Source organism: Vipera berus, assembly GCF_964194415.1.
Source record: "Vipera berus genome assembly, chromosome: 6".
In the NCBI taxonomy this organism is placed as follows: Eukaryota; Metazoa; Chordata; class Lepidosauria; order Squamata; family Viperidae; genus Vipera; species Vipera berus.
The window spans coordinates 81,712,969-82,170,468 of record NC_138208.1 but is presented as its reverse complement, the minus strand read 5'-3'; the positions used below and the strand labels follow the sequence as shown (position 1 = coordinate 82,170,468).

At 42.8% G+C, this 457,500-nt stretch overlaps 4 protein-coding genes and 2 long non-coding RNA genes across 8 annotated transcripts; 3 read left to right on the top strand and 3 right to left on the bottom strand.

Moving 5' to 3' along the window:
- Positions 1-11,622: 11,622 nt before the first annotated feature.
- On the top strand, positions 11,623-42,448 carry LOC308670400 (solute carrier organic anion transporter family member 1A2-like; the record flags this gene model as incomplete). The annotated part of the gene is made up of 15 exons (XM_081331899.1): positions 11,623-11,658; positions 17,015-17,128; positions 21,463-21,604; positions 22,330-22,462; positions 25,233-25,342; positions 25,535-25,681; positions 26,649-26,747; positions 28,078-28,311; positions 30,905-31,069; positions 31,213-31,408; positions 33,468-33,633; positions 36,242-36,426; positions 38,261-38,325; positions 40,223-40,340; positions 42,202-42,448. The coding sequence occupies 15 exons, from the start codon at positions 11,623-11,625 to the stop codon at positions 42,446-42,448; spliced, it is 2,157 nt and encodes a 718-aa protein (XP_081188025.1).
- Positions 42,449-61,767: 19,319 nt separating this feature from the next.
- Positions 61,768-91,174, top strand: LOC308669701 (solute carrier organic anion transporter family member 1C1-like; the record flags this gene model as incomplete). The annotated part of the gene is given in 15 exon segments (XM_081330572.1): positions 61,768-61,788; positions 61,792-61,878; positions 63,435-63,576; positions 64,230-64,362; positions 67,826-67,947; positions 70,530-70,676; positions 72,071-72,169; positions 73,567-73,809; positions 75,290-75,454; positions 77,534-77,729; positions 84,899-85,061; positions 86,369-86,544; positions 88,713-88,777; positions 89,723-89,840; positions 90,841-91,174. Coding segments are annotated over 15 exon segments (2,097 nt in total). The 3' UTR covers positions 91,061-91,174.
- A 1,070-nt stretch (positions 91,175-92,244) lies between these two features.
- Positions 92,245-118,543, bottom strand: LOC308669708 (solute carrier organic anion transporter family member 1B3-like). The gene is made up of 14 exons (XM_081330580.1): positions 118,028-118,543; positions 115,409-115,550; positions 114,417-114,549; positions 112,377-112,483; positions 110,191-110,340; positions 107,774-107,872; positions 105,423-105,665; positions 103,812-103,976; positions 102,782-102,977; positions 101,160-101,322; positions 100,384-100,568; positions 98,432-98,496; positions 95,981-96,098; positions 92,245-95,377 (listed from the first exon to the last, which is right to left on the bottom strand). The coding sequence occupies exons 1-14, from the start codon at positions 118,253-118,255 to the stop codon at positions 95,161-95,163; spliced, it is 2,211 nt and encodes a 736-aa protein (XP_081186706.1). The 5' UTR covers positions 118,256-118,543; the 3' UTR covers positions 92,245-95,160.
- Positions 118,544-139,554: 21,011 nt separating this feature from the next.
- PDE3A (phosphodiesterase 3A) lies at positions 139,555-442,193 on the bottom strand. Of its 2 annotated transcripts, XM_081330553.1 has the most exons (15): positions 440,454-442,193; positions 197,507-197,767; positions 194,471-194,625; positions 187,775-187,890; positions 185,564-185,783; positions 177,242-177,327; positions 176,904-177,073; positions 167,623-167,760; positions 160,220-160,331; positions 159,426-159,539; positions 158,300-158,499; positions 155,727-155,930; positions 151,031-151,186; positions 149,404-149,641; positions 139,555-145,759 (listed from the first exon to the last, which is right to left on the bottom strand). In XM_081330553.1, the coding sequence occupies exons 1-15, from the start codon at positions 441,525-441,527 to the stop codon at positions 145,521-145,523; spliced, it is 3,483 nt and encodes a 1,160-aa protein (XP_081186679.1). In that variant the 5' UTR covers positions 441,528-442,193; the 3' UTR covers positions 139,555-145,520. The 2 variants fall into 2 exon arrangements, with proteins under 2 accessions (XP_081186679.1, XP_081186680.1); XM_081330554.1 differs by lacking the exon at positions 155,727-155,930.
- Positions 395,412-409,045, bottom strand: LOC308669709. Of its 2 annotated transcripts, XR_014026830.1 has the most exons (4): positions 408,610-409,045; positions 399,629-399,699; positions 395,635-395,709; positions 395,511-395,547 (listed from the first exon to the last, which is right to left on the bottom strand). It is a non-coding gene; the product is annotated as an uncharacterized lncRNA (long non-coding RNA). The 2 variants fall into 2 exon arrangements; XR_014026829.1 differs by having other exon boundaries at positions 395,412-395,709.
- Positions 418,272-419,669, top strand: LOC308669710. The gene is made up of 2 exons (XR_014026831.1): positions 418,272-419,444; positions 419,515-419,669. It is a non-coding gene; the product is annotated as an uncharacterized lncRNA (long non-coding RNA).
- Positions 442,194-457,500: the final 15,307 nt, after the last annotated feature.

Genomic DNA, 457,500 nt, shown 5'->3' with positions numbered 1-457,500 from the left:
GTGCCTCATTTTGACTGCAATCCTAACTTCCTGTCCCTTTGTGAACCAAGAAAAAGTTGATCATTTCAGGCAGTGTACACATAAAAACTGGACCCATTAAACCCATGTTAACAACACTTAATTGCCCTGTTCACATATCATGCTGTGCTCCACTGAATAAACCATGTTCTGGCTTAATGTGACAGTCAGCTTTACACAACATGTTAAGAAAATGGCAACAGCATACTTACCATGTTTAACTTAGTTTTGCATACTGGGCAAAGGTAAGCTAAAAAGCAGACTTTGTCTTCTTCTTCCATGTCTAGATCAGACTTTAAACTGCCAGAATGAAGCCACTTTCCTGGCTTTGTCGTTGGCCAAAAAATAAGTCATTATTGCTACAGATAGTCTTTGACTTACAACAGCTAGTTTAATGATTGTTCAGAGTTACAATGGCACTTAAAGCACCCTTTGAGTGGTTCAGCAGTATGGATGGATTTCCAGAAAACATTGCAGACTGCAGGAATCATTTGTGCTTCAGTTTGAGATGCAGACAACACAGACTCCTCCCCAACAGCCTGTGCCTGTCTCCAACAGTGAAGGGAAACAAGGCAGACAACATCCTGCAGCCAAGAAGGCTCCCCACCCATTTGTATCCTGCAGGTGACCCAGAAGTCACAGGTAAACCTCCAAATGGCCTCAACGACTCTCTGAAAGAATGCAAATGACCAGCTCTCTGCAAGGAGTATACCGTATTTTTCGGACCATAAGACGCACCTGACCATAAGACGCACCCAGTTTTTAGAGCAGGAAAACAAGAAAAAAAATATTCTGAACCAAATAGTACCGGTATACTAGGAAGGAAGGAGGGGAGAGAAAGAGAGAAGGAAGGAAGGAAGGAGGGAGGGAGGAAGGAAGGAAGGGAGAAAGAAAGAAAGAAAGAAAGAAAGAAAGAAAGAAAGAAAGAAAGAAAGAAAGAAAGAAAGAAAGAAAGAAAGAAAGAAAGAAAGAAAGAAAGAAAAAGAAAAAGAAAGGAGAGAGAGAAGGAAGGAAGGAAGGAAGGAAGGAAGGAAGGAAGGAAGGAAGGAAGGAAGGAAGGAAGGAAGAAGGAAAAGGAAGAAAGAAAGGAGGGAGGATGGAGGGAGCAAGGGAGTGAGAGAGAAGGAAGGAAGGAAGGGAGAAGGAAGGAAGAGAGAAGGAAGGAAGAAAGAGAAGGAAGGAAGAAAGAAAGGAGGGAGGGAGGGAGGAAGAAAGAGAGAGAGAAAGAAAGAAAGGTAGGTACCGGTAGTTTCTTTTCCCTGAATAGGTTTTCTAAGATGCCGAAGCAATTTCAAACAATTAGCAGTATTATCTTGCAAATGGGAAATCACTTCCAATAAACTTCGCAGAGAAACCTGCAGGGACAACTCCTCACGGCTTTGCCTATGAGGTTTAGTTTAGCAAAAACTTTCTTTAGCAGCCAGGTAAAAGAAAGAAAATGTGCGCGCGCAGGGAGGGGGAGGCAGTCAGAAGGCATGGCAGGCACGTCCGTATTTCCTCCCCTGCCGACCAATCACAGGGGCGGTGCGGAGAATTCCACGTCTTCATTCAATCACGTCTCTCCAATGGAGCTGATGGACTGCGCTGACTGAACGGGAGACAAGTGTTTTCGCTTACCTTCGGACCATAAGACGCACCTCGTTTTTCCACCCACTTTTGGGAGGGGAAAAGTGCGTCTTATGGTCCGAAAAATACGGTAAATCCTTCCATTCCACACCATCCAGTCAGAGCTGAAGAAGCTTCTTGGATGAGAAGCGAAACGTCTTCAAAGAAAAACAAGAAGAGTCCAGTTGCCTCTTGAAAAAAAACAAACACCTCTGGGATAAAAGCCAGAAAAGGGAAAAGTCGCAAAAAAGGGGATCACATGACCACAGGACAATGCAGCTGTCATAAATAAATCAATTCATGCCAGTTGCCAGGCATATAAATTTTGATCCCATGACCGTGGGGATGCTGCAGTGATCCCATGGGTGAGAAGTGGTCATAAGTCACTTTTTTGCAGTGCCGTTGTAACTTCAAACAGTCATTAAATGAATAGTTGCAAGCCGAGAACTACCGGCCCTCTCTTTCAGCCCAGCCTACCTCACAGCGCTGTTGTTGTGGGGTGACAAGGAGAGAACAAGGCTATACATGACCTGCTTTGACACTTGAACGAAGGACAGGCTACAGTTCAAATCAAATGAAGAAATAAATAGTGAGACACACATTCAAAGATTGGGGAAGTTCAACACAAATGTTTGTTCATGCATACTTTAACATGATTTAATTAATCATTTGCAGATGGAGGCGTCATTCGGACAAGACAGATGCATTTTCCTAAGTTGGGGCATTGGTAATTGAAATGCAAGAGACAGAAGCATGAGAGCTGCATATGGCCATTAATTTTCAACCCGTCATGAAATAAAAACTTCAAAGGCAAAAGACAGTGTTCTACATTTTTGCAACCATCATCACTCTATCAGTAAGTAAACTACAGCAGCAACTTTTGCAATGCTATTTGACTTTTTCTGAATGTTTGCTTGTTTAATTAATTTATTTTTTTTACAAAGCAAAATGACAAATTAAAAACCATCCAAAATGCTCAAGTGATTTAAAATGTCTTATTTCTCTTGATACACCAACTGGACAATATAATTTAAAAATTGAATAATTATGAAGTTAATGTTACATAATTTTAATATTCCTTCCTTCCTTCCTTCCTTCCTTCCTTCCTTCCTTCCTTCCTTCCTTCCTTCCTTCCTTCCTTCCTTTCTTTCTTTCTTTCTTTCTTTCTTTCTTTCTTTCTTTCTTTCTTTCTTTCTTTCTTTCTTTCTTTCTTTCTTTCTTTTTCTTCTAGGTGTTCCTTTGTGGTTTTTTAAAAGTTACTTTGTAATTAAGTTGTAATTTGTTTTTAATTTTATTTTATTCTCAAGAGTTTTAAAAACTTTTTCCCTATTGGTTTCTTTTTCTCCTTAGATAGGTTAATGGGGGACTTTTTTTGCTTTTACTCAAATAAGCTAGTCGTATTTCCTTTTATACAGTTAAATGTAGGTGTACAGTTACATAGTTTTTATATAATACTGCAAATTCATAAGCAACGTCTTTTCAAAAATGTCTTCCGTAAATGCTTTTTAAAACCTAGCTTCAGAATAAGGAATAATAGAAGACTGTATGTATTATTTTAAGCTGATGCTTGTATTCTGTCTTCCAACTTCTCAAAAATTCTCTTTGTTACAAAAAAGATTTATTGGTTTTCTACCTTAGTGGGCTTGAGAATTCCTTTAAAATTTCTCTCGGTAATGTTTTTGAATTTCATTTATGGTGGAAATGCAACTTTTTCTACTGTCTATGGAGATTTTCAATTATCCAGGTCATGGTTCTCCCAAAGGTGCTTTAGAATAAATAATAATAATAATAATAATAATAATAATAATAATAATAATAATAATAATAATAATAATAATGATGATGATGATGATGATGATGATGATGATGATGATGATGATGATGATGATGATGATGATGGAAGGGACCTTGGAGGTCATCTAGTCCAACCCCCTGCTCAGGCAGGAAACCCTATACCATTTTGGACAAATGGCTGTCCAGTCTCTTCTTAAAAACTTCCAGTGTTGGAGCATTCACAGCTTCTGGAGGCAGGTTGTTCCACTGGTTAATTGTTCTAACTGTCAGGAAGTTTCTCCTTAGTTCTAGGTTGCTTCTCTCCTTGATTAGTTTCCATCCATTGCTTCTTGTCCTGCCTTCCGGGGCTTTGGAAAATAGCTTGACTCCCTCCTCTTTGTGGCAGCTCCTGAGATATTGGAAGACTGCTATCATGCCACCTCTAGTCCTTCTCTTTATTAAACTGGACATACCCAATTCCAGCAACCGTTCCCTATATGTTTTAGCCTGCAGTCCCCTAATCATCTTTGTTGCTCTTCTCTGTACCCTTTCTAGAGTCTCAACATCTTTTTTACATTGTGGTGACCAAAACTGGATGCAGTATTCCAAGTGTGCCCTTACCAAGGCATTGTAAAGTGGTATTAATACTTCACGTGATCTTGATTCTATCCCTCTGTTAATGCAGCCTAGCACTGTGTTGGCTTTTTTGGCAGCTGCAGCACACGGCTGGCTCCTATTTAAGTGATTGTCCACTAGGACTCTGAGATCCCCCTCACAGTTACTACTATTGAGCAAGGTACCACCTATACTATACCTGTACATTTGAGACAACTCCTGCTCTCCTTTTCTATTGTATATCCTTCCTTTAGTTTGAAGCCTCTCCAAGCTGCCCAACATTATCCAGGAAGCTTCACAGGAAGATTTTTCTCCTGGTGATTGGTTTTGGGGTGAGGGAGACATACAAGGCTACAGGGAAGATTGTGCATTGAAAGACCACTTCATGAAACAGCAGGGCTGAACAAATCTCGAAAGGGATCTTGCCTCCAGTGAATCTGGTTTGCCCAAGATTTCTGGAACTGAAACGAAATGTTTGTGGTGCTTGCTTTGAAGCCTTCCTTGTAAATCTAATACAGGTAGTCCTCGTTTAGCAACTGCCTCATTCAGTGATCCTTCACAGTTAGGAGAGTGATGAAAAAAGTATCTTTATGACCAATCCTTACATTTATGACCTTTGCAGGCCTGGAAAGCAGACAAAGCTGAAATAAGATCATAAGCACAGATGTGGCTTCAGGTAGCGACTGTTTCACTTAACAACCAATTTGCTGCTCCCAGTTGTGACTGCTAAACGAGGACTCCCTGTAAGCCAGAGAAAGCTCAGGTGCATAGGAGTCAACCGCAGATGATTTGAAATCAGGCAGTGTCTTCTGAGGACTAAATAAATGAGTAACATGCAGAAGTCTTTCCCAACTAGTGGAATTGCCAAATGAAGCAAGGGTGAGGCAGAGCATTCTAGAAAGATGGGAGTGACGGATGTAAAAAAAAGGAGTGGGGCTTTGATTGCATGACTGTGGCCGACACCTTGAATTCTTGGACCCTCCATCCTGAAGACTCCTTTGCAAGGAGGCAAACTGTTTCATCTGGCTGCTAGAGGAGGCCAATTTTGTTGCCTCTGGGGTGTTCCCAGTGGTTAATCTACAGGTAGTCCTTCACTTAACCAGAATTGGGACTCGCTGCTAAGCGAGGCAGTTGTTTGAAGTGACTCGTTTTATGACCATGTTATGAGCTTTTTGCCACAGCTGTTCAGCAAATCACTGCAAAGCCCATGACCGTTGGGTGGACTTGCCCCTTTGACTTGGACTCTGCTCGTCGGATGCCAGCTGAGGAAGTCACAAAAGGGGATCCCAGGGCCCAGGTTGCCGAAATCATTGTAGATACATGCTGGTGGCCAAGTGCCCCAATTTTGATCATGTGACCACGGAGTTTCTGCGGTGGTTGTAAGTGTGAAGACCTGTCATACGTCACTCTTTTTTCCCAGGACCTTTGTGACTTTGGATGGTGGCTAAATGAAGGGCTGTATGTAACTCAAAGGCTGCCTGCAGCTTCTTGAAAGTGCTCAGTTAAAAAAAAAAACAAGCCCCACCCCTTTGAGTCATGTGTGTGACATCATTCTACAGGTAGGAAAAGGGCAATGCTGCTGTCATGGTTCCAACAGATGCAATTCTCCAAAGAACCTCGAGGCATTGTTTACCTTAAGGAGTCTTTAATCAAAGGAGCATAGCTTCCGCACATACATGGTCAAGCCGAAATCTGGATTTCCCCTCCACTAAGCACACAGTATCAAAGCGCAGTTCCTCCCTCTAATTAATCGTCATAAATCACATTCTCCAATTAGTTTGAATTGTCAGCTTTCCCTCCTGTCGAACAACCTGCCAAATTCTTATCTTCTCTTATTTCAAAACAGCCTTGAGAGACGTTCTTCCTATTCCCCCCAGTATCAACGAATTCTCACTCTTAATAGTAACGCACAAGTTAATTTAATTTAATTTAATTTAATTTATTAATATTTCTATACCGCCCTTCTCCCGAAGGACTCAGGGCAGTGTACAGGGCAAGAATAAAACACAGAGTTACAAAAATTAAAAGGTAATTAAATACATGCCCATAAAAACAGTTGGTACATTAATAAAAACCCCAATAAAATGATAGTAAAAACCCCACCAATCCCCCCTCAGGTCAGGCCGGCTTGTTCGAACAGGTATGTTTTCAGATCGCGGCGAAAGGAGCGAAGATCGGGCGCCGTCCGGAGCTCAAACGGTAACTGGTTCCATAGCTCCGGGGCGCCCACAGAGAAAGATCTCCCCCTGGGGGCCACCAATCTACATTCTCTGACCGGTGGCACCCTGAGGAGACCCTCTCTGTGGGAACGCACAGGGTGGAGGGAAGTTGACGCCGGCAGCAGGTGTTCCCTAAGGTACTCCGGACCCCTGCCATGTAGGGCTTTAAACACCATTACTAGTACCTTGAATCTCACCCGGAAGACAACTGGCAACCAATGCAGCTCACGGAGCAGAGGTGTGACATGGGAGTATCGGGAAACTCCCAACACAACTCTCGCGGCTGCATTCTGTGCCAGTTGGAGCTTCCGGGTGGTCCTCAAGGGCAGCCCCATGTAGAGAGCGTTGCAGTAGTCTAGTCGAGAGGTCACGAGCGCGTGAGTGACCGTGCATAGATCACCCCGGCTTAGATAGGGCCGCAACTGGCGCACCAGGCAAACCTGGGTGAAAGCCCCCCTAGTCACAGCTCCTATGTGGTCTTCCAGGGTGAGCCGTGAATCTAGGAGGACTCCCAAGTTGCGAGCCCTATCTACGGGGGGGTAATAATTCGCCCCCCATAGCGAGAGGTGGAATGTCCGAATAAACCTGGGATGAAGGTATGCAAAGCCACTCGGTCTTGTCGGGGTTGAGTTGAAGTCTGTTCCTCCCCATCCAGACCCGAACTGCCTCCAGGCAACGGGACATCACGGTGAGGGCATCACTGGGGTGGTTTGGGGTCGAAAAGAAAAGCTGGGTATCATCAGCATACTGATGATACCCAACTCCAAAACCACGAATGATCTCACCCAGCGGTTTCATATAGATGTTGAACAGGAGAGGCGAGAGGACCGACCCCTGAGGAACTCCACAAATGAGAGACCTCGCGGTCGACCTCTGCCCTCCTGCCAACACCGACTGCGAGCGTCCCTGGAGATAGGAGGAGAACCACTGTAAAACCGTGCCTCCCACTCCCAATCCCCTGAGGCGCCGCAGCAAGATACCATGGTCGATGGTATCGAAAGCCGCTGAGAGGTCTAATAGGACCAGAACAGAGGAATGCCCCCTGTCCAGAGCCCTCCAGAGATCATTCACCAGCGCGACCAATGCCGTCTCCGTGCTGTACCCGGGCCTGAAACCCGATTGGTACGGGTCTAGATAATCCGCTTCATCCAGGACCAGAGGGAGCTGATGTGCCACCACACTCTCAACAACCTTCGCAAGAAAGCGAAGGTTGGAGACAGGACGAAAGTTGTTCAATACAGCTGGGTCCAAGGCAGGCTTCTTGAGGAGAGGCCTCACCACCGCCTCTTTCAAGACGGCGGGGAAGCTGCCCTCACTCAAAGAAGTCGATATAACTGCCTGGAACCAGCTGCGTGTCCTCTCCCGGGCTGCATAGACCAGACAGGAAGGGCACGGGTCCAATAAACATGTGGTGGTGCTCAGCCTCCCCATGATCCTGTCCACTTCCTCCGGAGTCACAGAATCAAACTCCTCCCAGGTGATATCGACAAGACCGCCCGTGTCCTGCTCAACAGACTCTGCCCAGTCAGAGTCCAGACCGGTCAGAATCCGAGCGATTTTGTCCGACAGATGCTGGTTAAACTCCTCGGCACGACCCTGCAAGGGTTCCTCCCTCACCTCCTGATTCAGGAGGGAGAGAGTCACCCTAAACAGGGCGGCCGGGCGATTATCTGCGGACGCGATAAGGGTAGCGAAGTGGTTAGACCTCGCCTCCCTTATCGCAGCGAGATAAGACCTAGTATAGGTTCTTAGTCGCAATCGGTCAGATTCGGATCGGCTGGATCTCCAACCGCTCTCTAGGCCCCGTCTCCAACACTTCATCTCCCAGAGCTCCGCGGAGAACCATGGAGCTCGACGGGATCTGCACCGGGTCAGGGGCCGCAGGGGTACAACTCGGTCAAGAGCCTTAAAGAAGCAAAGCTGCCTCTCCACATGTTGTCAAAGCAAGCACATCTGATGGTTGCAGCGTTGACAGCTGCTTTAGTCAGACCGACTCTTTGCCACCTGCCCTCTCAGAGGCAGCACTGGAGAACTCCTTCCTTTCTCTTAGGAATGGATGTGAATGGGTTAGAGAAGTAGAGAAAGATGACGGAGCAAACCGCCATAATGGATTGCAGGGTTATTTATAATGGGCATCACAGGTCTAGAGTATTTCTTGGCTAGAGGGCTGCAAATCTAACTCTGGATAAATGGATTCCCAATGAAGGATGGTATTCCCAGAAAACCTACGGACAGGAAATAGCCTTCCATTCCAAACAATCTGGATTTCAAATTCAGATCAGCGGTACCTGCGAGCTGGGCCTCTGCATATATCTGTGCCATCTTGTATTCTGTTAGTTGTTGATGCACAAAAGGACAAACATCAAGGACAACAGGAGGCGACATGGGCACCATTTCTACCTCCCAAGCCTATACAAAGCAATTTGGAGATGACCCGTGACTCTGCTCACTTCAGCACACCTTGAAGACGCCATGGAGAATGGCATGGACCAGTTCTTTTTTGCTCTCTAGCTGGCCACAGGAAGATGCAAAAAAGGCCATCCAGGCAGCTGGGCAACTCTAAATCCCGAAGCAACAAAAATATCTTCACTCCCCATGCAAGGCAAGCCATGATAGTTACTGGTTCTTCCCCCTGTAGCCTACATTTTCGGTATATGACAGGGGTAGGCAACCTCGGCTCTTTTATGACTCATGGACTTCAACTCCCAGAATTCCTCAGTCAGCATGGCTGACTCAGGAATTCTGGGAGTTGAAGTCCATGAGTCATAAAAGAGCCGAGGTTGCCTACCCCTGGTATATGAGAACATTTGCTTAATAATTGGGAAGGAGGAGCTTGAGAGGTTGCTATGAGGGGAGGCTTCTGGGCTGCTGATTTGCCATTCTTCTTTTAAAGCCTATCGTGAGAACAAAATGTTAACATGCCTACATTTTTGCAACCAGCTGCTTTCCTAATAGTTACAGTTACTAATGTGGTGCCAGGAAGGGAAGGATACATTAGAAACCAACCGATAGACAGACATTAAAGATTTGGATGTGGAAATTCTGCGGAACAAGGATTCAGGAGAAAGTAAAAGCTGTCTTGAAGTGCATAAGATACAACAGCATTTAAACAGAAATAAAGTAACTTTATTCCCCCCCCCTGCTGCCGCCACCTCCAGCCATTGATTGGATAGGTCTGGAGCTGCTTGCAAGCTGCTTGAGCGCCCTCTAGTCCCTGGACCAGGCAAATGAAAGGAAATGTAATACATAACTATTTCAGTGCCTCTTGCGCATTTTGGCTGGATGCTGTGGGAACTGTAATCTAAAAGGTGCTGGGTTAATCTACTGAAAGGGTTTGTCTTTCACGGAGGAAAACAAATAGCACCAGAATTTGCAGAGACAAGGCTGATCACACCCTCTTCGATAAAAACAGAGGCTGCCGGTTCCGATTCTTGCCACAATGGCGTCAAATGACCTTGGTGGAGCAGTGGGCTAATGCCTTCTTAAGTAACACCAGCTTCCTGCAATTAGTGCAGGTTCTCATCCCACCAGGCTCAAGGTTGACTCAGCCTTCCATCCTTCCGAGGTAGGTAAAATGAGGACCCAGATTGTTGGGGGCAATAAGCTGACTTTGTAATAATGCCGCTTGGGGAGGGGGCAAAAGCCCTAATAAGCAGGCATATACATAGAATGAAGGCTATTGCTAAGCACATTGGTTTGTGCTTAAATTGTAAGCCGCCCTGAGTCTTCGGAGAAGGGCGGGATATAAATGGGATAAAAAAAAATGAAAGGAAATGTAGTACATAACTATTTCAGTGCCTCTTGCGCATTTTGGCTGGATGCTGTGGGAACTGTAATCTAAAAGGTGCTGGGTTAATCTACTGAAAGGGTTTGTCTTTCACGGAGGAAAACAAATAGCACCAGAATTTGCAGAGACAAGGCTGATCACGCCCTCTTCGATAAAAAGAGAGGCTGCCGGTTCCGATTCTTGCCGCAATGGTGTCAAATATTCTGTGCGGATTTCCTTTTCCCCTGGATCTTGAGCACTTGATCTTTGGAAAGACCCTTTAATCTTTCTAGGATTTTACTATCCTTGTGGGGAATAGATATTTATCTATTTACCATCTTTTTATCTATTTCCTGCCTTCATTCTTATTATAAAGAGCTCAAGCCAGTGAACATATCCAACACAACGTCCTCCTCCTATTTTCCCCAGAACAACAACTGTGTGAGGTGGGCTGGGCTGAGAAAGAGGGTCTGGCCCAAAGTTCACCCAGCCAACTTTCATGCCTAAAGCAGGGCTAGAACTCGCAGTCTCTTGGTGATTGGCTCAAAGTCACCCAATCAGTTTTCATGCCAAAGGCGGGACTAGAATTCACAGTCTCCTGATGATTGGCCCAAGATTGCCCAACCAGCTTTTGTGGCTAAGGTGGGACATCTCCCCCCCCCCAAAAAAAAGAGATTCCAAAATATTACTCTTTGGTGTTTCTTATGTCTTTGAATCAAGGGGAAGTGCTATAAAACTCCAAAAGGAAGATGAGAGCTGATATTGGCAATTGTTTTGGCCTCTAATGAATCAGCTGCTATTTCTTTATCTGGTAGATTAAAAATAAAAAAAAGTGCAACGAGTTCTAGCAACAAATAACTCTAACAAAGAACAAAGTCACCGAACAGCCAGTTCTAAAGACCTGTCATGCCCCACTTTTCAAAGATCTATTGCATTTTTAAGTTGCTCACATTTTATTCTAAATGAATAATTAGATTAAAAGGCACATCCTGTAGATGTCTACTGAATGTGCAAGTAAAGATTGTAATCTTACATCCATAGCACCCTAGCTGATCAGAGCTGATTTTGGAAGCTTAGTAGCTTTGAGCACCTGTGGAATTCCAGGTTATAGGCTAGATTGGGAAGTTGGACAAACATTTCCGAAGGCAGAAAACTGGGAAGCCATTTCCATATTATTGCCAAGAAAACTACCTAGATGCATACATGAAATCACCGGGAACCAAGTCCAGCTTAATGGAGAACTTTTACTTGTAATGTAGTTAGGGATGCATCCTAAGAGACCGCATACAACTGGGATCTGTATCTCAAAATCCCCTATGAGCAACACATATTTTTCAGAGTCTTTTCTTTTGCTCTTAGTGAACAGGAGAGTAAGTCTTCAGGGGTTAATGGCAATGTTCTTGCCAGACATGAAGGTAATAAAAGACCTGGTGGATTAAAATTGTTTGGGGATTAGAGATTCAGTCCTTAACAGAGAAGGAGGAGAAGAAGAAAGAGAAGAAGGAGGAGAAGGAGGAGAAGGAAAAGAGGAGGAGAAAGAGAAGACGGAGGAGGAGAAGGTGAAGGAGAAAGCAGCACAAATATTACATACTGTATAATCTACATATAATCTAATTTTGGTCCAAAATGGAAACTGACATCAAGACAAATGACAACATCAAGGTGGGTGATATTCCAGCTAATTGACTAAGCCCAGTTTGTTGTGTGAATGTGCCAAAAGGACATTCCAGCACAGTTATGCAGTATGTCTGTGTCTTAGATCCGTTTGTTATTCAGGTTATTCTTTTGGCTCAAGTCAAAGACCTACTGTAGAGCAAAACAAGGGTTTCATAGACAAACAAAAATGTACTTTCCAAGGCTGTTCTCTTCGCTCTCGTTTTCCTTACTGCTGAAAAGTTTTTGTTCAATACGCCAGTCCTGCTTTTTTTCCAGAAGAAATTCCCAAAGTGTATAAAATTTGGGAAGCAGAGCCTCTGATTTGCCTCGAACAGAATCTCCAAGGTATGGCTACGATAGAGGTAGGTCCGTCGTATTCAAGGGAGGAAAGAGGGAAGAAGGTCTTCTAATTATTTTGAGGGGAGTAAATCCATCCGGTAAAAATATTAAAAATGAATACTTACTCAGGCATTTTGAAGGAGGAAGAGAAATGCCGTTTATCAAGCATAAAGCCAGAAACTGAAGTTAGTTTAATTTAAAAAAAAAAGAATCAAAAAGTTAATACGCTTGGTCTTAGGGTAACTTGCAGGCAGGGAAATACATGCTGTCAAATCCCAGATTACAGCATATTCGTTTTTTTCATGGGCTTTCTTTGAATGAATGGGCCAAGTATTTAAAACAATACTACTGTAGGCTGCCACAATTTCACAAGCAGAAATTGTGGGGGGAGGAGGAACCTGCTACTGTTTAATAAATGTGCTATGATGTGTTTTCAAATTGCTTAGTGGACAAGGAAGATTTATGTACAAATGGGCATGGATTCAATTGCAGCTCTGGTGAATTAGATGATGTCCAATTTGAGGAGAATTCTATAAATCTTCCTCTGAATGATTTTTGCCAGGATTGTTTTTATTCAGCAGTGGTGGGAATTAACTGCTTGATTTTTTTTCCTGTTTTTACGCTGCCCTGAGCCTGGATAAATCCTAAATAAATACATAGCTTGATTCACTGATTTGATGCACGGATTTGTGCATTGTATCCTTTCTTTCATTCAAGAAGTGTTCGTAGCAATCTCTCTTCTTATTTTCTGCCGCAACAGCTGTCCTGGGAGGTTGGCTGGGCTGAGAAAACAAGTCTAAAGGGAATTCCATGGGGTGGTGGACTTGAACCCAGGTTCAAGCAGTGAAGGAGTGGGAGAAGGAGGAAGGCAGAGCGCACACTGCTGGACAATGTCATTGACAAACAGAGATGGGGGATAGATTCGTTTTTCCAGTGTTATGATCCAGGTGCAGCCTTTGAGGTTTTCTCCGTAGGAGTAAATGGTTACTGCTTGTATATTAGAAAGAAAGAAGAAGTTGCTACTCCAGATGGGACCATTTACCTAGTCTTTTGCCAATAAACGTACCCATTCAATCCCACTTCTTTCTTTGCCTGATTTGCACTGTTATAACTCTGATCGTGCCCAAAGGTATCGAGTATTTGAATTAAGTTCATACAAGGAGGATCTACAACAAAATTTTGCAGTGCAGGATATGTCCAGGATATCCTATTTTACTCTGACTTACTGTTTTCGGTTGATTTGCACTTTAAGAGATTTTATTTATTTATTTATTTATTTTTGGGACTTATATGCCGCCCTATCTCCCGAAGGACTCAGGGCGGCTAACAACAATACAAAACAACAATACAAAAATTAAAAAAGAATTAAATAACAGCCCCAAAATAAATTAACTACACAGTTAAAAATTAAAACTTATTTAAAAACCCATCTCCAGGATACTGTCACCTTAATGTGATTATTGAGTTTAGCCCTTGGCTTGCAACCATTTGTTTAGTGACTGAAGTTACAATGTCACTGAAAAAAAAGTGGCTTAAGAACACTCCTCACATTTATGACGATTGCAGCATCTCCACAGTCAACGTGATCAAAATTTGGGCATAGGCAACCAGCAGATATTTACGACAGTCACAGTGTCCCGGGGTCATGCGATAGCTATTTGCGACCTTCCCAGCTGGCTTCAGAAAAGAGAAGTCAATGGGGGAGGCTGGACTTGCTTAACAACCGTGTGATTCACTTAACAGCTGCAGTGATTCCATTAACAATTGTGGCCAAAAATAAAAGGGGTTGCAGAATTGCGCACAACCCACTTTGTAATCATTTTGCTTAGCACTGTAAATCTTGGCCCCCAGCTGCAAACATAAGTTAAGCTATTTGGGATCACTCCGATCCCCAACAATTGGAGAGTGGGATTTCCACATATTTCCCCATCCACATATTAACCAGGCTTAACCTTACTTGGTTTCCAATATTCCAATTTATTGCCACCCGCTGAGTCATTCTTTCTATAGGGACAGTTTAGTCCTTCACTTATTACGGTTTGTTTCGTGGCCTTCGAAGTTACAATGGCACTGAAAAAGGTGAACTTACGATTGCTTTTCACCCTTACGACCGTTGCAGCCTCCCCCTCGGTCACGTGTTCAAAATTCAGATGCTTGGCAACTGACTCATATGTTTGGGGGTTGCAGTGTTTGGGGATCAGGTGATCACCTTTTGCAACCTTCTGACAAGCAAAGTCCATGGGGAAACCAGGTTTCCTTAAGGTTGTAAAATGGGGCACAACTCACTTAAGAACTGTCTCGCTTAGCAACAGAAATTGTGGGCCTACTTGTGATTGTGAGTCGAGGACTACTTAAGAACTTGGAGAAGAATGATTGAAGGATGTGCTAATCCTCAAAAAGCGTAACTTCCTGACTCCATATTACTTGTGTTCCTTTCCACTAGATGCAGGGGTAGGCAACCTTGGCTCTTCTATGACTTGTGGACTTCAATTCCCAGAATTCCTGAGCCAGCTATGCTGGGAGTTGAAGTCCACAAGTCATAAAAGAGCCAAGGTTGCCTACCCCTGCACTATAGCGAGATTAGAAAATGCTTCCCTTCCACAAGATTGGACTGGATTTTATGGCACATAGTAAGGCTGGGTCAGGTGTCGTGTAGAACTTCCATGATTCCTGATCTCTTGGTCATAGCCTTGTGCCTTAGCAATTAGGAGTTGTTTTTTGTACAAAAGAAATGGAGAGTAATTCCTTTGTGCCTATCGCTAAGGTCCTTTCATCATCCAGAAAGGTTGTGTCCGACCCATCGCGACCCCATGGACAACGTTCCTCCAGGCCTTCCTGTCCTCTACCATCTTCTGGAGTCCATTTAAGCTCATGCCTACTGCTTCAATGACTCCATCCAGCCACCTCATTCTCTGTCGTCCCCTTCCTCTCTTGCCCTCAACCTTTCCCAGCATGAGGCTCTTCTCCAGTGAGTCCTTCCTTCTCATTAGGTGGCCAAAGTATTTGAGTTTTAGCTTCAGGATCTGGCCTTCTAAAGAGCACTCAGGGCTGATCTCCTCTAGGACTGACCGGTTTGAACGCCTTGCAGTCCAAGGGACTCGCAGGAGTCTTCTCCAGCACCATAGTTCAAAGGCCTCAATTCTTTGGCGCTCAGCCTTTCTTATGGTCCATCTTTCACTGCCATACATTGCAACTGGGAAGACCATAGCCTTGACTATACGCACTTTTGTTGGCAGGGTGATGTCTCTGCTTTTTAGTGTGCTGTCTAGATTTGCCATGGCTTTCCTCCCCAGGAGCAAGCGTCTTTTAATTTCTTGGCTGCAGTCCCCATCTGCGGTGATCTTGGAGCCCAGGAAAATAAAATCTGTCACTACCTCCATTTCTTCCCCATCCATTTGCCAGGAATTGAGAGGGCCAGATGCCATGATCTTCGTTTTCTTAATGTTGAGTTTCAAGCCCACTTTTGCACTCTCCTTCTTCACCCGCATCCAGAAAGGTACTGATCACTTTTTACCTCTTCCTGTATGGAATACAGCACAGTGGATGGATGGAAAAATCAGAAGAGCTGAAAAGGACGGGAGTATCTAATTTCCTTTACAATATAGATCACTCAAAGAAGTAGTGCAAAACTGGAATACGTGGAGAGACCTGGCCCATAGACTCACCAAGAGTTAGACACGACTCATCATCATCATGATCAGATTATAGATCATAGAATAATAGGGTTGGAAGGGACCTTGGAGGTCTTCTAGTCCAACCAACTGCTCGAGTAGGAGACCCCATATCATTCCAGACAAATGACTGTCCAATCTCTTCTTGAAAACTTCCAGTGATGGAGCACTCACAACTTCTGGGGGCAAGCTGTTCCGCTGGTTAATTGCAGTCACTGTCAGAAAATGTCACCCTAGGTTTCTTCTCTCCTTGATTACTTTCCACCTATTACATCTTGTCCTGCACTTAGGCAGTTTGTGGTTGAGGGTATAATCACATATGTAATCTTTAGAACTGCTAAGTTTCTAGTCAGAGCTTTTCAGATGAACACATTGGTCTAGCATTGTTAAAAAGGATGCCTTCGATTAAACATGCGCTGTTTTGTATTTCAGTACTCATCTGATGCTTCAGCATTCTATTTTATTTTATGTTATCTCACTCTTTTATCTTTCATTCCATTTGATCTGCCTCTGTTTTATCTCATGTTACTTCACCTTATGTTATTTTTTTTTTAATTCCATTTATATCCCGCCCTTCTCCGAAGACTCAGGGCGGCTTACAAGCTTAGCAGTAGCCTTCATTCTATGTACAGTATATGCCTGCTTATTAGGGCTTTGACACACACCCCAAGCGGCATTATTACAAAGTCAGCTTAATTGCCCCCAACAATCTGGGTCCTCATTTTACCTACCTCGGAAGGATGGAAGGCTGAGTCAACCTTGAGCCTGGTGGGATGCGAACCTGCACTAATTGCAGGCAGCTGGTGTTACTTAAGGAGGCATTAGCCCACTGCTCCACCAAGGCTCTTTTATTGTATTTTATTATATTTTATTGTATTTTTTGCTGCTGACACCTATTTTTTTTATATGACCAATTGCCTAATCAATAAAGCTATACTGCACTATATTGGAGTAGGAAGAAATGTTGCAGATCTGTTACAGATTGTATCTAACATTAAAGTTTGGTTTCCAAGGACCATGTAGAGCTTGGGTCAGGACCTAAAATTCGATAAATAAAATTACTATCCCTGTTTGCATTTATAATGGGGCTTAAATCAAGAGTTTCTCCATATTTCAGACTTTTCAAAAGGGCTTAAGATCTAGTTCTATCTCTTTTCTGATACTTAGAGTCAACAGTTTCAGTAGAAATTTCATGTACAAAAATGGAAAATTAATGCCTGTATCTTAACACTTCCATTTGCTTCTAGTGGTCTCTTCAGCTTAGCTCCCCCAAATATCTACATCTCTCTCTCTAGTTTTGAAAGCTTGTTTGATCATGACATCCATGTTTGTTTCTCTCTCCCTTCTTCAAGACGGTCAGCAAGGCTGAGGCAAATAGCCACAAAGAGGACATCGTAGCTGGTCCGAAAAGTGACATGAAGGGCCGTAAGAAGTTACTGTCTGCCTGTTCCCTGTCCAAACTGAAGGTATCAGGATCTTACAATTCCCATCTTACAATTTATAAGTCAGTACAGTATAAAACGTATTTGATGTACATGCTTGTACATAGATTGCTTGGGGAAATCCAACTGGCGATATATGTTATTTTGTAGGATCATTCATTCATAACTTTAAAACCCAACTGGAAGGAATGTGAGAACCTTCCATCGTGGAGTGAATTGCATCCACAGAGTGGATTTACAAACACGTTAACTGGGGATTAGATGATTTGTTCTTCAGAGTAGTTCGGTGCCTTTGGGGATGTGGCCAACAGGTAAAGAAATAATATGGTTTATTATCCCATGTGAGGTAAATGTCGTAACGTTGGACTCTTACCCTAAGTTTAGGCTTAGTACTTTGAACCCAGATGTAAAATTGGAAGAGAGTGTTTCAGAGTACGTTGAGTCTAATCTGTTGATTCTCTCAAATTCTTTTACCGCCAGTTGAAATTGAAAACTGAAGGGTTGAAAGAGGCAGTTGCTTTATGCATTAAATAAGGTCAGGGTTTGTGAACTAACAGTTTTTTGCTAGTGCCAATGGACTTTAAACTGGACCTTTATTCTGGAAGCTATGTTAATATATACCTGAATTAAGCAGCCAGCTGAGGGATTCTGGGAGTTGAAGACCACACATCTTAAAGTTGGCAAGGTTGAGAAACATTAGGCAACCTTGGCTCTTTTATGACTCGTGGACTTCAAGTCCATGCTGGCTCAGGAATTCTGGGAATTGAAGTCCACGAGTCATAAAAGAGCCAAGGTTGCCTACCCCTGGTCTAGACCCATACAGCAGAGAAGAGACCCCAGCCGCAGAGTAGATAATTCCACTAATGAAATGGTTAGTAGTAATTACAGACTGCAGAGTTTTAATCAGATTTTTTTTTTCTTTTTCAGTTCGGTCTGAGACTAACTTTAGGAAGCTATGAGTATAAAACATGGAAGAGTGAATATAAATGCTCTTTAGAAAAACAAAAACAAAGCCAGGCTGTTTTGGAAAATAATAACACAATGAAGAAACAAATTTTAGGAATAAACTGTCCTGGATTGTGCTGAGTTTATAGTTTCTTGTCCTACAAATAAACACACACAAACACACACACACACACACACACACACACACACACACTGAATTCTATACATGTCCATTCAGGACCAGGTTAGATTAATGTCAGTGGGATTCCTACAGAGAAAGGGGATCGAATTTGGGAGAACGTTTGTCCTAGATGCAGTGAAAGATGTATTATTTCCTTATTTTGATTTATATGGCTGCCCATCTTGACAAGGCGATTCTAGGCAGTGAACATGGTTAGAAACATCAAGACAACAATTAAAAGGAGAAAGAGAGAAGCATAACAAAAGCAAAAAACATGAGAACAAAAGGGCAAACAAGGCTAACCCATTGACAATAAATTAATAATACTTTGTAGACTTGACTAACCTCCTGATTCCTTGCCTGGAAGAATCTGAACATCTGTTAAAATATAAACAACGTTGGTTTTATGCCAAAAGTTCCACGTGAAAAGTTAAATTGACACTTTCAGACTCTCAGATTTGCAAGATTTGTTTAATGTAGCCTTAAAATAAAGCAGAATTGGTTCACCTAGTCATATTTCCTGTCTGGCCCACCTGGTAAGGCTGATGTCAATCTTGCAAGTGTGGAAGTAGAATTCACCCGCCATCTCTTCCTAGCCTCTTTTGCCCCACCACTAAACAGCTCCAGGCTGTGTTGTCTCTTATCTAATCGTTCCCTTAGGCAGCCTCTCTTTGTGGGGTCTCCCAAGGTCTTTCCCACATACCATTACAGAAAAGGTGTAATGTTGAAAGAGATGGAGTTCATGGTATGGAAATCTTTGCACATGTGTCTATGGCAAGAAAATATAATTTCTATTGGCTCAACGTTTGGCCTATCCAAAAAGTTCCATTTTCAAAATTGTCAAGAATTTTGGGGTGCCAGACTGCCACTCTAACTCTCGGGGGAGAAGAAAAGAATATCCTACTAATTTTGCAGGTGGTTTCCATAGTCTGCAAATCGAACAAATGAGATTAAAGCTAAACTGTCTTAAATTACCCTGGCCTTTTAGAGATTGAATCTGATACCTTTGCAACAGATAGAGCCAGGCCTGTTCTTACAGTTACATAAGGGAGCAGGAATACCACTTGGAAAAGCTAGAAAAAGGGAGCAATTGCATACATACGCTTGTCAAGAAAGGAAACTGGGCCACTGTAGGGGAAAAAGACATCAGTGCCAATACACGTGTATGCAAATAAAGTAGAAATATTCTTAAGCCATTGTTTGCCTCCTGAATAACACCCCCTTGGCCAACTTCACACAATATAAAGTTAACTGTAAACACCAGCAAGATTCATTAGCTTGGTGTGCTTTGTCCAAATAGAATCCAAGCCAAAAAGGTAAATTAATATCTCTTTTATTTATGCCTAAGCAAGAGGAGGCATCTCTCTCAAAGAGAAAGCAAGTTAGAAAATCATTTTATATACATTTCAAACATACTGGATATGGAACGTGTTCTTTCATTGGTTAACATCATTTGACTCATTGCTGATGTTATCCATGTAACATGTAACATTTTATAGCATCCCATAATATTCTTAGCATGATCTTGTTAATGCTCATTGTTATATTCAGGAAGTGAATTTGTGAGGTACTAAAGTTCAAAAACTAATCAAGGAGAGAACCAACCTAGAACTAAGGAGAAATTTCCTGACAGAACAATTAATCAGTGGAACAACTTGTCTCCAAATGTTGTGGGTATAGGGTTTCCTGCCTCAGCAGGAGTTTGGACTAGATGACCTCCTAGCTCCCATCCAACTCTATTATTCTGTTAAAACTATGTATGATCCTTGTCCTTGACAGGTTTGACCCAGTCCTTCTGAGACTAGTTCCTCATGAAGAACTTTGCTTTGTTGCTTCAGGGAATTAGAAACATTAATCAAAGAAACTCCTAGATACTGAAAACATTATTCAAAGATCCCACACCTCCAGGGCCGCATCTTTCTTTTAGATATCTGTGCTAAGTTGCCAATCCAAGTTTTAGCACTTTTTGAGGAAAACAGAAGTCAGGAGGCTCCTCTTGCTTCTGGGGGATGAAATGCTATAATTCATGGGTGTCAAACTCGATTGCATCATGTGACATATCGTGACATATCACGATGTTTTTTGTATTTGCGGAGCCGGGGTGGGTGTGGCCTGTGCGTTGACGCATACGGCCCGTTGGCCGCCAGTTTTGACACCCCTGCTATAATTCAGCTTTTCTTAAGGAGCTCAGGGCCAGAGCACGGATGGGATTGTTCCTCATTTAAGGTTCACAACAACTTTGTGAAAGAGTGCCTGGCCTGCTTTGTTTCTGCTTGGAGGCCATAGCATCATATGGCTGGAAGGGACCTTGGAAGTCCTCTAATCTAATCCCCTGCCCAAGGCAGGAGACCTTACACCAGGAGGCACGCTGGCTAAGGAATTCTGGGAGTTGAAGTCCACAAGTCATAAAAGGGCCAAGTTTGAAGACCCCTGCCTTATACCATCCTTGACAAATGTCCAATCTTTTCTTGAAAACCTCCAGCAATGGAACACCTACAACTATGGGAGTCAAGCTGTCCAACTGATTAATTGTTCTTACTATCAGAAAATTTCTCCTTACTTCTAGGTTGGATCACTTCTTGATAAGTTTCTATCCCTTACTTCTTGTCCTGCCCTCAGATGCTTTGGAGGATAGGTTGACCCCTTCTTCTCTATGAAAGCCCCTCAAGCACTGGAAGACCTTTGGACTTCTTGCTTGAGAAAGATAAAAATGAAGTTTAGATGTTAGGATTTGATAATTAGATTTGTTATGCTTATAGAAATATTGTGAATTTTTATTGCCACCATTAGACATGTATGCTGTATATTCTTTTATGTTTATGCTTAAACTCACAGTAAGAGGTTATTTTGTTATATAAATAATTCTAATGTTATTTTTATTGTCTAATTGATCCATTTTATATTGTTTTTGTTTTTGTTTTTGTACTTTTGTTTAATATAGAGTAAGAGGCTACTTTATTATTTATTTGTGCTGTTAATTTTTTTTCTTTTTTTCTCCCTTTTCATGCCCTTTTCCCCCTAATTTTCTTTTTTTTTCTGTTATTTTGTATTTTATCTCTCCTTGAAACTTCATAAAGTTGATTTTTTTTTTAAAAAAAGAGATAGTTCCCAGCTCAAATCCATTGAGTGGGAAACAGAACTTTATTTTTGTCTCAACCCCATATTTTACCCTCTACGTGCCAGTGAATTTGATGCCTTTAATTCCCTATTGATTGTCCTCGTTTCCTTCTAGATATTTTTGATAATGTTATATTTAGCCTATCTGACCAAGACTATGACTGGGGCGTACGTAAACAGCATGCTGACTCAGATCGAAAGGCGTTTCAACATCCCTGCCTATCTGGTTGGAATTATCAATGGAGCCTTCGAAATGGGTAGGCACATAGATGAACCCGTTGAATGGTTTGTAACAGATAATGTCAGGGAATTGCGCAGCAGCTGTTCAAATGAAGTCAGACAAGCTGACACACACTTGGTAGTTTTATATAAATAAATATGTTTATCCTTTATATTTACTTTGTAGTGTGATATAAATAAATGTGTTTGTCATTTATATTTAGTTTGTAGTTTGATATAAATAAATATGTTTATCCTTTATATTTAGTTTGTAGTTTGATATAAATAAATATGTTTATCCTTTATATTTAGTTTGTAGTTTGACATACAGTAAATAAATATGTTTATCATTTGTATTTATAGCAGACAAGATAGTCAGGTGCACAGGAACATCATGAGGTAAAACTCAACCAGCACACCGAGCATACAGAAGAAAAAGTCGGGAGGGAAACGGAAACTCCCCCTTTACCCCCAGAGCAACCAATCATAGCGCAGATTGCCTCATGCAGGAGCCAGCCTTCTCCAACCAATCAACAACAACCGTGTATTCTTGGCCCAGTGTACAATTTTACTGTTCCAGATTCTAGATTTAGTATCCTAACAAATAAGTACATTTATTTAAATTTTACGTGGCATTTAATATTGGTTATACCAAACATCGGCATGATAAGCCTATTCTAATAGAAGATTATTAGAAAGGAAGAATGAAAACTTAGGAAGGAAGGAATTCCTTTTTCGCACTGAGCCTAGTTGATTTCTACAGGGGATCTGCTGGTGATCGTCTTTGTGAGTTACTTGGGAGCAAAACTTCACAGGCCACGCATGATTGGGCTCGGATGTGCAGCCATGGGCTTGGGCTGTGTTTTCATAGCCCTGCCTCATTTTCTAATGGGGAGGTAAGTTCCTAATCTTATCAAATTCTCATGTGGCTGGTTCTCAACTTACCACCCCAGTTGGAAACAGAATTTTCATTGCTAACAAGGTGGTTGTTGAGGGACCTCTGCCTGATTTTATGGCCTTTTTCCCCCCATGGTTGTTAAGTGAATCCCTGCAGTTGTTAAGTGAATCACACGGTCATTAAGTAAACCCAGCTTCCCCCATTGACTTGGTTGGGAAGGTCACATGACCCTGGGAGGCTGCAACCATTGTAAATACAATGTGACAATGACAAAATGTACATCGTGTCGCCACAGCACCAAATGTAGCCTTCCATACTTGCATCCTGATGTATGTCAGCTGTGTGGTTTGTGTCACGTCATTGAAATGCATGGTTTCTCTTCTCCCCCTCCTTCTCCCACATCCCCAAAACTGATGACCCTCATTCATTCTTGTTTTGGATTGCTAATTTTAATAGTAGTAGTAGTAGTAGTAGTAGTAGTAGTAGTAGTAGTAGTAGTAATGGAGTTGGAAGGAACTTTGGAGGTCATCTAGTCCAACCCCTTGCTCAGCAGAAAACCCTATACCATTTCAGACAAATGGCTGTCCAGTCTCTTCTTAAAAACTTCCAGTGTTGGAGCATTCACCACTTCTGGAGGCAGGTTGTTCCACTGGTTAATTGTTCTAACTGTCAGGAAATTTCTCCTTAGTTCTAGGTTGTTTCTCTCTTTGATTAGTTTCCATCCATTACTTCTTGTCCTACCTTCAGGTGCTTTGGAGAATAGCTTGACACCGTCTTCTTTGTGGCAGCCCCTGAGATATTGGAACGCTGCTATCATGTCCCCCCTCACCCTTCTCTTCATTAAACTAGACAGACCCAATTCCAGCAACTGTTCTTTATATGTTTTAGCCTCCAGTCCCCTGTTCATCTTCATTGCTCTTCTCTGTACTATTTCTAGAGTCTCAACATCTTTTTTACATCATGGTGACCAAAACTGGGTGCAATATTCCAAGGGTGGCCTTACCAAGGCATTGTAAAGTGGTATTAACACTTCATGTGTTCTTGATTCTAGCCCTCTGTTAATGCAGACTAGCACTGGGTTGGCTTTTTTGGCAGCTGCAGCACACTGCTGGCTCATATTTAAGTGATTATACACTAGGACTCCGAGATCCCTCTCACAGTTACTACTATCGAGCAAAGTACCATTTATAGTATACCTGTGCATTTGGGGTTTTTTGCCTAAATGTAGAACCTTTTTTCACCATTGAATTTCATTTTGTTAGGTAGCACCCAATGTTCAAGTCTGTCAAGATCCTTCTGTATCTCAAGCCTACTTTCTGGGGCGTTGGCTATTCCTCCCAGCTTGGTGTTGTCTGCAAATTTGTCTGGCATGATCTGTTTTTCACAAACTCACGTTGGCTTTTGGTAATGACTTTGTTTGCCTCTAGTTGTTCGCTGATTCATTGCTTGACTATCTTTTCCAGAATCTTCCCAGGTATTGAGGTCAGGCTGATAGTCTGTAGTTTCCTGGATCCCTTTTTTCCCCTGTTTTGAAGATGGGAACTACATCAGCTCTTTTCCAGTCCTCTGGTAGTTCCCCAGTGCTCCAGGAAGTTTGAAAGATATAGTTCATTGGTTCTGAGATCACGTCTGCCTGTTCCTTCAGGACCTTGGGGTGTAGTCTATCTGGTCCTGGTGATTTGAACTTGTCTAGGGTAGACAGGTACTCACAATTTTCTTGTGTATCTTGTGCTTCTAAGCTGTTTTTTACAGTACTGTTTTTGATAGGTTGGACTGTTTTTTCCCTTTGTGTAAAAACGGATGCAAAAAGCAAGTAGTTCTGCATTCTCCCTGTTGCTTGTCACCATCTTGCCACTTTCCCCCATTAATAGACCAATCATTTCCTTAACTTTTTTCTTGTTTTATACATGTTGAAAGAAGCTTTTTTTGTTATTTTTTACTTTTGTCGCAAGCCTTTGTTCATTTTGAGCCTTAGCTTTCCTCACTTCATCTTTGCAGGATCGGGCTATTTGCTGATATTCTGCCTTAGTTATGTGCCCCTCTTTCCACTTTTTATACTTGTCCTTTTTATCTTTCAGTTTATCAAATAGTTCTTTATGCAGCCATGCTGGTTTCTTTTGAGAACTGTTATTTTTCTTCTTTGTTGGTATTGTGCTAAACTGGGCTTTTATAATCTCACTTTTCAAAATTTCCCAAGCTTCTTCAGTTGTTTTCCCCTTGAGGATTCTCATCCATGGAATCCTTCCCAAGGTCTCTCTAAGTTTATTGAAATTTGCTCTCTTAAAATCCAAGGCTCTAGTCTGACTATGTTCTATTGCTTGTGCATTTTGTAAACATGGATTTGGAGGAATAAATAATTCAGTAAATATTTCACCTTTGAGAGGATCAGAAAGCCAATCCAAGCAGTAAGTACCAATATTTCCTTTTATAGACAGATTCACATTCATTCCCCCAAAGGCATCCAGTGCAAGTCATGATGATATAATATCATGATGTGCAAAAGATGCAAAATAATGTATTTTGAGTTCTTCATATTTGTTCTCTGTGGTTATCCATGCTCCCTTAAGAAATGTTAGTCACTTGCAGGGCTACTGTTAAAATCAATCTTCACGGATTGTGAATATGTTCCACCGAATTCTGTTTAATAGATGAATGAACAAGTGACATTGTGAATGTATCTACTAAAGCTTGCCCATGGGCTCCCCTACTCACATGGAAAGAATGAACACACCTTAGTGTTATTTTATACCATTTATTTTGATTCACAGGTATCAGTATGAAAACTCTGCTTCCTCTTCTGAAAATGCTTCTTCAAGTATGGCAGTTTGCCTTGCAAATCAAAGTGACATATTCAAACCTGACCCGTTAACTTCAAAAGGTAAAGTTCCCCTTTGGGTCCATTTAGCTCCCTCTGCATTATTTATCCATGGGCATTCACACATAATTTTCCTTGCTGATACACACCTATTTCCTTACTGACCAATGAAAAGCATCAGCAGTTTTACCTCTATGAACATCCTTCTCATGGAGTTCTTGGTTTATTGTTTCTGCTTATCCTTGCCCTTTTTAGAATGTGAGAATCAAGAGGGATCTTTGATGTGGGTGTCTGTACTGATAGGAAACATCATACGAGGAATAGGTGAAACTCCCATCGCACCTTTAGGCATCTCCTATCTAGAAGATTTTGCAAGACCAGAAAATTCTCCATTCTACATAGGTAAGCCTGCAAAAGCCCAAATGTCATCTTTTAAAAAGCCTTTTTTTAAAGGCTTTTCTAACCCAGGAGGAAGACATGTGTACTGCTGAATCACAACTCGCGGCAGTCTCAGCCAACAAAGGATGCTGTGATTTTCCTTTTAGTTACATCAGAAGTAATACATTTCCAGTGCAATCACAGTGCTCAGAGGGAAATACAATTTATTTTATACAGGTAGTCCTTGAGTTATGACGGCAGTTGGAACTGGAATTTCCATTGTTAAGTGATGCAGTCATAAAGTGTGATGTCACATTACTACATCACTTATCGACAACGATCCCAATTGCCATTGTTAAGCAATAATCGTGGTTTCATTAAGCAGGACCTCATGTGATTCCTGAATTTGACTTCCTGCCGCTCCCAATAAGCAAAGACAATGGGGAAGCTGGAAGGAAATCGTAAGTCCTGGTCATGGTGAGACTTTCCTTAGGTGGCTCACAGGTAGGTGGGTGGTGGATGAGTGCTACAGAGTACAGATGGATGGGAGTTGTTGCTGTGGCATTGCCTGACTGTGGATGGTTGCATGGCTAGGTGTCAGCTGTTTGCCACATACCCGGATCATTATCATGTGACCATGAGGATGCGGCAATGGCCATAACTTCAAGTACCAGTCAGCAGTCAATTTTTTTCAACACTGCTGTAACTTTATACAGTCACTAAATGAATGGATGTAACTGAAGGACTACCTGCAATTAAATTAATGTATTTCCAGAATCCAGTATCTTATATATAATCCAATCAGTACTAACCCAGTTAAATATCTACCGCTCCTTCAAGCAGCACACAATTACCTGAGTGCCTGTAGAATCTAGATACTTTGTTAGAACATGGAAAAATGTGTTCTGACATTGCAATGTCAGCTCGGCTGCTTGTGGACATATATGGATTTAACTCTTTTAACATGTTTGAATCTTTTCTACTCCTTTAGGCTGTCTACAAATAGCAACCGTCTTGGGTCCTTTACTTGGTTTAATGATTGGCTCCTATTGTGCCAAGTTGTACGTGGATATTGGATTCATAAACCTGGGTAAGACAATTGGCCAACAAAATCTGTAAGCTTTAATCCCTGGAAAAACAATTCCCTGCATGTCATTCTGAATTTTCTATTTTTGGAGTTTGGGCGTCTTAATACCAGTTGTTAAAGTGACTATTTTCACTTTGCTTTGTCATGAATGGAAATGTAGTGGCCTGATTATTAAGGTCAACATGAATCATCATGGATCCATCACTGACCTTGCACAGTGACATCATGACACTGAAAATGGGTGATTTTGATCTTCCAGGTTGGCTTTCCTGATATTTTGAACCCCAAACTTAATTCTTTCCATGTTGGCTAGAAATGATAAGAGTTGATGTTCCCCCTAAACATTCTGGAGAGCAGCAGGTTATCACACTGGTATATGGAAATGCTACATAACTACATATTTTGTGTGTCTGTCTGTCTGTCTATCTTTATCTATCTATCTATCTATCTATCTATCTATCTATCTATCTATCTATCTATCTATCTATCTATCTATCTATCTATCAGTCTGTCTATCTATCTATCTATCTATCTATCTATCTATCTATCTATCTATCTATCTATCTATCTATCTATCTCTATCTATCTATCTATCTATCTATCTATCTATCTATCTATCTATCTATTTATCCTCCATCTATCCATTCACTCTTCTCTTTCTCTCTCTCCCTCTCTCCTTCCCTCCCTCCTTCTCTCTCTCTCTCCCTCCCTCCCTCTCTCTCTCTCCCCCCATCTCTCTCATAGTACAGAGCCATTGCAGGAGGGAATCAGTATTAACCTATGGCAGCAAAAATCAGTAGCACTTTTTCTGACCAATTTTTGTTAAACGGCATAATTTCTTTGCAAGCTGCCGTTTATTTCATCTGAAGCCATGTTAAGGTTAACCAAGTTAAGTATGGGAAACATAAAGCCAAGTTTCTCATTCTTAGCAACTTCCAGATGTAGGGACATGAACTCCCACAACTTCCCAACCAGTTTGGCCTTTGCTGAGAATTCTGGGAGCTGAAGTTCACACAACTAGAAGTTTCCCAGCGTGGTGCTATCTTCTCCATATTCCACCAGGGGCCACTTCCCCCCACAATGCAGCTGGGAAAGGATGAAGCCTTTCCTCAGTCTAATGCATTTGCAGAGAAACTGTGATCACAAAAATGACTTAAAAGAGAGAAAGAAAGTGGAATGTATGTTTACAAAGTGGGAGCTCTGTGCCGAAGATAAAAATTAATAAAGAATGAAGACATTCTCTCTCTGTTTTCCCTGCCTTCCCTCTCTTTATAAATGCACCCACCCAGCCTCTAAGCCTAATGAATGATTCTTAATCTTCCTTTCTCACCAGAGGAGGTGACCATAAACCTCACGGATGCCCGTTGGGTCGGTGCTTGGTGGCTGGGAGTTCTAGTATGTGCCTTTGTGAATTTCCTTGTTGCAATCCTTTTCTGCTTCTTGCCCAAGACTCTGATAAAAGAAGGGGAAGAAAACAACATCGAAGTAACAGCCAAGAGAAACACATCCCTCTTGCAAGCAGAAAACACAGGCCAGGCAAAAATAAAGTTGCGTGAACTTTACAAGGGTGAGCAAAACACAAAACAAAAGCCAAAACACATTATCCTTAAAATCCCAGACAATAACAAATATACAACCGTGGACCAAGTTTCTTGTTTTTTTAAAAAAATGAAGATGATGGGCTTTTCTTGACTGAAACTCTTTAAATCATTTAATAATAAGTTAAATTTGCCAAGACTTCTATAGCTGGAAGAATTCCAGTCATGGTTTAGGGCAGCGGTAGGCAACCTCGGCTCTTTTATGACTCATGGACTTCAACTCCCAGAATTCCTGAGCCAGCTATGCTGGCTCAGGAATTCTGGGAGTTGAAGTCCATGAGTCATAAAAGAGCCAAGGTTGCCTACCCCTGGTTTAGGGTATGCTGATGAAGATTCTCAGTTGTCCACGTAGAATTGTCTGGAAGTTGAGTCCAGGCAATTGGATTTTTTTTTCTTACTGATTCAGAATGTTTCACTGCTTGAATAAGCAGCAAAACGTTTTGAACCAACAAGAAAAAAAAATCCAGTTGCCAGGACTCAACTACCAGCCATGGTTACGGTAGTTACCTTCAGTGCTAGATAGCTGGTGTGTTTCTGAGACATTTATCGGAAGCCACTCCTAGCCTACAAAACGGTCTCCCAGGTAGAAAAGCTGTCAGTCCAGGAAAAAAAAGTGCCTTTTTTTTTACTTCTCCAGATGAGATGACTTGAAGAGAACCACCTCTACTTTTAGGCTTCTTGCCTCATTTTTTTCCTTTAAAGGTGTTTTTATCATGGGTTGATTGTTTCTGTTGCTAGTCAAGCCATTTTGAGAAGCAGCCTGAACATCTGTTATCAAGCACAGGTAGAGCGGGTCTATGGGGCAACTTTGAGGAGAACTGACTCTCTTCCAGTTCACCTTGCAGTTCCCATCTTCCTTCTCCCACCCCGGTTACTATTTGGACTGATCCATTGTCAAAATGGGGGTCAGCTTGGAGACTTGGTGTGTACAGGGAGAGCATAGCATTAGGAAGCTGGACTCTTGCAGTAACCAAAGCAGAGTGGTCTTGCAGAACAGTGTCCAGTGACCATGAGGAGGAGATGCATGTTCACACCAATCTACAGAAGTCAATGGGTTTGATCTCAACCCCTAGGTCCTCAAAATATGACCACAATGGAGACTGTCCATTAAGGTTGTAACTAATGATGGTTCTAAAGTGGGTCATCACATATAGGTAAAGGTAAAGGTTCCCCCGCACATGCGTGCTAGTCGTTTCCGACTCTAGGGGCCGGTGCTCATCTCCATTTCAAAGCCGAAGAGCCAGCGCTTGTCCGAGGACATCTCCGTGGTCATGTGGCCGGCATGACTAGACGCCAAAGGCGCACGGAACGCTGTTACCTTCCCACCGTAGTGGTCCCTATTTTTCTACTTGCATTTTTACGTGCTTTCGAACTGCTAGGTTGGCAGAAGCTGGGACGAGTAACAGGCGCTCACTCTGTTACGCGGCACTCGGGATTCGACCCGCCAAACTGCCGACCTTCCGATCGACAAGCTCAGCGTCCTAACCCACTGAGCCACCGCGTCCCTTGTCATCACATATAACCAGGCCCAATTTTATGACTTTTTTTTTTTGCAGCTGTTGTTAAGCAGATGTCAGTGGCGTAGCATGGGGGGTGCAGGGGGGGCCGGCCGCACTGGGCGCAACATCTGGGGGGGCGCGCTCGCACTGAGCTGCTCAGGGAGCCCCAAGGGCTGCACAGAGTTGGCTTGGCTCCGCTCTCGAGCTGCTCTTTCTTGCAAAGCGAAATGAGTCTGGCAGGTGAGATGGGCGGCCACATAAACTGAATAAAATAAATAGAAGCGCCCAACTCTCCGCCCAGGCTCAGGCCAACCGCAAGCGCCCCGCAGGCGCCCCGGCAGGCTTGGCCGAGCGAAGACGGACCCGCCGGCCGGCCGGCCTAGCTTCATGCGCATGCGTGGCTTTATTTAGCGGGGCTCACGTGCGAGCTTGAATGCAGCAGCTCTTGCAGGTTGGAGCCCCGCCCAGCCGCCCTCGAGAGGGACCCAGAAGCATCCCGCATTGCGCGCGACTCTTCTTGGAAAGTCTACGCCGCTGCGGGGCGCGTCTTTTTGGCGGTGCCGTGACGCCACCGCCCACCCGCCCCTCTATTTCCGCTTCCGGTTGCCTTGCCCCGGGTGCTGACAACCCACGCTACGCCACTGGCAGATGTTGTGGTCATACAGCAATTGCCACAGTCATTAAGTGCTGCAGTCATTAAAGGAACCCATTGTTTGCTATGGGATGTTTTCACCAAAAACTGGAAGTAAAGATTGTAAATTGTAATCATGTGACCAAAAGATGCTGCAAATGGCTGTAAATGCGGGCTGGTTGCCAAGCACCCAAAATGCAGTCATGTGACCATGGGGGGAACCAGCCTTTGGACCTTCAGAACTGGGCTGTAAGTACCTTTTCGGGGAGTCTGTTGTAACTTCGAGCAGTTGTGAGCGATTGCTTTAACCACTAGACCAAGTTGATCCCTATGTGCACAAGGCAGAGAAAGTGTAGGTCCTCCAAGCAAAACTTCCATTGGAACCAAAGACTGCAAAGCGGCTGAGATCCTTTTCTTTGGTTTGGTTTCCAGATTTTGTTCCCTACCTGAAGAGTCTGCTTCACAATCGGGTTTACATGCTTTTCCTTTGTATTACTGTACTTCAATTCAGTGCTTGGATCGGGATGATTACTTTTATGCCCAAATACTTGGAGCAACAGTATGGAATCTCTGCATCAGACGCCATTTTCTACATAGGTAAACTGAACATATGTACGTGAGAATGCAGGTGGCTGAGTATGAGTGTGGTTGAGTATGAGTGTAAAAACACAGGCATCAACAGAAATGGTGAGAAGATCTTGAGGTATCAAAAACCTGATTTTCACTGTCTCTTATTCTAGGTGTATACAATTTACCAATCATATGTGCTGGGTATTTTTTTGGAGGCCTGATGATGAAGAAGTTCAAGATAAACATATATCAAGCTGCCCACATAGCGTTTTGGAGTTCCTTAATTGAATATCTCATCTATTATTCTGCTTTTGCTATGAACTGCAAGAACTCTTCTGTGGCTGGTTTAAGTGTCTCTTATGAAGGGTATGTACCTGATCCAGCCCTTATTCCAGGTTGCTTCGTAGTAGAAATAGTTATCTGGATTTGGAGTTATCTCTCAATAATAATTTGTTTCGTTCATGAATTTGAAAGGCACAAGGTGTGTCTCCTTCAAGGACTAGGGTGATATGATAGCAGTGTTCCAGCATGTAAGGGGCTGCCACAAAGAAGAGGGGGTCAACCTATTTTCCAAAACACCTGAAGGCAGGACAAGAAGCAATAAGGAACAGTTGCTGGAATTGGGTATGTCCAGTTTAATAAAGAGAAGGACTAGGGGGGACATGATAGCAGTGTTCCAATATCTCAGGGGTTGCCACAAAGAAGAGGGAGTCAAGCTATTCTCCAAAGCGCCCGAAGGCAGGATAAGAAGCAATGGATGGAAACTAATCAAGGAGAGAAGAAACTTAGAACTAAGGAGAAATTTCCTGACAGTGAGAACAATTAATCAGTGGAATGGCTTGCCTCCAGAAGTTGTGGGTGCTCCAACACTGGAGATTTTTAAGAAGAGACTAGACAACCATTTGTCTGAAATGGTATAGGGTTTCCTGCCTGAGCAGAGGTTGAACTGGAAGACCTCCAAGGTCCCTTCCAACTGTTATTCTATTATTCATTTATTCAGTCTGCCAGGTTTTGGCATGGAAATGAAGATGAAGAAGGCCATCACAAAGAATGTTAATGCCAAAAGATCTACAAGATAGAAGAGATTATTTGTAGCTCAGGGTTGAACTATGGTGTCCTTGGTGCTATCTGAGCTTGGTGGTTTTCTTGCAGACGTTTCATTGCCAAAATAGGTAACATCATCAGTGCTGGAAAGGAGTGGGCTTTGCTTCCTTCTAGCATTGATACTGTTATCTAGTTGGGTAATGAAACCTTTTCCAAAAAAGCACACCCCGTTCTGAGAGCACCAAGGACCTCACAGAACTGCAAGAGTGTGTCCCTAATTTGATTGACTGATTATATTTGCCATCACGTTAGGTTGGATCTTCATCCTAATCTTGTATCTTCATTCACTTCCCCAAAGCCTCTATTTTGTACCTGATTCCTATCATAACCTTTGGCATTCTATCAAATACACTGAAGCTCCCTTAATTTTCAAGTTTCCCCTAGGTGTGGCTTAATTAGGGTGAACATATATAGGCTGCAAAACTCTAGATGACCATTAGAGGGTAAGAAAGCAATTACAAATTCATCTAGTTCTTTACCGCCATCTAGTGGCCAGATTAATTTTAAAGGCCCAGATTGCTCACCCAAGGCTTAACTTCTAGGAATAAGAGAATTTAGACCTATTTTTGAGGAGACATCTAGCAGGCAGCTTTGCATTAATCCTGCCCCAAATGCACAAACACAGAATAGAAAGAGCAGCCTCTTATTATTGGTTTACTCTGCTCTGTTTTTCCCACTCGTTATTTGGAAAGAGAGAAACTCTTTACTAGCTAATCTGACTTGTGTCATTCCCAGCTACAATGCTTTTTAGCAGAAATTGATGGGACGTCTACTTAAGTGTTCCTCGTGACATCTCCTATTAAATACATGGAAAGGATTTTATGAGGTGCTATGGTTATCTCCAAACTTTTCCCAGTATTTGAAGACTTCTGCTTGTCTAGTACAGTACACACTTAGTGAAAGAGCTTCTTATTCTTATAGGTTTATTTGTTTATTCTTTGTTTAAGCTGCTCTGTTGCTTGAAAGAAGTTATTGCAAATTGTGTCCAAGCCAACTCATCAAATTGGTCCGATTCAGAAAAATGGACTGATTTGACGTTCTAAGTCAAGCAGTCAATGTGAATTGTTAAACGTAATCCATTCAGTTGAATTTCCCTATTCAAGATGAAAGATAGTCTTCCACAAAGTGGGTCATCCAATCTGATATGAGCACTGGATTTGCTTAATCAATTCATATTATAATTCTCTAAATCTCCATCGAACAGATGTGATGCGGTGACGCTGGCACCGAGCAAAGCCACCGAGCTCCTCGTTTCCAAGAGTTTTTTTTCCTTCCGTTCTATTGCCTGTGTGTTTTGTTCAACTTGGTGTATGTTTTTCAGGATAGATCAGCTGTCCTACACAGATGCATACTTGTACGCTGACTGTAACCGTCACTGCAATTGCTCTACAAAGATGTGGGACCCTGTTTGCGGAGAGAACGGAATTACATATGTTTCATCTTGTCTCGCTGGATGTGGCATAGCCAACGGAACTGGGAAAAACACAGTAAGGCATACCACAGATTTCAAGCAGCCTCAACCAACACAAATGGCTGTAGCTTGGCAGCAATCCCCTTGCTTTGGATACAGTAGGCAAGGTGTTTGATGCAGTTCCTGTAGACCAGGGATGTCCAAACTTGACAACTTTAAGACTTGTGGACTTCAATTCCCAGAATTCCCCAGCCAGTCATGCTGGCTGGGGAATTCTGGGAACTGAAGTCCACAAGTCTTAAAGATGTCAAAGTTGGACACCCCTGCTGTAGACTCTAGCAAGAGCTTGGGTGGACAGCCTTTAGAATATTCTTAACATTCCCTGGTGCAAAGGTCCAGTGAACAGCAGTAACAGAAGACCCTCAGAGAGAGTAGAAGCATCATGTAAGAAGGAAAGAGGAAGGGAACTAAGACAGGGCTTTTCAACCTTTTCACCCATTGTACCACTTTTAGGATATGACAACATCCGAGTACCACCAGTCGCCTAGCAAGGTGTCAAAAAACTTGATGACCCCAAAAAAAGGGAAAAAGTGATGAAGTACAGGTAGTTCTCGACTTACAACAGTTTGCTTACTGACTGTTCGAAGTTACAATGGCACTGAAAAAAGTGCCGCCACAGCCGAGCAAGACACCTGCCTGTCTGCCCAGCGGCACTCTTCCTCCTGTCCGAGGTTTTCATTGTTGTGAGCATTTCTGTTGAGGAATGGCAGCAGGGGTGGGGTGGGGTGTTGTTTGGGTTTTATTCCCCACCCCCTCTGCTGGGTGGTTGCAGCAGGTTTTGGTCACTTCACATGACCCTGGGACACTGTGACCGTCATAAATATGAATCAGTTGCCAAGCATCTGAATGTAAACCACAAGACCCTGGAGATGCTGCAACATTCCAGCTGATCGGCTCTTCTGGGCTCAGCAGAAGCACTGGGATCAGTGCCAAGCTCTAGCTGGAGCCTGGCGCTGATCCTGGTGCTTCTGCTGAGCCCTGACAACCCCAAAGAAGCGCTGATCCTGGTGCTTCCGCTGAGCCCTGACAGCCCTGCAGCTCCAGCCATCTCTCGCTCAGGCTTGTGCGGTGCTGCCACCGGTTCAGCTCATTCCCCTCCCCCGCTACCACTTTTCTAGGATGGTCGCGTACCACCTGCCAGATGCCAATGTACCACAGGTGGTACCCGTACCAGTGGTTGAAAAGCCCTGAACTAAGAAGTACCAGCTGAATAGAATAACCCTTGTGTTGAAGGAGCAGCACTGATTGCTGGTTGACTTCCAGACCCAATTCAAGATGTTGATAGTCATCTCCAAACTTCAGTATGGATTGCGCCCTTGTTACCTTTGGGATAATCTGTTCTTCTCCTATAGGATCTAGTCAGGAAGGGGTACTATTTTTCCCCATCCTGGAAAACTGGTGGGTGAGGGTCCTTTTTAGTTGCCTTTTGAGTAGCAGCTTCTTCACCATGCCATGATTTAAGCCCCAAAGTCATTTTAGCTTTGAGTCTTTTACCCTTTGGAAGAATGGTGGAAATAGTTCTTTGGAGATTTTCTTTTTTTAATCCCATTTATATCCCGCCCTTCTCCGAAGACTCAGGGCGGCTTACAATCTAAGCACAAATCAATGTGCTTAGCAATAGCCTTCATTCTATGTATATGCCTGCTTTATTAGGGCTTTCACCGCCCCCCCCAAGCGGCATTATTACAAAGTCAGCTTAATTGCCCCCAACAATCTGGGTCCTCATTTTACCTACCTCGGAAGGATGGAAGGCTGAGTCAACCTTGAGCCTGGTGGGACTCGAACCTGCACTAATTGCAGGCAGCTGGTATTACTTAAGGAGGCATTAGCCCACTGCTCCACCAAGGCTCCACCAAGATAAAGATCTTTAGTAGATGACTGGGATATATCAGTGGATAGTGGCAAATATTTGTAGCTCGGGTGTAGGATGTGGGTGAAGGTTTCTTCTCATCACAGACCTCCACTTGACACACCCACCCCCGAAGCCCTTATAAACAGAAGAACACCGACAGCCACTAAATTCCACTGAAGAGGTTACCTACGCTGGTAATGAAACGTTCGGAAACCAGCCCACAAGCTCAGAGAACGAATCTTCACCCTCAGATCAGTGGATATTTGTATATACAGGTAGTCCTCGACTTACCATTGTTCATTTAGTGATCATTCAAAGTTACAACAGCACTGCAAATAGCGACTTGGGACCATTTTTCCCATTTACGACTGTTGCAGCGTCCTCGTGGTCACATAATCAGAATTCAGACGCTTGGCAACCTGATCACGTTTATAATGGTTGCAGCATCCCACGTTGGTCACGCCATCCCCTTTTGTGACCTTCTTACAAGCAAAGTCAGTGGGAAAGACCGATTCGCTTAGCAGCTGTGTGACTAAGGTAACAACTGCAGTGACTCGTTTTACAACTGGGGCAAGAAAGGTTGTAAAACGGGGCAAAGCTCAACAGCTATCTTGCTTAGCCACAGAAATTTTGGGCTCACTTGTGGTCATAAGTTGAGGACTGAGTTGTTGCACTCGAGACTATAATGCCACCAACAGTCTCCACTGGAGGTTAAGAGCAAGCCACTCAAGATGCATGCAGCCTTAAATTGTTTCTACTGATATTTTAACAGGTCCTTTCAAACTGCTCCTGCATTTCGGCACCGGGATTTCTATTGGGGAATGGTTCGGCACTGCCAGGACAGTGCCACAGAGGGAAGATGTGTGACACAATGCTGAATTATTTCTTAATTTTATCCTTAATCTGCTGTTTGATTTATTCGTTTGGAGCCATGCCAGGTTACATGGTTCTCATAAGGTAAGAAAAGGGGGAAGGGCAAACCCTGTTTAAAAAATTAAGAGAATTAAGGAGCTATTTCCTGTTAAAAAAAAGGTAAAGGTTCCCCCGCACATGCGTGCTAGTCGTTTCCAACTCTAGGGGCCGGTGCTTATCTCCATTTCAAAGCCGAAGAGCCAGCGCTTGTCCGAGGACGTCTCCGTGGTCATGTGGCCGGCATGACTAGACACCAAAGGCACACAGAACGCTGTTACCTTCCCACCGTAGTGGTCCCTATTTTTCTACTTGCATTTTTACGTGCTTTTGAACTGCTAGGTTGGCAGAAGCTGGGACAGGTAACAGGTGCTCACTCTGTTATGCGGCACTCAGGATTCAACCCGCCAAACTGCCGACCTTCTGATCGACAAGTTCAGCGACCTGAGAACAATTGACCAGTGGAACGACTTGCCTCCAGAAGTTGTGAATGCTCCAACACTGGAAGTTTTTAAGAAGAGATTGGACAGCCATTTGTCCGAAATGGTATAGGATTTCCTGCCTGAGCAGGGGGTTGGACTAGAAGACCTCCAAGGTCCCTTCCAACTCTGTTATTCTTTAGTCTGTATACTGTATTCTGTATTTATTCTATGTTTATTCTGTGTTCTGCTCTGGGTTTGGATTAGAAAAATGAATCTAACTGTTTAGCTGGGTCATGGATCAGAGGGACAGTTTAGAGCAGATTTTGGCAGGTCAGTGAAAGAATCTGCCCACTTAGGAGAAAAATGGTTTATGCAAATGATGGAGATTTTGCACGCTTCGTGTTTGCCACTGGGCTTTTCCGCCCAGGAGCAGAAAAATTGGAAGCAGCCAAAAATTATGCAAGCTCAAGGATGTGTTGTCCATCCTTCCAACCTCTATTATGAGCTGATCAACAAAAAAGTGCAACTGAATTATTTATTTATTTATTTATTTATTTTATTACATTTATATACCGCCCTTTCCCGAAGGACTCAGGGCGGTTTACAGGGTAATTAAAAAACCAAGATACAAAAGTTACAAACAAATTTTAATTGAAGATTTCTGGAATAAAGCTAGTCCCCGATTTACAGCAGTTCGTTTAGAGCAGGGCTTTTCAACAAAAATATGAGCGGTGGTGATGCAGTGGTTAAAATGCAGTATTGCAGGCTAACTCTGTCCACAGAACCAGGGGTTTGATCCTGACCAACTCAGCCTCCCATCTGTTCTGTACCAGCCTACTACTGGCCCTGCAGAAAAGGCAGGGACAACCCCTTTTACAAGAAGGCAAGAGGCTGGAATTAAGCCTGCCAAATTTATTGATACAAAAACAAACAAGACACGAACCAAGAAACAGGAGCTTTTCAAGCGGTTGCCTTCAGCAAACCAGCCCTCCCATGCATTCCCCTTTTATACAGTTTAGGGCGTGGCTTCTCTCTGCCTCCTTCCGAGGTGCCCCATTGCCTTCCTCTGTTTACTCCTGATTGATTGCCTCCTGCATCGGGCATCCTTGAACAGGGCCAGCTGTGGGTCATCTTCATCCACGCTGTCAGGCTCACACAGCTGGGTCTCCGTCGTGACCAGGTGGGAGGGGCCTGGCTGAGGGCTCTCATCAGCAAGCTCTTCAACACCCCTCTCCTCCTCCTCTGAGTCGTCCGACCCAACTGCCGAACCCACAGGCTGACCCTGAATCACAACATCCTTCCGAGGTGGTTAAAATGAGGGCCCAGATTATTGGGGACAATATGCCGACTCTGTAAACCGCTTAGAGAGGGCTGTAAAGCACTGTGAAGCGGTATATACCGGGAAATCTAAGTGATATTGCTATTCTGATTCATTTCTCAAAACTGCTCTTGTTCTCCAGGTCCCTAAAGCCTGAGGAGAAGTCATTTGGTGTTGGTCTCCACTCCCTGTCAGAAAGAGTTTTTGGTAAGAGAGGGTTGTTACTTTAAGCCGCACTCTACAGCTAGAGAATAGGTAAGAGGAAATCATATCCCTTGGGATGCAGTTGTGAAGCAGTCCCGTGAAAGTGTCTTTTGAGATCGCGCTTCAATAGGGTTAGTGAAACAGCCGACTGGGAGAATGAGGAGGGAAAGGAATGGGTATCAGGTCTCCTGCTCAAAGAGGGAGTTGGACTAGAAGACCTCCAAGGTCCCTTCCAACTCTTTGTTTCTGTACTCTGTAAAAGGTAAAAGGTAAAGGTTCCCTCGCACATGCGTGCTAGTCGTTTCCGACTCTAGGGGCTCATCTCCGTTTCAAAGCCGAAGAGCCAGCGCTTGTCCAAGGATGTCTCCGTGGTCATGTGGCCGGCATGACTAGACGCCAAAGGCGCACGGAACGCTGTTACCTTCCCAACGTAGTGGTCCCTATTTTTCTACTTGCATTTTTACGTGCTTTCGAACTGCTAGGTTGGCAGAAGCTGGGACGAGTAACAGGCGCTCACTCTGCTATGCGGCACTCGGGATTCGACCCGCCAAACTGCCGATCTTCTGATCGACAAGCTCAGCATCCTAACCCACTCAGCCACCGCGTCCCCTGTACTCTGTACTTCCTATAAAAAGGTGAAGGTTTCCCTTTCAGTCATGTCCAATTCTAAGGCACAATGCTCATCTCCACTCCTTGGCTGAGGGGGCCAGCGTTGTCTGAAGACTATTTCCGTGGTCATGTGGCCAACATGGCTATGTGCCACAGATGCATTACCTTCTCACCAAAGGGTTACCTATTAATCTACTTGCATTTGCGTGCTTTCGAACTACTAGGTGGGCTGGAGCTGGAGCAAGTAACGGGAGCTCACCCGTTGCACAGAGCTCAGGGTCTCAAACGCAGGCTGTTAATTCTCCAGCTGACAAGCTCAGCATCTTTAACCAAACAAAGCCAAATCACGTCTCACAGTTTAGCTAAACCTAAGGTGTCCGTTAGAAAAGGTAAGATGGACAAAGCTTCTGGTCTTCCGGAAATGTGAGGATTGAATTATTTTACCCAAAAGGACTGGATAGAACTTTGGATTCAAAGGAAAGAAGGGGTTTTTTTTTGGAGCACATGAAAGCATTTAGATAGTATTATGGGCAAACTAAACACATGCCTGCCTGGGATTATGTTATGTGATCCCTGAAAAAGATCAGCTGTTTTGGGGAATAGCGAACAGGTGCTATAGCATCCCACATGCCCTGAAACATTCAAAGTACTGCTAGTCCTGTGTTCAATAGCATTCATTTTATGCTACTGCCATTTGGGATCCATGTCTCCATGTTATTACTACCTTTTCATCCAGCAGGGCTTGCTTCATTCTGAAATGATAGTAGGAAAGCATCATCCTCTTTTATTTCTTTTTTCAGAAATGGATGATAGATAGTACTCAACAAAGATTGCCACCCCATGTACGTTTCTGTCCCTGAACAAAAACGAAAGAGCAAGGATTTCCTTTAAGTTCTCATTATTCTCAGAAAATTTCAAGACAATGCACCTTCTCTCTTCCAAGTTCAGATTCAGGGCATTGAATGTTTTATTTAAGTTCATAACACTTGACATATCTGCTCTGAATTTGTAATCTTTTGATTCGGAGCATTTGCACATCAGTTTTTGACAGAAAGGAACAAGTCAGCTTCTGGCCTGAGGCCACCCAGCTGGCTTTGTGCCTTAGGCAAAACTAGAGCTCGCCGTCTCCTGGTTTTTAGCTCCTTGCCTTAAGGACTAACTGGTTCTTGATGCTAGTAGCTCCCATCTAAAAGGAGAATAGAGTACAAGAAAGCACTTTTATATCACAAACAGCAAACTACTTTGGTAACTGAAAATGACTTTTCTTGTCTTTATGTCATATGCCATGTAGCTGGAATCCCATCACCTATTTATTTTGGAGCTATGATTGACAGCACATGTTTGAAATGGGGAACAAAGACCTGTGGTGGAATAGGGGCATGTCGGATGTATGATAGTGACACATACAGGTACGACTATTTGATTGTTGTCACTGTTGATTCGTATAATCCACCTCTCATCTTTCCCTTTCTTTGTTGAGTCTGTTCTAGTCTGACTGAATCGTTCTGTCAAGTCCCTCCACAGAGGTTCACTACCTAGAAAGCAAGATTCTTGCAGATTCACACTGTAATAAGTAAGGGATTACACTGCAGAATCTTGGAAAGAGCCCATTTGTGCTTTGGTTCTCATTTATGTAAATTTAATAAAAGAAACAAACAAACAATCATGTCATTGAAGGCTTTAAGGCAAGGGGTCCTTGCTGTCTTTGATCTTCTTTCAGATGGAGTACTAATGAGACGTTTGATGCTCATTTGATGTAACAAAAATGTCCGTTTGTTCTCGTTCTGCAATATTTTGGAAACATTCATTTTTCATTCCCAGATTCAGAGAATTCCATTCAATTATTAGTGTGATATCAAGACAAAGCAGTTACTCAATGTCTGGTCTAACACATTATTTAGCTTGCAGTCAACTATTATTCTAGGATGTTTTTCCAAATATTATTACCAAGCAAATTATTCCTATTGAATCATATCATATCGCAACATGACATCATATTAAAAGGAAATTATGGATTTCCTTTCCCTATATAAAGCGCTCTCAATTAGTCAGTCCTTTCAGCCCATCTCTCTAAGCCAGGAGTCATCAAACTTGGCCCTTTTATAACTTGTGGACTTCAACTCCCAGAATTCCTCACCCAGGCATGCTGGCTGAGGAGTTCTGGGAGTTGAAGTCCACAAGGCATAAAAGGACCAAGTTTGAAGTCCCCTGCTCTAACCTATGAGGATAATTTTGAATTTTATATCTGTCGTCTTGGGTAGCTATTCCATGTAGCTTTATACCATTTGAATACTAGGTAAGTATATTATCTCCACCTTCTTACCTAAGTCATCCATAAATATCAAAGTTCAAGGCATAGGATTGCACTTTGCAGTACAGACAGTCCTTGACTTATAACCATTTGTTTAGTGGCCAAAGTTAGAATGGCAGTGAAAAGAGTGACTTATGGCCATTTTTCATCTTATGACAGTTGCAGCCTCCCCACGTTCACATGATCAAAATTGAGATGCTTGACAACTAGCATGCATTTATGATGGTTTCACTTTCCTGGGGTCACGCGATCATCTTTTGTGACACTCTGACAAACAAAATCAATGGGGAAGCCAGATTCACTTAACAACCGTGTTACTGACTTAACAACTACAGTGATTTCCTTAACAGCTGTGGCAAGAAAGATCCCAAGTTGTTGGGAAAAACTCAACAACTGTCATGGGCTCAGTTGTGGTCATAAGTCAAGGACTAAAGGTAAAGGTTCCCCCGCACATGCGTGCTAGTCGTTTCCAACTCTAGGGGCCGGTGCTCATCTCCGTTTCAAAGACGAAGAGCCAGCGCTTGTCCGAGGACGTCTCCGTGGTCATGTGGCCGGCATGACTAGACACCAAAGGCGCACAGAGCGCTGTTACCTTCCCTCCGTAGTGGTCCCTATTTTTCTACTTGCATTTTTACGTGCTTTCGAACTGCTAGGTTGGCAGAAGCTGGGACGAGTAACAGGCGCTCACTCTGTTACACGGCACTCGGGATTCTACCCGCCAAACTGCCAACCTTCTAATCGACAAGCTCAGCGTCCTAACCCACTGAGCCACCGCGTCTACCTGTACCTTATTCCACTTTAGGAGAAATGACAAATACGTGGTAGCACAAAGGAGAAAAAAAAACGCCACTAAAACTGAAAGCTTTTAAATAAAGTGGAATCCGTGGCTTTAAACAGAGCTACTAGATTTAGTGACTGGGGATTGCCTTGTATTAATGCAGTTCAAATTGTCTTCCTAGATTGTTATACCTTGGATTGCCATCAGTTCTCCGAGGGGTGTCCTACATCCCATGTGTGTTTATACTCCTCATTTTAAGGAAACAGACCAAGGATCAGGCAGGGCAGGACCAAGAATTGGAAGCCAAAGAAGAGGAAATTAAAGAAACAGAGCAGAAGGAAATGGCTGCCTTTCAGAAATGTACAGACCCACAGCAAGAGACAGTAGAAACAACGGCGAATGAAAATGTGGACCTCAAAAAAGACTGATGAGAAAAAACCTGTATCCCAAAGCAATGAGATACAGGTATTTGTGTTTCTCATAACAATATCTGAGGAATATACACATTTAATACTCCAGAGTCTGGTACGTTTCTACTGTTAAGGTTGTAAGAAATATATTAAGTTCTAATACTGAATTCTGATCTGCTGGTGTTCTGTTCGTATGTGTGTGATTATTTTTTATTATTATTATTATTATTATTATTATTATTATTATTATTATTATTATTATTATTATTATTATTATTATTATTATTATTTCTGTTATTTCAAAATGTCTTCAAAGGAATGGAAGAAAATATGATGAAGCCTGATGGAGTTTTCCACTATTTTCACATGGGACTTCATTGTACGATCAGTCTCAAAATCCCATAAATGAAGTCTTTTCCCAGACAGGAGCTGATCAGACCCAAAATTCCATAACTTCAAGAAAGTTCCAGCATTTTACTTTCAGAGTCCAGGGAGAGACCTAGCATAGAAAAATGGTTTGACTCAGGTCCTTGTAAGCTAAATGACATATAAAATCCAGATTTCTAAAAAAAAAAGTCTATTGGGGTCCTTGTTGCTCTCTCAGCTTGGTTGTTTTCTTGCAGATGTTTCATTGCCCAACTAGGTAACATCATTTATTTATTTTTATTTAATTAGATTTGTATACCGCCCTTTCCCGAAGGACTCAGGGTGGTTTACAGGGTAATTAAAACAAGAAATACAAAAGTTAAAAATGATTTAAAAAAATTACAACAGTCCCTGAAAAAGTAAAAGCCCCCAATTAAAATTAAAATTCTCAGCCTGGGTCAGAGAGCTCGAAGAGCCAGGTCTTCAGGTCCCGGTGGAATGAACGGAGGTCGGGGGCAGTCCTCAGCTCCATGGGCAGCTGGTTCCAGAGGGCAGGCGCACCCACTGAGAAGGCCCTCCCCCTGGGTGTTACCCACCGGCAATCTTTTACCGGCGGCACCCTAAGAAGACCCTCCCTGTGGGATCGCACTGGACGAAGGGAACTTGATGCCGGCAGCAGGTGTTCCCTCAGATATCCCGGACCCAAGCCATTTAGGGCTTTATAGGTCATTACCAGCACGTTGAATCTCACCCGGAGGGCAACCGGAAGCCAATGCAGCTCGCGGAGTAGAGGTGTTACATGGGAAACCTCCATCACAACTCGTGCAGCTGCATTCTGCACCAGCTGAAGCCTCCGAGTGGTCCTCAAGGGCAGCCCCATGTAGAGAGTGTTGCAGTAGTCTAAACGGGAGGTCACGAGCGCATGAGTGACTGTGCGTAGGGCATCTTGGTCCAGGTAGGGTCGCAATTGGTGCACCAGGCGAACCTGGGCAAAAGCCCCCCTGGTCACGGCTCCTATATGGTCTTCAAAATTGAGCCGGGAGTCAAGGAGGACGCCGGGTCCAGGGCAGGCTTTTTGAGGAGGGGTCTCACCACCGCCTCCTTCAAGGCGGCAGGGAAGACACCCTCCTTCAAAGAAGCAGTTATTACAGCCTGGAACCAGCCTCGTGTCTCCTCCCGGGCCGCATAAACCAGCCAGGAGGGGCACGGATCAAAAAAACAGGTGGTGGTGCTCAGCCTCCCCATGATCCTGTCCACATCATCAGGGGAAACAGGATCGAACTCAGTCCAGATAACATGCTCAAGACCGTCCAATTCCTTCATGTCAGACTCTGCCCAGTCAGAGTCCAGACCGGCCCGGATCTGAGCGATTTTTTCTGCCAGATGATGACTAAACTCCTCGGCTCGTCCCTGCAAGGGATCCTCCCTCACCTCCTGGTTAAGGGGGGAGCGAGTCACCCTAAACAGGGCGGCAGGGGGATTATCTGCGGACGCATTGAGGGCAGCGAAGTAATTAGACCTCGCTGTCCTCATCGCTACAAGATAAGACCTTATAAAGGTTCTTAACTGCAATCGGTCAGATTCGGATCGGCTGGACCTCCAACCGCTCTCTAGACCCCGTCTCTGACGCTTCATCTCCCGGAGCTCCGCAGAGAACCATGGAGCCCAACGGGATCTGCGCCGGGTCAGAGGTCGCAAGGGTACAACACAGTCAAGTGCCCCGGCAGCCGCCCTTTCCCAGGCATCCACCAAGGCATCGACTGGGCTGTGGGTGAGGGCAATGGGTATAGATCCAAGCGCCATCTGGAACCGTTTCGGGTCCATTAGGCGCCAGGGGCGGAACCACCTGGTCGGTTCCGCCGCCCAGCGGTGGGGGGGTGGCGTAACAGAAGACCAGCCGCAGGAGATGATGATCTGACCATGACAGGGGAACAATGGTTGGAGAACCCCCTCCCAGATCATCCCACCACTGTCCAGACAGGAACACCAGGTCGAGAGTGTGACCCCCCACATGAGTCAGGCCCTGAATTACTTGGGTCAGGCCCATGGCCATCATGGAAGCCATGAACTCCCGAGCTAACTCAGACGACCCTCCCAGTGAAGGCAGGTTGAAGTCACCCAGAACTATAAGCCTGGAGAACTCCACCGCCAACCCTGAGAGGGTATCAAGCAGCTCGGGCAGGGCTGTTGCCACACAGCTGGGTGCCCGGTATGTGAGCAACAAGCCCAACTGAGCCCAAGGGCCACATCTCAGGAGGAGGGACTCACTCCCGGCCATTTGGACAATGGTGGTCTCCTGCGGGCATAAAGTCTCCTGGACAACCACCGCCACCCCACCACCCCTTCCCTGAGCCCACGGCTGGTGTAGCACACGGAAACCTGGAGGGCATAACTCGGTCAGAGGAACCCCTCCCTCCGAGCCCAACCAAGTCTCCGTGATGCACGCCAGATCCGCACATTCCATCATCAGTGTTAGACCCCCCCAAGGACCCCACAGAACTGTGTAGCTCAACTGAGCTACAGATCTTTCATCTATTGGCTGTCTAATGTTGCTGAATTCTTCCAAACCATTTGTTATTCCACTATTATACGTTGTCTCTCACACACTCCTCTAAGTATTTATTCCTATACTGAAATTTAAGATAAGGAACACCTCTTTGTGGACTTTTCACTCTACCAGTTTAGCTTTCAAACTCAACGGTGGGATCTAAGAACTGAATTAATTTCAACTAGTTTCTTGGTTTCAAAACTAGAACCTTAAGACTAAGGCATTTGTTTTTCTTTGGATACTGGCAGAGTTACCAACTAGTCTGATGCCTTGGTAAGATCACACTTGTACTATTTCATCCATGATATAAAAACATGTTGAGGCTCTAGAAAGATTATAGAGAAGAGCAACAAAGATGATTAGGGGCAGTGGTGGGATTCAAATATCTGAACAACCGGTTCTCTGTGTGGATGCCATTTCCGGAAGTCCATTCTGGGCCTGGGCAACAAAAAATTAGCTACCAGTTCTGCCGCTGTGGTGAGAACTGGCTGAATCCCACCACTGATTAGGGGGCTAGAAGCTAAAACATATAAAGAATAGTTGCCGGAATCCGGTATGTCTAATTTAATGAAAAGAATTACCAGGGTTGATATGATAGCAGTGTTCCAATATTTAAGGGACTGCCACAAAGAAGAGGGAGTCAAGCTATTCTCCAAAGCACCTGAAGGCAGGACAAGAAACAAAGGATGGAAACTAATCAAGGAGAGAAGCAACCTGCAATTAAGGAGAATCTTCCTAACAGTGAGGACACTTAACCTGTAAAGTCGCGTGCTTCACATAGAGATGGACACAGAGCTGGGGTAAAGATGAGTTTATTCTGAACAGAACGAACTGGGGAAACAGGGAAGCCTGGCGTCTATTTGTACCTGCCCAGGTGGATGGCATCCAATCAGTTTAAACCTGGGCTTCCTGCCAGTGAAGGTGACAATGGGTGTAGATCCTGGCTTCCCACCAGGCTGACCATGCCTGGGGCTGTCAACAGCTTAAGTCATTAGGCTTATCCTGAGTGAGCAGTCATCGCCCGGAGCTGTCCAGCCCCTCTGCTGATCTGCACCATCAGCCTCCTGCTGTGCTGTCCTTTGTGTATGCTGGGAGGCATACACTGCATAACCAGTGGAAGGGCTTGCCTCCAGAAGTTGTGGGTGCTCCAAAACTGGAGGTTTTTAAGAAGAGATTGGATGACCATTTGTTTGAAACGGTATAGTGTTTTTTGCTTGAGGGCAGGGTTGGACTAGAAGACCTCCAAGGTCCCTTCCAACTCTGTTATTCTGTTATTCTGATACAGTGACTAGGGCCTAGTTTATAACCTTGGATATATTTATTGTGGCTTTATTTTACAATTAATACCCTGTGAAACAAGTTTCACTGATGTAGTTGATTAATACATAGGGGCAGAGAATAAGGTCTTTTTTAAAAAAAAAAAAAGAATATTTACCTTATTTTTATACTCCACATGGGCAAAGCCTACCATGCTGGGAATAGAACATTCTAAGAAAGGACATTTCATTCTTCTCCTAAATCACAAGATCTGATAGTGGAATGGCAATTTAATCCTCTGAACTTACATGAACCGAAACTTAGTTCTTTGCTAGAAACTCTAATTTCTCTTAATTTATATAGACGTCTCCCATCAAAAAGGGGTTTTTTCCCCCATCGCCCCTTGGTCTTGCCAAAGGTGATTCAAGAGCAACAAGGGATCTGAATCTCATTATCTCATAATAGTAATGCAATCCACTTCCTCATAAGCAAGAATTAAAAGCCTCTTCAGCATTTCTCTCTCATTACTTGCTTTGTGCCAAGGTACCCTGGGAAACTGGGAAGGATACACTGTGTTAAGTCTCACAGTGCGGGAGAAACAACTCTTTGTTATTTCAACACAGTTTGATCTCTCCCTCACACTCTGTTCCATTTTTCTAAAAGGTTGCCAAGAATTTTTCAGCCCTTGCATGACTCTAACAAAGCCAGGCAATGCTTCAGAGAATCTAAGGCACCAAATGTTTGTTTAGCAGTTGGAAACAATTGGTCTACTGTGGAGAATGTGAACATCTGCTTACCTCCTGCAGCCTAGACTGTCCCCAGTTTTCCCAAAATGTCAGCTTCCATCTTTCCAAGCATTCATACATGTTTCTCCTGCAATTTGCAATGTGCAGTTTGCAGTGTTTGTGTGTTTCTCCTGCAGTCTGCAACTGTGTAAGAGAATTGCTTTACAATGTCATCCTAATTCCCTCACGTATGACATGAAGTTTGCTTGGACTTGGGTTAAAGCAAGCACAACTACACAATCCCTACATAAGGGAGATATCCCTAGGTTTGGGGGGCAAAAACCCCTGTGATTTATGGAGATACAAGTAATAATAATAGTTGTTATTCTTATTAAACTAATAATAATAGTTATTATTCTAATTAATCACAGTTAATTGTTAGCTTAAGCTCAGAAACTCATGTAACCCTGACAACATCAGAAGAAAAAGACTTTTATTTTTGGGTTGAGTGGAGTGAGAAAATGGACTGGCTGAAAAAGAGGAATTGTGAAAGAAGGAAAGATCCCATTGTTTTTATAGAAGATAAATAAAATGTATCTTGGAAGAGAACTGAAAATGGTCCATAACTTTCAGTGGAGAAAGTCAGGATTTTAATCGAGTTGGGGGATTTTTCACACGAGTTTCTATGCCTCTCAAAATCCATCACTCAAAAATGGTGGAAGAAAAACCTAGAGGGACTGAAATCCTGAACAGAAATATTCCTTTCTCATTTCCAAACATTCTCATTCTTCATTTGTTTCTAAATTAATACTGTAGATCAGGGGTGTCAAACTCAATTTCATTGAGGGCCACATCAGCCTTGCGGTTGCCCTCAGGGGGCCGGGTGGGCGTGGCCTACTGGGTGGGCATGGCTAGAGTGCGTGTGGCCTACTGGGTGGGCGTGGCCAGCTCTACATCGTTCGCATCAAGGGTGCCTATGGGGGCCTGGGCAGGAGTGGGACAGATCTGAGGGTCTCTGGCAGAAGGAGGGTCTCTGGGCCAGGGCCAAGGCAGTGGCGGCCGTTCCTTCACTGTTTCCAGGATGGCTTCGTGGGCCACATGAAACCACTTCGCGGGCTGGATCCGGCCCCCGGGCCTTGTGTTTGACATGCCTGCTGTAGATGCTCCTTTAGGTGATGTAGGAAAAGGTAACAAATAATCACTATGGCTACCAGTCCAAGGGGTGTTTCTTTGGTAGCCTGGCTCTCAAACCATCATTTCCCCCCCCCTCGCCCACAGTTTTGGGATGAAGATCAGTTGAAAAGGAGAAAGGATAAATACACTTTTTGGACTGAGTGGGAGCACAGCCCACTTTTTCAGGCAGGTGGCTGATCAAAGAAAGTAAGGGGGAATGAAATCTCTTTAAAGTGGACTTTCTAAAGGCCAAAACCTTTATGGGCTGCTTCTAGAGGCGAAAACTGATCAGCCAGCTGGACTACCATGAATTTCCTAAGGTTGCATCAGGACAACGGTTAAAATGCAGCATCATTTTTGATGCATTGTGGGACGTGGAGGGGGGAAAAAATAGAACTGCAAAAATAAAAAGGAAATTTTGGAGGTTAACAACAGAGTTTATTTCATGCCCCAACTTTTTTTTTTGTTACCTAGATTTACTCAAAAATCTCTGCCTAAGGAGTATATCCAGCCCTCACTGTGTGTGTTGTGTATTTGTGGGGAGGTATTTCTACAAATCTTGGGGGATTTCCTGAGCACAATAATCTCTCCCTCTTCGCCCTCTGTCCAGAAGGCTGCTTGGCCATCCCATCATTGATTTCCAGGTTTAGACATGATGCTGAGCGAGAGAGAGAGAGAGAGAGACGGACTGAAAGTTATTCAGCGAGATTCCATAGCTGATGTGGGAGTCTTCCCCGTTCCTAATCTAGCATGTTAACCAGTACCGAATACTGGTTATTTGTGTTCCCCAGCAACTGAGGATGAGAAATCTCACAAGATATTGCCCGTCTCAGCTGAAATTGGAAGATTTAGAGAGCCACTGTAGTGTAGTGGTTAAGGTACTAGGCTAAAACCTGGTGACTGTGAATTCTAGTTCTGTCTTAGGGACAAACCCAGTTGGTGACGCTAGGCCAATCCCACTCTCTCAACAGGAGGAGGAGGAGGAGGAGGAGGAGGAGGAGGAGGAGAAGGAGGAGGAGGAAGGGAGAAGGCCAGGAGAAGGGTGAGGGGTGAGGGAGAGGGAGAGGAAGGGGGCAAAGATAAAGCACTTCTGAAATCTTATGAAGAAAACTGCAGGGTTTTATCCAGGCGGTTGCCAGGGATCAACACCGACTTGAAGGCACAAATAATAATATGAATTTTAATTATTGGTTTCCTTAAAGCAGCGGCCTCTTTGTGTTCAGGCTCATGCAGAAGCCTGCAAAAAAGTCAGGCTACTTTAATAAATAGCAGAAGGATGCTGTCCTTGCACCCACGTGCAGATAAAAACACTTTTCAGAGTATGCACGACACTAGTGAAAAATCTTTCTTCCTTTCTGGTCCAAATCTTTTAATCTTCAGCTACATCCAATGTTCTGAGCGTGAGAGAAATGTAATCTTCCTGCATTTTGCCCATAACATGCAGGATTTTATTTATTTATTTATTTAAAAGATTTGTATAGTGTTTCCTAATACACACACAGACACAGACACACACACACACACACACACACACACATATTCCCATCATTCTCACTATCTCTGCCTCACCTTCCCGGCCATGCATAATGCATAAACAGAGCAAATGGATTAAGATAAATCTAATCTGTTTGCCTGTTTTGCTTTTTTGCAGAAGATTTTTTTTGAGCCTGCCTTTCTCCCCCTAACAATCTCAGTAGATTAAATCACTAGTCTGTTTGAAAAGGAAAAGTGGATTTATTTTGTTCAAAGTGTAAGTTGCACTGTAAAAAACAACCTGTGTTGCATCATCCATGAGGTGGGGGGGTGTCTTTTCCAAAAGTATGCCCATAAAGAAGGAGAAGGGTCATCTACGAATAAAATCAACTTCTTTAATTCTAACCCTAACCCTTTAAAGAAAGCTTGCTTTAATTTATTTCCTTTTTTCCTGCCCGCTAGTGGCTATTTATGCTGGAATTCAAATGCCCCATTTGCCCAAGAGAAGTGTTTCTCAACTTTGGCAACTTAAAAATGGGTGGCCTTCATACAAGCTGGGAATCCTGAGAGCTGAGATCCACCCGTTTTCAAGTTGCCAAGGTTAAGAAATGAGGGTTTCATATTGGTTGCATACATACAAAATACTTAGATGGAGTTAGCATCTTTGGCTAGCAACTGTTGGAGAAGCACAGGCAGAGGTGGGCTGCTGCTGGTGGGGGTGGTGGGGGGTGGGGGTGGAATTAAACAAGTCATCAGCCTTGAATCATTATGTGTCCACAAATACTCCAAGTCCAGCCCTCTCTTGACCTTTATTTGATGCCAATTTAGTGCTGAACTTTAGTCAACTAGATTCTTGTGTATAGGCTTGGACAATATACCTTCTGAGCTACAATGTATTGGGTGGTCCTGATTCTTTGAGCCTAATGGAAAACTTAAGAATGCTACGGTATGCTTAAGTAAGGGGTGTCAAACTCAATTTCACTGAGGGCCGCATCAGCATTGCGGTTGCCCTCAGGGGGCCGGGTGGGTATGGCCAGGGTGGGCGTGGCCTACTGGGTGGGCGTGGCTAGAGTGCATATGGCCTACTGGGTGGGTGTGGCCAGCTCTACATCGTTCGCATCAAGGGTGCCTATGGGGGCCCAGGCAGGAGTGGGACAGATCTGAGGGTCTCTGGCAGGAGGAGGGTCTCTGGGCCAGGGCCAAGGCAGTGGGGGCCGTTCCCTCACTGTTTCCAGGATGGCTTCGCGGGCCACATGAAACCACTTCGTGGGCCGGATCCGGCCCCCGGGCCTTGTGTTTGACATGTCTGATCTAGCAGTTGCAAGCCTACTGGGAAAAAAAAAACCTACATGGTGTAGCTGGAGGGAGACATCTACAGTACTTCATGGCCCAGCCCTGCCATCATGGTTGACTTACAACCATTCATTTAGTGATCATCCGGAGTTATAATGACACTGGGGGGAAAAAGTGACATGACGATTTTTCCCCTTTATCACAGTTGCAGCATCCCCGTGGTCACATGATCAAAATTCAGACGCTTGGCAACCGATTCATATTTATTCGTATTCCATGGGATCATCTCTTGTGATCTTCTGACAAGCAAAGCCGGGGTTGGGGGGTCACCAGCTTACCCTTATCAACCCTGTTACTAACTTATCAACTGCACTGATGCCCATAACAACTGTGGCAGGAAAGGTCGTAACATGGGGCAAAATTGACTTAACAACTGCTTTGCTTAACCGCAGAAAATTGGGGCTCCATAAGCTGAGGACTATCTGTACTGTTTTGAGCACTAAGCTCATGTTTAAATGCACTCAGCCCAAAACACCAAGCCCAAAAGCGCAGCATAGTTTTGGCATGCATCGGAAGCCTCCTACGGCTGTACTCTCTACCTGTACATACCAATCAACTGCTATGATACCTGCTACAACATTGCGCAATGGAGGTGGATGGGTGGAGGGTGAAAAAAGGTGTTCCTGAAGATACCAAGAGTTTAATTTAACTGAAGGAGGTATTAAAGGTATGGCGTGCAACGTTTCTTGCCAACAGAGTCTTAAAACATACTTAGGTTCAAATGAGTTGGCCAGAGACCAATTCTGGGTGGGCGGGGGTGGGGGGAGGAAAGCAATAGAGAGGTTTTCCAAGAAGTTGGCTTCTGCAAATCAAGTATGCTTCTGAAGCACACAAGAGGTGTTTAATCATTGCTCCGTTCCAAAAGTTTAAATGCAATAATTTAACAGAGGCCAAATAAGTTTCAACGTGATACTTTTCACCCTGATGAATGGGGAAACCAAACAAGGAAGTTCACAGTGCCCTTTTGGAAGGCAGCCCGCACAGTCTTGTATGCTTGCAAACAGACCACGATTGTTACGAGGGGGGGGGGGATCGTTACGATTTGTGGCCCCAGCTTGCCTGGAGGCTACGATTAGCAGAATGTGCTCCTCAAGGTCTCTTGGAGAGTGTGTGGTTGCGATGAAACCCCAGGACCATCAATGTTGATCTTCAAGCTTGGCTGTTGGCTTTAAATTCCCTACAGGACAAGTTGTATCACTTTTAAAAAAAAAACACAACTTTTCATAGTGGAACATTTAATTCTCTGATCCTTCTGGAAAGTGCAGGGAAGAGAGAAAACAAACAAAAGAACGAAAGATACAATAATAAGGTAGTTAAGTTTCAAATTTCCATCCTGTTTTATTTACTTAATGTGTTTCTGTGTTGCAGTTTGCAACAGAGATTAAAACAGCAACAGCAACAAAAAGAACAACAAAAACATCTGTCATCCATCCCAGGTCCTTGGGAAAGACTCTACGGGTGGATAAAAATGCCAGATCCAGTCTAAACATATGTGCAATCAACCATAATAATAACAATAAAAATATAAACAATTTAAAACATGTTGTTGTCTCTCAAATGTTGGATGCTGAAAGGAAATTCCCACAGCTGAGCGTGCCTGTGGGAAGAGATTAACTGGGCTGGCAGTGGAGAAGATGGCTTGTCAGATAACCAAATTCCAGAGTATGATCTTCTATTGAAACTGGCTTAGTAGCAAAGGCAATTGTTTCAGTCATGGAGTAACACGTGTGTGCCAGATATTACAACATTTAGATCAAGGACAAAGATAACCATTTATCTAGAGTATGAAAAATGAAGGTAAGTCACCCTAAAGACTGACTAGTTTTAAGCGAGCCTTTCTCTTAGATGTTTTCTTTAAATCTCACAATCTAGTCTATTGATCTCAGATTTCCTCTTGGTCTCCCATCCCAGTACTAACCCAAGTTCAGCCTTGAGTAGCGGTTTCAAGTTTGGTCCTGTTCAGTCTCTATTTGCTATGACCTAGAAAGCATTACAATAGTCTCAATGTAAACTTACCAACATGGAAGCAACTGTGTTTACACCATTTATATATATAAATGTATATACATATAAATATATATAGAGGTATAAAATAAACTATTCTAGAAGGATAGCATGGTATGCTGCAAAAATCCTCCCAGTCACATTATAATATCTGTGCCTCTTTGCTACCGTTGAATGGTTGATTGTACTATAGCTTAGCAAGAGAGATGGACCAGAAAGTAAGATACTATCAGCTCAGTTATTGTTTAGTCGAAGCTGTGAATATGAATTGATGAGTAGATTCTTTAGTGTTAACCATTACACTATCAATAAAATAAAGCGAGCTACTCACAGGCCATTTTAGATGATAATCGGTGATTATCCAGGTTAACCAGTAACCTCTCTGTTATGGTAAGGGTTTAACCGGGTTTAAAGAAGCTGATTTCTGACCTATAGTGTGAAATATTAAAACGACTATCTTATGTTTGCATCTGAAAACATTCAGATGATGAAGGGAAACATCAAAGCATTTTTAAATACAAGTAGTCCCCGACTTAGGACCACAGTTGAGCCCAAAATTTATGTTGCTAAGGGAGACAGTTGTTCAATGAGCTTTGCCCCGTTTTACAACCTTTCTTGCCACAGCTGTTAAGTGAATCATTGCAGTTGTTAAGTGAGTAACAGTGACTCTGGCTTCCCCATTGGCTTTGCTTGTCAGAAGGTCGCAAAAGGGGATCACTTGACCCCTGTGGACACTGCAACCGTCATAAGTACATGCCAGTTGGCGAGCATCCGAATCTCAGCCACGTGACCCTGGGGATCCTGCAACGATTGTAAGCGTGAAAAAATGGTCCTAAGTTACTTTTTTTCAGTGCCATTGTAACTTCGAACAGTCACTAAACGAATGGTTGCAAGTCAAGGACCACCTGTGCTGAAGAGCGAAGTTTGCAAAGGCCACGGGTATTCCTGGTATCAGATTCCACCAATCAACTTGGTCCCTCTTTCTTCTCAGGCAGCGAAATCGGAATAAAGAATCAGGATCCAGAATGTTTCCATCTAGTGGAAAATGGCTTTTGTAGTCCTGGAGCCAAGCTGTTCTTTGTCATTTCCAAATGCCAGTTTAGACAAATTATTTCATACGCATTGAATAGAGCTTTTCTTGTACTAGGGGTTATCTGAAGTATACTATTGTCTCGAAAAGTTCATGTTCCATGTAGACAAATAGGAAAAGGACAGACCTGCTGTAATTGGAATGCAATTATCGAGATTGGTTTCTTTCCCGGTGGCGTTTGCTGTGGTGTGTTTGCCGAGGGCACTCAAAAGCGGGACTCAAAAGCGGGCCCTTCAAAGCAGATTTTAGATCGGGTAAGTATAAAATTGGAAGAATACTCTGTTATGCAACTTTCAGCCCCCAAGGATGGCCTACAGTCTGAAAGACACATTGAAAGCTGTGGCATCCCAACTTTGTTAGCCAATTTCTGCTAACGATTTTGAGAAAAATTACCTAACTAATTTATCTAAGATGCTAGGGTAACCTGTAGGAGCAAACCACAATAGTTTCTCAGAAGAAATACTGATGTCATTTAGACCACCAATCAGAGAACTAGAAAGGTGACGGTTTCCCCTGTCCAGTCATATTCGACTCTGAGGGGCAATGATCGTCTCCATTTCTTAGCCAAGGAAGCCAGCATTGTCCAAAGACATTTTCTGTGGCCAGCATGACTATATACACGGAAACACTGTTACCTTTCCAATGAAGTGGTACCTATTAATCTACTCACATTTGCATGCTTTCAAACTGCTAGGTGGGCAGGAGCTGGGGCAGGAACAGGAGCTCAACCCGTCGCGTGTCACTTGGGTCTCAAACCGAGGCTGCCAGATTTCCAGCCCCAGCTCAGCGTCTTTAACCACTGAGCCATTGCGTCCCTACAAAATACTCTAGTCTAGAACAATTGGTAAACTCCAGATTGAGAGAAGTTGATAGATTATATAACAGCTTTGCCATATCTTCTATTTAACCTTCTATTATGTAATTATGAACATTACTGATTATTTGTCTTCTTCAGCGTCTTCCTGGAACTTGGAAATAAGTTCTCTATTATTATTTTTCTCCTGGAACTTCAAGAGAGAAAATTGACAGCTTATTTTAATCATCAGTATTCAATCTGGTCTTAAAATGAATTCATACACAAGCTAGATTTTTTTTCTTATTATTTGGAACCTTTAATTGACTTGGAAAGTTAGGAGGATCATATTCATCCTAAAGTGTTAAGCCTAATTCGTGCAACATGAATTAATTTTCTGCCATGAGTCTCTATGCTGTTGTCCATGGGGTCGCGATGGGTCGGACACGACTTCACAATTAACAACAACAACAACAACAATCATTGGATTGTAGAAACTCATTCCTTGATGGTTTTTTAGCATGATGCACATACAGTTTGTTTAGGGCTAACAGATCTGGGCAGATTTCTAAGAGACAACACAGACATGATGGCACATAATTTTTTGAGAAAAACATCTGGATTGCTAAAATCCAAAGGACCAGTAGGTGGTTTGAACCTTCAAACCATCAGTTGAGCTTTCAAACTTTCAGTACCTTTTTTGGCGTCAGGCAGCAGTCACTTTCACTGGTGACCTGAAATGGTCTTTCAAGGGTAGCACTCACTATATGGTGCCACGAGGCAGATATTTTCAATCCAGATCGATTTTTTTCTCAACCTTGGCAGATTCAACTCCAAGATTTTTGGGTGTAGAAGTTCACCCATCTGAAAACTGAGGACAAGCAGATAGACGGTCACCTGTTCTTCACTAAGGCACAATTCTTTCAGGCAATCATTACCACTTGAGTGCAAAAAAAAAAATAATACCCGGCGGAAGAGGTTAATTTTCACTTTTCTAAAGAAGTCAAGGATTTACAAGCAAAAAAAACCCCTGGCCTTGAATGCAACTGCGGGCAAAATGCCCATTTATTAATAATGCAAGCAATCACAGTTCACCTTATAAATCTGCCCTGTTGCTTTGCTCTCCTGGAAAGGATGGAAATAAGTGAAAGGGGAAAAAGAAAAAAAAGCAAGGGGAAATTAATGCCCGGCGCTATTTCTCCACCTTCGGAAAGGAGGCTGATCCTTGAACACGCACATGATTTGGCTGCTTGCCTCAGGGGATTGAAGAGTTCAGACCTGCCAGTCGGAAAAGTAAGTTTTCTCTCTTTTAGTTAGGATCATCTCATCCGCTTTGCTTTGCCTTTCTTAGCTGGTTGGGAAGATGCTTGGTGGGAATCCTTTAACCCTTTAGGGGATCTTCTGCTAGAAATCCCACCCACCTCACCCCCCAAATAATTCTAGAACAAAAGAAGTGGTTTTGAACGAATTGGAACCTTAAAGGCATGTAATGTGATATTTTGGCATTACTAAAGAAAAACAATTTTTTTTTTAGTAAACTAATGAACTGCTGCAAAGTTTCCTATCTTTTTTTTTGTCTTTTAGCTTCTGCATTCTGGCAACTGCAACTTTAGTTAATAATAAATAAGGGGAATGGCTGGCTTAGAGTTGAACCACTGATATTCAAGGGATTTGAGTCTAAATGAAATGTTATTGATTCTGATGGGTAGGTTTAAGTAGCTATTATGATTTATAGCTGGCCTTTCTCCCCACAACTGAAAGTGGCCTGGGTTTCATAATGTAAACAGAGTAGGACCTTCTGCACCATTCCAGGTTGTGGTGGCTTCTTCTTAAAGCTTGGCTGGTCCCTAACAAACCTGAGAAAATCTCGTTTCCCAGATCAAGTTGCTGACTCCTCGTATCAACCTGTTTTTTTAAGGAGGTAAATTCCACCTGTAGCCATATCTGTAACCTGAGGCGACATTGGAGATGCCAAAAAAAGGAGACTTCTTGGTGGTGATTGTGATCCTTCTTGGGAAAGATTGCCTCTTGGCAACAGTGCCAAGTTTAGACAGAGTTGAGATGTTTGTTAAAAAAGAATAATAGGTTTTAACAATACATAAGGAAGTATATATATATATATATATATATATCCGCTGGCTATGGAAATTGCATTAAGCTGCTTGCTACTCATAGGAGATCTGATCCACTGTGTGGATTTACCCCATCTTGTGAAAGTGAGCGTTCTGGAAAAGTGACTGAAACTTGCCAAGTTTACCAAAAAGAGGGCATGGTTCATACTTGTCATCCTGGAAATTGGCTGTGAAGCCATTTTAAAAATGAACTTGGAGACCTCATAGAATTTAGGGATTAAGGGGGCTCAGGGGTTATGTGGAGATCCGGAGCAGGGGGGGAGGGTACAATGACATAAATAGCATCAGGCCATTGTAAGACTATCCTGACCCTTTTCATGGATATAGTGACATCATATATCTGCCCAGAGTTACTCTGTAGTAAGATGGGTGGCCAATACATTTGATGGATGGATGGATGGATGGATGGATGGATGGATGGATGGATAGACAGACAGACAGACAGATACTCAGAGATAGATAAATAGATGAACAGAGAGAGAGAGAGAGAGAGAGAGAGAGACAGACAGACAGACAGACAGACAGATATACAAATATACATACACAATACATACATACATGCCTATATAAGGGACAGAACATATCCAACAGTTTGTTGCTCCTTTTTTCACTTTCACAAAAGTTGCAAGGTCCTGCAGACAACCACAAAAGCTATCTAGACCACTGCCCTCTGCAAGATCTTCAGGGTATGAGATTCCTTTGATGTACAGCTGTTCACTGCTCAAGTTATCCTGTGGGACATTTTCAGGTTGAGAAGTTTGAGTAGCCAGAGAATTATTGAATCGTAGAGGTGGAAAGGACCCTAAGATCAGCAAGTCCAACCCTCAAAGCTTCTGAGCGATGGACATATGAGTAATGGAAAACAGCCTTTTGACACCTCCAGCAACAAGCTCTGAAACACCCTCAAGATAAATCTGAATTTCCTAAGACTTAAGGTAAGGAAACAAGTCCCAAGGTGGAAGAGAATTTTTTAGAAACAGAGGGGTTGGTCTTTAGCTCAGCCTTAATTCTATCTTCTCCAGTGAAGGAGGCCTTATCTGTTTTTGAGGACATCTGCTCCACCTTTGCCAACACTTAACCAAAGCAGCTTTCCTCCCAGGTGTTCTTATGGGAGCAGAAACAGAATAACATGTCTCTGTAACGCAGAAGACTTGGGAGGAGCCCGAAACCTGACAAAAATGTTCTGCCTTTAACTAAGGAGGTCAGATTCTCTAGAAGGTGGATTGTCATCCAGAGATAAAACACAAAGTGGAGGCTGTGTTTAACAACCAAGTTTGGCCCAAACACATTCCATGCCGTTTGCATATTGTTTGATGTTAGCCTGCTAAACACTTGTTAATCTGATGTGGTCATTGGCTCAGGGCGCCGAGATGGAAGGTTGGACCTTTCCATATCCACGTGGAATTTACAGAAGAGATAAACATTGGGATTGTCTGGGTGGAGAGAGAGAGAGAGAGAAAGAGAGAGAGAGAGAGAGAGAGAGAGAGAGAGAGAGAGAGAGAGAGAGAGAGAGAGAGAGAGAGAGAGAGAGAGAGAGAGAGAGAGAGAGAGAGTCATAAAATTAATCCAGGATTATGTAACACAGGGACTTGATGAAAAGGAGGATCTAACTGGGATTTGGGTTACTTTTCATCTTGGGAATCCAATACTGAGGTGTGTTCGTGGACAGCTTCCTTTGCTCACTTTTATGAAAAAAGTAAGTCCCACTGAACTTTGGCTGTTGGATGGTTATAAAAAAGGGGTATGAGAATATTTTTAATGATGACACTACAAAATTATGGAACTCTGATTGAAACAGGAATTCTTGTAGTTCATTCTGTAATGAGGTCAGCATTTTATATAGTTTTTCTTCAGGAGATAGATGTAGGATTGGGCTATCAAGCTGCAAACCTATACATGCATTTTAAAGTTTCCTTCAAATTAAATGTGGCTCTATGTGACTTAAGAGACATGTTCATGGAGTCTTCTTAGCAGCAGTATAGAAATGGTCTCTCACTGTCTTTGCCAGGATAGTTTTTTTCAACTTCCTGGTGTTGCCTTTATCTCTGTGGTTCCTTAGTGGTCTCTCATTAAGGTTGACCCTACTTCGCTTCCAAGGTCAGCCAGGTAATAATCCATGGTATTTGGTGGATAGACAGACAGTTGATGATCCCACGTTCCTAATGCCTTAAACCCTATCCTACTAGGTTTTTGCAGAGTTCAGACTGGGAAGATATACATGTAGGCCGGGAAGATATAAATGCAATTCTCAAGTTTCACCAAGATTGATCTGCTGTCTAAGGTTGCAAAGAGTTCATTAGCATTGTGTATCCTTCCTTCTTTCCTTCCGTCCTTCCTTCCTTCCATCCTTCCTTCATTCTCTCCCTCCTTCCTTCTCTTCCTGCCTCTTTCCCTTCCTTCCTTCCTTCCTTCCTTCCTTCCTTCCTTCCTTCCTTCCTTCCTTCCTTCCTTCCTTCCTTCCTTCCTTCCTTCCTCCCTCCCTCCCTCCTTTCCTTCCTTCTTTCCTTCCATCCTTCCTTCATTCCCTCCCTCCCTCCTTCCCTCCCTTCCTTCCCTCCTTCCTTCCGTCCTCCTTCCATCCTTCCTTCATTCCCTCCCTCCCTCCTTCCCTCCCTCCCTTCCTTCCATCCTCCCTCCCTCCTTTTCTTCCTTCCACCCTCCCTCCCTCCTTTCCTTCCTTCCTTCCTTCCTTCCTTCCTTCCTTCCTTCCTTCCTTCCATCCATCCATCCATCCATCCACCCTTCCTTCCCATTCCACCCCACCTCACCCCACCCTACCCCACTCTTCAGTGTCATCATGGCACATTCCAGTGGCCGGTATGAAAAGATGCTATTTTAATCAACTAGCTCAAGCAATACTCAGCCTGGGGTAGGCAAGCCAAGGACCATAGCTAGCCTTTGAGTTTGTGAGCTGGGGCTTTGCTGCACAAAGTGTGGCCCTATCTCACTTACTTTGAATTAGTGTTGATTTTTAACATAGCTAGTATACTTAATTATTTAGCACCTTCTTCACATTAATAGTTATAAATTAGGAGCAATTTGTTGTGGAAATGGAGAGGGTCACTTTTAAAAACTGCATGCAGCCATGGAAAAGAACTCAGCTATTCATCTGTAATACAGAGATTCTAATTTGCTGTCAATTCATGTACTGTATATAATTTTCTCTGTGTGATTCCTCCTTATTGTTCGGAAACACTGTCTAGTCACCAAATAGAGCTTTCAAGCCAATTGTTTTAGATTAGAAGCCACGAAGTCATCTTCCTGATTTAGTACTGAAAATAAACCTGTTGAAAAATAGGACAATATGCATATTAGTACCTTTTAAAAATAACTTTTTGTCATAAGTAAAATGAAAACATGAAATGATATAGAGTGGAATTAAAAAAAGAAAGATAAAAGAAGAAGTAGAAAAGATAGTGCTGGGGGAAAAAAGCAAAGAGAAAAGAAACAAAATATATATATATAAAGGAGCATCTTCCAATCTTCTTTATAGCAATTACAAACAATTGATTATCTAGCCTCCTGCTTTAAAGTTACAACATGGTTCTGTATGTGGACTAATATCACTTAAGCAAGGCATGTCAAACTGCTGGCCCACAGGCAGGATGCGTCACGCCGAAACCGCGCCGACCCCATTGCCGGCAATAGGGAAAAAGTCCTGATACGTTGCACGATGTCATGTGATGTCACGAGTTTGACATGCCTGACTTAAGCCAGGGGTCTTCAAACATGGCCCTTTTATGACTTGTGGACTTCAACATAGCCTTGGTGGAGCAGTGGGCTAATGCCTCCTTAAGTAACACCAGCTGCCTGCAATTAGTGCAGGTTCGAGTCCCACCAGGCTCAAGGTTGACTCAGCCTTCCATCCTTCCGAGGTAGGTAAAATGAGGACCCAGATTGTTGGGGGCAATTAAGCTGACTTTGTAATAATGCCGCTTGGGGGGGGGGGCGAAAGCCCTAAGGCTATTGCTAAGCACATTGATTTGTGCTTCTTAGATTGTAAGCCGCCCTGAGTCTTCGGAGAAGGGCGGGATATAAATGGGATAAAAAAAACCCTCCCAGAATTCCTCAGCCAGGCACACTGGCTGAGGAATTCTGGAAGTCCACAAGTCATAAAAAGGCCAAGTTTGAAGACCTCTGGCTTAAGCTTAGGAGATGGAAGGCTAAGGATTGAAAAAAGGAACACGTGTTGAAAGCAATGGGGTATTATGGAAAGACAGGGCTTAGGAGAAGACTGGATTTTTATCATGAGATTATAGGACGAACCTTTGAGTTTAGGGTTAGCCCTATAGGCCGGAAATTCCCAATCAAAACGAACAACAGAGCAACAGAATAACAGAGTTGGAAAGATCCAATCTAGAAATTTCACTTATATTTTGACCACCAAATAGAAAAGTCTGTGTTTTCAGTTTAGATCAACACCATGGACGGACAAACAGCCACATAGAAAGCAAAAGAAAATCCATTTGTCCTGGATAAAACCTTTGGATCACATCCTACGAAGATGGCATCCCTCTCTATTTCCAAGTTAAAGGTAATAGCTCTCCTCCTCCAATTTTCTCTTCAATGAATCCCTGTGCTGCATCCCACAAAGGCTGTGCCTCTTTGTATTCTGAAATTAAATGGCTTCCTTTTGCTCTTTTCTCTGCAATAAATCCTCAGGTCGCATCCAGTGAAGACTACGCCCTTTCTGTTTCAAAGCTAAAAGCAATAGCTCTGCCACTTTCTTTGGAGAGTTGAAAAATATTCCTACAATTCACACTTTAAAAAAAAATCACAGGGTAAAATCTACAGTCAGAAATCTGGTAGTAGTTGTTCCAACTAACTAAGCAATGTTATAAGTTCCAAGCTCCTCCCCTACAATCGTGTAATTGAATTTTGGGTGAGCGTCCACGTGTACAGCCTTGTGCAGCATCCATGCAACCTGACTGTGATTTATAACCAGGGCTTTTTTTGTAAAAGAAAAAGGTGCCGAAACTCACACATGTCATACAACCCGCCTTGCCTACCCTACAAGGTTCCATCCAAAAAAAGGTGCCGGAACTCCGTTCTGAGCATTCTATGAGAAAAAAAGCCCTGTTTATAACACATTTTGCTGGAAACAGGCGTGTAAACACCCATTCCGGACAGTGGATTCACTGAACAACTGTGGCCTTTGCTTTCTGAGCACTGCGTTTGCTTTATGACCCCTGAGTTCACTTAATGACTGCCACCAAAAAAAAAAAGGTTGTAAGATCAGGCATAGTCACATGGTGTCCTGCTTAATGGCCATCATGACTTATAAGCATAACTATGGGGTCAGTTGTGGTCGTACGTTGAGGACTATCTGTAATATCAGTCCAACCTATAGGATCGTTCTAGGAAAAGGTCTTTGTAGTTTACCACTTTGGGGAGGAGTGGGGGATGCAAGGCCAGGAAGCCCTTTGTGGTGGGAGGTTTTTTGGAACAGCCTCCTGGTGGAAATTAGGTTGTATCCACCCTAACGATCTTCTGCCAACAACTTAAAGCTCTTTTGTGCTCTTTTCCTTTGAAGATTGATCATGCACCCTGTTTATTTTATTGTTTTATTTTTCCATTTTTAATTTTTACCGTGGGCATTTCGCTTGCCCGCCGGCCTTTGACTGGATAGTAAAAAAGGCTCTATGGCAGACATGTCAAACACAAGGCCCAGGGGCCGGATCCGGCCCGCGAAGTGGTTTCATGTGGCCCGTGAAGCCATCCTGGAAACAGAGAGGGAACGGCCCCCACTGCCTTGGCCCTGGCCCAGAGACCCTCCTCCTGCCAGAGACCCTCAGATCTGTCCCACTCCTGCCCAGGCCCCCATAGGCACCCTTGATGCAAACGATGTAGAGCTGGCCACGGCCACCCAGTAGGCCATACGCACTCTAGCCATGCCCACCCAGTAGGCCACACCCACCCTGGCCATACCCACCCGGCCCCTTGAGGGCAACCGCAATGCTGATACGGCCCTCAATGAAATTGAGTTTGACACCCCTGGTCTATGGCGTTAGAGGTACGAGATACCTCTTGCAACTTTCTAGCAACAGTTCCTTTGCCAACTCACTGTTTAAATCTCTGTTTTCATCTTAGGTATTTCTTGGAGCGCTGGCGTTTTCTTTTTTTGCCAAAGCTTTTGCAGGAAGCTACATGAAGAGCATGATGACTCAGATTGAGCGGAGATTCGAGATCTCATCGTCGGTGGTTGGCTTGATTGATGGAAGCTTTGAGATAGGTAGGTTGACTCATTCTGGGGTGCAGAAGTTACAGGCTGGCCAGAGAAGGTCTTCCTTCTGGCATCCACAAGCAATTCCATCAACAAACACATTGACCTACAACCAGCGTACAAACCCCTCAGAATCCAAATCAACCACACACCAACTCTCAACCAACCCACGCAAGCCCCCTCCCTATACCACCTTCCAATGACCCTGACCGGATGTAACCTCCCCATCACAAGACCCATCACCAGCCTCTCAATGAAGACTCACACCTGTCCCATCACAAGACCCTCACTTAACACACCCACACCTGAAGCCCTTATAAACAGAAGAGCACTGACACAGACATCCCCTAAATCAGGGGCCTTCAAACCTGGCCCTTTTACGACTTGTGGACTTCAACTCCCAGAATTCCTCAGCCAGGCATGCCTGGCTGAGGAATTCTGGAAGTTGAAGTCCACAAGTCGTAAAAGGGCCAGGTTTGAAGGCCTCCTGCCCTAAATACTGAAGGTGTTACCTAGCCTGGTAATGAAACATTCAGAAACCCGCCCACAAGCTAGGAGAACGAATCTTCACCCTCATCCTACACCCGAGCGACAGATATTCGCCACTATCACAGGTCTTCCTTTCCCAGAGAGGGCTGTTTACGTCTCTTCTTCTGATTCAGGAAATTTATTGATCATGGTTCTGGTGAGTTACCTTGGACCAAGAGTTCACCGCCCAAAAGTGATTGGAACAGGTTGTCTAATTATGGCCTTTGGATCCTTTCTGTCAGCGATGCCACACTTTATCATGGGACAGTAAGTACAGTTTGCTTGACTTGCAAAAAACATCTCGTTCTACCTCAAAAGCTATGGTCAGATCGCCTGAGTCAATCTGAGGAGGGAGGGGGGTTTTTAGTTTTTGTTGCTTCTTTCTCTTTTAGGTGAACTGAGGTGTGACTTGTGGTAGGGATCCAGCCCGTTGGGTTGCTTTCCAATTAAAGACAGCCTGTGCTTTGTGTGGTTCCTGGAATAACTCACTTTCTTATTTTGCAAAATTTGGTTCATCAAAAACTAAACAGGGCAGGATTTGGACAAAATGGTAAAATACGCACAAGGCCTAATCAAGGACTAGCCAGCATTAGAACCAGTCAGGTTTCTAGATCTTTAATAAATCTTTAATGGATCTGTTACATTGTGAAGAGAGTTATAATATGTTAGGAGCCAGGAAATAGGTAAATCCAATACTGAAATTAAATGGATGGTATGAATCTAGCCCAGGGGTAAGCAACCTTCGCTCTTTTATGACTCGTGGACTTCAACTCCCAGAATTCCTGAGCCAGCCATGCTGAGGGGAAAGGGAGAGGTTTCCATGCTGAGCCACGCTGGCTCAGGAATTCTGGGAGCTGAAGTCCACCAGTCATAAAAGAGCCAAGGTTGCCTACCCCTGATCTAGCCATACTGAAGCATATCTCATAACTTCAATTGTTCTCCAGTGATCTACAGGTTAAGCCACTAGGTCAGAGAGTGGGAGACCATGAGTTCAAGTCCCCCCTTCACCAAGAAAACCAGCCAGGTTACTTTGGGCCAGTCCCCGCCCCTCACAGGGTTGTTGTGGGGAAAATAATAAAGGAAGGCTATAAATAGATAAATACTTATTCACTACTTTCAGATAAGCTTTGTTCTGCACAGCATAGGCAAGAACTAAGAAATCATAAGCACAAGAAATGAAGGATAGGAATTAAGAGAAATCCTTGTCAGTACATTAAGTAACATGCAAGTTACACCAAGTCACTGAAGCAGTAGGCGTGAGCTTAAATGGACTCCAGAAGATGGTAGAGGACAGGAAGGCCTGGAGGAACATTGTCCATGGGGCCGTGATAGGTCAGACACGACTTCGCAACTAACAACAACAACAAAATGTCTCTATGTCTTTCTACCCTTGGAAACCATTATCTCTTTCCTTATAGGCACATCCTCCTCCTCCTCCTCCTCCTCCTCCTCCTCCTCCTCCTCCTCCTCCTTCTTCTTCCATATCCGTTATCGGACGTTGGCGATCATGTTGGCGATCATGTTTTTATCAGCAGCCGCACGAAAAAGTGCTGCTGAGTTTTGTCCAAACCAGTCCCTTAGATTTTGGCAGCTAGCTCCCCAGTATCAACTGAAGGCAGAGACCACATTGGTTGGAACGGCTTCAGAAGAATAGCACACGGTGTGTTGGCAGCCACTTGAACAGTGTGTGTACAGCGGTGTAGAAAGCAAAGGGAAGACTACTACACTATATATTTCCCAGGAAAATCATGTTGATGGAGGCAAAACCTAACAATGGCCCCGAGTAGGGGGCCTCTTAAATGGGGCAGGGGTGCTAAGAATCTCCCGGTCCGCTAGAAGCACGACAAACCCAAAACTATGAATTGGTACATGGAATCTGAGAAGCCTATAGGAAGCTGGGAAAACACACAACACTATCCAAGAAATGTCCAAAATGGAGTACCTATGATTCTCTAAACTTCTCACCTCTCCCTTTGTGATGATCTCATCAACTCCCCCTAGGCATGAAATTCTTGTTCTGCCCCTTTCCTTAACTCATTCACTCTTCTTTCATATCTTTATTTATTTCTGTTTAATACGAGAGGCTCCCAAGAGCCCATGTGGAGAAGGTAAAAACTGGTTTGAGGTGATCTCAACTCAAACTTGAGACTAGGGTCCCACATCTTGGCTGCCTTTAAATAGATGACTGGATGGATGGATATTACTGAGTAACATTAGATGAAGACTGGAAAAAAACACTTGACCTAGTCTCTGAATTATATAATTTTTTGATTTTATGTAATCCGTTGAATCATAAAGTCTGGTGCCCATGGAAGGTGGCTTGTATGTAAGTCCAACTTCTTTTGAAGATGTGTACAATATACAATACAATATAAGGGACATGGTGGCTCAGTGGGTTAGGACGCTGAGCTTGTCGATCAGATGGTCGGCAGTTTGGCGGGTCGAATCCCGAGTGCTGTGTAGCAGAGTGAGCGTCTGTTACTCGTCCCAGCTTCTGCCAACCTAGCAGTTCGAAAGCACGTAAAAATGCAAGTAGAAAAACAGGGACCACTACGGTGGGAAGGTAACAGCGTTCCGTGCGCCTTTGGCGTCTAGTCATGCCAGCCACATGACCACAGAAATGTCTTCGGACAAGCGCTGGCTCTTCGGCTTTGAAACAGAGATGAGCACCGGCCCCTAGAGTCGGAAACGACTAGCACGCATGTGCGGGGGAACCTTTACCTTTACCTTTACAATATAAGATGTGTAAATGCAAAAGGGTTGGGGGCTTTCACTATAATGCCCAGCCTGCCATTTTGACAAATTTAACTCCCTCCCCTACCTCCATGGATGCTGGTGGTCATGAACTGAGCTGATGAAATGTGTTTCTAGAAGATTCTGACGCAGGCATACACAGACCCATACCTAAGTTTGAAAGTAACCTTGCAACCATTAGATTTTTAAGGTATATTTAACCATTGTGTAAATACAGGTAGTCCTCAATTTATGACCACAGTTGAGCCCCAAATTTATGTTGTTAAGTGAGACATTTGTGAAATGAATCACTGCAGATGATAAGTTGGTAACCTGTTTGTTAAGTGAATCTGGCTTCCCCATTGACTTTGCTTGTCAGATGGTTGCAAAAGGTGATCACACAAACCTGGGACACACCAAAGGTCACAAGTGTAAACCAGTTGCCAAGCATCTGAATTCTGATCACATGACCACAGGGATGCTGCAAAGGTCGTAACTATGCAAAATGGCCATAAGTCACATTTTTCAGTGCTGTTGTAACTTTGAATGGTCACTAAATGAACTGTTGTAAGTCAAGGACTACCTATATATGTAACAATTTTGTAGACAGTGTGCTGAGTGGCTAGAATCAGGAGCAGTCTCTGTGTTAAACCTTCATTCACATACACATCCAAACCACAGAATTTAATTCATTTGTTATTGTTGCTCCTTACAAGGATCCTGAGAAAATAACGTAGGAGGAAGCTCCACATAGTATGTAGAGTAGGACCTAGGGGAACCTCAAAACAAAATACTTTTTATATTAGAAATCTGTTTGGACATGTTACATGAGCACAATAATCATGTTTGATTTTCCTGGGTTTCGCATGCGCACTCAACCCAAACCACGTATCCACACAGTCATCAATCAGACCCATGGAGAGATCATCTTTCTAAAATAATGACACAAGGAAAAGCTTAATTTTCCAGTCCCATAACCCTGGCTTTTGTTCTGCAGTTACAATTACAAAAGTATCGCTGTTTCCTTGGCTAATTCGTCTACAAGTGTTTCAGCCTGTGCCTCAGCATCTCCCCATCACTACACTGTTGCCGGAAGTTCCCATAACACAACTGCAGTTGGTAAGTAAAAAGTTTTCAGTGACCTTGGGCCTGTGTGTGTGTGTGGGGGGGAAACTATAGGCCTTTTATGGCTGGGGAACTATAGGCCTTTTATGACCTGTGGACTTCAACTCCCAGAATTCCTGAACCAGCATGGCTGGCTCAGGAATTCTGGGAGTTGAAGTCCACAAGTCATAAAAGGATGATAGTTCCCCACCTCTGAAAGGGATGAACACTCGTTAAGCATCCACAGTCAAGCCTGGAAAAATTATATCATTCTTTAGATTTGTTATACCATAAATCTACTCTAGCAATCCATACCACGATTTACCAGTTTGATTGGTTTTTTGTTTTTTTTTTGCCTTTATAATCTAAGTAAACTTCCTTGTTTAGACTGGGCTCATTAAAAACTCAAGATATGAAACAAACACTCCTAGGTTTAAGGACATAACCTGGAAAAGCCTCAGAAGCTATATTGGACGTGATAGGTTTCTTGAAATGAAGCAAGCAGGTGAGGTTAATTATTTGTCTCTTGAGAGAAATTAGTGCCACTCTTCCAAAATAGATGAAGCTAAAACATATGAAGAACAGTTGCAGGAATTGGGTATGTCTAGTTCAGGGGTCAGCAACCTGAAACAGTGAAAGAGCCACTTTGAACCGGTTCCCTCACAAAAGGAAAAACTGGGAGCCGCAAAAAATGTGTGTGCATGCGCATACATGCGTGCATGCGCAGAACAGGGTTTGACTGAAGAGTGGAGCCAAGGCGAGATATGCACCTGCCCTGCATATTTGAATTGATTGGTTGAACTTTTTTAATCCCACTTTTAATCCCACATGACAGCACTGTTCCAGTATTTGAGGACTGCCACAAACTAAAGGGGGTCAACCTGTTCTCCAAAACACCTGGGGGCAGAACAAGAAGCAACAGACGGAAACTAATCAAGGAGAGAACCAACCCAGAACTAAGGAGAAATTTCCAGACGGTCAGAACAAATAATCAGTGGAACCACTTGCCTCCAGATGTTCTGGGTGCTCCAACACTGCAGGTTTTAAAGAAGAGATTGGACAACCATTTGTCTGAAATGGTATAGGGTTTCCTGCCTGTGAAGTGGGTTGGACTAGAAGACCTCCAAGGTCCCTTCCAATATTATCATTCTGTTATTCTCCCCCAGAGTTACTTGTGCCCGTTATTGGAGGGGGGGGGGGAGAGAGGAGATGGCACTTACTGAGGACATGTAAGGAAGCAACTCTCCTGTCATCCATCAAACTTATCTCAGGTCTAAGACCTTGCTTTTGCAATGGTTATTACATTTGCTAGAATAGAATAGAATAGAATAGAATAGAATAGAATAGAATAGAATAGAATAGAATAGAATAGAATAGAATAGAATAGAATAGAATAGAATAGAATAGAATAGAATAGAATAGAATAGAATAGAATAGAATAGAATAGTTGGAAGGGACTGTGGAGGTCATCTAGTCCAACCCCCTGCTCAGGCAGGAAACCCTATACCATTTCAGACAAATGGCTGCCCAGTCTCTTCTTAAAAACTTCCAGTGTTGGAGCACTCACAACCTCCGGAGGCAGGTTGTTCCACTGATTAATTGTTCTAACTGTCAGGAAGTTTCTCCTTAGTTCTAGGTTGCTTCTCTCCTTTACTAGTTTCCTTCCATTGCTTCTTCTCCTGCCTTCGGGCGCTTTGGAGAATAGCCTGACTCCCTCTTCTTTGTGGCAGCCATCTTAGAAATTGGAAGACTGCTATCATGTCATTGGCTTGCAAGATTTGGAATTGGTGAAGCTGAATGCTTGCTACAGGTAATCCTTGATTTACAACCATTCATTTAATGGCCTTTTAAAGTTACAACAATACTGAAAAAAAAGTGGCTCACCACCGATTGTCACACTTATGACCATCGTGGCATCCTCACAGTCCTACGGTCAAAGTTCATGCGCTTGGCAACCAGTGTGTATTTACAATGGTTGCAATGTCCCTGGATCATGGGATTAGAGCCTTGGTGGAGCAGTGAGCCTTGGTGGAGCAGTGGGCTAATGCCTCTTTAAGTAACACCAGCTGCCTGCAATTAGTGCAGGTTTGAGTCCCACCAGGCTCAAGATTGATTCAGCCTTCCATCCTTCCGAGGTAGGTAAAATGAGGACCCAGATTGTTGGGGGCAATTAAGCTGACTTTGTAATAATGCCGCTTGGGGTGTGTGTGAAAGCCCTAATAAGCAGGCATATACATAGAATGAAGGCTACTGCTAAGCTTGTAAGCCGCCCTGAGTCTTCGGAGAAGGGCGGGATATAAATGGAATTAAAATAAATAAATAAAATAAATAAATTACCATTTGCAACCTTCCAGGCTGGTTTCCAACATGCAAAGTCCATGGGGGAGGTTGGATTCACTTAACGACCACGTGATTCACTTAGCAACTGCAGTGGTTCACTAAACCACTTAACAACTGCCTTGCTTAGCCATGGAAATTCTGGTCCCAATTGTTTTCATAAGTCAAGGATTTACTTTGGAATGAAAATTGTAATGCTCAGGTAGTATTCTGATCAAGTTGTGGACCTCACAACTTCTTGGGGCTTATTTTGCTTTCAGGATGTGAAAAAATGGCTAGTTCCTATTTGTGGGTCTTTGTGTTTGCTGGGAACCTTCTACGTGGAATTGGGGAAGCACCTATCATGCCTTTGGGGATGTCTTACATTGATGATTTTGCCACAGAAGAAAACTCTGCCTTTTATATAGGTAAGATAAATATGGTCCCTCTTTCTCTCCTGAGTGGAGTATTACAACTGAGGTAGGACCAAAGTTGTAGCTATCGCAGCCCTCAGAAATTCAACTCCCAGAATTCAACCCTGTCCAGTGACTGCATTGACTGGGAATTCTGGGAGACACAATTCCAGCCTAGTTGGAAGGCACCTGGGGAAGGGAGAAAGTGGGGGAGCTCAATTCTTCTCTTTAGCAGGTTCAAACTATTTCATCACAAGGATTCTTCAGCAAGTCTGCATTAAAAAACATCCATAGAAATTCAACAGAGGGTCAGTGAAATAATTCTGAGACACTAACCCCATTTTTCTTGCTGGTACCAAAAATGAGAGAAGGCATTTTGCCAGGTTTTGGAGGGTGGGAGCAGAGGATATCTTGAAAGAAATTTTGGAGAAACAGTCATTAGTCTAGGACAGGGGTAGGCAACCTCGGCTCTTTTATGACTCATGGACTTCAACTCCCAGAACTCCTGAGTCAGCTGCTGACTCAGGAGTTCTGGGAGTTGAAGTCCATGAGTCATAAAAGAGCCGAGGTTGCCTACCCCTGGTCTAGGAGTAGTGGATTAGTTGTGACATATTCCTGCTTTGTTGTAGGCTTACATTAACAAAATCTTGCAAGTCTGAAAGTACATATCCCCCACCATATCTTTTAAAAGCCTGATGAGTTAGGGAGGATCCTTTCTGTCTTTCTTTACCCCTTATATAGCTGTGGGTCCCCCCCTCCCCAATCTTTGTCTCTTTCCCTATATCCCAAGGTCATCCCACATACAATTACCCTCATCCACATTTTTCAAAATGCAGATAAATGTCAGGCGTGAAATACCAGGTACACACACACAGATCTTCCAGATCACCCATTTATTGTTAAAGACTAGGCATTGGAATTTTCTCAGACTAATGTTAAGCATCTGGTTAGAACTAGATAAGGGTCAGTGGTGGTCAAGAGCAGAGGTCCCCAACCCCCAATCCGTGGGCCGGTACCAGGCCACGGCATGCCAGCAACCGCACAAACAAGCAAAGCCCCATCACCTGCCTATTTTTTTTAGCAATAATATAGAAGTAATTTGCTATTGCCATTACTATTGCCACCCCTGAATGGATGGATGGATGGATGGATGGATGGATGGATGGATGGATGGATGGATGGGGGCCGGCTGGAGGGAGGGAGGGAGATATAATAGATCTTCCCAGTCTAGCCTGCAGTTCTGGAATTTTCTGGTACTCTTCAAGTACTAACCAAATTTCACCTCACCTTAGCTTTGTGCGCAGTCAAAGTTGGTTTGATGCTGCCACCTGCTGTAGACCTCATTCCTCATCTGTTTTGAAGTCTGTTCTGCAGGTATTCCTGTACTTAGGTTAACTTATTTTTCATAGGAACTGTGCGGTCTACAGGGATGTTTGGACCATCTCTCGGCTTTCTGCTTGGAGCTTTTTGTGCTAGTTTGTGGGTTGACATTGGAACAGTAAACCCAGGTAAGGAACAAGTATCATCGCCAATGTTGCTTCTCAGCCAGATTTGTCTTTTCGTTTGGTAGACTTTTGCTAGTCAGCCCTCAAAACGTTGATTTAATGAAGTCCCATTTGGCAAACTTCAGATGTATTGGACAACATTATTGTCCAGACATTATTCCAAAGGAACGCAGATCCATTGTTTCTGACATACTCTGGAAAAGGCTATGAAGTATGCATTGACTTTACATTAATTTTATGAGATGGTGCCAATTAGTCCTTTTGTGCCAATTTTATTTCATTACACAAATGATGTCAATTAATGCAAACGGCATGCTTTGGGATTTAACAGACATTTGGGAATAGCTGACATCCTCTCCCCATTTTCCCACAAGTACATTAAACTGAGTTTTTAGGTTTTCTATTTTGTGACATTTAAATAAGTATAGGAAGGAGAAAATGATATAAGAAAAGAGCCACTAATGAATATTTGGACCACATTGTAGAGCAGGGGTTTCCAAACTTGGCAACTTGAAGACTTGTGGACTTCAACTCCCAGAATTCTTCAGCCAGTATTGCTGGCTGAGGAATTCTGGGAGTTAAAATCCACAGGTCTTCAAGTTGCCAAGTTTGGAGACCCCTGTTGTAGATCTTTGAGATCCTTCCCTAATGACTTGATTACAACAAGCTAGACTAGGCTAAAATAAGCTTGTTGCTTCCTTGCAATTTAATATGTTGTGGAAAGCCAGCTATTGCCTTAGCAGTGAGTGTGAATGAGGCTTTTGAATAAAGCCATCATATAGTTGTTTCTTTTACAAATGACTAGTCCACAGAAAGTAAGTGTGGTGTAGTGGTTAAGGCATCAGACTAGAAATAGGGAGATGGTGACTTCTAGCCTCACCTACAAAACCAGTTGGATGACCCTGAGCCAGTCACTCTGTCTCAGCCCTAAAAAGGAAGTAATGGCAAACCACTTCTGAAAAACCTTACCAAGAAAACCACAAGGCCATCGGCAAGAATCAGACACGATTGAATGGAAGAAAAAAACAAACAATCCACAACTTAACCTGGTTACTGGAAGAATCCACTTTCTGGGCTTGCCTAATCAATTGAATGATAACCTAAGCAAGAGGCCAACTTATGCACATGCTGAGGGGCAAAAAAAAAAAGCCAAAATTAAAACTACATAATCTTTGCTTATGATAATGGACTGCCCTCAAATTTAGAGGAGCTGACAGAGTGCTGTGCAAATGGAACTGAATTGTTTGTTGTTAAACCAAGTTTAAGATTAAACATGCCATGTGACCACCACTAATAAAAAGTCCATTATCATAAGTCCTGGTGGACGTAAGGGATATACTTAATAGAAAGTGTAATAAGAACTTTCATATGCAAGGGTTTTTTTTTCTTTTTTCTCTTAGATACACTGACCATCAATTCCAAAGACACACGTTGGGTCGGTGCTTGGTGGCTTGGGATATTGATCTGTGGTGCCACCAGTTTTATGTCATCTCTCCCTTTCTGGTTCCTGCCTTACTCTTTGCCACAACAAGGAGAACAAGTTGTTAATAAGTCAACCGAAGTTTATGTAATCACTCAAGTCAGCCAGAACAAAATGGAAGCTCCCGGCCGCCCAAAGATGAAGGTTTCAGAAGTGGCGAAAGGTGGTTGAATGACCTCTTCACAAGTAGCTAATTCTGAGCTTTGCAACCAGTCCTGAGCCAAACCTGGGTTCTGCAATATTCTACTCAATTTCCAGAGTCACTTCTTAGAGCGGAAACATGTTCAGTTTTTAAATATAGTTTTATTAAAAATTACAATTAAAAGAGAAAAACTAATAGAAACAAATGGAAAGAGGGGAAAAAAGAAAGTCCAGGAAAGAAAAAATAGAAAATTAGAAAAAAAGAACATATGGTAATCAAAAAAAAGAAAAAGAAATTATATGTTTCTTTATATAATGACCTTCATCACAAGTATAAACCATTTTAGTAACATCACCTTCTTCTAAAATACAACAAACAGTATCTTCTTCCCATATCCAGCTCTTATCTATAAACAAATCCTTAAACTCCTGTCATTCAGTCCTAATCAGCAAAATCCATTAAGTATTAGCAGAAATATAGGGACATGGTGGCTCATTGGGTTAGGACGCTGAGCTTGTCGATCAGAAGATCGGCAGTTTGGCAGGTCAAATCCCGAGTGCCGCGTAATAGAGTGAGTGCCTGTTATTCGTCCCAGCTTCTGCCAACCTAGCAGTTCGGAAGCACGTAAAAATGCAAGTAGAAAAATAGGGATCACTAAGGTGGGAAGGTAACAGCGTTCCGTGCGCCTTTGGTGTCTAGTCATGCCGGCCACATGACCACGGAGACGTCCTTGGACAAACGCTGGCTCTTTGGGTTCAATATATCCAATATTAAAACACTTTGCTGCATTCTGTATTAGTAAGTGAAATTTAATGGTCCTTCTCCTTTAATTGTAATTTTTCATTCTTCTGGTCCTTCTAGTGTCTGGCCTAAAATGTCTCATCCTATCTTTTTTTTTTTTTAAAGAGAATTCAAAACAACACCAGAATCAAAGTTCCCAATCACGCTTTTGCTGCAAAAAAAGTTTTTAAGTCCTTAAACCTGTATTAAAGCTCCTTTCTCTAAAGATAGGAGGAAACTCAACTGGTGCTGTAAAACTTGTTGATCCAAAGATTCCTAGTAGCTGAAGAGGTTTACAAGAGATTTCTATAGATGGTTAGAAAAAGAAGCATACAAATAGATCTCATACTTATATGTTTCAAATTTTCAAAGCTGTATATTTTGGAAGGGATCTCTTTCTGATTAGTATTTTGAGAACAAATCTCAAAGGGTCACCTTGGCTCTGTGCTTTTTCTTGCTGGGGCTATAATATCCCATTAGTCCTGTCGGATCAGGTCATCTCAATAAATCTTAACCGTTGTGAGGATTTTATTCCAATCATGTTAATTAACAACTTGTGAAATGACTTGATTATAAAATCCATGATTTTTCCTCCTTGTGAAATCATATATATATTTTTAATTACAATTTTGAACAAAAATAAAAAAAATAGTCTCCGGATGAAATTGACCTGACAGTAAATTTGGTTAGACTTTTATTTTATTTCCTTTTGCTCTTCCAGATTTCTTTCCTACTTTGAAAAAGCTGTTTGGAAACCCCATCTTCCTGGTCTATTTGCTCCTTACAATCTTTCAATACAATTCTATGGTTGGCATAATAACCTTTGAATCCAAGTTTATGGAGCAGCAGTTCAACATCGCCGTTTCAAGAGCCATCTTTCTTATTGGTAGGTGAAGCTTTTCTGTTTGTTATCCATACACCTCCCTCCTCCTATTTTCTCCACAACAACAACAACAATGCTGTGAGGTAGTGATGGACCCAAAGATCCCAGCTGGCTTTCATGGGTAAGGCAGGACTAGAATTCACAGTCTCCTGGTAATTGGCCCAAAGTCACCCAGCCAGTTTTTATGCCCAAGGTGGAACTAGAACTCACCGTCTCCTGGTGTTTGGCCCAAAGTCACCCTGCTGGCTTTCATGGCTAAGGTGGGACAAGAACTCATAGTCTCTCGGTTTCTAATTTGGCGCCTTAGCCACTACACCAAACTAATAGACATTCCATGAGATTAAGCAGGCACACATGTTAGAGACCAAGTGCCCAAAGCCCACCCTGCCCCCTGCCCCGCCCCCACTGTGGCCCGCTCCACCCACACCCTACCCACCTGCAGGGCCACCCACCGCCTCCACAGCCTGATGCAGCAGATCACCCAGGCGGCCCTGCAGTGCCATGGTGGCCATGCCCTCTTCCCATGCCTCCCAGCATCATCTGGATGTGACGGGGTGCGCTGCTCTGCGCAGGCCGTGCCCGGGGATGACTCTCCTCTGGGGGGGGCTGCTGGTGAGGAAGGGGCCGCAGGGGTGGGTGGGGCTGGGGCAACAGTGCACGTTCCCACAGAGAGGGCTCTGAGTGCCACCTCTGGCATGCGTGCCATAGGTTCGCCACCACTGGCATATGGGTTGGGTGGCTTCTATAGACATCCTTTTCGTTGTAACGAGAAAATGAGGCATATTATCATTAAAGGTAGTTCTCGATTTACAACCCCAACTGAGCCCCAAATTTCCCTTGCTAAGCAAGACAGTTGCCAAGTGAGTTTTGACCCATTTTACGACCTTTCCTGCTACAGTTGTTAAGTGAATCACTGCAGTTGTTAAGTTAGCGACACGGTTGTTAAGTGACTCTGGCTTCCCCATGGACATGGCTTGTCAGAAGGTCGCAAAAGGGGATCACGTGACCCCAGGACACGGCAACCGTCATAAATGCCTGCCCGTTGCCCAGCCAATTTTGATCCTGCTACTCTGGGGATGCTGCAGTGGTCGTAGGTGTGAAAAATGTTCATAAGTTAACTCTTTCCGTGCTGTAGTAACTTTGAACACTCACTAAACAAATGGCTGTAAGTTCAGGACTACCGGTACTCCTGGCAGTGGGCTATGGCAGGGCTTTTCAACCTTTTCACCCATTGTACCACTTTTAGGATATGGCAACATCCGAGTACCACCAGTCACCTAGCAAGGTGTCAAAAACTTGATGACCAAAAAAAAAAGGGAAAAAAATGATGAAGTACAGGTAGTCCTCGACTTGCAACAGTTCGCTTAGTGACTGTTTGAAGTTACAATGGCACTGAAAAAGTGCCCCACAAGCCACAGCCGAGCAAGACACCTGCCTGCCCGCCAAGCGGCGCTCTTCCTCCTGTCCGAGGTTTTCATTGATGTGAGCATTTCTGTTGAGGATTGGCAGTGGAGGTGGGGGGAGGGTGTTTGGTTTTTATCCCCCCCCCCCCCCGTCTGCTGGGTGGTTGCAGCAGGTTTTGGTCACTTCACATGACCCTGGGACACTGTGACCATCATAAATATGAATCAGTTGCCAAGCATCTGAATGTAAATCACAAGACCCTGGAGATGCTGCGACATTCCAGCTGATCGGCGCTTCTTCTGGGCTCAGCAGAAGCACCAGGATCAGCGCCGAGCTCCAGCTGAAGCCTGGCACTGATCCTGGCGCTTCCCCTGAGCCCTGACAGCCCTGAAGAAGTGCTGATCCTGGCGCTTCCGCTGAGCCCTGACAGCCCTGCAGTTCTAGCCGTCTCTCGCTCAGGCTTGTGCGGTGCTGCCACCAGTTCAGCTCCTTCCCCTCCCCTGCTACCACTTTTCTAGGATGGTCGTTTACCACCTGCCAGGTGTCAAACTACCACAGGTGGTACCCGTACCACTGGTTGAAAAACCCTGGGTTATGGTAACTGTTATTCTGAAGAAGGAAATGTGTGTTGTGTTCAGTGATGGATGAAGTGAGGTCACAGCTCCCTTTCCTTTGTAGGTGTGATTCTTTTACCTATTACCATTGTGGGGATGTTCCTGGGAGGTTTCATCATCAAGAAGTTCAAACTGTCCATTGGAGCCATGGCGAAGTTTGCCTGCATCACCTTTGTGACAGCCTTCCTGTTAAGCCTGTTTTACTTCGGCGCCAGTTGCCAAGTGCCTGAAGTGGCTGGTTTGACCGTCAACTACTCTGGGTTTGTCGTCTTGTTCATCTTTGGGGGTGATAGGAGGAGGTTGCAGCTAACGCATGTTTTATAATGCATATTTTATAATGGATGCAGTGTATCCCGTATACATTGCTCTCTCTCAGAAGGGGACCAGGCAGAAAAGTTCTACATTCCCCCCCCCCCCCCACACACACACACTTCTCACTTACTTTGATTTCCATCCAAAGTAGCCTTGGGGCATTTCTTTCAAAGGGAATGAGAAGATCCTTGTAATTCTCCTTGCGGGAATGGAAAGTTCTTGTAATGATTTCTTTACAAAAAGATCAAGAGTTTCTGAATAAAAGAAGAATAGAGCTGGAAGGGACCATGGAGATCTTCTAGTCCAGCCCCCTGCTCAAGCAGGAAAAGCTATGCCATTTCAGACGAGTGACGGTCTAGTTACAGTCTCTTCTTAAAAACCTCCAGTGATGGAGCGCCCATGATTTCTGGAGGCAAGCTGTTCCACTGCTTAATTGTCCTCACTGTCAGGAAGTTTCTTCTTAATTCCAGGTTGCTTCTGTCTTTGTTCAGTTTCCAACTATTGTTTCTTCTTCTGCCCTCTGACACTTTGGAAAATAAGATAATAATAATAATAATAATAATAATAATAATAATAATAATAATAATAATAATAATAATAATAATAATAACAACAACAACAACAACAACAACAACAATAACAATAACAATAACAATAATAATAATAATAATAATAATAATAATAATAATAATAATAATAATAATAATAATAATAAAGTTGGAAGGGACCTTGAAGGTCATCTAGTCCAACCCCTGCTCAGGCAGGAAACCCTATACCATTTCAGACAAATGGCTGTCCAGTCTCTTCTTAAAAACTTCCAGTGTTGACCCCCTCTTCTTTGTGGCAGGCCCTCCAATACTGGAATACTGCTATCATGTCATCCCTATTTCTTCTTTTCTTTAGACCAGTCAAACCCAAGTCCTGCAGCCGTTCTTCATATGTTTTTAGTCTTCAGGCCTTTGATCACCTTAGTTCCTCTTCTCTAATTTTTTTCCCCAAAGTCTCCACATCTTTTTTGTAGTATCTCGACTTCTTTTTTGTAGTATTGTGTTGTGTGTGAATGGCCTGTCTTTCATTGTGCTTTCCTCTCCCCAGTGCCCAAAGGCCTATGGGGAAGACAGCCCCAAAGGGCATGATCTACACGTGGGAAGAAAAAGAGCTGAGATTAGGAAAAAGGCATGCAGAAGATTAGATGAAGGAAAGACATGGAATAGATTTTAGATCTCTATCTAGACCAGCGGTAGGCAACCTTGGCTCTTTTATGACTCATGGACTTCAACTCCCAGAATTCCTCAGAGCCAAGGTTGCCTACCCCTGGTCTAGACCTTACTGCCTTACTGCCCATTGTGGCCAGCAGTCACAAGGTACTGAGGAATCAGTACCACTACAGCTACACCTTTGTATAGTGCGGGGGTCTGAGGAATTCTGGGAGGAATTCTGGGAGTTGAATTCTGAGGAATTCTGGGACTTGAAGTCCACAAGTCATAAAAGGGCCAAGTTTGAAGACCCCTTAGGGACGCGGTATCTCAGTGGGTTAGGATGCTGAGCTTGTCGATCAGAAGGTCGGCAGTTTGGCGGGTCAAATCCCGAGTGCCACGTAAGAGTGAGCGCCTGTTACTTGTCCCAGCTTCTGCCAACCTAGCAGTTCGAAAGCACCTAAAAATGCAAGTAGAAAAATAGGGACCACTATGGTGGGAAGGTAACAGCGTTCTGTGCGCCTTTGGCGTCTAGTCATGCCGGCCACATGACCACGGAGACGTCCTCGGACAAGCGCTGGCTCTTCGGCTTTGTAACGGAGATGAGCACCGGCCCCTAGAGTTGGAAACGACTAGCACACATGTGCGGGGGAAACTTTACCTTTACCTATTGTGGTTGTAAGTTGAGGAATGCCTGTAGACCATCTGCCTGGAGCAGAAGGACTATCAAAGGCTTCTTGGTTGGAGCCAAGGACCTGGTTTGGTTGCCCTGTTCCAGGGCCACCTTAGCAGCTTCCCACATCATAAACTGGAGCGTGACCTTACAGGGTGTCCTACAAAAATATTGACCGATGCATTCCATGTAATACATGTTAAAGAGTTGCAGAAAGCTCAGGTTGATGCTGTCTAGTCTTTCTCAAAGCGCTCCTGTTGTAAGAAAGATAATTTTAGAACAGACATTGCCCAATCCAAGGGCATCATGAGAAGAACAATATGCATGTCAAACTCCAGAGGAATGCAGAGATGGCTCTTCGGCTTTGTAACGGAGATGAGCACCGGCCCCTAGAGTTGGAAACGACTAGCACACATGTGCAGGGGAAACTTTACCTTTTTTTACCTTTGAAGACCTCTGCTAGAGTGCCTTCCCAGACGTCCATCCTTCTGAAATCTCTCTAGTTGCCCACACTTTCCAATTTGGAAAAGACCCAGTGGAAATTCTTCCAATTAGGATTTCCCCACCCCCACTCCTATCCAGGAGCTTCAGAGTGACAACCAGATGAGAATCAGAAAACAGCAACCTTTTGAGCAAATGCTCGCCCACATCTCTAACAATAAACTGTATGCAGTCCTTGACTTATAACCGGCCATTTAGCAATGATTCAAAGTTACGACCAAATCAGAAAGGGGCCTTAAAACCAGTTGTCCCCTGTGGTCACGTGACTGTACTTCAGCATTTCTAGTTTGGGGGAAAAGCAGAGTCCATAACAAACTACGGGTTCGCTTAATGACTGTAGTGGTCACTTAACTACCACCACAGAAAAAGATGCTAAAATCTGATTGGTCATGTGACTTACCCATCTTACAACTCTTATCACTTATGATTATAATGGGCAGCTTTGGCTGCATGGTGATAACTCGAGGACTATCTGTAAGCTGAGGGAAGAGGGGTGGGAACCACAGAGAAATTGGAAAGAAACCCTCAATCACCCTGAGAATAAGGTAGAAATTATAAACCTCTTAACAACAACAATAATAATAATACTAATAATAATAATGTTGGAAGGGACCTTGGAGGTCATCTAGCCCACCCCCCTGCTCAGGCAGGAAACCCTATACCGTTTCAGACAAATGGCTGTCCAGTCTCTTCTTAAAAAACTTCCAGTGTTGGATCATTCACAACTTCTGGAGGCAGGTTGTTCCACTGATTAATTGTTCTAACTGTCAGGAAATTTCTCCTTAGTTCTAGGTTACTTCTCTCCTTGACTAGTTTCCATCCTTTGCTTCTTGTCCTGCCTTCAGGGGCTTTGGAGAATAGCTTGACTCCCTCTTCTTTGTGGCAGCCCCTGAGATATTGGAAGACTGCTATCATGTCACCCTTCGCCCTTCTCTTCGTTAAACTAGACATACCCAATTCTAGCAACCGTTTTTTATATGTTTTAGCCTCCAGTCCCCTGATAATCTTTGTTGCTCTTCTCTGTACCCTTTCAAGAGTCTCAAGATATTTTTACATCGTGATGACCAAAACTGGATGCAATATTCCAAGGGTGGCCTTACCAAGGCATAGTAAAGTGGTATTAACACTTCACGTGATCTTGATTCTGTTGTTGTTGTTGTTAGTTGCGAAGTCGTGTCCGACCCATCGCGACCCTATGGACAATGTTCCTCCAGGCCTTCCTGTCCTCTACCATCTTCTGGAGTCCAGTTAAGCTCACGCCTACTGCTTCAGTGACTCCATCCAGCCACCTCATTCTCTGTCGTCCCCTTCTTCTATTGCCCTCAATCTTTCCCAGCATTAGGCTCTTCTCCAGTGAGTCCTTCCTCCTCATTAGGTGGCCAAAGTATTTGAGTTTTAGCTTCAGGATCTGGCCTTCTAAAGAGCAGTCAGGGTTGATCTCCTCTAGGACTGACCGGTTTGATCGCCTTGCAGTCCAAGGGACTCGCAGGAGTCTTCTCCAGCACCAGAGTTCAAAGGCCTCAATTCTTTTGCGCTCAGCCTTTCTTATGGTCCAACTTTCACTGCCATACATTGCAACTGGGAAGACCATAGCCTTGACTATACGCACTTTTGTTGACGGGGTGATGTCTCTGCTTTTTAGTGTGCTGTCTAGATTTGCCATGGCTTTCCTCCCTAGGAGCAAGCGTCTTTTAATTTCTTGACTACAGTCCCCATCTGCAGTGATCTTGGAGCCCAGGAAAATAAAATCTGTCACTACCTCCATTTCTTCCCCATCTATTTGCCAGGAATTAAGAGGGCCGGATGCCATGATCTTAGTTTTCTTAATGTTTAGTTTCAACCCAACTTTTGCACTCTCCTTCTTCACTCGCAACAAGAGACTCTTCAGTTCCTCTTCACTTTCTGCCATTAGAGTGGTATCATCTGCATATCTTAGGTTGTTGATATTTCTTCCAGCAATCTTAATTCCAACTTTTGATTCATCTAGCCCTGCCTTTCTCATGATGTGCTCTGCATATAAGTTAAATAGGCAAGGCGACAGTATACAGCCTTGCCGGACTCCTTTCCCAATATTGAACCAATCAGTGGTTCCGTGTCCAGTTCTCACTGTTGCTTCTTGGCCCGCATATAGGTTTCTCAAGAGACAAATAAGATGTTCTGGTACTCCCATCTCTTTAAGAACTTGCCACAGTTTGTTATGATCCACACAATCAAAGGCTTTAGCATAGTCAATGAAGCAGAAGTAGATGTTTTTCTGGAACTCTCTAGCTTTTTCCATGATCCAGCGTATGTTGGCAATTTGATCTCTAGTTCCTCTGCCTCTTCGAAATCCTGCCTGTACTTCTGGTAGTTCTCGATCCACATACTGCTGGAGTCTAGCTTGTAGGATTTTAAGCATAACTTTACTAGCATGAGAAATGAGTGCAATGGTGCGATAGTTTGAACATTCTTTGGCACTGCCTTTCTTTGGAATTGGAATGTAAACTGATCTTTTCCAATCCTGTGGCCACTGTTGAGTTTTCCAAATTTGCTGGCAAATTGAGTGTAGCACTTTTACTGCATCGTCTTTTAAGATTTTGAATAGCTCAGCTGGAATACTGTCACCTCCACTAGCTTTGTTGTTGCTCAGCTTTTCTAAGGCCCACTTCACTTCACATTCTAGGATGTCTGGCTCGAGGTCAGTGACCACCTCATTGTGATTATCAGGGACGTTAAGCTCATTCTTGTATACAGTAGTTCTTCTGTGTAATTTTGCCATCTCTTCTTAATCTCTTCTGCCTCTGTTAGGTCCTTGCCATTTTGGTCCTTTATCATGCCCATTTTTGCATTGAACGTTCCCTTCATCTCTCCAATTTTCTTGAAAAGATCTCTGGTCCTCCCTATTCTATTGTTTTCTTCTATTTCTTTGCACTGTTCATTTAAGAAGTCATTCTTATCTCTTCTAGCTATTTTCTGGAATTCTGCATTCAATTGGGCGTATCTTTCTTTTTCTCCCTTGCCTTTTGCTTCCCTCCTTTCCTCAGCTATTTGCAAAGCTTCCTCAGACAGCCATTTTGCTTTCTTGCATTTCTTTTTCTTTGGGATGGTTTTGGTTGCTACCTCTTGTACAATGTTGCGAACCTCTGTCCATAGTTCTTCAGGCACCCTGTCTATCAGATCTAATTCCTTAAATCTATTTGTCACCTCTACTGTATATTCAACAGGGATATGATTTAATTCATACCTGACTGGCCTAGTGCTTTTCCCTACTTTCTTCAGTTTAAGCTTAAACTTTGCAACAAGAAGCTCATGGTCTGAGCCACAGTCCGCTCCTGGTCTTGTTTTTATTGACTGTATAGAGCTTCTCCATTTTTGGCTGCAGAGTACATAGTCAATCTGATTTCTGTGTTGACCGTCTGGTGATGTCCATGTGTAGAGCCGTCTCTTGGGTTGTTGGAAAAGGGTGTTTGCTATGACCATCGTATTCTCTTGACAAAATTCTATCAGCCTGTGCCCTGCTCCATTTTGTACTCCAAGGCCAAAGTTGCCTGTTATTCCGGTTATCTTTTGGCTTCCTACTTTAGCATTCCAATCCCCCATGATGATAAGGACATCATTTTTTGGTGTTAGTTCTATAAGGTGCTGTAGGGCTTCATAGAACCGGTCAATTTCATCCTCTTCAGCACCGGTGGTTGGGGCATAGACTTGGACTACTGTGATATTGAATGGTTTGCCTTGGATTCGAACTGAGATCATTCTGTCATTTTGAGGATTGTATCCCAGTATTGCTTTTCCTACTCTTTTATTGACTATGAAGGCTACTCCATTTCTTCTGAGGGATTCTTGCCCGCAGTAGTATACCTGATGGTCATCTGAATTAAATTCACCCATTCCTGTCCATTTTAGTTCGCTGATACCTAAGATGTCGATGTTCAGTCTTGTCATCTCTTGTTTGACCACGTCCAGCTTTCCTTGATTCATGGATCTTACATTCCAGGTTCCTATGGAGAAAAAATCTTTAGATCTTGATTCTATCCCTCTGTTAATGCAGACTAGCACTGTGTTGGCTGTTTTGGCAGCTGCAGCACACGGCTGGCTCATATCTAAGTGATTGTCCAGTAGGACTCCGAGATCCCTCTCGCAGTTGCTACTGTTGAGCAAGGTACCACCTATACTATACTAGTGCATTTGTTTTTTCTTGCCTAAATGTAGAACCTTACATTTTTCACCATTGAATTTCATTTTTGTTAGATAGCGCCCAGTGTTCAAGTCTATCCAGATCCTCCTGTATCTTAAGCCTATCTTCTGGAGTATTGACTATTCCTGCCAGCTTGGTGTCGTCTGCAAATTTGATGAGTTCCCCATCTATCCCCTCATCCAAATCGTTGATGAAGATGTTGAAGAGCACTGGGCCCAGAACAGAGCCCTGGGGCACCCCACTACACACTGGGATTTCCTTGGATTTCCCTGGGATGATTTTCGCATAAAAAAGTACAAAGTAAATTAAAGCACAGCATTAGGAGAGAAAAAATAACATCATGAATCCAACACATTCAAGAGTGTTCTTTCTGGAAGAATTCAGTCTTATTGTTCTGTTTTGGGATCCCTCCTTCTCACATTAGGTTGTTTTCCAAGGTTGTTATCCTTCTGCAACCCGTAGTTCTTCCCTCTTATGCATGGATGGCATTCTGTTGGCTGACAATATAGATATATTTATCTGGATCTTTCCCCCTTTGGATTGCTGATGGCTCCATCATTATTCCTTTAGCATCAAAGAAGTGTCCTTCAAAGAGAAGCCATTATCTCTCTGCAACTCTGACTGCGGCTGTGAAGAGAGCCACTGGGATCCAGTTTGTGGAGACAACGGTATCACCTACATGAGCCCATGTTTAGCTGGCTGCAAAACGTCGGTGGGAAGTGGAAAAGATTTGGTAAATGCAGCCATGTTATAAAACCTATCCCTTCAGTGGAAAGGAAATAAGTTCTCATTTATTTATTTATTTATTTATTTATTTATTTATTTATTTATTTATTTATTTATTTATTTATTTATTTATTTACCTTTTTGGGGAGATGGGCAGCACAAAAGTGTCATAAGTAAACGTATGATAAATGAAAATGTATTCATTGAAAATAAATGAGTTAATTTCCTGAGAAGTGGCAAATCACAGAATATTAGATCTGGGCAAATTTTCAGAGGGGCGCTTTACTTCTATGCAAGATTTTCAAAGTTCCCACTGGTGCTGCTGTCCTTGAACGTTTATTTTATTTATTTATTAAATTTATGTGCTGCTCACCTCATTGCATGTTGAATCTCATGTTGTTGGAGCTAATGGCACAATAGCCTCTTCTGACTTTTCCAGCAACTTCTTGGAAAATCCAGAAGAAGATTCCATATGGGCAGTAAAGGGTAAAACAAGATGGTTGACAAGATAGCAAACCCCACACTCATTCACACTGATGATGTTACTTAGTTGGGTAATGAAATGTGTGCAGGGAAACCAGTAGGCATCAAGGACTCCATGGTTCAATCCTGAGTTTCAAAAGACTAGACTAGACTAGATTAGACTACATTAGACTAGACTAGACTAGATTAGACTGGACTGGACTGGACTGGACTAGACTAGACTAGACTAGACTAGAACAGAACAGAACAGAACAGAACAGAACAGAACAGAACAGAACAGAACAGAACAGAATAGAATAGAATAGAATAGAATAGAATAGAATAGAATAGAATAACGGAGTAGAATAGAATAGAATTACGGAATAGAATAGAATAGAATAGAATAACGGAGTAGAATAGAATAGAATAGAATAGAATAGAATAGAATAGAATAGAATAGAATAGAATAGAATAGAATAGAATAGAATAGAATGGAATGGAATGGAATGGAATGGAATGGAATGGAATGGAATGGAATGGAATGGAATAGGCCACACCCTTTTAGCCCTGATTATATTACCTAGCTGGGTAATGAAACATCCGCCAGAAAACAATTAAGCTCAGAGAGATTGAACAACCTTTTGTCTGAAATGGTATAGGGTTTCCTGTTTGAGCAGGGGGTTGGACTAGAAGATCTCCAGGGTCCCTTCCAACTCAGTTATTCCGTGAGTTTGGAAATGATTAGCATTCCCAGAAACCATTAATTACATCGCTTGCCTACAACCACACAAATAGAGATTTGGAAATGTAGGCCATTCCGAGCATTTACTTCATTTTTCTTCTATCTTGCAGGTATTTCAAAACTGCAGTTGTGTGGGAGTTTCAGGAGCTGGTAATTCTTCTGCAGTTCTGGGTCAATGTCCGAGGGATCATTGTGCAAAAGAATTCCCTTACTTTTTAGTGTTGTTGTCCATAGTTGCTTTTATCTTCACTTTGGGAGGAACGCCTACATATATGCTTATGTTTAGGTGAAGACATTTTCATTCTTTTTTAAAGCTGGGGGGGCAAACTGGGTGTAAAATTGTAGACTTTATCATAAAAATGAATGCTGAAAAAAATATTGTAAAAATCATACCCTTCCATTCATTGCTTCTTCTGCAGATTCCTTCTAAGTGGCAAAAGCAGTTTTAAGATTTCAAACATTGCACTGTATTTTATTTCCTTTTACTGATAGTACAGGGAGTCCTCAACATATCGCCAGTTGCCTAGCAATCATTCTAAGTCAGGGCTTTTCAACCAGTGGTACGGGTACCACCTGTGGTACATTGACACCTGGCAGGTGGTACGTGACCATCCTAGAGAAGTGGTAGCGGGGGAGGGGAATGAGCTGAACCGGTGGCAGCACCGCACAAGCCTGAGCGAGAGACGGCTGGAGCTGCAGGGCTGTCAGGGCTCAGCGGAAGCGCCAGGATCAGTGCCAGGCTACAGCTGGAGCTCGGTGCTGATCCTGGCGCTTCTGCTGAGCCCAGAAGAAGCACTGATCAGCTGGAATCTTGCAGCATCTCCAGGGTCTTGTGATTTGCATTCAGATGCTTGGCAACTGATTCATATTTATGACAGTCACAGTGTCCCAGGGTCATGTGAAGTGACCAAAACCTGCTGCAACCACCCAGCAGATGGGGGGGAATAAAAACCAAACACCCCACTCCCACAGCCAATCCTCAATAGAAATGCTCACAACAATGAAAACCTCGGACAGGAGGAAGAGCACCGCCAGGCAGGCAGGCAGGTGTCTTGCTCGGCTGTGGCTTGGGGGAGCACTTTTTTTAGTACCATTGTAACTTCGAACAGTCACTAAGTGAACTGTTGTAAGTCAAGGACTCTGTACTTCATCACTTTTTTCCTTCTTTTTTTTTTTGATCATCAAGTTTTTGACACCTTGCTAGGCAACTGGTGGTACTCGGATGTTGCCATATCCTAAAAGTGGTACAATGGATGAAAAGGTTGAAAAGCCCTGTTCTAGGTTATGACAGATCCATCTTGGGGCTACTTACAACCTGGATTAAAATTTCCAACAATTTTCCCCCCCATGGTCATGTGACTAAACTGGGCACTCAGCAATAAGGCTGCATTTACCACCATTTTATGATGGTTTTGCCAAAAACTGGCATTTACCTCTGGTTTTCAGTAAAACTGCACCCACAGCAAACAACTACAGTATTTGTTTAATGACTGCAGCATTCGTTTTACGACCATGGTGTTTGCTTTAACGAATGAAGGTAAATGGCAGGTATCCCAGGATGATGTCGCAGGATCCAACATTTGCTTTAAGACCACCGTGGTCTTAACAACAGCCGCAACGAAAGGTCTTAAAATCAGGTTGATCACATGACCAACCTGATTTACAGCGGTCATGACTTATGAGACCAGGCTCCATTTATAGTCATAAGCCAAGGACTATCTACAGTATAATGCATTGTAGAAATAAAGCACGAGCAAACATTTTACAACTGCTATTACAGTTCCCAGTGAAATTTTTACTTGTGGAAATATACTGTTGTTACAAAAGTCAATTTTTCCAAATCAATAGTTGTAATTTCACTTCACTGTGATTTGCCCACACGTATTTATTTAATTTTTAATCCAAAGACTTGAGGATGAGTAACAGCACTGTTTAAAAATTAAAATAATTTTTTATCATTCTATAAAAGGCTACAAAGATTAAAATGACGTTAATAAATAGGACAAGAATAAAACATTTATTTATTTGTACAAGCATTTAAGGATATTTAATTAATGCTGATGGATTTTTTTCCCCAATGGGTGAACTTTAAGTCTGTGCTTAATTTGAGTCAGGACTGAGTTGATGTTGATTACACATCATTCCAGTTGGGTTCAGCTCTGAGCTATACCAGGATATTGTGCTGACTAGCTTGTTTTCAGATTTCATTTATTTCTTTAGTATTATTTTTATTAGGATTTTCCCCTGCTAAAAGACAAATCTAAAGAAAAAGAAATAAAAGAGAATAAAAAAGAAAGAAACAGGGAAAAATGATAGAAAAAGAAACACAAATTTTTAAAAATGTGATTTCCAACCAATATTTACAATCTTATTTTTTTGTCTTCCCTCTAGAATTCATTTATTTCAATGTTCCTCGTCTAAACTCACTTTTGAACTTCTCCTCATCTTTTTCAGATCAGTTTCACCAGATTTGAAATCTTTTGCTGTGGGCATTGAAGCGTTATGTGGAAGAGTCCTTGGTAAATAGATTCCAGATTTCATTTTAGATTTTAAGCAGATAACCTTATTTATTAGCCATGAGATGCTCAATATTTTGGAGAGAAACTGAGTAACATGGTATCCTAAGAGTATCCTCTGTCTTCTAAATGTATTGGATTCAATTCTCTGTCATTTTGAGTGAAGCTGGCCATCTGGATAATGTCAATTTCAGGAGAGCTGTTCTAAAGCTTCTGGTGATGAAAGCATAGCCACCCCACTCCTTTACATTTCTTTTTTTGCTCATGATTGCTTAAATCTAACTCAGTTTAAGCAAAACTTTGGACCAGGGCAGTTTGGCAAATTCTTGAAATGGCTGGGATTGTTTAGTCTAGAGACTGCAAGCTGCCATTGGACAATTTCTTTGCTGCTGTCACTTCCCCTGTCAAGCTCTCTTGATTGACAGAATCCCAAGAGAATCTCAGCCATGCTGAGGGGAAAGGGAGAGGTTTCCAAGCTGAGCCATGCTGGCTCAGGAATTCTGGGAGTTGAAGTCCACGAGTCACAAAAGAGCCAAGATTGCCTACCCCTGACTTAGAACCATAATGGTCAGACTCCATTATGATTGTAGGTTGAGGATTGTGAAACAGTTGAGCCAGACCGTTTATCACAATACAGGAGAACCTCATATTGAAAGTGGAGCGTCAAAATGTGCCTGTGGATGTGATTTGCAGTGACGGGGGGTCAGGGGTCAGAACAGGATGCCTATTCCACATAAGCTATGCATACAGGCCGGAGGTCTCTGCACAGTCTGGAAATATGGCTCCAACTAAAATCCTTGGCACTTCCTACTCCTTGTTTCTTTTTAGGAGTTTAACCCAAGCCATGAAGTTCTCACTGCGCAGACTCTGCCGCTGAGTTTTTGTTCCCCTCAAGCCTTGCTGAGTATGTCACGTCTGTCCTACTTGTCTCTCTTGTCCCTATCTCAGGGGGGCTCCCTTCCCCAATTTACTTTGGAGCTTTGATTGACCAGACCTGCTTGAAATGGGGTGTGAAACCCTGTGGTGGTTCTGGGGCTTGCAGAGTATATGATACCAAAGCATTCAGGTAAGCCTCAAAAGGAAGAAAAGAACCTATGGACTTAAATGGGCTCTGTTGTGTATTCCTCGGGTTGTGTTGGGTCTGGATGAATAAATCTGTTTTCACACCTTAAATAAGGATGAAGACCCTTCACAGAATAGATACATGTTGACAAGTCTTTTATTTGTATTAATATAGCTTTCAGGAAGAGGAAGGAAGGGAGGGAGGGAGGGAGGGAGGGAGGGAGGGAGGGAAGAAGGAAGGAAGGAAGGAAGGAAGGGAGGGAGGGAGGGAGGGAGGGAGGGAGGGAAGGAGGGAGGGAGGAAGGAAGGGAGGGAGGGAGGGAAGAAGGAAGGGAGGGAGGGAGGGAGGGAGGGAGGGAAGAAGGAAGGAAGGAAGGAAGGGAGGGAGGGAGGGAGGGAGGGAGGGAAGAAGGGAGAGAGGGAGGGAGGGAAGAAGGAAGGGAGGGAGGAAGGGAGGGAGGGAGGAAGGAAGGAAGGAAGGAAGGAAAAGCAAAGAGAGTGTGGATAGATGGATAGATGGAAAGTAGGAAGACAGGAAGCCAATATTGGATGGATGGATGGATGGATGGATGGATGGATGGATAGCAGGAAGGCAGGGTCAAGGGCAAGAACATTGCAGGAAAAAATGGACAGGAAAAAAAAAGAATATGAGAGCACAATCAGTAATGGAGGAGGAGAGACTGCAGTGCAGCTCCATAATTTTAGTCTAGGACCTAGGTTCACACCACACACTAAAACCAAACTAAGCAGACCGCACTATGGAACTTAGCCACTGTTAACATTCTAATGTGGACCTCTTCAATTGTGGTTTATTAAATAAACCATTATTGGACAAAACATGACTGCCTGGTATGGGAATACCATAGGCTCTGAATCTTCCGGCTTCTTTTGTAAAATTAAGGACATTATTGATCTCCAAAGGTGAAAATGCTATTCCTCTTCTTCTAGGAAACATTCCTGCTTTGTTCCAACTCAGCTTGTTCTCCCTCTGTTTTTTCTCCTAGACATGTCTACCTTGGGATCATTGCTGCACTAAGATTTGGGAGCTTCTTTCTTTATATCATCCTTTGCACTCTAATCATAAAACATTGCAGGCAAAGCAATCAAATAACGAAGGACATCAAAACTGGAGAAGTACTTGACATTAAGTTGTCCAATATCAGCCCAAAGACAGAAGAGTCCTCTCACAAGGAGATTCAAGTTGCTGGAGACACTTCTTTTTGAAAAGGTTAAGGAACATTATCTTGGATGCTCATGCAGACAATGGCTGCAAATTATGGACTTATCATGAGCAAACTGTGGAGCTCCTAACCCTACTACTCCTTGACCGGGTCAACGTGCTGCCAGTCACTGGAGTTAGACATTGACATTAGCATCAAATGTTCCTTCAGAAAGAAGAATCTGAAACTCAAAGTTCAAGAAGGTCTTAGATCAGGGGTGTCAAACTGCCAGCCCGTGGGCCGGATGCATCATGCTGAAACCGCGCCTACCCCATTGCCGGCAATGGGAAAAAAGTCACAATACATTGCGACACGTCACGTGACGTTGCGAGTTTAACACCCCTGTCTTAGATCCTGGAGAAGATATCTGAGGAGCTCCCATTAATGATCCAACTGAAATAGTGATATGACTCCTGGGTGAAACATGGTGGTCTTGGGAATTCATAAACACTGGGGTTGTTAAAACTGGGCAATGCCATGTCAACTCTGGCACAAAGAAGTGGAAGTTGGAAAAGGAAGATGTGGTTTTGGAACACAAAATGTAAACTCTATGTTGCATCATAATGAAACAACAGAGGAGATAGTTTTCTTGATTTAAACAACTTGTCATCTTCCTCCAGTGCTAAGTTTCCATGAAACTCTTCCCTTCTGAACAATTTTCTTCCCTTTTGGTTTGGGATCACTCTACACCAGGGATGTCCAACTTGGTGACCTGTGCCAAGATCTGTGGACTTCAACTCCCAGAATTCTCCATGCTGGCTAAGGAATTCTGGGAGTTGAAGTCCACAGGTCTTAAAGTTGCTAAGGTGGGGCAACCCTGCTCTACCCAAATTTTGCACAAGTAAAGTTTGCTGGCTAATTTAGTTCCTAGAGATAGTCACTGTGCAAATTGCTGGCTATTGCAGCGTGGAGATGACCAATGTATGTGGTTGCGAAGGTGCCACAACAGGAGATGACACTAAAAGTCATGCCTTTCTCTCAAAAGATAAGGACTGCCACATCTGGCAGATAATCTTGGTTAACTGAACGCTGGTTTACTAAGTTAACCCAATGTTTTGTGTTTGTTTGACTGAACTGTAAACTAAATTTTCCAGATTGGCTAGATTCACATAACAAAATAATCCATAAACTAACTGTTGTGTTTCGGGTTCGAATGAGCAGGAAAGATGCCAGGCATGTGAGTACAGAGTAACAGCAACTTTATTGATAACCATAACTGTACTGAGAGGTTTAGGGTGTACATGTACTCTTTATATACCATCATACAACCAATCAGATTGAACCCACTATTCCCGCTATTTTGGTTCCCGCTTGAACTGTTAGAGCTCAGTACATGTGCTGGAGAACTGTTAGTTCTCAGTATGCAAGTAAATAGGTGTTTTACCAAACCTCAATACATGACACTAACCACAAGACATTTCGGACTAGAGCACTGTGTAAATACAGGCTTGAAAAGACCCATTGTGTTGTTTTTGGTTTCTATCACTTCATTGTTTAGATTTTTTTTATGAGTTTACAGCTGTTTTCACCTTTTTCAGTTAAGTAAGTAAGTTATTATTATTATTATTATTATTATTATTATTATTATTATTATTATTATTATTATTATTATTATTATTATTATTATTATTATTATTATTAGACTTATATACCACCCTTCTCCCGTAGGACTCAGGGCGGTTCACAAGGTTTTTGTAAAAAACAATACAACAATTACAAAAATTAAAAACAATTAAAATAATTACATTAACCTTGAATAAATAAAAATCCCAAGTTGGAGAGACTTCAGCTGTGTTTACACAACACACTGATCCATAGCTTACAAAGCAGTTTGATTCCAGTCTGCCCTACAGAAATGATTGTGTCAATTATAAACCAACCTCCCGTGGTTGGATTTTAATTTGGTTTTCACAAAATAGTTTTCACACAATAGCTTGTGGTTTTCACACAATAGTTTGTGGTTCATATGAACCCTGCCATGGAGAGAAGAAAGATTTTCGGGAAACTATTTGTACCGGAGGGGACGGGGGAATTGAGATTCCAAGATGGCGGTGATTTCAACATCCTTTGCTAATGGGTCTGTGGCAAAAAATAATGAAGAACTTCGCAGAGAGTAATTTTAACCAGCTGATTTTCTGGTTTGACCCTTTTTTCCCCCCTGACATTTTCAGCAGCATTAATGTTGTGTCATTACAGTGATGAGAAATCATACCTTTTTTTAAAAAAAAAGAAAAAGAAAATTAGCTCACACCGTCTAATTGTGCATTGTGGGAATGGCTCTGCATTTTCCTCCTTCCATCAAGAAATACTTTCATTTCCTGATATATTACTGCAACGTGCTAAAAGCCCTCAAAATAGAGTAGCTTTCAAATAAAAGAAGAGTCACCTTTCAAGAATTTTTATTTCTTCCTTGTTAATTGGGGGGTGGGGGTGGGCAGGAATAGGAAGTGCCTCCTTTTTTAGGACAAAAATAATGAAAGGAATGCCCCATGATTTGACAAGATCATTTTGTAGCTTTAAAAAAAATCAGATTTTTTTTACATGTACGATCAAGCTTAGACATGAGTTTCAACTAGTCGCCCTGTTTTGGGGGGGTTGTTGTTTCGGGCTTTTTTTGCAAAGTAGGGCAAGATTGTTGCATTAGATCTAAATGTAGTTTTGAATGCTAGATTAGTTATTGGTTATATAACACAAAAGAAATTTAATCACAGCATGAAATAAATTCTTGGACCAACTTAAGGGTCTTCCTTCCTCCCTCCCTCCCTCCCTCCCTCCCTCCCTCCCTCCCTCCCTCCCTCCCTCCCTCCCTCCTCTTTCTTTCTTTCTTTCTTTCTTTCTTTCTTTCTTTCTTTCTTTCTTTCTTTCTTTCTTTCTTCTTTCTTTCTTTCTTTCTTCTTTTCTTCTTCTCTTCCCTCCCCCTCCCCCCAAAAATGCTTCCAGACATTTTAATTTTTTTTATTTTTAGAGAGGAACCACATAATTGAGGCAGATATCACACTTATCTAGACCAGGGCTTTTCAACCAGTGGTACGGATACCACTTGTGGTACACTGGCACCTGACAGGTGCTACGCGGCCATCCTAAAAAAGTGGTAGCGGGGGAGGGGAATGAGCTGAACCGGTGGTAGCACCGCACAAGCCTGAGCGAGAGACGGCTGGAGCTGCAGGGCTGTCAGGGCTCAGCGGAAGCGCCAGGATCAGCGCCAGGCTCCAGCTGGAACTCGGCACTGATCCTGGCGCTTCTGAGCCCAGAAGCGCTGATCAGCTGGAATGTTGCATCATCCCCAGGGTCTTGTGAGTTACATTCAGATGCTTGGCAACTGATTCATATTTATGATGCTCACAGTGTCCCAGGGTCATGTGAAGTGACCAAAACCTGCTACAACCACCCAGCAGAGGGGGGGGGAAATAAAAACCAAACACCCCCCCACCCCAGCTGCCAATCCTCAACAGAAATGCTCACATCAATGAAAACCTCGGACAGGAGGAAGAGCGCCACCAGGTGGGCAGGCAGCTGTCTTGCTCGGCTGTGGCTTGGGGGGCACTTTTTTCAGTGCCATTGTAACTTCGAACAGTCACTAAGCGAACTGTTGTAAGTCGAGGACTACCTGTACTTCATCACTTTTTTTTTCTTTTCTTTTTTTGGGGGGGTCATCAAGTTTTTGACAACTTGCTAGGCGACTGGTGGTACTCGGATGTTGCCATATCCTAAATGTGGTACAGCGGGTGAAAAGGTTGAAAAGCCCTGATCTAGGAATCTTGCAGGACTTAAGTGTTGGGATTAAATTACCCTTTTGTATCAGTTCCAAAATTCAATGTTTTGTTTTACTTCAGTGCAACCAATAATCAAGTGTCATTTTTTTTATAAGGCCACACATAAGGCCTTTACTTTTCAAAGTTCTGTTTTGCAAAAGGGCGGGAGAAACACATACTTTTTGTGTGTGTGTGTGTGCTTGGAATACCGAAGGAATATGAGGCAACTTTTCCTCTCGAAGATGACCGGAAGCAATGCTGCCATTTTTCAGCAGCTACAGCCAATGGTGGTTACAAGGAACAAGCTGTTACAAGGAACAGCTTGGCAGTTTCTATCACTCATTTTGTTTTGCTAGAGGCAGGTATTCATGTCTGCATCTGGACGACATGGTGGACGTTCGGTATCCTTCAGTTTTATCTCTTCATTCAGAGATAAGCCTTCTTGGCATTCATTTTCAGCTTTCTTGGCCTCTTGTTCTCTAATATTTTTCTTCAGAAGCAGGAAAAAGAGGAAACCCAGCAGAAAAACTGGCATTCTCAAGGCAATTATTAGACCATAGAAAGAATACCTGTGTCAGGAAAAAAATGTCCTTGAAAGTTAGTTATGAATTTTGGTGGCTTCTTGGACTAGTCCCTACTTTTTTTTCTTGGCCGTGTTTTTCAGAAGTGATTGCCCTTACCACCTTCTTCCTAGGGCTGAGAGAGAATGACTGGCTAAGGTCATCCAGCCTAAGGCAGGACTAGAACTCACAGTCTCCCAGTTTCTAGCCTGATGCCTCAATCACTACACCAGGGGTAGGCAACCTTGGCTTTTTTATGACTCGTGGACTTCAACTCCCAGAATTCCCGAGCCAGCCATGCTGAGGGGAAAGGGAGAGGTTTCCATGCTGAGCCATGCTGGCTCAGGAATTCTGGGAGTTGAAGTCCACGAGTCATAAAAGAGCCAAGGTTGCCTACCCCTGCACTACACCAGACTGGTTCTCAAGATAAATTGTTATTTAGTAGTCGATTTGGAAAATCCCCCAGAATTTGCTATCAATATTAATTTCCAGGGAATCATCAGTTGGGAAATTCTATTGTCTTGCTGGAAATCATTTCATCTGAGTGTGGCCACTGCGTTAAGTTAATTTGGAAAGTTTTCTCAGAAGCCATGGGATTGCGGTAGGACTCACCTATATTGTACTGCATCATATATCCTACAAGATCCTTTCTGGCCACAGGGGTTAGTGGCCCACTTCAAGCAAGTCTTGTCAATAAGTGCACCAAAGTAAACTGGGGCTGGAATTCCACCTAGAAGACATCAGACAGGAAATACACATTAGATTGTCACTTCAGAAGCATTTTTCAGCAGTTTTCCTGAGTGGGTTGACAGCAGAAGTAGGGTAACATGTAGCCATTGTCAAGCGCTGGGGAAATCAGGAGATTCAGGCAGTTCAAATGAGTATAAAGATTTATTGCAAGCTTAAGCTCTCTTGAAGAATCTGGCCAACTAACAGTCAAGAGAAATGAGTAGGAGATAAGGAAGGCATTCAAAGTGGGCTGGACTTAGATCACTTGCAGTGGTGCAGAGACTCGTGACTTATGACACGTTTGACCCCTCCCTCGGGCACAGCTTGGTCATCACCTACATCCAAGTGTATATACAGGTTGTCCTCAACTTACAACTATTCATTTAGTGACTGTTCAAAATTACCACAACATTGAACAAAGTGACATGGCTGTTTTTCACACTTATGACCGTTGCAGCATTCCCATGATCACGTGATCAAAATTCAGACATTTGGTAATTGGCTCATATTTATGATGGCTATAGTATCCCAAGGTCATGTGATCACCTTTTACGACCTTCTGACAAGCAATGGGGAGCCAGACTCACGTAATATTTGTGTTGCTAACTTAACAGCTACAGTGATTCATTTTACAGATGCATCAAGAAAGATCATAAAATGGGCCAAAATGCCCTGAACAACTGTCTCATTTTGGGCTCAGTTGTGGTCATAAGTCAAGGACTACCTGTATTTTTGAAGACAAGATTATATATATGGTACACCCACATAAACAGCTCTTTGCAAGAACATCAAGAATTGGTTTACTTCATCAAATCAAAAGTGTTCCAAGTTTACATGTGTAAATTCTGCGAATCATGGACCAATTGTTGGTCCCATAGAATCCACAGAGTTCCCAAACTGTGGTTTTCAGTCTTTTTATCTTGGGTCTTGGAAGCAATTGGCTCAGTGGGTTAGGACGCTGACCTTGTCGATCAGAAGGTCGGCAGTTTGGCGGGTCGAATCCCGAGTGCTGCGTAACAGAGTGAGCGCCTGTTACTTTTCCCAGCTTCTGCCAACCTAGCAGTTGGAAAGCACGTAAAAATGCAAGTAGAAAAATAGGGACCACTACAGTGGGAAGGTAACAGCGCTCCGTGCGCCTTTGGCGTCTAGTCATGCCGGCCACATGACCACGGAGACATCCTCGGACAAGCACTGGCTCTTCGGCTTTGAAACGGAGTTGAGCACTGGCCCCTAGAATTGGAAACGACTAGCACGCATGTGCGGGGGAACCTTTACCTTTACTAAGAAATAAAATATCTTCAATATTTTTTATATCTTAAAATCTTCAGCAGTTTGGCTCTTTTCTTATATGGCAGAACCCAGTTCCCTTCCAAATGCCCACCTCAGTTCTGCAAAGAATACAAAGCAACTCAAATTTGTCCCTAGGGTTGAGGGCAGTTTTAAAAATACAACTCCAATTGCAAATCAAAATCAGTTTTTTTTTGTTTCTGCAAGCCAGATCTCGTTTCCTCACGTCTGCACAATCTGGTTTCTGCAATAGATCATCTTTTACATAAGGAGATTTCACGAGATGGCATTAAGCTTGGGATCATTATACCTTTTTTGAAATTAGTGTCCTAAGTTAGTAATAATGCAAGAAAACAACAGAGATGTTTTCCAAGTATTTCCCTTGCATAAGAGCAAAGGCATTAGCATGTAAACAGGAACACTGAAGGTTTTCCAAAAGTATGAGAAGACTTTTAAGAGGAAAAATAAAAGCATGGTTGTTGAATTGCAAAGAAGTTGAAGTCCAGGATCGTCCTGTGCTTGGCCTACAGAAACAAATATTGTTGTGTGTGGTTTTTTTTGTAAAGCAACTAAACCCAACCCTTGTAAAACCCAAGACACTGGTAAAAAAAAAAGTTCACCTCAACATCCCCCAGTTGTAGCAATTGAGGAAAACCCTTCCCTGATTCTTGCAAATTGTGTACAATTTGTAGAGAAGATTTGTAGAGAAGATTTTTCTGAATATACATTTGGTGCTGAGTCTTGTATCATGGATTATTGATATTGTTCCCACAACTCCAGAAAGGAACAGCTTGTATTTTCATGCCATGTTAGGGATTTTTTCAGAGACATATAGTTCATGGTTGTAATTTGTGAATTGTAGTTGGTAGGAAACTAATGCCGATTAATTTGACTCAAAAATCTCATCTGTTAAGGTATTTCTTATGAACAGAGCATGCCTTTCTTTTATAATTGTATTTGCCTGTACTCTGAATAATATGAGTATCTCAGAGATCCTTGAAGAAAGTGTCCAACAATATTCCATATAATCAGAATGGTCTTTCTTACCCAATGATCTTATCACAAGCATCAGAAGACCGACTGCAACTGCCTTTAGGTCTTGAGGCACAGATCTATCAAATGACAAATCAACCATACTGGTAAACATGCTTCTATAGAGTTCGTCAAAAATCTATAAATGAACTTCATGACTCAGGCATGTCAAAGTCACGACGTCACGTGACGTCACGAGACGTATCGGGACTGTTTTGGCATTGCCGGCGATGGGGTGGGTGTGGCTTCCGGATGATGCATCCGGCCCACAGGCTGGCAGTTTGACATGATGGAGAAGGACCCTTATGTTTTTGTTTTTTTCATTCCTATTGCTGTGCTTGGACTGACACAAAGCAATTACACAAAGCAGTTCATATAGTGGCAGGCACGAGGACATTTAGAGTGCAGTTACTTACTCATGAATGTTGAAAAATTCAGGTTTGATTCGTGGCAACTTCAGTGAAAAAGATGAAATTATGCAATGATCATCTAGCCACTTGTCTCAAATTGTATAGGGTCTCCCATTTGACCAGGAGGTTGGACTAGAAGACCTCCAAGGTCTCTTTCAGCTCCATTCTGATTGATATCAGAAAGTCCTCCCTATCTTCCTGGACAGAGACAGCCAATCAAAGCCAATGATGCTGGACTCAATGGACCAAAGAACCGTTTATATGTATATAAACAGTGGAGCAGTGGGCTAATGCCTCCTTAAGTAACACCAGCTGCCTGCAATTAGTGCAGGTTCGCATCCCACCAGGCTCAAGGTTGACTCAGCCTTCCATCCTTCCGAGGTAGGTAAAATGAGGACCCAGATTGTTGGGGACAATTAAGCTGACTTTGTAATAATGCCGCTTGGGGTGTGTGTGAAAGCCCTAATAAGCAGGCATATACATAGAATGAAGGCTATTGCTAAGCTTGTAAGCCGCCCTGAGTCTTCGGAGAAGGGTGGGATATAAATGGAATTTTAAAAAAAATTCAGTTTGTATAATATGATACTAATTGGGAAATGTGCATCAGAATAGGTGTGACTCCCCCCTCACTCCACACAATCAGAACTGGAGAGAGATTTTGGATCCCCTCCCCAAAAAAAAAATCTTAATTGTCTTAAACAGTTTCTGGTTTCTTGTCTCCCCTTGTAGTGAAAGCAAAGATAAATGAAATTCTATTCATATTAAGGAAGAGTGAAGCTGTGGACATTCAGATGCTGCTGAATTAGCAGCCTCAATCAGCAGGAATGAATGATTATAGAGGATGGAAGTTGTAGTTCTATAACTCAACATTAAGATTTCTCCATATTACATAAATATACCCTACAGGGTTTTATGGGGAAAAAGGAAATTAGACACAAGGAGAAATTATTTTAAGAAATTTTCACCTCTTTGTCTTTTGTAAAAAAAAAAGGGGGGGAAACACAAAAATAGTTGACTTGGATAGACATTGCAACATTTTTTTCCTCCATTGCTATCTCTTCACTAAAAGGCAGAAATTACAACATAATTGTTTGGAAAGATATCACTAAAACAGCCTAAGGAATAGCTGGAGTGCTTAAAAATTCATAGGTTTCTAGGATACATATGGACTGAAGGGGTTTTAGCTTTTTAAATGTTGTTTTAATTGGGCTTAACTAATTTAATGTATTTTAATTCTATATTATTTTTATATTGTATTTTATGCTGCCCTGTAAACCGCCCTGAGTCCTTCGGGAATAGGGCGGTATAGAAATTTAATTAAATAAATAAATATATTTTCATTGAGGTTTACATTTTTGACTTTTTTTTTAAAGTAACTATGCTGCCTTATTGGCTATTTGCTTAACTCAGAAGTCGGAACCGTGGCCCCTTTATGACTTGTGGACTTCAGCTCCCAGAATTCCTGGGCACATGGCTGGCTCAAGAATCCTGGGAGTTGAGGTCCACAAGTCATAAAAGGGCCATCGTTTCCCACCCCTGACTTAACTCATTCCTTACCTGATAAGGAGCATGAACAACGGAACACCAGACAATGCGTGCATAAAGGAGCTTACAGCTTTGATAATGGTGTAAAAAATAAATTTTTTTGAGCACTCATCACTTCTTCGACATTCACCCAACACCGCTGAAGAACTCCTCAACTCAGTATCTGATTTCTCAATGCAGCTACAGTTGTGAAAAACCTATAAGGAAAAGAATATGAAATGAACATCCCAGAAAAAATGGAAAACATTTCCAAATTGCTGGCAAGTGAACACTATATCATGGTGTTGATGCTCTTGATAGGAGTTGAGCTTGGTATGATGACATCTTTATTTTGACCCTGGGTGTTGGAAGGATCTTGATATCTATTGTTGCTCACTGCAGTAGAAACATATTTATTTATTTGTATCTCGCCTTTATTATCTTTACAAATAGCTCAAGGCAGTGAGCATATCCACCACGCCTTCCTCCTCTTATTTTCCTCACAACAACAACCCTGTGAGGTGGGTGGTGCTGAGAAAGAGTGACTGTCCCTAAGTTACCCAGGTGGTTTTCATGGCTAAGGCTGGACTTGAACTCAGTTTCCTGCGTTCCTGCTTTCTGGTGCCTTTGCCACCAGGCCAAACTGGCTCAAACGTTGCGTATGAATTTTAAAATTAAACCTTAGACTTCGTGTATCTCATTTTAAAAAAAATATGAGGAAGCAAAAACCCTCTCATGCGGGTTTTGTGCCTCTCATTTCTTCGCTCCTCTCAGCCCAGAATGGAAAAAGTCAGACTTCTCATCCTTACTGTTTCTTTCTTCCATCTCGTTATGTTTTTGCACCCAGCAAAACAGGCCGATACATATGTGAGTCCGTTATCTCCACAAACAGGATCCCACTGGCTTGTAGCACAGGTACAGTTGGAATTGCAGGATGAAAATAAGGAAAGCTGGTTCTGAACAGCTGTGTCCCTTAAAAAAAAAGAAGAATGGCATACTTAAAAGCTCTCCTGGAATGTCAATATGAAGCATCCAAAATAGGCCAAGAATTATTTTTATTTATCTGTCTGTCTATCTATCTATCTATCTATCTATCTATCTATCTGTCTGTCTGTCTGTCTGTCTGTCTGTCTGTCTGTCTGTCTGTCTGTCTTTCTGTCCATCCGTCAGTCCGTCCATCCATCCATCCATCCATCCATCCATCCATCCATCCATCCATCCATCCATCCTGTCTGCCTGCCTGCCTGCCTGCCTATCTATCTATCTATCTATCTATCTATCTATCTATCTATCTATCTATCTATCTATCTATCTATCTATCTATCTATCTATCTATCTATCTATCTATCTATCTATCTATCTATCTATCTATCATCTATCATCTATCATCTATCATCTATCTATCTATCTATCTATCTATCTATCTATCTATCTATCTATCATCTATCATCTATCATCTATCTATCTATCTATCTATCTATCTATCTATCATCTATCTATCTATCTATCTATCTATCTATCTATCTATCTATCTATCTATCTATCTATCTAATCTATCTATCTATCTATCTATCTATCTGGCTGACCAGCCGTACTCAGCGTGTGGTCCTCAATGGAACCGCATCTACATGGAGGGAAGTGTGTAGTGGGGTGCCCCAGGGCTCTGTTCTGGGCCCAGTGCTCTTCAACATCTTCATCAACGATTTGGATGAGGGGATAGATGGGAAACTCATCAAATTTGCAGACGACACCAAGCTGGCAGGATAACAGACAACACTCCAGAGGATAGGCTTAAAATACAAAAGGATCTTGACAGACTTGAACATTGGGTGCTGCTATCTAACAAAATGAAATTCAGTAGTGAAAAAAGTAAGGTTCTACATTTAGGCAAAAAACCCCAAATGCATAGGCACAGTATAGGTGGTACCTTGCTCAATAGTAGCAACTGTGAGAGGGATCTTGGAGTCCTAGTGGACAAAAAAGGCCAACACAGTGCTAGGCTTCATTAACAGAGGGATAGAATCAAGATCACGTGAAGTGTTAATACCACTTTGCAGCATAAAACATTAAAATCATAACATCTCTGAAACAATGAAAACAAAACTCCCAATCCAGATAAAATTATGATTATAAGATGAGGAGGGAGGGAACAAGATGTGCAGGAAAGGGAGCTGGGATTGCATCTTAATTCATCAACCGCTGGTAAATGCAAAAAATAAAAAAGATGGCTGTCTCAGATGGGACAGTGTAACTGGAATCTATTGATCATAGCTTACAGATATGGTGTAAACTTGTCCTGGTTCTCGATTGTGTATTGATTGTGTATGACAGTCAATGCCATAGACACCTGGATATCTGCTTAGCACATATACACACACCACAAGCTTACAGACCTATGCATACTCACATACTTATCAACATATTGTCCTACCCGTCATAGGTCACTGTCAACCCAGCCACTGGGTGGTTCTCACAACCCAGCATGAGGTACACAAATGTCAAGGCGAATCCGATGAACGACGCTGAGTATCCCAATTTTGTAGCAGCAATGATTCCTAGCTTGCACTTTTTCATGATGAACCCACCCGCAAACATCCCGATGAGGACCACTGGCAAAATGGCAACAGCTGAAATATATATTAAAAAATAAATAAACAAAGAGAAAGTGAAAGCCACCTCCCTCCATTTGCCGTTTGGATGCTCAAGATGAGCAAAAGAAACTTGTGCACGGACATGATGGAAAACAGAGGGAAGAGGATTGCGGTGGTCCTTGACCTACAACCATTCATTTCAAGTTACAACGACATCGAAAAACGTGACTTATGACCGTTTTTCATACTTATGACTGTCGAAGCATCCCCATGGTCAAAATTCAAAGGCCGAGCAACTGGTTCATATTTATGATGGTTGCAGTGTCCTGGGCTCATGGGATCATCTTTTGTGACCTTTTGAGAAGCAAAGTCAGTGGGGAAGCCAGATTCACTTCACAACCAGGTTACTAACTTAACAATGGCAGTGATTAACCAATGCAGCTCAGGTTAACAGAGGTGGTACATGGGCCACCTTCGGGGCCTCCAGGACTGTATGCACTGCTTCGTTCTGTGCCAGCTATCACTTCTGAAAATTCTTCAAGGCTAGCCCCACATAGAACATGTTGCAGTAGTCCAGACATGAGATAACCAGTGCCTGATCATGGGTACTCATGATCCATTAATTACGTACTATTGACAAAATTAAAAATAGAATCCAATTTACATTTTATTTTGATGATTTATTTATTTTTTTGAAAATTGCCTCTCTCATTTATTTCTCAAAGTCCACCACGTTTGGGTGAAAGTATTGTTCGTTAAATTACTTGGCCTATTAGGAAGCTGTGGTACAAGCAGGTGTGTGTGTGTGTGTGTGTGTAAAGAAGAGCAGAAATGAGAACGAGAGGGAGAGAGAGGGAGAGAGAGACTTGCCTGTTATAAAATTAGATCTTGACACTGACAGTCCATATTGCTGTTCCATATATTTTGCCTGGTAGGTGATATATCCAATAAAACTGCTAGCATTCAGCAGTGATGAGCACATTAGTATAATATACATTTTGTTCCCTAAGATTCTCTTTAGGGACTTGAAGAACTCTGGAAAAAAAGGTAGAATATGCCTGTTGGTATATATATGGTATGTATATATATTCACACATACACACACACACACACACACACACACACACACACACAGGCATATGGTGTGTGTATATATATATATATGTTATCTATATCTATATCTATATCTATATCTATATCTATATCTATATCTATATCTATATCTATATCTATATCTATATCTATATCTGCCTGTCTGTCTGCCTGTCTGTCTGTGTGTCTGAAGATGCTTACATAGTCATGTAGCCAGTATGATTATATAACAAGATGCACGGAACATTGTTACCTTCCCACCGAAGTGGTACCTATTTATCTACTCGCATTTGCATGCTTTCGAACTGCTAGGTTGGCAGGAGCTGGAGCATGTAATGGGAGCTTACCCTATCACACAGTGCTTGGGTCTTGAACTGCCAATCTTCCAATTAACAAGCACAGCGTCTTAACTGCCAGGCCACCATGTCCTTCTTGTCCAGAAAGCCTTAACAAATCTGTGTCTGAGCCGTAGTCTGAACAATGCCTTCTGCTTTGCATCCTTGACTGTTGCTCTGGATATTGACTCTTTTGCCTGCCCCCCCCCACCCCCGGTTAAAATCATATAACTAATAGTAAGAGACATGAATCCTACAGGCAAATGTGTGGTTGTACATTCCAGCAATGGATTGTACTTGGATGGGTATTGGCTTCCTAGGGCAAACCAGATAGGAAACTCAATGAGATGAGCTAATTCTACTTTCTTGTAAAGTTGCATTGACAGAAAATTCTAAGTCTGAATGTAGAGTCCCCCTACATCTCCTTTACAGCCTGAGGAAGAAGGGAGGGTATCCTCTGAGCCTCTTCCCACACCCATCAACCAGCTACAAGTCATGCTGTCTCTATACCGTTGGCAGCATCTCTTTGCCCTCTCTCCCAAGGTCTTTCCCATATGCCATTATGGTAGGACTTTAATTATAGGAAATTCTCAGCTTCTACCTGGCACCAATCAATCCTGATATCCAATGCCATGGTGGTCCTGAGTAGACTTGCCTATGTATAGTGCTTCTCTATCTGTAACTTCCTGCTGTCTTGAACTTTACATGGAGATGCCCTGTGGACTGAATCGTGGTAGAGGAAACTCTGGTTCAAGATCTGAAACAACAAGACTAGGAATTGTGGTTGCTAGAGCCATGGCTTTAACTCTGTGTCTAATGTTCTGACTGCCATATCTCATTCTTCTCCTTGTGCACTTCACCCCCATGACTGATCCTCTTGATCTTCTCTTCTCCTGCTACAGCAGATCATGAAACCTACCAATTTTCTGATCCTTACTGTGGAAAACAGTCCTTATCCGATTTAGACCCAGCCTTATAGTTGGCTCTCCTAGAATCCAGAGCTTGATCCTGATTGAGTCTTGCCATAGTTAAACTGAACCATTTTAATGCTTACCTTTTAATTGTTTAGAGTACGCCATTCTGCCTTGACTATCAGGCTTTTGTCCATGGCTGTTTTCAATGTTGCTTTCTGTGGGATCCAGGTTTTTCTGGATACAGGCTTCTTTCTTTTTGTCCAGACTTTTAGGCAGGAACAAGAAAGGGATTCCAGAAATCAGAGTGATGGCCCCGGCAACTAAAAAGTTCATCCACCATGCACCAACCCAACGCGAATCAGTTGGAGTGATAGTTATTGTATCTAGAATAAGGAATGAAGAAAGCTGAGTTCCATTATCTGGAACGCTGGTCTCATGGAGCTTTGTCAAGTCTGTGTGCACTTCACAGAATAACAAACAACAATGCAGGTCTTTGCTTTCATAAATGTACAGAGTGAATGTCAACATGGAAGAGGCCTTGGAAAGTTTAATGGGAAGGGGAGCAAAGTGAACAAGGCAAGGATTTGTCCTCAGACAAACTGAAAATGAAGGCCTTAGCATCTACAAGACATCACAAAAATGAGTTTCAGACATAAGCAACTGCAAGAGAGAAACAAACTTTTAGATGACAGAAAGTAGACTAATCTTTTGAAAGGATAGGATATGATTGTTCTGTCCTAGCCTACGTGAGTCCTTGTTATGCTCACAAGGAGAAACCCTTCTTCCAACAAGCAGGCAGGAGCCACAAGAAAAACCAATCCCTTTTTATTATTCACAGACCTGAGTCAATGTCCAAGGCAAACAAACACAGTTCACAGAAACTCAATCCTCAACACGAATAGTTGCCTTCGACAACCAGCACCTCCCACACCTTCCCTTTTATTATTCAGCCAAAGCTTGGCTTTCCAATGCCTTCTCCTTTGCTTTTGGAGCCACCCCATTGCATTCCTCTGTCCTACTCGCTTTCCTTGCCGGTGTTTTCAATGATCCTGAATAATTCCCAGCTGTGCTTCATCAGTGTCCAACTCAGACTCCCAGCACAGCTGTGTCTCAGCCTGAGCACGAGTAGAGGGGCCAGGTCCTCATCAGACTGTAAGTCTTGGAGCTCCTCAGAGCTTTCCTCTGACTGCTGTCACTCCAGGCCCCTCCTCCTCCCCATCTGATTCCTCAGACTCAGCTGCCGGATCCACTGGCTCACGAGGAATCACAACAACGATCAATGGTGGGATTCAGCTGGTTCACACCACTTCAGCAGAACTGGTAGCTAGTTTTTTGTTGCCCCAGGCCCAGAATGGACTTCCGGAAGCAGCATCCACACAGAGAACCGGTTGTTCACATATTTGAATCCCACCACTGGATACGATAGGGTAGGGTAGGTTAGCTTGCCTTCAGAATTTGTGGGTGCTCCATCATTGGAGGCTTTCAAAAAGAGACTGGGCAACTATTTGTCTGAAATGGTATAGGGTCTCCTGATTGAGCAGGGGGTTGTAGTAGAAGACCTCCAAGGTCCCTTCCTACTCTATTATTCTATGTTCTAGGAAAATTAGACAGTACCCTCTAATATCCCATTTCTACTGAGTTCTCACCACTGCAAATTCAGGAGGCAGAATTCCACCATTAAGATTTATAGCCATTGTAGCCCATCTCCATAGGCCACTTGCTCGAGATGGATGACTATTGCAATTGAATGAAGTTGTCCAGTCCATTTTTAAAGCCCGCTAAATTGGCCACTATCCTCACATCTGGTGGCACTGAATTCCATAATTTAGCTATCTCTTGGAGAAACAATTGTTTCCTTTCATTGGTCTACCAGCATTTGGGTTTAATTATGATCCTGAATGCTAAGATTATGAAACAAGGAGAAAAAAAATTGGCCTTGGTTTTACATATTGCTTTTACCTTGAGCTGCTTTTTTTTAATGGTTCTGAGATATATATATATTTTCCATTTGGAAGGGGACAACTCTGCCCCGCTCAGAATTCTGCCTGCTCTTAGTTTTTACCCTCTCCAGTTTCACTATAGCCTTTCTCAAATACAATTATTTATTTATTTATTTATTTTTATTTTAATTCCATTTGTATCCCGCCCTTCTCCGAAGACTCAGGGCGGCTTACAAGCTTAGCAGTAGCCTTCATCCTATGTATATGCCTGCTTATTAGGGCTTTCACACACACCCCAAGAGGCATTATTACAAAGTCAGCTTAATTGCCCCCAACAGTCTGGGTCCTCATTTTACCTACCTCGGAAGGATGGAAGGCTGAGTCAACCTTGAGCCTGGTGGGACTCGAACCTGCACTAATTGCAGGCAGCTGGTGTTACTTAAGGAGGCATTAGCCCACTGCTCCACCAAGGCTCAATGACAATGACTTTAGATTTGCTGCAGTTGACTTAGACCAGCCAACATAGCTGGTTAGTTCTTCTTCCATCTTACCTGTGTCCACAAAACCAACATCCACATAGAGTCTGGCCGACAGAGACCCCAGGAGGAAACCAAATAGTGGGCCAATCATGGCTGTGGTGTGCAAAAAGCCTGCAATGGTGAAGGGAAAAAAGCATATATTATGTATATTCTTCATTGTTTTATTTTTATCCATACCAGCGGACACTTCTAACATTTGATGCAATGGATAATGAAGCTGCAAAGATATACACTGAATATGTTGTTCTTCCCTCTCCTCATTATAAGAACAGCAGCACCATTCTGAACCTAAAGATAGGTGCTAATGTTTTTAGAAGACGTAGACCTTTACCTATCTCAGAAGCTAAGCAGGGTTGGTTGTGGTTGGTAGTTGGATGAGAGACAGCTCAAGAATTTGAAACAATATCCTGGAAGAAGACAATGGAAAACCACTTCTGTAATCAATAGAATTGCAGAAATGCCTTCATCTAGAGTAGGGGACTCCAAACTTGGCAACTTTAAAGACTTGTTGACTTCAGCTCTCAGAATTCCCCAGCCACAAAAGCAGGCTGAGGAATTCTGGGAGTTGAAATCCACAAGGCTTAAAATTGCCAAGTTTGGAGTGCCCTGATCTAGAGTTATGGTTAGTGGAAGAGCATCTTTGCTTCCTATCAAATACTGTATGTTGTTTTCACAGTTGAGCTAATAAAGAGGCATGTTTTCATAGCCCTGGAAGGGAGATCTAACAATAACAGATTAACAGAGTTGGAAGGGACCTTGGAGATCTTCTAGTCAAACCCCCTGCTCAAAGAAGAGATCCTATACTATTTCAGACAAATGGTTGTCCAGTCTCTTCTTAAAAGCCTCCAGTGATTGAGCACCCACAACTTCTGGGAGCAAGTTGTTGCATTGTTGTAACTATCAGGAAATTTCTCTTTAGTTCTAGGTTGCTTCTCTCCTTAATTAGTTTTCATCCATTGCTTCTTGTCCTGCCTTCAGGCGCTTTGGAGAATAGCTTGACTCCCTCTTCTTTGGGGCAGCCCCTGAGATATTGGAACACTGCTATCATGACACCCCTCGTCCTTCTTTTCATTAAACTAGACATACTCAGATCCTGCAACTGTTCTTTACATGTTTTAGCCTCCAGTCCCCTAATCATCTTTGTTGCTCTTCTGTGCACTCTTTCCAGAGTCTCAACTTCTTTTTTATATTGTGGCAACAAAAACTGGATGCAGTATTCCAAGTGTGGTCTTATAAGGCAGACATGTCAAACACAAGGCCTGGGGGCCGGATCCGGCCCGCGAAGTGGTTTCATGTGGCCCGCGAAGGCTTCCTGGAAACAGTGAGGGAACGGCCCCCACTGCCTTGGCCCTGGCCCAGAGACCCTCCTTCTGCCAGAGACCCTCAGATCTGTCCCACTCCTGCCCAGGCCCCCATAGGCACCCTTGATGCGAACGATGTAGAGCTGGCCACGCCCACCCAGTAGGCCAGACGCACTCTAGCCACGCCCACCCAGTAGGCCACGCCCACCCAGGCCACACCCACCCGGCCCCCTGAGGGCAACCGCAGTGCTGATGCGGCCCTCAGTGAAGTTGAGTTTGACACCCCTGTTATAAGGCATTACAAAGCGGTACTAACACTTCACGTGATCTTGATTCTGTCTCTCTATTAATGCAGTCTAGGACTGTGTTGGCTTTTTTTCCCCTTCAGCTTTTCACGGGAATGTGGATTATGAATACCAATTTCTATTATATCCAATAATGAATAGAATTAGATGTGACCTAAATTCAGGACTGACTATGGTTTTAAATTTGGTTTTATGGGGTTAAATTACTATGTATTGAACATACCTACTGTTTAGTTCTTTTTTAAAATTTTGTATTTTCATGTTCTTTTTTAGTTTTTATTGTTGTGAGCCGCCCTGAGTCTTTATTTATTTATTTATTTATTTATTTATTTATTTATTTATTTATTTATTTATTTATTTTAATTCCATTTATATCCCGCCCTTCTCCGAAGACTCAGGGCGGCTTACAAGCTTAGCAGTAGCCTTCATTTTATGTATATGCCTGCTTATTAGGGCTTTCACACACACCCCAAGCGGCATTATTACAAAGTCAGCTTAATTGCCCCCAACAATCTGGGTCCTCATTTTACCTACCTCGGAAGGATGGAAGGCTGAGTCAACCTTGAGCCTGGTGGGACTCGAACCTGCACTAATTGCAGGCAGCTGGTGTTACTTAAGGAGGCATCAGCCCACTGCTCCACCAAGGCTCTTAGGGAGAAGGGCGGCATATAAATATAACCAATCAATCAATCAGTATTTGATAATTTAGGAATCCCCCAACTTTCAGAGAAGTATTAAAACCATCCCAGCTTGAACACTGCCTATCTCTTCAACATCATTAAGTTCAGATCAGGATTCGACAGACAAGCATTTTGTTCATTACTGATATAAAGAGGAACATCTTCTTCTCTAGAGAAATCATCGAGGTATGATATGCCCAGAGGAGTAATGGGTGTTTCGCCAATTCCACGTAGCATATTCCCCAGCAAGACGAAAATCCATGCATAAGAGGTAACCATTTTATAGTCACAGTCTGGAAAGAATAACAATTATAGCAAGAAAAGTCATTACGTCGGACATACCTTTTCCTACAAAGCACAGATAGTCATACCTCTACAGTTCAGAGTGCAAAATAATCAGTGTGGTGAAACAGAAAACGGAGGTATAATAGAATAAAAATGTGCTTACGATAATATACGACTAGCAATAATACATGACTCTGCCATTTGTGCTTCTATAACTGTCTGGTTTGGTACAGCAATCAAACAGGACAGAGAGAAGTCTTCAACAGATAGGACTGCAGAAAAAAAAAACAATTGCAACCAGCCTGCTTTCCGCTGAGGACCTGGATATTGTGAGTCAGAAGGAGGGCTGAGAAAATACCTACTGACCCACCCACCCCCCTCACATCCTGGACATAAACTGTTTCAACTCCTCTCCTCGGGATGCCACTAACACAAAGACACAAAGACGGGTTTCCCCCCCCCTCTGTTTTTTCCTTCTGCTGAACACCTAATTTCCATTGTCTTATGTGTAAGGATATTTATCCATGTAGTAGGGCTGTATTATTCCTTTATTATCTTTCTCATCTTTTTTACTACCTCCTCTTATTGATATTATGATTATGATTATGATTATGATTACTCTGCTTTTTTGCATGTACACTGAGAGCTCATGCACCGGAGGCAAATTCCTTGTGTGTATTATCAGATTTGGCCAAATAAAGCTATTCTATTCTATTCTATTCTATTCTATTCTATTCTATTCTATTCTATTCTATTCTATTCTATTCTATTCTATTCTATTCTATTCTATTCTATTCTATTCTATTCTATTCTATTCTATTCTATATTCTATTCTCCATTGCATCTATTCTATTCTATTCTATTCTATTCTATTCTATTCTATTCTATTCTATTCTATTCTATTCTATTCTATTCTATTCTATTCTATTCTATTCTATTCTATTCTATTCTTATTCTGTTCTGTTCTGTTATTCTATTCTGCTCTGTTCTGTTCTATTCCATTCCAATCCATTTCATTCTATTCCATTCCATTCTAGTATCATAGTGGCTAACCATCAAGAGCTATTCTGTACTATAATAATTTATCAGTGCCATTTCCTGGATGTTTTTACATTCAGCTGCATCCAAATAATGCTATCCAAATCAAGATAAATCCAGCCAGTTTTACTGTTAGATTAGTAGAAAGATGTTTAATAGGATAATGTTCCATCATCTTTCCCATAGATCTGAGCATGATTTCCAAACACACACACACACACACACACACACACACACACACACACACACACCTACATTTTCTAATGTAAGGCCTTTCTTAAAAGGAGCTTCCTACTTTGTGTACTCAACTTTCAAAGGCAGATTCACAGTAGTGTACCGTAATGGACTCCATTTTGGTACAGTAGTTCTCATAAATCTGGTTAAAAAAAATCCGTGATAAGTTTCTTTGTTTAACAGGAGAGACTGACCATGCTCTGAAGAGAAGCCACAACCAACTAAGTAAATACAAGGTTAGGGCCACAAAACAGGTGAAATTAACAGCATTATCAACAGAAGTTGATAACAGGGAGAGCAAGACTTTGGATTAGACCTTCGGAATGACAGTCTAGGGATGGTCTCCAACACCGTAAGGCAGCCAGGCCATTTCTCAGAACCAGGCAGCAGCTAACTTGTGGTGGTTCCCAAAGGATTTTCTTTAAAACTGAATCTGAAATGCCGAATCACCCAAATTGACCACTTTGGAGAGATTTCTTGATTCTGCTTCAATCAGTGCTATCTCTCAAGATCGTGTCCTGCTCCATGCAGAAGTCCTATGTTGAAGTTCTCCCTTTTACCTCTAACCATCAGGTGTTGCTGTCATTATCTAATGATTATCAGTGGCACTGAGAAAAAAATGACACATGAGTATGGAAACATGATAAATTGGACTAAGAGATGTAACATGTTGCACTGAAGACTGAAGAATTAGCACATAACTTATTTTGATTTATAGACACCTTTACGCCAGCTATTCAAAAGAGGGTTCAGAATAATTGACTATTCTTACCTGGCCTTGGCACCCCATTTATCTCGGGGGTATCCTGGGGATTGAATGAGCAGGGGAGGAAACTGGTGATGTTGTCTGATGTGAAGGATATTGTGTCATATTGATAACTGGAAAGGAAAGAGGTTACTCCTAGTGCGAGTACAAATACATTTAGAGGTACCTTTCTCGGGCTGGAAGAAATAAGATATATTTAGCATTGTTTTGGAATACACCGTTTACTGTTAGTATGAATACCATGGTTAGTTGTGGTTTATTTTATAATTTTACATTGCTTTGACCATTTTTAGAATTATAGATGCGTTTGCTACTTAAGAAGAGTCTATACCAGTGATGGCGAACCTTTTAGAGACCAAGTGCCCAAACTGCAACCCAAAACCCACTTAAGTGTCGTCGGGTGCCAGGTGGGCGTGGCCCATTGGGTGGGTGTGGCCCATTGGGTGGGCGTGGCTAGGGTAGTAATGGCAGACTGGGTGGGACTAAAAAGTTCAATCTATCAATTCCAACTTTGCGAGATTTTTTTTTCCCTGCGAGAAGTTAAAATTGATTGATTGGTTGAACCTGGTTTTTTTTTTGCATTCGGTGGCAGAGGCCTAAAGCGAAAAGGTTTTATAAAACCCAGCTGGAACTGGGGTGATGGTGCCTGTGCCCACAGAGAGGGCTCTGCGTGCCACCTGTGGCACGCGTCCCATAGGTTCACCACCATGGGTCTATACTTTCTGGGTATATATCAATCTTGCAAGTCTGAAGGTACCTCCCACGGCCTCTTTACAGAAGATTCTTCCTACGTTTCTTTCTCTGACCATCAGTCACTGAGGTTTTCTCCCTCTCTTGCCTCCTAGATGGGTCTAAGACAGGAGTAGGCAACCTTGGCTCTTTTGTGACTCATAGACTTCAACTCCCAGAATTCCTGAGCCAGCATGGCTCAGCTTGGAAACCTCTCCCTTTCCCCTCAGCATGACTGGCTCAGGAATTCTGGGAGTTGAAGTCCACGAGTCATAAAAGAGCCAAGGTTGCCTACCCCTGGTCTAGGACATTTGGATGCAGCCAACTCGCCCCAGTCAATTTGCTTCAGCCAGCTCATTACAGGATAACTTGCCACAGCCAACTCAACACAGGACAACTTGTTGCCGGACAAATGTTACACTAATATCAAAGAAATGGTGGGATAGGATCATTAAAGAAAGGATGCAAAAGGAGGGACAAAATGAAGGGCGAGTGACAAAAATTAAAATATTTTTAAAAATTATTTTAAATAATTAAATTGAATTGTTGAATTGTCTTGCGGTAAGTTGCCCTGGGCGAGTTGGCTGTGGCAACTTGGCCACCTTGAGTTGGCCGTGGCAAGTTGTTCCGTTCAGTTCCTTCAACAGAACCTCTTTCCCCCATTCCCCCAAGTTAATCCACCCATTCCATTCCATTCCATTTCTGCTGTGTATCTACTCTCCAGCATGTTGTTTTTGTTAGTTGCGAAGTCGTGTCCGACCCATCGTGACTCCATGGACAATGTTCCTCCAAGCCTTCCTGTCCTCTATTATCTTCTGGAGTCCATTTAGGCTCACGCCTACTGCTTCAGTGACTCCATCCAGCCACCTCATTCTCTGTTGTCCCCTTCTTCTCTTGCCCTCAAACTTTCCCAGCATTAGGCTCTTCTCCAGTGAGTCCTTCCTTCTCATTAGGTGGCCAAAGTATTTGAGTTTCAGCTTCAGGATCTGGCCTTCTAAAGAGCAGTCAGGGTTGATCTCCTCTAGGACTGACCGATTCTATTTTTTCAACTTGGTTCTAGAGTCAAGAATGTTCTATGAACCCAATTCCATAGTATGTATAATATGAATTTCCTACTACTGTATGACTTACAAAACTGATGTAGGCCATTTCCGAACATCTCTATATGAGTAAAATCTAAAGTGATTCACTCACATAAGTGGTAGAGTTTCTTATAGGTCCCACATGGATATTTTATAAATCTTTACAGTACTGGCCTTCCACAAATGGAGGTGAAAAAGATCTCTATCTCTCTCAAATTCTTTCTCTCATACTCACTATCCCATGAAGAAATGAGGCAATGCCATTAAAAAGCTCCCCAAAGACATGATAAAACAACCAAGGGCGATTATCTTGGGCCGATGAAATTTTGCCCCGAAGTAACTCACAAATGCAATCACCAACAAATTTCCTGGGAAGAGAATATAGAAGCTCTCCATTAGGTCATGATGCCATACAGAATAACAGAATAACAGAGTTGGAAGGGACCTTGGAGGTCTTCTAGTCCAATCCCCTGCACAGAGAGGAAACCCTATACCATTTCAGACAAATGGTTGCCCAATCTCTTCTTAAAAACCTCCAATGTTGGAGCACCCACGACTCCTGGAGGCAAGCTGTTCCACTGATTAATTGTTTGAACTGTCAGGAAATTTCTCCTTAGTTCTAGGTGGCTTCTCTCTTTGGTTAGTTTCCATCCATTGCTTCTTGTCCTGCCTTCAGGTGCTTTGGAGAATAGCTTGGCTCCCTCTTCTTTGTGGCAACCCCTTATATATTGGAAGGCTGCTATCATGTCACCCCTCGACCTTCTCTTCATTAAAGTAGACTTACCCAATCCCTGTAACCGTTCTTCATATGTTTTAGTCTCCAGTTCCCTAATCATCTTTGTGGCTCTTCTCTGCACTCTTTCTAGAGTCTCAACATCTTTTTTTTAAATATTGTGGCTACCCAAACTGGATGCAGTATTCCAAGTGTGGCCTTACCAAGGCATCATGCTAAGTTTGTACTCTAAATATGCTAAATACACTAAAATTTATACGCTAAATAAATAAATAAATTGGGGCATGACCATTGCTGAATGATGTTCAATTCCAGCCGTCAAAGTCTTGTGATGGATTAAGACCAAGGCAGTCAGGTTTCTTGGGCCTCTGGATACCAATTAATTTTGGACCCTTTTCTCCCAATGCAGAAAACAGTGATCCATAATGTAACACCTAGGACCTCAAGCTCTCCATCCGTAGCTAATTCTCTTCCTGGTTTTGGGTTCCACCTACCCATTTCAAAGCCTCCATCAATGAAGCCAACTGTAGAAGAAGCAATGCCGAATCTCCTTTCCAGTTGTGTCAAGGAACTTTTCACTGTGGTCCCAGAAAATGCTTTACTAAAGTATGAAAATGCCAGGGCAGCAAGGAAAACCTGAGAACAGATGGGATTGAGAGAGAGGGAAGGAGAAGGAAAAAACAGAGAGAGAACTCGAATATTCTCCACAAAATGAGAGTAACGTTCCCAGCCCTCAAACGAATCAAGGCCTTTCCAAGAATAAGTCTGTGTTTATCTCTCCATCCCATCCCACTGTCAAAACAAATAAACTTTCAATGGCAAAGTGCTACTTTAAAATGGAGTCCAACATTTCTGTTGCTAAGTGAGACAATTGTCAAGGGAAGTTTTGTCCCATTTTACGACCTTTCTTGCCACATTTGTTAAATGAGTCACTGCAGTTGTTAAGTTGGTTGTCACGTGAATCTGGCTTCCCCATTGACTTTGCTTGTCAGAAGGTTTCAAAAGGGGATCACGTGACACACACCCACATCCACACACACCTGGGACACTGCGACCATCGTAAATATGAACCAAGTATCGTATTTATACATTCGGTGAAATATCCGAATGTAAATGACCGTGGGGATGCTGCAATGGTCATAAGTGTGAAAAACAGGCATAAGTCATTTTTTTCCAATGCCATTGTAACCTGGAATGGTCACTAAATGAACTGCTGTAAGTTGAGGACTACCTGCAGTGTGGATGAAAATATCTTTGCTCCTCGTTAAGGGCAATTCCCCACATCCAGAAGGTACAGAAGTCTGGGGCGGGGGGAAGTCCTTCTGCTCACAGTGACCTCTGAATGACAAGGAGATGTCAATGCAGGCGACCTTTCCTTGTGGGCCGTAAGATCTATGGGCCCTTGAAGCCACCTACACATTTCTTTAAAGGATCGTCTTTAGCAAGAGAATGCTTAAATTTTCTTCAAGAATTCTTGAAAGAATTCTTTAGCAAAAGAAACAGCCCAAGAGAGAGCATGTGGTTTCACTAGGAAAAAGCTTGTCAACCTGGTGGGATGCAGGGTGCCATCAACCCTGGGATTAGCAGAGATATTTTGTTTGTATCATAAGATTGCCTGTATGCCTAATCTTTAATGTTTCCCACTGAAGTAAAGAAATGGTTTTCACTTCCATTGAAAAAAGGCAAACGGGTAGAGTTAGCGGTGTGGAAATGTATACTGCATAGCCCACTAAATTGTGCTTGAAGAGAAGATCTATAACCCCAGGATTTTGCTGGTGATCTCTGGTCCAAGCAACCATGAAAGGCAATTCTGATATGATTTTCAAGATCAGCATTGGCTGGCTAGGCACACGGGTGCGACTGGAGGAAGACTGAGTCCCTTCCTTCCTTCCTTCCTTCCTTCCTTCCTTCCTTCCTTCCTTCCTTCCTTCCTTCCTTCCTTCCCTCCCTCTTTCCATCCTTCCTTCCTTCCCTCCCTTCCTCCCTCCCTCCGTCTCTCCATTTCTACTCTCTTCTCCCTCCCCACATCCCTCTCCTCTGGGCCTTTCCTTCCTTCCTTCCTTCCTTCCTTCCTTCCTTCCTTCCTTCCTTCCTTCCTTCCTTCCTTCCTTCCTTCCTTCCTTCCTTCCTACCTTCTTCCCCCCTCCACTTTACTGGTTGATAAAGGCTTAAACATTATCCAATTTGTCAACATAGTCTTTCCCCCTGATTATACTGTATAGGCTAAAAGCTACAATCCTTAGTATAAGCTGGTTACAGGTGAGTTGACAAAAAAGATTCCACTTTGAACTTTGGGATGTTTACGGCTGTGCTGAACATGGTAATCAAAGGTCAGGGTTTTGTTCAGTTTATGTTTATCTACTGGCTAGCAGATGGATCGGTTTGCTCAAGGGGACTGGAAAATGTTGAAAGATAAGCTTTCTTTTTAATGTATCTTGAAGAGAGCAATTTGGTGGAATATTAAGGTTCAATTCCCCCAATGCAGGGATGGAAATGTCAGTTTTCTTGACCCATTGATTGATCCCACCTCCTAGAAAGAAACAACAATTGAATCTTCCAGAGGAGGGGTCTGCAACCTTGACAACTTTAAGACTGGTGTTCTTTAACTCTCAGAATTCCTCAGCCAGCATAGCTGGCTGAGGAATTCTGGGAGCTGAAGTCCACAAGACTTAAAGTTGTCAAGGTTGCAGATCCCTGTTCCAGAGGATAGCGCTTTTCCAGTTTAAGACTGCAAGATCTCTTCTTCATTTCTCCCAAAACAGAATAGGTTTCAACAACTCAGACCAGCCACAAGTGGTCAAGAAGATGCTTGAGGGGTGGGGGTGGGGTTTTCTTTTAAAACCAAATTATCAGAAGATCCATTCCAGAGCACCCACTACTTTGAAATGACACTTCTCCAGTTACGGTTCTAATGCCATTCACACAAAGATCTTTTGAAAGAGCTTGCAGCCTCAAACCTCTGATGCAGAATTAAGTCATCAGTGGAATGTTCAGCGGGTGCCAGTCCTGGAAATATATTTTTATCTGGAAGAAGACCTCATTGTTGCAAAACTGAATACATTTTCAATATTTTTTTTTAAAAAAATGGAATAATAATAAAGAAGCCATTAAACCTTGATTCCTTGACAGCGAGTTGTTTTTTGCTTCATTGGTCGTTGGTTCGTAGTTTTCTCCTCTGATGGTTTGGCGTTTATTTCCATGGCTGATTTGTGCATGGGGTCAGTATCCATCTGTTTTATGATTTTCTCTCTTGGATGAAAGATAGAAAGAAAATTATCAGGTTTTTGTTTCATAAGACATTTTCCTTTTTTTTTAAAAAAGTTTTTATTAATTTTTTTCATGCGTACAATAATAATTTTTCAATCAACGTGCTGAGTTTACATTCACTAATACTGAACATATTTAATTCCTAATCCTTTATTCTTTCCTCTAGCCATCGATAAAATAAATCCCAAGTTTGGTAATCTGTTTCTTCTTTTTCTTTCAATCTCATAGTCAATCTGTCCATCTCTGCACATTCTAGTATTTTTTATTATTATTATTCCTTCATCTGACGGTATTCCTTCATTTTTCCAATATTGCGCAAATAAAAGTCTTGCCACTGTTGTGAAATGCAAAATCAAATATAGGCTTTGTTTGTTAGTCTTTTCTGGCATTATACCCAATAAAAAAAGTTCAGGTTTAAAATCTACATGTTCTCCCAACATCTTTTCTAGCCAAGTATGTATCTTTTCCCAAGAATTCTTTACTTTATCACATGTCCACCAAACATAATACATGCCTAACTTATGTTTACATTTCCAACATTTATCTGACATATTTTTAAACATTCTTCCTAATCTTGCTGGTGGCAAATGCCATCTATAGGACATTTTATATAAATTTTCTTTATAAGAAGTTGACATTGTCAATTTGTAATTTCTTTCCCATAAAGTTTGCCATTTTTCTAATTCTATATTATATCCAAAAATTTTCGCTCATCTTATCATTGTTTCTTTAACTTGTTCGCTTTCCGTTTCCAAAGTTAATAAAAATTATACATTTTCTTAATTAATTTCGCATCTGAGGTTAACAATCTCTTATCAAATACCGTTTGTTCCTTATAAAATCCATACAGTTTTAACATCTTTATCATATCTAGTTTGCTTTTGTAAATGTGCCCACCATGATAGGTTGATGCCCTGGTTTTCCATTTCTTGTTTAGATTTTAAATTCCCTTCAAAATATAGAATATCTCTATATGTCCAGATTTTTTCAAGGTGCACCAAATTTGGGTGTACAAATGCTTCCATAGCTGACAACCATTTTCCATGTGCCTCACATTCTACTATCTGTAGTGGGAAAGACATCCTCAGAGGACATAATCAGAGACTGATTTGAACCTTTTAGTTCTGAAAACATGATAGATGAAAGCAGGGCGTTATGCTAAGATGGCAAAATCTTTTGTGGCCATTTTAGGGATACTAGATCTGGCCTATAAACATCTAGATAACCAACAGATGGCATCTAGATGAGGTCAATTGGTAGCACTACTAAGCCTTTTAGCTCTTGGACACCATGCTGCTTTTAAAACTGTTTTTAACATCTTTCTGTGCCATTTTTCCTCCTGGAAGAACTCTGGAGGACCAATAAAAGCAATCTTAAATGAAATCAACATTGGTTAAAAAGGACAGGACAGGACAGGACAGGACAGGATAGGATAGGATAGGATAGGATAGGATCATTATTGTCATTTTAAATGTATACTAATCAGCATGTATTAGAATGAGATTTTGTTGCATACAGCTGTCAAAGGGTAACCATCTCCAATATACACTGCATAAACATGACAAAAATAAATAAATAAAATAAAATATGGATATACCCACATACACACACATATGTGGCCCAGAGAAACAACACGGTCTAGTTCGGATCTATACTGTTGAAAATGTGTTCATTTTTTTAAAAAAAATGTAATACAGGTAGATCTTAATTTTCTACCACAGTTGAGCCCAGAATTATGGTTGCAGGTTTTTGTGGTTGTTAAGTGGGGCACCTATGTGATTGCCTCACTTAATGACCACAATCGCAGCTGTCTCTGTTTTGGTCCTTAAGTGACTGCATGGGTTATCAAGGGGAACACAAGGTGCCTCAGGGAATAGGGGAAGCCATCTCCTGTTAATATGTGGTCTGTATTAGGCCTCAAAGAGCTGCTTCCAGCCCCTGAGGCATCCCATGGCTAGTTTCCCATCCCAGTGGGAAATTGTGACCTTCTGAGAGACTGTGGGAATGGTCGCCACTTCCTGAATGGTTCGAGGCAGCCTCTGTAAAAGGTTGTGGGGTGTCTGAGCACTTTACCTAAAGAGCAGGGCTCTCCAAATTTGGCAAGACATGCTTGTAAGACTGTAAGACATGCTGGCTGGGGAATTCTGGGAGTTGAAGTCCACAAGTCTTAAAGTTGCCAATTTTGGAGATCCCTGCTAAAGAGAACCGGCCAATGCACCATGTGCCCCTCCTGTACAGAAGACACTTCTTTCCATCCTGGAAATGGATGCCATTTTTGAGACCAGATGCAATTCTTAGCTTGTGAGAACTGTGGCCGCTTCCAAAATGGCACCCACTTCTGGGATGGCACAAGATGGCTTCTGAATAGCAAGGCTGCAAGGCAATTTGACTGATTCTCTTTCAAAAAGGCAATCTTTGGAACAGGAAAGTGGAGCAAAGCATGATAGGGTGGGGAAAAGGCCCACATATGCAGGTCCCAGTGGGGAACGAAGCAGACTTAAGGCTGTGGGGACCCAGCCGGGTGGGAAGTAGATGCAAGGGAACAAGTGAGGGGGAATGTGGGGGGGGGGAAGTATAGGCAGTCGGGGTACTTTCAGTGTCCCTGAGGTCAATCATAAAGGTGGGCGGATTGCCAAGCACCCAAATCATGTTATTTGGGCCCATGATACCAGTTGTAACTTTGAGTACAGGTCATAAGTCTCTTTGTTCATCACCATCGTAATTTCAAACAGTCACTGAACAAATGTCAAGGACTACCTGTACAACAAGCAGTGAAAAAGACTGGTTTGAAAGAGATTGTTACCTTATAAGTTAGGCACTAATATTATTTATAAAGCCTTAGTGCAGGGGTCTCCCAGAATTCCCCAGCCAGCTATTTTAAGATCTAGATGTTCTTCATGATCTTTTCCAACCTTCTTGAGTACTTTATATGTATATGAGTATACGAGTACTTTAGATGGCGTATTCTTTGGGTCTCTGAAATGCTCCACATTAGTACGATTGGTTGTAACTGATTCAATTAATAAGCAAAATGATTGTGTGATTTAAAAAAAATAGCCGTGTTACCCTCTCCTCTTTTCTTTAAAAATGTCCTTCCAAGAACATGTCCCCATTAGGTGGGACAGATTTTCCAACTGAATCTTTTGCAGTGAGACTCTACTGAAGTTGTTTAGGAGACATCCACAGCACACAGCAAATTACGGTAGACGGGGGAATTTCTTTTAGTACATGGGAAAAGCTTGAATAAACAGGATAAGCTGTGAAGGTCTCTGAATGAAATTGCCGTTAGAGAGCAAGAACAGGCAATTGAAAAATGAGTAAGAAGCAAATCAAGATGATGTAAAGAATTCTCCAAGGTGAAATTACTTATATTAAATATAATAAATATTTAAGGGCATTCAGCCTCCTCCATTCTATTAAATCAACGCAATCCATTAAAGAAAATTCAGGACCAACATCTTATTTTAGCCAGCATATAAAAATCCTATCTATAGAAAGCCTCAGCAGAAGTCCAATACTAATCAGCAGATTGTAGGATATCCAAGAAGTAAAATTAGCTTACCTGGGTTATGGATCCAGTTCTGCAACAGTTATAGCATCATTGCCATAAACTTCCAGAAAGAATTCCTGTCTTCAAGTGAGGGGATTCTGAAGTTCATTTAGGAAATCATTAACTCTCCTAGCTTCCTAAAATAAACAAAACATCTCTTCCATACCCGCCCCCCCTCAACATTTGTTTTTTTTTAATAAACATTGTTGGACAAAAGTGTTCTGAATGTAATCTTGGCACATTGGCGTCTTTGCTTTGAAAACAGCAGTGGGCTTGTTTTGAATAAGAAAAAATGTTCATTGTTTCTTGAAGAAAAAGTATCCATCCATGATGGAAAAATAATAAAATAACCAAGCTGAATATGCCTTTGTCTTTAAATATCCTATCCCAGAAAAGTCTTATACTGATTTCTGGGAAAACAGGAGCATGGGCACAATTTTGTCCAAGGCTCTTGCTATTTCTCCTCTGTTCCAGGCAGAGGCCAAGACTTCAGCAGAATAGTCTAGCTCTAGCACAGGGGTCTTCAATCTTGGCAACTTTAAGACTTGTGGACTTCAACTCCCAGAATTCCTCAGCCAGCTGGGAGTTGAAATCCACAAGTTGCCAAGTTTGAAGACCCCTGGTCTAGCAGAACATCCAGTATAATCCCATGTTACTTAGGAACCTTAAGCCAACTCACCATAGAACAACTTGCTGTGGTTAATTCAACAATTCAGTTTAATTATTTAAAATGGTTAAAAAATATTTTATTTTTTGTCATTCAGATTTCATTTTGTCCCTCCTTTGGCATTCTTTAATAATTCTATTCCATTATTTCTTTGGTATTAGTGCAACCTTTGTCCCGCAGCGAGTTTGGTCACAGAGAATTGTCTGGTGGCGATTTGGCTATGGCGAGTTGTCATAGATCCATTTGGATAATACATGTCAAGTTGGCCTGCTCATCCTTGGTAAAGTCACAGATAAAGGAGCTTTATTATTGACTGACGTGGCAGTAAGCAGCCCCAGCCAAAATCTAGGACCTCTATAGGACAGTACAGGAACTAGTAGGTGAAAACTTCATAGAAGAAGACCCAAATTACAATTAAGAGGAACAATTTACTGCATTGTTAATACAGGAATCTCCTCTATTAAGCCTGCTTCCTGGAATTGTGGGCTCTATTAATGGAGGTTTCTAAGCCAAGGCTAGACAACCATTTGTCAGGGATCGTATGAACCTTCCTGTTATGAACCGGAGATTGGGATTAGAAGACCTCAAAGGTCCCTCCCATCACTAGAATTCTATGCTACCATTTCCCTATTGGGCTAGTGTGAATTGAAAGACAAGATGATGCTTGTGCCTTCCATATGCAGGAGCTAATGTGATTGGTAAAGGCAGCTTACTTCCACTGAGTAATGAGACAATATCCTCCACCAGGAGACAAATAAAGTAGCTTAAAAGACATGGAACAGTGTGTTTCTGAAATTCTTGTGTTACCCCTAATTTAAAATCTGCAGGATGGTTACAGAAGCAGGAAGACGTACAATAAAGTGCCAAGACTCAAACAAACGACATCAAGTTTATTTAGATTGCCCAATTAATTGCTCGCAACACCAAGGGCTCTTTCCTAATATGCACAGTGAGCCCAAATGACAAAGTTTCCAGAATTCAATTCACAAAGGGATTGTGGTTGGGCATTTTTTATAGCCCTGTATCCTTCTTTCCCCTTTCACCCCCAGAGTGGCTTAGTTTAGGGAACAACTAGGGGAAAAGGTTACATTTTAACAGTTAAAGGTCTAATGGGTACTGGGCACCTGCTATGATAAAAAAGAGAAATAACTATCTACTTGTGGTTAGAACAGGAAGTTTGTAATCTTGTAGCTAGCAGGAGGAAATAGGCAGAGCTGGCTTGTCTAAACACTTCTCTGCCCGGAGTTAATTAAAAAATGGGGGTCAATCCCAGGAGAATCAAGTTGCTTAGCACATATACCAGGGGTCTTCAAACGTGGCCCTTTTATGACTTGTGGACTTCAACTCCCAGAATTCCTCAGCTAGTGTGCCTGACTGAGGAATTCTGGGAGTCGAAGTCCACAAGTCATAAAAGGGCCCAGTTTGAAGACCTACTATACTGTAGTTCTGAATTATCTCATTATTGTTCACCATCAGCTACTTGAGCTTACAGTATTCTCATCTAAGGGATAGGATCAGTCCTGCCATCCAGCAGACTCAGCAGAAGAAATACACGAGAAGGCAGAAGCAACAGCCAGCCCTACTTACATCGTTTAAGGAATTTCTGCCAAGAAGGAAAGAAAGCATAGACACATTTTTACCAGGAACTGTCACTGGGAAATTAGGCCAACCCTCAATTATGTGGGATATTTATATGGTAGAAAATTTAGGCTATCGGCTAAACCGTCCGGTAATTATGCCATGGAATGAAAATAGAAGCGCTTGCTTTCTGCTAGAGAAAATAAGAGAGATCCTATTATAAATTTTCTTCTCGATAGAAAGAAGAGATGGGAGGTGGGACTTAAGAAATGGGAGGTTAGAGACTTCAAAATTAAGGTTTACCTCTTGCATCGTTACGATGGTGGGACTGAAACAGCCAGCTACTCTCAAAGGAGAAAATAGGTTTTCTTCTTTCTTTCTTTCTTTCTTTCTTTCTTTCTTTCTTTCTTTCTTTCTTTCTTTCTTTCTTTCTTTCTTTCTTTCTTTCTTTCTTTCTTTCTTTCTCTCTCTCTCTCTCTCTCTCTCTCTCTCTCTCTCTCTCTCTCTCTCTCTCTCTCTCTCTCTCTCTCTCTCTCTCTCTCTCTCTCTCTCTCTCTCTCTCTCTCTCTTCTTTCTGCCAGTCTAGAGATCTGAAGCTCTTTCTCTGCCTGTGGATTAGTTGAACAATTATAAACTAAAGCTGGGAAAGCAGCTACATTATTGTGGCTTGGGAACAGGCAGAAATCGGTGCCTGGCATTCTTGAACTGGGAAGTGAGCCAGAATCAGCTGTTCTGACTGAGATGGGGTGAAGGCCAAGACTGGATCCGTGCAAGGTTGAAGCCCAGTGCCTAAAAATATTTCATGCCGGAACCTGCAACTATGTTGGATTAACTGGATTTTCTCTTTCCAGTGATTACGGTGGTTTATTATATATATTTTTTGATGTACAACTGTTGCACAGAGTGTGCTCACTGGAATAAGAGTTGGACTTGCCAGATCTCTATCCATTCATGCTCTTCCAAGTTCTGCCTTTGCAACTCCTCACCCTTTCCTTCGCTTGTGAAAGAGGGTTTTTTTTAAAAAATTAAATATCGGGAAGAGCCTTGGTGGAGCAGTGGGCTAATGCCTCCTTAAGTAACACCAGCTGCCTGCAATTAGTGCAGGTTCGCATCCCACCAGGCTCAAGGTTGACTCAGCCTTCCATCCTTCCGAGGTAGGTAAAATGAGGACCCAGATTGTTGGGGGCAATAAGCTGACTTTGTAATAATGCCACTTGGGGGGGGGGGTGAAAGCCCTAATAAGCAGGCATATACATAGAATGAAGGCTATTGCTAAGCACATTGATTTGTGCTTCTTAGATTGTAAGCCGCCCTGAGTCTTCGGAGAAGGGTGGGATATAAATGGGATTAAAAAAAAAAGTTAGAGATTTTTTTTTTCAAATTTCCCTTGTTAGTGCTTCTGACTTGGCATTTTTATTGGAGATGGGAGACTTGTTTTCGAGCTTTCCCATTCTTCCATTATACTTTACAACCATTCATTTAATGACTGCTCGAAATTTCAACGGCTCTGAAAAAAGGGACTTGGGTGACCATTTTTCACACTTATGACCGTTGCACTCAAAATTCAGACGTTTGGCAACTGGCTCATACTTACGATGTTTGCTGTGTCCCAAAGTCATGTGATCACTTTTTGCGACCTTCTGGCGAGCAAAGTCAAAGGGGAAAGCCAGATTCACTTAACAGCCGTGGGACTAACTTAACAACTGCAGTGCTTTACTTAACAACTGTGGGAAGAAAGGGACTTTTAGCTCAATTGTGGTCATAAATCAAGGACCTTGCTTGCCAGGAGGTTGCAAAAAAAAAATAACCACATGACCCCAGCACACTGCAACCGTCATAAATACATTCCAGTTGCCAAGTGTCTGAATTTTTGATCCCATGCTGCAAAGCTTGTAAGTGTGAAAAAGGTCATAACTCACTTTTTTCACTGCTGTTGTAACTCGGAATGGTCATTAAATAGATGGTTTTAAGTTGAGGACTTACATTCTGAACAGCGCTGCCTCTGTCAGATCAGCCATTTCAAAGGCTCAAGAAAAAGGGTCTTCCTCACCCTGCATTAAAAGAAGACCATCCTTTATCCATCATCTTTCCCCAGAAGCAGAAAATGAGAGATTTTGCTTTGCATTGTTTCGAATTTGCAAAGTCAAACGCACTCTTGAATGCTCACGTCTTTAGAAGATCCAAGAAGTAAGTTTGGTATTTACCACATTTATTAAAAGGAGACATCCACATCTCTCCCTCCCATTTTCTAGCACATTAATATATAATGGATTGTGTTACAACAGTGTTTTTCGATTTGGGCAACTTTGAAGATGGGTGGACTTCAACTCCCAGAAATTCTGGGAGTTGAAGTCCAACCCATCTTAAAAAGGTAAAGGTTCCCCCCACACATGCATGCTAGTCGTTTCTGACTCTAGGGGCCGGTGCTCATCTTCGTTTCAAAGCTGAAGAGCCAGCGCTTGTTCGAGGACGTCTCCATGGTCATGTGGCCGGCATGACTAGACGCCAAAGGCGCACGGAAGGCTGTTACCTTCCCACCATAGCGGTCCCTATTTTTCTACTTGCATTTTTACGTGCTTTCGAACTGCTAGGTTGGCAGAAGCTGGGATGAGTAACAGGCGCTCACTCTGCTACGCGGCACTCAGGATTCGACCTGCCAAACTGCCGACCTTCTGATCGACAAGCTCAGCGTCCTAAGCCACTGAGCCACCGCGTCCCTGTGTATTGAGTATAAGGTAAAGGTAAAGGTTCCCCCGCACATGCGTGCTAGTCGTTTCCAGCTCTAGGGGCCGGTGCTCATCTCCGTTTCAAAGCCGAAGTGCCAGCGCTTGTCCGAGGACGTCTCCGTGGTCATGTGGCCGGCATGACTAGACGCCAGAGGCGCACGGAACGCTGTTACCTTCCCACCGTAGTGGTCCCTATTTTTCTACTTGCATTTTTACGTGCTTTCGAACTGCTACAGTTGTCCAAATTGAAAAACACTGTGTTAGAAGCTCCAGTTTTCAGATCAAATTCTCCTTGAATATACAGTCTTCCTACAGTTGGGTTTCTTTTTCTGTCCAGTAGGAGGTCTGAATCAAGCATCAGTCCTGCAAATGTTATTCTATTGGGAATTATAGAGAAGAAATTAATAAGTTACCTAAAGCATTAGAATCATACAACCTGCTGCAGAAATAGAAGAAGAAAAAAGAGAAGAAAAAGAGAAAGAAAGGGGGGAAGGGAAGGGAAGGGAAAAGGAAAGAAGGAAGGAGTGATGGAGGGTGGGAAGGAAGGAAGGGAGTGAGGGAGGGAGGGAGGGAGGAAAGAAAGAAAGAAAGAAAGAAAGAAAGAAAGAAAGAAAGAAAGAAAGAAAGAAAGAAAGAAAGAAAGAAAGAAAGAAAGGAGGGAGGGAGGGAGGGAGGGAGGGAGGGAGGGAGGGAGGGAGGAGGAAAGGAAGGAAGAAGAAAGAAAGAAAGAAAGAAAGAAAGAAAGAAAGAGAAAGAAAGAAAGAAAGAAAGAAAGAAAGAAAGAAAGAAAAGAAAGAAGAAAGAAAGAAAGAAAGAAAGAAAGAAAGAAAGAAAGAAAGAAAGAAAGAAAGAAAGAAAGAAAGAAAGAAAGAAAGAAAGAAGGAGGGAGGGAGGGAGGGAGGGAGGGAGGGAAGGAAGGAAGGAAGGAAGGAAGAAAGAAAGAAAGAGAAAGAAAGAAAGAAAGAAAGAAAGAAAGAAAGAAAGAAAGAAAGAAAGAAAGAAAGAAGGAAGAAGGAAGAGGGTGGGAGGGAGGGAGGGAGGGAGGGAGGGAGGGAGGAAGGAAAGAAAGAAAGAAAAAGAAAGAAAGAAAGAGAAAGAAAGAGAAAGAAAGAAAGAAAGAAAGAAAGAAAGAAAGAAAGAAAGAAAAGAAAGAAAGAAAAAGAAAGAAAGAAAGAAAAAGAAAGAAGAAAGAAAGAAAGAAAGAAAGAAAGAAAGAAAGAAAGAAAGAAAGAAAGAAAGAAAGGAAGGAAGGAAGGAAGGAAGGAAGGAAGGAAGGAAGGAAGGAGGGAGGGAGGGAGGGAGGGAGGGAGGGAGGGAGGGAAGGAAGGAAGGAAGGAAGGAAGGAAGGAGAAGAAAAGAAAAGAATTACTATATTTGTATATCAAATATTGTCATCTATGCATTCTTTCCCAACACAGGGTAGTTTTTCAAATTAATTCTAATTTAGTTTCATCTCCCAGAAAATGAAAGCAATTTTGTGTTAAGGCTCTTTTGGCTGAACACACCTACCCCCTACAGTTCCTCAGATATTTTTCCCAAAATTTGATCCTGTCTCCTCACATTGTTGTCAATGCTTGATAGAATATCTCAGCTTTTCAGCGGCACAACTGAACAGGCTGTAGAAACTGTAATACAATGTTCAGGGTCCATTTCCCATCTTGGCTATCATATCATTTCCCCCAAGTATATGTCTGTGTCCCTAACTTACGTCCAGTCATATTTTAAATTACAAATATTGATAAGATAAAGAAGAAAACAGGGGACTTAAAATGCTAAGCAAGGTTGGATGTGTTCAATCTCTAGATGGGAGACGATCAGGAAATTTCAGGAATCTTAGGCTACACTGGGCCACGTCCATGCTGTTGTTAAAAAGGTTAGATGAAGATAGCTAGGTAACCATTAGGACTCATGCTCACCTGCAAACAGACTACTTTTTACTTACTAAGGACTCTTACAGTTAAAGTATAGATGCCCAGGGCAAAAGATTTCAGGTGAGGATTAATACATCTGAAATATATAAAACAGAAGAATCTTTCTTTATAAAGGAATAGAGCCTAATGCCCATTACGCTTAGACGCAAAGGTTTAGATTCCCTGGTAAAGTTCTACGTATCCGGCTTTGTGGAACCAACTGCCGGTGGAGCTCCGGATGGCATCAGACCTCCGAACTTTCCGTCGTGGCCTGAAGACCCATTTATTTGAATTAGCCGGTCTGGCCTGATGGGGGAGTTGGGTTTTAAATTGTTGTTTTTTAGAATTGTTTTATTGTTTTTTAATTGGGCATTGATTTAATTTTTGTTTTAACTTTTGTATGGTATTGTATTGTATTGTTATTTATATGCCCTGTGAACCGCCCTGAGTCCCTAGGGAGAAGGGCGGTATACAAATTAAATAAAACGTAAACGTAAAACGTATCAGTGAATGCTTAGGTAAACCTAAGCTGATACAATCTCTGTTTGGAACAAAGTAGATACACATTTCTGCAAATGTGAATGCATGTTTACTATTTATATGCAGTTAAGTAATTCAATGAAGTGGAAACTCAAATACTTTGGCCACCTAATGAGAAGGAAGGACTCACTGGAGAAGAGCCTCATGCTGGGAAAGATTGAGGGCAATAGAAGAAGGGGACGACAGAGAATGAGGTGGCTGGATGGAGTCACTGAAGCAGTAGGTGTGAACCTAAATGGACTCCAGAAGATGGTAGAGGACAGGAAGGCCTGGAGGAACATTGTCCATGGGGTCGCGATGGGTTGGACATGACTTTCCAATTAACAACAACAAAGTAATTCAAAGCAATGTGGCAGGGCAGAAGTGACACTCTTCCACTTGATTCAGTGTGTGTGTGTGTGTGTTGTTGTTGTTGTTGTTGTTTTACTATCCTGTAAACGTTGTTCCTAAGGCCACCCAAAGGAAATTGACTCATTGGGCCCACAATTAGTTGGGTGAAGACAACTTCACAACTGATCAGGCTGACCCTTCTCACCTGACAAGCAGTCGTTGTCATTTTTTCTCTCTCCTCTAAGTAGTTGTTTGAGCACTTGAAAATAAAGATAGGTCATTCATACAAAGCAGAGGATACAGTAGCTATAAAAGAATTTCCAGATCTCTGCCAATAAGCAAATTCATTTGTAAGAAAACACGTAGAATTGTTGAAGATTTGGAAATCAAAAGAGGAAAAATTCTGCCGGAAGTGCCCTAAAAGTAGTCAGATCTGCAAAGATTACTAATGGTCTGTGACAATGACCTTGGAAGACAGAAAGAAGACCCACAAACTGAGCAACGGGCTTTTAAAAGATATCTCAGCCCATAGAAGAGGAGAGAGAGTGGGAAATATTGTGGGAGGCATCCGCCATATTTTGCCAGAGTAAAAGGAAAGGTGGCTCAGTGGGTTAGGAGGCTGAGCTTGTCACTCAGAATGTCGGCAGTTTGGCGGGTCGAATCCCGAGTGCCACGTAGCAGAGTGAGCGCCTGTTACTCGTCCCAGCTTCTGCCAACCTAGCAGTTCGAAAGCACGTAAAAATGCAAGTAGAAAAATAGGGACCACTACGGTGGGAAGGTAACAGCCTTCTGTGCACCTTTGGCGTCTAGGCATGCCGGCCACATGACCACGGAGACGTCCTCGGACAAGCGCTGGCTCTTCAGCTTTGAAACGGAGATGAGCACCGGCCCCTAGAGTTGGAAACGACTAGCACGCATGTGCGGGGGAACCTTTACCTTTACCTTTTTAAAAGGAAAGGAGGGGAGAACTATTTTGAATCTTACAAGATTCTGTTAATGTAAGCTTACAATAAAGAAAGTTAGTACAGGTAAGTACTCAACTTACGACCACAATCAAGCCCAGAATATATATTGCTAAGTGAGAAATTTGTTAAGTGAGTTTCGTCCCATTTTATAACTTTTCTTGCCATATTGGCTAGCTGAATCGCTGAAGTTGTTAAATTAGTAACATGGTTGTTAAGTGGACTTTACTTGTCAAAAGATCGCAAAAGGTGATCACGTGACCCCAGAACACTGCAATCATCATAAATATGAACCAGTTGTCAGGAATGCCGAATGTAAATCACGTGAACACGGGGATGCTGCAACGGTCGTAAGTCTGAAAAATGGTCATGTCACTTTTTTCAGTGCCATTGTCACTAAGTGAACTGTTGTAAGTCAAGGCCTATTTGTGCTCAAGGCTATGCTTTTTTGTCTGGAAGTCTCAAAGGGCTAAAGGCAACGGATGGAAACTAATCAAGGACAGAAGCAACCTAGAAATAAGGAGAAATTTCCTAACAGAAACAATTAATCAGTGGAATACTTTGCCTTCAGAAGTTGCGGGAGCTCCAACACTGGAGCTTTTTAAGAAAAGATTAGACAGCCATTTTGTCTGAAATGATACAGGGTCTGCTCCTTGAGTAGGGGGTTGGACTAGAAGACCTCCAAGGTCCCTTCCAACTCTGTTATTCTGCTAAAAGGGGATAAAGCATTTTGGAAGTTTACAATAAGATAATATTCAGAGGTGGCTTCCTCAAACACCTCCCTAATTCGCTGGAGTATAAGAAGGGGAAGGAGGCCCAGCCCAATTAGATTTGCAAGCTTCTCTTATTATAGCTAACCTCAATAAAAGTAGTTTTAGCCTCCTTGTGGTGTTGATTTCTGCACAGGACATATGAAGACAAAGAGGGGAAATTGGAAGAAAATAAAAACAGATTGCCAAATTTTATACTGGTAGAAGAAAAAATGGATTCAATTAAATATCAGCCAATGGTAAAAGCTAAGTCGGTGAAGAAACTAAAAGGAAAATGGCTTTTAACAGCAAGAGAAGAGTCAGTCTGAAATTGTAGAGGGCCACAGACTTTGGGAAAAGTATGCAAAAATGCTCACAGACATGCTTTTAAGATTCGGACTTCCATAGAATTTGTAAGCCTGCAAAACTCAAAATTGGTTTTGCTTTCTTGAGAATTTCCTCAACTGAAGGATTGCTTCCAAAGTCCAGAGATTTAAAAGTTATACCATAGTAATGCCATCCAATTCATTGAAGGATCTCCAACTAATTGGAATGACTTATACAACAGGTTTAGTTGTGGTGAAGCAACATTTTGAAAACAAAATCCAGAACAACCTGCCTCCAGAAGGTATGAATGCTCCAACACTGGAAGTTTTTAAGAAGAGACTGGACAGCCATTTGTCTGAAATGGTATAGGGTTTCCTGCCTGAGCAGGGGGTTGGACTAGATGACCTCCAAGGTCCCTTCCAACTCCAAGGTATTCTATTCTATTCTATTCTATTCTATTCTATTCTATTCTATTCTATTCTATTCTATTCTATTCTATTCTATTCTATTCTATTCTATTCTATTCTAATTCTATTCTATTCTATTCTAATCTATTCTATTCTATTCTATTCTATTCTAATTCTAATTCTATTCTACTCTACTCCTATTCTATTCTATTCTATTCTATTCTATTCTATTCTATTCTATTCTATTCTATTCTATTCTATTCTATTCTATTCTATTCTATTCTATTCTATTCTAATTCTAATTCTATTCTACTCTACTCCTATTCTATTCTATTCTATTCTATTCTATTCTATTCTATTCTATTCTATTCTATTCTATTCTATTCTATTCTATTCTATTCTATTCTATTCTATTCTTTCTATTCTATTCTATTCTATTCTATTCTATTCTATTCTATTCTATTCTATTCTATTCTATTCTATTCTATTCTATTCTACTTTATTCTAGAAAACTAGTGAGATACGTTGCACTGAAGGATATCTTACACAATATATTGAACTGAAATGATGAATTTCAATGAATCAAAGTGTTTATGTTCACATTTTGAACAGAGTTACAGTTTAGATTTATATGTACAGAATGCATGGATTCCTAAGTATATGAGATTTATATACATGCCATGGTACGTGTGTTACCTGACAGAAAGCATTTCATCCACTTCAAAAAAAAAATACTGCTGCTGATATTAGGATATGACTGCCATCTCTAGGATGCTTGAAAAATTACTCTTGAGATTAAACTTCAAGAGTGCAGATTTTTTAAAAAAAAATTACATGTAATTCCCAGAAATATTTTTAGAACAAACTGTGATCAGGTGGTATTTTACTCCTTTTAATCCCTTCACTTCATTTCCAATGTTTAACTTAATACAGAAGAACTCAGTTCTAGTTTGATGTCTTAACCATTAGACCACAATGGCTCTAAATTATGCTGTAACACTTACAGGGTTGTTTAGTCTGCTTACATTTGGCCCTGATATGTACATTCCCAGGAATCCCTGACAATTTTTATATGAGCCATCCTTCCATTTTATTCATCACTTCAGACTTATTACATGTTAGCTATCTTGTTCTAAATGATTTTTATTTTTATTTTATTTTTATTTTTGCTTCATAAGTTGTAATATTTTAGATTTATACCTGCACTTAATATACTATTATAGTTGCATATGTTACATTTTTATTACAGACACTCCTTGTTATGCTAGTATTTTATCTCATCCATTTGATTTTTTTTGCTGTTGTGTTGCATATTTTCAAAAAGTGCTGGTGATTGGCCAAATCAACATTATTTTATTTGATGGTACGAGTCCCAATACGAAGAGAGTGATACCAAATGGTGAATGTGCCCTGGGAATGTGCCAGAGGAATCCAGTTTGATTTAAAAAATAAAGGCATAAATGAAAAATAAACTACCATTCTAAGTGTTGGAGCATTCACAGCTTCTGGAGGCAGGTTGTTCCACTGATTAATTGTTCTAACTGTCAGGAAATTTCTCCTTAGTTCTAGGTGGTTTCTCTTCTTGGTTAGGTGACATTGCACTATGGGAAAACGTGATACATAACTTATGTATTTAGCGGAAAAAATTCCAGCAGTTAAAAATATTCCTTACCTGAGAAGCAAAATATATCCTGGAGTACCTCCAATGGACAAGGTAGAGGAAGCAATTACAGATATCACCAAAAAATAGAGGAACATTTTGGAGCATTCCTTTCCTTGTGGACAAGGACCCAATCTAGGGAGCAGCATAAATTAGATTTAAGTTAGATTTTCTTTTCCTTTGCATGAATTGATCTTCCTTGGTTAATTTAGGGTTTAAACTGTGAATAGAAAGTTAATTTAATAACATGTTTCAGCATGTTGTGCAGCCGAAGTCATTCGTATTCCAGTTTGGACAATCCCCAGTGCATGACCCGGGTTTTCTGGAACTCCATGATGTAGGGAGATCACTCAGAATTGGCTTTTCTTGGGTTGGAAGTACTCTGAATTTTTATTTCTCTCTATTTTTCATTTGTTGATAGTGGTTAACCAAACCTGAAATTTTTTTTTGTAGCAACTCACATAAACCAAGTATCTTAAGGTGACGGCCCAGAAACCAGGAGGCTGTGAGTTCTAGTCCCACCATAGGTATGGGTTGGGTGACTTTGGGCCAATCACCAGGAGACTGTGAGTTCTAGTTCCACCTTAACCATGAAAGCCGGCTGCTAGTGGGAGGGGGAGGGGTTGGAAGTCAAACTGAAACATGCAGAGGTAATTTTTGCTCGAGGTGTGAAATCGAAAGAGTCTGACAGATCTCTCCGTGCTGAAGAGACAGGATGAAATCTTTTATATGGTGATATCGTTATGTATTTTCCCCTCCAAATTTCTCACGTTGTGGGGGAAACTTCATTTTTGGTGGCCCCTGGAAGTCCACAAGTAGTTCTAAAAGAACAGAAGCACTTGAAAGCAACATATTAACTGTGGGTTTTTTTACTGTATCCTTAATGTATGGAGTCTTCTTCCAACATCTTCAAGTTTGGTGTAACTGTTAAATGCTGGCCTATAAACCAGATGACAAAGAGTTCTAGTCCCACCTAAGCATGAAAGCTAGTTGGGTGTCTTTGAACCAATCACCAAGTGACTGTGAGTTCTAGTCCCACCTTAGGCATGAAAACTGGCTGGGTGACTTTGAGCCAATCACCAGGAGACTGGGAGTTCTAGCCCCATTTTAGGCAAGAAAGCCAACTAGGTGACTTTGGGCCAATAACACTCTCTCTCTCTCTCTCTCTCTCTCTCTCTCTCTCTCTCTCTCTCTCTCTCTCTCTCCCCAACCCACTTCACAGGGTTGTTGTTGTTTGGGGGAAAATAGGAGGAGGAAGAAGTACTAGGTATATTTGCCATTTTGAGTTATTTGTAAAGTAATAAAGGAGGGATAAAATCTAATAAGTAAATAAAATTTAAAAAATATTTGTAATTTTGGCTTTAGTGAGCAAATGTTCTTTGCTGTTAGGCATATTGGTGTGTGATTTACATGAGTGTATGGCTTTTGTAAAAAATGTTTTTCCTAATATTAATAACAAAGTTGGTGCCCTCCAAACTGGTTGGACACAAAGTTGAAATTTTGGGAGCTATAGCATTAACACATCTAGAAGGTGACACAAAAGAGGGAGGGAACAGGAGAACTACAAGTTCTTGAAGTCTTGCTAGCATCTTTTTCATGTCATGATGGAGGTTCACGTGAGTCCTGCTACTTTTGGAACATCACTGAAGAAGGCCTCATATGAAGCTGACATCAAGAATAGTGTAGAAGAACATAAACTTGGCATTGTGGAAAGTCAGCCCCAGAGAAAGAAATATTTTTGGAAATAGTTAAAAGGCAGAATATATTTCCCTAAAGGATTTTAAAAGCAGAAACCAACTCCGCCCCCAAGTCTCTCTGTCCCAAACAGAAACCAAGTCTGCAGAATTGCAGATGTGATAATCTTGTCAGAAAGACTGGAATCTGAGGAAACTGGGATTAGGAAAAAAGATCCCTAGAATCAACACCAAAAATCTAAGAGTTATCAGCCACACCCCCAGGGAAGCAAGATATGACCCTTAGGACATAATAGGATTAACCCACCACCATCAGAATACCAGAAAGGCACACTCAGACTCAGGTCAAAGTTCATTCCACAGGAACAACTCCAAACAAAAGGCTCCAGAGGGTATAAAAACCCACTCCCTACATGTGCTCACTCTTTTTTCTTCCAGAGCCATCTTCCTGTCTGGCTCTCCTCTTTGATAAACTGCAACCTTCTTTCTAAAGCAGTCGCCATGTTGTTTATTCCCAACTTGGACTGAACCATGATGAAGACTTTTCCTTCAACAGCATCCTCAAGTCTACCAAACCACAGTGAATACAGCTGAGCTATAATTTTGCAGGTATAGTTACAAAATTCATAAAGCAATACAAATAAGTTGTTTAAAAACACACAAACATTGCTCAGAGCTTTCAATATTGGCTTAGAATCTGTATTGCCAATAAGTTGTGATAAAATCACATTCTTGCTTTACATGCAATTTTATTACATTTTCCTGTATTCTGTCCCTGCCTAATATGTTGAAACCAATATGGATTATCTTTGCTGTACCTTTGCTAATTAAGGCAGCTCAATTCCTTTGCATTTAAAGGCAGAGGATCTCTGAATATTCTCACTAGTCTGAAGATCTGTGGAAGAAACCCATGGTTCTATTACTATGACGGATAATCAAAAATAGCAATAATTACAGGTATGTAAATGTTACTTTTAAAACAATGTTTTTAAATACTCCCCTTGCCGTGGGAAGTCGACTTTGATGTTCAATTTTCACTAAAGTTATGCACACAATACTAAAACCACAAGTTTTCACATTCCTTACCTTGCCAGCCTTCACAACCACCACCGTAATACCAGAAAGCCATACTCAGACCCAGGTCAAAGTTCATGCCACAGGAACAACTCCAAACAAAAGGCTCAGGAAGGTATAAAAACCCACTCCCTACATGTGCTCCCTCTCTTTTCTTCCAGAGCCATCTTTCTGTCTGGCTCTCTTCTTCAAGAAACTGCAACCTTCTTTCTAAAGCAGTCGCCATGTTGTTTATTCCCGGCTTGGACTGAACCATGATGAAGACTTTTCCTTCAAGACAATGAAATCAAAGATTTAAAGGGGAAGAAACAGACCAAACAAGAGAAAGAAAGTGGGCAGAATGTAGAAACTCTCTTTGGTTACACTGAAGGTTTTCTGTGTAACATGGATTTTCTCTCTTCCTCCCAGATTATCCCCTGGCTATATGTCATCTGTCTATAGCATACTGAACAAGGTTAATCTTCACTTGTTGTTTTTAGGAAAGGGGAAAGGTGAAATAAAAATGTGAATTGCCTCATACTAGCTTGGAAACCTCTTTCCTTTCCTTTTTCCTCTCCTCTCCTCTCCTCCTCCCTCCCCTCCCCTCCCCTCCTATCTACTGAATGGTCTTCCATTGGTTACTTGGTACAATTCAGGATGTTGATCCTGGGATAAAAGGGCCTAAGTGGCTTAGGCCCTTACTCTGTGCAAGGTGTCTTCTCCCATTATGTCTACTTAGAGTAGTAGGAGAGTACTTTGAAAAGTGCTCCCAATACTGAGACTTCCTTACCTTCTGCGTGGAGAAGATCTGTGTGGTTCCAAGGCTGTAAAATACATCCCTGAAGGAGGCATGTTTGAGTCCTATTCTTCCAGTTGGTAAAGGGATGTATCTTCCTTGTTGCTATACTTTATTTAAATGTTTTACTTAGAAAGGTACAATTGCTCTACAATGCGGTGATGTGAGCACATTGATGAGTGGTTCTTGACCAGGTTATCCTTTTGTTCTGTGAGCTGTGCTGACTCCCAGCAGGTGTCTGGATGCAATTTGAATTTCTGGTTATAATTTGTTTCTTGGGACCAGGACACCTGAAAGGCTTCTCTCTCTGATTACCATTACCTATCCTGTTAGATCTGCTAGGAGGTCATGATGAGATTCCATCAATTTAACACCATCTTTAATGTCACTTAAGGTCAGACCAATGGCTTAACAGTTAAAGACACTGAGCTTATCTGCTGGCAATTCGACAGCCTGGGTTTGAGACCCGAACCCTGAGTGACAGGATTAGCACCCATTACTCTCCAACCTAGCTCCTGCCAACCAAGCAGTTCAAAAGCATGTAAATGCGAGTAGATAAATAGGAACCACTTCAATGCGAAAGGTTACCATGTTCTGTATTTTCATGATGATGGAAGCATCTGTCAGACAACAGAGATTCCCTTAGCTGGGAATTGGAGATGAGCACTGCCTCCTTGAGTCGGTCATGACTGGACAGGGGAAACCTTTAAACCCTTTTAATGTCTCTTATTGAGATGGATGGTCAAATACATTTAATGAATGAATGAATGAATAGCTAAAGAGATCTTGCTGGATCTAGGAAGCATGTTATTTTGGTCATGGCTCCTGCCCTCTGAAACACTTTACCACCTGGGATCAGATTGGCCCAACCTTGATGGCCTTCTGAAAAATGCTTAAGACCTGGTTATTTGCCCAGGTGTGGGAGTTAGGAAATCAGCGAGTTAGGAAATTAGTGAGACCCTTATTTTTGAGTTTTGTTTTGTCTTTTTTAAAGAAAAAAACTTGGTTACCTTTTCTTTTTTTAAATTCCTGATTGTACATTGCATTTCATGTTTTATCTTTTGCAATTTTTATTTATTTTAAAACATTTAAGGAATAAAATTTATGACGCTTAAAAAGTGGGAAGGGGCATATTAAATGGAAAATACTTTATATGTAAATGACATCGTAATCTTCTTCCATTTGGGAATGAGAAGGACAGTGGCTTTCTTTTGCTTAAAAAAATAATAATAATTCCCTTGTAATAAATTATCAAAATAGTGAAGTTAGTTTTGCGTGACAACCCTGCAGGAGTAAAGTAATGGGACTCCCAATAGACCAGATGCATATATTTTGGGGTGGAGTTCCAGGTTCTTGGAACACACAATTCACTTATCAGCACAACAAAGGTTTCTCCTGTCTTGAGGTTTTTTTCCATCGATCACCATATTACTTGTATGATGCTATTTTATTTTATCCTTGCTTTTTATTCATATCTGCAGATTTCTAGGTGTATGTATTTCTAAATATCCCTGATCTGTGTTTTCCGATCAAAGGCCATAACAAAGGGAGGTCCTCAATTTCCTGAGGACTTGGTTCAACTGCTGAACTCTTCTCATTGTTTTTCTGATATAAAATCAGACATTGCATACCTGTTAATTAAGATGGTTTACTTTTCTCCATTCCGGGATGATAGAAAATGATCCTTGATCTTCTTCCTTTTGTCACTGCCTTTTCAGATACCTGACACCCTCAGACAGGCTAAGGTAGAGATGGACTATCTATGCCAAGGGTGTCACAAGTGATATACCATGCATTTTTGTAACAAGCCCAAAAGGTTCACCATCTGAGGCTAAGTATACCTAGTTCTGCAGGAGATGACCAGGCTGAGCCCAAGGGAGGGGTCGAATGCGTCATCAGTCTCGAGTCTCTTTGCGCCCAAAAGAGATCAAAGTCCAGCCCACCTCAAATTCCACTGACCTTTATTTACCGCCAATTTGCTTTGATCCATTAATAGATCAGATTTTTGTAGACAGCATTAGAATGCAATAAAACTGTATTCATTTGAACTGCCTTGGCTCCAGATTTTCTGTGCTTGACAATTCTTCCTTAATCTGCCCTCACTGAACTTAATTTCCAGTCCACTGCTCACAAACATTGTTTATCTTCTAAACTCTTTTGCATGCTCCTTTAATTTGGTGCCCAGGTTTGGATGAGAGGACTTGAATAATGGTCTGACCAATACTATTAAGTTTGGGCCATGGGGGCAATTACAGGACAAATCACAAATCCCACTCTCTTTTTATGACCCTGTAATCCTTTAATTCGGAGTAGAGTCTGGGCAATTGGCTGGAGCTGAGTGTTTACTGATGCCATGTGGAGTTCACAAACCCCATTAAGAAAAAAAGAAAAAGAAAAAAAAGAAAAAATAAGAACCATCAGCAATATGATACCACAGAATTATATTTATGTTTTTTTCTTCACATTGCAACATCCATGTTGTTCATTTTGTGACACATTATCTCTAATAATTCTGAATATATATTTACTATAATACATTATACCAAGAGGCACTTCCAGTAATTCTGGCAAAAAGGAGCTTCATTAATAGTGTCTAACTTACAAAACAGTAAAAATAAATAATGTTTATCTAAAAGATTTCTCCTGTTTCTCCGCCTGTACAGAATCTATTTTGTACAAAACATTTATCAGCCATTAACTAAAAATCACTTAACAAATACTTGTGAAGGGAATATATTAAGTATTGCTACATGTCTTAAGTGCAAGATATCCGTGAAAAGAAAAGCCAACAGAGATTTCGGTCAGTTTGTGAAAGATCATCAGCTAAAAATACAAGGCCTTGTTTTGAAGTTTTTGTCTTAAAGAGGTTTGGTTACAACAATATTGGCAATATATAAATATAAATTAATGCAGGTAGTATTTAGTGAAAAGAAGACCGTGTTGAAAAAATGGACATCTACAAATACTGAATGCAGGAGTTACAGTTCTACAGTACAACAATGGTTGGCAATTTCACCTACTTGGGAGGGATGAAAATGTCGCAACTGAACCCCTTTTATAAAGCCTCATTTGATTTTAGTGGGACACTGAAGGAGGAAGCTGTGTGTTGTTATGAAAGCACAGATACTACTTTCGGCAACTTCTTCAATGCCCATATTTCTTTCCAACTTGAAATAAAGATACAAAGAAACTGAAGAACTCAGGTAATGAGTGAGTCCTTCTAAATTGCTATTTCTCCACCATTTTCCCCACTTTCCTTTACTTTGGCTCTTCAAAGAATGTTGGAGTCGATATTGGCTGCCAACAACTTTCAATAACTCTTATCTCTATCTATCTGGGATGGATATTCTCGTTCAGAAGGTCATCGGTCCCTTACTAGGATCATGGCTATAAGGGTAGACCATGATGGTCGGACACACAACACTAGTTGAAATATCACTTTTTGAAAAATTAATGGACCTTGGAAACATTCAGGTCTGGCTTGATCGCCTTCATGTCTCCCTTTTTTTCCCATATGAAGAAAAAGAGTACTTCATGAAATTGTTTTTGAGGAAACCTTCAACTCCACTATGAACCCCACAACTCTACTAAGAGACCTTGATGGGGCAGACAACCAACAATGACTGAAAGACTCAAACCTGCCAAGGTGAACTGGAACAATGGGTCCTTCAGTCAACAGCCACTTTTGATTTGTTGAATGCTCAGATTGAACAGAAGACTCAAATACAACCGTGTGCTGAAGGTGCACATCTCAAGTTAGGAATCTACATTACTTGCTCTCAAGAGAAACAAGAGAACTGGCTTTAATTCCCATGATGGTCAAATACACACCCATCTTTCAAAGGTTTGCTGGGGAAAATCATTCTTAATTTTGGTGCAAATGAGATAGATGGGTGGGTGGATGTATCCCAATTTCATGGAAGTTAGGCATCAGCTGTGCATGGAACATTACAAGGATCAGAGATGTAAAAGTTACATGTCTTTGCACGTGAGTGCAAACACCCTCTGCTCATGTGTGAAGCTGTGCACACACATGTGCCTCACCACTCACACACTCTTCCCATGCCAGGCCGGGCTGACAAGCCAGAAAGACTGTGGACTGCTGCTCTAACAAATGTATCTAGGTCAGATTCATGTCTGCTAGCAATCGCTAGAAAATCAGAACAGCAGATAAATAATCCTTAGATGTTAGTACAATTGAACAGGAAAGGATTGACATGTAAACACAAACTTTCCAGCAAGTACTTTTGTTCCAAACATAGAACATATTTATAGGCAATTTGAAGCCATTAGACTCTGGTTTGTCCTCTGAGAGCTTACACAGTAGTTACCAGAATGTGAGAATTGTCTCTATAATATGCATTTGGACAGTGGTGTTTGCAGGATATTGTAAAAAAATATATAAGATGGTGGCTGTGATGGTGTAATCGAAGTTTCTAATCCCCCTCCCTTTTTTGGCATCATATGTACAATACACACAAAAAAAAACAGACTAAGCATTGATTGCATCATCATAGCTGCCAATCTTGACTTTTTTGGCCATACTCTGTGGTCAACTCTATGCAGCTGGAAAGACCATGAAGGGAAAAATCTGAGATGTTCGCTTAAAACAGGGGTCTTCAAACCTGGCCCTTTTATGACTTGCTGGCTGAGGAATTCTGGGAGTTGAAGTCCACAAGTCATAAAAGGGTCAAGTTTGAAGACCCCTGGCTTAAAACATTATACGTGAACACTTGCTACACCATGTTCTAACTATCTGCAAAATTTCAAAGACATTGCTGAGCTATGGGAAAAGCGCAAGAGGCTGAACAACTTACTAAACAATTCTAATGTGCATTTTCCCCTCAGTTGGAACTGGCTTAATCTAAGTGAAGGGAGGCAAGGATGATGCTGGTTTCAAACATGGCTTCCCAGACTGGATGGTGCCAAAACACCTGATCCTCTTTAAAAAAAATTGTGAGGCAGTGAAAGATTCCCTCAGAAGCTTTAAGGCATCAGTTCCACACCTTAAGAACTCCCAAATTTCCCTCTAAATCATAGCCTTAGCCCCCATCTGTGTGAACCCTGGTTCAGGGTGGACTGTAAGAACCCAGCCACTGAGGTTCACAAACCACACATTATGGCTCAAGGCAAACTGTAAACATGGCAAATCATGGCTTATTCAACAATCTTCAATCACATTACAAATTAGGGCAAAATGAGAACTGAGTTTCTACAGTTCCAATACATTCAGCAACAATCTGAACAATCTGCGTAGGGCAACTTTGAGACTTGTGGAGTCCAACATGGGTGGCTGGGGAATTCTGGGATTTGAAGTCCACAGGTCTCAATGTTCCCAAGGTTGGGCATTCCTGGTATAGACTGTGAATTTAGGAGATCCCAAAGAACCAACTTGGGAGAAAAACAATGAGGCAAAATAAAACTCATCCTGAAATACTAGTAAGATAGGGAAATGGGTTGGCTCAATAACCAATCCAATGGAAATAGGGCAATAATTTCGGAAATATTTTTGAGGGCACACTTAGTTACAGACTGATCTCCTGTCACATGTACTACTACTTAAAACTCTGTGATAAACAGTTAGGCTCCGCTGCTAAATTGCAGCATTTCGTTACACTCAAATGTGTCTCGTGACAGTTGCTGTTAACAAGCCCACCCATCTGAAAAGAATTCATCCAATTCCATTCCCAATCGTGCAGGACTTCATTTGTCAAATTCAAAAACAGTCACATTTCATGGGAAAAAAATCTTTTTTTTCTCTTTTAACTATCTTTACAAATACAACCCAGCTTCCCCTATCAACAGGACACTAAAAAAAGTGCCTCTGTATTTATGTGTAGGCTAATAAAAATTAGTTGTGACCAATGAAGCATTAAAGATGGACAACTAATCATCTAAAGAAGTCCTATGTCTGCTGGTGAATTTCCCCCCCCCCTGTGTAATGGAATCTTGCTTTTATAGCTGCCAAGACATACAATCGAGGTGGGCAAACTTTGACATCAAAGTTTCTTCTGCAATTTCATGACATCCATCCGAACTGCATTTCAAACCATAAAGACTGGGATTGCATTTACTTTAAAAAATAAAACTGAACATTACCCAGATGGAGGACGTAAATAGAATGACAGAAACAGGCAAGTCAAATTGTATTTTGTTTTCCCAAATTATGCTATTTTCTTTACATTCTGGCATTCATACCTATAGACCTCCTAAAGCAGGGCTCTTCAAACTTGGCCCTTTTATGACTTGTGAACTTCAACTCCCAGAATTCCTCAGCCAGGCACGCGTGCCTGGCTGAGGAATTCTGGAAGTTGAAGTCCACAAGTCATAAAAGGGCCAAGTTTGAAGAGCCCTGTTCCTAAAGGGACGCTTGAAAGATCTTCTCAAGTGGTACCACTCAGCTAACTGGGTTTTAGGAAAAACGTTAAAGCAGAACTTATTCAACTTAGGATGCGGTGAACAAATATGAAGTACAGGATGGGGAACCACCTTTCTTGAAAACCAACAGCACAGCAGCTTCCTGCCTTGATTGGTAGTAGGGTTTCTTTTTCTTCTTGTCCTTTTATGCAGTTGTTTTCCAAAACTCTTGTGCCAGAAATCAAACCTATCTGTCTAGAACAGGGCTTCCCAATATTGACAACTTTTAAGACCTGTGGACCTCAGCTCCCACGGCTGGCTGGGGAATTCTGGGAGTTGAGGTCCACAGGTCTTCAAGTTGTCAATATCTGGGAAGCCCTGATCTAGATCATTCACTTTCTAAACTGCTGTCCTAAAGAACCATGGCATGCTCTGGAAATTGCTTGTTGGTTGTGAAAGGACAGATAAATGACAGGGAAACGTCCTTGGCTAAAATACTGGGTGGGTCACTGCATCTACAAAACGTCCTCCGTTATCGTGGCAGAAAATGCAGGGTGGCAGCCTTCCTTAAGGGTGTGTCCCTCCAGAAGTGTGTCTTCCAGAATCCTCAGCAGTGGCCAAGCTGTCTGAAAAATTCTGGAAGTTGAAGACCTCCATTTGACTTTGTGTGGGACTGCAGCGAGTCCTAGGCAGTGTTTCACCTAGGTGGTCCAGGTGCTCCAGAATCCTCGTTCCCACATGCAATCAGCTTATAACCAACAAAGCAACGAAGAAGAATTGGATCCCTTGAAGCAGATTTGGGATTCCCTCCGATTGAGGTCACCAGGCACCGGGTTCGCAGTCCATACGCACATTCCAATAAAAAGCAGAAGCGACGGTTGCCCGACGGGCGTATCTCATTCACAATCCATCTTAAAAGTCACCTTTCTCATGCTCACAAGACACAGGAAAAAGATAAGAATGCAATGAAAGGTGGGAAGGATCCTAGGGTGTCCCTCCCTTCATTGAATTGGAAATGCCTTCACACAACATGGAAAATTGCCACCACCAACGTGTGGTAACGTGTTGATGCTTGAAACTTGCTCCCCCAAAGTGGGAGGGGGGGAGAGAAGGGAACGTGGCCTAAAAAGTTGTGCAATATATAGGTAGGAATTGCAGCTTGCACAAGTTTTCAAGGGGCAAGCTTTTTCGGATAAACCAATCAAGACCCACCAAACAGCAAGAGAGGGGGCTCGCTCCAGAAATGGGAAGTCCTGTTTTCCAGAGCTGCTGTGGGCTCACCTCCATCTGGATTTTACTGAGCTGTGTGGAAGAATGAGCAAGCAGTCCAAGGCAGAGTTCTTCACGCTGAGAAAGAAGAGAGCACATTCTCTGCAATGGAGGGGCATAATCTTCTGGGAAGACCTGCCAAAACCTGTCTCCAAAGCAGAAAGCCCTTCCTTTCGCTCCACAAATTGCGGTGCTCCTGTGTTGTGTGCCCGTGATGTCCTGCAGGTGCATCTATGCTGGCAGTCGGGATCAACCATTAACTGACACAATCAGTTGCTCCACTTCCAACAAAAAACAAAACAAAAACAAAACAACAAAGCCAACACAAGGGCAGTACGGCCTTCTCCATTTCACTGAGTATTGTCTCAGTTTCAGATGCCTTTCTTTTTTTCTTTTTAATAATATCACAGGCAGCATCGTATAATCATCTTTTTAAAAAGAACAAATAAACAAATATGCAGCTTATAAACCCAGGCTAATATTTTCTGTATGTGTGTGTGTATATTTATAATTCTCCAATGAAAAATTTGTAAAAATGGCCGTTGAACTGTGAAAGCAATGTACCTCATGGGAGGGAAGGGAGGGAGGAAGGGAAGGAGGAAGGAAGGAAAAGGAAGGAAGGAAGGAAGGAAAACTTAAAAACAGCTGTAGGTGAATTATCCCGTATTTCTACAGTGTCGTGTCTAAACGTTGTGCTGGCTTGTAAAAACAATTGGTACGCAAGGTGTCCTTGCATCAAATACTGTACAAAATTCCTGTCACTGTCATTGGTTTTCTTCTGGAGCAGTGTTATCGTCTTCCTCTTTGGCCTTTCCTTTCTCCTCTTCCTCCTCTTTAATAGCCTCTATTTGCTCAGAGGACGGGTGCAGTGCCGTTGATGGCTCCCCACTTTGCTTGTCCTTCGCAGCTCTCCTCTCTTCCTCTTCAATGACCTTCTTCCACATCTGGTGGTTCTGCAGCAAGTGCTGAGTTATCTGGCAGTAGACTTTCCTCCTCCTTTTTCCTGCCAAAGGCGATAAGCAAACATAAAGCCTCATTCACATTGGAGGAAAAGTCTGCAAAACCTGGCTTACATCGACATCAATGGAAGTAGGGTAGACAGGGCCCAACTGGAATAAAGCAAATAACCACCACGTACAGGACTCAAGAGTAGCTTTCTCCGGTGAGAACAGTATAACGGAAGGATATTGCTGAAAAAGGTGTTGCCAATTTGGAATACAATTCAGCAAAATCGTCAGGCCCCAAGAACCAACAGTGATACCTGGAGTTACTTCTGCATAGTTTCTTCATTGCTTTTCAGCAACAGACAGACAGAGCCTTGCCAGACTAAAGCAACTATCTGCATTAATTATGGATACACGCTGTGTACTGCTTGGGAGGGGCTGTCTTAGCCCTCTTCCTGCCTACCAGACCAGGGGTAGGCAACCTTGGCTCTTTTATGACTCCTGGACTTCAACTCCCAGAATTCCTGAGCCAGCCATGCTGAGGGGAAAGGGAGAGGTTTCCAAGCTGAGCCATGCTGGCTCAGGAATTCTGGGAGTTGAAGTCCACCAGTCATAAAAGAGCCAAGGTTGCCAACCCCTGGACTAGAACAAGGGTGCTGGTTATTATTATTATTATTATTATTATTATTATTATTATTATTATTATTATTATTATTATTATTATTATTATTATTATTATTATTATTATTATAATATGGCAGTTCAACTCCCAGAATTCCTGAGCCAGCCATGCTGAGGGGAAAGGGAGAGGTTTCCAAGCTGAGCCATGCTGGCTCAGGAATTCTGGGAGTTGAAGTCCACCAGTCATAAAAGAGCCAAGGTTGCCTACCCCTGTACCAGACTATCCAAGCTCTGCTGCCTCTTTGTCCCTTGGCCCCTTCCTCCTGGCACTCCAGTCTACCTTCCACCACAGAAGGAATTGTGAAAAAAGTCTAATAACGCTTTGCACGCCTGGCATAGAACAACCGATTTCAATGAATACACGTATTTCCCCTCTTCCTATATCTAACTTTTGTGTGATGAGGTCATGACATGTTTTCATTGTCCCATGTTTGACCTTGCTTTGCCCTCAATATCTGGCCTATTAATCTCTTACCAACGCTTATTGGTCAAATACAGTAACATAGAACTAAGGAATTTGGGGGAAACATGCAAGGATCATCTAGTCTAACCCCCTGCAAAGGAAACCAATTAAACCCAATTAAGTTAATCAGCAACTGAGGATTCAGCTGATTAAGCTACCGCTTGAAAAGATTTGACATTCTGGTGCTATGAACATGCCATTCTTTTTCCAGATCAGGAGAACCCCTTAGGATCCCCCTGCAGCTAGAATTTCTAAGCTGGGTTTCCAAACTCTCCTTGGTGAAAGTGTTTTTCATGCTTTCATCTACGATTCTGTGAAAACATTTGGATTCTACCCCTCCTGCATCCCTGTCTTTACTAACGTGCATGATGAACTTCTTCAGACGTTTTAATAAAAGGAAATAAAAAAATTAGGGAGGAAGTATTACTCAGGAATGTTTTGTCTCCAAGAAACGTGTGCATAGGTTAGCACTTTGGAAGCTAAACTCTTGAGTCCTTCAAGTTTTTCAACTTCAAATCAAGAGCTTCTCACTATGGGATAGCCCAAATCCAGTTCAATCCTTCCTTAGAAAACTTTCAGTTCCCTGTAGGAAGCCTCCAGGTTTAATCAGAGGGAACTTGCCCTCCATATTAAAAATTTCCCTCTCTGGTTTCCCGGGAGATACCCCCCCCCAATACTTTGCAGGGCTCCAGAGATGCCAGAAGGTTGTTAATCACATCCTACATTTTGTTGGCAATGATGTTAGGAATGGCTAACGGACAAGGGTGTAGGAAGGGACAAACCAAGAACACGTTGGCTTGATAACATCAAATCTGATATAAAGTTGAACATCCATCAACGGAAAGCTGTGCTTGACAGGGTAGCATAGAGATCATTTGCCTATAAAGTCACCAAAAGTTGGACATGACTCAATGGGTAAAACAAGAACAAAACATTTTGCTGGAAATCATTTCACACATACTCATCGCAAGCTATTGTTAACTCCATTTGTTGCATTTAGTTCATCTCATGTGGTGAGAGAATCTGTAAATGTAAAAGACCTTGGAAAATGGACATGTACCACACATCCTATATCTTCCAGGGAGAAGATCCCATTTTTTAAATATTATTATTTCCTGGGGATGCTTGCACACGTTTTCTAGTGTGAACTGCTAGAGTTGTCCTTCGGTGAGTAATACTCTACCCATCCAAGGTCACCCAATCTGTAATTCTGAATAAATTTGCAGTTGTTGTGTTTAATGTAGACAGAGTGAAGTGTCTTGGCGGAGATACCAAGGAAGTATATTACACACAACTCTCTATTTCTCACCTTGAAGCTTACTGTTGGGAAGACTGAATTTGAGCCATGTAGATATTTTCCCCACACACACACCCCGACAATTCGGATTTTTTTAGCATAACTTTGAATGAATGAATGAAAGAACGCTGCTTTGGCTTGTGTGTCACTCAATCAAGGTTACAGAACATGCTGACAGACTTGAGTAAAATACACGTGTCGAAATGGGACTGGATAGCAAATCTGAGCTAGAGACATAAGTATGTCACCTGAGGTGAAATCTGTTCCCACCCATCTGACCTCCCCTAAGGGCCTGAAGACCTGGCTCTGCCAATTGGCTTGGGGACTTATCATATCATAGTGGAGGTGGTTGACACTGGCGTATCCTGCTCACTTTCTCCCCATCTTTTTAACTGTAATCTTTACTATATTAGAAAGTTTTGCTCTTTACAGTTTTGCTGGCTTTCATTGTTGGAATTCACCCATTATTATTATTTCACAAATTGCAATGTTACATTAGCCAGGACACTACAGTGTGTGAACAAAGTAGTTGTTTGGCTGCCAAAGAGTATTAGTTCGTTCGGTTCACGCTCGCACGCTATCCAGACTGCACCAAGGGGGCGGACAAGCTCCACCCTCGGCAAGGAAGCCACCCAAAGCCATTTTGAAGTGGCAAACAATCATAATGATACAAACTCATCGATCGATTGATATTTGTTTGCCGCCCAATCTAGCTTGGAAACGGCAAACAAGTGGCAAACAATCATAATGATACAAACTCATCAATCGATCGATCGATTGATATTTGTTTGCCGCCCAATCTAGCTTGGAAACGGCTTTGGGCGGCTTCCTTGCGGAGTGCGGAGCTAGTCTGCCAAAAAACCCCTCACATAACATATTTCCAAGAAATCCAAATGAGGAGTCCCTGGTGCTCTCTTGAGCGTGGTTTTTTCCTTGCAGATGTTTCATTATCCAAACTAGGTAACATCACCAGTGCTAGTAGATTAGCACTGATGACGTCACCGAGTTTGGGTAATGAAAAGTATACAAGAAAACATTTGTAGACTTTCCAACCCTGAGCTACAAATATTCTCCCTTACTGAAATCCGAACGCTTTACGTCTATTATCTTGTTGGTCTCCTTGCCACAAACCATACATTTGATTCAGAATAACTTTTGTGCAATGAGCTTGGGGTAGGCACGCAGCGTTTTTATTTTTACTAGTGGGTCAGAGGCAAAGAAAATAATAATAATTTTTTTTAAAAAACCAAGGACGAACATACTTGGTTCATGATTGTCACAGGAATCCATGTCTGGAAAATCCTCTTCATGTTCATCTGTATCTCCTGACTCATCGTTATCTTCAATCCATTTACCTGGCATGAGTCCTGCTGAGTCATAGGAGTTACACAGTGGTCCCACAATGTGAGTGATGAAGGATTCCTGGAGCTTTGCTAACTGCGGAGCAGAGCGGTCCATGAAAGGGCTGATGGGGAGACCTAAGCTGGCTTCTTCATCACCCTTGGAAAACAGAAGGCACTCTATTAATCAAAGGCACTTGGGCTGATTCCCTAATGGGGCTAACCCACCCTTCTCAACCTTCAGATGTGCCATGTCTGATATTCCCAGATTTCCAAAATTCAAGAATGCTGGCTGGGAATTCTTGGGAGCTGGAACCCCAGAAGACCTGGCAGGAACCAGACTGAGGAAGGTCACTGTTATATACACGTGGAAAGTAAACTACTACAAGACCAAGCATCTGTATTCAAATGACCTACTAAACTCGATTAATTTTAATCTTAGTCAGGGGTTCTTTTATGGCTGTGTTTTAGTATGTTCTGCAAACTTGCTAAGTCAGCTTATGGTTCGATATAATATATGGATCCAGGAAGCATATATTGTCTCAGGAATCGGGTGATGTGTGATAATCTGAACACAGTTGTTTTGTTTGGTCCACTCCATTGGTCAGTTTATAGTTCAAAGTATTATATGAACTATAAAAGGTAAAGGCAAAGGTTCCCCCGCACATGCGTGCTAGTCATTTCCGACTCTAGGGGCCGGTGCTCATCTCCGTTTCAAAGCCGAAGAGCCAGCGTTTGTCCGAGGACATCTCCGTGGTCATGTGGCCGGCATGACTAGACGCCAAAGGCGCATGGAACGCTGTTACCTACCCACCGGAGTGGTCCCTATTTTTCTACTTGCATTTTTACGTGCTTTCGAACTGCTAGGTTGGCAGAAGCTGGGACGCGGCACTCGGGATTCGACCTGCCAAACTGCCGACCTTCTGATTGACAAGCTCAGCGTCCTAACCCACTGAGCCACCACGTCCCTCATATGAACTATGAAAATGGATTAATTCAACAACGAATTTAGGACGGTTGTGTGAACAACTGTCTCTCTTGTGTGGCCTTAAATATCCCTTAGGAATGGAATGGTAAACCGTTGAAGGTTGTTCAGAGAACTACTTTTGATTACAAAGAAGGAAAACAGCCTAAAAAAAGAAAAAGACATTAATCAGAGCAACAAATCCATTATTACATGATCAAGGTATGCTTGCACAACTGGGCTGGTAACAAGGATTTTAAAATGTTGACAACCAATTCTGCTCCTTTTAGCATGTCTTCTGAAAATTGTTTTTTTTTAATACTGACCAACAGCTTTTAAGGAAGGAGGGAGGGGTGTTTTGTTTTGTTGCATTTTAACGTTTTGAAACACGGAAGCAAAACATTTGATTATTTAGAAGAACAGATTAAGAGGAACTGGTTTACTATGGTTTTATGGAAATAATTTGCTTTCGTTAAAGTCCTGGCCATTCTTAAAGCTTGGAAAATAAGCTAAAGACCGAAACGATGGGTGTTATCCACAAGGCAGTTAAAAAAAAAGTTGTTCACAGCAATTGTGTCTTCTCACCTGTTCATAAAATTCGTTCACAATGCCCTCTGTCCACTTTAGATGTAAATCTTTGTACTTGGCTGGACCATTGATATCGGCCAGTTTGATGCACATCTGACAAACCAATAATCGGTCATTCTCGTTTGTCCAATCAATGCCAGCATCGTCGTTCACCTGGCAGATAACATGCTATTAGAAGAAGTTTTATCTTGAGACTGTTGTGATCAAACCTAACATAATGCAATTCCAAAGGTGAACATGATGTACACTGCACAAGGAGCGTTTCGTAGGCCGGGATTATTATTTGGGTGCATTATGCGTTTCCTTGGTTTACCACAATACTGGTTTATCACTACCATCTTTTTTTCTTTTTTAACTTCTCTATCTAGCTTCTAGCCCTGGGAATTTCTGCTTTTCCTCTCATACATGTACGAATCAGATCTGATTCTGCTTTGTTTCTGTTGTGGGTGCTCCGTCACTAGAGATTTTTAAGGAGAGAGTGGCTAGGGTCTCTTGCCCTCTTCAGTATGGGGTTGGACTAGAACAGGGCTTTTCAACCTTTTCACCCATTGTACCACTTTTAGGATGTGGCAACATCCGAGTACCACCAGTCACCTAGCAAGGTGTCAAAAACTTGATGACCAACAAAAAAGAAAAAGAAAAAAGTGATGAAGTACAGGTAGTTTGCTAAGCACATTTGATTTGTGCTTAGATTGTAAGCCGCCCTGAGTCTTCAGAGAAGGGCGGGATATAAATGGGATTAAAATAAAATAAAATAAAATAAAATAAAATAAATAGTTCTCGACTTACAACAGTTCGCTTAGTGACTGTTCAAAGTTCCAATGGCTCTAAAAAAATGAATCAGTTGCCAAGCAGCTGAATCTAAATCACAAGACCCTGGAGATGCTGCAATATTCCAGCTGATCGGCACTTCTTCTGGGCTCAGAAGCACCAGGATCAGCAGCTGGAGCCTGCCGCTGATCCTGCCACTTCCGCTGAGCCCTGACAGCCCTGAAGAAGCGCTGATCCTGGCGCTTCCACTGAGACCTGACAGCCCTGCAGCTCCAGCCATCTCTCGCTCAGGTTTGTGCGGTGCTGCCACCGGTTCAGCTCATTCCCCTCCCCCACTACTTTTCTTGGATGGTCGCGTACCACCTGCCAGGTGCCAGTGTACCACAGGTGGTACCCGTACCACTGGTTGAAAAGCCCTGGACTAGAAGACCTCTAAGGTCACTTCCAATTCTGTTTTTCTCTTGTTCTGTTATCCCAGTCACACTTCTTCAGCTTCTTTATAAAATGGGATAGTCTTGCATTTGATGGCATCATTCTTTTATCTGTAATCTTCTTGGTTGCAGCTCCTTTCTGATATGACTTGGTGGAAGAATGGAAGAACACTTTATCTACCAAGGTGTCTGCTAAGAAAGGCTAGCTCCAGAGAAACCCTAGCACAGGGGTAGACAACCTTGACTCTTTTATGACTCGTGGACTTCAACTCCCAGAATTCCTGAGCCAGCATGGCTCAGCTTGGAAACCTCTCCCTTTCCCCTCAGCATGGCTGGCTCAGGAATTCTGGGTGTTGACGTCCACGAGTCATAAAAGAGCCAAGGTTGCCTAAGCCCGCCCTAGCATCTGCCCACCACAGTAGCTGGATTTGACTGACTTTCCCATTTTTAGCCAAGAATTTATTTATTCCTCCCTCCACTGTGTAACTTTTCCTTCTCATGTCCCAAAGGTGCTTTTTCAAGAAACAACTGAACTTCCTTTGTTTTTCCTTCAAGATGTTTCACTCCTCATCCAAGAAGCTTCTTCAGAACTGAAGCTTCTTCTGAACGGAGACCTCACGAAGCTTCTTGGATGAGAAGGGAACAGCCTTCAAGGACAAACAAAGAAAGTCCACTTGCCTCTTTGGGATAACCAGGACCTGGATGACTTGAGAATCTCCATGGACATTTTCCTTCTCAGGCAATTCTGACATGGTTGCAACACCTCGGTCTGAAGGTGACATTAAATGCAGCTCTTAATTTCTCTTCCCCATCCTGGGTGCATTTTCCAATTTTCTTCAGGACTGCCAATGCAAGATGATTGAGTTCTTCATTGAACTGAAGGGTTGGGGGGGAAAAAACCCTGGAGGCCTTCCCCTACATCTCATGGCTGAGGGCAGGAATCCCAAGATCCATCCCAAACAAAGTTTGAAAATCTTTAGTGACCTATGACTCCAGGTGGCAAACTGCTCCACTGCTTAAGAGCCCTCACAGGCAGGAAATTCCTCCTTATTTTGAGTCTGGCTCTCCTGTAATTCTTCTGCCCATTGATACTGCCTTCAAGCATTACAGAGAATAAATCTAGACCCAATTTCTTGTGACATGCCTTTGAAGACCTCTATTGTGTCTATCGCTGCTAGTTTGCTTCCAGGATAAACTCAAGGTGTTGGTTATGACCTTTAAAGCCCTTACATGGCATGGGTCAGATTACCTACAGAAATGTGTTTGCCCCATTACATCAGCCCATTCAACCTGATCAGGTAGGGAAGGTAAGTTGGTTGGTTGGATATCCATCCATCCATCTATCTATTTGGGATGGGCGCAGCTGTTGTGATTCAGTGTCAGCCTGTGCTCCCAGCAGCTGAGTCTGATGAATCTGAGGAGGAGGAGGAGGAGGGGTTTGGAGAGCCTTTGGTGTCAGAGGGAGGCTCTGATGCACTGCAGGACTCTCAGCCTGACCCCTCCAGTCATGTTCCTCATGAGGCTCAGCTGTGTGAGGAGGAGGTGTTGGACTCAGAGGAGTCACAACTGAATCTGTTCAGAGATGCTAGAAGCAGAAGGCAATCCAGCAGAGCAGAGAAAATCAATGAGGCAACTCAGTGAGAGGAGGAGAAGGCAGTGAGAAGCCACGCCTTGGGACAGATAATAAAAGGGGAAGGTGTAGGCGGGGCTGGTTGCTGAAGGCAACCATTTGGAAACATTCTAAAAGAATCCTGGTCTGTTCTGCCTACTTCTGTTTAACTCTTCTTTGTTGACTCGTTTGATTTTTTGATTTATTTATTGAAGGAAATATTTGATTGCTTTTTTGTTTGAACTGTAAATAAATTTGGGTTGGGTTTTTCCAGCCTGTTGACTCTAAAAAGGAAAAAGGGCTTGTCCCTGACAGGGCTGGTCGCAGGCTTGAACAGACCAGCAGCTTCCGCATGATGCATCTGCCCCACAGGCTGGCTGTTTTTACACCCCTGCTCTATATCTTATTTGCCACTCATCTCGCCACAAGGTGACTCGCAAGGGATGTTGTGGACCCCACCAGTTAAAAGAATTTTGACTGGTGGGGTCTAGAAAGAGAGCCTTCTCTGGAACACTCTCCCTTCCAGAGGTGAAGTGGACCGTCAAGTCTCCTGGTCTTCTGGAAAAGTATGAAAACATGGCTTGGCAGCCTTGCTTGGGCTACTCAGAGGAACATGCAGCCTTCAAGCTGGTTAGTGCTCTGAAGGTGCTTTAATTTAGCTTTAATGTTGGATTTTAGCAATCTTTGCCTCTTTTTAAATTTTATATATAGTTTTTATCTTCTAATATTTTAGTTGTATACCATCCAAAGTACATCTGTGAAGGAAATATCATTCAAAGTTCAAAAAACAATGTCTTTGTCACAGCCACTTTTTTCAGCTGTGGTTGTTGTGTATGTGTGTGTGTGTGTATAAAAATTATTCAGAAAATTAAAATACAAAATACAAAAGGGAAAAAACGACAAAGAAAAAACAAACCTAGACAAAAACGTTTAAAAAATGGGAGTTAAAAGGACAAAAAAAACAAAAACACGTATTAACCCTAACCCTAGTTGTACGCTCACAAAAATATATTGCAACAATAATAGCTTTCCCCCTTACGAAACAGGCCTAAGATTTATAAACCTCTACACCTATTTGTAACCCAATTTGACCTGTTGTGTTGTTAAGCAATTCAGGAGCTCACCTAACTGGGTGGTATCTTAATTTAAAAGCAAACAAATACGTCTATGGCAGGGGTCAGCAACCTGAAACAGTGAAAGAGCCACTCGGAACCAGTTCCCTCACAAAATGAAAAACTGGGAGCCGCAAAAAATATGTGCGCATGCGCATACATGCAAGCATGCGCAGAACAGGGTTTGACTGAAGAGTGGAGCCAAGGCGAGATATGCACCTACCCTGCATATTTGAATTGATTGGCTGAACTTTTTTAGTCCCACTTTTTTTTTTTAGACTGCACATGGCAGAGGACTGGGAGCCGCAGGAGTCGGCTGAAAGAGCCGCATGCGGCTCCGGAGCCACGGGTTGCAGACCTGTGGTCTATGGAGATTCTCAGTCATCCAGGTTACAGTTGTCCCAAAAGTGCTTTTTCAAAAGGCAACTGGACTTTTTTCAAGAAAAAAACCCCCAGTCGGGTTGCTTTTTGAAAAGGCACTTTTGAGAAAACAAACCAATAAATAAAATGTCCTAGCTTTCTTTTAGGTTAAACATACCAAATCATTTTATTCATTCCTCATAAGATTTAGCCTCTGAGCTGCTAACCCTCTTTGTCGCTCTTCTCCACACTCTTTCTTTACTAGTGTGAGTAGCTTGGTTCCAGATTACTATTCTTGCAACATCGCATGATTAATCCCTGCCATTTATCCCATATCCTCCCCTTTGCTGATTTTCTAGGCTCTTATATAAAGATCTGAAACTTAATGAGAAGGCAGGGATTGTGTTTACCTTGGCATTGAATTTAGCTACAAAATCAAAGTGCTTCTTCAGATCAGTGGCCAAAATGGCCTCGATGACCAGGAACCGGAAATGCTTGAACTCCACATGATCGAGGTGGATTAAAAAATTATATTCTGGCCTGGACATGAAAAGGTTCCATGCAGCCGCCGCATGATGGTTCTCCAGAACAGAACGGTCATTATATAGAACAGCCTACATCCACAGAGAGATGGAGAGAATATTCATTTCCAAAAGATCTGAGGGATGCGGTCTGCTGAAACTAAATAAATGATATGCATTCCCCCAAATTAACCACTTTTGCATGAAAGGGAATTTGCTTTAGAACTTATTTAAAAAGAAAACAGAACTGCATGTTGGCGAAAACTCTCAAGGGTGAACAAGAGTGATGGCGTACTTATTGAAGGACGAGGCCAATGCTTTTGCATGCGAACATCCTGTCTTTTACTGAACAATCATGTCCCTAGTGATCGACAAGTTCCTGGCTTCCCACCTCGCTATTAAATCCCAAAGGAAAGCATCAGTTTTCCTTCTGGAATTTTAAATGCTTTTAAAGTGATATATGTCATATAAATATTTTTCTAAGCACAGGGGTGTCAAACTCAATTTCATTGAGGGCCGCATCAGCATTGCGGTTGCCCGCAGGGGGCCGGGTGGGCGTGGCCTACTGGGTGGGCGTGGCTAGTGTGTGTCTGGCCTACTGGGTGGGCGTGGCCAGCTCTACATCGTTCACATCAAGGGTGCCTATGGGGCCCTGGGCAGGAGTGGGACAGATCTGAGGGTCTCTGGCAGAAGGAGGGTCTCTGGGCCAGGGCCAAGGCAGTGGGGGCCGTTCCCTCACTGTTTCCAGGATGGCTTCGCGGGCCACATGAAACCACTTCGCGGGCCGGATACGGCCCCCGGGCCTTGTGTTTGACATGTCTGTTCTAAGGTGTATAGGTATTAGAATGGTTGCTATATGAGCATTTAAGCCAGGGGTGTTCAACCTTTAAGACCTGTGGACTTCAATCCCCAGAATTCCCCTGCCAGCCACAAAGTTCTCCCCCTACGCCAGGGGTAGGCAACCTCGGCTCTTTTATGACTCATGGACTTCAATCCCCAGAATTCCCCTGCCAGCCACAAAGTTCTCCCCCTATGCCAGGGGTAGGCAACCTCGGCTCATTTATGACTCATGGACTTCAACTCCCAGAATTCCTGAGTCAGCATAGCTGACTCAGGAATTCTGGGAGTTGAAGTCCATGAGTCATAAAAGAGCCGAGGTTGCCTACCCCTGCCCTATGCAATTATGGAGGGAATCTTGCCTCTGAAAAATTGTCAGACACTTTCTCTTTCTCCTCAAGCAGCGCCCCCCAATCTTTTGGGCAGCAGGGACTGGTTTCATGGAGAGAAGTTTTTTCACGGACTGGATGGGGTGTGGTTTCATGTGCTGCCTGCATCCCGCGGATGGGGCGTTTGCGTGGCCCGGTTTCTGGCCTGCCGGTCCACAGACTGAGGGTTGGGGGGCCCCCAGGCCTAGAGAAATCACCACTCAATTTCTGTCTACAAAAGGGGGTGGGGGGAGAATCTAGTCCCAGGAAAGCAGCAAATGGGTTTGCTAAGCTCATGGAGACCTACATACGGGCAGTCCTTACTTATCTACTGTAATTTGGATCGGTACTATTCATAAGCATGATGCCACTTAGTTCCAGCTTCCACTGTTAAGTGAATTCCACATGGCCATTAGTGAGAATGTCATGTGGTCACTATTTGAGATCTCCTGCCAGATTCCAACTGACTTTGTTTGTGGGAAGCCAGCAGGGAAGATTGCAAATGGCTGTCATCGGACTGCAGTATGCTGTGATGTCGTAATTGCGAGCCAGTCACCAAGTGCCCAAATTGAAATCGTTGTGACTACAGGGACAGTCTCAATTAGGAGGACTGGATGAGTCTCACCTGTTCAGCACCGTTGTTAACTTCAAACAGTTGCTGAATGACTGGTCATTAAGCAAGGATTACCTGAATATGAACTCCATTAATTTTTCCAAATTACTGATTGTGTACCATAATTGAGCCACTCCGCAACGCAGGGGAAGGGAACAGCTCACAAAAGCCTATGCCCTAGGATAGAAGTTGGCAATCTGAAAATGTGCTACAAGGCTCTTTCTGATTCTTAGCTGTATGAGCATGATGTTGCAGGACAGGGGCCTTCAAACCTGGCCCTTTTATGACTTGCGGACTTCAACTCCCAGAATTCCTTAGCCAGGGATGCTGGCTAAGGAATTCTGGGAGTTGAAGTCCACAAGTCATAAAAGGGCCAGGTGTGAAGGCCCGTTGTAGGAGATGACCAGGCTGAGTCTGACAGAGAGGGTCCAACCTATCATCAGTCTCAAGTCCCTTTGCGCCCACAAGTCCAGCCCACCTTGAATTCCCTTGACTCTTATCCACTGCCAATTCACTTTGACTGTTAGTAGCTCAGATTCTTGTAGAGAGCTTTGATATACAATAAACCTAAATTTTCATTTGAAATGCCTGAGCTCCTGATTTCTTGCACTTGAGAAGTGTTCCCTTAATCCTACCCCACTTACCTGAGGAGCACTGGTTGCCACCAAGAAAGCATTGGTTCTCCCAGGATGATCGTAATCATGCATGGCGGCAGCCACATAGAGGGCCATCAATTCAAGTGATGGGATGTTGCCTGCCAAGCACCCGTAGCTGTCATCTGTTGGCGTGTACGTTTTGGACAAGACGTATCCCAGGTGACTGTGAGTGATCCCACTATCTGAATCTGGGCAGAAAATCAGGTTATTCACAGACCGTTCCTTAGAGCGCCAGCATTTCCCTCTTCTATTTTGGGCTCACTAGCTTTGCTTAAGGGACGCGGTGGCTCAGTGGGTTAGGACGCTGAGCTTGTTGATCAGAAGGTCGAATCCCGAGTGCCGCGTAACAGAGTGAGCCCCTGTTACTCGTGCCAGCTTCTGCCAACCTACCAGTTCGAAAGCACGTAAAAATGCAAGTAGAAAAATAGGGACCACTACAGTGGGAAGGTAACAGCGTTCCGTGCGCCTTTGGCGTCTAGTCATGCCGGCCACATGACCACAGAGACGTCCTCGGACAAGTGCTGGCTCTTCGGCTTTGAAACGGAGATGAGCACCGGCCCCTAGAGTTGGAAACGACTAGCATGCATGTGCGGGGGAACCTTTACCTTTGCTTAATGAAGCATACCATTTTACAAGGGGTTTAGTCAGAGTCATCTCTGCAATTAAGACAGAATGACTCCTTCTGTCACCATTACGAAGGAGACACACCTGTGCAAACAGCTGAATGCACCTGCAGTTTGACCTACTCAATATATACATTTATCAGCTGCAAGCACCAAGGGGGCCGGACCAGCAATTATTGATATGAATTGCTTTGAACTTGCAGCGTGCTTAACAGAGTCAAAACACAATCCTTGAATAGTTCCAACCAATATGGTCCATGGTTAGAACACTGGGAACATTAGCCTTCCATCTTTCTGAGGTCGGTAAAATGAGGACCCAGACTTGTTGGGGGCAATATGCTGACTCTATAAACCGCTTAGAGAGGGATGTAAAGCACTGTGAAGCGGTATAGAAGTCTCAAGCGCTATTGCTATTTTAAGGACTACCTGTAACAGCAACACTGCACCAAGAAATTTAGTTCAGGATAGCCAGACGTTGTCATAACATTTACCAGAATCACTTGCTGACCCATGGTCATTAATCATAGTTGGGAGACCTGGGATGGGCTGGGATGAAAGATACCAGACAGCATGGAGGACATCAGTAGCATGAATTCTGTTATGATCTGTTAAAAGAGAGACGGGTTAATTGTATTAGGAGAGTGGATTGGAGGGAGTAACAGCACCATCTACTGGTCACAGATGAGAATGTACAGTTATTCCCGGCTCCCACCTTTGAGGGACCAGTCAAATGATATTCATAGTAATGTTAAAATTTCTCTATAGCATTCTAACATTGGCATGTTCCCTTGGCAATCATTTCTTGATTAAAACATTCAGGGGGAAAAAATCCCTTATTTGAATTATGACTTTATTTACTCACTCTCAGTTACATGGTTTTCTTGTTATGCTCTTATGAAACACATACTGTGATTGTGTAAATTTCAAGGGTGTTAGCTTAAGTTCAAATAAAAGGTACTTAATTTTTTTTTTAGGAAAAAAAATCACAGCTACCATCTGCTGTCAGACTTTTAGGAGATAGATCAAGATTTTCTTATTCAGAAAGGTAAGTTTTCACTGATGAATTACAGAAATAGTCCTCTTTCAGATTGGATTATTTAAAAACGCACTATGCATTGTACAGGTTTGTTTTTTTTAACATTATCCCATGGTTTAAATTTTTTAAAATCTGCTTGGAAGTAATTTGCTATGGACGTTGAAAGAAAACACCATCTGCTATGATTAAAAAAAAATAAGAGAAATGAAAAATAAAAAAAAAACCAGCAAGGAATGCTATCATACTTACAAGGTATCTCTCGATATCCACACTCTAAGGCATGGAAATAGTTCATAAACTCTCGTATAGGGATTTTAAAAGTTTCAAAGAGACCCATGTCCTCAAAGAGATTGTAGGATACCTGGAAAATAAAATAAAGGGAAAGGAACCATAATTGTTCGAACTGGGGTTGACTATCTTTGACATGTGGATCTACTGTAGATCTTCAGACTATCTCCCAAGCTTAAATCAGCAGTAGGAGATGACTCGGCTGAGCAGAGAGGGAGGGATCAAGAGCGTCATAAGTCTGGAGTTCCTTCGTGCTCGCAAGAGATCAAAATCCATCCCTTGACTCTTATCTACCATCAATTTTCTTTGACCGTTAGTAGTTCAGATCTTGTAGAGAGGGTTAGCAAGCAATAAACTTGTAGTCATTTGCTTCCTGATTTCTTGCGCCTGGCACCAGTCTTGCTCCTTTTAAGAACAGTATTTGCCCTGCCTTCTATCTATAAAAGTTCTGGTAAAAACTTGGTACAATTTTGGGAAGAACAACTGATGGTTGGCATTATATACTGGTAATCCTTGATTTACCATCATTTGTTCAAAGTCACCATGCCGCTGAAATAAGATGGGTCCTCACCCCTACAACTATCACAGTCTCCTCATGAGCACATGTTCAAAATTTGGATGCTCGGCGACCAGCAGGGTTGAAGAATCCCAGAATCATGCAAGTCTCCATTTGTGACCTTCCTAAACTGGCTCCCAACAAGCAAAATTTAAATATTTAAAACCCTCCTGAACTGGTCTGGAGGGTGGAATCACCAGGGACCACCTGAAGCTAAAAATGGAGGTGGGATGTGCCAGATGGCCCCCGAGATAGCAGTTATCCCCTCGGGATCATACTTGAAATCTAGATAATCCCTCCTCCATTTTCTTTCTCCGGAGACTGATTACAGCCCCTTGGTCGCGATGACATCTAGGACATAGAGATAGATGAACTACCACCGCTCATCACCGGAGCTACGAAGTTCACCACCAACAGACTATTCTAGCAACCACCGGACTTCCTATCCTCCTGCGACCTACCCAGGGCTGGATGGTGGTCCTCTGAGATCCTGGTCACTGTGAGAGGGTGACCATGTTTTCAGGAGCCACTACTTCAGCTCTGTGGACTTAATATGCAGTTGTTCCAGCCAACTCGTCCTTTACTCCTATTTCCACCTCTGATGGCTTACACCAGAAATGAGCTACTTGCCCTGAGAGCTTCCCCCCTCTCTCAGATGTGGCCATCAAACCTTAATGACGGGTCCTGGGACCCCGAGAGGTGGCATGGCGCCAAAAAGAGGCTTTTGGGTTTTCTTTTAAATTTTTTTGAAGGGTTAGGGAGGGGGGAGGGTCAGGCCCGGCAGAATGATAGGAAGATCCTACCGGACCTGTCTCAGTCTAGGTTGGCCAATGGCCGCGGCAATATGAGGGCCGGGGAGAGTCTTAGGATCCAGGGGGATGGGATAGGGATACCGATCCCCATGGTAATTGGGAATGGCAGCAGATGGATGAGCAGAGGGCCATATCGTAATCTGAGATCGCGCCCCCGCTATCTTCAAGCTGTGGCGCGCTCCGACCCTCTGGCTCTCACCTGCTGTCCTGGGGAAGAGGGAGGACAGACACCTGAGCTCAGGCTGATCTATTTTAATGCCAGGTCTGTTGTGAATAAAGCTCCCCTCATCCATGATTTGATTGAGGAGGAAGACACAGACCTGGCGTGCATCACGGAAACCTGGTTGGGCCTAGAGGGAGGGGTCCCTCTGACTGATTTATCCCCTCCAGGTTTCTGTGTGCTACATCAACCTCGAGCTCAGGGTAGGGGAGGTGGTGTGGCGGTCGTTATCAGAGAAACCCTCCATCCGCGGGAGGCCACTGCCCCTCAGATAGACGGATGTGAATCCCTCCTCTTAAGATGGGGTCCTGGTGGTCAGTTGGGCCTACTTCTGGTATACCTCTCTCCAAGCTGCGCAGCAACGGTTCTACCCAGGCTACTTGACGCCATCTCAGGATTGGCGGTTGAATTTCCAAAACTTATGGCACTGGGAGACTTTAATCTACCTTCCCTGGGCAGTGCATCAGAAGTGGCCCGAGAGTTCATGGCTTCCATGACGGCCATGGACCTGACCCAAATTACTCAGGACCCAACTCACGAGGGAGGAAACATGCCTGATCTTATTTTTATCTCTGGGCAATGGCTAAATGGACTGGGTGGGGTTACTCCAACATCACAACCCCTTTCATGGACAGACCATTATCTCCTGCGGTTGGGCCTCCGTCACGTCACCCCGCGCTGTCAGGAGGCGGAACCGACCAGGTGGTTCCGCCCCAGGCGCCTGATGGACCCAGATAAATTCCAGATGGCGCTTGGACCGATTCCCACCTCCCTCTCCCACAGCCCGGTCGAGTCCTTAGTTAATGCCTGGCAACAGGCTGCTTCAGAGGCTCTCGACCGCGTTGTCCCTTTGCGGCCTCTGACCCGGCGCAAGTCCCGACTCGCTCCTTGGTTCTCCAAGGACCTGCGGGAGATGAAACGCCAGAGAAGGGGCCTAGAGAGCATTTGGAGAACCAGTCGGTCTGAGTCTGACCGAACACAGTTAAGATCCTTTTCTAGATCTTATCTTGTGGCAATGAGGGTGGCAAAGCGCGCCTACTTCACCACCCTCATTGCGTCCGCAGATAACCGCCCGGCCGCCCTATTTAGAGTGGTCCGCTCCCTTTTAAATCAAGAGACGGGAGAGGACCCCCTACATGGACAGGCTGAGGAATTTAGTAAATATCTGGTGGACAAAATTGCTCAGATTCGGGCTGGTCTGGACTCTGACTGGGCAGTATCTGACGAGAGGAAAACGATGAATTTGGCCGAGAACATTTGGGAAGAGTTCGATCCTGTGACTCCGGATGAAGTGGACAAGATCATGGGGAAACTAAGTGCCGCCACATGTTTGTTGGACCCGTGTCCCTCCTGGCTAGTCTATGCATCTCGGGAGGTTACACGTGGCTGGCTCCTAGCAGTTATCAATGCCTCACTGAGTGAGGGGTACTTCCCTGCCGCCTTGAAAGAGGCGGTGGTAAGGCCCCTCCTCAAGAAACCGGCATTGGATCCAGCTATTTTAAACAACTTCCGTCCCGTCTCCAACCTTCGCTTTCTTGCGAAGGTCGTTGAGAGCGTGGTGGCACAACAGCTCCCTTTGAACCTGGAGGAAGCTGAATATCTGGATCCGTACCAATCGGGTTTCAGACCTGGGTATAGCACGGAGACGGCATTGGTCGCACTGGTAAATGATCTCTGGCGGGCCCGAGATAGAGGTTATTCCTCTGTCCTGGTCCTATTAGATCTCTCAGCGGCTTTTGATACCATCGACCACGGTATCTTACTACGTCGTCTTGAGGGGTTGGGAGTGGGAGGCACCGTTCTCCTCCTACCTCTCGGACCGTTCGCAGACGGTGTTAGCAGGGGGGCAGAGGTCAAGCCCTAGGCCTCTTAGTTGTGGAGTACCTCAGGGATCGGTGCTCTCGCCCCTCCTGTTCAACATCTATATGAAGCCACTGGGAGAGATCATCCGTGGCTTCGGGGTGAAATATCATCAATATGCTGATGATACCCAGCTATTCATCTCCACCCCGAACCAACCCAGTGATGCCCTCGATGTGATGTCCCGTTGCCTGGAAGCGGTACAGATCTGGATGGGAAAAGACAGGCTTCGACTCAACCCGGCCAAGACTGAGTGGCTGTACATACCGTCATCTCGTTTAGTCCAAGAGGTTCCATCTTTGACTATAGGAGGAGAGATGTTGCCTCCCATTGATAGAGCACGCAATCTGGGTGTCCTCCTAGATTCACGACTCAGTTTTGAAGATCATATTGGAGTCGTGGCTAGGGGGGCATTTGCCCAGATTCGCCTAATATACCAATTGCGCCCCTTTCTGGACCGAGATGCCCTACGTACAGTCACCCACGCACTTGTTACCTCCCGTATAGACTACTGTAATGCTCTCTACATGGGGCTGCCCTTGAAGACCACCCGGAGGCTTCAGCTGGTGCAGAGTGCAGCTGCACGGGTTGTGATGGGAGCACCCCGATACTCCCATATTACACCCCTCCTGCGTGAGCTGCATTGGCTACCGGTTGCCCTCCGGGTGAGATTTAAGGTGCTGGTACTTACCTTTAAAGCCCTACATGGCTTAGGCCCGGGATACTTGCAGGACCATCTGCTGCCGGGAACAAATTCCCATCGCCCAATACGCTCACACAGAGAAGGCCTCCTCAGGGTACCGTCAGCTAGGCAATGTCAGCTGGTGACCCCCAGGGGGAGGGCCTTCTCTGTGGGAGCGCCAGCCCTATGGAATCAGCTCCCCCCTGAGCTACAGATGGCCCAAAATCTCCAATCCTTTCGCCGCGGCCTCAAAACACTCCTATTCCACCAGGCTGACCTGGACTGACAGGCATTTTAATTAATTATATTTACAATTTTTAATTTATTTTTAGTTTTTAATTTTAATTTATTGCACAGATGATTTTAATTTTATTTTTATCTTAATTTCTGTACTTATTATATGTTTTGTTGTTAGCCGCCCTGAGTCCTTCGGGAGATAGGGCGGGATATAAATCCCATCAATCAATCAATCAATCAATCAATCAATAAATCAATAAATAAATAAATAAATAAAATCAATGGAGGAAGCTGGATTCACTTAATGACTGCGTAATTCACTTAACAACTGCAGTGATTCTCTTAACTACCACGGTAAAAAAACAAAAAGGTCATAAAATTGGACCTGACTCACTTCATGCTTGCTTTGCTTAGCAACAGAAATTCTGGGCCCAACTGTGGTTGCAAGTTGAGGACTTCCCGTACAAAACATAGGTAACTCCAAGCACTTTGGGTTCTAGGCCCGCCCCTTCCTGGAACATTTGAGATAAAAACGGTTTAACAGCTCTAGCAGCCTTGCTAGAGCTAGCCAGAGGTAGGCAACCTTGGCTCTTTTATGACTTGTGGACTTCAACTCCCAGAATTCCTGAGCCAGCCATGCTGAGGGGAAAGAGAGAGGTTTCCAAGCTGAGCCATGCTGGCTCAGGAATTCTGGGAGTTGAAGTCCACGAGTCATTAAAGAGACGAGCTTGCCTACCCCTGCACTAAGCCTTTATGCCTGGAGTTCCAATGAAGGAGAATATTTGTAGCTCAGGGCTGACGTGAGAGGGTCCTTGGTGCTCTCTGAGCTTGCTTGTTTTCTTGCAGACGTTTCATTACCTCTAGGTTAACATCATCAGGGCTAGTAGGGCCTGGGGTTTGATTGTGGGGTGTTAAAACGGTGAGGCGCAAAAGTAATTATGTGATTTGTAAAGTGGACTTGATAGCAGATGGACAAACCTTAATTAACTTGCCTCTTTTGAGATGTCCAGAATCTTATCCCTAGGTTTTATTTCTTACCTTATTTTTATTTATTTATACCTCACTTTTATTATGTTTACAAATAACTCAAGGTAGCGAACATAGCCAACACCCCTTCTTCTTATCTTTCCTACAAAATAATCCGGTGAGGTGAGTTAGACTGAGAGAGAAAGTAAGAGAGAGAGAGAGAGGGAGGGAGGGAGGGAGAGAGAGAGAGAGAGAGAGAGAGAGAGAGAGAGAGAGACTGGCCCAAAGTCACCCAGCTGGCTTTCATAGCCAAGGCAGGACTTGAACTCACAGTCTCTTGCTTTCTAGCTCGGTGCCTTAACCACTAGACCAAACTGCCTCTCACTCTCACATGAAGATCTTGCACCTGAGATCTCCTCTGGAATACAAATATCCCACCAGGTGTGACGATCATGCAATTTCTGAACTATTGTATGGTTGGTTTTGTTTGTTAGGTTTTTTTTAAAAAAATATGGTTGGTGTGTTGCAGCTGATGCCTAAGATCTGATTTCTTGATTAAGGTTGTTGGCTTCCTCCGGGCGAAACCAATTTCCTGGGGACCTGAGCTGAACAAGTTACTCTTCTGTCCTTAACTCTTATCCGCAGCCGCCACTTCCAAGAATGTCATTCCAGCAGGTTTTCCTAGAATCTGGGAACCCGCTGATCCGAGGAGCTGCTATTTTCTCTTGTTTTAAGAGAAGGTGCAGTGAAATTTCACTTTATTTTTAAATGAAGTCTGGCTTTAATCTTTCCAGTGGCAGCCTTCCATTCTATCCCCTCCTTTCTCGGCAAAAGTTGCTATATCCCTCCAGGCCGTTATTAGGCAAACAGTAAGTGAAAATGAAGGCATTATCTAAGCACACAGCTTGCCATCGAGCTGAACTGAATGAAACTAGGGTTTTTCTCTTCCTACTCGCTGTTTTTCATGGACTGCGCATGGGAAAAAAAAAAGAAAATTCTTTTTCACACATTTGCCTGTGCTGGAGCCGAAGGTTTCCTGTGGTGCTCGTGGGCTGTTTTCCTTTTTTCCCCCCAAAACCGATTCTAAGCCACTATTTTTGGAAAGGAGTCTGGTAGCACCTTTTCCGACTAATGCCATTTTAGTTGGAAACTTTTTTTAGCACCTTCGAATAAAATGTGTCGTTGGAAAAAGGCGCGATCACATCCCTCATTTCTGCTACCACAAACTAACAAGTCTCTTCCTTCTGCACGGCGTTCACCTCTGTGGCTTCCTTTACAAAATACGTTTTGTTTCTCAAAATCCTTCTACGAGGCCTGGATGTAATGCTTGTGTTTGGGTAACGCTTATTTGATTCCCATGAATCGGCTAGCTCTTTTTTCTTTTTTTTTTCCCCTTAGCATATATAGCAAGAGAAACTTTGCACCTGAGTTTCTAACCTATGGTCTCAGCTAGGATTTTAATCATGGCTTATCAGACGAGCCAGGGGCGCGGTGGCTCAGTGGGTTAGGACGCTGAGCTTGTCGATCAGAAGGTCGGCAGTTTGGCCGGTTGAATCCCGAGTGCCGCGTAACAGAGTGAGCGCCTGTTACTCGTCCCAGCTTCTGCCAAACTAGCAGTTCGAAAGCACGTAAAAAATGCAAGTAGAAAAATAGGGACTGCTACGGTGGGAAGGTAACAGCACTCTGTGCGCCTTTGGCGTCTAGTCATGCCGGCCACATGACCACGGAGACGTCCTCGGACAGGCGCTGGGTCTTCGGCTTTGAAATGGAGATGAGCACCGGCCCCTAGAGTCGGAAACGACTAGCACGCATGTGCGGGGGAACCTTTACCTTTACCTTATCAGACGAGCCACACGGGCTGGGTTCGTACAAATCAGAAAGCCGTAATATTTGATTCCCACCTAAGGCTAGAACAGAAACACATCTCTGCGTCCAAATAGTTCTGGATTAGAATCGGTGAACTCCAGAAGAGTGCATTATAAAAAAAAGCAGAGCTCTGGGGTCAATCTTATAGAACATTCTTTTTCTTACCTGACTTAAAATCCGACCACATCTCTTCCCGATTTTGTCTACCAAATCAAAGATTGGGAAATTCCAATTGTTTAGTTGCTCCATTTGCGGGTCCAAATTGTCCATTATTAGCGGCTCGGGGGCAAGGATAGGTTTTTCCTGTAACAGATACCAACAAACACATCCCAAATGTTAAAAAAAAACAACTTTGTACAAAATGTAAGATGTTTGGGCTTTTCAGTGTTCTAATTCCAAGGCTTCCATCTTGTGTTAAGAGATATCCAAGGAGTTTATATGGAAGATTTAGGAAGGTTGTCACCACCCTCTTCCGATCAAACGGATAAACACTTCCTTAATCTGTGCCCCTAGCTGTCAAAATATTGTAATAGAAAAACAGATGGGAGAAGTTAAGACGAAATGAATTCCAACTAATGGGAAAAGCAGCCTTTACAAAAAAAAAGTGAACGAAAAGAACGTTGATCCAGCTCTCAAAAGTTTTTCAGGGTACCATTTTCTGAGCAAGCTAAACTCTGAAGATTTCTAGTTCTAAACTGGTTTTCCTTACATGTGACCTGGAAAAAGACAGCATAATCTCAGCTTTCCAACCAATATCTGAAAGCAACATCTGATTTGACAGAGGTAATGTCAAGCTAAAATTACTATTAGAATAACACAGCTGGAAGGGACCTCGGAGGTCATCTAGTCCAACCCCCTGCTCAGGCAGGAAACCCTATACCATTTCAGACAAATGGCTGTCCAGTCTCTTCTTAAAAACTTCCAGCGTTGGAGCACCCACAACTTCTGGAGGCAAGTGGTTCCACTGATTGATTGTTCCAATTCTCAGGAAATTTCTCCTTAGTTCTAGGTTGGATTCTCTCTGTGGTTAGCTTCCCTCCGTTGCTTCTTGTCCTGCTTTCAGATACTTTGGAAAATAGGTTGGGCCCCCCCTCTTCTTTAGGGCAGCCCCTTAAGATATTGGAAGACTGCTATCAGGTCACCCCTAGTCCTTCTTTTCATTAAAATGGACATACCCAATTCCTGCAACCGTTATTCGTTATTCTAATAATGAACAAATTCTAATAACAAATAACTAAAATGAATGTGCTGCTTTCTCAAATTTAACACAGACATGCCCTTAATCAGCTCCAGTAGCAAAACGTAAATTTTAATTAGGATTTCGTTTCGATTTTTTCTTTTTAAATGACTTAAGACTACATTGTCAAGTGAGACCGTTTTCTAGTTTACGACCTGATACACTGCCATTTTTAGGAAAGAAAATGACTCTCAGTAACTTGCTTAAACACAGTAGGCAAGCACAGCCATAAGAATAAAATAGTTAAAGCATCTTGTTGCAATTAGAGATTTGATCTTGAAAGCTGTAATGATTCCCAGAGTTAATTCCTATACAAGAGACTCACACTTAGCATCTTCCAGATGTTTTGGATTTAAACCCATATCCAATGGCAAATAGTGATTATGGGAATTGTAGTTCAACGTTTCTATACGGTACCTTTCCTATGAAATCTGACAAGACACTATGGTCTCCTCCTCATTTTGGAAGTCTGTTTATTTTAAACAATATCAAACACCTATGACCGTCCTCTTCTTGATTATGTTGCTGCATCAAAGTGTAGGGTAAATGAGAGTATTCAAAGTCCCAAACTTACTAGTCTTTTAGACCTGAAAAAAGATTTTAAAATCTAGCACAGGGCTCTTCAAACTTGGCAACTTTAAGACTTGTGGACTTCAACTCCCAGAATTCCTCAGCCAGCCCGGGCTGGCTGAAGAATTCTGGGAGTTGAAGTCCACAAGTCTTAAAAGTTGCCAAGTTTGAAGACCCCTGATCTAGCACCTTTTTTCTTTGGAAGATTAAGGAGAATATAACTGACTAGTTATTGTTGAAATCCGCAAATGTGAAAAAAAAGTGAAATATTTGCATCAAAATGCAACATGGGCACTGGAGGTGCCCCCTTTACTTTGGGAAAAACGTGAAGAAGCAAATGGTGAGGAGTTCTCCCTTTAAAGCATGCCATGAGATGTTCTTTCAGCAGATGGTACCAAGGTCAAAATTATCAAATAGGTTACCATGTTGGGTAGGGATTGTTGGACAGTTGATGAACCCATGCTCCTCAAAGTTAAACCCAGTGTTAATTCCCCAGAGGTTTTCAGCATAGAGTTCTTTGATGTCAGTGATGTCTTTGTCCCTTGAATTTTTTTGAGCAGACACTAAGTTGACTCCACAAAAGAAGGCAGTGGATTAGGAAAGGGGAAAAGTTGGGGGAAAGAGAACCATTAAAAACCAAACTGCCAAAGGAACTTAGAACTAGCACCACCCAACAGAACCAGATAGAAAAGGAGAAGAGCTAGTAGGATTGGAGAGGGCCTTGGTCAGGTAGTGCTAAACAGAAGATTTTTTTTATTTTTATTTTGTTTTAATCCCATTTATATCCCGCCCTTCTCCGAAGACTCAGGGCGGCTTAAAATCTAAGAAGCACAAATCAATGTGCTTAGCAATAGCCTTCATTCTATGTATATGCCTGCTTATTAGGGCTTCCCCCCCCCCAAGCGGCATTATTACAAAGTCAGCTTAATTGCCCCCAACAATCTGGGTCCTCATTTTACCTACCTCGGAAGGATGGAAGGCTGAGTCAACCTTGAGCCTGGTGGGACTCGAACCTGCACTAATTGCAGGCAGCTGGTGTTACTTACTTAAGGAGGCATTAGCCCACTGCTCCACCAAGGCTCTTAAAGATGTTCTGGTCTTGTAGGGTGCTGTTGGAATACCCTCTACAGAGAATTTTTATGCTTATAAGTTGGGCCGAGCCAAGAGGGTTTTTGCAAAGTTATAAAGAAAAAACAGCAGCTGGCAGAACCAGCCTGGAAAAAGAGTCACTGCTTCTCTGGCAAAGGCTGTTATTGTTGTTATTCTGAATTCAAAGGGGGTTGGAAAGTGGAGGGTTCAAAGTCTATATTCTGAATTCCTAAGTTCCCTTGGGAATGCTGCAGACTTTAAGTACGGCCTCCAGAAATCCCCCCCCCAATTCTCCAAATAATCACACACACCCCAACGTGACAATGAAAAATTACGAAATGCTGGAGAACAGAGGGAGTAACAACACATTTCAAATATCAAAAGATTTATAATCAAAGCATCCTTCTTTGGGGGCAGGACAAGGTGTGTTTTTTTTTAGCTTCACATGAATTGTTCTAAACCTTCTCAAATTCTTCTCATGGTCTTCTCACTGAAGCGTTCCAAGCTCCAGACTCTTTTAGACTGACCAAAACAATTTTGGGAAATTTTGGGTAAGGTGGGAACAACTGCTTTGAACTCAAAATTTGAGTTTTTGACATGCATAAATTCAAAATGTTTTGCGACCCATGATGAATGAGTATTCAAACACATATGTCATGTATAACATAGCTAGCTATAGTGCGACAAGACTATCCTCAGGCTCCAGAAGATGAGGTTCAAATAATGGTGGTCATTGAGCCTCTCTATAACAAAGAATTCATTTTAGATCTATTTCAAGGGATCTCTATGGAGATTCTCAGTCATCCAGGTCATGGATGTCCCAAAGGTACTTTTTCAAGGGGCAACTGGACTTTCTTTTGTTTTGTTTTTCTTGAAGATGTTTCGCTTCTCGTCTAAAAAGCTTCTTCAGTTCTTCTATTTCAAGGGATCATCAAGAATTGACCACAAAGATAAACTCATTGTTAGAGCTGTGCACCCTTAACGTCACGTCAATTGTCATCTTTATAGAGTTGGTAGAATGGTAAGAGAACCAACCCACTTTGCCATCATTGGTAGCGATGCATAATTAGCCAGTACTTGTGGCTGAAAAAACAAAACAATGAAAACCCACATCTTCTATGCTGAATCCTGTATATGGCTGATTGCCCATGTTTCCTATCAGTTGCTGCCATGTACAAAATTGATTCAGATCCAGCTGCTTGGCTGTTAAGTTTGTTATTGCAAAACCTGGAAAATTAAAATTCATTTCCCACCAGAGCAATGGCCTTTGAAAATGTCACTTTGTCATCCGTCATAGCTGTGGCTGAAAAACTGACATATAAATGAGCTTTGAAAAAACTGTAACAGAGGGTATTATCCCCCAATCTGGTCCCTATTAATTAGTTGCCTTAAAAATATTTTTCCTAATAGATTATCTGTGTCTAAACAAGTGTCATCCTGGGCAGAAATATTGAGTACAGATGTTTATTAGGTTTGTTCTTGTCTTGAATTGAAAGGAATCCATATTCTTCCCTCTTCCCTTCATTTGTTTCTGTTTTTGACATTGGCTCATTTATCTTGAGTGGAAAATATATGGGGAATGTTGGGATTTTGGGAGTTTGCTAAGCTTAGTCTTGCAAACATTTCATTATCAAAGTGGGTGGCACATGGCAGTGGGGTCATCTGGCTTTTTGTGTGGGATAGTTTGACCTACCAGTCTTGATCGGAATAGTTATGGTGTGTATGTGCCTGTTTCTGATCGGTCTACTGGCTTAGTTGGCTGCACTGTTTCATCTTAGATTGTTGTGTTGGTTTTTTTTCCCCCTTACATACGTGATGACTGATGGATGTGGGATAAGAAAGATGTGCCTCAGGCTATTTGCTTCCCTCTTCGGCCATTGTTTACTTAAAGTAATTTGTACACAGGGTTCATAGCAGTTGGCTAATCAAACATTTGCAAGGAGAAAACCAAGCTCAGTGAACACCGAGTTCCTAACATTATTTAGCTTCTGAACTCTGCAATTCAAAAGATAAATAATCAATAGACACTTTCAAAATGGTCGCCTTGGATTCTTGCACCTTTCCCCGGGAGTTTATTGGTGATGAGTTAAATGCAGATATTTATGAGCTTAATTTAGGCCACCTGGGGATTCTTGAGCAATTGTTCACAACTGTTTCAAATTACTTCCATCTACCGTCTTTCAAACAATTTTTCTCTGTTTTGACGGTTGGTTTTTTTATGGCTGTTGCTCAGAATATTTCTTTTTGTCTTTATTTCTAACTCTTCCAGACCACAACATCCCATAATACCCTGGCAGTTTGCAGTATAAAAAAACAATAAAACACAGTAAGAATAAATAAAGCCATTTGAAACAAGTTAAAACATTAAACCCCATAGGTGCCCACTCCCAATGGCTACCTATGTATCTTTGCAATGGTACCAATCTTAATAGCTAGCTGGAATAGAAAACCCACCTTTATCTTATTTTTATCCTATACTTTGGTTCAGCTCAAAAAACTAAGAAGTCCGTCTGAGAGGATAGGCTGCCTGCAAAATGGCCAGCATCTGGGCTGTCCCTTGAAGGCAGGGGTGGCCAACTATGGCCTTTTACGACCTGTAGACTTCAGTTCCCAGAATTCCCGAGCCAGCATGGCCTACAGATTGTAAAGGGGCCATAGTTACCCACCCTTCAAGACTTCTCCCTAGCCAGCACAGCAACTGGTAGCTACAAAAGCTGAACAGAGAGGCCACTAGGAGTAGCGGGGTTGGAGTGGTGTTGGTGTGGGAGTGAGAGTGAGATGGAAGCTGGTTTGTATTCATTTATTGAAAGAAAGCCTGAAGCATCCCGAGGCTACTAGAAAGAGGCGCTGTTCTCAAGCAGTAGAACTCATAAGGAGACGTAGCGGAGGAGCAATATTAGGAGCTGTAGTAGAACTGGGGAAGAAGGGGGTAGTCAGCAGTAGTAGTACTAGTCTCTTTGAATGTTTGTGTGGATGTTGCCTAGAAACCTATGTGGCTGGGTTGGCTCTCTTGGGGTTTTGGAGCCCAGTGATCTGGGTACATAGAAAAGAATCTGTGACAGGTTCAGGCCTAATTAGCATGGGAAGGAGAGGAAACAAAAAGCAGGGCTGGAAAGGTAAGATTAGCACTAGCCATTTTGGTTGTTTGGCGAACATCCAAAATGTGTTGTTGTTGTTTTTCCCATCAGGCTTTGGAATCCCTTGGCAGCAGAGAGCTTGTGCGCTGGATGCACCACGTATAACATCTGAACCCTCTTGCAATCTTGTTTTTCCTCATTTTAATTATTTGTTTTGATTGGTTTTTATGTTCAGTTTTAATAGTTGGCTTTATTGTACATCAACAAGAGCCACCTTGTATGATGAGGTGGGTGGCCATTTAGATTAGATGGATTAGATTTGATTAGAGGAGAGATTAGATTAGATAGATAAAAATCCATCTGAAAAGAAGACAACACACAAATTACTCTTCTGCTACCATTGCTCAGAAAACTACGCAGATGTATAGATGAAGCCACCAGGAGCCAAGCTGGAGTTTACCATAGTTTTCAAAGTTAACATGGGCCATGGGGTGGGGCTTACAAAGAATAATGACCTTGTTCCCAAAACAAGGGGAATGAGGGTGCTGATGTTCCAAGATTTCAGATTCCACATTTTCTCTTTTCCATTCTGTGTCTTCCTACTCAATGCTCTGAAGCTACCAAGCATCTTTAGTATTCATCTTAAATATTTAGACCTTCCCACTCCAGAACACCCTAGACTTCCTCACCCAGAACATAATCGGAAACTCTCTGGTTCCCCAAGCCTTCAGGTAACCGACTGGTCTTACAAACGTTAAGGAGAAGAGCAGGCAGAGCCTTGGGTGAGGGGAGGCGGAGTTAAGTAAGTCATCAGCCTAGAGTCGTTACATTCCCACAATTTGACTTAAGTCCAACCTTTCTTGAATTTTGTTGTCTCTCATCTACACAATTTTAGTACTGACCATTAATTGGCTAGATTACTGGGTATAGGCATGAGCAATAAATCAGCTTAACTGGAACTGTTGTGTAGTCCTGATCCTCCCTGCCTGACAAAAAGTCTGCCGGCAGCAAGAACTGACTGCTGGCCCAGTGACAAGATTCTATTGCTAATCAGGGCTGTTTCCAAAGGAGGCAGAGGAGGAGAGGTCCCGGGCCTTATGGAACGAAGGAACTGGATGAGGCTGTCGGCAGGCCCAGAGGAAGAGAGAGAGGCTTTTGGAGGAGCTGGTAATGGCGGCAGCGTGCTCCAGGGGCGAAAAGAAGCAAGGCCTCTTTAAGGAAAAGGTGGAAGAGTCAGGATCAGAAAAAGGAAAGGCGGCAAGATTGTCGTGCAGGAATACAAGCTAATTTGAGGGCTAATCCACACGGAGCCCCGTTTCCATCTGTCCTGTTTGCCATCGTTCGCTCCCTAGAGACTAAAATGGACAATCTGAAACTTGAGCTGGCCACGAACAAGCAGTGTATATCGGAGGTGGTGACCCTTTGAGAGCAACGAAATTTCGTTTTGATGTATGCCAACTGGTGTACGTTCAAAGTGACAATAAAGTTTTTGTTGTTGTTGTTAAATCAGCAGAGAGATTCAAGGAGCACAATCAGTAGGATGTCATCACATAAAGCTTGTTTATATCTTTTAATAACAGCTCTGTATCATCTCCTACAAATGGTAAGGAGAACACACCTGAACACTTGATTATTTAGATTATTGTTTAGATTATTTAGAAATGGTTTATTCTACACCAACTGGTGAGGTTTTAGTAACGTATTTTCTTTCTTTCTTTCTTTTTGCTTTTAACCAGATGTCCACAAATGGAATTTTGAAATTGACTGTAAGCATGCGGCATACAAATAAGATAAACACAGAACATGTGTTGAAACCCCAGCTTTATAAACAAAACACAACAAAACAAAACAAAAACAACGAACTTAATATTTTTTTTTCAAATGCTGATTTCAAGACTCTACGGCCTTTTCTGGTTAACAAATTTTCTTAGATGGCATAAGCTTTCATAAGCTGCAGCAAACTATCGGATTCATGGAGTTGCTGAACTGATTTTGGATTTAAATTGGACTGAGGATGGGGGGGGGAAGGGAGGAGAAAACCGGGTTGGTTGTGCAGATGCAGGTTATATGCGAGACAAATTATAGGTATTAAATCAATTGTAATTATGTTAAAAACCTATTGTGTTTGTTGAGGCGTCTGGAAAGTCTGAAGCTTTTCAGCAGTCCCTCACTCAACTGTGCTGTTCAAGTTAAAATCATAGGACTGGAAGGGACCTTGGCGGTCTTCTAGTCCAACCCTCTCCTCAAGGCAGGAGTCTTATACCATCCGAGTCCAATGGTTGTCCAGTCTGTTTTTTGAAAACCTCCAGCTTTGGAACACCCACAACCCCAGGAGGCAAGCTATTCCACTGATTAATTGTCCTCACTGACAGAAAATTTCTCATTACTTCTAGGCTGGATCTCTCTTTAACAAGCTTCCACCCATTATTTCTCTGGTACTTTCGACAATAAGCCAATCCCCTCTTCTTTGTGACAGCCCCTCAAGTACTGGAAGATAAGTTATCATGTCCTCCCATCCTTCTCTTCAATTGGCTAGAGCCAGGGGTAGGCAACCTTGGCTCTTTTACGACTCGTTAACTTCAACTCCCAGAATTCCTGAGCCAGCATGGCTAAGCATGGAAACCTCTCCCTTTCCCCTCAGCATGGCTGGCTCAGGAATTCTGGGGGTTGAAGTCCACGAGTCATAAAGTGGCCTAGGCCTAGGCCAGGAGTAGGCAACCTCGGCTCTTTTATGACTCGTTGGAAGGATGGAAGAACACTTTATCTACCAAGGTGTCTGCTGGAGAAAGGCTAGCTCCAGGGAAACCCTAGCACAGGGGTAGGCAACCTTGGCTCTTTTATGACTCGTGGACTTCAACTCCCAGAATTCCTGAGCCAGCATGGCTCAGCTTGGAAACCTCCCCCTTTCCCCTCAGCATGGCTGGCTCAGGAATTCTGGGGGTTGAAGTCCATGAGTCATAAAAGAGCCAAGGTTGCCTACCCCTGGGCTAGACATATCTAGCTCCTTCAGGTGTTCGTCATACGATTTAGCCTCCAGATCAGTGGTGGGATTCAGCTGGTTCGCACCACTTCAGCAGAACCGGTAGCTAATTTTTTGTGGCCCAGGCCCAGAATGGACGTCTGGAAGCGGCAGCCACACAGAGGATTGGCTGTTCACGTAATTGAATCCCACCACTGCTCCAGACCCTTTATCATCTTGGTTGCTCTTCTCTGCCCACTTTCCAGGAATAACAAGTTCCCTTCCTCCAAAACGGATACTTTGAGATCTGTAATGGACGGTCCTGGCAGGTTGTAATGCTGTGTTATTACTTTGTTCTTGTTTCGACTCTTCCAAGTGAAACTGGCATACCAAACTCTTTTTCATTTCTGGCTACCAAGGATGAAAAGAGTTCTCTTACGATGCCTACAGCTCCTTCTAAGCATCTCAGGTACATTTAGTAAGGTCCTATTGCATTCAACACTGAATGAGATACCTCCACAGGAAGCAAAGGATGCAAAATCACCGACTCCGGAGCAAACATCCTGTAGCGCGGGCCCGCCTGGATCTGGCCCTTGGCACAAGGGGTCTCATCCTCATTCTGCACAATGTCACTGCTGTCGCTGTTATTTGTCTCATAGTCGGAGGTGGCCTGTGCAGGATCATCTAAAATGAAAACCCAACTGCCTATTACTGCTGTTAGGACCCAACTGAGGACAAAAACTCCCCTTTTTTTGAACCAGCCAAAGCAGATCCCTCAGCAATTCCATTAACGAAAAACAAAGCCCACCCCATCCCAAGCTCGATCTTCAGGTACCGTAGATGCCTGCTTACCTGTCCTGTTCAAGGTGTGTGCTGCACCGTCATTCCTATCCAACATTCCTTCTCTGGGGTCTCTTTGGCTGTATGGCTTGCCGCAGCTGGAGAACAGATGGCATGACAAAAATTGGGTCAAAGAGTGGAGAAGCAACACATAGAGACAGAAGGTGATCTATTAGGAGCAGTAACTGATGTAACTGCACACTCCTTTCCCCGATTCCGACATGCAAACAGACTGCTTGATTAATGCTCACTCAATGAGCAGAGTTGGGTCCATGCATATATTTCTTCCCTCAACTGGGGACAAGCCGGTCATTCTACACACTCATAAATCTGTTTTCATGTCCTCATTAGCCCGCATTGTTTTTCCAAAAGAAATATGTAGAAAACCACACCGGGTTTTTCCCCCCACACACATAATTTCCCTAACATCTGGATTTTGTACCTATTTACGGTATCTCTGTTGGCAAACAGTACTGTCTAACATACACACTAGTGTGAGACTGTTCCCAATGTACGCATTTTTGAATGCTGCTTTTAGACTAACGGTATTGCAAAATTGAGAATCTGCATGAACCAAAGGATAATTGTTCCAATCTGCCTCTTTAGAGTGAATTAAATCAGATTACTTCAAAACGTGGAGAAAATGGAATTTTTCCCCCCTAATCCTGGTATGCAATGCACAATTGATATATAACAGAGGTGGAAAACATTTCTACAGTTAGGGGCCACGCTTAAAAAAAAAATCACTTGGCTTCCAGGGATTGTAGAGGATGTGGTGGTAATAAAAAAGCAGTTTCTGTACACACTCACACCCACCCACAAATACATGGAGCTGTTGATGGAGAGGCAAGGCTGAAAGGATGAAAGAGTGAAAAGCAAAAGATGAGAGACAAAATTGTGTTATGTATGTGTACTCTTTCGAATCACAAAGAATACTTTCATTGTGAAACCCACCATCAGGAAAATGGTCAACACCATTTCTTGTGGACTGAATATGGGATGAGATGCATTTGATTACACTAGTAGACATATTAACTAGCTACAGGTAGTCCTTGATTTACGATAGTTGAGCCCCAAACTTCTGTTGCTTATATGAGACAGCTGCCAAATGAGCTTTGCTCCTTTTACGACCTTCCCTGCCACAGTCGCTAGCTGAATCACTGCAGTTGCAACACGGTTGTTAAGCGAATCTGGCTTCCCCATTGATTTTGCTTGTCAGAAAATCACAGCAGGTGATCACAAGACACCCTCCCCGGGACGCTGCCACCGTCATAAATATGAGCAACTGGCCAAGCATCCAAATTTTGATCACGTCACTCATGGGGATGCTGCAACGGTCATGTGCTAAATGGCCATAAGTCATTTTTCCCCCACTGCTGTTGTAACTTTGAACTGTGTGTGTCTGTAATCCAGATGTATGCAAAATGATAAAAAAAATCATTCAGGTGCTATTAGACTTGTTCTGTTTTGTTCTTTAAGGCTAAGTTTAACAATTCGTATTTTCTTTATGCCTTGCGCCCACCATAGTATCCATAGTGGGGGGGTAGGTCTGACTTTGCCAAAAAAAAACCACAAACAAACCAACAACCCCAAAAAAGGATTAAAGGCCCTAGGCATCCTATAATTTACATCGGCCACTATGATAAATTCATCAAATTCATACATTCAGTGGCCAAATGAAACCTTCAGGTTTTGCAGGAATATAAACAGTGCCCAAGGTCTATCTTAGCCAGAATCACTAGAAAATGAGCAGTAATGTCTTCAGCTGTTTTCACAGCACTATCACAGGCAGAATAGAGTGGGAAAGTGTAATAATCTGGCCCCAAAGAGTTCCTATTTTCTTACAAAAGCCATCCTCTGATGATCAGCAGGCACAGCCACACTCCTCTGTGCATTAATGATTCACCTGTGAAGATGGTTACCAGCATCAAATTCCTGGGTGTGCAGTTAACCAGTAGGCTGGCTTGGTCACTAAACAGCGAGACATTGGTGAAGCAGGCATAGCAGCGCCTGCATTTTCTGCGTCGCATGAGAAAAGCACATCTTCCTTCCCCGTCCTTACCACTTTCTACAGAGGGACGATCGAGAGCATCCTGTCATACGGCATCACAGTCTGGTTTGGAAGCTTCAGACAGGAAGGTAGTGCAGAGAGTGGTGAGGACAGCAGAAAAGATCATTGGCAGTTCCCTCCCTCCCATCCAGGACATAGCACGTAAGTGTTGATTGAGCAGGGTCCGTAGTATTGTATCAGACACTACACATCCTCTTCGCAACTTGTTTTCTTTGTTACCTTCTGGGAGGGGGCTTCGTGGTACCCGAAGCAGAACATCCAGATTTAGTCACAGCTTCGTTCCATACAGTGTTAACCTTGTGAACTCTCAGGCTTCCTCCTTCCGTTATGTATTCAAGATGGAGAGTGATTAATATTTATATGTTACTTATGTGTCAGGGTGTAGGTCTATACATATGTTGTATATAGCACGTTTTAAATGTGTGTTATGTATGTGTTCACTTTGAGAGGAAGCAACTCAATTTCATTTTTAACGTGCGCCAATGTGCCCACAGTAAAAAAATTATAATAAAGGTTAGGACGCTGAGCTTGTCGATCAGAAGGTCGGCAGTTTGGCGGGTCGAATCCCGAGTGCCGCGTAGCAGAGTGAGCGCCTGTGCTACGTTAAATGTTAAATGTTATTTTCAAGTTCTGGCCAGACATAAAGTAAGCTGTTTTGATATGGGGATCAGTATATACTCAATAAGGGACGCGGTGGCTCAGTGGGTTAGGACGCTGAGCTTGTCGATCAGATGGTCAGCAGTTTGGCGGGTCGAATCCTGAGTGCCACGTAACAGAGTGAGCGCCTGTTACTCGTCCCAGCTTCTGCCAACCTAGCAGTTCGAAAGCACGTAAAAATGCAAGTAGAAAAATAGGGACCCTCTACGGTGGGAAGGTAGCAGCGTTCCGTGCGCCTTTGGCGTCTAGTCATGCCGGCCACATGATCGCGGAGACATCCTCGGACAAGCGCTGGCTCTTCGGCTTTGAAACAGAGATGAGCACTGGCCCTTAGAGTCGGAAACAACTAGCACACATGTGTGGGGGAACCTTTACCTTTACCTTTTTATCACCAAATGCTCCTTGAATGGTGAAAGCAGAGTAAAACTGGCTAAGGGGGAAGCAACGTAAAAAAGAAGAAACAGTGACTTTAAAAAAGGGATGGCAAACTTTTTTTTTTGGGGGGGGGAAGAAGTCACAGGTTTTTTGCTGGTTATAAATTGGCTTCTCAAAACCTCAGGAGGTCATAGCAATATCACTGGAGTGGGATTTCAGATTTTTGGGGGTTGGCGGGGGTTCAGCCGAGGCCGGAGATCGTTAAGTTCTTATTTTGACAAGTGCATTTTCAAAAATGAAAATATGGGCTGCCAAATGTGTGATTTGAGCCCACATGACAGCAACCTGATCTTAGAAGGCTCTGAAGGAATGGGAGGGAGCAGGCCAGATCAGCTTTTGCTTTTAGAGAGCTTTCAGAATTGCAAAGTGCGGTGCAAGAGAGACACTCCATGATTTCAATTCTCCGATTAATAAAGCAGTCTGCAAAATCAATTCCAAGTGTCAGTGTTTGTTGGCTCGCTCACATCTTAACTGTCCCCTGGAAACCGTCTTCTGTGAGTTCATAATTTAAATTCATTGTATCTTAATAGCTCAGCATATTATAAAATGTCACAGCCCTGACCTACTTTCCCATCAAGACTTATACAAGGGGAAAAATGGACTTGGGTGAATTTTTGCCCTTACGCAACTTGCTTGGGAGAGACACAGAAATAGTCTTCAATTTATGACTGTTTAATGACAGCTGGGAAGTTAAGGCAGCCTCAGAAAAAGTGACTTGTAAGTGATTAGCTTTGCACCACCCCTACAGACACATAAGCGCAATTCAGGTGCTTGCATTTATGATTTTTTTAAATGATTATTTAGCATCTCATGGTCATGTGATCACAACTCGTGATCTTCCTTGATGGCTTCCAAAAAGCTAACTGGGGACGCCAGATTCCCTTCATTACTGCGTGATCTGCTGAAATACCATAGTGATTCACTTAATGACCGCAGTAAAAATGGTCATAAAATCGAGTCCAGTCACATGATGACTCGCTTTATGACTTCATGGATTTTTCCACTAGCAGAAATTCTGGTCCCAATTGCAGTCGTAAGTCAGGGGCGACTGGTACCCCTTTGGTGCTCCCTTAGAAGCTGAGAAGGTAGAATTCAAATCTGGATGTACTTAAAGGAGAGCAAATAATTTGTTGCTTGGACTGTGTGTAACTTAGTTCCAAGAAATCAAAATGCGGAATACAATTTTTTTTTAAAAAAAATCCCATTTATATCCCGCCCTTCTCCAAAGATTCAGGGCGGCTTACAATTTAAAGCACAAATCAATGTGCTTAGCAAGGCCAAGAATTTGATTCAGGAGGAGAGCGCAAATGACACATTGCAATTTTCCAAATGATGGCATAGAGCACAATCCAAAATTTGGGTAGAAATTGCTAATTACGGTAGGAAACACGCTAGGTAACGTGCAGAGATTCTGAGCCTTAGCTGTGAAATCCAGCTGGGCGACTTTGGGCCAGGAGATGGCGAGTTCTAGTCCTGCCTTAGGCATTGAAAGCTAGCTGGGTGACTTTGCACCAGGACTGTGGAGAAAATAAGACGAGAACAGCACGTTGGATATTTATGTTGGATATGTTTGCCACCTCGAGTTATTTGTAAACATAATAAAGACAGGATATAAACAAATTAATAGAAACTCCCTTTTATCGTATCAGATCAACCTATTCTTCCTCTAATCCAAGGACCACATGCTTCAAAAAGGAAATATTTCAAGTAAGTGATGACAGAATGACATTATTAAAACGCAAAAGCAACGTGGGGTTCATTTGTCCCCAGAGAGGGCAGGATAATATGGTATTAGGCATGCTGACGGTGCTTGTGGTTTAAAGCATTCAGTCCTTTTTCATCACACAAAAGGATGAGTGGAAAATTATATTGCTGCCACCCCTTGGTTTATTAATTAGGCTGATGTCCTTCCTTTTTCATCTCCTCCTCTCTGAACTTGAGAAGCGAGCTAGGATTCCTTGGCATGACAATTAAACTAGGATTCTCTGGCGTGAAAATCATCCTGTAAATCCTTCCTTCCATCCCACACGGGAAAACCAACGCAGCTTGGTTTGGAAGACCTCACACTGGAGCCCTTACAGCGACGTTGAACCTGGATCTATTGAAACTGACAGCACTTAACAACTGATCAAAGTTTTTTTCCCAAATACTTTCGTTTTATTGGTTTCTCCGTTGACCTTATTTTCCCCTGGATCTCAGCCTTCCACATACCGAACTCCGGAATAAAAGGACACGACCTAAATCAATTTCGTTGGGAAATGAGATGACTATCTGGAAGGATTCACCTGACTCAATCCATGCCACATATTTCATTTCCACAAAGTCGTTTTGGGGTCGGGGTGGGGGGTGGGGGAGAAATGAAGTCAAGATGTGAGCTATCTTGAAGTGCGGTGCATCTGCCAAGAACAATTCCAAGTGCCTGAACTCAACTACCACTTGGTTTTTCTACAGCAGCTTCCTGCAGTGATTTCCGTGCCACACCCTTATTTTCCCACTTCTGAGAAATAAGAAGAATTTACAAACCATCAGGGGCCACCAAAATGCCACCTGCTAAAAGAGTTCAGTTTACGCTTCCTTCATGCAACCTCTAAAACTTTGAACGGATGCTCAGGACCCTTCGGACATGGTAAAAGAAAATGTATTTGTAGAACCGGGATGGGCAATTAATTTTCCCAAGGAGCGCAGGAAAAACTGGTCCGGCGGTTGCAGAGAGCCCTGTGAAGCTGCATAGACATCCATGCATAAACACACGTAAATTGGGGGGTTGGGGTTGGGGGTGGGGGGTGGGAGAGAAGAGAAAGAAGTCGTCACTTCAAAATAAAAGCCATCCACACGAGCTGGACAGGGACAGCCAAAGAGCCGGAAATAAAATGCCCAAGTCTTGTTTCAGAGTGATGAAAGGGAGAGACTTTGTGGCTGGACCGCAGTTAAGTTGTAATTTACAAAAATAAAATGAAATGAAATGAAATAATAAAATAAAATGGAAAATGCTGCTCTCAAGACTCTCAGGAGAGGAAAAAGTGACACCCGGCTGCTGCAAATATAGCACTTGACTCACAGTAGATCAGGGGGTCTTCAAACTTGGCCCTTTTATGACTTGTGGACTTCAACTCCCAGGATTCCTCAGCCAGCGTGCCTAGCTGAGGAATTCTGGGAGTTGAAGTCCACAAGCAGGGGCCTTCAAACCTGGCCCTTTGACGACTTGTGGACTTCAACTCCCAGAATTCCTCAGCCTGCGTGCCTGGCTGAGGAATTCTGGGAGTTGAAGTCCACAAGTCATAAAAGGGCCAAGTTTGAAGACCCCTGGTCCAGATGGAGTTGCCGGCTGTAAGCAGCGGTGAAGAAGCTGGTGTAGAGAAAGCAGGGGATTGAGTTCTAGGCCTCACTTAAGTGTGAAAGCCAGCTTTGGGCCAGCCACTTTTTTCAGCCCAACGAAATGAAATGAACCTTGATTGTCCAAGTACAACTATGTGTACATTGAGATTAGCTGAGCCTCCCTTTGTGCTCCCACCCCCCAACACACAGTGAGAACAAACCCTCCATCTTACTACACCATGTGAACCAACTACACCACACACCGGCCTCCCAAGTCAATTCTGCATAAAATTCACAAAAGTTATTTCTCATTCAAAAGCCTCACAGCCCACGGATAAAAGCTACCATGTTGTTGTAGGGAAAAGGAGGGGGGTTGGAATATTAGGTATGTATGTCACCTTGAGTTATATATGAAAAATAAAAGAATAGAATAGAGCTGGAAGGGACCTTGGAGGTCTTCTAGTCCAGCCCCCTGCTCAAGCAGGAGAACCTATACCATTTCAGACATGTGACTATCCAGTCTCTTTTTAAAAACTTCCAGCAATGGAGCACCCACAATTTCTGGGGGGTAAGCTATTCCACTGGTTGATTGTCATCACTGTCAGGAAGTTTCTCCTTAATTCCAGGTTGCTTCTCTCCTTGATCAGTTTCCAACCATTGTTTTTTATCCTGCCCTCTGGTGCTTTGGTGAATAACGTGACCCCCCCCTCTTCTTTGTGGCAGCCCCTCAAATACTGGAAGACTGCTATCATGTCTCCCCTATTTCTTCTTTTCTTTAGACTGGCCAAACCCAAGTCCCGTACCCCTATGTTTTGGTCTCCAGGCCTTTGATCATCTTAGTTGCTCTTCTCTGATTTTTCCCCCCAGACTCTCAACATCTTTTTTGTGACACGGTGACCAAAATTGGCTGCAGTATTCCAGGTGTGGCCTTACTAGGGTTTTATAAAGCGGTACTAATACCTCACGTGATCTTGATTCTATGCCTCTGTTTATACAACCCAGGATTGTATTGGCTTTTTTGGCTGCTGCTGCAACCAAAATACAGGATGGTGATGATGACGGTGATGATGATGATGACGACAATGACAACGAAGTTCTTCCCCGCTGGCCTTCCCCAATTTTGCACTGTAGAAGACGCTGGATTTCAAATCCTGGAATTCCCCAGCTATTGGACATCTAGTTAGCTGAGAGCCAGTTTGGGCTAGTGATTAAGGCACCAGGCTAGAAACTGGGAGAAGGTGACTTCTAGTCCCGCGCTAGGCATGAAAGCTGGCTGGGTGGCTTTGAGCCAGTCCACCAGGAGACTGTGAGTTCTAGTCCTGCCTTAGGTATGAAGCCCGACTGGGTGGCTTTGGGCCAGTCCACCAGGAGACTGTGAGTTCTAGTCCTGCCTTAAGTATGAAGCCCGACTGGGTGGCTTTGGGCCAGTCCACCAGGAGACTGTGAGTTCTAGTCCTGCCTTAGGTATGAAACCCGACTGGGTGACTTTGGGCCAATCATCAGAATACTGTGAGTTCTAGTCCACCCTTAGGCATGAAATCCAGCTGGGCCAGTCACACTCTCTCAGCCCAATCCACCTCACAGGGTTCCTGTTGTGCGGAAAACAGGAGGAGGAAGGTGTGTGTTGGATGCGTTCACCCCACTGAATTATTTGTAAAAACAATAAAGGCACAATACAATAAATAAAATAAACTCCAATATTTATGGAGAGGGGCTCAGGTTGGGGAAGACTTGACCAAGGCTCTGATACCAACGTGCTCTGCTGAAGAAAGCTCAGAGATCAGGAAAGAAAGGGCAACATTAAAGCACCAAGGAAAATATAAGAAGTCCCCACAAATAGCAAAGTCTTATCTTACCTGCTGCAAAGGACAGAGGTGCCTTCCACCGGCTCTGATAGGTTAGGGGCACTCTGAGTGCAACCTAATAGCCTGTGAGGCTTGGTGGCTTGGATAGTGGCCGTGACTGTTGACTCTGGAAATTGTTCTCCTGAGGTTCTGCGGATGGGACTATTGGCTGGGGTACCCTGGACGGGTGAATGGCTTGGAGAGACAAGAGGTGAAATATTTGGGGAGATACCTGTGGAATGGGAAAACATCATTACTTTTAAAATGGTCAATGGGTCGAGCTTCCGACGGACGGACCCAGCCGAGCAAGCACGATCCAATCTCTTAATGCAAAACTTTACTGAGGACACCACGAAAGCAAAACCGGCTCTGGTTATTTGCCACGCAAACCACAATAATTAAAGTGCAGAATTCTCCTCCTCCTATTACTGCACGTCACAGGGTCCAAACGAGAGTCAAAATACTATTGTGAGAAAGCATCTCTGTGGGGTTTGCAAACAGCTGCTGAAACGTCCTTGGTTCACACGACCTGACTTGTTGTCTGGAGCCCGCATTCCATTTCGCCCTCTCCCCCTACCCCCCCCTAGTGTGTTGGCAAGCTGAAAAGAAATAATGGTGGCAACAGTATATGTGCGCTTCGAGCTTGACACAGTGCACGTATCGCTTCGTGAAGCCAACCCTCTACAAACAATCCTCAACGTACGACAACTGGAACCGGAATTTTTGTTGCTAAACAAAGTGGTTGTTAAATGAATCGCATATAATTTTACAACTTTTTTTGCAATGTTGATTAAGTGAAACACCCCCCCCCCCCCACACACACACACACCAGTTGACTCTGCTTGGGAAGGTCACAAATGATGATCACAAGATCGCAGGATGCTGCAACCATCTTTAAATCTCTGCAGGTTGCCAAGCACCTGAATTCTGGACGTGTCACCATGGGGGGGGGGGTGCTGCAATGGTTGTTAAGTGGGAGGACTAGTTGTTTTTTCAATGCCATTGTTAACTTCGATGGCTGGTTCTCATACCTATGACCACTGCAACATCCCCACAGTCGCATGATCAAAATCTGAGCGCTTGACAACTGCAATGTATTTGAGAGGGTTGCAATCTCCTGGGATCATGTGATCACCGTTTGTGACCTTCCCAACAAGCAAAGTCAACGGGGGAAGCCAGATGTGCTTAATGACTGCCTGAGTCATTTGACAACTGCAGTGATCCACTAAGCGGCCATGGCAAAAAAAAGGTCATAAACTCAAGTGTGATTCATTAGCAACCACCCTTGCTCAGCAACAGAAATTCTGGTCCCAATTGTGGTTGTTAAGCCGAGGACTAGCTGTACTCCTTTCCTTAGGCACCAAAGCTGCCAGGGTGATTTGAATTGGTCACTCTGTCAGGCCCGAACTGGGAAGCTAAAAAAAAAGTAGTGCGGTAGATTAAGGTACTTAAATTAAGTTCAATACAGTGGATTGATTGAGGCCAATAACAAAAACAACACATGGTATCTACTGCCTTAAAGTAGCCCTTCAAGGTTAGAACTTTGCTTCCACAAGATCCTTCACCTGTGCTAAAGGATCCCGTGTTAATAACAAAAATACTAGTCCTATTGCAGGGGTCCCCAACCCCCAGTCCATGGACCGGTACCGGGTCACGGCGTGCCAGCAACCGGTCTGCACAAACAAGCAAAGTCCCATCCGCAAGAGGAAGGCAGCATACAAAACCACACACACACCCGGTCCATGGAAAAACCTCTCTCCACGGAACCGGTCCCTGGTGCCTAAAAGGTTGGGGAACTCTGTCCTATTGCATATCACCACTGGTTAAAAAAATGCTGGACAAGAAATATTCATCCAGGCTGCAAATGTCATTTCATTCGAGTACTTCTTGGGCTTTTAACTTGAAATCCATAAGAGCTGGGCTGTCTCTTTACTAGATCAATAGCCTTGAATTCATAAAATCAGCATGCTCAGTAGATAACTAGAGAGCTTTAACTAAAGTTTGGGTTACTGCTTAAGGCACCAGGCTAGAAAGCAAGACGCCAGGAGTTCTAGTCCCGCCTTATGGCACGAAAGCCAGCTGGGTGACTTTGAACCAGTCGCGCTCTCTCAGCCCAGCTCACCTCACAGGATTGTTGTTGTTGTGGGGAAAATAGGAGGAGGAAGGTGTGTTGGGAATGTTCGCCACCTTGAAGGCGGGCTATGAAATAAAATAAATAACCACCTGGTCGGCTCGGCCGCTTTGAATTCAGATGATTGGCAGCAGTCATCGCGTAGGAGGTTGAGAAGGATCTACTTTTGGTGAGAGTCATCAGGAGAGAATTGTTCCATGAATCAGAGCTGTGGAAATAAAAGAGAAAGGCAGCACAATTCTTATTTGTAGGCTTCCTTACAAAGAACAGAGGTCAGACTGATGGTCACAATCCCTAGGAACTTGTAACCTCATGTTTTTTGCAACAGCCAATCAGATGTTTACAGGCAGCTCACAAACTGTTTATCAAGGCGATTTTGCCATCATTTCAATCTAAGATAGGCAAAGTTGAATGTTAGTGGAGAGAGAGAGATTACATCTGCAATTCAATTGGCCAAATTAAATCATCTGCAAGAATAATTTATTTACACTGACATCTTCTAAGCATGGGCAACTGTTCTCTACTCGGCAGAACATTCAAAGAATGAATTCCCAAAAAGCAGGGGTTCCCAAACAGGGATGCGAGACGATATTCCAGGGGGTGCAAAAACTTGGCTTTTCAAAATTATAGTGCATATGGATAATTTGTTGCCGTTATTTCTAACTTTTGTAAGGGGTGCAAGAAGTGTTTTAAGGGGTGCGGGGTATAGAAAAGGTTGGGAACCGCTGCCATAAAGCATCAGAGATGGAGTGCATTTGTTCAAAGCCTCCAGTACAACTTGATAATTGCAGTAAGATATACGAACAATGGCATCACACAACTGTATCTTTCAACACAACCTTCTCGATAGTAGCTCCTCCAACTATAAACTGGTTTACGAACAACAAGGAAGCTTAGGTAAACTCACCAAGACCTGAATATATGCAGGAAGAAACCTGAACTCTACTGCCTTAGTAGTAGTTCGACCGGGAAAAATAAGGGTTCGCAGGAGTTACACGTGTAAGAGAGTAAGGAAAATGACTTTGAGAGAAATAGGTAAGAGCCATTATCTTCTAGGCCAGAGGGGAGGAACTATCTGTGGACTTCATGGCTGGCTCAGGAATTCTGGGAGTTGAAGTCTACAAGTCATAACAGGGCAATAGTTCCCTGTCCCTGATCTAGGCAAAGGGGGCAGAAACATTTTTTTGGTCCTGACGAACAAGTTGACATTGAAATGTGGCTCAGGTAGATGCTGCCCTGATTTGTTGAAGTATAAGAAGAGGAAGTCCAACATTGATTTTCAAGATTCTTTCAAGTCTCAATAAAAGTGCAGTTGATTTCCTGGTCTACTCTATCTGGCGGGTTGACACATGGCTGAACGGAAAAGATAATAATACATGACTGTGATACAGAGGAAAGACTACAATTTTGTATTTGTTAACAGAAGTGCTTCAGAAGGTAGGAAATGGATCTCTTCAGGCTACATATTCCTCACATACTCTATTTCTGATATATTGCGTGAGTACAATTTCCTGTCAATAAGGATTCCTGCAGTTTCCTTTATTGAAACAATCTTCAAATGAAATATGTACCAGTGAAAGGTAGGGAAAAATACCTTTGTTGCCAACGATAAAATGGTGAAGAGATTCTCTTCTGATGATTCCACCTGTGAAGTCTAAGAGCTGAGCTAGTTGTTCTTCTATCAGACAGACACAACATTCTCACAGCGAGTTTGTTGCCCTTGGCTATGTACAAAACATTCCAGACTTATTAATTTTCCTAGCGGGAAAATTCAAGACTTGATGGTGCAAATGAGTGTCTCCCAATTTGGGTAACTTACGGATGTATGAACTTCCACTCCCAGAATTCTCAGCGATAGCTATGCTAATTACAAAATCCTAAAAGTTGATAAATATATCTAGGAGTTGTCAAATTTGGAAAAACCCTGAGAAAACTTTTTAACCCACACAAATTCCCTGATAATTCCACTCCTTGTCTACAACTCAATGAACCCCAATTTATCTCACTGTGATGTTGTTGTTGTTAGCTGCGAAGTCGTGTCCGACCCATCGCGACCCTATGGACAACATTCCTCCAGGCCTTCCTGTCCTCTACCATCTTCTGGAGTCCATTTAAGCTCACGCCTACTGCTTCAGTGACTCCATCCAGCCACCTCATTCTCTGTCGTCCCCTTCTTCTATTGCCCTCAATCTTTCCCAGCATTAGGCTCTTCTCCAGTGAGTCCTTCCTTCTCATTAGGTGGCCAAAGTATTTGAGTTTTAGCTTCAGGATCTGGCCTTCTAAAGAGCAGTCAGGGTTGATCTCCTCTAGGACTGACCGGTTTGATCGCCTTGCAGTCCAAGGGACTCGCAGGAGTCTTCTCCAGCACCATAGTTCAAAGGCCTCAATTCTTTGGCGCTCAGCCTTTCTTATGGTCCAACTTTCACTGCCGTACATTGCAACTGGGAAGACCATAGCCTTGACTATACGCACTTTTGTTGACAGGGTGATGTCTCTGCTTTTTAGTGTGCTGTCTAGATTTGCCATGGCTTTCCTCCCCAGGAGCAAGCGTCTTTTATTTTTTTATTTTTTATTTTTTATTTTAATTCCATTTATATCCCGCCCTTCTCCGAAGACTCAGGGCGGCTTACAAGCTTAGCAGTAGCCTTCATTCTATGTATATGCCTGCTTATTAGGGCTTTCACACACACCCCAGCGGCATTATTACAAAGTCAGCTTAATTGCCCCCAACAATCTGGGTCCTCATTTTACCTACCTCGGAAGGATGGAAGGCTGAGTCAACCTTGAGCCTGGTGGGACTCGAACCTGCACTAATTGCAGGCAGCTGGTGTTACTTAAGGAGGCATTAGCCCACTGCTCCACCAAGGCTCTTTTAATTTCTTGGCTACAGTCCCCATCTGCAGTGATCTTGGAGCCCAGGAAAATAAAATCTGTCACTACCTCCATTTCTTCCCCATCTATTTGCCAGGAATTGAGAGGGCCAGATGCCATGATCTTGGTTTTCTTAATGTTAAGTTTCAACCCAAGTTTTGCACTCTCCTTCTTCACTCGCAACAAGAGGCTCTTTAGTTCTTCTTCACTTTCTGCCATTAGAGTGGTATCATCTGCGTATCTTAGGTTGTTGATATTTCTTCCGGCAATCTTAATTCCAACTTTTGATTCATCTAGCCCTGCCTTTCTCATGATGTGCTCTGCATATAAGTTAAATAGGCAGGGCGACAGTATACAGCCTTGCCGGACTCCTTTCCCAATTTTGAACCAATCAGTGGTTCCGTGTCCAGTTCTCACTGTTGCTTCTTGACCCGCATATAGGTTTCTCAAGAGACAAATAAGATGGTCTGGTACTCCCATCTTTTTAAGAACTTGCCACAGTTTGTTATGATCCACACAATCAAAGGCTTTAGCATAGTCAACGAAGCAGAAGTAGATGTTTTTCTGGAACTCCCTAGCTTTCTCCATGATCCAGCGTATGTTGGCAATTTGATCTCTAGTTCCTCTGCCTCTTCGAAATCCTGCCTGTACTTCTGGTAGTTCTCGATCCACATACTGCTGAAGTCTAGCTTGTAGGATTTTAAGCATGACTTTACTAGCATGAGAAATGAGTGCAATGGTGCGATAGTTTGAACATTCTTTGGCACTACCTTTCTTTGGAATTGGAATGTAAACTGATCTTTTCCAATCCTGTGGCCACTGTTGAGTTTTCCAAATTTGCTGGCAAATTGAGTGTAGCACTTTTACTGCACTGTCTTTTAAGATTTTGAATAGCTCAGCTGCAATACTGTCACCTCCACTAGCTTTGTTGTTGCTCAGCTTTTCTAAGGCCCACTTCACTTCACATTCTAGGATGTCTGGCTCGAGGTCAGTGACCACCTCATTGTGATTATCTGGGACGTTAAGCTCATTCTTGTATAGTTCTTCTGTGTAATTTTGCCACCGCTTCTTAATCTCTTCTGCCTCTGTTAGGTCCTTGCCATTTTGGTCCTTTATCATGCCCATTTTTGCATTAAACGTTCCCTTCATCTCTCCAATTTTCTTGAAAAGATCTCTGGTCCTCCCTATTCTATTGTTTTCTTCTATTTCTTTGCACTGTTCATTTAAGAAGGCATTCTTATCTCTTCTAGCTATTCTCTGGAATTCTGCATTCAATTGGGCATATCTATGTTTTTCTCCCTTGCCTTTTGCTTCCCTCCTTTCCTCAGCTATTTGCAAAGCTTCCTCAGACAGCCATTTTGCTTTCTTGCATTTCTTTTTCTTTGGGATGGTTTTGGTTGCTACCTGTTGTACAATGTCGCGAACCTCTGTCCATAGTTCTTCAGGAACTCTGTCTATCAGATCTAATTCCTTAAATCTATTTGTCACCTCACTGTGATAGGTCAAGATAATAAGATGGAATCAACAAATAATTTAGAATATTGTCTTTAATGTGGGGCTTATCACCTAGAGTTTCTCTTTTTCCTACTAATGACTTTAAGTCTGTTAAACAAGGACATCCCCAATTTAATATATTCAGACTGGATTTGGCATTTTTATCCATCTATCGAGTCCTTCCCAAGGACCTGGGATAGGAAGATGTGGCTGTTTGATGGAGTTATAGGTACTGTCGCAGGATGGAAGCTGTTCTGAGTAAAGCTGCCTTCTGCAATTGACTGATACTGAATTTGTCAATTTATGTGCTGCCTGTCTCGCAGTGCAAGGTAAGTCTGAGCAGTTTATAGCCTGATAAGCTTCCGGTGCTGTACTAGAGTGCATTAGACATATAGCATATTAGAATCAAGATCACGTGAAGTACTAATACCACTTTACAATGCCTTGGTAAGGCCACACCTGGAATACTGCATCCAGTTTTGGTCACCATGATGTAAAAAAGATGTCGAGACTCTAGAAAGGGTACAGAGAAGAGCAACAAAGATGATTGGGGGACTGGAGGCTAAAACATATAGGGAACGGTTGCTGGAATTGGGTATGTGTAGTTTAACGAAGAGAAGGGTGAGGGGTGACATGATAGCAGTGTTCCAATATCTCAGGGGCTGCCACAAAGAAGAGGGAGCCAGGCTGTTCTCCAGAGCATCTGAAAGCAGGACAAGAAGCAATGGATGGAAACTAGTCAAGGAGAGAAGCAACCTAGAACTAAGGAGAAACTTCCTGACAGTTAGAACAACTAACAAGTGGAACAACCTGACTCCAGAAGTGGTGAATGCTCCAACACTGGAAGTTTTTAAGAAGAGACTGGACAGCCATTTGTCTGAAATGGTATAGGGTTTCCTGCCTTAGCAGGGGGTTGGACTAGATGACCTCCAAGGTCCCTTCCAACTTCTTCTTCTTCTTCTTCTTCTTCTTCTTCTTCTTCTTCTTCTTCTTCTTCTTCTTCTTCTTCTTCTTCTTCTTCTTCTTCTTCTTCTTCTTCTTCTTCTTCTTCTTCTTCTTCTTCTTATTATTATTATTATTATTATTATTATTATTATTATTATTATTATTATTATTATTATTATTATTATCTGTTGACTATCCATCAATATTTTAGTGTTTATATTTTATTTTTAATTTTTTCTTGAATTATCTTTTTATATCAAATATAGTTAAACTTATACTTGTCTCTGAATCGTATTTTTTGCTTTATTCCTTTCTGTCAGTATTTCTTCAACCTTGGCAACTTTAAGGTGTGTGGACTTCAATTCCCAGAATTAGCCAGCCAGCCCTAGGGAATTCTGGGAGTTGACGTCCACACATCTTAAGAGTTGCCAAGTTTGAGAAACGCCGCTTTATATAATAACAATAATTGTAAAGCGGTTAAAAATAAAAGATAATGATTATTTTCACAACTGCTTGAAAATGTAGAAAATTCCCGATAGTCACCGACAATTTTAGAAACAAACAAACAAACAAACAAACAAAAAAAAAAGATCACCATTTCACAATCTGAGAACGGGAATCTTCTTCCACGTTATTTACTGAATATCCTACCTTTCTCCTTGCAGCGCCTAAAAGCATTTATTTCAATCAGACCTGACATTTGAGAAAGGATGAATCAATTACAAAGAAAGCAACAGGTTTTTAATTGGTGAAGTGTCTTAATGCAATTGAATTTGTTAATCAGAGGGTGACCAATGGTTTACCCTTTCACAACTGTTCGTGCTCATATGCTTCCTACGTTGTTTGATTGATTTTCATGGGTGTGGTCCTTGACTTACAACCACAACTCAGCCCAACATTTCCACTGCTAAGCGACATAGTTGTTAAGTGAGTTTTGCCCCATTTTACGATCTCTCTTGCCACAGCTGTTAAATGAATCACTGCAGTTGTTAAGTTAGTAACACGGTGGTTAAAGTGATTCTGGCTTCCCCATTGACTTTGCTTGTCAGAAGGTCGGAAAAGGTAATCACATGACCCCTGGGACACCGCAACTGTCCTCAGTACATGCCAGTTGCCAAGCGTTTTACCTTTTGATCACGTGACCACGGGGATGCTGCAATGGTCGTTCAGTATCAAGTCACTTTTTTCAGTGCCACTGTAACGTTGAACGGTCACTAACTGAATGGCTGTAAGATGAGGACTACCTGAACTGCTATCAAGACTGTTTTGGCTGCCAATAACTTTCAAGCCTTGCTGGCCGATTCCACAAATGCCAGCGAGGCCTTTTGGAGAATTAGTGTCTTAATCTTTTATGACTGCATCATGTCAATCGCCAAATTATGTCCTGTTTTTGTAAAATAAGTCTGTGCATTCTATTTGCCACTAAGGCCTGTCCTCATTTGGGAGAAAAAAATAATAATCTACAATTATTTTCCTACCTGGACGGTGAAGTATCATAAAGTTTGATGCTAGGACTGCGGTCCCTTCGAACGGAAGCTGGCTCCAGGGTGGGTAAACCAGTGGCAGATGTGGTTGTTGTCCAAGTGGATGACACTCGCCGTAGAAGTCCTGGGGGCAGGCTTTTCCGAAAGCGCTGTAGGTAAGACAATAACATCTTGTGACTGCTTTATTATGTCAGAGAGAAGAGGGAATGGAGTTATTCTCCAAAGCACCTGAGGATAGGACAAGAGGTAATGGGTGACAGCTTATGAAAGAGAGAAAAAAAAATCTGACAGTGGGAATAAGTAATCAATGGAATAGCTTGCCACCCAGAGTTGCGGATGTGCCATCACTGGAGGTTTTTTAAAAATAAACTAGACAACCATTTGACTGGGATGGTCTAAGTCAGGGGTAGGCAACCTTGGTTCTTTTATGACTCGTGGACTTCAACTCCCAGAATTCCTGAGCCAGCATGCTGGCTCAGGAATTCTGGGAGTTGAAGTCCACGAGTCATAAAAGAGCCAAGGTTGCCTACCCCTGGTCTAAGTCTAAAGAAAAGAAGAAGCAGGGGCAACATGATAGCAGTATTCCAATATCTGAGGGGGTGCCACAAAGAAGAGGGGGTCAAATTATTTTCCAAAGTGTCAGAGGGCAGAACAAGAAACAAGGGATGGAAACTAATCAAGGAGAGAAGCCACCTGGAATTAAGGAGAAACTTCCTAAGAGTGAGGACAATTAACCAGTGGAACAGCTTTGCCTTCAGAAGTTGTGGGTGCTTCATCACTGGAGGTTTTTAAGAAGAGACTGGAGAGTCACTTGTCTGAAATGGTATAGGTTCTCCTGCTAAAGCAGGGGGTTGGACTAGAAGACCTCCAAGGTCCCTCCCAGCTCTGTTCTATTCTAAGGTCTCCTGCCTTGATCAGAGGGTTGGACTAGAAGATCTCTGAGGTGCCTTACAGCCCTATGATTTTGTGTTCTGTGTTGTTTTTATCCATCATCTTCAGTTGGCATTAGCAAGTACACTCGATAACTTGGTAGACGAAGAAAATGCTCCACTACTAATTTCTGACAACGTTCTACAGTCTTTGCCTTGGATTTAAGCCCAGTTCAAAGATATTGGGCATAGTCCTTTAAACTGTCATCGTTTATTCTATTTCCATGGACGAGAAGTGTATGTTTCAGATACTCCTGTGTTTCTGATGCTCTCTTAAATATCAGATTCATAACTTATTTGAATAAGATGATTGCGAAATGGATATCTTGCAGAGTTCATTTCATTTCAGTTGGGCCCCTGTCTGATGGCATTTCATCTTGCCCCACAGTTCAATGTTTCTCAATCTTGGACAACATGAAGATGTTGTCTGGGTGGGGAACACATCTTCAAGTTGCCAAGGTTGAGAAACACTGCCATAGATTATTGAACTAGAGCTAAGAACCGAGGACTAAGGAGAAATTTCCTGGCAGAATAATTAATCAGTGGAACGACTTGCCTCCAGAAGCTGTGGGTGCTCCAACACTGGAAGTTTTTAACAAGAGATTGGACCACCATTTGTTTGAAATGGTATAGGGTTCCCTGCTTGAGTAGTGGGTTGGACTAGAAGACCTCCAAGGACCCTTCCAGCTCTGTTATTCTGTTATTGGACTGAACTGCCAATGAGTCCCCTTTCCCCCCCCCCCACCATTTCTGCATCTACTTTGGTGTCAGTTCCCTCCCTTTGCAGTTCTTCCATAGCATCTAAGCACAGAAGCTGCTGCTAATTAAGCCTAATGAATATAAAACCAGGATTTAAATGCAGAAAACATAGTTACCTGCTTGAGTTTCATTTTATACAGTTCAATGAACAGCAATCTACAGAAGAGGAAGAAGAAGAAGGAGAAGGAGAAGGAGAAGGAGAAGGAGAAGGAGAAGAAGAAGAAGAAGAAGAAGAAGAAGAAGAAGAAGAAGAAGAAGAAGAAGAAGAAGAAGAAGAAGAAGAAGAAGAAGAAGAAGAAGAAGAAGAAGAAGAAGAAGAAGAAGAAGAAGAGGAGGAGGAGGAGGAGGAGGAGGAGGAGGAGGAGGAGGAGGAGGAGGAGGAGGAGGAGGAGTGGTAGTAGTAGTAGTAGTTTGGAGAGGGAAAACATATTTTAAGTTCAGAATAACCACATAACATTTGGAAATGGCTCATATAAACACTTCTCTGAAGTGTTTAAGGAGGAATATAAGGAGGCAGAGAAGAGACCAGCAGAATCTGACTTACAAGATTCTGTGATTACAGCTAATTACAGTCGTACCTTGATACTCAACTGCTTTGAAACTCATAGAATTTTGAATTTTGCATTTTGATGTGAAAATTTTGTCCCAGTACTCCTTGTTCGTTTGGTATGTTACACACAAGTTAAAACTTGTCGGTGTTGGCTGCCTTGTGACTCACTACACTACATTACTCCTTACGGGAAAAATTTGCTTGGTACTCATAGTTTTTGGTACTTATCGCGTCTCCCGAAACCAATCAACAATGTGTACCAAGGTAAAGGTAAAGGTTCCCCCGCACATGCGTGCTAGTCGTTTCCGACTCTAGGGGCCAGTGCTCATCTCCGTTTCAAAGCCGAAGAGCCAGCGCTTGTCCGAGGACGTCTCCGCGGTCATGTGGCCGGCATGACTAGACGCCAAAGGCGCACGGAACGCTGTTACCTTCCCACCGTAGTGGTCCCTATTTTTCTACTTGCATTTTTACGTGCTTTCGAACTGCTAGGTTGGCAGAAGCTGGGACGAGTAACAGGCGCTCACTCTGTTACGCGGCACTTGGGATTCGACCCGCCAAACTGCCGACCTTCTGATCGACAAGCTCAGCGTCCTAACCCACTGAGCCACCACGTCCCTCATAGTTTTTGGTACTTATCGTGTCTCCCGAAACCAATTAACAATGTGTACCGAGGTACCACTGTACAATAAAAGTAGCTTTCGCTTTTTCGCCTGTGGAGTTGATTCCTTGGTTTGGTTTACTACTGGGTACACAAAAGAAGTCAGGTTGGCAAGCTAAACAGACACAACCTACCTTGGGAATAGTAAGCTTCTCTCCCTTCTCTGAACATTCTTCTGTGTCAGAACAGGTGTAATTTTCATTGAAGGATGCCAAAGTGTTGACTCTTGGTCTATGAATAGCTTGGAAAGTCAGCTGTGTATTAAGCAGGTTGCTCACTGCTCGGAGGGAGGCGCAGACATTGGGTGGCAAAGAGGGATCTGCTAGAAGGTCAGTAATAAGTCCATGAGCTTCTCCCATGACGGCAATATCTACCGTTATACTGGTGCCCGAAGACTGGAAAGAGAGGAAAAAGAAATATTAGCCCTAAATTAGAAAGTAAATAATGCATAACTATGCCAATCTGATTTGTGCAGTGGGAAGGGAGGGAAGGAGGGTTGCCACAATGCCCACTGGCATTGCATTGCTGACCTAGGGCAGTGTAGAAGGGAAAAAAACCCACATAATTCTTGTTCTACGCTTTCTATGGTGCCATTAATGGGTACTAACAACAGCCAGAGGATGCTGTTTGCACATAAAATGGAAAAAAACAACAACCACCCTAACATAAATGAAGCAATTCATACTGCTTCTAGTTTGACTTCCCGTATAAATCAGCTTTATACGTTCATGACGTAAAACATCCCTCTTAGAAAAATGTATGCAGGTAGTCCTCAACTTATGACCACAATCAAGCCCCCCTGTCACTAAGTGGAACGGTTTTTAAGTGAGTTTTGCCGCATTTCATCGTCTTTCTTGCCCCAGTTGTAAATGAAATCACTGGAGTTGTTAAGTTAGTAACCTGATTGTTAAATGAATCTGGCTTCCCCACTTGAGTTCGTTTTGTCCTAAGGTTCGCAAAAGGTGATCACAAGACCCTGGGGCACTGCAACCGTCATAAATATGAGTCAGTTGCCACACATCCCAATTTTGATCACGTGACCACGGGGATGCTGAACGGTCATGTGAAAATCAGTCACAAGTCACTTTTTTCAGTGTTGTAACTTCAAATAGTCACTAAATGAATGGCTGTTAGATGAGGACTCCCTGTATGTCCATCAGTGGCTCTACGCCAGGGGCAGGCAACCTTGGCTCTTTTATGACTCGTGGACTTCAACCCCCAGAATTCCTGAGCCAGCCATCCTGAGGGGAAAGGGAGAGGTTTCCTAGCTGAGCCATGCTGGCTCAGGAATTCTGGGAGTTGAAGTCCACGAGTCATAAAAGAGCCGAGGTTGCCTACCCCTGCTCTAGGCCATCCATTTTCTTTCGTCTCCAGAACCTAAGAAAGGATCATCAAGCTTTAAGAAGACATTTCCCTAAAGCTTTTCTTGACAGTCGCTTACATCAATGTTAACCTAGTTTGCTATATGTTCAAGGAAAAAGGCATTCAAATATGGAAATACAATTCCAGACCTGATTAGCCATTCAAAATATGGGCTGTTCCATGGGTCCTTAGCCATCAAGCTCGCTAACCCATCTCAAAGCAAAACAAGAACAAAATGGGGGATGGGGAGCAGGGAGAGAAAAAACCCAAAGATCATCTACCACAGGGGTCCCCAACCCCCGGTCCGTGGCATGTTAGAAACTGGTCTGCACAAACAAGCGAAGCCCCATCCGCAGGATGCAGGCAGCACATGAAACCACACCTCGTCCAGTCCACGGAAAAACCTCTCTCCACGGAACCGGTCCCTGGTGCCCAAAAGGTTGGGGGCCACTGATCTACCAGACATCATAAAGCCAGCAACAAGAGTCCCACAAAATATCATGAGCTGACACAGTTTCCAAAGCAGATCATAAATTCTCTGGCCAAGACTTAGAATTAAAAGTAAATACATTTCTCCTACTTGCCTTCAACCTCTAATTTCTCCCCCCCTACACACACACAAAAAAAAAAAAACCACTTGAGCAGCACACATCGGCAGTTTCTGTGGAAAAAACGCCAGTCATTTTGGAGTTTGTTGTTTGGCCCCAAAAGGGATTTACCGGGATTGAAAATACGTAATTTTTAAAGTATGTTTTCTTAAAGAAATTTGGGTTCCTTTCACGCAAATAGTGGGTGTGGACTTGACAGACTTCATAAAAATGACTTTTCCTCTCCCGTGAGCTTTCAAGTCATTATGGCAACTGGTGTTAAGAACTGAGCCGGTGTGAGAACTAACCATGTTTCTATTAAATGACCATTAAATGACCTTTGCTTAAACCTTTCCTTTACTTCATGTCACCGCACAGGTAGCCTTGGAAGAGCCATGTTTAGTACAGGTATTCCTCAATTTACAACAATTCAGCCCCAAATTTCTGTTGCTAAGCAAGACAGATTTTAAGTGAGATTTGCCCCTTTTTATAAGCTTTCTTGCCACAGTTGTTAAGGGAATCACTGCAGTTGTTAAGCTGGTCACAAGATTATTAAGTGAAATTGGCTTCCCCTTTGACTTTGTTTGTCAGAAGGTCACAAAAGGGGATCACGTGACCTACCCACCCCGGTCATAAATACGTGCCAGCTGCCAAGAATCTGAATTTTTAATCACATGACTATGGGGATACTGCAATGGTCGTAAGTGTGAAAGATGGTCATAAGTCACTTTTTTCAGTGCCGTTGTAATTTCAAATAATCACTAAGAGAATGTTTGTAAGTTGAGGAATAGCTGTATAAATTATTAGGGCTATTTGTCCCAAAGGTGCTTTTTCAAAAGGCAGTTAGACTGTATTTTTCCTTGAAGACGTTTCACTTTTCATTCAGGAAGCTTCTTCAGTTCATTGAAGAAACTGAAGAAGCTTCTTGGATAAGAAGTGAAACATCTTTAAGGAAAAACAAAGTCCAGTGGCCTTTTGAAAAAGCACCTTTGGGACAACCATGATCTGGATGACTGAGAATCTCCTTAGACGTTAGGGTTATCTGAGCATATATGAAGTTGTGGCCACGCCACAAGATGGGTACGGAACCAAACCTTGAAGGTCCCTCATCTCTTCCAATGAGTCCTCTGAATCTTAACTTTGCTTTCAATTAATTCTGGCTTCAGATCCTTTTTCCTCTAGTGCTGTGTTGTAGTTATCCCTCCCTTTGGCATTCTCTCCTCTTACTGAGCTGTTGTCTTTTGACTTCACCCCTGCTTCACTTAAGGGTCCTGATATTCTCAGTATGAACCATGGGGCCAACATCTGCATCAAACATCCCCAGGAAGGCATCTTCTTGATCCCTAAACAAAACAACCCTCTGGATAATAACTCCTATCCTTACAAGATAAAATGTGGTTTTCACATAGCCAGAAGCCCATCAACGCGCAAAGGATCAGAGTCACACACAAGTTCCAGTCAACTAACGTACAATACTAAATTGATGTCAGATAACGGTCAATGGAACTCAAGAGTGGTTAGACTTAGACCGTTTGTGGCAACGTAACGACTCCAGGCTGATGACTCCCTTAACGCTGCCCCCTAGCTCTGCCTGCTCTTCTCCTACACAACCATAGTTAGAAGAAGCTATGGGTAAGAGGTAGAATAAAATCTAGCCTTTGTCATCAATGCCTTGGATTGTTTAACCAAATTACTGTGCTGCAGATATAAGAGAAAAATATAATTAATCAAAAGAGCCTCATGAGTTGGTCTATTTCTCCAACCGTTGGGATAATTTAATCTCCAATGTTTTGTTTTTGGCTATTTTGGGACAAGATGGAAAATCTTTTAATCTCTGACATGTCCCACTTTGAGCTGATTAAAAAAACCTGATATCATCAAGAGTTTGGAATTTCCTCTGTGACAGGAAACACAGCTGTTTGGTCCCCTTTATTCCTCAGTGTTTAGTAGAGGAGTGGGGTAGAGAAGAAAGAAAATAAAACAATTAAAAATATTGAGGATGAATGATTCATATTCTCTCTCTCTCTCTCTCTCTCTCTCTCTCTCTCTCTCTCTCTCTCTCTCTCTCTCTCTCTCTTGCCCCCCCCCCACTTTCCCTCTTTCTTTTTCTCATTTACCTTTCAATTCCATATAACACGTGACAGGAATTACAGATTCATAAGGACTCTCAATTTTTTTAAAAAATTATATATCAAGTTCAGCGCGATCCCCCCCCCACATTTGAAAAATCTCCCCTTATTATTCTGCACAGCCTTTTAAGTCTTAAAATCCAGATGGTTAGAAAGCAAAAAAGACACAGCCAAACGAGAATGGGGGAAGAAAAATATAGAGCAAAACAATGGCAGCCATCGTCATTTGAAATGTGAATTATTCTCTCCAACAGATGTGAAAATAAATTGGAAGGAAACGGAATTGCTGGAAGACATACTATAAAGGAGGGCGAGGACAATAAGGAGTTGTCCTCAAAAGAATTCTTTTTTCTTTTCCTTTTTTGGGCCGCCACTCAAGAAGAAAGTCATCCCATTTTGCTATGTTTATATCAAACAACTGCATCAAATGAAACTCATCAGGTAAAGCTATTCTCAACTTGGAAAGACCACATTATAGTTCCCTACGGTGTCATTGTTAAAAGCAAGGATACTGCCAGGGAGCTTTTCCTTAAAAAGATGGAAATTCCAAAATGAGCCAGTGAACATGGAGGAATACACAAGGAGTCGTACGTACTCAGATTCTGAAGAGCCAAGAATTCAGATCCTTTAGAAGAGAATATTTGTAGCTCAGGGTTGAACTGTGGAACCTCGGCGCTCTCTGAGCACGGTTGTTTTCTTGTAGATGTTTCCTTACTCGACTAGATAACTATTGATGATGTCACTAGTTTGGTAATGAACTGTCTGCAAGAAAACAGCAGGCTCAGAGAACACCAAAATTCAATTCCTTTTATGAAATGGATTTGTTCCTGGTGCAACAACTTTCGCTGATTTAAAGAGCCCTTATAAAAGTATAAATTGAAGAAAATTCTCAGCTGCTCTGCTCTGATTTGTTTTAAATATAATTATGGGAGGAAGACGACGTGAATTCTTTTTAATTCTGGAAAAGGGACAGAAGTAAATGACCAGAGCAGATTAGATTAGTAATTTCTGCTCTAGAATCAGTGGAGCTCTACTTCGCCTCCCTTCTTCTGCAAGTCTAGTCTATTTCCAAGTTCCTGCAACTATTTTACTTGCATTTATCCCTTTCCCAAAATATTTTATTCTGAAACATACATTTGCAAGGAAGGAATTTTGGGATGCAGGCATTTCAAGATTCACAGAAGGGCAAAATCAGGCTGACCTACGAAGGACAGGTTGATCCTACAGAGCTGAGGCCACAGGTTCATCTAAAAAGGAGTGCAAAATTCCAGCAGAAAAATACAGTTCCAGCCCATGATCAACTGGGCTGAAACTAGGCAGATCCTGATTTCTCTTTAATGTCCAAGTGTAAAAAAAAAATCTAACATTCGGCTCCAGGCTTCTGGGGGAAAGGGGTGCTTAAGGGCCACAAAAATGATGGTAACAGTCTGCATGCACCCCAAAAGACACTTCCCTCCCTCGATCCATCTGCATGAAAGGGCTTAAGGGGAAAAGAAGGAGGGGGATACTTAAGTTGTCCTGATGCTTTGAGATTACAAACCCTTTTATCTCTGACTACCTACCAGGTTAGAAGTCACTCTATTGAGTATATAAAGGTAAAGGTAAAGGTTCCCCCGCACATGCGTGCTAGTTGTTTCCGACTCTAGGGGCCAGTGCTCATCTCCGTTTCAAAGCCAAAGTGCCAGCGCTTGTCCGAGGACGACTCCGTGGTCATGTGGCCGGCATGACTAGACGCCAAAGGCGCACGGAACGCTGTTACCTTCCCACCGTAGTGGTCCCTATTTTTCTACTTGCATTTTTACGTGCTTTCGAACTGCTAGGTTGGCAGAAGCTGGGACGAGTAACAGGCGCTCACTCTGTTACGCGGCACTCGGGATTCGACCCGCCAAACTGCCGACCATCTGATCGACAAGCTCAGCGTCCTAACCCACTGAGCCACCGCGTCCCTTATTGAGTATATACTGATCCCCATATCAAAACAACTCACCTTATGTCTGGCCAGAACTTGAAAATAACATTTACCGTAGCACAGTACCTAAACAAAATGGTCCAGTTGAGATCTGCATATGTGGGGCTGATTGGGGTAGATTGCAAGGGCAACTCCGAAATATAATTTTATCATATTTTATTTATATCTTAAATTATTTGTACATTATTACCATTTCATTTTAGATTGTATTTTATTACCATTTCATTTTAAATCGTATCTTATTCTAATTCCATTTTAAATTGTACTTTTATCAAATTCCATTTTAAATTGCTTGTATCAAATTTTAGTAACAATTTGTGCTGGAAATTTGCACTTTGATATGGCCCAAGGGCTAATCAATAAAGTTGTTGTTGAGTATATACTGAGGGCTACCAGTTTGCCATCTTGGTTCTGCCATAGCTGCCCTTATTGCCCTGATACTTTCCAGACTAGCAGTGATGATGTGACATAGTTTGGTCAATGAAACATCTGCAAGAAAACCACCAAGCTTGGAGAACACCAAGGACCCCACTGCCCTTATTTTTCTAAGCTAACTCAATCTCAACAGGATTTCTTGTAAGGCAGAACTGCATACTGGCTCCATGCTCACATTATGATAAGCCATAATATAGTTCATCCTGATTTGATGCTGGATATTGACAATGAAGATGCTGAAGTGTCGGATGGCTTCTGCCTTTGGGGGATTAACTATCAACAGCAAAGGAGCCAGCAGTCAAAAAATAAGCTGCGGACTTGGCAGAGTAGCAGTTAAGGCCTTGGGAAAGGCATTCAGATGCTGGGACATGTTGACACCTAGAAAGAGCAGAATTACGCAGACAATGGTTTCCTAAGGAAGTTAAAAATGAACAAGTAAAAACAGGGCATTCACACACACACACACACACACACACACACTTTAGCATAACTCATACATCCTTCCTCCTACGAAAATTTCACTGTTAAAAGAAAAATGTAAAACAACTTTTCATTGGGGATAAAGATTCAGTTTAGGCAGAACATTAGAACAGTCGCTTCAGCCAACCCTGAACACAAAATCTGGGGGGGGGGGAAAGAGAAAACCCCCCTGAACTTATTTTTCTAAGGATTCAAGAAATGTTTCAGTTATCTATCATACAAAATCTTAAAAATACCCCACTTGATAAATAAAGCCACCAGATTATGCCAGCTATCCTTTACGCAAGGTCTATGTAAAAGTGGGGAAAACTCTTTGCTCTGCATGCTCTCAAGCCTCCACTAGATGGCGGTAGTGCACACTGTATGTTTTCTGATCCAAATGCTCCTTGTTGATTGTTAAAATTTATGCTGGGCATAACAGAAAGATGCATGCGGAGGGGGATATATTTAAACTCTTATTTTAACCCACTGGGTATGTATTCCGATGCCATATTCCCAGCTCCCAGAGAATGAATGCATAAATGTGCAAAGCTTGTGGGCTTGTCAGATTTTTCTATGGAAAAGCAAATTAGCTTCCTGCAATTAATAACAATGATATTGTAATAAACTATTTCTATTGCAGTTTCAATTGTTCTAATGGAATGCATAAAGAGACAGAGAGAGAGAGAGAGAGGAAGAGGCTTTACAGCTTATGGTACCACAGGATCCTCGAGATTTGGGGGACTACAATGCCCATCTGTCCTGCTCTTTATGAAAACGGTTCCCCAAACTCCCTTTTCTTCATAAACCTTTTTCTTTCTTTTCTCCTTCTTTTGCACCTCGTTCTTTCTTGGCTTTTTTTTACTCTTTTGTTTACAAAATTTGTATGGTTTCTGTCTTATTTGTTTAACATAATATATTTGTTTAATATAATTAAAAATATACAGTATAGAGAGAGAGGGTCAAATATAAATGTACTTGCAACTGCCGTTAAGAAGATTGGAAGCCTTTGATTTTCCTTTTTGTTCTCTCTTTTTTTCTTTACATCTTTTTCACTTATTCTTTTTCTTTACTCTTTCTATTCTATTTTTTTTTCAAAATTTGGATCTGTTTTTTTTTTCTTTTAAAGAAAATTTCATATGCGGTCATGGCCCAATTATACAACCTTGTTTTGCTGCGGTGGTTGAACAAATCGCCCGATTGTTAAACCAATCAAGCTTCCTCTGTTGATTTTGCTTGTTTGGAAACCAGCTGGGGAAGATTGCAAAAGGTAAAATCATGTGTCACACACACACACACACACACACACACACACACACACACACACACGGACACTGCAACCAATTTGTCAATACCAAGAGTTGCCATTTTGATCACATGACCATGGAGCGGCTGCAACAGCCACAAATGCGAGGATCCTGGTTGTAAGTAACTTTTTTCAGTGCTGTTGTGATTTCAAAGAGTTGCTAAACAAATGGCTGCAAGTTGAGGATTACCTGTATGGCAGAGTTCCCCAAACTTTTGGGATTGGCGGCCTGGAGAGGACCGGGGGCAGGGGAGAAAGGATGGTTGTGTGTGTGTGTGTGTGTGTGTGTGTAAAAGCGTACTCACAAACACCTGTTGCTCACATGAAGTGGGGCTGCAAACGGCTGTGGACACTGTCGTAGCAGCTCCACATGCACACACTGGCCAGCCACTCACGTGGCCCGGTGCCCAATAGGCTGAGGCCTGGTAGTGGGCCGAGGCCCACAGGTTGAGGACCCCTGCTGTATTGTAATTTTTTGAAAACAGAACAGAGGCCCATCAATGTCTATTAGCTTAGTCCAGGGCTAGGCAACCTGGGCTCTTTTATGACTCATGGACTTCAATTCCCAGAATTCCTGAGCCAGCATGGCTCAGCTTGGAAACCTCTCCCTTTCCCCTCAGCATGGCTGGCTCAGGAATTCTGGGAGTTGAAGTCCACCAGTCATAAAAGAGCCAAGGTTGCCTACCCCTGGCTTAGTCCCAAACTTACAAGAACAATTGAGACAAGAATTCCCATTCCTTAGCAAGGCACCAGTTAAGTGAATTACATCCCATTTTATCACTTTCTTGCCACCGTTGTTAAGCAAATCACTAAACAGTGGTTAAGTCAGTGGTGGAGAACCTATGGCACGCGTGCCAGAGGAGGCACACAGAGCCCTCTCTGTTGGCACGCGCGCCGCCACCGCCAGCAGCAGCTCCATCAGGTCGCCACCGCCACCCGGCGCAGGAGCTCCACCCAGCACAAAGGAGGCGAAGCGGCCAACTAGCAAGCTCGAGTAGAGATGGTAGAGCAGAGGTCACCAACCATTGTCGATTGGCGGACTGGAAGAAAAGGGAGGGGGAAGCATTTTTACATGCGTACGTGCGCGCACGGGGCTGCGAGCATAAATGCGCTGGGGTGGGGCTAGCGCAGGGGTAGGCAACCTCGGCTCTTTTATGACTCATGGACTTCAACTCCCAGAATTCCTGAGTCTGGGAGTTGAAGTCCATGAGTCATAAAAGAGCCGAGGTTGCCTACCCCTGGGCTAGTGCATGCGTGATACTCACTAGCCCTGCCCCGTTCTTGCGTGGTGGAGCGCCTTGTATCAGCGCCTTGCAGGATGGTGGCCCATTTTTGAACCCCTGGTTTTTGCATGCCAGAGGCGGCACTCAGAGGTGCCTCCCTGCCCTCCCCCCACCGAGGGCACCCTAATGCTGATGCGCCCCTGGCACTTTGCAATAAATAAGTGTGTTTTGGGTTGCAGTTTGGGCACTCAGTCTCTAAAAGGTTCGTCAACACTGGGTTAAGTGAATCCACCTTCCTCCACTGACTTGGCTTGCAGGAAGCTGGCTGGGAAGATCACAAAGGACGATCACGTGGCCCCAGGCCGCAGCATAGATGATCATAAACACGTGCCAGTCACTGAGCGCCCCATTTTAACCATGTGACCATGGGGGATGCTGCAGTGGTTGTAAGTGTGAGGACCGGTTGTACGTCATTTTCTTCATTCAGTGCTGGTGTAGTTTTGACTGGTCGCTAAACAAATGACTGTACGTCGGAGACTACCTGTACTCTAACTCTTTAAGAACAGAATAGAGGACCACCGATGACTGTTAGCTTTCCTGGATGTAACCTGTTTAACCTGGTTACTGAAGTAGCCCATTTTGGGGTTCACACAATACTTTTGACTCTTAAACCAAGGCAATGGGGCTAGGTTTGCACCTCAGACTAAGCTACAGAAAACCCAAACGGAGCTTTAGCTCACTAAGTTTAGCGAATCTTGAAAATGTCATCTGCTTGTCTTTCATTAGAACTGGTGAAAATTCTTAGTCGAAATGAAGGCAGCAAGGAAAGTCACCAAGACTTAATAGGCTACAAAGAGCAATTAAGGAAAACAAACTAAGCGAATAAAGTAAGTATTTGTACTGGCAATCTTTATTACTTATGGGGAAAATCAACTGCACGTTTCTTCTTTATCCTTGTTTTTCAGGTGTTACTTGTGTAAGCAATACACCCTGTTCCAGTGGAACAGAAAGACCAGGTGGGGGCAAATTACAGAGATTGACATGATACCCCCCCCTTCCTCACTGGGGAATTCACAATGACTTGCTATCCTATATACAAAGACTATCTAACAAGACAATGTATGAAGGAGAAAGCAGCCAGATGTGGCAGACAACCAGTCAGATGTTAAAGCAAGGATGGAACAAGGTTTTGGCTGCTCTTGATTAAAACACTGCCAGACAACCTAATGCTCATCAACTTTCCAACATGCACAAATGCCCAGCCCCACCATGAGCAGAGAGGACCTATCAAATAACATTAAGGTAAAGGTAAAGGTTCCCCCGCACATGCGTGCTAGTCGTTTCCGACTCTAGGGGCCGGTGCTCATCTCCGTTTCAAAGCCGAAGAGCCAGTGCTTGTCCGAGGACGTCTCCGTGGTCATGTGGCCAGCATGACTAGACGCCAAAGGCGCACGGAACGCTGTTACCTTCCCACCGTAGAGGATCCCTATTTTTCTACTTGCATTTTTACGTGCTTTCTAACTGCTAGGTTGGCAGAAGCTGGGACGAGTAACAGGCGCTCACTCTGTTACGCGGCACTCGGGATTCGACCCGCCAAACTGCCGACCTTCTGATCGACAAGCTCAGCGTCCTAACCCACTGAGCCACCGCGTCCCTTGATCTTCTTTTGACTAATCTCATAAAGGAGCTTTCAAAAGACCAGCCAACAGCTTATCTACTTCAAGCTCTCAGCAGCTAGATCTTACCGTCCTACCATCTCTCTTTTCTGGAAATGAATGACTCCTTTGGATAGGCTTCAATCTCAATTGATTACACCGAGAACACTAAGCTTTCAAGGGGATTATCCATCTCTGGAGATATGGGAGATATCAATATTTTATTTTAGGGACTTTCTGTAACCTCCAACTGTTAACATTTTGTTATCTTGGAAGAGGAACACGGTGAGGGACAGGAAAGGAAAAGCAATAGGTACAACGGTCTTCGACATTTTTTTTTAAGGTAAAACGAAATTTAAACACAAAGAACTCCACGTCCCAAAGGTTTTGCATTGCACTCTAAGGTTTTTTCCTGCACGCCATCAGTCTGCTGAATGCCTAATTCTCACAGTACTGTCTAATGTCTAGGTCCGTGGTGACGAACCTATAGCACGCGTGCCACAGGTGGCACACAGAGATGAAACCTTTTCATTTTAGGCCTCTGCCATGTGCAAAAAAAAAAGAGGTTCAATCAGTCAATCAATTTCAACTTCTCGCCGGGAAAAAAAAGATCTCGCAAAGTTGGAATTGATTGATTGAACTTTTTAGTCCCACCCAGTCTGCTGTTACCACCGCAGCCACGCCTACCCAATGGGCCACGCCCACCCAGCACCCGACGATACATAAGTGGGTTTCGGGTTGCAGTTTGGGCACTCGGTCTCTAAAAGGTTTGCCATCTCTGGTCTAGGTATATTTACCCATGTAGTATGGCCGTATTGTTATTATTATTATTTATCCTTCTTATCTTTTTTACTCCCCCCTCTCTTATTGATATGAGGAGGAGGAGGAGGAGGAAGAGGAGGAGGGTGATGAGGAGGATGCTTTGCATGTACACTGAAAGCTGCTGCAACAGAGACAAATTCCTTGTGTGCCTAATTACGCTTGGCCACATGAAGTATTCAATTCAACTCAGATGTCTTTGCACGGATAGAAATCAGTGAAAATCCAGATCTTATTCCCTCTCTAACGGAGGCATGTCTATGGAGATTCCCAATCATCCAGGTCATGGTTGTCCCAAAGATGCTTTTCCAAAAGGCAACTGGACTTTCTTAATTTTATTTTTTTCTTGAAAACATTTAGAGAAGAGGAACAAGTTCTTCAGAAAGAACTGAAGAAGCTTCTTGGATGAGAAGCGAAATGTTTTCAAGGAAAAGAGCAATCAAGAAAGTTCAGCTGTCTTTTGGAAAAGCACCTTTGGAACATCTCTAGTGGAGGCGTTGTCCTCTTGCTAATAATGGGCTCCCTTCCTGCACTTTGGAAATCCGGCTTTTGAGAACATACCCCTGATCTGAAAGGCTTGTTCCAGGATTGGCCAATTCTGTTGTTCATGCCCTTTTTTAAGAAGTTTGCTTGCCTGAAAGAGAGACTTCTATGGGATTTGGCCACACCTGGAATACTGCATCCAGTTTTGGTCACCACGATGTAAAAAAGATGTCGAGACTCTAGAAAGAGTACAGAGAAGAGCAACAAAAATGATTGGGGGACTGGAGGCTAAAACATATAGGGAACGGTTGCTGGAATTGGGTAGGTGTAGTTTAATGAAGAGAAGGGTGAGGGGTGACATGATAGCAGCCTTCCAATATCTCAGGGGCTGCCACAAAGAAGAGGGAGCCAGGCTGTTCTCCAGAGCACCTGAGAGCAGGACAAGAAGCAACGGATGGAAACTAGTCAAGGAGAGAAGCAACCTAGAACTAAGGAGAAATTTCCTGACAGTTAGAACAATTAATCAGTGGAACAACCTGCCTCCAGAAGCGGTGAATGCTCCAACACTGGAAGTTTTTAAGAAGAGACTGGACAGCCATTTGTCTAAATGGTATAGGGTTTCCTGCCTTAGCAGGGGGTTGGACTAGATGACCTCCAAGGTCCCTTCCAACTTCTTCTTCTTCTTCTTCTTCTTCTTCTTCTTCTTCTTCTTCTTCTTCTTCTTCTTCTTCTTCTTCTTCTTCTTCTTCTTCTTCTTCTTCTATTATTATTATTATTATTATTATTATTATTATTATTATTATTATTATTATTATTAATAAAAAATCAGCCCTATTCTCCACTTCTGGATAACATATTTTCAGTCTCCTTCTGGTGTATTTTTAATTTGCTTAGTTGGAGCGGCGGTGGTTGCAACTGCTAATATTGCTGTTTTCTCGTTACATACACAATTTTCCTGGCTCCCTTTGCTTCCCAAGCTGAAAAAGGCCATTAAGAGGAATTCCCTCATGATTTTACTGAAGCGTGGGAAACCAGAGAGGTTGGTGATGACTAGAGAAATGACTGTATGGTGAAGAGAAGAAAAGAAAAAAAAAGACCATGAACCTTATGGCACACTCATAATTAAATGTGAGAGAAAACATGAGATATTTGCCAACACATTTCTTCTTCTTTAAAAAGAAAAAAAATGCTGTCCTATAAGTAAGTAAAATTAAGTACTAATGGTATTAATAAGAATAAGTGCCAGTAGAAAAATAATAAGGTTTATTGAATTGGCCTTGCCCTAATTAGTGTTTCTCAACTGTGTGGACTTCAACTCCCAGAATTCTCCAGCCAGCCATTTTGTGTTAATGCATTCATTTTTTTTGTAATAATTATGTAACTGTGTTCAGCATCCAGGCTTCCAAAGGTACAGCTATGTTGTCACCTTACAGGGACAAAAGGACCAGATCATTTAATTCAAGGTGAACAGCACTTGGTTTTCTAAAATCAGCACCACGTACAAGTAAAAAGCCAACGCTTTTAGGAGTTGTTTTAGGATTTCAAGCACCTGTATGTACATTCTTCAAATCAAAACATGGCGTAGGAGACTCAAAATAGATACTATACCTTATCAATATTATTAACACTATATCCTGCCGTTATTTTGTACATCTCAATGATGCATCAATCAACCTAGAATTTTCATTCAAGGCATAAATGACCAGGCTCAAAATATTCAACGTTGGACACATTATATGAAGACCTGGCTTTTCTGGAAAAGGCTTTAATGCAGAGAAAGGTGGAAAGAAAGAGAAGAAGACGACAACCAACAGCAATGGTGATGGGTTCACTGCTGGAAGAGATGAAAGACGAGTTTGGGGATAGGTCATCATGGACAAAATCTATATATGTACTTGGTAAGAGTTGACACCAATGTGATGACATGTTATCATAAATCAATCAGTCAATCACTCAATCCATCCATCATCCATCAATCAAATCAAATCAAACCAACCAACCAACCAACCAACCAACCAACCAACCAACCAACCAACCAGTCTATCAAAGAGGTATACACAAGAGTTGGGTGGCATCCAAGTTTAATAAACTATTATTATAATTCATAATGCTCCTGTCTCTTTGTTTCCCCGTAAACTAACTTGCTCCCTCCTTCCATCCATGTATCTACCTATCCACCTACACCAACCAGTTCTATGTGGTGGGTTGAGCTGAGAAAAAGCAACCTACACAAAATCAGCCAACCACTTGGGCACCTTGGGACTGGTTCCGTGGAAAACAATTTGTCCACAGTCTGGGGCAGAGGGGGAAGTTTCACCTGCTACGTAGATCCCACACATGCACAGATGAAGAAGCTTTGCTCATTTGCGCGGACCAGTTCCTAACAGGCCGAGAACTGGTACTGGTCTGTGGCCCGGGGGGTTGGGGACCTCTGGACCAGAACTCCCAGTCTTCTGATTTCTAATCCAACATCTTAACCACTACACCAAATGGGCTTTCTCTGGTTATCTTTTAAGTAAGATCTCAGTCCATTAGTCAGGGAACATAGCAGAAAGAAATCTAGATGACCCACAGAGATCCTGCCATAATCTATTCACAAATAAATGAGGACTGTGGGGTTTTTTAAAAAAAAAATAATTCAAGAGTTACCAGCATTAATAAGCAGGGCGCTTTTCTTAGAAACACACATAAACATGCATAAAAAACCCAAAAAACTTAGAGCTAAAAAACCCACAGCTTCCTGGTGCCCCAAGCGATCCCTTGAATGATCTGACTCTTGAATTGCCGGGGAAGATGAATGTGGATAAGGAAAAACGGGTTATTTTGCAGAGATCAAAAGGAATGGAAATCACTTAGCCAAGGCAGTAACGCTATCTAACTGGCAGTAACCAGGCTGGGAAGAAAAATAAAACTCTTTCAAGTCACGCCTGACTCCTAGGGATTTGATGGATGCATCCGTGTAATTTTCTTGGCAACAAGGTGGACACAATGCCATTGTCTTCTTCTGGGATTTCTTTCTTTCTCCCTTCCTTCAGTTTGCAGCCTTGTTATTTCTATGAGTCCCCCTCACTGAGTAGTAACCAGGTACCACTATAGTTTCCCAGCCCAGACAAAATTGACATCTGGTGACAAACACAGTTTTTAAATGGTTTAGGAATACCAGGAATACTGACGGGAAGAGGAGAACCATAGTTACAGTATTTTCCCAGTACAAGGGAATGAGTGACACTTTTCTAGGGTCCAAAGTCTGCAACCCCAGGAATATTAGGCTAGTAGCCGTGAAGACAGTGGGCCTTGCTTCCCAACGAATAAATTGGAATAAGATCTGTTGCTTTTGCAGAATAAAGTGAGGAACAAAATCTGAAAGAAATGACAATGCCCGACCATGGTCTTAAGGAAAACTGAGAGACTGATGACCTGAAAGCCCCACCTTTAATAATCTTCCTACAGCAGGGGGTCTTCAAACTTGGCCCTTTTATGACTTGTGGACTTCAACTCCCAGAATTCCTCAGCCAGGCGTGCCTGGCTGAGGAATTCTGGGAGCTGAAGTCTACAAGTCATAAAAGGGCCAAGTTTGAAGACCCCCTGCTTTAAATTATACACCTAATCCTCAACTTGCAACTGAAGATTCCAGCTTCACCCATGGAGTTTAGTGGTCAGAAGCTGGCTGGGAAGGTTGCAAATGCCAATCACAAGACCCTGGGAATGCTGCAACTATCATAAATACATGATGGTTGCCAAGTGCCCCCAGTTTTGATCATGTGACCACAAGGGATGCTGCAATGTTCATAAGGGAGAGGATTGGGCACAAAGTCCATTTTTCAGTGCCAACTTTGAACGGCTGCTAAACAAATGGTTTTAAGTCAAAGACTTTCTGTATTCCCGCACTAGGATTGCCTGAAGATTATGTGGGCAGATTATGGACTAAAATGACCCATCACTTTAATTTGACCACTCAAAAGTTAATGGAGTCAGAATTCATTAACCCAAAGTCTATGTCTTCTACTGCTAGCTCAGACTGGTGGACTTCTCTTGTAAAACTACCAGATTTGCCCACTTCAAACGTAATTCATCCTGTCATAAATGTGTGAATCATCAGTATTAAAGCAAGCTAGTTCTGAACCTTTATTGAAATGTCAGTGCCACTGAGAAGACTGTTCACACATTATACCAAACATTCATTCATTCATTCGTTCGTTCGTTCACTCGCTCACTCACTCACTCACTCGAGTTAACCTCATTTTTTAAAAAAAACTATTAAGGATAAAAACAAGACAAAGCTATCTTAACATATACGAAAGTTAAGCTCATCAATACTAAAATACCCTGTTCAGAGAAATTTATAAAAGTAGCTTTTATAATCATAAGTTAAATAGGCAGGGGGACAATATACAGCCTTGCCATACTCCTTTCCCAATTTTGAACCAATCAGTGGTTCCGTGTCCCGTTCTCACTGTTGCTTCTTGACCCGCGTATAGGTTTCTCAAGAGACGTATTTGATTTTCTCACAAAAATTAAATGTTCTCTGTCCCATGAAAGATGCTTCTGAAACAAACAAATTTCCCAGCCATTTTCCTAATCTAATTCAATGCATGCATATTTCTGCAAGTCTGAAAAATATTTTTTGGCTTCCATCTAACTATTAAATATGAGGAACGTGTCAGAAAACCAGACAGAAGATTACTACATCAGCATCCCAAACATTCCTGTATATCAGGCTGGCTGGGGAATTCTGGGAATTGGAAGTCCACAGGTCTTAAAGCAGCCAAGGTTGGACACTTCTGCTGTACGTATTGGGATTAGAAACATTTAAAATTCTGCCTTAATAGACCATTTCTAATTTTCCCCCACAGTTAAGTTTAATGGAAGCAAACAAATGACAACTTAGTTCTTTGCTTCTTCTTGATAAAGAAATCTGCATTGTACAATGAAGAGCAATCTCCTCTTTCTTTAGCTAAATCCTAAATTAGGCAACTGCAAATGCATTTTAAACGTACATTAAAAACAATTTCCTCTTCCCACACCGTATCTCCCTCACCTATAGAAGTTCCTTCTTATCATCTGACCTTAGAGTCTCTACTGATTTGTCACTTCCTTCTCCGTCCTGCTGGCAACGATGTCCCTCATCTGAAATCAGCTTCACACAAGGGTTTATGATCCCCCATCATAAATCCTTTGCAGGAAAAGCAAACAAGGCCGTATCTCGTAGCCGTCTCAGGCAAAGATGCTATAAATTCATATTTTAAAAACCATCTCATGGATGTGAAAGAAGACCAGCCAGAGTCTAAGCAGACATAACAGCTGTGTGCAACTGGGTATGGTTGCAAAAAGGGCTGAAGGAGAGTGCTTTTGTTTTGTGTGGGCACAGATTTGCTGCTTTCTTGTGTGAACATGCTGTTGTCGCATTCCGATCGCTACTGGCCCTCTTGTTAGTCAGGATGAGGCAACAGCCTCAGTTTGAAGAAGACATATTGAATGAAGGCATGAATGAATGAATGAATGAATGAATGAATGAATGAATGAATGAAGGCATGAATGAAATAAGTGAGTAAATAAATGAATGCTTGAATGAATGTTTTCCTGAATCAACTCAGAAAGCTCAGACTGCCTGCCCAAGGGATTTGCTAACACAGTTTTATAGAAGAATTGTTAAATCTCATCATTTGTACCTCTATAACTGTCTGGTTTGAGACTTCAACGGATAGTTGGGACTGCAGAAAAAACAATTGCAACCAGCCTGGCTGTCAGGACCCACCTCAATCCACATCTTAGGAAATAAGAACTCTTGGATGCAAGTTTAGTCCAAAAGGAAAATGTTTACTAGGATGGAATCGATTGTGGGAATACAAGACGGGATCTGACAAAAGTTACATTTCAATCCTATATAAACCATTCCCATTTCAGCCCCTCCCCTCATCCATTTGGTCAGGCTGTCGTCAGTTGCTAGGTGTCAGGGCCTTCCATGGGAAAGGGAACTCTCCTTGGTTTTATGGTTATTGCTTTCCTTTTTAGTTGTAAATGAAGATACAATCCAGACCTGTCTGTCCCCCTCCCTTCCCCAGTTAAGACATCCCCTGTTGTTTGAAAATCGCTTTAGTAACCATCCTCTCCCCCCCCCTCGGAGAGATGGCAGAATCCTCAGAAATAGCACGTTGTTCTACCTATACAATTATGAAATGTGATATAAATGGATTCTGACATTCGGCTCTCCTTTCAGAAAAAAGATGAGTCCATCTGTGGGGAAAGAAAACATATAAATGTTAGCCTGGTTTGTTTGGATATTCTGTATGAAACCTCTTAAGCAACTTAGGTGCTTTAACATGGAGTTTGTTAACCCACTCATTTTCTGAGGAGGGGAGGTGTTTCCATGCCACTAAATATTGTATCGTTCCATGGTGTTTTCTGGAATCTAAGATTTCTTTCACTTCAAAATGTTGTTCTCCTTCCACCATGATGGGGGGTGGTGGTGGTGGGATTTTTTCTCGTAGTGGTGATTGTTGTTCTCTCTTTAATAGACTGCAGTGGAAGGTTGGGTGTATTCGTCTAAGATTTTTGGGTAGTTCTAATTCAACTGTTACTGGGTTTATGATTCTTTTAATTGGAAAGGGTCCAATATATTTTGGTCCTAGTTTTTTACAGGGTTGGAGTGATTTCAGGTATTTTGTGGATAAATATACCATCTCTCCTACCCTAAATGGTGTGGGATCGGTTCTTTTTTTGTCTGCCTGTGTCTTGTATGCTTTTCTGGCATCTTCCAACGCTTTCCTAATGATTGGCCATGTATTTTGTAATTGAGCAATCCATTCCTTCAGATCAGGGATAACCGGTTCTTTTGGGGTTAGTTCTGGTATTGGGTTGAAACTCTGGCCTGTAGCTACTTGAAAAGGAGTGTAACCTGTGCTTGAGTAGACTGCATTATTATATGCTACTTCTGCAAAAGGCAGTAGGTCCGTCCAGTCGGACTGCTGAAAATTAATATAGCATCTCAGATATTGTTCAAGTATATTATTAAGTCTTTCAGAAGCTCCGTCTGTCTGAGGATGGTGACTAGATGACAGTCCTTGGGTGGTTCCTAAGAGGGATAAAAATTCTTTCCAAAATGCCGACGTAAATTGCACCCCTCTGTCAGATATGATGCGTTGTGGTACCCCGTGCAATCTGTAAATATGCTGTACAAAAAGTTTTGCTAATGCTTTTGCAGTCGGGATTTTTTGGCAAGGTATGAAATGTACTTGCTTAGAGAACAGATCTGTGACAGTCCAGACTACGGTGTTTCCATTACTTTCTGGCAGTTCTACGATAAAATCCATGGCTATTTCTTTCCATGGGGCTGAGGGGTTTGCCACCGGTTGTAACAGACCTGGCGGTTTCCCTTGCAGTCTTTTGGCCATCGCGCAAATTTGACAGCTACCCACATAGCTTTCTATGTCCTTTTTCATAGATGGCCACCAAAATTGCCTTTTAGTTAAGTGTAAGGTTTTTACAAAGCCAAAGTGTCCTGCTGATTTTGTATCATGGCACAGTTGCATGAAATTGATTCTCTGTGTGGCAGGTATATATAGCTTCTCCCCCACCCACGGCAGTCCATCTTTAATTGTGCACACATGTTTATTTTTCTGGAACCATTCATCACTTTCCAAAGATTTCCTGAATTCTATTCCAGTTTGGCTATCTACCTTTGGCTTCATTTTTTCTTGTGCCCTGGTGGTGACTGGTGCTGCCAGTTGTTGTTCCGGTACAAGTGGTTTAAAGTCAGTAACTCTTGTGCTGTTATATTGGGGCATGCGGGATAATGCATCTGCCAGGAAGTTCTTTCCCCCCGGTAAGTGTTTGAGAGTGAAATTGAATCGGTGAAAATGTTGGGACCAGCGGGCTTGCTTAGGAGTGAGCTTCCTGGGCGTTTTTAGTGCTTCCAAATTTTTGTGGTCTGTCCAGACCTGGAAAGGTATTTTATTTCCTTCTAAAAATTGGCGCCATGTTAGTAATGCCCACCTCAACGAGAATGCCTCTTTTTCCCATATTGGCCAGCGTTGTTCTGTTTCTGTGAGTTTTCTGGATGTGTATGCGCATGGTTGCAATGTCCCCCCATCATTTTCTTGTAATAGTACGGCTCCTACCGCTACATCACTCGCATCTGCCTGTATTACAAAAGGTTTGTCGGGATCTGGGTGTTTTAGGACAGGTTCAGCAGAAAAAAGTCTCTTTAGCCTCTCAAATGCTGCTTGACATTCCATTGACCATTTCAGAGGCTGGCTGGGTTTCACGGGTGACCCCCCCTTCGTTTTCAACAAATTTGTGAGGGGCATGGCTATTTGGCCAAATGCGGGGATGAATTGGCGGTAGAAGTTTGCAAACCCCAGGAAACTTTGCAATTGCTTCCGTGTGCGGGGGGGGGGGGTGCCCACTCTAGTACTGCCCTGACCTTCTCAGGGTCCATTTCGATGCCCTCTGGAGATATGCGATATCCCAGGTAGTCGATTTTTTCCTGATGGAATTCACACTTCGATAATTTAGCATATAAGTGGGCAGCTCGCAACTTCTTCAGGACTGCTCTGACTAGTTTGATATGTTCCTCTTTGGTTTCTGTGAAGATAAGGATGTCATCGAGGTAAACCAGGACCCCCTTATATAGGTGCTCTCTCAGCACGTCATTAATTAATTGCATAAAGACTGCGGGGGCCCCTTGCAGTCCGAATGGCAATACTTTGAATTGATAGCACCCCATTGGGCAGTTGAATGCAGTCTTCCATTCGTCTCCTTCCTTAATCCTAATACGGTAGTATGCTTCCCTCAGGTCTAGTTTGGTAAAAATCTTTCCTTTCGATAGGTGGGATAACATATCCTTCATTAGGGGAAGGGGGTACAGATTACATTCACTAATTGTGTTCAAATTTCTATAGTCCACAACCAAACGAAAGGACCCATCCTTCTTCTCCCTGAACAGAACCGGGGCGGCCACTTTGGGTTTGGCAGGCTCAATAAATCCTCTTTCTAAGTTTTTCTTTATGAATCTCTCCATTTCTGCCATTTCCCTTGGGCTTATGGCATACATCCTGGGTTTTGGGAGTTTTGCCCCAGGTTTGAATTCTATGGTGCAGTCTGTGGGGCGGTGGGGGGGAAGCTCATCTGCTCTTTCCTCAATGAAAACCTCAGCCAGGTCCCTGTATTCCTCCAGTATCTCTGGTAATCCCTTCTCTTTCCCCACTGCTGCTGTCTCCTCCCTCTGGGTTGGGGGGGTGCTTTTGGAGTCTAAGTTCTTCTGCCCCCCCTTTGGGAAATTGAGTTCTGCTGTCCTCCAGTTTATCCCGGGGTTCCATTTCTTCAGCCATTCCAGTCCTAGGATCATTGGGCATTCCATGCCTGGGGCCACTATAAACGTTATGTCCTCCTCATGGGGCCCCAGTGATAGGTGGATTGGTAAAGTGGCTAGGGTGGCTGGTCCTCCCCCTGCTATTGTCCCATCTAATTGACTAAAAGAGATTGGTTGTTTTAGCCTCCTCACTGGGATGCTCAATCTCTCCACCAGCGTTGGGCTGATAAGGCAGCGGATGCACCCAGAGTCTATCAGAGCTTTTATTTTGGCTGCTTCAGGCATAGGGGAAGCTAATATAGTCACTGTCTTAAGTATGGGTGGAAGGGGTCCACTTACCAATGGTTCTCCCTCTGAGCTGTCTTCCGAGTTGTCCACCGTCCCTGCGGTGCAGGCCGGAGTCCAGTCCCAGTTCCTGGCAGGAATTGTGGACTCTACAGCCTCTGTCCCCTTCATGGAAGATTCTTTTGTGTTGCCTTGGGGCTTCCCCGGCTTCTTGGAGGATGATGCCTCTGGTTTTCGTGGGGGGGCTTTTGAACGACATTCTGCAGCACGGTGGCCCTCTCTCCCGCAGTTGAAGCAACTTGTTGATTTTTTGGCTGTGGCTGGTGGTTTTTCCCCCTCGCGTGTTTGCTCGGGTGGCAGGCGGCCCCATGGTTTTCCTCTGCGGTGTCTCTTCAGTAGGTCTATTTCCACTTCCTCCGCCAGGATGTACCAGTCATCGAGGTGGGGTGGGTCTCCTCGAGGCAGGCAAGCATCATACAGGTCGTAGTTCAGACCGTCTTTGAAGTGGCTAAGGAGGATGTCTTCTGGCCAGTTCAGCTTGCTGGCAATGGCTCGGAATTCTTGGGTATAATCAGCCACTGCTCGCCTGCCCTGCCTCACCGTTTTGATTCTCTCCCGGGCCTTACGGTCAGCCAAAGGATCCTCGAACCGTCGCCTCAAAGATGACATGAATCGGTTGAAGTCGTTGAGTTCTGGGGCATTGGAGTCATGCAAGTTCACCACCCAGTCTGCAGCCGTCCCGTCCAGGGCAGATTGCACAATTCGGATGCGTGTTTTGTCACTGGGGATGTCCCGTCCGTACTCTTCCATGTAGCTGAGGACTTGGGTTAGGAAAAATCCCAGTCGTGATGGCTCCCCCTTGAATTTGACTTCCAGGGGCGGGAGTCTTTGGCTGGAGCGTTGTCTGCGCCGTGGCCGGTATCGCTCCTCATCCTGGTCCCCATCTGTGGTTCTGGGGGGGTGGGTACTGCTGAGGCAGCAATTCCTGTTCCACTGGATGGCCCCGGGGTTTCAGGTGTTGGATCCCCTCCGTTACCTTTCCAGTTGCGTCCCCAGGCGCTGCCTCGGTTGCGATTTTCAGCTCTCTCCTCCCTCAGTGAACTCAGGGTTGCTTTCATCAGATCAATGGCCTTTTCCAGGATCCGCTCCTCCTCGCTGGCATGCAGGGAACTCTCCATCTCTTGCCTCCATTCCGGTTGGTGGTTACTACGCCTCAGGGTCGTTTCTCCCGAAGCCTTTTCCCACTCACTTTTCCTTCCAACGCCCATCGACCACCGGGGTTTTCGGTCGTACTGCTCCACCGCTTCTTCCCCGGGGGAATATGCTGCTTCAGCTTCCCATTGTCTCTGGGATTCCATTTGGGGGGAAGACTCCCCCTCCATGGGGCTTCCCTCCTCTCTTGCTTCGTCGCCAGACATTGTATTTGTTGCAAAGTCCCCCGGTAAGGTTTTCCCTTCCAGGTTGACTCTTAAAGCAGATCCCGTCTACTGTCAGGACCCACCTCAATCCACATCTTAGGAAATAAGAACTCTTGGATGCAAGTTTAGTCCAAAAGGAAAATGTTTACTAGGATGGAATCGATTGTGGGAATACAAGACGGGATCTGACAAAAGTTACATTTCAATCCTATATAAACCATTCCCATTTCAGCCCCTCCCCTCATCCATTTGGTCAGGCTGTCGTCAGTTGCTAGGTGTCAGGGCCTTCCATGGGAAAGGGAACTCTCCTTGGTTTTATGGTTATTGCTTTCCTTTTTAGTTGTAAATGAAGATACAATCCAGACCTGTCTGTCCCCCTCCCTTCCCCAGTTAAGACATCCCCTGTTGTTTGAAAATCGCTTTAGTAACCATCCTCTCCCCCCCCCTCGGAGAGATGGCAGAATCCTCAGAAATAGCACGTTGTTCTACCTATACAATTATGAAATGTGATATAAATGGATTCTGACACTGGCTTCCATTGAGGACCTGTATCCTGCACGAGCAGGAAAGAGGGCTGAGAAAATATCTACAGACCCTTCACATCCTGGACCTAAACTGTTTCAACTCTTCCCCTCAGGATGCCGCTGTAGGGCATTGCATGCCAAAACAACTAGACATCTAGTTTTTCCCCCTCGTGCCATCACTCTGCTGAACACCAAATTCCCACAGCACTGTCTTATGTTTAAGGATATTTACCCATGTAGTAGGGCTGTATCGCTATTATTCTTCTCATCTTTCCTATTACCTTCTCCTATTGACATCTTATGATTTATCACTTCGTTGTTTTGCATGTACACTGAGAGCTTATGCACCGGAGACAAATTGCTTGTGTGCCTAGTCACACTTGGCCAATAAAGTATTCTATTCTATTCTATGAATGGATTAATGAATAAACGAATGATGAAGCTTTGTGGATCAAACAGACAGGCCTACGTCCCTGAGTTTACTTACTACTTTCAGGGCTTATGGAGGACTACGTCCCTTCACCTCTGTTGTAGCAAGATAAGATGGAATGAAATAAATGAAATGGTGGGAAGATGCTACCTTCTCCTTCACCTTAAGCCAAAAAAAAAAATCCTTGGTCAACAGAATAAGAAATATTTGGAAGTTCTGAGCAAAGGGGCTTCAGTCAAAATAAGCTGACTTTTATCAGTCAAAATAAGTTGACTGAGTCAAGGAACATAATCCAGAACAAAAAGCAAAGAGTATACAAAAGGCTTTCCTTATTACGCAATGAAAGTACTGATTTTCAGTTGGCACAAAAACCTTCCTCAACTTGGCAGCTCTGGGAATTGGGGGAACACTGCTCTATACAATGGCTTGTCAACAAGGCTGAATGCCGATATTAAAATTTCAGCAAACAAGGAAATGTCTCCTCTTTAACAAACCCTGGGAAAGACTCTGGCTTGAAATCATGCAGGGTTGCAGCCAGATTGTGTCAACAATACTGATGATCTAATGATATGATTTAATGTAAGGCAACTTTCTAAATTCCTCAGCTCTAGCTTTGGAACAGGCAACCCCTATCTCTGGTTTCCTTCTCTTTCTTTTCCTGTGCAAGGAAAGAACTCTTTCCATTGTTGTTTATAGGTTCAAGAAATCCTTCCTTCCTTCCTTCCTTCCTTCCTTCCTTCCTTCCTTCCCTCTCCTAATTACCTCCCTTCCTCCCTTCCTTCTCCTAAACTTCCTCTGTCCCTGCCTTCTCCAAACCTACCTACCTACTTCCTTCCTTCTTCTAATCTTCTTCCTCCCTCCGTCTGTTCCTCTCTCCCTCCCTCCCTCCCTCCCTTCGTTCCTTCATCCCTCCCTCCCTCCCTCTCTCCCCTTCCCTTCCCCATTGCTACAAATATAACTGGTAGCAGTCTTCCCTATAGGTTGAATAAGGATAGAAAATAAAACTCAAAGCCTGTTGTTTCTCTAAAATTTAATTATAGCCACTGGGCGTGTCCTTTCCACGTACTGTCTCATGGAAAATAGACTAGATATGAACCATTTGGTTGATTCATCCATGGATTATTAGAAACATGCCTCTTCCAACTGATTCATTTTTGTATCTTGAGCACTGAGAAACATTTGCATATAAGTTTGAGTAGTGAGGGTTTTTGATCTATCGTATTCAAGACTACTTTGTTAAAAACACAAATTTGGCACAAAGCTCACCTCTATTCAAGATCCTACTTTAGCAAGGCTTTTGAGAAGATATAGCAGAGGTCCTCACAGGAGTCTCCCTCAGCCTTAACTGTGCATGCCTAAATTTTGGATCAAACATAAGAGGGATATACATTTCTAGCTATTTAAAATGAAAACATGGATTAATGGTAGTTTAAAAGGATGAAGAGTGAGAAATAGTAACACTTGTGCCCTGAACCAAAACGTTATTTCTTATTTGAACAGAAGAGCATGAAGTAAATGTTTGACTCATAACAGCTCTTGATTTATGACCAAATTCAGGACAATTCTGGAACTGCTTTCCGGTTAAGGGGTGGGTGGGTTATTTTATTAAAATCTCAGCGTGCTGAGGAGGTTTTGACAATGAGCAGATTTAAGACGACAAAGTGCAAGGAAGTTCAGCAGCATTGTGTTGACAAGCAGACCACATGAGTTAAGACAGTAGAAAATGGTGTCCGTAGGGAAGCTTCCAAAGTTTACTTTCTCACATAATTTGTCTACGTTAGAGCATAAGTCTTGATTTTGTGTGTGTGTGTGTGTGTGTGTGTGTGAGAGAGAGAGAGAGAGAGAGAGAGAGAGAGAGAGAGAGAGAGAGAGAGAGAGAGAGAGAGAGAGAGAGAGCAGCGTGATCAGATTTTTTTTTCTTGTAACACTTTATATCTATGTGAAAAATAATTACAAGCCATGTACGGCAGATTTGGCAAGGAATCACAAAGTTACACATTTCTGCCAGTCAAAGTCACACTTATTAAAATGATTTCTTGGACTGCAGGTGGAAAAGAAAATCAAAAAGAAAAACTATCTACTGCCATTTAGGTAGCATGTAAGAATATGTGTCTCAAAGCTCATATAATCTGCAGCAATTCCATAGTATTAAATGTTTATAATAAAAATCAGAATGTAATGTTAGATGGATTGGGGCCCTAAAAACAGGACCGACCAAAGAGACTAGATAGGCAAGGAAGAAGTGTGTTCTAGTGTATTTCCGTCCCATATGCACCAGTTTCTAGTGGCCTATAAGGAGAGATTACTTAGATTATTATTATTTTTTGTTTTCAAGGAAAGCAAGAGGATAATCTCACAGCCAAACCTTTCAATCTGATGTGCCAAAAGAGAATAAGAATAACAATAAGATGAAGAGAAATAGGAAACAAAACAAAATATATGCTTTCTGTTATATGGCAATCCAGATTTAGACCAAAAAATAAAAATCAATCTATCGTGGGCTTATTTCAACTCTGTATGTTAATTTCGCTGATTAAAAAAAAAACGTCAGGAAGGGATCTATGTGTTTCTCTGAATCTCTCTCTCCCTCTCTCCTTCTCTCTGTGTGTGTGTGTGTGTGTGTGTGTGTGTGTTTGTGTGTGTTTGTGTAAGAGAGGGAGGGAGGGGAGAGAGAGAGGGGGAGGACGGAGAGAGGTCCAAAATTCCTTGCTATAAGAGAATTTATAGCAAATCTGCTGAATTTACAAATATACAACTTGGAGGAGAAATGACATAAATCTTTCTATTTTTTACAAATCCTCTTCTCTCTCTTATTTGGTTTCAGCCTTAAGCCATGTTTAGAAAGAGGTTTCTTTTTTAAAAGCTTAATATGTTTCAGTAATAATATCAACAGACCTAATTTTACCCAATGGTTTTCCCTTTCTTTTCTTCTAAAAAGTCACTTGAAAGCTTTGGGGATGGGAGGGGGAGGTGTGTGTGTGGGGGGGGGAAGAGCTGGCTTGTCAGTCAAAAAATGTTCCCAGAGCAGCTTATTAAAACAACAACAACAACAAAAGAAAGAAGCAAAAAAACCACAACACAACCTTTTGCTTTCAAACCATCTAAAACAGGCATGTCAAACTGCTGGCCCGCGGGCCGGATGCGTCACGCCAAAACCGCCCCCACCCCATTGCCGGCAATGGGGAAGAAGTCCCGATACGTTGCGCAATGTCACGTGACATCGTGAGTTTGACATGCCTGATCTAAAAGAAGGAATACAAACATGAGTAAACCGAATGTAAACGATAAGAAAAGAAGAGAAAGAAGAACTACTAGTTTTCACAGTTAGAGTATAACCAGTTGACCAGGGGTCTCCAAGCTTGGCAACTTTAGGACTTGTGGACTTCAACTTCCAGAATTCTCTAGCCAGCATGGCTGGTTGGGGAATTCTGGGAGCTGAAGTCCATAAGTCCTAACGTTGCCAAGCTTGGAGACCCCTGATTTTGACAATCAGTCACTGTGAGGTAGAGGCTAAGATGTTGGACTAAAGATGGAGAAATCCAGATTTAATTCCATTCAATGGGCAACTGAGACCAGCCAAGATCTCTAAGTCTAAGCTTTCATATAGGAGTTCCAAACATTATTTTTATTTACTTATTTATTCAATTTCCATAGCCACTGAACTCAACCAAATGACTCTGGATGGCTTACAGTTCTAAAATTATACAGGTAGCCCTCATCTTAAAACCATCCATTGAGGGACCGAAGTTACAACAGCAATGAAAAAAGTGGCTTATGACCGTTTTTCACCCTTACGACCGTTGCGGCATCCCCAGGGTCACGTGATCAAAATTCAGACACTTGGCAACTGGTTCATATTTATGACGGTTGCCGTATCCCGGGGTCATGCGATCATCACCTTTTGTGACCTACTGACAAGCAAAGTCAATGAGGAAGCCAGATTCACCTCACACCTGTGTTACTAACGTAACGACCGCAGTGATTCACTTAACAAATGTGTCAAGAAAAGTCATAAACTGGGGCGACATCCACTTAACAGATGTCTCGCTTAGCAACAGAAATGTTGAGCTGAATTGTGATGGTGGGTGTAAAACAATTTAAAAGACATTAAAACAATAAGCAAACCACATCCCAAATAATGAATGAGCGTAAACAAGAGCTGGTGATGATTAAATGTTTATGCTTGCAAGTTCCTGGAGGAAGAACAGCTCAGTGATCATATTGATAAAAAGCTAAACCAACAAGCAAACAAATCGGAGAGTCCAGGCAAGGGATATATGTATGATATACGTTCCATCACTTAGAATTTCAAACAAGAAGAACATCTACTGCCATGTAATAAAAGCAAAAGGAAATCCTTGAAGCCCTCTTGAGATTGGTTGCTTTCTTGCAGACGTTTCATTTATCGGAGCGCTGATGACGTTACCTAGTTGGGTAATGAAAGGTCTGCAAGAAAGCACCCAAGCTCAGAGAGCAGCCAGAACCCCTCACTTCAACCCTGAGCTACAAATATTCATTCTCCTTTAAGAGGAAATCCGGAGTCCAATCCATCAGCATGTAAACGTAGACTCAATCACCCAGGACAAAAGCATGTAAAACGGTTAAATCATGGCAACGGGCCCAAAGTTTATTAAACTGAAGTATTTCGTTACTCATCCGAGTAACTCCTTCAGTCAAAATGAAAATTTCTGGTTAGGCCCAGAGTCATAGAAAATCATTGGAATGAAGTAACTCTTGCAGGGGGTTTCTCCCCACAATGAAGTGCAATATGTAAATGCAGACTGAATCATTCAGGCCGAAAGCGTGTAAAAAGGTCAAATCATGGTAACGGGGCCAAAGTTGCATCCGTCAGTACTTTTTTTCACGACAAAAGCGAAACCCACCAGGCTAGGATACGCAGAAGGAATGCATTTTCTAAATAACATTTGCAACGTTGGCTTTTCGTTCTCTCATGCAAACTCAATGAGCAGCGAGGAAATTATTTTCCACCTATCCCAGCTTCGAAACCTAATGGGTAAACAATGTTGTACGAAAGAGCAGGGAAGCAAGCTGAGTGGAAGAAGAATCTCTCAGCCTCTTTCACAAAAAGCAATTCCGCATCAACCCCATTCAAACAAAAGCCTTTTTTTTATTGCACTCTCAAGATTTATAAACTTAATTTCCAGCTCATCAGGGTAGAGAAGAATGGCTTTCTGAAGCAAAGCTGGGTTCATCGTTACCAACTTCCGTCCAGGACTTAAAACCAACAAATAGCTTTTTGATGATGAAAATAAACATTTACGTAAAAGGAGAGCGGAGTGAGCTCAATTTATGAGAAGCGCTGTAGTTCAACGGCAGAGCAAATGCTTGACACACAGGAAGTCCCATCATTTCCAGAAAGGGTTGAGAAAGAGTGAACTTCCCCCCCCCCAATAAATCTATAAATCTCTGAAAATACAAAAAGGAAGAGAAACAGACTATCATTTACAGGGGTAGGCAACCTTGGCTCTTTTATGACTCGTGGACTTCAACTCCCAGAATTCCTGAGCCAGCCATGCTGAGGGGAAAGGGAGAGGTTTCCAAGCTGAGCCATGCTGGCTCAGGAATTCTGGGAGTTGAAGTCCACGAGTCATAAAAGAGCCGAGGTTGCCTACCCCTGGACTAGAACAAGAGTGCTGGTTATTATTATTATTAGCATATGGCAGGGGTAGGCAACCTTGGCTCTTTTATGACTGGTGGACTTCAACTCCCAGAATTCCTGAGCCAGCATGGCTCAGCATGGCAGGCTCAGGAATTCTGGGAGTTGAAGTCCACCAGTCATAAAAGAGCCAAGGTTGCCTACCCCTGATTTAGGAAGTGAATTATTGACCTTAAAAGTTTTTGATATGGAAGATGTGTTCTACTTATGGACTTCTTGTTGGTATCTAAGAGACCCACGTAGAAAAATGGATGTGAATTACAAATGCCTTTTGAATCAATCAATCAATCAATCAATCAATCAACTTTTAACATTAATTTTGTCATCTGTTGTATTCTTCCAAGAATTCTAGACCACACAATGTACAGGTATGAATAGTTGACTTAACAACCATTCAGTTAGGAACCGTTACAAGTTACAACGGCACTGAAAAAAATGACTTATCACCAGTCCTCACACTTACGATGGTTGCAGCATCCCCATGGTCACACGATCCAAATTAAGGAACTTGGCAAATGGCAAGTGTTGACGTTGGTTGCGGTGTCCCAGGGTCATGGGATCAGCCTGAGCGACCTTCCCAGCCAATTTCTGACAAGCAAAGTCAAAGGGGGAAGCTGGATTCACTTAAGAAATGCACGATTCATTTAACGACCGCAGTGATTTGCTTAACAACAGGAGAGCAAAAAAAAAAAATCATAAACTCAAGCATAATTCACTTTAGAACCTCCTCACTTAGCAATGGAAATTCTGGTCCCAATGAATGGTTGTAAGTCGAGAACTGCCAGTATGTGATCTGAAGGTCACATGTTTGGAACTAGTTGCATAAAAATTGAGGAGGTTTCTAAGAAAGCAACTTGCCCATTTTGAGCCCAACTTTATTTAATTTTATTTATTTTATTTTATTATTTTATTTTATTTTATTTTATTATTTTATTTATTTTATTTTATTTTATTTTATTTTATTTTATTTTATTTTATTTCATTTATTTTATTTTATTTTATTATTTTATTTTATTATTTTATTTTATTTATTTATTTTATTTTATTTTATTATTTTATTTTATTTATTTTATTTTATTATTTTATTATTTTATTATTTTATTTTATTTTATTTTATTTTATTTTATTTTATTTTATTTTATTTTATTTTATTTTATTTTATTTTATTTTATTTTATTTTATTTTTGCCTATCTCACCACAAGCCAACTCTTAATTTATGGAATATTTTTGACTTATTGGACCAGATTGCTTTAAGGCATTTGCTAGAGCCTAAGGGTGAAATTTCCTCCAATAATGACCAAGTTTTACCAGCATCAAACACCTAGAGCAGGGGTAGGCAACCTCGGCTCTTTTATGACTCATGGACTTCAACTCCCAGAATTCCTGAGCCAGCATAGCTGGCTCAGGAATTCTGGGAGTTGAAGTCCATGAGTCATAAAAGAGCCGAGGTTGCCTACCCCTGACCTAGAGGATGGGAAAGGATTGTGAAAAATACAACACATGGAAGATGGTGGCAGAAAATTGTACAAGAAATCCAAGGTCTAATAATCACAGCCATGACCCTGAGCAAATAAGAGTATCAATTATGTGGGCCTGATACAAGTGTGGTTATATGGACTATGACCATTTGACCCCAAAACAGGAGTATGGCCAGAAAGCCTTCTTAAACAATCCAAATAGGGATTTGTATAGACCTAGCATGGACAATTATGTTACCTGCCCACATGCCTGCAGTTAAGTTTTTCTTTTTTTAAAACAAACAAACAAACAAACAAACAAACTTGTTATTGGTGTGTAGATTCATTGGATATGAGCTACAAAATCCACACAACCACTAGATGGCAGCAAAGTGTCAAGGTTTCTGCACTCTCTGTTGCCCTCTAGCTATTTTATTCAAACCTGCAGCCTTGTTAACACAGAACCTAAAAACAAATGGGACCAGGCAAAAAGAAAAAAAGAAAAACCAGGATTAGACTAAGATGGCAATACTTCCAGAAAAAAGGAAAGTTCAAAAGTTTCATGTCAAAGCTAGAAGCAGAAAGAAGGTAGAGACAGCAAGCTAGCAAAAGGGTACACCTTTTTTCACGGTCTATGCACTGACAGAGGCCAGCTAGTACCAGGTCAGCTGCAAGCAAAAGGAGTTTCAATAATATAAAAGCCAATGAATTATTCATAGGATCTGGAAACAAGCAACATTCAAAGATGGAGAGGCGATGCTAGACGCCGCTTTCCTTACGAGAAATGGATCCAGAGCTTTTCTGATGTATTTCCCTTTAAAGGAGAGAAGAAAATATATCAACTGATATTCTGATTTGGACCTGGCTTGAATGCAGCGGTCTGTATATATACCCATCTCTGGCAAATGGACAGCTTTGATGTCTCACAGCCTTCTTCTATGGCAGGAGAGCTGTTTTGAAAAAAATGAAAGGAGCTGCAGGAAAAGAAAAAAAAAAAGAATCCATCTTCCATCTCTGCTGCAGAGGGGCTTAAAAGTTGCTTCTCTGCACCGCAGGCTTAAGGCCAGCTTGCATTTATCTTTGTACATGTAATTTTGGAATTTGTAAGCACTGAGACTTCTGGATTGGTCCCAGAAGAATGTAGGATCTCCTGAATGCAAGCAGAAAGATCAACTTGCGCTCAGTTGCCCCTGCCTCATAAATAAATAAGTTAAATTAAACAATGAAAGAAAGAAAAAAACATTGGTTGTTTTTTTTAAAAAACACTTAACGTGGCCAAGGGAACATTGTGAATTTTTTTGTTCTGAAAGTTCTAAAACCCCTGATCTGCTAATAGCAGCGCTAAGATACATTTTGAAGGCTTTTAAAGTTTTCTCCAGCACTTCCTGGAATGATCACATGTGATCCACAGACAGGAGCACAGATTGGATTCTTTCTGCTCAATGGACATGTAGAGAAAATCGATCTGACAAAGGGCTTTTTTTTTTAATGGAAGCAGCCTGAGAAAGATGCTCATTGTCTTTTATTACTCACAGATCACCCAGGCCATTTGTGCTTTAATAAAATACACAATGTATGTGTTAAATTTGATACAGTTTATGTGATTTTATCTAAATATGTAATTATGGATAATTATACACCCATGTAACACCTCTACTCCGCGAGCTGCATTGGCTTCCGGTTGCCCTCCGGGTGAGATTCAAGGTGCTGGTAATGACCTATAAAGCCCTAAATGGCTTGGGTCCGGGATATCTGAGGGAACACCTGCTGCCAGCATCAAGTTCCCTTCGTCCAGTGCGCTCCCACAGGGAGGGTCTTCTCAGGGTGCCGCCGGTAAAAGATTGCCGGCGGGTAACACCCAGGGGGAGGGCCTTCTCAGTGGGTGCGCCTGCCCTCTGGAACCAGCTGCCCGTGGAGCTGAGGACTGCCCCCGATCTCCGTTCATTCCGCCGGGACCTGAAGACCTGGCTCTTCGAGCTCTCTGGCCCAGGCTGAGAATTTTAATTTTAATTTTAATTGGGGTTTTTTTACTTTTTCAGGGACTGTTGTAATTTTTTTAATCGTTTTTAACTTTTGTATTTCTTGTTTTAATTACCCTGTAAACCGCCCTGAGTCCTTCGGGAAAGGGCGGTATACAAATCTAATAAAATAAAATAAATAAATAAATAAATGTCCATGAAGACTTACTAACATACTGTATTTGCACATAATACATAGGAATGAATAGTAATAAACAACATGGTCTACTTGAGGTAAGTGTTCTACATTTTTCCAAAGGCGAGGTGTATACTGTAATTTAATGCATAAATTTGATACATTTTTATTTAAGCACATTAAGCATATTAACACTCGTGTATTTAATCATTTCTCTTCTGTCTTTTTAAAATCTATAATTCATTAACCATCTGGGAATTGCTGCTAATGATGTAAGGGAAGAACTAAGATTTGTGCACATTTCTACAAGTCTAAAAAATTCAACTTCCACTGTTTGGCCATCCCTACGGGAATCAATATATGGAAAGAAATGAAAATCTGACAGAATTCAAAGAGGAACTAAGAAGATTGGGGAAAGATTATGCTATGGGTTACCCTGTTAAGAAGGCACACATTAAAGTTGTTTTCTCCATGAACTATTATATTATTTCAATGTTGTTATATAACACTGCTACTGATTCTCAAGTAGAGTAGATTAGAGTAGAGCAGAGTACAGTACAGTAGAAAGGAATATAATGCAATATATACCTTACTCTCTGTAGCACTGAATATTTATTCATTTATTTATTAGTTGGATTTATATACCGCCCTATTCCCGAAGGACTCAGGGCGGTTCACAGGGCAGTTAAAACAGTACAAAAAAAGAATAAAATGGAATTAAATTAGTACAGGCCCACAATTCATAATAACAATAAAATTAAAATTTTAAAATTAATTTAATATAATTTAATATAATTAAATTAAATACTTTAAAATTTAAAATCCCTCAGTCCAGAATATGTTATTTAGTTGGTAATGAAATGTCTGCAAGAAAACCACTAAACTCAGAGAGAAGTTCATTTCAACGCTGAACTACAAATAATTCTCTTCTATGGCACGGCATGGCATGGCATATAGCATAACATAGAAAGAACAGAACAGAATTTTATTCCAAAAAGGTGGAAAACAGCCACAGTCATGAAAAGAAATCTAACCTAAATGACTTTTTTTGCATTTCTCAGTGCTTATTTAAGCTCCCACATCTCTGAAGAAGGGAAGGACATCAGGTAAACCCATTCTTCTTCTTTTTTAAAAAAAATACTGTACATTTTTTAAAAAGTACACACTTCTCCTTCCTAATTCCCATTTTGCACTCATTTCCCCAGCACATATGCATTTTTGTCTACGTTTTATATTAAAAGCACAGGATTGTATATGGTTTCTCTCCCCCGCCCCAGCCGAAAACACAAAAAAAAAAACCAAGAAAAAAAAACCCGGCATCCCAAATGTTTTTGGGGAGGCGATGCGAACCAGGTTGCAAAAGATGAAGAAGGCCATTTGGCTACCCAGAAATGAGTAGCAGGAGAAGAGTGATGTGGGGGATGTCCCCCCCCCAAGCAAACGAAGGAGAGGAACAGGCCATCCAGCAGCTCTGAGTTTTCCCATTTGATATGGAACATGCAAGGGGGAAAGAGGGCCTGGCCAGGAGAATTAATGATGCACTTCCAAAAAAATAAATAAACCGGAGTGGCGAGGGAGTTCTCTCCCTTTCCGAAGGATGACTCACTAAGAAATCAGAGCCTGCACCTCTTTGCTTGCAGTAACTTATTTATTTCTTAGATTTTTATTTATTACTTTTAAGTAACTCAAGGCAGAGAAGAACATAATACTCCTTACTCTCCTGTTTTCTCCACAACAACTATCCTGTAAGGTGAGTTGAGCTAAGAGAGAGTGACTAGCCCAAAGTCACCCAGCTAGCTTTCATGCCTAAACTGGGATTAGAAGTCACAGCCTCCTGGCAATTGGCCCAAAGTTACCCTGCTGGTTTTCATCCCTAAGGTGGAATTAAAATTCACTGTCTCCTGGTGATTGACTCAAAGTCACCCAGACAGTTTTTCATGCCTAAGGTGGGACTAGAACTCACAGTCTCCTGGCGACTGACCCAAAGTCACCCAGCTGGTTTTCATGGCTAAGGGAGACTAGAACTCACAGTCTCCTGGAGATTGGGCCAAAGTCACCCAGCTGGCTTTCAAGCCTAAGGTGGAACTAGAACTAACTGTCTCCTGGTTTCCAGGCCAGCTCCTTAACCACATCAAATTCGAAGATGTTGGAAGAACACTCCATACATTAAGGATGCAGTAAAAAACACACAAAAACAACAGTTAATATGTTGCTTTCAAGTGCTTCTGTTCTTTTAGAACTACTTGTGGACTTCCAAAAATGAAGTTTCCCCCACAACATGAGAAAAAAATGGGACGAGGGAAGAATATTTTCTATACTTCATGAAATCAACATATAAAATCTTTCATCCTGTCTCTTCAGCATGGAGAGATCTGTCAGAATCTTTCTCGTTTTCACACTTTTGAGCAAAAATTACCTCTGCATGTTTCCGTTTTATTTCCAACCCCCCCACCTAAACATTTAAAGATTTTTTTTAAGAAATCTAAAAAAAAAACCTGTCCCCAAAATGTTGCTGAATGTGTTACCTCAGAGTTAAACATTGTTACTGAACTGAATTTTAATTATTTATTAGATGTATTCGATTTTTATTTATTAGATTCTTTCCCCTTTTATTTTATTTGTAAGTAACTCAAGGTGGCTAACATAGAAAATATTCTTACCTTGTCCCATTTTCCCCACAACAACCCTGTGAGGTGGTTAGTCTGAGAGAGATGGACTGGCCCAAGGTCACTGAGCTGGCTTTTATGCCTAAGGTGGGACTAGAACTCATTTCCTTTAATATTAATGGGACAGAAAGGGAAAGTTGTTAATTGCATGATTGAAAATTATTGTAGTTTATTTTATTTTATTTATATCCTCTAATGTTTTTATGAATAACTGAAGTTATTTGGATCTCTTTGAACTCTCAAGAGTCACCTTGAACCACGAGAATAATTCTGATAAATAAACAAACAAGCAAATAAATTTTATACTTGTATTTAATTTGTATTTAATTCTGAGTAAAGGGAAATGAAAGTTATTTTTGCGTCTCTTTACTATGTTTTGACCCAAATATATTCATATTTCACAGATGATGATATTATTATTATTATTATTATTATTATTATTATTATTATTATTATTATTATTATTATTATTATTATTAAATTAAAAAGCAAATTACTGGTCTCTAACATGGCAATTTTTGCAGGAAAACCTTCAGTTCCATGTAAATCCCACCTGACATAGAGAAGATCTGGAGAACTAATTTCTCTTCTTGTAAATAAGTGCTATATAGTGTCCATATCCACTGTATAAATACTTTTACTATTATAGTCTCTTACAGTAGCCAAATCTGTGTAGCACTCAAAGTTTGAAATAGCCTGTAGCCTGGGAGATGCCGGGTAAATCCATCAGCTTCTTTCTTAAAACAATTTCATTTTCTAAAAGGTTTCATGACATCTGGGAAACTTTTGTTAAAAGGATAAAAATGGCGGGTGGGGCAAAATGCACATGCCATCAGTACTCTTAAGAGACATGGTAGGGTGTGAAACGTACTAAAAAAGACATAAATATATTTTCTTTTCCTAAAAAAAAACAACAACACAAACATATTTTCTTTTCCACCGCTGACCAGTAAATTCCAACCTCACTGATGATCTCCAGATTCACTGCCTAGAGTGCAAAAGACAACAACACTGATTTTATAGGATGTTTATCCTCTCCTTGGTAATGGAGCAATTCCCTTCTCTTACACAATGAACACATGATCTGGAAAATAGACCCAATGGGACATTTTCTTCTTATTATTTCTTAATTCTTGAGGAGTTGAAAGAGTTGCTCGAGTTCTGCTTTATTTACAAATTTTGTGGGCCTGGGCCAGTCATTCCTTGGTGTCAAGAATGCTGAACGTTGATCCATCATGACTTAGGACAAACATGGGGCTTACATCTCAAGGAAAGGGGAACATCTGGTGCTAAAAAACGACAGCAAGAAGATTTCTTACAGGACCGGTGAACTAAAAGAGACTGGATTTAAACTTTTTGTTTTTTGTTTTCTTTTCAGAGTCAATATGGTCACAAACCCAGTGCTCCATTACAAGAAGCAATGATGAAAAATTACGAATAATTTTTTCACATAATTTCCAAGAAGCGACTGTTCTCTTGTCATTTCAATTTTTTTGGGGAGGGGGAGTCTTTTTGGAGCGAAATTCATTCTTGCAAGTTAGTAATCGGTACAGGTAGTCCTCGACTTACGAGCAACAATTGTTGCTAAGCGAGACATTTGTTAAGTGCGTTTTGCCCCGTTTCACAACTTTTCTTGCCACAGTTGTTAAGTGAATCAGTACAGCTGGTAACATGATTGTTAAGTGAATCTGGCTTCCCCACTGACTTTGCTTGTTGGAAGGTTACAAAAGGGGATCACATGAATCTGGGAACCGTCATAAATATGAGTCAGTGGGCAAGCATCCGAATTTTGATCATGAAACCGTGGACATGCTTCAACAGTCATTAAGTGTGAAAAATGATCATAAAGTCACTCTTCTTCAAGCTGCTGTAACTTTGAATGCTCACTAATCAAACTGAGATAAGTCGAGGATTATCTATATATATATCAGAGGTCTTCAAATGTGGCCCTTTTATGACTTGTGGACTTCAACTCCCAGAACTCCTCAGCCAGGCAGGCTGACTGAGGAATTCTGGGAGTTGAAGTCCACAAGTCATAAAAGGGCCAAAGTTTGAAGACCCCTGCTATATATGTAGCCTCTGTAGGATTTTGCTGTCTTTTTGACTGCCCAGAAATCTTTGGGTTGCTTTGAACTGAAATGTGGGAAGTTACAGAGGCTGCAGCCCTTTAAAAGATGGAAGACAACATCAAAAGTTCGCTGATGACATTACCTAGTAGGGTAATGAAACATCTGCAAGAAAACAACCAAGTTCAGAGAGCACCAAGGACCTCACATTTCAATGTGAACTTGAAAGTTTCTCCTTGGCCTTTGGAAAATCTAACATGAATCGACGCTGGTCTTTTTCATCACTTTACATCAGTTCAGTTCAGTTCTTGATTACACTTACTGAGTGGGTGCAAACTTTGAAGCATATCATCACAAGCACCTTTTTTCTTTTATCCTTTTTTTTCTTCTCTAGAATCCCTTTTTTTAAATCCCTAGAACAGGGGTGTCAAACTCAATTTAATTGAGGGCCGCATCAGCATTGCGGTTGCCCTCAGGGGGCCGGATGGGTATAGCCTGGGTGGGCGTGGCCTACTGGGTGGGCGTGACTAGAGTGCGTATGGCCTACTGGGTGGGCGTGGCCAGCTCTACATCGTTCGCATCAAGGGTGCCTATGGGGGCCTGGGCAGGAGTGGGACAGATCTGAGGGTCTCTGGCAGGAGGAGGGTCTCTGGGCCAGGGCCAAGGCAGTGAGGGCCGTTCCCTCACTGTTTCCAGGATAGCTTCACGGGCCACATGAAACCACTTCGCGGGCCGGATCCGGCCCCCGGGCCTTGTGTTTGACATGTCTGCCCTAGGATCAAAGTACGCAGAATGCTACTTTGACCTCATTTGGCACCTTTGTATACTGAAATATTAGTTAACGTGTTGGTGTCTGCCAAATCATAAATGTTTAATATCTCGAAGCCTTGAAAGAATCAGCCCTCATGCTCTTAATAATACATAGCAAGATATAAATTTTAAAATAGCGACAAGAGGCTGTTCCATTATTTTTAATGAAAATACATACAAAAATAGCACTTTGCCTTTCTCCCCTCCCCCCCCCCAAGAACCTGCCTCCTGGCAAATGCATCACTATGAATGAAAAAAAGCCAAAACCAAAAGCCAGTTTGCTTTCAAAGTTGGCACTTTTTCTGAATTAAAGAAGAGCGTTTGGGCTGGATCAGGCCAATGGCTTTTCGAGTGCTGCATTCTGAGTCATAAAGTTGTCTGATAAAAGGCACTCACTGTGGTGTCTTTTCCTTTTTTTATTGCTTCCTTAGAAGCTGATCCTGAAAACACAGCTCCCGTGATTCAGGAGCTGAGAGATACAGGTAGTCCTCGACTTACAACAGTTCATTTAGTGATCGTTCGGAGTTACGATGACACTGAAAAAAATGACTTCTGGCTGCCATTTTTCACACTTAACAACCACTGCAGCATCCCCACACTCACGTGATCAAACCTCAGATGCTTGGCGACTGGCTCGTATTTCTGACCGATGCAGTGTCCCGGGATCGTGTGATCACTTTTTGTGACTTTCAGGTAAACAAAGTCAATGGGGAAGCCAGATTCACTTAACAACCAGGTTACTAACTTAACAACTGCGGTGATTCACTTAACAGCTGTGGCATGAAAAGTCGTAAAACGGGGCAAAAACCTACCTAACAAATGTCTCGCTTAGCGACAGAAATCTTGGGCTCAGTTGTGGTCGTAAATTGAGAACTACCTGTAAGGTCACCAGATTCTGATCCTCCATGAACCGGTCTGGACTCCTTTTAAAAACCATCCAAACTGGTGGTCAACTTCACATCTGATGGCAATAAATTCTATGGTTCAACTGTAGAATTGTGTGAAAAGAAGTATTTTCTTGAATTGGCTCCAGATTGCCCCATATTTACTTTTAATGGATGACCTTGCATTCTAGCTTTGTGGGTGGGTGGGAAAAACTGCCTTCATTCATATTTTCCATACCATACATGAAGGCTGAATTGCTGTACAGTAAATCTTCTCTCGTTAATTTGAGTGCTGGAGTTGCTTCCTAAGGAGTAAAGATTTACAGCACTTTGGCCTTTCTGTAAAGGAAGTTACTCCAGCACCCAGATTAATTAATCCAGGAAAATTAATTTGATGGATAGGCTTTCAGCGATATCTTCCCCAACTTAGATGCCCTCCAGATGTCAGTTCCCAGAAATTTTCAGCAACAGTCCCCCTTGGTATTTGGGGAGTTCCATTCAACTGTCAACTAAGCAGTGGGTAATTTCAAACAACATCCATCCACACCGGAGTAAACTCTGCAGTTTGGACAAGTAGTCCTCAACTCACGACCACAAATGGGATCAGAATCTCCGCTGCTAAGTGATGCAATCATTGAGTGAATCATCACGTGACTGCATCTGATTTTACAACCTTTTTTGTCATAGTTGTTAAGTGGATCATGCGGTCATTAGGTAAATCCGGCTTCCCCACTGCTTTCCTGGTTGGAAACTTGTTGGGAAGATCACAAATGGTGATCGTGTGACACCCAGGATGCTGCAGCTGTTGTAAATACATGCCAGTTGCCAAGTGGCCAAATCACAATTAAAATGTCCAGAGGGACGCTGTGACGGTTGTTGCTTGTGAGGACTGTTCAATAAATCACATTTTTCAGCACCACTGTAACTTCAAACAGTTGCTAGACAAATGATCATAAGCTGAGCACCAGCTGTATGTCATATATATATAATTTTCAGACTGCGTTTTCAGTTTTTCAACTTCTCAGATTTATACTCTCCCCTATCTAGGTCAGTTTAGGGAGTTTTTTTTTAAAGCTAATGAAAAATTCAGGGCTCTTGTTTGATGCTGATGATGCTTTTGCTCAATATTTTTGGAGGCATTTTGTGGCTGTCAGACAGCTGTCCCCCAATAACTGGATAATGTAAACTTCAAATGGTAAATGACTTTGATTCTTACACTGATGCCAGAGTACAAAATAGGGACTTTGCGGTTACAATATAACATATAAAATTTTCCCTCCCATCTCTGGTGTCAAAGGGATTTTTTTGTTGTTTTTTTGCGCATTTTCAAAAATCTGGTGTAAAAAAACTGTAAAAAATGCTGATTGTAAAAAAGGACTAAGGGTGAGATGATAGCAGTGTTTCAGTATTTAAGGGGCTGCCACAAAGAAGAGGGGGAGGGGGTGTCAACGTATTTGCCAAAGCACCAGAGGGCAGGACAAGAAACAATGGATGGAAATTAAGGACAGAAGCAGCCTGGAATTAAGGAGAAACTTCCTATTAGTGAGAACAATGAACCAGTGGAACAGAGTCAGAGCTGAAGAAGCTTCTCGGATGAGAAGTGAACTGGACTTTCTTGTTTTCAAAGAAAAACAAGAAAGTCCAGTTGCCTCCTGAAAATGCATCTTTGGGATAACTATGACCTGGATGACTTGATAATCTCCATAGACAGCCAGTGGGATAGCTTGCCTTCAGAAGTAATGGGTGCTCCATCACGGGAGGCTCTTAAGAAGAGACTAGATAACCACTTGTCAGAAATGGTATAGCATCTCCTGCTTGAGCAATGGGTTGGACTAGAACACCTCTAAGGTCCCCTCCAATTCTGTTATTCTGTCTTGAGGCCACACTGGGTGCTTAACAAGCAAAAGCTCTTCTACACAACTTCTGAGCAAGTTTGGCACTGCTTGAGAACAATCAGAAAGGTCCACGTCTGCAAATTTCCAAGACTTATTTATTTCTCCACATGATCTGGGAAGATCAATCAGCAAGATGCCCTACTCCCTGGAGTCATTCTCAGAATTTAAAAAAAGAACAACTTCCAATTGTTTTAGATGGAAGAGATGATATGGAATACTCCCATCCACAGAAAGAACAAGCCAGGTCAAGAATGGAAATTTTACTTTAAATCCCTAGCTTCTAATGTAGAAGTGTACCGCAGCTGCCAAAAAAGCCAACACAGTGCTAGGCTGCATTAACAGAGGGATAGAATCAAGATCACGTGAAGTGTTAATACCATTTTATAACTCTTTGGTAAGGCCCCACTTGGAATACTGCATCCAGTTTTGGTCACCACGATGTAAAAAGGATGTTGAGACTCTAGAAAGAGTACAGAGAAGAGGAACAAAGATGATTAGGGGATTGGAGGCTAAAATATATGAAAAACGGTTGTGGGAATTGGGTATGTCTAGTTTAATTAAAAGAAAGACTAGGGGTGACATGATAGCAGTCTTCCAGTATCTCAGGGGCTGCCCCAAAGAACAGGGAGTCAAGCTATTCTCCAAAGCACCTGAAGGCATGACAAGATGCAATGGATGGAAACTAATCAATGAGACAACCAACCTAAAACTAAGAAGACATTTCCTAACAGTGAGAACAATTAATCAGTGGAACAACCTGCCTCCTGAAGTTGTGGGTGCTCCAATACTGGACAACGATTTGTCTGAAATGGTATGGAGTTCCCTGCCTGGGGCTTGGACTAGAAGACCTCCAACTTCACATCCAACTATGTTATTCTGTTAAGAAGCCTTATCTGGAGTATTAGCTCCATCTTTACTGTAAGATTATATTAACAGAATCCTAGAAGATTTGAATTAGGTCTCCCCTCCTCTCCTTTTACTCTCAAAAACTAGGGAGGGTTTAGAAAACATTTTTCACACCCTCCCTCCTCCTGTGGGCTGAAATATCTTTTACCCTCCCATCAATAGAATTAAGTGCTTTACCAAAGAATTGTTAATGGCAGTGGCTGTGACACAGAAGCTGATTCTTATCATACTCCTGTTTGGGTTGATTTGGGCAAATGAATAATCCATCGGTTATTAAAATCCGAACACCGGTGTCCTATTACATCAAAACCAGGAAGCTGTAATTCAATATTAATTTAATGATGTGGAGTTGGAAATAAAAGTTTAATTCTGAGGGAGGAAGGGAAGGAAGGAAGGAAGGAAGGATTGCATCTAGCAGAGACTGTTCTCTCCTTTTTCGTCGATATATAAAATTATTCCACTCTAATATTTCCACTCTTAACATATGCATTCTGCACTTCGCTCTACTCTTAACAAGAATGGCACAGTCTATAGCGTGCGTATAAAAATATTTCAGTCAAAGCTTTCTGCAGCCATAGCCACATTTTTATTCTGCACAAGAATTGAAAGCAAACGTATCAGCATTCGTCCTGGCTGTTAACACCAATTATCGAAGGAAGTGGGCAACCAAAGATTTAGGATTTGCAGCAGTAGTGTAACGCCTATACAGTAAGGTCTGTTCTGTTATTGCAACCAGTAACCTGATTCAAGAGTACGATTATTACTGTGAGGATTATGATAATATTTTAAAGAAACAAATGGTCTCTGTCTTTCAACAAACTCTTCTGGATGCTCAGGCACACCTAAGCCATTCGTTATTGAGATCAACCTGCAATTATTTATACACTGAATTTACAATTTATGTGAGCTCAAAACTAAATCTGGGGTTTCTTGCCAAAGACCACTTAGAAAATCTAAACAATTAAACTACTTTTCAGCTGTCCGCAATTCTCATTGGCGCCTGCTTTTCAAACCTTGCAATGAACGTCACTGCTCGCGTTGCCAAGAGTGTTCTTGCTGTGTTTCTTTTTTCGTAGGTAGAAAATGAATTCCTTCCTTCTGTTCCACAAGTCAAAAACTGTACTGTTAAAAACCAAAACCTGAACAAGTAGATTGACAGGCTCTAAAAGCAGTGGTCATCTTGCACCCTTAATTGTAAGCACAAGAGAATGATCTATGGCGACTGCTGCTTCAAACTCCAACCTCTGGAGCTCTCAACTGCCAAGGTGAAATGATAACATGAAGCCATCGTACCTGTTCGGTGGTTGGAATGGACTCCCAACGGCGTTTCGACAAGACCATAGATCTACGTTTCATGGTTCCTGTTTTGCTTAAAAGACTTTCCGTCTAATGGCGAAGGAGTTATTCTCAATTCATTGCTCAGGTTGAGTTCAAGGAGCCCAAAGTTTCCTCTTTGTAAACGTATCACAAGGAAGAGAATGGAGCGATGGGATTTTTTCTCCATGCTCTTCACCAATTTGGAAGACTTGATCGCTCCACAGAAAGCAGGGATCAGAGAGAAAGTGCATGTGGCAGGGTGTGTGTGTGTGTGTGTGTGTGTGTGTGTGTGTGTGTGTGTGTGTAGTGGTGAAGGTTGGAGTTGGGGGAAAATATCCACTAATGAATTGCCTCATAGAGGCATACAGTAGGTAGACAACACCAGACGCACTCAAAAGTGAAAATAGCTGTTGCTTAGGAACGGGAAGAGTAAATTACAGCACCTCTGCTATATATAATGGAGAGCTCTTTTACATTTAAAATGAATTAGAATACATCTGACCCACAGGACTGGTTCCTGTTTTTTCTGACCACCATCTCATGGAAAATGAGAGAAGAAGGACTTGTTCCTTGTAGATTCGGGGCAACCTCTTGTCACCCATTCAGCACCCCCCCCCCACACACACACCAGAAATGCAGCAGCTAATATACCCTGTCAATACGGCACACCCAATAAACTGGTTCAATGATGGTGATGGTGTTTTTTTAGATCTTTCCAAGGGGGGAAAAAAACCCTGTCAAACCAACCAATCCAGCCTTTCAACAACAAAAAAAAAAGAACTTCGTCGCCTTGCATCACAACCTGGAGAAAAAGTGCAGAATACATGTTCTTCTACGTCAGGGGTCTTCAAACTTGGCCCTTTTATGACTTGTGGACTTCAACTCCCAGAATTCCTCAGCCAGGCACACGTGCCCGGTTGAGGAATTCTGGGAGTTGAAGTCCACAAGTCATAAAAGGGCCAAGTTTGAAGATCCCTGTTCTACGTGATGCTAAGCTGTTCTTCAATGGGGGATGGGAGGAGAGGAGAGGAATAACTCACAATAGGTGAGAAACCAAGTACAGGCAGTCCTCGCCTTACGACCGTAACTGAGTGCAACTTTTCTGTTTCTAAACAAGACAGTTATTAAGTGAGTTTTGCCCCATTTCATGGACTTTTCTTGCCACAAGAAAAGCGAATTATTGCAGTTGTTAAATGAATCACTGTAGTTGTTAAGTAAATCTGGCTTCCCCATGGACTTTGCTTATCAGAAGGTTGCAAAAGGTGATCGCATGATCCCAGGACCCTGCAACCATCATAAATATGAGCCAGTTGTCAAGCATCCAAATTCTGATCACGTGACCAGGGGGATGCTGCAACGGTCGTGAAAAACAGTCATAGGTCACTATTTTTCCACTGTCGTTGTAACTTCTGACTGTCACTAAACGAATGGCTGTAAGTCAAGGACTACCCTGTATGATTTTCTCATTAGAATATCCCCCTGTGAGCTAGCTTCACCCCTTCCACCCTTTAAGGCAGCGTTTCTCAACCTGGACAACTTTAACACGGGTGGACTTTGACACGGGTGAGCACAAGGAAGGAGTGCACATGGACTCTGCAGAACCCACCTCCCACTCCTTGTCCTCTCTTACTTACCTAACTGAGATGGTGTAGTTGGGCAGGAGGGAGGGATGCAAAGTTCCTACCTACTCGCCTTCGCTGCAGACAACTTGCCGGTGCAACGTTTGCCAGCCAGGTCTTTTGGTGCGCTCAGCAGCAATTCCTATTGGCTTTCGAAAGCCAATAGAGGGAGTAGCATAGCTTGTGCAAAAGCTTTTTGTGTGTGTGTGTGTAAAAAAAAGTGCCAGAACGCCATTCTGAGCGTTCTATGAGAAAAAAGCCCTGCTTTTATGTTTTAATCTTATGATTTTAAATATATATTTTTTATATTGTAAGTTGCCCCAAACCTTGCCATGTGGATTGCATACAAATATTATATAACTGGTAAATAAAGGTAGAACATATGTTAAATATACATCAAATGATAATATGCTTCCCTACAAAGTCAATTCTTGCTCAATGACAGACCAAGGAGTTAACTCGGAAAGGCAAGAGGAAAATCTAGAAGAGATCTGTGCAACTTGTAGAAGGGAAAGGCCCACACTGATAAATTAAAAATCTTTGTGGTCTGCAAAGGAATGCTGGTGGGCTAATCAATGATTTGGTGACTAGAGGAGCATCTACAGTGTTGGAGCTCGTGGTCATGGTAAGCCATGGAGGCACTAGGCAACATGACTTTCAGGGCAGTAGTGATGATTTTATTACTTTTTTTTTTTAAAGTCTGTGCTCTGTCCAAGGGTGCTTGGTAGGCTGCATGTACAGGCCTGGTCTAGAATTTATTTTGGAGCATTCAACTATCTACAGCAGGCATGTCAAACTCATTTTGTTTGAGGCAACTTCTTATAAAACAATTGTCATTAATTTGCTTTAGTAAAATAATTTAAATCAATTTTTCATTTGATTTCAAATTAAACGAATTATATTGATTGACAATGAGTTTTTTTTTTAGTACAATTGCCAAATGCAATAAACTGGTTTTAGGTATATGTTACTGGAAGGAAAAAGCAATCCCTGCTGCGTTACTGATCCCAGAGAAGCATTTGCATGTATGCAGGTATCCTTAGGGTGCCATAGTTATGGATGAAAAATATTGGTTGCAAAGTTGGCATTTCTGGATATAATACAGATATTTTGGACTTATTTTTGTTTCTTTGCATGTTTGATATTTTTAAAAAGGCATATGCTACTGACTACGCTTATGCACATATGTAACATCTTTTGCTAGGATACATGACTACTGCTTGTCCAAAATTTGAATGTACAAATACCACCAGAAATTATTTTAGCCTTTTTAATAAATGATGTTATTGATGTTAAGCTCACCATGGAAAACATCCTATATTGTTATGTATATACTAGGTTAATTATTTAAAGACTGAAGTGCAACATAACTAGATTCTAAATAATCTATTTTTCAAAACACACAACAGTCCAAACAGTAAGAGTAAAGTCCAAATTAAGAATATTTCATTTTTAAGAATTGTTTAATTTAAAGTGGCTTAGTTGTAATAGATGGTTAGATTCAAAATAGTTTTCAAGAGTATGTACAAAAGATACTATTTTTTTCTGGCATCAGCTAAATTAGACATATTACATTGAGAAAAATGTTTCTCATTTCTTTCCTCTTACCTTTATTGATTTCATTGCAGAGATATTAACATAGGAAATAGATTATTTTGTTATCTAATTTTACCTTCCAAAAGACAGAAGCAGATGAAAAATGTGAGGTTCTTTCCTGTTGGCTTTTTTGAATTAGCTGCTTTAGATTCTAAAAAGTTTAGTTCCTAAAGAAGTAACCCTGTAAATAATTTTAATGTCCTCCTCTAGTGCAGGGTAGGCAACCTCAGCTCTTTTATGACTCAAGGACTTCAACTCCCAGAATTCCTGAGCCAGCATGGCTCAGCTTGGAAACCTCTCCCTTTCCCCTCAGCATGGCTGGCTCAGGAATTCTGGGAGTTGAAGTCCACGAGTCATAAAACAGAGCCAAGATTGCCTAGCCCTGCAATAGGCTTAGGAAAGCCAATAGAGGGAGCTTTTTTTTTTTTGGCAAAAAAAAAAAGGTGCCGGAATGCCGTTCTGAGCGTTCTATGAGAAAAAAAAGTCCTGATTATTATTATTATTAAGAAAATGTTGTATTTTGATATATGTAGCATTGGTTCTGGCTTTTGTTCCTGTCACCACTTAAAAAGGCTTTATTAAAGCAGTCTGCACAGTCATAAAGAAATGCATCCATAACATAAACGTAGCCTGGAGTTTGATGAGCAGGTGGCATACAAATTACTGCTATAAATGGAATGAATAAAGCAAAACAAAGGATAAGCGCGCCTGTACATCTTTGTACATCTTTGCCCCTGTACAAAATTTAAATATGTTTGTTTTCTAGGTCTGAGATATCAGGAACCTTTGATAGGCGAGACCCAGTAGGTTCTCAAATGAAGGGAGCTTTGCAAAAGAATTTAAACAGCTTTATAACCATTTCTGAGAACTTCGTGCCGAATATGGAAAGAAGAAAGTCAGTTGCATGGGGCAAGGGAAGCTCATGTATTGGAAAAAAATTGTTTCCACTTTGGATTCACTCATGCTGCAGCTGAACATCTACTCTTAATGCCAAAACAGCCACATGTAACTTTTGAGACTAAATTCACCCTACACTTATATGGAGAAGGGAGTCAAGTGTCTATGGAGATTCTCAGTCATCCAGGTGGTCTCAAAGCTTCTTTTTCAAGAGGCAACTGGACTTCCTTCGTTTTTCCTTGAAAACGTTTCACTTCTCAATCCAAGAAGCTTCTTCAGTTCTCAGAAAGCTTCTTCAGAACTGAAGGAGCTTTTTGGATGAGAAGCAAAATGTCTTCCAAGGAAAAAAACAAAAAACAAAGAAGTCCAGTTGCCACTTGAAAAAAACACCTTTGGGGTGAGGGAGTCAAGTCTCCTCTGAATTCATCTTGGACTTTTTTTGGCAGCATTTATATTTACGATGGGTTTCTTTTCCTGTTTTTGGTTTAAAAAAAGCCCATTGAGTACAATGGATTCATTTAACAACTACTGTGATCACTTAGCAACCACCATGTTTGCTTAATGATTACTGCAAAAAGGGCTGCAAAACTGGGCAGGATAGCAATAGCACTTAGACTTATATACCGCTTCACAGAGCTTTACAGCCCGCTCTAAGCGATTTACAGTGACAGCATGTTGCCCCCAACAATCTGGGTCCTCATTTTACCCACCTCGGAAGGATGGAGGGCTGAGTCAACTTTGAGACAGTCAGGATCGAACTGCTGGCAGTCGGCAGAGTTAGCCTGCAATACTGCACTCCAACCACTGAGCGACCATGGCTACAGTGCTAAAGAATCCTATGGCTGTAGTGTAATCACTCAAGAAATAAGTTGGTTTAAGTGGTTTTATCACAGTTGTGAAACAGGTTTCAAAATGATAATCACAGAAGGGTGTTATTGGGAAGTATTTTTCCTTCTGGCAATGGTGGGGAAAAAAGGGGTGATAGCAGACACTTCTTGAAGATAACTTCAACTATATTCTCACAGATGAAACACGGACTCAAGAATGAAGGGACCGAGGAGGTGGTGTACACGTTCCTTCATCAGGCTATTGTCCAACCACTGTGCCACCACGGTTCTTATGGTGACCCACTCAATGACCATAATTCCAAGCTCAACTACAATCATGAATTGAAGACTTAAGATATTTGACCTTTACAGCTGTGGTGCTCTAATTTATCCAAGTGATTCTCACAATACTTCACACAATGCTTTTTGTTGCTGCTTCTGAGATGTAGAGGGCCTCGACTATAATCTTTGGAATCGATAGGCTAATCTCAGTTGCATCTTTTGTACCAAGGGAAATATATTTCTATCTTTACTTTCCAGGCAAGAAGTTTTGGCTTGATATTTTATTAAACCTCAGACAAACCACCCAAGTTCCAACTTTCACAAGCCAAAATTATAACCTGTGAATAAACCCAGGCTACAAATCATTCAGCCAACTGCCCAAAAGAAAAAGATAACCATGGTGTCCCTTAACTTGAGGTTAGCCTCTAGAGCAAAAGTACACAAACTGAAGTGCAACTTCTTGGTTAGATGCACTAAGATCTAAAAACATTATTTCCAAAGGTGTAAGTGATACAAAAAGAAAGTTATTAAGTATATGAAAGAAGAGAACGCAAATTCAACATATTCAGAAAAGGGTATTTAGGCCATTGAATCAAACCCCTTGCTTGGAGCAGAAACTCAATTTAAACCATGTATGACAAATAGCTCTACGGTTGCTGACTGAATACATCCAATTCAGAGAGCCCCCCCCCCCCAGTTCTCTGAGTTATTGTCCTGCTGCTCTTACAAAGAGTCTTTGATTTACAACCAGTCACTTAATGACACTTGGAAGTTCCAACACACCTACCTGAGGAGTACTTATGACCTGGATTTGAAGTTCTCTGGTTCTCCCCTGCCATCACATGGCCAGATGCCTATGGCTGGTTGAAGTATCCTGAGGTCACGTGACCACATTTTATGACAAATTTGACAAATTAGTTCCAGATTTTGGCCAACCTGACCCACAGCAAACTATGACTTAACGACCGCGGCAAAAAAGATTATAAAATTGTAAGGTCACATGGCCGACTGGCTTTACAACTGTCATGAGTTATGACTAAGGTGAGCAGTCCCAATACGGTCATAACGTCAGAATTACCTGTACTGTTATGTAGGGTGGTTTTTTTTAACTTATATCCATTATGCCAAGGGTGTCAAACTGCCAGCCCGCGGGCCAGATGCGTCATGGTGAAACCGCGTCCACCCCATTGCTGGGAATGGAAAAAAAGTCACGATACGTCGTGACATGTCACATGACATTGGGAGTTTGACATCCCTGCATTATGCCACATCATGTAATTTAGAATAAGGCATTAAACTGGCATTAACCTTCTGTGTGACAGTCTTTTAAGTACTTGAAGGATGCTATCCAATTCCACCCCTTTTTTTAAAGTCTTAACATGCCCATTACTTAATTTATGATCATCCTTGTTCTTTTCTGAACCTGTTCCAATTTCTCTGACTCCTTAAAGAGTGATGCTTAGAACTGGTCATAATACTAGGGAGAAGATCTCTCTAAATCTAATAAAGCAGAACAATTGTTTCTTATGGTATGAAAAACTGATAAGATTTTTTTTTAAAAAAAATATCCATGCTGCTTTTTAAAATAATTAACATGCTACTTTCCAAGATACTTATGCTTCAATATGATCTCATTATAATTTGTTCTGGAAACTTCCAAGGTACTGACCTCATATCGACTGATCAACAGATCCCTGAATTTTTTAATTAGATAGATTCAATAGGTTCTTCTCTAGGTCTCTGGCATATTATCATGTTTTCTATAACTTCTCAAAGATGATGTGTAAAATGGATAGGAATACTAGCTAGTTTTCTCCGTACCCTAAAATTTACTTCATTTGGCTTGGGAGATTTAAACTTATTCAGAAGACACAGATATTCCTTGATCATGTTTCTATCACTGTTAGAAGCTTAGATCTAAATGTTGATCAAGTGAGATCAAAACTGAATTTTAATCATCGGTTCCTCCAAAACCCCACTGTACCACTAAAGTCTACAACAGCTGCAGCCTTACATAAAAGTCTTTACTAAGGAGCCAGCAGGGCGGATCACAACAATAAGGTGATAGATTACTTTTTGGAGCTAATCTAGGCGGCTTACAGTAATAAAAAGAAAGAAAATGAAAAGAGTGCAAACAGAGGTAAAATAATAGAACAATAAAATAAACAATGAAAAAGGAAGACAACAAAAGTAATACATCATTATTTTTTTTGCTGTTTTCCTGCATTTATTTCTGCTTTTCAGCTAAAAGTCCCTAGTGGATAAAATAACCATCAGATTTTTCAATTTTATGACCCTTGCAAAAAAGGTCATAAAATTGGGCAGGGTCACATGGTGACCTGCAAAAGTACTGCAATGACTTAACTGTTGCAATTCCAAGACTGCCTCTTATTTTTGTCTATGCAAGTTCAGCTTTGGTGGAAGTTGTTTTCAAAATTGCTTGTTGTAAAGGACAAAATACCGTTGGCGAAATGCTCATGAATGGAATGTGATGTCTTTGATTTTGTTTGTTAAAAAGTGGAATATTGAGGTTTGACAAGAGGGAACCAATACTTTTCAGGTTGGACACAACTATCACGTAAACATGGAACGGATCTGCCGAAGTCTCAAAGCTGGTGTGTGTGTGTGGGGGGGGGGGGGGGGAACACAGACCAATGTCCATTAACTCCAAAGAACAGGAAGAGAAAAAGGCCAGGATTTAAACCTTGGAGCTGGGAAACATATACATGCATTATGTGCGGGTTCACACATGTAAGGGAGGGCCTGATGTTGTGTTTTAACAACTATTGTGCATACATAGTCTAGTGAAAAGAAAGACTAGGGGGTGACATGATAGCAGTCTTCCAATATCTCAGGGGCTGCCCCAAAGAAGAGGGAGTCAAGCTATTCTCCAAAACGCCTGAAGGCCGGACAAGAAGCAACGGATGGAAACTAATCAAGGAGAGAAGCAACTTGGAACTAAGGAGAAACTTCCTGACAGAACAATTAACCAGTGGAACAACCTGCCTCCAGAAGCGGTGAATGCTCCAACACTGGAAGTTTTTAAGAAGACTTCCGGATGGCAAGGCGTCGCCGGAGGCAGCCATTCTTCGGCTGTCAGCCTTGCGGCTCCGTAGAGCCGCCAAAAACAGCGCCGATCAGCTGTTTCGGCAGCTCGGAAGCCCCCTCCTCAGGAGAAGAGGAGGGGGTGAGCGCCCAGGTAGGGGTAGAGCTCTCCGTGGCCGCCAGAACTATATAGGGTTTCCTGCTTGAGCAGGGAGTTGGACTAGATTCCTAGATCCCAATCTGTTCTTCTGTTAATCTGTTAATATGACTTTCTTGTCTGCAGTAAAGCAATTTAACTAGCTGAATCATGACTCTGAAGCTTCTGCCATTAGTTCCTAAATGCAGGGCTTTTGTTTCTGGAAAGCTGGGATTCATTGCCAGTGTTGGTATGAAGCCTAACAAACAAGGAGTATGTGGAAATATTAGAAATTTTACTGTATACTCCTGATAGGTCTGCCACCTCCCTGGCTCTCCCCTCTACTATTAGACTCCAAGAGGAATTTCACCTTGGATTTTTCCCCCCCCCTCAAGATTGGGTAGCATGTAAGGAAATTTCGGAGTTATGAGATGGCATTTACCAGTATAAGCATAATGGTTGCAAAATCACCATAAGTCAATTGCAAAAGGCAGCCTTACTTGGAAAAGCTTACAGTACATCTTGCAATGGTATCTTTAAGTATCTTTAACACCATAAAACATGCAAATCTGCCTATCCCAGGTCCAGTTTAAACATCTGGCTGATTGTGCAACCATTATAGAGTCTTAATTATAAAACAGTGTTCTTAAAATCTAAATTTACATTTTACTGGACTGTGGACCTTTTTATAAGGCTCCATAGTTCTATCATCCATTTGTAGGTCAGTTACAAAGTCAAGTCTTAGAATTTTTTTTAGCAAATCAAAAGCAAATAATCCAGTACAATAGTCTACAACTCCTGCTTACACTAACACAATAAACATTTGCTAACAGCCATGACAGCAATCTCTTTAAATGAGTTGTTGCCAATCTATTACAAATGGTGCACACTGTACTAATTGTTGAAACGAAACAAGAAAGTCCTTTATCTGATCTCCTGATCTTGCAACGTTGCTCTTAAAAGTTGTTCCACTTTGGAAACCTTTCTCCAACCAATAATAATATTTTTTTTTAAATCCCATTCAGAGCATCACTGCTGCTGATGTTAACCAAAAGTTCTGGCAAAGTTGCTTTTGTTTGGAACTACTTTAATAACTTATAGTAACAAACTTTAGCATCCATATGTCTTCCATTTCATTGCATTGCACTGAATTGTACTGCAATTTTCCCTTGACAAGCATGTTTTCATAAAATCTGGCACACGCTTTGCCTTTTGTCAAACCATATATATTTTTTTTTGCAAAATGCTGAATTCTGGCCACACCCTGAACATGTAGTTCATTATCAGTATCTACTGAATTAAAGCTGTGATGTATAGTCAAGGCTTGGGATGGAGCCAAAATTCTGGAAGGTCAAAGGAAACCAATGTAAATTTCCAGACAACTTTCGAAGGCAAGGAATCCTAGCTGGAATTGAACATGGTATGTTTGTAAACTATACTGAAACCTCATTTTAATAAAAGCCATTCATAAAATATTTGACCAAGTCCATTCATATTTATGGTTCACATACCAAGGCTTATTGGCAGCAAAATTCCATAAAAGAATAACTCCATAAAGTATGGGGAGGAGGGAGAAAGAGCAATGATTTCACACAGCTGAATTCAGAAGGTGAAAAATGTATTTGTGGTCGGCCTTATAGAGTAGACCAGACTAAGAAACCAGTGCCATATAGGTCTAAAACTACTTTGATTAGAATATCTAGAGCAGAGATAGGCAACCTTGGCTCTTTTATGACTCGTGGACTTCAACTCCCAGAATTCCTGAGCCAGCCATGCTGAGGGGAAAGGGAGAGGTTTCCAAGCTGAGCCATGCTGGCTCAGGAATTCTGGGAGTTGAAGTCCGCGAGTCATAAAAGAGCCAAGGTTGCCTTGCCCTGATCTAGAGTAATCAAATCCTGTGAGTCTGAACAGGCTGCCCTCCTCTCTCATGTTATCTTCGTATGAATTAGGGAGGGGTCTTTGCAAGACACTTACTCAAACCAGTTTCTTGGAATAAACTCAAACTTTGCTTGTTTGACAGTTGCTTGGTAACAGCTTTTCCTTCTGTACTTCAAGGCCATTCTCTATGCCCTCTACCAGTTATCTGCCAGGCCTTCCAAGATGTGGGTGCTCCATCACTGGAGGTTTTTAAGATGAGTCTGGATGGCCATTTGACTGAAATGATACAGGGTCTTCTGCTGGAACAGGGGGTCGGAGCAGAAGACCTCCAAGGTCCCTTCCAACTGTCTTATTTTGCTAAGAAAATAAGTCATGCTCTGGCAGAGCAGTTCATGGGAAACAGCACAAATCGGGAACACAATCTTTTGTGTGTTTCATGGTGAAGAATTATTTTTTTTCAGGCTTCAAACAGTGATCTCCATTCCAAATAAAGCCATGAGATGAGATCATGTTTGGTGCTGGAAGATAGCAGGGAGAAAGGGAAAGGGTGGGGGGTAGTGAGAAGACTACATATTTTAGGACTTTTCTCATGGCAGCGTATGACCTTTTCAGCCTATTTCCAAGATGTAAACTGTGTTTGACTTTGGTTGAAATCAGAGTTCCTGCAGGGGTGAGAAGAGAAAGGAAGAAACATTTGGAGGAAGAGATGTTTTGTTTTGTTTTCTTGGCAGTAAACTGTTTACGGCAAGGTCCTACATTGCGCTCAACCAATTGTTTGCAAATAAACCCACAGGTTCAATTTCTAACAGATTGATTGATTGATTGATTGATTGATTACCCAAGCCAACATAGAAGAGTTCTTTAGTCATGAATTTTGTCCTAACTTTCATTCTAACCAATTATTCAGGGGTCATTTTTGTTTTGTTTCACATGAACTTTTCCCATCTTTTTTCTCTTCTTCTCCCTCCTGCCAGATCTCCATGCATTCTATGTAAATCTCTCATTTCCCCCCTCTCTTTAAAATGAACTAGAGCAGGGGTCTTCAAACTTGGCCCTTTTATGACTGGTGGACTTCAACTCCCAGAATTCCTCAGCCAGTCCACAGGTCATAAAAGGGCCAAGTTTGAAGACCCCTGAGTTAAAGAGACAAAAGTAAATAATATGATCCATCTTAGGTCAATGTCTTCAGTAGGATTCAGATCAGCTGAATACATTTTGGGAATTAAAGTCACAGCAATCTGGAAGATCCCAGCCTCAGAATAGCATGTATGCTGTAGCATGATGTGATGATGCCTCAAATACTCTACTTTCTAGGACTCAATAGGCAAAGACAACTTAATGAGCTGGTTGGCACATTATTTGATTATTAAAGATTTTAAAAAATCATTAAAATAATGGACGGAAGCGTATCAAAAAGAGATACAACCTAGAAATTTCCTGAAAGTGACACCAATTAATCAGTGGAACAGCTTTCCTCCAAGAATTGCAGGTGCTCCTCTATCAATGGAGTTTTTCAAGAAGAGACCGGACAACCATTTGTCTGGAATGATATAGGATCTCCTGCTTAAACAGGGAATTGGATTAGAAGACCTCCAAGGTCCCTTCTAATTATATAATTTTATGTTCTATGTTCTAATGCTAAGCAACATTATGGTTATGACATGCCATCCTTGGAAAGGCTGACTTAGCATTTCAGTGCCAAGATAAAGCTGTTGTTTTTTTTATTTAATGCACCTAAGCATTTCAAACTTATTAAGCATGCTTTATCCTTTCTGCTGAATGTTAAGACTTTTGCTTTAATTTCTGTTTCTGTACTGATTTTATTTTATTTGGTAATGTTCCACACATATATGTATTATACAATGCATCGACAGTGCTCAATTTCTTTTTAAATAATGGGCAGGATTGAAAATATATACATTAACTGATCTGCCAGCCTATTTTGAGACCATAAATCAGCCACAAGGGTCAATCAAATTCCCTTGGAATGTTTTTTAGTTTAGTTCAAGTCGCAAGCATTATTTAAGTTGCAAACGCTTAAATAAAAAGGGAAAAACCATTCAAGCTACTGAAAATGGGTAGGATGCTGAATTTAAAAAGGACATTTTGTCAGAGCAATACAAAGATTAAGACTTTAGCTTGGTTAAGAAATGGATGTAATAAATTTGGAAGAATTAATGGCTTCCTTCACATTGTCTCCGATAAAAGTCCAGGAGCCCAATCTGATAAAGAATATTTCGGAAGTTCATACTACAGTAGAAATAAACTCTGCTGGTGTCATGTTCTTTTGCCCCAGCCTGCTAGCTGAAGACCAAATTAAATGGCTATCAATTTTGCTAACTGTAGACCAGCCCACTCAAAAACACCAGGGTGTTTTTAGAGCAGAGCAATGGAACAAAGATAGAGAGAAGAAAGAGAGGAGGGGTGGGTGGGGGAGAGAGAGGGGGAAATAAAAAAAAAAGAACAATAAAGCTGAAATGTATCGAAAGGCAAATAAATCACAATGGCTAAAAAAGGACATTTCCAGATGTGAACTAAATTCGTTTAGAAAAAGACACTTGTGAAAAAGGTTTATTCAATGCCCTTTCACTGAGCTGCAGAACGATCACCCAGGACGACACCCCCTCCTTTCTCCACCCCATTTTTCTTTCCAAAGTGCAAAGGCAGCTAAATGATGAAGCCTTTAGTATCAGTTAGGGACAATAATTGGGGACATGCGAGAGTATAAAAAGCTCTCCCTACATCTGAAAAAAACTGGCTGACGAGTGCTACAGAAGCATTTGAGCCTGCAAAAGGCCATCAAGGTCTACACAAAAAAACATGGTGTAGTTCCAGGGTTCACTATTCTCGTGGGGCATTTGAGGAACCGTGGCCCCAATACACTTCCTAACACGGTTAGGAAAGGCTGGGCTAGCCATGGTTTGCTAAACAAGCTCAAGCTGATAAAGGAGACTATTTGTAGCTCAGGGTTGAAATGAGGGGTCCTTGGTGCTCTCTGAGCTGGGTTGTTTTCTTGCAGACTACGGGCCCCTCAAGCCCAAGCTGAACCTTTAATATGGTATGACTGATTTGGTCTTACTGTGAAAAGTGAACCCAGCCTACTGAGGTTTAATCATGGCTTACCAGGTGGTGAAGAGAGACTGGATGCTCTACTTGAGGTGAGCGATCGTAGAAATAGCCATTTGCTTCTTTCGTGTCAACAACAACAAAAAAATCATTCATTTGTTCAATTTATATGGATCTCAGTTATCGTAAGCCTCTGGGTGGCTAACACGGAGTTGAAAATAGCAATAAAACAACCGGGCAGAATTAAAAACACACTGCACATTGAGGGGTGCTCTCTGAGCTCACTTGTTTTCTTGCAGATGTTTCATTACCCTAACTAGGCAACATCATCCGTGCACATTACACAGCTCAGAAACCCACGCAAATAAGCCCCTTAAAACAGGCTCACCTCATCTTTGGTCCCACAGGGCAAGTGCTGTTGCTCCCTGGGTCTCATCATATAACTCTGTTTAGTAAAAGGGGTCTGCAGTAGCCCCATCCTGTCCGAGCTAGTGGGATGGGTAAAAATAACTGGAGACAGATGGTCCCACAAATAATCCACCCTTGTTCCATTAAAGGTTTTTACCAGCAACTTGAAGTGTATCCAGAAGCCTACTGGGAGCCAACTGTACACTTGGTCCATCTAGGAAAGGGATACCCCCATCTAGAACCAATGACAGAACATCTCCAGATCCTAAAACCCATAGTCACTCAGCCGTGCAAGGGTTGAGCCTAACTCTGTTCCTCCCTATCCAGACTCCCACAGTTCCAGACATTGAAAAGATGTCTGGCATCCCTAGGTCAGTCAGGTATTACCAGTATTCTGATGATACTTAAATCTAGTGGTTTCATGCAGATGTTAAGTAAGAGTTGAAAAAAGAATTGAGCTTTGTGGAATCTTGCAAAACAGGGACTTAAGACTTGATCTTCCCCCCAACAATGACTAGAACTGAGTCTGGAGGGAAGAGAAGAACCACATCTCCAAACTTTCTAAGCTGGTCTAGAAGGTTAATGGACACACACCGTCTTATTGTTTTCTTTGCTTTTAATGTATATAAATACATTATAAATTGAATAAATAAATTGAATAAATTGAATAAATAATAATATAATAATATAATATAATATAATATAATATAATATAATATAATATAATATAATATAATATAATATAATAATATAATAATATAATATAATATAATATAATATAATATAATATAATATAATATAATATAATATAATATAATATAATATAATATAATATAATATAATATAATATAATATATAAATTGAATAAATAATAATAAATAATAATAATAATGTTGTGAGCTCCTCAAGAGTCTTATGGAGTCAGGGGAGGGGAGGCCTCTGAAGTAAATGAACGAGTGGGTATCCATTTCACCTGAGCAGGTCACCCCTTCCTCTAGTCCAGGGGTCTCCAAACTTGGCTACTTTAAGAGTTGTGGAGTTTAACTCCCAGAATTCTGGGGATTGAAGTTCACAAGTCTTACAGTGGTCAGCTTTGGAGACCCCTGCTCTAGTTATATAGAATCACAGCTGATCATTCCAGCCTAGTGTTAAGCCAAACAATTAATGGTCTCACTTGTGCTACTTCTGTCTATCCAGTCAACAACATTGATTCATTCAACTCTCGGCTTGGTCTCGTCTACGAGACATACTTTCTGCTCAAGCCACCCTGAAGACATCTTGTCACCTCCAGGAGCCACTACAAAGCTCCCAATACCTGCCAGGAGCACAGGTGGTATTCAAAGACCTTTCAGAAAAGGGTGGTCTTCACTCCCCAAAGCACCTCCTTCAATGTTCTTCACAAACAATCTCCTCTGGCCTGTCACCACCTCTCACTTTTGCCCTAACAATACATCTATATATCTAATCTATTTATATCTGCACCCCTGAAGTATTTACTGCTAAGTACTTTCTATTTTTGGTCCATCCTGTTCACATTCAATCAACCATAGTGTATCACTCAGCAAGCCACAGCCTGGCCTCTCCAACGCTCAATCTCAATCAATTGGCCAAATTAATCAGCACCTTGCATGTATTCCTTTTCGCCAGGGGAACAAGATGAAAAGTACAAATAAAGCGCCAATCTACTTCTGACATTGATCAGAATGCAACTACTTTCTCAGAATCTGAATTAATAAAATTGATCCCCTGACTTACCTATGACTGGTGAATCTCAGTTTACAGTACACTAGCCTCCTTCTGCCACAAATTACATTTCCCAATAGCATCTCTTGTGAGGGCTTAAATAAAGGTTTACTGAGTGGGAGTTGATGAGGACGAGGACGAGGAGAAGAAGAAGAAGAAGAAGAAGAAGAAGAAGAAGAAGAAGAAGAAGAAGAAGAAGAAGAAGAAGAAGAAGAAGAAGAAGAAGAAGAAGAAGAAGAAGAAGAAGAAGAAGAAGAAGAAGAAGAAGAAGAAGAAGAAGAAGAAGAAGAAGAAGAAGAAGAAGAAGAAGAAGAAGAAGAAGAAGAAGAAGAAGAAGAAGAAGAAGAAGAAGAAGAAGAAGAAGAAGAAGAAGAAGAAGAAGAAGATGTAAGGGACTTGGATGTCATCTAGTCCAATCAGCTGCTCAGGCAGGAAACCCTATACCATTTCAAACAAATGGTTGTCCAATCTCTTCTTAAAAACCTGCAGTGTTGGAGCATCCACAACTTCTGGAGGCAGGTTGTTCCACTGATTAATTGTTCTGTCAGGAAATTTCTCCTTAGTTCTAGGTTGCTTCTCTCCTTGATTAGTTTCCATCCGTTGCTTCTTGTCCTGCCTTCAGGTGCTTTGGAGATCTGATTGTGTTGCACATATGCACTGTTGGGCTGGGGAAACGGGTCTACGACAACTCGTCAAGGCCATCTTGCTGAGGCCAACTCACCATGGCCAACTTGCCACATGACAACTCGCCGTGGGACAAGAGTTACACTAACATTGAAGAAATAAATGGCATAGAATCTTTAAAGGAAGGATTTCAAAGGAGGGACAAAATGAAATGTGAATGACAACAATTAAAATATTTTTACTATTTTAAATAGTTAAATTGATTTGTTGAATTGTTCCGCAGTGAGTTGTCCTGTGGTGAGTTGGCCACAGTAAATTGTCCTGTGGTGAATCAGCTGTGGCAAGTTCTCCCATTCCGTGGGCAAAGGCTTCTGTGACATGTCTGGGGTTGACAAGATTTATAGCTCCAGGCTGGTCTTCAGAAACCACAATCATGGTGGCTTATGCAGTTCCTATATGCTTGGGGACATAAGGATTACAGCTATGTAGATGTACACATGTAAAACTTCCTTTCATTGGGATGCCAAACATAAGGCAGGCAGAATACAGAGAGGCTTGAGGTAGGATAGTTCCATACTGGTTTCTCCATGTCAATGTTTAACAAGGAAGCATCTACAAAAGAATTTCTATGGAGATTCTCAATCTTCCAGGTCATGATTGTGTCCCAAATGGGCTTTTCAAAAGGCAACTGGACTTTTCTTGTTGTTTTTTGCCTTGAAAATATTTTGCTTCTCATCCAAGAAGCTTCTTCAGTTCTGGCTGAATGGTGGAGTTTGAAAGAATTTATATTCTTTGCAGTCATCTGGTCGTTAGCACTCTAACGGTCAGCTGTCAGATCTCCGAGAGTCCTCGATGCCACATGGGGATTTATCTGACTGCAAAGAATATAAATCCTTCCATTCCCCACCATTCAGTCAGAACTGAAGAAGCTTCTTGGATGAGAAGTGAAATGTTTTCAAATGGGGGGGGGGAACCCAGGAAAGTCCAGTTGTCTTTTGAAAAGCACTTTTGGGATCTACAAAAGAAGCTCAGCGCTCTGTCGGGAGAAGTGCCAGATGCAACTCCTGGGATATCCAGACGAAGCTGAGAAAAAAATCTTTTCTATGAAACCCATGCTGATTTTTCTTTTTTGGGGGGGGATCCTCCCTCCCCATCCCTTATCCTTGCGTGCTACACCTTTTGAACTATAAATGTAAGAGGAATTTGGTTTTGGTTGCATCACTAGAGCCTTTTGCAGAGCAGGATGAAATGGGGGGGGGAGGAAGGGGACTTAAAACACAGGAATGCAGCTTCCACTGCAATGAGTGAAATCACAAAGAACAAGCCTCAGGAAGACACTGCTTCCTTCTGTTCCTTATGGAAGCCATCTGGTCAGAAGAGAAATCCACAATACAGCTGCGGTTAGTCCTTGACTTAAACCACAATTGGGACCAGAATTTCCATTGTTAAGCAAGGGGGCTGTTAAGTAAGTCATGTTCTCATTTTGTGACCTTTTTGGAAGAGATGTTAAGCGAATCTGGCTTCCCATTGGCCTTGCTTGCTGAAAGCCAGCTGAGAACTTCTTATGAAACTGCCAACGTGGAGAAACTCTGCTCCAGAAGTTTGCAACCTCCCTAGTCTTGCCATCCATCCACTAAATTGTGAGGGAAGGCAGTTTAATATAGTTTAGTTCAGGGGTCTTCAAACTTGGCCCTTTCATGACTTGTAGACTTCAACTTCCAGAATTCCTCAGCCAGCATGCATGGCTGAGGAATTCTGGGAGTTGAAGTCCACAAGTCATGAAAGGGCCAAGTCTGAAGATAGCCCATAGGCCATATTGAAATACAGAGTTGTAAACATAGAATATTAATAAAAATCCTATAAAAACAATTTTAAATGAAATTGGAATAAAATACAATAATTTAATGTTATACAAGTAAAATAAGATGAAATTATGTTTTAGTATCACCCCTATAATCTACCCCAATTAGTCCCACGTATGCCGATCTTAGCCGAACCATTTTGCTCAAGTACTGTGTGGTGTTAAAGGTATAAAATTGTATAAATTCCCAATTTAGTTCTAACTGCTGCAGTAGATGCACTTAGATCAATACCCAAAATACATCTCAGGTGCTGGGAGTGTCTTTGTTCTAATACTGTGGTAGAATGTAGGCCTCAAACTTCTGCTTCATACAAGAGCATAGGGTTAACCTTAGCTTTATATACTTTGATTAATGGGGCTACGGACACAAGGGAAGACAGTGAAATTGAGCTGTTCTCAGGGGGGGAACTACCTGCTCCCCTCTCCCCAGATAATTTGGGAGAAATTCTCCATCTCCTGGGGCAGGGATAGGCAACCTTGGCTCTTTTATGACTGGTGGACTTCAACTCCCAGAATTCCTGAGCCAGCCATGCTGAGGGGAAAGGGAGAGGTTTCCATGCTTAGCCATGCTGGCTCAGGAATTCTGGGAGTTGAAGTCCATGAGTCATAAAAGAGCCAAGGTTGACTACCCCTGGCCTAGTGGTTAAGGCAGCAGGGTAGAAGACAGGAGACAGTAAGTTCTAGTTCTGTATTTCTTCGGCGTGAAAGCTGTCTGGGAAACTATGAGTTCTAGTCCCACCTTAGCCATGGAAGCCAGCTAAGTGACTTTGGGCCAGTCACACTCTCTCAGCCCAGCCCACCTCACAGGGTTGTTGCTGTGAGGAAAATCAGAGGAGGAAGAGGGTGTCAGGTATGTTTGCTATTCTGAATTACTTATAAAGGAGTAAAGGCTCGGTAAAAAAAAATTCTAATGAAACAAACAAGTAAATAAATAAACATTAGATTCCTTAACACACAAACACACATGCATGCACACACAATCATACACAGAGAGAAAAGGGAGTCAAGCTATTCTCCAAAGCCCCTGAAGGCAGCAGAAGAAGCAACGGATGGAAACTAACCAAAGAGAGAAGCAAACTAGAACTAAGGAGAAATTTCCTGACAGTTAAAACAATTAACCAGTGGAACAACTTGCCTCAAGAAATTGTGAATGTTCCAGCACTGGAATATTCCTGCCTGAGCAGGGGGTTGGACTAGAAAACCTCCAAGGTCCCTTCCAACTCTGGTATTCTGTTATTCCAACTCTTCTGTTATTTTGTTCTGTTAAATGGCAATTGCAGGACTGTGTGATGGTCAACTATGGTTTAATCAGGGGTAGGCAACCTTGGCTCTTTTATGACTCGTGGACTTCAACTCCCAGAATTCCTGAGCCAGCCATGCTGAGGGGAAAGGGAGAGGTTTCCAAGCTGAGCCATGCTGGCTTAGGAATTCTGGGAGTTGAAGTCCACGAGTCATAAAAGAGCCAAGGTTGCCTACCCCTGCCCTGGGGAACCGCACAGCAGCTGTCTCATCTATTTTAGATGCTCCAAACATGCTCTCCAACACTTATTTCTTTGGAGATGATTGGACCACGACAAAGATCTCTTGAAAGGATCTCAGAAAGTATATTGTGTCAGAGGCCAGAATGCCACCGGTATATTGAGGGAAGAGTCTTTCTCCCTGGTTCTGAACTACACAGTTCTAATACTGAGAGCTGCTGGCCTGTGTCATTCAATCCATCCATCTCTCCTTGAACAGGCCAGCAATGGCAGGGAAGCTTTCCCAAAGCTGTGCTTTAAAAATAAAATTAAGACCCCTGTGAGGCAAATCGTTAAAGGTAAAGGTTCCCCCGCACATGCATGCTAGTCGTTTCCGACTCTAGGGGCCGGTGCTCATCTCCGTTTCAAAGCCGAAGAGCCAGCACTTGTCCGAGGATGTCTCCGTGGTCATATGGCCGGCATGACTAGACGCCAAAGGCGCACGGGACGCTGTTACCTTCCCACCGGAGTGGTCCCTATTTTTCTACTTGAATTTTTATGTGCTTTCGACCTGCTAGGTTGGCAGAAGCTGGGACGAGTAACAGGCGCTCACTCTGTTATGCGGCACTCGGGATTCGACCCGCCAAACTGCCGACCTTCTGATCGACAAGCTCAGCGTCCTAATCCACTGAGCCACCGCGTCCCTGGCAAATCTTTAAGCTTTCTTAATTCGTATTCAGACCAACCTCTGACCTCAGAAGAGCATTTCTGGCTGCTATCCCCATCTCAGTTCCTCAAGGCCTGGCCTAAGTCATCTTTTTTCCACCTGGCCCTCAGCAGAAGCGGAGCCATTTTTAAACTATTTTTTCATATCCCTCCTCTTCTCCATCTCTTGCCACCACCAAATGAAGCCTTACAACAGTTCATTTAGTGACCGTTCAGTTAACGACGTTACTGAAAAAAAAGTGGCTTCTGGCCGTTTTTCATGCTTACAGCCATTGCAGCATCCCCATGATCAAAATTCAAATGCTTGGCCACTGATTCATATTTATGACTGTTGCCGTGTCCCGGGGTCACGCGATCACTTTCATCAACCTTCCGACAAGCAAAGTCAATGGGGAAGCCAGATTCACTTCACAACCACATTACTAACTTAACATCTGCAGTGATTCAGTTAACAATTGTGGCAAGAAAATGGGCCAAAACTCACTTCACAACGGTCTCGCCTAGCAACAGAAATTTTGGGCTTAGTTGTGGTCGTACGTTGAGGACTACCTGTACTTGAAATTTTCTTTCAAATTTCTCTCGGTGGTGTTTTTGAATTTATGGTTTTCTGTTTTCTTTCACACCTCCCCCCCCAATCATTTGAAGGTTTTCCTGGCTGCCTGATTTTTCCATGGGAGGAGATCCCACTTAGTTTTTCCCCTTGGGATTGAGCTGAAGTGAAGAGAGCTAGTGAGGACTGGACAGAGAAGAGCAAGAAATTCAGAGATATTCTCCAGGCCCTTCCTCATCACACAGGAATAAAAATATCACACTCCAAATTCTCTTTCATCTTTCAAATACACCTCATACTGGAGTTAGATGTAAGTATATGACGAAATGTTTTTTTTTAAAAAAAGAACTATAGAATTGGAAAAGATAAAAGGGATCATCCAGTCTACCCTTTGCAATGCGCAGGAAATGGAATAAAAATATTACTGCTAAATTACTACTACTAGGCAGAATGTGATCCACTGGGGGCAAAATACAGGGTGATTTCTTCCTATGCTACTTATGCTAACTGTGAGAGGGACCTTGGAGTCCTGGTGGACGATCGCTTGGCGACGAGCCAGCAGTGTGCACCAAGAAAGCTAATACAATCCTGGCTTGTATAAACAGAGGCATAGAATCAAGATCACACGAAGCATTAGTACCACTTTATAAAACCCTAGTAAGACCACACCTGGAATACTGCAGCCAATTTTGGTCACCATATCACAAAAAAGATGTTGACAGTTCGGAAAAAATTCAGAGAAGAGCAACTAAGATGATCAAAGACCTGGAGGCTAAAAGATACGAAAAACGGCTGCGGGACTTGGGTTTGGCCAGTCTAAAGAAAAGAAGAAATAGGGGAGACATGATAGCAGTCTTCCAGTATCTGATGCAGAGGGGGTCAGGTTGTTCACCAGAGCACCAGAGGGAAGGATGAGAAACAATGGTTGGAAATTGATCAAGGAGAGAAGCAACCTGGAATTAAGGAGAAACTTCCTGACAGTGAGGACAATCAACCAGTTAAATAGCTTGCCTTCAGAAATTGTTGGCGCTCCATCACTGGAGGTTTTTAAGAAGAGACTAGACAATCACCTGTCTGAGATGGTATAGGTTCTCCTGCTTGAGCAGCGAACTGGACTAGAAGACCTCCAAGGTCCCTTCCAGCTCCTATTCTATTCTATTCTATTCTATTCTATTCTATTCTATTCTATTCTATTCTATTCTATTCTATTCTATTCTATTCTATTCTATTCTATTCTATTCTATTCTATTCTATTCTATTCTATTCTATTCTATTCTATTCTATTCTATTCTATTCTACCCTACCCTAAGTTCTATTTATTTATTGCCTTGCTATTGAATTTCTATAGTGCCCAAAACTGACACCCTGGGTGGTTTACAAGAATTCCGAAAGAGCAATTTAAAATATATGCAATGCATTGTGAAAATCCACACTACCAGCCACGATTAAATTGCTTTTAAAATTCTTCCTGAAAGTTAGCAAGAAAAGGTCCAAATAGATCTCAACAAACAAGTCTGAAGGTATACGTGAAGAGGACTAACATCCAGCCCACACCTTCCTCATTTCACACAGGGATACGCCCTTAATTCGAATCCTTTTCAATCAGCTGAGCGGATGGGATGTTTTATTTTGGATAAGTTAATCTAGCTAAGAAAGACATTTCTCTCTGATAAAACACGTGTATTAGAGTGGAACAAAGTTATGGGATTATTGGAAGAAACAACAGTGTTTTCTTCCTAATTGGTTGCCAAGAAAATAGCATGAATGTCTCCAGAAATCAAGCTGAATCTTTGGGTGACTCTAACGTTAACTGAAGTGAGAAGTCAGCTTTTCTTGATATCCAGTTGGACTTGCCTGGATGATGCAGCTGAAATTCCTCTTTGTGGGATGTTGTTTTATGCTTTCCTTCAAAACTCTGATCTATGGGGAAATAATCTTGGTGTGCAGTCAAAATGAACTAATTGAAAAGAATTCCCTGGATCTTTCAAGAATCCACATGCCGAGAAAAGACTTGCAAATGAGAAAGTCTGTCTGTTCAAAAAGCTAGATGCTGAAAGACCCAATTGAGTTGAAGAGTCTTAGGGTTTGCAACTGTGCTTTAGGCAAAATAAGTGTGATGAAAAGGGTAAACAAACAGCCAGACAATTCAGGACAATCAAAGGACAAAATTAAGTGGACACTAAAAATAACCACAATGCCCCTTTCTCTCTTTCTCTCCCTCTCGATATCTTAACATGCCAAATTATCTCAACTGCTGCTTGAGAAGACAAGAACCAGGAACCTCAACTGAAGGTCAGGAAACAATTGTACCATGTCTTTTCTGGCTATGCAGCATTAAATACCCAGTGAATTAATTGCCCTGATGAAAACGGAAGGAATAAAGGGGTCAGCCTATGTTGACCAAAGGCAATCTTTGCAGATGCAGAATATTGAAAAATGTTGTTACTTTCGAACTTGGGTGCTGGAGGAGATTCCTGAGAGTATCATGGACAGCCAAGAAAACAAACTGATGCATCAAACAAATCAACCCAGAATTTCTCCCTTCAGCTATAAATGGCAAGGATCAAATTATGCAAAGAACCAACTCTCTGGAAAAGGTTGTAACGTTGGGAAAGATGGAAGGAAAGAGAAAAAGAGGATGATCAACAGCAAAGTGGATGGACTCAGTTACAGCACGATGGGTGCACTTTTGGGAGATTTAAAAGAACAGGCTAGGGACACATCATCATGGGGAAAAAAATCTTATCTAGGAGGTCTCTAGCGCTCAACAATCTGATGGCATGTAATCAATCGATCGATCCATCATAGCAACTGTGGGAATTCTGGTTGTTGTTCTAGATCAGTGTTCCTCAACTTCAGCAACTTTAAGATGTGTGGACAACTCCCAGTATTCCATAACCAGAATGCTATTCTAGATTATTAGGAGGGCACTAGGTTTGTAAAGGCCAACTAACTTGGACATTCCACGATGATATCAAAGACACCGGCTGATACTTTCCTTGACTGATACCTGAATTCGAGGTGCTAAAAATCCTATGCTGTTTCCCGTTGATTATAATTATTTGTAAATCCTTGGAGTAATTCCAGATTTTAGATTCTTCAACAAAGGAAATGGTATATAAATAAATACTGTGTAGGGGTAACAGCTAAATAATAAAGCTACTGCAGTTTTCCAATATAAAGTCATAACTGACGTGGTTAAAATTTAAATCATGTATCAAACAAAGATAAACATATCCTGAACTACAAACATCTCAACAGTAACATGGTAAAGAAGAATATGTCTCCATTCCAAATGCACAAGATTAGGAGACATTAAAGTTTAAAAGACGTATGTATAGAGAGCACTAGTATTATTGTAAGAACCTACCATGATTAGGTAACCCTTAATTTATTAATTAGCTAAATTAATTAAATTAATTAGTCACATGGCTCCGCGGTCATGTGACTACCCATTTCAGTTGCTAGAGCCACGGTGAATTACAAACCCGGGCCCCATAAAAGGCAGTATCTTTTAGGAAACTTTACACAATGCAAGCTTTTTTCTTACACATTAAAAGAGAGATTTTTCCCTTCCTAGACTGTGATGGCCCACCAGGTAAACTGATAAACATGGCTTCCTGCCTTCCATTCTTGACATGGTGTGAACACAGGTCTCCAGCTCACAATTCGACTTTGAATTTTGCAAGGCTCCAGCCTTACTGGAGCAAGATAAGGGGTATCTGAAGCATAGAAGTCAACAGAAAAGAGACCCAATCGTAACTACAACTACAGCACAAAGAGAAGTAACTCAAGATAATAGCAGTTGTGCAGCCAGGCAAAATCAATTAAAATAAACACGTCTGCAAAGTGTACATACCACCCTGGGCTTTCTTTGCAAGCTCCTGCTTATTTAGATTTTAATGAATATTTCTTGAGGTTGCCCTCTGCCTTATTGCCATCCCTAAAGATTTTCCTGTATTTAAATTATGACATTCAAGCTGTTAAGAGGGCATTCTGCTGAACTGAATTTCTTTGTTCAGTTAGAATTGAGGACATACCCATAAAGTCCCAAATTCTAAGATACATGCCTCCATGCCTATCTGTAAAGTGTGCTTCCACAAATTCTGCCAGCTTGTAATCTTGTCTCTAAACAAAGATCATTTTGGCTTATCCTGAAAAATATTCAGAACAACATTTTCCCCATCTCCAATTTTTCCAAAATTTCCAGGGTCTTTTTTTTTTAGCCTTACTATGAAAAATCTAAGAGATACATATCAATTTGTCTATGGAAATTCTCAGTCATTCAGCTCATAGTTATCCCAAAGATGCTTTTTTTTCATAAGGAAACTGGACTTTCTTGTTTTTCTTTGAAGACATTTCGCTTCTCATCCAACAAGCTTCTTCAGCTCTGACTGGATGGTGGGGAATGGAAAGATTTATACTCCTTGCAGACAGCTGCTCAATTTGAGTCGTCAATGCTACCTGGAGGCTTATCTGTGTCCTCAGTCTCCTGAGTGGTGCAAATGTGTGTGGAGCCTTCTTGGAACTGCTGAAGAGACTGTGCTGTACACTGGAGATAGATGATGTTGCATCCCTCCTCCTCCTCTGTTGAGAGACGACTGTTCAGTTTTTGACATAAATGGCCTCTTTGACCCCTCTTTCAAACCAACGGTCCTCTCTATCCAAAATGTGGGCTTTGCTGTCTTCGAAAGAGTGGCCTTTGTCTTTTAAATGCAGATGGACTGGTTTATTCTCCTATGTTGTGCCCTACGTTTATGAAGTGGTTGTTTCGTTTCCCCAGTGTACAGATCTGAACATTCCCCACCATCCAGTCAGAGCTGAAGAAGCTGCCTGAATGAGAAGTGAAACGTCTTCCAAGAAAACAAGGAAGTCCAGTTGCCTCATGGAAAAAGTAGTCACTGAATCTTATCACCTTGGTGGCCATCCAAGTTTACTTTTGCAGTCACTGTGTCCTATCACCCAAGAAGAAGCGGAAACTGAGACCTAGCTTCACAAGGAACGAGGTGATCTCTAGCCACTCTTTCTTGCAGCCAAGAGGAATCTGAACTCATTGCTGTCGATTGTGTCAATTTCAGACACAAATGAAGGGTGTCCAGGGTTAAGTGCAACTTCAAACTGAGTTCTTGCCTTTCTTCTGTGATTTTGAAGGCAGCCTGGTATCAAACAAACACCTGCTTCTCTAGACATAAAATAAAGCAAAGGCTTGTGTTTATCATGGACTGAGTGGGGCAACAGAATGACCTCGTTTGAAATGATTTCTTCAAACAAATCAATCAATCAGAATACAGCTGGAGGGGACCTTGGAGGTCTTCTAGTCCAGGGTTTTTCAACCTTTTCACCCATTGTACCACTTTTAGGATATGGCAACATCCGAGTACCACCAGTCGCCTAGCAAGGTGTTAAAAACTTGATGACCAAAAAAAAAAAGGAAAAAAGTGATGAAGTACAGGTAGTCCTCGACTTACAACAGTTCGCTTAGGGATTGTTCAAAGTTACAATGGCACTGAAAAAAGTGCCCCCCAAGCCACAGCCGAGCAAGACGCTTGCCTGCCCGCCCGGCGGCGCTCTTCCTCCTGTCCGAGGTTTTCATTGTTGTGAGCATTTCTGTTGAGGATTGGCAGCGGGGGTGGGGTGGGGGGTGTTTGGTTTTTATCCCCCCCCCCGTCTGCTGAGTGGTTGCCAAGCATCTGAATGTAAATCACAGGACCCTGGGGATGCTGCAACATTCCAGCTGATCGGCGCTTCTTCTGGGCTCAGCAGAAGCATCAGGATCAGCGCCGAGCTCCAGCTGGAGCCTGGTGCTGATCCTGGCATTTCTGCCGAGCCCTGACAGCCCTGCAGCTCCAGCCGTCTCTCGCTCAGGCTTGTGTGGTGCTGCAACCAATTCAGCTCATTCCCCTCCCCCGCTACTACTTTTCTAGGATGGTCGTGTACCACCTGCCAGGTGCCAATGTACCACAGGTGGTACCCATACCACTGGTTGAAAAGCCCTGGGATACACATCAATTGTTCCTCATGTTTCCACATTTATCTGTCTTTTCATTGCTCCAATAAATATGTGTCTCTTGGAACTTGGCATACAAACAGTAGAGTCAAGATGTCCTCTCAGCTTTCCCACATGGCCTCTGTCAACAGAAAGGCCAATCTCTAGCCCTGGGAAAGTGGGAAATTGCTAAAATAATTGTGGTGACTGTTCTAGGGCAGGGGTGTCAAACTGCCAGCCTGCGGGCCGGATGCAACATGCCAAAACCGTGCCCACCCCATTGCCGGAAATGGGAAAAAAAGTCGCCATACATCGCGACACGTCACGCAACATTGCGAGTTTGACACCCCTGTTCTAGGGATTCTTGACGAGTAACAGAACTGGAGATTTGCCTTTCACACTCCCAAAGTAGGCCTGGGCAGGGGAAAAAAAAGTTCCATGTTTTCTTTCAGTGCCATTCAATTTGATTTAGCAGAATAACAGAATAACAGAGTTGGAAGGGACCTTGGGGGTCTTCTAGTCCAACCCCCTGCTCAGGCAGGAAACCCTACACCCTTTCAGATGTATGGCTGTCCAATCTCTGAAGGTGAATCTGTTTTCCATTTCTATTTCCAAGAACATTTATGGTGAAATGTTCTTCTTCAAATGCTACTGTTCATACACCTACCCCTTAATAAAAGTACAAAAAGGTATCAAAAGTTCCCAATCCTTTAAACCAGGCACGTCGAATTCCCGACCTCACGTGACGTCACGTGACGTATTGCAACTTTTACCCCATTGCTGGCAATGGGGTGGGAGCGGTTTCAGTATGATGCATCTGGCCCAAGGGCCGGCAGTTTGACATGCCTGCTTTAAACCTTGGCTTACATCTCAATTGTGGACTCCCAGGAGTCCCTCTCCTGGGTGGCCAACTAAAGAGAATAGATGATTCGTTCTCCTCCTCCTCCTCTTGTCATTTAGCTGACTTTATACCTAAAGCAGAAGAACTCACAGTGTCCCATTTTCTAGTCTACTACAATTCAGGAAAATCTCCTCAGCTGAATGAAGGCGGGTTCATGAGATAGAAAACAGTCTGCCTTTGGTTATACTGCCAGCTCTCCAGAAAATCATTATTTTCAATAATCTCCCTTCTCTCAACTCCCAGAGCGTTCTAATTTATTTTACTTAAACTGCCCATTAGAGAACAAAAGGAAATTCTGCATCACAAAACGTTGTTCAAGTATGTTACACCGTGTGTAAACTCCATCCTGCTATGAGTTGTAACTGTTCCCTCTTATACAATGTTTAATGAGGCTTTCTTTTTTTGGGCTTATGAGGTAATAAACTCTATTCCGTTCTTTTTTTTTTCCCCTTCAGACTGGTTAGAGGTAGTCCTCAGCTTACGACCACAAGTGAGCTCAAAATTTCTGTTCTTAAGGGAGACACTTGTTAAGTGAGTTTTTGCTCCATTTTACGACCTTTCTTGCCACAGTTGTTAAGTGAAACCCTGCAGTTGATAAGTCAGTAACAGGGTTGTTAAGTGAATCTGGCTTCTCCATTGACCCTGCTTGTTAGACGGTCGTAAAAGGGGATCACAGGACCTTGGGACACTGCAACCATCATAAATATGAACCAGTTGCCCAGCATCCGAATTTTGATCACATGATCACGGTCATGTGAAAAATGGCCGTAAGTCGCTTTCTTCACTGCCATTGTAACTTTGAGCGGTCACTAACTGAACTGTTGTAAGTTGAAGACTACTTGTAGTTTGCCTTGATGTTTCCCATAAACAATGGCTTACATTGCTGTCTGCAACCATCAAATATATTCAAAAGAAATGTGGGGGAGGGGGGGGAATCCTCAAGCATCCTTAGTAAACAGAAGCTTTCTTTCTTTCTTTTTTTCTTTGCAGAAAACAAATTTTGAAGTACTGCAAGAGTGATTTTGGCATAATGTTTTCCGAAAACCCAGCAGCTGTTGAGTTTCAAGCAACACAAAGGGTCATCTTCCAGATCACTTTTAAAAAAAACTAGAGCACACATTTGGAGAAGTGCAAACTCAGGCAGTTTTATAGTGAGTCAGATCTTAATATTCCCAGAGAGATCAACCATCCACATCCTCTCTTTAATCAACTGCTGCTTGTTCATTGTCCTGATAGAGATCACTTTTCCCAGGGGACCAAAACAGATCAAAAAAAATCCTCTCTAAAATTTCCACTCGCTGGAATCTGGCGCAGCTTGTGAGGTGATCCGACACTCACTCCCTCACTGGCTACAACAGGAAGTAGGGAAGGAGGAGAGGGAATTAGTCAAAGCCTGCATTTATAGCTAGCTACTAAGGAAGCTCAATCCTATGAGCTCAGTGGAAACACCGGCTTATAGCCGGGATGGGAAGCCTCCACGTGTTTACAGAAATGCAGTGTTTCTCCACTTTGGCAACTTGTAAGACGTGTGGGCTTCAGCCCCCTAAGTAAGGGGAACTCTATTCAGCAATTTTTTCAGGGACAAAGCTTTCCCAATTCCCGGCTTCCCAAGCATCTCATTAATAAACAGGCACCTTAATAAAATTTCAAAGAAAAAAAAATAAGTGTGCATCATCCGGGGGGAGGGGGGGTTGGGGGGAAGAGAGCAGGAACCAGGAGGGTTTGCATTTTTCATGCACAATTATCTAATTTTACATGCCACAAATCAATTTGGTCTAGTGGTTGAGGCACCAGGCTAGAAACCAGGAGACAGTGAGTTATAGTTTCATCTCAGGCATGAAATCCGGCTGGGTGACTTTGGGCCAATCATCAGGAGACTGTGAAGACAGAAAAATGTGGGTTAGATAGCATCACCACCAGATGGATTCGTAGATGGCTGACAGGCCGTACTCAGCGTGTGGTCCTCAATGGAACTGCATCTACATGGAAGGAAGTGTGTAGTGGGGTGCCCCAGGGCTCTGTTCTGGGCCCAGTGCTCTTCAACATCTTCATCAACGATTTGGATGAGGGGATAGGTGGGGAACTCATCAAATTTGCAGATGACACCAAGCTGGCAGGAATAGTCAATACTCCAGAAGATAGGCTTAAGATACAGGAGGATCTGGACAGACTCGAACACTGGGCACTATCTAACAAAATGAAATTCAATTGTGAAAAAAGTAAGGTTCTGCATTTAGGCAGGAAAAATCAAATGCACAGGTATAGTATAGGTGGTAACTTGCTCAATAGTAGCAACTGTGAGAGGGGTCTCAGAGTCCTAGTGGACAATCACTTCAATATGAGCCAGCAGTGTGCTGCAGCTGCCAAAAAAGCCAACACAGTGCTAGGCTGCATTAACAGAGGGATAGAATCAAGATCACGTGAAGTACTAATACCACTTTACAATGCCTTAGTAAGGCCACACCTGGAATACTGCATCCAGTTTTGGTCACCACGATGTAAAAAAGATGTCGAGACTCTAGAAAGAGTACAGAGAAGAGCAACAAAGATGATTAGGGGGCTGGAGGCTAAAACATATAGGGAACGGTTGCTGGAATTGGGTAGGTCTAGTTTAATGAAGAGAAGGGTGAGGGGTGACATGATAGCAGTGTTCCAATATCTCAGGGGCTGCCACAGAGAAGAGGGAGCCAAGCTATTCTCCAAAGCACCTGAAGGCAGGACAAGAAGCAACGGATGGAAACTAGTCAAGGAGAGAAGCAACCTAGAACTAAGGAGAAACTTCCTGACAGTTAGAACAATTAACCAGTGGAACAACCTGCCTCCAGAAGTGGTGAATGCTCCAACACTGGAAGTTTTTAAGAAGAGACTGGACAGCCATTTGTCTGAAATGGTATAGGGTTTCCTGCCTTAGCAGGGGGTTGGACTAGATGACTTCCAAGGTCCCTCCCAACTTCTTCTTCTTCTTCTTCTTCTTCTTCTTCTTCTTATTATTATTATTATTATTATTATTATTATTATTATTATTATTATTATTATTATTATTATTATTATTATTATTATTATTATTATTATTATTTCTAGTCCCGCCTTAGGCATGAAAGCTGGATGAGTGACTTTGAGTCAGTCACTCTCTCAGCCCAATCCACTTCAGAGGAGGAGGAAGGAATATTAGATACATTTGCCACCTTGAGTTATTTATAAAAATAATAAAGGTACAAGTACATAAATAAATAAAAATATGTGGAGGGATTGTTGTTTATATTTCGGCATTCACCTTCCTGAATTTTAAAATGCACTTCACCCATGAAATAATGCATGGATAATCAGGGAAAATGACAACCCAAATGCCTATGCTGAATAGAACAGAATAGAGGTAGAAGGGACCTTGGAGGTCTTCTAGTCCAGCCCTCTGCTCAAGCAGGAGAACCTATACCATCTCAGACAGGTGAATGTTCAGTCTCTTCTTAAAAATATCCAGTGATGGAGTGTCCACAAACTGGTTAATTGTCCTCACTGTCAGGAAGTTTCTCCTTAATTCCAGGTTGCTTCTCTCTTTGATCAGCTTCCAACCATTGTTTCTCATCTTGCCTTCTGGTGCTCTGGTGAATACCTTCTATTAAACAAATTTGTATACCAAAAAAGTACATGTAGAGAGATGTCCTTTAGAAAGCATGGCAGACCAATGCAGAAATCAGATACAACCAAGTTAAGGCTGGGGGAAAAAAATTTCCCTGTGAAACCCAAAATGACAGGCCCATCCATCAACACCAACAGCTTGGGAAATGTTGGCATGTTGTCCTGGAAACCACATTTAGGTTGCAACACAGGAAACTGAGATCCAAAATTTCCAAGTTTGTTTTCTCAGGGCTAAACTATACAATATGTTAAATACGTAGTGCAGGGCTGCTGCTCCATGTTTTATTTACATTAGAATAAGCATATGGAGGCTAAGGCCATCATAATCCCCTTCCCAGGGCTTTTTTTCACAGTTAAAAAAAACCCCATTATTATCTATGATGTGTGGTTGGTATTTAATGCTTGAGAAATGTTTAAAGGGTTACAAATGTATGTTGGAAATGCAACTGCAAAAAGGGGCCTTTTTATCATCTCTGGTGTACTTGTGATAAAGCAAAGAGATACTGGGATCAGATTTCTACTTTAATTCAGACAATTCTTAAAATAAATATAAAAACTGATGGGATAGGGTTTTTAGGTTTGATGGATAAAGAACATGACGGAAAACTTGTCGTTCTATATGCTGACGGCAGGAAGAATCTTATATGCACACAGTGGAAGGGTGGATGATAAAGGTGATGGAGCTGCTTTTCTTGCAGTTTGCCCTGTGCCTCTGTGTATTACAAAGTTGAAAGACAAAGTTGTTTATAAAAGTGGAGACTTTTGTAAACTCTCCACAAAATGGAGAGTCTGAAGGGCTACAGGATTATCAAGTCTACCCCCTTATAAAGTTTAAAGGTAGAGCAGGGGTGGTCCAACCATGGCAACTTTTAAGACCCGTGGGTTTCAACTCCCAGAATTCCACATCCAACCATGCTGGCTGGGGAATTCTGGGAGTTGAAGTCCACTAGTCTTAAAAGTTACAAAGGTTGGACACCCCTGAGTTAGAGCATCCCCAAACCGGTAGCTCTCAACCTTTTACTGGAACACGTCCAGACAAAAGACCTACCATCTCTCCTTGGTTGCTGAGTTTACAAGCCCAACTCTTCTTACTAGTAGAAAGTTATTCTTTTCCTAGCCTTCTACTTGGATTACTCACACAACACACACAGAGAGACTTCAAAGTTGATGTATTCTGCAGAACAAAGTGTAACATTGTCTATTGGGCATTCATTCCAGTTGGCTGTAACTAAGCAAAACTCTGCCACTGGCTTTGGCAAAAGCCTAGGGAATTTTGGCTTCTCTTTCTGAACTGTCTCCATTCCAACTGGTCTTGTAAGAATGTTGTAGATAAGAAGAAATGCCTGAATCCAGTTTTTCCTTCTTTCTGTCCCTTTATCCTTTACGTGGTGAATGGACTGCAGACTTAGGAATTTTGTTACTGTTCGTAATAAACACCTGGAAGCCAGAAATCCTTGTACTAATGGATGGTGATCCTGCGTCCATTCTTGTCTTGAAACACGAGTTAGTAGTGCCAATAAGAATTGATCAAACCAGGCTCCCTACTCTGAATTTTGTATTTTGATCTGTTTTAAGCAATATACCGCTGAGGACCATTTTCTATTGTTATGGCTTCTAAGACAAGATTCTTCAAACTTGGCAACTTTAAGAATTGTGGACTTTAACTCCCAGAATTCCTCAGCCATCACGGCTGGCTGAGGAACTCTGAGAGTTTAAGTCCACAAGTCTTAAAGTTGACAAGTCTGGAGGACCTGGTTCTAAGGTAGTCCAAAGTCTAGCTGTTTAAGGTTAGCCTTCAAGTAAAGACTATCAACTTACTTGAACCTCAGCAGAAAATCTTAATGCTTAATGTATGTTGTTAGCCAGGTTATTTTTCTTCTCTGTTAAGAATTTGGTGCTGGGAACTTGGTGTCTATGCGTTTGTATGTGTGTGGAAATTTAACAAACAAACAAACCTCCATAATGACACCTTTGAAAAGATTCAGAGCTTTTCACAAAGTCTGCCTGAAGTAAAAACTCTGTAGTGTCTTTCCTTTGAAGAACCATCCCATCAGAGGCAAAAATTTGTTCTGGTGCTGTGTTCATTTAATGTTCTAACTGGGTTTATGGAATCAAACACAGTTGGCTGCATTCACCCAAAACTTTAAACCATAACCCATTTATAAGCCACAGTGCCTCAGTTCACACTCTGAACTAAAGGCAAACCTAGCACACTATAGCTTGGTGTGTTTTGTGATCGCAGCTGTTAGATCTAACAGTGCCTTGTTTCTGTCAAAGTACTGTATGTGTTCCATCCTCATACGGGATTTTTTTTTAAAAAGCTATTAGGCACATTTTTCATCCAGCAATTTGAGGAAAGCCCTTTCAAGTGCCCTGCATAAAATGCCCCTTGTCTTCTCAAACGTAAGAAAGGCTGATAAACCTCTCTGATTAACTTTCAGAAGCTAAACACCTATGTGGGTGGGTGTTTGCACATGCATGAATGTACACGTATGGGGAGCAGGGGAGAAGAAGAAGAAGGAAAAAAAACACGATGAAAAGGCATGCCCTTGGCAAGGTGTAATATAAACAGAAAGAAGTGCCAGAATAAACCATGGTGTAAGAGACTGGGTTCTTTGTCAATCAGAGCTTTTCTTCCAGAACTTCCTCGCTCCCATTTGTCTACAACCAGCCAGCTGCAGATCTAATAAGAAAGTTCTTATTCAGAGTGTATAATGTTTTGCAGACTGCCACAAGGGTCACTCACAGAGAGAGACATTGACGTCACAATTCCAACAGACAAGGAACTGAACTAAGCCAAGATGCATCGTTGAAGAGCAGGAGAAGGAGAAAGAAAAAGATGGGGACAGGAGGTAGAAGTTAAAGGGAGGAAAGAAAAATGAAAAGATTACGAGGATGGAAAAGCACGTTGCATTCAAAGATGTATTCTAGGAATTAACCACTCAATGCTGTCAGCCCATACTGAAGGTGGGGGGGTGGGGGTGGGGGAATCCTTCTATTAACTTGGTTGGTTGTGCAGAGAAGGAGGAAGGGATTTGGGGCTGGTGCTAAGAGAAAATAAGAGGGTGTTGAGTGGGGAGAAGGGACGCGGTGGCTCAGTGGGTTAGGACGCTGAGCTTGTCGATCAGAAGGTCAGCAGTTTGGCGGGTCAAATCCCAAGTGCCGCATAACAGAGTGAGCGCCTGTTACTCGTCCCAGCTTCTGCCAACCTAGCAGTTCGAAAGCACGTAAAAATGCAAGTAGAAAAATAGGGACCACTACGGTGGGAAGGTAACAGTGTCCCGTGCGCCTTTGGCGTCTAGTCATGCCGGCCACATGACCACGGAGACGTCCTCGGACAAGCGCTGGCTCTTCGGCTTTGAAACGGAGATAAACACCAGCCCCTAGAGTCGGAAACGACTAGCATGCATGTGCGGGGGAACCTTTACCTTTACCTGAGTGGGGAGAGGTGGACCTTCTCTCAGTTCCAAAATTATTTGCAAACAAAATGACGACGAGAGTCCAAGCAGATTCTGATAAAACAATTGAAACAGCTTGAGCCTGGGACCCTTTAGATCAGGCGTGTTCTAACTTTGGCGACTTTTAAGACCTGTGGACTTCAACTCTTCATGCTGTCTGGGGAATTCTGGGAGTTGACGTGCACAGGTTTTAAAGTTGCCAAAGGTTGGATACCCCTGCTTTAGATAATTTCCTGCCATTATGCCTAGTTAATGGTCATGCAGTCTGAGAAACATGGAGGGCACCAGGCTGGGTAAGCTGTCACCCTTCTGTTGACTAATAAATTAGATGTCAAGCGTGGAAATCAGGAAACCCAGGCAGTTTGAATGAATATGTAGGTTTACTACAAGCTCATGTTCTCTACAAGAATCTGAACTACTAACGGTCAGAGCAAATTGGCAGTAGATAAGAGGATTCAAGGTGGGCTGGACATAAATCTCTTGTGGGTGCGAATGGACTCGAGACTGATGAAATGTTTGGCTCCTCTCTCGGGTTCAGCCTCGTCATCTCCTACATCAGACCTAGTCTACCGTTACAGTGAAAAGCTGCTGCCATTCGAATAGGAAACTCTTTCCTGTTTCTGAAGAGATCTAACGAATTCTGCTCTACAAAGCAAAAATCAAGATGGCTGGTTGGTTGTTCCACGGAGCAACTGTGTTTGAACTGGCTTTTTTATGGAAATGGAAGGAGAAGGGGGAAAAAAAGAAAAGGAACTACTTCACTACAGGCTGAACACCAGTGAATTAAATATCAGCCTGAGACTAATGGAAATGATTTCTTAAAAAAGGTAAAGGTTCCCCCGCACATGCGTGCTAGTCGTTTCCGACTCTAAGGGCCAGTGCTCATCTCCGTTTCAAAGCTGAAGAGCCAGCGCTTGTCCGAGGACATCTCCGTGGTCATGTGGCCGGCATGACTAGACGCCAAAGGCGCACGGAACGCTGTTACCTTCCCACCGTAGTGGTTCCTATTTTTCTACTTGCATTTTTTACCTGCTTTCGAACTGCTAGGTTGGCAGAAGCTGGGACGAGTAACAGGCGCTCACTCTGTTACGCGGCACTCTGGATTTGACCCGCCAAACTGCCAACCTTCTGATCAACAAGCTCAGCATCCTAACCCACTGAGCCACCATGTCCCTAATGATTTGTTAGGAGTAGCCTAAACTACTGTATAGGAAGTATCATCAAATGATCTTCAGCCAAATATAAACTGTTCCTTTAAGCCAGTGTTTCTCTAACTTGGCAACTATAAGATGTGAATTCCCAGAATTCCCCAGACAGTTGTCAGGAGTTTAAGCCCCATTTGGGGACAATTAGCTAGAACTATAATCCCTTCTAAATTGGGAAGCTTGGTCATGCCAATCATCTCTTCTCAAGCCTGACTAACCTCCCATGGTTGCTATGAGGACAACACAAGAAGTGGAAGAAAGAACCATATATGTCGGCTCTTACACCTGGGATGAAAGAAGAGTAACAAATGCATAGATAAATCTTTGTGGTAAACAAGACCACTTGCCTTACATGCCAAAAATAAAGGACTAACCACTAGTATCTTCAGACAGGCCCAATAAAGATTTATTTTTGAAACTGTAGTGTATGAAAAATCTGGAACTAGACGGGTAAGTGTCCTGAATTAAAGTTAAAAAAATTAATGACTACCCAAGGTCATTAATTGCTATTGGTTAATAGAAAGGCAATTGGAAGGAATATCTTTTGAACACAACAGTGGAATTTTCTCCTGCCTAAACAAGCACTAAGCTTTGATCTAAGAAAAGTTCTACTTAGGCCTAGCCTGCATTCCAATGCAGGGTTGAATACTGCAAATACCGAACAGCCCCATAAGCTTATATACCCTGAGATCATTCTCCAAAATCTTGTTCCAATGCCCTCATACCCCAAGTGCGCCAGAAACGTCTCAGCGGTGGCCTCTCCCAACTACAGGACATTCTCTGTAATGGTACGTCGGAATGACTCTGAGACACACTGCCGAGGGAACAGTTGGATAAGAGAAATAGTCCACTGCTGAATAAAGGGCAGGGCAAGAAGCTCAGAAAGGACTCTCCCTAATTTCTCAGGAGTAAAGGAGATGGGAAGAGAATGTACTGTCAGATTTGCAAGATTCTGTTAATGTAACCTTACAACAAAATAGAATTAGCTGTTCGGGCTGTGTTTCCTGTCTGGTCTACTTGCTTAGGCTGGCACCTTCCCTAAAGCCTTCCACGCTCTCTTTACAGTGCCAAACCGCGCCCCCCCCAAAAAAAGTTTTATTTTACCATCGCTTTTTCTCTTTCAGAGGTTCCGCCATCCGGTGATGTTTTAAAGTTAAGTGCTGCCTTGAGGGCCCGTTTTAATTTGACCATGGTTTTATTAAGCCTCTGTATTTATTTCTGTGGTGCCTTCGCTGTATGTCGCCCCCAAGAGTGACAGCAGAAGAAATAAATAAGACACACAAGGAAGTAAATAAATAAATAGGACTATCCCAAATGCTTCTCAGCTGCAGCAAAGGAACAGAGAAAGCTCTGTTAATTTCTCCCAGTGTAATCCTGGACTTTAGAAAACAGTGTGTGTAACAAAAGGCATTGCTCCATGGAGCTTACACATTTTGATCTCAAACTGAAATGTGTTGGGGTAGCTGCCAAATATATAAAAAGCAAGAAATTGGAAAGGAAAGCAGAGCTCTGTGGAGATTTGAGGGAAATGCAAGAGATCGTGGAAATAGATATTAACTATTTCAATAGGTGTTAAGAAACAGAGCATCGAACTTTCCTGTCATTTCCATAGTTTAATGAAGAGAAGGGCCAGGGGTGACATGATAGCAATGTTCCAATATTCAGTTTTGGCTGCCACGATATAAAAAAGATGTTGAGACTCCAGAAAGAATGCAGAGAAGAGCAACAAAGATAATTAGGGGACTGGAGGCTAAAACATATGAAGAAGGGTTGCAGGAATTGAGTATGTCTAAGTAAAGGTAAAGGTTCCCCCGCACATGCGTGCTAGTCGTTTCCAACTCTAGGGGCCGGTGCTCATCTCCGTTTCAAAGCCGAAGAGCCAGCGCTTGTCCGAGGACGTCTCCGTGGTCATGTGGCCGGCATGACTAGACGCCAAAGGCGCACGGAACGCTGTTACCTTCCCACCGTAGTGGTCCCTATTTTTCTACTTGCATTTTGATGTGCTTCCGAACTGCTAGGTTGGCAGAAGCTGGGACGAGTAACAGGCGCTCACTCTGTTACGCGGCACTCGGGATTCGACCCGCCAAACTGCCGACCTTCTGATCGACAAGCTCAGCGTCCTAACCCACTGAGCCACCGCGTCCCAATTAAGTATGTCTAGTAACAGTTTAATGGAAAGAAGGACTAGGGGTGACATGATAGATAGTGTTGCAATATCTCAGGGGCTGCCACAAAGAAGAGGGAGTCAAGCTATTCTCCAAAGCGCCCGAAGGCAGGACAAGAAGCAATGGATGGAAGCTAATCAAGGAGAGAAGCAACCTAGAACTAAGGAGAAACTTCCTGACAGTTAGAACAATTACCCAGTGGAACAATCTGCCTCCAGAGGTGGTGAATGCTCCAACACTGGAGGTTTTTAAGAAGAGACTGGACAGCCATTTGTCTGAAAGGGTATAGGGTTTCCTGCCTTAGCAGGGGGTTGGACTAGATGACCTCCAAGGTCCCTTCCAACTACTACTACTTCTTCTTCTTCTTCTTCTTCTTCTTCTTCTTATTATTATTATTATTATTATTATTATTATTATTATTATTATTATTATTATTATTATTATTATTATTATTATTATTATTATCAACAGATGGAAACTAGTCAAGGAGAGAAGCAACCTAGAACTAAGGAGAAACTTCCTGACAGTTAGAACAATTACCCAGTGGAACAATCTGCCTCCAGAAGTGGTGAATGTTTCAACACTGCAAGTTTTTAAGAAGAGACTGGACAGCCATTTGTCTGAAATGGTATAGGGTTTCCTGCCTGAGCAGGGGGTTGGACTAGAACACTTCCAAAGTCCCTTCCAAATTTGCTATTCTGTTATCCTTGCACAATTAAGAACTAAATAAACTGCCTTTTTAACTTTTAATTCAGAGATATGTTTTTAATTTGTTTTCTAATATTGTGCTGGTCAATTACGCCTTTTTTCCAAATCTTTCTATTGCATCATTGGTACAGGGTGAATGTTTTCTCTTAAATCTGCCATTTAATTATGTTGATTTTAACATCCACACACGTTGCAAATAAAGAGGAGACACTGTGTGTTTTGAGAAGGGTATGGTTTCAAATAGCTTATTCAGAGAGGAAAAAAAATGCTGATGTTTCAATATGCTTTGGGAGAAATGAAATATATACAAAACAGCCTTTTATTTATTTTTAATACTGCAGAAGAGCAAAGATTTATAAACATGTACAATACATGAAATAGGAATTTTACCCACACCCTTTTTCCTTCTACAACTCCATAACTGTTTTTCATGAATTTCTTCAACAACCTGTTTTTTTTTTCAAATTCTTGAATTTCTGAATCGGATTAGATTCTTCTTTAATGTAAAAAATGTAAGAAAATAGGCAGTAATCTACACTGTGCGAATCTTTTCCTAATGTACATAATGTGGTCTATAGGTGTGGTCTGCTGCAAAGGTGAAAGCTTAAAAAGAACAACTCCAGTTATTATGGTCAGAATGCCACAGATTTAATTAAGGTAGACCACGTTAATGAAGAACCAGGGCATGAGTTCAGAAAATGCAATTTGTCAAACCCTGCCAAGCATCCTGTCATTTGGACATGTTTCAGAGCTTTCTCCCTTTCCCTTTTATTACAGCCCATATGAGTATTTTGCAAAATTGCTGAACTTCAAGCAATTTTGCTTATGAACTTTGTCCTTGTCAAGTGCAGTGTGTATGCACTTGCAAAACCAAAGGGGACATGCACACAGCACTTTTGCTGAACTAGTTTCCATAGCTGATGTCCAATAGTTTGCAAAGGTAATTCTGTTGGCAATTTTTCTGACATTCACCACAAACTAAAGACAGATCGTTCAGAAATGCATTGCCATGAGGGAACTAGAGATGGCTAACTCTCCCAAAGAAAGATTAAAATACATGATTTGTATGCTTTAGTGCAGGGATGAGAAGACCCTACTTCTGCCAGATGATGCCAGACAAATCTCGTCATCTGAGAACCAGTGTGGCTAACTGCTGGGCGCAATGGGATCAGTAATCCAATGACACTTGGATGGGTACAAATTCCATTTCCTTGTGCAGAGTCTGAGTTTGTAGCCTGCTGAAAAATGCAGAAACACATAGTGGCAGTCAACCACAATAGACTGAATCTTAAAGAATGAAGAGCCTTAAGTATCATCTAACTCAGGGGTCCCCAACCCGATAGTGGACCGGGGCGCCTATTTGGAACCAGGCCTCGCAAGTGGCGGGCCAGCATGCACATTCACGCGTGCAACTCAACTTGCGTGAACAGCACACTGGCAAGTATGCACACGGGTGCACAGCTTGCCCCCTACCTCTTGTCCTTTCTTCTCAGCAGAGAAGACCTTCTGAACTCAAAAACCAGAAGCTTACCAAATACAGAACAACAGTTGGAAGGAACTTTGGAGGTTCTTGAGTCCCACCCCCTGCTCAAGCAGAAGACCCTATGCCTTTCTGGACAAATGGTTGTCCAATCTCTTCTTAAAAACCTCCAGAGATGGAGCACTCACAAGCTGTCCCACCGATTTAATTGTTCTCACAGTTAGAATCTCTCTCCTTAATTCTAGGCTGGATCTCTCTTTGATAAGCTTCCATCAAGTGGTTTGGAGAATAGGTCAACCATTTCTTTTTTTGTGACAGTCACTCAAATCTGGAACACTGCTGTCATGTCACTCCAAGTCTCCTTCTCTTCATTAGACTAGACAGACCCAGTTCCTGCCACTGTTCATCTAATGCTTTAACCTCCAGCCCCCTAATCATCTTTGTTGCTCTTGTTAGAAAATTAATTTAGCAAATTTTTTATTTTTCTAAGAATGCCCTACGATGGCTCTGCAGAACTCAGTAACATTCTTGGAGCTAAATATGATCGCAGAAGCTGCTAAGTTTGACTTGCAGCATGTTGGCTTCCCTCGGTTGGTTTTGTTTCTGATTGAAAGGATAGACACCGGTCCCAGGTTGCCCACACTTCTGCCTGAGACCTCCCCATAGGACAGAAGCTGTTCCCCTTCCTGAAACGACTTTCCTGCAGCTCAGAATGTTTTCCTGCGATGATGATAGCAGTCTCTCATCACACGGCCTCCCAGAAGGCGTGGGATCCAATGGCGTCATGGCCCTGTCACAGCCTCTCCAAAGCAAACACACACACACACACCCACACACACACACACCCTTGTGCAGGAAACATCAGATGCTGTCGTTGCTTCACAGGCAAAGCCACGAAAAAAGGGCTGGTGCTGTTTTGTGGCTAGGATCAACTGAAAAAACTACAGCTGGGAGGGCACACATGGGCTTTGAGGAAGTTTGGTACGTGCGGTCCTATCTTAGCTACAGAGAACACAAACCACGTGAAACTACATGCAAAGCAGAATACACACACAGAGACACACAGACACACACACACTCTGAGCCACTTCGGGAAGGACTCAAATGCTGCACTTCTCTTTGGTGGCCAACTCATGTTAAAGGAGTATGTTGTTTCCCACAGAGAATGGATTTCAGTAGTCATTTTGTATCTAAATTGCCCTTCCCTACATTTTCAAGAGTGTTGCAAGGGACGTACGTGTGTGTGTGTGTGTGTGTGTGTGTGTGTGTGCGCGCGCGCGCGTGTGCAGAAGTCTCAGTACTGGGAAGGAATTTCCAGTGCATATTAAATATATCCAATATTTTTATTTTAAAAAAATTGCTTCAGATTCACTTGAGACACAAAAAGTGTGAAGGTACCGGTAATTCATTGTGCTAATCTAGTCCCAATAGCAACAGTTATCACAAGCGTTGATGAACATGATATCTTCAAGATGTGTTGGATTCCAATACCCATAATGTTACTCTACTGCACCGAAACGAGTCGGAAGACAATGTTTTCTTCCCCCCCCCCTCCCTTTACCCTACACTTTCTTCCCTTCCCTTTCCCCCCACCCCCGTTTACTTTCCCTTTACTTTTATTTTTTCTTTGTATTTTATATTTGGATAAACTAATAATAATTTAAATACAGAAATATCCATCATCCCTAACTAGTACAGCTGTTTAGAAAGCTTCAGATGGGAGGGGAGGGGAGGGGAGGGGAGGAAAGGATTCCCAGTCATGTTTTACAGCTAACATATTAACAAAGTGCCTTCTTGGAAAGGGAAGATGCAGATATGGGGTCTGATTAGAAAGCAATTACAGACATACTAATCTCATCTTATTATGAATTGCTTCAAAGCTTTCTTCTTTTGTTCTGTATTTTACATTTTTTTTATCTGTTTTATTGGTGTTTCTAAATTTTAAGTTTTGTGCTTTTGTTTCATTGGTCTGAGACTGTACATAAATACATTCTATTCCATTTGGAAAGGATTCCTTACCCCTGGCAAGTCCACAAAAATAGCCTCTGCAAGCCTGAGTTTACTGTCACATTACAAGAACCCTCGCTGGTTAAAAAGAAAAAGAAAAAAGAAAGAATCTCCTAGCTAGAGTTAAGGAACCGAAAACTTGCCATATTTTTCACTTGCCATGAAAGCAATTTATTCCTCTTTTCATTGAAAAACAAGGAAAGATCAAAGGAAACCCCTTAAAATAAGGTTCCGAACTTGCTTAGTTATGGATTAGGTTCCTTCTCCTCACTCCTGCAGTTTTGACTCAAGCAGAACTTTCAATTCCAGGTGTGACAAAACCAAGCAAGCAGGTTAGGGAATCTCCACAAATGTTTCTGTGTTTATTTATTCATTCCCGAGCCCAATCCTGCCAACACGGCTTTATCACTCTGCCAGTTAATAGATGAGGCCGCCAAGGGATGAGTGAGTGTGTGTGTGTGTGTGAGTGACGAGAGGCATGGAAGATTTTTGACATGGGCTTTTTTTTTTTACACTGTTCACAAGTGATATCTTCTAAAGAACTTTAAAAACCGCATGACCTCGCAAGACACTGTCATATCTGTCAAACACACATGTTTGGGAGGTGGGACCTCACCTCTGTTTGCATTTACGCACTTCCTAGATCACTGTGGTTTCTCTCCGGGGGGGGGGGACGAGAGCAAACAAATAGCATCGCCTCAGCATAACTGGAATTAAGTTACTTCAGGTCAAACCACTTCAGGTCTTATCACAGAAGCAACAGAGGAGAAATCTCCCCAGTGTGCACACAATGCAATCCAACAAGACCCACCAGAGGTTCCCTTTATCTTTTGCTCTCCAAGCTTCTCTGCTTTGGCTACATGCAGACGTGCTCATCTCGAACTCCCGTCAACCTCCAGATAGCATTCAGTGCAAATCCTAAACACTCTGCCTCCAGCTTAGGGGAAGTGAAAAGTGACAGAACACCAGCAGGAAGTGGTAGGTAGATTCCCACTCCCACCCCCCAACTGCAAAAAAAACCTTGTTGTTGTTATAAGAAAAAAGCATCAAACTGAGTGGTAAAGGACCTACCTACTCAATAGCAATCCAACCATCTAACTTCACATTTCATTACATGGATGCACGTTAAGGGTCAAACATTGTAATAATATGCAGTTTACCCAGGCAGGATCTGAACCTCCATTTGCTCTTTACATTACATACTTCCCGTGCAAATCTGAAGTTTGCTATGCTTGTATCAGCCAAGGAAAACATGAACTAGTTTAGTTTAGTTTAGTTTTATTTGATTTCTATACCGCCCTTCTCCCTAGGGACTCAGGGCGGTTCACAGGGCATATATAAATAACGATACAATACAATACAAAAGTTAAAAAAAAAGATTAAATCAATGCCCAGTTAAAACAGTAATACAATTCTAAAACAACAATTTAAAACCCAAATCCCCCGTCAGGCCAGACCAGCTAATTCGAATAAATGGGTCTTCAGGCCACGACGGAAAGTTCGGAGGTCTGATGCCATCCGGAGCTCCACCGGCAGTTGGTTCCACAAAGCCGGGGCACCCACAGAGAAGGCTCTCCCCCTGGGGGCCGCCAGTCGGCATTCCCTGACTGGAGGCACCCTGAGGAGGCCCTCTCTGTGGGAACGCACAGGGCGGAGGGGAGTTGACGCCGGCAGCAGGTGGTCCCCGAGGTAACCCGGACCCATGCCATGTAAGGACTTCAAGATCATAACCAAGACCTTGAACCTCACCCGGAAGACAACTGGTAGCCAATGCAGCTCGCGGAGCAAAGGTGTAACATGGGAGTACCGGGAAACTCCCAGGACAACTCTCGCGGCCGCATTCTGTACCAGTTGGAGCCTCCGAGTGGTGGCCAGTGATGGCGAACCTTTTAGAGACCGAGTGCCCAAACTACAACCCAAAACCCACTTATGTATCGTCGGGTGCTGGGTGGGTGTGGCCCATTGGGTGGGCATGGCTACGATGGTAACGGCAGCCTGGGTGGGACTAAAAAGTTCAATCAATCAATTTCAACTTTGCGAGATCTTTTTTTTTTCGGCGAGAAGTTGAAATTGATTGAACTTTTTTTTTTTGCACATGGCGGTGGAGGCTGAAAGCAAAAAGGTTTTATAAAACCCAGCTAAAGGCCTAGGACTGGGGTGATGGCGTGTGTGCCCACAGAGAGGGCTCTGCGTGCCACCTGTGGCACGCGTGCCATAGGTTCACCACCACGGAACTAGGCAAAGCAGAGAGCATCATAGCAGACATAACCGTAGCCCTGACCACTTGACAAAGGCCCAGGTAATTTTTTCAGGAATTATATCCGAGATCTTCTGAAATAGGAGCCTATATGAAATGGCAGAGGTGGTTTTGCTAGGGGATACCTTTCTATGAAACAAAATAGTTCACTAATGCAACAACGGAAACTTAAAATCAGAAGCAAATGGGTAACTCTTCATTGTTTGCTGCAGGATTTTAGTTCCTTAAAAATGATCCTCTTCAGGAATTTTTCTTTAAGTTGGATTGCAGGCCTGCTTAGCCTGTACTAGAATATCACCTATTTTTCAATTCTAGGACAAGGTTATTTCAAGCTTCCAGCATTTCCTATGACAGAGTGCTTGAAAACTGCCAGTAAACTTAAAAAAAAAAGATTCTAAAACAAAAGTAGTTTTGCTCCATTGTAAAACTCCCCAAACAGCTATTTTGACCTCAAGAGTATCCTGAACTTAGAACATTTTGGTGCATCTCCATTTTGCAAAGCACATGATTGTTCACCAAATTATATTGCTTTATAGCCTTTTCCTCATCTCCCAAGAATATACACTGAATTGGTAAAATAGGACGTGTTTTTTTTCCTTTTGCATTATGGACTTTAAAATGCACATGCAGGCACATACACATCCGTGTGCAGGCAGATTTATTGTATGCACAGAAGAAACAGAAACACAAATGAACTTTCACATGGAAGTAATTTTTCTCCCAATCTACTACTTGGGCTTAAAGCAAGAGTTTAGAGGGAGGAGCAGACAAGAAAAGAGAAAGGATGGGGGTGTCAGATTCTGCAAGTGGTTAGGACAGGGGTAGGCAACCTTAGCTCTTTTATGACTCGTGGACTTCAACTCCCAGAATTCCTGAGCCAGCATGGCTGGTTCAGGAATTCTGGGAGTTGAAGTCTATGAGTCATAAAAGAGCCAAGCTTGCCTACCCCTGGGTTAGGAGGTTAGGAGAAGATCCCACTGCCACCTTGTGTAAGTACTGCTCCCTTTTTAGCTAGTTTTGTTTTGTTTGTTTGTTAATTTTTAACACTGAAAGTTTATATTGTGCTTTTAAGATGCTGTAAGTCACCTGGATTCAATTGACAGTGAAATGGGTGGCTTACAGCTAGTCCTTGAGTTAACAACCATTCATTTAGTGATTGTTTGGCAGTAAAAAAAAGTGACTTATGACCACTTTTCACACAAACTCTAGCATCGCCCAGGATCGTGATCAGAACTTGGATGCTTGACAAATAATTCATATTTTTGCCGGTTGCAGCGTCCCAGGCAGTGGTGGGATTCAAATATGTGAACAACCGGTTCTCTGTGTGGATGCCGCTTCCGGAAGTCCATTCTGGGCCTGGGCAACAAAACATTAGCTTCCGGTTCTGCCAAACTGGTGCGAACCGGCTGAATCCCACCACTGGTCCCAGGGTCCTGTGGTCCCCTTTTTTGCGACTTTCTGACAAGCAAAGTCCACGGGGAAGCCAGTTTCACTGAACAACCGGGTCGGTAACTTAACAACTGCAGCGATTCACTTAACAACTGTGGCAAGAAAGGTTGTAAAGTGGGTCAAAGTTCATTTTATCGGCTGCCTTGCCCAGCAACAGAAACGTTGGGCTCAACTGCGGTCGCCAAAGTCAAGGGCCACCTGTATAAATTTGATAAGGAAATTAAAAAGGAAATAAAAGTTGCTAGGCAAGAGATCAAGGTTACCCTGAATAAATCAAGACTGCCGCCACCGGCGCACCTGTGAACACACAAGGATGCACAGTGGCACCTTGGACTCCTTTGTGAGGTTGTGGCACAGAACAAGGCTCCCATGTTCTCCTTTTTCATTACAACATTGCAAGCAAGCTCTCCCAGAAAGAGGCCAAGAGAAGCAAAGTGAGCTTTGCAGGAGGAAGAATCTGTTTCTCTTGGATCTTTCTAAAGGCATTTCCAGGCCAAAAGGGACCAAGCAGGGAAAAAGGATCCCAAGTGTGAATTATGATTCCATTCAGCTGCTCTCACGAGCCAAGAGTTAAGCGAACGTCTTGAGCTATGGCTTATTTCAGGACACTTGTTGGTGGCTTTTGGTTGAGAATACCCTTTTTTTTTTTGCACTCCAGGAAACACATCCGGAATAATTATTTTCAAAGGCTTGCCTTTATTTATTGTTTCCTTTATTTGTTTGAAAGCTGCCTTTCCAGTAGGACAAGCATGGTCTCAAAAAGCACCAGAACAAGGAGCAGTGGATGGAAACTAACCAAGGTGAGATCCAACTTAGAAAAGAGGAGAAATTTCCGGAAAGAACAATTCATCCGTTCTGGGTGCTCCACCACTGGAGGTTTTTAAGAAGAGACTGGACAGCCACTTGTCTGAATTGGTATATAGCAGGGGTGTCAAACTCAATTTCATTGAGGGCCGCATCAGCATTGCGGTTGCCCTCAAGGGGCCGGGTGGGCGTGGCCTGGGTGGGTGTGGCCTACTGGGTGGGTGTGGCTAAAGTGCGTATGGCCTACGGGGTGGGTGTGGCCAGCTCTATATCGTTCGCATCAAGGGTGCCTATGGGGGCCTGGGCAGGAGTGGGACAGATCTGAGGGTCTCTGGCAGAAGGAGGGTCTCTGGGCCAGGCCCAAGGCAGTGGGGGCCGTTCCCTCACTGTTTCCAGGATGGCTTCGCGGGCCACATGAAACCACTTCGTGGGCCGGATCCGGCCCCCGGGCCTTGTGTTTGACATGTCTGGTATATAGGGTTTCCTGCCTGAGCAGGGGGTTGGACTAGAAGACCTCCAAGGTCCCTTCCGACTCTATTACTCTGTGTATCTGGATATTCATATACAGGCAGGTCTCGACTTAGAAACATAAAGGGAGTCTCTTAATTCACATACCATCTGTCCCCCACACTCTGAACTAGCTTTCTAATGAGAATGCACTGAGATAGTTTGTCTAGAACAGCAGTCTGCAAGCTTTCCGGCTTTGCAGACCTGCGGGGGGAAGGGGAGAGGAGATGGTTCTGCTCATACAAATGAAGGTGCCCATGCACCCTTCTTTGCCCGTTGTGCACGCAGGTGGAGCTGCATACGTGTGCGGGCTCACCCACCACTTCAGCAACCCGGTTCTGAACGGCCCCCACAGCCTGGGGACCCCCAGTCCATAACATCCCCATTATCTGCTACTATAGTTACCAAATTCAAAAGAGAGAGAGAGAGAGAAAAGAAATCACATTACTAGCCTAAGAAGACCTTGAGAAATCCATTTTTAACCTCTAGCAATAAGAGGCACGGTGGCTCAGGGGCTTAATGACGCTGGAGGCGGTTCTCTGCTCCGGCAGTTTGAGTCCTAGCGCTGCGGGGCAGGGTGAGCTCCCATCACTCGCCTCAGCTTCTGCCCACCGTGCAGTTCGAAAGCACATACTATGTAAGTCGAAAGATAGGAACCACTTCGATGGGGAGACGAGTTGGTGCTCCGTGCAGGCAGTCAGATTCCTGACGGCTCGGAACTTTCCCGGTTGCGGTGCCCGTTTGTGAAGCAGCTCTGGGAAGGGAGGGGGCCTTGGATGACGCTGCAGGAAGAGCCGTTCATTCTTCTCCCTGGTGTGAAGCCAGCTCACCCTCCTGTTGGCGCACCTTGGGAAGCACGCAAGCATGTCCTACAACAGGGCTGGCACCTTAGCAAGCCAAACTGCTACTCTGCAATTGCATTATTTTTTTATTTTATTTATTTTAATTCCATTTATATCCCGCCCTTCTCCGAAGACTCAGGGCGGCTTACAAGCTTAGCAGTAGCCTTCATTCTATGTATATGCCTGCTTGTTAGGGCTTTCACACACACCCCAAGCGGCATTATTACAAAGTCAGCTTAATTGCCCCCAACAATCTGGGTCCTCATTTTACCTACCTCGGAAGGATGGAAGGCTGAGTCAACCTTGAGCCTGGTGGGATGCGAACCTGCACTAATTGCAGGCAGCTGGTGTTACTTAAGGAGGCATTAGCCCACTGCTCCACCAAGGCTCTTGTGCTCGGGGGTCGCATAACTAGTCTCCTGGCTCCTGTAACAATATCATATGCTAATAATAATAATGATAATAACAACAACAACCACCTCAAGCAATCACTATCTTTTTGCACAATGCCTACATGTCGATCTCCTTGCAATCTGATTCACAATCTCATCAGGTTTCCTAGTTTCTCCTCACTCCTCCTCCTCCTCCTCCTCCTCCTCCTCCTCCTCCACAGATAACAACTTCCTCCAGTGATTTGGAACTTCACCCAGTTGCTGAATTTTCTCAAAGATAAAGAACAGAAGTTCAGCCAGATCATTCACTCCCTTCAAGTACTCTAGGATGCAATCCATCTGGCCCTGGATGCTAAGTTTCACTTAAAAGTCAATAAGGATTCCTGGCCTGTATTCTGGTCAGTGAGGAGCTGTGATTTTGATCCTTCAATCAGCTGTCCACAACTGCTTCCTAGGACACGTATTCTCTCCACAGAAAATAACAGGGCCAAAATAAGGGCACTTCCTCTTTTGAGTTAAGGGTTTTCTTCCCACTGTCAAGATGAGAGACAAAGGGGAAACACACCGCCCTCAGCAGTGCTTTCCCCGCACTTTGAACACGATCCAACAAAAATATGGCCTTCACACAACAGCTAGGTTGTCTTGTCTGCTGAAGAAAAAAGCAGTAGCACAGAGGAACAGGGAAGGGGATTCTTCCCCTTCTCTGAATCTCCTCACGTTTTTCCTCAAAATGTACCCATAATTGCCTCTCACCCAGTAATTTCCGGCCATAATTCTGTGGTGGATGGAGAGCGCCATTGCTACAGCTGATGAATGCAGCAAGTAGGAAGACTATTGCCAATGGGAACATTGACAGTGGTAGCATCATAAAATAGCTTCCAGGAGATCAACAGTCTTAAGTCGAGGCAAAAAGAAAACTGTGGCTGCTAGGCATGGGTGCATCTTCTCTAGAAGCCACAGAAAAAATGCCCACAGAGAAGTGTAGGACCTCATGGATGAATGGGAGGGACAGTCCTACAACAAGCCAATGGCAGGTGTATCAGCACTTCAAGATAGTTCGGACTAGGAAACCTATGCCGTGTAGATCAGTAATATAAAGCTATAGTAGGAGAATCGTGTACCTCACAACGTTCTTCTCCCCTCCTTCTTTATCTTCATGTGAACTTGGGAGGGGCTCGACGGAGGAATCTGTTTATGTTACATTCTTGGCCTGGGCTCAAGCCTCTTTTATCTGATCACTGCTTTGGTAGCAGTTCTTCTTCCTGTCCCTCAGGGCCAGTCCCTCTGTCCACTACAAGGTGACTGACCTTCCTTAGGCTTCTCTTTTCACGACGTTTCGCCCAGCTTCACATAGCAGAAGGCTTGAGTGATTTTCCCATGGAAAACACTCTTCTGCTGGCTTCCTTGAATCTAGCTTCAACCTGCTTCTGTAGCAGGCTGGCCCCAAGATGTAGACTCCCAACGGGTGGGCTTCCTGATCAGTAAGCAGGTAATCTTGCTGCCAGGATGACTTCCAAGAGTTAACATTGAAAGAAAGGCACGCCTCCAACACCAGAGCCACGTTGGAGATGCCAGTCACAGATGGGCATACTTGAAATGATACCACAGAAGCCATTGAGAAGCTTGATGACCTTACTTAGGATCCAAGATTAAGATTCACAAAATTCCATGTAAAACATGGACTGACAGTATCATGAGGGCATGCGTCTTTAAAAGTTGTTGTTGTTAGCTGTGAAGTCGTGTCCGACCCATCGCGACCCTATGGACAACGTTCCTCCAGGCCTTCCTGTCCTCTACCATCTTCTGGAGTCCATTTAAGCTCACGCCTACTGCTTCAGTGACTCCATCCAGCCACCTCCTTCTCTGTTGTCCCCTTCTTCTCTTGCCCTCAACCTTTCCCAGCATGAGGCTCTTCTCCAGGGAGTCCTTCCTTCTCATTAGGTGGCCAAAGTATTTGAGTTTTAGCTTCAGGATCTGGCCTTCTAAAGAGCACTCAGGGTTGATCTCCTCTAGGACTGACCGGTTTGATCGCCTTGCAGTCCAAGGGACTCGCAGGAGTCTTCTCCAGCACCAGAGTTCAAAGGCCTCCATTCTTTGGCACTCAGCCTTTCTTATGATCCAAGTCTTTAAAAGTAAAGAGCAAAAGTACATCCCTGTGTGTGTATACAGGTAGTCCATGACTTACAACAGTTCATTTAGTGACCATTCAGTTACAACAGCACTGAAAAAAGTGACTTATGACCATGTTTCACACTTACGACCGTGGCAGTATCCCCATGGCCACATGATCAAAGGATTGGCAACTGGTTCATATTTATGATGGTGGTATTGTCCTGGGGGTGTGTGTGTCACATGATCCCCCTTTACGACCTTCTGAGATGCAAAGTCAATGGGGAAGCCAGATTCACTCAACAACCACCTAAGAGTATATATATGCAATCAATTGTGATCGTACGTTGAGGACCATCTCACGTTTTCTTAGTTCAAGGGCTAAGAGCTTCTTTGCATGACACTCATCCAGTTCTTACAGCAATGCTCACCAATGCATGACGCAAGCAAGGAAGAACGTTATTTTTCAGCCGGCTTGTCACAGAACCTGACACTGATTAATACGGAGTCGGAGTGGCTGTTCTGTTACCACGTGGGAGGGAGGACAAGAAGGGGAGTCTCCCCAACCCGTAACCCAGCACCTTTGACTACTACACTCTCCCGGTTCTTAGTAAAGGATAACGTTCTTATATTAGCTCATGAAAGGCAGAAGTAAAGGAACCTTCGGAAGACTAATTAGTGGGTTTGGGATACTGTAACCCAGGCAGCAGGAAAGACCAGCCATTAAAGCAATGTTCCTCAATGGCGGTCGTAAGGCAAATACTACAGTCACAAATTGCAGTCACGTGACCACAGGACATGTAAAAGGTAAAGGTAAAGGTTCCCCCGCACACGCGTGCTAGTCGTTTTCAACTCTAGGGGCCGGTGCTCATCTCCGTTTCAAAGCCGAAGAGGACTTGTCCGAGGATGTCTCCGTGGTCATGTGGCCGGCATGACTAGATGCCAAAGGCGCACTGAACGCTGTTACCTTCCCACCTTAGCGGTCCCTATTTTTCTACTTGCATTTTTTTTTACGTGCTTTCGAACTGCTAGGTTGGCAGAAGCTGGGACGAGTAACAGGCGCTCACTCTGTTACGCGGCACTCGGGATTCGACCCACCAAACTGCCGACCTTCTGATCGACAAGCTCAGTGTCCTAACTCACTGAGCCACAGGACATGTAAACAGCCATAAATACGGGCTGATTGCCGAGCCACCCAAAATGCAATTCTCTGAGCGTGGGGCCAGGGACCTTCTGAATATTAAATCCAAGTTGTAAGTAGTGCTTGGGAGGCTTGGAGTAACTGTGAAAAGTGACCAGCTGTAAGTCGAAGGCTTAGCTGTACAGTATGCAGCCAATTTCAGTCTGATTGGGAATCATCAATTCATCAGCCAGATGCTACTCTAAGGGCACAGGTGTCAAGCGCGCCACGTGATGTAACATTACATGACGTGACATATCACGACTTTTTTCACATTGCTGGAGCTGGGGTGGGCGCGGCCTCTGCATGATGCAACCGGCCCGTGCGCTGGCAGTTTGACACCCCTGCTTTATGGGGTTCAATTCCTCTACCGGGATTTGAACTCATGGACCTCTACATGACTCTATGCCCACTACTTGTAGGAGGTATTCAAATTCTGGCACTCTGCAGTTGCAGGTAGGGAGATGTAGTTACTACAGAACCGTGTGCGTGTGTGTGTGTGTGAGTGTGTGTGTGTGTGTGTGTGTGTGTATACACCTTCCTTTAAGCTCTTCCAGCAATTATACAGATGTTACTTTAAGTCAGTGGCTCCCAACCTTTCTATACCTCACGCCCCTAGAATGCTTCTGATATGTTCTCGCACCCCTTACAAAAGTTCCAAATAATGGTAACGAATTATGCATATACACTAGTGTTATATCTTCTTTTGAAAACTCAAGTTTTTGCGCCCCCTGGAATATCGTTTCGCACTCCCGGTTGGGAACCCCTGCTTTAAGTCATGCCCCTGAGTGTGTAGAAATTTGAGAAACTGCAAGATAACATTTGTCCTCCGAATAAGAGAGATCGGGGATCAAACTATCTTAAGCAGGTGTAGCCAGATGTATTGGCTCGCAATTCTCCTAATTCCCAATATGACTGGGTCCTGAATTCAACCAGGGCAGGGGTAGGCAACCTTGGCTCTTTTATGACCTGTGGACTTCCAGAATTCCTGAGCCAGCCATGCTGAGGGGAAAGGGAGAGGTTCCATGCTGAGCCATGCTGGCTCAGGAATTCTGGGAGTTGAAGTCCACGAGTCATAAAAGAGCCAAGGTTGCCTACCCCTGAACCAGCGTGAGAGTCCTGAGTTTTAGCAGGCAAGAGAATGAAAACACCCCCATCCCCCCCATACGGCTCATGGAAACAGAAAACCAGACAGCATGATCAATGCCCAACTTTTTGTCTGCTTGAGGATGCAGTGCCCGGCGTGCCCATACTTGGCCAAGCGGCTGCCACCACAAATACATCCAAGAACAAACAGAAGTGAAATCTACGGACGAAAGAAGAGAGAGAGCAATGTAAGCACAAGCAGCTTGGAATTTTTCCCACTAAAACAGATCACTTTCGCAGTACCCTTAAAAGAAAGAGAGAGAGACTGTTTGCATTTAATAATGAAAAAAAATACAAAAAAGACTTGCCAGTAATTGCATATCCAGAAGCTGCTCAGTGAAGAAACATTCAATACTGCAGCTCTCCCAAGGTTTGTCTTTTTTGCGTAACCGTTCAATCATGCACCCGGTAATTAAAGTAATCCAAAATTACAGCTCTGTCACTTTCTTTTAAAGAACACTGCTCCCCAAATGATGAAACGCGCCAAATTGCAGATGTCGCTTTTCTATTCCAGTGGCTGCTTGCAAAGGATCTGAAAATTAAATATGCTTTCATGCTTATTCTCGGAGTGAAAATCAGCTCACTTTTTTTTTTTAAAAAAAAAAACCTTTTGGGTAAATGCCATGGAGCTAATAGTCTGAGGGAGGAAGGAAGGAAGGGAGGGAGGGAGGGAGGGAGGGAGGGAGGGAGGGAGGAAGGAAGGAAAGAAGGAAGGAAGGAAGGAAGGAAGGAAGGAAGGAAGGAAGGAAGGAAGGAAGGAAGGAAGGAAGGAAGGAAGGAAGGAAGGAAGGATTTCCATGCGTGGCTTATTAAAGTCTGAGATACCAAAAAGGAATGTTTGCATGAAGGAAGGAAGGAAGGAAGGAAGGAAGGAAGGAAGGAAGGAAGGAAGGAAGGAAGGAAGGAAGGAAGGAAGGAAGGAAGGAGGAAGGAAGGAAGGAAGGAAGGAAGGAAGGAAGGAAGGAAGGAAGGAAGGAAGGAAGGAAGGAAGGATGGATTTCCATGAGTGGCTTATTAAAGTCTGAGATACCAAAAAGGAATGTTTGCATGTGAGTGTCTAGCTTTTCCTTGTATAATCCTCCCGCTGCTAAGTTGCAACTTTTTTGGCTTCCTACCAACATTGTGGTCAAAAAAGTCAAGCTGGTGGTCATGGCAGTAGATCTGAAGTCTCACCACTTTGTGCCTACAGGCAATGTCATGACATATAGACATATAGTGTCCACCACATATACAGTGGGTACTCTAAACCCCATCTTGATTGTTCCTCCCCCCCCACTCCCATCGCAGACACTGCTGCTTTGCACATTCAATTCTAGGAGAAGACATCAGGAGACAACTATCACAAACAGTAAAACATACAGAGTCCAAGAGAGGCAGGTATTTCTAGATTACTTTCACTCCCAATCCTATCACCACAACTTCCTGGACATTTCCTTGATTTGTAAAAGAGATAAAATAAACAAACAGACAATATATCTGATCCAAATCTAATTCCTGGTTTGGAATTAGAAACCCAACTTTGATCAAGCGGGCATTGTTAATGTAAGACTGGTGATTCAGAAATAGAAGTACAATATCTTCAGGTAGGCAGATACTTGCAGGATCTCCAAAGAATACTGGTCCACTCTGAAGTGTGGAAGATCTGAAGACTCCTATTTACACAAGAAACTATGATGATATTTGAGCAAATGTTTGAATCACTTCAAACTGGGATGGTCAATTAAACAAAACGAAACAAAAAACATCAGGTTTACAGGACTAAAACCGTAACAACTTTCGAGTAAGCGACAGGCAAGAATTTATACAGGTTTTTAAAACTTTTTTTTTTAAAAAAAGCAAAGTATGTGTGTTAAGCTTACTGGTAGCTGAACAGAGCTACTTTATTTTTTATTTATCAGGAGTGAGAAAACTTGCTCCGATTCCCTGCTGCTTGGCTGCCAAATTTCAGCGTGACTTGAGAGTTTCAAAAAAAAAAAAAGGCTGGGGATGCATTTTAAGAGGTTTCTGCTGCCGTTGTTGTTGTCATCCTCAATCCATAATTAAAGCAAGTAATTATGCAACTAAATCCATCCTCCCTTCCCCCCCCACCCATCAAACATACATATTCCCCTCCATCTCCCAGGAAAGGAACATTAAAAAAATTAGGACAACTTAAACCATGCAGTAGTAACCCCCCCACCCCTGGTTTCTCTAGAGCTGTTCGGTTTAGGAGAAAGAAATCTGCTGCTTAAAGAGACGGTGCTCTGACCGATCTTTCCTGCGGGATGCGTTTGCCAGCGATCCCACGCTAAAATAAAAATAACAATGACTAAAACCTTTCCTTTTCTTCCCGGTCTCACATTGCCCTTTTTAATGGCTTAATTTTCCCACTGGCCACAGTAACTAGTTGCAACCGCTTGATCGTCGATCGCTTTGGCGAGGGATTTTTAGCAATTCCTCCGAGCTGCCTCGTAGGCTGCTTAAGCATGAGTTGCAGAGGGCCGGAAGAAATCCAGTATCTGCACATCCCTTCCTGCTTTCATTCCAAAGATCTGGATCTCGTGAGTAATCCCGTTGGTGATTACTGTCGGCAATTAATCACTGTTTGTTCTGAGGGAGAGTTATTCTAAGCTGGCCTTCCTATCTCAGGAACTTACCATGGTCGTCTATAATGCTGTGTCTCAACCGGTGGCATGCCCACCACTGGGGATGCAGTTGCCTTCCCAAACTGGGAAACTGCAGAAGACAGCAGAGGAGGAAGAGGACATGGCTACTGGTCTCCAGTCCAGTGCACTGAGGCAGCAACTGTGTATCTTGGCAGAACATTTCCTGGAGCATGGGACTGGAGCAGCCTCTGAGGAGTTAGGGAGTTAGAGACTCAATAAACTCAAATAATGTTCTTTGTTCCTTAGCTCTTCTCCATTCTTTGCTTGTATTCAAGGGAAAACCAATTGCAGTCTTCCTGGCAAAACAGGGCTGCAACAGGGCCCTGATTTTACTGGTATGGCAGAATTGCTAATATTTTTTTGCAAGTGCATTTTTAACGTTCTCACATTTTACTGTAACTGATGCATAACAGAATGCTTTTATGCACACACCTATTGCTCAGGTCCTATTCAGAAAAGGCAAGGAGGGGCTTTTTAATATATTTTTATCTTGGTAGGACCCGTTTGGTGTTTCCCCCCCCCCCCCAGAAATTAATGAAACACAAGTTGTGGCAGGTTGAGAACCACTGGCAGACATAGCCAAGTTGGTTTTAATATAGTAGTAATAAAAAGCAGGATTAGCTTCTTGACCAGTTGCATTACACTTTGTACCAACTGAAACTGATTGTTGAGGTCTGGTCATCTACAGCAGGGGTCTCCAAATTTGACAGCTTTAAGACTTGTGGAGTGTGGACTTCAACTTGCTGGCTTGGGAATTCTGGAAGTTGAAGCCCACATCTTAAAGTGGCCAAGTTTGGAGACCCCTGATCTAGAAGAGGACCTGATGAGAGAAGAAGCCTTCAGTAGGCTGTCTGGTCATCTTAAGCCCACCCAAGGTAAAATTTTAATATTCTTTCAAAAAGTGTTTGATTCTGGATGGTTGAGGGATAGGTGTTGACATCTACTGCTCATTTCATACATTTGTTGTTGTTGTTTTTAAAAAAAAATATTAGATTTTTTTTAATGACACTTAAATGGTCAACAGCATAGGTGGCCCACTGCAGAAAGAGTAGCAAAATAATGCATAATGACCATCATATTTAATAAAGACTAACATAAATTTTTGGTTGCTTCACGCCGTTAGAATTCTTAAGGAACTGGGGATTTAATAAATACTGTAAATAAGTACATTATGAATCAAAGACAAGACATTTTATTGCATTAAATACTGGCCCTCATTTCAGATCCCAAGTTTCACTCTCTACTACTGAGCAGATAACGTTTCTTGTATGATTGTCTACCAATTGACACTCTTATGGAAAATAATTTCCTCTTCAAATCATTTTAGGGCATAGAATATTTGCAGCAAGATTTCCACAGTGGGCAGTACAGTTCTTCCATTATTTAATTATCAGGTAGGAAAGGAAAATGTTCTATCTCTCCTCTCTCTGGTATAATCTACAGCCTTCCTAATTTCCCAAGCCTCAAGAAATCGAAGAGTTTCTGCAGTGGCGCTAAGAAAGAGCTTTGCCCTTAAGACGTAGTTAGAGAAGTCATTTCTTCCCCTAGAAGAAATGAGGAATTCTGGGAGTTGAAGTCCACAAGTCATCAAAGGGCTAAGTCTGAAGACCCCTGTAGTAGAGGACCCAAGATTGAAGAAGACACAGCCCACCCATAGAGATGAGAAGATGGATGAATGGATGGATGGGTAGATAGACAAATCTCAGCCAACACTCGACTGTGGGCTGCAGACTGATCCAAAAAAAAAAAATCAGCATAAATTTAGGATTTTTTTTTCTTTGAAAAAGCAATCAATTTATTCCATATACTGACTTACAACCATTCATTTGCTGCCTGTCTGAAGAAACAACAGTACTGAAAAAAATGATTTATGGCCTTTTTTTACATTTATGATTATTGCAGCATCTCCATTATCCCATGATCAAAATTTGAATGCTTGGCAAGTATTTATGACGGCTGCAATGTCCCTGGGTCATGTCAGGTTGCCTTTGGCAACCTTCAGACAAGCAAAGTCAATGGAGAAGCCAGATTCGCTTAACAACCGTGTTACTAACGGAACAACTGAAGTGATTCACTTAACAACGGTGGCAAGAAAGGTTGCAAAAGGGGGCAAAATCTGCTTAACTCTCTTGCTTAACCATGGACATGCCTGCATAGGATAAAAGTTTCCGCGGAGAAAATCTTCAAAACAGCTCTCTAGGCAAACATTAAACAGAGGAAACAAACACAAGATTAAATGACCATTGTTTCAAAAATGAAAAAAAAAATAAAAATAAAATAAAAGCAATAGCCAGTTAATGAGACCTGCAAAAGTTTGCTGAAGGGAAAGTCTTACTTTTTAAAAAGACAGAGGCCATCGCAGGCTTTTGCAAATCATACACTGTTTATTAATAGGAGAAAAAGGTGACATCACTCAGAATGATTTCTGGTATCACTGGTTATTATGTTTAGCTTAGAAGAATTTACACAAGATGGCCAACGTAAACCTCATGGCTTTCGCTAAAGATATTTCATCGTTTAAACAAGGCGTTAGAAATAAACCAGCTATGCAGGCATATAATATATTCAAATATATGGCGCATGTATGATTCTCTGTAACAGTGTTTCCCAAACCTGGATAAATTACCAAAATTGGATAAAGGTGGTTTTTTTCCCAGTAACAACAGATAAACCCATCACAAGAGTCATTTAAATTGACTTAAAAGATTGCCACACGTACTAAAATATATTTGAAAATCTCCCAAAGTATTCCTGAGATGAAAATTGACAAAATTACCAATTTGTTGAAATGACATAAAAAAATCATTTATTTATTTTTTATAAGTGGTCCTTGAGTTATGAACGTTCATTCAAAGTTACGACGGTGCTAAAGGGAGGCACTTACAATGGTCTTCGAAGTTCAGTAAGATATGGTGAAAATATGACACTGACACGCTGCAACCACTATTAAGTGTGAGTTGGTTGCCAAGTGCCCAGATTTTGTTCACATAACTGCAGGGGGACTGGGATGGTCGGAACTCCGAGGACCTGTCATAAATCCCCCTTGTTCAATGCTGTCATGACTTCAAACAGTCCCAGAATGGGCGGTCGTTAACTGAGGACCACCTGTAGTTTTCTTTGACAAAACTAACAAGCTTGACAAGAGTCAGGACAGGAATACTGGCTAATCAAATACAACACCATGCTGGAAAGGGGCTGAAACAATAACAATCAAAATAGCTATCAAACAGCAAAATTTGCCTCTACATACACCTCACTTTAAAAATAGTAATAATAGACAGTAAACACTGTACTGTTGTTGTTGTTGTTGTTTTAAACCAGGGAACTTCAAACTTGGCCCTTTTATGACTTGTGGACATCAACTCCCAGAATTCCTCAGCCAGGTACACTGGCTGAGGAATTCTGGGAGCTGAAGTCCACAAGTCATAAAAAGGCCAAGTTTGAAGACCCCTGTTTTAAACCGTAACTTCCAGGTTCGGCATTCGGAGACTCTGATCTCTTATTTCTCCATACCAGCGGCTCAATGGAGCATGATGGAACTTGTGAACAAGGCAAGCAAGATGTTTACATAGCTGTGAGTGTCCACAGAGGGGAAGGCCACAGTGAGCATCCGAGACACTGTGACACGAACTCTACCCACTTGGAATTGCGTTGTGATGTTGCATGCGTCTACGAAGGGGTGGAGTTGATGTCACAAGATTGCAAAGCTTGCTTTGTCGTTCTGATTAAATCCGTGGGCTCAGCAGATGCCTTTGCAGATAGGTCACAGCAAATTCAAACCCTTTCTGCCACACATCTTGTGGACTTCCAATTCGCAGAATTGCCCAGCCATCCATGTCCCAGGGGGGCTCTCATTTCATTTCCGTATTTATATGGTACAAGGGATCTGAGAGGTGTACAAACACAGAAATGAAAACTTCACCACAGCATGCAGAAAACTAGTGTCTCTCTCACAGCAAGGTACCCAAGATCTCTGTACTTTTTTGAACTTCCAACAAGCTACGGGAATCAGAATGCATAACGACCTGGAAACTCCCGCTAATTTGATTTTTTTAAAAAGGGCTAGAAGGTATTCTGATGTGGGTCATCCTGGAAGACAGACAAGGAAGGCAGGCAGGCAGGCAGACAAAAAATACGCAAGGGAAAAAAAAGATGAATGGGCCAGATTTAAGTTGAGTTGAAATTCCGCATCTACAGGTTCCTGCTTTATTGAAGGGAAACACACTAAATAAGATCTTTAAATAAGTAAACTTTTAACAAATTTGAATCCCAGGGCTATGGTGTCAAACTTCTCAACACTGCCCCTTCCTTCAACACCTATCGGCCAGAATGCGTATCTGTGTACTAATGTGTCTATTTCAACTTGCATCAAGAACCACCGAGTTTGCTGATATGTGGGTGATTCAATCTCCATGGGCTCAGTGCATCTTGCAAAATCAAGGGTTGTTGTTTTTTTTTTGTCTTTTCCAAACAGAGGTTTGTTGAAGAAACAATAAAGGCTTGGTTTACATTGAACGTTAAGTTGGAAGTGCAGAATCTTTTATCTGCTTGTGGGACACAACAAGGTTGTACAGTGCGTATCAAGAAATGAATCTGGCAAACATACGAGGGGCCTGAAGTCGCAGCTTGCGCTGTGCAGCTCCAGAGCAGGCAAATGTGGCTCCTGTTTTGCATTTGTCTGAATTGCATTTATTTTCCTTCCCAATTCCCGAGGGCTTAAAGCATGAAAGTCAACGTGTGTTTTTTTTCTTCAAACTTTATGGCTACCTTACAAAGCTTTCACAAGATGATGGGGGGGGGGGGGAAAAAGAGGTCAGGTGCAAAAGAAAAAGAAAAAGACATTGCCTTGTTTTGTTTTTTTACTGTTTAACTAGACTAGAGGCTTTTAAAGGAAGGAACTCTGCAGCGGTAAGACACAGCATAAATCAATAATGACAACCCGGAGTACATTTTAACGCAACTCTTTTCATCCCAGAACATGAAAGTGCTTTGAAATATTTATTTAATAAACTCCACAGCACCCCAGGAGCTATCTCTACAGAGTGATAAATGAGGTAAAGGCTGTCCAAAATCACTTAGGATTGCAAACCAAACAGCTAGAGTCCTGTCTTAGTATCCTTGCAGGTCAAGTGTTCAATCCGTCAAACGCATCTTGAAATAAAATACGCAAGGGGGAAATCCAGGGTTCAATCTGAATAGGCAAACAAAGAGGTATCTGGTTCCAAGCCACGAAGGGCTTTAAAGGGGACAACCAGCACCCTGAATTGCACCTGGAAGCAAACCGGCAACCAGGGCATCTCCCGCAGGAGAGGTAGATAAATGTGCACCTCAAGGTCTGCACAAAACCATGCGGGCCGCTGCATTTTGCACCAACTGGAGCATCCAGATGCTTTTCAGGGGCAGCACCAGGTAGAGGTGACTAGGGCATGAGTGACCGTGAGTCGGGACTGTTGGTCCAGGAAAGGGCGTAACTGGTGCACAACCCGCAGTTGCGCAAAGGCCCTCCTGGCCACGACTGCCACCTGCTCTTCAAGCAGGAGTCGCGAGACCAGGAGAGCCCCCGGATTACGCACAGGGTCCGTTTGGGGCAGGGCCACCCGATCCGAGACCAAAATGTCAAAGGTTCCGACAGACAAGAGACAAATAAAGCAAAACTCCTGAGGCTTGCAAATTCCTCACAGAACATGTTTATTGATACAGAGTATCAGCACTTAAACAGTGAAACCAAGTCTGAAGAGATGCATAACAATTCCCCAATACGAAGCTAAGAAATCCCGTCCCCTAAGGCTATGCAACTAGGTTTCCCCACTCAGCTTGTTGGCGGGCTTTTCATGAAACGCCCAGCCCGCAGTCTCGGGAGCAGCCGATGACCTTGGTTCCCGTGAGAGGAAGTCTGAGAGAGAAAGTCTGTTTTGTCTAGCACAGGGGTAGGCAACCTTGGCTCTTTTATGACTGGTGGACTTCAACTCCCAGAATAATAATAATAATAATAATAATAATAATAATAATAATAATAATAATAATAATAATAATAATAATAATAAAGTTGGAAGGGACCTTGGAGGTCATCTAGTCCAACCCCCTGCTCAGGCAGGAAACCTTATACCATTTCAGGCAAATGGCTGTCCAGTCTCTTCTTAAAAACCTCCAGTGTTGGAGCATTCACCACCTCTGGAGGCAGGTTGTTCCACTGGTTAATTGTTCTAACTGTCAGGAAGTTTCTCCTTAGTTCTAGGTTGCTTCTCTCCTTGACTAGTTTCCATCCGTTGCTTCTTGTCCTGCTTTCAGGTGCTCTGGAGAATAGCTTGACTCCCTCTTCTTTGGGGCAGCCCCTGAGATATTGGAACACTGCTATCATGTCACTCCTCACTCTTCTCTTCATTAAACTACACATACCCAATTCCAGCAACCGTTCCCTGTATGTTTTAGCCTCCAGTCCCCCAATCATCTTTGTTGCTCTTCTCTGTACTCTTTCTAGAGTCTCGACATCTTTTTTACATCGTGGTGACCAAAACTGGATGCAGTATTCCAGGTGTGGCCTTACCAAAGCATTGTAAAGTGGTATTAGTACTTCACTTGATCTTGATTCTATCCCTCTGTTAATTCCTGAGCCACCCATGCTGAGAGGAAAGGGAGAGGTTTCCAAGCTGAGCCATGCTGGCTCAGGAATTCTGGGAGTTGAAAAAAGAGCCAAGGTTGCCTACCCCTGGTCTAGCGCAACACCTGGCAAGCCCCCTCCCTCGTGCTACATATCAACTACAAATGAGAAGGAAACAAAATGGCTGCAGCCATGCTCATTCTATATTTTATCATCAATTTATTCCTTCTTTTGCAATGATAGCCGTGCCAATCACCGACTTGCTCAAAACAGGCAGGGGGGGGGGACCCCGACCTTGTCAGCCATTGCAATGGTCATTAGAATGCCAGGAGGCAATTCTCCATGGGCCAAAGAACCCCGAACCCAGTGCCACTCAATTTTGCCAGGGTTCAGCTTCACCCCGTTGCTCCCATCCAGCCCTTAACAGCCTCCAGGGCACTGGGAGAGGGAGGTCACGGCATCACTTAACTCACCAGGGGCTGAGATGTATGGTTGATTTGAGCCAACTGTGACCCCATTCTGGCTTTGTCTCTACCCAGGGCAGGAAGACCTAGCAGTTATGTTCACCTGGTAGGTTACATTCTGTTGGTTGAATTTGTTAGGTTTTGGTGGGGTGGGGTGGGGTGGAGTTGAGTTGAGAATCTACCCCAGCGTTTTTCAAACTTGGCCATTTTAAAAGATGTGGATTTCAACTCCCAGAATTCCCCAGCCAGAATCAAAACACTGATCTAGACCAACTGGTTAATTTAGGACTGAATGTATTGCATCCAGGGAATGCGATTAATTCAGCAGCCAAGCGAAGCCATTGTGTGATCTGAGCCCAACACGTATGGGGGTTTTTTTGTTTTTTTTTTAACTGCTGGGCCGTACGTTAAGAGCCCACAATACAAAAAGCTGGGGGGGGGGGAAGGGAACCGAATGAGGGCAAAAACTGATTTTCTTTTTATTATCTCAACTTTGAAATGTATGTACTTTTGCATTGGTTGCATTGTTTTTAATTGTTGCATTGCCTGGTTGTTTTGTAATACCGTATCTGTTTGCAAGCTACCGCAGTCATATACAGGTAGTCCTCAATTTACAACACTTCATTTGGTGACCATTCAAAGTTACAACAGCACTGGGAAAAGCGACTTATCACCATTTTTCACACTTAAAACCATTGCAACATCCCCGTGATCACGTGATCCAAAGTTGGATGCTTGGCAAATGGCTCATATTTATGACGTTTGTAAGGTTCCAGGGTCATGTGGCCACCTTTTGTGACCTGTGGCAAGCAAAGTCAATGGGGAAGCCAGATTCACTTAACAGCACTGTTACTAATTTAACCACTGCAGTGATTCACTTAATAACTGTGGCAAGAAAGGTCGTAAACTGGGGCAAAACTCACTTAACAAATGTCTCATTTAGCAACAGAAACTCTGGGCTCAATTGTGGTTTTTAAGTAGAGGATTATCTGTATATGGAATAATTTTTTGTTTGATTTAATTAACTGCAACCCAATCAGTTAGTAGGGACGCAGTGGCTCAGTGGGTTAAGACGCTGAGCTTGTCGATCAGAAGGTCGGCAGTTTGGCGGGTCGAATCCCGAGTGCCGCGTAGCAGAGTGAGCGCCTGTTACTCGTCCCAGCTTCTGCCAACCTAGCAGTTCGAAAGCACGTAAAAATGCAAGCAGAAAAATAGGGACCACTCCGGTGGGAAGGTAACAGCGTCCCGTGCGCCTTTGGCGTCTAGTCATGCCGGCCACATGACCATGGAGACGTCCTTGGACAAGCGCTGGCTCTTCGGCTTTGAAACGGAGATGAGCACCGGCCTCTACAGTCGGAGACGACTAGCACACATGTGCGGGGGAACCTTTACCTTTAATCAGTTAGAACACAGAACAACAGAGCTGGAATATGCCAGATATGTCTATATTGCACTGAAATAAAATTCACTGCAACTAACTGTGACAATAACGTGTAGCTGTCTTTATGCTATTGGACCTTGTAAGGTTAAGCCACACTGAAGAATTGGTATACATGCAATTATTCCCAAATAATACTAACATCATCAACTATGTAGAAACTGTCAAGCCCAACGAAAAGCTACAGGATGACTTTACTGGCATCTGACTTCCAAGCATAAAATTTTCAGGGATTAACAACAATCACCCAGGAGATAGCAGGTCAATGGAAACTTAAACTTTCTACAAAAGCAGGTCTATTTACACATACCTCCACCACGCCCTTAAGCCAAATGTAACACAAAGAGGTCACCAAATTAAAAAGCAAGAGATTTGTGTTCCGTTTTTTTCCCCCAGCTCTCTCTTCACTCCTGGAAGACGGAAAGATGAGTCAGCTTGCCTACTGCCAGCCAACTTAACGCCTATTGTCAAGCCATCAACAGTGTGTTGAGTGTACGCCATCCAATTTCTTCCATCCAAGTTTTTAAGAGTCACCAACTTCCAGGAACAGGTTTACTTGCACATGTCTTAAGACTGTCACAGTTGGAAGAAATCCTACAACAGAAGCCCAGAACAATTGTTGGGTGAACAGAAGCATTGAAAGGTGGAGTCATATCAATTTTTTCAAGGAACAGACTGGGGACAAATGTCAAATTAATCATCTGTTATATTATAAGACAGGAACAAGATGTCAGAGCGATACAGGAAACTCTTTTGAACTCTTCTATTTGCATTATAATTCCCCAGGGCCTTTTTTTTCTTCTTCTTCTTCTTCCTCCCTCTTTAAATAAATATAATGCTTAAATTGTTATTCTTAATTTATTCATTATATTCAAGGTTAATTTTTTTCCCCCACTAACATTGTTATATGTATCTATGAGCCAGTTTGATGTGGCGGTTAAAGCATCACACACTTTAACTGGGAGTTTGTGAGTTCTTGTCTCATCTAAGCCAGCTCGGCCAGTCACTCTCTCAGCCCTAGGAGAAAGGGAATGGCAAACCACTTCTGAAATCTTGCCGTGAAAACTGTGGAGATTAATCCAGGCAGTCACCAAGTGTCAAAAAGATACACCATAAACGTATGTGTACTTTCCTTTTGTTAAATTAATTCACCATCATTTTTTTAAAAAAAATAGAACTTGTATGAGAAGGATTTGCAGAACCCGAGGCGGGTTAAAAAGTAGAATCACCCTAGAATCCTTACTTGCGACAAGTGGTTTCCATTAATCCTTATCTAACTTTAAGTAGGTGGTCACTGGTTAAAAAAAATTCCTGTGCATAGGCTTTTTGGCAATAAATTAGTTTCATTAGAACTTCACATATGGACCTGGTCTTTTACACCTGACAGAATACAGATATTTCTACTGTTACATGTTAGCTTCACACACACACACACACACACACACACACACACACAAACACACACACAAACACAATTGCTTCTTGGTTGATTTCTAGATTTAACATTAATTATGTGACCAAACCATATTGTCTTAGATTAGGACTGTTTTTTCCCCAGCTGGCCCACATCAGACTCTATACCACGTGGCAAGGGCTAAAGAATGAAAGTAGATGGGGACATCCCTAGGCCAGGGAATGGTCAGTTGTAATTTTTTTAAAAAGTCACAATGGCTGTAAAATGGCGTAATTAAGACTGTTTATAGGCATTGCATGTACAAAGAGGCTATCAGGCATGAATGATCCGATCCACTCATGAAGGTCTAATTAAACTAATTTATTGCTAATCATGCCTACGCACAAGAATCTTCTCACCTAGTGGTTAACACCTGTTTGGGGTTACATAAAAGTTAACACTTGTGGCTATGTAGGGATTCTAGGTTGGTCCCTCTTTTAATTCCGCCTTCAGGTTCTGCCACTCCTCCTCCTACAGAGGCAAATTTTCAACTGTGGTTAGCAACAAGACTGCACACATGAGCAAATTTTATACACAGAGACTAGCCCAAAATGTCAAAGAGAAGGGTAGATACTGTGGATATTTATTTCAGATGAACAATGGAATCTGGACAACATCAGTTGAGAAAACACATCTCATGCTCCTCTGTATACCTATGTCCAATTATCTTCACCAGCTCCAAATTCACAACTTTCTTGTCTCCTCAAACTGGGAAACTATCAAATCACTGTTGGAAGACAACTAGATCTTCAACAGTAAGAATGGCCTGTTAAGGCAGTGATGATTGATCATTAGCATCTACTGTAAGTGGTCATTCTGGCTTCCAATGCTGCAGAAGCCAACTACGCTTCTACAGAAATTGTGCTGATATTAAGGCCAGCAAAGCTAAGGCGTTATTTTGGTCACCTGCCTAGCTACTTCTGGTTGTTCTAGAAATATGAGAATTCTAGCTATTGGCCAGTCATGAAGTATTAAATCCTCTACTTTATTTTTTTTCTATAGCCATTATGGGTAGGAGGAGAGAAAAAAAAGGCAGTCATGAAACCATCCTGCACTAATAATCTAGTGCAGTAGTCCCCAACCTTTGCAGCTTGGTGGCCCAGCTGGGGGGGGGGGAGAGGGGAACCTGGCCCCATGAGTGGCAGGGTGGTACGCATGCATGCACAGCTGCACTCACACAAGAGAGAAGCTTTGAGGCACCACTCACACAAGTGGGGATGCACACACGCTAACCTGCCACTCACACAGTCCTGTTGCAAATATGCAACAGTCCACAGGTTGGGGACCCCTGATCTAGTGCAAAGTAAGTGTATATATATCTATGTTTTTCCAGGCTGATGAATCACATAAAATTTCTCCCCTTACATTTTATTCTGACCTTATTCACTTCAGGATGTGAAACCATCCCCGGGTTGTTTGAAAAAAGAGTGAACATTGAGGAAAAGTTTCTTTCTGGGAGGGAATATTTTGTTTGGATTTCATTGGATGCTTAATTCTCTAAAGTATAATTCCAGGAAGCTAAAAATCTATGGAGCATATCTAAAGGGAGACCAAATATAAATCAAGAATACTGCTGCCTTGCACTATTGAAAGAGATTGCCCAGAAAGCAAGATGTTTTAATAACAGGTGATTCTTAATTCTCTATACAACATCTCCTTGGAGGAGAGTAAAATGTTTCTCATAAGAAAACTAGCTTGAACTACTTTCTAGAACTGGGACTGTGAAAGATGCAAGCTGCATTTTCTTAGCATGAGCTGTTACAATCCTATTCATCTTTTTGCACTCAAGCATTTTGGGAAGTCCATCAATTTAGCTTCACAGCTGTGGAACATTTTTGCACTTCTGACTTGCTAGAATAAAACCATTTTTCCTTGGTCATGGGGTTCAGAATCTTGTCCCCTTTCTACTACCCATTTGCAATTTAGATTTTCTGAGTTCTTATCTTCTTACCTCTATAAAAATACTGAAAAATATAACTGTTGTAAGCATAGGTCAAAATTTTGTCAAGGCTCCTGTTAGTTGCTATAGCAATCAAATTTCAAATTTTAAGGGTCAGCCCCTTAAAACACACACACAAAGATACAATTTCTAATCCTACGGGAAAACTTATGCATTGATTTTTTTTTAAAATTCCCAAAAGGGAAACAAGATTTATAGAAAGAAGTTTCACTAATATAAATTCACTTTAATATCCTCCTTCCTTCTTTCACATACAGTACTTCACACACTATTCTTTGTCTTGATAATATTACATTTGTTGGATTCTTACGGTACTTGGGATCATTTTCATTTTAAATTGGGTACCCTTCTATGAAAAATCAGAAAGACCAATGGCAAAGCTACAGCATACGATTACATGAAATCACCTGCACCAGGAGCATAATCTGACAGGTATCTTGTAAAAATTATATTTGTTCCATCTTCCTGGTCAACTGTATGATTTATAGCAGGGGTCTTCAAACGTGGCCCTTTTATAACTTGTGGACTTCAACTCCTAGAATTCCTCAGGCAGCGTGCCTGGCTGAGGAATTCTGGGAGTTGAAGTCCACAAGTCATAAAAGGGCCAGGTTTGAAGATCCCTGATTTACAGTAATAGATTAATGTCTAGATAAAGTCCAGCTTCCAACAGCCCTTGTAGTTTTAAAATGAACCAATGATCTAGGAAACTCATGACTAGGGTCAACAAGTAGTTCTAAATATTTTTTGAATGGGACATATTATGACTTTTTATATTATATATTACATTTATATTATGACTTTATAAAGTGAGATGCTCTTCTTAAGTTATGCCCTTCTCTCACAGACCGCAACTGCTCTCTCCCATCATAGCTACTTTGATGTACTTAAAGGTCTTTAGGAAATATAGTCTCAAAATTTAGCAACAGCAAAACAGTGAATCAACCTTGTCCTGATCTCCATCTGGCCATTCAGGTAGGAGAAACCCACGTTAATCCATCCTAATTATCATGACTCAATAGCCACATGGCCTCTTACTGCGTCTTTGATCAACTGAGAGAGGGAAAAAATGGCTGCCTTTGGAAGCAGACACCAAAAATTGCTCTGACATTTTCCCCTGGCTGTCGTCCATCATCAGAAACTCATCATATATCTGTAAGCCAATCACCAATGCCAACATCTCTAAGAAGAGGATCAAACTGGTATTAAAAGCCAGAATTTGGCTGAAAAACCTTTTGCATCAGAAAGCAAAGTCAATTTCCAGTTGATTAGTTGAGAAGCAAACACAGGGAGCCCTCGACGTGCAACCACCGCAATTAGCCCACAATTCCTGTTGCTAAGCAAGGCAGCCCTTAAGTGAATTTTGCCCCCATTTTATGACCTTTCTTGCCACTGTTGTTAAGTGAATCCCAGCAGTTGTTAAAGTTAGTAACATGATTTTGAAGGGAACCTGGGTTCCCCGTTGACTCTGCTTGTCAGAAGGTTGCAAAAGGAGATCACACGACCCTGCAACAATCATAAATACGTACCGGTTGCCAAGCACCCATATTTTGATTATGACTATGGGGAGGCTGCGACAGTTCTAGGAATGTAAACAAAATGTCCTCTCACTTTTTTTCAGTGCTCTTGTAACTTTAAATGGTCACTAAACAAATGGTTGTTAAGTCAGCTATCTGTAGCCAAGAGTACTTTACATCAGGGGTCCCCAACCCCCAGCCCGTTTGGAACCGGGCCACGGAAGCGGCAGGCAAACACGTGAAGCTCAATTTGTGCAAACAGCGGGTGCATGTGCCTGCCCCTTGTGCAAGTGGAACTGCATGCGTGTTCACCCACCATTCGCCTGGAATCATCCCGTCTCTCCCCCACCCCCGCCATCGCCGGACCCTGTCTCTCTCTCTCTCTCTTGCAAAGGGCCTTTACAAATAGAACATAAACAAAATGTATCATGGAATAACAGAACAACAAAGTTGGAAGGGACCTTGGAAGTCTTCTAGTCCAAACCCCTGCCCAAGCAGGAGACCCTATACTATTTCAGACATGTGGCTGCCAATCTCTTCTTAAAAGCCTCCAGTGGTGGAGCACCCACCACTTCTGGAGGCAAGCTGTTCCACTGGTTAATTGTCCTCACTGTTACAGTATACCATTTCAGACAGTGGTTCTCCAATCTCTTAAAAGCCTTCAGTTTTGGAGAACCCACCATTTATGGAAGCAAGCTGTTCCACTGGTTAAAATTTTTCTGACTGTCAGGAAATTTCTCCTTAGTTCTAGGTTGCTTCTCTCCTTGATTGGTGTCCATCCATTGCTTCTTGTCCTGCCTTCAGGTGCTTTGGAGAATAGCTTAACTCTTCTCTTCTTTGTGGCAACCCCTGAGATATTGGAACACTGCTATCATATCACCCCTCATTCTTCTCTTCATTAAACTAGACCAGGGGTCTTCAAACCTGGCCCTTTTATGACTTGTGGACTTCAACTCCCAGAATTCCTGGCTGAGGAATTCTGAGAGCTGAAGTCCACAAGTCATAAAAGGGCCAAGTTTGAAGACCCCTTAACTAGACATGCCCAATTCCTGCAACCATTCTCCATATGTTTAATTATTACAGATTGATTTGATTACTGTATTGGGTATGTATGAAGCACAGGCAGCCCTGCCCTTTTCTATTTTCCATTCCAATCTCCCTGTCACCCCTTTTTCTATTTTTCTTCAGGACCACTGATTTATTTATTTTTTTTAACACCGTCAATAAGGTTGATTTGCTTCAATAACGTTTGAAAATATCAGCAGCTCCTCCATTAGACTCCTTAACCTCCTTTTCACGCAGACAATGACAAATTCTTAAATACACATCTCCATTTGAAGAAATTATATTGGTGCTTTCAGTACAAATAAATATGTTTTCATTATAAGACCACGTTTGTGGGGGAATAAAGAGACATCAATGATGAGATCATCCCATCAATAATACAATGACATGATGAGATGCTTGTCCCTGGCTGTTTGCTTTGAGTTTCGCAAAGTTAAAAAATGCATTTTGGCAGAATGCGGCAATGCGAGAAGGAAAGAAAAACAAGTCAACATTTCAAGGCAGCCTAAAACCACAAATAGTATCAACAAGCTTTGCCAAGAAACCTCTGGAAATGAAGAAGGCCTTTTTAATATATTTTTTTCTTAGAAAGGACTAATTGCTCGGTCAAATGTGAGGCTTTTCCCACAGCAAATGTCAATGACAGAGACCAAATCTCTTGAATAACCAATGCATAAAGTCAGTTCCTTGAAGAGAACTATTGCCATGCTAATATGCGTCGTGCTTTCTCCACCACTACCAAAAAAATAAAATAAAAAATACACTCCCAATGAGGTTTGCGACCTGTACTTGAACATAGCAAGAGAAATAGAATTCACGGCTCACTTGCAAGTAAAATATTTCCAAAATCTGCTTTCTGTTTCTCAAATGTTAGCTTTCCTACAGAAAAAATACCACTGATTTTTTTTTAAAAAAACAATTCTCACGGAAGCAGATAGTTTCTTTGAAATTATTTTGAAATCTGGTGGTATTTTTGAAATTAATTCATTAGCAAAGGGGCAAGTATTGCCACTGTTGTGTTCTGTTGGTTTCCTGTGGTCACTTGCAAAGCTTTCCTGTCCTCTCATACAATCTCTCTTGAAAAAACAAAACATTCTTTCTTGTTGTCTTGTTTTGATATTGAACTGACATGAGAAGCCAGGGAAGCGATGGTAGGCTGGAGAGAGGATTTGTCTGTGATCTTAGTCATAGTTGTCCCAAAGATGCTTTTTCACAGGGCAACTGGACTTTCTTGTTTTTTCCTTTGAAGACGTTCCGCTTCTCGTCCAAGAAGCTTCTTCAGCTCTGACTGGAACTTCTATTCCCCACCATCCAGTCAGAGCTGAAGAAGCTTCTTGGATGAGAAGCAAAACGTCTTCAAAGGAAAAACAAGAAAGTCCAGTTTGCCTCGTGAGAGGATTTTGCATTTACACAGAGGTCACTGCATAAGCCAAGAAATTCAAGAACAGGCAGTCCTTGAGTTATGACTGGTCAATTACTGACCATTTGAAGTTACAACATACCTACCTAAGGGATACTTAGGACACAAGATTCAAAGTTGTGACAGTCGGACAGTTAGCAACCAAGCCACATTTGCAGCATCTCAAAGCTGTGTGACCATTTTTTGCCAAAAACTGACATTTACTTACAATTTTTGACAAAAATCGAGTCATCACAAAGCAAAGGTTCGTTTAATGACTGCAATGGTGGCTTTGTGGCTGCGGTGGTCACTTAACAACCATGACAAAAAGGTCATAAAATTGGATCGGTCATGTGCCCAACTGGTTTTAAGTTATGATTGTGATGGGCAGGCTCCAAGTTATGGTTGTAACTTGAGGACTATTTGCCCATAATGCTTTACCCACGAGAAAACCATCAGGATTATTTACTCCTTGGAATTAACTTTAGGAAGCAAATTGTCTTTTACCAAAAGGATGAGAATGGGGTAGAATTCTAAGGATGAGAATGGGGTAGAATTCTACTGACTTTTTTCCCCCCAGAAAAACACCATTTATTGTAGCATCTCCTAACATTGTGCATTCCACTGAAAACTGAAAAAGATAATCCACTACCTAAAATCTGGGCAGTTGAAACAGCACCAAATATAGCTGTTTTATAATTTCTTTTATCAGTCCATGAAACAAGCCAGACAGAATTACGGTAAGAGGTGAGTTCACAGCCAGACATCACAAAGTATTTATTGCTATTTTTACCCATGTATTTCTCATGCTACCCTGGTCCTCAAAATGAGTAAAATAAAATACGAGTATTCAAACCTATTAGTAAATGAAAGGATTCAGTTCCTTGTCTCTGATGGTTTTTTTTAAATCTAACAAATTAAAAGAGGCCTTTTAAGAGCTTGAATTAAAACCATTTATGATTGTTTTTCACATTTACAACCATCACGTCATCAAAATTTGGGTGCTTGGCAAATGGCATTGATTTATGATGATTCACTGTCCCGAAGTCATATGATCACCGTTTGTAACCTTCCCCATTTGCTTCCAACAAGCAAAGTCAATGGGGAAAGTCAGATTCGGTTAACAACTGCCTGATTCACTTAACAACTGTGGTAAAAAGGTCATGAAATGGGGCGCAACCAGTTAACAACTGTCTTGCTTTGGGTTCAGTTGTGATCATAAGTTGATGACTACCATAGTAGTTCTTTAAAATAATCCTTCACAGACACAACTACAGTATAACTATTCAATTCTCCACTGAAATAGCTGTTAGTGTTCAATTTTAAAAGCATTTCATAAGACTGAACTGAAAACGGTTCCAATAACACAAAGGTTTGGTAGCCCAGGTTATACTGCAAATGTGCACAACCCCTTATTCTAAACCAGTGATGGCGAACCTTTTAGAAACTGAATGCTTAAACTGCAACCCAAAACGCACTTATTTATTGTAAAGTGTCAGGGGTGCATCAGCATTATGGTGACCTCGGGGAAGGGGGGGTGCAGGGAGGCACCTCTGAGTGCCATCTTTGGCACACCAGGGGTGCAAAAATGGGCCACCATACTGCAAGGCGCTGATACAAGGTGCTCCACCATGCAAGAACGGGGCAGGGCTAGTGAGTATCACGCATGCACTAGCTCCACCCCAGTGCATTTATGCTTGCAGCCCCGTGCGCGCACGTACGCATGTAAAAATGCTTCCCCCTCCCTTTGCTTCCAGTCCGCCAATCGACAATGGTTGGTGACCTCTGCTCTACCATCTTCAAGGTGCTTCAAGGTGCTGGTGATGACCTATAAAGCCCTAAATGGCATGGGTCCGGGTTATCTTAGGGAGCACCTGCTGCCAGCATCTATCTCCCATCGTCCTGTGCGCTCCCACAGGGAGGGCCTCCTTAGGGTGCCGCCGGTCAGTGAGTGCCGGCGGGTGATCCCCAGGGGGAGGGTGTTCTCTGTGGGCGCGCCTGCCCTGTGGAACGACCTGCCTGTGGAACTCCGGACCGCCCCCGACCTTCGTTTGTTTCGCCAGGACCGAAAAACATGGTTGTTTGATTTAGCTGGCCTGGACTGAGGGGTTTTAAATTTTTAAATTTAAATTTTAAATTTGGGCTATTGTTATTTAATCCTATTTTAATTTTAACTTTATCTTAACCTTTGTACTGTTTTAACTGTTTTTAACTTTGCCCTGTAAACCGCCCTGAGTCCTTCGGGAATAGGGCGGTAAAGGTAAAGGTAAAGGTAAAGGTTCCCCCGCACATGGGTGCTAGTCGTTTCCGACTCTAGGGGCCGGTGCTCATCTCCGTTTCAAAGCCGAAGAGCCAGCGCTTGTCCGAGGACGTCTCCGTGGTCATATGGCCGGCATGACTAGACGCCAAAGGCGCACGGAACGCTGTTACCTTCCCACCGGAGTGGTCCCTATTTTTCTACTTGCATTTTTACGTGCTTTCGAACTGCTAGGTTGGCAGAAGCTGGGACGAGTAACAGGCGCTCACTCTGTTACGCGGCACTCGGGATTCGACCCGCCAAACTGCCGACCTTATGATCGACAAGCTCAGCGTCCTAACCCACTGAGCCACCGCGTCCCTTCCTGGGCGGTATAGAAATCTAATTAATAAATAATAAATAAATAAATAAATCTCTACTCGAGCTTGCTAGTTGGCCGCTTCGCCTCCTTTGTGCTGGGTGGGGCTCCTGCTCCGGGTGGCGGTGGCGACCTGATGGAGCTGCTGCTGGCGGTGGCGGCGCGCGTGCCCACAGAGAGGGCCCTGAGTGCCTCCTCTGGCACACATGCCATAGGTTCTCCACCACTGTTCTAAACCACATACTGAAGAAAAGAAAAGAAGAAAAAGAAAAAAGCAAAAAAAAACTATGCAAGCATTTAAATCCTATTCACAAACTAGAATTGGAACATCCTAATTATAGTTCATTTCGCCTATGGGGAGTTAGGTGCTGGCTTCAATAGCAAAATTCAATACAAAAATGAGATTTTCAGAAAGCTGAATCTCATGCCCTAGAGATAAAATCTGCTTTTATTTTTGCTTGACTCTGTACAACAGATCATGTTTGCATCATCTTTACGTGCTGCTTTACACTGAGATTATGAACGGTGAAACAGAATTAGGAGACCTGTTAGCTGTGCTTCCTAAAATAATCCAAAAGTGTATCTTTTTCCACTCCACTTTCCTCCTAAATCTGCCAAAACAAAGAGAACAAATGAATGCTAATTTGTTAAGCTATTAATGTCACAAGTCAGTTACTACCCTGGCACGAAGCCCGATTTTATGCTGGTTGTTGCTATTTCAAACAAAGTTGATGTCCCCTTCTCTTCTTCCTGACCCACTGTAGTATCAACTTACAGGGAACTTTCCTTTGCAGAAGAAACACAAACACTGCGAAACCCATTTGCAAAATATTATTTATAGGCTCAGAGTTCAAAAGATGGGAAACTTAAGTCTGTGTTACAGCCACGGTGACCCTTCCCAGAGATCATTAGCTTAAATAGGAGTCTCTGAAAGATTCTTTCGGTCCCCAATGGCAGTCTGGAAAGAAAGAACAAGAAATAAGCTTGAGTTTCTCCTGTCCACCACAGTTGTGAGAGCACCATCAAGACTGAAGTTTATCCCTACAAGGTTCCCTTCCAACTGGGATTTGAAGAATCTCTTACTGTGAGAAAATAGCCTTCGAAAGGGAAAGAAGTTGCAAAAAAATAAATAAATGAAAAGAAGCAAAGGAAAAGTGAGGTGGAAACTAATCAAGAAGAGAACCGCAAACTAGAACTGAAATTTCCTGACAGTGAGAAGAATTCGTCAGTGGGATGGCTTGCCTTCAGAAGTTGCGGGTGCTTCATTGCTGGAGGTTTTTAAGATGAGAAGGGACAACCATTTGTCTGACATGGTATAGGGCAGGGGGTCTTCACACTTGGCCCTTTTATGACTTGTGGACTTCAACTCCCAGAATTCCTCAGCCAGACTCACATGGGAATTCTGGGAGTTGAAGTCCACAAGTCATAAAAGGGCCAAGTGTGAAGACCCCTGGTATAGGGTCTCCCGCTTGAGCAGAGGGTTGGAGTAGAAGATCCCAAGACCCCTTCCAAGTCTGTTATTCCATTATTCTAATTAGACCATGTCTGCATTTGGTTGCAGTCATGGATGAAATTGAGGATTAAACTGGGTGGAGCAGAAGTGGGGCTAAAGGTAAAGGTAAAGGTTCCCCCGCACATGCGTGCTAGTCGTTTCCAACTCTAGGGGCCGGTGCTCATCTCCGTTTCAAAGCCGAAGAGCCAGCACTTGTCCGAGGACGTCTCCGTGGTCATGTGGCCGGCATGACTAAACGCCAAAGACGCACAGAACACTGTTACCTTCCCTCCGTAGTGGTCCCTATTTTTCTACTTGCATTTTTACGTGCTTTCGAACTGCTAGGTTGGCAGAAGCTGGGACGAGTAACAGGCGCTCACTCTGTTACGCGGCACTTGGGATTCGACCCGCCAAACTGCTAAGCTCCTTCAAACACTTTCACAGACCTATCTGGGAAAAAGAAGTTTCTCCCACTATTGAAATTAGAAAGACATAAAACAGGAGTGCCCATCCTTGGCAACATTAAGACTTGTGGACTTCAACTCCCCAAACTCTGAGAGTTGAAGTCCACAAGGTTTAAAAGTTGCTAAGATTGTACACCTCTGACGTAGAAAGTCATCACCCAGCTCCCTATTTAGTGAGGCAGAAAATTCCCTGGAAAATGGAAAAATGGTGGAGGGATCAAGACTATCCTCATAATACATTGAAGTCCTCACTCACACTAAAAATGTTATCTAAAAACAACTGCAAGCTGCCTTGAAGATTGGAGTGGTGGAAATACAATAAATAACCCACCTGCACTGCAGGTTTAGATGGACCTCACCTCTTTCTGTTGTCTGCATGCACGTATTTAGATATGTACTGTTAGAACATGAAAATGGATAAAGACTGCTTTCATAGAATACAACTAGCACCGTAAATGTTAGTATGAGTACTGGCAAGACCTTTTTTCGCGAGAAGTTGAAAGGTCTGACTGAAGTTTTTTTTAAGCCCACAAACTCTTGCTTCCCTGCAGCAGGGGAGAAACGCGGCAGAGCTGGAAAGCAGGTTAGTGAAGAAACGCTTTGGGGAAGAGAGAGGGCGGTGGTGTGTCAAACTCTAAAGCAGTGCCGGGAGGAGAAGCGGCAGGAAACGGGGCTGCCATTTCCAGAATGGAGAAGGGAGACACGGGGACAATGCAGGGCGGCAAGCAAGTGCTCTGCTCTGCTCTGCATCGCTGTGCAGAGCCGCTCCCCTCCCTGTTCTCTGTTCTCTCCAGTGGCGGCAACAGAGGGCTGGTGGAGGGAGGTGGAGGGAGGTGGCAGGGGAGGCTTGCGCTGCCCGGTCACGGCACAAGCCACGGGGAGAGTTGGTGGAGTAGGAGGCAGCAGCTGTAGCCGGGCAGGTGATCTGTTGGGTGAAGTATAAAGAAAGCCCCTCCAGTGGCAAACAGCGGCAGCTGAGCCTTTCGCCCTCACTCCCCCTGGCTCCGAAATGGCGGTGGGGGACCGGGTCTATCCCGCCCATCCTCCGTAGCATGGTAGTCCAGCTCGGGAGGGGAGTGAAAGGGAAGGTCGCCAGGCTGAGGGGGGGGGGCTGAAGTAAGCAGGTGTGGGGCATGCAGGGCAGCTCCACCCCCTCCCCACCTCCTGCCTTGCTTCGTTGTGGCAGCAGCAGCGCGACACGCCCTCTCCTGCCCCATTGCGGCAGCGAGGTGGGACGGAGTGGGCAGGGTCCTAACTAGGGCTTATTTTGGGGGTAGGGCTTATACTAGGCTCACCCCCAGAAATCAGGGTAGGTCTTATTTTCGGGATAGGTCTAATTTTCGAGGTAGGTCTAATTTTCGGAGAAACACGGCATGTGTGATTTACCTATTAACCTAAAATTGGCTCTGATATCACCGTTTTACTAACCTGACAGCTTATTATTCTAAATAGGAAACCTTCATTTTGTTTGCAAATAATAATATTAAAGATTCTAACTACCAGCAAGAATGAGTCCTTACATTTAAAGAGCACCTGTCATTTCAGATCCATCATGGCAGTGCCTGTTAGCGGGCATCCACTCACCTGCTGCCCGCCACGTCCCTCACCTTGTTGTGTCACTGCCGCATCACCAGTCGTCCCATTAAAGTGAAGGGGATTGTCGGTGAGTCGACAGCGGGTCAGAGGAGGAGCCGCTGCGGGACAGAGATGACAGCTGCTCATTAAAAATCGTGATTTAAATCGACTTGATTTAAATCAAATCCACTCTGTCCTATTCTCATCTTTTCTTCCACCGTTCCCAGAGCTGGGTTTCGTTTTGTTTTTTCATAATGTTTCCAAAGCAGGATAATTTGAGCCTGATCATTTATTCCAGCTACCCTGGGCTAATGATTTAGCAGTCATGGAAGTTGCAACTCCATATCTGGAGAATTATACGATGCCCATCCCTCTTCTTATGCAACCTTTCCCCATGTGGAGTCCTTCCAGAGGGGCTGAACTGTTGTTCCCACTTTTATCGGGTCATGCTGGCTAGAAGTGAGGAAATGTAGTCCAGTCCTTCTGGGAAGTGCCAGGTAAGAGAAAGAGTGATGGGAGATCAGATGTTTCTGCTTGTGTCTGCCATGGAGCTGCTGCTTAAAATTCCATTTCCTCACTTTGTGGAGAGATTCCTCTCTGAAATCAAGGGACATTCATCCAGGCAGTTGACCAACATTCTGGGTGCTTTTTGCTTCTGGCTACCATCAGCATTGTTTAAGACTGTAATGGGACCAAAACAGAGAATTCCTGTAAAATATCAAATGCAAAACTGCTGCAAATATTTTTCTTCTTCTTCTTTTTTTTTTTTTGCCTAAAGCAACGTTTCAGTTCAAACTGGGAGGTCTGCGTCTGATCAGACATCTGAAGAGTTGCAAAGCATTTTTCTTTCAAAAAAACAACAACAAAAAAACCAGTTTCAATAAGAAACTTCTCCAGGGGAATTTTGGATAACCTGTATCTCTGCCTGTGTAACAAAATCCAAGAGGTGCTTAAGGAGTTTCTGCCACGTTCATTCTTGAAGGAAAGGATGAAAGCATCAATGAGCACATGCTTTCCATTCCGCTATAAAATCCAGATGAAATGTTTACGTTCTTACAGTCTTTTCAGTCAAGACTCATTTCTGCTTTGTGTTCAGTTAAATAAGCTAATTCCGAACCCTTGCATGGGTGATCACCCTGCAGTCTACAACCATGTGGCACACCTGGATATATATGGATCGGTGGGTAAGGCTAAACACAGATCTTACCTTGCATCTATCACCGTTCCAATATTCCACAACTGCCTGAACTAAACTGATGTGGGCCACCCATATAATGCAGATCTAAAAGGTCAACAAAAAATTAACGGACTTTCTGTTCTGGAGATATTGTAAAGACCTAGAGCGGAAATCAAGCTGGGCTTATAAGAGAAACACAACTTGGGGCGGAGTTAAAAGAGGGACCAGCCTAGAATCCATAAGTAAAGGTAAAGGTTCCCCCGCACATGCGTGCTAGTCGTTTCCGACTCTAGGGGCCGGTGCTCATCTCCGTTTCAAAGCCGGAGAGCCAGTGCTTGTCCGAGGACGTCTCCCTGGTCATGTGGCCGGCATGACTAGACGCCAAAGGTGCACGGAACGCTGTTACCTTCCCACCGTAGTGGTCCCTATTTTACTACTTGCATTTTTACGTGCTTTCGAACTGCTAGGTTGGCAGAAGCTGGGACGAGTAACAGGCGCTCACTCTTACGTGGCACTCGGGATTTGACCCACCAAACTGCCGACCTTCTGATCGACAAGCTCAGTGTCCTAAATGAACTAAATCCAACCTTCCTTGAATTACAGTGACCCTTATCTAACTACAAGCAGGTGCTGACTGTTAGTTGAGAAGATCAGTATGCACAGGCATAATCAGCAATAAATCAGCATTAATCACATGTGGACATGATCTTTTGCACCTGACAGGGACCTTTTTTTTTGTAAGGGAGAACCAATGACCATCCAAGCTCATGAAGTGGCATGTCCAACAGCTAAGGTCTTTCAAAGAAAGCACTTCATGTCTCCTATGAAGAACAGTTGGATGGGTGGCTGTGGGATCTGCTTTTTTAGCCTCCACGGTTTCCAGAAAGAAGACTGGCCACCGATACGAAAAGCAGCTATGTGGAACTGCAACTTATTTTGTGGAATCCTGCTACTGATGCTCTGGGTTTTCTGCTGAATGGGAAGCAGGAAAATCAACTCTGGGGAAAAAGTCAGAATTCACTCAAACCTCAGAACCGTAAATAGCAATTTACTTATTAAAGTCATTTATTGGAATCTAGATTCACACAGCTGTGCTTCTGCTTTGTCTAACTTCCTACTAAACCAGCCGGAGCATCATTGGTCAACAGCCCAGTGACCTGACTTCCATACACATATAGTCTGGGGACCCATTTTAGCTATTTCTCCATTAAAAAGAGCAATACCCATATGCAAAATCTATTACCCCCTATTCCAAGCTCCTGGGTCTGAATAAATCCAGCCTCCAATCCCTTGTGATATATCTCTTGACATGTGAAACTGTAAATGCCAGGGCTTCATTTTCATTTAAAAAACAAGAAAGAAAGAAAGAGAAAAAAAGAGAGAGAGAGAGAGAGAGAGAGATAAATGGGGGAGAAGAAACTTATTTGAGGCATGGCTTGTCACAGAAAAACACTTCTGCTTTGTAGAATTACAAAACGGCTTCACCTCTCCCTGTGCCAAAATTCCCTCGCATTTGCTACTGATTTCAAAAGTAGCAATTGAAGAGACCAGCCTATTGTGAAACAACTTTCCTTTCTTTTTTTAAAAAAAAAGGAGAGAGGAAGAGAGATCTCTTGAAATCTGGGACCTTTTCCTGGATCTGCCAAATTCAGCCAGTTGGATGGAAAAGTATGCCTGCCTGTTCTCTGCTTTTTTCCAAGTTTTATAACAATGGAAGAATAACACTGGATATCTAAGGCTCCAGCCCACAGCGCTGCTTCCAAATTAAAAATCTTCACACTTTTTCTTTTCCACCATTCTGCATGGAGAGTAACAAAGCTAGTCACAAAACACAAGAGTAGCTTACCAAATAAGGAAGGGAGGGGGGGGGGAGAGAGAAGAGACTTGCCAGCAAACTACTTAAATCAGCAACACTATATTCAAAACGTGAAATTTCAATTCAAATGCTAACCAAAGAAGAGCATAGTGTTATTATCCTAGCTAGGGCAACAAGTTTGAAATTCCAGTTTGCAAATGTGCTATGGCCAGGTTCGTTTTAAAGGCAAAGAATGTCCTGTGCTAATGTCACCAGATTTTTCATCCTCAAAATTATGACTTTCACCAATTCACCATTTGAATTAGACTGATGATAACCAGATATATGAAATGTTTACTTAAAAGGAAATTAAGAGAACATGAGAACATGAAAAAAGTGCAACAGGATACATGTGTGCAGCCCAGGGTTAGGCAACCTCGGCTCTTTTATGACTCATGGACTTCAACTCCCAGAATTCCTGAGCCAGCTGGCTCAGGAATTCTGGGAGTTGAAGTCCATGAGTCATAAAAGAGCCGAGGTTGCCTACCCCAACATGGCAGAAGGAATAAACTTGAGGATCAGGAGGAAAGAGCCTCAGCCAAGACAACAGTCAGATGAAAGAAATCCGAGTCCAGAGAAGGAAAGGTAGTTCTCATGAAGACAATGGGAGGGAGGAAGAAACTGCTTTCAGACTTCAAGAATTTGCTACTATAACCTTGTAATAAAAGTAGTATTAGCTTGTGTGTCTTTAGTTTCCACATTTAGTCTACCTTGTAGGGCTGACATCACCACAGCTTCTTCCATTTGTAAGCAGTGACCACATGGGAAGAAAACATGGAATTGATAAACAAGATACAACATGAATGGTCATCACAAAGAGCCCCTAATTTTTGTGGGGAAGGGGGTGTTTTCACGGTCCGAAAGCTAAAGCAAGCCAGCTTTTCTGCACTGCCACTTACACTTGCAAGGTGACATGCATTAAAGAACAACAGAACAAATGAAAAAAAGAAATACAGCATGATGTAAAAGCAGCACCACATGACTAGCTTGGGAGAGAGGCTTTATGAGAAAAGTTCCAAGGAGCTCACCGAGTCCTAAGTAATGATTAACCAAGCAGTATCTTTATTACACAGTTTGAAATGTTTGTGTGAGTGCCTCTGTATCACTATCAAACGTTCCCATTCCGGCTTTCCATTTCCATCTACCTTCAATATTTGTTTCACCAAATTTGGCAGCAATCCGTAACTCTCCCACTGTCTGAGCATATCTTATCTGGCAAAAAAAAAAAAGATTCAGTGTGACTTTCCAAAACAAGAAGCATATACTGTATGGCAGCAGAGAACGAAGACTCTGAATCATGAGAGGCAAGTGAAAGCCACAGAAAAAGCCATAGAAATATCAGCAGTTGCTGTAGACAAACTTACAAGGACGCTGGCTACAAGGGGCTTCAGCATAGGGAAACTATGGCCCCTTCATGACTTGTGGACTTCAACTCCCAGAATTCCTGAGCCAGCCATGCTGAGGGGAAAGGGAGAGGTTTCCAAGCTGAGCCACGCTGGCTCAGGAATTCTGGGAGTTGAAGTCCACGAGTCATAAAAGAACCAAGTTTGCCTACTCCTGGGCTAGTCAATACCAACAATTGTTAGACAAGAAGTGAAAATTTAACCCTTCCTTAGTACATATAGGACAAGGATTTACAATTGCCAAAAGTATACGGGCAGTCCTCGACTTACAACCACACTTGAGCTCAGAATTTATGTCGCCAAGTGAAATATTTGTCAAGGGAAGTTTTGTCCCATTTTACGGCTTTTCTTGTCACATTTGTTAAGTGAATCACTGCAGTTGTTAAATCAGTAACACGTTTTAAGTGAATCTGGCTTCCCCTTTGACTTTGCTTGTCGGGAGGTTGGAAAAGATGGTCACATCAACCCTGGGACCCTGGCAACCATCATAAATCTGAGCCAGTTGCCAAGCATCCAAATTTTGTTCACATGACCATGGGGGATGCTGCAATCCAATCCTTCAAAACTACAAGTCTGGTATGCAAATGTTTATCAGGTGGAAAGTTTCTCTGAAGCACAGATGTAGTTTCAGGGAAGCTTCCCTAGTTGCATTGTTCTTTATCATCAAGCGCTGGAACTCTTCCCAAGATAAAATGTGCCAAGCATGGAGATAAACTCCTTATCTCAAAGGGGAAGAAATGAGACTCCACAGGCAAACACAGCAAATTCCAGGTTCAGTCTCTGGTCATCTCCAGGTAGGACTAAAAAAAATTCCTATCTGAAACTGGAGCAATGCGGGAAATCAATGGGTTGACTTGACGTAAAACAACTTTCTAGACTCCATTATATATTGATGATCGTCTCTAGAGGTTTGAAGACCACTTCTTCTCAACTTGGCCCAGGGATTCATTTGCATCATAGCCATATTCACCATGTGTTGCTAACTCTTTTGTAGCAATATTCCCTTATATCTCTGTTCATTAATTTTGCTATTGGTGCAAGTTTCTTCCTAGTATAATTGCATTTGGGTGAAGAGAGCTCTAATTCAGGAAATTGGGGCTTTTGACTAGCTCCTTGCACCTACCTAACACAGCTGTTCAACACACCACTGCATGCATGTGGTGTCTCTTCCCTCTGGAAACGCTCTCTTTGCTTTACTGCATATTCTTCCTCAGACCTTCTTCATCTTTCCTATCAAAATTTAATGACTATTCCATGGTCTAGAGCAGGGGTAGGCAACCTCGGCTCTTTTATGACTCGTGGACTTCAACTCCCAGAATTCCTGAGCCAGCCAAGGACCCAAGTTTGAAGGCCCCTGGGTTAAAACCAGGATCCTGACAGTTAGAACAATTAAATCAGTGGAACAACCTGCCTCTAGAAGCTGTGAATTGTCCAACACTGGAAGTTTTTAAGAAGAGACTGGACACCCACTTGTCTGAAATGGTATGGGGCAGACATGTCAAACTCGCGACGTCACATGACTATTTTGCCATTGCCGGCAATGGGGTGGGTGCATCTTTTGCTTGATGCATCCGCCCTGCGGGCCGGCAGTTTGGTACCCCTGGTATAGGGTTTCCTGCCTGAGCAGGGGGTTGGACTAGATGATCTCCAAGGTCTTATTATTATTATTATTATTATTATTATTATTATTATTATTATTATTATTATATTATTATTATTATTATCATCATCATCATCATCACCATCATCTACATGATGCAAAGTGCTGCTGTAGCAAAATGTTTCTCCTTTGGACTTTTGGCTGCAACTTGTCAGGCCAATAAGGAATGCAGAAGAAATAAATCTCTGCAGATTTATGCTTCACTTAGAGCAGACATGTCAAACACAAGGCCCGGGGGCCGGATCCGGCCCGCGAAGTGGTTCCATGTGGCCCGCGAAGCCATCCTGGAAACAGTGAGGGAACGGCCCCCACTGCCTTGGCCCTGGCCCAGAGACCCTCCTCCTGCCAGAGACCCTCAGATCTGTCCCACTCCTGCCCAGGCCCCCATAGGCACCCTTGATGCGAACGATGTAGAGCTGGCCACGCCCACCCAGTAGGCCATACGCACTCTAGCCACGCCCACCCAGTAGGCCACGCCCACCCTGGCCATACTCACCCGGCCCCTTGAGGGCAACCGCAATGCTGATGCGGCCCTCAATGAAATTGAGTTTGACACCCCTGACTTAGAGCATCTCTATTCCTATGGGATATCCTGTTTCCTTTATCTGTGAGGAAGTCCCTCCCCTGCCGCAGTAATAAAATCCTTCAAAAAGAGAAGCAACCTCACAGTGTGGGAGAATATTTAAAATAAAATTTATTAATGTAGACTTGGCTAGATAGTGTCATGTCCCTTTCATATTTGTTCCCATAGTCATGTGGTAATTCGGAAACAGGAACTACGATTTAAGCAGATTTTTATCTAATAAAAGGCTGCAATTCTGTTGATAAATAAATTGGATACTTGGCCCTGATCTGTGCCATTCCATTAATTCATTCTTTGGTTAACCAATCGTGGGCTCTCTTTCGACCACTGAATTAAAAAAAGGAAAAAAAAATAGACCACATCCTTTGAGTTTTCAACCTTTTCCTTTTTCAGTACAACTAGCTATGGGGAGGGAGCTTGTTGCCTTTCAAGTGCAAATGAAGGAGAGAGTCTTTGGCCCAGGAGGACTGTGTGCTTACGCAACACTCTCAGGAATGTTTATGTGATGGTGAAAAAAATCAGCACCCGATAGCAGTATATCAAGAGACACTTCATTTATTTAGTGTCCTGGCTTAAGCGGATAGAACAATATGTTTTCAAACATAATTTGTCTACATGGGAGCCTTATCTTATCTTGGTGTAGGCCAATTTTTATGGCCTTCCTATTGGAGTTATGTCAACTTGGAAGCAAGATTATGAGGAGGCTGTCCCTTCCTCCTTTTTGACATTGGAAGGTAGGTTGCGGATGGAATGGACCAAACGCGACTCTAAAAAGAGCGAGGGTTGCAGAAAACACCTTTATGAGCCATGGCGAGAAGCAGTGCCAAGCAAGTGTGATTTGCTGAAAAAGTATGAATTAGCTCTCCAACAAACTCTGGCAAGTTCTTAAAAGAGATGGGCGTAGCAGACCATCTTATTTGTCTCTTGAAAAACCTACATGCGGGTCAAGAAGCAACAGTGAGAACTGGACACGGAACCACTGACTGGTTCAGAATTGGGAAAGGAGTACGGCAAGACTGTATACTGTCAACCTTGCCTGTTTAACTTATATGCAGAGCACATAATGAAAAAGGCAGGGCTAGATGAATCAAAAGTTGGAATTAAGATTGCCAGGAGAAATATCAACAACCTAAGATATGCAGATGATACCACTCTAATGGCAGAAAGTGAAGAAGAACTAAAGAGCCTCTTGTTGCGAGTGAAGAAGGAGAGTGCAAAAGTTGGCTTAAAACTTAACATTAAGAAAACCAAGATGATGGCATCCGGCCCTCTCAATTCCTGGCAAATACATGGGGAAGAAATTGAGGTAGTGGCAGATTTTATTTTCCTGGGCTCCAAGATCACTGCAGATGGGAACTGCAGCCAAGAAATTAAAAGATGCTTGCTCCTTGGGAGGAAAGCCATGGCAAACCTAGACAGCACACTAAAAACAGAGATGTCACCCTGCCAACAAAAGTGTGTATAGTCAAGGCTATGGTCTTCCCACTTGCAATGTATGACTGTGAAAGTTGGATCATAAGAAAGGCTGAGCGCCAAAGAATTGAGGCCTTTGAACTATGGTGCTGGAGAAGACTCCTGCGAGTCCCTTGGACTGCAAGGCAATCAAACTGGTCAGTGCTAGAGGAGATCAACCCTGACTGCTCTTTAGAAGGCCAGATGCTGAAGTTGAAACTCAAATACTTTGGCCACCTAATGAGAAGGAAGGACTCACTGGAGAAGAGCCTCATGCTGGGAAAGGTTGAGGGCAAGAGAAGAAGGGGGCGACAGAGAATGAGGTGGCTGGATGGAGTCACTGAAGCAGTAGGCATGAGCCTAAATGGACTCCAGAAGATGGTAGAGGACAGGAAGGCCTGGAGGAACGTTGTCCATGGGGTCACAATGGGTCGGACACGACTTCACAACTAACAACAAGCTCTCCAAGGTCAAGCATGTTTCTGATAAAAAAGTTCTGTCTGTCAAAACATCCCTCCCTCCTTCTCCCTTGTCATTCTCACCCCAGTTTTACTTTCTGGGACTGAATCTGGTAGATATTCCTGAATTTCTGGTGATGTTTTTGAAGTATCAAGACCAGTGGCCACCCCAGGCCTCCTTTGGTATTTTCACAGCTGAAAGGCATAGATAAGAAGCGTGTAGAGCCGGGGTAGGCAAACTCGGCTCTTTTATGACTCATGGACTTCAACTCCCAGAATTCCTGAGCCAGCCTGGATATATTGGCAGACATGTCCAAGAAAAAGTTGTAGAGTAGGTTTCGGGGAAAAGTTCCTGTGCATTTGAACAAAATACAGTAGGTCATTTCTCTAGAGCAGGGGTAGGCAACCTCGGCTCTTTTATGACTCGTGGACTTCAACTCCCAGAATTCCTGAGCGTTCTTGGCTGAGGAATTCTGGGAGTTGAAGTACACAAGTCATAAAAAGGGCCACGTTTGAAGACCCCTGTATCTAACCCTTGCATTTCCATTTAAAGAAACTCATATAACAAAGGATAAAAATAATGAGATCCAAGATCTTTTAGCATAGGAATAGGCAACTGGAATATTAGATTTTGACTGGAAAGCGATCGTTAATTGTCATCTACCTCTTTTAGATGTTGGAGAATACCAGGATGGTTCCAAGAGAGAACCAATGTTGCCAGCTATTATTTTACCACCAGTCAATCACAAGACACTATAGACTGTATTCAAGGCAACACTTTTAATCAGGCAAAGTAAAGAGCAAAGCTGCATTCACACAATGCGCTAAACTTGGTTAGCTGTTCTGCGGCTTACTGTGTTGTGAGAACGCAAACCACCTGATTCATTTATGATGCAGTGCAGATGCAGAACATTGGATAGATGTGTGGAATCTTGTCACAATGATCCTTGACTTATCTCTGTGGCATGATGTATCCTTTTATCGGTGTGGGCAGGGCAGGACTCTTGTTTTTCTGAAGTTCATTCAGCCTGGACTTTAAAAGGATATCCCCATGGAAGAGAGATAAAAGAAGACCTTCACAGACAGAATGGACATGTTATGGCCCACTTGTAACTTCCAAATAAAAGCAACTGCCACTATTAGTACTTTACCTTTTTGCCATCTCTGAAACCCGCTATCATTCTGCTGTCAAAATATAATCACTTTCCACCAAAACAAAAAACAAAATAGACACCGTTGTATGGGCATGCCTTTAAAATAGGGAAGAGACGTTGCAAAAACTGCTTTAACTGCTCTAAAGGTAAAGGTAAAGGTTCCCCCGCACACGCGTGCTAGTCGTTTCCGACTCTAGGGGCCGGTGCTCATCTCTGTTTCAAAGCCGAAGAGCCAGCGCTTGTCCGAGGACGTCTCCGTGGTCACGTGGCCAGCATGACTAGATGCCAAAGGCGCACGAACGCTGTTACCTTCCCACCATAGTGGTCCCTATTTTTCTACTTGCATTTTTACGTGCTTTCGAACTGCTAGGCTAGCAGAAGCTGGGACGAGTAACTGGCGCTCACTCTGTTACACGGCACTCGGGATTCAACCCGCCAAACTGCCGACCTTCTGATTGTTTGTTCCCTTGGGGGGGAAACAGTTCTATTACCTTCCCTCACTGGTTCTGTTAGCATTTCTGAGACATTCCTGTTGCCATGAAGTAGCTGATAGAACATAAGAGTTGGAAGGAGCCCTAGAGGTCTTATAGTCCAAACCCCTTCTCAAGCAGGAGACCCAATGCCATTCCAGACACATGATTGTCCAGCCTCTCCTTGAAAACCTCCAGTGGTGGAGCGCCCACAACTTCTGAAGGCAAGCTGTTCCATTGGTTGATTGCTCTGACCATTAGGAAATTCCTCCTTAGTTCTAGGTAACTTCTCTCCTTGGTTCGTTTCCAACCACTGTTTCTTGTCTTGCCTTTTTTGGTCCTTTGGAAAATAGTTTGATCCTCACATCATTGTTTTAACGTTGCCACTACCCCATTGTTCTAAAGCCTCCCTAGCTGATCATAATTTCCAATGCAAATAAGCTCAACGGTGGGTATTTTCCCCCATTGTTTTTCCCAGTGATGTTTCTTGCCACTAAATCGAAGCACGAGAGGCTACAAATTGTTAAAGGGAAATAATACAAGACAGGACACTTGTACACTGTTCTCAGACGTCTCCTAACTAAAATGAATAGAAGATCCCTGCATCCATCCGTAAGAATTTCCAGTATTTGCTTCTTTGAAAGAAAATTTTCAAGCAGCTTGTTTCTTGTCAGTTTGGAAAAAAAAAGCTTTTAAAAATGCAGGGGGGGGGAAACCCGTTAAGCAGAGTTTTAACTGCAACAAAACACTGTGAACTTACGGTAGCTAAGGGATGGAACTTGCTGAGAGCATAAAATGAGTTGTTACCATACACAACTTTGGGGGTTGGAGGTTGGGAAGAACAGAAGATCTCACACTAGACCAGACATGTCAAACACAAGGCCCGGGGGCCGGATCCGGCCCGCGAAGTGGTTTCATGCGGCCCGCGAAGCCATCCTGGAAACAGTGAGGGAACGGCCCCCTCTGCCATGGCCCTGGCCCAGAGACCCTCTTTCTGCCAGAGACCCTCAGATCTGTCCCACTCCAGCCCAGGCCCCCATAGGCACCCTTGATGCGAACGATGTAGAGCTGGCCACGCCCACCCAGTAGGCCATACGCACTCTAGCCACGCCCACCCAGTAGGCCACGCCCACCCTGGCCATACCCACCCGCCCCCCCTGAGGGCAACCGCAATGCTGATGCGGCCTTCAGTGAAATTGAGTTTGACACCCCTGCACTAGACATTGGTGTCTTTTCCTGGAAATAAACACTAAACAACAACACAGACAAAAAAAAAGTCCAGACTTTTATGAAAGCAAAGAACTAAATCAGGGAATGAAAAGAAAACAGCAAAAGGTCAAAAACAATATTTAGAAGAGAAATTTTCCATCTCTGCTTTTTGTAGATCAGTTTCAAAAGTACAGGGAGAGAGGAGAATATGTCAGTGAAAAACACATACTGTATTCCAGCTACTTTTGTTCAGGCTGCAGTTTTATATTCAGTGGCCTAAGACAGGGGTCATCAACCCCCCGGGCCGTGGCCTGTTTGGAACCGGGCCACAAGAGTGGCTGGCCAGGAAACACATGTGCAGTTCGACTTGCGTTAAGTAGCGGGCTGGCATGCAAGCATGCAGCTCAACTTCACAAGTGGTAGGCTGGCACATACATGTGCGTGTTAGCCCACAACTTGCGTGGGCCAGTTCTCCTCTCCTCCCCCATAAAGGTTGGGGGCCGCTGGCCTAAGAGAATATCCTATTCCAACGAGTGATTTCTGGGTATACAGGTAATCCTCAAGTTATGTCCACGACTGAGCCCCAAATTCCTGTTTCTAAATGAGACATTTGTTAAATGAATTTTGCCCCATTTTTTTTACCTTTTTTGCCACATTTGTTAAACGAGTCACAAGTTGGTAACACAACTGGTAAGTGAATCTGTCAGAAGGTCGCAAAAGGGGGACCACATGACTGCAGGAGGTGACAACCGTCATAAATATGAGTCAGTTCCCAAGCGTCTGAATTTTGATCATGTGACCCCAGGGATGCTGCAATGGTCATAAGTGTGAAAAACGGTCATAAGCCACTTTTTCCGATGCCGTTATAACTTCAAACGGTCACTAAGCAAACTGACGTAAGTCGAGAACTCCCTTTACCTGTAACCCAATTACACCACAATGGTATTGTTTTTCCCTCGGAAGAAAAGATGACACATGCTGAGCCTCAGAGATCTTGACTGATGCTGTAGCTCAAATGTACTGATGTGGATCTATCCCACCGGCATAGTTTTCTTTAGACATTGGTCTCAATACAAGAGGAATTAAAACTGGGGTTGGGCAAAAAACATGCAGCTAAGCCTGCGAGTGGACCACCACAGAGATTCCCAAAATATTAATTTTGAACACGATGGGTGGGCAGAAGCATTAAAGATGTGACTGGAGGGTTATTAGGCAAGCCCTATTACTTTTATGTGCATTTAATTACAAACAAACAAAAAATTCAAATAGCCCCAACTACTTTGGGGGGTTAAGTGGCAGCGCCCAGCACAGCACTCCCAGAAAGTGTGGTGCAGGTTGCAGACTCCCAGAAGAGAGAAAAGGGCCACCCCTCAAGCTATCCTATCTCACTTTCATCCCTTCGTGTTTCAATCTCTGCGCATTGAACCAGACGTTCTAAAGCAGACATGTCAAACTCATGACATCACGTGACAATGTGCAATGTATTGGGACAATTTTGCCATTGCCGGCAATGGGGCGGGCGTGGCTTCCGCATGAGGCGTCCACCCCGCAGGCCGGCAGTTTGACACCCCTGTTCTAAAGGGAAGCTCTACCATCTTTATTTGATCTGAATTCACCTCGAGTAGAGATGTAGCATATTCAAACAACCTTGAGGACAGTTACTCTGTAGAAATCTTTGTACAGTGAGGGAATTCAGAACGACAATGGGTACAGCAGACATGAAGGGCAAAGTTGTAGGAGACACAGTCTCTGCAGAGTTTAGGCCCTCACAACAGGACACAGAAAGAGCAGAATCATATTCCCCTTTCCTAGGCAAGTTTCAAGAAACCACAATTGTCCATGATCCCAAAATCAAGGAGACGGTTTGTACAAAGCATGGTTCGATCAAACCAAGATCAAATTATGTCTTTCCACCCTAATTTTTCCACAGAATGGTTCTTACTATGGAATACACTGCCTTTTGTCAAAGCAAGTCTCTTTCTTGTGAGAGTTTTGAAGAGGTTCTACACTTAAACATTGCTCCAAATATTAAGGTATTGGCCTTTTATTGTTATTGTTTTAGGTATATGTTCTCAATTTGTTCTGGTTTGAAGTTGGTTTTCTAAATGTTTTTACTACATTCTGGAAGCCACCCAATGTTATTAATAGAATTTGTAGCTTGCGAATATTCTAAATAAGTAACTATAAATAAATGGCACCCTTGGGTGATAAATTTCTTCCATACTAGGATGAAACTGTTAACATACTGTGCCCTCTCATGCACAGAAGGAAGAAGCCTTAAGCTACTATGTCTACATAATAATAAGCCATGGTCTAGAAGTATTTGAATAAAAAGAAAGGGCTTCCCCAATCTTTAATGAAGGGAATTGCAAGGCAATACTGAAATACATATCTGAAACACCAAGTACTACCGTGTTTCCCCAGAAATAAGACCGGGTCTTTCTTTTTTCTTTTTCTTTTTTTTTTTGCCTCCAAAAGAGGCACCAGGCCTTATTTTCAGGGTAGGTCTTACCTCAACTCCGGCACAGACAACACCACCCAGCCGGTCCACTTCTTCTGGGGCCGAAATTCTGCAGCTGCATTCGGGCCTGCATTTTGCAATCAGACCTTTCCAAAAGGCCTAAGGAGCCGAGTACCGAGCTATGGATTCAATCCATAGCTTGGTGCTCATCTGCTGAGGTCTTGCAGATCAAGCTATGGATAGCTTGGTTCTTGGCTGCATAGGCCTTCTGGAAAGCCCTGTGACTGAGTAATGCAGGCCTGGCTGCAGAAGAGGCCTCAGAAGAAGAAGTGGGCTGGCAAGGAGAGGCCTGGCTGCAAGGCGAGTGGGTGCAGGGCACGTGGGGCAGCTCCATACCCTAACCCGAGCTTGATTTTTAGGTGTGTGCCTCGCCCCAAAACTAGGGCTTATTTTTGGGATACGGCTTATATTACGCCCACCCCCAAAAAATTAAGCTAGGGCTTATTGTCAGTACAGGCCTTACTTTCGGGGAAACACGGTTGTAGGCTCAAGGTCAGTATCCTGACTCTTTAAGCTTTTTTTCAGTTTGTGTGAAAGAGGTGGGGTCTGAAAAACTATCAAGACACAAAGAGCTGCAATCTAATCACTTGGAGCTCTCCGTGGTGCTGCAATATCAGCTCGCTTGCTCCTGGGTGGGTGGGCTCTTTGGGGTCCGAAAAGGGTCTTCCGTGGTCCAATACGTGAGAGGGCAGGCTAACTGCAAAATGGCCAGCACCTGAATTTCTGGTGCCCTGGCCCTTTTGAGACCTCTCCATAGCCAGCCCAGCAACAGGTGGGCTACGAAAGCTAAGCATAGAGGCAACTGGGATAGTTGTTGTGGGAGTGTTGGAATGAGAGGGCGAGGGAGAGGAAAAAGGAAGGTGGTTTGCATTTGTTTGTGGAAATAAAAGCTAAAGCAGCCTAAGACTAATAGTAAAAGATAACTCTACTCCACCATCGAGACTCACAAGGAGTAGTAATGGAAGAGTACTAGAAGTTATAGTAGACCTGGAGGAAGAAGTGGAGTAGTGGGCAGTAAGTATTAGCCTTTAAGTACTTGTATGAATGTTGCCTAGAAACCTATGTGGTGGCGTTGGCTCTCTTAGGTTTTGCAGCCCACTGAACTGGGCATAGGGAAAAGGACCTTAGGATCTGCATGTTTGTGACTATTTCTTTGAAGGCTCCAGAACTAGTAACAAATACAACATAGTTTTAAATGTGACATGGATTTCTCTCATCCTTTTTTAAGTAAAACAATGAACTCAACAATCCTAGATCTGTGACTTGGAGGAAAATGACCTTCCTCTACCAGCGCAAAGGACTTCTGGTGATGTGAGCATAGTTGCTTTAGTTGCTTCTGATGAACGTCACAGGTTCTCTAGGTCAATCTATTTATAATACTGGCCTATCTCTGTGTGGCTAATACTAGAACTTGTAGAAGAAATTTTTTAAAAAAGTAAACAGGAATCAGTTCATCTAACCTATATTTAGGTACTTCTCCTAAAATCTCCAATTCATGCCTGACCTATTGCTATTTTTTTAACCGAATGTACTAGAAACAGGTTTATTTTATTTTTGTATTCTGCCTTCGTTATTTTTACAAATACCTCCTATTTTCCCCAGTAACAACAATCCTGTGAGGTAGGTTGGGCTAAGAGGGGGTAACTAGCCCAAAGTCACCCAGCTGGCTTTCATGGTTAAGGCAGAACTTGAACTCACAGTCTCCTGCTTTCTAGCCTAATGCCTTAACCACTAGACCCAATTGGCTCTTGTAACTGGTTTAGCATGCAAGTAATGTGCTTTTGTCAGAGATGTTTATTTTCCACTTTCAATACATGTAAAGTCCTTTCCTTAGTGCTCAAATATATTTTCAGAAGACATCATTCGACTACTCAAGGATCTATAGATACTACTCAGTTTATGACTGTCACTAAGGAGGAATTTCCTGACAGAACAATTCATCAGTGGAACAACCTGCCTCCAGAAGCGCTGAATGCTCCAACACTGGAAGAAGAAGAGATTGGGCATCCACTTGTCTGAAATGGTATTGGGTTTCCTGCCTGAGCAGGGGGTTGGACTAGAAGACCTTCCAACATCATCATCATCATCATCATCATCATCATCATTATTATTATTCAACATCTTTGATATTTATCTCTTCAACCAGGCAGCAGCCCTTTCCAAAATGTGCACGATGCACAAAGAAGCTGTAAAACAGAAAACTTTAGGAACTATGAAAGAATTCTAGTAACGACAGTAAATTTTCTCACACATAACTTTGGGATTTGTTGTTTTTTTTAAGAAATTGAACATACAGTTCCCACCCATAAAAAGCTGGATGTTTTGAAATAGAGAAAAACTGATGTGCTAGGAAGAGAATCCTTTTTTTGTTTTGTTTTGTTTCGTTTCGTTATGATGCATCTCAGCCACGAAACACGTAAAATGAATATAAAGTTGTTGTTAGTATTTTTTTTTAAAAAAAGTGGGACAATAGCATCTGCACTTTTCAGAAAGTGGGACAATAGCATCTGCACTTTTAAACCCACTTGACTATTAGACTAGCATGGTTACCGTTTTAGTAACAGTAAGAAGGGCATGGAAATTTCCAAGAACGTGATGTTTGCTTTGCCCATTAGAAGAAACGTCTGGGAACGTTCGTGTGGTGCCATATGGTATTCAGATGCGCCACTGACACAGAACAGAAAAGGCCTCTTGGGGGCTCCAAAAGAGCATGTGCCTTTGCAGCTATTTTGGTTCCTGTCCACTCGTTCATCATTCTTGCACAATCCAAAAGGTAGAACTCGAATTGCCCACTCGTCTCTCTAAGCCATCACTTCAAGGGGGAGAAAAGAGGGGGAAATGACAAGCCAGCAACTGGACCAGCTAAACATCTCTCCTAACCGACTCTCTCTCTCTCTCTCCTCCTCCTCCTCCTCCTCCTCCTCCTCCTCCTCCTCACTCCACCTTTCTTTCCTTCCTATGCATGCCGATGACCAAAATTCTGCATCCTCTGCTTTGATGCAAATTCCCACTAGAGGAAAACTATTTCCAAGTAAAGCAATAATTTAGGAAAAGAAAACAGGAGAAGGGAAAAGAAACACGATCAGATCAGAGCGATGCCAGCGGACAAAGTAAGGTTCACAAACGGCAGCGCTTAAGAATTCCAGTTGCTGCAACCCCTTGGCCACACTGTACGTAATCCTGGACTCCAGGCGACGCTCCCCCAAGAGCGCCGCCTATCTGCTCAATACACAAATAACAGAAGCCACAGTAGTTATTCTGCAACCCAATCATGCAGAAGTGCCAGAGTTTCCCCCGCAGTTCATCTCTGTAACCATTCTTAAAAGTTTAATGGCTTTGACCTCCCTGGCTGTGTGGAGCTTCATCACTGGAATTTAAAAAACAACAACTCAGAAGCGGATCCTCCATAAATAACAACATCTTGGCCTGATCCTTCCCTGGCTTTTTCAAGAGGTCAATGTCACTTGCAGTTCTGAACTACTTCAGTCAATTTCACTGGTTTTGTGCATTTATGCTTTTGACCATTTTAAACTACTGCATTCCTTTGCTTTCCTGCTTTCTGGACATTTTTCTGAGAGTAAATCAAGGAAAGGCAGTTTGCTCCCAACTTTATTTTCAGCAAATGAGAGCTGTTTCCCCCCCCCCTGGGTTTTGAATGAATTAGCAGAACAAGAAATACATAGCTGGGCCATGCTTTGGATATCCCATTGCACAGATAGAAAATTTTATCTCTTACAGCTACATCTGAAAATGCAGTGTCTACCTTTGGATCCACCACCTCTTCACTACCACTGGAGTTGGAGTAATCTAGCAAACGGTGGTCCTTCCTATTAATTTATCCAATTAAGAGATAAATTTAATATATGAGAACACAACAATAATGTTTTTTTTTTGGGGGGGGGGAAAGACATTGGACAAAACTCCCATGAGGAATCCTCCGTATTTCTTACTCTCCTATAGCCAAGTCTGGTTTTGCTTAGCTTTTCAATTATCAATCATTGGGAGAACAACAACAATTTCTTCCTCCCTACTCAAATGGAGCTGTTTACTTACCCAGATATGAACGTGGTCCAACAAAGAGTAGAAAGAAATGCATTCTTCACGTATTCAAAGACTGGGAGAAGCAAATAACCTTTCAGAACAACCTTTACTAGTCCTAATGTAAAACAGTTGCTGAAGAGTTGATAGCTTGCCATTCTCCCTTCACACACTGTGTTTGACGTAATTGCAAAGAACAGTGAATACAGTAAGTCCTTTCTTTATGGGTGGTTTCAAATTAACACTTCCTGGTATACTGGAAAAGGGTGTTAAAGAAAGAGCTCATCCTTTCTTCTCCAAATCTTTTCTGAGCAGTTATATTAACGGCGGGCAGGTGGGCGGGCAGGAGAAAGGTAAGTGACCTTTAATACATTCCGGAAATACAACAAAAAGAACCAAAATTATGGTGTGGGAAAATAATATTGGATAGTTCATCCCACGCAGCCATCAACTTCACATCACTAACAAAAATATAAGGGTTGTAAAGGCCCCCCCCCCAATGTCCACGCTTTCTAGGATAGCTAAGGCCACTGATAAAGAGTTTCTCAGGAAGCAGCCTATACCTTCTAGGAAATACATGTCATTTTGAGCATTAGTGAATGTAGATAATGATAAACATCTAAGCAGTGTATATTGTAGTTGAGTGAGGTTGGGTTTTGGTATGTACCAAAAATCAGCAAGAAGAGGTGCTACAACAGACATGTCAAACACAAGGCCCAGGGGCCGGATCCGGCCCGTGAAGTACGGTAGTTTCATGTGGCCCGCGAAGCCATCCTGGAAACAGTGAGGGAATGGCCCCCACTGCCTTGGCCCTGGCCCAGAGACCCACCTTCTGCCAGAGACCCTCAGATCTGTCCCACTCCTGCCTAGGCCCCCATAGGCACCCTTGATGCGAACGATGTAGAGCTGGCCATGCCCACCCAGTAGGCCATACGCACTCTAGCCACACCCACCCAGTAGGCCACGCCCACCCTGGCTATACCCACTCGGCCCCTTGAGGGCAACCGCAATGCTGATGCGGCCCTCAATGAAATTGGGTTTGACACCCCTGTGCTACAAGAATGCAAGTTTATCAAGAAAACTAAAAATTACCACATATTTGTCAAGCACCAGGAAAATCAGGAAATCCAAGTAGTTTAAATGAATATGAAGGTTTACTGCCAACTTACGCTGTCTATAAGAATCTGGACTACTACCAATGATGGTCAAAGCAAATTGGTGGTAGAGAAGAGTCAATGGAATTCAAGGTTGGCTGGACTTAAATCTCTTGTGGGCTTGAAGGATTCAAGACTGCTGATGTGTTTGACCCTTCCCTCTGGCTCAACCTGGCCATCTCTTACACATTTCAGTTAATGCTGAGACGGGAATTCTGGACTGTCCAAATCTATTGTAATTAGAATATCAGCTTATTTTCGACAAGATACTTTCATCTGTGTTCCACTTTTTAATTTATCAGTGAAGAAAGCAGTGTGGTGATGAGCAGCAGGTTGAGAAAATCTGCAAGTTTATTTATTTATTTAGAAAATTTTTATAGCCACCTCCTCGCTCACAGTGACTGACTCTAGGCAGCTTACAAACAATAAAAACACAGTACAGAAAATAATGACGATGATGATGATTTGAAAATTGAAGTTGAGTGGTTATGGAGGAAATAATCAATGGTTGTACCTATACTAATAGGAGCACTTGGAGCAATACCCAAAGGGTTGTCTAGATACATGGAAAATTTGAAATTATTAGACCTGAATATCTTGACTTTGCAAAAAACCACCTTACTTGGAACTGCCTGTATATTCAGATGCTACCTTAACAGTTCTTAGGTCCTTGATTAGGACTTGAACTGTTAAGTTTTTACCAGCCCTAGACTGTAAACCGAATTGAAGATTAATAATCGTAATAAAAATAACCCCCAATCCCCCCCAGCAACAACACACAGACAATTTTTTTTAATTTTAATTCCATTTATATCCCACCCTTCTCCGAAGACTCAGGGCGGCTTACAAGCTTAGCAGTAGCCTTCATTCTATGTATATGCCTGCTTATTAGGGCTTTCACACACACCCCAAGCGGCATTATTACAAAGTCAGCTTAATTGCCCCCAACAATCTGGGTCCTCATTTTACCTACCTCGGAAGGATGGAAGGCTGAGTCAACCTTGAGCCTGGTGGGACGCGAACCTGCACTAATTGCAGGCAGCTGGTGTTACTTAAGGAGGCATTAGCCCACTGCTCGACCAAGGCTCTTTTAAGCCGTCTGATGGGCTGTACCCCACTCTGAGTTCCTCAGGCCCAGTAGCAAAACCACGTCTCAAAAGAGTGATAAGCACTGATGATGTTACCTAGTTTGGGTAACAAAATGTCTGCAAAAAAACAACCAAGCTCAGAGGGCACCAAAGACCCCTCATTTCAACCCTGAGTTGTAAATGTTCTCCTTCGTTGTAAATAATGGTGCTTGTATAACCAGAACTGAAAACTAAAAAAAAAAAACAATAATAATAATTCCTCACCATACAAAGAACATGTAGAAGCTAAAATGCAAAATGCATTCCCTTAGCTGGGAGTCTCTTTCCAAAACCCAAACAGCCAAGACGAAGTCGTATGAAGAAGGGGGGGCGGGGAGAGAATCAGGCTTGACTTGACACCTAATTAGCCATTCCAACTTTTCCCAGACGATCTCTGTGCCTTCCAAACCACATTCATTCATAAATGCTGGAAGTAAACCATCCTACGCAGATGACAGCATTAGAAGAAAAAATCTGCATCTTTCTCTTTGCTACATTTTGTTTTCATGAGCAATTCCAAACAATGCTGGGGAACTGTTTACATTTGATGTCATTTCCCTATTCTATTTATTAATTTTCCAAGTGTACAGTACCTCACCCCCAGCCGGACTTAGTCAGATATCTGATCTATCAACAGAGGTATGAATGCACTTGGTGAACAGCAAGGTTTGCAGGTGGATCCAAAACAGCATAACGAGTCCCAGAAAAACAGAAGAGGCAAAGGCTGAGTGGATAACATGCCATAATCTGGTCTACATCATCTCAAGAGGTCTTCTGCCTCTCACAAAATGGTTTCTGCTTCTTTTTATTCTTTTACCTTCAAGATGCTTAAGAATAATTTTTGTTTTTCTCTCGGTGTTTTGAGCTTCCTTTGCCGTTGAACAATGCTGTGGTAAGCTGGTTCTCAGAAAGATCCCTTTATGTATCTTTCCCTTATTCTGAAGCAATCCTAACTGCCTGGGGGATCTATATCTGAGATACCTCCATGAGCGAAGTTCTTACATGAGGTTGTCTTCAAGGATTGAGCTGGAACTCTTTATAGACTATCAGGCAGAGGGTTATACAGTGAGAGACATGAGAGAAAGGGCCTGTGAAGAGGCCTCTAATCGTGGCAGTGAGGTTGTTGGGGTCTGTGATACTGCTGTTGATGAAAATGGTGGGCAGAGTAGACCTTTGGGTCTATTTCAGTGTCTGGCTCCCATGTTAACATCGTTCTCCTGTTGGTTCCTAGCCTTCTTCTGAATTTAGTCCACCATAGACTATCACAGCTCTCCTCCTAAAATATCAACCTTTGGAACAAGTATCATATTTATGCTTACAGGTAGTCCTCAATTTACGACCACAAGTGATCCTGGAATTTTAGTTGTAAGTCAACGGACCAGGCTCAATTTTATGACAATTTTTATGGTTCTTACTGAGCGAGTCCTGTGGTTGCACGTCCAAATCCATCTTATCTGATGAGTGTTCTTTGCTGAAAAAAAAATCTGCAAAATGTGATCACTTGCCAATGGGACACTGCAACCGGTCGTAAATGCTAGCCGGCGGTTAAGTGTCTGAAATGCACCCATGAGAATACAGGGGGGTTGTAACTTCGAGGAAAGGTCATTAAGTAACTCTTTTTCAGTCTGTCATAACTCCAAATGTACCGTTCGTACGTAGACAACTACCTGTATGTACTGTGTCTGATACTATGCCTAAGTGATTAGAGGTATTGCTGGTCAGCTTCTGTTGCGTTGCTGTGTAGAACTGATGTCAACGCTGCTAACATCGAATGTTCTTGCTTGACAAGAGATGAAGAAGCAGCTTTTTCATATGTTAAACTTGTGTATTGCTTTAAGAGATTGGAAAGGCTGGGAGGGGGGAAAAGGAGGATTGTACCTCAAGGCCACGAGATTAAAGAAGATAAGAACTGGCGGGTTTTCTAACAGAAGGGAAACTGATTCTTTAAATTAATTGGAGAATATGATTAATGACAAAATTAGCAAGGTGGAGAATTGTGTTTTTAATATATTGTGCAAGGGGGCGGAGATTTCAGATTCCAGCTTCCTTCGAGCAAGCATTTGCCAGTGTATTAGGCTAAATAAAGGACTTTTAAGTTAAGCAAGGCCTCAAGAGTCACTTGAAAAGCCCGTACGTCGGAAACCTGACAGCTAGCTAGCAGATCTGGAATGCAAATACCAAGACCACCACTAGATGGCAGCAGAGAGTTTGAAGGCTCTGTTCTTGTAGTCCCAGTTAGGAACTTTTTATGAGAGTACCAAGAAGATTAGCTCGATTACTTAATACTTTTCTTATTATTATTTTCTTCCATTCACTCATGTCCAATTCTCAGAGACAAGTCCCCGCGGTATTCTTGGCAAGGTTTTTTTTAGATGTGGTTTGCCATTGCCTTCTTCCTAGGGCTAAGTGAAACTGTCTGGCCCAAGATGACCCAGCTGGCTTCCTGCCCCAAAAAGGCAATGGAACTCAAGTCTTCCATTTTCTAGCCTGATGCCTTAACTGCTACACCAAACTGACTCTCATGCCACATATAGTGGGCACACACACACACACACACACACACACTCTAAAACAAAAAACAAAAAAACCTCCCATTTTTTATTTTTTATTTTTGCAATGGAGAATCAACCTTTCTTTTTGATCTCTTCCTTTCCCATAAAGCATTGTTAGAAACCCGGGGATACGAGCATTCCTCAGCTATATGCTTATTTTAGCTGCAATCCATAAAAAAAAACCAGGATTGATGGTTATTGCGGTCTCATTCAAATTATCAGAGCCGTTAACGCAGGCAATAAACCTGGATCTAAAGTGCACATTCTTAAGTCCAGCCTCATAAAACAGGGGAGGTTTCTAAAAGTATACTTTCTTTTCTTTCTCTCCTACTCACATGTCAAAACAGAAGTCGGCTGAAAGAAAAAGGAACAGCACTCCGAGGCCTCCAGGCAGGGGGAGAAGGAGGAGGAAAGAGCACTCGACCATTTTAATTTTTTTTGCAAAATCTTTCCTTTGAGAAGGCTTCCCTTGCAAACTCTGATTCCCTCTGAATTCGCAGCACCCTCCTGATCATGATTTTTAGGACCAAAGATGGAACATAATTGCACGTCATTGTAATTAAATCCAGAAAGAGGATATAAATAGCCAACATCACCCAGGCTTCTGATTCTCATAGTGGGCAACCAGACATGTATTTTACTTCTTTATCTGCATCGAGATCTCACCTTAATTCAAGGCAACGTATAAGATAAATCTTCCCCACCCTTGATAGCATCACAACAACTCCATGACATAGGAGAAACTGGGAGGCAGCAGTTCACCCAAAGTGAGTTTCATGGCTAATCGGGGATTTATTTATTTATTTTCAAATTTTTTATTGCTTTTATATAAACATATATTTAAACAAAAAAAAAGATACATATAAAAAACAAGACATGACATAAACAACACAATCAACAACAAAAATACAAAAAGAATACTTAACTTCCATTATTCCTAATCTTTCTAATCATTTTCGGGTGACTTCCTCGAATCCCCCCTATCTGCGTTTCTTCGTTAATCCTCATTAGCAATTTCTATTTCATAATTTTAAATTGTATTTAATATCTACCTACCGTATATACTTGAGTATAAGCCGACTCGAGTATAAGCCGAGACCCCCAATTTCACCCCCAAAAACTGGAAAAAGTTATTGACTCGAGTATAAGCCGATCCGCCGTTCTGCAAGCCTCTGCCGCCAGCAGAGGCTCGATCCGCCATTTTGCAAGCCTGAATACACAGGAATACCCTGTGTGACCAAGGCTCGTCGGCAGGTCTCCGTTCCTCCTGCCGACCTTTGGGGAGGTTTGGGCGCCTCCCCAAACCTCCCCAAACCTCGGCAGGTCTCCGTTCCTGTTTGGGGAGGTTTGGGCGCCTCCCCAAACGTCCCCAAACCTCGGCAGGTCTCCGTTCCTGTTTGGGGAGGTTTGGGCGCCTCCCCAAACCTCCCCAAACCTCGGCAGGTCTCCGTTCCTCCGCGCAGACCTGCCGACGTTTGGGGAGGTTTGGGCGCCTCCCCAAACCTCCCCAAACCTCGGCAGGTCTCCGTTCCTGTTTGTGGAGGTTTGGGCGCCTCCCCAAACCTCCCCAAACCTCGGCAGGTCTCCGTTCCTCCGCGCAGACCTGCCGACCTTTGGGGAGGTTTGGGCGCCTCCCCAAACGTCCCCAAACCTCGGCAGGTCTCCGTTCCTGTTTGGGGAGGTTTGGGCGCCTCCCCAAACCTCCCCAAACCTCGGCAGGTCTCCGTTCCTCCGCGCAGACCTGCCGACCTTTGGGGAGGTTTGGGCGCCTCCCCAAACGTCCCCAAACCTCGGCAGGTCTCCGTTCCTCCGCGCAGACCTGCCGACCTTTGGGGAGGTTTGGGCGCCTCCCCAAACGTCCCCAAACCTCGGCAGGTCTCCGTTCCTGTTTGGGGAGGTTTGGGCGCCTCCCCAAACCTCCCCAAACCTCGGCAGGTCTCCGTTCCTCCGCGCAGACCTGCCGACCTTTGGGGAGGTTTGGGCGCCTCCCCAAACGTCCCCAAACCTCGGCAGGTCTCCGTTCCTGTTTGGGGAGGTTTGGGCGCCTCCCCAAACCTCCCCAAACCTCGGCAGGTCTCCGTTCCTCCGCGCAGACCTGCCGACCTTTGGGGAGGTTTGGGCGCCTCCCCAAACGTCCCCAAACCTCGGCAGGTCTCCGTTCCTGTTTGGGGAGGTTTGGGCGCCTCCCCAAACCTCCCCAAACCTCGGCAGGTCTCCGTTCCTCCGCGCAGACCTGCCGACGTTTGGGGAGGTTTGGGCGCCTCCCCAAACCTCCCCAAACCTCGGCAGGTCTCCGTTCCTGTTTGGGGAGGTTTGGGCGCCTCCCCAAACCTCCCCAAACCTCGGCAGGTCTCCGTTCCTCCGCGCAGACCTGCCGACCTTTGGGGAGGTTTGGGCGCCTCCCCAAACCTCCCCAGGTCTCCGTTCCTGTTTGGGGAGGTTTGGGCGCCTCCCCAAACCTCCCCAAACCTCGGCAGGTCTCCGTTCCTCCTGCCGACCTTTGGGGAGGTTTGGGCGCCTCCCCAAACCTCCCCAAACCTCGGCAGGTCTCCGTTCCTCCTGCCGACCTTTGGGGAGGTTTGGGCGCCTCCCCAAACCTCCCCAAACCTCGGCAGGTCTCCGTTCCTGTTTGGGGAGGTTTGGGCGCCTCCCCAAACCTCCCCAAACCTCGGCAGGTCTCCGTTCCTCCGCGCAGACCTGCCGACCTTTGGGGAGGTTTGGGCGCCTCCCCAAACGTCCCCAAACCTCGGCAGGTCTCCGTTCCTGTTTGGGGAGGTTTGGGCGCCTCCCCAAACCTCCCCAAACCTCGGCAGGTCTCCGTTCCTCCGCGCAGACCTGCCGACGTTTGGGGAGGTTTGGGCGCCTCCCCAAACCTCCCCAAACCTCGGCAGGTCTCCGTTCCTGTTTGTGGAGGTTTGGGCGCCTCCCCAAACCTCCCCAAACCTCGGCAGGTCTCCGTTCCTCCGCGCAGACCTGCCGACCTTTGGGGAGGTTTGGGCGCCTCCCCAAACGTCCCCAAACCTCGGCAGGTCTCCGTTCCTGTTTGGGGAGGTTTGGGCGCCTCCCCAAACCTCCCCAAACCTCGGCAGGTCTCCGTTCCTCCGCGCAGACCTGCCGACCTTTGGGGAGGTTTGGGCGCCTCCCCAAACGTCCCCAAACCTCGGCAGGTCTCCGTTCCTCCGCGCAGACCTGCCGACCTTTGGGGAGGTTTGGGCGCCTCCCCAAACGTCCCCAAACCTCGGCAGGTCTCCGTTCCTGTTTGGGGAGGTTTGGGCGCCTCCCCAAACCTCCCCAAACCTCGGCAGGTCTCCGTTCCTCCGCGCAGACCTGCCGACCTTTGGGGAGGTTTGGGCGCCTCCCCAAACGTCCCCAAACCTCGGCAGGTCTCCGTTCCTGTTTGGGGAGGTTTGGGCGCCTCCCCAAACCTCCCCAAACCTCGGCAGGTCTCCGTTCCTCCGCGCAGACCTGCCGACCTTTGGGGAGGTTTGGGCGCCTCCCCAAACGTCCCCAAACCTCGGCAGGTCTCCGTTCCTGTTTGGGGAGGTTTGGGCGCCTCCCCAAACCTCCCCAAACCTCGGCAGGTCTCCGTTCCTCCGCGCAGACCTGCCGACGTTTGGGGAGGTTTGGGCGCCTCCCCAAACCTCCCCAAACCTCGGCAGGTCTCCGTTCCTGTTTGGGGAGGTTTGGGCGCCTCCCCAAACCTCCCCAAACCTCGGCAGGTCTCCGTTCCTCCGCGCAGACCTGCCGACCTTTGGGGAGGTTTGGGCGCCTCCCCAAACCTCCCCAGGTCTCCGTTCCTGTTTGGGGAGGTTTGGGCGCCTCCCCAAACCTCCCCAAACCTCGGCAGGTCTCCGTTCCTCCTGCCGACCTTTGGGGAGGTTTGGGCGCCTCCCCAAACCTCCCCAAACCTCGGCAGGTCTCCGTTCCTCCTGCCGACCTTTGGGGAGGTTTGGGCGCCTCCCCAAACCTCCCCAAACCTCGGCAGGTCTCCGTTCCTGTTTGGGGAGGTTTGGGCGCCTCCCCAAACCTCCCCAAACCTCGGCAGGTCTCCGTTCCTCCGCGCAGACCTGCCGACCTTTGGGGAGGTTTGGGCGCCTCCCCAAACGTCCCCAAACCTCGGCAGGTCTCCGTTCCTGTTTGGGGAGGTTTGGGCGCCTCCCCAAACCTCCCCAAACCTCGGCAGGTCTCCGTTCCTCCGCGCAGACCTGCCGACCTTTGGGGAGGTTTGGGCGCCTCCCCAAACGTCCCCAAAGGTCGGCAGGAAGAACGGAGACCTGCCGAGGTTTGGGGAGGTTTGGGGAGGCGCCCAAACCTCCCCAAACGTCGGCAGGTCTGCGCGGAGGAACGGAGACCTGCCGAGGTTTGGGGAGGCGCCCAAACCTCCCCAAACAGGAACGGAGACCTGCCGAGGTTTGGGGACGTTTGGGGAGGCGCCCAAACCTCCCCAAAGGTCGGCAGGTCTGCGCGGAGGAACGGAGACCTGCCGAGGTTTGGGGAGGTTTGGGGAGGCGCCCAAACCTCCCCAAACAGGAACGGAGACCTGCCGAGGTTTGGGGACGTTTGGGGAGGCGCCCAAACCTCCCCAAAGGTCGGCAGGTCTGCGCGGAGGAACGGAGACCTGCCGAGGTTTGGGGACGTTTGGGGAGGCGCCCAAACCTCCCCAAAGGTCGGCAGGTCTGCGCGGAGGAACGGAGACCTGCCGAGGTTTGGGGAGGTTTGGGGAGGTGCCCAAACCTTCCCAAAGGTCGGCAGGTCTGCGCGGAGGAACGGAGACCTGCCGAGGTTTGGGGACGTTTGGGGAGGCGCCCAAACCTCCCCAAACAGGAACGGAGACCTGCCGAGGTTTGGGGACGTTTGGGGAGGCGCCCAAACCTCCCCAAAGGTCGGCAGGTCTGCGCGGAGGAACGGAGACCTGCCGAGGTTTGGGGAGGTTTGGGGAGGCGCCCAAACCTCCCCAAACAGGAACGGAGACCTGCCGAGGTTTGGGGACGTTTGGGGAGGCGCCCAAACCTCCCCAAAGGTCGGCAGGTCTGCGCGGAGGAACGGAGACCTGCCGAGGTTTGGGGACGTTTGGGGAGGCGCCCAAACCTCCCCAAAGGTCGGCAGGTCTGCGCGGAGGAACGGAGACCTGCCGAGGTTTGGGGAGGTTTGGGGAGGCGCCCAAACCTCCCCAAACAGGAACAGAGACCTGCCGAGGTTTGGGGACGTTTGGGGAGGCGCCCAAACCTCCCCAAAGGTCGGCAGGTCTGCGCGGAGGAACGGAGAGCTGCCGAGGTTTGGGGAGGTTTGGGGAGGCGCCCAAACCTCCCCAAAGGTCGGCAGGAAGAACGGAGACCTGCCGAGGTTTGGGGAGGTTTGGGGAGGCGCCCAAACCTCCCCAAACGTCGGCAGGTCTGCGCGGAGGAACGGAGACCTGGGGAGGTTTGGGGAGGCGCCCAAACCTCCCCAAACAGGAACGGAGATCTGCCGAGGTTTGGGGACGTTTGGGGAGGCGCCCAAACCTCCCCAAAGGTCGGCAGGTCTGCGCGGAGGAACGGAGACCTGCCGAGGTTTGGGGAGGTTTGGGGAGGCGCCCAAACCTCCCCAAACAGGAACGGAGACCTGCCGAGGTTTGGGGACGTTTGGGGAGGCGCCCAAACCGCCCCAAAGGTCGGCAGGAGGAACGGAGACCTGCCGAGGTTTGGGGAGGTTTGGGGAGGCGCCCAAACCTCCCCAAAGGTCGGCAGGAGGAACGGAGACCTGCCGAGGTTTGGGGAGGTTTGGGGAGGCGCCCAAACCTCCCCAAAGGTCGGCAGGAGGAACGGAGACCTGCCGAGGTTTGGGGAGGCGCCCAAACCTCCCCAAACGTCGGCAGGTCTGCGCGGAGGAACGGAGACCTGCCGAGGTTTGGGGAGGCGCCCAAACCTCCCCAAACGTCGGCAAGTCTCCGTTCCTCCGCGCCCTGCCTGCCTGCTTCTTTCCGCTGCGGAAAGAAGCAGGCAGGCAAGGCGTGGAGTTTGGGGAGGTGCGCGCGCACCTCCCCAAACCTCCCCAAACTTCGGCAGGTCTCGGACGGCGGTGGCTTGGGAGAGGTGCGGGCGATCCCGGAAGCACCAAAGCCTCGGCCGCGCACAAGTCCTCGGTAAGTTTTTTTGTTGACTGGAGTATAAGCCGAAGTGGAATTTTTCAGCCCAAAAAGTGGGCTGAAAAATTCGGCTTATACTCAAGTATATACGGTATATTTAATTTCTTATCATTTAACAATCATTATTTCATATTATCCTTAATACTAAACATTAAATTCTAAAACTACAACCTATAAACACCTCCAAGTCCATTTCAAACTAGTTGGTATAGCAATATTTCTTCAAATATTCTTCAAATATCCTTGAATTTTTTCCAGTCTTCTTCCACCGACTCTTCTCCCTGGTCACGGATTTTCCCTGTCAGTTCAGCGAGTTTCATATAGTCCATCATTTTCATCTGCCATTCTTCCACCGTTGGTATTTCTTGTGTCTTCCAATTCTTAGCTATCAAAATTCTCGCCGCTGTTGTGGCATACAGAAAGAAAGTAACATCTTTTTTGGGAATTTCTTTTCCGACTATACCCAATAAGAAGGCTTCTGGTTTCTTAATAAATGTATTTTTCAAAACTTTCTTTAATTCATTATAAATCTTTTCCCAGAAGTCTTTTACTATGGGGCAAGTCCACCACATGTGGTAAAAGGTTCCTTCTACAACTTTACATTTCCAGCATTTGTTATCATATGTGTGATAAATTTTTGCAAGCTTAACCGGTGTTAAATACCACCTATACATCATCTTCATCATATTTTCTTTCAAAACATTACATGCTGTAAACTTAATACCCTTTTTCCACATCCTCTCCCAGTCCTCAATCATAATGTTATGCCCCACATCATTAGCCCAATCGATCATCACTGATTTCACTTGTTCATCTTCTGTGTGCCACTCCAGCAATAAATTATACATCTTGGAAAGGTTCTTTAACTTTGTATCTAACAGTAACGTTTCCAATTTGGATTTCTCTATTTGAAAACCTCTTTTTTATCCATTTTATACACTTCGTTCATTTTTTTTAAATTCCATTTATATCCCGCCATTCTCCGAAGACTCAGGGCAGCTTACAAGCTTAGCAGTAGCCTTCATTCTATGTATATGCCTGCTTATTAGGGCTTTCACACACACCCCAAGCGGCATTATTACAAAGTCAGCTTAATTGCCCCCAACAATCTGGGTCCTCATTTTACCTACCTCGGAAGGATGGAAGGCTGAGTCAACCTTGAGCCTGGTGGGATGCGAACCTGCACTAATTGCAGGCAGCTGGTGTTACTTAAGGAGGCATTAGTCCACTGCTCCACCAAGGCTCATTTGGTAATATTGAAACCAATCATCAACCTTATCTTTCAGCTGCTCATATGTTTTTATCTTAAATTGGTCTCCTTCTTGTATCAATATATCCTTATATTTCAGCCACTTGGTTTCCATATTTGACCTTTTCTGGGTCTTAGCCTCTAGTGGCGAAATCCACCTGAGTGTTTTACTTTCTAACAGGTCTTTATATCTCATCCACACATTAATCAATGACTTTCTAATTATATGATTTTTAAAGCCTTTGTGGACCTTTGTCTTATCGTACCATAAATATGCATGCCATCCAAACACATTGTCAAAACCTTCCAAGTCTAATACATCTGTATTCTCTAACACAAACCAATCTCTCAACCAGCAAGAAGCAGCAGCTTCAAAATAAAGTTTCAAATCTGGCAGGGAAAAGCCCCCTCTATCTTTTGAATCTGTTAACAGCTTGAACTTAATTCTACGTTTTTTCCCCTGCCAGATGAATTTCGATAATACCTTTTGCCATTCTTTAAAACAATTCAACTTTTCAATAATTGGAAGTACTTGAAATAGACACAACATTTTTGGCAATACGTTCATCTTAACAACTGAGATTCGGCCCATCAAAGACAATTTCAAATTTGTCCAAATATCTAAATCTCTCTTAATTTCATTCCACATTTAAACTGAGGTTTCTTCCATCACTATCCTCTCTCTAGTTATGCCCACAACTCAGAATAACCATGACTATGTTTATCTCCACTAAAAAGGTAAAGTAAAGGTAAAGGTTCCCCCGCACATGCATGCTAGTCGTTTCCAACTCTAGGGGCTCATCTCTGTTTCAAAGCCGAAGAGCCAGCGCTTGTCCGAGGACGTCTCCGTGGTCATGTGGCCGGCATGACTAGACGCCAAAGGTGCACGGAACGCTGTTACGTTCCCACCGGAGTGGTCCCTATTTTTCTACTTGCATTTTTACGTGCTTTCAAACTGCTAGGTTAGCAGAAGCTGGGATGAGTAACAGGTGCTCACTCTGTTACACGGCACTCGGGATTTGACCCGCCAAACTGCCGACCATCTGATCGACGAGCTCAGCATCCTAACCCAGTGAGCCACCGCGTCCCTTTTATCTCCAGTAATAAACTGCAATTGAGTATACTAAAGATTGTACCATACAAACCACAGATAAGAGAAAGTCTAACACTTTTTCCAAATTCTTACTTTAGAAAAACGTCAAAGAAAGGGACACAAGGGCTGGGTCTCCTGAGTATTGTAATCCTCAAAGATCTGTTAATTCTCCAGACTGGAGAAAAGATTACATGCTTAAATGCAATCCAATACTTCATCTTGGCCAAACCTTGTCCTGTGAATATATGAACAGAGACCGTGACAGGAGATTGTCCTGTTTTTTTCCATCTCACTTTCTTCGAGACTTCAAGATAAGTGTTTCCCGGGACCTCTTACACCAGAGGTGTCCAACCAACCTTGGCAACTTTCAAGTCCTGTGGACTTCCAATTCCCAACATTCCCCAGCCAGCACGGGAATTGAAGTCCACAAGTCTTAAAAGCTGCCAAGGTGAGATAACCGTTTCTTAAACCATCAATCTCTCTACCAGCTCTCTTTTTTGAGCTCTACCAAATCATTTTGTTGTCCCAATTTCATGTCTGTGCAGGGACAAAATCAAGTGAGAATCTCAGTGCATCAGCCCTCTGGTGATGCCAGTGCTTGCATGGATTTGCGTCACAAAAAGGGGGGGGGAGAGAGAGAGAGAGAGGGAGAGAGAGAGAGAGAGAGAGTTTGAGAGAGTAGCTGCAGCTGAAAGCTACATCTGGAAAGCTACAGTATTTCTCTTGTGTTGAGACGTGAGGAGTGAGTTGTTTAAATTCTCCTCTGCTTCGGCTGAATTATTTATTTGGGCTTCTTCCCCCAGCTCCTTTGAAGGCAGCATTTGTAGGCGCTGACTTCACAGCTCCTCAAGTCTCTTTTATTTACAGGATCATAAACGGGCTAGCCGGGAGGAAGAACGCAGGAGCAGCTTAAATGCATCAATTTGCCTCTCCTTTTAGAAAGACGAGGACTGGAAGATTCAACCTTGTTTGCGTCTTCTTAACCCCCTTTGCACAAAAGCCAGGTGAGATTTGTGTTCCCCGAAAGACACAGAAGCCAAGCGGCAAATTTCTTTCCTACAACAGGGGTCCCCAATCTCTGGGCCGTGGATCGGTACCAGTCTGTGGCTTGTTCGGAACCGGGCCGCACAAACAGTGGACCAGGGAGTGAAGTTTTAGCTGTGCATGCGAGGGATCTAGGCTGCGCGTGAAATCACCCCCCCTCCCCAATCTGTGGAAAAATTGTCTTCCACAAAACCCATCCATCCGTCCCTGGTGCCAGAAAAGTTGGAGGCTGCTGCACTACAAGATCTTTTTCTAGGGCAGGGGTCCTCAAACTTGGCGACTTTAAGAGTTGTGGACTTCAACTCCCAGAATTCCTCAGCCAGCCCTGGCTGGCTGACAGGATAAATGAATTCAGGTTTTTCAGTTCCAAGAGAAAACTTTGCACCTGCATCGCATCTCAACTACAGGTAGTCCTCGATTTAAAGTTCATCTAATGATGATTCAAAGTTACAACAGCCGTGGGGAAAAAAGTGGCTTATGACCATTTCTCATACTTACGACCGTTGCAGCATCCCCCGCGGTCACATGATCAAAATTCAGATCACAGTTCGTATTTATGACAGTTGCAGAGTCCCGGGGTCACGTGATCACCTTTTGCGACCTTCTGACAAGCAGTGTCAATGGGGGGGGGAGAAGAGAGATTCACTTAACAACCAACACTGCTAACTTAACAACTGCAGCGATTCACTTCACAACCATGGTGAGAAAAGGTCATAAAATGGGGCAAAACTCACTTAACAACTGCCTTGCTTAGCGATGGAAATTTTGGACTAGATTGTGGTCATAAGTCGAGATCTACCTGTATTAGCTTGTGTTCTGTACCAGCCTGCTACCGGCCCTGCAGAAAAGGCAGGGACAACCCCTTTATAAACGGCAAGAGGCTGGAATTACGCCTGCCAAATTTATAGCTACAAAAACAAACAAGACACGAACCAAGAAACAGGAGCTTTAAGAAACACGAACTATCCAAGCGGTTGCCTTCAGCAAACCAGCCCTCCCCACACATTCCCCTTATATAGAGTTCAGGGCGTGGCTTCTCTCTGCCTCCTTCCGAGAAGCCCCATTGCTTTCCTCTGTTTACTCCTAATTGACTGCCTCCTGCGTCAGGCGTCCTTGAACAGGGCCAGCTGTGGGCCATCTTCATCCACGCTGTCAGGCTCACACAGCTGGGTCTCCGTGGTGACCAAGTGGGAGGGGCCTGGCTGAGGGCTCTCATCAGCAAGATCTTCAACCCCCTCAGCAAGGTCTTCAACACCCCCTCCTCCTCCTCTGAGTCGTCCGACCCAACTGCCGAACCCACAGGCTGACCCTGAATCACAACAGCTTGCCAGCTTTAGCTGTTCTCCGAAGGAAACAAGCAAAGATGGAAACAGGGGTAGGCAACCTTGGCTCTTTTATGACTCGTGGACCTTAACTCCTAGAATTCCTGAGCCAGCCATGCTGAGGGGAAAGTTTCCAAGCTGAGCCATGCTGGCTCAGGAATTCTGGGAGTTGAAGTCCACAAGTCATAAAAGAGCCAAAGCTGGCTACCCCTGGACTAGGATCAAAGTTAGATGGAAGGCCACCACAAAACTACAGATTAGACTGGGAAGTTGAAAACATGAAACTGAAAGAAGGCAACGGCAGCAAAGCACTTTCATGCTGTTGACAGGAAACTAGGATCAATCTGAAGGAGACTTTATTTAAGGTGAGAAACCTGGGTCCTCCAGATGGGGCTCAACTACAACTCCCAGCCATCCCAGCCCATTTGAAATGAGATTAGGTCCATATCAAGAGTCTTACACCTTTGAGTGATCTAGGCAGTTTCTGGTGGGACTATTCCCCTCCCTCCAATCACGAGCTTCTTTATTCACATTGCAGCCCTCTTTGGCTATCTTCTATCTAAATCTGCTTTCCTCACGAAAGTAAAGGTAAAGGTTCCCCCGCACATACATGCTAGTCGTTTCCGACTCTAGGGGCCGGTGCTCATCTCCGTTTCAAAGCCGAAGAGCCAGCTCTTGTCCGAGGACGTCTCCATGGTCACGTGGTCATGACTAGACGCCAAAGGCGCACGGAAGGCTGTTACCTTCCCACCGTAGTGGTCCCTATTTTTCTACTTGCATTTTTTACGTGCTTTCGAACTGCTAGGTTGGCAGAAGCTGGGATGAGTAACAGGCTGGCTCACTCTGTTATGCAGTGGCTCAGTGGGTTAGGACGCTGAGCTTGTCGATCAGAAGGTCGGCAGTTTGGCGGGTCGAATCCCGAGTGCCGCGTAACGGAGTGAGCGCCTCACGAAGGTAGGGGACCTATAAAATTGGGAAAGAAAAGAGGAAGGGAAAGAAAAGAGCTGAAAGAGGAAGAGAGGATAGAAAGCAGTGAAGAGCTGGTCCCTTCATGCAATTCGTAGCCCCGCCTGCCCACAGGTATTCAGGGCCAGGTTTTAGGTGCAAAATCCGTTCCCTGAAAGAAGTCTCCGAGATGGGAAAGCAGAAATAGGAAGCACGGTTGAGGGAGAAATCCCACAGAAGGCGAGCCAAACTGGATAGCTGCTGGGATAATGATACCTCGACTAATCATTCCATAGATAGAATGTGTGAAGATGTGTATTTATGTTTGTATGTGGTGTATCCCTCTGCATTTGTGTGTGCGTGTGTATTTGTATGTGTGGAGGGAGGGAGGCAGGGAGAGAGAGAGAGAGAGAGAGAGACAGAGAGAGAGAGACAGAGAGAGAGAGAGAGAGAGAGAGAGAGAGAGAGAGAGAGGGAGGAGGTACAGCTTAGGAGAAAAATAAAAGCATGGCTCAAAAAGAAACCCATTTCCTGGCTGAGCTGCCTAGACTGAAGCATTCGCAAGCAAACAGCCTATTTGAAGCTGTTCCAGGCAGAACATTCTCCCAGGAGCACCAATGCCACTTTTGTTCCTCTGGTGTTAGATGGGGAACAGCCCTCCTGCCTTTGCTCAAGCCTCCGTGGCCAAAGCCCTTTGGCATGTAAATTTGCTGTCCAGGTTTAAAGTTTGGTGATTCTGTTTATAGGACCAAAAACAGGCAGAATCACTATTTCATTATTTTATTTTATTATATTTTCTTTGTAAGCTGGCCAGAGTCCTGTATGTGTGAGATAGGCAGCTATGTGAGTTGAGTGGAGTGGAGTGGAGTGGAGTGGAGTGGAGTGGAGTGGAGTGGAGTGGAATGGAATGGAATGGAATAGAATAGAATAGGGAATTTAAGAACAGAACAGAACAGAGTAGAATATGGAATTTAAGAACAGAACAGAATAGAACAGAACAGAACAGAACAGAATATGGAATTTAAGAATAGACTAGACTAGACTAGACTAGAACAGAATAGAACAGAATATGGAATTTAAGAATAGAATAGAATAGAATAGAATAGAATAGAATAGAATAGAATAGAATAGAATAGAATAGAATAGAATAGAATAGAATAGAATAGAATAGAATAGAATAGAATAGAATAGAATAGAATAGAATAGAAGAATAGAAATTTTAGTAGACTCTTTTTTTCTTTTTCTTTTTAGATTTATATCATAGAGCACCAGGGACCCCATAAATTTACCTTCTTTCGTTCTTTCATTCAGGTGTTCAAGGTACTTACTTATTATTCCTTCTTCTTCCACAACAGCAATCCTGTGAGACAGATTGGTGGACACCGCTTGGCGTTCCCAAATTCCAAAATCACAACCGGGGCCTCTTGACAACAGAAGACAGGACTGGAATACTCACCCCTATTTTTAAAAATTCGTTTTTTCCACATATGCTGTAAAGAGCCCTTCATTTTGTTATTTTAGTTATCCTTTTTGTCTTTCCTCTCCTGAAGAGGTCAACAGGTTTAACCGCCCCCATAAGCTACTTTGAACAACTATGGCAGACATGTCAAACACAAAGCCCGGGGGCCAGATCCGGCCCGCAAAGTGGTTTCATGCGGCCCGCGAAGCGATCCTGGAAACAGTGAGGGAACGGCCCCCACTGCCTTGGCCCTGGCCCAGAGACCCTCCTTCTGCCAGAGACGCTCAGATCTGTCCCACTCCAGCCCAGGCCCCCATAGGCACCCTTGATGGGAACGATGTAGAGCTGGCCACGCCCAGCCAGTAGGCCATACGCACTCTAGCCACGCCCAGCCAGTAGGCCATGCCCACCCAGGCCACGCCCACCCGGCCCCCTGAGGGCAACCGCAATGCTGATGCGGCCCTCAATGAAATTGAGTTTGACACCCCTGAACTATGGCAATCTCAGCACACATAACATGGGGCAAACCTCACTCATTTGGAGAGTTTGCACAATGCAACAAACTACAAACGAAATGGATAAACTGGGCTCACCCTCACAGCCAAAACTAATCATATTCAACACAGCATGTGAATCTGCTGCTAAGACTTTAACTGATCAGGTACTGAGTGAACTCAGACTAACTCAGGCCTTTATCTCCTGTAGCCTTCTTATATGTAATTTTGCGTATCTGCAATTAGACAATCTAACCAGCCAGAAGGATTAGACGTATTTGATGCACATGCAAAATAGCAGATAGACTTTAGCTCAAGCATCAATCACACGTTTTCATGGTCTAGGCAAAACCGTTTTGACTAGAATGGAAACCCTACAGATAAGGAGGAGCATAGTTTTCATGCATGATCTTCACAGCAGATCAGTGTGTCAATGTTTCACAAGTTACCAGAGGCGTCTGCTGAGACAGAGGCTTTGGTCAAAAGATAAGAATAGCCTTGCATCATTGGGTTGTAAGCTCTATCCCTTTCATATATGCAATGCAATGTTAGGAAGAATGTTCAAGAAGGCAGAACTTGCATTGCGATGCTACCATACGTAACCCCATCACTCAATCTCCCTCGCAAACCCATCTGCCATGCTGGAAGAGTATCCAAGCACCCAAATGGCTCTTCGGGATCTCACACTGTGATCTTCGATATAATCTCCTACCTCCTTTAACAAGAAAGCACCCACGATTGGATTTCATAGGTTCTGGATACACTGGAGATCCATAAGACAGGAAGTGCCGAGGCCCACGTGGTTACAACACTGGGCTCACAAATGGCAGGCTCACATTTGAGACCTGGTTTGTTGCCGCGTGGCAGGGTGAGCATCGTCACTTGCTCCAACCGCTGCTGACCCAGCAATTTGAAAGCAATGCAAACGTGAGTAGATAAATAGGTACCACTTCGCTGGGCTCATCAACAGGGACATGAAAGGAGCTCCCAACTTGGCATACCGAGCGGTGGTGATGTCACTGGCTGATTCTTTTACCAAGGAAAAGGATTGGGGGGATGGGGGGAAGCTAAGTAAGACAGAGAGAGGCTACTGCCTGCTCTTAGACTGTGTAATTTTCCAAAGTCTGCTTTACTAACAGACTTTCAGATAGAGTCCCAAAGCAAATGTTTGTAGCTGTGAATGTGCAGAACCTTGGAAGCTGGCTTTCTCCTTTGCACGTAAAAATGTATTTATCTTTGCCCTCCTGGAGAGGTCACATAAACAAGTCTCCCCGAAGTTGTTGCCTTTCGAGGCTGTTGGCCTTAAATTTGCCAAATCCTCGGCTTGAGATTAGGAAGTCTGGGAATTGCACTGCAAGGCATTAGGAGAGCACCAGCTTCTACCTTTCAAGTTAGCCGTAAAAAATGTAATTATGGAGAGAGGGGAGGCATTGGACTAGGGCAGGAAAACCTGAAATCCACTCTCTTTTCAGTCATGGAATCTCTCGGGAGGACTTTGGGCCACTTATTTGCTTCCTCCATCGAAGGATTGGTGTTGTGGGACAAAAGAGGGATCAAGTATACTCTGCCTTGACAGCCAAGTAGAAGAAAGGATATAAATTGGGACGCTGAGCTTGTCAGCTGGAATACTGACAGACCAGGTTCGAGACCCCAGGGCCACCTGACGGGGTGCGCTTCTGTCCTTGCCTCAACTACTGCCCACCTAGCAGTTCAAAAGCATACACAGGCGAGTAGATAAATAGGTACCACTTCAGTAGGAAGGTAACAGCGTTCCGTGTGTCTCGGCATATAGTCATGGCCACGGAAAGGGTCTTTGGACCACCCCGGCTCCCTTGGCTAAGAAACAGAAATGAACACCGCCCCCTAGAGTCAGACAAGGGAAACCTTTACTTTTACCTTTTAAGTCCCAAGGAGGCTACTCCGTAAACTGGATTCACCTAGCATCTTGAGCTATGCCCTGCAGGTCTCCAGAATATGCCACCAACAGCTTTCTGCAGACGCTTGAAACATTACACACTACACAAAAGACACATTTAAGGTTCCACGCAATAGGCAAGTCCAGGATATGAGAAACATTTCGGATGATGATGAACAGCCCTGCACAAATGGATCTTTTGATTTCCCTTCACACAGAGACACACACAACATTACGCCCTTGATGAAAGAGCTCGTGGTTATTAGATTTCGTATGTGTTGATTGTTAAAAACAACTAATGACCTATTTCCTTTGCTGTCGAAGACAAAATGTCGCCTATTAGCAGGAAAGACAAAGCTATCAAGGCAAAACAGGAGAAATGAAGTTTCCTGATCTAACAGACCAAGAACCGGTTGGGAACCATTAGACTTGTATAAACTCGTGTGTGGAACCTATGTGGGCCTGAAGCTCTCCCTTGTGGATCCAAAGCTCAGCTTTTGAACTGAAAAACTGGTCCACCTGCAAAGCATTTTGGTCTTGGTAGTCAAGCCAGGGAAGCCACTCCATCTGTATCAAACAAGACAGAAAATAATTGGAGCCCTGATGGTGTCACCTAATTTGGGCAACGAAACATCTGTAAGAAAACATCCAAGCTCAGAGAGCACCGAGGACCCCTCAAGACAGAAGACAACTTGTTCTGACATTACATGTAGCCACAAATTGTTCAGGATGATGAGAAGGAATCTTGAGGCACCTAGCATTCCCACCTCCATCTTGCTTTCCTGCTTCCAGCTCTTGAATCAAAGTTAATCCCTATTCCCTCCGATGACACAAGGAATTTAACTACCGTATGTCTGTTGAAAACCTAAATGCTGCATTTACCCAAAATACTACCATGGGTTACTAATTTTGTGCCTTAAGACTATTCTGCAAGCCTAAGCCTTTTGGTAATTTCACAATTCAGTATATCGTACGAACTCAGGAAAGATGAATTCAGTCACTTGTGTGGATCAAGCCAGTCTATGCAGCTTCACTGGAAAGAGCGAAGTTACATTTGACCCAAGTTTTCTAAGATGATGGCATGATCCTGGCTTTGGGGAAATCACAAGTTACAATCTGGTAGTCTAGAATCAGAAAATGAGGGTTGCCTAAACAGGTTAATGAATTGTCTGATGCTACTTGGTTTCTTAATACATTTTGAAACTTTGGGGGGGGGGGGCGTGCTTAAAATCATTTATGGTATTCCTCACCATAAACGCATGTTTACATCTTTTTCTCTAGAATAGATAGATTAGATAGATAGATAGATAGATAGATAGATAGATAGATAGATAGATAGATAGATAGATAGATAGATAGATAAATAGGGAGGGAGGGAGGGAGGGAGGGAGGGAGAGAGAGAAAGAGATAGATAGATAGATAGATAGATAGATAGATAGATAGATAGATAGATAGATAGATAGATAGATAGATAGATAGATAGATAGATAGATAGATAGATAGATAGATAGATAGATAGATGATAGATAGAAATCTAAGATTTCAAAGGGGGGAAAGGCACTAGGGCAGAACTTACACTTTTCACCTATGCCTCTCAGTCACCCCCTAAATATTTTTTATAAATTGTCAACCAATTCTCATTATCATCATCATTTTGTCAAAACTCTGATCAGAAAAACCAGTTCTGTTTCAAAAAGCTCCTAGATTCGATGATATTCTCTGTGGAAATATGTTTTTGGGGAGGGAAAAATATGCAACTGATATTTCCTCTAACAGCTGTCATTTTCCTTCCAATCCCACTTTTTAAAAAAAACATTAAATGCCATCAAGCTGATGTTAGCGATTACACAGGTTAGTCCTTGTTCAGGATGATCAGTCGCCAGCCTGATCCAGCACATCTTTTGATGATGCACCCATCACCACTAAATTTGAGGTTATCTACCTTGCTGCTGATTGTCTTCGTTCTCTTTTTTTTATCCACCTTCCCCAACATGCTGGACTCCCAAAGAGGTGTGTATTTCCCAAAGGTGCTTTTCGGAAAAGCACCTTTGGGATAACTGTGACATGGATGGATGACATGGAGAATCTCCATTGACATCAAGAGATGTAATGTATCCAAAATAGGATAATCTGAAGCTGGTCATTTGTGCCCTGAGTAACAACTCTGGACCGATTGATTCTGGGATGCATTTGTCTGTTTTCTTGGCGTGCTCAAGAGTCTTCTCCAACACCAGTTCAAAAATGACAATATCAGATCCATAGAACAATGGCTGGTGAAACTAATAGAATTAACTAAGATAGCAAAACTGACTATTTTGATGAAAGAAGAGACTTTGTCTAGCTTTCTTTTTACATGGAAACCACTTTTGGACTTTTGATTGAAACTGGAAGAAAAGAAACTTTAATTTGGGGATTTCTTGATGAGATCTGCCTATGATTATACACATTCCTGGCAATGTGTAAAAAGCTGGCATTGCACAGAATGCCTAAGAAATATATAGAATGCATGTTTTTAGGCAAAGTGTGAAATGTCTATTATTTTGATATGCTATATACTTTCCCTAGACATTGTATGTGATGCCTAGGCATTATGCAGAATGACAAGAACTATTTAGGCAAAGTATGAAAAGAGTGTCATGAAGACTTAGGGTTAGGGTTAAACCTAACCCTTTACTGAAAAGACCTATATGAAAATGAAAAAAATGCAAAATAAAGTACATAACATTCTTAGTAAAAAAAAAAAAAGAACCAAGAGAAAATGGCCAGTATTGATCTACTTGTTGCGACAAGGAAAGCTAAAATGGCATTTTAGTGGGAGTATTTAATACTTTGCCGGTTTGCCTTTTGGCATTGCATAGAATGCCTAGGAAATGTGTGCAAATATGATTTTTGACATCATAATTTTGGCATTCTATAGATTTCCTAGGCATTTTATGAAATGCTGAATTTCACCCAATGATGGTAGCATAGAAATATTGTGTACTAAAGCAACAGGTCAACTGCATTTTACATTTGTAAGTGTTTCAAAGAAAATTGGAAGATACTGTTTTTTAATTTTTGTTTTTTATTTTTTGCATCCCTGTCTCCCTGAATTTTCTATTTTTAAATTTTTGTTTTGTTTTGAATATCACACTTCTTTGCTGACATTTAATGAAGTTTGCAAAAGCCGAAATGCCCTTTTAATTCCTGCTTCTCCAAAGTCCAACTTCTGCTTCCACAGAGTATCATGAGAATTACCTAATCCAGCGTTTTCCCAACCTTGGGAACTTCCAAAATGTGTGGACTTCCAACTCCCAGAATTCTCCAGCCGGCCGTGCTTCCTGAGGAATTCTGGGAGTTGAACTCCACACTTCCCATAGCGGCAGACCTTGGTTCAGGTGCCATCTTCTTGAAGGAGGCTAAGGAGTTAAATTCAAGAAAATTCCTCCAAGAAAATCACAACTTCTTCTTTCTTCCCCCGCAAAAGGTACTTCCTGTACATTGCTGTTTTTATATAAACCTAGCCCAGTCCTAGAACAAGATGTCTGGTTGTAAAATTTCCAAGTGGCTCTGTATTCACCCTGCTGTCTGCCCAGAACAATAGAGCATTCATCAAAAGTTAAACATTCACTTATGGTTTGTTTTTGTTTTTTTAAAAATAATCTTCATATTGTTTGGCACTAACAAACGGCTAACGTGACAATAAAAAGGTGACCCAAGACTGCAGGAAAAAAACGAGGAGTCCTAACACTTCTGATCTTGCTTTGTCCTGACCTAACGAAGCTCACCTGAAAGGAATGGTAAAATCAGAGAAATCTCTATTTAAAGGAAAGCTACCAGAGTATGCAGTATGCAGCTTTTAAGGGCAGGGGTGGACAAATGTGGTCCCCAAATCCTTTTTTCCGCTGCCCCCCCGAGACCTCCAAGATCACCCTATCGAATCATAGTCAAACTTGAGCAACACAGGCAGTCCTTGACTTACAACCCTAATTGAGCAGCCCAACATTTATCTTGCTAAGCGAGACGGTTGTTAAGTGAGTCTTGCCCCCATTTTACCACTCTTCCTGCCATAGTTGTTAAGCGAATCTGTTAAGGGAATCTGCCTTCCCCGTTGACTTTGCTGATCAGATCACAAAAGGTGATCACATGAGCCCTGGGGATACGGCGACTCTCATAAAGATAAGCCAGATTGCCAAGCCTCTGAATTTTGAAGCACGTGGCCAGGGGGATGCTGCAATGGTTGTAAATGTGAACAATGGTCATTAAGTCACTTTTTTCAGTGCTGTTGTAACTTTGGTCACTGAACAAAAGGTTGTAAGCACACAAACACACACACACACACACTCCTCAAGATGAGTGCAAGAACATACATACTCAAGATTCTCGCCCATTCTTTCTTTTCAGAAAAAAAGTAATTTCCCCCATCTCCAATTTAACTGGAAAATGATAATTGAGAAAAATGCATTGTTTTTTTTGTCAAAGTAATGATTTGCAAGCTTGTATAATGTGAGATGTATGATGTAATGATGGGAATGACTCAGCAGGGTCTATGTCCCTTTAAGAGCCTTTTTATAAAAGGGAAGGCTCTGCTGCTGTGTTCTCTCTCTTCTGTTCTCCTGCTGTAACTGCTGTGTGTTGGATCCTGCTGTATTAGCATGTCTATGTATTATGTTCCAGGTGTATGATATTGTAGATAGTGTAAGATAAACCACCATTTAATACAAACCACTGTTTACTTTGTTCACTCCTGGATTACCTCAGTACAATAAGACTGTGCATGCTCTGACAGTTTTTCTTAGCTGCCTCAAAAGAGATTGGTGTGAAGTATTACCTATCCACAGAAGACTCCTCATGTTAAACCAGAGGAAATGCTGTGGTGTGATAAGCCTTTTACTGGGCATATCTTTGACACTTCTAACCTCTATTAACTAAAAAAAAACAAGGTAGTCCTCAATTTACAATCATACTTGAGCCCAAAATTTCTGTTGGTAAGTGTAATAGTTGTTAAGTGAGTGAATCACTGCAGTTGTTTAGTGACACAGTTGTTAAGCGCATCCAGCTTCCCCACTGACTCTGCTTGTCAGACGGTCGCAAAAGGTGATCACATGACTCCAGGACACTGCAATGGTCATAGGTATGAACCAGTTGCCCAGCATCTGAATTCTGATCACAATGGCCATCAGTCACTTTTTCCAGTGTTGTCGTAACTTTGAATGGTCACCAAGGGAACTGTTGTAAGTTGAGGACTACCTGTAGTTTGCACTGATGTTCTCCATAAGCAATGGCTCCCACTGCTGTCCGCAACCATCAAGGATGTTCAGGGTTGCAACCGTTATAAATGTGAAGCAGCTGCAAGCATCAAAATTTTGATGACCTGACCATGGGGATGCTGCAATGGTTTTAAGTGTGAAAAATCATCATAAGTTCTAAATAGGAATAGAATACAGCTGGAAGGGACCTTGGAGGTCTTCTAGTCCAGCCACCCGTTCAAGCAGGAGAACCTATACCATCTCAGACAAGTGACTGTCTAGCTTCTTCTTAAAAACCTCCAGTGGTGGAGTGCCTACAATTTCTGGAGGCAAGCTGTTCCACTGGTTGATTGTCCTCACTGTCAGGAAGTTTCTCCTTAATTCCAGGTTGCTTCTCTCTTTGATCAGTTTCCAACCATTGTTTCTTGTCCTGCCCTCTGGTGCTTTGGAGAATAATGTGACCCCCTCTTCTTTGTGGCAGCCTCTCAAATACTGGAATACTGCTATCATGTCTCCCCTATTTCTTCTTTTCTTTAGACTAGTCTAACCCAAGTCCCGTAGCCATTCTTCATATGTTTTAGTCTCCAGGCCTTTGATCAGCTTCAAATGGTCACTAAATGAATGGCTGTTAAATCGAGGACTACCTGTAAATATTTCCCCACACACACATTTGGTGACGTTCATCAGCTGCTTTCCTTGTGAGCTATAAAAACACCAAATACTTTTAAAATAGTGGCTGCCAACTGAAATAAAGTGTTATCATCCCTGCATGATACCTACAACCGTACACCTGGCTGGATACACAACGGACGAGAGCTCCTACAAAACCACGCATAGCTGAGCCAACTACCAGCACCGATTGGCCCAAGAAATCTGTTGAGAAATGTACTGATTGTCTGGGTCCTTTCCTGATGTGGTCTTTTTGGGCAACATCTGCTTCCAACTGTCAGGCAACCGAAATCCTTGAGCACTAGCGAGCCAGATGCCGCCCGCCTGCTCACAAACACTCCAAATCACACACTGGCTTTCGAACACAGATCTCCGCCAAGCCTTCTCCTGTATCTCTGCGGCACCATCTGTCAAGACTGTATGACACAGGAAAGCCTACAAGGACACAGCGGCAGGATGTGGTTGCGGTTTTCCCCATGTGCTCGGCAAAGATGCTGCTGATGAGGAAGCAAAAGATTACGATGACGAATGTGTACAATTTTGCTACGTCAAGGAGGCCCAGGGTACATTTTTAACCCTGTTTCTGGTTTCTCTCTCTCTCTCTCTCTCTCTCTCTTACAAAGTTCTCTGAGCAGAATTTTAGGTTAAGAAAGAAGAAGCTTCAACTTCTTCTTTTTCCATCCTTTAACTTGCCCATTATTAAACTGTATTGCTGTTTCTCCCTGCAGAGGAATACTTAAGTTGTCTACGCAGACCAAGACTCAGAAAAAACTCATCAAGGACTTTGGTCCAGTCTTTCAAGTTCATTTTTCAGAATACTGTCTTCATTCTTATGAAGTTGTCTCTCTCTCTGCTGAACAACAGGAAATTGATATGGTTCTATACTAGCGCCAAAAGGTTAGCTATTTGCAGGGATTCCCTTCCATGCATGAAAATGCATGTCAACAGGTGAAGTCTCGCCTGTACCGAGAATCGATATGTTATTGTTATTTGTTAGATTCATATCCCAAGTTTTCTGAAGGAGCTCAAGATCTGACTGACTCATCTTGCAAGCTTCCATGGTGGGAGTAGACTTGAACTTGTTCCACAATCCTGGTCCAATATCTTAATCCAGGGTTCCCAAATATTTTCAGACAGGCAACATTTGTTGCTGTTAGTTGCGAAGTCGTGTCTGACCCATCGCAACCCCATGGACAACGTTCCTCGAGGCCTTCCTGTCCTCTATCATCTTCTGGAGCCCATTTAAGCTCAAGCCTACTGCTTCAGTGACTCCATCCAGCCAAGTCATTCTCTGTCGTCCCCTTCTTCTCTTGCCCTCAACCTTTCCCAGCTTAGGCTCTTCTCCAGTGAGTCCTTCCTTCTCATTAGGTGGCCAAAGTATTTGAGTTTCAACTTCAGGATCTGGCCTTCTAAAGAGCAGTCAGGGTTGATCTCCTCTAGGACTGACCGGTTTGATCGCCTTGCAGTCCAAGGGACTCGCAGGAGTCTTCTCCAGCACCACAGTTCAAAGGCTTCAATTCTTTGGCGCTCAGCCTTTCTTATGGTCCAGCTTTCACAGCCATACATTACAGGCAACATACTGAGTTTTAACTATAATGAAAAAATGTATATCCAAGTACAGAAAACTTGCAAGGATCACTTCGCTTCTGGATGTTGTATCTTAACTTCCTACATTATTTCTTTTATGGGATGAGTGCTTTTGCTTCCACTGATCACGAATCCATTTAAAATTGGGAAAGTTCTGAAAAATTCCTTGTGGCTGGTAGAAAATCAAGTTGGTTTCTATTCTTGATTTCTGTTGCAACAGAAGGCTCATCACAAAAAAAGGAAAGAGGAATTCAAACTGCTTGTCTTACCACATTGAGATATTCTCAGTTTGGGGGGACTTCGGGAGTCATTAACCATCTTTTTCAGCAGAGAGTGAGCAATTTAGTCAGACTCTTATATTCATGATATACTAAGCCAACTGGGTTGACTGTAATTAAAATCTTTGATTTTGAATCCAAACACTGTCGTTGTTTGTTGGAGGAAAGGAATATTCTAATAACGCAAAGGGCAAATCACAACTGCTGTAAAATGCCACTGCCAATGCACTTACCTACTGCAGAATTGTCTCCGTGCTAGAAAAATCATTAATAGTTGATGCCCTCTTCTTCTGCATACAAAGATGAATATTCCGGTTAAAACAGTAAAGACTCTTGTCGCAAAGGTGCTTTTTCAAGAGGCCGCTGGACTTTCTTGTTTTTCTTCCATTCCCCACCACCCAGTCAGAGCTGAAGAAGCTTCTTTGATGAGAAGCGAAACGTCTTCAAAGAAAAACAAGGAAGTCCACTTGCCTCTGGGAAAAACACCTTTGGGACAACCATGATCTGAGTCGCTGAGAATCTCCATAGACAATAAAGACTCTTTATGACAGAAAGGGCCGTATTCCTTCCTTAGGTAAAGGTAAAGGTTCCCCCACACATGCGTGCTAGTCGTTTCCGACTCTAGGGGCCGGTGCTCATCTCCGTTTCAAAGCCGAAGAGCCAGCGCTTGTCCGAGGACGTCTCCGTGGTCATGTGGCCGGCATGACTAGACGCCAAAGGCGCACGGAACGCTGCTACCTTTCCACCGTAGTGGTCCCTATTTTTCTACTTGCATTTTTACGTGCTTTCGAACTGCTAGGCCGGCAGAAGCTGGGACAAGTAACAGGCGCTCACTCTGTTACACGGCACTCGGGATTCGACCCGCCAAACTGCCGACCTTCTGATCGACAAGCTCAGTGTCCTAACCCACTGAGCCACCGCGTCCTTCCTTACAACTGACGAATTCACCTCATTTAATTTTCTAAACATATCTTCAAGACGTGCACATCAGAAATCAAAATGGCAGCCACATTTAGATTGAAAGCCTGTTGAAGCACGCAAGCAAGCAAATGCAACATACACAAACACACACACACACACACACACACATTTAAGTCCCCACCGAGCAAAATAACCAAATCCTCCTCACTCAACCCAAATTCCCGGATGATTTGTGTGTCAATTGTTAATCTTCCTCACCCCAAATATTTTCCATTCAGCTCTAGCAGAACAAAATTGCAATACCAAGAGAGCACAATTTGGGAAATCCTATCTTAATCTTTATAGCATATGGGCCCAGGATTCTTTGGAACCTGGCACTTTGAAAAATGAATAGGTCCCAAAGAAAGAGTTCTACAGATAGTCCTCAACTTACTACAGCAATTGGGATGAGAAATCCGGTTGTTAGTCATTGCAATCATACATTGAGGAGCCTGTGACTGGACCCATTTTTTTAAAAAGGTTCTTGCAGTGGGTTGTTAAGTGAATCATCACAGTCATTAAGTAAATAATGCAGTTGTTAAGCAAATGGTGAGGTTATTAAGTGAATGTATTCTTCCAAATGATTTTTTTCCCCTGGAAACTGGCAAGAAATGCCATAAACCAGGAAAAAATGTTGCAAATCAAGGTCACAGGACTTCAGGATGCTACAACCAGTTGAAAAGAAGAGTTGGTTGCTGAGTGCCCAAAATGTGGCCACGTAGGGAAAGAGGTGCAACATTTTACGATGGCCAGAATATTTTATGGGCAGGAAAGCACTCATTCGGAGGAAGTGGTAACTCCAAATGGTTGTAAAAATGACTGGTCGTAAGTTGAGGACTTCCTGTACTTACTTTATGGCATTTCTGTAAATCTTACAGAACAGTTCTCGGTCGTTGTAAAGTATGTGAGAAAATGCATATGGACTGTATTATTCTAGGGTAGAATGCATATCAAAATTATCATCTTATGAGCGGAAAAATATGAAGTGCAATGTATTTGTGTGTTGCTGATTTTGTAATTTGAAGATTGAAATGGGAGAGGATAGCAGTGACTCATTACACTGATCCACCTGCAAGGGCATACACATAGCCAAACGCACTCCAGCAAAATTAAAATTTCTTCAATTCTGGTTTAGCCAAGAATGTACAAGGCACTCTTTTACAGACAGGAACACTGAGTCCTACCAATCCATCATCCATAATCTGGCAGAACAGCCTAAGAACAATTTTACCACATACCACTCTTTGTAAAAACTCTTATTTCTGCCTCTTTCTCTACCCCATCAAAAGCATCTCCATGCAGCAGATTAATCACCTGCAACAGATCCCCCAGGAGGGAAAAGGGCATGAATTGGACAATGGTAGATTTTTGCGGGAACAATGTGGAATGTGTTACAGGAAGACAATTTAAAGAGGGGGGAAAGAATTTCACCACTTTTCTGGTATTTGAAGAACTTTTCATTCTACTCCGATGCTTCAAACTGCAAAGTTGCTCAAAATGTTTTGAGAACAGTTCCAAGAGACCAGATCCATAAGAGGCAGTCTTGATTAATATGCTGAGCAATTATCCAATGTCTTCCTTGAAGGCAGATGGGTCGGTCAGATGGAAACATCAACCAAATGTTGCCTTCAAATTCCATAATCACCATCTGGGTTCTGGAGAAAGCAAAGCAGCAGCAGAAGAAGTATCTGCTCTGCGTCAGGCAATCAGCCTTATTCTTCAATGGGTTTCTTTTCAATAGAGAGCACTGTGAGTTGTTTTGGGTTCCGGGAACAATGCCGGAACAGAACAGAACATTATTGAAAACACTCGCTGTGAAATTATGGCCATATCTGACAGATTTTTGTTTAACTCCATTGTGGTTTACACCAGGGCAGGGCAGCTATTGCCAAGCTTTGATTTTTAACATAACCTTGTAACAAATGAGGAAAAAGAGTTATAGATGCAGGGAGACTAATCATATTAACTATACTAGCCTTTTTATTCTTTCCAGGTCAGTGGAATATTGGAAACAAATTACGTGAAATGGGAATCGGGATTCTTTCTGTCAGCAGGATTACTCTGAAAACAGAGCAAAATGGGGCTGTATTTGATGGGGGGGAAGATGGAATCTGGCCAAAGGATGATGAGGTCAAACATGGACTGTTCCAGCTGAGGCTGCAGAGAAAAAAAAAATCCAGAAAAATTTCCCTGTGGACCCTAAGGCAGTTGGGCCGTGACGCAGAATGCTGTTGAGAGCTCCATTAACTTCATCAAGACGGACTCCGCAGGAGAAGAGAGCAGAAACACACACACATTCAAAACATTAAAGGTAGTCCTTTACTTATTACCATAATGGAGCCTGCCCATCGCAGTCATCATGGTGGTAAATCAGGTCACCCATGTGGCCAACCCAAATTTACGACCCTTTTTGTGGTGGTCACTGAGTGAACACTCTGGTTGTTAAGTGACTAGCCACTGATGAGAATTCTAGGAACTGAAGTCCACATGCTTTGACGTTTGGGAAACACTACTCCAGCTTGCAATTTCCTTGTAGTCTCCCATCCAAGTCTTCACACAGTCCTGTCCTGTTTAACTCTTTAGGTTAGCCAAGAATAAGTGGGTGCTATGGTTGCTGAAAGAAGTCTGTTTTAGATTTAATCCAATTAAGTCTGCTTCTGGTCCTGGCCCCAATTGCTTTGTTCAGACTACTTTTGGGGTCCTTAGGATGCAGCTCCAGGCATACCATTTAAATGGGATAAGGCAAAGGGGGTCACTCTGGCGGGTTACCACATCATGAGCCCATTTCTGGACATGTTATGGGACTTATCTCTATGTTGTTTTAAGACAGGGGTCTTCAAACTTGGCCCTTTTATGACTTGTGGACTTCAACTCCCAGAATTCCTCAGCCAGGCATGCTGGCTGAGGAATTCTGGGAGTTGAAGTCCACATGTCATAAAAGGGTCAAGTTTGAAGAGCCCTGATATAGGAGCTGTTTCCTTCAGCATGCAACTTCTAGGGACTCCAAAGAATCTAGCACAGTGTTACTCATCCTTGGTAACTCACTTAATGACCATTGGAAAATGGTTGTAAAATCAAGTTAGATCATGAGGTGAGCCATTTAATGACTCCAGTGACCTACAACCAATATTCTAGGCCAAGGGTCTTCAAACTTGGCCCTTTTATGACTTGTGGACTTCAACTCCCAGAATTCCTTAGCCAGCGTGAATTCTGGGAGTTGAAGTCCACAAGTCATAAAAGGGCCAAGTCATAAAAGGGCCAAGTTTGAAGACAACGTTCCTCGGAGCCTGAAAAATATCATTCTAGTTTACTAACAAGGTCAAGAGCTGTCAATGGTAAAGTGATACTCAAGTGATATAGGCTTGAACTATCCAGCATCAATATCAAGAGGTTAGATATAGAGATATAGAGATGGGTTTAAGCATCATAAATGTGACCTCAAAGAACTGCTGATGAATTTTAGCAAGCCCTGGTAATTTAGGAAATTAGAATGGCAGAAACTATGCTCTTCAGGTCCTAAATTTTGGTTACTTTGCAGAAGACATTAACTATTTTGTCCATATAGGATTCTAGGAATGCTGTGGATGGAAATTACCTTGATGTCAGCACAGCTTTTAACAGAAGACCTCATGATGTTCTGATTTGGAACCAGTTAGTTGCAGTGGGTGGTGGATCTATTTTTTAGCAATTGTAATTTGTTTGGTGATAGCAAGGGTGAAGCGGATCTTGGAATTGTATTTGCCCACAAGGTGAATGTTTTCTCAAGCTCAGCTTGGGGGGGGGAGGCAAACACAGTTTAGCCGAGGTGGCGCAGTGGTTAGAATGCAGTATTGCAGGCTAACTCTGCTCACTGTCAGGAGTTTGATCCTGACTGGCTCGAGGTTGACTCAGCCTTCCATCCTTCCGAGGACAGTAAAATGAGGAGCCAGATTGTTGGAGGCAATAAGTTGACTCTATAAACCACTTAGAGAGGGATGTAAAGCACTATGAAGCGGTATATAAGTTTAAGTGCCATTGCTATTGCTATTCGGCAGTACCACTAGAACTGCAGTTTGCAAATCATGGGAGGAAGGTCTGTGTGGTCACCTTTCCTTTGAACTTCTGTAATGTGCTCTATAGGCAGCTGTTCTTGAAGAGTTTAGTCAGTTAAAATTCTTAAGAGAAACTTTAACTGGTCCAGAATACGGTGTTGTAATTATTGATAGCTGCCAGCAGGATTGTGCACATACCAATGCGTCAATAATTGTACTGCTTGCCATTGGTTTCTAATTGCAACTGGCTGCTATGTTCAAAACCAATTCATATTTATGTTTTTAGTGGTTTCTGTCCATCCACCATGAAGATCTAAGTGATCCCTTTCCTGACAGAGTGTGATCAACGGGAAGTTTGGACCTTCCAAGTCACTATCTCTCTTTTCTGGAACAGCATTACCCTGAAGATCAGATTAGCCACTACTCTCATGAATTTCTAGAAAAAACCCTGAATTTTTTTTGGTGTATCTTTTGATGTCTGAGATACTGTGTTTGATCTTTCCTGCAAAGCTTGGTTGCGTGATTGTTTATTCACAGTATGCTAAAATTTTATATGGCTGCCCATCTTAAGAATCCCAACTCTGGGTGATTCAGAAAAACAGGAAAATCCCAAAAATAAAGAGAATAAAAACAAGCAACAACAACAAAATAGCAAAAATGTGGCACTTTAGCCATCCATCCACCAAAACCATCTCCAGCCTCCCACTCATGGTAACCTAATGCTTGGTGCAAGACCCAGCTTTCTACGGCTTTCCGGAAGGCTAAGATGGTGGAAGCCTGCCAGATTTCAGGGAGAAGAGTTTATTTATTTATTTTTATTTATTTTAATTCCATTTATATCCCGCCCTTCTCCGAAGACTCAGGGCGGCTTACAAGCTTAGCAGTAGCCTTCATTCTATGTATATGCCTGCTTACTAGGGCTTTCACACACCCCCTAGAAGCGGCATTATTACAAAGTCAGCTTAATTGCCCCCAACAATCTGAGTCCTCATTTTACCTACCTCGGAAGGATGGAAGGCTGAGTCAATCTTGAGCCTGGTGGGATATGAACCTGCACTAATTGCAGGCAGCTGGTGTTCCTTAAGGAGGCATTAGCCCACTGCTCCACCAAGTGTTCCACTCTTGCTGTGGAAAAGGCCCACTTCCCAGATCCTACTAGAAGATAACCTTTAAGGAAAATAACTTGGAGAATGCCCACTAGCAGTTCCTAATGTACATTTCTGATGTATAGTGTAACAGAATAACAGAGTTGAAAAGACCTTGGAGGTCTTCTAGTCCAACAGGAGACCCTACACCCATGGTGGCGAACCTATGTCACGCGTGCCACAGGTGGCACGCAGAGCCCTCTCTGTGGGCATGCACACCGTCACCCCAGTCCTAGGCCTTCAGCTGGGTTTTATAAAACCTTTTCGCTTTAGGCCTCCACCGCCGTGTGCAAAAAAACCGCACAAGTTCAATCAATCAATCAATTTCAACTTCTTGTGGGGAAAAAAAAGATCTCGCAAAGTTGGAATTGATTGATTGAACTTTTTAGCCCCACCCACTCTGCCATTACCACCACAGCCATGCCTACCCAATGGGCCATGCCCACCCAATAGGCCACACCCACTCAATTGGCCACACCCACCCAATGGGCCATGCACCGATAAGTGGGTTTTGGGTTGCAGTTTGGGCCCTCGGTCTCTAAAAAGTTCGCCATCATTGCCCTATATCATTCTAGATAAGTGGCTATCCAGTCTCTTCTGAAAGGCCTCCAGTGACGGAGCACACTCAACGTCTGAAGGCAAGCCATTCCACTGGTTAATTGTTCTCACTGGAAGGAAATTTTTCCTCAGTTCTAGGTTGCTTCTCTCCTTGATTAGTTTCCATCCATTGTTTCTTGTCCTGCCTTCAGGTGCTATAGAAAATGGGTGACAACCCCCCCTTCTTCTTTGTGGCAGCCCCTCAAATATTGGAACACTGCTATCCTGTCAGCCCTAGTCCTGCTTTTCATCAGACTAGACATATCCAATTCCTGCAACGGTTCTTCATATGTTTTAGTATTACAGGTTGACTATGGTATTGGGTATGTATGAAGCACAGAATCAAGTTATGATCAGAGAGAGGCAAAAACCCAGTAAATAAATCAATGGCCTGACCCCTTCCTTTTGCAGCCACAACCAATGCTCCAGCCTCTTGATCCTAAACCCCTCACCCTTGAAGAAACAGGCTACAGGCTTTTCACATAATTGGCCCCGCTTTCTTCCTCTCTTCTCTCTCATAGACCTCTTGATGAGGACAAGATGCTAACAGTTAGTGAGGCACACTCTTCCCCTTACTATCTCTCTCTGGGAACAGCCATCTGTTGCTCAGCAAAGTGAGATTGATGGCAAAAGACTGGGGGGCACTGCTGTTAACTGCCACTTATGGGCCTAAAGTAGCACATTGTTCTTCTTTGTTGTCTTTTTTCCATTTTTCAAATCCAGAGCACAGAGAAGAGGGTTAATAAGATTGGCTAATCAGCCTGCCCTTTGATTAACCCATAATTCCAAACGCACCTTGCTATTCAGAGGAAATGGGAGATCAACTTTAATCATGAGATGTTTCCTGGCCTCCGATAGGCTTTGCCGGGGTGAAAACTGAAATGGGAAATTAAAAAGGATCAGTCTGAAAACGCATCCTCTGCCAACTGGGTTGGGATAAGCAAGAATTAGAGAGAGGATCCAAGAAATCTCAGATTGTGAGGAAGCATCAGAGACTAATAATAGGATGCTGAAATGAAACGTTTCTTTGGTATTGGTGACTGTATGCTGGAAGGTGCATCCAACTTTTGGGAGGGCAACCTCCTGGCTGTTTTATCCAGGCTTTAGAAGCTAAGCAGGGTTGGGACTGGCCAGTTCTACGATGGGAAACAATAGACTTAAGAATTTTTAAAAAAAAATATCCCAGAAGAAAGCAATGTCGACTGTCCTGTACAGCTGCCAAGACAACCTCGTAAACATGTCCATTACTTCATCAGAAATCTTGATTTGAAGGAGTTCCGTCTTTTTTTACAGCCAGATACTTATCTCTCCTTTGGGTTTTCCCTCCAAGCCAACGCAGAATAATGGTTAGAACATTTCATTTGGTGTTCTGTTTTTAAGGCTCTTGTTGGGATTTGGATGTCAATGACGTATCTCTCAGACTTAAAACTACTTGTAGTGGAATGTGTGGGTGACTTTGGGGGAAGAGGGGAAACGATGTTGCCTAGTAAACAATCAGAGAAGAGAGGCAAGGGCTCCCGCTGGCTTAACGGTCAGAGAGACTTAGCATGGACCTGCCCTAAAGGGCCAAGTAGTTAAACGTTTATGCCTTTGGACTTGCAAGATTCTGTGAATATAAAGGTAAAAGTAAAGGTTCCCCCGCACATGCATGCTAGTCGTTTCTGACTCTAGGGGCCGGTGCTCGTCTCTGTTTCAAAGCCGAAGAGCCAGCGCTTGTCCGAGGACGTCTCCGTGGTCATGTGGCCGGCATGACTAGACACCAAAGGTGCACAGAACGCTGTTACCTTCCCACCGGAGCGGTCCCTATTTTTCGACTTGCATTTTTACGTGATTTCGAACTGCTAGGTTGCCAGAAGCTGGGACGAGTAACAGGCGCTCACTCTGCTACGCCGCACTCGGGATTTGACCCACTAAACTGCCGACCTTCTGATTGACAAGCTCAGCGTCCTAACCCACTAAGCCACCACGTCCCTTTCTGTGAATATAGCCTTCTAATAAAGTAGAATGCATTCATCTAGTCCCGTTTCCTGTCTGTTTTACTCCGGAGGGTTGAAGCTGGATGAAGTGGACAAATTACAAACCTGCCAATTTTCAGCCAGTTTGGATGTAAGAGTATGTAGAAAGGTCCTTGGGAGGCAGGAGGAAGAACTGCAGACTAGACAACATTTGCAGAAAAGGCAACTGAGTTTGCAGAATGGATGGGAGTATGGCAAACATCGCCAAAGAGATTCTCCCTAGTTGCTTGGACTGTAAACGTGAGGAGGGAGATATGTACTTTCAGACTTGCACGATTCAGTTAACTGAAGCCTAGAATAACATTAGAGCTATTACTTCTTGGTGTGATTCTTGTCTGAACTACTTCACCAGGCTGACATCAGGAGAAGAAAGCATGGAACCTATTTCTTAATTTGCAAAGACTGCCGAGTAAAAAAAAGATAGGGAAGTGACTGTGAGTGTCTACGTGTTTTGAAAGAGAGCAGTACATGTGAAACAGAAAGTATGAGTTACGTATGAGTTAAAGGAGCCTGTGATGTGTGTGAGAGAAAAAATGAATTTATACAGTATATGGTCAATCTAGGTAAAGGTTCCCCCGTACATGCGTGCTAGTCGTTTCCGACTCTAGGGGCTGGTGCTCATCTCCGTTTCAAAGCCGAAGAGCCAGCGTTTGTCCGAAGACGTCTCAGTGGTCACGTGGCCGGCATGACTAGAAGCCAAAGGCACATGGAGCGCTGTTACCTTCCCACCATAGTGGTCCCTATTTTTCTACTTGCATTTTTACGTGCTTTCAAACTGCTAGGCTAGCAGAAGCTGGGACAAGTAACAGGCGCTCACTCTGTTACACGGCACTCGGGATTCGACCCGCCAGACTGCCGACCTTCTGATCAACAAGCTCAGCGTCCTAACCCACTGAGCCACCACGTCCCTTTTATGGTCTATCTACGATGGACTAAATAAATCCCATTTTGCTGGATTTACAGAACAAGTTAAACCACAAGCCATGGTTTACAAACCACAACTGGGTAGGATTTCACAATCCATGGAGCCCAAAACAACCTCATTATGGCTTGGTGCTTACAGGGGAACCAGTCAGAATGTGTGCACGGGTGTGTGTGTATGCAAGTCAGAGACTGGGGAAGGGGAAAAGGGAGGAAAAAGTGTTCTTACCTATTAATAATGGTGTATAAAAATGGATGTTTCTCTATCTCATCTTCTAAAAGGCTAGTCACAAAAGTGTGACAACTCAAAGGTAGCGAAGGTGCTTTTATTGAAAGCCTACTAATTAAGGCCCTGCAAAAAAACACAGTTTGCCTTGCGTCTGGCTGCAAAGCCAACTTTTGGAGGCCTAGCATCAACTTGGGCATGGAGTAAATTTGCCAGCCTCCAAACCAAAGACCCAAAGAAACCGAGAAGGCACAAAACTAGAAGGCATGAAAAGCAACACACAGCCGGCTGGGATGGTGGATCCAAGTGTCAGATGTTATTTCCTTCTGGCCTTTGTGAAACAACCTGACATTTACTTTAAAATTCCCCAAGGTGTATACCGGTGTGTGCCTTTTCCACAGCCTCATGTAAAAATATGCCCGGTTCAAGACAATTCATTTTTCACCACCAGTCCAAATACTGAAATCAAGGCAGATCAATTCACACCCAAAAATGTAGGGAGGGGAAAAAAAAGTATAATAATTATAGTGGCAGAAAAAAGCCTGCCAAGAAGCCCTGAAGTTGTTGGCTGGAGGACAGAGGTTTAAAAATGCCTAAAGGCTAACCTATATCTGATGAAAGGAGTACCACAGTGGCATGCTAAGATCCAACCCTGCGGCCACCCTCAAACATGGACCCTCAATTGGCCTTCTCTCAGCTCAACCTATTGCAAAGGATGGTGGTTGTGGGAAGGGAAGCGAAAGGCAGAAAGCAATAGTGAACCGGTTTCAAACTGGGTCACTGCTCAGAAGGCTAAGAAAGTACGCAAATTAAGACTGACTTGAAAGCGTAAAAATATACACAACCCATATGGCATGCCATCTTCCCCTCCTCTAGGCATGTTGCAGCATGGATCATAAGCAACAACTTTACAGAAATAAAAGTTATGGTCTCAAACGTGCTCTCTGCTTAAAAAACGGCTGCCTCCCCTACATTTCCCTTTAGCACGAAAGCCAGCGTTGGGCAAGTCACTCTCTCTTAGCTAGGTCACTTCACAGGGATGATGGTGATGATGATGATGATGATGATAATAATAATAATAACAACAACAACAATGGTGGTGGTGGTGGTGGAAGGGACCTTGGAAGTCATCTAGTCCAACCCACTGCTCAGGCAGGAAACCCTATACCATTTCAGACAAATGGCTGTCCAGTCCCTTCTTAAAATCTCCAGTGTTGGATCATTCACAACTTCTGGAGGCAAGTGGTTCCACTGATTAATTGCTCTGACTGTCAGGAAATTTCTCCTTAGTTTTAAGATGCTTCCCTCCTGGATTAGTTTCCATCCTTTGCTTCTTGTCCTGCTCTCAGGTGCTTTGGAGAATAGCTTGACTCCCTCTTCTTTGTGGCAGCCCCCGAGACATTGCAACACTGCTATCATGTCACCCCTCGTCCTTCTCTTCATTAAACTAGATATACCCAATTCCAGCAACCGTTCCTTATATGTTTTAGCCTCCAGTCCCCTAATCACCTTTGCTGCTGCTGCTGTTGTTGTCGTTGTCGTGGGCAAAATAGAAGGAGGAAGGCTCACCACCTTGACTGGTTTATGAAAATAATAAATGTGGGATATAAATAAAAGAAAGGATTCAAAGAGTGGACTTCAAAATCAACGGAACAAGAAAGCAAGCTTTGGCAATCCATGCCAGGGGAGAGAGCTTGGTGTCCTCAATGTATTATTATTATTATTTTGACTAACTCTCATCAACTCCAGCCTACCATAATCAGCAGTAAAGGGTTTTATTGATTGGCCGGTTCACTGTGGGATTTATACACTTCTTTAGCTATTAGACAATCAATGCAGCTTACGATTTTTTTTAAAAAAAAATGCAAAATGTAAGCAAAACAGCATTAATCCAATTAAAATCCAGATAAAAATCAAGCAAATAATTAAAAAAGGTCATTTTTCTAATAAATGTCTATAATGCGTAAGTGTTGTAGAGCTGAACATCTGGGGAGGAAAACCAACAGCAAGCCTCTGCACTTTGAAGATAAAAAAAAATGCTACGCCTGTTAAGTTTACGAAAAGTTGTTTTTCAAGACAATGCTGTGGACTGTGTGGAACAGAAAGGAAAAGGGTGATGCAAAGAGAGGGTTGGCATCTCAAGATAAAGGAAATGCGCTTATCATTCCAAGAAAGTGAGAGGGAAAAAAATTTAAAAAACCAAAGAGGGCCATCAAAGTTTGGTGTTCTAGTTATCGGGTTTTATTTTTTTCTCTCTGCCAGGTGCCAAGTCTTAAATCAGCTGGGTCAGCTTTAGCACTTTCCCCTCATTTGACCTCTGTTTTAAAGCCAACCCACAGCAGATCTGGGCGCCTTGCCTCTAAAGACTTCCAAACTTTACAAGAAAAAGGTTGGTGGCAAAACCGATGCTCGGAAATCATGCCAACTTGCACAATGACCCAGAAATTAATTTACTAGATTCTCTCCCCCTTCCCCCCCCCAAAAAAAATGAAACAAGTCACTCTTTGAAGTTCTCATTACAAACCATAAAACGCTTGCCATCTTTGTCCATGGAGGTTCTCAGGTACGGTTGTCCCAAAGGTGTTTTTTTTTCAGGAGGCAACTGGACATTCTTGTGTTTCTTTCGAAGACATTTCGCTTCTCATCCAAGAAGCTTCTTCAGCTTTGACTAGATGGTGGGGAGTAGAAGGATTTATATTGCTTGCAGAGGGTCATTTGACAATCCCCAACAGCCTATGTGTGCCTGTCCTCAACTGTGAAGGGACACAGGTCAGGAAACATCCTGCAGCCAAGAGGGCTCCACACACAGTTGCACTACTCAGGTGACCCTGAGGACACAGGAAAACCTCCAAATGGTTTCAACGATGCTCTAATGCAAGGGGGTCAAACTCGCCATGTCACCTGATGTGTCGCGGCTTTCGATACCATCGACCATGGTATCTTGCTGCGACGCCTCAGGGGACTGGGAGTGGGAGGCACGGTTCTGCGTTGGTTCTCCTCCTTTCTCCAGGGTCGCTCGCAGTCGGTGCTGACAGGGGGACAGAGGTCGACCCCGAGGCCTCTCGCTTGCGGAGTCCCTCAGGGGTCGGTCCTCTCGCCTCTCCTGTTCAACATCTACATGAAACCGCTGGGTGAGATCATTCGCAGTTTTGGAGTAGGGTACCATCAGTATGCTGATGACACCCAGCTTTTTATCTCAACTCCTAACAATATCAGTGATGCCCTAGACGTGATGTCCCGCTGCCTGAAAGCGGTCCGGGAATGGATGGGGAGAAACAGGCTTCAACTGAACCCGGACAAGACTGAATGGCTGTACGTACCGGCAAGCCAGGAGATTCAGAACGTCCCACTGCTTAACATTGGGGACAAGTTACTTCCCCCTGTTGATAGGGCCCGCAACCTGGGTGTCCTCCTAGACTCGCAGCTCTCCCTGGAAGACCACATTGGAGCTGTGACCAAGGGGGCCTTCTCCCGGGTTCGGCTAGTTCGCCAACTACGGCCTTATCTGGACCTGGATTCCTTACGTACAGTCACCCATGCCCTTGTGACATCTCGCCTAGACTATTGTAACGCTCTCTACATGGGGCTGCCCTTGAGATCCACTCGGAAGCTTCAACTGGTGCAAAGTGCGGCGGCACGGACACTCTTGGGAGCCTCCCGATACTCCCATATCACACCTCTCCTCCGTGCGCTGCACTGGCTTCCGGTTGCCTTCCGTGTGAAGTTCAAGGTGCTAACAATGACATTCAAAGCCCTACATGGCATGGGTCCGGACTACCTACGGGAGCACCTTCTGCCGATGTCAGCACCCCACCGTCCTGTGCGCTCCCACAGAGAGGGCCTCCTCAGGGTGCCACCGCTCAAGGAATGTCGGCTAATGGCCCCCAGGGGGAGAGCATTCTCAGTGGGTGCGCCAGCCCTCTGGAACACCTTACCAACCGAAATCCGGATGGCCCCTGACCTCCGTACCTTCCGTCGCGACTTAAAAACTTTCCTATTCCAGCAGGCTGGCCTGGCATGATAACGTTAATTGGGGTTCCAGTTTGTGTTATTAGTGTTTCTTATTATTTTATTGTTCGGTCTGTATACCTTCCTTCCTCTGTACACCGCCCCGAGTCCCTCGGGAGAAGGGCGGTTTATAAAAACTAATAAATAAATAAATAAATAAAATAAATATCGCAACTTTTTTTCATCTGGCCCATGGCCAGCAGTTTGACACCCCTAAAGGAATCCAAATGAACATCTGTCTGCAAGCAATATAAATCCTTCCGCTCCCTACCATCTAGTCAGAGCTGAAGAAGCTTCTTGGATGAGAAGCGAAACGTCTTCAAAAGAAACACAAGAAAGTCCAGTTGCCTCCTGAAAAAAAGCATCTTTGGGGCTTGCCATGTTTATTAATGCTCTAATGAGAGTCATTTTTGCTTGCAAGAGTTACCTATCTGCTTGATTATCTTTTGCTGTTTAGCTAAATTCTTATTAAAACAAAAACACACCATTTGTGCACTGCCCTCTCTCTTCTTCTTCCTTTAGGTGATAATTCAATATTCTTGTCATTCTCTTCAGCATTATTGGCTTCTTCACTGCCTAGCACAGGGGTAGGCAACCTCGGCTCTTTTATGACTCGTGTACTTCAACTCCCAGAATTCCTGAGCTGGCTCAGGAATTCTGGGAGCTGAAGTCCACGAGTCATAAAAGAGCCGAGGTTGCCTACCCCTGGCCTAGCAGGAAAGGTTCTCCCTGTGTTCACCAACAAAGGAGCCATTTATGAACAAAACTGCTTTATTTATTAAGCCATTTTTAATGTGCTTTTCCATGACGACATGCAAGACTAAAAATACTCACCCATAAAATGAAAAATGCCATCAAATTAGTTCATGCGAAAACAATTCTTTTAAAGAAGAACGCGGGCAACCATTAAAGCTTTGCCTGTAATCTCAAAACATCGGCGTTAAAAAAATATCTAAAATGCTTTAAGGGAGGCAGAAAAAAATAAAGGGTTACTTCACAGTGGACAATACAGGTAGTCCTCAACTTACAACCCCCAAATTTATGTTGCTAAGAGAGAAATTTGTTAAGTGAGCTTTGCCCCATTTTGGATAGCATTCTAGGAACAGGACAATATAATTACATGTGTTGGAAGCTGTCACACTATATATTCTCTTCTTATCCAAGACATATTTTCCTAAAAAATAAGAGTGTAAAACTCAGGAATCGTCACACTGGAGCCTCTGTGATGTCAATTCCCATAAAAGAAATTTCAGTAAAAAGTGTTCCAACGGTAATGGCAAGAATGGAAATACATCAAGTAAAATGTGGGAGCGCCAGTCCTATGGAATCAGCTCCCCCCTGAGCTTAGGATTGCCCAAGATCTCCGGTCCTTTCGCCGCGGCCTCAAAACACTCCTTTTCCATCTGGCTGACCTGGACTGACAGGCATTTTAATTATGTTTACAATTTTTAATTTATTTTTAATTTTTAATTTTAATTTATTGCACAGATGACTTTAATTTTAATTTTATCTTAATTTCTGTTATATGCTATTGTTGTTAGCCGCCCTGAGTCCTTCGGGAGATAGGGCGGGATATAAGTCCCATTAATAAATAAATAAATAAATAAATAAATAAATAAATAAATAAATAAATAAATAAATAAATAAATAAATAAATAAATAAATAAATAAATAAATAAATAAATAAATAAATAAATAAATAAAATCCATGAATGGCACAACACAATTTCATGAGAGTGTGAGTTACAGTATTTGGAGAATAAATGACAAATGATCAGGAGTGGAACAAAACAGAAGGTGATATTTTTTTGAAGAGACAAAACTAATAAAGACCTGACCGGGGAGGGAGGGGGGAACGGACAGAATTTGTAAGAAAAAGATTGCATAGGTAATAAATAAGGATGTCAGTCATGGTTGACTTCTGTTAACTGAGAGGGTAGTCCTCAACTTACAACTGCAATTGAGCCCGAACTTTCTGTTGTTAAGCAAGATAGTTGTTAAGTGAATTTTGTCCCATTTTATGACTTTCCTTGCCACATTTGCTAAGTGATTCACTGTGGTTCTTAAATTAGTAACATGGTTGTTAAGTCAATCTGGTTTCCCCATTGACTTTGCTGGTCAAATGTAAATCACGTGACCATGGGGATGCTGCAACGGTCATAAGTGTGAAAAACGGTCATAAGTCACTTTTTTTCAGTGCCGTTATCAACTTTGAATGGTCACTAAATGAACTGTTGTAATTTGTGGGTTATCCGTACCCATGAGCGGTAGAAGCTAAGATGTTGGGATAGGTTTGGGAAGACACAGTTGATCTTTGGGCCCATAGCTCACTCTTGTGTTAAGAGTAATGTGACAATAGTGTGAAGGTGCTGGATGAGGACCTGGCAAATCTGGGTTCAAGTCCATCCTCAATCATGGAACCCCACTGGGTGACTTTGGGCTCTTTCTCAGCCCAACCTAGGTCCCAGAATTGCTGCTTTGGGGATCATATGAAAGCAATCCCCTGCAAGCTGTCTTGAGCTTTGGAAGAGAGTGGGATATAACTTTTTTTTTTTTGGTATCTTCAAGTTCAGTGTTGACTCGTTTTGACTGATCTAGAGATCATGGTTGTCCAACCTTTTGGCTTTCCTAGACCATACTGAGTAAAGACAAATTGTCTTGGGCCACATATAAAATATATAATATACTTAATATATATAAATAACAAACTTCCTTTATTTTTTATGTTTTTTTATTATGTTGTGGGACCACGTTACTAGCTCTACGGGGTTGCATGTGGCCCGTGGGCTGTGGATTGGATACACCTGGTCTAGATGACTTCCTGTAGTTTTCTTGGCCAGATTTCAGAAGTGGCTTGGCCTTGCCTTCTTCTTCCCAGAGCTGAGAGGGAGGGATGGGCCCAAGGTCACCTGGCAGGCTTCATGCCGATGACTGTACTAGAACTCATGGTCTCCCAGCTTCTAGCCTACTGCACCAAACTGGCTCTTTTAACAAATGCATGGCTAACAAATAAATGACAATATACTGAACTGAGGTATCTAAAAGTGAAGTAGACGGGACAGACGTTAAAAAGACCAATTTGCAAAATGAGCAAGGCAAGGTCAAAAATAAGACAGAAGGGCAGCAATTTAAATAATCATCACAAAAAGTATCTGAGATGGGAGAAGAAGAAAATCCGCAAAAGTTAAGCAAGACTAATGAAAATAAGACATAGCAAAAGACCGCTGGGCGTGAAAATGTAACACCGCTATTAAAACGCAGACACTGCTCTTAGATCCAACTGCAAATCACTGAGTCTTAATTCTCAACTGAAAATGCAATTTAACAGACATATACACAAATCTACTCGCATAAGCAGGACCCCATCATTAAGGTTCGATAGGCAATGCCATCAAATTTATAGAAAAAAGAAAAGACTTGGCTCTTAATTCGGCCTCTAGAAATAAATGAAATCATGGAAAAGCGATAATATGTATTAACCCACTGCTTTGCAGAAACACCAATTGGGGAAAGATCCTGGTGGGAGATAAATTTCACTCCTTGCAGGAAAAAAGTCTAGGAAATGTCCGAAGTTCCTTTTAGAGTGGGTGGGGGGAAAAAACCCTCTATTATAAAATAGGAGCGTGGTCTTAAGTTTCATTAAGAACTGGATCATGGAGACAAATTAGCCTTTTTCGATTTAATCCTGTCTTTGGGGTAGTAGTTGTGTATTCTGATTTTCCTCCCTTTTTTTTAAAGGCCAGTCTTGTGTGTTTTAAAGATTTGTCATTATAGTAACCTCCAAGGAGCTACACTGAAACGTGTGGGTATATAAAAATGGCAAATAATTTTGTAATGAAGAAACAATCCTCTATTCCTAGGAAGAACACCTTACCTTCTAGAACGGCTTTTCAGGTGAATATAATATTAACATGGCAAGTGATTAATGTGAGAATGCCTGTTTCCTCCTACCTATTCTCACCCTCTCCTTCTTTATGGCAAGGAATTCAAGTGTGAATTGTATGGTGTTTTTCTGGGCACTTGTCAGAATTATAGCTGTTATTTATCTTAAATAGATGGACCGATAAGTGAGAAGTCACATAGATCATGGCGTATCATGTGTATACTCTAACCCAGCTGTCAAATCCTCAATGCTGAGATACACTATTTTGTGCTGTTTACACCTTCTTCAATACCCAAGGTTTACAAAAAAAACTGTTGATGATTCCTGCAAAAAAAGTTCCGTGGGATTAAATTTAAGCTGTAACACACTATAAATGAGAGGGTCATTCATCACTTTGGAGAACAAAGAAACAGAGCTATTGAGGGATCTTTGTGAGCCTTCCCCTACACACACACACACACACACACACACACACACGCACGCACGCACGCACACACACAAACACACAGACAATGCAAATGCTTTTGGGAGAGAGCAGTGAACAATTGTATTATTCCTCACTTGGTCTCTGAAGATGTAATCCAAAAATTGAGAAGTTCTTATAAAAAAGTAGGGCATTAAAAGCACTCAAGATTAGTATCTAAAGTCCTGGAGGCAGGATTTTGCTTAGCATCAAAAAGACAACAGGATAAAATATACTGCAAAACAATTTATGGGGAGAAGTCCAAATCAAGCAGGCCTTCACTATGGTTCTCTCCCATATCTGTTCAGTCAGCAGGAGCATCCACAAAAGAGCGTATTGTGAACTTTTTTGCATGCAAAGATTGGTGGGAAAGTACTATTTCTGCAATCTTGAGGTGCAAAGAAAGAGTCATCTTGTTATACGCAGGCTGCCCTCAACTTCTGACCATAACTGAGCTTGGCAATTATGTTTGTAAGTCATGATGGTCCTAACTGTGACAGTCATGGGTCACATGACTGGCTCTAATTTTATGACCTCTTCTGTGGCAGTCATAAACTGACCGCTGTGGTCGTTAACTGAATGCTGCAGTCTGTAAGGGAACCCATTGTTTTCTATGGACTGGATTTTGCTGGAAACCAGAAGTCAACAAAACTTTCTAGCAAAACCATCATAACCTGCGGTCACACGATGGCGGTGTGTTGCAAATGGCCATAAATGCTGGTACCTGAATAGCCCCAAACTGTGGTCACATGACTGCACGGGGGAAGGTGATGTAGGAATTTTGAAACCAACTTGTACGTAGCTTTTTGGTGGTCCGTCATAACCTGCATTCCATATACAGAGGGAAAGACTGCTTCTGGGACATGTTTAAAGGCAAAGCGTAGTGACTTCCCGTAGGACAATTCTACCTAAATGTTTAAGCACAGGATTCAATGTATTGGTCTCTCTTCCCTCTTCCAGCTCTCGAAATCTGTTCTTTGTAAAGAAATTTAGTTAAAGCCATTTTGCTTCCCTTTCAAATTTGTCCTCCTTCTTGTCATATGCTAGTCCTCCCCGATCTCAGCTTAACCTTTTTTTCTTCCATTTTTCAAAGGCAATTTGAGCAGTGGGGGGGGGAGAATCTCATTTCAGTACAATTAAATGAACCCATCTTTCTGGCTTTCCGTTATGGGCCTACTTTGTGTTACTGCTTAGTCTCCCGTGAAAATTCAGGCGGGACATTAAAACAACTAGAAGACTTTTTATGAGGACATAGTCTTTCTTTTGGGTCAAGGGGACTCACTATTCTGTTTGCAAGACCAAAATAATGAAGCCGACTCCTCCAAATTAATTCATTAATTTGCCGTTTGTCCTACTCTGCAGAAGTCACAAGTCCATCCCACCCTCTCTCACATCTCATTAAAATTAGATAGATCAGTGATGGTGAACCTTTTAAAGACCGAGTGCCCAAACTGCAACCAAAAACTCACTTATGTATCATCGGGTGCTGGGTGGGCGTGGCCCATCGGGTGGGCGTGGCCCATCGGGTGTGCGTGGCTGTGTTGGTAACAACAGACTGGGTGGGACTAAAAAGTTCAATCAATTCCAACTTCGCGAGATCTTTTTTTTTCCCGTGAGAAGTTGAAATTGATTGATTGATTGAATCCCCACCCCCCTTTTTTTTTTGCACACGGCGGCGGAGGCCTAAAGTGGAAAGATTTTATAAAGCCCAGCGGAAGGCCTAGGACTGGGGCAACGGCGCGCGTGCCCACAGGGAGGGCTCTGCGTGCCACCTATGATAGGTTCGCCACCACGGAGATAGATAGATGTACAGTACATGTTCACATGTGCAAAGCAGAGGAAACCGGGAATTTTTATTTTTATTTTAACCATTAACTCTTAAAACACTTATTGTGTTATCTTCTATGAACAGCCCTGAAGGATCGAGCCAAAAGCCTAGCTAGCAGAAATAGACAAAGACTACCTGGTACGTGTTCACACCACCACAACTCACTTCCTGTCCTGTTCTAGAACGGCATCAAATGACCATCACATTGTACACTCCAGGAAAAATAACAGCTTCCCTTGTGAAAGCCACCTGCCCTGTTTGAAGCAGCTTCTTGGATGAGAACCGAAATGTCTTCCAAGGAAAAATAAATTCCAGTCGCCTTTTGAAAAAGCATCTTTGGGACAACCTGCCCTGTCAGCTACTCTTAACTTTCTGTTCCCAACTTCTCTTCCCAGGAAGTCCAAGAGCAGACCAGAATCTTTCTGATTCTAACCCCCCAACAACAGAGAGAGCCTTGGTGGAGCAGTGAGCTAATGCCTCCTTAAGTAACACCAGCTGCCTGCAATTAGTGCAGGTTCGCATCCCACCAGGCTCAAGGTTGACTCAGCCTTCCATCCTTCCGAGGTAGGTAAAATGAGGACCCAGATTGTTAGGGGCAATTAAGCTGACTTTGTAATAATGCCGCTTGGGGGGGGGGGGGCGAAAGCCCTAATAAGCAGGCATATACATAGAATGAAGGCTATTGCTAAGCTTGTAAGCCACCCTGAGTCTTCGGAGAAGGGCGGGATATAAATGGGATTTTTTAAAAAAAGATGGTCAAGATACTGGCTAACCTCCTTTATCAGGCCTTGGGCCACTCCACAAAGGGAAGAATATGGTTGGGACTGACTGGGGCACTGGAAAGCCCCGAGGACATGGTTGTGCCATTGTGCCTGGAAAGCCAGTGGGAGAATGGAGCCTGTAATATGGTAGTATTTTTTTTTTGTAATGGGTGGATAGCATTATTGCATGGGATGCAAGCTTTTATGGAGTCACTTAAGTGAGATGGGCAGCTGTATAAACTGAGCAAACAAAACATTTGAATCTAAGCCCACTATTGTTATTTTCCCAGCTCACAAAGATGTCATAATAAAATGTGGTTTTTCACCATCTTCTTAGCTGCCCTCTTGCTCTTCGTGTTATTCAGCTGGAATGGAATCTCTGCAGGTAATAAGGGCCACCTGAATATATAGGAACCGAATCAACGAATAGATATGACAGCCACATACTAAGCCTTAATGTTTCTCTAAATCAGGGGCCTTCAAACTTGGCCCTTTTAGGACTTGTGGACTTCAACACCCAGAATTCCTTGGCCAGGTGCCTGGCTGAGGAATTCTGGGAGTTGAAGTCCACAAGTCATAAAAGGGCCAAGTTTGAAGGAGCCTGCTCTATATGTTTATTGATGCATCATGATAGCTCAGACTATCTAAAAGGCTAAAAGAGCCTTGGTGGAGCAGTGGGCTAATGCCTCCTTAAGTAACACTAGCTGCCTGCAATTAGTGCAGGTTCGCATCCCACCAGGCTCAAGGTTGATTCAGCCTTCCATCCTTCCGAGGTAGGTAAAATGAGGACCCAGATTGTTGGGGGCAATTAAGCTGACTTTGTAATAATGCCGCTGGGGTGTGTGTGAAAGCCCTAATAAGCAGGCATATACATAGAATGAAGGCTACTGCTAAGCTTGTAAGCCGCCCTGAGTCTTCGGAGAAGGGTGGGATATAAATGGAATTTAAAAAATAAAATAAAAAATAATGGGAATTTAAGTCTTGTGTGCTGAGATTCACAGATTTTTTTGCTTGTGATCTAACATAATTTATAATCAAGCCTACAGAGAGAGGATGAAAGTGCAGCAAGTCTTCGGCATTAATTGTTTGGGGGGGGGAGAAAGGGGGTTCCCCTTACTCCTCTGAGGTTTTTTTATACCGGCATCTAAAACTGTGAACAGACACTACTCACTTCTAAGCTGAGCTCAATATTGAAAAGCACCACTGTCAAAAACGGTTAGAAAATCCCACGGGTATTTTTGCAGGGGTAACTTGTAATTTTATGAGGAAGCAACGGAATTCAAAATATTTTCTGAGTACTCAGCAGCCCAGGGACTGAATTCCTATTTGCCTAGGAAACAGCTGCTCCTTTTTTTCCCTTAACCCTGGTATCAAAATGTAGGCACCAATCCGTGTTAATCTGGTCTTCCTAAACTATGAAGATGGGTTTCAAAAAAATAAATAAAAAAATCAGAGGAATGTGTACAGAAAGCTAAAATTGAAATGAATATACTAAAGAGGAGCTGAAGAAGTCTAGGAATTTAATAGGAGTGGGAAAATGCATATAAAACAATTTCAGCATTAATTTTCTTGAGGTATGTGCTTAATATTGAAAATGTATATGGATTCCCTTGCACATTCTAATTCAATCAATCAATTTATTATTACCGCCAAAGGCCACCACATAAAACATTCAAATAAAACAAAACTACTGTAAACAGAAAGTGCAAATTGATACAAAAAAGGACTAACATACAAACAATGATCAATGATCTACAACTTATACCATATAACAAGCTTATCAATCCATACCTTGAGTACAGTTTCTCCTTGATTTATGACCACAGACGGGACTGGAATTTCCGTTGCTAAGCAAGGCAATCGTTATGGGAGTCATGCCTGATTTTATGGCCTTTTTTGCTACGGTTGTTAAATGAATCACTGCAGTTGTTAAGTCAATCAAATGGTTGTTAAGCAAACCTGGCTTCCACACACACACACACACACACACACACACACACACACACACACTGATTTTGCTTGTGGGAAGCTGGCTAGGAAAATCACAAATGGTTTCCATTCAATGTGAAGCTTAATTTTTCACAATCCAGATATGAAGAAAAGTCAAATATCTTGCTCCAGAGAAGTGCAATGGACACAATCAACCCCATAGCCCTCTTTTGCAAAGGAAGTTCTAATGTTTGCTAGTTCCCATTGAGCCAAAAACCAAGAGTTCTGCATTGAAAATGCATCCCTCGAAATCAGCTTAATGCAGGTAGTCCTCAACTTATGACCACAATTGAGCCCCCAATTTCTGTCGCTAACAAAACTTTTGCTAAGTGAATTATGACCTTTCTGGCCACAGTTAAGTGGATCACTGTAGTTATTAAATTAAGACAAATTGTTGCTAAGTGAATCTGGCTTCCCTATTGACTTTGCTGGTCAGAAAGTCGCTTTAAAAGGGGAGGACACTGCAACCGTCATAAATGTGAGTCAGTTGCCAGGCGTCTGAATTTTGATCACATGATGCTGCAACGGGGCATGCTGCAATGGTCCTAAGCGTGAAAACTGGTCATAGGTTATTTTTTTTCCAGTGCCATTGCAACTTTGAACAGTCACTAAACGAACTATTGCAAGTCGAGGACTATCTGTATTTGTTGGGTTTTTAAAAAAGTAAGGGGCACATATGAACAAGCATGGAAGAGATGTAGATTTCAAACGCTGTATTAGTTTTCAAGTGATACTGTGACTGACCCTAAACAGTCAAGACCTTTTGGCTGGCAAAATGCGAGAAGCCTCTTTATTCAAAAAAAATACAAAAAAACAAAAACAAACCACGCGCAAAAGAAAACCAGCTCATGTTTGTCTGCAGGCTTGACTTGTATTAATGTAATATTTCTGTTAACAGCCTCCTCTATGTAAGGCATCTGTAAAAAGTTTGCATTGTTAACTTAATAGTGAAAATCTAATACAGGTTGTATTTAAAATTTGCCATTCAGCTGACGTCAATGGAGGCCTGAGAATCAGATTGTTATAGGCCAGGCCACAAAACAGACAATCAAGTCAGATGGTTTAAATTTAACCATCACACACCAAGGAGAGTGCTTTACCATTTTTATCTGATTGCTAGAAGCAGCAGCCAAGGGGGGGGGGAGGAAGGGGGGGAGAAAAAAAAGAAAGATAGAAAAGGCAAATGAGAGACAACATTTGTAATTTAAAACAACAAACAAACAAGCGAGCAAAACCTGGCAAGCTAGAAAGAGAAATGAAGCCCATTCTTGAAAGCTTTTTATTTACTGACTGATGATGATGATGATGATGATGATGATGATGATGATAAATTAAAGCACTGAAATGTTGCAGTGCGTTCTAGGTTTAAAAAGGCTCAATTGTTGGTTGTCAGTAGCCCAAATGTTAGAAGAAGCTGCTGTCCTGAGGATGCTAGACCAACGCAAAATCTGAGGAAAGGGAGAATGTCTGATCTTAAGTCATATTTTATAACCTAGATCAGGGGTAGGCAACCTCGGCTCTTTTATGACTCATGGACTTCAACTCCCAGAATTCCTGAGTCAGCTGACTCAGGAATTCTGGGAGTTGAAGTCCATGAGTCATAAAAGAGCCGAGGTTGCCTACCCCTGCCCTAGATCTTTGATCAGTGCTGTACATGCAGTAAGTGGGAAACCTTTGGGTATTAAATGCTCCACTGGGGGGGAAAATCTCCCCTAAATATCTTGACAAGATACCAATCAGGGTGGATAATAATTGATTTTTTTAAAAAAAAATTCTGATTTTGTTTTATTTAAATCAGATTTTTTTTATGTTTATCAAATTTATTTTAATAAAATGCTTTGGGAGCAAAAATGTATCTAAAGATAGTTTTCTAGTTAAGATACATTAGTAATTTAGTTTATTCATCATGAAATGGAGCTTAGTTGTGTAGCATGAGGCTGTGTATATTCTGCACTATTTACATTTTTGGTAAAGTCATTTAATGAATCCAAGCTCTGCAAGCTGAGATAACATGTGCTGCATTGATGCATTCACACAATTTCCACAGTAACCATGAGATAAATCATAAAACAAAGTTCAGGAATATTCCTTTATCCCATTGTTTTGCAAATCTATGTACACTACAAACTGTATGGTTGTTTGGAGAGAAATGCATCTGCACCAGGCTCTAAGTGTGTTAATTAAGTAAAAGAATTTGAGTAGTTCTCCAACTATGTGTGATTTACCTATTAAGCTAAAATTGGTTCCGATATCACCATTTTACTAACCTGAACTCATTATCCTAAATGGGAAACCTTCATTTTGTTTGCAAATAATAATATCAAAGATTCTAACTACCAGCAAGAATGAGTCCTTACATTTAAAGAGCACCTGTCATTTCAGATCCATCATGGCAGTGCCTGTTAGAGGGCATCCACTCACCTGCTGCCCGCCATGTCCCTCACTTTGTTGTGTCACTGCCGCATCACCAACTGTCCCATTAAAGTGAATGGGATTGTCGGTGAGTCAACAGCGGGTCAGAGGAGGAGCCACTGTGGGACAGAGATGACAGTTGCTCTTTAAAAATTACGGTTCAAGCCTTTTTACTAGTGATTTAAATCATGTTTTAAATTGTGATTTAAATCAACTTGATTTAAATCAAATCCACCCTGACACCAATAGTCCTCAATTTAGGACTATTCATTTAATGATGGTTTGAAGTTCTGATAGAATCGGAAAAAGTGATTTATGACCCATCCTTGCATTTGTGACTGTTGTACTACCCCCTATGGTCACACGATCACAATTTGGTTGCTTAGCAACTAGTTTGCATTTTATGTCAGTTGGAGTATCCTGTGGTCCCGTTATTACGATGTGCAACCTACCCATCCAGCGTCTGACTGGGAAAAGTGGATTCGCTTAACTACTGTATGAGTCACTTAAGGACTATGTGATTCATTTAACAACCACAGTGGTTCACTTAATAACCAGGGTTAAAAATTAGAAAGGGAGAGAATCCTCCTCCTCACTTGTAGAACATAGTATTTCAGATATACTTTGACATTATGATGTGGACCCCAATTTTCCCTTCTCTTCCTTTTTCCTTCCCCACGCAGAGTCAAAGGAAATATCGTTTTCTTACCCATTCATCCTATCTCATACTTGGATGATGGATGGATGTTGTACTAGAATCCAAAAATCAATCTGATATCCCAATGACCTTGAGCAGCTGAAGGATCATACATCCCTTGAAAACCAAAGCATGAGTTACCTGGGTACCGAGTCAAGGCAACTGGACTTATTTTCTTGTTACTTTGAAACATTTTGCTACCCATCCAAGCAGTTGGTTAGAGGAATCTGAGTAACCAGAGTCGTTGGAATATACCAACTCCTAAAATTCTTAGGGGTATTCCCACACCAACTGATGATGATAACTTTATTGTCACTTTGAATGTACACCAATCGGCAAACATCAAAATGAAATTTTGTTGCATACAGCTCTCAAAGGGTCACCACCTCCGATATATACTCCGTGGCCCGCTCAAATTTCACATTGTCCATTTTAGTCTCTAGGGAGTGAACGATGGCAAACAGGACAGATGGAAATGGGGCTTCATGTGGATTAGTCCTCAAGTTAGCTTGTATTCTGACAACCTCGCCTTCTTTCCTTTTTCTGATCCTGACTCTTCCACCTTTTCCTTAAAGAGGCCTTGCTTCTTTTCGCCCCTGGAGCACGCTGTTGCCGCCACCAACTCCTCCAAAAGCCTCTCTCTCTTCCTCTGGGCCTGCCGACAGCCTCATCCAGTTCCTTTGCTCCATAAGCTCCAGGTCCTCGCCTCCTCTGGAAACAGCCCTGATTTGCAATACAATCCATCACTAGGCCAGCAGTCAGATCTTGCTGCTGGTAGAACAAATTCAAACAGTGCCAACGACTTTTAACGGTCTCACCAACAGTTCCAAAACAACTAGAAACTCGCCTTAGGGTTTCTTCCCCTAATTGCATGGTAATACTTCAATGAAGATTATCAATCATCCAGTTAGAGTTGTCTGTAGGTTGAGTCATGGCAACTGGACTTACCTTCTTGTTAGTTGAAAACATTTTGCTCTCCTTCCAAGCAGCTTCTTCGGTCTGAACAAGTCGGTTAGGGGAATCTGAGTAACCAGAGAGTCGTTGGAATATACCAACTCCTAAAATTCTTAGGGGTATTCCCACACGAACCTTAGGGTGTCTTACCCTAATTGCATGGCAATACGTCGATAAAGATTATCAATCATCCAGGTAGAGTTGTCTGCAGGTTGAGTCATGGCAACCAAACTTACTTTCTTGTTAGTTTGAAACATTTCGCTGCCCATCCAAGCAGCTTCCTCGATCAGAGCAGATTAGTTAGTTAGAGAGTTGTTGGAATGTACCAACTCCTCCCACACCAACCTCCTCAGGGGGGTTTCTTCCCCAAAGTGTGTGGCAGTATGTCAGCGAAGATTTTCAGTCTTCCAGGCAGAGCTGCCTGGAAATTGTGTTGGTACGTTCCAACGACTCTCTGACTAACTAACTTGCTCTGACTGTTGAAGCTGCTTGGATAAGCAGCGAAACATTCCAAAGCAACAAACAAAAAAAAAACAAACAAAGTCCAGTTGCCCTGACTCAACTGCCAGACAACTTCACCTGGTTGACTGAGAATCCATCGACAAAGTGTGGGTTGTTTGCTTGGAAGAAGTTCATTTTAGTCCTTGGCTTGGTAGTGGTCTAGTGGCAATGTCAACTGCAATAATCTACCACAATTAAGTAGACAGGGAACAACTTTTGCCTATAAGGGACAGATTTAAAAAAATTATACTTCCTTGAATGAATTGGCATGAATCTAACCCGACATGTCATAATACTGACATCTCAAGCAAACAGTCATAAATTCCCAATGTAAAGAAATACTATACAAAGTCACTGATGTTTTGAGTTAATAAATGAAAGATGAAAAATCAAGTCAGAAAGAAAAGTATTTAGAAAGAAGGTTGAGGGAAAAATAAAACACGGCTTAATCAAAAAAATATGTATCTATATAGATGCCTCTTACACTTAGAACCTGACTTTTCACTGCTAGATTAAGTAAAACTGAACTCTAAATATTATTTTGGTCGCGTGAGAGTGTTATAAGGAAGCTGCCTCTAAACAACTACCTAGGAGAGCTCAAAAACATCTGATTGCTACTTTCTAGTCCTCATAGTTTTAACGAAAAATATAAAGCCATGAAGTAGCTCTACTCAAAGTTTCTAAGTATTACACTGTTTGTTCTAATATGATACTGTTTTCACTGCTTTTAATGTTGTTTTATATGTTTAAACAGTTTTATAACTTTCCCAAAGAACATTGACTATTGAGCAGATTAAAAATCTATTGACCAGATAGGAATGGGGATGGAGGATGGAGGAGGAGGAGGAGGAGGAGGAGGAGGAACTTCAACTTCTAAGAAACCTGAGCAACTTGGAAGTAATATCACAAAATTGGCAGTTTCAAATCATTATTTTTCTCCGCAAAGATTAACTGGAAACATAAAATCAAGTGAATTCCACAACAAAGTAGAAGAAATATCAGAAGAGACTTTTGGGGGAACCAAATGAAACACAGAGAAATGGTCTAAATGGCTACAGGTAGTCCTTATGGCCTTAATGGAGTCCCCATGATTGACTCAATTTTACAACCTTTTTTTAGCAGCGCTTGTAAAGTGAATCTGTGGTGGTTAAGGGAACCCACTGTTCGCTACGAAGCGCTTTTACCAAAAACCAGAAGCAAAGGCCATTTTTCGGGGGCGGAGTGGGGGAGGTCATAAATCACAATCACACGGCAGCAGATGTACACAAATACGGACCAATGGCCAGGCGCCTGAAATGTGGTCATGTGACTGCTCGGGGAGGGACTGGCCATCAGAACTTCAGAAATGGGTTCCAAAAAAAAAAATGGGGGGGGAGGTGGTGGTGTTTCGTTGTAATGGTTGCTATGCAATTAGCTGTAAGCTGAGGACTCCCTATATAGTAAAAGAAACAAAACTTGGAACAAATGTAAAATAGTGTAGTAACAGCAAGAACCGTAAAAAGAGAAAACGGATCTGGGCCCAAATTTCTATCCCTTTTGCATTCTCATCTTGCAAATCATTTCAACAAAATGTTGCAGCAAAGATTAATATATGACAGGTTTGCTACAGTTCAAATGTTTCTAATCTAGAAAGGCAACACAAAAGAAACAACACCCAGCAGCTTTCATCCAAAATCACTTCTCCGATGACAACATTCAAGCTGTTAATGGGAATCACTGCCAGTTTACAAGTTACAAACACCTTCAGATTCAAATTCATTGCATCCTGCAGGGCAAAATAAAGGAATTTCAAACCTACCTGAAGAAACACCCCCCCCCCTCCAATAAATACAAATGTCTGATAAAACAATATGTAAAACTCTAAAGCTTATATATAGACCAAAACTTGTATGATTTGGATTGATTACAAAAAAGAAAACAACCACACACACGTTCAGTTCACTCACGGTTGGATTTTATAACATTCAGAAATGTTCGGAATTGGAGAGAAAAATGCAAAGTTTTAAATAGGGCAATGAAAAAATGGAAAACAATATATATAGGTAAGTAAAGGTGAACTTGGAGGAATCGGAAGCAGAATTTTGTCAAGGAGGCTCTGTCTCTCCATTGCTTTTTTAACAGGGCTGTGACTCACTGTTAACGATTTTAAATAACATGTCTGGCAATTAAGTTATCCGTTATCCAAACGAGGGATCTAAAGCTCCCTTTCATTCTATCTGTGTGATCTGAAACTACAGCAAATTCATCTAGAGCGGAGCGTCCAACCTTGGCAACTTTTAAGACTTGTGGACTTCAACTCCCAGAATTCTCCAGCCAGCCAATTCTGGGAGTTGAAGTCCACAGGCCTTAAAGTTGCCAAGGTTGGATACCCCTAAACCTAGAAACAGTTCAAATCTTTACTGATGGCATCAAAATGAAGTTTGGCTTGTGCAATGTGACAACAAAGCAAAGAAAAAAAGTGAATGTTTCGATGGAATCCAACTCCAGATTTTTACTAAAAATCACAGTACTGACAAAGGAGGAAAGTTTTTTTTTTTAATCTTTGGCTGTTTTAGAAACAAACAATTCGTTTGCCTGTTCAAGTGAATTAGAAAAATTCTAAAATTAAAGTTGAGAGTAATAATACAATAAAAACAATTAATACTTGGACTTACTTAAGCAAGTGGTGTTGGCTGAACAGAAGAAAATCTAAATCCCAAAACTGATGACTGTGAAAAAATATAAACAAAAAACATGAGTCTGATATCCAAAAATATTAGTATGATTATAATATTGAAAATTGAATGACCACATACTTTTACCCATTTTATGAGATTTCTGGTTTTAGGTAGATTGATATTTAGAACACACCATACCAGACATCACTGTAGCTGGGGAAAAAATATCACATTTTCTTTTTTACAGATCTGGCAATAACAACCACAACATAGCTGCAAAATAATTGGAAAAGATTATAAACTATTGGGATTTAACAACTGAAATACAGAGACTACGGAATCAACCAGTAACAGTTTACCTCATAATTATTGGAGCCTCAAGAGCTATAACTACGAAACTGTCAAAACAGCTGAGAAAATTAAAATCATTTGACCTCACAACATTTAGCTTATAACAAAAAGCTTTGTTTGCTTTGCTATAGATATATTACATCCGTATTTGGTCAACTGTTAAGATTTTGGATGAAGCTTGAACTGATTTTAAATTACCATCACAAGAATAATAATAATCAACATTATTAGATTAAGCATTACTCACATGCCCTTCCATAAACTACAGTAGAGGCATAATTATGAATTAACCCTTAAATGTTGGTTCATAGATTCATGAACGAAGGATGACGTCCTATACCTTTATATATTTTAGTCTTTTTTTAAAAAAATTCTTGACTTGCAATGGAGAATTCAGCCTGGCTCCAGTATCAGCCAGTGAATCTGACAAAGTCAACAATGTGAAGAGCAGAGTTAACAAATCTTTTGTTTAATGGTGCTACTTCTAGTATTTTTTATTTCTAAGTTTTTTCATCTACTGTTATCCCTCAGGATTAGGCAGGATACAAATAAGTTCAATAATCCAAAAGCAAAAAGCAGTGAAGATTTTTGGCTTAGTCATTTCCAGATTTCCACATCATCGGGTGTTCTCGTGAGACCTGTCAGGCTCAATTGTGGCGGTTAAGTCTATCTGTAAAAGGAACCATTATTTTATTGGTACGGTATAACAGTCCTCTCTCTTCCACCCCGCCCTCTTTTAAATCCTGAGATTCGTGTTAGTGTTAGTGTGTCTGTGTTTGTGTCTGTGTCTGTGTGTGTGTCTGTGTGTGTGTGTCTGTGTGTGTGTGAGAGAGAGAGAAAACATATGTCTAGGAAAGATATATACCTTTCTTTCTCCACAACACTGTGGATCTAGAGCTGAAATCCTACCTCAGTCCCAGGTTGAAAAAAGTGAACATAGAACACAGGATAATTAATTCCCACATAAAGTCACTTCTTTCCCATTTCCATCTTCCACCAGTGGAAAGGGGCAGAGGCCCTGATGCATCTATTTCAAATTCTCCCTAGCCACATGCTGGGTCTGTTAATGAGCACTTTTAAAAAAGAGTGGACATCCCGCGGAGGAGGTGACTTTTGCCAAAAGGACGCATATACAAAAAAAGAATAGCCAGGCAAGTCAGTGCAAGGGATAAAATGGACTGGCACCCTCCAGGTCTCTGACAAAGAGGAAATGGAGCACAGCACCATCCATTTAAAGGCTGAATCTGCTTGGTAGTGGATGCACAGCAATTAGGCACAGTGTAGAAACAGCTGCCCATGGTTATGAGTGAATGGAAGCCCGGCTTGCTTTACAGATCAAGATGGGCTCAAAAGACCAAAATCTGGGCAGGGGACAAGAGGGAGGAGGTATTAATTCTGAAGGACAGAAGGCACAGTTCTGTCTTGCTAAGACGTTACCAGCCGAGGACATAGGCGGAGATGCAGACAACAGGTGCATTAATAGACAGGGTGGCCTTCTGAAAAAATGAACATGAATGAATCCTCTGCAAAATGCCAGCCAGGACTTATTCTGGAAAGTCCATTACACTGAAACATAAGAAGAGAATTCCTGTATCACGCCATTGGTACATCTAATCCAGAATAATGCTGTGGCCTCACAGATCTTTATCTTTATCTTTATTAGACTTATATACCGCCCTTCTCCCGTAGGACTCAGGGCGGTTCACAAGGTTTTATTAAAATAACAATACAACAATTACAAAAATTAAAAACAGTTAAAATAATTACATTTAAACCTTGAATAAATATAAAACCCCAATTGAAATCCAAATTAAAACCCCAATTAATACTCTCAGTCCAGGCCAGAAAGCTCAAAGAGCCACGTATTCAGGTCCCGGCAGAATGAGTGAAGGTCAGGGGCAGTCCTAAGCTCTACGGGCAGCTGGTTCCAAAGGGCAGGCGCACCCACAGAGAAGGCCCTCCCCCTGGGTGTTATCCGCCGGCAATCTTTTACCGGCGGTACCCTGAGAAGACCCTCCCTGTGGGAGCGCACAGGACGAAGAGAGCTTGATGCCGGCAGCAGGTGTTCCCTCAGATATCCCGGACCCAAGCCATTTAGGGCTTTATAGGTCATCACCAGCACCTTGAATCTCACCCGGAGGGCAACCGGAAGCCAATGCAGCTCGCGGAGCAGAGGTGTTACATGGGAGTATTGGGAAACGCCCATCACAACCCGCGCGGCCGCATTCTGCACCAGCTGAAGCCTCCGAGTGGTCCTCAAGGGCAGCCCCATGTAGAGAGTGTTGCAGTAGTCCAATCGGGAGGTCACGAGCGCATGAGTGACTGTGCGCAGGGCATCTCGGTCCAGGTAGGGCCGCAACTGGCGCACCAGGCGAACCTGGGCAAAGGCCCCCCTGGTCACGGCTCCTATATGGTCTTCAAAACTGAGCCGTGAATCGAGGAGGACGGCCAAGTTGCGAGCCCTATCCACGGGGGGTAACACAGATGAATTCAGGATGCCCTAAGAATGGACATATTGGACTCCCTTTTCCAGTGTCACTCTCTAACGAACAAGTTATAATTACTCAGGGTCGGTCTCCCTCTGTGTGTGTGTGTGTGTGTGTGTGTGTGTGTGTGTGTGTGTGTGTATAAAATCATGTGGTCACAGAGACACTGCAATAGGTGCAACTATGAGGAATAGTTGTAGTAACTCTCAAGGATTGTTGAATGAGTGGCCATTCAGTGAGGACTAACCGTATCTGATGGCAATGAATTTCCCACTATTACATGCTGTGTGAAGTACAAATAAATTTTGATTTGCCGAACTTACACAAAGGACTTAGCCTGCAATGATCCAATCCCTGTAGCAGCGTTGTATTTTTTGTGTACCAACATCACCATGTAGATGACATAAAACAACACTAACATTAGGCAATTTGTCCCATGTTTGGGGCCTAGCAAGGTAATCTAAATAGTTAACAAGCATTTAACACATATCTCCCTTGCTTCTCAGCTAACAAAGTGAGATAGAGCTTGTGGCCTAGAGGTAAAAACAACTGCCTAATGTGCAATCAGCCCAGGTTCGAATCTCAGAAGGGTATGGCTGACTGATGAAAACAAATAAGTTTGAAATGCATATCAGTCTCCCTTTAATTCTTTGTTAGCAATCTAAAAAAAATTTTTACACACACACACACACACACACACACACACACACACATATATATATATATATATATATAAATGTAGATCTAGAGTCTTGGGTTTCTTCCTGCGTAGAACTAAAGGTATAGGTGCAACGTTTCGAACGTTTAAAAAAGAGGAACAAACAGCCACATGCTTCTCCCAGAAGAAGGAAGCTAAAGCCACCAGCCTGATGATGACGGATGGGATTCCGTCGAAACGTTGCACCTACACCTTTAGTTCTACGCGGGAGGAAACCTGAATGACCGAAGATCCATATATATATATATATATATATATATATATATATATATATATATATATATATATATATATATATACATACATATAAACTGAAAGGCATCAACATTTATGAACTCTCCATACACACAAGGCCACCTGCCTCATTCCCTGTCTTTGCATTCTCAAACTTTTTCTTGCCAAATGTCTTCATGCAGACAACTACCATTGAGAGAGAGGGGAGGTATTCCTAGTTACGCCACTCCTGTGGCTCCCACAAGAAACTGGGCACGGAAAGAGTACAATATGTATGCGGCCTGAAAAAACAAGAAAAATCTCCTTCTGGCTAGCAAAAAGTACACAAACTAAACAATCAAACCTAGATCAGCCGGGTTTCCTGGATCGTGCATTCTCTCTTGCTGGAGAAATCAGATCAAGTCATTGAAGGAACTGCATTAAAGGAAAACATTACTGCAAGCAACAGTGAAGAAAAAGAATTTGGAAGAACATACTCGATCCAGTCACTTGTTCCCACTCTGCCTTTCACTTCTGAATGTTTTCCCATAACTGGACATGGCTTGATTCCTAAAACATTTGCTATGGGATCTCATTCACCACCTCCTTCCTGATCAAGATGCAGAACACCAGACCTATGGTGACCAATCCATCTGTTTCTAATTTTTCTCCTGTTTTGCCTACATAATCCTGCTCCATCCCATTTCCGAATTAAATTTAATAAAATTTCGAAACAATCTTCACAGATGTTCCAATCGCTTTTGAAATTTCCCCTGCTCATCCTTCCAACCATACAAAAATGTATACCTTTTGTATGGATTTTATCTTCAGCAATGGATTGTTTTAATTTACAAAATGTTAGTAGGTATATCCTATAGGTAATAGAGCTGTGGTGACGCAGTGGTTAGAATGCAGTATTGCAAGCTAACTCTGCCCCACTGCCAGGAGTTCGATCTGGACCAGCTCAAGGATGACTCAGCCTTCCATTCTTCCGAGGTCGGTAAAATGAGGACACAGATTGATGGGGGCAATACGTTGACTCTGTAAACCGCTGAGAGGACTGTAAAGCACTAGGAAGTGGTATATAAGTCTAAGTGCTATTGCTATTGCTATCTGGATGCTTTTTTTTTTTTTGAAGCAGAGTGCCCAAGTTGCAAGCTGCCTATGAAGCAAAGAAATGTATGTTAATGTTGGGTCCGAAAAAATCTCTCCTGCAATTGCTTGCATCTAATTTCCCCCTCCCCTTCATGGATTACTGCCTTGTCGTGGCGAAGGGGCTTGCGTAATTCAATGAAGCTATGAGCTATGCCGTGCAGGGCCACCCAAGATGGACAGGTCATAGCCGAGAGTTCTGACAAAACGTGATCCACTGGAGAAGGAAATGGCAACCCACTCCAGTATCTTTGCCATGAAAACCCTATGGACAGTACCAAAAGGCAAAACGATATGACGCTGGAAGATGAGCCCCTCAGGTCGGAAGGCGTCCAATATGCTACTGGGGAAGAGCAGAGGGCTAGTACTAGTAGCGCCAGAAAGAATGAAGCGACTGGGCCAAAGCCGAAAGGACGCTCAGCTGTGGATGTGTCTGGTGGTGAAAGGAAAGTCCGATGCTGTAAAGATTTTTTCTCCATAGGAACCTGGAATGTAAGATCCATGAATCAAGGAAAGCTGGGCGTGGTCAAACAAGAGATGACAAGACTGAACATCGACATCTTAGGCATCAGCGAACTAAAATGGACAGGAATGGGTGAATTTAATTCAGATGACCATCAGGTATACTACTGCGGGCAAGAATCCCTCAGAAGAAATGGAGTAGCCTTCATAGTCAATAAAAGAGTAGGAAAAGCAATACTGGGATACAATCCTCAAAATGACAGAATGATCTCAGTTCGAATCCAAGGCAAACCATTCAATATCACAGTAGTCCAAGTCTATGCCCCAACCACTGGTGCTGAAGAGGATGAAATTGACCGGTTCTATGAAGCCCTACAGCACCTTATAGAACTAACACCAAAAAATGATGTCCTTATCATCATGGGGGATTGGAATGCTAAAGTAGGAAGCCAAAAGATAACTGGAATAACAGGCAAGTTTGGCCTTGGAGTACAAAATGAAGCAGGGCACAGGCTGATAGAATTTTGTCAAGAGAATACGATGGTCATAGCAAACACTCTTTTCCAACAACCCAAGAGACGGCTCTACACATGGACATCTCCAGACGGTCAACACAGAAATCAGATTGACTATATGCTCTGCAGCCAAAGATGGAGAAGCTCTATACAGTCAGTAAAAACAAGACCAGGAGCTGACTGTGGCTCAGACCATGAGCTTCTCCTTGCAAAGTTTAGGCTTAAACTGAAGAAAGTAGGGAAAAGCACTAGGCCACTCAGGTATGAATTAAATCATATCCCTGTCGAATATACAGTAGAGGTGACAAATAGATTTAAGGAATTAGATCTGATAGACAGAGTGCCTGAAGAACTATGGACAGAGGTTCGCGACATTGTACAAGGGGTAGCAACTAAAACCATCCCAAAGAAAAAGAAATGCAAGAAAGCAAAATGGCTGTCTGAGGAAGCTTTGCAAATAGCTGAGGAAAGGAGGGAAGCGAAAGGCAAGGGAGAAAAAGAAAGATACGCCCAACTGAATGCAGAATTCCAGAGAATAGCTAGAAGAGATAAGAATGCCTTCTTAAATGAACAGTGCAAAGAAATAGAAGAAAACAATAGAATAGGGAGGACCAGAGATCTTTTCAAGAAAATTGGAGAGATGAAGGGAACGTTTAATGCAAAAATGGGCATGATAAAGGACCAAAATGGCAGGGACCTAACAGAGGCAGAAGAGATTAAGTAGAGGTGGCAAAATTACACAGAAGAACTATACAAGAATGAACTTAACGTCCCAGATAAACACAATGAGGTGGTCACTGACCTCGAGCCAGACATCCTAGAATGTGAAGTGAAGTGGGCCTTAGAAAAGCTGAGCAACAACAAAGCTAGTGGAGGTGACAGTATTCCAGCTGAGCTATTCAAAATCTTAAAAGACAATGCAGTAAAAGTGCTACACTCAATTTGCCAGCAAATTTGGAAAACTCAACAGTGGCCACAGGATTGGAAAAGATCAGTTTACATTCCAATTCCAAAGAAAGGCAGTGCCAAAGAATGTTCAAACTATCGCACCATTGCACTCATTTCTCATGCTAGCAAAGTCATGCTTAAAATCCTACAAGCTAGACTTCAGCAGTATGTGGATCGAGAACTACCAGAAGTACAGGCAGGATTTCGAAGAGGCAGAGGAACTAGAGATCAAATTGCCAACATACGCTGGATCATGGAGAAAGCTAGAGAGTTCCAGAAAAACATCTACTTCTGCTTCATTGACTACGCTAAAGCCTTTGATTGTGTGGATCATAACAAACTGTGGCAAGTTCTTAAAGAGATGGGAGTACCAGACCATCTTATTTGTCTCTTGAGAAATCTATATGCAGGTCAAGAAGCAACAGTGAGAACTGGACATGGAACCACTGATTGGTTCAAAATTGGGAAAGGAGTCCAGCAAGGCTGTATACTGTCGCCCTGCCTATTTAACTTATATGCAGAGCACATCATGAGAAAGGCAGGGCTAGATGAATCAAAAGTTGGAATTAAGATTGCCGGAAGAAATATCAACAACCTAAGATACGCAGATGATACCACTCTAATGGCAGAAAGTGAAGAAGAACTAAAGAGCCTCTTGTTGCGGGTGAAGAAGGAGAGTGCAAAACTTGGGTTGAAACTTAACATTAAGAAAACCAAGATCATGGCATCTGGCCCTCTCAATTCCTGGCAAATAGATGGGGAAGAAATGGAGGTAGTGACAGATTTTATTTTCCTGGGCTCCAAGATCACTGCAGATGGGGACTGTAGCCAAGAAATTAAAAGATGCTTGCTCCTGGGGAGGAAAGCCATGGCAAATCTAGACAGCACACTAAAAAGCAGAGACATCACCCTGTCAACAAAAGTGCGTATAGTCAAGGTTATGGTCTTCCCAGTTGCAATGTATGGCAGTGAAAGTTGGACCATAAGAAAGGCTGAGCGCCAAAGAATTGAGGCCTTTGAACTATGGTGCTGGAGAAGACTCCTGCGAGTCCCTTGGACTGCAAGGCGATCAAACCGGTCAGTCCTAGAGGAGATCAATCCTGACTGCTCTTTAGAAGGCCAGATCCTGAAGCTAAAACTCAAATACTTTGGCCACCTAATGAGAAGGAAGGACTCATTGGAGAAGAGCCTAATGCTGGGAAAGATTGAAGGCAATAGAAGAAGGGGACGACAGAGAATGAGGTGGCTGGATGGAGTCACTGAAGCAGTAGGCGCGAGCTTAAATGGACTCCAGAAGATGGTAGAGGACAGGAAGGCCTGGAGGAATGTTGTCCATAGGGTCGCGATGGGTCGGACACGACTTCGCAGCTAACAACAACAACAATTTCCCCCTAAAAATAGGCTTCTACTATTTTGTTATTCTCAAGGTGTTTAAGGGTTTATTTAGAATTTCCTTTCCATTAATCTGTAACACTACCCACCCCACGGGAAGAAAAAAAACACACCCTTTGCTTCCTCAACTAAAAAACTGGAGAAACTCTTACATGTAGCCATCCTTTAGAGTCGGGGTCTCCAACCTTGGCAACTTTACAACTTGTGGACTTCAACTCCCAAGTTCCTGGCTGGCTGAGGAACTATGGGAGTTGAAGTCCACAAGTCGTAAAGTTGCCAAGGTTGAAGACCCCTGCTTTAGAGTATTATGGAAGCCAGGGAATCCAGGAAAGCGGAAAACCTCTGTGAAGCCTACAGTTCCATAAAACATAAGCCATTCATGTACTTGGCAGCTCATGCAGGCACACCTTGTCCGTTCGTAATAGAATAACTTTATTTCAACTGTGAAAATTTGACCCAAACATTCTTCCTTTGGAAGTAAGCTCAAAAGCACTTTCTCTTTCATAAGACGGAATGAGCCCAAGGGTTTTGCTGAATGCTTAAAAAAAGAAAGAAGAAGAAGTAGTTATCAATTCCCCATCCCTTCAAGATTTGGATCCCTGGCTAGAATTTGGCAACCTTTCTGGAGATAAAGCTTCTGAAGTCATTCTCACATGCGTAACAGCACTGGCCTGCCCTTCATCACCACTTTGAAGACTCCAAACAGCTCCTCCGATTCGCTAACTACATTTTCATCCAATGCAATCCCTCTTGAGACAACCAGCCCCTGGAGGGAAGCCAAACCTGACTATCTATAACACTACAGGTAGTCCTTGACTTACAACTACAATTGACCCCCAAATTTGTATGGATAAAAGAGGCAGTTTGAGTGAGTTTTGCCTCATTTTTACAACCCTTTTGCCACAGTCATTAAGTGAATCACTGCAGTTGTTAAGTGAGTCATGTGGTCATTAAGCAAGTGTGGCTTCCCCCCACTGACTCTGCTTGTCAGAAACTGGCTGAGAAGATTGCAAATGGTGATAATGTGACCTCAGGACAGTGCAACTGTCACAAATATATACTGCCGTGTTTCCCCTCAAATAAGACCGGTCTTAGTTTCGGAGTAGGCCTTACCTCACCTCCAGCACCGACAGCCCCACCCAGCCGGTCCACTTCTTCTGGGGCCGAAGTTCTGCAGCTGCATTCGGGCCTGCATTTTACAGTCAGGCCTTTCCAGAAGGCCTAAGCAGCCGAGCACCGAGCTATGGGTTCAATCCATAGCTTGGTGCTTGGCTGCTGAGGTCTTGCAGAACTGAGCTATCAATTGAATCTTGGCTGCAAAGGCCTTCCGGAAAGCCCTGTGACTGAGAAATGCAGGCCTGGCTGCAGAAGATGCTGCTGCAGAAGAAGTGGGCGAACAAGGAGATGCCTGGCTGCAAGGTAAGTGGGTGTGGGCGGGTGGGTGGGGCAGCTCCACACCCCCGCCCTAGCTTGATTTTTAGGGTAGGGGGTAGGGCTTGCGTTTAGGGTAGGGCTTATATTAGGCCCACCCCCAAAAATCAAGCTAGGGCTTATTGTCAGTGTAGGCCTTACTTTCAGGGAAACACGGTAGTTGCCAAGCATCTAAATTCTGATCATGTAACTATGGGGGATGCAGCGAAGGTCATAAGTGTAAAAATCGGTCACATTTTCAAGTACCTTGTAAATTCAAATGGTCACTAAGCAAATGGCTGTAAGTCAAGGACTACTGTACTCCTGATTGGAGAAAGACAGAAGTGCCAGAATTCAGGTTAATTTTTACTCGAGTACATTTTATAATTTATTAAATCTGCCTTTAATACAGGAGGAAAAGATAATATACACAGCAATCCTTCCTTTTATTTTTCCTCACAGTAACAAGGCAGTTTGGCTGGAATGAGGAACTACAGATAGTCCTCACCCTATGACCATAACTGAGCTCACCATTATGATTGTAGATGGTGACCACTGCTAAGTGGGTCATCGTGGGACCGTGCACGATTTTGCAACCCTTTTTTCCAATGGTTGTTAGGAGAACATGGCAGCTATTAAGCGCATCCATTGTTCGAACATTGGCTAAAATGGGTTTGTTTAATGACCACGACATTCATTTAATGACCACTACAAGCAAGGTCATAAAATCAGACGTGGGCATGTGCTTAACAACCTGCACAACTTATGACCTCAGCTCTGGGCTCAATTATAGTGTGAGTCAAGGACTACGTGTATTTAGTTTCTTCCCACAGCAGTGATCAAAAGCTCGGTTGCAATTTTCTGTCACCCAGTACATTCCAGATGTGTTTCACCACCCATGGTTCCCAGCTATGCACAAACTGCTATCAGCCTCCTGGGATGCTCCATTTTTGTGTTCCTGCCATTAACTGCAGCCCAAAGTCCTCACTTTTCTTTTTTTTTTTAAGGAAAATCAGTAGCTCCCATGTTAAACTTGAGATGAATCTTCTTCGGACCAAAACATTTCAAAAAGGGAGCGTTGCCCCCAAATTAATTAAAAAAACACACAATTACACTTTAAATGTAGCCAGCAACCTTTGAAATGACAAAGGTATCTTTTACAAAAACTGGTTTTCCAGCATTATTTGCAAATCTTGAATGGCTGGGAGAAGGTTGGCAGTTCCAGAGGAACAAAGTCGCTTTCAGGGATCCATTTTCAGCTTAGCGGAAACAAAAAGATGCCAAAGGAGGCGACTGGCCAAAACTATGCATTGTTTTTCTCAGCAAATTGAGAACCTGCAACTCTTTGATCCTGGTCAAATGTTAATATTTCCTTACGTTGTGATGGTAGGAAAATCCCTCAGATAATTGTTCTACATCTGCTACCAAAAGATGCAGGCCTTAGCATAAAATAGCTATTTTGTGTCAGGCCCCAAGAAGCAAGAACGATACATGGAGTCACTTAAGAGTAGCTTCCTTTATTGTTCTTGACTTGTAGACAGATTCTTGCCAGACTAAAGCAACTAACAATAGAAAATATTTGTAACTAAGGGTTGAACTGTAGGGTCCTTGGTGCTTCTGAGCTTAGTTGTTTCATCACCAACCAAGAATCAAAGTTTGTGTGTTATCATCATCACTGCATCATCGTCATCATGCTTGACTTCATAATAATCGGTATGATTTCATCATCATTAGCGTAACATCATCACTGCACAACACTGATGATATTACCCAATTTGGTAATGAAATGCCTGCAAGAAAACAACCCAGCTCAGAGAACGCCAAAGACCTCATTAAAGCAACTGTCTGCAAATACAGATATATTCTGGGAATAGTGAGGAGGATCTGATTTAATCCTCTTCCCAACAGCCAAACTTCCCAAGCTCTGGTGATTCTTTGCCCTCAGCCCCTCTCTCCAAGGAATCTAGACAACATTCCACCACATCTTGCTTGTCTTCTACCCAAGACCTCAATCCAGGTGCATGGAGCCAGCAATCTGGCCCATGTGAACATCTTCACGAGTGAGTTAAATATCGGAAGGAAAAGAACTGCTGCATGCCTCTTTTACAAAAGGGATTGCCTAGGAAATCAGGCTACACAGGTAATCCTCCACTTACAATGCTGCACTTAGTGACCACTGAAAGTTATAATAGCAGTGGAAATAAGTGACTTATAACCAACCCTCACCCTAACCATTGCAGCATCCCCGTGGTCATGTGATCAAAATTCAGAGGACCGGCAACTGACTCATGTTTATGACGGTTGCAGTGTCCCGGGGTCATGTGATCGCATGACCTTAAAAGGAGCAAAGTGCTATGTTCTGGTACAACAATGCCTAACGCCTGGTATGTCTATAACCAGTTAAATGTGGACCTTCAAAGCTGAACCTTGACAGACCTCCATATGGTACCAATTCTTCATACTCTGGATCTGACTTTTGCTTCTTCCCTTTGTCTTCTCTGGAGTCTCAACTATGATTAAAGACTGGTTTAAGGTTGACTTCTATTTATTGCTTATTCTTCTGGTGTCTCTCTCTGGTCTTGAACAGGACATAAAAATTGATTCCCGGTCCAAATCTACACTGAAAATGCAGATTGGCAAGCCGATCCAGCACCTGGATCTCAACCTTTTCTATATCCCGCACCCATAGAATGCTTCTGATATATTCTCGCACCCCTTACAAAAGTTTGAAATAATGGCAACGAATTATGCATAAACGCTATAATTTTGAAAACCCAAGTTTTCATAACCCCTGGAATATCATCTCGCACCCCTGGTTGGGAAGCCCTGGATTAGATGGAACGTTTCATCATTTTCAGAGCAAAGGACGAACACACACACACACACACACACACACACACACAAACGTGAAATAGGCTAGCCCAGAAGAAATATTTTTACAGTCTGGCGATGCAGAACTGTTTGGATAAATACTAGCTGAATCACATCACGGAAGATTTTGAAAAATTCAACCCTTCTCTCTTGTAGGCAGTCTTTTCTTCTCTCTTCTGGCAATATCTCTTTCTGTTCGAATTTGCAATTAAGTAAAACAAAAATAAAACAAGGAGCTTTTACTGCCAAATTTACTGCCAATAAAATATGGCAGTTTGGGGGGAAAAAATAGAGCAGTTTGGGCGAAAGTTGCCACATTCCTTTTGACCTGCATTTGCAACAGCCTTTGGCACACAAAGGAAACATCTACGTTGTATATATGTACACCCCTACTTGGGAAGGATAACTGACCTTGGCAAACATTGTACAAATTTGTTTGAATGCACAGAAATGAATGAAAAGTGTCTCATCCACTCAGGAAGCAGTCTACATGGTCCATGATTAACCTGCTGTTCAGAAACTGATCTTGTTGTTTCTGATCAAAGCATACTCAGACACGTGTATGCACATACACAACACACACACACACACTTACTTTTGGCTAACATTCTTGGCTAGGTCAGCCAAGGCGCTTCCCCACATCCACCAGTCCTGCAGTTCTCAAACAATTCGGTCTCAGCATCCCTGTATACGACGCAGCATCCCAAACAGCAGAAATTTATTGCATTCCATGAAAAAGTAAAACGGAGAAATTTCAAACTATTTGACTTGGTGGACCCTTGGAAGCATCTCAGGCGTGGTTTCCATCACACGACTATCCATCTTCCTAACTTTCCTTCCCCCCACCCCCACCCTCCATTTTTTTAATTTATTTTTTAATTCCATTTATATCCCGCCCTTCTCCGAAGACTCAGGGCGGCTTACAAGCTTAGCAGTAGTCTTCATTCTATGTATATGCCTGCTTATTAGGGCTTTCACACACACACCCCCAAGCGGCATTATTACAAAGTCAGCTTAATTGCCCCCAACAATCTGGGTCCTCATTTTACCTACCTCGGAAGGATGGAAGGCTGAGTCAACCTTGAGCCTGGTGGGATGCGAACCTGCACTAATTGCAGGCAGCTGGTGTTACTTAAGGAGGCATTAGCCCACTGCTCCACCACTGCTCCATTCCTTAGCTTCTGCCCAGTCCAGTAAAAAATGGTCGTAAAGTCACTTTTTTCAGTGCTGTCGTAACTTTGGTCACTAAATGAATGTTGTAAGTCAAGGACTACCTGTACTTGCCATGATGAATGGAAAGAGGGGGTTTGAGGAAGATTATTTTCTAGTTTTAGGAATCGTGAGTTTTAAAATCGCACCTTCCCCTCATTTGGCCCCCCCTTTCTTCCTTCCCTGAAAACTCATCCCACGGATCTCAAAAGATTCTCTTTCTGAGACCATGGATGGCAAGTTCTCTCCAAGCTGCTGATTAGAAGTTTCCTGCCCACGTTATAGCGAATCTTCTCTTTCTCCACTCCACGTCACAAAACGAGCTTATGCTCGCACACATGCACACACTTTAAAAAACAACAACACCGTTAGGGACAATTTAGGGGCTATTATCTCAACCACAAAACACAACCACTTGGAAAAAAGGAAAGCCAGAAGTAAGCACAATAATTGAGAGGGTGGAAGGGGAGGGAGGGGAAGAAAAAAACAAAAAAAAAACCCTGCTCATTTTGTACGGCTCACAAATCTTTGGTGTCATCGTTTCTCTATTCTCCTTGGCAGTAAATGTTATTTATTATTTGGTCCCTTGTTTGGGGAGAAGCAACAACCAAAAGGAAATAAAACTGGTTTTAAAACTGTTGGAGCCTAACGTTCTATTTATTTGAGGATGGCTATAATGACTCTCAAGTGATCCAGCAATGAACTATTATCACAGTTAAATTACAATGCTGAAGATATATATTTATTTATTTATTTATTAATGGGACTTATATCCCGCCCTATCTCCCGAAGGACTCAGGGCGGCTAACAACAATAACATATAATAAGTACAGAAATTAAGATAAAATTAAAATTAAAGTCATCTGTGCAATAAATTAAAATTAAAAATAAATTAAAAATTGTAAACATAATTAAAATGCCTGTCAGTCCAGGTCAGCCAGGTGGAAAAGGAGTGTTTTGAGGCCGGGGGGGGGGGGGAGGATTAATTATTTGAAATCACATGGATTCTAATTTGGGGGACAAGGTTGAAGAAGAGATGAAATTCACATTTAATAGTAGTAGTAGTAGTAGTAGTAGTAGTAAAGTTGGAAGGGACATTGGAGGTCATCTAGTCCAATCCCCCCCATACCATTTCAGACAAATGGCTGTCCACTCTCTTCTTCTCTTCCCTTTTTTTTCCTGAAATAGGAAGGGAAGGGGAGAAAACAATTATTTGGAAGCTTTTCAGCTGCAAAGAGTGGAGGTGGGTGAAAATACCTTTCCTTGGAAAGATTGTGCAAAGGTATTTCCTCTCCCTGCTGAAATAATATTTGTTCTCATGTCAGTCTTGGTGTTTCGGAGCCTCACAGCCAATTTGCCTGTAATGTCTTCTGTATCTCTGGGCATAAGGGGACATATTTAAATCCTCAAAAGGCACATAAAATCAGTGTTTACGGATCTTACATGTATACCCTTGTAGCATTTATATTTCTATAAATATAAATGAATATTTTGCATTCATCGGCTGTATATTAATACTACAAAAAGCGTGGGTACACAAAACCATTGCATGTTGGATTTTCTTTTTTTAAAAAAAATCTGTAAGATCCCTACCACAGAAGAGAGTTCCTCTCTGCAGGAAATTATGCAACAGAACTGACATTTCATTCCATTACACTTGAGCAAGCAGATGTTAAATTTGATCGCCATTAAATACCAACAAATAATTAATAAAGTGATTGTTCCCACTGTGGAGCAAGCTTCTTACCAAGATACACAAGGAAATATCTGGTTACCATACCCTCAGATAGAGACAATCAAACAAGGAAGTAGGAGTACAGGCAGAGCCTGGAAGTAGAATCAAGAGAGGAATCAGCCTAGAGTCATTACACGCTCACAAGTGGTCTATATCCAACCCATCTTGAATTCTGTTAACTCTTGTCAAGCGCCAATTTAATCCTGACTGTTAATTGGCTAGATTCTTATGTGTATGCAAGAGCAATAAATCAGCTTAACTGGAACTTAATGTGTGGTCTTGATTCTTCGTATCTGACAATACTGATGGACCACAAAGTGTCCATTAGATAGATAGAAAGATAACCTTTATTGTCATTTTTTCCTGTGGGCACACATTAAAAATGAAATTTAGTTGCTTCGTCTCAAAGTGTATGCATACATAATACATTTAAAACATACTATATACAGCATATGTATAGATGTACACCCTTACATATAAGTAACATATACATATTATTCACTCTCTATCTTGGTAAAAGTCTTCAAAGATCCTATGGAGGAGTTACCCTTGGACTGACTGAAGCACTTCTTGACAACACACTAAATCCAAATTAACAAAATTAAATTGCTATTTTTTCATATATTTGGTTCAAACAAATGGTATTATGACTGACTGCCCTGCAAATCTTAAACAGAGTTTTTAGAAAGTTTATAAAAATTACATTTGGCCCGACTGTTCAGAAACTTTCCAGTTATCAAAATGTCTAGGTATCAGCCAATGTCTAACCAGTGGTATGGAATTCTTGTAAGCCAATATTCAGAAATCAAGACATAATCCTCTTAATTTCAACAAAAGGCACTTTTTTTCCCCTGTAGCCAGGCTGTAAATTGATATAGAAATTCGGGAAAGCATCAAGTGAAAGAAAAAGAGACAATCTGGTGTCACGGTTAAGGCGTCAGGCTGGAAACTGGAAGTTCCACTCCTGTCTTTGGCTTGAAGCTATTCACTCTCTCAACCCTGGTTAGGAGGCAATGGAAACCACCTCCAAAAAGCCCTGGTGAAAAAACTGCAGTGAGTTGTCTAGGCACCAAGGCTCAAAAACTGACTCAAGATTACCAAAAATTTATCAAAATTAGCAAGAAGTAATGCGTTTCAAAGCATGAAGTTTCCAAGGTCCATTAACTTCATTGCCCCAAGGCTTCCCAAGCAATAGCAACAAGGATTGTAAATTGGCTATAACCAACCAAACACAACGCTTTTCCAGCTTTCTCTTCCCATTACCTAAGAAATCCTGCATTACCTATTACAGAAATCCTTCTTGTTTGAATATTTGATAAAGGGGACTTTGTGCCCTCTCTTTCACAGTTGTCAAGTGTAGAAAAAGCAAGCACACATTTAAGGCTAAATTTGCAGTGAGTCCTGTGTGGCATATTTTGCTTTGCTGCTTTTAATCCATGCAGCAACCTATCATTTCATTCTACAGAGATTGAGAACTTTCTCTGAAGCAAAGGATCAGGGCACGCAACACCTATCCTAGAGTTCAGATTAATTCCTGGAGGTGATTTATTGAAAGTTGAATCACACCCAACATTTTTGGAGTTACTGAATAAACATCATCAATTCGTTAAGGCTGATATGGCAAATATTTACAGGGGGAGGTGCAGACAACTGAGAACCTACATGAGTAAAATATATTGATGACTTCATTCTGCAGCAAAATGATCATTATAGTTCCATTTTTCAAGGCACTTGCAATTCCTTTATTTTACCCCAATTTCTTGTTGTTGTTAGCTGTGAAGTCATGTCTAACCCCATGGACAATGTTCCTCCAGGCCTTCCTGTCCTCTACCATCTTCTGGAGTCCATCTAAGCTCATGCCTACTGCTTCAGTGACTCCATCCAGCCACCTCATTCTCTGTCATCCCCTTCTTCTCTTGCCCTCAACCATTCCCAGCATTAGGCTCTTCTCCAGTGAGTCCTTCCTTCTCATTAGGTGGCCAAAGTATTTGAGTTTTAGCTTCAGGATCTGGCCTTCTAAAGAGCAGTCAGGATTGATCTCTAGGACTGACCGGTTTGATCGCCTTGCAGTCCAAGGGACTCGCACGAGTCTTCTCCAGCACCATAGTTCAAAGGCCTCAATTCTTTGGCGCTCAGCCTTTCTTATGGTCCAACTTTCACAGCCATACATTGCAAATGGAAAGACCATAGCCTTGACTATACGCACTTTTGTTGGCAGGGTGATGTCTCTGCTTTTTAGTGTGCTGTCTAGATTTGCCATGGCTTTCGTCCCCAGAAGCAAGCGTCTTTTAATTTCTTGGTTGCAGTCCCCATCTGCGGTGATCTTGGAGCCCAGGAAAACAAAATCTGTCACTACCTCCATTTTTTCCTCATCTATTTGCCAGGAATTGAGAAGGCCGGATACCATGATCTTGGTTTTTTTAATGTTAAGTTTCAACCCAACTTTTTCACTTTCCTTCTTAATACAATTTCTTAATACACTGTTATAGATACAATCTGATGCTTTGCCCTCAATTGTTACTAAAAGTAGATATCACAACATTCCTTGCCAGGGTGCCTTTGGGTGTTCTTAACAAAACAAGGATGTGGCAGGTATGTTATTAGACTACCCCCATATTACACCTGGCACCTTGATCTCACTGAACCACTTATTAGTAAGTTTTCTCACCTATCATAATCAGCTATTTTAGATTAGCCTCCTGCAAGATCAACATACTGAAACATCTAAGAAGGTCATAAAATCTGCAGACAGTGTGGTTTCCTCTACAATTGGCTATGTCCAGGATCTGGTTTTCTACCTATTCACTATCACATTTGTTGGCTACCTCATCAGACTCCTCCACCAATCATGTACAGCAGGGGTCCCCAACCTTGGGGACCACTTTATGACTTGTGGACTTCAACTCCCAGAATTCCTCAGCCAGCATGGGGACCTCTGATGTACAGCATTTCAACACCTTTTGTAACGTTCTTTTTTGGTTTATGTCCATTTCTTAAATATATTTAATAAATGAAAATACTTTATTTAGCAGTGCTTGGAAATATGAAACGAGGAGACTGCAATACCAGGTTAAAAAAAATCCAAAAAAGAAGTTTAAGTTGAAGAACACAGCCTCCCACTAAAAGTTCAAGAACATTAACTTGTCTATTATTGATCTAAAAGGCAGTGAAGATGCCGGGGGGGGGGTTGTAATTTGAGGTCTGAAGTAATTAAGTTGGGGTTGGCACTGAGGTTTATACCTCTGTTATTTTTTACTAATTTTAATTTTTGGACTTATTTGACATGTTGTTTTTAGTCATACTGTCAGCTCCCAGGGACCAATTTGATTATGATAGTTTGCAAATTTAATAAATGAAGAAACAAACTTTTTGCTTGAAGTCAGGGGTTGCCATTAAATGACCCCAACAGCTGCAAAAGGTATGTGACCAGTAATGTCATAAAAGAAAACAAAAGTGCTCAGTGTGTTTGTTGAGTTGCAGAGTTTAAGGCAGGGGTCCCCAACCCCCAGTCCGTGGACCAGTACCGGGCCGCAGCATGCCAGCAACTAGTCTGCACAAACAAGCAAAGCCCCATCTGTGGGATGTAGGCAGCACACAAAACTACACCCCCTCCATTCCACGGAAAAACCTCTCTCCACGGAACCGGTCCCTGGTGCCCAAAAGGTTGGGGTCCTCTGGTTTAAGGGACAAAATGCAGAAACTCAATGTATCCATTTCACCTTTTAAAACCTGCCTATAAGTCTTCAGAAAAAAGAGAGAAACTTTGGCTGCAATGCCCCTGACAGGGTCCGCAAAAGGGCATGGGGATCTTTCCGGCCATAAAATGCTCAATCCTTCCTTAGCCATTCTCATGCTACCAGAAGAACGAACATGATCAGAGGAAATAATCCACCCACAGAAGTACTGACATCTTTTCCAAATTATTTAGAAAATATCCCAATAATGCTGAATTTCCCCTGCATGCAAGTGACTTGGAGCCAAAAGGGAAAATATTACTAGAGTGCTGGAGAAAACGTCCATGTTTCTCTAGAACTATGTTGTTACTCCGACCTAAAAATAACTACTAATGAAGGCAGCCAGGGATTTAATACTTCAGATTCTTTTACTGTCAGTCCTAGGGTTAAAAGGGCAATTGGGATCAGAATTTCTGTTGCTACGTGGTGTGGTTGTAAAGCACAATGCCATGTGACTGCATCACTTAGCCACAGCAATTCCAGCAGTCCCAGTTGCTTTCGTAATCCAGAGACCGAGTAGTTTATTAGGGGAGGATCTATGGGACCAGAATTCTAGACCAGGGATCTCCAAACATGGCAACTTTAAGGCGTGTGGACTTCAACTCCCAGAATTCCTCAGCCAGCCATGGGGAGTTGAAGTCCACACATCTTAAAAGTTGCCAAGTTTGAAGATGCCTGCCCTAAACAAGCAGACTTGCAGGCAAAAGCTGTGGGTGGATGGGTGGATGTCATAGGTGAGTGTCACTGAATGTAGGTGGGATGATGGGGGCTGCAAACAGATGCTTCTGAATACAGTTCACAGCTCCTCAGGAGAAAAAGCAGCAGGAGCAACTTACAGGAACAACCCCAATAACTTTGTTTGTGGGAAGCCAGCAGGGAAGGTTAAAAATGGTGTTCATGTAACCGCCATGATATTGATCAGAGCGACACTGTGATCACGAGCCAGCACCCAAGAGTCCAGATTATAATCATATAATCATAGGGATGGCCAGAAATTTGAGGACAGTGCCATTGTAACTTTGAATGATCTCTGAATGACTAGTCGTAGCCCAAGGACTACCAGTATTTGCCTAGACCAGGGGTAGGCAACCTCGGCTCTTTTATGTCTCATGGACTTCAACTCCCAGAATTCCTGAGTCAGCATAGCTGACTCAGGAATTCTGGGAGTTGAAGTCCATGAGTCATAAAAGAGCTGAGGTTGCCTACCCCTGGCCTAGACTCTAAAGAAGAGACATCAGACCTTTGACAAGTCAAACTGCTCTGCTGGTAGGTTAAAATTAGCAAGTTGCCTGATCCGGAGAAGGACCTGGAGAATGAAAGGGACCACAGTTCAGCTCTGCACACAGATCCCCACATCTGGCCTCTCTTAAAGGCACAGGCAAGACATCTCTTTGGGATCCTGGAGAACGGCTAGAACAGCTAATAATCTGCCTAAGCATAAGGCGACATCTTAAGATTTTGCAGAGTTTGAGGGGGTCCCTGGTGCCCTCTGAGCTTGGTTGTTTTCTTGCAGGAGTTTCATTACCCAAATTAGGTAACATCATCAGTGCTATCCGTAACTACCACTGATGATGTTACCTGGTTGGGTAATGAAACATCTGCAGGAAAGCAACCAAGCTTAGAGAGCACAAAGGACCCCTCATGTCAACCCTAAACTACAAATATTCTCCTTTATTGGTCCGCAGAGTTTCTCCAATCTTAGGGTGAGAAGCATGAGATTCTGCTTTACATTGAGCCAGACCATTGGTCCAGCTAGCTCTGTGTTGGCAACACTGATAATCAGCTGGTATCCAGAATGCCACAAAGTCATTTTCCTAGCCATGCCACATGCATTCACAAACTACTGTCCACCTCTGAGCTATGGACATACTAACAGCGTGGACTTTTGTTCACATGCAAGGTAAATCCAACTTAGATGGCATCTGTAGACAACTCTTAATAATTCTGAAAAGGCACAGAGACGATAATATATTGGCTTGCTTGCTATAAGCTCTTTCACTACCAAGTTATTAAAACAAGATGGCAACTAAACAGTGGCAAATTAAAATGAGAAGCTACAAAAGTCCTATTCAGAAGACTGCGTGTTAGCAACCTAATGCAATGCTTTTGTGCACCAGCTACTTAGGAATTCTTGCGTTAGTTTCTTCCACACATAAATTGGCCACCTTTTATTTCCCCCAAAAATTCTAAAGGATGGATAGGAGTCATAATGTAAACATAATGCACCAGTGTTGTGTCCCCAAACTTCGTAACATTAATTATTATTATTATTATTATTATTATTATTATTATTATTATTATTATTATTATTATTATTATTATTATTATTATTATTATTAAGTTGGAAGGGATCTTGGAGGTCATGCTCAGGCAGGAAACCTTATACCATTTCAGGCAAATGGCTGTCCAGTCTCTTCTTAAAAACCTCCAGTGTTGGAGCATTCACCACCTCTGGAGGCAGGTTGTTCCACTGGTTAATTGTTCTAACTGTCAGGAAGTTTCTCCTTAGTTCTAGGTTGCTTCTCTCCTTGATTAGTTTCCATCCGTTGCTTCTTGTCCTGCCTTCAGGGGCTTTGTAGAATAGCTTGACCCCCTCTTCTTTGTGGTAGCCCCTGATAAATAATTAGAACTTCTGGGGAACAGGAGACAGGCTCTTTTATTCAAGCAATCAATAAGGTTGACACAATCAATCAACCACCATGATCTGCCTCACACCAAAGGCAGCCTTATTTAAGAGTTGATGAAAAGTTTCTCTTTGCTTTTATTTTTTTTTAAGAGAGACAGAGAATATCGTGGCGATCTAAAAACATTCTTATTCGAACAAGCCGGCCTGGCCTGATGGGGGATTGGTGGGGCTTTTTATTGTTGTTTTAATATTGTATTTACTGTTTTTAGTGGGCATATATTTAATTCTTTTTTTAACTTTTGTAACTTTGTATTTTTTATTCTTGCCCTGTTCACCGCCCTGAGTCCTTCGGGAGAAGGGCGGTATATAAATATTATTAAATAAAAATAAATAAATAAATATGCAAAGGAAAGCAAATCAATGGATATCCAGGAACGGGCTAGAGAAAAAACCCAATCCTGTACTAAAGTGTTCCTTGCATCAGTTTGTGCATTGTGATGAACCTTGGTGTGTGTGTGTGTGTGTGTTTTAAAGTACATTGTTTATAACCACAACTAAGAACACATATAGCATATGAAAGCATATTGTGGCTTACCGTCCAACCAAACTATGTTAAGTCCTGCCAAAAGACACTGTGACTCATAAAGATGGATGACACCAAAACGCTCTGAGAGATCAGGAAGAACGAGGGTCATTGACCTGGATCACAGCCCCCTTTCCACACATACCTATTCCATACAGAGGTGAAGACCTTGTTTAAATTGTCCATCAAATCCACACAAAAAATCTCCTAAGCTCTTTTCAAAACCCCTGAGGTGGACACATTTGATAGGCCCAACCTCCCCACAAAATAGGAAAGGAGCAGCAATTCCAGGGCTGTGACTCAATTGAGCAATCAAAAATGCATTCCAGAAGAAAGCAATGTCCTAACTTTTCTGCACTGAACAAGAGGGAGACGTTCGTATCCAGGTTTATGATAATACATTTTATTATACCAGTGTTTCTCAACCTTGGCAACTTTTAAGCTGTGGGGCCTTCAACTCCCAGAATTCTCCAGCCAGCCATATTGGCTGGGGAATTCTGGGAATTGAAGTCTACACAGCTTAAGTTGCGAAGGCTGGACACCCCTGATTACCAAGTGCCATTTTTCTTAACAGGAAGAACATACAAACAAACAAAAAACTGGCTGGGGGTATTCTGGGAGGTGACAGCTTAAAGTTGCCACTGGATTGTACAGTATTAAGGTTTTTTTTTATTTATATTGTTTCCTGAATATAAATAAAAAAGGAACTTAATACTGTATAATCCACTGGCAACTTTAAACTGTCAACTCCCAGAATCCCCCGTGTGTGTGTGTGTGTGTGTGTGTGTGTGTGTGTGTAACCATGCTGCTAGTTATTCGGTCCACACTGGCTAAGTGGGTGCCCCAAATAAGTACTGTACACATGCGGTAGATCAGCTCCTCTTATTCAGTAAGTCAAATGAGAAACAGTTTCATTCAATTAAAAACATCCCTACCTGTTAAGTAGTGTGAACTCTTTGCTTTCTATTGGAGTTATTGAGTCTGTTCCACATCTGCTACTGATACATCAGTAGTAAGTGGGGGGGTGGGGGGGAGGAGGAGGAGGAGAGAAATAATTCCTTTTGGTAACTAAAACACTCGAAGAGGGAAGGAAATTGGGCATTCAGCCTTTTAATAAAGGAAATGTTTATTCACTGGCAGCTTTATGTGAATGCCTGAGTAATATGGGCCACACTGAAGACATTTAATTACCAGCGTTTGAAACTGGTCCACCCGAAATTGCTAAAAAATTTAAAGCTGAATATTAAATCCCATCTCTCTTATCTCTAGTAAGTAACTTTAGTTATTTTACTTTGTTACTTACAGCGAAGCTGTATTATTACTATTATTATGATAAAAGTGTAATCTTTATCTATCTACTAGACCAGGGCTTTTCAACCAGTGGTACGGGTACCACCTGTGGTACATTAGCACCTGGCAGGTGGTACGGGACCATCCTAGAAAAGTGGTAGCGGAGGAGGGGAATGAGCTGAACCGGTGGCAGCACCACACAAGCCTGAGCAAGAGATGGCTGGAGCTGCAGGGCTGTCAGGGCTCAGTGGAAGTGCCAGGATCAGCGCCAGGCTCCAGCTGGAGCTCGGCGCTGATCCTGGTGCTTCTGCTGAGCCCAGAAGAAGCGCCGATCAGCTGGAATGTTACAGCATCTCCAGGGTCTTGCGATTTACATTCAGATGCTTGGCAACTGATTCATATTTATGACAGTCACAGTGTCCCAGGGTCATGTGAAGTGACCAAAACCTGCTGCAACCACCCAGCAGACGGGGGGGGGGAATAAAAACCAAACACCTCCCACCCACCCTACCCCCACTGCCAATCCTCAACAGAAATGCTCACATCAATGAAAACCTCGGACAGGAGGAAGAGCGCCGCCGGGCGGGCAGGCGTCTTGCTCAGCTGTGGCTTGGGGGGCACTTTTTCCAGTGCCATTGTAACTTCAAACAGTCACTAAGCGAATTGTTGTAAGTCAAGGACTACCCGTACTTCATCACTTTTTTCTTTTTTCTTTTCTTTTTTTTTTTGGTCATCAAGTTTTTGACACCTTACTAGGCAACTGGTGGTACTCAGATGTTGCCATATCCTAAAAGTGGTACAATGGGTGAAAAGGTTGAAACGCCCTGTACTAGACTAAGGAGTCCCCAACCCCTAAGCCACAGCCCGCTGGGACCTGGGCCGCCAAAGTGTGGGTGAGCACACGAAGCATCATTTGTGCATGCGTAAGGGTCATGACTAAAGTTTTAGTAGTAGACGGCTTACTTCAGAAGCTATAATTCCGAAGCAGTGGGAATGGATTTAATGGGATTTAATTCTATGCAAACACGGATAGAATTCTACTGAAGGTTTTCAGAAGATCCATTCATAATATGTAGCAGAGACACCACAAACAAACCTACATTTCTTCTCTGCAACACAACAGGCCACCCTACGGAAATGCGGTCGAATCAGTGGTGGGATTCAGCCAGTTCGCTCTAGTTCGGCAGAACCGGTAGCTAATTTTTTGTGGCCCAGGCCCAGAATGGACTTCCAGAAGCAGCATCCACACAGAGAACTGGTTGTTCACATATTTGAATCCCACCACTGGATTGAAAGCGTGTCTATAGCTTAAGAAATCAAACCAAGGAAACTCAAAGGTGCTTTTTCTTTTTTTTATAAATACTTTATCAATTTTCTAATTTTACAATCATGAGTATTTACCACTGAATTACCAATGGACCCAGACAACACGTTGTTTATTAAGTACTCATGATTGCAAAATTAGAAAATTAATAAAATATTTATTAAAAAAAAATCAAAGGTGCTTTTCAAAAGGCAACTAGAAGAAGCAATGAAGCTTCTTGGATGAGAAGCAAAATGTCTCCCTCAAAGAAAAAAACAGTCCAACGGCCTTTCAAAAAAGCATCTTTGAGACAACTATAATCTGGATGACCAAGACTCTCCACAGACAAACCAACGAAAGCCTTCTTTCTGATTAACTGGAGTTTCCCTAAATGTTAAATGGAATCTAGGATTCTGGGTTAAGTTCGGCGAATAGTCAAACAGTTATTTGTTTATGGGGTTAAAAAAAACCCAGCAACTTGAGTTTCAAATTGGGAGAAAACAGGCATAAATCCACCCTGTAGGGACTATCACAGCTTGCTGCAAATTTGGAAATTCTAAGTTTCAAAGAGTTTACATCCTTTCTTCCCTATGTTAAACAGGCATCACAGCTCTGTAATTTAAAAGCATGTTATGTTCTTCAAGAACTCCATTACACTAGCAATCCCCAACTCAAACCCCTTTCTAATATGCAAGAACAAGTGGGAAATGAAACAAGTATTTAGTAGATCTTTAGCAGTAGACCTCTCAGTATGTTGGATTAGAGACCTAATTTTGCATAAGGACCTCCCACATCCCCATGAAAAAATAAGAATCAAAGCCCCAATTGAGGGCTAGACATGATGCTAGATGAAAAACTAGATCCCTAAAGTGGTCAAATGGATTCACACAAGAGAATTTCACATTCCTTTCCTCAATCCACAACTCCACCTAAAATTAAATTATTTTATTAAAACAGCCATCAACCTTGCAAGATATCCAAATTTCCCAAGATTCCACCATTTCCTCAGAGATCTCATGAGACCTCAGCCTTCTTTGATAACCTCAGTTGAGATTTAGTGTCACATCCGACTCATGGGCTGTCCCGGTCCGGCATGTGACATCACCAGGGGTGCAGGGCATCATCGCCATCAGGGGACGGATTGTCATCGGGCGCAGGGCATTGGCAGTGGGTAGTGGGGCATCAGCAGCAGGGAACAGGGCATAAGGGGCAGGATGATGGGATCACCATTTGCAATCCCAGCTGGGAAAAGCTGGATTTGCTTAAGGATTGCATGATTCATTTAACAATTGCAGTGATTTGTTTAGCATCCATGGCCAAAAAGTCATTAAATCATGCATGACTCACTTAACATCCGCCCTGCTTAGCAACAGGTCTTAACTGTGGTCAAGGACTACCTATGCAGGAATTTCCACCATCCAAATCTGCTGCCTTGTCATATTCTGTAGGGTGGTGATGGTAAACCTTTTAGAGACCGAGTGCCCAAACTGCAACACAAAACCCACTTATTTATCGCAAAGTGCCAACACGGCAATTTAATCTGAATACTGAGGTTTTAGTTTAGAAAAAACAACTCATACATTAACATCTTTTGTCTTAAAATAAAAACACAATAACAAAGCTTTCAATGATACAAACAATTAATGTGATTTTTGCTGTTGTATGCAAGCTGATAATTTGTCTAACCTTGGCTTATACTTTGTAAGTTTGAGAGCAACGCATGCAGCACTCAGGTCATCTGTTATGTCTGTTTCTTGTGTCAGATTTGATATAATTCAAAGCTGAAAAACAGCGTGCTCGCTCCGGCGGCTTGTTTTGGCTAGGAAGGGGCTTGAGAAATGGCTTTTTCCTGCAAAAACTTAGCCAAAGAGCAAGGCGCACGTGCCCACAGAGAGGGCTCCAAGTGCCCCCTCTGGCACGCCTGCCATAAGTTCGCCACCACTGCTGTAAGGTGCTTAAACGTGTCTAATTCAACATAGGGAGATCTGCAGAGGTGCCAGGCTATGAGAAAACAGTAACACTAAAGTAGATTCTTTTGAGAGATAACTGCAACCTAAATTCTTATTAAAATGAAGAAATACCCTATGCTTTAATCTGAATTAATGCACACAAAACCCTATTTTGTGTCATAAACTATGTGGATTTGGAGGGGGGACTTTCTAGAAACAGAAAGTCAACCTTGCAAGCATGATTGCTCACAATGAATATTTGGAAAATGTACTATGTCAGAACTGCACGGCTAAATTTAAAGAAATAAAAGAGAAAATACCTGTTAGCCAGTGTTGGTTTTTAAATTACTTAGCAGTCATAGCAAAGGATTCAGAATTAGAGAATGTTCAGACATACTTGGAAAGACAACCGTTTCCACAGTAATTTTTTATGAAGAAAATCAAAACAATCCTCCTGAATCAATGCATTCTCCTTTGGAAGAAGATCTTTGGAAAAGCACCAGGGCAGCCACAAATTCTAATAAAAGCTCACCAAGGCACTTCTCTGAACAGCAAGTGAAGCATTTGCTTGGAAAAAAAAAGAAAGAAAATTGTAAAACTATCTGCCCAGAATAGTTATGTATATCAAGTAGGTATACAAAAACAAAGGAATATTTATTTATTTATTTTATTTATTTTAATTCCATTTATATCCCGCCCTTCTCCGAAAACTCAGGGCGGCTTACAAGCTTAGCAGTAGCCTTCATTCTATGTATATGCCTGCTTATTAGGGCTTTCACACACACCCCAAGCGGCATTATTACAAAGTCAGCTTAATTGCCCTCAACAATCTGGGTCCTCATTTTACCTACCTCGGAAGGATGGAAGGCTGAGTCAACCTTGAGCCTGGTGGGATGCGAACCTGCACTAATTGCAGGCAGCTGGTGTTACTTAAGGAGGCATTAGCCCACTGCTCCACCAAGGCTGACAATGATAGGGCTGACAATGGCACCCAACAATGCTTCCCAAAAACCGTTACCAAATTTTTACTTTCAATAGGATACATTTGACTACAGTTAAACCAATTTCCTAGTTATCGTTACATCAAACAAAATCAACTTTAGCTTTTGTTCTTGGCATGTGTGCAGACTAACACACCTTTAACAGCCAGTTGTGCCCCATGGAATAGGAAAAATTGCATTTCAGTACTTTGCTGACAGAAACGGTTCTTTTCCAGTACATTATTTTGAAGCAAACCAACCAGGCAAGAAGTCATACAGCTCAACATATACCGGTAGTCTTCAACTTATGACTGTAATCGACCCTGACAATTACAGTCATAAGTCATAATAGTTGTAAAGCAGGTCACGTGTAACTGGAGCTGGTTTTATTATTATTATTTTTTGTGCTGTGGTTGTTAAGTCGTAAATCCAACATGGCTGTTCTAAAGGGAACATGGAAGTCATAAAGGGAATGCAGAGGCCGTAAAGTGACCCCATTGTTCGCTATGGGTCAGTTTTTCATAAATCATAAATTGCAATCACATGACTGGGGGGGCAGGCAAATGGATGCAAATGTGGGCCTATTGCAGTGTGCCCAAAATTCTAAAAACGAGTCGTAACTCCTTTTGTGAGGGTTTATCCTAACTTCGAATGGTCAGTATGAAACTGCTCATAGGTTGAGGACCATCTTTATGCAAACCACAAACACTCTAGGTCAGGGGTAGGCAACCTCGGCTCTTTTATGACTCGTGGACTTCAACTCCCAGAATTCCTGAGCCAGCTGACTCAGGAATTCTGGGAGTTGAAGTCCATGAGTCATAAAAGAGCTGAGGTTGCCTACCCCTGCCCTAGGTACTTCAATTTCAGCATTCTCATTTTTACTTTTTTTTGTTTGAAGAAAATCAAAGAGGGTGTTTTAAGTGGATCACCCTCCATCTATTTCTGATTAAGCTCCCACAACTTAGGTCTTTAGAGGCTTTTGCATTCACCACAATTTTTTTTAAAAAAAGATCACAGCTACTTAGTTAGACTATCAGAGGCAGCTTTTTGAGGCAGGAAAGCAGCCAATCAATCTGTCCAAGCAGAGCCTAGGGTGAGTTCAAACAGGTTTCCTTTATTTGTGCAAAGCTCACGGCATGCATGCGTACACACTCAAAGTTGGATCACAGTCAGATGTTACCCTACTCCATCTCTGCCTGGACAAGCCGGCAGCAAAGTCAGCAGTTGTAGACAGTAGTTGCTGCTCTACAGTATAGAGCAAATATTGATCAAAATAAAAGAGGAATGAGAAATTTCAGGAAATGCACTAAAACCAGGCAAGCCTTCCCATTAAAACAATGAGGCTGAATGTGCTTGTTTTTTATAAGTGAACGTCCCCTGTAAACATTCTATTACACTTTTATTTCGTGATCTTTTTTGTTGCCATTGTTTGCTTTGCTCTACACATTAAAGTTTAATTACTAATGGCAATGCATCTATTTCTTGCTCAACTCTTACCTCAATGAAATAATTTGTTTCAATGGGGGGGGGTTATATTTTTATTTTTATTTTAATTCCATTTATAAGACTCAGGGCTCAACTCTTACCTCAATGAAATAATTTGTTTCAATGGGGGGGGGTTATATTTTTATTTTTATTTTAATTCCATTTATAAGATTCAGGGCGGCTTACAAGCTTAGCAGTAGCCTTCATTCTATGTATATGCCTGCTTATTAGGGCTTTCGCCCCCCCCCAAGCGGCATTATTACAAAGTCAGCTTAATTGCCCCCAACAATCTGGGTCCTCATTTTACCTACCTCGGAAGGATGGAAGGCTGAGTCAACCTTGAGCCTGGTGGGATGCGAACCTGCACTAATTGCAGGCAGCTGGTGTTACTTAAGGAGGCATTAGCCCACTGCTCCACCAAGGCTCTTTGTCAGGCACAAAAGAGTAGATCTACACATGAAGGTTCAATTAAACTAATGTGTTGATAAAACCCTTCTCAATTAATGTTGGGCACTTGCTTAGAGTTAGATAAGGGTCAACATCACACTAGGAGAGGTTGGACTCAAGTTCTTTTGTGGCCACATAAGGATTCTAGGCTGATCCCCCTTTTCACTCTGCCTCCAGATTTTGCCATCACTTCTCCTACTGCTACGTACATTCACATATTGTACAATGGTTGGGGTATGAGGAGCGGAGGCAGCCACAACATTGCAAAATTTGAAAACTACTGCTTTATTTAAAGCAGTCAGCTTGAATTTAAGCTCAAGGTGCTTTGGATCATAACAGTATCTGAAATTGCTGTCAAACCCACTGTATTGTGATTGTGATTTATCTGTACTTTGCAAGCAGGGAGAACTCACCTCCCTGTGTAGTTTTCCTTCAACTACGGCTTAACCCAAAGAACATATCGTCTCAAGGCTGCTGATCATGTCAAACGAGTCCTGCCACAGACTTAAGCCGAGTGATTTCAGCAGAATCAAGTGTCGTATTTACAAAACGGCAGCCAGCCAGGGATCCAGGCTCCTGGCCAATTTACAGAGTCTATTAAACATATATATTTACATACTGTAAAACAGGGAAGTGCACTGTTCCCGATGATGCTGAAAGGAGTGGGCTGGCTTTCCCAAGTGTGAAAGCTAACCAATCTTTTCAAGTAAACATTGACAATAAATTGGGTTTGTTCTCCAAATTGGGAACATGGAACAGAAAGAAGTTTTTATTACAAAATAACAGCAAAATCAATTTCAAAAGCAAACAGATTCAACACCCATCTGGGCTACAGAAATTGCCAGGAACGGCGCACAGCAGCTTCACGTTAGCACTGTAAGCTAACTTTTCTTGTATGTGGAGCGAACACCACAGCAGTTCTGCCATGAACTGTTAAAATATTGGCTCGACGAATTAGGCAGCTGGAAATAAAAAAAGGTCGAACAGTCTTTTTCTGCCAGCACATCTGCATTTCTTCCTGCGTGCCTCTTGGAAACCCCGCAAGCCTTCCCTCTTAAAACTGGCAGAGTCAAGAACAATCTTCACCTCTTTGATCAGCAATCCTGAACCCCACTGATTTGGGGGCAAGAGTTCCCAGGGAAAACAACAGGATTTACTCCTGAGTAAACACACTTTGCTCGTCAGATGGCAAGAGTCTATTGAGAATCGACTTAACCAAATTGGGTAGGACTTACTTCCAAAGAAACTGGCGTGGCAGAAGTTGTAAAATGTCTCCGTGATTATTAACATCCCTTCCTCTGCTATTTCTTTGTTCTTACTTTGTTTTTATGGTCTTTTAAATGTAATTTTTAATGTGTTTTTTTTTAAAAATAATAATAATACTGATAATGGTTTTAGGTATTGGGTTGTTTAAAATTTGTTGAACGTTGCCCAGACTCAATTGTTTGGTGACATGGGCATCTCTATAAATTGGAGAAATAAATAAAGTAAATAAAAAACAGTGTTTACCATAATTTTTTTTTTTCAAACGTAGCTTTAAAAAAAAAAGTCAGGCTCTCTTGAAAGAAACAGGTAGTCCTCGACTTACAACCATTCGGTTCAGCGACCATTCAAAATTATGGTGAGCTGAACTAAGGGACTTAGCAGATTTTAATCAGAATAGAGCCTGACCAATCTCTTGAACAGTTTGTATAGCTTGCAAAAGCAGTCTTCAAGCTATGGGCCATAAGATGCACCAACATGGCTGAAGGCAAAAACATCCAATATATATAAGAACACTGAATCTGCTTTGAAAACACAAGATTTTTTTCCCCTCAAATAATTTAACTTTAGCATTAGAAGCTCATCTTAGAGTCACCATGTATATGGCAAGGGAAGAAATGCTATTTTGCAGTTTAGTTGTTCATTGGGGTCATCTTAATGGGGAAAATAATAATAAAAAATAGTTATTTTTTTCCCCAGTACTGTAATGTAAGATGGGCCATTTTACCTGACACATGCTAAAAAGAGATGAAGGCTCCTAAATGATTAACTAACTGCTCTTTCCAGAAATATTATTTAAGAAGTCGATCTTTTATTTTTTAAGTTAAAAAATCCTTACTTTTCTATAAAATTTGCCCAGTGCAAATTATTCAGAATGCAATGGAAAAGAGTTATTTATAAAGTCTAAGACTGTACTGAAATCTTCCATAGTTTGGTGAAAGTTTTTTTCCCTCCTGCAAAAACAGTTTCTGGTTTTTTTCTACTTCGTCCGCAAGGTGATTACAATCTTTTCTGACATTATTACTTTAGAAGAGTTTTTGAGCTTGCTTTATGATTTGCAAAATGAGGGAGGATCCAACTCTTGTTGGGTTTTCTTAGACATTTTGCCCATCTCTCTGAAGTTATCTTGGCTCCAGAATGTCTTGATTCAACATCACACAAGATGTTCCCACATAATGTTTTCCTATACATTGAAGAAAAGGTGGTCCTTGACTTACAACGGCAATTTGGATTAGAATTTCTGTTGTTAAGCCGTTGTTAAATGAGTTGGCTAATTTAATGACCTTTCTTGCCACAATTGCTAAGCGAATCATTGTGGTTAAGTGAATCACACAATGGTTCAAACAATATGGCTTCCCACATTTACTTGGCTTGATGGAAGCCAGCTGCAAATGGTGATCACGTGATCCTGGGATGCTGCAGCCATTGTAAAGGCACACCAGTTGCCAAGTGCCAGAATTCTGGTCACATGACCGCGACGGTTATAAGTGCAAGGGACCAGTCACAAGCAACCTTTTTTCCCCCGTACTTTTGTAACTTCCAGTGGCCACTAAACAAATGGCTGAAAGTTGAGGACTACCTTGTACAGTACAGGAATCACTGAGGCTGAGCTTTTGAAGAAAAAAACTGGAGGGAGGAGGAAAGGTAATTCTCATAAATCCCGGTCAAAGAAGGATCACAAAGTTGTTGTTTTTTCTTCTTTCTGAGGGAAGATAAAGGTTCTTTTACCCAGCTTGAATGAGCAGGGTTTAAAATGCAAGAAGAAACAGCAGGAATACGTTTTACCAACCAATTCAAATGAGTTGGATGATTCACAGTGCCATCCATTTTTCTACAAAAGGACCTGTTATAATTTCATCAACTGTTCTTTCACCCAAGGTATTCACATTTCTGTAACGAGCATAAACGCCCATGTTTTTCACTAGCATATTTTTTTTTTGCTTCCCTTTTCCTTGTTTGTTTTACTGTTCTTATTATTTTTACTTTCGATTTGTTTAAACTTCCTTTTTATTTCTTCGTTGTTTGTGGTTGTGAGCCACTAGAGTAGCCCATGTTGAGACAGGCAGCAAATAAATTTAATAACAACAATAACAACAACAATAATAGCAGCAAAGGCATGACAAAGTAGCAGCAATGGTACACTGGAAAACCTCCAAGAAATATCATTTGCCTGCAAGCAAGAACTGGTGGGACCATAAAATAGAAAAAGTCGCAGAAAATGAAGAAGTTAAATTGCTCTGGGACTTTAGAATTCAAACAGACAAGCACCTGCCACATAACACTTAACAATTGTTGATAAGAAAGACGAAAAAGTCTGGATAGTGGATGTGGCAGTGCCTGGAGACAGCAAAATGGAAGAGAGAGAACTGGAGAAGATAACAAAATATAAAGACCTACAAATAGAAATAGAAGACTGTGACAAAGGCAAGCAAGGGTAGTACCAATAGTAATAGGTGCCTTGGGTGCAATCCCAAAATAACTGGAGCATAACATGAACACCATCGGCATTAACAAATTCGCCATCAATCAATTGCAAAAGCCGGCCTTACTTGGAACAGCTTTCATCCTGCGACGTTATGTGTAACACCATCAAACATCCACATCTGCTTATCCTAGGTCCTTGGTAAGGACTAGATGCGTAGACAAAAATGCTAAACCCAGTCTGAACATGTGACTGTGTGACGAGCAACAGCAACAACAATAATAATAATAAATGTGTCAGGCAAGCACTAATAATAATATACAGTATATGATATTCTTTTAAGGGACACTACTTGGCATAAAATTGTGCAAGAAAATCTAGAGGCTAATTATTATTGTTAATAAGCACAGAGCAAGTGGCTACAAAAAGAATTTACCAGTATGCAAAGCAACTGGAAAAATTAAACATCACTTCTCAGTTTAACCTTCATGACAGATTAAAATCCTCGGCATTCAGGTGACTTTAGATTGCCTTGGCAGCAAATGACTTCAGGATGTTTACAGTCCAAAATATTAACCATAAAACCAGTTTCAAATAATTCAGTAGCACTACTATATGTAAGACTACAATGCAATATAATAAATCTGTCAACATTTCTTCACAGCTCCACACTTTGAACCAATGGAGATTCCAAGTCTTTGGGGAAAACCAGTTTTCATACGTCTCCCAAAAGTCAAAAAGCAAGGAGTTGTTTTTAGTTCAACAGGGGCCAGCACCAGCCAGCAAGGAATGCCTTCCTGATGGATTTATTTATTTTTATTTATTTATTTTATTTTTTATTTTAATTCCATTTATATCCCGCCCTTCTCCGAAGACTCAGGGCGGCTTACAAGCTTAGCAGTAGCCTTCATTCTATGTATATGCCTGCTTATTAGGGCTTTCACACACCCCCCCAAGCGGCATTATTACAAAGTCAGCTTAATTGCCCCCAACAATCTGGGTCCTCATTTTACCTACCTCGGAAGGATGGAAGGCTGAGTCAACCTTGAGCCTGGTGGGATGCGAACCTGCACTAATTGCAGGCAGCTGGTGTTACTTAAGGAGGCATTAGCCCACTGCTCCACCAAGACTCCATTTCCCAGTATGAGGTCCTCGGTAAATGCCATTTATACATATAACCAGATTCTACCTGGAACAGGTGATCTCAAAGATAACCAAATCCCAAACCATATAGGGTTTTGTAGAAAACAACCGGGACATTAAATTGCGCATGGAAGCAAACAACCAATCGATGCAACTCTGTGGTAGTGCAGTGAGATGTCAATAACCTGTCCAAACCTTTAGCATAAGTGCACCATCACTGGGAATTAACTGAAGTTTTCAGGTGTTCTTCATGGGCGGTCCCATATCAAAATGAATTACAGTACAGGTAGTCCTCAACTTATGACTGCTTGCTTAGCTATGATTGCTCAAAGTTATGACAACTGGATCATATTCCGTTCTGCAAACCGCACTCGCTTCCGATTTTCAGCCAAACCTCGCCAAAGTGAACCACCGATGCACTTGGCGACGTGTTCGCTTAATGACCACTGGAAAACAAGTTACAAAATCTTTTACAACTGTTATGGGGTACAGCCCTAATGGGCAGGCTCCATGATAGTTGTATGTTAAGGACTAATATTTGCAGATCACCCTTTCCAGAGTATTGACATAAATGTTTGTGGAGATTCTCAGTCATGCAAGTCACAGTTGACTCACAAGGGGCTTTTTTTTTCTTTTCTTCCAAAAAGCAACTGGATTGATTTTTGAGGAAGATGAAGACGACGTTTCACTTCTCATCCAAGAAGGCATCAGTTGTGACTGGGTGGTAGGGGGGACGGAAGGACAGGTTCTGGCAGGATTTGGGGGTGGGGGGGGGAGACGGAAGGATTGTATTTCTTTGCAGTCATCTGGTCATTAGCATTCTCTCTGAGAGCTGTTGGGGCCACTTGGTGGTTTATCCGCGCCACCTGAATCAGAGTGCAAATGGTTGTGGAATCTTCTTGGAATTGCTGCAAGGGCTGCGTGTACTCCTCTCCCTCTGCTGAGGGAGGGGTGTTCTATGCTAACATAGATGGATTCTTTTACCCCTCTTTCCTACCAATGATCCTCTCTATCCAAAATGTGGACTTCGCTGTCTTCAACATTATTGACATTAAACCATGTCTAAGCTAAGAGGAACCGCTATTTATTTATTTATTTATTTGGATTTATATACCGCCCCTCTCCGAAGGGACTCGGGGCGGTGTACAGGGCAATTCAAACACTATAAACAACACATAATGTATAAAAATTAAAATGAGATTAAATCAAATAGCCCTAAACAATAAACACATGCTAAAATTTAAAATTTTTAAAATTTAAGATCTAAAATCCCAATCCCTCAGTCCAGGCCGTTAAGTTCAAATAGCCAAGTCTTCAGGTCGCGGCGAAACGAGCGAAGGTCGGGAGCCATCCGGAGCTCAACCGGAAGCTGATTAAAGAGGGCAGGCGCGCCCACAGAGAGTGCTCTCCCCCTGGGGGCCGCCAGTCGACATTCCCTGACCGACGGCACCCTGAGGAGGCCCTCTCTGCGCTCCGCACAGGGCGATGGGAAGTTAACGCCGGCAAAAGGTGCTCCCGTAAATAACATGGACCCATTCTTGGACAGAGAGCCACACTTGGGTTTTTCACGGGCACAAAAGAGGTCGCGCTCCAAAAATGAGAACAGATAAGAAGAAAGAAGTGGTAGCACAGGGTCAGAAGTCAGGTGACTGAGGTTTAATTAAAATGCAATTAATAGAAATAAATAAATATAATAGCTTAAACGGAGCTTCTTTATCAGGAGGCAGCACGTGGCAGATCTCAGAAGCTAAGTAAGAGGGGATTTCCTCACCATTTGTTTGGAGGAGATCATGAAATGCCAGGGTGGTAGCCCATCACCCATGTCCATTGCACAAAAGACTTCCTGGAATCAAGCTTGACTTGAGGACCTCTTACCACATTGGATGAAAATTCATAAAGGACGGTAGCTCTTTTCAAATTTTAAATTAAAATTACAGTGGTATCTCGGTACTCGTTGGTTCCGGGAGGCGCAATGAGTACTAAGAATGATGAATACCAAGCAAATTTTTCCCACAAGGAATAATGTAGTGACTGACAAGGCAGCCGATATCGACAAGTTCTAGCTTGTGCGTTGAGTTCCAAACAAACGATGAGTACCGGGACAAATTTTTCCTGACAAAATGTGTTGGAATATCAAATCTGATGAGTTTCAAAGCAGTTGAGTATCAAGATACCACTGTACAGTTAGTCCTCAACTTACAACAGTTCATTTAGCGACCGTTAAAAGTTACAACAGCGCCGAAAAAAGTGACTTATGACCATTCTTCACACTTTATGACCGCTGCAGCATCCCCATGACCATGTGATTTACATTTGAACGTTTGACAACTGGTTCTAATTTATGATGGTTAAAGTGTCCCAGGGTCATGTGATCCCCTTTTGCAACCTTCTGATAAGCTAAGTCAATGGGGAAACCCGATTCACTTAACATTCGTGTTACTAACTTAACAACTTCAGTGATTCACTTAATAAATGTGGCAAGAAAAGTCATAAAATGGGGCAAAACTCATTTAACAAATTTCTTACTCAGCAAGATGAATTTTGGGCTCGATTGAGGTTGTAAGTTGAGGACTACCTGTACTAGCAAATAAGGGGGGGGGAAGGTAGGACCATTTCTGATTCACACACCAAGGTTTCCAAGAGATTATGTAGAAAAGTTAAGAATAAGCTTATTTTTGTTAAGCGGTCATATTAATACTCTAAACACCAACCCTTACCACGTAGTCACACAGAAAATTGCAATGCATGTCATCAGCATTCCCATCCTAGGTGTTTACACAACTGACATAAGCCCTAGCACACACTGAGTTCCTTTCAGTTCAGCACTTTCAGAGGTGCCCGTATTCTACTTTGCACATCATTTAACAACAGATGAAAAGCTGCACTGTATTTCAGCCTTTTCCAACCTGGGGCTTGTTTTCTTTAAACCGTCTTACGTTTTCTTATAAATGATGTTGTCACCTTACATGTTTTATGAACTATTTTGTCAGTTTATAAGCTGTGCCACCCACCTTTCATCTTTTATGCTTTATCCATTCACACGCACACACACAGACACACACTTTAACTTGAGTAGTGAGCAAAAGTATTTGAAACCTAGGTGTTCTAAGAATTAACAACCATTACTTTAAATCAAGGGTCGCCAAACTTGGAAACTTTTAAGGCTTTGTGGACTTCAACTCCCAGAAGTCCTCAGCCAGCCCTGCAGAATGGTGCAACTAGATATAATATAAATTAGCTCCCCGTAGTAATAACACCTAACATTTTTTTAGGCCTTAAATTCAGCAAACAAGTAGATTGCAAATGCCAACTGTATGCATGAGAGGAAAGCACATTAAAAAGGAATGAACAAATTTCAACATTCACGGCAAACTTTGAGGTAAACTTTTCAAATTTTCTTTAAGTCACCAGCTTGATGGGTAACCATCAGAAGAGGCTAAACCAGGAATAGGCAACCTTGGCTCTTTTATGACTCGTGGACCTCAACTCCCAGAATTCCTGAGCCAGCCACGCTGGCTTAGGAATTCTGGGAGTTGAAGTCCATGAGTCATAAAAGAGCCAAGGTTGCCCACCCCTGGGCTAAACCTTATTTTCCTTCTTTTTTGGATGCCTTCTCCATGACAATGTTCAATATATAAGGTCATTCAAACAGGAATCATACACTGATGTAAAGAACCAAGCAGGCTCCTAAAATCATGAACAAATAAGAAGGATGTCAAAATACATGAAAAGATGAAAAAAAAAACAAGGAGGTATCCACACCAGCATTCATAACTTCATAACATCTACATCTGGGGTCTTCAAACTTGGCCCTTTTATGACTTGTGGACTTCAACTCCCAGAATTCTTCAGCCAGGCTTTCGGCAGCCTGCAAACGTGCCCCAGCAGCTTTCCCAACAAGCGGCACCGCTGCCCGTTCGCGCGGAGGTGCGCATGCACCTCTCCAAAGGTTTGGGGAGGTGCGTGCGCACCTCCGCCCATTCGGAGAGGTGCGCGTGCACCTCTCCAAACGGGCGGTGCCACTCTCCATTTGGAGAGGTGCGCGCGCACCACTGCCCGTTCGAAGAGGTGCGCGCGCACTGGGCGGCTGGGAGCCGCAGGAGATGGCTCAAAGAGCCGCATGCGGCTCCGGAGCCGTGGGTTGCCAACCCATGCCCCAGCTTTACATGCTGTCTGAGAAACAGAATGAAATGTGAGAACATTTGTTCTAATTTCAGAGTTACCAACATAATCCCAGTTAGGAGTGATAGAAACGGACAGAAATGAATCGACCTGCAAAGAACTGGGAATCAAGCATATCAGGAACTGCCTCCAGATATTCCTACAAGGAGGGGAAATAACTGGGGGGGGGGCTAGTAAGGTGATAGAAATGGATTATCTTGAAGTGACAAAAATTCTACTGAACTCAGGTACAATGTTGAGTAGCTGTATGACTATGAGTAAAAACACACAGGATGTGACTGAAACTGATAGAAACAGCTCCTGATCCTCTTAACATAATCAGAATTATCTTAAGGGGGTCTTGGCAAACCTCTAACCTCCTGACCTATATGGTAGTTCCAGAACTGGCTGCTAACACCATAGTAGTCAGTCAGAGCATTCAGGATGATCGCGGGTTAACTGAGAAGAACAAAGAGAAACATTTGCTGAAGCGTTAATAAAGTTCTTTTTATTTATCTATTTAGTAGCCCAAGGCATAAGGGCTGCACGGAAATCCAAAGCGATCCACTCCTTTCAGACTAAGGGATCACATTTTACCATACTTCGGGTGGGATATTATTATTTGACTCAGATGAGCCCAATGGACCTACAAGCTTGAAGATGCATTACAGATAGTCCATTTCAACTTACATTCATTTAGTGACTGTTCCAAGTTACAACGGTGCTGAAAAAAGCGACTTACGACCATTGCAGCATCCCCATGGTCATGTGATCAGAATTTGGATGCTTGGCAACTAGTTCATATTGATGGTTGCATGTCCCGGGGTCATGTGATCACAATAGGGGAAGCCAGAATCATTTTACAACCATGTTAGTAACTTAACTAATGTACTTAACACTTGTGGCAAGAAAGGTCGTAAAATGGGGCAAAACCCCATTTAACAACTATCTCGCTTAGCAACAGAAATGTTGGGCTCAATTTTGGTCGAGAACTACCTGTACTATTAGCGCATGTAATTTGGTGAACTACCATCGGAAGGCCTAATTACCATTTAGAAAAGCAGTATCTATAGATGAACATAGAAGTTATCTCCCACCATTAGCAGATCCCTTAGATGAGGAGTCCCCAATCATGGACCGGTACCGGGCCACGACATGCCAGCAACCGGGCCGTACAAAGAAGACAAGCCCCGTCTGAGGGATGCAGACAGCACACAAAACCACACCCCCTCCACTCTGTGGAAAAACCTCTTTCCAAGTAACCGGTCCCTGGTGCCCAAAAGGTTGGGGACCTCTGCCTTAGAAAGTCAGTGATGCTCAATTTACTGAAGGACTGTGGGTTCAATTTTCTATTAAAGGAGTAATTGCCTAGCATTGCATGCAAGACATTTATGGAATATAATTTTGGTATCCTCCGTTAACATTCTAGGGCATTGGGGTCATAATGGGCAAAAAAAAAATGAGTGAATCTCATTAATGTTATAAAGTCAACACTGCCATTTGCACATACGTCCAAAGTCCACGTTTTTATTTGTTGTTATGCAGAACGAGTGTTTGTATGAACCTTATAAAGAAGTAGGACAGCTGGTTCTGGGGCAAGAATGTGGGACAGGACGACTGGAAACATTTCAAATCTTAGCTTAGGAAACAGTCTGCTTTTTTAAACATATCCCGGACTAGACCTCAAACCCACAAATATATAGCCCAATCAGAAAAACAGCTGGCCTTAAGGCCTGTGTTTTTCCTTCAAGCAGTCAATTCCAGGCATTTCCAGAAAGAGAAGATCAAACTTCCATGTGATGGAGAAGATCAACTTTCAGCAGCCACTTAGCTCACGGTAGTCAGTATCAGGCTAAAGGCATAAATACCCTAAAATGGTAAAAAGCAACTTCCTGTGGTCTCTGAATATTGAAGCCAAACTTTAAGGACATGAAACAGTGACAGGCATTTTTCTGCTCCTCCCCATGTTTGTTTTTTTATTTCCTGACCAGCACTTTTAGATAATAAGAACTTAGGGAGATGTGAGCCATCTAGGGTACGTTCTCAAATGTCGTCTGGAAGTGACCACATTTATTAATCACATTGCACAGAATACCAACTCCCATTCACACAACCCATCTCCCAGGCCGTCTCTTTGCAGTAGATGAAAAAATTGGGGCGCTGCTTGTATTCTGATCCGGAGTCTTTTGATGCATTTGCTGTTTTTGTGAACCAGCTGATTTTGTGGTACCCTCTGTGATACCCCAAATTTCTTGAGACCTGGACAGTTTCTGATTCCCCCAGATTTAACGTAATCCAGTTTAAGCAATCCACACACACCTAGTTGCAATCCCAAACTTGCAACCTCCTCAAATGGGAAATGTTGGAATCTTACACCAGCTTACATCTGCACTCATTCATGCCAGTTTGTGCAAACTTAAATATACTGGTGAACACATCTGGGCAAGTGCCTTTTTATGCAACCAAGTCCCTCCATATGACTCTTGAACAATAATATCAACCACAGAAACTTACATTCCACTCTGGCATCAAATTAGGTGAATCCACTTCGGATTCATTCCAGGCCCAACAACACTTGTGCTTGGTGACAAAAATGCATTACTTTCTTGTTCTACCTACTTTATCAAAACCTTTTTTTCCAAAAACTTCTTACTCACGAGGAAGCCGAGTTTCCAAAGCTTCAAGTCATTTTGGTCTCAACCCGCTTTCCTTATCCTTGAAAACACTTGTATATTGAACACATCTGAGCATTAGTGAATAATGTGAGGGAACCACTAACTGTCTGGGAATTTATGGATTCTTTTCCATCCTGAATCAGACACCAAAAATTAAAATTCAACAATCTCCAGTTATTCAAAAATAATAAACACCATTTCTCAAAACATCGTTTTCTTGCCTGATAAAAGAGCCTAATAATCTGTTCTTTATTTCTAAATGTTTTTTTTAATTTCGAAAGGTATTCAAATTCAAAAATCTGGACAAAGCATTATCCTTACACAAGAGGTTCCCTTTTTAAAAAAAAAACTTCGTCTTTTTTAACACGGTAAAAAAGTTACTTTTTTAACTCTTCTGCACTGATTATGTAAGGTCGATCATAATAAAAGTGAGTTTTTAAAATATATAGTAACACTACCTCTGCCTTTTATGTACTTAGGGCATGCTTTCTTCTAGTGCTTTCATGTACTTACTTCCACGATTTTCCAGGTGCTGTACGTTCAATGCTGAAGCCAAAGATGTTCACATCGTTTGAAAAACTTTAAGGGGAAACCCCGGTTTTTAAAAATCTGCATCTCTCATTTCCCACTGTGGGTTTAATTTCAAATCATGAAGTCCTTTTACAACAATACGTAAAAGCACCTACTGTATTTTCAAACACTGTTCTCTATACAGGACAAGGGAAAACTATTGTAATGTCAAAGTTTTGCAGTCCAGGGCAATCAAAAAAACTTTAACACAATTCACAAAATACAGTAGTTCTTTTAAAATACAAAAAAAGGAGGAGGAGGCAGTTTAAAACTTTGAAGCAAAACTTTGGAAGTTTACATATTCCCAGGTTAATTTTTTTTCCTTTTTGTAACATGTATTTTATTCTGCAACCATCCAGTTTTCCATTTCCAATCAACACTGTTCAAGTTGACTGAATCAACTACAGAGATTTAAGATACCCTACCAGCTGAGAAACTGCACTGCATAATTAGCTCCATATAGATGAATGGAAACCCAATTAAGGATACTAATTTTTCTTACCACATCAATTAAGGTATATTGAGAAGCTTGTGTAAGCAACTGATAGCAGTCAGACCCATATTCTACACCCAAATGACATGTATTTTTAAAAACTACATATGGTTGACATGTATTTTTAAAAAACACATATGGTTGACATATAATAGCCATACTTTCACCCTCCCCCCTTGCTTTTAATGAAGAATGTATGGTTTCATTTTTTATTATTTCCCTCCCACTATGGCACAAAGGAATATGACAAAGCATTGGGGAATCAATCCAAGTTTCAGGATCCATTTTTATTTGAGGTTTTTGCTCTTGAGAAATATGGTCAGTATTCCTTCTTTCCCTTAAATTTATTAAGTGTATTTGTGACCAATTAAACCTCAAAACAACCTGCAGCAGACAGGAGCTTTTCGAGACAAGCAATCTGAAAACAATGTATATTTAAACAATTCCAGCATTGAAGAGAGGAATATCTGCCAACTACGTTAAAGTTTAATGTCACTGCCTGGGGGGGGGGAAAGGGGGGGCAAATAGCTGCTTAGAGCAAAAAGGAATTAAAATGTGCATTTTTGTAAACAATACCCAGTCAGATGGCATCTGCCTTAATACATATGCAAATCTTCAACCAGATTAACTGATTTTACACTATCTCCAAGAAACCTTGTTTAGAGCCACAGAATTTTCTCCTTTCCTCCCAATCTTTTTACTATGAAGTCCAATAAAACTTAAGGTTATTTTTTTAAACGGAAAACATAAAACTTCTTCCATAGCGTGTGATTAAAGTTTTCTTCTTCAAACTTAGCAAAAACTTCACACCTTCAAAATACCCAGTGAAAAACTCATGCTACTGATAAAGCACCCATTGGAGCATCATATTATTTTGTATTATCAAAGCTAATTATTCTACCACCCAGTGAAACTGAAATATTCACGTTTAAAGATCTGTCTAATTAGTATTTATCACCTTAAATGAAAGGCCAGTATCTTGAATTTAAATAAAATTGTAATCCTGACCATACTTACATAAGAAGAGCACTGAATCCATAAAAATACAAAAGATTAAACTACAAGTTTCAACTCAACAGTTTTCTAGGACTAACATCTTGGCTCCTTAAAATCTGTGAAGAAAACTAAACAAGCATGTTTCAAAAGCTGAAAAATAGCTTTAAAATGGAGTAGAGAAAACTAACTTGCAATATTGCATTTCTATCTTGGCTATTTGGAGATTCTCACCACAAAGAAATCCAATTTCTGGTTTCTTCAAGTTACTGAAAAAAAGTTTCTGAAACATCCCAAACTCAAATAGAGACACCACAGATCCAGTCTGAAACTTCAGCTACATAAGCTGTTACATCAACGGAAATCTAACTATAAAAACGGTTTAGGTGTGCAAAAAAAAAGAAGCAAACACCAAGGTAAACTGAGCTGTTGAAGGCCTTGTCATGAAAAAGATACAACACCTTTGTACCATTAAATAAAACAGAACTCAACTTCTGCTTGCTTTGGATGTGTAATATCAGTTTGCCTACAATTAGCACCAGCTGTTCAAAAACAAGTCCTTTTTCCTTAAAAACATAAGATACTTCTTTGGCTGATAAATTCTTCTCTCAAATAATTCTCAGAGAGAGGGATGAACTTGAAAGTTAGGCAAGAGAGGTACGACAAGCTACAAGCAACTTACACAGAAGGATGAAAAAAAAATAGAAATGCTTCAACAGGGGGGGTCTTCAAACGCTGGGTCAGCACCTCCACCTGCAAGGGGGGTCCTGATCCACTTCGAAAGTGGTCACATTTTTTAAAAAAAAAAGCACTACCCCAGGCATGCCTGGCCTTTTTGCGATTTAATCAGCCTAATGAAGTTTTCTCCATAGGGGGCTGCACATATTTGGGGAAGGGGGGGGCGGTCTGCTACCATGTCTAAAATCTCTTATATCCTTACTCCCTAAAAAAGCAAGTCACCCAGTCTACTTCGAGGTACTAAGAACCTATTTGCTTAAGGGTGTGGGTGAGTTGCCCTACTTTTTTTTTTCTTTTCAATTTTTTTTTACTTAAATCCCATCTTTTGGATTATTGCAAATCGGGTGTCCCCCACCAGCCTGTTTCGAATTGCATTATCGGGGGGGGGGGGAAGCAACGACGGGAGTTTGGGGGGGAGAGGAGCGAGGGGGAAACAAGGAAGGGAAAAGAGGAGGGTCGGCGGGTTGGTTGGTTGGTTGGTTTCACTCGCGGATCCTCCGGGTCGCTACTCCTTTCCAAAGGGAGAAAAAGCGGCGGCGGCGGCGGCGGCGAACTTTCTTGGCTCCGCGCGGTTTCTGCAAACTTCTCCCCCAGGCGGGCTCTCAAGACTTCAGCCTTGCCCGGCGCTTGGCCCGCTTACCTGCTCGCGCGGGATGCAGGGCAGAGAGGTCCTCCGGTGGTTCTTCCCGCCGCAACCGGCCATCTCGGCGGAGATCACGGAACTGGACCGCCGTCTCTTCTTCAAGCCCGGCGCGGCGTCTTCTTTGCCCCGCCGGGCTGCAGCGACAACAGCGGCGGCGACGGACTCGGCTCCTTCCGCTCCTGGTCGGCTCTCCTCCTCCTCCTCCTCCTCCTCCCGCTTTCCGGAGGGGCGGCCCGACGAGGCGTGCTGGGCGCAGCTCGCCAAAAGGATGCCCAGCAAGCCCAAGAGATAAGGCAGGTAAGGGCTTCCCGGCGCCCGGACGCCCTCCAAGAAGACGAGCCAGCTCAGCCGCAGCACGCTAGTCAAGGCCAGCATGAGGACGCCGTGACTGAGCCCGGGTGGTGGCGGCGGCAGTAGCAGCCGCCGTCGCCATGCCCAGCCGGCCAGGCTGATCAGCCCCAACCCGGCGGCTCCGGCAGCAAATAAGCGGTCCTCTCCCAGCGTCCAGCCGACGAGCGCTTCCCCGCCGCAGCAGCAGCAGCCGGCCAGGAGCAGGAGGGCAGTGCGCAGGCGGACCCCGGCGCGCAGCAGCTCCAGCCCCAGCCAGAAGTAGGCGGCCAGGAGGAGGAGGAGGCAGCAGGAGCAGCAGCAGCAGAGCGCGGCGCCGGGGAGCTGGGACCAGTTCTGCCCACCTGGGGGGCTCCCCTCGCCCGCTGCTTCTCGTCCTCGGATGCCCGGCCCCAGGCGGCTCCCCAAGGCCAGGAGCAGCGCCACCGACCCGGCGCCCACAACCCAGGGAAGTTTGCTCCTCTCGCAAGTCCGGGGCGACGCGCTCTCGGCGCCGGAGGAGCTTCCTTCCCGCCGGTGGCGGCGGCTGCTGCTGCTGCTGCCGCCGGTGTTTTGCTTCACTTCCTTCGGCGCGGCTAAGCAGCCGTTGCAACCGGCTCCGAAGGCTCCCTCTCCCGCCGCTGCTCTGGCGGAGACCGTTGCCGAGGCGGGCTCGTCCTCCGGACGCAGACTCCAACCGGCCCGAGTGGAGATCGCGCTGGCCGAGTCTCCGCTCGCGGCCATCACGAGGGATCCTTTTTTTTTCTTTTTCCCTCCCTCCCTCCCTCCCTCCTTCTCGAGGAGAGGGGGAAGGGGGCAAGATTTAAAGCAAGATCGACCCCCCCCCCCTTCCTTAGTTCTCCTTTAAATAATGAAGCGGCGGCTTTGCAAAGGAGGGAATTGCTAGGGGGGGGAAGTCCAGCTGCTTGCAACGCTGCTCGCCAAGAGTTGGGGTTTTCGAAGTTGGAGCGAGCGAGGGATGTCTTGGCAGGCGCGGGAATCGGAGTTGCTGCGGCTCTGATCAAAGGGTTTAGAAATCCGGGGTTCGTGTTTCCAGGTTCTGCACACACACACACACACCCCAAAAAAAAGAGGGTAGGAAAGAGACCCGACGCCTTAAGTTCTCGCAAAAGCAAGCAGGAGCCGCAAATCGCTGCCTACTCCAAACAAGGGCTGGGGAAATTGAGGCGGCGGAAAGGCGTCCGGGCTGGCGGGCGGGCGATGTGCGGACCGGCCGCGCGCTCTGGCCTCTGCCCCCGATCCTCTGCCCTGGCTGGCTCTGCGCGCTTCTCTCATGCCGCCTTTCCGCTGCGGCGATCCTTCCCGGCGAGGCCTCAGCGCCCAGCCGCCGCCGCCGCCGCTTCCCTTCTCCCCGGCTGGGGAGCGGGAGACGGCAACCCCTCGTGGTCGAATCGCACTGAGAGAGGAAAAAAAAAAGGGGGGAAGCAAAGCTGACGCTCCGAACAAGTTGCGAAGTTTGCGATCCTGCAAGAACGCGGCCGCGAAACAGTCGAGAAAGTGGATCCGAGAGGGGCGGGACGGGGCGGGGGGGGGGGGATCCCAGGAAAGTGGATCCTTGCGGGCGGGAAGGTGAGGGTGGGGTGGGGTCACCAGCCCGGGGATCTACTGCGGCGGCGACGACGAGCTTCTAGCCTCCGCTCTTCCCGCCGCGCCGGTGATGAAGAACTGAGCCGGACGGCCGAGCGAGAGAAGCCGGAGAGCCGATGACTTTCCCGTTGGCTGACACCGCAGGCGCCGGGCCAGCCGCAGCGTCCTGGCTGAGAGGCTCCGCTGGGGGGGGGGGGAAGCGGTGGGCTCCTTACGCACGCACGCGGCCAGGTGTGCTTCGGCTCCCTTAAGGCAGGGGGTCTTCAAACTTGGCCCTTTTGTGACTTGTGGACTTCAACTCCCAGAATTCCTCAGCCAGCATGGCTGGCTGAGGAATTCTGGGAGTTGAAGTCCACAAGTCACAAAAGGGCCAAGTTTGAAGACCCCTGCGAGGCTTAAGGCGAGGGGAGTCTCTCGTTTGACCTCCTCCTGCCAAAGTCTCCAGGCTGTCTACGGTAGGCAGGCTAACGAACCGGTGTGAAACAATAAGACAATTCAACGGGGTTAGAGTTGCGGACAAAGGAAAGCGGTTGCTATCTCGTTGGCTTCGCCGGACGCCCGTTTGCAGCGACCGCGGGAGTCTTTGGGGGCAGAATGAACCTCTTTTTTAAAAAAGGCTGCAGCGCCGTTACCTGAGGGGCCGATCCCAGGGAACTCCCGGGGGGGGGGGCTTTCTTCCGAGGAGAAGAAAAAGATGTGCGGTCAGCTCGTTGATTGCGGGGGTGGGGGGATTTTGCACCGTTCAGCTTCCAGTCGGTCACTCCTGGTGAAGTGGCTGGGTTTTTGGGAAGTGTACCGAAAAGCACCCTTGTCTCATTTAGCCTAATGCAGGGGTCTTCAAACTCGGCCCTTTTATGACTTGTGGACTTCAACTCCCAGAATTCCTCAGCCAGGCTGAGGAATTCTGGGAGTTGAAGTCCACAAGTCATAAAAGGGCCGAGTTTGAAGACCCCTGGCCTAATGTGTTGGGTGAGCCTAGCCAGGAAATCAGTTTGACTCTTCTGAGAGGCTGTAAAAAAAACACAAAAAACTCTGAAGCTGGCTGTCCGCACAAGTTGAACCGTAGTTTGTTAAATAATTTAGAATTGCAGAAGTTCCCAAAGTGCACTAAACTAACTATGGATCCTCGTTTTCCAAGGCATAGTGGCTCTGTTCACATAACATTTTAAAACCAAAATCAAGCCGTATGACACTCATCCTGTGGGTTTTCGTGGCAGCTGGGGTGCAGTTTATACTTTGATTTTAAATCTTGTAGAACAAGAGTTCTAGCACTGATTTTGTGTGGCTTAAACATAGCTGCCCCAAAATGCAATTACTTAATACAGTACCTAATACAAATTTAGGAGGACTCTGAGCTTTGCAGCACAATAAACCATAAACTATAGATGATTGTCTAGTTTTGCAACACATAAGAGAAATACCAAATTAGTTTTGGTACAATTACACTTAACATCTGCACCTAACATGTGGGAACCCAACCCACTTTGCACACTAAGCCAAGTATATTGCCAGTGACTTAAAGCAATGTGCTATCTGGAAGTTAAACTGCGATTAATCCAGACAAACTATAAATACCAATTTCTTTTAATCTATGAGGAGTTTTTACCACTTCCGTTCAATTATGTCCAATTCTTGGACAAGTCCCTGCATTTTCCTTGGCAAGGTTTTTCAGAAGTCGTTTGCCATTGCCTCCTTCCTAGGGCTGAGAGAAAATGACTGGCCCAAGGCAAAAGCTATCCATATCAGATCAGAAATATGCATCATTAAGATTTATTTATTTTTTGCTTTTTTTTGGTGTTAAAATTTCCAATGAAGTAAAGGACATGAGACATGCTTCATGTCTTAAGTGTCTGGGACATGTATGTACGGCTGAACATTTCCAGCAAGTCACCAAACACACATCCCTTTGTCATCTGAGCATGAAAACCTCACAATCAAAGTCTACATCAGTACTGTGCAGTTATATATTTAGCACACAGCGAGAGAGAAAAAGTGTTTGCCAGCATGGGAACACTAAAAGCTAATGCCTTTCCACCCCACAAAATAGGCCAGTGGTTTGAGGAATGTCAAATTCTTAATATTTATTTGTGTCTGACTTGATTTTTATGTTGTGTTCACTGTCTGACCTTTGGGGTTTAAAAGGACTAGAGAGAGGCACATAACTATTACGAAAGTAGGAGTTTCAAGTAGAGCTTACTTAATTGGTAGATACAGCCATGATGAAACAACATGGCTTGCCAGAATTACTGAATACACTTAAAAGGTTCTCAACTTCCAAATGTGAACAAAACACTGCCTTATTAATCTGGTAGGACCCACTTGGTGCAGAGATGGTCCTTAATTCCTCTTCTAGATACAAGCATAATTTTTCCAAATGTGACTTGCACCAGTTTAGTATCATGCATGTACTATTGGTCAATTCAGCGGGGAATAATTATACAATCTGAACTTTGGGAAATCCTCCACCAATATATGATTATTTCCTCTCCCTACCCCCAGCTGAGCATCAATACAAGATACTGGAATAAATTTGAGAAAGCACTTATGTGGGAATAGGTGTTCATCATTTTTTACTTGCCAGCATAAATTAATAATGCATGAAATAAAATGGCCTTATACTTTTCCTTATAGAAACAAACAGGAATGAATTAAATGGAAAATTAGGCTAGACATTTTGGGGGGGGGGAAACAGGAATTGCTCAAAGAATTTAAATCTGCTGATAATTGGTGGATAATTTTGCTGGATGTAGTACTTAATAGCAGCAAGCCATAAACAATGTTGAGCGTAATTCATCTCTTTTAGATAATCCAGTAATCAAGTTTGGCCAAATGTATGCATTAATGTTCAATAAAATCCAAGCATTGTACATAGGATAGGTCCATGCTGATCAATAAGCCACAATTTGTTAAAAATCATAGCAGAATTGCTACATCATACAAATGCAAAATCTCAATACTAATATGACATTCTTATATGCACATGACAGTTCTCTTCCTAGAGCCGAAAGAGAGTGACCACAGGTAGTCCTTGACTTACGACCACAGTTGGGGCCAGAATGTTCATTCGAGCAAAATACTATAGTCGTTAAGTGAGCTGCATCCATCTTCATGAACCGTTTTGCCATGGTTGTTACGCGAATCACTGTAGTTAAATGAATCACAGTCGTTAATATGCAAATCCACCTTTCTCAATTGACCTTTTTCAACGCCATTGTAACTTTGGTTGCTAAAAGAATGCTTTTGAGTCAAGGGCTACATGCAACCCAAGGTCACCCATTTGACTTTATGTCTAAAATTTGACTAGAACTCATGATCTTCTGGTTTCTATCCTGCGGATTTAACACTGCACCAAACTGGCTCTCAAATTTTCTTAGAAGCACCCAAAATGATGGCTTCATTTGTACTGGCTTTAAGAACCAGCCAGAAATAAATATGCATACACACACACACAGAGAGATACATATGTATATGTATATGTAAAGGTTCCCCCGCACATGCGTGCTAGTCGTTTCCAACTCTAGGGGCCGGTGCTCATTTCCGTTTCAAAGCCGAAGAGCCAGCGCTTGTCCGAGGACGTCTCTGTGGTCATGTGGCCGGCATGACTAGATGCCAAAGGCGCACAGAAGGCTGTTACCTTCCCACCAGAGTAGTCCCTATTTTTCTACTTGCATTTTTACGTGCTTTCGAACTGCTGGGTTGGCAGAAGCTGGGACGAGTAACAGGCGCTCAGTCTTGTTACGTGGCACTTGGGATTCTAGAGCAGTGGGGTTGTACAGTGAGCCAGAACACAGAGTTATATTTAATTGGTTGAAGAGTGTTGTCTCCTGCGTGAGGCAATCTGTGCTGTGATTGGTTGCTGTGGGTGTAGAGGGGGAGTTCCCCTTTTTTCTCACCTCTTTTTCCCTGTGTGCCCTGTATGCTCTGATTTACTTCACGATGTATATTGTTGTTTTCTTGCATATGTTTCATTATCCAAACTTGGTAACATCATCAGTGCTAGTCCTGATAATATTACCTAGTTTGAATAATGAGACTTCTGCAAGAAAACAACCAAGCTCAGAGAGCACCAAGGATTCCTCAGATTTGATAGAATTGTTGTTACTTCAGTTGTCTCATTAGTTTAACTTTGTGTGTGTGTTTTTTTTCTAATAGGGCAGTGAAAGAAGCTTTGTTAATCCACATCTCAGTTGTCTTCTAGACTTTTCCAGTGTTAGGCAATTATTATTTTAGCTGCTAAAATTAAACTCACAGTGATGGATAATATTTCCTTATAATGCTGCAAATGAAGATTAGAAAATTCAAGTCCTTTAATACGAGCCATCTCAGAGCTGAGTCTCAAACTGTTCCATTTTCCCATGGCTTGTGCATGAACGCTGGGCAGTGATTGCAGATTCCCATGTGATGTTGTATAGTGCGGAATGCATTGCCAGTTCCTTATCATGTGTTGCGATGATTGCACTTGAAATAAATGTTATCAGGCAGACATTATTGTTTTTAAATATTTGCATATGTGCATTAGGTTTTATAACTTGTTTGCCGTGCATGGCTATTTTTAAGTGCTATCAGCCACTTGCCAGGACACCTTAGAAATGGATGCGTGTTTTCTCTGTATGTGATTACTATAGGAATATGATTATAGAGTGAAAACTTTAGGGATTGTGCCAGTGTTTCCCTGACTTGTGCACAAAGAACTGAACCATTGAACTCCAAACCCCGATTCTGTTCATTATTCCTGATAACGCAAAGCTACAATCCAAGACATGCAGGATTATTTTAAAGTCACTGTGAATCACACAACTTTACCATATTTTCCACTTCATTTTTTTTAGTATTTATTTATATCCCACCCTTATTTCTATAAATAAAATAACTCAAGGTGGCAAACATAACTAATGCTTCTTTCTCCTATTTTTCCTCAGAACAACAACCCTGTGAGGTGGGTTAGGCTGAGAGAGAGTGACTGGCCCAAAGTCACCCAGCCAACTTTCATGCCTGAAGTGGGACTGGAACACATAATCTCCTGGTTTCTAGCCTGGTGCCTTAACCACTAGACCCGGGGTAGGCAACCTTGGCTCTTTTATGACTCGTGGACTTCAACTTCCAGAATTCCTGAGCCAGCCATGCCGAGGGGAAAGGGAGAGGTTTCCAAGCTGAGCCATGCTGGCTTAGGAATTCTGGGAGTTGAAGTCTACGAGTCATAAAAGAGCCAAGGTGGCCTACCCCTGGCCTAGGCCTAGGCCGCTTAATGACTCGTGGACTTCAACTCCCAGAATTCCTGAGCCAGCCATGCTGAGGGGAAAGGGAGAGGTTTCCAAGCTGAGCCATGCTGGCTCAGGAATTCTGGGAGTTGAAGTCCACGAGTCATAAAAGAGCCAAGGTTGCCTAACCCTGCACTAGACTAAACTGGCTATCATTTTCTGTTATTCCATAGTTATGTACCCATAAAGTATCACATCTAGCTCAACTTGGCCTGCTTTCTAGGTTTGAGTTTTCCTTAACCAAACTGCCTTCATTTTTCTCACAGATTGCTTCCTGTTTATTTATGCTTCATTGCTGGCACTTTTCCCTTCAATTGTTTAATTATTTGTTGATGTTCCTTGATATCATGAGGGCTGAATTGGATGATTAGAATACAGCAAGTCACAAATCTATTTATATAAGGCGTTTCATCCCAATTACACATTTCAGCCCTCCAATGAATTGTCCTTTGAAACATGAATTACAGTTTTACCTCACATTTGATTTCAAGGTTTCACGTTTTATATTTTCAGAACTTAAGAAAGTTCTATCTGGTATCCTTACTTTTTTCAATGCCATCCATCTGTATGGACATTTAGTTATTACTCTTCATTTCAAACTACTTATTTTCTTAAAAATATAAATGAGACTGTGAAAAAAAATGATCCTGCCCAAATACATTACTCATTTCCTCTTCAAAATGTGCCAGAAAAATGGAACAATAAGTCCAAACTCGGAATGCTGGATGACCCAGTAAAAGAACTCAAAATAAATCCATCAAATGTTTTGCAACTTATTAAAAACTTATCAAAAACTGGTAAAGGATGGTGCAACAAGGAGGGACTCTTTCATCCTAACATGGCAAATTGAGAAAATTGATAATGGAGAAAGATTCCTTCCTTGCCCACTGAGGGGCAAGCAAGTACTCAAAATCCCTGATCTAAGAGCAGTGGCTACTTGGCCTTAATATCCTGATTTAATAGCCTTCAGCAGGCTTTTTTTCCCCAAAGCAAAATACAATCTGCAGCCTCCTACAATCAAGCCTTCAAAAGCCTGATTTTTAATATTACACAAAGCAAGGATTAAATACATATCGGGCAGTTAGTTCTATTAATGGTACGTAATTTTAATTAAATGTAAATATAATGGGATCAGATTAATTTTACCTTGGCTCTATCCAATACTTTTTGGAGAGTGATCCCGGGCCTCATCTCTGTGGATTTATATATACACCCTGTTTTCAACAAGGTAAGGAGAACGTGACTTTTGGAATTCTTTCCAAGTCACTATTAGCAGTAACCATAAGAACTGTCTATAGTTTCTTCTAATAAAGTAACCTATTCTGTTGGGCTGCAGGTATCTTATGTACATACTTTTTTTAAAATTTTTGCTGGAGATGCATCTCTGTGTATATAGGTGTTGCACTGGCAAACACTGAGTAGGTTGCCTGTGCTCTGATGTGACCAGAAGGGATGCTTAGAACGGAGGAGTCAGAATGACCTCAAGCCATTATAGATTTTTCTCTCAACAGCCCTTGATCAAGTCTAGCCCATTTTCAAACTTTTATCTTTCTTTCATGCAGGTAGCTCTTGACTTACAGCAGTTCATTTAGTGACCGTTCAAAGTTACAACAGCACTGAAAAAAGCGACTTATGACCATTTTTCACACTTACGACCTTTGCAGCATCTCCGTGGTCATGTGATCAAAATTCAGAAACTTGGCAACTGACTGAGGGTTGCAGGGTCGGTCCTTGGCTCATGCGACCCATCTTTTGTGACCTGCTGACAAGCAAAGTCAATGGGGAAGCCAGATTCACTTAAGAACCATGTTACTAACTTAACTGCAGAGATTTACTTAACTAGGACAAGAGGGGTCGCAAAATGGGCAAAACGTACTTAACTGTCTCACTTAGCAACATAAATTTTGGGCTAAGTTGTAGTTGTAAGTTGAGGATTACCTGTACTTTGGTTCCACCCTGTTCCATTCTCAGAGAGTTATCTTGCTAAGTGTTCTGTTCCAGCCTACGACCGGCCCTGTTTGTGTGTCTGGGACAACCCCTTTTTTCTTTTTACAGTCAGTAGGCTGGAAAAACCCAACCCAAATTGATTTACAGTTCAAACAAAAAAGCAACAGAATATTTCCTTCAATAAATGAATCAAAATATCAAACAAGAGTCAACAAACAGAGTTAAACAGAAGTATCAAGAACAGACCAGGATTCCCTTAGAATGTCTCCAAACGGTTGCCTTCAGCAACCAGCCCCGCCCACACCTTCCCCTTTTATTATCAGTCCCAAGGCGTGGCTTTTCACTGCCTTCTCCTCTCACTGAGTTGCCTCATTGATTTTCTCTGCTCTGCTCTGCTGGATTGCCTTCTGCTTCTAGCGTCTCTAAACAGATTCAGCTGTGACTCTTCTGAGTCCAACACCTTGTACTCACACAGCTGAGCCTCATGAGGAACATGACTGGAGGGGCCAGGCTGAGAGTCCTGCAGTGCATCAGAGCCTCCCTCTGACACCAAAGGCTCTCCAAACCCCTCCTCCTCCTCCTCTTCAGATTCATCGGACTCAGCTGCTGGGAGCACAGGCTGACACTGAATCACAACACTGAGGGAGAGAACTGTTGTATAATTTATTTCCTACTATTCTTTGAGTTAGAACAGGGGTCTCCAAACTTGGCCACTTTAAGACTTGTGGACTTCAACTCCCAGAATTCCTCAGCCAGCATGGCTGGCTGAGGAATTCTGGGAATTGAAGTCCACAAGTCTTAAAGCAGCTGTTTGAAGACCCCTGAGTTAGAAATTTCTTTCTGGTTCTGGAATCCTAGGTGGGTAGGTGGTTGGTTTCTTTTACCTGCAGCACTCAGTATAGATGCATTCATTGAACAGTTTCCATCTTGAGCTTCTGGGCTTTTTCAGATGACAAGTCTCAATAAGGTCCACCAACCACCGCCATTTCAATTGCACTTTAAAACGTAGTCAGTCATAGTCTAAGTTCTTCCAACCAATTTGGATGTTTGCAGAAGTCAAGGCATTATGACAGTAGAGAAGATCACATTCTAAGAAAGCTATAAGATGTGCAGAGTTTTGAGCTTTCAGGTTAGAATCATAGGGCTGGGGGTCTTCTAGTCCTGGACCCTCCCCCAATCAGCAGTACCATCTCAGACAAATGGCTATCCAATCTTTTCTTGAAAGCCATCAGTAATGGCTACCACAACTCTGGTAGGCAAACTGTCCCATTGTTTAATTGTTCTCACTGCCAGGAAATTGATCCTTTTCCAGGTTGGATCTCCCTCTGATGAGCTTCCACCCAATTAGCACCTAAGCCCATTTTATGACCATCACGACTTACAATCATGATGAGTAGCCTCCATTGCAGTCACAAGTCAAGGCTACCTGTAGAATGGGTGTCAAACTGCCGGCCCACGGGCCAGATGCATCACACCAAAACCGCACCCACCCCATTGCCAGCAATGGGAAAAAAGTCACAATACGTCGCGGCACATCACGTGACATCGCGAGTTTGACACCCATGCTGTAGAAGATGCTTTCATACACTGCCATGTCCCTCGACAAAGAGACCGAGGCTCACAAAGGATTTTATATGCTGAGATCTTGAGTCACTCTTAAAATCTCAATTCAAAGGCAAAATTTCAGAAAATGTCCCAGCTTAAAGAATTTCTCATTAAGCTTTAAGCCTAAGGTAGCACCCCAGAGCAGAAAGTCATGAAATCAGCAGCCACTTGAGACTAAACAGCTTAAAGTTGTGAACCGTTTAGGAGTGATGATAGCCTGAGGCTTCTTTAAAAGAGATAATAATACTCTCCAATCAATAATGCACAAGTTCCCCTGCTTCAGAACAACATAATAGGATTCATAACAATATCATACAAATCATAATTTTTTAAAAATGAAAAAGAAATAATATGTAGCATTTGAAGGTTAGCACTGACCATGTGATCCGCTGCCACTTTGGGTACAAAACAAACCAAAAAAATCCAAGAAAGCCCCACCTAGTTCCTTTTCCTTAATGGGGGAACAAAAACACTGTTCATCCAGAAAAAATATCACACCCTAAACTGGATGAGATCCGTATTTTGGTTTTGTGACCGAATCTGGCATTATTTTCAATAGCAGTTGTATAAAAACCCTTAAGTCTTGCAAGTGGTTGGAGTGACTAAAACTCTAAATATTTGGACCAGTTTTTCCAGATATAACCTGTAGAATCTAGACAGAAGCCCGGTTGATAACGTTTCAGAATTACCTATCTTCCTTGATTTAAATAGATTCCTTTTGAACATTTCCTAAAATACTTGCTCATTTTCCATTATTTTCCATATTTGTCCTTGTTCCTGGACCAGCCAGTGGTAATTGCTGCAGAACAATTTCAGGGCTATTCTTGAGTTTTCCAGTAAAAGAAGCCAAGTTCAACCAGCTGATGATGGGACTGCTCACCATGTACCAGCTCAAACATTTTAATTTCCGCTGTTGCTATGGTTGCAGTTGTCATTATTTTAAAGGAGGAGACCAGTCAATCAAAGGTGATTATTATTCCTCCTTTGTAATTCCATTGGTTCAGGAATCTATTGGAGCAGTGGTTCTCAACTTTTTCTTCACCATGGACACCCTTTACCTTTGTGGCCACGGACCACAGCCATGGACCTCCAAGACTTAACCCAATATTTAAATCATAACATTTCTTCAAGCCTTTGCGGACGCCCTGTAACAACATTGCAGACCCCCAGGTGTCCACGGACCATAGGTTAAGAACCACAGTCTTAGAGGCCTAAAATGTTGACCAGCCCCGTGCGATATGGACAACACTGAACCGAATTTGCACAGGCCATGGACGATGTGCAGACACCATCTATAAGTGGAGCAAAATACCATCACTGAATTTTGACCGTGGGGCTGAAAAACAAATTATCCAACATATAGTGATAGAGTGCCAACATAGAGCCTATAATGGAGGCTTTGTTGATTTCCTGGCAGTGACAAATGAAGCAAAAAGTTATATCTGCAATCTAGACATCCGTTTATAATACTTTATAATACCAGGCCACGGCATGTCAGCAACCGGATCACACAAACAAGCAAAGCCCCATCCACGGGATGCAGGCAGCACACAAAACCACGCTCCCTCTGGTCCATGGAAAAATCTCTCTCCATATAACTGGTCCCTGGTGCCCAAAAGTTTGGGGACCTCCTTATATTTTATATTTATATTTCATATTTTGTACTTTTATCTCTTCTGTCTTTACTGAAATGTGATGTGAATGTTTTATTTTTTATTTTATTTTTTTATTTTAATTCCATTTATATCCCGCCCTTCTCCGAAGACTCAAGGCGGCTTACAAGCTTAGCAGTATCCTTCATTCTATGTATATGCCTGCTTATTAGGGCTTTCACACACACCCCAAGCGGCATTATTACAAAGTCAGCTTAATTGTCCCCAACAATCTGGGTCCTCATTTTACCTACCTCGGAAGGATGGAAGGCTGAGTCAACCTTGAGCCTGGTGGGATGCGAACCTGCACTAATTGCAGGCAGCTGGTGTTACTTAAGGAGGCATTAGCCCACTGCTCCACCGAGCCTACAATAAATAATAAGAGTTGGAAGGGAGCTTGGAAGCCAACTAGTCCAGGGTGAAGGATCACCTAATCAATGCAGAATCTATTTATTGTGTGTATACTTCTTTATACTTCACAAGCACCTATAAGAGAAAGAATTAGGCTAATGAGACTGTTTGCATCACAATCTATTTATTGCAGTCTCATTAGCCTAATTGCATATATTAATCATTGCCCATCAGAGACTGCATTATGGCAGGTTTCCATTGGGCTCAAAACTCTGGTGGATTTGCATAACTTACTAATCTTAGATAAAATGGGGTTGGCTACTTCATGGCTCAGTACCCAGTAGGAAACCTAGCATTGACTTAGCCCCTTGCATGAAGCGAGTCAACTGAGGGTAGAGATGTCCACAGGATGTTGTTAAAAACTTAAAAGAGTATGTGTCACATACACATAAAAACTAGGTAGTGCTTCAGTCTCAATATTGCAGCTGCCATCTTGATTTTTTTTTTACCATTCTCAGTGGATATCCAACTTGGGCATCACAGTTATGTGATCACTGCAACTATTTTTTTTAACCAAATTCCAGGTTATATTTTTTTTGTGTGTGAACCTAGCTCCTCTGTTCTGCACAGGTAGTCCTTGACTTACAAGCACAGCTGATCCCATATTTCTGTTGCTAAGCGAGACAATTGTTAAGTGAGTTTTGTCCTACTTTATGACTTTCTCGCCACGGTTGTTAAGTGAATCGCTGCAGTTGTTAAGTTAGTAACACGGTCGTTAAGTGAATAGGGTTTCCCGTTGGCTTGGCTTGTCAGAAGGCCCCAAATGATCACATGACCCTGGGGATGATGCAATGGTCTTAATAAGGAAAAAGTCATAACTTTTTTCAGTGCCATCGTAACTTTGAACGGTCCCTAAGCAAACTGTTGTAAGTTGAGGACTACCTGTAATTGACAAGACGTGAGCATTTCTTCTAATAAGGTGATGCGTCTTCTTTTAGTTTTTGTTTTGGATGCCTTTGAATTAACTTGGACATCCAAGTAACAAAACGAACAAGTCCTTGCAGTTTTCTGGGCAAGATTTCAGAAGTGGTTTTTCCACTGTCACCTTCTTTCTAAGGCTGAGATAGGCGGAGTGGTCCAAGGTTGCCCAGGAGACTTTGTGCCTAAGGTAAAACTAGAACTCACAGTCGTCTGGTTTTTAATTTGCTGCCTTTAACCATTATATTAGGCTACTCTCATAACAGTATGATATTTAGGCAATTCAAAACCATCTGACTGATTGCTTTCAACATTTCTTAGCTCTCCTTCCAGTTCCACACAGAAGTTGGGGATAGGGTGTGAGATAGCAGAGGTAAAGGGTTTCCCCGTCCAGTCATGTCCAACTGTAGGGCAGGGGTAGGCAACCTTGGCTCTTTTATGACTCGTGGACTCCAACTCCCAGAATCCCTGAGCCAACCATGCTGAGGGGAAAGGGAGAGGTTTCCATGCTGAGCCATGCTGGCTCAGGAATTCTGGGAGTTGAAGTCCACCAGTCATGAAAGAGCCACAGTTGCTTACCCCTGCTCTAGGGCACAGTGCTCATCTCTATTTCTTGGCCAAGGGAGCCAGCATTATGCAAAGGCAGTTTCCATGGTCATGTGGCCAACATGGCCATACGCCAAAGGTGCATGGATCACTGTTATCTTCCCACCAAACTGGCACCTATTAATCTACTCACATTTGTATGCTTTTGAAGTGGTAGACAGACAGGAGCTGGGACAAGGAACGCGAGCTCAACTCATTGCACAGCGCTTGGGTCTCGAAGCCGCGCTATCAGCGTTCCAGCTAACAAGCTCAGCACCTTGAACTGCTGAGCCATCGCCCCCCCCCCTCTCCACCTGTGACATTTTGGTTATTTTTTTTTTAAAAAAAGGACAATTTTTAAAAGTTACGGTGTGGAGCCATGGAGGATAACCTTGCATATACTGTAGATCAGGGGTGTCAAACTCAATTTCATTGAGGGCCGCATCAGCATTGCGGTTGCCCTCAAGGGGCCAGGTGGGTATGGCCAGGGTGGGCGTGGCCTACTGGGTGGGCGTGGCTAGAGTGCGTATGGCCTACTGGGTGGGCGTGGCCAGCTCTACATCGTTGGCATCAAGGGTGCCTATGGGGGCCTAGGCAGGAGTGGGACAGATCTGGGGGTCTCTGGCAGAAGGAGGGTCTCTGGGCCAGGGCCAAGGCAGTGGCAGCCGTTCCCTCACTGTTTCCAGGATGGCTTTGCGGGCCACATGGAACCACTTCGCAGGCCGGATCCGGCCCCCGGGCCTTGTGTTTGACATGTCTGCTGTAGATTAAGGGTTGCACATATAGGAATCCAGATCAGCACTATATTGTTCCAGTCCTCATTTTTCTAAAGAAGGCACCGTAGAACTTTTTCTAAAAAAAAACAGCTTATAAAACCAACAATTCCCTGAGAAGCAGTGGTTTTACTTCAGAAATCTTTACCGAGATAGTGCAGACAGTTTGATCTTGGTGAGATAATCTGTTCTGTTTATTTTACTCTTTTCTAAGCCCATGGATTAGGAGAGTATGGATTGCACAGAGATTTCACTGTAGTACTTTTCCCACAGTAGTCTTCCATCTCTGTCCTCAATTGGATTTCGGCATTTAATGACTGTGTGAGCATCAACGCACACAAATAAAATCCATTGGATTTTTGTCAGTGACCTCACTGGAAATTGAGCTAGACTTTCTACCAGAGAAACTGTGTCATTAACTTGCTGATCTGCTGGCCTTCACTGGAAGCTGTAAACCTTTTCAAAATGCCATATCCTTACCCCAGCATATGGAACATCTGGAGAACATCACTAATTCTGACTAACTTGCTAATGATGGGAATAATCCAGGAGTTAAATGTAGGAATTGAGAAATCTGGAGCTCACATCTTACCTCAGTGACAAATTAACTCCATAGTTTGAGGCAAAAGACTCTTCAGCAATTTTCTCCCCCAGATCTTAAGGAGGAAATTAAATTGATCTCATGTTATTAGGCACAGTAGATAGGAAAAACTCTTGATTGTTCCTTTCCAATCCTCTTTAAAGAAATTGCCTTACAGTATACAGGTAGTCCTTGCGTTACAGCAGCTCATTTAGTGACCATTCAAAGTTACAACGGCACTGAAAAAAGTAACTTATAAGCATTTTTCATACTTGACTGTTGCAACATCCCCATGGTCACGTGGCTAAACTTCCGATTCTTGGCAACTGACTCATGGAGGTTGCAGTGGCCCGGGATCACGGGCCTGTAGTGTGCCTTGAGCAGTCCAATCTACTGTATTTCAACGTGCATGTATCATTTCCCCCTGATTCTCAACATTTCCATATCTGCTGAGCCTGGCCTGCTCTCATTGAGGTGACTGGTAAAGATTCCTTCCTTAATCAGCATCAGCCTTACCTACAGACAGAATAAATCTTGGCTGATGGATCCAAATTGGTGGCTAATTGGACCAGGTTCCTACTTCCAGCCTTCTAAAATTGCCATAGTGCTCCATTACATTGAAAGCATGCAGCTCTTGGAGTAGCTTGTAGCCTTAGAAGTCTCTTGCGTCAGAAGTCACCAACCTTTCTCAGTTGGCGGACTGGAGGGAAAGGGAGGGGGAAGCATTTTACATGCATAGGGCTGCGAGCACACGTCTGATGTAAACAGGGCGGGGTTAGCGCTCATGTGACACTCGCTAGCCCTGTCCCATGCTTGCACAGCGCACGGCCCCATTTTTGTGCCCTGAGACACGCCAACATCCCATTTTCATGCCCTGAGGCGTGGTGGCCCGTTTTTGCGCCCTGCCCCACGGCGTTGGCCCATTTTTGCATCCCATCCTGTGCCGCGGCGCAAGTGGAGGTGTGCACACACACACGTGTGCACACTGGCCAGCCTGTTCTGAGGCCCAGTGGCCAGCAGACCACAGGCCACTACCAGGCCATGCCCCACAGGTTGGGGACCCCTGCTCTAAGTGGTCCTCAGACATATTGGAGGTACCTGCCACATTTGATCTGGCAAAGGGTCAGACTGATTTACCACACTCAGAAAGTACCTCACCAGCCAGTGGCTCAGTAGCGTTATTGATACCAGGCAGAAAATGATATTAAAAGAAGCCAGAGAAAGCAGAGAGGACAAAGGACCTTGCTCCTATTATAGAAGAGAATAGAGCTCGAAGGGACCATGGAGGTCTTCTAGTCCAGCCCCCTGCTCAAGCAGGAGAACCTATATCTGTGGTGGCGAACCTATAGCACGCGTGCCACAGGTGGCACACAGAGCCCT

What these genes read in the sequence shown, in the direction of transcription:
- LOC308669708 (XM_081330580.1), bottom strand. Translation starts at nt 118,255, where the DNA reads ATGAAAAAAATTAATAAAAACTTTTTTAAAAAAAAAGGAAAATGTCTT. An exon ending in AAATGGGGTGCCAAGGCCAG is followed by an intron (nt 110,341 to 112,376) that starts GTAAGAATAGTC and finishes TATTCTTTCCAG; the next exon opens with ACTGTGACTATAAAATGGTT. An exon ending in AGATGTTCCTCTTTATATCA is followed by an intron (nt 107,873 to 110,190) that starts GTAATGAACAAA and finishes TCACCATTGCAG; the next exon opens with GCTTTTTGCACACCACAGCC.
- PDE3A (XM_081330553.1), bottom strand. Translation starts at nt 441,527, where the DNA reads ATGGCCGCGAGCGGAGACTCGGCCAGCGCGATCTCCACTCGGGCCGGT. An exon ending in ACACACCTTGAACAGGACAG is followed by an intron (nt 177,074 to 177,241) that starts GTAAGCAGGCAT and finishes TTTTCATTTTAG; the next exon opens with ATGATCCTGCACAGGCCACC. An exon ending in GTGGTCGGATTTTAAGTCAG is followed by an intron (nt 160,332 to 167,622) that starts GTAAGAAAAAGA and finishes TTTATTTTCCAG; the next exon opens with GTATCCTACAATCTCTTTGA.